This window comes from Canis lupus, chromosome 8 (genome assembly GCF_011100685.1).
Source record: "Canis lupus familiaris isolate Mischka breed German Shepherd chromosome 8, alternate assembly UU_Cfam_GSD_1.0, whole genome shotgun sequence".
Classification (NCBI taxonomy): Eukaryota; Metazoa; Chordata; class Mammalia; order Carnivora; family Canidae; genus Canis; species Canis lupus.
Genome location: NC_049229.1, coordinates 33,690,585 through 34,267,300, shown reverse-complemented (window position 1 = coordinate 34,267,300; position 576,716 = coordinate 33,690,585). Strand labels below are relative to the sequence as shown.

Genomic DNA, 576,716 nt, shown 5'->3' with positions numbered 1-576,716 from the left:
GCTTGTCTTTGTTATTTTGAAGTTTCTGTTACTCACTGATGAACCTAATCCTAACTGGTAAAAACAATGACAATATTTTCATTCATTTGTAGAATACAAATATTTCCTGAGCACCCACTGTGTGCCAAGCATTGTCCTGGCTCTGGAAATACAGAAGTGAACAAAGTAGGCAGAATCCATCTCCTCTCTTTCCCTCATGGAGCTTGAATTCTAGGTCAACATCCACACAGCTCCTAACATAGTGTATGCATCTGGTAGGTGCTGGAGTATCTAATAAACAAGTCAACAATGAGCCTTCCTGTTTATCTTTTGGTTTAAAACTGATTTTGTGCTCATAAATATGAGAATGTTTGTACAAATAATGCTCCAAGAAAAAAAAATCACAGGATGCCCGGGTGGCTCAGTTGGTTAAGAGCCTACCTTTGGGTCAGGTCTTGATTCCAGAGTCCTAGGATCAAACCCTCCTGCAGAGCAGGGAGCCTCCTTCTCCCTCTCCCACTCCCCATGCTTATGCTCATTCTCTCTTTGTCAAATAAATAAAATCTTTAAAAAAAATTTAAAAATCACAATTACTTTTTAAAAGAAGCAAAATTATTTAACCAATCTTTCCTGTTGCCATACTCCCCATACCCACAAATTAGGTTAAACACATTAAGAAAGCCTATTGCTGCCTTTTGAATAATAAAAAAACAATACTGGTGCCATGATGATAGCTCAAAATAATGTACCGCTGTGAATGTCCACAATAGCCAAACTGTGGAAGGAGCCTCGATGTCCATCGACAAATGAATGGATAAAGAAGATGTGGTGTATATATACAATGGAATATTACTCAGCCATTAGAAACAACAAATACCCACCATTTGCTTCAATATGGATGGAACTGGACGGTATTATGCTGAGTGAAGTAAGTCAATCGGAAAAGAACAATCATATGGTTTCACTCATATTATGGGGAATATAAGAAATAGTGAAAGGGATTATAGGTGAAAGGATGGAAAATAAATGGGAAAAATTAGAGAGGGTGACAAAACATGAGAGACTCATAACTCTGGGAAACAAACAAGTGGTAGTGGAAGGGGAGGTAGGTGGGGGGAGGGGGTAATGGGCACTGAGGAGAGCATTTGATGGGATGAGCACTGAGTATTATACTATATGTTAGCAAATCGAACTTCAATTAAAAAAATATTTTAAAAAATAACGTACTGCTGTGTTACACAGACTCTCTGTGCATCTATCTCCTTATCCATAGTGAAGGTATGTATATGACTGTTGTAAAAAGTAATAAGATAATGTCTCAGAAACAGCTAATAAATGTTAGCTATGTTCAGTTAATTATAAATATCAATAGCTTTAAAAATAGGCATAATCTTTAACTTAGTAATTCCATTTCTGGGACTCTATCCTAAGAAAATAATTCTAAGTATGAGAGGAAATGTTATGAAAAGGGTTGCTCATCCCAGAGTCATTTTAATAGGCACAACAAACCAGAGATTTACTGACCTTTCCCTGCCACCCTGACTTTCATCCAATGGTGACTGAGGCCTCGTGCTCTGGCCCAAGCCAAGATCTATAAACCTAGGATGAGTTGAGTTGGGAAGATATAGATAGCGTTGAGAAGAGGCAAAAAGACTTAAGTCCAACTTCCTGGCAAGACAGCCTTACCAGAAGGAATAGTTCAAAATGTCAAGTACATCGGATAAAGCAGAGCAAGAGAGCCAAAATGAAGCTTGACCCCTGAGATCAAGCTCCTTGAGGGAACATTCGAGAATGTGGATCCTGGAAAGATGCCCTGAGAACGGGTGGGAAAGGGAAGGAAGAATATCTCAGGCACAGTTGGTGGGTGGGCCAGAGTTGCTGAGTCCTGAATAGAAACAAAATAAATTTCCAACATGGGAGGAATCGCTAAATAAAGTATTGAATACTGCAATAAAAATATTATGTACCATTAAAAGCTGATTAGAAAGACTATAGTAATCAGAAGAAAATGTTTGACCATTGCTAGGTACATATGGTTATATAAAGGCATATATAAGTACATACCACATGCATATATAAATATACATATATACTTTATAATATATATAAGTTTATATATAAGTATATATGTATGTATATACATATATATTTATGCATATGAGAGCAACTATGGCACATGTATAGAAAAAATACTTGGAGGAACCATATCAAAATACTAATAATTGTTTGATTAGGAAGGCAAAGTAATGCTGCATTTACCTTTTTTTATTAACCTTTATTTAACATGTAAGTTCTAAATAATTTTTTTTAATATGTATTTTTATTTGAGAGAGAGAGAAAGTGAGCATGAGTAGAGGGAAAGGGAGAGAATCTTGAGGAGACTCCCAGCTAAGCATGGAGCCTGACAGGGTACTTGATCCAAGGACCCTGAGATCATGATCTGAGCCACAACCAAGAGTCAGATGTTCAACCAACTAAGCCACCCAGGCACCCCTAAATAACTTTTTTATTTAAAAACTTGGGTGTGAGGATAAAAAGAAAATTATGCACATTTATCTAAATGTTACAGTGCTACTCTTTCAGAAATTTGTTTTTTAAGAATAAAATATGTGTGTTTTAGGCAATAAGCCACATTTTTAGTGTCCTAAATCCTATCATCTAAATATCAACTGATGAGATTCTACAGAAAGAATGTTCCTCCCTTGGCCTACTTTTGGCTTTAGGGGTATAACTGTAACTCTTTCCTGACATGGGATATCATTTAGGGGGACAAAACTCAAAAAGCTCATGTATGGAATATATGCTAGTGGTCAGCAATTACCTGAGTCTTTTCCAAAGGTTCTAACTTAGTAAACCTTACTCACACATTACATAAAGTAATACAAAAAAAAAAAAAAAAAGCAAAAGCTACAAATATAAGGACTGTTACATTCCTCACATTATATGTTTTGTCACTCTTATTAGGAACTTCTTGACAGAATGTGTATCATTTCAGTCCCTGAATTCATCAGAGCCAAAGTTTATTTTTAATTTTGGTAACTCTATAGTTGTGACCAGGATCAATTAATCCATATAACAAATTAGCCACATGATTATCAATATCAACCATTAGGCCTACCAAAGGCTTCCTATGAATTTTGAATCAACTGAATGTAGGCAAATATTTAGAATAACAATTTTTTATCAATAATTGATTTTTTAATTTAATTTTAAAATTTTTTCTAAAGTTCCCCTAACAGTTGGGGAAATTTGAATGTATCCTGGATATTAGATAAGAGAAAATGCATTTACATGGAAAGGCAGAGACTCTTGACTTAAACATCAAGTGGCAAAACAGCAAGTAGGTATGATCTCATTCTAGGAACAAAAATTCATGTATATCCATAATTGAAGGAGATCCGAAAGGATAGAAATGAAAGGTGTGTAGGAATCATCTCTGAATAATAAAAATTGTGCTTTATATTCCTAGTTTTTGCTTATTTGTATTTTTTAAATTTTCTATAATACACATATACTGTGTTTATAATCATAAAAGATTATTTTCAATTAAAAAAAACTCCTTGGAGTAAAAAATAGATCCCTGAATTTTCTGGTTCTAGCTAAGTACAATATTCAGAATAAAATGCCAAGACCTACTAGAAAGCCAGAAATGTGAAAATAGCTTCCTCTTAAGTAAGGAATAAAATTTAAAAAGAAGGGATCCCTGGGTGGTGCAGTGGTTTGGCGCCTGCCTTTGGCCCCGGGCGTGATCCTGGAGACCCTGGATTGAATCCCACGTTGGGCTCCTGGTGCTTGGAGGGAGCCTGCTTCTCCCTCTGCCTGTGTCTCTGCCTCTCTCTCTCTCTCTCTCTCTCTGTGACTATCATAAATAAATTTTTAAAAAAAATTTAAAAATTTCCAGGGGAAAAAGATGCTCTTGCAAGATTCCCTGACCAAGTTTGCCAGCTCAAAGACTTAACCCATTCTGCATAAGATTTAAATAAATAAATAAATAAATAAATAAATAAATAAGATTTTAATAAATAAATAGATTTTAGGGTTGTTTACCAAAACCAAATTCTAATCACTTTAATGTTCCCTTTCATTAATCACAACCACCACAAAACTCTTTAGGCTACAACTCTACATCCTAGTATCTGCTTATAGCAGTCCCTTTAAAATATAACAGCTAGGTGAACTAGTGATACTTAAGACATTTTTTAATATTTTGGTAACCCTGAAATACTCATCTGTTATACTTAAATATAAAGGTAAATTATTCATTCACCACTTCAGCTGTAATGATTCCAAAGCAGCTGTTATTTACCTGGGCAACAGTCCCCAAATTAAAATAATTCTCTGAATCAGCTCGAGGCTCCATGCTGCTACTCCTTATGTTTAACAGATAGGTTGTAGCAACTCCAAAAAACCACTGTGGGCCAAGGAGTAAATAACCATTTTCAAAAGCATAATTATATACTGTATTTACATTATAGTGAGGGATACAATGATCAGGTAAATAATTAAAAGTTTTGACAAGTCTGAAATGAAACAAAATGATCCCAAGGAAACAAAAGGCACTTTTATGTTACCTCTTGATCAATACACATATGTGTAAAGAATGTTATGTATTTTTTAGTCCCAAAAGAAAAATAGTATAGAAATAAATTATTAGCTCCCTTCTACCTTCTAAGTTAAAGGTTTGCACCTAGAAAAACGTAAAATAAAATTGTGCCAACCCTAAACACTCCTTCCTCAACACTGATAAAGGATTTCTTTGCTTTTAATGACTCTTACTATTATATGACATTTAAGAAACAGAACACAAAAAGCCTATGTGTGTTTTTCAGAGTAGGTAGGGAATTTGGGGGAAGCACATTGATTGGCTCTCCAGTAGGATTCTGCTGGGTCTTTGAATTCCATCCATATAAAAATAAATGGGTCAGTGGATTCTGGTTCTGCCATGGCAGTGTGAGTGCAAAATAACCTAGACATCCTACTGTTTACAATTAAAAACTCTGATAAAAATATGAGGGGGGGCAGGGAACTACCTGAGAACAGTGAAATTAAACAGAAGCAGATGGATTTGGGGGGATGGGTGAGTCTCCCATTTTCTTTCCTCATGCAGCTTTATCCCGAGGGCAGGCCCCAGTGTCAGAGCAGTGTGTGCTATAGGCAGCTAAAATTCCAATAGAAACATGTCTTCCTAGCCATAGGAATTAGGAAATGTTGATCCTGTGGGGTGGGATGAATGGGAGAAATCCCCGATGGGAAAGAAACAGAGAAAGAGGTTCCCCAATTCTGTGTAGTGAGCCCTTGGCTCCATCTAACATTTGAGTCAAGCATGCAAGATACAGACTCAAATCAACCTAACAAAGCACTGAGAATTTAAATGAGATATGAACCACCTGCATAAGTCTCAGACTAACCCGTGAACTACATATGTGCAGGACAGACCCAAAATGGCACAGCAAAGGCTTGTATGATTTAACTGAGATGTAAAGGTAAGGAGAACACAAAGGTAAGAACTTAGTTAAGGTCAGAGCTTAACTGGGTTGATTGCTTGCTAAAGCAAAAATATCAATATTCTCCTAGGGATTATTTTTAAAACTAATATAATAATTTAATATACAATATTACACTGACAATGTTCAGGATACAGTCTGAAATTACTTGACAACCAAAGAAAGAGGAAAATGTGACAATTCTTAAGGGAAAAACAATCGATAGAGGACAATCTCAAGATCACCTAAATGGTGAAACTATCAAAGACTTTAAAGGAACCACTATCACTATGCTCCATGAGGTAAAGGAAAACACATTTGAAATGAATGAAATGAAATGAATTTCATTGAAATGAAAATGTTTCTCAGTAGAGAAACAGAAACTAAAAATAACAACAACAAAACACACTCATCTGGAAACTTTAGTACTGAAAAATAGATTATCTAAATTAAAAAAAATTTTTTTTCACTAGTTGGGTCCAATAGCAGAATGTAGATAACAAAGGCAATGAAGATAGATCAATAGTAACTATCCAAACTGAAGAACAAAGAGAAAAGATTGAAAAAAATGAACAGCGGTTTCCAGATCTTTAGAACAATATCAAAAAGCCTAAGACTAGAATTCTAAGAAACCATCACTAAAACAAAGAAATGAAGTTAACAAGGTATAGAGCTCAAGCTTAATATATAATATCAATTGTATTCTTTTAGTCCACCAGCAATTGGAAAGTAAAATTTACAAAACTTCTATTTATAGTATCACCGAAAGTCTTAAAATACATAGTAATAAATATAGCAAAAGATAACCAAGACTTCTACACTAAAAGCTAGAAAACAGGGATACCTGGGTGGCCCAGTGGTTGAGCATCTGCCTTCAACTCAGGGCGTGATCCTGGAGTTCTGAGATTGAGTCTTGCATCAGAACCTGCTTCTCCCTCTGCCTATGTGTGTGTGTGTGTGTCATGAATAAATTTTTAAAAAATCAGTTTGGAAAATGTTTTTGTAATTTCTTAAAATGTTAAACATATACCCACCACAAAACCAAGGAATTCCATTCCTGGGCATTTAGTTAAAAGAAACAAAGACATCTGTCCCCACAAAGACCTGTACATGAATATTCTTCACAGTTTTATTTGGAATAACCTCAAACTGGAAATAACCCAAATGTCCAACAACAAGTAAATAGGATAAACAAACTGTTATATATCTACATAAAAGAATACAACTCAGCAACAAAAAAAGGAATGAACTATTGAGACATGACATAGCATGGAAGAATCTAAAAATCATGTGGAATGAAAAATTCAGGCCAAAAAAAAGAGTATACGACAAAGTCATCTATACTGATAGAAAACTAATCAGTGGTTGCCTAGGGAAAGTTGTAGAGGGAGAGATGGATTACAAAAGGTATCAAGGAAACTTTTGACCATGATAGAAATGTTTGTTATATTGATTGTGGTGGTTACATAGTGGTTGCATGTCAAAACTGTTTAAATTGTACAGTTCAAATATGTACATTTTACTGGACTTCAATTGCACCTCAAAATTGTACCAAAAAATAAGAGGGGGAAGGGATAATCCAACTTATTGACAAAGGCAATGAGCAGTTCTATGCTTCTAGCCATATGGTGAACTGGATAACCTAATTGTCTCACTGTAAAACAGAAATGATTGGTAAACTATTAACAAACATCCTCTTAAGTATGTATTGACTTTACTAGAAAGAAAGTCACACAAGTTTGGCCCACCTTTAAAGAGTAAGGGGGAAAGGTTGCTGGTCTTTTAAGCAAGGGACTTTGGTTTAGACCAGCACTTACCAACAAGAACTTGGCTTGGATTTGCAACTGAGACTTTCTCAAATCCCTGAAATCAATGAAGGGCTACATACTCAGTAAAAGGTTGGTCCAAGGAAACATTCCTCTTGCTAGCCCAGGATAAAAATAAGGAAGCTCTTCTGCCTTGAGAAAAGTCTCCTCTAAGAACATGTAACCACAGCCTATCCTCATGTTGGCTCAGGATTTTAATATATAATACGTCTATAGTCAGGTAACCCAAAGTAAAGTAATTAATCTAAAAGGTGGTTCAGAGGCACCTGGCTGGCTCAGTCAGAAGAGTATGTGACTCTTGGGCAGCCCGAGTGGCTCAGCGGTTTAGCACCGCCTTCAGCCCAGCGTGTGATCCTGGAGTCCTGGGATTGAGTCCCACGTCAGGATCCCTGCATGGATCCTGCTTCTCCCTCTGCCCGTGTCTTTGCCTCTCTCTCTCTCTCTCTCTCTCTCTCTCTCTCTCTCTGTGTCTTATGAATGAATAAATAAAAAATCTTAAAAAAAAGAAGAGTATGTGACTCTTGATCTCGGGGTTGTGAGTTTGAGCTCCACATTGGGTGTAGAGATTACTAAAAAGAAATAAATAAACTTTTAAAACATAAGAAAAATTAAAAAAAAAAAAAAAAAAAAAAAAAAAAAGGTAGTCCAGGCTGAAAATGTCCCTGAAGCACCTGGCAGAAGAAAAAAAAACCACAAAGCTTCTCAGTGTGGTAAAATCCTAAATCAAGCCTCACGGGATTCCTTCAATAATCCCCCAATAATAAGTGAGCTCACGATACAAAATAACAAAATCTATTGGAAACCTAGAAAGGCAATATGTGTGCAAAGGTATAGCACTTGCGTTGACATTTTTTTGCTAAATATTAGAATTTTTCTAAACAAACTAGTAGCCCATAAAATCTAGTGTCTTTTTCTCAATGAAGACACAATTGGAACCCCATTAAAAAGAATTAGGAATTATATCTACTATACAGGTCCATGAAATGAAGGTAGTAAATTACAGAATAATACATATAGATTGAGCCTTCATTTTGAATAAAAAATATAAAGGTTCTATATTTGTATGTGCATATAAAAGAATATGGAGGGACGCCTGGGTGGCTCAGTGGTTGAACGTCTGCCTTTGGCTGAGGTAGTGATCCTGGGGTCCTGGGATCAAGTCCTGCATCAGGCTCCCCACAGGGAGCCTGCTTCTCCCTCTGCCTGTGTCTCTGCCTCTCTCTGTGTGTCTCTCATGAAAAAATAAAACCTTTAAAAAAAAAAAAAAGAATATGGAAATATATACACCAAACTAGTGAGAGTAGGATTTGAGGGGGATTAGCAGAGAATTTAAACACCTATGCTTTGTTCAGATATATTTTTTCTGACAATATTTGTAATTTATTTCAATAAAGGAAAACATTTTAAAGAGGTTTTTTTTTTTTTTGTCGTTTGTAACAATGGCCGTTATTTTGTCACCAAAAATAATGAACAAAACCCAACTTTCCAAGTGCAGTACAGATGCTAGCTACACCGAAGTGAAGCAATGGACAGAGGAAGACACAGGGTTCTTTGAAAATCCTGTTTTTCACGCTTTTCTTCATTTGGCATTGTCACCTAAAATGTAATTATTCAGAAGCTGGTTTTCAGAAAGCATCCCCTTCTGAGAATAATGCTCATTGAGAACAACTTGGAAATGATTCAAGAACTGACTGCAGGTCACAGTTGCCATAAACAATAAACTTTATAGCCTGGCCCCAAAGAGATTGGATCATGGTATTACAAAAGATGCAGAGATCATCCCCTTGCTTGTGCTTGACTTAATCAGGTAGTCAAATTCTAGTCCAAACAAAATGACTGGTTGCATATAAAAACAAATGAATAGCAAAAGACTAACGGTTTGAAGAACTGAGTTGTCTGAGAGGTCGCTAAAAAGATGTCTCATTTAAAAAAGAAACAAGATGTCTTACCTTTATAGGCATGGAGAAATCACTTGCTATGTTCCAAAGTTAAAAACCTCAGAGATAGGTATAGATGAGTATAGGAAAAGAAAATTTCTAAGACAACATTTAAAAAATGGTTAAGGAATTTTTGTTGCATTTAAATTTAGCATCTGAAAAATTAATTATAATTAAGTACATTTCATAGTAAATATGAGATTGGGCGGGCTGATTCCAGTTTCCTTTTAACAAAATTTATCCTCCCATTGGCCAAATTTGGGACATGTTGAGCATCAAAAACAAACAATAACTATGATTATTAAATATCAAATGAATAAACATCCATGATTCCATTGTGATGTTCAAAAAAGAAAAAGGGGTGTTATCAACAATAGCCAAACTATGGAGAGAGCCCAAATGTCCATCAAAAGATGAATAAAGATTAGCTATAATGGATATATACAATGAAATATTACTCAAGTAATGTTATTTGAATATTACTTTAAAAAAGAAATCTTGCCATTTGCAATGTGAATGAACTAGAGGATATTATGCTAAGTGAAATAAGTCAGTGAGAGAAAGATAAATACCATATGATCTCACTCATATGTGGAATTTAAGAAAGAAAACAGATGGTCATACAGGAAGGAGGAAAGGAGAAAAAGGAGAGAGGGAAACAAACCATAAGAGACTCAACATAAGAGAACAGAGTCAAAAAAAAAAAAAAAAAAAGAGAACAGAGTCGATGGGAGGGAGTTGGAGGGGATGGACTAGGTGGGTGATAGGTATTAAAGAGGACACTTGTGACGAGCACTGGGCGTCGTATGTAAGTGATCAATCACTGAATTCTACTCCAGAAACCAATATTGCACTGTATGTTAACTAAAATTTAAACTAAAAAAAAAAAAAGAAAAAGGGGGAAAAATAAGGAAAGCTATTTTATTTTTTTGAAGAATGTAGAAGATATTTAGAAAACCATCATTTTGAATTCCCAAAGCAATAATTGGTTTAGGCAAGATTCAGCAGTGTAAGCTAAAGCCATTAAGTGGAAAGTTGTGAAGAATATCCACACAATACTGAAGAATCACCCACAAATAATTACCATTTGCAAAGAGAAATTTTATAATGGAGAAATCACTGCTCACCCACTTAACCAAGGGATCACTCTTAAATTCAGTAATAGCAGGGCATCCTGATCTTATGTTTCTTAATGTGAAGCAATAAAAACACACAAGATCACTAGTGAAATCTTGTCAAGAATGTTTAGCCTGGGGCACCTGGGTTCAGTGGTTGAGCATCTGCCTTTGGCTCAGGTTGTGATCCCCGGGTCCTGGGAGGGAGTCCCGCATCTGGCTCCTCACAGGGAGCCTGCTTCTCCCTCTGCCTATGTCTCTGCCTCTCTCTGTATGTCTCTCATGAATAAATAAATAAAATCTTAAAAAAGAAAGAAAGAATGTTTAACCTGAATCTAATCAAGCCTTAACACAACTTACAGGAAATAGAAGGACTAGGTGTTAAAACACAGTATAAGGAACCAACCAAATCCAGATTGTGGGCCCTGCTATGAGACAACTGTCCGGACTTCAAAAACACAATGTCATGTTTAAGAAATGTGGGGAGGGGATCCCTGGGTGGCGCAGCGGTTTGGCGCCTGCCTTTGGCCCAGGGCGCGATCCTGGAGACCCGGGATCGAATCCCACATCGGGCTCCCGGTGCATGGAGCCTGCTTCTCCCTCTGCCTGTGTCTCTGCCTCTCTCTCTCTCTCTCTCTGTGACTATCATAAATAAATAAAAATTAAAAAAAAAAAAAAAAAGAAATGTGGGGAGACTAAACTAAAAAGACTATAAAGATCTACAACCAAATGCCACATACTAACTGAATCCTGGTGAGGAAAAGGGAAGAAGATGCTGTTAAAAAATTCTGAAACAAATTGGAAAATTTGAATAGAAATTAAGTATTTAATGATATTAAGAATTATTGTCAGTTTTCCTTAGGTATGATCATGATGTAGTTCTATACAGAATTTCCTTATTCTTAGGAAATACATGCTTAAGTGTTGAGATGAAACATCAAGATGCCTGAAATTTACTCTAAAATGGTACAGCAGTGTGGTGGAGGGAGGATTGCCAAAATCTGTCCTTAACCATCAAAACCAGTAATATGGTTTAACCTAATACATATGTAAAGAGAGTTAAAGCAAGTGTTAGCAATTGTTAGCAACTGTTGAATCTGGGTGTTGGCTATACAGGTGTTTACTGCACCATCATTTCAACTTTTCCATGTCGGAAATTCTTTTATACTGCAGAGTTGGGGGACGGGGAAGACTCTTTTCTGAAATATTTTCCTTAGAAGACATCTACCAAATTTACCTTAAATTTTAAAGAAGTATCTTATCTATTCTAAAGAAGTGGTTTGCTTTTCCTCATTTGTTTACTTACCATCCATTTAAAGCCTTTGGCTAAAGCTTGCTTTAATTATTGCAAATATTCTAATGCTAGAATTGAAAACCCAAAATAATCAGCACAAGATTTATGTAACTGGTTTTATATCCAAACAACAAACTTAACAGCAGTAAAACAAATTGTTTATTACAGCATAAAATGTGTTATATTAAATTTACACAATGATATATAAAAACACATACTGTTTATATCATACAGTAATTTAACATCCATAGAAATATCAAAACAAATACTACTCATGCACAAAACATGCATATATTGGTATAAAAAACAATTTACACAATACTGCTTACCAAAACAAATTTTTTTTTTTTTTTTTTTTTTAAAAAAAGCCCTTCCAGACAGGGTCAGTGATCCAATCTGGACTGGATTGCACTAAAATGTTTGGGCCAATGCTTAGGTGGCACCATACTCAGTGAGCAATTCTGGGCTTGGAGTTACACTCAAGGGTTATTTCATTAGGAGTGAATTTCTAAGTACCCAAGGACCAAAATTTACCCCAAAGGCAAGTCCTTCCAAGAAGAAATGGCTGGATCTGCTGCAAATTACGGAGGAAGAGAAAGGCATCAAAATGTTGGCTAATTGGCCCAGAAAGGGTTATGTAACCAGGGCCTAGGCACCAAGTGTGGCAAAAGTTTGAGTGAATCCTTTTACAGTTATTACCAGCATCCTACCCAGAGGTCACCAGCTCTGGATTCAGGGTCTGGTCTTCAAGTTCTGAGTCCAGTAAACCAAACAGTTCTGAGAAGAAAATAGAATGGGGATACATCTAAGAAAGGGGGACTATATAAAAAATTACAGAAAACAATGACTGTCCATCGTACCTACTTCACACAATTGCATGTGATGCCTCTCGATGGGGAAACCCTCATGGAGACACAGCCCTAGAGAACCAAGAAGCAATGTATGTCTAAATTCCATCCACCTGACCTTCGGATCAAAAGGCCCCATCCCAGCAAGCCTTGAACACCGAAACCTGTGCCTTCACGGATGCTCAGAGAATTTCCAAGAAGAGTCACCTGATACCACAAAAGTCATTCACTATCACCAGCATTAAAAACCCAGTATTGACTCCTAGCCAGCAAAACATTCTTTACCTTCCACGAAAGGCACTAGTATCCCTACAGGATGAAGACGAGACAAAGCACCTCCAGTTTATCTCAACAAAAGAAAAGCATTCCGTGGAACTGTTACACACACACACACACACACGCACACGCACGCGCACGCACAAATAAGACGCCACCTTTTCCTCTATTAAACTAGAAAACACCCCACCCTCCACCCCCACCCCTCCCCCTCCCCGGGGCGTGGGGCGCTCCTCAAACAGTCGTCATGAGCTTCAGGGAGCCCGACCGGAAGCGGAGGATTTTCTTCTTGAGGTTATGCGAGGCCTTAATTTTGACAAAGGTCTTGGTGGGGTTGCCGTGGAGGTCCGGGGCTGCGACCGCCGGGATGGGGAGGGTCTGCACGAACTGGGACCAAATCAGGCCCCCGCTTTCCTCGGAGTCGCTGGAGCTCGTGCTGTCGCCCGCGAAGTCCCCGTCGCTCACGCTCGACTCGCTGTCCCCGAAGCAGTTGGTGGTGTAGTTGCTGCGCTCGTCCTCGCTGGTGTCGAGCACCGTGGAGTGGAAGAGGGACTCGCACTCGGCCGAGTACTCGGAGTCGCTGGCCGCGTAGGCGTAGGGGCTGCTGTAGGGCAGCGGCGCGGCGGCGGGGAACAGCCCCACGTGCTCGCGCCGCCGCCGCGACCTGCGCAGGGCTTCCTCCAGCGAGACCTCGGCGGCCGAGCGCCACCGCCGCGAGTCGGCTCGCTTGTGCCTGGGCTTGGCCACCAGCGTCTCCCGGCCGTGGCCGTGGCCGTGCGCCCTGGCCCCCGCCGCCCGCTGGCCCGCACCCAGCCCGCGGCACGGCGCCCCCGCCTCGGGCTGGCCGCCCCCGCCCTTCCGCCCCCGGGACGAGGCCTTCCGGGGCCTCTTGTTTGTGTCCGCGTCGTCGGGGAAGCGGCACTTCTTGCCGGCCGCGCGGCTCTTCTCCCTCGCGGGCGGCAGCGCCCCGTCGGGCGCGTGGAGACCCTGCGCCCCCCGGTGCCTCGGGGCCGAGCGCGGGGCGGCGGGGGGCCGGGCGCCGCGGTGGGGCCGGGCGGCCGCCGCCTGCAGGCCCGGGGCCGACGGCGCCCTGGCCGGGGGCCCGTCCTCCAGGCTTTGGGAGGAGGAGCCCTCGCTCTTGAAATCCAGCGCCGGCCGCTCCTCCAGCGCGAAAGCTGAAGACGGCGGCGGCGCGGCGGGCGCGGCGGGTGCAGCGGGTGCAGCGGGTGCAGCGGGTGCAGCGGGTGCCGGAGAGGGCGCTGCTGCCGGGGCCGGCTGCAGGCCGCCTTTCTGGGACACCTTTCTCAGTGGCTGGACGACTCTGTTCTCCTGCGGCGGGGCGGGGCCCCTCCCGGGGCTCTCCTTCGGAGAGGCGGCTAGGACCTGAACGCCGTCCTTGGGGGACTCCCCTGTCGCAGCCGTGGGACACCGGGCGTGTTCCTGGGAAGCTGGCTTGGCGTTTTTGGGCAGATGCTTGCTTGGGAGTTCAGGGGCAGCGGCTGGCGAGCAGGCCTCCGGCGGGGACAGCAGCCTCTTGCTCTCCAGTGGTTCTGCCTTTGCTTCTTTTGACCACTGCTTCAGTGGGGAGAATGTCCCGTTGTCCAAACAGGGGATTCCGCCAGAGGGCAAAAGCACCTGTTTAGAATTCTTAAGGTTCCCGCTGTTGCCCTGTGAGACGCCCCCAGTCACTCTGACACAGACGCTCCCGTTCCTCAGAAGACCCTTCGTGGGATCAGCACTCACGCTGGTTCTTGGTTTGTTGGTCCTTACAGGGTGTGTTTTTTTCTGCACCAGGCTCAGAATGTAGCCATCCATTCTCTTACTGGATGAAGGGTGGGGAGCAGACCACAAACTACCTGGAGACGGTAAGGAAGTGTCTGTCTTCATGGCGTCCAGCTCAGATCCAACGCAAATGTCACTGGCATGGTTACCAAGCCTCTCCTCTTCCCTCAGAGGGTTGCCCGTCAGGCAAAGGAGAAACATTGGACTCTGCACCGCCACGGCATGAAGTGGACTGGGATAGCGATAGACATCATTCCCGTTTTTAGACACCAGATCACACTGGTACTTGGGATTCACATCTGCAATGACACCAAGGGAATTAAATTGTGATGTAGAGGAGGAATGGCACACTGCCCCTGAGGCCTGGTCTTCACAGTGGCCTTCTTTACTTTCCAACCATCCTATGAGATCTGAAAAACATTTAAAGGTACACTCTGAAGAAATGAATTAGCCATCAGCTTGACTCAGGCCAATTTCTACGAAAACAAATTCATCGGTAGAGAGAATGGTAAAGAATCAACAACTATTCTTACAAGCTACTGGACATACAGTACATACAGTCCATACTTCTGGATAAGGGAAGAAATATTTAACAAAGAACTTTGTAACAAGAAATGATATATCCTAAAATATTGAGCCATTAAAAATACTTTCAAACTATTGAATAATATGGGGGAAATGCTTTAAAGTTTAGGGAAAATCATGATATAATACCAGACTATGATGATAATTTTATTAACTGTATGTATGCAAAGAAATAAGTCTGAGATGAAGCACACCAAGATGCCAACAGTTGCATGACAGTGTAGTGAGAAAACAGGTGAGATTTACTTCTTTATTTTCTATTTTCTAAGTTTTCAGTAAGTATGCACTGCATTTAGAACTGGAAAAAAAAACACACTTTTTGAGTCATTCTTTCTCTGAGCTACTCTTTCTGTGTTTTACTCCTGGTTTCCTTTTGAAATATTGCAGATAAACTGTACTTTCTGGGAGCTTTCTCCTCATTTTCTATTTTCTTAGACCTAGTTCTTAATGACATATGTTCAAGTATAACTGTCAATTGGAAATTCAAAGAAACTGATCAAATTTCAATGGAGACCAACCAAATATAAATAATAATCACCTTATATTTTCAATAATGACACTAAAAAACGAAACAATATTTTTAAATAGGAAAGAATTCTTGATAAGGTTTTAAAAGATTGAATTGTATTAATGAATAAATTTTCCATATCTCAAAACATAGATGCCAAAATACAATGAAATCAAGCTTTCTTGCTTAATTAAATGATTTTGATGTCTTACCTTGGTGACTATTATAAATATCAAATCCCCTTAATGAACTTCAGCTAAGGAAAATCATAGTTTCTATTACTATTTAATATATCCTATATTTTATTTACTCAAATATTGAAAACCTACTATGTACCAGAATCTATGTAAATTGGTTAATTTAAGGGAAAGCTCCATGACATTCGATGATGATTAGCATCCCTGGGGGAAAATACAGTCTGGACCCAGAAATAATATGATTCATTTGTAAAGAAAAGATTTTTCTACAAATGCTGTGTCTTTACCTCCCACCTCCACTCTTAATAAATAACTAATTGTAAGAAAGGGAATCTTTTCTAGCTAATATCATTGCCCAGCCCCCCTCCTCCACTACTCTATCTTTGCCCTACATTTAAAACCTTGCCCTACATTTACCTATATTTTACTGTTCTGTCCCTGTTCCCTACTTAGAGTTAAGGAACAAGACAGACATCTCAGTCCCCAAGGCCCAGTACAACTGTCTCAATTATGTGAAGATGTGGCATTTGGGAGATCAGAGGTCTGTCTTCAAGGAAAACCTATACCAAAGTGCCTTTAATGGGTTTTAAAGCTTCCCTCTGAAACCAGATCTGCAGAGTGAAGGGAAACAATTACCAATGAACTTGAAGCCTAGACACTCTAGGTAACACAGATTTGTGCTTCCCCAAATGATTACTGCTGACAGCACACAGTACAAACACAAAGAAAACAGCCAGTTAGCAGCCTCAGTTATTTGGCTTTATTTCTGCATTGCTTAGATCTCAAAAATTCGCCCTTCCACCCAAGTGGAGGACACAGAGAAGAGAAACCGAGAGTGCAATGACTTGTGCTGCACCTACAGCTCCTCTCCATGTTTTCTCTGCTCTTCTGAGGAACCAGAGTAAAGAATGAAGAAAGGAGTCCCAAGTTTCAGCAACAACTCTGCCATTCAGCAAATGAGGAGCTTCTGACGAGCTGATTTATAAAACCAAATTCCTCCTCTGTTCAATGAGAAGGTCGAACACAAAGATTTCTGAATTCCTTGGTGTGGTGGAAAAAACTAGGACCTGACAGTTAGTCCTGAGCTTGAATCCTGCCTCTACTTCTCACTAGCTCTGTAACCTTAGACAATTAACCTAACCTCACTAGACCTTATTTTTCTGAGACATATAATGGAGCTAACGATACTTGCACACCCTATAGAACTACCGGGAGGATTCAAAGGAGGTCAAGGTATGCAGAGCATCCAGTACAGTGACATACAGTGGAAATGCAGAAACTCTTCCAATACCAACAACAGCAAGACTCTCTCCGGAGGTCACTGCAAGGAAGGTCCAAAATGAGGGACCGTGGCACATGGCTCAGGGGAATCTCATCCCACCCACCTGCCAGAAGAAAAGACAGCTGCCATCGTACAAGACAGTCTAGATAACCTGGGGAGGGGGAGAGGGGAGGGCGGGCACTGCTCCCTGAAGTACCAATCAGTCTGGCAGATACATTTAATTTAGTGTAAGCCTGAGCTTTAAATGATTAAAAAAAAAAAAAAGATCCAAAGTGCTTTTCAAAAGAAAATGCAAACAAGTTAAACTAACAGCAAAGGCTCACAAACAGAGCACCAAAACCTGTAATATTGGGACAGGATTTCTAACAATAAGCTATCTTACCACCATCAGCTAACTGTTACCCAAAGAGGATTTGAATAGTGGTCATTGTGGTTCTAGATCAACTATGTCATGAAATGTAGCACATTGATGAAATTCTCTGACCTTTTGTTTTTCTACCAATAGAAGGGGTTCTGGAGCTAGATAATCTTTAAGAGCCTTTGACCCCCTTCCAGTTAAAAATGTCTATCAATTCTGAAAAGTCTTACCTGCAGATTTGGGGCAACCATCTGAGATAGTCAAGGTTGCCTCCAAGGGGCTGCAAAAACAGGTGCTGGAATGACAACTCGATAAACACTCACTGAAGACCGAGTTAGAGGAATTGGAAAGGGATCCTGAAGCCCCATCACTCAGCTCATAAAACCCTACAAATAAAAACACCATTTGGAATTAAGATCATGTCAAGCAATATACACATTTGTGCTTAAAAAGAAAAGGGTTAATCAACTAGGAAAGATAGGAAAGGGAGGCTTGCTTGGGTGGGAGGTGGAGGGGGGCACAATTTTGGTCCACTGGATTTAGTGTTGTGACTGTATGATTTTATTTCAAGCAACTCTTAGGAAAAGGCAAAGAGCCCATATCTATGGATACATTTCAAAGTTACTCTCACTCTCAAATTAACCTTCCTCCTCCTTGACCCCACCTTTAAAGATGTGCAAGGAAAGAGACTTAGGTCTGTCAAAGCCTCAACTTCATCAAAAATGTTTCAAAAAAGAATAATTTGAAGAAAAAAAAATCTAGTTAAGGAGCCAAATGGCTTAAAAGAAAGAAAAAAAAAAAAAACTTTTGAAGTGGTCTCAGGAAGCTGAAGTGTGACAAATTTTCTAGCCCAGTTCTGACTTTCTCAAGTTTCAAAGGAGGACTGCTCTTCCAGAAATTTGAATAGAAGCTTTTATTTTTAAACTCAGGGGACTCCAGTCAGATCAATCTCATTAAAAATTTTTTCATCTGGTTTTATTTCCCTCTCATACAACTGAATGGCAGACTGCTTTTTTTTTTTTTTTTTTTTTTTTTTTTAATCCTCTTTGCACTAGAAACAAACTCCATTGCCATTTGCAGGTCTGGGAATGTTAAACACTGGGGGCTGAAGTAGAACTTGAGTGCAGAATGCTGTCCTTGTGCTCACTTACTCACCTGAGCTGGGCCGACTATCTGTCTCCAGGTGCTCTTCAGATGTCTTTTCTACATCCAGTCTAAGGTCGCTTATCTGCTTGTCAAGTTCTTGCAACTGATTCAACAAACCAGCATCTCTTCTCCGCAAACAATTCTGATTAGGAAGAAACACAGAAAAGAAAAATGAACACATGTTTGGTCACAAAGAACCAGAAAGTCTGCTCTTAGGCTTCAAATTACCATTTGGAGAGTTCACTAAATCTTCCAAAACCAAAATCTTACTGGATGACCTGAAAAAAAATTGTTTTAATCTTCAAGAATATGTCCTATTGTTTAGTTTTACTTCCTTACATTTTGTGGTGCTATAGTTTCTTCATAAAAACAGGACTTGCTTTTTGTTTCAATGAATATATGCAAACTCACTTTTTATAGGTAAGGACAAGAAAACGAGATTTTAAAAAAAGATCCTCTGCATACAGCCAATTTTTTACAAAACCGTACTTCACAGTAGACTCTTTAATTTGAAGTCAGAGTGTAAGATATTTCCTACAATACACTATACTCTTACTTAGGTGAGATTTTCTGGCCAAATGTCCCACAGAGTTTTGTTTTCTATTAGCTGCTTTGTGGGGTTTAATCAGTCTTAGGGCCTTTGAAAGTGAGAAACTAATACTAATAGCCAGTGCCAAGTATAATGTGAGCTGGCAAAATCCAAAACCCTCAAGGGAAGGTCCATCAAGATTTGAACACAACTCGGGTTTCCAAGGGTGACAGATCTGTAGCGCTAACTCACACCGCCACCTAGTGCTTCCTATTGCTGGGAAAGCAAAAGAACTCCAAAGGCATCTGGTTCAAATCATGAATGCCAAGTCTACAAATGAAAATAGTACCACAAAACGCTGGGCTGAAATTCTCCTGACATGCTGTCTTGCTCCCCTCCAGGGGACAACAGGAATGTGCCACTCACAATCTTGAAACTCGTGAAGAGAAAAAGGTGCTATTGCACAAGACAATGCATAAAACGTCAACGACCAGGCATTACTGGCAGGAATGAACTCACATCCATGTTACATACAGACCTGGTCTACTTCCAAAGAAACAGGAAAACGCCAAAACAGGTATTGCACGAACCAGGGCACATCTTCAAGAAAAAACAGATGCAAAGGAGTATCTATTCCAGTCCTGTCTGTCCCTTGGTTTTAAAAGCTTGTAGACACAAACCGTACATGCCTGTTTGCTAGAATGAGTTTCTCCAGGAAAAAGGAACCAAAGTAAAACCCCTTTGATGCCGAGAGAGAGAAAGAGGAGAGAGAAAAATTAATCTGAAAAAGAGAGAATACAAGAAACCCCCTTGACAAATAACCACATGGCATCACCTATGTTCACTCTTGCAGGAGGGGCATCATCTAGCATGTGTCCGGTCTCAGACAGTATCACATGGTCAGAAAAAGCTTGCTTTTTTTTTTTTCCCTCTCTGTTTTCAAAACTACATTTTTGAGGTCACCATAACAAAGCTGCCGCCATTATTCTGAGGCGGGGTCAAAAGCTGCTCATCAATACATTAAGCGCCAAAGTTCTTGTTCTTCCCCATGAACGCAGATGGCATAGAACGGCTGAGCCACGGACGGAGGTACATGCTGCCCAGGAGCAGGTTCTCTCTTCCCCCACCTCCACCACCAGTCACATGAAACAGGAGAGGACGGGGCACTCGCTCCAGCCAAATTTCTATCATTTGCGTGTTTTCGCCGTGCCTCATACAAAGGGCTTCTATTTGAAATCAGGCGCAGCCCAGGCCAAGGCTGGCGCGCCGAGAGCCCCGGGAGGGCCAGGGCCCCCTCCGCGCGCTTCCGCGTAATCGTAAAATTCGGCATCGGACAGTTAACCCCGCCACCAGCCCCCTCCCCGGCTTTTGTCCCCTCTCGGCGGGAGGACGTGCAGCTAAGACACCCCCCCCCCCCAAACGAGATGGCATTTTAAAGGAGGGCTTGCAGACACTCGGGGCGAGGGCGCTGCGTTCGTCTAACTGGAGACCCTGAAGGTTACGGCCCGGCGACTCCGAGAATCCGAAGGCAGCGCCGCCAGCCGTCCTGGCAACCCGCGCGGGGTCGCCCCCTGACACAAAGCGGGCACCCGCCACACACGCGTGGGCGCCCGCGGCCCGCGCAGGAAGGGGGAGGGTCCCGGAGCCCGGAGAGCCAAGCCGGGGGCACTCTGGCGCCCACCCCCAGACCACCTACCCGAATCCCGGCCCCTGTGCGGGGACAGCCGTGCCTCTACCTCCAGGCACGACCTACCAATTGCTTCCGCAGCAGCAAGATGTTCTCCTCCAGGAACTTCTCCTCCAGGCGGCTGCGCTGCGCCGCCTCCGCCGGCAGCTCCCCAGCGCGGGGCGCCGCGACGCCTGCACCCCCGGCGCCGCGCAGGGCGCCCCGCACCAGCAGCTCCTGGCGCTGGCGCAGGTACTCCAGCTCCGCCAGCCCGGCCAGCGTGGCCTCCTGCCGCTCCCTGGTGCGCTGCCGCTCCGTGTCCGCCTCGCCCTTCTCCCGCCAGCGCCCCTCGGGCTCCGCCGCGCGCTGCTCGCCCCGGCCCGGCGCCTGCGGCTCCAGCTCCCTCGCCGGCCCGGCCGCGCTCGGCTTCATGGCCCCCACCCTTGCAGCGAGCACCCGCCACCGCAGCCGGGCCGCCCGGGACGGAGCAGCGCGGGCTAGGGCTGCCGCGGCCGCGGGCTCATGCCGCCCTGAGACGGGGCCCTGAGACGGGGCGCGGCGACGGCGCGGCCGCCAGAAGCGCTCGGGACCCGCTCGCGGCCGCGGGCTGCAGCCGTCCGGGCCCGGGCGGCGCCGTCCGCTGTCGCCGCGCCGCCCCCGCCGCGGCCCCGCAGCTGATAACGCCCTGCCCGGCGCTACGTCACGCGCGGCGGCCCGGCCACCCCCCCCCCCCCGCGCCCGCCTCCCTCCCGCCTCCCTCCCGCCTCCCGCCTCCCGCCTCCCGCCTCCGCTCCGAGGCCCGCTCCCCCGGGCGTCCCCCTCTCCTGTCGGGGGCGCCGGCCTCCTCCAAGCTCGGCCCTGCTGCTCCTCCCCCTCCCCTCCCCCGCTCTTCCCGCGGCGGGCCTCCTCGCCCCCTTTTCGGGTTTACGGCACCCAATTTTTGCCTCGTTCCCTATTGGTCCCTTTGCCTCGCACAAAGCGCGGGGCGAGCGCCCGGAGCCCCAGCATCCTGCTCCAGTCGGCCTCGCCCGCCCGCAGGGTCGCGGAGGGACGCGGCGCTGGGGCTCCCCGGAGAACTTTCTGAAACTCGACCGACTGGCAGCGCACAGCCTTAACCCTTTCCCCCACGGCCGCCGTTCACAGCCGCTCACGCCGATTTAGGTCCCTTTCACCTTGCCAAGCCGGGTACTCCGAGCGCCTTCAAAGGCCGTTTCCGCGGCTTTGGTATCTTTGGCTCCGCTCTGCAAAGGCAGGCACTAAATACCGTGCAATGTTCAAAAGCTGTCTAACTCTTAGTTTCGTGGCTTGCTGATTTATTATTTATTTATTTATTTATTTATTTATTTATTTATTTATTTATTTCAGAAGGCAGATACAATTAGGCAGGAGGATGTCGCTGTAAAGCAAGCGGTTGCAGCAATTCGGGGTTTCATGCTTGCGCGCGCGCCTGCGCGCCTTGGTTTTTGTTTGAATTTTTTTTTTTTTTATTGTTGTTATTTGCTATCTTGGGCAAACCACAAGAGCTCGGACTCTGAAACCAGACTGTCTGAATGTGAATCCTGTTCCAGCCTTCACCAGCTGTGCAGACAACTTCGCCTCTCTGTGCCTCTCTTTCCCCCGGGTAAAATGGAACTGCTAACAGAATATGCCTGTTACAAGACTTATAGATAATACGGCGGGGTGTGTGTGGGGGGGTGTTTACAACGTGGCAGGCACATACATACTAAGGATTATATGAGTTGTGGCTTTTTTTTTTTTTTCTTCCAGAGGGACCTATAAACTTTCCCCCAAAGTAGCATTTGTGAAATGGTCACCTCTGCTTGGGACACTGGTGGCGGGGGCTTCCACTGGGATACAGGTCTGGAAATGCCACCAGCTGGCTTGTCTATGGAAAAGCACCATATCTAGTTCAAAAATCAATACATCAAAGAGCCTCAGAAATTGAATCCAACAAGTCACAACCTGCTGCAGTTCAGACAGTGTTGTGCGAAGGAATGCATCCTATATCATTATTTCAGACTCTTGCACCTTTGCCCAGCTGCCCTTTTTACCCTGTGTGGTCTAACCTTCCCTCCAAGATCTGTTCATTTCCCTCCTCTGAACTCCAGGTAACTGTAGAATATCTGATTCTTACCAAATGCTGTTTGGTTCTTTACCTGGGCGTGTACACATGTATATATGTATGTAGGTGTTTATGTGTATTTCTTCTCTCCAATTACGATATAAAAGTTCCGCGAAGCCAGAGGCTGTTTTAATAGCCTCTTAATATTACTGTACTCAAAACAGTGCCTTGCAAGCCTTCAACTGATGATCTCTAGAGACTCAAGAAAATGTAGGTTGGTTGTAAATTGCTCTCACATTAACACACTAACTGAATTGATGGCACCCATTTAATCTCTGCAGCAAGTAGAATCAACTCAACATTTACTTTACAAAAACAACAAAAACCAAAGTTCCCTTGCCACACTCCATTGACCTCTCCGTTGCTGTCCTCACAGACATAAAAGAAACTGTAACTGTAGTCATGATTCATAATTAACAAGATTGTATATTAGATCTAAAAACAGAATTATGTTCAAAAAACGTTGGCATACAAAATCAATTCTATTCGGATCATCTCTTTTTTATGCCTACTGTGTGCCAAACAATTCACTTAGTGATGCAGGAACTAATTTTCCTCCATGACATTAGTATACCAAAGGATCATGACAGATCCTACATGCTAAAGGCCACTCACTCATGTTCTCTATCATTGTCTCATTCAATAATTTCTAAGCAAGCTTCTTGCTTTCTAGCTCTGAATTAGATTCCTTTTGGCTGGGTGGAGTCTATCATTGTGGCCTGGGCTATGTCACACATCGACAACTGTATTTATATAGTTGAGGGAGGAGAAAAGCTGAAACATGTTTTACACACTACTAATAAATCTTGTTAAAGTGGACAGACAAATCACTATGTCTCCAAACCTCCCCTCCATCCCAACCCCCTCCCCACCAAATGCCACTTGGAGCTGGCTCATTAGTCCAAAGCGAACCATTTGCCATAACAGCTTGTACATCTCCATGAGAAAGTGTTCCCAGCAAGTTTAAATATTAAAATTAATGTATTCAAATGGTTCCACCAGTAAAATGGTCACAAATAGGATAAAAAGGTTACCTTCCAAAGTATCCATTACACATTAATAAATAATGCTGTTCATTCACATGCCAATTAAAACAAACTTGGGCTGTCAAGGGAAATTAGAAGCAAGGAGCTCAGTGCTATAATTGTGGGGGTTTTGTTTGTTTGTTTGTTTGTTCCAATGTCGTTGGATTCAGTGTAACTAGTTGGGTTGCCCCTGTTCTCTTCTTAACAGCCATATTCTCTCCAGTCTAGTCCTGGCTTTCCTTTCCTCTTTGATGCTTTGTTTTGGTTGCAGGTATTCCGGAGGCAGTTGAAGGTAATCACCCAGTGCTCCCTGCTCCCTTCTGTTGCCAACAGGCTCTTACTTCTCCTACTGTTTTGATTTTTCCTTCTCTACTTTTTTTTTTTTTTTTTCCTTCTCTACTTTTTAAACCAGGTGCTGGTGCTTCTTCCTTCACTGATGCTACTTTGTTACCTCCCTTCCAGTTTTGCTCAGCCCTAGTCAATTCTTTTGTTTCCACCTCGTCACCCAAGCTTCTGATTTCACAGAAAAGCTGTTAATCCACACTCAGAAAGTGTGGCATGAAAGATGGAGTGGATCTGCTGCCTGGAGAATCTGGGGAGTAAGATAAAGTTGCTAACATGGAAAAAAAGTCTTGACTGAATATATCGGAGTTGGGTAGTTTATGCTTCAGGGCATTTCCTGGGCAGAACCAGGAAGGGTCCCTCAGGACACAGTCTGACCCTTTGCCCTTGGGCAGAACAGCTCTCACCAGCACCCCCACTAAAGTCTGAGCATCATTCTACAAATGCCTTATCCAGCAGTGAACATTCTATTGCGGCCAGGCAAAGTAAGGAGCATCAATTGCAAGTTTTGCTATAGAGAAAAGCAACAAAATGATGCCTTGCAGCTTTTATGGCCAAACAAACACAAATGATGTAATTGGGAAAAGCTGTCTCCAAATAGGAGGGAAAAAACTAAAGGGCAATCCTTTGAGTTGGGGTGATGACCACCATTCGAGGGTCTGGGATCAAAGCTCCAGCCAGACATCAAAGCCCATTTGAGTCTAATGCCAAAAGAGCCACAGTGAATTAAACTTCATATATAAACTAATTATAGCTTGACCCCACAATCAGGCTTCAGTGAGCACATAGAGGAAAGAAAGCAGACATTGAAACAAAAGATCAAGAAAAAGGAAAGTTGGTAGCAAAACTGGGCAACATCATGGCTCCAACCACTTTGAAAATCTTTTGAGGGCAGAGGAGAATAAGGGAACGGTGGTAGAAACAGCAAACTTTTGACAATGCTGGTCTTGTTTGCAAGGCTATGAGACAGCTCTTTCCACCCCCACTAACTCGTGCACAACCACACACTGCCTTATTCCTGGAAGAAAAGGTTTTCTGTTAACTGTTTTAGCATTGTTATAAAGCTTTCCCATCATCAGGTTTCTCTTGAAGAAGCACTAGATGATTCCACAAAGTTTGGGGGTGAGTTCTTCGGGAAGCTCAGCTTCCTTATACAGTGCACCCAGAGTTCCAAACATTCCCTCTGGCAGTGACTTGCACTCCCCGTGGTCTTCATCACTTACATCTCCACCAACCTCAGACTTCAGTCCCTTAGCTGTGCCATTTACAGATGAATGGTGCTTCATACCCAGTGTGCAAATACCCCAGAACATGCTCTGGTACGAATACCAAGAAACTACGTAACTCCCAGGCAAAATTTAAAAGTATTTCAGAGACAAGTGGTCACTTTAAACAATTGTGTTTGGTGGATTTTGCCCCTACTCTGCTTTGTTGGGGCTGATCCCTGAATATTTGAAATTCTCCATCTCATGAACTAGCAAACTATTACACATCCAATTTGATAATCCAGAGGACATTTTCAATCATATTTACCTGTAGATGAGCATTAGTGATTTTCAAAATAATAAAATCTAAAAAAAAAAAAAAAAACAAAATAATAAAATCTAACAATAACCTAAGTCTCTTGCATGAGAGAAGGAAACTTTAAAGCAGGCATTCCCATAAGATAAAAACAAATGTATACGGGTATATCATCATTGCATTGCACTTCTTTAAGTGCTCATTCATTTATTCTATAGATATGTATTGTGTTCTAATACATGACAGGCACTGGGAATATAGTGGTAAACAAATCAGAGATAATCCCTACCTTCATGAAGCTTATGGTCTAGAGGGTAAGCTAGTACTAATTAAATAATTACATACATACATGTATGATACATATATATTCAATATATACATATTTCCATGTATTTTTCAAATATGTGTATTTCTAAATGTACATATATTTCCAAATGTATATATAATTCCAAATTGTGAAACAATTATCTCAATTTGCAAAATAATATTTCAAAGCAGACAAATGCTGTGATTATATCTAAAAAGTCATGCTCAAGTCACAAAAAATTATGACACTTCTAAAAATTGTTTTTTACAGGGAAAGGAATCTTATATTTTATTTTCTATTGTCTTTTTAAAAAAAAATCTCCTCCCCTAAAGCTGCTTTAAAAATGTCTATAGAGGGCAGCCCTGGTGGTGCAGTGGTTTGGCGCTGCCTGCAGCCTGGGGTGTGATCCTGGAGATCTGGGATGGAGACCTGGGATCGAGTCCCACATCGGGCTCCCTGCACGGAGCCTGCTTCTCCCTCTGCCTGTGTCTCTGCCTCTCTCTCTGTGTCTATGAATAAATAAATAAAAATCTTTGAAAAAAATAAAATAAAAATGTCTATAGGGAGATCCTTGCTGTATAGCAAAATAATTCAGTATTTTCATCTAAATATCATTCATTGGAAGGTAGTAACTAATATATATAATTAAACTTCAAGATAATAAATGACTTTACAAATCTTTTTTTAAAATATTTTTTATTTATTTATTCATGAGAGACACACAGAGAGAGGCAGAAACACAGGCAGAGGGAGAAGCAGGCTCCACACAGGGAGCCTGTGGAGGGACTCGATCCCAGGACCCCAGGACCTCACCCCCGAGCCAAAGGCAGCCGCTCAACCACTGAGCCACCCAGGGGTCCCATGACTTTGCAAACCTATTATCTTTTCCTCAGAACAGTCTCAGAAAGGAGAAAGGGAAAGCATCACTCCAATCGATGGCACTCTGAGCAATTTCTAGTATGATTTCCTGATCATTTCTATACCAGCAAAGAGAGATGATGGAGGGGTTGTTTTGCAGTAGAGCTCTAGATTACTAACATGAAAGCAGAAGATTTTGCTTTAGGACTCAGACAGTTGGTCCAGTTCCTCCATTTCCTTTGCTCCATGAACCTAGCTTCTCTAAGACCAGGCAGAGACTGAACCAGAACTCAAAACAAACTCCGGCACTGAGTTCTGGGCCATGTTTCCCTCCAAGACCCTCCAAGCTGCTTTAATTAAGATCCCTCAGGGGCCTAGGGATCCCTGTGGAAAAGCCCAGAATGCCATTATCACCCCCGTGAGCCGCTGAAAGCTCTCACTGCTGTCTGAGGCTTAGGTGGCCCCACAGGGAGCCTGGTTCCTCTAATCCCATCGCACCTTTGCAGCAGCTCGTGTGAAGAGTAGCACATCCACTTCAAACAGAAATTGGGCCCTGGGTCTGTTTGGGCTGGGGGTTGAGAAGAGCCTCAGATTCAAAGAGAAGTCAGCTGGGATGACAGGCAATGGTAGTATGGGGCTCCAGCCCCCAGAGACTGAAGAGGCTGATAGGAAGGCTAGGGGCTCCATTTCCATCTCTCTCTGCACCTCAGGGGTCTCTCCCTCCAGAGCCAGGATTCTTTGAAGTCAGGGAGGATGGTTTTGACAACAGATGGGACAATTCGCTTCTGTTCAGTTTGGTTCATGCAGACTGAATTCAGGGTCTTGGGAGTTTTGCCTGATGACAAAGAGACTGACATTGTGTTACACTCCCCACCCCCTTCAACCCTATGGAGGAATTTGGTTGAGCCTCTCTTGCCTGTTTCCACAGGAGGAAGAATATGATTCTAACAAAGCACTTACTGACGTGGTGAGAGGATATACAGTTGGTTCCAGAGCTGCCTGGATTTGAACTCCACCCGCATTGTGATCCACTCCTGGGTAGTGTTGGCCTTACACTGCTGTTGCTGACTTTGACCTCTCTCATCTGTAAAATAGGGCTTATACCTAACCTTGGAGAGAGGTTGTGAAAGGTCTAGAAATAGATGTTAGTTACCCCAAATTCCCAAATGTTGTACATGCATGTGTATGTACACACCCACACACAGAATGGGCAATTAAACACATCCCTATCAGATACAAATCATCATTAACCATTGCTTTGACAGTTTCCATATAGTGTTTTGAAGCTTTTTCTAAATCATACATGTCCTGTTGTTTCAGAACACTCTGGTTTCAGACTATACGTAGGTCTGAGAGACTTTTGAAGAGTAGCACCATTGTTTCCGTTCATCCCCCAGCAGAGCGGGCTGCCAAGATAAAACACAAGAATCTGCCCTTAGAAACCATATGGACCAGTAGAGCAAAGTGGTGTATTGGAAAGAGCATAAGCTCTGGCCAGGGTTCAACGCCTTAGAAAAGTCCTGTGATATCTCTGAGCCTTATTTGTAAAATGGGCTCACAGTTAATCCCCAGATAGTGAATGTGAAGGATCTGGCACTTAGTAAATACTAGGGAAATGTTGACTTCCTTCTTTCTTCTCCCTCATCTTTTATCTGAGGCATCATTTAGGTTAATGAAATTTATTCAGCTCCCTTTTAGCATAGCCTCTTATCTTGGAAAATTTCAAAACAGTACAATGAATTTCCATGGAACCACCACCAAGATTAACAATGATGAACAGATTAGAAACAGGCCCCATTTCGAAATGAATATTTTGAGAATTTGGGTCTGGCAGATGGAAAGCAGCTTTACAGATCAGAGATGTAGCCTCATCACTAATTTAGGGCCAAGTATATCACAAGCAGTCAATAAATTCTACATGTTATCATCATCATCATTATCATCATTTTTTTCCTAAATTTATCCAAAAATTTCTTATGAACCTCCTATAATACACCTTTCATCCAAAGGGCACAGAGCCTTTTCCACAACCTTTACAGTGTATCACGATTTGGGGAGATGAAGTCACACCTTGGAAAAAGCAGTGAAGTGATCCTCCCAACCTCTCAGGATAAGACCCCCATGGCTGGTCCTGTGCTCCTGACTGCTCCTGTGCACTGATGACTTTCTCCTTCATGTCCTACCTCACTCACTAAGCTTGGCAGTAAGCTCCTGGAGAGCTCAATTCATGCCTGACTCAGTTTTACCGGGCCAGAAAGAGCAGCAGGACTAGGGGAGTGCTTACTGTTTGTTCGAAGTCATTGAGTCTGGAACAAAGTACTATTAGAAAAAGAATGAGGTAAACCAAATTAGCTTGGAAATTAGTTAAAACATCCTCAATGTCTAGATTGCCTTCCTTTTGTTTGGGTTGGAGAGACGTGGTTTTTTTTTTTTTTTTTTTTTTTTTTTTTTCATGAACAGCTAAATCTACTGTCACGTAGATTAAAACTAACGGACGCTTTTGGCCATCATACATAGAAACGAAGCCAAGAATGTGACTTCAAACACTCAGATGTACATTCTTCGCTTAATTAGTGTTGCCTCTCTTGTTCAATTAGATTTTAAACTCCTCAAGGGCAGGGCCAAATCCTGCTTTGACTCTAACTCCCTCAGAACAAAGCTGGATACAAAGCAGGTACTCAGCAAATGCTGTTTAATTCGGTTGCCTTTCAAGGTGGATTGAGATGGAGTCTCCTATCACACACTAAAAGGAAGGACTTTGGAAAAGTCTATAAATAGATACTTAGAAACAAACCAAAATTGGGTGCTTTTCCTGTCTGCTCCACTTCCAGAAGCCTCTTTTGTAACTTTGTGCCTTTTAGGAAAAAAATGAGGAAACAGGAAAAAGAGAAACGGTTCCATTTCTGAAAAAGATAAGAATAAAGTCTGATAAAGACAAAAGGCATTGGAGGTCAGTAGAGTTAAAACAAACTCAGACTGCCCAGCCTGTTTGAAGTTGACAAGAAACAGAGAATGACCCATTGGTCCATTATGGAGCACAAAGCAGCTTAATCAGCATTTCATCAATGGAGCAACGCCAGGCTGGCCTAGCCAGGCCAACTGGCAGTGTGTGAAGAGCCCTGGGCATTTTTATCTAGAAGGCATTTCTACCTGAGCACAGCTCTGTGTGTTTGCCTGTGCATGTGAGGATAAGGAATGGAAGGAGTTATCACTAATTTGGGATTCATACTTTCTCATTGCTTCCAGGAATGGAATTCCTATGAAGATTCTTGACAAATGGTTTCATCTTGTTTTGTCATTTATGCAAATTTATTCCTTTGTGATAATCCGGAGCACCTCACGGAGTCCTAAGCACCAACTAGGAGTTTAATAAATGTTGCTGAATTAAATAGGTGCAAAAGGTAGAAATCACCAACAGAATGTTAAACAAATGCCACATCCACAAAGGGTATGCTTTGGTGAGGGCTCTTCTGACTGAAAGGGGTTTCTTTCCAAAGATGAGTGTATGTGAACCCACTTCTCTGAGCACAGAGATTTACACCGAACACTGTTCAACCTGGAACTAATATAACACTGTATGTTAACTAGAATTAAAATAAAATAAAAACTTTAAAACAACGACAACAAACTTCAAACCCCAACCCCTTCTGTTCTACTGAACATGTACCTGACAGACCCAAATATACTCTGACTCACCCTGGGCTCTTCCCAAGATTTTTCCAGGAAGCCAGGATCTTACCTTACACTGCCGACTGCCTTGGCTGCAGCTGCCTGAGTCAGCACAAAGGGAGGGAAACCTGGTTCTGCTGCACAACGGGTGTCCCTTTATGCAGCATGCTGTACCATGCACCTGGGGGATTCGCAGGCTTAAAACACACACACACACACACACACACACACAACAGAAAACAGAAAAAAAGCCCAGAGTTTACATTCACACCTTTTCCTTTCCCTTTTAGCTCATTTCCACATCAAAGGATTCAATTTCTCTGTTTTCAATAGAGCTGAGCCTGTTTTCGAATTATTACACATACCACTCTCATTATCTGCACCAGTGTGCCTTCCAATGTTGTCCGAATCGTGTTATCCCACTCCTTCTCCCTTCTTTCTTTTTAAATATCTCCCCTCCTCTGAGGATCCTAAATAAGCAGCTTGGCAATGGAAGGCAGTGGAAACTAAAGTGGATCGCCAGTACATGGGATCCTGCTGAAGAAACACAGAAAACCGAGATCGTGTGCCCCAAGTGCAGACTTTGATCATTAATAACTCAAGAGGGGAAGAATGGAGGTACAGATAGTGTATATTCCTATGGGTCACGAGGTAAGTGCTCGAATCTCTGGTCTTTACAAAAAAAAATGTTATCCCATAAAATTTGTCTTCCAAGAAAGAATAAAAAATTATTCATGTAATCACAAAGAACAAACACCACAAACTAGGTGATTATGTTTCAGCCCACTGTGTACCCCTTCTCCCCGTGTGTTCTGACTGGAAGCCTATCAGAAGAATGTGAATAATGAGTCTACCTTTCCTATTGACCTAGCTGTTTATAAACAAAGCTTCTCCTTCTAGGAAAGGCAACGATATTTAAATTGCTGAAAATTATCAGCTTCAACTCATCTGAATTTTTTTTTAAACTCATCTGAATTTCATTGCCGTGCTACTCATTCAGGAAATGGGAACCACGAGAAGTTTCCCTTTTTTTCCAAATTGCTTCCAGATGTGACATACAGAAGAATCTTTATTAAAATATCACACAGTAGCTAATGCCTTATAATTTCTGCCTTGTAATTTCTTCTTCTGTCACCTTGGTCAGAATAGGTATAACAAACCACGGGTCACAGAAAAAAGATCTAGGTGCTGTCTGGGATCAGCTTTAAAATTGCAACAGCCCTCACGGTGCCTTATTTTGTCCTTTTTCCATAGTGTTCAATACCTTATTACACTATATAATTTACTTATTTATTATGTTCATTGTTTCTCACCTGCCTCTCTTGCTAGAATGCATGCCCCACAAAAGCAGGGATCTTTGTTTTGTTAATTAATATGTCCCAAGGACCTAAAACTCTACCTGGCACACTGTGCTTGCTCAAGTAAATACTGTTGAATAAATGAATGAATGAGTCAGTTTGTGATCCCTTTATTATAGCAAAATCTCTAGCCCTGATCCCTAAATTGACACTAATGCCACATGTCCTATTCCATATAAACCACTAAATTGTCAAAAGGATTATCTCAATCTTATTTCCAGATGCTCTTCACTTTCTCTCATCCCCCTTACCCTCCCTGCCTCTTTTCCTCCAATATCAATTTTGGTCAATGACAACACAATCTACTAGTCCTAAGACTAAAGTTTTCATTCTTTCTATTACTCTACCTTCTCCTTCATCCCTCAGATTACTAATTTATCGAATTCCTGAAAATGCATCCTTTCAAATATCTCTCCAGTTTGTCCCTTCCTCTCTATTCTCATTGCCCTTGTCCACAATTATCACCTCAAACAGACTCCTAATTGGCCTCCTAGCCTCTAGTCTCTCCCCCCTACAGGTTCTTTTGCATATCATAAGCATCGTTTTGATCATGTCAATCCTCTTCCTAACGGGGCTGTGATCTGGCCCACCCAGCAAACCTGACCTCCCTGAGTAGTCAAATGGTTTCGAGTTAAATCCTGAAAAAACAGAAAGTGTTGCATGGCAAATGAGTTATGGTGAGTAGGGGTGGAGGAAAGGAGCAGGGAAGAGATCATAACTGCCAGGCTAACAAATTTGAACTCCATCCTGGGAGCCACGAAGGGCAAACTGTTAGAAGATGTGAAAGATCGTGAACATCCGGAAAATGACAAGATGAAAATGGTGTTTTAGGAAACATCATCTGGTGAGTTGGTGGAGGTGCCATTGGAGGGGAGAGTGGCTGGAGACAGAATTCATGGACCAATTGCAAGATATTCTAACTATTATAATTCAAAACAATATTTCTAACTATTAACTCAGCAATAGTTAAATATAGTGTGCCCACTATATTTCTGGAAATATGGTAGGAAGTAGTTATTTCTTGGGATTCTGGGAACAATTAAAGAGAAAGCGCCAAAGACCAGTAACAATAACCAGTAACAAGCCACCCACAGCCTCTGTCATCAAGCCCACCTGGCCACTTCCATCCCCAGATAACCTCTCTCAGAGTTAAAATAAGCACAGTTAGTCTGGCTAGGCATCACTATACCAACTCTCTTGCTCTAACCTGCTGCCCCTGAAAACCTGGTAACGTTAATTAGGAAAAAGAAAGGAAATGCTTTCTGTAAGTCAGGAGTCAACAAGCTTTTTCTGTAAATGGCCAAATAGTAAATATTATAGGCTCGTGGACCTTAAATTATCTGTCACAGATACTCAACTTTGTAGCTGAGGCACAAAAGCAGCCATTGATAACACATAAACAAGTGAGTATGCCTGTGTTCCAATAAAACTTTATTTATAAAAAACAGGGAGTGTGCAGAGTTGGCCCATAGGCCAGAGTTCACTGGCTTCTGCTCTAAGATACTAAGATATTGCAAATGCAACATTCAGTTTTAAATAGAGGAGCAGCATAGAAGACTATAAAGACAATGAGTTTAAGGAGCTCAGAAAGCTGGAATAGAATTTCAACTTTACAATAAACTTGGGAGTTTTAGGAAAATAAACTCCAGTCTCCAAATGCATAAAATGAGAAGCAGCATGGCATGGTGGCCCATAAAGTCAGACTGCTGAGATCCCTGGGTGGCTCAGCGTTTTAGCACCTGCCTTCAGCCCAGGGCATGATCCTGGAGTCCAGGGATCGAGTCCCACATCAGGCTCCTTGCATGGAGCCTGCTTCTCCCTCTGCCTGTGTCTCAGGCCTCTCTCTCTCTCTGTGTCTCTCATGAATAAAGTCTTTTTAAAAATTTTTAAAAATAAAAAAATAAAGTCAGACTACCTGGGTTCAAATTCCAGCCTTGCCACATTCTACTCTTGTGATTTGGGGCAAGTTCCCTAAGCTCTTTGAGCTTCCACCTCAGCTGTCTTTAGGGGGATAAAAAGTATGCCCTTCTTCACTGAAAGGATTAAATGAGATCATGCATATTAAATACTTGGGACAAAGCAAGCACTTGATAATGGGTAGTTATTATTATTTATTACTATTATTATTATTATTACTGTGAAATTTCCCACCTAGTGGCTATTGATACAATATGTGAAAGTATTTGTTTTCTTATTTCTAGAGATTAAAAACAGAGAGGAGTTGTTCTGTTTTTACAGTCCTGTACTTCCTAAACATTTTTCACAGGACTACAGGAAGCTGAAGTCACCTTGTAAACCAGTCACTGCTTTTTCAGATGATTGCCTTTAAGTGGCTTTCAAATTCTGAAGATTATCATGCATAATGTATTATGCTTATGTCAAGATTAAATTTTTTCCATTGATTTTTCTCCTGCCTCCATCAAAGGTTTTGTCAGACAGGACTTTGTCTCAAGAGGAGGCTGCTCTTGCTTTCTCTGAATCATGAGCACAAAGAGTTTCTTTCAGACGTAGTGTCTCTAAATCAACTAATGTGATTTTTGTCTCCAATTACAACCAAGTTAAAATTCTCCAATACACACTAGACTTCCCTTCCCAAGCTAGACACAAGAGTGTCCCCATCTATCCAGCACCTTGAGGGGAAAAACAGGACTGGATAATGGATAGCTCCTCCCAGAACACCCTGTCCTCCAGGCGGCTGGTGCCAGCACTGAGGAAACAAAGTAGATTCATGAGCTTTAGGACATTTTCCAATCCAGGGCACTGTGACCACAGTTTAGTGATAATGTACAAGTAACCTTTCAAAGCACCTAAGACAATATATATTAACTTTCCATTGCATAGCACATATCAGGAATAATATTGCTCCAAAATAGGTTAAAACAAAAATGGTCTTAAAAAAAAAAAAGATTTTACTTATTTATTCATGAAAGACACAGAGAGACAGGCAGAGACATAAGCAGGCTTCCCTCTGGGAGCCTGATGCGGGACTCAATCCCGGATCCCTGGATCAGGACCTAAGCCAAAGGCAGATGCTCTACTATTGAGCCACACAGGTGCCCCAAAACAAGATGATCTTATTTGAGTGAGAATCCCCGGGACCATCTTTGTTGTCCATTGTCTTTATTAAAGTACACCTCGGAACTCTTTGTGGCTACTCACAGAAAGATCTCTCGAGCCAGGGGCATGGACTGCTTTCTTCCATTCATTTCACCACTAGTAAGGAAGCACTGTGGCCTTGTCCTTGCCTGCTTATCGGGTGGCGAGCTGCATTTCAGGTTGTCTTAGACCATCCAACCCACTGTACATACCATGCACTTTGTTAGAAGCAATCAGCCACGGGGGCAAAGGCAGTAAACAGTAATTAATATGCAAATTTGCAAGTAACTTGCCCCTTGGTGCTGAGACTTCTTTGTTTGTTTGCACAGTCCTGGACAAACTGGGGTTTGTCTTCACTATAATTAGCAGGATAAAAATAAAATTATGACATTAATCGTTAGCTGGCTTTTTAAAAATGGTAGCATACCCCTGCTGTGCTCGAGATGCTGTAGCTCAGTAGGGGGTTCCTTCAAAAATGAATTTTAGAATGCCGAAATACCCATTTTAATTAAAAGGCAAACACTGAAATGAGTTTGTCACTTCAAATATCGTAGTTACTGGGTAACAAATCATCGATGCATATATTAACAATTAGTATTTGTACATCAGTTGACCTTATCCCAATGAAAAAAAAAAGGAGTATCACTCCTTTATAATAATAACAAAGAGTAATACGTTTTTTAAATTTTATTTATTTATTTGACACAGAGCACAGGCAGGGGAAGCAGCAGGCAGAGGGAGAGGGAGAAGCAGGCTCCCCACTGAGCAGGGAGCCCGACATAGGGCTCAATCCCAGGACCCCAGGATCGTGACCTGGGCCAAAGGCAGACACAAGCTGCTGATCCATCCAGGTGCCCCAGAGAGTAATATTTATTAAGGCACTGTGCTAAGCACTTTTCTTGCATTATTTCACTGAATCTTCTTTGCAGCAGCCAGATCAGGTGATGCTCTTAACACCCACATATGGATGTGGAAGCTGCTGCTTTAGGTAGCGCTTTGGAAGATGAGTTCTTCTGGGTCTGCTCTCTGATTGTGGTGCCCTCAAGATTCTATCTGCAGCTCTCACTTCTTTTCTTTCCTGGTTCTCTCCAACCTGAGAAGTGTACCACCATTTTGCAGCTTGCAGCCTAGTGCTTCACCTTCTCACTAGCTCTGACCTGTCTCCTGCAACAGATTCATGCTCTGCCAAGAACCAAGCCCAGTTTCCACAGCCAGGTATCTAAGGCTCCCCAGGGTCTGGCCCAGCCCCTTTCCAACATTTACTTCCCAGTTGAGCCTTTCATTATCGATTCATTATTCAGTTGCATTGCTCAATTCCCATTATTTAGTGCTGATTGGTAAAGGTACTATATGCATCCCTGGGGTGAGGTGGGATAGGAAAGGGAGAAAGGCAAAATTTGCGAAAGCACCTGTTCGAGCCAGGGGCATGAACTGCTTCCTTCTGTTCATTTCACCACCAGTAAGGAAGCACCGCGGCCTTCTCCTTGCCTGCTTATCGGGTGGCGAGCTGCATTTCAGGTTGTCTCAGACCATCCAAGCCACTGTAGACACCATACACTTTGGCTCACCCAAGGAGGTTTGGGTGAGAATTCAAAGGAAGCAATGATCAAATTCTAAACCAGAGACTTCTGATTGCCCTGATTGTAGACAATCAGGAATAGGACACCAGTGCCTCTTTCCGCAGCTCAGCCCAGGACCTTAAACATAGCAGGATGCCACGCAGCCTTCCACAATGCTTTCCTTCCAACTCGGTCCAGACATCCCTGGAAGCTTTTTCTTCCCTTCCAAGTTGCAGCTCTAGGTTGCCCCTGGCTCCGGCGCCAGAGCCCTCCCTCCTCCGGAGCAGATGAGGCTCCCCGCTGTTCCCCTCCCTCTCCACTCTTCCTTTGACAGTTACAATATGGAATTACAGCCCGGTGCCACGACGGGTTTGCTCGGCCACGTCCCCGCTAAACTGTGGGCACCTTGACTTTAGCACAAGGCTTCTTTTCCGCTCGGTGCCTCCCGTTCCTAGAACAGTGCCGGCACCGAATTGGTACTAGTTGCTCTGGGCCAGCAGCCAGTGTCAGACCTGCTAACAAAGATAGGAGGTGCCTTCAGGGAGGAAATGAACAGTTCAAAGGGGAACAGCCACCCCAGGCTGGCGGAGGGAAGAGATCTCCACACTTCCAGCTGATGGCTGTGGGCTGGGAAGAGCCCTGGTTGCCAGAGGAAGGCTTAGTGAGAGGACTTCATAAACTGCTCCACTCCAGGGCTTTCCAAAACAACACACCACGGGCACTGCCCTGGAGGCCTACACTTTGAATCCAGCAACTTTAGGCAGGCTTTTTGAGGAAGATGAGGGGTCGTATTTATTCTACATTTTTAGAAGATAATTAAATGATGGTGCTGCTAGAAGGCAATTTCTCCAGTACCGCCATAATAGCCGTTGGAAGTTGCGAGACTTGACCTCAGTGGATGTTCAAATGGATATACACAGCCTCAGAACACTGAGAGCTCGGAGGCCTCTTTCTGGCACTGTCTGTGGCTTCACAGTGCAAGGCAAGAGGGAGCAAAAAGAATCGTCGGGGGATCCCTGGGTGGCGCAGCGGTTTGGCGCCTGCCTTTGGCCCAGGGCGCGATCCTGGAGACCCGGGATCGAATCCCACGTCGGGCTCCCTGCATGGAGCCTGCTTCTCCCTCTGCCTGTGTCTCTGCCTCTCTCTCTCTCTCTGTGTGTGACTCTCATAAGTAAATAAAAATTAAAAAAAAAAAAAAAAAGAATCGTCGGAAGAAAAAAAAAAGCACCCCCATGCTTTCTTTCTTTAAAAAAATTTTTTTATTTATTTATTTATTCATGAGAGACACAGTGTGAGAGGCAGAGACATAGGCAGAGGAGAATCAGGCTCCTCACAGGGGTGATCCTAGGACCCCGGGGCCACGCCCTGAGCCAAAGGCAGATGCTCAACCACTGAGCCACCCGGGTGGGAATTCAAAAATCCAAGTATACGCATCAGCCAGCCTGACCATGAAAGATACTGACCACAGACTAGACGTGAAATTAGGTGGCTTATCTGGTAAAACTAGGTTGACTTACAGAGTCAACAACTTGCTCCCAAGAAGTAATTGTTCACCCAGAAACATGTCCTCAAGGGCCATCGAAAATAATTCTAAAAGTCTGCAGCTCTACTCTTGAATTACAGTATGTTGCTTCTCCATTGCCATCAATTAGATGCTTTATTACAATTTTCACTCAACATTCATGAACAAAAGGGGTACTGACGTGAAAACGTACATGCTTCTTCAAAGAACACACTCCCTGCCCCTCTGAAAACCTTGAAAACCCACACACTCCATGTGGCCACAGAACAGGATGTGCACTATGGCTGCCCCACCCACACCTATAAAGAAGCGCGTTGGCGGAATAGCACGTTCAAGATTCATTACTGTCAGTTCAGTTGAAATTACATGTATTAGCACTCAGATTAGATTGTTTACATAATAACAATTACCATCAGAGGGAGGCAGGCACTGAAATGTGCCTGTGCAGTTGACACATGAATAATGGAGAAGCTCACACCGCATATGGTATACAGGATGAGCCTTTCATCTGGGCATCCATGAAGACACCAAGATGAGTCCCAAATCATCACTGGTGGTAGGGCAAGCACAAGTAAACACAGGGTTAACGGAACTCCTTTTGGAAAATCTTACCTTACTTAAGCCCAACAAAGAACCCAATCTCCATTCTTCCCTTGTCATAAGTTAAACTTGACCTATAGGATTAATGTAATGATTTGCTCCAAGAAACTTTCAAATCACTTTTGAAACTTTCACAGCTCCGCTCTGAGACACATGCAGTTTTCCTTCTTCAGACTAGGATCTTGGTCCTTACTCTAAGTTATGGCACCTGTGCCTGGTGAGGCTTCAGATTGGTCAGCTTTTTATAATACAAAGCTCCCTTCCTACCTAACGTGATCTCGGCTTGCCAGCATGGAAGTAGGTGTATTAGTGGTCTGAGATTTATTCTCTGAACTCAGTAAGGTTTTGTGGGGCATTTAAGCCTGGTCTACATAGTTCTAACCCAGGTTTCTTCCACATTTGGAGATTACCCGTTCTTTCTGGACAGATTCCAATTATGTGCCCCTGGGTTTAAGAGGAAGCCATCCTATTGCTAGCGCTAGCCATCTGATTGTCTAGCACTTCTGAACATGCATTCTTTCATTCGGTAATCGAACATTGAGCACCTACTGGAATCATGCATTATACATGGCACTGAAAAATATAGCCCCTGATGTGTCTCTCGTTGACTCCTCAATATTTTTATTATGTTAGTAAAACGTCCTCACTACAAAACAAATAGGAAATACAGATAGGAAAAAAGAAAAAAGATAACCGGAATTTGAAATCATTTGATTCTTACTTGCTCTCTCCAGATAAACAGATATCATAATACCAAATACAATATAAAAGAGCCAATACATTTTTGTGTGTTTAACTTTGTATTTGAAAATAATTATGGGCAGCCCTGGTGGCTCAGTGGTTTAGTGCCACCTTCGGCCCGGGGTGTGATCCTGGAGACCCAGGATCAAGTCCCACTTTGGGTTCCCTGCATGGAGCCTACTTCTCCCTCTGCCTGTACCTCTGCCTCTCTCTCTCTCTCTCACTCTCTCTGTCATGAATAAATAAATAAAATCTTTAAAAAAAAAAAGAAAATAATTATAAACTCAAAAAAAAGTTGCAAAAAACAGTTCCTTTCACGCAATTTCCCCCAATCATCACCTCATATAACTATGGTGTACTATCAATACCAGGAAATTGCATTTCATTTGCGTGTGTGTATGTGTGCGTGTGATGGTTCTATGCAATTTTATCACATGTAGATTCATATAACCATCAAGGGAACTCCTTCATGCTACTTTACAGTTGCATTACCTCTGTCTCTAATTCCTCGCTACCATCAATATTTTCTAAATATCCATAATTTTGTCCTTTTAAGTATATTACAGAAATAGAACTATGCAGTGTACAACCTTTGGAGATTGGCTTTTTAACCTTGGCATAATGATCTTGAGATCCTTCCTACTTGTTGCATGTATCAATAGTTCATTTCTTTCTATTGCTTAATAGTGTTCTATGTTATGGATGCACCACAGTTTGTTTAACCATTAAAGGACAGTGGTGTTGTTTCTGATTTAGGCTATGACAAATAAAGCTTCCATGAACATTTGTGTACATGATTTGTTGGACTGTAAGTTTTTATTTCTCTGGAATAAATGCCAGAGTGCAACTGCTGGCTTATACGGTAAATGCATTTTTAGTTTGATAAGAAATTGCCAAACTATTTTGAATGAATGGCTGTATTAGAAATCCAGTTTCTCCACATCCTCACCAGCATTTGGTATTGGCACCATTTTTATTTTAGCTATTCTAAGTAAAAGGCATTTCTAATAGCAACAGTAACTCAGAAAGCACGGAGATAAACATAATAAAATTTAACTTCCTTACTTTAAAAAACAAAAACTAATATGCAAAGTTTTATCTAATAATATTTATATCAGATTCTACATCATTAAATATTTCTTTAGGTTTTCGTACCTGAAAAAATATATATATAAAAGAGCTCTGTCTGGCATTGGCAATTAATTCACTTACATGTCACATTGTAAAGGCACTAATTGGAGATATTTTGAAAAGATATTTTCAAACACTAGGATTTTGGGGTGGATCCTAGAATATTAGTGAGCAGAACTTGGGTTCTTCATCAGTAGGATATCTCTATGTTCCATGGGGCAGTCCTGATTTATGCTTGTTGTTTAGTATCTCATGTGGTTTAGCACTTTTTTCTAGATTTTTCATTTTTTAATGAAGTATAACTAGCTACATTAAAATAAGCTGGGATAGATTTAAGAGGTCTCCCCACTTCGGATTTCCAGTTTCTGCCAGGCCGTATCTCATGATATGTAAGAGCACGTGCAGTGAATGGAATTCTCAATGAAACCCCTGCTTATATTACAAAGAACACCAGTGGCATTCGGTCTCTCTTCTCCTGACCCTTTCCATGTGATACATAACTAACATCTCTCTTTTAAGGTTGTACACAGGGCACTCATTGGTAGAACAAAGAAAACTGAGACAAAAGTAACCGAGGGCTATCTACTCTTTCTTAGGGATAGCAGGAGAAGTTTTTGAAGTTGTTGCCCCTGCTTGCCACTTGGTAGACCTGCCAGCTGTGCTATGGCCAATGTCAGAGCCAGAGAGATGCTGGGATCAATGAGAAATGTGTAACATAGAGACCCCTTTCTGTAACCATATGTGAGAGAGTCTAGAGATTAAGTTCTTACATGGTGGCTTTACAATTTATTGTAAATCTACAACTATTTATTTTGATACCATGTGTTTATATTGCAATAAATCCTTTTGACAGCAATGAACTCAATAGGATACTTAATAAAAATTTAAGTACTAAATGTCTGAGGAAGTTAGTGATAAACACGTTTCTCAGACAAAAAGTTTGTTGACATTTATCATTCTTTATGGGGATCATAGTGATATCACTGATGAGATGCCAGCCAGAAGACTGAATCTACTAAGGAAGTGTTAGTATCAATGATTAATAGTCATTTTAAGAAGAATGTGCTGGAAGAAGAATTTACCATCAAAGCTTCAGGAGATGCATTTACACATTACTCTGTGAAGCATGACTCTCTGTTTAAATCAAATGACTGTTCTTCTAAACACATTTCAATATATTTTCTATTCCAAGTTTTCTTGTGTACATAGAAAAAGTAAAACAAGAGATGTTATGTGTTGTCTCCATTAACAGAATCATCCAGTTAAATGCCACCAGTTTTATGTTAGTGTCATTACTTAATGTCAAATATAAAATCTTTAAATTGTAATATTGGTTCAATGTTTTTCATCCAATTCATGGAATTAGAATAAAGCTTTTAGGTGTTAATTCTTTCACACCTGCTATTACGGTGAATACTATTGAAAATTCCATTTAAAAGCTTGAAACTAATATTAAAATTATTGTGGCACCTGCATGGGGCAGTTGGTTGAGCATCCAACTCTTCGTTTCAGGTCAGGTCATGAGACTGGCCTGTATCAGGTTCCATGCTCAGTGCACAGAGCTTGGAGACTGCTTGGAATTCTCCGTGCCCATCCCCTAAAATAGATAAATAAATAAATAAATAAATAAATAAATAAATAAATAAATAAATAAAATTAAAATTATTTTTGTGATGATAATACATTGGATTCTTGAACAATGTAGGGGTGAGGGCACTGACACTCTCCAGAGTAAAATATCTGTGCATAACTTTCTTTAAAAAAGATGTATGTATTTATTTGAGAGAGAGAGAGAATGAGCATGGGGAGGGACAGAATGAGAGGGAGAAAGCATCTCCAGCAGACTCCCCACTGAACACAGAGCCCTAGGCAGGGCTCCATCTCAGGACCGTGAGATTGTGACCTGAGCCAAAATCAAGAGTTGAACACTTATCTGACTGAGCCACCCAGTCACCCCTGTGCATAACTTTTGACTCTCCCCAAAACTTAATTACAAATCGTCACCTGTTGACCAGAAAGAAGCCCTATTGACAACATAAACAGTCAATTAACACATATTTTGTATGTTATATGTACTATACACTGTGTTCTTACAATAAAGTAAGCTAGAGAAGAGAAAATGTTACTAAAAATATCATAAGGAAGAGAAAATGCATTCATAATACTGAGCTATAAAAAAACCTATGTATAAGAGGACCCTCACAATTCAAGCTAATGTTATCCAAGGGTCAACTGTACATGTTTTGGTGGAGCAGAACATCATGGGAAAAAACAGTGCTCTCCAATAATGGAGCAGAAATGTATTAAGAATCAGGTACTGTTCATGCAATTTATAGTTCTATCCAAACAAATTGATTCTATCAATTCCACCAAATTAGATTCTATCAATTGAAAAAGAAGCTGCAACTAACACAATGGACAAATATGATTACATACACATAGCTTTGCTGAACTACAAAGCTGATGTTGAACATTCTGAATCATGCCAGCATGGTACTACACGCTTTTTTCCTTTTCTGTCTGATATTTATAAGATTTGAGACATGCTTAAGCCTTTGAAGAACTATTTTCTCTACCAACCTAGGTGCCCATCAATGACATTGAACATTTTTGTAAGCAAGTTTTCTAAATTTGGGTTGCATTTTATTCTAAATTAGTTGGAAATATTTAATTAAAGTATTTATAGAATGGAATGCCAAATATCTCAGCTTCTAAAGCTTACCAAAATCACATTTATTGAAAACAAAGCTCACAAATGAAAAGACATTGAAATGTTTTGTTATATAAGCAAGAGAGAAAGTGAACAACTTAGAAAGAAGAGTTAAAATGATTTCAGGTATGATTTGAAATTCTGTAATTGTGCTTTGGAATGTGTCATTTTGTATGAAGTATCTTTTTTTTGTAAGATTTTATTTATTCATGAGAGATAGAGAGAGAGAAAGAGGCAGAGACAAACACACAGGCAGAGGGAGAAGCAGGCCCTATGCAGGGAGCCCATCCTGGGACTCGATCCCGGGTATCCATCCCTGGTCTCCAGGATCACGCCCCGGGACTGAAGGCAGCGCTAAACCGCTGAGCCACCTGGGCTGCCCATATGAAGTATCTTTTGATAGAATTCCTGATTTTAACAGGATACATTTATATTCTGTACCAGAATGGAAAGAAATATGAGAATATCTGTGGTTTTGGAACATCTTAACTTGGCAAAACATTCAAAAGAATCATAAATAGAGAAAACTTTACTCAATGGGCTTTTGCTTGTAGAATTATTTGTTGAAATGTTACTCTAGAGACAAAAAAAGATGGTCCTTGTGAAAATATTTGAGCTGAAATATTCAATTTTTCAATTGAATATTTGAGAAAATTCAAATAAAAAATTAAATTGAAAATATATTTCATTTGGCAAAATTTACTCTGAGCTTAACAAGTGCCTCAGCATCTGTACAGGGAGTATTTTCTTAGACAAAAGCCACTTAAAGGTGTTAACAATTTTGAAATATATTAACCTTAAAATGAAATCCTTAAGATGAATGTGAGTAATTATAAGCAAAAATTTTACTTATGGCCATATTGAACAAAAAATATTCATCAGAAAATACCAATGGCATAATAGTAGACAGAATATTATGAAACTGATTAAAGTACATTAATATTTACCAAGAATAATTATACTGATGATGTCATTTTTCAAGTTCAGAGAATAGATATAAATAGTTAAATTTTTTCTTTCTGTACATGGATATATTACTTTTCGGTAGAAATAAGTTCATTTTTTAAGAAGTTTTTAAACACACTTTATAGATCTATCATTCTAATAAAATTAACTTATAGTTTAATAAATACATACTTTTGAGAATATACTATTATTTTTAGTGCCCTTGTCACTCTTAAAAGTGTCCAGATTTGAAAAAACAAAGTAAATACAAAGCATCCGGATTTGAATGATGAATTATATGATCATTCTTTTCAAAAAGAGGGATTTTCACACCGATAGTTATTGTAAAAGTAGACTGCAGATAGTTGGATGGCTCAATTGGCTTTGAATTAGGGTGATCCTAGGATAGGATCATGGATGACTACAAAACACTGACAACACCAACAATGGACAGAATGCCTCCAAGGATGTCTGCCAAGTGTTGGAGGGTTCCTCATGCCTTGTGGAGAAAGAGGGACACTCTGTTAAGAGAGTGGCTCTGGCAGTCCCAAGAGAATGTGATGTTTCTCACTGTACACAGAGCAGAAGGGTATCAATAATGATCTTCAGTTCTATGGACAGTTAAAGAAAGGGACCTTAGATAGTCCTTCAAGCCATGTAGCCCAGGAGGGAGAGAGAGACACACACAGCCCAACCTACTTCCATGATACCCCTCTGGTTGACCTTACTTCACAGGATAATCTGACTTCAATAGTCCAGACTGCTGGGTTCCAGTGGAGCCACTGAAAGATTTATACCAGGCTGCACCTTACTGAGAGAGTCTTGGCACACGGGAGGCTCATTTGTAATTTCACATAAACCTTTCCAGATTTTTTAAAAGATTTTATTTATTTATTCATAAGAGACACAGAAAGAGAAGCAGAGACATAGGCAAAGGGAGAGAAGCAGGCTCCCACAGGATGTGGGACTCCATTCCAGGACCCCGGGGATCACGACCTGAGCCAAAGGCAGATGCTCAACCACTGAGCCACCCAGGTGCCCCAAACCTTTCCAGATTTAAAGAGCAGCAAGCACAGTGGAAAGAATATAAATGTTGAAGTTAGACACCATTTTATCAGCTATGTTCTCTTGAGCATCAGGACTCCATGTCAATACATTGAGAGTGATAATAATAATATTTAATACAAAAGAGGTTGATTTGCAGCAACAAGAATGATTTGCTGTTTAAAATACAACCATTTCTATTTCTATTCCTGGGAAGAAAAAAAAATTCTTTTAAGAGTAGATCAAGGGGGTCCCTGGGTGGCTCAGTGGTTTAGCACCTGCCTTTGGCCCAGGGCGCAATCCTGGAGTCCCGAGGTCGAGTCTCGTGTCAGGCTCCTGAGTCTCTGCCTCTCTCTCTCTCTATGTCTATCATAAATAATAAATAAAAAATATATTTAAAAAAAAGAGTAGATCAAGATTTTGCCCAGCAAAATACTTTGACGAGAGCCTCAAACTCAAACCCTGAGCATGGGCTGTTGTTTCGAAAGATATCAGAGAAAAAAAGAGGGAATTATAGAGGGGCTAAATTTCAGATATGAACAGAAATTTGTGGGAACTAATTAATCTTAAATACTCTTCTGTGAGCTGCTGTGGTCCCTAGACCCACCTCGCTGCTGCTGTTACTCTAGACATTTTAGCAAATGTGTAATCCATCTGATTGCCTTGAGGAGTGGTGTTTGGGGAAATTCTCAGACAGGGCCACCTCTTTGGCATGTAATCCATGCATTTGCATAGTGCCCCAAGTTCAGAAAGGTCCCAGGCTTGCTTAAATGCTCTCTTGTTGCCATCTTGAAATTTTTAATTATTTTTGACCAAGGAACTCCAAATGACATAGCCAATTTTGTTCCAGAAAGAGGATCCACGTCTCTGTTGGGCTCAGTGGGTCTGTGGGACAGATAAGGGAAGAGCTTCAAAGGGCCAGATTTCAATGAGAATGAGAATTCAGTAGGTACATGAAATCAGAGCTAACGGTGACCACAAGAACCTGTCTCAATCTTGGTAAAAGCATTGGATATCCACAGAATACTAGGGCATTCAAACTGGTTTTGTAAATTTCAAAGGTAGGGCAAGCCCAATAGAGGGAGAGAGAGGGAGAATATTATATTAATATGCATTTTATTTTATATAATTATATATACTAGTGATATATATTAGCAATATTGTATCCAACATGGCTGTTACATGGTTATGCTCAATAAATGGCTGGTATTATTGTCATCTTAGGGTCATACTTAGGGTAGTAATGAGAAAGTGTGAAAAGTATGAATATACATGCATTCATGTATGCCCAGGGGTTTTAGGTGCCTTTCTAATACCAGGATTTCTCGGGCCAGACCTACAATGAAAAGAAAGTGTTATAGGAAAGTAGATGAGTACAGGCAATGAAAGCAATACTACTCTAAGTGTTTATGGAGAAATGTTTTTAACACAAATAGTAGAGCCATGGCCCAGCCTTACTGTAAACATCATGATGAGAGCATTTTTCCTCTGAGGACACTAGGGAACAGAACGAACTGACTTTATTCTAAACATAGAAGAGGCTGACTACCTCCCTTCAATCTTTTTTTTTAAGATTTTATTTTGTTTATTTATGAGAGACACACAGAGAGAGGCAGAGATATAGACAGAGGGAGAAGCAGGCTCCTTGCAGGGAGCCCGACGCAGAACTCAATCCCTGGACCCAGGATCACACACTGAGCTGAAGGCAGATGCTCACCCGCTGAACTACTCAGGAGTCTCTTCCCTTGAATCTCTGACTCATATCAATCCTCTTATCCTGAAACACCTCTGCTTTTCCTTTTGAGGTTGGAGGAAATTCCTGCTAATCAACTCAGCTTTCTTTGCTCCCTGCTATCATCTGGAAAGGAAAAATTAAACATCGAAAGTGACCACCCGTATCTTCCACCTCCACAACTAAGGTCACATTAATGTCAAAGTTGTCCAATAAGGGAAAACCCTTAAGCTCTTGAAACAGGGATCTTCAACTTTGGGATATGATTCAATGATGTACATAGACAACATAGGACATTTTCTTAAGCATTAATCTGCATTATGCTGTCCTAAATGCATGACAGAGTGGCTAGTGGATGCTCACTAGCCCTGCTCCAGTTCTTATCCAGAAAGAAGATGTGGTAGAATGTAAGATGACTTCCAGTGACCCTCATCCTTGAGCATCAGTGGGTTGTGTAACTTGCTTCTAACTAATAGAATATGTCAAAGGTGATGGAACATCACTCCCATGATTATATTATATAGTAAAGATGAAGGGATTTTTTCAGATGTAATTAAGGTCTACAATCTGTTGGCTTTAAATTAATCAAAAGCCGATGATCCTGGGTGGGCCTGACTTAACTAGGTAAGCCCTTCAGAAGAGTCTACAGTTCAGAGGTTTTGCCTTTGAAGAAGTAAGCTGTTGTTAATTCTATGGCTGCAAGAAAATGAATCCTGCCAACAATGACATGAACTTGTATGAGGACCCCCAGCCTCAGATGAGACCATACCTCTAGATGACACCTTAATTTCAGCTTTGTGAGACTCTGAACAGAGAAGGCAGTTAAGTGATACCCAGATTCCTGACCCATGGAACTGGTGAGATGATCAATGTATGCTATTTTAAGTCACCATGTTTCTGATAATTTGCTACACAAATTAAAACTTAACAGAGAGGAGTAGAAAATTAGGAGCGAGGATCAAATAGGAAACCCAATCTACCAAAGAAATCATGAGCTAGATGAGAATTAAAGCTAACTGGAAATGCTCACCTGCTAAGAAGCCCAGCATGGGACTGCCTGCTTGACAGGGAAACAGAAGTGAGAAAGGCGGGATCCCTGGGTGGCGCAGCGGTTTGGCACCTGCCTTTGGCCCAGGGCGCGATCCTGGAGACCCGGGATTGAATCCCACATCGGGCTCCCAGTGCATGGAGCCTGCTTCTCCCTCTGCCTGTGTCTCTGCCCCCTTCTCTCTCTCTCTGTGACTATCATAAATAAAATTAAAAAAAAATTAAAAAAAAAAAGAAGTGAGAAAGGCAGTACTAGATTTCTTTTCAGATCTAAAATAAACGTCACCATTCATTTGATTATCTTCTGAAGCGCATCCATAATCATAGCTGGTTTTGCTATTTAAGTCTAATTTCTTTTGCAGAGCTAGGGAAAACAGAAACATAATCTCCAAGTTATTGATTATTTTCAAAAGCATTTATGTGCTTTGGTCAGCAGTCCTGGCTCCTTTGCAATGTTTTTGAAAGATAACAGTATGTAGAACGTACCGCACTCCCATCCAACTCTCCAATCAGCTAGAAAATCTGAAGATGCTCTTTCAAAGAGTTTAAAAGAGCAGTGTGGGAGTCCTGGGATCCCTGAAAAGCACTGTCTGATCACCGATTTGCTATCATTCTGATGCTCAGCAGGAAATGGAATGAAGAGAAGGGGGGAGAACTGGGCTCCACTCATGTGTGGAAGTCTTAAGAAACCTTTGGTTATGTTTAACATTGGACTCCCAGGTTAAAGGAAATACATAAATGAATATGAAAGAGTTTACCTGAAGCAGGTTGCCTTCTTTATGTCTCAGTTCTTGAAAAGCTGTGAGTCAGGGATGCCTGGGTGGCTCTGCAGTTGAGCCTCTGCCTTCAGCTGAGGCCGTGATCCCAGAGTCTCAGGATCGAGTCCCACATCAGACTCCCTGCAGGGAGCCTGCTTCTCCCTCTGCCTTTGTCTCTGCCTCTCTCTGTGTGTCACTCTGAATAAATAAATAAAATCTTTAAAAAGAAAAAAAAAAGCTGTGAGTCAGTTTTGTCATTGGTTGAGTTCTCATTTTAAATGCATCAGGGAGCTCAGTATTTGAAGAAGCTCTATCATAAGTCAAAGTAAAGCAAATTGGGTTTTTGCAGGGTACATCCTTAGGCAACCTAAGTCTTCTGTTGTACTGATATGAATTTTTGTATATCAAGACTTTTTACCACTACCAAAAACTACACTCACTTCGTTTTTGTCCAGTGCAGCACCCATAGAAACCTCTGCTGATGTGGTATGGTCCCAGACGGGCCTGGTCAGATTGAACACAGATATGAACCCAGACTGATCTGGAACACTGGAAAAAAGAAGACTGATGGGCTACTTAAAAGCTATGTCCACCAGGAGGGCTATCGACCCCCGAGGCCTCCAGGTGGGCTATAGACAGACCTCTAAGTCAAGATGTTCACAAAAGAAAGCTCAAGGTCTTAGGAGACAGGGTCTTACCTCCTGCAGTCAATTCCAAGCATTCAAGTTCTGGAACCTCAGGGTACCAGCTGTGTCCCCAAGGGTAGTACTTAGCCACCCTATGCCACCTCTTGCCTGTAAAATGCAAATAATAAAATCCCAATTTCGTAAGACTGCCGTTAGGATTAAATGCAAGAACGCAATCAAGTGCAGGGTGCTTCGTAAGTTTTTAATCATCGTTAACCGTTTCTGTTTGGAGCTGTAGAGGTTCCAACGGTTAAAAAGACTGTCTAAACCTGGGAAGAAAAAAAAGATAGCGCCAAAGGAAATAAACATGCCACGGGGAAAAAACGCTAGTTTCTCCAGCTGGGGAATGCCTCAGGCATTTTCAGTTCAATGACTATGTACTATTTCCAATCATTATCTCATTTAGAATTACAATGAAGAATGCTGGGAATAATTAACCCCGTTCTGTAGTCCCAGGAGCCTGTCATTGCAGGTAGGAAGGATTAGGAACCAGCCTGTCAGTCCTGGCATGGAGCGAACTCCCCCGCGATGCGATGTCACCCAGCCCCTCTCCTGGCAGGTGCAGTAAGCTCCCCACCCGCTGCACGGTGGCAAGGGTGGTATCTTGCATTCGACCCCAGCTTGATAACAGCAGCAAGCTCTTGAAAACACCCAGCCCTTTTTAAAAAGCTCAGAATGACAACAGCAGAGAGTGAGGGTCCCTTTGGAGCCCAGCGTGGTAAATCCTCCCTCCGAGGAGCTGCCAGCCTGGAAGCCCGCTCCCTCCTTTGTTAGCAATTCTAGTCACAAAAACCTACAATAAAATGCTGCAGGCGCATCAATAAAGGATATAATGAAATCAAATGAGTCTTGTTCCTTACATTTACATGCAAAGTATATCAAAGGAGCATCCAGTTGGTCCCTGAGACCCACACAATGGATTCTTTGTGTGGGAGGAGAGAAGATATATGAAGCTGAATTAGGAAGCAATTCCAATTAAAAGGGCTGTGTTTAGAGCTCCAAAGACAATGCAGCCTTTGCTAGACAGTTAGCTATTAGGCGCGTCTGGCTGCTGAGGTGGCTTTCTGGTAATTGGACGGGAGCTGGGCGGATCGGAACACAGTAACGCCACTGGGTCCCAGCGCCAGGTCCCGCTGCCTCCCTGCCGGCTCGCCCCCGTGCGACCTCAGGGGTCATAATACCTGCCCACCAGCCCTTGGGAGGATCAAGAGAAACGAAGCCTACAAACCACTTCGGGCAGTGCCGCCCGTGCAAAGCAGCCTGCCAATGTTAGCCACCGCCGGGAGCCGGCCCAGGCCGGAGTCACCCAGATGGGTAGAAGGGGACCCTGGGAGGGTCGGCCCTCGGAGGCCACGGGCCTTGCTGTGTGGCCAAGGGGAGGCTGCCCTCTGCACAAAGGCCTCTTGAAGTTAGTACTTCCTTCCTAGAGAAATGGAGTTTCTTGCGCAAATACCCAAGAGCCGGGACATGTGCCATTTGAATTAACTCCCCAGATTCCTACACGCTTTTTATCTTTTGTAGCTTTAGAGTCAGAGATTTGGTAGATGGCACCTCGAAGGTAAATTATTCCCTGCGGTAGGTCATCTGCAATTTTTTTCCAGGTTCTTCATGAATCTTAAATGGGATTCACCGTTTTGAAAGTGAGCTGCAGGCTGCCTTATGCCACTTCAGTCTGTAGCTAAAACACAACAGCATATTTGTCTATGTGGAAAATCATATATATATATATATATATATATATATATATATATATATATATACTAAAGTGGATCATATTTTTTAAAAAATATTTGAAACCCACACAAATTCAGGGCCCCTGTGCAGGGCAGTGTCAATACCCCCTAGAGTAGAGGCAGGCAAGGTGTAGGAGCCAACGTGGGGGCAGGCTCCACAATGAGGCTGGAGTGGATGCGGGGTAAAGGACACACAGGTTCTCTCAGGCTGTGCTGGAGGGAGGCAGGAAACAGACTTCCTTTCATTCCAAGGGAAGAGTGTATATATCGTTAGAAACTATTTCCTGAGCTCACGCTGCCCTCTCCCTCCTATGGCCATAGCCTGATACAGGCCAAAAAGGCCCAGAAGGTGGGTCTGAGCCCAGGGCCTAATGAGCCTACCATTCTGGCCCCTGAGATGGCAGTATGATGTCCAGGTGGCTAGGCTGGACTCCGGGAATCGAGTTGGCCCCTGGAATCTTCTAAGGCAAGGTTTCCCTTCTAAGAGAATCAGGTGACTCAGCATTTGGCTGTCCCTCTTGATGGTTCACTCAAGTGCCCCTTGAGTTTCCGTTAGCACAGAAGTACCAGAAACTCTCAGCTTTGCAAACTTAACGTCATCCTGCATCTACCTTAGTAAGACGGTAATAATTTCAATTGGGTACATGGGTTGGAGGAAGTTTGAAGCATAAACGGAATGCCAGTGAAACTGTGAAACATAAGAGAAATTCAAAATCAAAAGAAACCACTAAAGGTTGTGACAGACACGAGGTGCCTGAGGACCCTCACAGACCTGGGAACAAAGGAGAGAATAGCAGGGTTCCCCCTCCAATTAGTTACTCCCCAAAGTATAGGATATGTACCTGGATGCTCATTTTGAATATGGGTTGTATTATCATGAAGACGTAAATGGGCCTAAATCAGAGCACCTCTCATGTGAGAAAACCCTGAGGAATAACAGCATGAAGCCATCACTCTTGCAGTGACATTTTAAAACACCAGTCATGAGGAAGGAAGAGGAAGAGGCAAGGGGAGGCTACAAAAGGGGCCGTATTGCCATTTGTAATATTGGGTTTCTTTAAGAAAAAGGACTTATTTTGCAATTACGGCAAAATGCTAAATATTTGTTATATTTAGGTGGTGAGTCACAGGTATGGGTTATGTGGCTCTCTGCACTGGGCTGTGTGTTTAAAAGTATTTCAAAATATTTTTAAATAATTGTGTACATTTTGAAGAAAAAGCAGCAAAGTTTTTGGCAACCAAAAAGAAGTCTTTGTAGAGAACAGCACAATAAAAAGCAAATAACGTAAGTGAAGGGTAGCTCAAAGCTTCCTTTGAGGGAGGTTTTCAGAATGACTCTGGAAGGTACAGCTCATGTAAAGGGAAAAACCTTTCCCTTTGATGCAGCCAAATGTGTTTTAAGTTAAAGGAGCTGAAGCCCTGGCCCTGGTGGCCTGTGTGGAGGAAAACCTCCCAGAACTCACCCGGGGCAGTTCCACACGGATGGCACTCCTTCTCTTCCTGACTTCAGTGAGGTAATGAAATGTCATTTTAAATAATCTAACAAAGGGACACCTGAGTGGCTCACTGTTGACTGTCTGCCTCTGGCTCAGGTCGTGATCCCAGGCTCCTGGATCAAGTCTGGCATCAGGTTCCCTACAGGGAGCCTGCTTCTCCCTCTGCCTGTGTCTCTGCCTCTCTCTGTGTGTCTCTCATGAATAAATAAATAAAATCTTTAAGAAAATAATCTAACAAATAGGCAGTAACAACAAAACAATGGCTTGTAAAAAAAAACGATTTGGAAAAAAAATGATTTGGATATTAATTGGTGTAGACCAAATGGTGATGAAATGGGAAGTAACTTTGAAAAATCCCTTTTTCTAAAAATGGAGGCTGGTGTAACCAAGAAGACACAGTCACTATGCAAATTCAGAACTGGATCATTACATTTCTTCATGAGGAAAGAAAAAAAGCAACACATCAAAACAAGGACTTTGAAAAACCAAGATAGGATGAATGACTTCAGTGCCCAACCTAATCATCAGAGTGCCTCCCAAAGCTGCCTTCTTTAGCAAATGTCATCAGGTCAACCATGCTGCATCATCAAGCGTAAGGCCAAACCATAAACATTTTCCCTGCCCAGGAGGCAGCTGCTGTGAGGAAAATGAAATCTGAAAAGCCATCAAGTATGGATTGTGGGAAACTACCAGTTGTTTGAAATCCTCAGTTCATTACTTGTGATGAAAATTTCAGGGTAGAAGTGGCAAATTAAGAATAACATTGACAATCATCTTTGCTCATGAAAAAGCCCTTTCACCAGTATTTCTTTGACACAGCAAAAGAGCCTGTCTTGAATTAGACTTTCTCTCCTCCCTAAATTAACCATGTAAGAGGAAGACATAGTTAAGTAAAACTCCTCTGATGTGGCACTACACACCCTGTCAGTTCTTTGTGTCTTTTCCATAGTCGTGGCCCAAATATAAATTGTGAACTGGTGAAAAAAGAATGCTGTTGCTACTTGAACCCACAATCATATATTCACCTAATTTTCAACACACTGTGACTCTGAGAAGTGAACACAAATTGTTGGGAGCTAAACCCAGTGTACACATTTCCAGACACTATAGACTAAATGTGAGTCATCCTTCCAAAATTACGAAAGAGACCCATGAGAAGTGTTTTTGTTATTTTTTTCTAAGTAATTTAAAAGCTTATCTAAAACAAACATGGAGGTTGTATTTCTTAGGATGCTTTGGGTTGCAAGCAAAGATATCAACTTAACTAATCGAATACACACAATGAAAATGGTTATAAAGATACAGGGAGTCTCTCAAACCCGAAAGACAAGAATACGTGAGACCTCAGGAGGAGCTAAGATCTGGAAGTCCTCTCCTTCCCTCCCAGAGAAATGATTTCATTCTTCCTAAAAGAAGGCTTTCTTTGCTATTCAGTCCTCATGATGAATAAGAAATGGCCATCAATATCTTACAAGTCCACACATTTTAAAATACCAGTCATCCAATTGCTGACTGATCTCTTATTCTCCCTCTCACATGCAACTACCATGTTGAGTTCTCTCAGCTGATTCCAAACGTGTAGTTTAGCCATGCTCTCTGGTGGTACAACTTAAATCAGGTGTCTATGGCCAGAAGTGCAGTCACATGGCTGCCAAGAGTAAGGCCAGCGTATCCAGAGAAGAGGAAGATAGCAAACTACACACGGTAATGGAGCAGAACACCTTCACACAAAAATGTTTATTGAATACCTCCTCTGTGCCTGACACTCTTGTAGGTTCTGGGCATATAGGAAGGAACAAAAAAAAAGATAAAGCTCTTATTCTTGGAAAGCTTACATTGCACAGAGGGAAAACAGTAAGCAAACAATCAATAAGTAGCTAATGTATCAGATGGTTAATAAGTGCAACGAATGGTTGTACTAGTGTTCTGGTAAATGTTTAATAACCAGATTTCTAGAAGTCATTGGACCATTTCTGTAGCGTGAATACTTCCACCACGGTCAATTTCAAGCTACCAATGCGATGTCACTGAACTTGTATTTGGGAAGTGATGTGCAATAGTACCCTCTTGTAGAATAGCTTCACTGTACAGTTAGCTACAAGAGGCACAGATAATCTCAAGAGCTTAGATAAGAGTAGAATGGAATAAAATAACCAGGAAATGATGAATTTTGAGGATTTATTACCTTTTAAAAATATAATTCATTTAATTGTAAGTTGAATAATTTTTAATGATGGCTTTGTTTAATAACTGGCTCACAAAATTCCTGAAAATTTAATAATCAGCTCTCATGGGCCAGTATAGGCCAAATCCAAGACCCTGGATTTACTGGTAGTAAAGAAAAATAAAGCAGGTTGAGGGTGAATGTTCCAGTTATCTATTTCTGTGTAACAAACCACCTCAAGACTTAATGGTTTAGAATAAGAATAATTCTATTGCATCTCACTATTTTAGGGGTCAGACATTTCACCAGGGCTCAGCTGGACAGTCCGTCTAATCAGTAACATCAGCAGATGGCCCAGCCTTTAGAGTCCAAGTGTTCATGTATCTGGTGTCCTGGTAGGGATAACTAGAAGGCTGGGCTTGGCTGGACCCATTGACTAGAAGACCTAAAGATGGCCACTTCAGATTTGCGGTCTCAAATAATAAAACCTAGGACACTCAGAAAAACTGTTCTAAGAGGCAGGAAGTAGAAGCTGCCAACCCTTTAAAGCCTGGGTCTGGAAACTGTCCCAGCACCACATCTTCTATATACTTTTGCTCAAAGCAACCACAGAAACTGCCTACCTTTAAGTGGCTAGAGACCCTCTTTCTCAGCAAGAGGAATATCAAAGAATTTGTGGCCATCTTTAATCCATCACCATAGAGAATGGTAGTGGTAAAGGAGCTGTGTTATTTTTAAAATTGGGGAAGATTTTTCAATTAATGTGATTTTTTTCCCCTGAAAACTGAACACAGTGAAAAGTGAGCCATATGAACAAATAAGATGTGCATGTGATTTTTGAGTCTAGCTTTTGGCGGCCAATTCAGACTCAACCCTTAGACCCGGCTCTACTGTAAGGATATCTCAATGGAAAAGTTTGAGAAGCACCAATTGGATCAGCTTCTTCATTCCCCAGGTGAAGGACACCAAAGCCCAAGGAACTGAAGTTTGTTCCCAGGAACCAAGAGAGGCCCTGCTAGTTGGTAGCAAAACATGATTTGACCCAGATCTCTCCTATTTAAAAGTCCAGTGGTTAAACAGTAAAAATAAAGTAACAAATAAAATAGAAGTCCAGTGCTTTTTCTACAACCCTTTATCCTTTTCTTTTTATCTTTTTTAAGATTTATTTATTTGTTCATGACAGACACAGAGAGGGAGAGGCAGAGACACAGGCAGAGGGAGAAGCAGGCTCCATGCAGGGAGCCCAACGCGGGACTCGATCCCGGGTCTCCAGGATCACACCCTGGGCTGAAGGGGGCGCTAAACCGCTGAGCCACCCGGGCTGCCCCTACAACTCTTTTTTCTTATTTTTACAAAACTTGTTCTAAATCAATGTTATCACATGATTTAGCATCTGATACTTTTCTGTCTTAAACCATACATATTTTATATCATCAGTGAGAATGTAAACTCCTTGAGGAGACTTTTATATTTCTTCAGGGCCACTATGTATCATTATGCGGTTTGTACTCTGCACAAGAAGTCTGACCGGCTTGGGGAGGGGGTTGAATGAGACCCTGCTGGGGGGGATCCTAGGTGGCTCAGTGGATGAGCACCTGCCTTTGGCCCAGGGCATGATCCTGGAGTCCCAGGATCGAGTTCCGCATCGGGCTCCCTGCATGGAGCCTGCTTCTCCCTCTGCCTGTGTCTCTGCCTTTCTCTCTCTGTGTGTCTTTCATGAATAAATAAATAAAATCTTACAAAAAAAAAATGAATGAGACCCTGCACTTGGCCTGCAAGGTTGTGTGCTGTGGGGTGAGGCAGCATTGTCCCAGAGGAATAGGCATCTTTTTCCAGTGCCTACAAAAAAGAGGCAGGTGGTAGCTCTGATTTCTTTTACAAAATGCACATCGCATAATATAGTGCTAGGCATATGGAAAAGGATCCTGGAGTCAAGGGGGTGGGGTGGGGGTGGGAGTGGAGGGAATGACATTCAGACTCCTCTAAAAGCATTCTTATGGGGGTGCTTTGATTATCTATTGTTGTGTAACAAATGATCCCAAACCTAGCACATTGCATGTGGCCTCTCTAGGTAATTTATGTTTCCCAGAGATGGTGACAGCTCTGAGAAGGATCACCTCAGGAGGATGTCCAGAAAGCACGCCTTCTGATAAAGCCGGGTGGAAATTGCAGGGCCTTCTCAGCCTAACCTCAAAAGGCACAGGGATCACCTCCATACCATGTAATTGGCTGCTAGCCAGTCACTGTGGCCAGCTTCGATTCAAGGGCAGGGTAGTAAGACTGTGCCTCTTGACAGTAACATTGCAGATGAGCACGTGGGATGAGAGGTGATATGGCTATCTTTGGAAAATGCTACCTGCCACGGGACTCATCACTTCAATAATCTACTACCACAAAAGAGATAGGGGATACTATCTTAATACTTAAAGGGGAAAGCCTCTTGAATGTCCCCATGATGCTCATGGTGAAAAGCCATCTGAGACGGAGTACGGATGTATTGCTTTCTGAGCACCCAAGTCTCCAAAAGTCCTTGACTTTTACATCTTGGTCAGTGCAGGGAACACTGGCAGCTCAAATGCCCCAGTTGCTTCTCACCCTTGGTCATGGTGGTTTTGCCACCAGGAAATTCTATAGATGAGCCTGACAACTTGAGAGTTTGTCTCTTTTTCATTTTGTGGGCCACCAACTAACTGTCAAAGTTACCAGGCTCATGCCAGAGCCAGATGTTCTTAACAGATGTGCAGAGAAAGCAATTCCCTTATTACATCTTTTTAAGTTGTCTAATGCTATAAGATGCCTTTTTAGTCTAATTCAGGGTTGGACACTCCTGGCAAAGCAACTGTAGCCATTTCCTCTATTTCAGTACACATGAAATAACCAGCCATGACCTCAAGCCCTTCTCTTCTTAACTAATTGGGTGGCCTTTTGCAGCTGGGCTATGGAAACCAAGGAAGTTTAAAATTAAAGATATACACACATATATAATATTACTTATATATTTATATATAATTTCTTAAGTTCTGAAATGTGTCCTTCCCATCCTGCCCCATGCTATTATCCTTCTCCATTAATATGAAACTTACGTATGCAGCATAAGGCAGAAAGCAAGGAGACATCACCATACATAACCACAAGTACATTACAGTGATCTCATTCTATTTCTACCCCAACCACTCTACCTGGACCTCATAACTCAAGGATTTGCAGGAAAGCAGAGCACAGCTACCATTCAGCTACAGAGCATCACCAAATAGTGTACTCCTTCCCCCTCCTTTCTGCTGACCTGGATTTTCTCCAGCTGTGCTGGCTGCAAAATGAGCTGTCACCACGTTGGATCAGAAGTGGGAGGGAACCACATGCGCACAAAAGAAACCCTCCTGGTGAGGCTAGGATTCCATTCCTCTGTTGAGACATTTAGATGCACACAAACTACTTTTATTATTCAACTGAAACATAAAATTTCACTGTTTTCAAGTCTACATTCAGCTCTGTTACCCAATAGCATCTGCTAAAATAGAAAGTGCTCTCACACATTTCCCCTTTCACGTCTTCCCCCACCAAGATGACCATGTATATCCAAGGTTGCAAAAAGATGAGACTGGAATCAAGTATGTTTAGGAAAATAAATACTTAATGAAAGGACATGATGGTTATAGTCAAATATTTGTAAGGAATGAGACTTTTTTCATAGCCTTGCTGAGTCCCTGGCCTGTGCGATGTACGGTGCTTTGGGAGTTCTTCTTCTTCTTCTTTTTTTTTTTTTTTAAGATTTTATTCATGAGAGACACAGAGAGAGAGGCAGAGGGAGAAGCAGGCTCTCTGCGGGGAGCCCAATGTGGGACTCGATCCCAGGACCCCAGGATCACGACCTGAGCCAAAGGCAGATGCTCAACCACTGAGCAACTCCGGTGCCCCTGCTACAGGAATTCCACATAGGGGTGTTGACAAAAGCCACCCACAGCTCTCAGTGGCTCTGATTAGGCCTGTAGCCCTGAAAGTGTGCGTGGGCCTTAGGAGCCAGTAGGAAATAAAGCATGGAGGCAATGTGGTTTTGTGACTGACACAAAAACTCATTTCCTTAGTAGCAAGGTGGACCCCAGAGTATCTACATATTCCTCCCACCCCCTAGCCTGAAAAGATGCAAACGGCAGTAAGCCAAGGCTCTTGGCCCTTTTGACCTGGCAAGTTCCTCCAGGGCTGGTGAATCCACTGAACTTCACATCCATTAAATCCATTAGAGACAGAGGCACAGAGCAGTCAAATCTGCTTGTATCTGTGATCATGTATAACAGCTAATTGTATGTGTCAACTTGGCTAGGTCATGGTACTGTCAAATACCAGTTTAGAGGTTGCTGTGAAGAAATCTTTTAGATGTGATTAACATGTAAATCAGCAGACTTTTTTCTTAAGTTTTTCATTTTAATTCCAGTTAACACACAGTGTTATATTGGTTTCAGGTGTACAATATAGTAATTCAACACTTCCATACATCACCTGGAGCTCATCATGACAAGCACCTTAATCCCCACCACCTGTTTCACCCATTTCCCTCCCCCCCCACCTCTGGTCACCATCAGTTTGTTCTTTATAGTTAAGAGTCTGTTTCCTGCTTTGTCTCTCTCTCTCTCTCCCTCTCTCATTTTTTCCCTTTGCTTATTTGTTTTGTTTCTTAAATTCTACATACAAGTGAATTCCTGTGGTATTTGTCTTTCTCTGACTGATTTCTTTCATAAATCAGCAAACTAAGTAAAGTTGATTACCCTCCATAATATGAGTGGGCCTCATCCAGTTTAGTTGAAGTCCTTGAGGGAAAAGACTGAGGTCCCCCAAGGATCTCAATTTGATCAGTGTGACATATGTATTGTACTAGTTTTCTGTCACTGCACAACAATTTACCAAAACTTAGTGGCTTAAAACAACACTTATTTATCACCTCACGATTTCTGTGGGTCAAGAGTCCAGGCACATGGCTTAATAGGGCCTCTGCTCAGGGTCTTACAAAACTGCAGTCAAGATGTCCTCTGGGCGACACTCTCATCCAGTAGCTCAACTGAAGAAGAATACACTTCCAAGCTCATTGAAGTTGCTGGCAGAAGTTACTTCTTTGTGGATGTATGATGGAAGGCTTGAGAGCACCCTCAGTCCCCAGGGGCCACTCAGTTCTCAGAGGCCCTCCTTAGTTCCTTACCACCTGGGCTTCTCCAACATGACCATTTCATAAAGCATGCAAGGAAAGTCTCTAAATCCAGTTGCTAAGATGGGATTTTAAATAATGTAATTACAAAAGTGACAGCAAATCACTTTTTAAAAAGATTTTATTTATTCATTTAAGAGAGAGAAAGAATGAGAACATGAACACGGGGGAGAGGCAGAAGGAGAGAGAGAAGTAGACTGCCCGACTGAGTGGGGAGCCCGACATAGGGCTCAACCCCAGGACCTGGGATCATGACCTGAGCCTAAAGCAGACCCTTACCCAACTGAGCCACTCAGGTGACTCCAATCCCTTTCAATATTATACTGGTTGGAAGCAAGTCACAGTTCCTGCCCATACTGAAGCAAGGGGATTACACAAATGAGTGAACACCGGGGCACAGAGATCATTTGGGTCACCTCAGATTTTGTTTACTGCATGAATACTCCATCACTAAAAATCAAGATTAAAAAGTTTTTAATCACCTCCAAAAATTTCCTTGTGCTCCTTGGCAATCCATCTCTTCCTCTACTCTGTCTTCAAGCAACCACTGACCTATTTTCCATCACTGCAGTTTAGTTTGCATTCTTTAGAATTTTACATAAATAAACTCATACAACATATATTCATTTTGTCTGGCTTCTTTCACTCAGCATAATTATTTTGAGATTCAACTGTGTTGCTCTGTGTATCCATTCCTTTCCATTGCTGAGTAAGATTCCTTTGTATGGTTGTATCACAGTCTGTTTATCCACTGATCTGTTGATGGACATTTGGGTTTTCTCCAGTTTTTGGATATTACAAATAAAGCTGCTATGTACATCCATGTGCAAGTTTTTGTGTGGATGTCTGATCTCATTTCTTGAGTAAATGTCTAGGAGTTGAAAATCTGGTTCCTACAGTAGGTGAATGTTTAACTTTTCAAGAAGCTGCCAAAGTGGTTGTTACCACTTTACATTCCCACCAGTAGGGTATGGGAGTTCTATGCTTTGCCAACATTGGTATAATCAGTCTTTCTAATTTTAACAAATCAAGTGTGAAGTGGTATGTAATTATGGTTTTAATTTGTACTTCCCTGATGACTAATGATGTTGAGCATTTTTCCATGAGTTTATATCTTATATCTTCTTTTGTGAGCTATCCATTCAATTCTTTTGCCATTTTTAAATTGGATTTTGTATTATTGAGCTATAAGAATTCTTTGTATATATTGGGAATAAGCATTTGTCTGTGTATGTGTTACAATATCCAAGATAGCTCTTCACATCTGCTAATGCTGGAATATCCAATATGGCTTCCTCATTTACATGCCTGGAACCCAAGCTGGAAAGGCTGGAATAGTTCAAGGTAAAGAGAATTAGACATCACTTCTCAATAGGATATGTAATGAAGAATTTGTGGCCATAGAATCTCCCACAGCTGGCATAATTAGAGCTCTCTATATTAGTGTAAGTTGCCAACTTATCCTCAATTGCTCAATTAAACTCACTGAAATCATTAAATAACACTTGATAGTGAAACTGATAGTTCTCAAAGTGCTTGAATATATTTTACCTTAGGATATCCGAAGAAGAACTTTTGAGTTAGGCAGATATATATTAATCTCTCCATCTTAACGAAGTTGCTGAAGTCCAGTGATATTGATGTCTTGCTCAGCAGAAAAAAATTCAGAACTAGATCCCAAGATCTTTGGTTTCTAGTACAATATCTTCTCCACCATTTCACATTGTTTCTGCTTAGGTATGCAAATTCTTCTAACTGAACAAGCCCCTTCTTTCCTAGGAATTTTCCTAGGTTTGTGGTAGTTTCTAGTTCCTAATGAATTACTTATTAATAGATTTTTCAGGCAGGAAGAGATGTCTATTGAAATAATTAGGTACTATTCAGTTTACTCGTAAAAGAACCATGAGTTCTTTCGTTGTAAGGAATGAATGAGGTGATTTAAAATTGCACCTCTGCTCAATGGCATCATTATACAGGTGATTAAAAAATAAGGAAGTCATAATTTTATTTACTGACACAGAAAGAAATGATAGATAGTCCACTGTGAGAAAAGCAAGTTGCAGAGCAATATGTATGTGAATATACATGCACAGACACACAGTTATATATAGGCATACATATATTTTCATACACATATTTGTTCATATATGCACAAAAAAGTCATCGGGAAGTTTATACCACTGCAAATAGTTCTATATCTTGGAGATTCTTAACTATGTGAATCTGAGGATACATTATTCTTGAAATAACAATAAAAAAGACTTTTAAACTCTCAATCCTTTCAGAAATACATTAAAATTATCAGATTTGAAGCATCTTCACAACTTTCCTAGTCTTGAGTAGGTTTAAGCATAAATAAATAACAAATAAATAAAACTTTAGATGGTATCATCTTAAAGGCAAGAATTCTGTATTTATTTGTTGATTAGGGCAGCCCCGGTGGCCCAGTGGTTTAGCGCCGCCTTCAGACCGGGGCGTGATCCTGGGGACCCAGGATCGAGTCCCACATGGGTCTCCCTGCATGGAGCCTGCTTCTCCCTCTGCCTGTGTCTGCCTCTCTCTCTGTGTCTCCCATGAATAAATAAAATCTTAAAAAAAAAAAAATTATTTGTTGATTAATCCCCCAAACAGAAGTTACTGTGAATGTGTCTTTTCAGTACTCAGCATTGGCAAATGTATTTTTAAACAAAACAGTGCAAAAATGGTTTTTGAACTAAATATAATTGGCTTCCAGAAACTCACTGGTTTGGAATTCAAAAGTGATATAGGTAATTCTTTCAAACCATGAAATGATTTTTTTTTTTTTGCAGGTCTCAAAAGGCAAATAAACAATGAAGGAAAAAGTAAATCAATTCAGACATATATACACCTACACACATATTAAATCTCACCTAAAAAGAAAGCATTCTTGCTTAACATTAAATTATTTAGAAAGCCCAAATCAAAATCCTCCTAAATCAGCCAAAGGAGGACCCAGGAGATTGGCAAAGTTATGAGAGTAAAATGGAATAAAAATGTCTTTCTTATGTATCTTTAATTTAGGAATAGGGTAGAAGTCCAGAGCAAAAGGCCAGGGTCTAGATAGGAATGCCATCTGTGGGGCAGGTGCTCCAGACTGGAGCATTCTGGATCAAACCAGGAGGGGTATTATCCAAATTATTTGGAATATGAATGGCCAGGATTGAGAACTAGAATCATTGTGTGTAGATACCAAACACAAACCTGGTTAAGAAGGACAGAAGCTCCAATGATAACAACGGCATCTGCCATTTTTTGAGTGACAGCCATGCTAGACCCTTTTCATATGTTATCTCACTTAGAGATCACAATCTCCTTGCAAATGAGATACCACACCTTCTTCAGATGACAACACAGACTTAGAAGTGCTATATGGGATGTCCAGGGCCACAATGCTCATAAGTGACAGAGTCAAAATTCAAAGCCAGATCCTTCTCACTACAAGTCTGTGATCTTTCTAGCATGTCAATCTGTAGAAACCTAAAGGATTCAACAGAAATGTATGAGAATAGTAAAGTTAGGCACCATGAGACTCAAAAGATGGAGCCAAAGTGCCAGATCAATCAGGTATACCTATGAGTTCTGGACTTACCCTACCAACAGTGGCTATTCTGGGTATGTCCCTTTCATATAATATCTGATGCATGCTGCAAGGTGGGTGTGATGTCTTTACAGAGTCATGGCATAGACAGATTAAAATTAACATGGTGGTATTTTGAAGGCAGCCAAATCAGCTCTGCTAAGTGTTAAGTTTGATGTAGAGAGGAGAGAAGTGGAAGAAAGAGGATGCCAGAGCCAGTTTCTGAATAAATAAACATTAGCTCTAGGCTCATGGGGTGCTTGGGTGGCTCATTGGTTAAGTGTCTGTCTTTGCTCAGGTCCTGATCTCAGGGTCCTGGAATCAAGCACCATGAGAGCTCTCCATCAAATGTGGAGTCTGCTTGTCCATCTGCTCCTCCCCCCACTCATGTTCATGCTCTCTCTCATTCAAATAAATAAATAAAATCTTAACCAAAAAAAAAAAAAAAAAGAGAGAGAGAGAAGAAAATCATTAGCCTATCAAATACAAAAGAAAAGATAAGCTTGAGAAGCACTGAGGTGAAGCCTAGAGGTTGGCCATGAGGACAACACAGATGGCCTTTGACAGGGCAGATCAGGGCCTTTGTGGTACAAATCAAATTACAGTGACCTGAGGCAGGAGTGGAGAGTACTGAAATCAATGTCAGACTTTGTCAACCATGGTGACCAGAAGTAGATGGTGAACAAGCAGGATTGGTTTTGGATTAGAGAAATTGCAAAGGGAGTTAGAGATGAAGGAGAAGGAGGGAAGAGATTCAAAGATACAAGCCAGAGGAGTGAATCGATTGGTGGAGCATGGTCCCAGGAGAGTGCAGAGGGACAGGTTTCTGCACATTGAGAGAATCTTCCCTTCCAGGGGACAGGAGACAAGTAAGACTGATGATAAAGCAGATATTTTTTTTTTAATTTTTTTTAAACTTTTATTTATTTATGATAGGCACACAGTGAGAGAGAGAGAGAGGCAGAGACACAGGCAGAGGGAGAAGCAGGCTCCATGCACGGGGAGCCCGACGTGGAATTTGATCCCGGGTCTCCAGGACCGCGCCCTGGGCCAAAGGCAGGCACCAAACCGCTGCACCACCCAGGGATCCCGATAAAGCAGATATTTAAAGGGAGTTATAAGAATTTCTTATTGGTGGTTGATGGATTCCAGTTTTTTTTTTAAGATTTTTATTTATTTATTGATGAGAGACACAGAGAGAGAGAGAGAGAGAGGCAGAGACACAGGCAGAGAAGCAGGCTCCATGCAGAGAACCCGATGTGGGACTTGATCCCAGGACTCTGGGAACACGCCCTGGGCCAAAAGCAGGTCCTTAACCACTGAACTACCAAGGCATCCCTTGTTTTTTTTTCGTGTTTTTTTTTTAAAGATTTTATTTATTTATTTATGTGAGAGAGAGAATGAGTGAGAGAGAGAGCACAAACAGGGGGAGAGGCAGAGGGAGAGGGAGAAGCAGACTCTGCAGAGCAGGGAGCCCAGCCCAATGGATTATGACCTGAGCTGAAGGCAGCTGCAGAGCCACCCAGGAGCCCCCAGGTTTTTTTTTGTTTTTTTTTTTTTATTCTAATAGCATGAAGGATAGACTTAATTCAGCAAGAAAAAGGCATGCAATGGTATACATGAGTTCAAGTTCCTAGCTTTGTCTCCTACTGGCTCTGTGACCTTGAACAAAATTTTTGAGCTTTGTTTTGCTTGCCTTTAAATTGGGATGATTATACATGTCCTGGTTCCAGTGTGCTGTAACCACCTTGTATCAACTGTCCCAAACCAATTGTTAAATTTTTAAAAATTCAGAGTGGTTATGTGGTTGGTGGTTTAAAATTGGTGGCTGATGTGAGAGATTTTTACACCAAGGAAATAGACAAAAGCTTATAAAGCAGGGCTTCTTTCTCTCCCTCCCCTGGGTTTGCCACCGTATCACTGCCTGCTTCTCTTACAAGGTCTTGTCAGGCTGAAAAGAGAGACTGGTTGTGAAAACCCTCTGCAAATAACCAAGCCCTACATGATGTAAAGGGTTTTCTCTTAATCATTAATATTAACCAGCACGGCAGCATGACTTTTCATATATTAATTAGAGTGCATGAGGGGATTCTCTCTAGGTTGAGACCCCTGCACCCCACAGGAGACGATGCCTCTTTTTTTTTTTTTAAGATTTTTATTTATTTATTCATGAGAGATACAGAGAGAGAGGCAGAGACATAGGCAGAGGGAGAAGGCTCCCTTTGGCGAGCCTGATCTGGACTCGATCTGAGGACCCCAGGATCATGCCCTGAGCCAAAGACAGGTGCTCAACTACTGAGCCACCCAGATGCCCCGAGATGATGTCTCTTGTGTTAACTCCATAGGCATAGCTGCCAGGTTCCCTCCAGGGACCTGACCAGTTTCAAGAGTCTCTGCTCCCGGTTAAGCCCTCTCAGGTATCCAGTTCTTCCAGTCTAGGTACAATTTACCACAAGAGGTCATTTTTGCCAAAGTTATTATGCCTAGTAATAACACAGCTGACACAGTCCTTTTGTCAGGTTTCCAAGAGAAACAGAAAGTAAAATTCTCAAGGAGAAAGAAAAAGTTTATCCACAGTGAGCCCAAGAAGGCAGGACCCCAGTCACTGGGATTCCTGGCCTCACCAGAGATGCTCATGTCCCAGGCACGGCCTGGAAGTAGAGACACTGGACGTAAAACTTCAACGGCATCCTGCTGGTGATCAAACAGAAGTCTTGTCTCCCAATCCCTGACTATTCCACGGACTGCTAACTCAAACGCCACAAAAACTATAGTGAAAAAATATCCCCTTAACCTCTCTATATACCTCAGGTTACAACTGCAGTAAGAATTTATTCCTATCTCCGCAGAGAGTTGAACCAGTTAACATTTGCCAAGCAGGCAGAAGATGAAAGATATATTCATAGCAGTACCAGGCATGCATTGAGGGCCTCTCCGTCCTCTGGGCACTTAGCAATCACAAACCATTGTTTGCAAAGTATTATCTGTCCACTTCCAGTGCAAACAATCTCCATGTTATGAGGGAATTCTACTCCCAAACTATCTTGTCATTGAAAACATTGCTTTTCAAGGCATAGCATTATGCTGAGTTGTCCTTTTAAAGGATTAATGAGACTCTCACAGTTTGAAATAACTGAACATGACACTCTCACAGTTTGAAATAACTGAACACAAGAACCTCTTAATATGTATCATGCAAAGTATTTTTTCTTTTTTAGAAAATAATATTTTATTTTATTATTATTATTTTTAAAGATTTTATTTATTCATTCATGAGAGACACAGAAAGAGAGAGAAGCAAAGACACAGGCAGAGGGAGAAGCAGGCTCCATGCAGGGAGCCCATCGTGGGACTCGATCTCGGGTCTCCAGGATCCTACCCTGGGCTGCAGGCGTCACTAAACTGCTGCGCCAACCGGGGGCTGCCCGAAGAAAATATTTTCTTTTTTTTTTCTTTTCTTTTTCTTTTTTTTTTTTTTTTTTAAGATTTTATTTATTTATTCATGAGAAACACAGAATGGAGAGAGAAAGAGAGGCAGAGGGAGTAGCAGGCTCCATGCCGGGAGCCTGACGTGGGACTTGATCCTGGGTCTCCAGGATCACACCCTGGGCTGAAGGCAGCACTAAACCGCTGAGCCACCCGGGCTGCCCAAGAAAATATTTTAAATGTAGAAGTAACACTTTAGTATAGACTCAATGTTAAGAAAAAAATCAAATAATACATTTAAAATAAAAGTCTTAAAAAAAAAATAAAAAAAAAATAAAAGTCTTCCTGGCCCCCTGGCTCACCTAACTTCCCTCCTTGGAGGTGACCAGAATATCAATTTGTAGTGCATCCTTCCTTCCCTTTTGCTCTACATTAATCATGTTTTGAAGTACTTTTTCTGGCTCTCAGTAAAATCATCATAGTGTATGTTTTTATGTTTAGTCGGCTTGGGCTGCTCTAAGACAACACATAGACCAGGTGGCTTAAACAACAGAAATCTATTTCTAACAGTTCTGGGGTCTGGAAGTTCAAGATCATGGTGCCACCATGGTTGGGTTGGCCCTGGCCCTCTTCCAGGGTATGTCCTCACATGGCCTTCCATGGAGTGAGCATAGAGAGAGAGAGAGCATGAGAGAGAGGTCCCTCATCACCTTCTCTTTCTATAATGGCTCTAATGCCATCATGAGGGCTCTACTCTCATGGTCTAATCTAACTCAAATTACCTCCCCAAAGACCCTACCTTTTCCTAATACCATCTTCTTATGGATTAGGATTTCAACATATGAATTTTGGGGGAACACACATATGCAGTTCAAAATGACGTGCATTCCATATTTCCTTAGACACCATTAGATATACAGAGAGCCCTCTGGAAAGTTTAACATCCCCCTCCTGCCATATGAGGACACAAAGAGAAGTTTGCAACCAGGAGAGGGCCCTCAGTGGATAGTGCTGGTACCCTGATCTAGGACTTCCAGCCTCCAAAACTATAAGAAATACATTTCTGCTGTTTATTTTTTAAAAAAGAAAAGAAAGCTATCATCAGGAAATGTTAATAGCTTCAAAATTAGCCACACACATGTTAGAGGAACCAAGAACTTGTTACTTTCCCCTTAACAGGAGATGTCTACAGTATAGGCAAGGAACATGATCCAGTAGCTTCTCTCTATAAACACTCTTAGCCTCCCTGAGCAGTTCCAGCAGCCCCAGGAACCTCCTGTGGCAAGTCTGAAGAGAGCTGGCATTTCCAAGTGGTGCAGTCCAAGCTCCAGAGTGTGGAGAATAATGTATTCAGCTGAGTAGACACTGTGTACCACTCCTCGCCTGGACAGCCCTCTCCCCTCCCCCACCCCAAAGTTTCCATTACCCACTGGGCTTTGATCTGGTAAACAAATCTGATTCCAATCACATGGCAGAGGTTTCTGTTCTCTCACTCTCCTCTCTGGGCTTGAGAGAATTGAACAATTAACAAACAGAAAGTGTTCTGTGACAGTTCATTATTTTGTACCTGATTTGGGGAGGCTGAAAATGGCCCTTTGAAACAATCTTCTTTGGCCAACTTCCTTCCTTCCCTTCCCCCAGAACCTAAACTCTGGGATTCCTCTTAGGGATTTTATAGAAACCAGCCCATCTGGAATATTCTGCTGACAGAAAGTAATGGATGCCAGGCCGGAGAAAGCATAACTTCTGCAACTGCTTTAATTCCAGAAAAGGCTTGCCTCTCTTGCAGCACTCATCACAGCCAGGCCTTGCCTCCTGTGGCCACGTGGCCTCAGCACCTAAACAAAATCTCCAGAATTTGGTGCCCGATAGATGTTTGCCAAACTGAATTAATTGCATTGAAGTCACTTGATCTCTCTGAATCCCACTTGCCAATGGGAGTAATCATACATGCTTCACTATGTGGAGTATGTGTGGGTTGGAAAGATTGTTATTTGATCATACTGTTTGGCTCCCACCCCCAAACAATTCATTATGTTCCTGTTCCCTAAAAGATAAATGGAGTGCAGTTTTTTGAAGTGGAGTGTCAGAGAGGCTTTGCAGCTTACCAGGTGGGTGCTATTGAGTGGGCTACTGCATCTCTGCGTTTTAGTTCCGTCATCTATAAAATTAAGAATATCGTGTCTACTTTAGAGGGTTATTTTGTTTTGGTTTTTTTTTTGTTTTGTTCTGTTTTCCTTTTAAAGCTCATAAAATGTTTTATTTTATATTTTTTGGCTTTATATTTTTTATATTTTTTATTTTTGTGTGTATATATATATATATTTTATAAATTTATTTTTTATCAGTGTTCAATTTGCCAACATATAGAGTAACACCCAGTGCTCATCCCATCAAGTGCCCACCTCAGTGCCCGTCACCCAGTCACCCCCACCCCCTGCCCACCTCCCTTTCTACCACCCCTAGTTTGTTTCCCAGAGTTAGGAGTCTCTCATGTTCTGTCTCTAGAGGGTTATTTTGAAAGCAAAATGGGAAGACATGGAAAGCTCATGGCACAGGCATCATACCTAGTAAGCATTCCATAAATGCTAACTTTTATTATTATGTATATGGTCTCTACATTGCAGGCACATGACTAAAACTCAATAAATGTTTGGTGTGTGAATAAATAAATGAGTGAAATAGCTGTATCACTTAGGAGTATTTTGGGTTGCATGTGATAGAAATCTAGTGTCTAGGGCAGCCCTGCTTGGCTCAGCGGTTTAGCGCCACCTTCAGTCCAGGGCCTGATCCTGGAGACCCTGGACAAGTCCCATGTCAGGCTCTCTGCATGGAGCCTGCTTCTCCCTCTGCCTGGGTCGCCTCTGTGTGTGTGTGTGTGTGTGTGTGTGTGTGTGTGTGTGTGTGTGTGTCATGAATAAATAAATAAAATCTTAAAAAAAAAAGAAATCTACTGTCTAGTGACTAAACCAAACAGATGGTTATTTCTCTCAGATGCAGGCAACCAAGAGCTGAACAATTGCTCAAGGGAGTAATTGGGGATGGAGGCCCCTTCTTAGCATGTGGTCCTCAACCTCAGATTTGCAAGATGCTCTACATCCTGTGTTCTATTCAGGAAGAGTTAGGGAAGGGCTTCAGTTGCCTGGTCTGTAAAATGGGAATAAGCTGGCTCTCTTTCCATTGAACTGTTCCACGATTCACCAACCAAGTTGGTCAGAGTCAAATAAGCACTGCTTATCTGAAATAATATATGTGGATAGATGGTTTTGTGTCCCAGAAATAAGCCACGTGGGTCTCAATTCCACTTACAGCTATTGCTCAAAATGATAATCCTGAAGGTACTTGGCAACATGACGAAGTATTTATAAAAATGTCAAGTGAAAAATGGGAGACTATAATAGTTTATGTACCTACCGGCATGCAAAGTTTTCTCCTAAAATACATAAGTGAATAAAAAGATGCCACAGACAACATCTGCAGATAATCTTATTTAAAAAATTATAATAAAACAAAAAACTGGTTGGAGTAAGTAAGGTAATGGAGACTTTCACTGTTAGCACTCTAGACTTCATATTTTTACATTTTATAGCATGGATATATTCATATATTATTATCTAATAAAATTAATATAAATTAATTATTATACCTATGAAATAATGTAATTATATATAATTATGTATGCACACAGTAAAGGTTAGAAAGGATTCTAAAAAATGAAATAGTAGATATTTCAGGCTGGTAAATTAATAGAAAAATTCCTTATTTGTGTTATTATTACATTATATATGATAAATATTATTTCTTCCCACAAGTTGTTGATGAGGCATGAGTAGATTTCTATAAAACCCAAGTAGGAAAAAAAATTTAAAAAAATAAAAATAAAAATAAAAATAAAAAATAAAAAAAAACACAAGTAGGGCAATTTTTAAAAGGTAACCTTGGCTTTTGCTGATTAAGAGATTAGACCACTGCAGAGCTTCAGTTGGGACTAGTTTGGCAGAGAATATCTGGAATGGTGAAACGAAATTGTTTTAGCTAACCCTGGTGATAAAAGCTCTCTCTAGTTTTTTTTTTCTTTCACCTATAGCACCAAGAATGAAAAAAAAAAAAAGGACAGGAACTAGGATGATCATCAGTACTGTCTCCCTCCCTGAGGTCCTGACCATATGCAGCTCAGGGTGTTCTGTGCCTAAATAGCGTAGCTAAGCTGATCATTACTTGACAGGAGGGGAGGCTGGCCTAAGGAGGACAGAGCCTCCCAGACCAGCTACTTAGCACAGCCTTGCAACACTGCCATGTGATTTCCAAATGGGCAAACATTACCCGGATCATTAACCTTGACTCCCATGTAAACCCAGCCAATCAAAGCAGTTCAAAACACAGCAATTATTATGAAAATTCCAAGTTGGACATAGAAATGCTGGTCAAGACTGGTGGAACATGCTGCTGGAACATTCATAATTTGTAACTGCTTATTAACTCATTAGGTGCCAAGCACTGGGCTATCCACTTTACATGTATGATTTCAATTCATCCTACCTGTGACATTATGAGATAGTTATTACAGACACACACTCCCAATTTTACAGAAAATCTAAATGACTTACTTGTCTCTCATCATATGAGAGAGCTGAAATTCAAACCCACCCATTCTGATGATGCAGAATTTTAAGTCCATACTTTTAAGCTGTGTTCAACATTTTTCACATGCATTTACATTTGAACAGAGTTTTGGTCTTTTGGAACAGAGGAATCATGCAGATTTAGGGAGCATTTCTTTGGTGTTGGGGAAAGAACCAAGAGTTGTCCGAACACTCTCAATGCTGCAAACATTCCATGGGAAAGTAACCAGTCTTAATTCTACCCAAGTGTGCACAACACAGCCTTTAGGCAGTTGGGTGCATTTTCCCCCCAAGCCATATATCACCTGAGCCACAGTAGCCTGTAATGTATGGCTTTAATATATTACCAAGGAGAAATGTTCTAATGATTTAGTGGGGTACACATCATTGGTATTATGAGGCAGCATTAATCAAAGTATGGACTTGGCTTCTGAAAACCATTAGGTAAATCCCAAGCTCTATGCTTAATGTATTCACCTTGGCCCACAGTCTGAAAGGAATGAAAAGGTCTCATTGCCTTGCTTTTAAGCTGCCTTCCCATTAGTAAAACTAATGTGTGTGTGTGTGTGTGTGTGCATGTTACTTGAAGTTTTTAAAGTGCATCTTAAGATGAACAATTGTTAAAAGGTCTCTTTGCCATGTGTCTCTCTGAAGGAAGAAAGGCCAGGATCCTAGTTATACATTCTGAGGAGGAAGGCTTGCCTTGAATTTCTAGTTTAGTTGCCAACCACAAGAACTAAAATATAAAACCAGAAATAATTTACTTAAAAAAATATTTTATTTATTTTTAGAGAGAGTGAGAAAGAGCAAGCAGGGGGAGGATTGGAGTGAGAGGGAGAGGGAGACAAGCAGACTCCCAGCTGAGCGTAGACCCAGATGCAGGGCTTGATCTCATGACCCTGAGATCATGACCTGAGCCGAAGTCAAGAGTCGGGCACTTAATGACTGAGCCACCCTGGTGCCCTGAAATTTTTCACTTTTTAAATAATTTGATATCACTTATTGGAGGGATGGTTTATGAATATAAAGATGCTGAAAGGCAAACTGTGATGAAGGAAGTTGTAGAATCAGGACTCATGGGCACCAGATTAAGAACAGGATTAAAAAAAGAAAAAGAAAAAGAACAGGATCGAGGGTGCATGCTCTGTCTCTTTTCTGTGATATTGTCTCCTTATTGACTGTCCCCTGTTACACACACATACACACACACACACACACACACACACATATACACAGAGTATTTTTTTCTTTTTCTATTGGAGAGTATTCTGGAAGAGTTGGCAGTGCTAAAAAGAAGAGGAGAGGCCCCAATATAAAGACTAAATGCTGGCACTCATTTTTCTGAATTTTATTTTCTCAAACATACCAATCACCTCTGGTCCAACATAAGAATACATTTCTTTGCAATCTGAAATCTACTCTTACCAGCAAAAATTGATCAAACCAAAACAAAAAAGATATTCAAGTTGAGCTCCCACTTCTAGATTTGCTCAGGGGACCTAGAGTTCCCTGTAGTTGAGGAGACAAGAAGCAGTACCTTCAAAGCTCAAAGGGCCAATATTTCTTACCTTTGTTCATGCTGCTCCACGCCTGTCATGACACCCTCTGCCCTGAAACAGATATGGCAATGTGGGGAGTGGGTGGCCAAGTGCAAGGAGTTATTTATGGAAGACACAGTAGACCATATCCTTTCCAAGGAAATAGCTTTCAAAATGAAGAAAAAAGCAAAAAAAAAGAGGTCAAATATGATGGTAGGTCTGGGCAGCATTTAAATCTGATAGATAGAAATCCCTGGTCTCATGAAGCTAAGTGAATAAAAACATAAATAAAATGGTAATTGTCAGATAGCCTGCAGCCTTTGTACTAATCACCATTTCCTTCGAAAGACTCCCTCAACTGCATTGGGAAATGACACTTTTCAGGAGCTTTGCAGAGTTTGTTAGTCTCCCTCCTCCTGCACAAACAGCCTTATCTTTATTTACAATTTCTTTTACCAGCTTACATTCTTCAAGAGCAGATGTTCCACCCAACCTCGGATAGCTCCACTCACCAGGAGAGTGTCGCTATTCTGAACTGATTACCTTGTCGTGCGCTAAGGAGGCCTACTTCAAAAACAGGTTAGTAACTAGATATTTTAGAATTTCACACATCATTTAAAAAAAAAAAGAAACAACTACAAGTGATCTCAGAAAGTGTTGGTGGATGTTCACAATGAGGCTTTACTAAAGTGGCACTTTGTCTGCCATCAATGGCTCTAGACATAATGTCTCTTCCACTGTATAACAACAGTCCTATTAATTTTTACTTTTAGACTCCTACCCTCTGGTAGGATGATCACTAAGAAACATACCTTCATCCTGGACAAAGTAACATCTGACACACAGTCTATGAAACTTGAAGAGTCTGCATAGTTTCCCTTCATTTTCATGTACACCAAATTCTCTAATGATATTTTCAGCTGTTCTAGAAATCATTTATTTGGTTGTTTATTTACCCAAATGCACACTTCAGGAGCAGAAAATACCTATGTCTGGTGGGGGAAGACAGATGTTAAACATTTTTTTTTAAAGATTTTATTTATTTATTCTTGAGAGACACAGAAAGAAAGAGACAGAAACAGAGACACAGGCAGAGGGAGAAGCAGGCTCCATGCAGGGAGCCCGACATGGGACTCGATCCCGGGGCCTCCAGGATCACATCCTGGGCTGAAGGTGGTGCTAAACCGCTGAGCCACCCGAGCTGCCCAGCATCTTTCACAAAGCAATTTTCCACTTCTCCCTGGTTCATTGATTGAGCAGAACTGTCTTGTAGGTGGTAAATCAGAAAAAAAAACAACAACCCTATATTCTTGTTGAAGCACCATTCAAACACATTGTCTGAGGCTAATAGTTTCTTGACCCCTGGATAAAAATCTCATGCTTTTTTTTTTTTTAATCATAGCTTATCCACTCCTTCTTTTGATGATAACTAATATAATCACATTGTTAATTAACACGTTGTTATGAATGCTTAGATGATACGTAAAATCATTAGTAATAAAGGCCCCACAGCTATCCACTCATTCCTAGTTAACAAAAAGTCCTCTGATCACTTATAATTACAAAGAAATCACAAAAATGGAAATGTTCAATCCTACCTTGAGAATTCTGAGCTGCATTTATTATTATTATTTTTTAAAGATTTCATTTATTTATCCATGAGAGACATAGAGAGATAGAGGCAGAGACATAGGCAGAGGGAGAAGCAGGCTCCATGCAGGGAGCCTGACATGGGACTCAATCCTGGGTCTCCAGGATCACACTCTGGACCAAAGGTGGCACTAAGCCATTGAACCACCCGGGCTGCCCGTGAGCTGCATTTAAAGTTGAAACTTCTCCCCTCTTACAGATCAGGGCTCTGCAGCAGGAAGACCTGTCAGGAGGAAAGTCTTCTGTTTCTTTGTTTCTACTTCTGCTCTCCGCACTAGGCTTCCCTTCCTGAAACATTCGAAGGTGGGGAGGGTAAGAGGAAAGAAGCATAAAAGATCTTATTTGACTGATACCAGTCTCATCTGGGGTTGGTTTTCTCTGGCTAGACCATAGCTCTCTTAAGCTGATGCTCCTGAAACCAGATAGATGATTAAAGCTGACCACCCTTCTCATGGTGCATTTTTGGGTTCTTCAGAGCTCATAGTGGCAATGTTAGACTATAACTCTCTTAACTTATGTCATGCATTTCCTTTTGGCTGGTTGTTTTATTTCTTCCCACAGCCCAAGGGACTTGAGTGGTCCAACCCCTGCTGGAGGTCACATCATTCCTCTAGGTAGCCCTCTTGGGGAGGATGTAAAATGTCTTCAGCAGGGTTCTCTTCCACACTGCACATCTCTGGTAAAACAAACAAACAAACAAAAAAAACCCAAAAAAACAAAACTCACAGATCCTTGCACTGTCCCCTTCCTCATGGTGTGCCACATAGTGAGTGCCCCACCTTCCCAGTGCAGGACGGCTGCTCTTACTCTTTCTTCCCTGCTGCTTCAGGGTAAATGCCATGGTTTCTCACCTTGAGATCCCTGTGACAGCAGTTCAGTGGGTTCCTTAAATTCCTAGGACGCAAAAGCTCTCCAAATGGTCTCCTTGCTGCTTTTTGCACTGGGACCCACCAATCTGCCACCATCCCAAAACAGTCCTCTCCTGAGAAATTCTGTCTAGTATCCATCATCAGCCTTTGGTATCAGTGAAGTAGGCATTGGGCTCTAGGTTATCACTACCCTCTTGGCAGGTGCTGTTAGTGGGCTAGCACCTCATTTTAGAATGGAGGCATATGTACCACCTATTATTAGCCTTAGACTATGAAAAAGGGTTTCCTTTATCTATTTGTTAGAGAAGGATTAATTTCTTCCACAGGAAGCAACTCAGCCCTCCTAGACATTGTTGGTATGGCTGCCACCCCAAACCTGAGCCCCAGAATGCCTTGCTACACTGTCTGCCCCCTATAGATTGAGTGCTGGGAACCACGGAAGCCAAAGGAAACATGATAAAATCATAGCATAACCCATTTTCTTTGGGAACAAGATTCACTTTCTTGGTCTTTTTCAAACAGACCTCAAAACCAACATTCACAGAGCAGACCCTTATTCATAGGGCTCACCCCTGAAATAGACACATAAAGAGGCTACTCCCGCTGCTCTTCTCTTAGGCTTCCTCCCACAAGTTTAATGACTTTTATTTTGGTAGAACGGCTCTGTACCAATTAAAAGTTCCAGCCAGTATCCTGAGCCAATTTTGGTCACTGAGTACCAGTCATTAGAGTTTAACTTTTATGGAAAGAAGACCTCTGAGGCCAGGTGAGCTTTAATTGCACCTCTTTTGTTAGCTCAGAGCTTCATGTTATGCCAAGAAAGCATTAGCCTGTACCTTGTTTATACTAGAGAAGAATGAATGGAACAAAATTGCTCCCTTGCCCCTATTGCTAAATCACCCTTTTCTTAATAGGTTAAAGCTAACTTCTTATAAAACCTTAACAATGAAACATCATGCTTGAAAGAGAGTCTCAGGTTCTTGGCACTGAGCACTGCCAGCACTTCACAGTTAGATTTGCCCTCTTAGCTAGCTGTTCTTCTCCTTTCAGCAGGAATGCTTTCTGGTTTTTATAGCCAAACGGGATGAGAGAAGCAAAACAGCAAGAGGTATTCATGTAGTCATGTTACATTAAATTTCTCTAACATGCAGTTCCATTAGTTTTCTTTCTTACTTACAGAATACCATTGTGTATACATTAGGATTTCAGTCCTCTAAAGCAGGCCTGCTCACAAGAAATGGGAGATTAAAGAACCAATGTCTCTATAGAAAGAGAAATAACATGTCAATTGTGTTTATTTGTTGGGTTACATGATTTATGCTTTCTCATGTGAAGATGGAACAGAGGGAAGAGGACACGTGACGTTGTTTAGATAATCCCCAAAGAAAGTTGGAGTTCCTCATTCAGGAAAAGGATTGCCTTTCATTTAACATATAAATGGTACTGACAGCTCATGGGGAAGAGAAAGATTTCTTATGTTCTAAGAAATGAATTCAAGATGCACCTAATATAGTCTCCAGGGAAGGAGGATATTTAGTATTCTAAGGGAGAAAGAAAAGTAAGTAGAGGGGGAAGGAATTAAGGAGCCCATAAAAACAGGGAATATAGGGACCCTTTCATGAAACTTTATGTTCATATAGATGTGAAAAGAATCAATGCAATTTGAGCTTAAAGTACATGTTTAAAATTCTGTAGTTGCCGCAAACACGTTCCAACCTCACTTCGCTTCTCTTCCTAATTCTCCATTCTATCTGGACAATGAAGTCAAATAAAATAATAGTGCTGTGTGAAAACTTCAGAAAACTCTAACATGAAAAAGAAAATATGTGGATAAAGTTTCTAAATAGACATCCTTTTTTACCTAATTGTTCTTCTATTGGAAAAATAGTTGGCAAAGAAGTGCCAATTCAAGCTCTGCTTGTATAACTCATAATTTCACAAAGACTCCAAACTGGTGCATATATTATCATTAATAAGTATCAAGAAACTTTTGTGTATTAAAGGACTACAGTCTTGTGCTAGGTGTTATATCTATTTCTTCCTTACCACCATTATCGCTGCTTTCCAGGAAGTTACATTCTAAAAGAGAAAATCTAGATGTGAATGTATAGCCAAAAAAAGGAGAACCAACCAAAAACAAAACTATGGTGTACTGATTGTGCTTCAGAGGAGAGAAATCACAACACATATACATTCACTTCTCATCATTGACTGGTGCTACTGCAGTAATACATGCAGTGAAAGTGAAGATACAGTGATGTACCTTCCAGAAACCTATTAGGAGACAACTTACACCATCTTCAGCACTTGGAGAATGGGAACCACATCCTGTTGTCCCCATATAAATGCTTCTGTGGATGGTCTGTCTCTGTTCTAAACCAAAGTACCAAAGTCCTAGAAAGCAGTCATGGAATGAGGCTATCGAGTCACTGCACACATACCTTTTCCTTTAGGGAAGTTTAAAGTCCTTGAACCTTGATGTATGTTCATCTTATAAGCAAGAGCTTTGTTTATAACATTGAATAGCAAAGGGGTGTTAGATGAACGCCAAGAATCAGATTATTACCTCTTAAAAAATTATCCTCCCAAAGGAAAAAGATTCTTATTAAAAGGGGGAGGATTTCAAAGTTGCTTTAGAACTGTACCTCTGGGGTTATTTTTCAGGCATCAGAAAGCATTTGTATTCAGCTGCTTTTTTGATCCAAGTAAAACACTTCTAAAGATAAGTGAGGTTTGTTTCCTCAGTTAAGGATATCTTTCAGTGACAGATGCAGGACAATAAAAGGCCTTTTTTAAGGAGCATATAAACTGGAACAAGGACAAACAAATTTCAAGACTGTTGAGAGATTGAGAAACCTAACAGGACACCTCACATTTAACACATTCTCAACGGACTTCAGACTTCCTGGCTGTTCCTGAACTATTTCCTATGAAGCAAGGCATCATATATCAGTGTCAAAACACTCTGGCTGATACTTTCCATAGCACCCGAACAAGTCCTCAACAATTCAGGATACATGAGAACCAGCCTGTGGAAGAGGGGGCAATTTTAACTTGTGTGAATGATCTCACCATTGCCAGTTGTGCATATGCATTCATTCACTTGTTCATTCAAGAAACATTTGAGGTCTCTGTTCTGGAGTAATGATCCCCAATCCTGGCTACCATCAGAATCACTTGGGCTGTTCTACTAGCTATTGATCTAATGCTTATGCATCTTAGTTTTTAAATGGTCCAAAGCCAGATTTAGAATGACTCCTTTAGTATTTCAGGACATCACTGATGAGAAGAGGCTTATATGCAATGGAAGATCATCTTTCTTCTCCAAATTCTTGGGCCACCGCTCATCCCAACATCCTACTCTGTTCCTTTCTCCTTACTGAGCTCTAGAGCCTTTCTATACTAGGGTGGAAAGAGGACAGAGAAGAGAGAAGGCTAACCAAGGGAAGTGGGGCTACCTTTCCCTCATCACTTTACTCCTGCCCCTATGCTAGCTTCCAGTAATGTTACAGTATCTTACAACAGACTGACCCTGATGGTGACAACTATAAAATCAAGGCAACATACAAAAACCAATCATTGGAAGGCACTGAAGAGTAATCAAAAGCAGGCAAGAGCTGAAGACCGTTCATAGCTTAAAAGAAAGAAAACATACTTGTTGAGATCCACACTTGTACAACCACTTTCCAGTGCCTTTGTGCACATGCTCAAGCAAACGGGGCAGTCAGAATCAGAGTTCAGGGCTCTCAGAAAAGCTGAAAACAGAGCAGGGAAAGTTCCATAAAGAAGGCAGTAGATGTGGAGGAGATAAAGAGGAGCCCCCATATTTGCATACAAACTCTCAAATCCTTAGCAGACTCCTGAAGTGCACATGTGCTGGGTGAAAATCCAAGGAACACAGTAGAAAGCAACAGCTGGAAGCCTGAAAGAGCTGAGTAGAGATGTCAACAGTTGCCTGATACTAGAAAGACAGAGTTTAGAATTCAACTTAGAGGGGCTTGGTAAACAATTTGAGCATTCCACTGAAACCCTAGAAGGGTCATAGTTTAAGAATAAGAACCTCATCCAAAGGTTAAGGGCTATGCTTATTAATGCTGACCCTATTAAGACTCAAATAGATCCTTATGAACTCCTGCCTAAATTGTCCAAGACTCACTCAAACCTGAAGAGATCTTAGGTTTAATCCCCTTTGGGTTTTGTTTTGTTTTGTTTTGTTTAGAACATGGGCTACTTCTACTTGGATCAGTCCTTGTAATGCTCACATTGCCTAGAGATAACCTAATGGGAAATGCTATTGATTTATTTGAGACCTCAGATCAATGAATAGAATTATGATTTTTAGATTCATTATATTCCTACAAATACTATCTTGTCCTCCATTCCCTCCATGAGGGAATGGCAGTGGATATGTATTCAGCCTTCTTTAGTAACCAGGAGCTAAGGAAAATTAGTACTTGCTTGCTTCATGTGCAAAAATCATGGGACTTGAAGACTTCTAGAATTAGCCTCATATTTTTCTCAATGTCCAAATAATTCATCTTACTCTTTAGAGTTTTCCCTAAGAATCTACTCTAATACAATTGGTAAATATGAAATGGTGTGTATTCCTGGTCTAAGTTGTTCACAGGATGACTTCAAATATCTCTTTTTAAAAAACCAGCAGATATGGGGGATCCCTGGATGGCTCAGCGGTTTAGTGCCTGCCTTCGGCCCAGGGTGTGGTCCTGGAGTCCGGGATCGAGTCCCACATCAGGCTCCCAGCGTGGAGCCTGCTTCTCCCTCTGCGTGTGTCTCTGCCTCTCTCTCTCTCTCTCTCTCTCTCTGTGTCTCTGCCTCTCTCTCTGTGTCTCTCATGAATAAATAAATAAAATCTTAAAAAAAAAACAGCAGATAAAGGACATAAAGTATCTAAAGAAAAGTTACAACTAAACATAATTTTCGTCTACATAATTGGAAATTTGTAACTATATAATCATGTACTAGCTACAAAATTTGAAACTAAATAACTTTGGTCATGATCTGTTCATAGGTAGACACTCTCTGTCTTCCAAAATAAAAACTATTCCATTATATTCAAGGCCCCAACTCAAAGACAACTGAGAAATTTTTCAGGATTGCCCTTACAAGAGCTTACGAAGAAAGACAGGAGTCCAGAAACACTCCCTAGAGTTGTTATAGACCTCCATACTTTGCATATCCCTAAATGTGCCCCTTCCCCTCCAATTGTTCAGGAAAGAGAAGACCACTCAATAAGGAGTGTTAATTGAGCAGAGGTTCACACCAGAAGTTTATTACCTATCTGAACAAATCTCTTGATTTGGTAGCTACAACATACCTATCTTGCCTGCATGTGAGGCAGCAATGGCTAACTAACTGATCAAAACTTCTAGGGGTGCCTGGGTGGCTTGATTAGTTGGGCATCCAATTCTTGGTTTTGGCTCAGGTCATGATCTCAGGGTTGTGGAATCAAGCCCTGCATCTAGCTCCATGCTCAGCGAGGAGTTGGCTTGAGATTCTCCCACTCCTGTCCCTCCCCTTGCTTGCACATGCTCTCTTGCTCTATAAATAAATAAATAAATAAATAAATAAATAAATAAATAAATAAATAAAAATTTAAAACAAACTTCTGTACCTGCCTTGCATTAACTCTGCACTCCCCATGCCAAACAATCCCTGATATTTCTAGGCAACACTCAGCTTTTCTTGTCAGCTGATTGTCATACTGATTTTGAAATCCTTCTATTGTCCATTTTGCACACCTCATTTTAATCCCACCACTTACCACTCCTTCTAGATGAACAGGAATCCATGACTTTTAGTGGTACCTTCAGCCTAAAGAATGCCTAGGTCCTACCAAAGCCAAACATATGCCTACTCTATTACCCAGAAATACACCCAAAAGAAATTAATCAATCTGTCCACAGAATAAAGATACAATAATATTCAAAACAGCCTTATTCATAGCAAAGAGTGGCAACAACCCATCAACAGTAGAATGAATGGATTATGGAATATTTATACAATAGAATGCCACATGGCAATAAGAATTGAACTACTGATATACGCAAAAACATGTATGAATCTCATAGACATTAAACTGCACAAAAGAAGCCAATAAAAAGGAGTATATGCTATATAATTCTGCCTATATTCAAGAATAAGTGAAACTAATTGATAGTGATAGAATGGTGGTTACCTCTGGATGAGGGAGGGGTGTGCTTTGACTGGGAAGGGGGTAGAAAGGAACCTTCTGAGGTGCTAGGAAATGTTCTGTCTCCACACAGAGGTAGTTACATAGGTATATACACATACATGACAATTAACTGAGCTCTCACAACTTGTATTTTTCTGTATAAATTATATACTTTAGTAAAAAGTAAGAACTATGCACACAGAATGGCCAGGTCAAATCTCAGTCAATCCTGATTTAATACTATTTGTAGATGGCTCTTATCTTAAAAATGACAAAGGCATTTCCTATGCAGGATACACTGCAGCTACCAAAGCTGCTCCCTTACTTAATGTTCAATCTGCCCAAGTACATGAATGAATTACTCAGACTGATTTTGCACTCTGGCAAAAGAAGAAATGGTAAATATTAAAGATAGTAAATAAGAACTTTGAATTACTTATAACTTTGGGGTGTTATGGAGACAAGGTGCCCTGATCAAAAATGGTAAAGATATTAAAGATTCATTTAAATCAATTCAATATTTAAAAATGCATCATTAAGGTAGACACTCATAGATAACATTACCTTCAGAAATTAATAAATGAAAAAAGAAATTAATAAACGCCCTTGTTAATTCTTATGCTAAATAAGCAGCTTTTATTACTCCAACTATAAGTTCCACTAAACTGGCATTTACCTCCACCAAACTTGGAAAGAAAACTGGCTCACTTTAGACTGGGTACAACTGGCTCATAACAATCAACCCAATGTTCTGAAAAGCAATATCGGTGATTACAAAGATATAGTCTCCATAAAGACAGGTTCTGACAACTTCCAGACAGCTGCACAGGAATACTACAATCCATCCCATGGATGCTAATTAAATTGCCCCCATGAGTGCTTGCCTAATGATAAAATCTAATTAAGTTCCATAGTATATAAATAACAAAATATATTTTTCAAAATTTAACCAGGAATTGGTAGAATCATATCTTACCTATAATTAATATAACATGAGTAAGCCTGAAAAAACAAAACAAAATACAGAAGAAACTCCTTCTAAAGATGCTGTGAGCATTTATAAATGGATTTAGTACAATTAACCAGGTCTTTAGCCTGTATATATATTATCAATATCTATTGATGATAAATTTTCAGAGTGTATAAAACCCATTCCTCAAAAAGCTACTGACGTAACAGAAGAAAAGCATTACTAGACTTTGTGTTCCCAACCCAGAGAATTCCAGCTTTCCTATGGAGTAAGGAACTCATTTCACTGTGGTAGTTACACAGGAACTCTGCAGGGTATCCCTCTTAACACAAAAACTTTACTCTCCATTCAGGAATGATAGAAAGAACAAATAAGATACTGAAGCTTAAACTTGTCCCAATATGGTATTAGCAAACTACAGACCATGGGATAAATCTGGCCTGCATACTGTTTTCATATGGTCCATGAGGGGGAAAAAAAAAGAGTTCTTGCATATTTTAAAAGTTTATTAAAAAAACAAAGAAGAAAAGAGAACATGGAATATGTGGCAGAGACCACATGTGGCCTGCAAAGCCTATAAAATGTTAACTATGTGGCCCATTACTGAGAAACTTTGCTAACACCAGTTCTAAACTATCAAAAATCCTTAATCTGCCTTAGCCTAATGTTTTGTCACTACTGTTAACGGCCACACAATCACCTTCTCAGAACTCAAACAAATGTTCTCCCTAGGACAAGATGCCCTAAGTAATTGAGAAGAACTCCACTAGTTCCTGGACTTGGGTGTATACACACCTAGCTAAACATTGTCAGAAGCTTACCTTATCTTCAATGTATTCAAGTCACCTTTTTGGGAAGGACATCATTCAAATCTTCATACAACTTCTAGCACAGTGGCTAGGTCTGCTAGAAAAGATATCAGTGTGTGACAAATTTTAAAAATGGCCACAAATTCTTCCCATCCCATATGCATGCTCCTTTACATGTGATTGTGCAGATCTTCCTATCGAGAGAGAGTCTATTTTTCTACTCCCTGAGTCTGGGCTTGAACACATGACTTGCTTTGGCCAGCAAGGCATTAACAACACAATACAAGCAGAGGCTTGAAAGCTGCTTGTACATCAAAGCTTGCCCTCTCTTGCTCCTCTTAGGAGCCCTCACACCAACATCACATGAATGAGCTCAGGCTAGCCTGCTCTATGATGAGGCACGTGAGCCAGATACCTCTGTCGCCTTGCCAACACCTGGCAACCACCAGATGTGAGAATGAGGCCACCAACTACTAACGGACTGCAAATGCATGTGTAAGGCCAGACGACATCAAGAGAAGCAGAACCAATCGGTCCCAGCTGAGCTCAGCCAAATTGCTCATCCACAGAATTATGAATAAACAAATAGTTGTTTTAAGCCACCTAGTGTTCCAGTGGTTTGTTTTGCAAACACAGTGATGCAGATGCAAAAATACTTTAGAACATTGTTGGAAGGAAGCATTTCAGGTCCTCTTGACAAACAGAGCAGTCAACCCGGGTTGAATATGTCATAACAAAAATGAACTTCTAACTTAGATCAATGGACTTCCCCTCCCATGAATGATGGCAAGTTGAGGCTAACCAAAAAAACTTGCCAAAGCAGATGCCTTCAAGGCACAAGCAGCTTACCTGAGACCTTCAGATCAGGTGGGCAACTTTGGAAGTGCAAACTCCACCCAAGACAATGAAACCTGACAGAGCTTTTTGTGAGGCCCAATCAAACCAATGACTTCCTTGTAAGATTGTTAATGTGTAACTATGGGCTACTGCTTTCCCTTCCTATGTTCTCTATGACTCTACTTTCCTTCATTTGCCCCCTCCCTTTACTGTAACATTTCCTTTACCTTGTTTCTCAGAATGATCAGACTGTGGCCTCTGCTAAACTGACCTCTTGCTGAAACTTTTACCCAATTCCAACTCCAGAGATCACTCAAATCATGGGAACACCTCTGCTTAATGCTAGCAAACAAATCCATCAAGGCTATGATCTGGGCATGTCCTCTATAGTTTAGAACATACAGCAAATATTTCTAGACCCAGACACTAAGACTGGTTGTTACATAGAATTACGTAGTCAGTATTTTTTTTTAAATTTTTATTTATTTATGACAGTCACACAGATAGAGAGAGAGAAGCAGAGACATAGGCAGAGGGAGAAGCAGGCTCCATGTACCAGGAGCCCGACGTGGGGTTCGATCTCGGGTCTCCAGGATCGCGCCCTGGGCCAAAGGCAGGCGCCAAACCGCTGCGCCATCCAGGGATCCCACGTAGTCAGTATTTTATCCAAAGAGAAAAAAATCAACCTAATTGCTTAAAATAATCCTGGGTGTCTATGGTACTTTCGGAAGCCACACAACTATTGGAGAAAATGACCAAAGGAAATAAAAATACATAGCAAGCTTACCAAGAAATTCCATGCAACTATCCCAATGGTAGAAATGCCTCCTATATTACAACTTACATACTCACTCCTAAGATAACACCTTATGAAAAATAGAAAAGAAAAACATCTCTATTCAGGAAAACTATGCTACAAAATGTTGACTGAAATAGTAATCACTGTCCCAATAATTCAGGGAAAAAGACATATACTTTCAACTCAACCTATAGATAATATGTTACGTAGCACCAGGCTTGTTCTTTATCTGTGACTTCTGTGTATACCAACACGGTTCTTAGGATTTCTTACTAGCTACTATGAAGATTTTAAATCCTATTTAGTCCCCACAATCTGGGTCTCTTCAGGGGTCTCACAGGAGTGACCTCACAGAAGTTAGAGGAGTCTACTCATTTCTTGAGGGGCTTTTAGCTTGATTTGGGGTCCCTGAATTCAAGAGATTTATCAGGAACTCATTATCCCTCACTATAGCTGAAATTATGAGACCATACATATCATAGAGACTCAGCAAAAGAGCTTTGATTTGCTGGCTCCCTTGGAAATTAATGGAACATTACAGTTTTACAATTATTGGCCTCACAAGGGGGCATCTGTACTCTGGCTAATATTTCCTATTGTTTCTAGGTAAACACTTCAAGACAAGAAGAAAAACTGTCTTAAAAAATACCAACGAAGGCTGATTATTCTCAAAGTTTTGACAGTCTAAGACTTGGAATCTATTCTCCCAGCATGGGCTAGGTCAAATAAAAAACTAGCCTTCTGAACTTTTCTAACCTATCATGATAGGATTTCTGATGACAATAATCCTGTTTTTCTTCAATACATTTTTTTTTTTATGATAGTCACAGAGAGAGAGAGAGAGGGGCAGAGACACAGGCAGAGGGAGAAGCAGGCTCCATGCACCGGAAGCCCGACGTGGGATTCGATCCCGGGTCTCCAGGATCATGCCCTGGGCCAAAAGCAGGTGCTAAACCTCTGCGCCACCCAGGGATCCCTCTTCAATACATTTTTAAGATAGTCTTTAAAACTATAGTGCAACTGATGTTCAATGACCAAGTGATGATTTTATTCTAGGAAGAGATAAAATTCCTTGTGTTTAACCTTTGTACCTCAGGAGAGGCAGATGACCAAAGGGAGGGATGACAAATCCTGACATGGCCTCCCAGCCGAGCCCGAGTATCTATACCACACTGCATGCCCAATGTCCTTCAGAGTTAATTTTTGTTAAATAGGTACACATATGGGCATACAGTAGAAAAAAAGTACTTCAGTGGGATTTCTCAGCAATGTCTCAGAAATACTAAGGATTCAGCCATCCACTATTGTTTGTTACTCATCTATAAGGAAATGCCATAGCATTGGGGCATTTTTTAAAAGATAAAAATATTTCAATAATTATTTCTGAATAATTACAGAATTATTCTTGGATTAGAGATGGTAATCCACCACGAACTATTTTTTTTATTTTACAGAAAAGTGTTTTGAGTTTTTAGTAGAAAAGCAATAAAACTTATCTAAATAGATGTTTAGCATTTAAAAAGCAAAATTAAGAGATCAGGAATAGGCAAGGGATAAGAAATATACTGAGCTAATCATCTTTTAAAAATGAAAACATTTATGTAAGATTCTATTAATGTGCACAAAAAGCAAATTTACTTTAGGATTTATACCAAGGGAACATTTTGAATGCCTGCTATCCTGGTGTTGAGGCATGTAAGTGCAGCAATATTCACAGCCTTGATCTTTTTTTTTTTTTTTTTAATTTAAGAAGTCTTTTGTCTTTTATTTTTTTTCTATTTAAAAAAAAATTTTATTGGAGTTCAATTTGCCAACATATAGCATAACACCCAGTGCTCATCCTGCCAAGTGCCCCCCTCAGTGCCCATCACCCAGTCACCCCAACCCCCCGCCCACCTCCCTTTTCACTATCCCTTGTTCATTTCCTAGTTAGGTGTCTCTCATGTTTTGTCACCCTCATTGATATTTTCACTCATTTTTCTCTCCTTTCCCTTTATTCCCTTTCACTAATTTTTATATTCCCCAAATGAATGAGACCATATAATGTTTGTCCTTCTCCGACTGACTTACTTCACTCAGCATAATACCCTCCAGTTCCATCCACGTTGAAGCAAATGGTGGGTATTTGTCATTTCTAATAGCTGAGTAATATTCCATTGTATACATAGACCACAGCTTCTTTATCCATTCATCTTTCTATGGACACCGAAGCTCCTTCCACAGTTTGCCTATTGTGGACATTGCTGCTATAAACATTGGGGTGCAGGTGTCCTGCCGTTTCACTGCATCTGTATCTTTGGGGTAAATCCCCAGCAGGGCAGTTGCTGGGTCGTAGGGCAGGTGTATTTTTAACTCTTTGAGGAACCTCCACACAGTTTTCCAGAGTGGCTGCACCAGTTCACATTCCCACCAACAGTGCAAGAGGGTTCCCCTTTCTCCACATCCTCTCCAACATTTGTTGTTTCCTGCCTTGTTAATTTTCCCCATTCTCACTGGTGTGAGGTAGTATTTCACTGTGGTTTTGATTTGTGTTTCCCTGATGGCCAGTGATGTGGAGCATTTTCTCATGTGCTTGTTGGCCATGTGTATGTCTTCCTCTGTGAAATTTCTGTTCATGTCTTTTGCCCATTTCATGATTGGATTGTTTGTTTCTTTGCTGTTGAGTTAAATAAATTCTTTATAGATCTTGGACACTAGCCCTTTATCTGATAGGTCATTTGCAAATATCTTCTCCCATTCTGTAGGTTGTCTTTTAGTTTTGTTGACTGTTTCTTTTGTTCACAGCCTTGATCTTGACAGAGTCTGCCTCTTAGTAGCATGTTTTCTAAATAGTTCACTTGAGAAGCTTGAAATTATAAAGTGAAGTTTTTAAAAGTATGTAACATCAAAAATGCCATTTACTTTACATACATCATTTATTCCAAAAGGATCTGAGGTGGTTGGCAGGCGAATGAATTCACACACACACACACACACACACACACACACACACACACACACAAACACAACACTGGCCAGAAATCTCAAAAAACAATATACTGACGAGCAAACACAAAACTTTTTTTTTTTAAAGTTCAAGTAAACAAGGAGAGGAATAAATCAAAGACTATATATGTCTGCCCTAAAATTAGAAAAGGTTTCCTACAGTTAAGAGAGAAACTACCAACATCTTTTAAAAAATGCTTCTGCTAAAATTAAAGAACATCTTTCTCAAAAAGCAGCTGTGAAAATGAGAAACCAAGGGAGTGATGTTTAAAATGAAGCAGCATTCACCCTGTCTAGAGATTTGTAGATGAATGGCAAATACCAATTATTATTATTATTATTATTATTATTATTATTATTATTATTATTTAAGATTTCATTTATTTACTCATGAGAGACACACACAGAGAGAGGCAGAGACACAGGCAGAGGGAGAAGCAGGCTCCATGCAGGAAGCCCGACGCGGGACTCCATCCCCGGTCTCCAGGATCATACCCCGGGCCAAAGGCAGTGCCAAACCGCTGGGCCACCAGGGCTGCCCTCAAATACCAATTATTAAACAGAGGATGGCATTTTCCCTCTACTTGTTTAATGGGAACTGTTACAAGCAGAACTGTCCAAAAAGCAATACCAAAGAAAAATAGGTTCTAAAGTGAAACCTAACTCATTTCAGTAACAGAGTATCAGAGAGAAGCTGGAGGAACTGACATAAGAACTGTGTGTGGAAGGCTGACACATTTCCATAGGTTCTCAAAACTTCTGTCTTCAGTGAGAAGAAATTCTCAAACTCTTCTTCAATTCCCCAGGAGGTGGGCCCTTCTAGAAGCTTAAGGAATTCTACGTTGCTCTTGAGTAATTCTTAACTTTGAATATACATTTTAACCACCTGGAAAGGTCTTTTCTCTTTTTTAATACCAATGCCCAGGCCCTATCCCATATCGATGAGGCGGGAATCCCTGAGAATGGAACATAGGCATTTTTAAAGCTCCCAGAGGCTCTACTGTGCAGCCAAGGCTGAGACCCACTAAGCAACCCAGAAAAATGCTGAGAAAAGTCAAGGATGACTGGAGTTACCGTGTGTTTGAGCTTCAGTTGTGACAGGAAAAAATATTCAGGGAGATGAGTTTTGTGGGGTTTATTTCTTTCTTTTGTTAATACTAGGCTACCCTGCTTCTCATTGTGCTTACCCTCTAGTGCAAGATAAATTCCTCAAGATAATGATACCCACCATTTCCTGAACTCTCCTCAGTGCCAGGCACTGTGCTGAGTGCCACCCCAACATTATTGATAATCCCTATTATCCTGCAAAACATGTATTAAACCCATTTGCCCAGATAGCTCTGAAGAAGGGACTTATCCGCCCCTATCACAGAGCAAGAAGGTGAGGAAAGTGGAACTAGAACCTACATGTATCTGATTTCAAAGCTATGCTTTTGTTTTCTTTTATTTATCTATGCTTTGAAAGGTAATCTAGTCACATTTCACAGGTTTGTAAACTATAAAGGTTTATAAGGTATATGTAAGGAATGAAAAAATAAACCTCTCATAATTTTTTCCTGTCACCCTGAAGTTCAAATACACAGTGATTTCAGTCTACTTGACTCCTATCACCCAGCCACTTGATCTCCATCCCCAGAGACAAACTTAGCAGTTTCTCATTTATCCTTCCAAAGATATTTAACGCATACCTACACAAATACATGTCTGTAAGTGTATGTATGTGTACACACCACATATTGGGTTCCTCCTCCCATTGTAAATGATGGGAGCTATGTTGCCCATGGCTTTTTTCATTTTAACGATATTTCTCAGAGACAATTCCACATTGACACAAATATTTTACAATTCTTTTTTGTACTACATAGCATTCCATTGTATAGATATACCATCACTTTTTCAGTCAGTCCCTTATTGATAGGTGTTATATTACTGCCAAATATTTGAAATGAATAGCCTTGACCAACATCATTTCATAACTACAGGCAATTATATCCGTAGAATAAATTTTCAGATGCCAAAAGTCATGCCCTTTCCACTCCTCTATGCTGCCTCAGGATTCTAAGAAATAATTCAGACTCAAGATGATTGGTCTTTAAATTATTTTATTTAAAAATTTTACCTAACTATCCAAATTATGCTTTTTACTTTCATAAAAATTTAGAAATTATTTTTCAGAATATGCTCAAAACCCAAAATTGTCTGAGACATGGTTTTATACCAGAGAAAAATGACTTCAAAACCAGTGGCACACATATTATGCTGGCTCTCCCTTCCCTTTCAGAAGGTGTCTGTTCCTGAGGACTCTATGTCTTCCTGGACGGTGCTAATGCTTGGGGATTGAGAACACTTCTCCAGTTTCACTGAGGGCAGCGTCACAGACATCATGGCAGGTGACGGCTCTGAAGTGGTAAGTGGTACTGCTTTACCACCTGTAAAAAAGGAGAAACGCATTCAGCTAAACAAGCATATCCTGAGTATTTACATACATTTAAGTTTTCTTACATAATATGGGGGAATCAAAACAAGTATTGCAGGTGAGGTCATTTCCTTTCTCAAGGAGCTCAGAGCTCAGAACTTGTCAGAGATAAGTTCACTCCTATCCTAGACAATTATAGACTTTTATTTTAAAAGTAAAGTATGTTATGTTCTGAACATTTATGTCCCGCCCAACATTCATATGTCAAAATCTTAATGCCTCATGTGATAGTATTAGGAAATGGGGCCTTTGGGAGGTGCTTAGAGTGGAGCCCTCATGACTGAGATTTATAAAAGAGGTCCCTCAGAGAGCTTGTTAGCCCCTTCCACCATGTGAAGACATAGCGAGAAGGCGATGGCTGTGAACCAGGAAGAGGCGATTTGATTTTGGGCTTCTAGCCTCCAGAACCATAAGAAATAAAATGTCTGCAGTTTATAAGTCACCCACTTGGTGGTATTTTGTTATGGTAGCCTGAGTGGACTAAGACAATAACAAGTGCCAAAAGTTGTAGTACAAATGACAAATGCCAGGTAAGACCACGTAGGGTAAGAGCCTAGTCTCTGAAACCCAAACTTATCCACTTACTGTGTGACAAATTGTTTCGTCACTCAAAATTTCAGTCCTTCCATGTTAAATGGGTTAATAGTACCTACCTTGCAGAGTGTAATGAGGATAAAGTAGTATTGGTAAAGAATTTGACAACAGAGCTTAGTACTTAGTAAGTGCTCAAAAACTGAGAATTATCAGTACCACTAAATGGTACTGTTTAGTATAGTATTATCACTACTATCATTACCATTATCAAATGAACAGCTAAGTCCAATTTAAAAACACACTGGAATAGCCCTAAAATAAGGGTTTGCTATTAAGTTACAAAAAGAACATGATTTTTTTTTAAGTGGAAAGATATGAACTGCGTGAAAACCATCTGAAGTCAAAGGTTACCAAGGCATTTTACTCTTTATCCTATTCCTACAAAATGGATGCTTAACTCAGGATTATGTCATTAATGCTCATTTCTTTTTTTTATTTTAATTTTTATTTATTTATTTATTTTTTATTAATTAATGCTCATTTCTGAGTGCCTAAGAGTACTATGCTATTGGTTAACAGAACTGATAGCAGGGAAGCAATTTTAAAGGGAAAAACCATAACAGGATCATTCAAATATCATTGACACTTGACTTTGGAAAGTATTTTTCTCTGTAAAACAGACTTTTCTTCATGATCTCTACACTTAACAAAAAACAGAAAAAAAAAATGTCCAATCCATGGATTGAGAGTAGTGGGAGGCAATAGAGAAGCTAGCTAGTAGTGGCAGAGGCAACACAGTCTGGGATGAAGAATTCATTAATATGTTTTAAAAAAAAATCCTGAGTTGATCATAAATGTAACCTATCTGCCTATACCCTAATTCACTTCTTTAAGTTTTAAAGCATTCCGCCTAAGAATATGAAGAATGCCAACTTGGTATTAAGACTACAAAAATCCCTGTTTCAAATTTTATGGGTTTACTATATATACATAAGGATAATAAGCATCTTAAAAACAAATTATCTTTAACAATCTTAAAGAGATCCCTGAGTCAATAGCCATAGTAATTTTTCTAAAACTCTTTTATATTTTTCAAGTAGTTTTCACGGTAATAAAGTGGAATTCTCCATTACATTTTTATAAGAACTACAGTAAAAGTAGACTATTTTGGGGATTTCAATGATGACTCAATCACAGCTGTCCAAGATGATCATAATATTTGTAAAAGCCAAATTCCTTTCACATTAGGAAGTCTTACAAAGACTTTTAATATTATACCATTCCTCTTTGTTACTTGTGTTGATTTATTTTCTTTAATAAAAGAGGGACAGGTAATAAGATTTGGCAACATTATAGCATATCACAAACTAGAATACCACACTATAATCTTTTAAGAAGAAAACAAGTCTTATGTCAATTTGAATAGAATAAATATTTTAAATAAGACTTTTTGAAATTTAGCTCTGTCAAGATATGATAAAAACTAAAATTAGCAGAGACAAAGGCAGAGGGAGAAGCAGACTCCCTGCAGGAAGCCTGATGAGGGACTTGATCCCAGCTCTCCAGGATCAGGCCCTGGGCTGAAGGCAGTGCTAAACCACTGAGCCACCCAGGCTGCCCTAAAAAAGATCTTTATAGGACATAAGTGTTATTTAAATATTCTGTCATTTTACAAAGTCACAATACAGAGCACACAAAATAACCATAAAAGTATACAAGATTAGAGCTTACTCATCAATAAAGTAAAAACTAACATAGAGTATAACTAAGGCCAAGAGCAAAACTAATTTTCAATCCATAAAAGTTCAATGTTACCTTCCCCTAATTATCAAGAAAATTTTCATTCCTTTAGTTAATTGCCTGCTTGTCAAAACCCACACTGATACCAGATATTCTTCTTCTCTGTCTTATCTCATGTCACAAAACTTCTTTATATGTAACATTAAATTACTGACTAAATTGCTCAATGATGTAATAAGAGCTATAACTTTTTTTTTTATTTCAAAGAAATTTACAAGTCTCAGAGAACATATTAAATTCTATCACTGCAAAGTTATGCTATTTCTCATAGTGCTTTATATTTATACAGCAATTCAAAATTTTGCAAAGACCTTTTCCACATCACCTTACCTCATCCTGACAGTAATTCTGGGAGACAGACAAGGTGACTGAGGCACAGAGACATTAAAATAGGCTTTTCAAAAGCATATTCTCACTACCTAAACATCCCTACAAGCCTACTGTAGGTATGGAGCTAAGATGTTGAGAAATTCACAGATGGAAAAGAAAAAATCCTTATCCTCAAGAAGCTCATAACCTAGGAGCAGAGATAGACGTATACAGCAATACTTAGTTTTAATGAAATGGAAATACCAGTTGAAGTAGGATTGAAAAGGTGTGGAAGGTGATGAGCGAAAAGAACAACAAAATAAAGTCAATATAAAGTCAGTATGTTTGGGTTTTGTTTTTAAGTCAGTATGTTAAAGGAACTCCGTTCTTTTTTTTTTTTTTTAAGATTTTATTTATTTATTCATGAGAGAGAGAGACAGAGACAGAGACATAGGCAAAGGGAGAAGCAGACTCCATGCAGGGAGCCCGATGTAGGACTCAATCCCAGTACTCCGGGATCGTGACCTGAGCTGAAGGCAGATGCTCAACCGCTGAGCCACCTGGGCATCCCAAAGGAACTCTCTTCTGATATCAAAGTACTGATTGATTGGCTTAGAGGAATGGTGAGAGAGAAGGCTATAAAGGAAGGTCAGGGTCAAGTTCTGTCAACGATGATGAGTCACAAAAGATTCTGAACAGAGGAGTAAGATAACCAAATGTATTTTAGAAAAGAGAATTGCAATAGCAGTGTGCAAAATAAGGAGAGAGGAGTGAGGTCTATGCAAATGGTCCATGTAAGAACTGATGATCCTTACCAGTGGAAACAGACTCAAGATATTTTGGGGGAAGGCTTATCAGAACTTATAAAGAATTGAATATCGCTCTGAAATTACAGGGTTAGTTAACTGATTAGGCAGTAATAAGAACACAAGCCTGAGGCTATGGGGGTATAAAGAGGTGTAGAGATACTGGGATCAGTTTTATACCTGATGAAGGTGAATGCCTACAAGACATGTGAATGGACTTTTCCATCAGACAACTGGAATTAAAGGTGTCAGAGACTGTAAGGCAGTTTTAGAGAAAAAAATAGCAGTTATCTATACAGATATAATAGAGTAGTGAGAACAGTGATCAGCTAGGGAGAAGAAAGAGGCTGAGAAGAGAATTGATGACAAAAATATAAGGACAAAGAAAGGTGAATGAAGACAAAATAAAGAAAAACAAAAGGGGAAAGGGAGGTAAGTAGGAACAGACCCAAGAGTGAAGAGTCACACAAGGTAACAGATGGTTAAAAAAAAATAAAAGTCTAGTACAATTCGTCTAATTCATAACTAGTAGCACTGAGACAACTCACTGCTTTTTTGCATTATACCAAGTACCTCCATTACCCAAAATAAAAAAAATATATATATTACTTTAAAAGGTGGTTAAGATAAATTCCATTCATGTAATATGCAATGGTAAGGGTAGGTAGGAGAGGAACTGTAATGATGTTGCAGCTCAAGTTCCTTTATGATAGGCCAAGTCTAAGGTCCAAGTGAGATTTACTGTCCAGTCACTTGGGAACAGTCCCATCCAAACTGTCAGTGTGAGGCTTCTGGAACAAAGCAGAGTTGAGATCATTTATCTAGCCACTCAGCAAATATCAACTAAGCACCTACTATGTGCCAGGCACTGTTCCAGATTTTGAAGATATCAGCAGTGAGGAAAACAAAGGCTCTGATTCCACTGCTACCATATTCCAGCTGAGTATAGGGTAAATGACAAACAAGTAAGGAAAACAAACTTATGTCAGGAGGTAGTAAGTACTTACAAAGAAAAATAGGTAAGGGGTAAGATAGTGAGTGATGAGAGATTTTAGGAAAGCTGTGTAACTTCTGCAAATCCTAGTTTTCTCATCCTTAAAATAAAGATGAGTACCTTCCTCAGGTTTTTTGAGGATTAAATGGGATAATGCATATGCAGTATGCTGTATAGTTCTGGCACTACAGAAAGTACTCAAAACAGATTAGTCTTACTTTTAGGTAACTGGAAAGGAACTATCCCAAGAGGCAGTGACCCTGAGAATGAGCTGCAAAAGACAGTCTGCCTTAGAGAGGGGTAAGAATGTTTCACTGAAATACACTAAGGAAAAAACCCCCACAGGTCTAGAAGGCCTCCAAATAGTTAAGCTATTTTAACTCAAGTAATTATGTTTCAGTTGATGAGTTAAGTCAATAAAATGAATCAAAAGGTGTTTGTAAATGTGGATCTGGAGAAGCCTTTTTTAAAAAATACATTTTTTAAAGATTTTATTTATTTATTCATGAGAGACACACACAGAAAGAGAGAGGCAGAGACATAGGAAGAGGGAGAAGCAGGCTCCACGCAGGGAGCCTGACGTGGGACTCGATCCGGAGACTCCAGGATCACGCCCTGGGATGAAGGCGGCGCTAAACCGCTGAGCCACTTGGGCTGCCCTGGGGAAGCCTTTTAGAAGTGTTCATTTACTTTTTTTGTGAACAGTCATTTCAAACTCTAAAAGAGAAGTTTTTAGACGGAATATTTTTAAAAATCAGGCAAATGAGTGTTACCAGGCAAAAAGAGTAACCTTCATATTTAGTTACAGTCCTCACAGAGTCTAGGTTTTTTTTTTTTTTTTAAGAAAAAAGACATCAAAAAAAAAAAAAAAGAAAAAAGACATCATATCTTAATAAATCATCATTAAAGCAAACATCAATTTTCTGCCTATATTAAATGTAGTTTGATGCTTTTAAAGTTTGACTTTTTAAATTTCCAGTCATGTCATTACTCTATGATGTAATTGTTTCAACAGCTGTTTTCAGAGTTGTTTTTTTTTTTAAAAAAGAGACTACTTGATTCCGTAGGTGTGCAGTACATCATTTAACTTGGTATACATTTAAGCTGGGATGCCTGAGTCAGACCATGTATTTGAAACTTCCTAAGATATTTTAGTATCTGTTTTAGATGTTTCAAAATCTTTTTTTTTTTGCTTTAAAAATATTTAAAATTCATAAAGAAATTTTATGTTTGATGTTGGATTTATAGTACTAAGGAACAGAAAACTTAAACTAATTTATTCTAAAGAATACAAGTAACAATATGGGATTTTTAACTTAGACCTTCCCTGTATATTGTTATTATATTTCTAAAAATATGCATAACTTTGTAAAAGTTTTTTAAATTTAGATAATGTATTTCTCATGAGCAGGTTTCAGATTCTGATTCTAATCCTCAAACACTTGGTAACTCACTATTCTCTCTGTTATTTGCAAACCGAAAGGAATCCAAACAAAACATTCTCTCCTAAAACAACATGAGACAAGCAGAGCAAAGAAGAAAAAGTTTCCTCCATAGCTTCACAGAAGAGTACAGCATCTCAAACTCTTCATTCAGATTAAGTAACACATGAGGCACACGTGATATGTGTGAATTTGTGGCATTCTTCTGAGTGGATGAACAGATAGTTGAAAGACTTTAAATTGCTTGAATTTAAGTTTTTCTACATGAAAATAAAGATTGGTTTCTTATAAACTACAAATTTAAAAATAAAGTTGAAAATGAAACAAATGTAATCATCTTGAATCCATGTACAAGAAGAATCTTAACTCAGGCCATACGGATGAATGGCCAGAGATCTGTGAATGCCCTGGAAAATTATGCAAATTATTTTCATCCAAGTACACTCTGGGAGGGAGACAGATGGTTATAGCTTTTGGTGCTCTAAAAGGGGTCAAATATTTAAGAATCACTGCCTTAAAGGATAGCCCAGCCATTACATGCAAGTGAATCAGATTCTTTGAGCTGTTCTTCCAGCAGCAGTGGTGAAATACAGGAATTCCTGTCCTGTCAACTGTGGATGCCCTATTCTCTCCAAGGGTGATTTGGTAATTTGCACTTACCAAACTGCATTGTAATTATTTGTTTATGTGTCTGTCACTTGCTCTGAACAAGATATTCCTTAAGAGCACAGACTGGGACTTAGTATCTTTGCTGCCTGACTACGACAGTAGGTACACAGTAAGTATCTGTGACCTTATCATCTCTATCATTATTTGCCTGAAGGTCTGTTCCTGTTAAATATGTGCTGCAGGAGGACAGTGACTTTGTCTGATTTACCTCTGCATTCTACAAAGTGTTAGCATAATGGTAAGCACACAGAGGGCCTTGAAAGGATTGCTGAACCAAGCTGATTTGCTTCCACCTCAAGAGTCTGTGGTTTCTCACAGCTAACAGCCTGCTTAGATTCTAGCTGACCAGACCCTGTCTTTAAAATCAGCCCTGAGTTCCAGCAATGCAGTTGCTTCCCAGCTGTCTGTGAAAATGTTACAGTATTTCAGCTGTATTTTATTGAGTTCTTGAAGCATTTTTCCTGTCCACCCTAGGCTCATCTACCCTTGCTTGAATTTCTTGTTTAAGCAGCTGCTAAACTATCCTGCTGTATTCAATTCTCCTCACATACTTAACCCAGCTCTGCAGATTTTGCAACATCATAGCTTCAGTGTTTGAGAATACTACAAGTTTTGATGAAGAAGGTGCCCAGTCATTTGATGTCAAATACAGTATGCAATATTTTATTTACCTCTGCTCTCTAGATTAGTCACTATTAAATATTTCTTTCCTTTTCCATGTTTAAAGGGTGATTTAAAATGTTACTATAAAAAATAAAATGTTACTATAGTCTCATTTCATAATGTTTTAGACATATAAATCCTACTGCATTTCTTAAGTTTACTATTGCTTCTGTTTTTAAAACAAGTTGACAAATGCTTATTTTGAAATGTGTAATTTAGGATAAAAATAAAGCAGTTCCTATAGGAAGAATAAATGTATTGGCACCTGTAAAAACAACTCCAATTCTTTTTCCTCTAAAAAGCAATAGTTAATGTGAAAGGTTTGTTTCTTCTTATGCCAGGTTCCAGCTGCTTCACTTTGTTTAAAACTGACTTCAAAGTTTAAACACTGTCCTGTCCCAACAAATAACCTCCCCCAGATGGAATTATCTTGAGTACTATCCTCAGTGCTCTGAATACCACACCTGCAGCCTTTTAATTCAACATTTTATAAACTTTCCAAAGGGAAATGAAACATTTTTTTCTGTTCCCTAACTTGTGCTTTTTGGGGGGTTTAGTGCATGGAGTTCTATTATCTGGGTAAGTTTATAGATATTTTAGAAGAATTTAAAAAGTATAATTAATATCTCTACTGTGGTGATTATTAAGAGAAATTATAAGAAAATGAAAAATCTAAGTACCTGCAAGCTCAACATTTTTTTTAAGTAGGCTCCATGCCTAAGGTAGGGCTCAAACTCACGACCCTAAGATCAAGAGTCATGTGCTCTGCCGAATGAGCCAGCCAGGCACCCCTCAACAACTTTTATAGTAAAATCTCACCTGTACATACAGATGCAAGATACAGATCGAGTTCAATTTGTGTCTGATCCATATCACCTGATGAAGCTACACTGAATTTTTTTTTGTAAGAAAATCAGTAAAGCCTAGAAATAACCATGATTCATTCCTATTCACTAAAAAGAACATAAACTATATGCACTCCCATAGTTAGGCTCATAAAACCAAGTATACTGGAAGCCTGATCCAATGGCCTTAATATAAAGGAGTTAAACAGCTGAATTTTAATGACTATCAATAGGAAAATACTTGACCCAATGGATTATTATCTTTATGAATCAAAAATTAAGGGAAGGGGGAAACAATCATTAGAAAATTTGCAATTTGTGTTAAATAAAAGAAACTCATGGACCATTTCTTCCAAGGTTAAAAGTTTTTACAGATTTTCTTACTTAAGGATTTAATCATTACAGAAGTTTAGAATTTCACTTCACCCTAGGCCAGACTGGGGCATATTACCCAACACAATCTATGTGAAGCAACCAATAAAGTTGTCAGAGAACACAGAAGAGCATAACACTGTTAAACCAAAGCCACATTTTAATATTAAACTGAAACAGGCTGGGAAAACCTCTTTCTGGCTAGAGAATTATGAAGTAGAGAAAAGTTAAATAACTGAAGAAAGAAATCTATAGCCCATGTAGTCCTCCGGCTAACAGGATACGCTGGGCACCAAAGGCATATGCCCATGTTAATGGCAGGCTGTCAATCTGTGCTCTGAAATGCAGGCAATCAATAACTGTCAACATTCCTTGTTTCAAACAAATTCTTAGGGCAGAATGATTTGGAAAAAAATGTGTAGGATGATAACATCAGTATTTTTTGTTTCTCTAAAATAAAAATCAGGCTTTTCTCAAGTTACCATTATTTCACACAAATTTCAGATGCATTTGGAAGAAGATATTTAAGTGACATGATTTTTAGCATTGCATCATCATTTAACTGAGCAATAGGTTTTCACTGATGACAAACATTCATGTTAAGCTATTGTAATCACACTGTCAGAAACCTAAATATTAAACATGTTAAATAATTAAGTGTAATACAGGTTAATGAAGAAAAAAGCTTTAAAAATAGTTTCAGAATATAGTTTTATAAAGGTAAGATTAAGGGCAAATACAATGGGTGACGGGCACTGAGGGGGGCACTTGACGGGATGAGCACTGGGTGTTATTCTGTATGTTGGCAAACTGAACACCAATAAAAAATAAATTTATTATTAAAAAAGGGCAAATACAACTTATTATATATTGACAATCTGCAAGTAGACCAAAATATTTAACTTTGATATTGTTTTTTTAAAAAATCTTTAAATTCATTACAACTGCTTACTATGTTACTATATGAGACACTGTGTTCACTTCCTGCCCTGTCTCTATGTTTGAGAGTAAGAGAGGGAAAGGTTTCTGCTTAGCTCTATTACAGCGACCTTTCTGATTCTACACGGCATCTATATATATAAAGGTGAACACAACAGTATCAATCAGTACCATTTCAGAGGCCCCTTTCAGTGAAGAACGTTTTCTTTTCTTTTTTTTTTGTAGCAAGTAAAATTAAGTGACAGTCTGTTCTGAAGTGATTACTTCAAAGACCAGAATTTAAACTTACCTATTGTGTTATGGTAAGAAATAAGCAATGTCATCCCCTTTCATATTAAACAAAACTGGGTGGAAACTAAGAATAGAAAAAGAAAACCTACCTTAGGTCTAGCTAGTATTCAATTAAAAAAAAAATTATGTGTCCATCATGATTTAAATGAGGTGTTGTAAAGGCCACAAAGAGTAAGACATTGTCTTAATTCTGTTTAATTATAAAGATAAAATTAACACAGAGCAGACTGACAGCAGTGAGCAGATCTTCCAATTAATGTGCCTGTTCCACTTCAAATATGAGGGTTTAAAGACTAATCATTAATTGAGTTCTCTTTTAACAGCATACCACTTCTAGCTGTTAAAGTTTCCATCCTGGAACTTGAATTCTTCTTCAACTCTTGGTAACTTCTCTCTGCCTCTTCCTGTTCTGTTGCCTCCTTTTTAAATTCTCTTTAAGAAGGTACTTTATATTATACCTGGCTGGCTTTGGAGAAAGGAGCTGCAAAACCTTTCTCTAAACCAGTGATTTTCAACAGAGGGTTGGGGTAGGGGAGAGGGAAAAGTCTCAACCACTTTCGGGGCTTTTTCAAACTAACAAGGGCTCCCTTCCATTCTAATAGGCCCACACTCCAATGGGGGTGTATCCCATAATGGGACTTGCTGCTATAATGAAACACTCTGCTAAATTCATAACAGTCTAGGGACACCTGGGTGGCTCAGTGGCTGAGCATCTGCCTTTGGCTCAGGGTGTGATCCTGGAGTCACAGAATCGAGTCTCACATCAGGCTTCCTGCACGGAGCCTGCTTCTCCCTCTGCCTATGTCTCTGCCTCTCTGTGTCTCTCATGAATAAATAAATAAAATCTTTAAAAACAAATAAATAGGGGACCCCTGGGTGGCTCAGCAGTGTAGCACCTGCCTTCGGCCCAGGGCTTGATCCTGTAGTCCCGGGATTGAGTCCTACATCAGGCTCCCTGCATGGAGCCTGCTTCTCCCTCTCCCTGTGTCTCTGCCTCTCTCTCTCTCTGTGTCTCTCATGAATAAATAAATAAAATCTCTAAAAATAAATAAATAAATAAATAAATAAATAAATAAATAAATAAATAAATAAATATAAAATAAATTCATAACCTAAATGTGAATTTTATACAAAATTACATTTTTGGAATAAAAAATGAGTATTTTTCTCTAATACTCAGATTTTTTTCCTTAATAAAAGTATTGAAGCTTTCAAAAACAATGGCTTTTAAAAAACACAACAGCTTATTTCTGCTTTATTAAAACAATGAATTTTAACTCAAAAAGTGACAACTATTTTATTAATCCAAACCAAAGCATACTTCAGTCTTATCTTTATATCCAACAAAGCTGCATTAGTAGTAAAAACAGCTAACTTGAAATAATATGCTAAATCTGTTATTTTTAAGATGCGCCTTCAGTAAGCCATTTCATAGGCTGAAGTGATTTACTGCCACGCTAGATTTTCATAAAGGACAATAGGGTGGTTGGCTGGCTCAGTGGGTAGAGGATGTGACTCTTGATCTCAGGGTTGTGAGTTCGAGCGCATGTTGGATGTAGAGATTATTCAAAAATAAAATCTAAAAACAAAAGGTTTCCCTCCATTATTCTTCCCTATTTTTCCCTAAGATGCCTAATTCAGTCCTTTAAGTATGGTTGCTCAAGAAATATCCAGCTGACTGATGTTTCTGAAACCATTATATCAAATGGATACACTACTCTGTGATCTTTTATAGGTCATTGGTCATCTGGATAATGCACACTTTTTTTCTATTCATTCTACACTGTAGTATGTAAGGTAAGAAAAAGTTTCCAAGTAATTGACAGCCAGACACTAAAGTAGAGAGTCAGCTTTAAGCTAGTAGTTAAGAGCACAGGTGTGGAAGCTAAACTGCCTGAATGCAAATCACAGTGCCAACAGAAATTAGCTGTAAGGCCTAGGAGAAATACCACCACTTGGGACACCTGGGTGGCTCAGTGGTTGAGCATCTGCCTTCCAGCTCAGGACATGGTCCTGGGGTCCTGGGATGGAGTCCTGCATCAGGCTCCCCGTAGGGAGCCTACTTCTCCCTCTACCTATGCCTCTCTCTCTCTCTCTCTCTCTCTGTCTCTCATTAATCAATCAATCAATCAATCAATCTTAAAAAAAAACACTTTGTGGAGTATTACCATTTTGTGCTTCAATTTCCTCTTCTATCTCATGGGTTTCTTATGATCATTAACAGAGACAATATATGTAAATAAGTTTTATTTTGTAGCTTGTGATAATTTTCTAGCTTTTCCCAACTTACAAAAAATCGTACCTGTTAGCACAGGAACAGGATATTCCTGTTTAAAAATATTTTAAATATTTAAAAATATTTTTAGGCAGGGAGACCTTTTGCTGAAAAGAAAAAGTACTGCTCACATATTACAGTGAGAGAGCAATAAGGGATCTCAGAGATCAACTTATGCTTACTAATGAGGAAGTCAAGATTCAGAAAGGTTCACTGACAAATCAATGTCAATGATTTGTCAATCAATAATAATATGTCTAATAATATGTCAATGACATATTATTAGTAAGGACTAAAGCCCATAGCAAACATTTCTTTCCCCACCTTCCAACTTTTTCAGACTCTTCTACTAGGATATGTCTTCAGATACTAAAACCGGTAAGAACTATCAGAAATTATATGTCCTATTTTTAAAAAATTATCAAGGAAGGAGATACAGGATAATGTTTAAGAGTATAGCCTTTGCTTTCAGAATTGGACTACATTTGATTCCCAAAGCTCTGCCATGTACTATGTACATATCCTTGGGCCAAGTATGTAACCTCTCTGAGCCTCAGGTTCCTCAGTTAGAAAATGAGAATATTATCTACCTAGTTGGGTTGATTATGGATCTTAGCATAAGTATATCACATATAGGAAATATACACAGATGACACCTATTATATGTTGTTGATGTTATTATAAAATTCTACCAAAACTGAGAGTCTTGATTTCTGTAATAATTTCTCCTAACAGTAAAAAGAAAAAAAAAAGTGCCACTATCTCAATATCAAGAGTTGTTTATTGTCATTTATTCTTGTAATGAATAGCTGGCTCATAATCATACTTGTTGAGTGAGGAGGTTTACTGAAAGGGTGAGTATTATGCTCTGCAGGTGAGGAGTAAGTTGGCAACACAACCTATACCCTGGCCAACATGATTTAAAAACTGCTTATCAAGTTTGTTGCCTCTTAAATGTCCCCTTCCTACTGGTCAAAATGGAAGAAACAGCACTCATTGGTATTTAAGTCAAAGGATGAAAAGAAAAAATTTCCAAACATTTGATCTGTGAATTTATATAGAAATTAGGAGTGGGTAACATTGGCTAAAAATTGAGTCATAAATTACCTGCGAATATAATTTATCTTTTTATCTTTACCACAAAGGACGAATGTATTAATTTTTATTTAATGTTTAAAGATATCACAAAATCAAAACAAGTGATCTGAGAATTGGAAATGAAATCCAAGGCTGAGAAAGCAGGGATACAGCTCAAAAAACTTTAAATGAGGGCACACAAGGTTACTGGGATTGTATCATTTGTACACTATGCTTCTTCCAAACACTCACTTTATTTTGATACTTATTTTATTTTATTTTAAATGGTCAAAAACTTGTAGCTAAAAAAAACCAAAAAAACCAAAGTCTTGTAACTGTATGGTGCCAATTTGAAAGAAGGCTATGTTGTAATATTTCAAAAAGTGGTATTTAAGAGGATAGCAACCTGGGCTTTACAATGTTTGTACTCTTATTGTAAACATTTTTTATATTGGACAGAAAGTTAATCTTTTCATTTTTAATACTATCTTTAGTAAGAATCACCTGTATAGCAATACTTAAATCTATAAATTGTTATATTATCATTTTAAACAAATTCTTTATGGATTACTTAAGAAAACTGCATAGGGCTGTTAACTGCAAAATAATAATATAAATATGAAGTCTCCTAATAAATATTTTAGGCCACAGAAGAAGAGTTTCTAAATGGGTGCCATCCAGAATATGAAACAAAAAAGCTAATAAGGTGAAATCTAAAACTAGTAACCTCGATCTTAAGATACCTCAATCTTTTACACCAATTTGAGTTCACTGGGAAAAAAAGGACCATTATTAGAGTAGTTAAAAATATATAAAAAGAAAATAAATTAACACCTTTAAACAAATAATCTGGCCAGATTAGGTTACTTTTTAGGATATCTCGATCTTTTACACTAATTTGAGTTCACTGGGTAAAAAAAGGAACCTTATTAGAGTAGTTAAAGATATATAAAAAGAAAAGAAATTAACACCTTTTAAACAAATAATCTGGCCAGATTAAATTACTTTTTGGCTGCATATCTAATAATAGAATTTTAGAAATAGTATCTTGGCAGCATAAAAGCTTATATTCAACTGCCAAGAAACTGATTGGTAATTCAGAAAATAGATGACCCACCTATCCTGAACGTACACCATGCTTTATTCGCATAGTGTACACCTAATTATTAAAGTTCATTAAAAAACACTTAAGTACTTGAATGTATCGCTGTGGGGTGTTATGACAAAGAGTCCCTGCCTTTTTGGGGCAGGAATGTCTAAAGGAACATTCCAACATTAAAATTTGGTTGAGAACTGAGAGATTTGATGTTTTAGTAGACAACTTTATCTACAATGCACTTCCTGTTGGTTGAATAGCCTGTGACACAGCTACTAAAACACATTCCTCTCAGATAATTCTTTATAAAAGCATGCCATAACGGTTTGAAAACTAAAATAATCTTAAAAATTACACTAGGTTTGCCTCGTGAAAGGAGTCATATATTCTGTATGATTTCATTTACTTACAGTAAAAAATGCCCAAGAGAACTAATCTCAATCCTTGCGGGGTGGAGGTTGTTACAAAGGCAACATGAGGGTGGCTGCAGGGTGCTGGCAATGTTCTGCGTGCTGGGTATGGGTTATAAAAGGGAGCTCAGTTTTTGAAAATTCTTTCAGTTCTATACTCTTGATATGGATACTTATATCTCTATGTATATTATACTTTCATAGAAAGTGGAAATCGAAAAAAAACAATAGATTAGTTTCAGCAATTGAAAGGTGATTCCTTTTCAGTTTTGAACTGTTTTCCAAGGATTGAGAGAGCCAAATAACTAACTTTACTAACCTTTAACATCAAGTCACAGGCCATCCTGCTAACAACAAAGACAAATCTCTTTCTGTTTCTTTTCTTAAAATTTTGAAGTGCCAGAAAGCTGAAATTATTTAGAAGCAGAAGGTGAGTTTTTGTTGTTGTTGCTTTAATTTGACTCCACAGGACTTACTACAGAGAGGGTACTCGATGCTCTGTGACAAGTAGCCACTAAATTTCTTTGAAATCACAAACTAGTATCATTTTACCTAATCTTGAAGGCATTTCTAAAATATTAATACAGTCTGTAAAAGTCATTTAGTTCTTTCTTTTTGGTGCCAAAAAGGTTTGCTGTTTCACTTTATGAAGCAATGACATCACAGCTACATTTAAACTCAACTCCTATTCAATAACTCGTACAACTTTAATTACACAAGGTCACAGACTGTTACAGGTCACTACTATCATATTCTTATAAGTGACGTTTGATGGCTAACAAAGCTGAAGGCAAAGTAACTCTCTAATAGTTATTACTAAGCAGTTTGAACTCAAATGCTTCTATAGATTACATACAGAAAATCCATTTTCCAAGATGGAAATCCTTCCTAACTATGAAAACTCTCAAATTACGGCCTGTGACTATCACTAAAACTACACTGTATTATTTGTGTAGCTTTTATAGTGGGTTTTGCCATATCTAGCCATTCCTCACTAAATTTGGAAGCAAAAATTACATGAGACAGAGTGACCAGTTTACTTCCCTAAGCCAGCCCTGGTAACTTTTGAAAAAGAGTGAAAGAATGAAAAATGAGCTTTCCAATTCAGGAAGCCACTAGAAAAGAAGAACACTACCATTCCATATCCTAAAATTAGAGCTTTAAAGATTTTCTGTTGACTAGTAAGTTTTGGGTGTGAAGGGGTGGAGAGGGGAGGGTGGACTTCTGCTCACTGTACACACGACACCAATGGGAATAAGGGCCAGTCCAAGTTCTCCGTTACCATTACTCTGGGTAATAGTTCCAAGCTGTGAGGCACAGCTGTATAGGCCCTGCCAGCAAGGCCATCGCAGCCGTGTGCTTTGATAGCGTGGGGCCCTGAAGTGTCAGGATATAGAGAAGGCAGCAGTTGTTGGCTGTGAAAACAGTCTGATACAAACCAGATGGGAACTTACTAGATGGGCAACACAAAGGAAAACAATTGGCTTATTCAACAAAGTCAGGCCCCTGCCCCAGAGAATTCTCAGAAGACAATAACAGTCACCCAGAGTTGATGCAAACAAGAAACAGCCATGTGGTTACAGTTTAAAGAATTGTTTTTCCTCAGACTAAACAAAGTTTTGATTTCTAATTCTTGTATTCATTAATTGTAGTTTGGTGTAAGACTTTTCTGTCAGAACCACATATTTCATTTATATAATATATGTACTTTTGTGACACCAGGAGAAATATAGAGGGACATAGAAACTAATTTTGTGCTGTTTCCCATGAAGTGTCATGAGCATAGGCTTCGCTCTTTCAAGAAACTGGGAAACTTAGAAAATGATTGATCATACTGATGCAGTAATTAGAAAATACTCAACATAGTATTTCCAGGACTTCCTAGGTCTGATCTGTTGTAATGTAGGCAGAATGACACAAAATGCAATAATCACAAGGCTCTTGGAACTACATTTCTACCTAAAGTATTTTTTCTGACTTCATTACATGGGAAGTATTATGGAAATTATATTTATAGGATAAAAGTGCCTGCATTCTCCCTAACCTGACTGTGGGAAGCTCATCACGCTAAAGAGTGGTGCCTGTCCATTCAGAGTTGACAAGTACAACCAAGATTAACATTTAGATTTTAAGATACCTTTTTGGCAAGAATTCCTTATCAAGAAAATTGAAAAATCACATCATTTTCATGCACACATTTGCACATATTTTATAATTAAGTAACCTGTTTTGTTTTGTGCATTTATAATAATAAAAAATGATAATTAGGTTTCTTAGAAGAGATGTATCAGCAGAACTATAAAGATTACCGTGGCACAAGACACAACTGGGGTTTCCCAATTTGCATTGGCTGCATTGGACAGATTATTTTCACTGACTCTTCCAAACCCTAAAAACTGAGGTCCAACACTTAGAGACATCGTTCCTGTTGCATTAGATCTTTCATCCTTTGCAAGGTAATTCTGAAATAATCCAGAGAAACAAAATTGGAGTAACAACTTTGGTGTGTAGGTTGACTCAATCATAAGCATTTCCAGCCCTACGTGGTTCCCTCTGCACTCTGCTGCACATCCACACACACTCACACACCTCTTTTTTTTTTTTTTTCCCCCAAAAGTCTAGATTAGTGCATGGCAACAGTGCTGGATAACTGACCGTTTTGATTAAATCTAACTACCAAACCCAAGAAATAACTCTGTGCTTATATTATAAGCTAAATTCCCCTGTTAAAAAGTAGGAAAGGAAAAACTTTAACAAGTGTTATTTACTGAAATTCAGAATAAATGTGTCACTCATCAGTGAATCAATTCTGTTAAAAGTTTTTCTCATCACACAGAATCAACTCTTTTATAAAATGATTAACAAAGGCAGTTTGTCTTGGATTTATCAGTGAATGTATTTGATAGACTTTGGGTTAACTTATGGAAAAAAAGGAATTGGTATCATTTCTATTATTAGGCACACTGATAATTATACACTTCTTCAGAAACTGCCCATTTCTACCTTAATGGGGTGCTATATATATATACATATATATATATATAGAGAGAGAGAGAGAGAGCCTTTTAGGTCACACTGAGCAGTCTGGATTTTATTCTGATGCAGAAAGAAGTCTTTGGGGGATTTTGAGCAGGGAGTCATGTGATCTGATTCATATTTTTAAAAATATCACCCTTGCTTTGAGTGGATAGTAGATAGGAGGGGAGCGAATATGTATATAGGAGAGAAAGTTCTCAAGATAATATTAAGGTTGAAAAATATCACACCTAGAGAAGGTAGGAAAGTTAGCTGGTATCAAGTCACTGAAAAAAATCTTGGTCAGTTTTATTAGAACACTGAAAACCACAGTATCGAGCAATAGAATTTAATAACCTCTGTAAACATTGGGATAGTCTAAGAGTAGTGAGGCTACTTAACCTCTCTGAGCCTCTGTTTTCCCATCTGTATAATGAAACCACCAACAACAATAAAAACATCTGTACATATTTACAAGTTTGCTGTGGAAATGAAAGAGTTGTCAGTTGTAAAGCATTTGACAAATGTTGGTTTCATCATTGCATGTTTGGGAAGAAACAGACCTACCATACTTGGTAATGACTGTGTTCTGTCCTAGCATACCTAACTCTATGCAAGATATACTGACCAGAATATGGTCAAATTAGTAAAGAGCTTGGAAACAATCAATATACTATAAGGAAGAGTAAAAGGAACATAACATGCAGACTTTGGGTTATAACTGCTGCCATCAAATACCTGAAACACTGTCCCACTGAAAGACCTGTTTCTAACACCCAATAGGAGAGAACTAGACCTAACAGTGAGAAGTTACAGAGAGGCAGATGTTAACATAGAATGATTAGTGCTTTCTAGCCATAAAATGTACAGCCAATTAGCATGTTCCTTAAACTGCAGGGTGATCATCTGTTGAGTCTACTTTCCCTTTTAAACCTGGGATGCTTCTCTTTCCTTTTTATACTCAGTCCTAGAATGATCTCATTCATACCCACAGCTTTTTTTTTTTTTTTAATTATTTTTTTTTTATTTTTTTTTTATTTATGATAGTCACAGAGAGAGAGAGAGAGAGGCAGAGACACAGACAGAGGGAGAAGCAGGCTCCATGCACCGGGAGCCCGACGTGGGATTCGATCCCGGGTCTCCAGGATCGCGCCCTGGGCCAAAGGCAGGCGCCAAACCGCTGCGCCACCCAGGGATCCCCATACCCACAGCTTTAAATAGCATCCATACTGTCAACTCTCAGATTTATATCCCCAGTCTCAACTTCTTCCCTGAGCTTTGATAACAAACTGCTTACCTGATTTTTCACTTGGAGATCTATCAGGCTTCTCAAACTTCACATGCCCTTCACAGAATGACTAATTTTCTCTTCAGTGTTCCCAATAAATAGCATCATCATTCACCCAGTAATTTTCGGAAACTTAGGAGTAATTAATCCTTGCCTCTGCTTTCTATTACACTCCACATCCGATTCATTTTAATAATTTTTAAAAAGATTTATTTATTTATTTATTTATTTATTCATGAAAGACACAAAGAGAGAGAGAGAGGCAGAGGGAGAAGCAGGCTCTGTACAGGAAGCCCAATGTGGGACTCAATCCTGGGTCTCCAGGATCATACCCTGGGCTGAAGGCAGGTACTCAACCACTGAGCCACCCAGGGATCCCTACTTTAATAATTTGTGAAGTGAACTCATTCTTCAGCAGCTCTATCAGGTATATATATCATCAACATACAGCCCACACCTGACCACTGTGACACCTCCACCAGGGCCCACGCCACTATCATCTCTTATCTGGAATACTGTAACAATCTTCCAGTTGGTCCCCCTGTTCCCAGTATTGTCTCCCTATAATCTGTTTTCCAGCTAGCTGCCAGGAGGATTTTTTTTTTAATGTAAATTAGAATTTACCATTCCCCTGCTCAACCCTTCCACAGGAATCTCATCACGCTCAGAATAAAATCCAAATTTCTTTCCAGAGGCTACAGGGCTCTATGTGATCTGCTCTCTACATCTCATTTCTCATTTCCTACTACTGCCCCCCTTGCAACACTCCTCTCCAGCCACACTGGCCTTCTTGCTGGTCTTGGGCACAACAAAGTCATTCCCATCTCAAAATCTTCATTCTTCCTACTCCTTCAATTTGGAATACTCTTCCCCAGATGTTTGCAAAATTTCCTCCTTCACCTCCTTCATTCGCTGCAAATGTTATTCCAGAAAAAACTTCCTCAACTAAATGATTTATTTTTTTTAATTTTTAATTTTATTTTACTTATTTATGATAGGCACACAGTGAGAGAGAGAGAGAGAGAGAGAGGCAGAGACATAGGCAGAGGGAGAAGCAGGCTCCATGCACTGGGAGCCCGACGTGGGATTCGATCCCGGGTCTCCAGGATCGCGCCCTGGGCCAAAGGCAGGCACTAAACTGCTGCGCCAACCAGGGATCCCTCAACTAAATGATTTAAAGTAGCAAATCACTCACCTTGCTTCCTTCATTATTCATGACCCTGCTTTATGATTTTTTAATTGATGCTGGTAGAAAATGCAAATTGATATTGACATTATTTTTTAAATAAAGCAATACCTTTTAAAAAATGTTTTGCTTTTTATATGAAATTAGTTTCAAACTTGGAGAAAAGCTCTAAGAATGGTATAAAGAATACCCATATATCACTTACCCAGATTCAAAATTTTTAACCTCTTCCCCTGTGTTTAAGGTTGGTGTGATTCTTCCCTGTGACTATATTCAGGTCATGCACTCTTGGGCAGAATATTACATAGGAAATGTATCCTGCTCAGATATTCCATCTGGAAGCACACAATGTTTATCTGCCCCCTACAGTGTTATTAATTTTGATTACCCAATGAAAGTACTATCTTTTGTTCTCCTTCTCAACTAATGAACAAATCTGTGAGGAGATACTTTAAGACATGCAAGTATCTTTCTCCTCATTAAAATTTCCCTTTTTATTTAGCATTCATTGATGATTCTTGCCTGATCTAATCTTTACTGAGATCGTTGCAAAATGCTGGCTTTCCAATATTAGTGCTCTTTCTACATTTGCCAGTTGACACTTGGCATTCTTCTGTAAACCCTTTATTTTTTTTCACAGCACTTATTATCATCTAAAATTTTTCTAATTTTATTTACTTATTTACAGGGATTTTACCTGTTACATTTACCACAGCATCCCCAAGGTTTGGAACAGTACCCAATACATAGCAACTACTCAAGAGTGAACAAATGAATGGGTGAACAGACAGAAAGAGAAAGAAAATTGTTAACAAAGCCCCTGCAGTAGGTGGGAAAATAGCCATTTAATATATTTGATCCAATAAACACTTACTAGGAACCCACCATTTAAGGTGCAGGTAGAGTGCAGGTAGTGCAGAGATGAGTGAACTAACCATTGTCTCTAGGAAATGTACATCCTACAGAAGGAGAAAGGCTGTAAGAAAATACTCCTACAAAGTAGGATACTAATGAAGGCTAAATGACAAATAGTATGGGTCTTTCGAGGATACAGAGTAGATCAAGAATGTCTGTGGGAGATGAGGAGGTTGTGTCAGAGGGCAGGGCAGGGGACAGCCCTCAGTAAAGACATTGAAAAAGGTGGAGGTGAGGGGGTGGGGGGGGCGGAACTTAGGAAGTACAGGCAGGAGGAGGATGAGGGGTTGAGAAAGAATACAATTATGAAGCATGGATGGTTACAAGTGACTTGAAGTATCATCAAGCCATCCCTCATTCCATAGATGAGAATAAGCAATCCTGCTAATTCTATACCCATTCCCTCTCTTCTTGTCTTTCTCCTTTTCTCACCTGAATGCCATCACTAACTTCCTATTCTTTCCCCTTTTCTCCTTTCCCACTTCATTGTCTCAGCAAACCCCCTTTTTCCTTCTTTCTTTTTTCTCCCTTCCTTTCTCTACATTTAACTCTTTTCTTCTTTCAGGACTATACCTTTCTCCCTCTCCCTTTGTCAAGAGTAGAATGAGATGGGATCAAGGCTGAAGTGGGAGAGTTACCTTTATAGAGGGAAAAAAGCACAACTCTTTATTTAATCCAAAAGGAAAAAAAAAAAAAAGGCCTAAAGTAGAGCCATAAGAAATTTGGGCTAGGGATCCCTGGGTGGTGCAGTGGTTTAGCACCTGCCTTTGGCCCAGGGCGCGATCCTGGAGACCCGGGATTGAATCCCACGTCGGGATCCTGGTGCATGGAGCCTGCTTCTCCCTCTGCCTATGTCTCTGCCTCTCTCTCTGTGTGTGACTATTATAAATAAAAAAATAAAAAAAAGAAATTTGGGCTAGAGTAGCTATAAATGTTCACATTTGAAAGAGTAAACCTCAGAAATGCAAAAGCATGTATCAAAAAGAGAATTGAGGTATACATTTGGAATTAAGAAGGAGAGAGACTAGAATAGGTGCTATCTGGGGCTTAGTTCAATATGAAATTAATAAAAGAATTACTGGAGAATGGCAAAAGTCCAATTTGCTAACGAGCAACAATTGCACAAATAGCATCATCATCCGGCAGGACTTTGTGACCAGAAAACAAAATCAGAAACCCTTGGAAGTAGGAGGAATGCAGAGTGGGGATTAGCATAGATCAAAGAGACATGGAAGTCTTGGATGGTGATAAGACAGAACTGAAATGGGTCAACCATATAGGTCAGGCAAGATACGGGGCCCTAGGAATAGTTAGCCAAGAGAAGTAAGACCGAGTAATTGGAAGTCCCACTACAGGTGGGAGAAAGAATACATGACTGAAGTGGTTCTGTTTAATTGATGCACTAGCTCCTTCACAATATCTGCTTCCTTGTTCCATTACCCAAACCAGCCAGGTTAGTTAAGGGAGGAAGGAGAAAAGAAGCATTAAGCTGTATAATGAATAAGATAATTATCCCTACACACTTCATGGAGCACAGCTGCTCATTATTCCAAACATACAGGTTCTTCTAAAAATTGAGGTTTCAAGGAGAAAAAAAAGCTAGAGAGGATGAAAGGCAGAAAAAAATCTATCTTAGGAAACTCAGTTCCAGCTAATTAGTACCCTATTGCTTCTGAACAACATCAAATAAGTCCAGTTCTTTAGCTCTTCTACACCTTAAAGGAGATGATACTATGTAGGAAAGGAAATGGGAGAGAAAGCTACTTGGATTCTCCCTAGACCAGATATTGTTGGCAATGAGAACTGTGTTTAAAGACAGTCCCTTTAGAACTTCTTTTTTTTAAATAGATGTAATAAACACTACTCAGAAGTCATAAAATCTAAAAAAAAAAAAAAAAAAAAAGAAGTCAATAAAATCTGCTTCAAAGACTTCATGTTCCTAAGCTCCTTATCTTTAATTTGTCCTTTCCACTTTCAATGTCTATCACTCTCATTACTTTTTATTCCTAACCATTATAGGTTTGCTGTGTTAAGGTATGTCTTTTAAGCACTGCCATTAGGCCTGAATTATGTTTATATACGAATTATACCCAGCATTTACTTCAGCAGTGTTATTTTCTGTAGCAAAAAACAATCTTGGGAGATTTTTCCTAGTTAAAAAAATGTTTAATGATATTTTATAAAGCTAGCTGTGTTAAGCCCTACCTAGATGATGTTAAACCTTTGGAGTGAAATGGGGAAAAGGCTAGGGCCAAAGGTAAAAATTTGGGGGCATTTTACATAAATAAAATCTTATTCTATATAACATCAATAATAATAGTGGTAAAGGGCAAAATCATGGATAAGAAACTTTATTTTGATATCTCTGATATTCATATAGCCACTAAGGTTTCTTTTAATTAGTGTTTGCACTGTTTGTTTTCTTCTATCCTTTTACTTTTAACCCATGTCTTTATATGTAAAGTTAGTTTCTTCTTGACAGCACAGACTTGGGTCTTTTTTAATTTGATCTGACAATGTCATTTATTTGAGATGTTTATTTATATTTAATGTAATTATTGATATGGCTGGATTTAAATCAATAATCTTATTTCCTTTTTGTACAACTAAGTAGTTGTTGTTTTGGTGGGTTTTTAAAAATAACTAAGTAATTTTAATTTAGTACTACTTAAATGTATTTAATGATTACTCTATAGAGTTTACAATATACATCTGTCACTGATAATCCACTTTCAAATCACATTATATCACAACATATACTGTAAAAAGCTTTTGTCCATATACTTTGAATTCTTGTATCTCATTTTTCTTGCTATCTTGTCATCTTATTCTTATAGTCACTAAAAATAAACAATATTTTGCATTTGACAGTTATCATTTGACCAAAAAAATAAGAAATCTTTTATTACACTTTCACTTAAACCAGCTCAGAAGCTCTTCATTTCTTTGCATAAATCCAAGTTTCTGTCTGGTATCATTTAATTTCTACCTGAAAGATTTCCTCTTAAGGTTTTTTGTGTGTTTGTTTTAGTACATGCCTGTCTCCCAGGTTTTGTTTACCTGGAAAAAAAGTATTTATTTTGCCTTCATTTTTGAAAAGTATTTTTGCTTGGATATAGAATTCTGGGTTGACTGTGGGTTTTTTCTTTTATTTTGGGGTTTTTAAATCCTCCCCCCCTCCCACAGCACTTTAAAATGTCACTGTATTGTCTTCTGGACTGTGTGTCTTATAATAAGAAAAGTTGATGTATTTCTTATATTTGTTCTTCTGTAAATTAATGTACCTTTTTCCTCTGGCTTCAATATTTTGTCTTTGGTTTTTAGCAGTTTCAATACAATGTGTATTTTTTTCTTTTAATCTTTCTTGAAGTTCCCCCAAGATTCTTAGATTTGTGGTTTAAAGTTCTTTGTTTTGCTTATAAAATTACTGGTCATTATCTTGTCAAGTATTCTTTCTGTCCTGCTTGCTTTCTGTTTTCTTACTGGTATTCCAATTACATGTGTGTTTGGATATTTGATATTGCTCTTAAATGCTCAGATTTTTTTCACTCTTTTCTTTTTGTGTTTCAATTTCTACTGACTATTGCTAAGTTTATTGATTCCTTCGACATGGCAAATCTACTAATAAGCCACTTAAGTCATTCTTCATCTTTACTACTGTTTTACAACATTTCTATTTGAACCTTTCTTATAATTTCCATCTCTCTGCTCAAATACCCATCTGTTCATGCATGTTATGACTATTTTTTCAACTAGGGCCTTTAACATAGTAATTTTAAGTTCCAACATCTGAATCTTATAGGAGTCTTGTCTTGACTGCTTTATCTTTTTTTTTTTATTTAAACAATCAATGTGATTCATCATATCAGCAAGAGAAAAACCAAGAACCATATGATCCTCTCATTAGATGCAGAGAAAGCATTTGACAAAATACAGCATCCATTCCTGATCAAAACTCTTCAGAGTGTAGGGATAGAGGGAACATTCCTCGACATCTTAAAAGCCATCTACGAAAAGCCCAGGGCAAATATAATTCTCAATGGGGAAGCACTGGGAGCCTTTCCCCTAAGATCAGGAACAAGACAGGGATGTCCACTCTCACCACTGCTATTCAACATAGTACTGGAAGTCCTAGCCTCAGCAATCAGACAACAAAAAGACATTAAAGGCATTCGAATTGGCAAAGAAGAAGTCAAACTCTCCCTCTTCGCCGATGACATGATACTCTACATAGAAAACCCAAAAGCCTCCACCCCAAGATTGCTAGAACTCATACAACAATTTGGTAGCGTGGCAGGATACAAAATCAATGCCCACAAGTCAGTGGCATTTCTACACACTAACAATGAGACTGAAGAAAGAGAAATTAAGGAGTCAATCCCATTGACAATTGGACCCAAAAGCATAAGATCCCTAGGAATAAACCTAACCAAAGAGGTAAAGGATCTATACCCTAAAAACTATAGAACACTTCTGAAAGAAATTGAGGAAGACACAAAGAGATGGAAAAATATTCTATGCTCATGGATTGGCAGAATTAATATTGTGAAAATGTCACTGTTACTCAGGGCAATGTACACATTCAATGAAATCCCTATCAAAATACCATGGACTTTCTTCAGAGAGTTAGAACAAATTATTTTAAGATTTGTGTGGAATCAGAAAAGACCCCGAATAGCCAGGGGAATTTTAAAAAAGAAAACCATAGCTGGGGGCATCACAATGCCAGATTTCAGGTTGTACTACAAAGCTGTGGTCATCAAGACAGTGTGGTACTGGCACAAAAACAGACACATAGATTAATGGGACAGAATAGAGAATCCAGAAGTGGACCCTGAACTTTATGGTCAGCTAATATTCGATAAAGGAGGAAAGATTATCCACTGGAAGAAAGACAGTCTCTTCAATAAATGGTGCTGGGAAAATTGGACATCCACATGCAGAAGAATGAAACTAATTTTTAATTTTTTATATATTTTGTCTTTCTTTTCTTTTTAAAGATTGATTGATTATGATAGACACACACACAGAGAGAGAGAGAGAGAGAGAGAGAGGCAGAGACACAGGTAGAGGGAGAAGCAGGCTCCATGCAGGGAGCCCGATGTGGGACTCGATCCTGGGACTCCAGGATCGCGCCTCGGGCCAAAGGCAGGCGCCAAACCGCTGAGCCACCCAGGGTGGCTTTTTTTTTTTTTTTAAAGATTATATTTATTTATTCATGAGAGACATAGAGAGAGAGGGGTGGAGACATAGGCAGAGGGAGAAGCAGGCTCTTCGCAGGGAGCCCGATGTGGGACTTGATCCCAGGACCCCAGGATCACAGCCTGAGCCAAAAGCAGATGCTCAACCACTGAGCCACCCAGGCGTGTCCCGACTGCTTCATCTCTTACGAGTGAATTGTATTCTTGCTTTTTTTATTTTTTTTAAGTTTTATTTATTTAAGTGATCTCCACTTGAGTGTGGACTCAACATGGGGCTTAAACTCACAACTCCAAGCCCAAAAGTCACACACTTCTTTGACTGGGCCAGCCAGATACCCCTTTTCTTGCTTTTTTTTAAATGCTTGTGCTTTTGATGGAATGCCAGAGATTTTATAGAAGACAACATAGACTGAAGTATGCAGTATTTACACAGGGAAATGGGAACACTTTTTTTCTTCAGTTAGGCCATTGGTATGATAAATTGAGTAAATCAAGTCAGGAGTTAAGCTGGCTTTGAGTTTTGCTGTTGCTGCAGTTAACTTTGGTGTACCACCAGCTTCAAAATGCTCTAGTGTCACTTCGTGGTTAGCATGGGCCGAGGATGCCAGGGTTTTTTTGTTGTTGTTGTTCCTATTCCACCTTCACCGTTCAGCCTTCACTAGGCACCTGCTCCAGACAGGGAGTTTCTATACTCTTGTGCCTTGCCCGTGATAGGCTGCTGCTACTTGCTACTACTCATTGCTTGTTGCTTACATGGTGAGAGACGTAAAAGGGACAGTTCTCTGTTGTCCTGGTCCAGCCTCAGTCCCAGGCAGATCCCACATGTCCGGGTCTTGCAGTGGGCCTTTCTCAGTGGTTCTGTCTCTCCTCCCCATGGCAGCCAAATTCTGCCTGGTACCATCAGCAAGCTTTATGCAGGGGAGTTTCCTATTCTTCTCCCAGCAATGGTACCGGTATAAGATTTCCTTCCTGTCTGCCAAGAGTGGATGGCTTTCTCTTTATACTTCTGGCAGCTACAATGGGTCTTCACCTATACTCTGGAGGGAACAGATATGCTGCCCCTTTCCCAGTGACTTAAGAATTTTGGTCTTACATCAAAAGGGTCCTAAATGGGGCCTCTGGTCTTTCTGTAAGTTGCAGTCAGTGTCTTCTTCCAGGCCTGTACCAGTGAAGGATTGTCTCTCTGGTCTTCTACCCTGCTTCCCAATCTTTCTTTTTCTAGAGGTCTGTGAGAAAAGACTGCAAGTGAGAGTGAATGCCTCTCATATCTGTAGCTATGATGGTTCTATACTTGGCCTTTAGTAACCCATTAAAAAAGTTTGGCCAGGGATGCCTGGGTGGCTCAGCAGTTGAGCATTTATTAGAGAAAAGAGGGGGGAGGGCAGAGGGAGAGATACTTAAACAGATGGAGGCTTGGTCTCACAGGTTTTGTAGAAGACACATTTACTCAGAAACACTTATTACGTATTTGGATTTGTGGATTTTGGGCCAAATGTACTGGTCTGTGTCGCATCCCCTTTCTATCAGAGATCCACAAACATGATGTTGATATCACTTCCATACCTGAAGAGAAAAAAAACTCAGGGCACCTGAGTAGCTCAGTGGTTGAGCATCTGCCTTTGGTTCAGTCATGATCTTGGGGTCCCATTATCAGGCTCATGGCAGGGAGCCTGCTTCTCCCTCTGCCTATGTCTCTGCTTCTCCCTCTGCCTATGTCTCTGCCTCTCTCTCTGTGTCTCTCATGAATAAATAAAATCTTTAAAATAAATAAATAAATAAACTCAAACTTTTCATTGTGATTTTGAAATGATTTAAATCACTTATAAATTTGATAGCTATTATAATTTAGCTATATTTCATTTTTTTTTAATTTAGCTATATTTCAAATACAAAAGGAAAAAATGATCACTTTGAGAACAAAAATTTCATTTGAACATGTGGTCAGAAAAGCTTCTAAATACATATAAGCTTTGAATTTCTTAATTCTTACACATTTAAATCATAATTACCATACATGAGATATAAAGGGTGCTAAAATGGCTAGGATTAAACTCAGGACATAAAGTCAAAAATATCTATGATTCTTTAAGTACATTTCCCACAAAAATGTAATCTGCTTCTGATAAATTTTTGTAATTATGTTTGTAATTACAATAATGTAATTTATTATTTTCAGCTTTGATACGTATTTACTGATCAATATATATATATATATAACCTACAAATATAAAAACCTGAAAAATGCTGTGATTTTTAAATTATTATTATTATTATTTTTTTTTTTGAGAGACAGAGTGTGGCAGTGGGGAGGGGCAGAGCAAACTCTACACGGAAAGCAACATGGGGCTGGATCTCACAACCCTGAGATCATGACATGAGTCAAAACCAAGGGTGAGGGGATCCCTGGGTGGCGCAGCGGTTTGGCGCCTGCCTTCGGCCCAGGGCGCGATCCTGGAGACCCGGGATCGAATCCCACATCGGGCTCTCGGTGCATGGAGCCTGCTTCTCCCTCTGCCTATGTCTCTGCCTCTCTCTCTCTCTCTGTGACTATCGTAAATAAATAAAAAAAAAATTAAAAAAAAAAAAACAAAAAAACAAAAAAACAAAACCAAGGGTGAGAGGCTTAAGTGACTGCACCACTCAGGCGCCCCATGAATGCTGTAATTTTCAAGCAGATTGATAATCTAACCTTTAAGCACAAAACATATGATCTCATTTTCCCCTTTGATTAGAGTATGTAAAGAACGTTTAGCTTTCTATTTATTATTTACTACGGTGGCCTTAAAGTTTTAAGAGAAAAACTAAAGAAGAAAATATTTTTTAAAGATTATTTATTTTAGGGATCCCTGGGTGGCTCAGCGGTTTAGTGCCTGCCTTTGGCCCAGGGTGTGATCCTGGAGTCCCAGGATCGAGTCCCACGTTGGGCTCCTGGCATGGAGCCTGCTTCTCCCTCTGTCTGTGTCTCTGCCTCTCTCTCTCTCTCAATGTCTATCATGAATAAATAAATAAAATCTTAAAAAGAAAAGATTATTTATTTTATTTGAGAGAGAGAGAGAGAGAGAAAAAGTGAATGCAGGAGCAGGGGGAAGGAACAGAGGGAGAGGGAGAAGCACACTCCCTGTTGAGCAGGGAGCCTGCGGTGGGGCTCCATTATTCCATGACCTGCGACCTGCGAGGAAGGCAGACAACCAATCGAGCCCCTGAGGTGCTCAAGAAGAAAATATTTTGTAAAGTGAACTATATTGTGTTGGGAGAACTGGACAGCTACATGCAAAAAAATGAAACTGGACCACTTTCTAATGCTGTACACAAAAATAAATCCAAAATGGATTAAAGACTTAAATGTGAGGCTGAAACCATAAAAATCCTAGAACACGGGCAGTAATTTCTCTGGCATCAGCCATAGCAACATTTTTCTAGACATGTTTCCTAAGGCAAGGGAAACAAAAGCAAAAATAAATTACTGAGACTACATCAAAATAAAAAGCTTTTGCACAGTGAAGGAAACCATCAGCAAAACAAAAAGGCAACCTACAAAATGGGAGAAGGTATTTGCAAATGATATATCTAATAAGAGATTAATATCTAAAATATATAAAGAACTTCTGTAATTCAACTCTAAAAAAAAAAAAATCTGATTTAAAAATGGGCAGAGGACCTAAATGGCATTTTTCTAAAAAAGACATATAAGTGGTCAACAGAAATATGAAAAGATGTTCAACATCACAAATCACCAGGGAAATACAAATAAAAAACCACAGTGAGATTACAACTTCACATCTGTCAGAATGGCTAAAATAAAAAAGAGAAGAAATAATAAATGTTGGCAAGGATGTGGAAAAAAAGCGACCCCTGTACATGGTTGGTGGGAATGTGTATTGGTACAGCCACTGTGGAAAATACAGAGATCCCAAAAAAATTAAAAACAGAAATACCATATGATCCAACAATTCCACTACTGGATACTTTACCCAAAGAAAATGAAAATACTAGTTCAAAAAGATACATACACGTCTATGTTTATTGCAGCATTATTTACAGTAGCCAAGACATGGAAGCAACTTAAAGTGTCCATCAATAGATGAGTGGATTGGAAGATGTGATATGCATGCATGCATGCGTGCACACACACACACACACACACACACACACACACACATATCCCACAGGAATATTACACAGTCATAAAAAGGGATAAGATTGTGCTATCTGAAACAACATGGATGGACCTAAAGGGTATTATGCTAAGTGAAGTAAGTCAGACTGAGAAAGACAAATACCATATGATTTCAATCTTATGTGTAAGCTAAAAAAAATAAAACAAATGAATAAACAAACCAATAGCAGAATCAAACCTATAAATACAGAGAATAAACTGATGGTTGCTAGAGGGAAGGGCCCGGAGGAGATAGGTAAAACCAGTGAAGGGAAGTGGAAGATACAGGCTTCCAGTTATGGAATGAATAAGTCACAGGAACAAAAAGCACAACATAAGGAATATAGTCAGTGATACTGTAACAATGTTGTATGATGATAGATAGCAGCTACCCCTGTGGTGAGCACAGCATCAATGCATAAACTTGTCAAATCACTATGTTGTACCCAGAAAACTAATGTAACACTGTGTGTCAACTATATTCAAATTTTAAAAAAAGATACTGATAGAATATAAAAAATTAAAAAATAAAAGGAACTATTTTAACACATTACTTTATAGAATTTAATTGTTCCTGGTTTATAACAACCAAGTGAATTTAAAACTAGTCTCATTAATATGAAAGAAAGTTAACTTGCACAGTAGAAGATACAGTAAAAGTTAACTTGTACAGTAAAAAGGAAAAAAAAATAAAATGACTCATTAAAATCACTTAAATGGTTGCTTTCACTATAAAACCATTAATCAGGACATAGAATCAGATAAGCGGTATCATGTGGTCAAAAATATATCCAAGCGGGATCCCTGGGTGGCGCAGCGGTTTAGCGCCTGCCTTTGGCCCAGGGCGCGATCCTGGAGACCCGGGATCGAATCCCATATCGGGCTCCTGGTGCATGGAGCCTGCTTCTCCCTCTGCCTGTGTCTCCGCCTCTCTCTCTCTCTCTCTCTCTCTCTCTCTCTCTCTCTGTGTGTGTGACTATCATAAATAAATAAAAATTAAAAAAAAAGTTAAAAAAATATATATATCCAATGAATTCAATACCAAATGAAAGAGTTTCACTCTTATATTCCAAAGATAGTCATCTGTCAGATCAATTCAGTTTCTCTCTTTTATATTAAAACTTGAAAGTCATAATCAAAGGGGAAGAAAAAACAAGGATTTTACATATTTCTTGGAAGCACAGTGCTAGGACCCATGTCCTACCAAATCTTGGTCATTGAAAGAACTGTTACTATTAGTGAACTGCTTGATTCTTTATATATAAATATTAAACTACTACACATTTCAAAGTGAAATACATGATACTTTCCCCTGAAACAGTCATAATTTGGGGTTCAAGTATTCTTAGAAGCATTTGTCTCTCAAAAAAAGATGCGGTTTTGATTCCCTTGTGATAAGGTGAATTTCCTTCATATCTTCAAGGTCTCTATATAAGAGATAGGATTGAATTCCTTCAAGGTCACCCAAAGTCCTGAGAACCCTCAAGGATTATTTTGGCACTCTAACTCTCCTATTCTCTGAAACATTTGGCAATGTCATAGAGTTTCATCAGAGAAAAAAAATAAAGCCCACAAAATTTATGGGGAAAAAGTCATAACTGACTATATTTGCCAACGCAATCATATTCATTAAAAAAATATTCAGTATGGAGATATGTATCAATTATAGAGTGAAACACTTGGCTTCTATTTTAAAATGTTCTATTTATAACTCACTGAGTATTTATTTGTCTCAGTCAAAGCTGATATAGGTCTGCTCTCCAAACTTTTGTATTACATAAATACAGGTAGTTAAATAATAAGTTAACTAAATACAGGTAGTTAAATAATAAGTTAAATAAATAAAGTTAAATAAAAAAATTAAGTTAAATTAAAAAATTATATATATTAAGTCCAACTGTTCTAAACTCTTTCTAAATAAAACTTCCTTTAACTGGCCAACACCTCGGTTTCTTTAATTCTTCTTATGATTATATTATTATATATATTATATATATTATATATTATATATATTATGATATATATTATAATATTGACTTATTATATGTTAATTAGATATTATTTAATGACATTGTACTTAATGACATTTTGTTGTAAGTCAACAAGAATTTAACTATTGCCATCTTGTGGCCAGACATTCATATATGTGGAACCGAAAACAATGTCACTTTCCTAAAGAGATAACTTTAAAATCTTACCAAATAAATTTTCCTATCAGCTGAGAAAAATGACCATTTTATTACATATAATACCCTCCCAAAAGAAAAAAAATTATTAATAATTTTAAGAAATTACAATTTTTAAACCCAACTTAAATATAGTCTTTGACTATAAAATGGTAACAGTACTCAGTAGAAGGACATCAAGCAGTCCTGATATTATCTTAGAAATATTCATTTGATCATATCTATATACTGTCATGATTAATTTTTAAATACTATAAGAATTTTACAGGTAAGTTTCCATGGGATTCTAAAATACAATATTAACACTACTGTATTATGGTTGGGTTGAAAAGGTGGTCAGGATGACAAAGTTCTAAGAAGTTAGAGCAAGAGAGGAACAGAAAACAGAAAAGTAAAAACCTAAACATTACATGCCATAATTTTAATAATTATCTTGAGTAATTCCTCATTTAGGTCTTCCCTATAAAACTAAATGCAGAGTTACATTAGCAATTATATTGGCATTCAATAAATGAGATAAATATCACAATTATAAAAGCAAAGAAAAACATTATACTGCCCAAAACATTCCTAACACTTTTTCCCAGATTGTGGAAATAAAGTTTTAAAACAGAAGACACCTTAATTTCTACTGCCAAATTTCATAATTTAGGTTATATTAAATTTAAATGACTAAGAAAGTAAATAAAGCACAAAGCCAACAGTCTTTCAGAAACAAAAGGCAACATCAAAATGTTGGGATGCTTATTGTAGAGATGAAGTTCAACCACACAACTTTGATAATCAAACAACAGTATAGAAAAGGTCATTCATATTAATAGAATTTAATATGAGAGTCCTTTGGTTTTTTTTACATTGTGCTTATTGGTGAACTTTACCCACACTAAATAGCCTTTACAAAGCGCCTTTATAGCCATAGCTCCTGCCTTTATCCTATTATAATTTAAAACAGACAACTAGGACACAGATACAGACCTATCAGTAGATAAAAGGGCATTTAATTGTACAAGAACCAAAAGGTAAGATTAAAGGAAAAACACTATGTGATGAACATTAAGGAAGGCATATGATGTAATGTGCACTGGGTGTTGTATTAGACTGATGAATCACTGACCTCTACCTCTGAAACCAATAATACATTATATGTTAATTAAATTTAAAAATTTTAAAAATAACAATAAAGGAAAAACACTACCTAAGAGTTTAAAAAATCCATTAGAAATAGTGTTTATTGGTAAAAAGAACACACATACAGTCAAATAGGATACCAAATTCTTTATCCCAGTAGACTAAGAAAAAACAAAATACCTACAGACAAGAATGAGATGTATATAAAAATATTCTCATTTATACTTATTCAATATCAGGACAAGAATCAAACTATTACATTACAAGAAAACAAATCTTACCTTGTTGCTGTGAAAACGAAGTATCAGATTTATTTCTTACACGTATTAAACGGCTTTGTGCTGGCTTATGTTCAACTTGCTTATGTTCTTGGTCATGTTTTTGTTGGTACTAAAGAATTTAAGACATAAGTCATTGCTTTTTAAGTTACTTTAAAGATTTTTGAGCAATAAAATTTAGATGTTTCTAAAATTTGAATACTATCCATACCTTCTAATTGCTAAATGTGTGATAGAGTACATATTACTAATGAGAAGATATTGGAAATAAAATCTTTAGAAGATTTGGGTAATATACAGATTTCAAATATTCAAATCATTTCTGTCTATTTTCACTAGAGAATTCAGAGCTCCTTATAAATCAAACTATTCTAGATACATATACATGATGGATTTAGACAGGATAAAAACTTAATTTGCTTGTAAGCTCTCCCACATAACCACTTTTACATAAAATGAAAATCTGCATAATGCACTGCAATTTTCAAAGAGCTTTTATATTTAGTAACATCATTTAATTCTCACAAGCATGAGTAGGTATTGTTACCCTCCTTCGCTATTCAAGAAATGTATATTCCACCATAAGCCCCATCCCCTCTCTTCCTTACCTATAACTTAAAACAAATTTGAAATTGACCACAGTCACACATTCTTTTACAATCACGTATCACAAATTGTGAAGCCATTTTCTTTCTTCCTTTTCCTGCCTTATGGGCCTAATTATGAATGAGTTCTGAAAACAGCTATACTTTAACAGGAATTTAAAAAGCTATCTTTGGATTCTTATCAATGAGTGGTTGATCCACAAGCTGAACTCAGGCAATCAGAGGCTCCTTGCTCTCTCCCTGTCTTTGGAATGTACGTTCCACCTACTATTTCCATACTAGAAGTAGTTTTAAGGACATAGTCTTAAGAGAGTAAGGTGTTATGAGACCATCTGGACTTAATACCTGACTGAACCAAATTAAGGCTTCCATATAAATTTTTATTCTGGTGGGTGGGTACAGAGATCTACTTGTCTTACAGCTGCCTAAGACAAACCTCATAAGTAAGTTCCCTTGCTTATTAAACCTGCCACCCACCAATCTGAAGTGTCTGCGTCTTTATTTGGTCTCCTCTTGCTCTCCATGCATAGGAAGCCAGTTTTGAACTTTACCCAGGAAACTCCTGAGGTTGCAACCAGTAGTACCAACACCATGCAATGCTATACAATTCCATGCAATAAACACTTAGGGAATAAATTAATCTACCATGAGAAATGCATTGCTATTACACAGATACAAAACTGTTTTGAATAATATGAACATTTCTTTACACATTGAAGAGTAATTAATCTATTTTTTTCAGTATACAAGATCACATGGGCCATTGGCCTAACTCAGTATGAAATTTCTTATGCTTCCATGTTAGCAACCTTTACAAATTTTTTTTTTTATTTTTTTTAAATTTTTTTTTTTTTTAATTTTTATTTACTTATGATAGTCACAGAGAGAGAGAGAGACAGAGAGAGGCAGAGACATAGGCAGAGGGAGAAGCAGGCTCCATGCACCGGAAGCCCGACATGGGATTCGATCCCGGGTCTCCAGGATCGCATCCTGGGCCAAAGGCAGGCGCTAAACTGCTGCGCCACCCAGGGTTCCCTACAAATTTTAATATAATAAATTTATGCACAATTTACTGAGCCCAATATTGCATGGGGATCCAAAGTATAAATAATAACAGCTACCTAACTAGTGACAAGCATTTTATATATGTTATTTTTAATCTTTAAAATAAAGATGAGGATACTGAGGCTTAGAAAAAGGCTATATATTCAAGGTCACAGCTAGAATCCTAAGAGCTAATAAGATTCGTTATCCAGGTATGAGTTAGTAAATAAAGGAAGCATGGCTCCAAAGACTATGCTCTTGACAGTACACCATGCTAAGACAATATTATTAGCATTCTCATTTTAAGTAAAGTACATTAATTTGGTACCTGATGAATATCTTCAGCTGCTCCTGATAACTTAACATCATTTTCTTGTGCTGTCAGAAGGGTTGTGGGAAGAGCAAGGTTGGAATTTGGCTGAAACTCCAATTCTTCCAAACTCATTGGACCATGACTAGCACATGAATCTTCATAACCAGCACCTGTTATCAAATATATAAACAAAAAGTTAAAATTAATTGCTTATCTTAGAAAAAGAACAAGTAATTGACTAAAATTACCAATATTTCTCATTGCTGAATAAGAAGTAGCAGTGTACTTTAACCAAAATAATCTGGTACCAAGTCTTCATTACAATTAAAACCAAACCATGTAGAGAATGCAAAAAATACCTATGTTCCAACAACTCTATGGATTATTCTAAGGTTCCAATCAACAAGTTTTTCATGCAGTCTACACCAAATCCAACTCCTAAACTCCAACTCCTAAGATTCCAGCTTACTTTTTCTATCAGTAAGAGCCAACACATAACTTTATTTCTAAAATGTAATGTGAAAGCAAGGGGCAATTTCCTAGCTAGAAAATGTTAGTATTGCTTAGCTTTGTTCTGTAGATATTTTTCTTCAAGTGATCAAGTTCTTCTTTTTTTTCATCCAAATGGCATCTCAATCAAATCAATAAAAAGAAGGCAATAAGAGCAGAGCTATCTATCTAATATCATGGTACATTTATATTGCATCTTATACTCCATACACTTTCACATTCGTTGTCACTTAATTTAACTATTATAAACATTCTATAAAGTAGTCAGGTCAGATAGTTTTATAACTATCATTTACTGACAAAGTTAAGGCTCAGGGAAGTTAACTATCCAAAAAGCAGAGGAATTAGAATCTTCATTTTCCAACTCCCAGTCATTTATTTTATATTCCTACTGAAATATTTCTAGGAAAATTTTGTTTTTCCTAATTAATGGTCACCTTTTACATACATACCACAGTATATAAAATTTGTATATACTGTATATAAAATTTGTATATACTGTATCTCACTGTAGTCAATAGAAATAGATGTATATATTATAAATATATATTTAAATATATACCACAGTATATAAAATTTGTATATACTGTATCTCACTGTAGTCAATAGAAATAGATGTAGATCTGAAGCATTATACCTAAACAAATCATTTTAAATGAAATAATATTTTAAAGACATCATAGGGATCCCTGGGTGGCTCAGCGGTTTAGCGCCTGCCTTTGGCCCAGGGCGCGATCCTGGAAACCCGGGATCGAGTCCCACGTCGGGATCCCGGTGCATGGAGCCTGCTTCTCCCTCTGCCTGTGTCTCTGCCTCTCTCTCTCTCTCTCTCTGTGTGACTATCATAAATAAATAAAAATTTAAAAAAATAGCTTAAAGACATCATAAATATTTTCCATTTAAAGTCAGTGTATTTAAAAAAAAAGTCATTATAGGGGGTGCTTGCGTGGCTCAATTGGTTAAGCATCTACCTCTTAATTTTGGCTCAGGTCCTGATGTCAGGATTTTGAGACTGAGCCCTCTGTCAGGCTCCATGCTGGGTGTAGAGCCTACTTAAGATACTCTCTCTGGGGCACCTGGGCAGCTCAGTTGGCTAAGCATCTGGCCTTTGGCTTGAGTCATGGTCCCAAGGTCCTGGAATCAAGTCTCACATCAGTCTCTCTGCTCAGTGGAGAGCCTGATTCTCCCTCTCCCTCTGCCTGCTGCTCCTCCTGCTTGTGCTCTCTCTCTCTTTCAAATAAATAAATAAAACCTTAAAAAATTTTTGATTCTCCCCCCCACCTCTCTCTTAAAAAAAAAAAGTCAGTGTATTGACAATGTCTTAGGTATAACAAATAAATACCCTCTGTTCTTTTATGTTAATCTCTATTTTTAGGTGAGTTTTACATAAAATAAATTATATACCTTGAGTTTTAATTTTTATATTTCCAGATTCAATCTCTACAATTTCTCAAATTTTTATCAACTATTTTATTCTCATTTAATTATCTAGCATAATATCGTTAATAATGGTAATAATATCCATCATTCAGAGTAACTATTGTTCTAGGCCTTATATATTGGCTTCTTTATACTCTCCTATATCCTATTCTATTCATATGTCACTTTTCCAAGATTTTCCTAAGACTGGCAAATGAATTAAGATAAAAAAATTAGCAAATATAATGTTAAAAGAGAAGATATTAAAAATTCTGTGCTGATCATAAGGTTACATATCTAGAAAAACCAAGACACTCTAGTGAGGAAATATAACTCTATGAGAATTAAGATAATTAAGTAATGTGACTGAATACTAGGTAAATATATAAAAATCATTGGTTTTTCTCTATATTATACCAGTACACACCTAAAAATGGAAAAATAATCCTTTACGGACAGTGATTAAAACTTTAAAATAATTTAAAAATAAAATTAAGAAAATAATAGAATCCACATGAATAAATTATTAAAACATATTGATGTGAACAAACAAGATATGAATAGTAAGACATACTATAAAAATATTAATTCTTCCAATATTAATAAATAGTACAATTCCAATTAGGACGATTATTTTTTTAAAGATTTTATTTATTCATGAGAGACACAGGGAGAGAGAGAGAGAGAGAGAGGCAGAGACACAGGCAGAGGGAGAAGCAGGCTCCATTGAGGGAGCCTTATGTGGGACTTGATCCCGGGTCCCCAAGATCAGGCCCTGGGCTGAAGGCGGCGCTAAACCACTGAGCCACCCAGGCTGCCCTAGGACAATTTTTAATAAAAAAAAATAGTTTTAGAGTTTATATGGAATAAATGTCTGAAACCTGCCAACCAAAGTATGAAAAAATTTTTGAAGGGGAACCTTGCCCTGTCAGATAATAGAATGTGCCATAAAGACACAATAGTCTGATATGTTTAAGATTATAGAAAATCCAGAATACTTATAATAAAGAATCCAGAAAATACTCTATATCTATGAGAATAGTATACAAATTGATATTTTATTTTTATTTTTTTTAAAGATTTATTTATTTATTTATTTATTTATGATAGACCTAGAGAGAGGCAGAGACACAGGAGGAAGGAGAAGCAGGCTCCATGCCAGAAGCTTGATGTGGGACTCGATCCCGGGACTCCAGGATCGTGCCCTGGGCCAAAGGGAGGTGCTAAACTGCTGAGCCACCCAGGGATCCCCCAAATTGATATTTTAATATCAATATTTTAATATTGATATTTTAATTCAGTGGAAAGGAAAACAGTTTATATATTAGTTGATGCTGGCCCAACTATTTATGTGGAAGAAAATCATATTGGACTTTTACCTTACACCATTTGCAAAAGTAAATTCCACATAGACTTAAATATAAATATATACTAAATAATGAAAATCTTGCAAGAAAACCTATGAGACTACAGGTATAAACTTGTGTTAGGAGAAACCTAATCAAGTCATAAAAACACATAAAGTATAAAAGAAATAACTATATAAAATTCTTTTAACTATATGGCAAAGAAAGATTATAAATAATGTCAATGAATTCAGTTCAAATTTGGAAAAAGATATTTGCAATATAGATGATAGAAAACATCTAAAATATAGAATCTTTAAAAATAAAATAAATAAAAATAAATAAATAAAATATAGAAATAGTTCTTATAAAATTATAAGAAAAATTTAGAACCTAACAGATGGGGAAAAAACTTAAAAGGTAATTCACAGTGAGCAAATCCAAATGGTTAACAAACATAAGAAGACATATATACTCATATGCAATCAGAGACGTGTGAGTAATTTCTACAGGATTTACTATGCAAAAACAAATGCTGGCAGGTAGGCATTATATGATATCAGCTTGTAAAATAACAGCGCACACACACATCATATGTATCTATCATGTATATTATACATGTGAGTATGTCCATGAACAAAAACAGGAAGATTACATGCCAGAATCTTAGTATGAGTTAGCTGGAGTAAGGCATAATATGAAATAGAAGAAAATGTGAGGACAAATGAATAGACAGAAGACACTCCAAAAAAATTGTTCATAGTTTAATATATGATATAATCACATTTTGTTTTATGTGAAATTATATGTGGTTAATATATAAGTATAAAGAAAAAATTAATTAAAAAGACATGAAATAAATTTTGATAAATATCTAAATGTAGGGACGCCTGGGTGGCTCAGCAGTTGAGCATCTGCCTTCAGCTCAGGGCATGATCCCGGGATCCGGGATCGAGTCCCGCATCGGGCTCCCCGCGAGAAGCCTGCTTCTCCCTCTGCCTGGGTCTCTGCCTCTCTCTCTGTCTCTCATGAATAAGTAAATCTTTAAAAATAAACAAGCAAAAAGATCTAAATGTAAAAACCCAGAAAGTATATAATCAAATTTTTCCCCAAAGCATTCAAAAAAGTGCGTAATAGCTTTCAACTCATATAACACCCTATCATTTAACATATATTTACTATGTCCTAGATGCTACAAACTTTGCTTGACGACAGGATAGGACAGTAAACAAGATAAAGTCCCTACTACCCTCAAGTGAGATTACAGATCAGTGTAACAAAAGCAACATTAGGCAGGCAACATTAGAGAGCTATACAGAGAGCACATATGACAGGTATCTAACCTAGTGATAAAGGGTCAGGAAAGAATTCCTTGACAGTCACGGTAACAATGCTAAATTTGCTCAACACAGTAGTGTGACTTCTATAAAGTATGCTCATTGAATGTGGGAGTCTTGTCTGTATAATGTAACTTCACTCTTTGTAACTATTATATCATCCACATCAAATTCATAATAACTTGAAATCCATAACTTTACTCTTCTAGAGACTTATGCAATGAAAAAGGAACCTTGGACTTAGAAACTAAGACTTTTAGAGAAGACTAAATCCACTCAAAATTGCCAGTGTGAGCAGCAGCTTCAGGTTTGTCACAAAAATAGACTTCTCCATTTGTATGAAACCCAAAGGTGCCTAAAATTCTATATGCTTAAAACTCCATTCATCCTTATGTCCTCCTAATTCTATCCTTTCTCCATATTCCCTCTTTCTTAGTGAATGGAAATTCCATCTATTTAACCATATGGATGGACTTTCTTTTGCTCCTCTCATTTTCAAACTAAGTCTTGTCCATTCTCCTCCTTGTCTTTCCAATCTCCCTTTTTACATTTCCTCATTGTTGCATAATAATGGTTCCAGCTTTTCTGTAACACCTGTCCAATCAGGCTCCTTGCCTCCAGTCTTAATCCTTTCCAATCTACTCATCACGCTGTACACCTTAGATGATCTCGCTAAATAAAAGGCAAAGATGATCATATCAGGCATTTACTTACAACCCTTAATGAATCTGAGAATATCACAAAACATTCAGAATTGACAGAAATTCAAGACTCAATTTTCCATGGGTATAAATATAAAATAAGATTGGCATTATCTTCCATTTGGCATATAAATGGATCCCTATCATGTTAGAGTAAATTCAAAAACTATTTCATATATTATCCAGGACTTTTTAGGACCTAGTTTCTGCTAACTACTCCAATCTTATTGCATCCTTAGGTCTAGCTCATTGATTAAGTACTTATATCTCCCTAGTTAAGTCTTGCTATTTTTTTACTTTTTCCCCTTGTTTCATTGCATATTCAGCCTGCAAGGTCTCTCCTCATTTACTACATGGCAAACATCTATTCATCTTTGAGAATCCATTTCAAATAAGCCTCCTCTCATGTATGAAGTCTTTTTTGATTGCTCTCTGCAGGTACAAGTGACCTGTACCCCATCCTACAACTACAACAATTTACTGCATGTTTGTGTCCTCTTGTTTATTACTTCTACTAGAGAAAAAATCCATTATGGATAAGGCCTTAATAGGTTTTATATTCCTAGTCCTTCAAGTATACTTAGAGCATAGCAAACAGTCAAAAAATATTTTCTAAATCAATAAGTAACTGTACAAACTGGAACATGCTCCACCATTAAGATTCAATTTCATATCGACTTGTAGGAAACCTTCTCGGAGCCCACATGTGTGGGTACAGTCCTCCCCTGCACTCCCACAGCAGTCTGCATTGTACTAATCACACAGTATTATATTACCTTTTTTGTATTTCTCCTACAGTAGTTTGTAAACTTCCTTGAGAGCAGATGTCTAGCATCTCTGTATCTTAAGTCCCTAACATTGTACAAATATAATATAGTATCAGATACATAGTAGGTACTCAATACAAGTTTTCTGAATAAATGAGAGCTAGAATTCAAAGTGTATTCTGGAGTCCTCACAATTCATTCAAAAATACCAGTTTACATATTAGGATTCTTAAGGCAACTCTTCAAAGCTAATTTTGCATCTTTTTGTTATTCAACCCAAACTGAGTGCCTCAGGATTAGGAAGGGTGCTAGGGAAATATAGGTTGCAAATAGGATACTTACTGACAATGAACAGAGGTGGGAAGATGCAAGGTAAGAGGTGATGAGCCTCTATAGATAGTTATTAAAAAATCAATATAGGGCACCTGGGTGGCTCAGTCAGTTAAGCATCCAACTCTTGATTTTGGCTCAGGTCATGATCTCAGGGTCGTGGGATCGAGTCCTGCATCAATCTCTATGATGAGCATGAAGCCTACTTAAGATTCTCTCTCTCCCTCTAACCTCTGTCCGTCCCCCGCACTCTGTCTCTAACAACAACAACAAAATCAATATAAAAGGCATGAAATTAGCCACCAGCAGAAATAATGATACATGGCATTAGTTCTCTATGGGCATAGTCTTTTTAGGTAACTGTGAGTAGTTTCCATTTCTCTTAAATACATGTCAGAAGGCATTTTTACATACTCTTGAGTATTATTAAAGAGAACACCACTCACTATGTGCTAAGTAAGCACTGTGCTGACTACTTTATATGCATTGTCATTTACTAATCCTAATAACCTTAAACGGTGGACACTATTTGTGATAACCAGCCTCCAAGATGGCTCCCCGAATCCTGTCTCCTGGTATTCACACCTTTCTGTAGTCCCCTACAGTATTATTCCAGGATTGGTCTGTGTTACTGATAGGATGTGGCATAAACAATTGCGTGTCACTTCTGATATTAAATTATAAAAGACATTGAGGTTTCCATCCTGATTGCTTACTTTCTCTAAGATCATCTTTGTGGGAAGCCAGCTGGTGTCATGGGCAGTTCTAAAAACAGGTTCTTTGTAGTGAGGAACTGAGACCTTCTGCCAGCAGCCATGTTGAGTGAGCTTAGAAAAAAAGATCCTCCAACCCTGGTGGAAGCCTTCAGATGACCTCAGCCCCAAAAAACAAGCTCAAGGGGGATCCTGAGAATTACCTAGCTAAGCCACAACCATATTTGTGACTTTCAGAATTGTGTGAGATAATAAATGTTTGCTGTCTTTGGCTGCTAAATTGTGGGGTAATCTGTTAAATAGCAATGGGTAACTAATACACTAATATTATCCCTACTTGATAGATGAAGAAGCTTGGGCTGAGAGATATTATATTACTTGCCTCAAAGTACACAGAGCTGAAATGCAAACTAATATCTGAAACTTCCAAAGCCCAAATTCTTAGCCATACTCTGCTATATGCCTGACCTTGTGTTATGCCACATAACTTATTATTTTTTCCTGTTAAATAAATACCTAAAATGTGCTTACTATTACAAATACACTGTACTGTAGGCAATATGCTAGGTGCTACCAGAGGGATAGGGAGGGACTAAATAGGATATAACCTTATGTATTTTATTCTATAATAATCTAACAAGTACCTAGTTTTTCTCAAGTACCTTACAGCTGTGAAGTGATCTGTGGGAGCCACCTAGTGTTCATTCTGTTTAACTGCAATCTGCATAGTTAGCTATATACAAATATAAGCAAAGAAGGATAAAGAAAGAGGCAAGGGGGCATCCCGGGTGGCTCAGCGGTTTAGCACCGCCTTCAGCCCAGGGCATGATCCTGGAGACAGGGATTGAGTCCCACGTCAGGCTCCCTGCATGGAGCCTGTTTCTCCCTCTGCCTGTGTCTCTGCCTCTCTCTCTCTCTGTGTCTCTCATGAATAAATTTTTTTAAAAATTTTTAAAAAAAAACCTGTAAAACATTTAATTCTATCACTATGTGCACAAAATGAGAAATAACTCCAATCTTACATTTATTCTCCTGGAAAATTTAGTCTTGAATTTCTCTCAATTCTGAAAGATAAAAGGTGTTTGCTCAATATGAAATGGAGATTTTAAACATTGCATGCCAATGTTTTCCTAACTTTATGCATTCCCTTTTCTGATTTCTGGAAAATTTGCATAACTCCAGAAGTTCTTCTCACTTAAGAGAATCCAGCAATAGCCATGGAAAAAAATCAGTAAATGACAATATATTTGATCCTCATTAATTTGCTGATTCCATATTTACAAATTCACCTACTCAATAAAATTTATTTCTAACTCCAAAATCAATAGTCACAGTGCTTTTGTGGTCATTCACAGACATGTGCAGACCAGTAAAAAACTTTTGCCTCACCCAACTTACATTTTACCAGCTGAGGCTGAACAAAGTGATGCTGTTTTCTTATTTCAGCTCTTATAACTGTAAACAAGGGTCCTTTTTGCTGTATATTTACTGTCTGTTCACATTTAAAAATGCTTTTTGTTGGTGATCTGTGGTTTCCAAGGGCTCCCAGTCACAGTGCTGAAGGGCTATCTGGTTTCCTAAGTGCACAAAGGTATGACGGGCCTTAGAGAGAAAATCTTGGATTTGATAAGCTTTGTTCAGGCACGAGCTACATTGTGAACCCGGATCTCAAGGTTAATGCATCAACAATATATATTATAATAAGATTTCTTTACACATAACACAGGTTATATATCAATCAGTGGACAAAGATGTTATCATCAGAGGCTTGCAGGAACCAGGCCTGTATCTTCCCCTCGGAGCAATGGGTCAGTATTTACTAATCCAGTGTTCCTGGTGACTCCATAGAACATAACTACCAGAGATAATGAAAATCAACTGAATGTGCTAGTGATCAGTATTCTCTCTTCTATTCTTATTTCCAAAGTGTTATAGGAGAAAGTCTGCTTAATGAGATTCTAAAATAGCCACAAATGCACTGAGCGCTGTGTCAGAAATTTATACAATGTGAAGAATGAGTTTCTACAGTATTATCTCATTTAACTTAGTCCCAAACAAGATACGTTCTGTCACAGTTTTGGTGTTCTAAATTATATTTTTCTAATACACAGTAAAATAAATACATCACTATTAAAAAAAATTAAGTATATGTATGCATATTACCAAAATTATCCCATGCATCACCCAATAGGGTTCACATACTTACACTGATACCTAAATCATATTTGGTAAAATATTGGTATATAGGCCACAAAAAAAAGTCATTACTAAACTTTTCAATAATGAAGACCCTTTTTAATAAAGAAATTTTGCCTCCACCTAAAAATCACTATTTTCTTAACTCAGATGAGGATCATGACCGCAATTATTATACAAGACAGAATATAGCATTCAGCATGGAAACAGTACAAAGAAAGTGTGATGGGAGTCAAGTGCATTCTAATAAATGATAAATTAAGAAGCAATATGTTGGTGCATACCTGTAACTGTGTCAAATTGCTGAGATAGTGGCTTAGGAGCACATTTTTCACCCAAAGACCCCACATTAGTGGCAGGTGGCTGCATAGAGACAGAACGTCCCGGGAAGATGTTCTCTGCTGCTGCTGTCAGCCCAGGCCTTTGTCCTTCACTAAGCTCACCTGCACAGTTTTCCAAGTCCTATGGAAGGTAGAAACAATTGCTAAAAACACCATATTAAATTCAAGTCAAAACAGCAAAAATTAGTCAAATATCATGATCCATGACACTTGGCTACTTGAAAGATATTTTAGAAAGTACTTATTATGATGCCACACTCACACTACTGAAAGTCTTAAAAAGTTTTAGTTCAATCAGGCATCTAGCAATTGGCTTTGTTACTAATGTTTTATGAAGATAAGTAACCATTATCTATTTTTCCAACTCCAAATTCAATAGCAAAACATCTAAGAAAAATTTTATGATTTAAACTAAATGCTGGCACACATTACATGATTCATACAGCCTCAAATAAAAATAACAGAAAATTTATCTTTCATTCTCCATTAATAAAAACTGCCTGAACTTGCTAGAGTGAACTTTATAGTTAAACAAGTATGATGAGGAAAATATACCTTACGTGACATAAACATTACCCATATCCAAATAACTACATTTTTATAAGTATATAAGTGGAAGAAGACTACTTTCACCATATTTAATAAAGCTTTTTTACCTGGGAAAGTATACAAGTACAAATATATTTCTTTATCAAATATACAAAATCTAAAAACTAAAAAGAGGGCAGGCCCGGTGGCGCAGCGGTTTAGTGCCGCCTGCAGCCCAGGGTGTGATCCTGGAGATCCTAGATCGAGTCCCACGTTAGGCTCTCTGCATGGTGCCTGCTTCTCCCTCTGCCTGTGTCTCTGCCTCTCTCTCTCTTTCTCTGCGTCTCTATGAATAAATAAATAAAATCTTAAAAAAAAAAAAAATAAATAAATAAATAAAAAATAAAAAATAAAAAGAAAATTATGATTTCTATTTTCTTTCTGTATTAAAAATTATATATCTGATCACTACCACATTTTGTGACTTAGAAATATTGAGTTTACTAATCCAGAACTGAATAAAAATTCTATTATCCGAACGTTCTCATGTTTCTCATTTAAATGGGTTTTAATTTCAATGAAGTGTTTTTACTAGGGTATATGAAGAAATCACTGCTGAAACATCTTTGATGGCTCTGTTGAACTACAAAATAAAATCCAACTTCTTAGCTCAACATTCAAGATTTTCTAAAATTTCCCCAAATTCTTGTGTACTTCTATCTCCTCTAAGTCCTTAATCTGACTTTTCTTTAGGAATGTTAATTACTTCAACAGCCTTTAAATAGAAAAAGATTATTTTGCAATTAAAATAAAACCTTGGGATCCCTGGGTGGCGCAGCGGGTTAGCGCCTGCCTTTGGCCCAGGGCGTGATCCTGGAGACCCGGGATCAAATCCCACATCGGGCTCTTGGTGCATGGAGCCTGCTTCTCCCTCTGCCTTTGTCTCTGCCTCTCTCTCTCTCTGTGACTATCATAAATAAATAAAAAATTAAAAAAAAAATAAAAATAAAAAATAAAACCTTTGGAGACTCTTAAGTAAAGTTCAGAATGATGGCAGATACATTTTCCCTAGAAATTAATTAGGAATATTTCACAGTGCTTCTATTACTCTGCCACCACTATATAAAATGTTGTGCAATAAATAGTACCTTCTCTATTGTGAATCAGTTTTCCAGGGTACTTGTAATTGTTGAGCTATTTAACACCTTAATATGCTATGACTCTATTGAAGCCTTAGCTTGCCTACTCACAAAACGTTCTCATACTCATAAGGATCATTGATCTTGGTAACAACCCAGACTGCAGACACTGGTACTATATGTCTGGCATATAGTAGAAATTCAGTAAATGGTTGAGAAAGAAAGAAAGAATGAATGATCCTCACAAATCATTTAAAAGGGCTTCAGTTTTTCTCAACTGTAGATCAAAAGGGCTGGAACAGATGGCCTAAATTCCTTTCAACTGTAGAACTCTAAAGTTTGCACTTCAGGTTAAAGTCACTAAAAGGTTGACCCCTGAATAAGTTGAAGAATTAGCATGCTTTCACTAAAAGTAGGAATATTTTGTTATTTTTCCTGTATTTAGATCAAACCAAAAGAAAACAAAAATCATTAAGGTTAATAAGTACCTCTGAATGGTAGGCTGCTTGCGGTGAAACCAAAGAGTCCTGGTTTTCTTTAGCAAGAAGAGAAGGAATTGCATCTGCATGAATTTTTTTATGGGGAATCCTCATTACTTGTCCTTCACTGGGAGGATCATCATCCTGAATGAAATATAGGGACAATTAATATAACCAAAAATTCTAAGAAACAATTGCATTTTTCTTGATTTATGATTAATAAAACATAAGACCACCATGAAAATAGTCTTATTAACACTTTATGGAAAGAAGGTAGACTGTATTTTCATCTAGTTCTCACTTTCATTTGACAACTAACAACTCCTTAGTTTGCCTCAAAAAGAAACAACAGCATAGAATAATTTGGTTACAGTTAAACTGGACATTTATTATAATAAACATGAAAACTGGACCCTGTGTCCCAAGTGATTGACTTATAATGATTTATAAATGTTTTATATAGGGCCATCAAGTTTTTGGCTCATACAGTTTCCTGGTTCATATTTATGCAGCACCTAAAATACCACCACAGTGTGGTGATGGGGGCAGAGCACTGTAGGGATGCTGCATCCTGCACTGCAGGCTAAAATGAAAAACTGCAGAAATATGTTAAGGCACCTATAATTACTGTTAGAGAAGTAACTATTCCATTAAAATCTTACCAAAAAAAATCTCTTTAATGCATTATTTTATAACCCTGTATATATACAGTAAAGCGAATTGGTTTTAACAAATTTCATTACTTGAATATGTTAATTTCCAGATTCAGAATCTTTATACTATTAAGGATATTTAATATATGCTATGTAGCCTCCAAAGCTGTTTGTGGACTTGAGAAATGCTTCACCACGAGCACCCAGCTGCTTGTAACTTCAGCTTTAGGATTCAGATAGTCCTACACAGAACTCAAAATTTAGAGTTATTAGCTTAAAATGAAAGGAAAAGGTACCATGTATCTATGCAAAGAGAGTTGCATATCTGTCACTGAATAGCTATGTGACATGGACAAATCATTTACCTCACTCAACATCTGTAAAATGAGTAGTCACATATAACAAAGGATGCACATGAGAACACTGGGAACTTTTTCAAAATATATAGGTCTAGGCTTCTAACCACTCACACACAACAGCATACAACTCTCATGATCTGCTGAATCCTCACATCAGAGGATGGAACCAGCATACATATTTTTTTAAGGTTCCACTAGTGAATTTAATATACAGTCCTATTTACATCACTTCAAGTGGTTGCTTTATTTTTTTTTTTTTTAAGATTTCATTTATTTCTTTCAGAGAGAGAGCGTGCACACAGAGGAAGAGGGAGAGGGAGAAATAGACTCCCCACTGAGCAGAGAGCCCAATGCCTGGCTTGATCCCAGGACCCTGGGATCATGACCTGAGCTGAAGGCAGATGTTTAACTGACTGAGCTACCTACACACCCCCCAACTAGTTGCTTTAAAGGAACTTCTAGCATTATGATCATATAGGGATAGAATGACGTGATTTTTCAAAAATACACCAATCTCTTTCTGTTTTCATCATGATCGTGTATAATGATACAAATGGAAAGATAATAACACCAGCAGACTTTACTTTTGGATTTACCTAACCCCTTGAAACTACTAAAAAATGGACAAAGTATGTGAAAAATTGCATTTTAAGACACAGGACATTAGGTAACAAAAAACAGTGATCCCTGAGAGATGGCAACAAATTAGGAGAGCCCTGGGACTGCTCCCACTGACCGCCTATGGGGCTTTCCAGGTGGCAGCACAGAGGGAGAATCCAGGCAGAGTTCAGTGGTCCCCTGAGCTAAGATGGGACTGAAACTCCAAGGAAGCCAAGACAGCTAGAGTTCATAAGATAGGCTACCAGGAAAGTAAAAGCTGCACAGGGTGAGTACTCTGGAGATCTGCAGAGAGTACCCTTTGAGCACTGAATATTGATCAGCACACACATGTGAGGAAGTCATATGAGTCTGGAGAATGGACTGGCTCCAACAGTGCCCAGGGTGTATACACTGGCTGGAGTAATAGCTGTTCCCACCAGGAAGGCTGGAAAACCACATTTAATGAGGCATTGGGTGGAGTGCCTAGAAGGGTCTTGCCTCCACCGTGGGGAACAAATAGCCATAGAGTAAGTACTGCTCTGGTCTTGCCTGATGAATCCTTTTTTTTTTTTTTTTTTTTTTTTAGATTTTATTTATTTGAGAGAGAGAGAGCATGCGCACAAGCAGGGGAAAGGGGCAGAGGGAGAAGCAGACTCCCCAATGAGCAGGGAGCCCAAAGCCAGACTCAATCCCAAGGTCCCAGGACCATCCATGATCTAAGCTGAAGGCAGATGCGTAAGCGACTAAGCAACCCAGGAGCCCCTAATGAATCTTTAAAGCAGGACTCAAAAGGGTAAAACTATCTTTAGGTAATTTAACCATATGTCTGAGAAAAGCCCAAAACTCACTGCAGATTCCTATAATTCCTGTAAAATGTAATTCCTATAAAACATGCATGTAAAAGCCAACACAAAATTTCAGCAGATCAAATTAAATAGCTTTTCTTAAAAAGTTTACCATATACCTACCACATATAAATTCATTCTACTCCTAAGTATTTGCCCAAGGAAATGAAAGCATATGTCCATACAAAACTTGTACACAAATGTTCACAGTTGCTTTATTTGTGATAGCCAAAACTGGAATAAAACTAAATATCCACTGACAGGTGAACAGACCAATTGTGGTACATCCATATAACACATTACTACTCAGCAATAAAAAGGAACAAACAGGGCAGCCCCGGGGGCGCAGCGGTTTGGCACCGCCTGCAGCCTGGAGTGTAGTGTGATCCTGGAGACCCGGGATCGAGTCCCACATCAGGCTCCCTGCATGGAGCCTGCTTCTCCCTCTGTGTCTCTGCCCCTCTCTCTCTGTGTCTATGAATAAATAAATAAAATCTTAAAAAAAAAAAAAAAAGAAAGGAACAAACGATGATATGCACTACAACACAGATGAATCTCAAAATAATTAATGCTGAGTTAAAGCAAGCAGGGGAGGAAAAGTATACCACATGATTCCATTTCTGTTATTTTGGAAAACACAAACTATTTATAGTTACAGAAAATAGACAGTAATTGTGATATACATGTGGTAGATGAGAGGACTGGTAAGAGATGAGGAGGGATTACAAAATGTCATGAGGAAACTTTGTGGAGTGCTGAATGATGATATGTTCATTATGTTGATTGTAGTAATGGTTTTTACAGATATCTACATGTCAAAAATTATCAAACTTTGGGATCCCTGAGTGGCTCAGCGGGTTTAGCGCCTGCCTTCTGCCTAGGGCATGATCCTAGAGTCCCAGGATCTGGTCCCAGGTCAGGCTCCCTGCATGGAGACTGCTTCTCTCTTTGCCTGTGTCTCTGCCTCTCTTTCTCTCTGTGTCTCTCATGAATAAATAAAATCTTTAAAAAAAAAAATTATCAAACTTTTTAAAAAAGAGCAACAATAACAGTAATACTTAGCAAAAGCTATAGATAAATGTATATGAAAATTGAGTAGCACTACCTTCCATTGCTTAGGTGGTTAAAAATATATATAAAAAGTAAAGATTTCTATTCCTTAGTAGTATTTCAAAAGATAATTCCTATTACCATTTCTGTATGATATTTATATGTGGATACATACTGATATTACATATATTGTAATACTAATTAATATTACCCATGTTATAATAATTATAACTATACATATTTAATTTAAATATAAACATATATATAAATTTGTATAAATATATTTAATTATATAAATATATATTTATATATAAGTTTTAAAGTAAGTTCCATGTCTAGCATGGAGCCCAATGTGGGGCTTGAACTTATGACCTTGAGATCAAGACCTGAGGTGAGACCAAGAGTTGGCCTCTTAACTAAGCCACCCAGGTGCCCCTAATAAAAAATATATATTTATTTGAGACAGAATGCACACAGAGTCGGAGGAGGGGCAGAGGGCGAGAGAGAGACACACAGAGAGAGAGAGAATATCCTCAGGCAGACTCCCACTGAGTGCAAAATCCAATGTGGAGCTCCATCCCAGGACCCTGAGATCAGGACGTGAGCCAAAATCAAGAGTCAGGCACTTAACTAACTGAACCACCCAGGAGTCCCTGTAATAATGCTTTTAAATACCAAGTTTTTCTTCCATAGAGCTAGGTAATAACTAGGAAGTGCTGATACTACTATGTCCTATTTCAGTTTCTTTTTCTTATGTTAACAAACTCAATTATTTTTAGGGCAAAGAATTACAATCCTGATTAGAGAAAAATAATACATATATCATAAGAGAGCAGGTTTAAACAGATAAAGTCCTGTCTGAAATTATATATAGGCAATCTATCCATATGATGATTTTCATTGAGCTAGATTTTCGTTACATAATTAGATTAACTTCATTTTTCAACTACTGGAGCCACAGAGGTTAATAATTTTATCCTTATTTCTCACATTTATGATAATGAAATGTGCATATATGATAATGAAATATGCAAGAAATTTTAAATTTCTTCATGGATATTTTATTAAATTTTATATCTATAACTCAAATATCTGAGAAAAAATCCTGATCAATGGCACCAAGTTCATTGAAGTATTCTTTATGTCAGAATTCAATATGGAGCCAGTAATTTCTTACCATTTCAAGGGCATCATGTAAAGTACTGGATAAGCTATCATTTAGGTTCATCAGATACAGTCTTCCATCTCCTAAAACTAGAAATTACATTGCAGAAGAAACATAAGTTTAGTAAATAATCTTACTATAAAGCCAGAGAACATGACATTTAAACTTATACTGTTCATAAATAATAATTCACAAGCTACTCAATCCCCACCAGCTTTTTTTTAAAGTACATTTTATAACAAAGATGAGATTTGTACTTTACCTACCAGCTTGTCAGAAATTAAAAAGAACTAAAGGTATCAACAGTAATTATGAAATTGAGAAAAAGACACTAATACTACTAGTATTACTAGTATTAGTATTTAATAGATGTATTTAATACTATATATTATTGATGTATTTAAAAATTGATTAAAGTTAAAAACTGATTAACCTTTCTAAAGAACATGTTGACAATGTATCATGTATTAAAGGTATGTATTAAAGGTGCATACTCTGATTCAGCAATTCCACTTCTAGGCATGTATTCTAAGGAATTTATCAGATAGGTACACAAAGCGTGTGTGTAAGAATAGTCACTGGAGAGTTACGTATAGTATGGAAATACTGAAAGCAATCTACATGCTAACCACTATGGCATTGTTTTGATAGACCACACTCAACTAAAAAAATGAGGTACAGCTATATGTATTGCTATAGAAAGGTGTCCACAATATATTATTAGGTAAAAAAAAAAAAAAATCTGGCTTCAAAACAAGATAGATGGATAGATAGATAGATAGATAGATAGATAGATAGATAGATAGATAGAAAGATATAGTATGGTCCCATTTTTTAAAGGTAAAAATACACACACATACACACACACACACGTATTTATATGCATAGAAAAAAAAAGACTTGGAAGGTATAACCCTAAACCATTAAGAGTGATATTATTTCTGGAAGCGAGATATTTTTTTTTTTTTTTGGAAGGTGAGATTTTTGAGCAAGAAGTTAACTTTCTGTAGTTAAGGCATAGAAAAGTTAACTTGCAGAGCCCATTATTATACCATGTTTAATCCTGAAAATTAAGTAAAAAACACTTGACATAGAAAAGTAATACTTAGGAATTGTCATAATCTAGCCAGTGAAATCAATTGAAACAACTTAACTTACTCTTTGGAGCCACTTTTTGACCATAGTTAAGTAAAACTTCTCCTTCGGAGATAGGTCTATCCAGAGTCTCAGTTTCAGTGACAGTAACACTCAAGGTGCTTTCTGTTGTTGATGAATCAGAACCTGGCATCTGTGTGGGGGGAAGGGTCTTGGTGCCAGTAGGAAGCGGAAGTTCTGGAGGTGCAGGCTGAGGAGGGAAATCCACACTCTCAGGCTCTTCATCCTTGGCCACAGACATTACACTAAGAAGAAAAAGACATGTTTTGAACTTATTAGGTCACTAAAGGCCTATATTAATTTTTATATTTAAAAAAACAGATTCAAAGGCCCCTTACCAAAGTATTTCTATAATCTGCACTACTATAATTACCATACTACTATACTACATATACCATACTATAATTGTTTTCATGCTTTAATCACAGACCATCTTAAAAGTTCTACCATCTCTAAAATAAATCTGTATGGTTATAGAAAAGTTAACTGATCATTGTAAATGAAGATTCGCTCTGGGGAAAAATGATTTTCTATATGACTAACAATATTATAACAATATATTTTAATCTGTTCCACAAAAATGTTTTAAAAAATAATTGAAGGCACAAATAAATTTGGTGAAAATCTTAAAAACTTGAAGTTTATGAAACGTCTTTCTACTAAGCTTGTGGTTTATAAAGCTTCAACATTTCTAATGTTTTCAATAGATCATATATGTCAACTTAAGATGAAATACAGTTACTGAAAGTAAGTATGCTATTTACATAGCTCTTGGGTGAAGTTCTTCTTGAGGAGAGTTAGGATTCTCCTCTTCCAGTGGCAGGTCTCCATCACTCCATGGCTTAGGAAACTCTGGGCCTGTGAGCTTCAATTTATCAATGGAAATCTCTGACAAACTTGGGGAAAGAGCTGCTGCAGGAGGAGGGGTAGTAGCAGGGGTAACCACTGGAGTAGTAACAACTGTGATGGCAGGCACCTCATTTCCTAAAGATTTGTTGTTTAAAAAAGAAATTAAAAGATAAAAGTCAATAAACAACTCCATAGGAAGGCAAGATATGTTGTTTCAGGAATCTCTCAACATTTTGGCATATAAAATAATCACTAACAATAATAATAATGGCCATTAATGGGAAAATTCTCAAATTAATTTAGTAAAGTATAAGAAAATCTTGAAAAGACCTATCATTTTTATACTGCCATGAAGTTAAAAGTAGTCTAAGTGTGTATCAGATCATATACTTTTTTTAAGATGCTTTATTTTTTTCAAGTAATCTCTACGCCCCATATGGGGCTCAAACTCACAACCCTGAGATCAAGAGTCACATGGTCTCCTGGCTGAGGCATCCAAGGCACCCCTAGATCATATACTTTAAAAAATGGCAACCAATTTCTTAGTTTTCTTGCCAGAAAAAATGATTTACTGAAATCTAATAAGCAACAGGTATATGTGTATTAATCTACAAAACACCTTGTAAAATAAACCATGAAATCTTATTGATACAGATTAAAACTGATATATAGAAATAAGGTTTCTACCTTTTTCAGCAAGTATTTCTTTCTCAGGAATACTTAAATCATGATCTGAATCACAGGGAGAAGAATCTGGAGTTTTTACTAACACACGCTCCTTAGGAGGTGATGAAGGTGAGCGAGGGGGAGTTGGCTGTGGGGTAGCCACTGGGGTACATATTCTTGCCTAAAATAAAAAAAACAAGATATCATGATTATTTATTTATTGATATTATCAATAAGATATTATCATCACCAAAATAAGGGTAATGTAAAACAATGAAATGAGCTCATTCAGAGATTACAGAGAATTTAAATGAATGGGAAAGAAATGGAGCCCTTCCTTGAACTTCTAGCTGTTAGTTTCAAGACTAGCCTGCAGAGAGCCTCAGGCTATTGAAAAAGCTCTGCCTCTGAAGTAGGCCCCAAAGAAACCTAATGCTCCCTCTCCTAATACAGAGAGGAAGATACAGTGAATATACAGCTGAAGATCAAATGCAAACACAAGCTGGGTAGGCCATGTAACAGAAAGGAAACATTTTAACTGACAAGATATCAAAGAGTAGCCTTTTAGCACAAAAGAACAGAACTTGCAAAAAGCAAGAAAGGATAAGAAAAAGCAAATGGGGGATAAAATGAAGATAATATGGAGATGGAAAGTACGGACGAAGAAAAAAGTAAACACTTTAAAATAGATTTGCTAAATAGAAATTATTCAAATGAGTCAAAATTCAAAAAGGTACGTAAGAACAATAGTGCAAATTAAGTTTCATTTCCTAACCATGTCCTATCTACGTAGTTCCATTCCCGTCATCAAACATAATTTTGACTGAATGCATTTCATATGTGTATAGATTATCTGTGGGATAACTTCCTAAAAGTGGGACAGCTTGGTTAATGGGTTAATTGCATTTTTTATTTGAATATATATTGTCAAATTTCACTCTGCAGGGTTATATTATTGTACACTAACCACAAAAAGATATGAGAATTCCCATTTCCCCAAGGTTTTCTATACAATGCCATCAAACTTCTAGTGTTTTACCATCTAATCAGTAAAAATGAGGGTTCAGTGATTTTTTTCTTATTATCAGTGATATTGACCATCTTTTTATATGTATTTGGGTCATTTGTGCTTCTTTTTTGTGTGTGAATTGTCTAGACATGTCTTTTACCTATTTTTCAAATCATTGTCTTTTTCTCCTCATTCTAAAACATCATAGACAGGAGGGTAATTAGCCTTTATTCTGTATTATGAGCTGAAAATTGACATGCAATTTAAAAACCATGAAGCATATTAGAAATCCTACAGCACTGGTTAATAATTAGCATGTACTTAGCCTTTATTTTTTTTCTCTTGACTTCATAAAACTATAGCATAAGAGCACTGTTTTCAAATATAATGCTACTGACCATCATCATGAGAGGATCTGAAGGTATTCTAAATAGTTTTGGTAATGGATGATAATGATAAACAATTAGCTATTAAGTACCAAATTCTAGGCATTAGATTAAGCTCTTTTCATTCATCATCTCACTATATCTTCCACAAAATCTTGGCTAAGAAGATAACAGTATCATAAAGATGTCAATCTCTCCAAATTAAACCAATCAAAATTGGATCAATTCCCATAAAAATCCCAACAAAATCTTTCACAGCACTTGAAAACTAAATTTTAATGTACACTTCGAAGATCAAAGGGCCATGAAAAATCATGACAATTCAATTCTGAAGATAATGAACAATATGGCAGTGGGAGAAGGGAGCTTCCCCTCCTACATACTCCGTAAGCAGATTTTGGTAGAGTCCTGGTTATTTAAACTCTATGTATTTTCTCTATTATACATATGAAACTAAAGCAACAGACCTGAAGGTACAAATTCACATCTTCCCAACTCCCAAGTCCATCCTCTCAATCTTAATAATTGTATTTTCCTACATTTTCTCATGTAGAATGAGAAAGTATATGTAGAATATATGGAGTACATGCACAGAAAACATACCAACATTAATTAGCACAGAGAAAGCCACAACCCTAAAAACATCTGCACTGCATGCATGACCAATGAGCTAAAAAAAGCACAGGCCAAAACTATGTACCTAGTCTCTGGCACACTAATCACATCATGCCAATTACATTATACCAACCGCCATAAAATTCAAATATGTAACTTTATGTTTATACTTCAAATGAGGCAGTTTAACTGTTTCACCTATGTAAAATGATGCCCTCATGATCTATAGAATCAGAAGTGTCTACAAAGGTTTAAACAGTTGGTAGTAGTAGAGAGTCTATTTTGATTTTGTATAATTCCATGTTCCTATAATAGATTAGAAACTACTTAGCATAATAAGGCTGATGAAACAAACAACAAAAGTGCCTAATATACATTTTCTTTTAAAGATTAAAAATAGCAGTTTATATGACAACCAAAAGCAATGTGTGAACCCTGGCTGTCTCTTGAATTAAAAAAAAAAATCTATAAAGGATATTTTTAGAATAATAGGGAAACTTGAATATGGACTCTATATTACATAGTATTATATAATATTAACATATATTATTATCTTATATAGTATTATTATATAGTATTAACATATCAATGTTAACTTTCTTCAGGAGTATGATGATGGCATTTTATTATGTAATAAAGTATCTTGTTCTTAGGAGATACTGTTGATGCTTTCAAAAAGTGAAGTGTCATGATATTTGCAACTTTCAAATGATTTTTAAAGAATATATAACATATAAAGACATAAATTATGTCAAAAAGTTATCAATTGGCGAGTATTAGATAAAGGGCATACAGATATTCATTGTGCTATACTTTCAACTTTTCTACAGATTTAAAAGTTTTTAAAGTAAAATGCTGGGGAAAATATTACTATAATACCATTACAACAAAAAATCAATCTTCTCCATAAACTATGACCTTATTATGATACCTAATTTAAAATTTATCCATCTTACTGTTTTTTAATAAATGTATCAAAAAAATTCCCTAAGTCATGAAAGGAGAGTCACTCCTACCGGCAAGTGTGTGTTGCTTATTGAAACATCCCCAGAAACACTTGTAGCAATAGGACCTTGATTCTTTGCTTCTCTATCACCCAGCATAACAGTAATGGTCTCAGCAAGAGCTTCATTCACAAAATGGCTAATCATGTCTGAATTCACAGGAACCCCAGCATCAACAAAAAGCTGGAGGGCACCACCGCTTGTTCCTTCCACTAAAAAAAAAATGAAAGAATTTCAGAATAAGTGTGCAAGAAACATGTCGACAATCCAAATTTTAATTCTTAAAATTTTAGAGATGCAAACATATGTATATAAAGGAGTAGGAGGAAGAATAAAAATGAAAATACAAAATTACTTATTACAAAAGAGAATAAGATGATAAGTTACATAATGAACACCCTCTTTAACAAACCATAAAGGAGAGGAAAACACCCAGATGAAAATTTTACTTAAAAGCCTTCTTCCCTACCACTTCAGAATTTAGTGATAACAAGAATTTGCAACCCCATAAAGTTCTCATCTGAAAAAAACCCACATTTCCAACAGGAAACTCCATGACAGATCTTAATCAAAACACAAAGATACAAGGGCACCTGGGTGGCTCAGGACTGGTTGAGTGTCTACCTTCAGGTCAGATCATTGTTCCAGGGTCCTGGGATCCGGCCCAATGTTGGGCTATCTGCTCAGCGGGGAGCCTGCTTCCTCTCCTTTTGCCCTTCCCCCCAAATTATGCGCTCACTCTCTCTCTCTAATAAATAAAATGTTTTAAATAAATAGATAAATAACAAAACAAAAAGACCCAATGACTGTGGAGGGTTTTAGAGAAATAGTAGCTACTTCATAAATATGAAGAACAAACCTTCCTTCCTTCCAGTTTCAGATACATCCATTACTAACAACAGGCTATTCCTATTCAAACTTTAATAGTAGTTTACATGCTTGATATCAGAAGCTATATAGGTATATGAATATTCCAAATAGATTATCATTTTTACTTGTATGAATATACATAAAATTCAGTAAAACTTCCTTAACAGACTTTACTAGACTTAAAGTGGCTATATTTCTAAAGCTCTGTGTGGAAAACATGTAAACAATGATCAATACAATTTGATGGAGATATAACTATCCAAAGAGTATTCCTTAATTAGTACAACTAAGGCAGCAATATCCAGAATTCCCTAAAATGTGGTCACAGGTATCTTGGGATCACTTGTTGAGGGATAAGTAATAGCAACTTACTCTGAAGTTATCATAGCAAAGACTATCAAATGTCAAATTTATATTTGACAGCATATGTAGATGTCTCCTTTTCAGTTCTCAGAATTTATTGTTTTGGCATGATCAGAAATTAGAACGTTTCTGTTATAAAGGTCAAAAGCCCTGTCCAGACATAAGCAAAACAAAAGCAAACATACATGCTTTAAAATAAAAGAGAACAGGATCTACATGCCCAATTTGGAAATTTTAAGATTTTCATCCAGGAAAATATAAATTTTCTTATCACTTTGATTATTTTTCCCTTCCTTTCAAAAAGTGCTGAAAGAAAACCTGGGGTGGAAGCAGTGGAAGAAGCATTCAAAAGTTATACTAGGTAGGAAGAATTAACTAAATGCAACAATAAATTGTATGGAGTGAGGGAATAGGGTATGGCCAGGTGGAGATAAGGAAAAACAGAGAAAAGAAAATAGAACAAGCAATAACTCCAAAGCTTTGGAGACTGGGCACTTGGAAAATTCTGATATTAATGTAACAGGAACAAAGAAAGAGTAGGTTGGCCTAGAAAAACTTTGGACATGCCAAGTTTGGGATGCCAGGAGCATCAAGTAGAATATTCATCAACAGAGAAAATGGCAAGTTTGCAGCCCAGATGTGTGGTCTAGGGGTGATCAACTGACCAAGGGTAACAAATGACAAGAGGAGACCGGAAAAAATTTTAAAAAGAGAAAAGAAAAGAAAGAGGACAAAGTATAGAAATTTAGGGGAAATTTCTGTTCAAGTAACAGGAAAAAAAATTATGAAATAAAGTCCTAAAGAAATTAAAAAGATAGCAGGAACAACAGAATGGATTCTAAGAAACCAAAATGAGTAGGACATTTTAGAATGAGAGGCAGTCAACAGTGCCCATGCTAAAGCCATGTAGGAAGATAGGGATTTGGAAAAAAAAGGTTATTCTTGACAACCAAATTCTATGAAAGAGGAATTTTGTTAGAGGAAGGGCAGAAGCTCCATAAGGACTAAAAAGAAAGTGGGCAATTAGAAAGCTTAAGTGATAAATATAGGCTCTGAAGTCTAGGATTTGGGCAGTTAAAAGATAGTCTATGGAGGAAGAAAAGTAGGTAATTCTGGACTGGAGAGAAAGCAAAAAAAATAGAGGTAACGATATATAGGAATGTTTTAAAAAGATGAACAAGGGGTGCCTGGGTGGCTCAGTGAGTTAAGTGTCTGACTTTGGCTCAGGTCATGATCTCAGGGTCCTGGAATAGAACCTCGCATTAAGCCCTGTATTGGGTTCTGTGTTCAGCAGAGAGTCTGCTGGTCCCTCTCCCTCTGCCCCTCCCTCTGGTTATGCTCATTCTCTCTCTCTATCTCTCTAATAAATAAATAAAATCCAAAAAAAAAAAAAAAAAAAAAAAAAAAAAGGAAAAGTTTGGAGAACTTACACAATCCAATTTCAAGATTTATTTTTAAATTATAATAATGTGTGGTACTGACATAAAAATAGGGACAGAATAGAAAGCTCAAAAACAGATTCATATATATTTAGCCAACTAATTTTCAACAACAGTGTCAAGGCAAATCATTAATTAGGTGAAAGGATAATCTTTTCAACAAATAAAGCTATAACAACTGGATATCCATATACTGAAAAATATGTTTGCATATAGTATAAAGTAGGGATCAAAATTAGCTCAAAATATACCATAGACCTAAATGCACAATCTGAAGCCATACATCTTCTAGAAGAAAACTTAGGAGAAAAGCTTAATGATCTTGAGAAAGATTCATAAATAATATGCCAAAAAATACAAACTCTAAAAGGAAAATTGATAAATTAAAATAATCAAATTAACCTTTTGTTTTTTTTCCCTTAAATATGTATGTATGTGTGTATGTATGTATTTATTTAAGAGAAAGTGAGAGAAAGTACAAGCAGGGGGAGCTGCAGAAGGAGCAGCAGAGGGAGAGGGAGAAGCAGGCTCCTTGTTGAGCAAAGAGCCTGATGTAAGGCTCCATCCCAGGACCCCAGAATCATGACCCAAGCTGAAGGCATACACTTAATTTGCTGGACCACTTAAGTGCCCCAGCCTTTTCAAAAGAGAATGCTGAGAAAACAAAAAGGCGAGATATAAAATAGGAGAACATATTTGCAAAATATATCCAATAAAGGACTTGTATTCAGAATAAATAGCTTTTACAACTCAAAAATAGGAAGATACAAGCTTCAATTTAAAAATGAGGAAAAGATTTAAAAGGACATTTCATCAAAGTAACTGTACAGGTAGCAAATAAGCATATGAAAAAAATGTATGTCATTAGTTATTAGGGAAACATAAATAATGAGTTACCTCCACATGTTCACAGAATGTCTATAATTAAAAACACTGATAACACCAAGTGCTGGTGAGGATGTAGAGCAACTAAACAATTGGAGCTCTCATACACTGCTGGTTGGGAATGTAAAATAGAACAGCCTCTCTAAAAACACTTGGCAGTTTCTTATAAAGTTAAATATCTATTTACCATATGACCAAGAGAAATTAGAAGCTGTATCTAAAAGATTTGCTTAGAAATATCATATTATAGCTTTATTTATAATAGCCCCAAACTAAAATGCTACAAATTTCCATTGACTGGTAAATGGGTTAACAAATTATGATATATCCGTATGATTAATATTACTACATGTACAAAACACGATTGCCAAAGTTTTATGCTAAATAAAGGCAGACACAAAAGGCTACATACTGTATGACTACATATGTATAAAATTCTGGTAAGGGCAAAAATACAGTAACAGAAAGCCAATCAGTGGTTGTTAGAGACGAGTAGCATGGGACAGGGTGAGTAACTAACTACAAAGTGACATGAGTAAACTTTTTGGAACGATGCAAGTGTTTTTCTAGATCATGATTGTGTGGCTAATGCACAGTTGTGTTAATTTATCAAAACTCATCAAACTATACACTTAGAATTGGTAAATTTTATGGCAAGTAAACTATACCTCAAAAAAGCTGATGGAAAAGAAGGGGGAAGAAAAGAAAAGAGAGGGAGGAAGAAAAGGAAGAAGAGGAAGGGAAGAAAACAGAAGAGGAACAGGAGACAGGATGAGAAGAGAACTATATGGGTTCCATAAAGAGGTTCATTCTTCCATTCAGTGAATACCTAGTCTCCTTAGGTGTCAAAGTCTAGGCACTAAAAGGGAAACATCCATAATCTGGAGTCATTTATAGTCTAATGAGACAAATATATCAGCCAACTGGAATCCAATCTGATAGTTACAATAACAAAGATATATACAAAGTACTACTACTATTTACTACTATTTACTATAGTAAATTTGGGGTGGGAGGGATAGAATAATCTGAATGCTACAGTATGAAATAAGGAGGTGAGAGAAAACTTACCTCTACTATAGAGAACAACAGGGAAATGATATTGGAAGTAAGAGTTTATCTTTTGTCAGCTGTGGGACTATTTGATCTCTAAAATACAGAAATCCATGACTTGAAGGTTTTATCTTTTTTTTTTTTTTAAGATTTACTTATTTATTTGAGAGAGAGAGAATGTGCATGTGTGCACACATGTGAATGAGGGAAGGGGCTGGGGGGGGAGAAAGAATCTCAAGCAGACTCCCCACTAAGCACAGAGCCTGACATGAGACTCCATCCCACAACCCATGAGATCATGACCTGAGCCAAAATCAAGAGTCAAATGCTGAACCAACTGAATCACCCAGCAGCACTCCAAGGTTCTTGTTTTTGTTTTTAAAGATTTTACTTATTTATTCATGAGAGACAGAGAGAAAGAGAGGCAGAGACACAGGCAGAGGGAGAAGCAGGCTCCATGTAGGGAGCCCGATGTGGGACTCAATCTTAGAACTCCAGGATAATGCCCTGAGCTAAAGGCAGATGTCCAACCACTGAGCCTCCCAGGTGTCCCAGCACTCCAAGGTTTTATCTTTTAACAAAAAAGTAAAAGATTCCATTTCACTTACCAACATCAGAAGTCAATGATTCACTTGCCTCACTGACTGAAGCACTAACATTAGGTATGGTCTGCTGTTGGACTGGAAAGAGCCCAGAGATAATTCTTGACATTATTTCTTGTTCTACCCTGGGGAATAAAAGATGAGGATTCTGAAATCTGATTAAATGTATAAAGTGTAGCACTGGGTGTTATTCTGTATGTTGGTAAATTGAACACCAATAAAAAATAAATTTATTATTAAAAAATGTATAAAGTGTTAGAAATAACACGCGTAAAAATAAATTTTACCCATGGACAGAAACATTTATGAGTGAAAGCAGTAATTCTGAAGGTTGAATCTGAAAAGAAGAAATAAATGTATCTCCCAGCGAAATAAACAACACAAAACAGAATCTCCATGTGGGAGATAGATTTAAAAAACTTTCAGATTAGTCTAATGAAAAGTTTAGCAGACCTCTAAATTCATAATAAGGTCGAGGTCAAGGATTATCTGACATATAATATGCCTAAAATGTTAGGTTCCCTACTCTGAAGGCACCCATATAAAAGCACACAAGATCAGAGTTAGAAAAGAAGTCCAATTGCCTTCTCTTCAAAGAAATAAATATAGAGACTGCAATACAGGTAGTTTTCCTCTTAAAAAGGAAAGGCAATTTATTTTCAAGGTCATTTTTAGGAAATGAAAGAGGAAGGAAAAGAGGAACACAATAGATCACTTCTGTACATTTCTTTAGAACACCTTAGAGGGCTGATGAAAAATTATTATTATACACATATAAGATAGTCATTATAGAGAAATTAGAAAATATATAAGTTAAAAAAAAGAGGGGATCCCTGGTGGCTCAGTGGTTTAGCGCCTGCCTTCGGCCCAGGGCATGATCCTGGAGTTCTGGGATCAAGTCCCACATTGGGCTCCTTGCAAGGAGACTGCTTCTCCCTCTGCCTATGTCTCTGTCTGTGTGTGTGTGTGTGTGTGTGTGTGTGTGTTTCTCATGAATAAATAAATAAAATCTTTAAAAAAATAAAAAAATAAAAAATAAAAGATAAGGCTCCACAATACTCCACAATATTCCAGACTCAGGGATAAACACAACTAACAATTTGGTATATGTTTCTCAAATTTTTTCCTATGCCCATTTATTTTCGTTTTTGGTTTATTTTGTTGTTATTGTTGTTTTAAAGATTCCATTTATTTATTCATGAGAGACAGAGTGAGAGAGAGAGAAAGAGAGACAGAGACAGAGACAGAAGCAGGCTTAAGCAGGGAGCCTGACATGGGACTCGATCCCAAGTCTCCAGGATCACACCCTGGGCTAAAGGTGGCGCTAAACCACTGAGCCACCCCCAGGCTGCCCGTTTTTTGTTTTTTGTTTATTTTTTTTAAGATAGAGAGTACACATGGGAGCAGGGGTAGGGGGCAGAGACAGGTAGAGGGACAGGGGGAGAGGGAACCTTACATAGGTTCCCATGCCCAACACAAAGTCCACATGGGGCTCGATCTCACAAGCCTGAAATCATGATCTGAGCCGAAATCCAGAGTTACAGTTAACCAACTGAGCCACCACGTGCCCCCACACACTTATTTTTGAGTGAGTTCTTGTAATTATCTCTCTTTCAACATCATTAAATATTTATAAATATTATTCAACATCATTAAATATTCTTCTAAGTTTAATCTTGGTAACTATTACTATTCAGCTTAGTTTATTCCATAACTTCCTTAAGGCTTTTCACTGGTAAAAACAGGGATAAAACAGTTTCACAAGTTGATAGAAGTAACAAGCAGAACAATGCCTTGTTTATAGTAAGCATTGTATATGCTAAGTAGTCTGTGACTGAATAGCAGAACCATAATTATTTCCTTAGGAATTCTGGAAGAGCCTCGGTGTCCACCGAAAGATGAATGGATAAAGAAGATGTGGTTTATGTATACAATGGAATATTAGCCATTAGGAATGACAAATACCTACCATTTGCTTCAACATGGATGGAATTGGAGGGTATTATGCTGAGTGAAGTAAGTCAATGGGAGAAGGACAAACATTATATGTTCTCATTCATTTGGGGAATATAAATAATAGTGAAAGGGAACATAAGGGAAGGGAGAAGAAGTGTGTGGGAAATATCAGAAAGGGAGACAGATCATGAAAGACTCCTAACTCTGGGAAACGAACTAGGGGTGGTGGAAGGGGAGGAAGGCGGGGGGTGGGAGTGAATGGGTGGTGGGCACTGAGGGGGGCATTTGACAGGATGAGCACTGGGTGTTATTCTGTAAGTTGGCAAATTGAACACCAATAAAAAATAAATTTATTATTAAAAAAAAGAAATTCTGGAAGTGAATCACTGGATTAAAGAATATGTATATTTTTAAAAAAGAATGTGTACATTTTCAAGACTTCTGTTACTTAATAACAGCCTCTTTTGTCATAATAGTCTAAATACAAATATTCAAGGAAAGAAACAATACTTTCAACAACCAGTTAAACCTTCATATCATGTCAAATAGTTTCCAGTGACTGTAGCAAAGGAAAAGTTAAATCAACAAAATGAGACAAGGAAGATTTTCAACTAAAACTTAATATTTTGTTTATATCTGCTACTATGATTCTCTTCACACCAATACCACTGTAAACTCACCACTGAATTAAGCTATTTTCCAATGTTTCTTTTCTCTGAATTACTTTATCCAGAGTATCAGTAGTGGGCTGAAAAGTAGAAGCAACTGGCGGAAATGGAGGACCATTGTATTTTGTAGAAACAACTTTAACACTTCTGTTAAACTCCAGAATTGGTTCAGAGTATTCTGGAATTTCATCATGTTTTTCCTCTTCCTGGTAATGATAAAAACAAAACTATTATATTCATGTACCTGTTTAGCATTTACTGAGTGACAAGTATAGGCAGGGAACTTAGGTCAGTAAATTAACCAACACTTCTACACTAATCAAGAGCATTTATTATTAGGTAGCATCATGTTATTTATAATATACACATTTGTCATACAAATTGCATTGAAGAAACCCTAATTATACAATTATTTTGTCTTTTTAAACCCAATGTTCATTTTAAGAAGTCATAAAACAAACTAGGTATCTTGGTTATTCCTGCATAAAACATTAACATTTCCCTCTAGAAATTTATTAACCTAATTTATTATAATAAAACTGATGTTTCCAAATATCACTGCTTCTTCTTTCTGAATCTATAACTTACATTTACATATGCAGTTAGGTTATCTTATACATTATTTGTACCATCATATCATGATCAAAGGAGTTGTTTTTGAAATTTTTAAACTTTTCATCATGAAAATATCACATGTTTAAAAGCAAACAAAATAGTGCTCATATACTATATCAGTTATGTATAAAATGATACATATCCCATTTACCTGTTCCCCAGCTTTAACAATTACCAACCCATGCCTAAGTTATCTATCTTCCTCTTATCCACTTTACCCTTCACATACAATTTTGAAATAAATCAGATATCATTCTACCTGTAAATAATTTTGTATCTATCTCAAAAAAATTAGGACTTTAAAAATTATAACTTGGTTAATATGCTCCCATCACAAAATGAACTCCACAGTAAGTGCCAGAGCCAGGGTAGGAATACTTGGCTTTGAACTCCAAATCATTTGCTATTTCTAAAACTGTTTCTTTCACTTGTACAGTGGGAAAAAGAAGGTGTCAAGTGTCTTTGCTAGGCATTAGAAATATAAAGATAAATAACATTCTTGCCTCTGAAACACTCATGTGGAGTTCACATGAGAACACCAGTAAACAAAAAATTGTAATATATTGCATCTCTCTTAATATTCTAAAATAGGTTTTGATTTTATGATGAAAAAACTGGTCTTAGCTCTGAAAGTTCTGAAAGAAATATGAACAAATGTCTTGAAATTTTATTGACATTTTATTATTCAAGTAGTTTCTATGTTCTATGGTCTTTTCTCCCATCCTTTATAGTTTACTTCCTCCCATTTTCCCCCTTCTTCTATTTTACCATTTCTATCATTTCTATAGTTCATCCTGCTATACAGGCTCTCCTCTTAGGTTTTCGACTCCTCACAACTTTTTCGCTCAATATGAACTAACTTGTGATTACTGAACCCAGAAATCAAACAGACAAATGTAACAGAATAAAGAAAGGATAGACTGGAGGGAGGGAAGCCAAAGGAAATGGAAAGGAGGAAGAAAATAGGAAGCAGGAGAGATGAGATATAGATGGGAAACAACTGATAATCATTAAGTTTCATTGAGGCAGTTAGAGGATATAAATGAAGAGAATATTGTACTATAGAATACTAACTTTATAATTTTAAAGAAAATATATTTAGTTTAAAAAGTAAAGGGAAGTTCCTCAAAGCACTGTAACATAATATCAATGTCAGGACGCCTAGGTGGCTCAGTTGTTAAGCATCTGCCTTCGTCTCAGGGCATGATCTCGGGATCCGGGATCGACATTGGGCTTCTTGTGAGGAGCCTGCTTCTCCCTCTGCCTGTGTCTCTGCTTCTCTCTCTCTATGTCTCACATGAATACATAAATAAATATTTTTTTAAATAAATAAGTCTTAAAAAAAACCATAATATCAATGGTCAAAGCATACTCAACTGTCAGGAATAAGGCAAGGATGTCTCCTCTTACCACTCCTTTTCAACCCTGTACTAAAAGCCCTTGCTAATGTAGGTAGACAATAAAAGGAAACAAAAGGTGTTGGAAGGAAGAAAAAACTGTCTTTGTTTGCTGAGAATATGACGGTCTATATAGAAAATTTGAAAGAACTGACCAAAAAACATCCTAGAATAAATTATTGATTATAACAAATTTGCCAACAATGAACAAATGGAATCTGAAATTAAAAGCACAATACCATTTACATAAACACCCCCGAAAATGAAATACTTAGGTATAAATCTAATAAAATATGTGCAAGAACTATTTGAGGAAAAGTACAAAATTATAAAGAATAAAATCCAAGAACTAAATCAATAAAGAGATATTCTATGTTTTTTTGTTGTTATTTTGCTTTTTTAAGAGGCAGGGGAGAGGAACGAGAGAATCTTATCAAATAAAGAGTCAGATGCTTAACCAACTGAGCCACCCATGCACCCTGAGATATTCTATGTTCTTAGATAGGAAGACTCAATATTGTCAAGATGTTGGTTGTTCCCAACTTGATCTATAGATTCAATGCAATCCCAATAAACATCTCAGCAGGTTATTATGTGGATATCAACTGACTCCAAAATTTATTTGGAGGGCAGCCCCAATGGCTCAGCGGTTTGGCTCAGCGGTTTAGCACAGCCTTCAGCCCAGGGTGTGATCCTGGAGACCTAGGATCGAGTCCCATGTCGGGCTCCCTGCATGGAGCCTGCTTCTCCCTCTGCCTGTGTCTCTGCCTCTCTCTCTCTCTCTCTCTCTGCATCTCTCATGAATAAATAAATATAAATCTTAAAAAAAAAACAAAATTTATTTGGAGAGACAAAAAAACCAGAATAGTCAACACAACATTGAAGGAGAAGAATAAAGTTGGAGGACTGACACTATTTAACTTGAAGACTTACTATAAAGCAACTGTAATCGTGATGGTGTGGTATTGATGAAAGAACAGACAAATAGATGAATAGAACAGACTAGAGGGCCCATAATTAGAACCATAGAAATATAATCACTGATCTTTGACAAAGAAGCAAGGGCAACACAATGGAACAAGGGCAATCTTTTCAATGAATAGTACTGAACAACTGGACATCCACAGGCAAAAAAAAAAAAAAAAAATCAATCTAGGCATAGACCTTATACATTTCACAAAAACTAACTCAGAATGTATCAGAGACTAAATATAAAAAACAGGGCAGCCCAGGTGGCTCAGCGGGTTAGCGCTGCCTTCAGCCCAGGGCATGATCCTGGAGACCCGGGATCAAGACCCACGTCGGGCTCCCTGCATGGAGCCTGCTTCTCCCTCTGCCTGTGTCTCTGCCTCTCTCTCTCTCTCTCCTCTGTGTATTCTCATGAATAAATAAATAAAATCTTTAAAAAAAAAACTATAAAAACTCTGAAGAGAACATAGGAGAAAAATGAGATGACTGTAGATATGGCAATGACTTTTAGATAGGGGTGATCCATGGAAAGAAATAAATGATAAGCTAGACTTCATTCAAATAAAAAACTTCTGCTCTGTGAAAGACAACGTCAAGAGAATTAAAAGACAAGACATAGACTAGGAGAAAATATGTGCCAAAAGACACATCTGATAAAGAATTGTTATTCAAAATATACAAAGTACTCTTAAAATTCAACAAGAGAAAACAACCCAATTTTAAAGGTAAGCCAAAAACCTTACCAGACACCTCACGAAAAAAGATATACAGATGGAAAATAAGCATATGCAAAAATGTTCCACATCATATGTCATCAGGGAAATGCAAATTAAAAAAAATAATGAGGGACACCTGAGTGACTCAGTAGTTGAGTGTCTGCCTTTGTCTCCCAGCATGATCCTGGGTCCTGGGATTGAGTCTTGCCTCAGGCTTCCCACAGAGAGCCTGCTTCTCCCTCTGCCTATGTCTCTGCCTCTCTCATGAATAAATAAAATCTTTTTTAAAAAAATAAACAAAAAAATAAAATAAAATAAACAAACAAAACAATGAAATACCGCTACATAAAATCTGGCCAAAATCTAGCATACACACCAAATGACAAAGATGTGCAGCAGTAGGAACTCTCATTCATTGCTGGTAGGAAAGGAAAATGTCCACTTTGGAAGACAGTTTAGTGGCTTCTTACAAATCTAAACATACTTTTACCATATAATCTAGCAATAGCAAACTTATTCCTTGATTTTTACTCAAAGGAAATGAAAACTTATATCCACACACAAAAAATCTGTGCACAGATGTTTATCACAACTTTATTCATAATTGTCAAAATTCAGAAACAGTCCTTTAGTAGGTGAATGAGTAAATAAATTATGGTACATCCAAACAATGGAATATTATTCAGTGCTAAAAAGAAATGAGCTATTCAGTCATGAAAAGATATGGAGGAAGCTTAAATGCATATAACTAAGTAAAAGAATTAAAAAAGGCTACACACTGTATGATTCTGTCTCCATGACATTCTGGAAAAGGCAAAACTATGGAGATAATAAAAAGGTCCGTGTTTACCAGGGATAACCTTGGAACAGAAAGAATTTTAAGGCATTGGAAATACTCTGTATGATACTATAACGATGAATACATTTGTTCAAGCCCACTGAATGTACATCATCAAGAATGAACTCTAGGGTAAACTACGGACTTCGAGTGATTATGATGTGTCAATGTAGGTTCATCAATTTTAACAAATGTACCACTCCACCGGGGATGCTAAGAGCTAGGGAGGCTATGCATGTATGGGGGTAGAAGGTATACGGGAAATCTCTGTACTTTCATTTTTGCTGTGAACCTAAATCTGCTTTAATATATAAAGTCTTTAAAGAAAAGATAATCAATCACATGGAAGAATACTGTAGAAAAATAACTTCTCACGGTTTCTAAGCTTTGTTACCTGTATGATATCGATTACTTCATCAAAGTTTGTTCCTGGAAACTTCACCTCTTCTTCATCTACCTTCGTAAATTCTGGGGTCTAAGAAAGCATTTTCAAAAACATTGTGCTTAATATCTTTTTAATTTATACATAATTTATCATATTTCCACTCATAAGATAAGCTTGTAATTACATGGCCCTATTTTTTAAAATTTTAATATACTGTTAAGAATTGATTTCATTAAGTAGATGAAATCCAAGATAGTTTCAAAGCCATCAGGTTTCATTCCAATAGCTATCAAAAATTAAACATAACTTTTTGTCAATGATTCCACCAACAAAGCAACTCAAGTTGATAGGATTATGATTTCTCTCCTACAGTTAAAACAAAGTATTCATATATTAGATATGTAAGTATACATATATACAAAGTCACAAAAAGACAGATACAGAATCAAATAAATTAGAAAGTTATTATACAAATTTAGCCTCTAGTCCTCACTTGATATATAATCTAGTCCCCCAAACCACAGTAGCCTCTTCCTGAAAGCAGAATGGTAAACAGTCCAAAGAACTATTTGTAACCATATATTCTAATAAACTTCTGGTGAAAAAAAATTACTGATGAAAAAACTAAATGAGGCACAATTGCCATTTAGGGTTTCTATTTTACTATTTCTGATCAAGAAAAATTGTTGGTGTTCTCCCTCTCCTTAATCGTATCCTCAAGGACCACATTTGCTTACAACAGATGAAAGCTGGGGAAAGTTACAGGGTTATTTCAGTGTGTAGTAAAGTCAGAGCTTCATTACTTGATAGCAAATAAATACTAGGGAGAAACGCCTATTTTTGCATCATGTCAATATTATATTGACAAAGTAACACCCCAAAATATGAACTCCAAACATCACTATGAAATGCACATTTAGAAAAACTATAATTTGATTCCTGTCTAAATCAAGTTTCTTCTCCAAAGAAACAGAAATCTCCTCTTCACAGATGAGACAGATGAGCTTCACAGATGAGCTTGTTTAAGCTACCAAAAAGCTACACTGAAGATTATCACTTTCACAATGTTTATATATATAAGGATCTTAAACAAACTTTCTTTTTCAAGTTCAACAGCAATACTAGATTCATGTTGAATCTTTTCCTTTAAAAATTAAATTATTATACCAAACTATACAATGGAAGACTTTGCATGGAATAATATTAGTTAAGCTCCATAATCAGACATTACTCAAAATTATACGATAGATTTCTGGGTACCTGTATCCAGGTTTTCAGAGGAGGAGATTCTTCTTTGGGACTAGGCACAGATAAATCAACATCAGCACTACCATTTGAAATGCTATCAATATCCACATTGGGCAATACCTAAAACAGAACACAACATCCAGCTTTCTATTCATCATTTTGACTTAACTATTTGTCAGTCTATACATCAATAACACACATTTACCTTTCTATTAAGAAGTCAATGGATAACAATCTTTTAAGTAATGAAAGCATATTTTATAAAATTTAGAAAATAAAGGGAGACACATAAAATCCTATCTTAAGATAACTTTATTTTCACTCTTCCCTTTATCTTTTTACTATCTACTTTTTACTATTTATTTCTGATTTCTCATTTTAATTAGGTCATAAGCACCTTTCATAATTATATTTTAAATAACTATGTAATATTTCAAAAAATATGCAAGCCTCAATTATTTAACCATTTTCCAGTTGGTAAACATTTATGATATACCTAATATTTCCACTATTACATCATCGCAAAAAACGTCATATATATAGGTTTTTTCCCCTAAACTTTGAATTATTTCATTATTCTAGATAGCCAGATACTAGATAAACTTCCTGAGTCACAGTGCATGAATATTTAAAATTCTTGATAATTAATGTCAAAATGCAGTCCAAATGAGTTCTATTTATGTCACCAAAAACATAATATCATTGTCTCAGCAATAAGTTTTTAAATGGAGGTATATTATTGTTATTTTAATTTGCATTATCTTGGTGACTAGCATGATTTAAATTTATTTTCTTACTCATGACTGTATTTCCTCTTCTGGAGGGTCCTACCTAGGTTCTTTGAATATTTCTGGATTTGTATCTACTTTCTTACTAATTTATGGAAGTTTTCAGATTTAAAAACTAATCCTTTCTTATGTACTGACTGTATGTTTTCCTTTTGATAAGGAATTTTTTATATTGGCTTCAGTTTTAGATTTTATAGATTCAAATCTTTTTTTTTTTAATTTTTTTAATTTTTTAATTAATTTATTTATTTACTTATGATAGTCACAGAGAGAGAGAGAGAGGCAGAGACACAGGCAGAGGGAGAAGCAGGCTCCATGCACCGGGAGCCTGATATGGGATTCGATCCCGGGTCTCCAGGATCGCGCCCTGGGCCAAAGGCAGGCGCCAAACCGCTGCGCCACCCAGGGATCCCAGATTCAAATCTTTTATTATATGTAGGTTTTCTTCACTCATAGCCAGACTTAGTTTCAGCTTTGATAAAGATCCCATGCTATCTTCTAATTCTGCTATTTTTACATTTTACAGTTATACTTTTGCCTATTGCCTATTTAGAATTCATATGCCATAGTGGAAGGTTAAAGCTGATCTATTTTCCACATTATTAATCAATTACAACATATATTATTTCACTTATGAGACTCCTATTTCCTACTGATACATGAAGTAACTATCACATATTACATTCCTTTTCTATTTTTTTTAATTAAAAAAAATTTTAAGACTTTTTATTTATTTATTCATGAGAGACACAGAGAGAGAGAGGCAGAGACATAGGCAGAGAGAGAAGCAGGCTCCATGCAGGGAGCCCTATGTGGGACTTGATCCTGGGACTCCAGGATCACTCCCTGGGCTGAAGGCAGGAGTCCTTCCTGAGGAGGGAAGGTGAGCCACTCAGGTGTCCCTCAATTTTTTTTTAGAGTGAGAGAGTGCATACACAAGTGGGGGAGAGGAACAGAGAGAGAGGGAGAATCTTAAGCAGGTTCCATGTCTAGTGCAGAATCCAATATGGGGATCTATCTCACAACCCCGAGATCATGACCTGAGCTGAAATCAAGTTAGATGTTTAACTGACTGAGCTACCCAAGCAGTGTCCCATGCTACATTCTTTTTTAAATAACCAAGGCTATTCCTGAAATATGACCTTATACGGGTCCAGTATCAAAACCCTTTGTTTTTTCAAATATCAAAATGATCCTTAAAATAAAATTAAAGAAAACAAACAAAAATAAATAAAACAAACAAAAAATAAATACATGGTTGGGGGGATTAAATTACAATATGACTTAAATTATATATTAACTTAGGAAGAATTGACAACTTGAATATTTAATCTTCACACATAAGTTCTCTTTCCATTCATTCAAACTTTGTATATATTTAAAGTTATACTTATTCTTTTAAAATTAATTATAATATACTGTTCAACTGTTCCCCTTGGAATATCATCATGTCACCTGGGTATGAGTCACCCAGGTGACTTAAAGTCACCTTATCATGCAGACATCACATTAATATCAGTTTTAAAGAACAAAAGACCCATAATGAAAGCAAAGTTTTCATGAAGCAATGTAATAGATTTTAAGTGCTAAAGTTAAGACAAAGACTTTTTTTTTCCTTAAAATTTTCTATTTATGACATACCTGTACAGTAAGCTGAGGAGGATCTTTTTTTTCCGACTTCATTTCTATAATTGCAATGTTAGGTTTCTTTATACCAGTTTCCATTTTTCGTGATGATGGAGGAATAGAAGTAGTCACTGTTACAGGGTGTGGCTTGTTTATAATTACTCCAGTGGGTGGCATGGAATCACTATTACTTTGGGTTTGTCCTAAAAAGTTTGGGGAAGAGATAAGTCAACTACAGAAATAAAGGGAAAAATCAAACACATAGCCTAGATCTTTACAGCTGAATTCTCATCTGAAAAGGAAGTGCTATCTGCAATCACCTTTCCTTCTATTATCGCCACTGTCAACATACTCACCACATCATCCTTTCAACAGCAACTCACAACCAAGTGCTCATATGTGCCAGACACTTCACATACCCTAATTTAACCCTCAAAATGAGCCAAGAGATATTAATATTATCCACATTTCACAGCTGAGAAAATAGGTTTAGAAACAACATAATTTGCCAGAAGTCATAACTGTTTATAAACAGCAAAGCCAAGACTAAAAGCGTAGTGTGTTACTCTGTATTATATTTATTCCCAAATCTTCATAGAGCAACAATGGACAGAAAAAACCAACAACAAAATACTAGTGATTGGCTACCAATAAATAGCACGTACTCCCACTATTTGGTAATTATCACAGCTGTCAGGAACTTAGCTTTCACTTCAAAAGTTCCATTTATTTCCTAGATTTCAAAATAAAGAGGGACTGTACAGTGCACTCTTTAAAAGCAGACTTTAAAGCCAGACTGACTGGGTTTGAATCCCAGCTCCATTCTAATTATGTAGCCTTTGACAAATTACTTAATTCCTTTGTGCCTTGGCTTCTTCATTTATAAAACTGGTACATTACCATGTGTTTTACAGGGTAGATTAAATAAATTAACATATGTAAGGTGCTTAGATCTGTCCCTGGCACACCGCAGGAACTTTATAAGTATTAGCTACTACATTAGCAGAAGGCATGTTTGAACAGACATAGCTACCAAGTTGACATGCCATTAACTCACAATATCAAAAATGAAAAATTCTCTCTTATGTTGGAAAATATTCATATTTAAATCACTCATCAACATTAAGAAAGAATAGCAAAGACACTAAAAGAAAAAGATAGCTAACTAGAATTGAAGAGCTGTTGTAGGAACAAAAATGATTTGTTAAATTTTTATAATAATGAGTCTGAGAGACCTCAAATAAGTAAATAACCAACAACTACTGCCTTAGAATACACAGCCATGCAATTTTTACTTACCACAGCCTAGTTCAAAAGTACATAAAATTATTTTAAAGAACTTCACCTATGACATGACATTAAACTACTTAAAATTTTTGATATCTTTATTATGAATATCTATAACATATCTAAACTTTTAAAAATTTTGTTTCATCTACAGCAATGTATTATAAAATACCAAAGGCATGTTGTTTCCTGTGAGTGAAACTATAGCAGGAACCCATTATTTTAGAGAGTGCCTACTACACGGAGTAAGACACATTCTGAGGCCCTACTGAGGCCCTACCCACAAATATAACACACAGAGTTAGGGACTCTCATGTAAGGGAGAAAGGTAAGGGACTATCATGTCATTTTGAAAGTTCTGCCAACTGCTGATAAGAATTTAAAATTTACCCTGTGTATTTTGTTGGGACTTACCTAAAAGAATAGCCATAGGAATTAGATGACCTTCCAAGGTACCTGAAAGAGTAGGCATTTCTCTGCTTGGGCTGAACAAGTACTGCTGATCACCAGGAGGCAGCACAGTAGTAACAGAATGTTGTGGTTTAGAATCCATTTTCACAGGTTTTGTTGCATAAAAGTCAGTTTGTGTTCTTATTGACTTGACTTTAGTGCCTGTAATCATTATCGGTGGCAGAGACTTTAAAATATTACTTGGACATCTATCCAGCTAGAAATACAGTAACTCTTCTTCACAGAAAGATCTCCAAAATAGAAGTAACATACAAACCAGGGGCTGGCAAAAACTTTCTCTCAAAAGGTCAGACAGTAAACATTTTAGTCTCATGGGTCCTGTGCTCTCAGCTACAACATCTCAATTCTGCCACTATAACATGAAAGCAATCATGCTACAGTCACAAATAAATGAGTCCAGCTATGTCCCCATATCATTTACAAGAATAGGCAGTTGACTTGCATTGTAGGCCATGGTTTCTGAACCCCCACACAACTACTATGACAAAATAGATTCAATGATTTAAGTGAATGTGGAGAAAAAGGAACTCTCACGCACTATTAGTAGAAATGTAAATTGGTATAGCCCTGTGGAAAACAGTATGCAGTTTCCTCAAAAAATTAAAAATAGAAACACCATATGATCCAGTAATTCCATCACTGAATACCAAAGAAAACAAAACCACTAATTCAAAAAGATATGTGCATCCTTATGTTAGTTGTAGCATTATTTATAAAAGCCAAAATATGGAAGTAATTTAAATGTCCAAAAATAGACAAATGCATAAAGATGTGGTGTATCTATAGTGGAATATTATGCAGCTACAAAAAAGGATGATTGTGCTATTTGAGAAGACATGGATGGACCTAAAGGGTATTATTCTAGTGAAATAAATCAGACTGAGAAAGACAAATACCATATGATCTCACTCATATGTGGAACTTAAGAAATGAAACAGATGAACGTAGGAGAAGGGAAGGAAAAATAAGATGAAAACAGGTAGACAAACCATAAGAGGCTCTAGGAAACAAACTGAACGTTGCTGGAGGGGAGAAGGGTACTTGTTATAATAAGCACTGTTATAATGCAACTGATGAATCACTAAGTTCTACTCTTGAAACTAATATTACAGTATATATTAACTAAATTGAATTTAAAAAAACATGCCAGCACAGAATATCAGAAATTTACCAAATTTGGCAGTGAGATTACAGAAGATACATTTTCTTTTTTTTTTTTTTTTTAAGGTTTTATTTATTTATTCATGAGAAACACAGAGAGAGGCAGAGACACAGGCAGCGGGAGAAGCAGGCTCCTCACAGGGAGCCTGATGTGGGACTCAATCCCGGATCCCGGGATCACACCTGAGCTGAAGGCAGGCGCTCAACCGCTGAACCACCCAGGCATCCCCAGAGGATATAATTCTTACAAAGCTTTTTTTTTTTTTTTTAATTCAAACACCATGTAGTTTTTAAATATAAAATTATTAAGCCTTAGTTATGAGAGGAAATGTCTATAGCAAGGATAGAAAATTATCTATTGAGGCCTCTAGCCCATAGAAAAATTTTTATTTTTGCTTTTATTATGCTCAATAAACACAAGTTTTCTTTGTTAAAAAAAAAACAAAAAAACAAAAAAACGGGCAGCCCAGGTGGCTCAGCGGTTTAGCGCCGCCTTCAGCCCAGGGCCTGAACCTGGAGACCTGGGATCAAGTCCCACGTCAGGCTCCCTGCATGGAGCCTGCTTCTCCCTCTGCCTGTGTCTCTGCATCTCTCTCTCTCTCTCTCTGTGTGTGTGTCTCTCATGAATAAACAAATAAAATCTTTAAAAAATAATAAAATAAAAAATAAAAATAAACAACAACAACCCTCCCATCAGACCTATAAATCAGAGAATAAAATGATAGTTGCCAGAGGAGAGGTGGACAAAGTGGAAGAAGGGGAGTGGGAGATACTGTCTTCTAGTTATGGAATGAATAATTCATGGGAATAAAAGGCAAAGCATAAGGAATACAGTCAGTCAATGGCACTGTAACAGCAGTGTAACAGGGTAGATGGTTAGCTACACTTGTAGTAAAGGAAGCATAATGTATAACTTTGTCAAATCACTAAGTTGTATATCTGAAATTAATGTAACATTGTATGTCAACCATACTCAAATTTTAAAAAAAAAGGAAAAAGAAAAGCATATAAAAAGTTAAAAACATAAATATAACATCAGATTGTGAAAAGTGCTATGAAGAATAATAAGGCTAAAAAAAAGAATAATAAGGCTGAGCAAGAGGATAAGAAAGGTGTAGGAGATCATCTTTTGGATAGGATGGTAAGGGTAGACTTCTCTGAGGAAATAGCATCTAAGAGCAGAGGTCCAATTAACTGAGAAAGTAAGCCATACAAACGTCTGAGGGAAAAGCTCTTCAGGTAGAGAATATGACAGGCACCAAGGCTCAAGAATAAGCATGTTTCCACAGGTTCTCAGTCACTTCTACCATTAAAAGGGTTACTTAAAATTAATTTTGGATTTTTAGTATTTTAAGACCTCAAGTTATGTTTTGCAAAGGCTTTCAAAAGCCCAAATATAAGTTAATAACAAAGCCCCAATAAATAAGAGGAAATAGGGTTAAATATCATCCATAAGCTATACACTTCACTGAATAGTATCAGTAGGATTTCTAGATAAACTGATACCCTATATGATCACTTAATCTTTAGAAAAGAGAAAGGGAAAACTAAAAGCAATACCACAGCTCCAATTTCCAGAAAGGATAAGAAACAAAAATGAGTTGGTATCCACTAGTTAGGCCATACTGTTGAAATTTACTGGCTGCTAAAGTAAAAGCTAAGGTATTTCTAAATTTAACCAAAGTCAAGAGACTGGATATCTAATGAAGAGTTATATTTAAATATACCAGAGAGAAGTGCCCGGATGGCTCATTTGATTAAGTGTCTGATTCTTTTTTTGTTGTTTGTTTTAAGATTTCATTTATTTATTTGGGAAAAAGATAGTGTGAAAGAGAGCAAGAGCAGGGGGAGAGGGAGAAGCAGGCTCCCTGCTGAGAAGAGAGCTTGATGTGGGGCTCAATCCCAGGATTTCAGGATTTCTGAGCTGAAGGCAGACACTTAACTGACTGAGCCACCCAGTCGCCCCAAGTGTCCAACTCTTGACTTCCGTGCAGGTCATGATCTTGGGTATGGGATCAACCCCTGTGGTGGGCTTCATATTCAGCGAGAATCTGCTTAAGGATTCTCTTTCTCCCTCTCCCTTTGCCCCTCCCACCCACTCACACAGGCACACATGTGCACGTTTTCTCTAAAATAAATAAGTCTTCAATAAATAAATATACTAGTGAAATAGCAGAGGTGAGCCAAAACACAGTAATAAATGAAGTTATTTTTAGTGGTGTACAAAAGTACCAAAAATATTTTTTATTTTTTCACCTTTACTACCTAAGGCTCGAGAATAAAGAAAACTGCAAAAATGTCATAAGCACTTTTATGATAATATGCAACAATGGCTGATCTTCATTCTTTCATAAAGAACATGATAGAGCAATGTCTTCAAGGAAATGTCCACTTTCCCCAGATATAATTTAAATTGTTCAAGACATCATCTCATAAATGTAAATTTTAATCATACTTTATAAGAAGATACCACCTAACCCTATCTTTTCCCCCACTTATTCCTATTTTATGCATTGAGATAGTCTATTTCTTCCTACTCTTAGAAGGAATTATTTTCCATTCCTAAGCAGTATATAATTTGAACTGAAGTTATGAGTTACAAAAAAAAAAAAAAAAGGAAAAAACTAAACATTACATATTAAACTGACAGCATAAATAAATGAAGTCTGCCACAGAAAAATGAGGTTCCTTACCTTTAACTCGTTCTATTACTTTTGGTCTCTGTGGTTTGGATTTGGGAGATGGAGAATTAAATCGGAGATATGGTCCTTTTTTAAGAGTGCTGCGATGGCCCTGATAAATTGGTTTTCCATAAATTTGTAACATATAATCCTCATCTTGTAACACTGCAGTTGCTTTCAAAAATCCCTAAGTACACAAAGTTATTCAGCTCACCAAAAAAAAATAGCCATCAGACATCTCATTTTTCTAAGGCCCTCTTTTCCCAGCTTAAGAACTATCATAAAAATTAGCAGGTCAGAAAAATCCTCTATTTTAAATGATTCAAATTCTAGATATAATTTTCAAACTATAGCTTTAGAGTTTTAGGGTTTCAGTGACATGAAAATTAAATATAAAAATCATCCACTCAAAAAACATAAAGGTTCTTATACTACTGAGTATATTTTTAGCACCAAAAAAGTAAGGTTTAAACACATTTTATCTATTTATTGTATTCAGTCACAATAATATAACATAAATCAAGTCTTTGAATATTTTTCTACATTCCTAATCAGACCTTCAATCATAATTTAAATGCTACAATAAGGTAACATTTATTGAGGATCTACTAAGTGCTCAGCCCTGAATTAGATACTTTATTAATGTGCCCAACAATCCGTATTTGGCTGTAAGAAAGATACAGTCTAATTACAGCAGCCAAAAACATACCCTCCACAGCATCTAGTACCAAACCTCACAATCACTAGGCACTAGACATACTTGTTACACTGAAAAATAAACAAAAATACATATGTTCTCATATATACATACAACAATGAAATACAATTTTGAGTACCAGAAACTAGAGAATCTAACTTTTGGACTAGGTGATATATACCAGCTATAACTAAAATATTATGTTTCTAAATGTGAGATCTAAGAAGGAAGAAATTAGGTTTTTTTGTACACTGCTACATTAGGAATACCCAAAAACCTAAATAATAGTTTAAATATAGTTTACATTTATATAGCCCTTATTTTTAAAATTTTCATATTCACTTCATTATTTATATATAACTTAAAGGAAATGAAATGATCAGTTATAATGCAATCTTCATGTCACAAAACCAGAGCAAGATCTTACTTTTCTCTCTTTCTGTAGATTTGAAGCAGGCATGCTCCTCATGGGTGGATTTCTAAAATGTTCCTCTTTTTGTTTTTGAGGATGTTTTCTTTGAATTACAGAACTATTTACTGTTTTGTCTTGTATGTTAGTTTTAATATATTTACTCATATTCTGAGTTTTAATATCTTTACTCATATTCTGAGCTTTCTTGGTCCTTTGATTCTTCTGATCAAACCTCTTTGGTTCATAATCTTTTCTTGCCAGTTCATCCTTAATATAATCAAAATTAAAATTACTTAAAACCTACCCAAGTAATGCTTTCACATCTAAAATATAAGAATTTATTTATTATAGAAATATACTTTAGCAATGCTTTATAAATAAATTACATTGACTTACATATGAATAAAAACTCTGGAAATAAAAACTCAAAAGATTACTGCCTTATGGAGCAGGGGGAACGAGAAATAGTAGACGAGATACAAGATCAGGAGGACACTTTTTCATTATACACCTTACATTTTTTTGATGTTCAAACCGAAGGACTACAGTAAACATTCAAAAAGTTTAAAAAAATAAATTTCAAAGAAATAAACAATTTTGTAATAAAACTCTGTAATAAATATTTATAAATTAACATTGTTTGAAGATTTAAACACACTTTGTAATGAATTCATATTAACAGAGTGACCTATATTTGTCAGTTGTCTGCAGAGCCAAAACTAATCTCCAAATCTTCTATTAGCTCAATTTTTATTTTATTTTATTATTTTTTTTGGGTGCATCACATTGTAGATAACAACATTTCTTTATATCATGAGATATATTTTTTTAAACAACAAAGTTTAAAAATACATTTTAGTGGCTGTGGAAATGGAACTGACACATCGTCTTGCCACCATTGTGAGTAAGCACATACACCTGTCTTACAGCCAGAAAAAAACACTTTGCACCCAAAGATGAAAATAACAGGTTACTTTGTCTAGTTCTGCTTCCTCAAATGTATAAAATTTTAAGAATTTCTGTAAACTACTTACCCTCTAATAAAAACAACTCTCCTAGATTTTTGCAATGCTAATGTCTGAAGATACACTGTGAGCTTTGGGATGTGAGAAAGTGGCATCTTTTTCATCTAGAAATGACTTCTGTAAACTTAGTAACCTTAGAAATCTTGTATGGTATTTTCCCTTTAAATAACTTTGCTGTTTTTACTTTGACAAGCCAGTGCTTCTAAATCTACTGTCTTGAAACATTTTTATTTATTTATTTTTTTTAATTTTTATTTATTTATGATAGTCACACAGAGAGAGAGAGAGAGGCAGAGACATAGGCAGAGGGAGAAGCAGGCTCCATGCACCGGGAGCCCGACGTGGGATTCGATCCCGGGTCTCCAGGATCGCGCCCTGGGCCAAAAGCAGGCGCTAAACCGCTGCGCCACCCAGGGATTCCTCTTGAAACATTTTTAAAGTATATTTTCTTCTTCTCTAAATGCTTTTCCTAAATTTTTTTCAAATTACTCATATTTTAGTTATTGACCCACAATTTGCCACATAAGAGCTATAATTTATGAGAAGAAGCACTTGCTAGGTAAAATGAAACTCATTACTAAGAAAAGAATACAAAATGAAATTACAAATATGTATAAGTAGCCTTATACATAAGGAATATTTTGAAAATAAGTATGGTACTTAGAAATTGTCTCTTAAGGGGTGCCTGGGTGGGTCAGTGAGTGAGCATCTGCCTTCGGCTCAGGTAATGATCCTGGAGTCCAGGGATCAAGCATTGCATCGGGCTCTCCACTCAGCGGGAAGTCGGCTTCTCCCTCTGAATCCCTCCCCCTCTCATGTTCTCTTTCTCTCTCTCAAATAAATAAATAAATAAAATCTTTAAAAAATAAAGATATTACCTCTTGAGAATTCACTTAATTCTGTTTTTTTCTAATACCCACCTGAATTTCTGCAGAAATAGTTTTAATCCATTCATCCACTGTCTTTCTGATCCGGATCTTCTCTGACATCTCTCTAAAAAAGGGAAAAAAAGAATTGTCTTAAATTAGCATTTAATGTTCTGAGACTAGGACCTAGATCAGGTCTCTTATCTAGTTTTGAATCTACTATGTAGCCCAACAGCTTTCCTTTGAAAAGGAAAAACCAATATTATTAGTTTTCATCAAATGTCTGTACCATGTCTGGATAGATCCCTGAAGATATATACCAAAGAGATAACAAAAATTAAAGGAAAATTTTACATCTGTAAAATTTAATAGCCACATGTATATATCTAAATTTTAACTTTATAGTGAGTGTCAAAGGAAACAGAGAACCTTTTCAAAATACTGTGAAACACATTAAGCAAAATGAAGCACATAGAAAAATAATTAAGAAAGCCTATAACAGGCAGTTTCATAAATAACCTTGGGATGCCAACATCCTGTCTTACCTGTTAGTAGATAGAGCATTGATAAATGAATACATGGCAGCTCCATCTTTTGCACGAATAATAGCCTCCAGGTTTTCTTCGAGGACTTTTTTATTGTTTTGTACTCCTCTCAAAATCTTCTCAGCATCTTTCAAGATGGATCTCTTATTGGTTGTTTGAAGCTTAATGGAATTCTGTGGAAGATCAGCAAGCCTTGACATAATCAGAGATTCTTTTGGCTTAAAAAGAAAATAAGGTAAAAATGTTACCATATAAAGTTCATATTAATTATTTTATTTTATTTTAAGATTTTATTTATTTATTCATGAGAGACAGAGAGAGAGGCAGAGACATAGGCAGAGGGAGAAGCAGGTTCCATGCATGAGCCTGATGTGGGACTCGATCCCATAACTCCAGAATCACACGGTGGGCTGAAGGCAGGCACTAAACCACTGAGCCACCCAGGGATCCCCCATATTAATTATTTTAATGCAAACAAGAGGTATTACTATAGTTGTGGCCATACATTATGCCAATATATTCTAAGGACTCAATCTGTCAAATTGAAGAGCTATTAAACAGAACTTGGCTGATGGTAACTACATTTACTCTGGTTAGCATTTTAAATTTGTTGAACCTCTATCTTGTACACCTGAAACTAACATAATATTGTATGTCAACTATAGTTCAATTAAAAATAAAAATTAAAACATGAAATTGGCAATTAAGGTTTCTTTCCATTTAGAAGTATTAACGTGAATGTTAAGTGAAATAGGGATGGGAAGCCCATAGAAGTGCTGGGCAGTCCAGTAGCCAATAAAAGTTATTATCTGGGAAAGAAAGCTAAAACAATATAAGAATAAGCTGGCATGAAGTAGGCATGGCAGACACTTTGTATTGGATAAACAGGTGTTATTCACAGTTCTCTTTCCCCCTTTTTTCCTCTCCAATAGTAGCTGGAAAGCTCGTAGTAGCCAAGGAGCCAGGAATAGAGATCACTTAGGGAGGGCTCCTGGCAAAGTTTTATAAAGAGAACCGACAGGGCCTGACATGTCTTTTTCAGTACTTTGTCTTTATCCTTCTGCTAGCTTTCTGTCCTGGTAAATTCTGTATTTCTTCATAATTTTTACCTTTACTAAACCTCATCAATTTTAATATCCTATTCCCACTTTACCTGGAGTATGCCATTTGTTTCTTTCCTCTTTTGGCCAGGATCATGAAGAAAATCATCAGACCCCTGTACAGTCAAGTTAGCTGCTCCTAGTTCTTCATAGAAAGGAAATCTTTGAGATGATAGTGTATCAATGCTATGAAAGATTTAAAAATAAAGTTTCCTAAATTGTCATAAATTCAGTAAATATTTGAATACATAAATCTTTGATAACCTCTTAGTTATACAGTACTAAACGCTGTACTTTTATACTGTAAAATGAAATTAATTCATTAAGTGATTAAGCATATCAAACACAGAAAATCACATGATCCAAAGTTACTCTGACCAGACTGGTTTAGGCATAGCAGGAAAAGAGCAGGAAAAGGTTTTGCTTTGAAGAAGAGAACATCCAGAAGCTCTTCAAGAAGGGTAGAGTAAGAAACTCTAAAAATCCCCTCCTCAGGAAGAGCAAAGAGAACACTAGGAAAAATGTTCAAAATCAGCATTTCCAGAACTCTGGAAATGAAAAGCTTGCAACAGCCCAAGGAATATTTAATCAAGAAATGACTGACTTTTATTAAGGACAGCAAGCTTTATGATATTTTTAATTTGCTTCATTCCAAGAACCCTTTCCCCAACTCTCCAGCAGCCTTAAAAATTAACAGCTGCACAATCCTTTTTGCTGTGAAAACCAACAGCCTAACAACCACTCAAAAGGGCAGAACAGGTTTGGAGCTCCTCAGAAAGCCCATTCACAGGGCTTCTCTTTATTTGACCTGACTCAGAGCTAGCTCGGTGAGAAACCCTAAGGGCAGATCAGTTTTTTAAAACAGTAGCAAGTGTTTAACATCTAGCTGCCTAAGGTGGCTATAGCAGTTGAGACAAACAAGAGGAATGCCAATAAACTAAAACTCAGGGGAATGAGATGTCCATGGTGGAGCTTTGAAAAGCCCTAACACATTACTGCAGATCACATTACTGCAGATCTAGAATGCCCATGTACAGGGCTCAGCGAATGCTCAAGCAAGATACGAGAAAAGCCTAATCTCTCATGTCTGGCTGACCTTGAGGCTCTCTGCAAGTTAGAAGTTAAGGTTAAGACAGACTTATAAAGTGCCAGAGCACTGAAGATGTGCCCCCACACCACACACACATGCATTCATGTGTGCGTGTGTGCATGTGCGCACATCCCCAAACACACAGCCCCTTGATACCCAGAGGGAGATTTATAGGTTCATTGTAGGTAAGGAAGTCTCTTTCTAATCACTAGCAGACTTAGCTAAACAGAGACCCACCACACGTGACAAAGAACACAAACTTTACAGAACTCACCCAGGAAAGTCACTAAACAAATAGCAACAACATATCCTGGGAGATGGAAGAATCTGATTTTCTGAGTTGCCACACTGTATTATTTGAAATGTCCAATTTCCAACAAAAGTTATAAGACACAAAAAGAAACAAAAAAAAGTCTAGTTCAGGGATCCCTGGGTGGCGCAGCGGTTTAGTGCCTGCCTTTGGCCCAGGGTGTGATCCTGGAGACCCGGGATCGAATCCCACATCAGGCTCCCGGTGCATGGAGCCTGCTTCTCCCTCTGCTTGTGTCTCTGCCTCTCTCTCTCTCTGTGACTATCATAAAAAAAAAAAAAAAAAAAAAAAGTCTAGTTCATACACAGGAAAAAGCATAGTCAATAAAAACTGTGCTTGAGGAATTCCAAATACTGGACTTACCAGGCAAGGACTATAAGTTAGCAATTACTGAAGGAAACTATGTTCAAAGAATTAAAGGAAAGTATATACATGAATGAAGTCTTACTAAGTAAAGATATCAATAAGGAGATAGAAACTATTTAAAACAAAGAAAGAAAACCTAAACAGAATTTCTAAAGTTGAAGAATACAATAACTGAAATGTAAACTTCAACAGAGGGGCTAAATAGCATATTATAGTTGGCAGAAAAAAGAATCCATGAACTTATAGATAAGTTATTGAGACTATCCCATCTGAGAAACAGAGAAAAAAAAAAAAAGAACAAAGAAATTTTAACAGCCTCAGAGATCTGTGCAGTACCATTAAGTATACCAACAAACAACATAGTCCCAGGAGAAGAGAAAGGTTATGTGTACTATTAACTATATAAAGAAATAAAGGTCAAAAAAGCCCAAAATTTAATAAATATTAATCTACTCATCCAAGAAACTCAAAAAATTTCAGAAAGATAAACTCAAAGAGATCTACACTTAGATATATTATAGCCAAACTGTCAAATGACAAAAGACAAAGGGAGAATTTGGAAAGCAGAAAAATAATTCATCATATACAGGGGTTCTTCAAAAAGATTAACTGCTGATTTTCTATTAAAAAAACATTGAATCCAGAAGGCGGTGCTGACATATTCAAATTGCTGAAAGAAAAAGAATGACAAGAAAAAGAAATTTTTTTAACAATTATTTATTTGAGAGGGAGAAGCAGAGGAAGAGGGAGAGAATCTCCAGCAAACTCTGCTCACTGAGTATAGAGCCTGACACAAGGCTCCATCTCACAACACTGAAATCATGACCCAAGTCGAAATCATGAGTCAGATGCTCAACTGACCAAGCCATCTAGGTGCCCTTCAAAAATTCTATATCCAGCAAAACTACCCTTCAAAAGTAGAAATAGACCCATAGATCAATCGAATAGATAAAGCCCAGAAATAAGCCCACACTTATATAGTCAATTAATCTATGATAAAAGAGGTAATAGAGGTGCTTGAGTGGCTCAGTCTGTTAAGGGTCTAACTTCAACTCAGGTCATGATCTCAGGGTCCTAGGATCAAGCCCTGCATCAGGCTCCCTACTCAGTGGGGAGCTTGCCTTTCATTCACCCCCTCCCTGCTTGTGCTCTCTCATAAATAAATAAATAAATAAATAAATAAATAAATAAATAAATAAATAAAATCTTTTTTAAAAAAGACATAAGAATATACAATGAGGAAGACAGTCTTCAATAAATGGTGCTAAGAAAACTGGACAGCTACATGTAAAAAAAAAAAAAATGCACCATTTCTTACACCGTACACAAAAATAAACTCAAAATGGATTAAAGACATAAATATGGGATCTAAAATCATAAAGCCCCTAAAAGAAAACAAAGGCAGTAATCAGTAATCTGGTACTGGCCTAAGCAATATTTTTCTAGATATGTCTCCTGAAGTAAAGGAAACACCACCAAAAATAAACTACTGGGACAGTAAAGGAAACCATCAACAAAATGAACAGGCAATCTACTGAATAGAGGAGGATATTTGCAAATGATACATAAGTGGTTAATATCCAAAATATAAGAATTTATACAATTGTCAAAGAAAATTTATACAACTCAACACTAAAGAAATGGGCAGAGGACCTGGACATTTTTCCAAGGAAGACATTCAGATAGCCAACAGACACATGAAAAGATGCTCAACACGACTAATCATCAGGGAAATGCAAACCAAAACCATAATGAGATTATCACCTTACACCAGTCAAAATGGCTTGTATCAAAAAGATAAAAAATAACAAATATTAGTGAGGATATGGAGAAAAAGGAACCCTTATACACTGCTGGTAGAAATGTAAACTGGTACAGTCACAATGGAAAACAGTATGAAGGTTCTTCAAAAAATTAAAAAGTAGAAATAACATACAATCCAGTAATTCCAAAGGGGGGCATTAGAATTGGACATGTACCAAATGGGGTTAAACTCCAATTCGAAAAGATATACGCACTTCTATGTTTATTGTAGCATTATTTACAGTAGCCAAGATATAGAAGCAACCTAAGTGTCCATCAATAAATGGGATGAGTGTGGGCAGCCCAGGTGGTTCAGCAGTTTAGCGCTGCCTCCAGCCCAGGGCGTGATCCTGGAGACGAGGATCCTGGGATCGAGTCTCACGTCGGTCTCCCTGCATGGAGCCTGCTTCTCCCTCTGCCTGTGTCTCTGCCTGTCTCTCTCTCTATGTTTCTTATGCATAAATAAATAAAATATTTTTAAAAATAAATAAATAAATGGATGGGTGGATAAAAAATATATGCATATATATACAATGGAATATTGCTCAGCCATAAAAAAGAATGAAGTCTTGCCATTTGCAACAACATGAATGGATCTAGAGGGTACTATATGCTAAGTGAAAAGAGTTTGACAGAGAAAGATAAACATCATATGATTTCACTTGTATGTGGAATCTAAAAAACAAAACAAATGAACTAATAAAGAAAGCAGAAACAGAACCATCAATACAGGGAACAAACTGGTGGTTGCCTGAGGGGAAGGAGCCAAGTGGATGGGCAAAAAGGGGTGAATGGGAGAGAAAGGTACAAGTTTCCAATTATGGAATGAATAAATCATGGGGATAAAAGGTATAGTCCCGGGAAGGGAGTCAATGGTATTGTATTAAAAAAAATAAAAATAAAAATAAAAATAAAAATAAAAATAAAAATAAATAAAAATAAAAAAAAATAAATACAATGTTTTTGTTTATAACTCTTTTCATCTCCTATCTGATTTATTATTTTTTAAAGATTTTATTTATTTATTCATAGAGACAGAGAGAGAGACAGAGAGAGAGAGGCAGAGACACAGGCAGAGAGAGAAGCAGGCTCCATGCAGGGAGCCCGACGTGAGACTTGATCTCGGATCTCCGGGATCATGCCCTGGACTGATGGCGGCACTAAACCGCTGAGCCACCTGGGCTGCCCTCCAATCTTATTTAAAAGACAACTACATATAGCAATAATTATCAAGCTATATAGATAAGCTTATAATGTATAATAATGCAATATGCATTACAATAACAGCAGAATGAAAGGGGAAGGGAAGGAGCTATACTGGAACAAAGTTTGTGAATCCTATTGAAATTAAATTGGTATTAATCCAAACTAGATTGTTTTAAATTGAGATTTTAATTTTATAATCCCTAGGGTAATCACTCAGGAAACACCTCAAAAAGTATAATAAAAGAAGAAAATTAATACCTATTTAATATTAAAAAAGACAATATGGAGAAATAGTGGAATAAAAAAATACCTAAGACACAGAAAACATAGCAACAAGGCAGATATAAATCTTTTATCAGTAATTACATTAAAAGTAAATGGTCTAGAAGCACCTGGGTGGCTCAGTGGTTGAGCATCTGCTTTTGGCTCAGGGTGTGATCCCAAGCTCCTGGGGTCAAGTCCCACATCAGGCTCCTCACAGGGAACCTGCCTCTGTCTCTGCCTATGTCTCCACCTCTCTCTCTGTGTCTCTCATGAATAAATAAAATCTTAAAAAAAAAAAAAAAAAAAAAAAAAAAAAGCAAGCAAATGGCCTAAAACTGCAGTTTGGAGATGACAATACTAAAAACATAACTTATTTTAAGTTTTTATTACCATAGTTTCCATGACATTCAATATAAATAAAATTATCATGACCAAGAAGTACTTGATTTTTAAAAAACTATTAATGTAAAATTTCAGACATACACAAAAGTAGAAAGAATAGTATGATGAACTCCATATTCTCCATTCACCTTAATCATTAACTCATGGCTATTCTCATTTCATCCATAGTCTCAACCCAGTTTCCTCTACCCTGTACCAGATTATTTTTGAAGCAAATCTCAAATATCATTTCATCAAAAATAAATAATCTGGGTGGCTCAGTCAGGTAAGTGTCCAACTCTTAATTTTGGCTCAGGTCAGATCTCAGGGATATGAGATGGAGCCCCTCTACAGGATCCATGCTGAGGGTGGAGCCTGTTTAAGACTCTCTCTCTCTCCCTCTGCCCATCCCCTCCTCCCACCACACGCACACCTTTTTTCTCTCTCTCTCAAAATAAAAATAAAAATATTCTGCATTCATTAGAATTAATCTGCATTTTGAGAAATTTAGATACATTCATTTTATAACTATATTAAAGTGGTAGATATAGTAGCAGCAGAAAATAGTAAATCTAATATAATTTTTGGGCAGCCCCGGTGGCTCAGCAGTTTAGCACCACCTTCAGCCCAGGGTGTGATCCTGGAGACCGGGATCGAGTCCCACATAGGGCTCCCTGCATGGAGCCTGCTTCTCGCTCTGCCTGTGTCTCTGCCTCTCTCTCTCTCTCTCTGTGTCTCTCATGAATAAATAAATAAATAAAATCTTTAAAAAAAAAAAAAAAGAACAAAGCATAAAAAAATTATACTATTACTATTTTTTTAATGCTTTGGGTTTTTTTTAAGATTTTATTTATTCATGAGAGACATACAGAGAGGCAGAGACATAGGCAGAGGGAGAAGCAGGCTCCCTGGGGTAAACTTGGTGTGGGACTTGATACCAGGACTCTGGGATCATGCCCTGAGCCTAAGGCAAGGCTCAACGACTGAGCCATCCAGGTGCCCCAATCTAAGATAACTTTTTTTTTTTTTTTAAAGACTTTATTTATTTATTCATGAGAGACACACAGAGAGGCAGAGACACAGGCAGAGGGAGAAGCAGGCTCCACGCAGGGAGCCCGATGCGGGACTCGATCCCGGGTCTCCAGGATCACGCCCTGGGCCAAAGGCAGATGCTCAACCACTGAGCCACCCAGGCATCCCTAAGATAACTTTTAATAGCAATGCTATACATTTATCAAAATTCCTAAGAAAATTTTAGAAATATAAACAAAGCTATTTTCAATATAGCTTTTACTCCAATCTCTTGTTTTTTACCTGTCTCTCCTCTCAGGATTCCATCCTATTTTTGACCTAGTTAGTGAAGTTTTATCTGAAGGCTCACTTTTTCTTGTCAAAGAATCATGGTTACTCAAAATCTGTTCCAATAGTCTTATATTTTCTGTAATAAAAGAAATATAGTATCACTTTTAAAGTATTGATTCATTTCTTTTTTATATAACAGCTCATATATATTGTACTCAATTCATTCTATAATGTAGGTTTTAAATACACTCATCAAATAAAACCAAATATTTATAACTCATGAAAACCACACTGGTAAAATTTTAGGCCTGAATTTATTTCCATCACAGATAAAACTAATTTAAATGAGACATGTTATCATCACAAAGCCCAAAAAATTACATGATTTTTATCAATAGTTAAAGGGAGATTTGACTATTTCTTTATAGCAAGTGTTAGTTGAATCTTTCTCTTAATAACTTTTATCTATTATGTATTAGTGAGGTTGGTTTGCTTATTAAATAACTTTTATCTATTAGTGAGGTTGGTTTGCTTATTAAAGATCTTAGTATCCTTAAAATGCTTTAAATGCACCAAGACAAAACTCAAATGTATTTAAGTGATTCTGAGAATAAAAGCTTATATGTACCACTTTCACTTACTTTTACTAGAAGAGCTTTAAGGTTCTGTAACAAATTATTACTTTAGGTCATTTATAAAAGTTTTATTATCTATTAAATAGTTAATACCTTAACATTTTTTCTAACTGAACACAGTAATAAATGTTAAATTTCTCCAAGTTTGACTATTGAAATTCCCACCTAAAAACAATATAAAGTAACTTGCTCTAAAATAATCAGCCTTACCTTTAGCAAAGCATTATTTTTTATTAATAACAAAATTTGTTCATAAGAGGTTTAAATAACAACCTATTGAAAATAACCAGAATAATTATAACTGTATATTTCCAACTCCTTCTGCAAAGAATCTAAGAAGCTTGATTTCCCCATTTAAAGAAAAATACTGGGATGCCTGAGTGGCTCAGCGGTTGAGCGTGTGCCTTCAGCTTAGGGCGTGATCCTGGAGTTCCAGAATTGAGTTAAACATAGGGAAGCCTGCATGGAGCCTGCTTCTCCCTCTGTCTGTGTCTCTGCACAAGATAAACAAAATCTTAAATAATAAAAATAAAAAACAAAACAAAGAAAAATACTAAAAATAGAGACCCTACATTAGTTAGTACTAGGCACATAAGAGAATAATAAATAAGGAGTATGGAATCTGTTTAATTTGAGGTAGGTCTAATAAAGTAGTAGATGCTAGTTATGATTGCTTTATTACCTGTATGATCTGTCATCTCCATATTTTCTTTTTCTTCCTTAGGATTTTCCCTCTTTGATATTTTATCATCCTTTGAAACAGGTATAGGAGCAAACCTGCGAGGTGCTGGTGTCTCTAACGGAGATTTCTGCTTATCAAAATCTGTATCTTCAACCTCTCTAGAAAGAACTTTAATAGAAAAAATAAATAAATTCAACTTATTTTTAAAAAAAAACAAACTTTAATTTGTGAAGTGTTACTCTTTCTCAAATTTAAAAAAATAAAAACCAGAATTAGATACGATATTCAAATTAACAAGTACATAGAAATAATTCTATTCTCACTAGAAATCAAAATATAGCTATAAAAATTTTATACTGGGATGCCTGGGTGGCTCAGTGGTTGAATATCTGCCTTCAGCTCAAGGTGTGATACCGGAGTCCCAGGATCGAGTCCCACATCAGGTTCCTTGCATGGAGCTAAATGTCATTAAAGGATAGCCCTTGATTTTCATTAATTCATTCAATAATTTGAAAACACTTTCATTCATTTGGCGCTTTTTGAACTTTTTTTTTTTTTTAAATAGGCTCTATGCTGGGTGTGGAGCTTGAACTCCCCTTTCAACTCCCAAAGTGGGGCTTGAATTCAAAACCCTGAGATCAAGAACTGAGTTGAGATGGAGTCAGAAGTTCAACTAAGTCACCCAAGTGCCTCATTTACTCATTTATTTTAAATTCCAGAGGTTTAATACAAACACATTATGCATTCCTTTGTTACTATAAACAAAGATCTTTAAAATTCTATTAAAACAGGCAAACTTGGGGCATCTGGGTGGCTCAGTGGTTGAGTGTCTGCCTTTGGCTCAGGGCATGATCCCAGGGTCCTGGAATCAAGTCCTACAGCAGGCTCCTCCCAGGGAGCCTGCTTCTGCCTCTGCCTATGTCTCTGCCTCTCTCTGTGTGTCTCTCATGAATAAATAAAATCTTTAAAATAAATAAAATAAAACAGGCAAACTTACATTACTAACTGAAAATCATTAGAAATAGTTTATGAGTGTACCCAGATCATTTCTCTCCTCACAGAATCAAGGAAAATGGTAAATATACAGTTTGTCAGAGAATTGAAAAATGGATTACAAGCATTGATACTACATGAGTAAAATTTTTCTAAACTTGTGACAAGTTATGAAGGTTATTTATTAAAACCATAAAGTAGGACATGATTCCTAACTTGACTAAGCAAGTTTCAAAATGACCTAAAAATTATTTAACCTATAAACAAAGACAGTCTTCTACCACCTAGTAAACACATTTTTGGCTGACATATACTGTAGAGAAAATTCATAGATGACATTTTTCATTCACAGAGAACTACACAGCCAAAACACATTTTTGGCTGACATATACTGTAGAGAAAATTCATAGATGACATTTTTCATTCACAGAGAACTACGTATTTTTACCTTGTTTGGAAGCAAATGTGTTATGTGAAGATAGATTACTGCTACCAAGATTAGAAAAGTCTGGTTTTACAGAATACTTTTCCATCACTCTAGAAGCGGGCACAGCAACAGGCTGAAAATTACTGGTCTTGAGCGCAGCACTAATGAAATGACTCTGGAAGACATACAATTATTTTATTGATTTCAAATATCATTTGAAAGAGATGACAAACTACATTGAAATTTACTAGAGGACTTGAAAACAACATATTAGATTTAATAAACATGAAAATACATACATGTAACTTTCACTGTAGCAGTGACATTGCTGGGTTAAGCCTAGCTCTGTAGTATGACCTTGATCATTTTATTTAACCATTCTAAACCTCAGTTTCTTCCTTTCTATTTCAGAGATGGCTCAGAGGCCTGCGAGGCATGCAAGGAGATAAACAAAAGAAGGGGCTCTAGTCCTAGACCTCTACTTCAACCAGAGAATTTCAAACCAAAACTTCTCATCTTTTATATCCTGGATGATTTTGTTTGAAGGAAAGGGTTTAAAACACTGCTAAGAAGCACTCAGAAAAGTAGCAGCAATAATACATATGCAATTAAAATATAAATGAGCACTAAAGTAACAACAATTTTCAGCATCATTTATTAAAACATCTGGAACGTTTATGTACCTGAACTACTACAACTGATTTCAAAAAAGACTTAAACCAGGTAAAGGAAAACCTAAAAATTTAGTTTTATAGAAGTCTTAAAACTGTGTGGAGATCTCTCTACATAAATAAATGGGACAGGCTCAACAAATTTCATTTCATTAAGCATTTATTGAACTAATAATATATCTGTCACTAAAACTTCAACTTTCTCTGAAATTATAAGCATTATAATAAGATGCCTGCATGAGAAAAGATTCCATTCTCCCAAACTCAGAAAGTCAATGAATTTTGGGTTTATTTATAGAAAAATGGATAAATGACAGACAGATATATAGGACAAGTAGAACTTTCTCCTTAAGAAATCAATGTGCTTTTCAAATGTGTCATCTCCTTTTAACCCAAACAAACAAAATAAAATGTTTTCTAAGTAAAGAAATCAAGGCTCAGAGATGAACAGTTATTTGTAGACCAAGAACAAGCACTCTGACAGACCCACTCCTACCTTCTCACGAGAGCCCATGCTGTCCACTCAAGTTTAGTTGTGGAGTACTTACTAAAACTTTACTTTTTTTTTAATAAATTTATTTTTTATTGGTGTTCAATTTACCAACATACAGAATAACACCCAGTGCTCTAATCCCGTCAAGTGCCCCTCTCAGTGCCCATCACCCATTCACCCCCACCCCCCGCCTCCTCCCCTTCCACCACCCCTAGTTCGTTTCCCAGAGTTAGGAGTCTTTATGTTCTGTCTCCCTTTCTGATATTTCCCACACATTTCTTCTCTCTTCCCTTATATTCCCTTTCACAATTATTTATATTCCCCAAATGAATGAGAACATATAATGCTAAAACTTTACTTTGTATGGCCATAATCATTCCAATAAAAATACTTTCTTCAACCACATGGAAAGCTCAAACCAAGCTCTATTAAGAAGTTTTGAAAATTACAGCTTATTAGTGTTACCTCTGTGATAACACACTAAGCTATAATAAATTTATTGTGTATTCTTCCAAATGTTCTATTTCAATTTTTTAAAGTTTTAAAGTTGCAAATTAGAAAAAAAAAAAAGTAAATTAAAACCAATGCATTTATAGTGCTGATCACTCATTCAAAAAAAAAAAAAATCCCAATCATGAAATGGGCAAAAGACATGAACAGAAATTTCACAGAGGAAGACATACACATGGCCAACAAGCACATGAGAAAATGCTCCGCATCACTGGCCATCAGGGAAACACAAATCAAAACCACAATGAGATACCACCTCATACCAGTGAGAATGGTGAAAATTAACAAGACAGGAAACAACAAATGTTGGAGAGGATGTGGAGAAAGGGGAACCCTCTTGCACTGTTGGTGGGAATGTGAACTGGTGCAGCCACTCTGGAAAACTGTGTGAAGGTTCCTCAAAGAATTAATAGAAATGCCCTATGACCCAGCAATTGCACTGCTGGGGATTTACCCCAAATATACAGATGCAGTGAAATGCCAGAACATCTGCACCCCAATGTTTATAGCAGCAATGTCCACAACAGCCAAACTGTGGAAGGAGCCTCGGTGTCCATCGAAAGATGAATGGATAAGGAAGATGTGGTCTATGTATACAATGGAATATTACTCAGCCATTAGAAACGACAAATACCCACCATTTGCTTCAACGTGGATGAAACTGGAAGGTATTATGCTGAGTGAAATAAGTCAATCGGAGAAGGACAAACATTATATGGTCTCATTCATTTGGGGAATATAAAAATTAGTGAAAAATAAATAAATAAATAAATAAAAATTAGTGAAAGGGAATAAAGGGGAAAGGAGAGAAAATGAGTGAAAATATCAGCAAGGGTAACAAAACATGAGACACCTAACTCTGGGAAACGAACAAGGGGTAGTAGAAAGGGAGGTGGGCGGGGGGCTGGGGTGACTAGGTGACGGGCACTGAGGGGGACACTTGGCAGGATGAGCACTGGGTGTTATGCTATATGTTGGCAAATTGAACTCCAATAAAAAAAAAAAATTATATTGAGTACCTGACTGCTGGGTACTATCCCAGGACTTGGAAATCCCAAAATAAATAGGAAACTGTACTATCAGTTCCTTCTGAGGAGAACTCTTCCTTTTATAGTAACCCCATGCCTCATATTCAAAAGCCAATTAAAAATGTTTATGCTTTTAATTAAATGCAGAAGCACTATGTATACCAGATGGTTCTTATCAGAATCATTACAGATTTCTATTCCTAGTCCCCATCTCAGACCTGCTGTCTCAATATCTGAGAGGTACATGCATCTGTATTTTTATAAGGCTCTTCATGTGATTCTGATGCACATTCTCAGGCTAACAAACACTGATGTAAACAAGTCACTGCAATGCAGTATTAGCCCTTTAAAAATGGTATGAACAGGAACAGCTGGTGGCTCAGTCAGTTAAGCATCTGCCTTTGGCTCAGGTGGTGATCCTAGGGTCCTGGATTTGAGCCCCATCTTGGGCTCCCTGCTCAGCAGGGAGTCTGCTTCTCACTCTCCCTCTGTGAGAGCTCTTTCTTTCAAATAAATAAAAAAAGAAATCCTTTTTAAGAAATGGTATGAACAGAAATACCACAAAAAAAAAAGGAAAAGCCAACTCTATGGAAATTCTTACAGAATTTGTGATATTTGAACTAGAATGTGCAGAGAGAGGTCTCCACATGGAAAGGAAGAATGATGAACTCTCAGATCATTATTTAAGAACTAAAACTGTTACAATGTAATGAGCTATTGCAATTACCAATGAATATTAGCTTAGGAATCCAAGGGATAAAGACCATGGGATGTGTGCTGGCTTTATTACAGATACCTGAATATCTATTTGTTGTTGTTGTAATTTTTCAAGATGCCTAAGGTGCTGCTCCATCACCACATTCATTTGCTTTTCATGATCATGACAATGTAGTTTCTCATGTTTATTCTGAATGCTTGTTTGCCGCTCTGTAACACGTTGTAACTGTTTATCAGTCTCCTGTAACTTATTGAGTAATTCTGTAACAGAATTGACTTTTGCTTCCAAATCACTCTGTACCTAAAACAATAAAATATCAACACATCAAAAATATGCTCAATTCACTGGGTGTTATTCTATAAGTTGGCAAATTGAACACCAATAAAAAATAAATTTATAAAAAATATGCTCAATTACTAGGAAAGTTGTTCAAAGTGACCGATAATAAAAATGATCAAACTAGAGTTTTATTCTCTAAATCTCTCATGATTTTATACTTCTATTTTTAGAATCACAGAAATAAAAAGACGAAGATAAGTTATCCTAAAGTAGATCTTTTCTCTCATTAATAACACATTTGCAACAAAGAACTGCTACAATGCCAAAAATAAAATAATTAAGTGGTAATTAAAAAGAAGTAAATAACTAAACAAATTAGCCTTTGATACTCTGCTAATCTCAGACTGAATTAGGTCAGCATCCGGGAGTCCCATCTTAGCTCTGCCACCTATTAGCTCTGGACCTGCCCCTACTCTGACCCTGTTTCTCAGTTTTCCATTTGCCAACTGAGAGGGGTGGCAGAGATGATCTCTGAGTTCCTTTTTAGTTCTAATGTAAGGGTGACCAGTTGTCCCAGGTTGCCCACAACTTGGGAGCTCTCTGGATGTGATGGTTTCAGTGCTGGACCCAGTCATTCCTAGATTCGCCAGCATTATCACAGCAAGGAGGGGGTACATCTCAACTCCTGAGAGGTAATATACAACCACAAACAGGAAAATTTTTTCAAATTAAGAGTGACTAGAATGATCCTAGTCTATGGTGGGATACAACCATTTAGGGACTTGTTCCTAATAAATACTTTTACATTTTACAGAGAAGCTGTGAATATCTAGGAAAAAAAATATACTTTTATCAGTGGGGCTGCTGTAGCAATGGCAGCTGCTGTTGCTGCAGCCACAGTTGTAGCTGAATCAATTCCACTGGGTGAAGTTCTCATTTCCTGAGTAGCAGCATCTTTTCCTGTGCCTGCATCTTCCAAAAGCTGTACCTTTACTTCTTTAAAAACAGGCATGTTTTGAGCCCTGTAAATAAAAAGAATACAAATATATTCAGTAAGCCACATTGAGCCATTTCAAGAAGCACTTGTAGTGGTAATCTGCTGAAGGTGGGTTTTCTTGATTTTTTTAAAAAATTAAATCACTTGGTTTTCCATATCAGGATCTTATCAGTCATTTGGCTAATGAAATCTATGAAAGGTCACTAAACACTAAAGACATAAGAAGATAATTCCTGGAAGGTTATGATATCTCAGAAATAAGACTTGCACATAGAAAAAGACATTGTTACACAATTACAAAGATATATAATCAGGAAGTATAAATGCAAAACATGCAGAAAAGTTTCTAGGGATGCCTGGGTGGCTCAGTGGTTGGGTGCCTGCCTTCAGCTCAGGATGTGATCCTGGAGTCCTGGGATCGGGTCCCACACTGGGCTCCCTGCATAGAGCCGGCTTCTCTCTCTGCCTGTGTCTCTGCCTCTCTCTCTCTCTGTGTCTCTCATGAATAAATAAAATCTTAAAAAAAAAAAAAAAGGTTCTAAGAATGCAAGTACCAAGTTTTACTTCCAAAGGAATACAACCCAAGAGAAACTGTTACAATTGCTAAACAACTGTTTAATTCTAACTCATTTAAATATTTATTAATAAATGTCACAGTTTGTGAAAACAGAGCATCAAACACAGATTAAAGCAGCCTGAATTAAAAATGAGAGAAAATACAAACATATTTACAATGAAGGATCTAATTAAATAAATATTAAGAAAAAACTCAATTTTGTAAAACAAAACAAAAAAACACAATAAAAGGAATGACCAACAAAACTGCAGAGTCCCTAGGTAAGTCTAAGTAAGATCAGAAGACCCAGAGCAGCTCTTAAACTTACTCCTCTTCCATATTTCCTCATTTCTAAGAGCATCATTTCTCTGTGTCTCAAAATTTTGAAGTTATCTTGACTCTTAACTTCTCCATTCTCCTCTTACCTTCTCATACCTGAGTTATCAAGTTTTGTCAATTATTTCATCACAATTGCAGGAATGGTGTCACAGAACTACAGAGGCAAGGGAGAACTGAAGAGGTCACCTATCCTAACTTCCTAATTTGACAGATGAAGAAATTGAGGTCCACAGAGGTAACAGGATTTACTTGACCAAAGTCACAGAACCAGTAAGGCACAGTTGGCTTATTATTCCTACAGATGGTCCCAAAACACCTAGCTCTCTCAGGATAGTACGTCTCCCTTCATGCTTCTCCCTCTGGTAAAAAAACAAAAACAAAAACAAACTTCAACATCTCTTGCCAACTATTTCATTCTTGAAGATTTTACTCATTCAGAAACTTCCCAAACACATTTCTCCACCGTTTAAAAATCTAAAATTGTTCCATAGAGATAAGTGAATAGGCTAATGTCTTGTTTGACAGTTGACATGCACCATCCTCTGTCACTGCCCTAGCTTCCTATACATACCTATTACTTCACACACAAACTCTCGAATCACACTGCTGAACACATTACTTTGACCAGCAAGAGAAAATAACATTATAAGACCAAACATCAACTTCTTTATAGGCTTTTAAATTTTATTTTTTTTCTAATTGTCACATCAAATGCTCAATGTAACTAATGTAAATAGCTTCTAAGTGTTAAGAAATGGGAAAATACACAACTTTCTAATTCAGAAGAAATTATTTCTTTTTTTTTTTTTTTTTTAGAATTTTATCTTATTCCTAAATCCTCTGAATCTGGCATCTATACCAATACTGTGCAGAAACCGCCATCACCAAGGCCAGTAATAATTTTGGCTTATTTCAATGGATACTTTGAGTCCTTACCTTTCTTTATCTCTGAGCAGCCTATCAAACTTAGAACTTCATTCCCCTTGGCTTTGTTAACACCATAATCTCCTACATCTCTGGATAAACTGAGCAGCATTTAGAAGCTCGCTTGCTTTCTGTATAACTCTTTAAGGTTTGGTTTCCATAGTGTCTTACTCTGTGCCATCTTGCTTTGCCCTCTCATCAAGTCCCTTCAACTGTTCCCAGATCAGGCTACCATTTATACACTACTTCTATCATCCAGAAGAAGCCTAGCTTAGACTTTTCATTAATTTGATCTTTATATTCAATTTCCTATTGGATACTTTTACCTGGATATCTCATAGAGATACTTCAAACCCCCGCATATGTCCAAAATGAAATTTATTCCCTCAAGAATTCTTTCCCAAAGATTTCCTTTCTTGGTTACTACTACTGACCATGCATTTATATAGCCAAAAATCTGGGATTCATCCTTAGCTCCCTTTTTTTTTTTTTTTTTTTAAGATTTTATTTATTTATTTATGAGAGACACACACACACAGAGAGAGAGAGAGAGAGGCAGAGACACAGGCAGAGGGAAAAGCCGGCTCCATGCACGGAGCCCGACGTGGGACTCGATCCCAGGTCTCCAGGATCACACCCCCTGGGCTGAAGGCGGCACTAAACCGCTGAGCCACCTGGGCTGCCCCTTAGCTCCTTCTTTACTCTCAGATCTAATCATCAATTTCTGTCCATTCTACGTCTATCTTCTAATCAGTTACTCCTCTCCAAACCAGCAATGATTCTGCCCTCATTCTACCACCCTCCCATGTACTGAGGACCAACTGAATCCCTCTCAAAGAGATTACCCCCAAATTCATAGCCAGTTGGGTTCCTAGAGTCCAGTGCTCTTCCAATTCATCTTTTGATCCTATTATCTGAATGAGCCTTTTAAGAAATATATATCATACTTTAATATTTTCAGATGATTTGCCACTTCTCTCCTTTAAAGAAGTTTATAACCTACCCCTTCCTTGCTCTCTATCCACCTGTAAGACATTCTACCCTGTTCTAGACACTTTGGCCAGATTCTTCATTACTCAAAGACTCTGGCCTATTACTTTTTATTAGTATAGCTTCAGAGCATATTATGTCAAATAGAGCAAATTCTTCATCATTACAGTTTTTTCCCCAAATTAGCTATTCTCAACTATGTGTATTCTATAGTATGTATTCTTAACATCAGGTATACATATTCTCAACCATATGTCCTTCCAGGTAAATTTTAGAATGACTTTGCCAAATTCCATCTACCATTCTCTAAAATTAATAAATTCAAGTGACATTGACTACAGCAAAGTCTATCTCTTGAGACATAGACTGTCTTTTAACCCAACATGAGAGTCATTTTTATGTTTCTGAATCAATTATTCTCTACATTGAAAACACCTTCTCAAGACTCTTCCTAGTTTGTTTTGTTTGTTTTTAATTCTGTTCATTCATCCTGAAATGGGAAAAGATCTACTGTCTAAGAGGGGTAGTGGTTCAGTTATCTCTCATTGTCCATTAGTTTATGAACTTCTCCCTTCCTGATCTGAGAGTTCTAAGAGGTCTCAGAGATTTCCAGTTAGAGAGTTCTGACTTGAAGGCAAGTTGGTAGGGCCCCTACTCTGGGTCTGCTGCATGGAAGTGGTATTCACTTTCTGTCCAAATGAGGCAGATATGATCTGCAATTTCTGGTTCAACTGCAGAATTTGAGAGACTGCACCACTTTTCATGCCCTTCTTTTCACTTTCTCTATATATATAAGCCCCAGAATACAATTTACCATCAAAATTCCTCTCCTAACCACCATATTACATACTGGGAATTGTAGACTGAACAAAGATAAAAAGGAAAAATATGATGAGCCCAACCAACCAGCTCGTAAACTCTGGCTGGCTCAGACCACACCCTTGTGGTTTAGAGATAGTATTTATTTTTGTTAGTACAATGTTTCCCAGAGTGTAATATGTTTGCCACAGATAACCATAGGTGGAAAAATAATATTTTTTAAATTTTAAATTGCATATTTATTTTAATTGCATTATTTTTAAAAGTGATTTTCCATTCACTGAAGTAATATAAAATGGCCCCTTTGAATAAAATCAGAGTTCAAAATTAAGTAAAAATTTTACTCATTTTCTAAGGGCCTTTCCAGACTGCTCTAGTTCAGGAGTAGAATACATTTAGCCTAAGAATATGTATCTCATCCTATCTCTGCTAATGATAAAAAATAATACAAATTGCCTCCAGAGTAGTGGAGACATATGCTCATCATGGTGCTATTGTTAGAGTTAGTTTTGTATTCACTGGTATTCAAGATAAACTTGGAAGGGACCACTTAGAGCAGCAGCTATCCTCTCCCTTCGCTCCATTCAGATGCTAACCTTGTCCCTTTCTTAAATCTTGGCCAGGAAAAGTCTAAATGTCCTTGGATAGTAAATAATAAGTTTCTGAAACTACTTGAGCATTGCTGCAAGTAGTATAGTGAAGTTATTAAGAGAGCAAACTCTAAAGGCAGACTAGTCTAAATCCCAGCCAAGTGAAAACGTGCTAAATGACCTTGAGAAAATCAATCTCTATGTGCCTCAGTTTCCTCATCTATAAAATGGGGATTCTGTAAAATTGGGATGTGATAGAATCGACTTCATTGGATTTTGTGAGTATTAAAAGAGTTAATGCATATAAAGTCCTGAGAATAACTGTCAACAGCTATTAATTTTATACATGTTCAGCTCTATGAAAAATGTTTCAAACATATTTCACACATTGAAAAGAAAATTTATCCTACGTTCAAAGTATAAGTGAAGCTAATTTTAGAGAATCATATAGAAATAGAAGAAATGGCCCACCTATTTTCTGTAAATGAAACTTACTTTTGCTTTAAAACTGCTCTTAGAGCATCCTTCTGTCCCATGGTATACCGAGAAATAAAGATGTCATTTGCTGCAAAATTGAGAAACAAAATATATTTCAGATTCCTAAAAATTTGCTAAATTTTGGTAAGCTATCCCAAAACAGCTTTTTTAAATTAAGAGAATATTTAGGAATTCAGTAATAAGATTTCTCAATTTAATAAAATGCAAGGAACTGGAGCACCTGCATGGCTCAATGACTTAAGTGTCCAACTCTTGATTTCAGCTCAGGTCATAATCTCAGGGTCATGAGATTGAGCCATGTGACAGGCTCTGCTCTAGATGAAGAGCCTGCTTAAGGTTCTCTCTCTCCGTCTTCCTCCTCCCTCCCCTCTTTTCCCTGTCTTAAAAAAAAAGTGCAAGGAACAAATTAAATGACCGAATAATATTAGTCATAACCCTAGACTTTAGAGAAAAAATATTATCGAAAACACCTGAGGCTGAGAGACATTTTGCTTAAACTCAAAAGAGAAAACTGCTCAAAAATAAAACTACATTTAGGAAAAATCACAAAATTTCCTCAAAGCATATTTTTAATCTATTATCTTACCAATGACTACTCAAAACTTGAATTCAGAGATTATAAATTTTTTTATAAATATTTAATACCAAACCTATGGAACAGTTTAGAAATTATAAAATTACCTTTACAATTACAAATCTTTTTCCAGATTTTAAAGATTCCATTAATAGCTTAATTTGGAAGGAAAAGTTAATTCAAATGAAATAATCAAAATAAGAAAAAACTGTAAGCCCGTGTAATGAAAGTCTTTAAAAAAAAAAAAATGAATGTCTTAAAATCTAAAGATCTAAAATTCTATCCTTACAACAAAATCCTGACACATAAAACATAGATGAGCCATGAAGACATGCTAAGTGAAATAAGTCAATCATAAAACTAGACGTGGGAAATGGAGAGTAAGTGTTTAATGAGTACAGAGTTTCAAATGAGGAAAATGAAAAAGGTCTGGAAATGGATGGTGGTGATAATTGCATTAATGTGAATGTACCTAATGCCACAGAACTTTAAGACATAAAAAATATGGTAAAAAAATGCAAATCTATTCTTTTACCTTTTTGTCTGTTGCTCTCTTCCAGTTTATCCAGAGGCAACTCTTGCACTGCAACATCTTTAGAAAAATCCTTTGAGATATGAAAGGAAAAATGAAAGACTAAAAAAAAAAAAACCAAACCTTTATGATTTATTACTTACCAAGTACCATGTGCGGCTATGTGACTACTGTGTTCCAGGAGGGCAGGATTGTGTGCTTTTAGATTCTTCATTTCCAGAACCACCATAATGTTTAGGTACCTTGAAGGTACTCAAGATTTTGTTGAATGAGTAAATGAACAAGCAAGCAACCAGTGGCCCTGAAATTCAGATTCAAACCTCAATTTGCCATGTCTAGTAGCCTGACTCATATAACAATTTAGCTGCTACAGTTTAATGTGAAAATCTGATTCATTTTGAGTCAAACAGAGTGCATAAGATGGCCAACAGTGACACAACATCACAAATTAATCACAGCACTCTTTATCCCTGAGCTTATAATGTAGTCTCAGGAGGCTTCTCAACAAGTAAATAGCTTTCTGCTCACATGTGCAACCCTAGACTTCATTTCTAAGATTCTATCAGTGCTGAGACACCATGACTTCTTAAGTACTAGGTTCATTCAGTGTTGCTCTTCACCTTCCTTAGACACATCTTTTTTTGCCTGCTAAAGCGAAAAGAGTAAAGAGAAAATCATAAGAGGAAGGTGATCAGGCTATCCCCTGACAAACAAGTGTGAACTTCCTGCAAACCATGAGTAAGACTAACAATACAACAAAATGCATCTGGGACATTAATACAAAGACCTCCTACAAATGAGTAAGACAAAGTACAGCATGTAAATATGTAATACACAAAAGAATAAGGATGGCAATATACATGGAAAAATAATTATTATTAATAATAAGGGTATTAATAAAAAATACAAAATGAGATGCATTTTTTACCTATCAAAATGGCAAAAAGTTTTTTTTTTTTTTTTTTTTTTGTCTAATTCTAGTAATGCCCATATTGGTAAAACTAGGGAAAAATAATACCACTAATTCCACTCATGAGCTTGTTGAAGAATGTGTACTGATACAGTCTTTCCAGAGACAATTTATATAATAGTATACCCATCTGGGAAATTATTTAGATAATGGAATTCAAACACCATTAATCATTAAATAAGACCTACTCAAAAAAGAAACAAAACACCAACTCAAAGACTACACATTTATGCAGGGACCAATTATGGCACATAACTATACATTTTTATCGTAAATTTTTTACAGAGTTGATCAGTAAACAGTTTCAATTTCATTCTTAGTTTACCAGTTTCAATTTTCAAGATAATATATTGTGAAACTCTCTTCTTTAAAGACTTGTTAAATTGACAATCTATAGTCAACATTATGATTAGTGATCAAAATCTAATTAGACTGGATGAACGAAATATACTTATCATCAAATATTTTCAATATTATAAAGGTCAAGATGAGAATTTCATGTTATTATTTCTTAAAGACCTCTCAAAAAACTATACAAGGGATCCCTGGGTGGCTCAGCGGTTTAGCGCCTGCCTTTGGCCCAGGGCGCGATCCTGCAGTCCCGGGATCGAGTCCCATGTTGGGCTCCCGGCATGAAGCCTGCTTCTCCCTCCTCCTGTGTCTCTGCCTCTCTCTCTATGTCTATCATAAATAAATCTTTAAAAAAAAAAAAAAAACTACACAAAAGACCTCACCTTAGTTTGAATGACATGTAATCACACCTCACTTTTTAAAAATGATGTTGTTACTGGTTCTTTATCTTTACTGAACAGTATAGTGAGTCTCTGGTCTAGAACACCATTTTCTTAGATAAGAGCAGAGCTTCTTTTCAGTTACAATATTTCTGTCAGTGACATCTTAGTAATGAGTATTTTTGATTCTATGGAAGACTTTTTGTTTATTGTCTCAAATACTATTCCAGTCACAATTGTATGTAAAACATTTCTCTTGGTAAGTGAAATTTAAGCAAAAACAAAGCCTGTTGCTCATCAAACCTGACTTAAGAACACATTGCTCAACAATACTGAAAAGCTTAAAATGAATGTAAGAATTCTTTTGCTTACACTTTCTGACACAGTAGAAATTTCTAATGGAGGCTGTTGATAATTTCTAGCAGAAGTCAAGTCTGATGAACCTAAAAAACAAAGGAATCAATTTTAGTGATTTTAAAATCAGAACCATATCTTTAGAAACCATACAGGCATGATTCAAGAACTATAAACTCCATATTAATGCAAAATCTAAATTGGAAAGCCACTTTTCATGCAGTAAATTTAAACTGTAATTAAAATATATCCTGATGAAGGTTTTGTTTTGCAGCTGATAACTTTGGAAAATAAGGATCAGAACTGACAATCAAGTGAGATAATTGTTTTAAAATATACCATTACAATGTCGGATTTGGACAAACTATGGGTAGAATCATTTGCCAGGAATAAAATATGTACATACTATAAAACCAGGCCTTTAGTATGCTGCATCTCCCCCAAAGCACATTATATAAGCATTTTTTTTTGTTTTTGCACATATATTCATTAATTTGATCTTTATGATTATCACTGAAATGGGAAAAGCATATGTTTTCTTCATTTTCACTGAACTCCAGACAGGTTAAGTGAATTGAAACATGGAAAGACATCAAAAGGCAGAAGTTATGTTGTTCTACTACGCCAAACTGAATAACACTATCCAAACAGAAGGTAGAGTATTGGGTAAAAAGCCCTACCCATGAACAATAAACACATCATATTACTTAAGTGCGTCCACCATAGATGTGAACGAGAACAATGTGCAAAAACCACACAAGGAAAAAACACAGTAGGAAGTGTTTCATTCATTCCGCCTGTTGGATAGGATTCCATTAGACTGACTCTGCTAGCCATGTTCCCAGGGAAAGGGGTTAGCTTTCAAACACCTATACAATCTAGACGGATCATATGTTTGAGAATTTAAACGTTAAAAATCCTCTATAAATTTCCAAACTCACACACACACACACACACACACACACACACACAAAATGAAATGAAAATAAAGATCTACAAAAGCGAAAGCTATTCGGAGTCACATACCACGTAACGTTCCAGTCAAGCTAGCCTCGGTTCTAAGAGGAAGACGTTTATTTGCAGACAACGCTGGAGGAACACAGGGCAACTCCTCTTTCGGCAAAGCCAAATTCTCTCCCTGATTTGGAGAAACTACCTCACGAAGTCTCCTCGCTGGTATTTTAACCCTTCTTTTCTTTTCCGGGCTAAACTCAGCGCCTTTCATATTACGTGTAACAAAACTAGTCCCACAATTATGAATAGGAGAAGTTCTTCTGGGTCCATAAAACTTCGGAACAAAATTTTCACCACTTTGAGGACTTGGGCGGGGGGAGGGGAGGTAAGGAACGAGGGAGGAGTATGATAAAGGGGAATTTTAGGTGATTTCAAAACATGCAGTCATCAACCTTTAAATAAAACAATGCCTAAGATTATCCGCAGAGCTAGAAATTCCCATTTGGTATTTAATCCAGAATTAGAGACCACTGGAACATTATATTTACCCATTAATCCTACTCAGTCCATGAATGCACACGCCAATGAGTCGGAGAGTGAGGATGACAAGAGAATGGCCGCATGAGCAATAATAACCCTAACAATGCAGAGCACTTTCCAAGCAAAGAGCTGGCAGTGCAAGACCAAACAGATGCGGAGGCGGAGTTACGATCTATTGAGAAGCAGGAATCAAGCAAGTAAAACTGACAATGCTTTTTTTTTTTTTTAATCACCCATATATGAAGCTTAATAGCTTTCTTCGGCCGCAGAGTCTTACACACGCCTCCAGGTGCAACCTCGGACACCTAAATCCACCCCTCTTCGTCTCCCGGACGCTCGGCAACCCCGCAGCCGCACCTAAACCCTGACAACAGCTTCAGTTGCCCACGAGGCAACACCCACTTCCCTTTAAGCCGGCCCTTGAGACACAATACGCATGCGCGCCAAGAAAACTCTCATCCAAAACATCCAACCAAAAAGCTGAACGCCCTCCGGTGCACCTGCATCCCTCTCCGGGTGGAAACAAACTCCCAACGTAGAAGGTTTAAAACGTGCGAATTTGGTTTTATTTTTTTTTTAAGCAGTACATTGCCACCACAAGACTTAAACATTGAATAAAACCAGAGATTCTCATCGAAGGTTCGCACAGGTCCCGACCTAACCGGTAATACTATTTCTGTTGATTAGGGACTGTTTACAGAGTAGCTCCTGAAGACCGTTAGGGACAGGAAATTAAGTAAATTAGTTTGGCAGAACATCTCGACAGATTCGGGTGGTTGTTGGCGTGGAAGTCAGGAATAAAGAGCACTGACTGAGCATATAACTATAAAATTTAATCCATAGAGAATTTTAGAATCCATTGGAGATAGCGGCTATTCCTGCGGAGTGCCGAGCATTGTAACGAATGCGCGTCTCCCAGTCTAAGGGCTATTTGACATCGCCTCTCCCACGTGCTCTCTTCCATCCAGCGGCTGCGGCGCCCGCCCTGACCCAGACCTTCCGCCCCTAGGCTCGACTGGCAGCGCAGCCCCCCAGCCCCGCACTGGTGTCCGATGCGAGAGCCTGTGCTTAAGTATGGTCTCTTTTCTCTGCCTTTAGAGTCCCGGGTTCCCAGGCGGGGGGCAACAGGCTTCGCTCCGGAAAGGTGGGATCTTCGGAGGAGGCCGCCGCGTGTACGTGGCGCGGTGGGGGCTGGGGGGTCGCGGAGACCCGCAGCGCGTCCCCGGAGCCGGTGTGGGAGCTGCCCGGGGCCCGGCACACTAGGACGAGGGTCCGAATTGGAAGCTCTGAGCCACTCCCAAACCGGGTTTGGGGAGTCGGGGGCTTGTTTTGGAATAAGGAGTTAGATTGAAAAGCATCCACGCGGTGACCTTGAGCTGACAAGCGGGAGACCCTCTAACAAAAAAATCTCGGATGGAATACCGTGGCCCAGGCCCCCTTCTCTGGGTGGCTAATTTAGGAGGACGTACTATTTAGACGTTTCCCTTTACGCATTACTAAATATTTTTTAAAAGATGAAAGCAAAAATTATAATCTGCTGTAAAAGTTAAATAAGAGTGTCTTTATTTTTACATCTCATCTATCTCCTTTCATATAAAAAAAATCATAGAATAAAAGGGACTTTAAGGGCTCAGCTTTGGAGAACCTTTTAATTATTCTTGATATATTTCCATAATTAATCATTATTTTTTATATCAGTTAAATTTCTCTCTTCATTATTGGGCTCTTAGGTACCTGTTCACAATTTGTTTTATAATGTGGCAAATTAAAAGATATGACAATGTCAGAGACTTTGAAGATGACTTAACCCCCTTATATTCTAGGTGGAACTTAAATATGAAAGAAAAAGTGACCTTTCCTCTGTAGTCTCTAAGGTGTGAGCATAGGCATAGAAACTAATTTAAATGGTTTGAATAAATGATTTGATTTGGATCTTGGAAACCCCCTTCATATCAGACCTGGGGGTAAAACCCAAGTAGTCTTGCCCCCATCTAGTCCAATGTTCATAGGCTCATCCTTCAGGCCTGGAAGCCATGACCAGAAAGCAGTAATCTTTCAAAAGTATTTTTTGCTCTGATTAGTAGTAAGTTGAGTTGGGGTTGCCAGTTAATCAGTCATAACTCCTAAACCTTCCACAAATAATCTGAAGTAAAGGGACATGTAGCAGAGTCCTATTTTATATCGATCAGACAAGTTCAGATCAATTTGGACATCTGACCTATCAAAGACACTGATAGCCCTGAAACAAAAACATGGCTCACAAGATTTTCTCTCATTTCTTTTGCACTATTGTTAACATGTTTACTTATTTGCTTCCTCTTTCCCACTGTCATATATCCATACATACATACATAAATAGATACACTTTTTTTGCTGACTGGTTTGCAAGTAAGTTTCAAACATGACCTTTAACCCTAATTTCTTCAGCTTGTATAGCCTTAAGAACAATCTATTACATAGGCACAGTAAGATTATCACACTTAATAAGGTAACATACTCAGATTTCTCCAATTATCCCAAAAATCTCTTTATTTTTAACTCAGAAAAAAAAAATTTTTTAGTTCAAGGTCCAAAGTTCACACATTATTTAGTTGTCATGACTCTTTAGTCACTTAATCTAGAACAGCTTTCTACCTCTTTTCTTTATGACCAGCTTTTTAAAGAGACGTGTAGCTGTGTTACAGATTGTCCCACATTGTGGATTTTCCTAATTATTCCCTCATGATCAGACCTGGATCAAATATTTTTGGCAAGAATACTACATAGTTGATATTTTATCTTTATTGGCTATGATGGTGACTGCCAGATCTTTCCAATATAAAGGGACTGTTTTCCTTCAGTGATAAGTAACCTATGGATATACTTTGAGACCCTGGATATATCCTATTTCCCAATTACCTGTACACAGTAGTTTTATCATCCATTCTTGCCTGAATCACAAGATTACCAATTACCAGTACCAGTCATGCAGAGACTAGGGTCAGTTATGATCATGGGCAAGGACATTAGAAGAATCATTTATTGTAAACTAAGTTTGAACCAAATTAGAAATTTGCTTCCAGACCTGGTACAAATCTGCATAGGATTCCAAAAAAGAAATGGAGGGCATCCCCCCTATCACATCCTGGTTAGTTTGGTTGTTTTCAGAAATTTCTGGGAATTACTGTCCTTTTATGTTCACCTAAGCATACTACCTGGAAAGATTAGGAGGTTAAGTACTTGATACATGTAACACATATGCTAAGGAATTGTAACCTCAGAATAGATTGAGGAAACTCACTTATGGAAAACAGTTTAGCCAACAGAAGTTTAGATTTCATCAAACAGACTTAGAGCTTGAAGAGGCCTCAGCCATATTGTAATCCCCTCATTTTTCAGGTAAGACATCAAGCCTCATTGGAGATATTCAAGCAAAGATTGGACAACTAATTTTCCGGAACAAAAGGAAACTCATGCATCAGAAAAGGTTTGAATTAATGGCTGATAAGAACTCTCTTAAGTTCCCTGGTTTTATTATATATTTTGTCTGACACAAAAATAACTTAGCATTGTAATCATTCCCAAGACCTAAGCCAGAGATTCTAGAACTCTCTTATCCCTTTCTTCCCTCTCTAGGTTTCAGGGATCTAACCATAAGGTAACCTCTAATTGGATATTTGCTTCTGTAATAACAGTTGCTGTAATAGCTGAAAACTAGGACTAAATCACAGGGTAGCCACAATGCTTCTACCTGTTTTCAACATCAGGTGGTCTATGTGGCTGTTGGACTTTGTCGGTCAGCCTAATATAGTATTAAATAACTGCAAAATAGAATATCTTAAAACTTAGAAGACCCCAAACTAGCAAGTAAATATGAAAATCATTCACTCCTTTATCTCCAATATTTTTTAGGAACAAGTGCCTATAATTAAGTGCCTGTAATTACCATAAGCCTGATACTGGTGACTACAGAGAATATGGAGACTTAGCCAGGCTTGAGAAAACTGATTGTTAGCTCCTTGTTCAGTTTGTAGGTCTGGGAAGATAGTTGAGAAAATAAAATATATAATTGAAACTCTAGAAAAAAAGGAAACCATAATGTTAACATAGGAGTATTGGGTAGTAGAACTATTTCTCTTTTTTATTTTCCAAATTCTCAAGAAATAGTTTACTCATAATATGATAAACTCTATTTAAAGGAGGAGATACTGTATATTAAAAACTATACCAAGAAAATAATTTTTTTAGAGATTTTATTCATTTATTTGAGAGAGTGAGCGAGAAAGAGACCATGTGTGCGAGTGTAGGGGCAGAGGAAAAGGGTAAGAGAGAGAAGCTGAAGCAGACTCTGCTATCAGCACGGAGCCAGACACGGGGCTCAATACCATGACCCTAAGATCACAACCTGAACCAAAATCAAGAATCTGACACTCAAACTGACTGAGATACCCAGGTGCCCCCCAAAATAGTAATTTTGAAATAAAATTCATACCAAGAGCATTTGGGGCACTCCTCATCTATGTGTTGTCAAAGACTTCCAAATAACAACCATCATTTGTCACCGTGAGTTATATACTAAGGGGTAGGTGGGATAGAGTCAGCATAGTATTACCAGTCTCTGAAAGTTTTTTGTTTTGTTTTGTTTTTTTTAAAGGAATGAAGTAATTTTTTAAAAAATTTTATTTATTTATTCATGAGAGACACGGAGAGAGGCAGAGGCAGAGACATAGGCAGAGGGAGAAGCAGGCTCCATGCAGGGAGCCCGATGTGGGACTTGTTCCCGGGACTCCAGGATCACACCCTGAGCTGAATGAAGGCAGATGCTCAACCACTGAACTACTCAGGCATCCCACCAGTCTCTGAAACTTAACACAAAGATTTCATACCTTCTGCCCCTCTGGACTCCAGCTAAAAAGTGATTATATACAAATTTTAACCTGAAGAAATAAAAGGATAGGAATAGGAAAAAGAATGGGATTTTGACCTCACAATCTGTGAATGTGCAGATTTCTGTGGTTTTTATAAGTAAGAAAATCAGATTTGTTTTATTTTTGGTGTGAGGTATAGAAACACCAATGTCCTGAAGACAGTGAATGTACTATACAATTCAACAATTCAAAAGGCTAAAGAAGTTTTATAGATGAACTTCTGTCATTTGAGCTAGAGGCCTATTGTTTTGTAATGCATATTGTATTGTCTTTATATTTTTTTAAGTTCCCACAAAACAAGGGTTTCATGTAACACTTATTTTCACAAAAGTTATCTTACCAGTTCTTGGATCTTTTCAGGCTGTTGAGGGAAAAGCCAAAAGAACTCTAGTTCTGAGCATTTGCTAACCCTACACTGCACACTGAATCTTGTTCTTTGGCAGGGATTAGACAACCTTTTTTTATATTAATCTTATTATTTTGAGATTGTTATAGATTCACATGCAGTTGTAGGAAAAATGCAGATATCCCTTGTGCCCTGTACCCAGTTTTCCACGACAATAAGGTTACAAAACATCACACAGAATATCACAACATGGATACAGAACATTTCCATTACAGAACTCTCATTTCGCCTTTTTATAGTAATAATCACGCTTCCTACCTATATCCCCTCCTTAACTCGTGGCAATCACTAACACATTCTCTATTTCTTTAATTTTGTCATTTCATGAATGTTATATAAATCATATAGTATAGAACCTTTTGGAATTGGCTTTTCTCACTCAGCATAATTCTCTAGAGATTCATCCAGTTTTTATGGAACAGTAGCTCATTCCTTTATTCCTGAGTAGTATTCCATAGTACTGGTATACCAGTTTAACCATTCACCTACTAAAGAATATATGGGTTGTTTCCAGGTTTGACTGTTAAAAAATAAAGTTTCTGTATACATTCACATACAGGTTTTTGTGTGACCGTCAGTTTTCATTTCTCTGAGATAAATGACAAGGAATACAATTGCTGGGACATATGGTAGTTGCATGTTTAATTTTCTAAAATACTGCCAAACTATTTGTTGGAGTAGATAAACAATTTTACATTACCACTAGGAATATCTGAGTGATCCAGTTTTCCCACATACTCACCAGCATTTGGTGTTATTGCTATAAATTGGAAGAATTTTTATGTTTTACATTTAAATTCCTGATCCATTTTGAGATAATTTTTATGTAAGTCATATATAAATGAGAAATTTAGTTTGAGGTTAAACTTTTTCCTGTGGATGTACAATTAATTGTTCTAGTACCATTTGTTGAAAAGGCCATCCTTCATTTCATTGCTTTTGCCCTTTGACTAAAAATCAGTTGGACATATTTGTGTGACTCTAATTCTGGTTCTCTTGCCTGTTCCACTGATCTATGTGTCTGCTCCTCCACCCATAGCATACAATACTGATTACTGTAACTTTGTAAGAAGTCTTAAAATTAGGTAGACTGATTTCCCCATTTTATTATTCTTTTCTTGAATTTCTTTAGCTATTTTGCTTTCTAATAAAAATTTTAAAATAATCTTCTCTATATTTACAAAAAATCTTCCTGGGATTTTGATAGGAATTGCATTAAGCCTATATATGTTAATTTTGGGAAAATGGGTATCCTTTCTATGTTGAATTTCCCAATCCATGAACATAATGTATCTCCATTTATTTAGGTCTTTGATTTTTTTCATCAGCATTTCGTAGTTTTCAGCATACAAGTCCTGAACATGCTTTGTTAGATTTACCCCTCAGGTTTTTTTGAATGACCATTAATGGTATTGTACTTTTCATTGCGTGTTATCGTACTTTTCATTGCGTGCTCACTGTAAGTATCTAGAGACAGAATTGATTTTTTGCGTGCTTATCTTATATCCTATGACTGCTGAACTTACTAGTTCTAAGAGTTTCTTTTTAGATCCCTTGGGATTTTCGATGTTCACAATTACGTTACCTGCGAAGACAATTTTACTTTCTTCCTTTATACTCTGTAGGTCTTATTTTGTTTTCTTGCTTTGCTCTTCTGGGTAGAACTTCCAGCGGAATATTAAGACTGGTAAGAGGGATGCCTTGGTGCCTGAGTGGTTGAACATCTGCCTTCCACTCAGGGTGTGATCCCAGGGTCCTGGGATTGATTCCAGCATTGTGTTCTCTGCAGGGAGCCTGCTTATCCTTCTGCCTATGTCTCTGCCTCTCTCTGTGTGTCTCTCATGAATAAATAAATTAAAAATCTTTAAAAAAAAAAAAAAAAACGGTGGGACACCTGGGTGGCTCAGCAGTTAAGCGTCTGCCTTCGGCTTGGGGCATGATCCCAAGGTACCAGGATTGAGTCCCACATTGGGCTCCCTGCATGGAGCCTGCTTCTTCCTTTGCCTGCCTCTCTCTCTCTCTCTCTCTCTCTCTCTGTTTCTCATGAATAAATAAAATCTTAAAAAAAAAAAAAAAAAAAAAAAGACTAGGCAGCCCAGGTGGCTCAGCAGTTGGTGCCTGCCTTCAGCCCAGGGCATGATCCTGGGGACCCTGGATCGACTCCCACGTCGTGCTCCCTGCATGGAGCCTGCTTCTCCCTCTGCCTGTGTCTCTGCCTCTCTCTCTCTCTCTCTCTGTGTGTGTCTCATGAATAAATAAATAAAAATCTTAAAAATAAATAAATTTAAAAAAAACACTGGTAAGAGCAGATATCTTGCCTTGCCCACAACCTTAGAGGCAAATATTTAGTCTTTCATCATTAACTATGGTTTTTTATAGATGCTCATTATCAAGTTGAAGAAGTTCTCTTTTCCTTTTCAGTTTTTTTTAATAATGAATGAGTGTTGAATTTGTCAGATGCTGTTTCTACATCAATTGATATGATCTTATGATCTTTCTCCAAAGACTGAACGAGCCTTGCATCTCTGGAGAAAACTCCACTTATTCAAGGTGTATATAATTATTTTTATATATTGATTATATTTGCTACTGTCAAGGATTTTTAAGGCTATTTTATGAGGATATTTTTCTGTAATTTTCTTTTGTGTACTGTGGTTTTGATATCTAGATAATGCTAGATTCATGAATAAGTTGTTAGATTTCTATATACGGTATTTGTAGCGCAGGGTTAGTATTTGATGTCTGCAGGGTTTACAGTGATATATCCTATTTCATTACTTATACTGATAATGTGAGTTTTTCTTATTAGTCTTGGTAGAGGTTTGTCTGTTATAATCTTCTCAAAGAACCAGCTCCTTGTTTTATTGATTGTTGTACTTGTTTTCATTTTCATTAACTTCTGCTCTTTATTATTTCCTTCCTTCTAAATGCTTTGGGTTTATTGTGTTCTTTTTCTAGGTGCGTGAAGTGAAAGTTTAGTTTGTGGATTTGAGACCTTTACTTTCTTTGGTCTCTTGTATGAATTTAGTTGTCAATTTTCCTCTTGGCTCTGATTTAGCTGTGTCCCACAAATTTTGATGTGTTGTATTTTCAGTTTATTTAGTTCAGTGATTTTGTTTTTTTGAGACTTCTTCTTTGCCCCATGGATTATTTAGAAGTAGTTTATTTTCCAAATGTTTGGAGATTTTCCTGTTATCTTTCCATTGCTGATTTCCAGTCGGATTCTGCATGATTTCAATTATTTTAGATTTGCTGAGGCTAGTTTTGTAGCCTAGGATATAAATGGGCATTTAATAAAAATGTGTATTCTGTAGTGGGGAAAAACGTTGTGTAAATGTGGATTGTGTGTTGATGGTGGTGTTTTTCTACATCTTTGCAAATCTTCTGTCTAGCTCTGTTGGTTGTTAAGAGAGGAATATTTAGTACCCAACCGTATGTCTCTTTCTCCTTTCAGTTCTACTCTTGTGTATTTTGCAACTGTCTTGTTTGGTGCACACACATTTAGGATTGTTGTGTTTTCTTTTCTTGGTAGATTAATCCTTAATGTTCCTTTCTGTCTTGTAATTTCCTTTGGTCTGACATCTACTTTGATATTAATATATCCACTATTTTCTTTTGATTGATCTTTTTCTATCCTTTTATTTACAACCTGCCTGTATCATTATATTTGAAGTAAATTTCTTAGAGACAGGGCAGCCCCGGTGGCACAGCGGTTTAGTGCCGCCTGCAGCCCAGGGCATGATCCTGGAGACCCTGGATCGAGTCCCGCGTCAGGCTCTCTGCATGGAGCCTGCTTCTCTCTCTGCCTGTGTCTCTGCCTCTCTCTCTGCATCTCTATGAATAAATAAATAAAATCTTAAAAAAAAAATTTCTTAGAGACAGCATATAGTTGGTAATGTTTTTTAATCCATTCTACCAGTCCCTTTTATTTTATTTTTTTTTAATTTTTATTTATTTATGATAGTCACACAGAGAGAGAGAGAGAGGCAGAGACACAGGCAGAGGGAGAAGCAGGCTCCATGCACCGGGAGCCCGACGTGGGATTCGATCCCGGGCCAAAGGCAGGCGCTAAACCACTGTGCCACCCAGGGATCCCCTACCAGGGGGGATTATTGATTATTGAGACCATTTATATTGATTATTGAGACCATTTATATTTAATGTAATTGTTTATATTAGGGCCTAAATTTGTTCCTTTTTAATTTTCAGAATAGAAAAACAGAATAGTTTTTCTCTTTCTTGCCCTACTATGGATTACATGAATACATTTTAGAATTTCATTTTGATTTATATATAGCATTTTTTTTAAAGATTTTATTTATTTATTCATGAGAGACAGACATGCAGAGGGAAAAGCAGGCTTCATGCAAGGAACACAATGTGGGACTCGATCCTGGGACTTAGAGATCCTTATATATCCTTTATAGTGATTGCTCTGGGTACTACATGATATTTACATAGCTTATCACAGTCTAATGGTGTTGACACCAGCTTCACTGAAGTATAGAAACTTTACCTCCCTTTATCTTCATCATATTTATTAATATACACTTAAAACCACATTAGAGGGATCCCTGGGTGGCGCAGCGGTTTGGCGCCTGCCTTTGGCCCAGGGCGTGATCCTGGAGACCCGGGATCGAATCCCACATCGGGCTCCCGGTGCATGAAGCCTGCTTCTCCCTCTGCCTGTGTCTCTGCCTCTCTCTCTCTCTCCTCTCTATGTATTCTTATGAATAAATAAATAAAATCTTTTAAAAAAAGATAAAACCACATTTGACAGTTTATTTTTTAAGATTTTGAGAGTGTACTCACGAAAGAGAGCACAAGCAGTGAGGCGAGGGAGAGGGAGCAACAGACTCCTTGCTTTTAGGAGGGATGCATGGCTGGGTCCCAGGACCCCAGGATCATGACTGGGCTGAGGGTAGACGCTTAACTGACTTGAGTCACCCAGGTGCCCCTAATTAGCTTTATATTATAATTTTCATTTCAACTGTCAAACAGTTTAGGACACTCAAGAAGAGAAGGAAAGTGTTATACTTAGTCATATTTGTTATTACTGTATTTTTCCTCCTTCTTGATATTCCAGGTCTCCTATTATCATTTCCTTTCTGTTTAGAACTTTAATTCTTCTCTTAGTGTAGATTAGCTGGCAACAAATTCTGGTTTCTTTCATTTGAGAAAGTCTTGATTTTCCCTTCATTCCTGAAGCATATTTTTGCTAGATTCAGGTTCTGGGTTGACTAATTGTTTTCCCCTAGGTAAGATGTCACTTTTTCACTTGCTACTTTCAAAAAGTTTTGTCTTTAGTTTTAGATGTTTGGCTGTGCTTGATGTAGATTCCTTTGTGTTTATATGCCTTTGGCATTCACTCAGCTTCTCTTGGATCTATAAATTTATCTCTTTTGCCAAATTTGGGAAGTTTTCGGCCATGATTTCTTCTAGAACTTGTACAGCTCTGCTCTTTTCTCCTCATCTTCCAGGACTCTGTTGAAACAAATATTAGATCTTTTATTACCTTCATATGGGTTTCTGGCACTCTGTTCATTTTTTCCATTATATTTTTCTGTTAGATTAGTTAAGTCTATTTTCCATCTTCTAATTTGCTGATTTCGTGCTTGCTTCGACAGCACATATACTAATTAGCTGATTTCTTCCTCTGTCCCTCATTCTGCTGTTGATTGTTCTATCGGTTTATTTTGGTTATTTTATTTTTGACTTCTTAAAATTTCCATTTGGTTCTTCTAACATTTTGTTTATTTCAAGCATATTCATAATTGCTTATTGATGTATTTTTTGTAATAACCATTTTTAAATCTTTGATATTTCTGTCTTCTCAATGTCAGATATATATTGCCTTTTTTCATTCAGTTTGAGACTTTCTCAGTTCTTGGTATGATGATTTTTTTTAATGATTATTTACTTTTTATTGTAACCTGGACATTTTGCGTATTGTGTTGTGAGGCTCTAGATCTGTTTAAGAAGATCCCTTCTTTTCTAGGGATGCCTGGGTGACTCAGCGGTTGAGCATCTGTCTTCAGTTCAGGGCCTGATCTGAGGGTCTGGGGATCGAGTTCTACATCAGGCTTCCCACAAGGAGCCTGCTACTCCCTCTGCCTATGTCTCTTCCTCTCTCTCTGGGTCTCTCATGAATAAATAAAATCTTAAAAACAAAAACAAAAACCTTCTTTTCTAGTTGGCTCCTTTTGCCATTGCTCCATTAGCAAAAAGTAGGGGAGGGGGCCTGCTGCCTCATGACTACTAGATGTAGGCTAGAAGTCCAGGTAACTCACTCTGTCACTTAGGTATGTGGGGGGTCATGTGCTCCTCATTACTGCTGGGAAAGAGTAGGAGTTACAGCTCTCCAGTAGGTCTCCACTAGTATCACTCTGGCTGAGACAGACTGGAGTGCCTTATTACTACTCCCCACATGGTCTCCACTGACACACTGAGTATGTGAATTTACCATGGGACTATAATGTAGATCTTGAATCTCAAAGAGGCCACCTTTGATACCACCTAGACGGGAGGAAAAAGGGTACCTCCTTATTGCCAATTGAAGTAGAAGTCCAGGCTCCTCATGTTGTTTCCACTGACACTTGTTGAGGGTGCAGGAAGCCCTCATTAATGCTCAGTAAGGATTTAAAGTCCCTGCTTCCTAATCTTCCTTCTCTAAAGTGTGAGGATGAGAGTGCCTCATTACAGCTTAGTGAGGGTAGAAGTCTAGGCTCCTAACTTGGCTTATGTTGATGTGGCTGGATGGGGAATACAGGCCACAATGTTTTGTTTGCCTGGAGTACAATAGTTATTGTTTAAAAGTTTTCTATTTTATAGGCTTCCCCTTTCCTGGCCCTTTAGCTAGAGAGGGCCAGCTTTGGGGAGATGGGGAGTTTTGACTGTGCCCATTGGCATTTGCAGATTGCTGGCTTCTTCAGCTCCAACTCTGTGATATAGGAGACAAAAAAGAGGGAGAAAGAACTCCCCACTGTTTTGTTTCTTACGTCTCAAGGGCCCTGGCCAGTATATTTTCTTCTCTCCATCTTTAAGAGTCTTATGTTGGTTTTATATGTCAGATCCAGGGTTTTTAGTTGTACTTAGTTTGAGGAACAAGGAAAAACACATCTCTTGCACCATCTTTCCAGAAGCACAAGTCCTAAACTACATTGTATGATATAGAATATTCTGTCTCTGGTGCCTGAGTGGCTCAGTGGTTGAGCATCTGCCTTTGGCTCAGATAATAATCCCAGGGTCCTGGGCTTGATCCCACATCGGGCTCACCACAGAGAGCCTGCTTCTCCCTCTGCCTATGTCTCTGACTGGTTAGTGGTGTTTTAGAACAGCACAGCAATACCTGAAAAATTGTGACTTTCAGTTAACTGTTGGTATTTTTCAGGTAGTTTATGTGGTAAAAACCTCTGCAGTTGACCCTTGAACAACAACAGGTTTGAACTACACAGGTCGACTTAAATGCAGATTTATTTTAGTACTATTCTATTAATGTCTTTTCCTTATAATCTTTCTTTTTCTTTTTTTTTTTTTTTTTATTTATGATAGGCACACAGTGAGAGAGAGAGAGAGAGAGAGAGGCAGAGACACAGGCAGAGGGAGAAGCAGGCTCCACGCACCAGGAGCCCGACGTGGGATTCGATCCCGGGTCTCCAGGATCGCGCCCTGGGCCAAAGGCAGGCGCCAAACCGCTGCGCCACCCAGGGATCCCTTTCTTTTTTTTTTTTAAGAGAGAGAAAGCAGGCATGAGTTGGAGGCAGGGAGGTGCAGAGAGAAAGAGAATTTTTTTTTTTTTTTTTTTTTTTTTTTTTTTTTAAGAGGGAGAGAGACTCTTAAGCACTCCCTACTGAGCATAGAGCTTAACGGGCTTGATCCCATAGTCCATGAGATCATGACCTGAGCTGAAATTACAAGTCTGACACTTAACTGACTGAACCACCCAGGTGCCCCAAGTGGATGGTGTTTATTAATAATTAATAGAAATTTTGTATTTATATAGAGATAATAAAGGGATCATTATTACTACAAGTCAAAGTTACATTAGCAACCAGCGGTACTTGCAGGAAGACACCAGAGATCTCTTCGTTTTCCCTTAAAACTCTATTAGGAATGAGGCTTTAACAAGTAAACCTTGCAACATAATAGAGCAAGCTGTCTTAAAACTAGAGATTTAGATAGAGAGGGCCTTTGGGGGGCCCATAACCAGCAGTAAAAAAATCTAATTCTGTAAATTGTAGGTTTTTCATTAGAAGATTGTTGGGGGAGGGGGATATAATTAAAGACTCCATTAGAAATTTATAAAATAAGAGTAACAATTTCAAGTAAACTTTGTTCAGTTCTGTTCATAAACTGTTCTTGTTTTAATTATCTAACTCTTCAGCTAGCCTAAAAATATGTGTTCACAGACTGACAAACTTTTTCTTAATTTTTAAATCAGGTGACTAATAAACATACCAAAAGAATATGGCTGCACAAATGCCAGAATCTGATCAGATAAAACAGGTAAGGTAATACAATTAACAAAAAAGAATTTTACAAAAAATTTAAGGCACAACTTGGTGCAACCATGTCAGTCAGTGATCTCACAAAATAACTTCATATTTCATTTCCAAAAATGGATTCTAAATGATGTGAAACATACTTATTTTCCAGATAATTTGACAGATATCCAGGAATGAATAAATATTCAACTAGAAAACTGGACTGTATTTTGTAGATCATACCATATGGGTCATATTATGCCCATTTAAGTTTTGACTTCAAGTATTACAGGGTATTTTCCCCAAATACAGATCATCAGTAATTAAGTTTCAAAACTTTTTTTTTTAACCAAACATTAAAGAATGTTCTGATTTTTCATAGTTCAAGGAATTTCTTGGAACCTACAATAAACTTACCGAAACGTGCTTTTTGGATTGCGTTAAAGACTTCACAACAAGAGAAGTCAAACCTGAAGAGGTACGAAAAGTGCTGCCCACTAAAAATTCTCTAAGCTTGTCACAAACAATAGAAGTAGGATGCCTCTAACCATTTTGCTTGTTCCTAGTTATTTCAGAAATTTGGGCTACCTAATATATAACATTGCTCAGAGGAACTAAAGCATGGGTCCTGACCCATGGGCATTGAATTTAATGATCCCAAATATAATGTGACACTCATACTGTAACATGGCAGTTTTCTTTCTTTCTTACTCTCTCTTTCTTTCTTTTAGTTAAGATACCTAAGGATTGCTGAATTATTGTTCCATAGCAAAACTTCTTACTAATTAGCTTTCAGTCAAGATAGCCTGGCTTGAGAAACTTGATAATGGCTTTTCTATCTGACCCTGAGAACTCAGGTTAATTCTGGAAAAAGCAGAGCTTGAATATGGTGGCTGATCTTGCATAGGTGGACTCTGAAAACTCAATCCTATGCAAAATTTTAACTTTTAATATCCTCATCAAAACATTTATATGTTGGCCAAAACTTTGGCCAAGTTTGTTGACACAAACTTCCTCCAGTGTAAGATGTTGACCAATATCCATGCCAAGAACACATAATCAGTAATCAGCAAGTCCTTGTTAAATAATGACAAAGCTTGAAAAATGCCAAGCATAACATTCTTTTTGTTAAAAAGAGATGTTGAAATTTAATAATGTTAGGAATGGAGTTTCTAAAAAGGAACAAACTTACTACTGGGCCTACGTTTTAACAGTCAGAATGAGAAATGAAAAAGGCAGGGACATATCATTGTTTTTGTTTTAGTGCTACAAACTGGTAGGCATTCAGTATATGTTAATTTTTGTAACTGGATAAAACTATTAGCAATTGAAAGCTGTGGTCACTCACTAGTCGTTTTAGTTCTCATATATTCAAAGAAAAAAGCACCCATGGCTGTTCATTTAGAATATGTGTACTTTTTAAAAACTAATAATTCTATCTTTCCTATTGGATCTTTTCTTATTTCTAGACCACCTGTTCAGAACATTGCTTACAGAAATATTTAAAAATGACACAAAGAATATCCATGAGATTTCAGGAATATCATATTCAGCAGAATGAAGCCCTGGCAGCCAAAGCAGGACTTCTTGGCCAGCCACGATAGAGAAGTCCTGATGGATGGACTTTTGATGAAAGATTGCCAGCAGCTGTTGTGATAGAAATGATTCATCTGCTAGAATCCCCGGAAAGCAGTAGCCACCATGTTAAACTGTCTGTCATGACTGTGGCAAATGGAAACAACTGGAGAAACAAAATTGCTATTTATGGAGAATAATCAAAATAGAAGGTCTTATTGTTCAATGAAAATAATAAGATGCAACATTTGTTGAGGCCTTAAGATTCAGCAGCTTGGTAACTTCATTAGAAAAATAAACCATTGTTTCTTCAATTGTGACTGTTAATTTTAAAGCAAAATATGTGTTCAATCATGTATGAGATCAAAAAAAATTTTTATTACTAAAAGTAAAATAAATGGAAATATCACTGAGCAGTTGTTTATACTATATATAGTACCATAGTATTCTGACTGGACTGTGGATACGTTGAAATGTTTTTCAATCACGATCATCCTCCAAGTATTCCTGTTCATTCATGTCTGCCTCAAATTGCTGGTAAATACATAAAATAGTTACTTGCTAATCATTTCAACCCACTATCCTTTCTTGCCTCCCTTCTTGTGTTAGGGTGGATATTATACATTCATATTCTAGCCATATTTTGATATGTCTATAGTAAACATCCCACCTGAGACTACCTTGGGAATGTGTAAGAATTGACTGTTACGCTCTAGTAGAGACTGTGTTTTGTGTTTTGTTCAAAAGCTGAGTCCAACATGAATGATTCTGAATCATTCCAACATTATACAGTGTATTCTCAGCCATGACATGTGATCAGTGCAATAAAAAGTGAACCGAAGTTAAAGGAGTGTTTTATGGCTAAATGAATCCTAAAACAAATACAAGCATCTGCAGGAAATTCTAGTTGATGCATAAATATACCAAGCAATTTGGCTGTTAAATGACTAATACCTACTAGTAAATTGGCTTATGAGTGGATTTCATTTGGTACCAATCTAAACTTGCACTTAAGAGAACACTAATTACAATTCTTCTATACATTTCTTTTTATATATATATATATATATATATATATATAATTTTTTTAAAGATTTTATTTATTTATTCATGAGAGACACACAGAGAGGGAGGCAGAGACACAGGCAAAGGGAGCAGCAGGCTCCATGCAGGGAGCCTGACGTGGGACTCGATGCTGGGTCCCCAGGATCACGCCCTGGGCTGAAGGTGGCACTACACCTCTGAGCCACCCGGGCTGCCCATCTCCTATACATTTCTAATACCAAAGTGATTTCTATGTATTGTCACATTTGAAGCCAAAAGTATTATTCTACTTTGATAATTTATGGCTTTCTGTATTCTAATTTTTTAAGCTATTGCATCATTTAACTAACAATACCATTTAACATACAGGCCTTTGTTGACATTGCAGTCAGTAATGGTTAGGTCTTTGAAAGTACAAAGACAAAATATTAACAGTGCTACTTTTAAAGTTGAAATGTTGGAACATCTATAAGATTCAACAAAATATACAATTCACTGTAGTTAAAGGAACATGAAAAAATAGGCTTGTTTCATCATAAGGCAAGAAAAGCAACCAAAAATTCAGAAATTGTACTCATTTAAAGTTCCCATCCACACAGACTTTCCTTTTTTTATGTAATCAGGCCTAACATGTTATTTACTGTGTTCATATAGCAAAGATAATTAAGTATGTGCTCACCTGGCAAATAAGGGGAATTTTGCGCAACAGCATCTCAAATACCTGAGGAGGGAGTGTGTGTTTGAAAACCTTCAGAAGTTCCTGTGGTTGTCGACACACTAAAAGGGCATTGCTGAGATGTTCAACTCCCAATCGATGTTCTCCTGAAACAGATTGATAAGGTTTAAAGCAAAATTTTAACGTTCTTCAAAATAGTCTACAAACTACCAAGAAAGCAACAACTATTAAAATGAAAAAAGGGATGCCTGGGTGGCTCAGTGGTTGAGTGTCTGCTTTTCGCTCAGGGGTGATCTGGGAGTCCCGGGATTGAATCCCACATGGGGCTCCCTGCAAGGAGCCTGCTTTTCCCTCTGCCTGTGTCTCTGCCTCTCTGTGTCTCTCATGAATAAATAATCAAAAAAATGAAAAAAAGAAAGCATATCAAACTATGGACTACTTAAACAAGTCTTAAAAACAGTAAAGACAAAATTAGGAAAATGTTGAGCTGCCCATTAGACTCACTGTGATCAAAAATACACTCTTGCTTTAGAAATGCTCACATTCCGCAACGTGGGTTTGCAACAGGGGGATACTGAGTATTTTTTAAAGATTGTCTTCTGCTGTTACTGAAAAGGGATAGGTTATCCTTAACTCTACATGTGTGATTGATGAAATATAAAGGAAACACCTAATGTTCTGGCTAAATGAGACTTTTAGGGTTTTGTTTTTATTTTATTTTTTTTTAAGATTTTATTAAATCTTAATAAATCATTCCAGAAAACTAAGGCAAAGATCAGTAAAATGACTTAAAGTTTCAAAATTAGTGCCAAATTAGTAACTGCATCTAATTTTCTGAACCTTGAGACCACAATATGCTGTCTCTCTTAAGGAGTTACATAATTTCCCACATATATAGAAAAGTGCATGACGGACAAAATAATGCTTCCCGGATTCGTATTATATTTAAACTGAAAAGCCATCAGAAGGACATGACCTAACTTAAGACACACAAAGCAAACCTTGCCTATATTAATAAGTTTTAAGAGTTAAGGTCTTGTGTCTAGCCATCTAATTTTACATTTTCAACTTAAATTATCTTTTTTTTTTTAAGATTTTATTTATTTATTCATGAGAGACACAGAGAGAGAGAGGCAGAGACACAGGCAGAGAGAAAAGCAGGCTCTATGCAGGGAGTCTGACATGGGACTCGATCCCAGGTCTCCAGGATCAGGCCCTGAGCAGAAGGCGGCGCTAAACCGCTGAGCCACCCGGGCTGCCCCTCAACTTAAATTATCATTGCCAGGTATCTAGTAAATTTTCATAGACATATAAAGAAGGTATTTCTTAGATGAAATACTGTACTAGTATTTCACTAAAAGGTCTAGTTTATTAAAGACTCATTTGTTTTAGAGAGAGGGAGCAAAGGTTGGGGAGTAGGGGCAGAGGGAGAGAATCAAGCAGACTCTGAGTGAGGAGCCCAATATGGAGCTTCTCCCCACCCTGAGACCATGACCCGAGCTGAAACTAAGATTCAGATACTCAAACAACTGAGCCACCCAGGTACCCTTAAAGGTTTATTTTAAATTAATAAAAGTATAGCTTTATGGAGATGACACATTAGGTCAAAATACTTTGATCATATTAAGCCTTTTAAAGAAAAAAAAAAAGGTAAAATAGTGCCTCCTCTCAAGTTGACACAGCTGATGTGACAAAAACAATTACCAGTTTGATCAAGTAAGCCAACCAACCAAAAGACTGAATCAATTCAGCTAATCAGAAATTTCAATCAAAATTATTGGCTTTATCGTCTTATATAGACATAACCACAATTGAGATGGCTCTAGGAATATCCTCCTTGACAGCAAGGTAATGAAAATGGGGGATAGTGACAGGGGGTGGAGAAAACTGAAAGGATTACAGAAAACTCGGTGAGAAATTATTGCATTAGAACTTTGGTTCTCAGTGTATTGTAATAACCTAGAGAGTTTGAAAAAAAATACTGACACCTGGGTCCCACCCCAGAGATTCTGATTTCATTGGTCTGGAGTTTGGTGTGGATTTCAATAAGCAAGCAAGATGAGAACTCCATTAGAAGTAAAATATGGACATAAAACCCTTAGAGAGGGATCCCTGGGTGGCGCAACAGTTTGGTGCCTGCCTTTGGCCCAGGGCTCGATCCTGGAGACCCGGGATCGAATCCCATGTCGGGTTCCCGGAGCCTGCTTCTCCCTCTGCCTGTGTCTCTGCCTCTCTCTCTCTCTCTCTCTCTCTCTCTCTCTGACTATCATAAATAAATAAAAATAAAAAAAAAACCCTTAGAGAACTAACTAATCAATTTAAGGTTTCACAGAAATAATGTTATCACCCTTAAGAGGGAAAATTTTAAAACCATATTTCCAATTTTTAATCATCTCAGTATTTGTAACATCTTCACCTCTGTTAAACTGAACTATTACAAGAAAGCTTTTAAACATTAAGAATATGTCATAATTTTTTTATTTATAATTCCCACCTTTCTCTCCATATTTATATCATCCCAATTCAAAAAATGTTAAAGCAGAAAGGGTTTATCTATTTTACTTGCCCCTGTGTCCCAGCAGTATCCACATTTAGGAATTAATCTAGATTCTGTGAGGACCCTAGTTGTTGTTGTTTTTAATTTTATTTAGAGAGAGTGTGCATGCAAACACAAGCAGGGGGTGGGGCAGAGGGAGGAGGAGGTAAGAAGAAGGAGGAGAGAGAGAATCTGAAGCAGACTCCATACTGAGCGCAGAGCCCTATTGTGGGTAGAGCTCTAGATGCTGAGATCATGACCTGAGTAGAAACCAAGAGTCAAATGCTCAACTGACTGAAGCTACCCAGGCGCCCTGTGAGTCCCCTAGTTTCTATAATTTGAGGGAGGGGACCCTTTTGTTTTTAAGATTTTATTTTTTTTAAGTAACCTCTACCCCCAACATGGGCTCAAACTTACAACCCAGAAATAGGGAGTCACATGCTCTACTGACCAAGCCAGCCAGGCACCTGGAGAGCCCTTTTAAGAAAGACAATATAAAATTATGAATAAAAAATTAGGACTCTTCCCAGAACCCATTCTGCTCAGTGGTTAAGCATCTGCCTTCAGCTCAGGATGTGATTCTGGAGTGTGGGGACTGAGTCCTGCATCAGGCTCCCTAAAGGGCGCCTGCTTCTCCCTCTGCCTATGTCTTTGCCTCTCTCTGGGTCTCTCATAAATAAATAAAATCTTAAAAAAAAAAAAAAGTGGGGGGCGGGTAATCCCTGGGTGGCTCAGAGGTTTGGCGCCTGCCTTTGGCCCAGGGCGCGATCCTGGAGTCCCAGGATCAAGTCCCACGTCGGGCTCCCTGCATGGAGCCTGCTTCTCCCTCTGCCTGTGTCTCTGCCTCTCTCTCTCTATGTCTATCATGAATGAATGAATGAATGAATGAATGAATGAATGAATGAATGAATAAATAAATAAATCTTTAAAAAAAAAAAAAAGCCTGTGTAAATGAAGGTCCTTAAAGCTTATGCTTTACTACCTTGGTTAAAGTCACTTCTGTTTATATCATTTAAGTCAGTTCTACCATTTATTTTACCATTAATATTTAAGATATTTTGTCCATTTAAAAACTTTCTAAAAGATTAGTATTGAATAAAATACTAAAACTCCAAATTACAATGATTAATGTGCTATGACTGAATATCTTTTTCATTTCTCAAAACCTTTATCATATGTTTTAAGCCACTGAATTAACATAAAAATCTTGGGTATTGAGTCATCCAGGATCCTGACTTTGTTTTCATAAATTCTGGAGCATGCTACCTCTTAATACAGGGTGAAAAAACAAAATCTTTTCAAAAAAGACAAAAGAGCAGCTACAGGCACTGTGAAGAGAGGAAATTTACAACACTTGGAAAAAAAAAAAAGGATACATAAAGGGGTATAAGCAACATCATTCATCTCTTACATAAGATTATAGACTGAAAAAAAAAAAAAAAGAAAAAGATTATATAGCCTGAAAACAATTCTTTTCCTTTCCAGGGCTTAACACCAGAACAAAGACACAATTACTACATACAGCATTTACAAATACTTAAATTACCTACCATCATTTTATGTAATGATGTTGTGATGCATTGTGGATAAAGGGGTGGGGATAAATTATAATTCAATATATAGTTCATGGTGAGTCCAAGGTAGCCCCTACATACATCACTACATTAGACACAATACAAGAATGGGCATTTATAATTTCACCATCAAAAATAAGTAATTGTTGTGTTAAGAATACTTATAAGAATGCAGGAAAAGGGGATCCCTGGGTGGCGCAGCGGTTTGGCGCCTGCCTTTGGCCCAGGGCGCGATCCTGGAGACCCGGGATCGAATCCCACGTCGGGCTCCCGGTGCATGGAGCCTGCTTCTCCCTCTGCCTGTGTCTCTGCCTCTCTCTCTCTCTCTCTCTCTCTATGTGACTATCATAAATAAATAAAATTTAAAAAAAAAAAGAATGCAGGAAAAGCTTTATGAAACAGTTCAAATTTTTTAGGTTTTAATTCATAAAACATTTAGTCATTTGGAGCATTCATTTACTTAGAATTTTACCTGACAATAAACGAAGAGTGACTATATTTGGTTTTGCTTCTCCATCTGCCCATTTCCAATGTATAATAAGCCCGAATGCTATGTATAATATGATGGAAATAGGGGTGCCTGGGTGGCTCAGTTGGTTAAGTGTCTGCCTTCAGCTCAGGTCATGATCCCAGATTTCTGGGATCAAGCTGCATATTGGACTGTTCCCCTGCTTATTCTCTCTCAAATAAGATCTTTAAAATAAAATAAAATAATATACATGGTGGAGATGAACAGTGTGATCAAGTGAAAATCACTTTAAAGCTAGTTGGTTAACACATCTAGCTAGTTTTTCTTTTCCTTTGAGAGAAAAAGATAGTGGAGGTCAGTAGGGGGAGAGGGAGAGAGAATTAAGCAGGCTCCACACTCAGCTCAGAGGCCTGACAGGGAGCTTGATCTCAGAACCCTGAAATCATGACCTGAGTTGAAATCAAGAGTCAGGAGGCTTAACTGACTGGGCCACCCACGTGCCCACCCACGTGCCCCAAGTTTTTTGACATATAACTACCAAATATATTTTGAACATATATTATCATAAGTAACTGCTTACAAAAAAATGTTTACATTTTTACCTCTGGATAACCAAAGTTCTCCCATTTGTACCTCTTGCAGAAAAAGTTCTTGCAATTTTTCATTCTTTGCTGGATCCCACAACTAAAAGATTCATAAAATATTAACAATGAGTAATGAATGTAAGGTATAGGCTTAGTGATCAAAATTATCTAATTTTTATTTAAAAGGCATGTCTTGAACGTCATCTAAATCCAAAGTCTGATAAACACAGTTCTTTATAATATTTAAAATAACTTAAGATGGAATTACATTTTCAAAAAAAAAAAAAAAAAGATGGAATTACATTTTCAGGTAATTAAAAATCCATGGCAGGGATCCCTGGGTGGCTCAGCGGTTTGGTGCCTGCCTTTGGCTCAGGGAGTGATCCTGGAGACCCGGGATCGAGTCCCACGTCCCGCTCCTTGCATGTAGCCTGCTTCTCCCTCTGCCTGTGTCTCTGCCCCCCCCCTCTCTCTCTGTGTCTCTCATGAATTAATAAAGTCTTTAAAAAAATCCATGGCATATTGAAATTAGGTTGAGATGCTTGTAGTAACTCTCATTTACATTTTAACCAGCTTCTTAAATACACATAGCAGAAATCCTACTGTAATTAACTGCAACAAACGTGACTTTGTAGGTTGCAAAATCGTTTTTCTTGCCTAAGGGTATTAAGGCTGTTTGTTGATTTGGCAAAGGGCATGCACGGCCAGGAGTTGGCAGGACAGTTGGTGGTGTTCTGAAGTACCCTACAGCTTGCTTCAGCCTGGTTCGGGAAGGTGACCAGAGTCACAGGATAGCATCATTATTGGTACCATGACCAGGCTGGTCTTGAAAGGTACGTAGAGTGGACAATCCTTGACCCAAAATGTCAACTCCCCTGTCAGTCACTTCAGCTCAGTCTGTTATAGCTGGAGCGTTTTTGTGTTTTCTGTTTGCTGTCCACAAGAATTGTCTTTTTAAAATGGGATGAGTTGGGAAGCCTGGGTGGCTCAGTGGTTGAGCCGCTGCCTTCGGCCCAGGTCGTGATCCCGGGGGTCCCGGGAGCCCTGCAGGGAGCCTGCTTCTCCCCCTGCCGAGGTCTCTGCCTCTCTCCGTGTGTCTTTCATAAATAAATATTATTATTATTATTATCATTATTATTATTATTATTACTATTATCTATGAAAGACACAGAGACCTCGGCAGAGGGAGAAGCAGGCTCCCTGCGGGGACCTCGATGCCAGACTCCAACCCATGACCCTAGGATCATGACCTGAGCCAAAGGCAGACGCTCAACCACTGAGCCACCCGGGCGTCCCAATAAATAAATACCTCTTAAAAATACAAATAGTAAAACGGAATATGTCTTTTTATAAGCCCCAAGCGGTGGTTCCTTCCTTCCCTCCTTCCTTCCTCTCCCGCCGTAAGCTAAGCGCGCAGTGAAGGCCGCCGCTCGGCGCGGTGGGAGATGCCTGCGGCCCAGCCCGGAGCCCCGACGCCCGCAGGCCCCGCGCCGCCCGGGCCGCCGTTCCCCGGTTACTCACGATCCCGCCGCCTCGGCGCCCCCAAGCACCGCACCTGGGCGCCCCGTGCCTCCGCCGGCCGCCGCTGGGCTGCTCTCTCTGCAAACACAAGGCGGCACGTGCTGCCCGGAGCCTCCCGACGCCCGCGGGCCGCCCGCCGCCCTCCCGGCCGCGCAGCCGCACTCACTGGCCCGCAGGCGGCGCCTGAGCGCGGGGTCGCCGCGCCGCTTCCGGTCCGAGTGAACGCAGTAGGCGAGGAAAGCGACGGCGCCGCAGGCCGCCAGGGCCGCCAGGAGGCCGAGGACGGCGCGGACGCGGGGCATCCGGCCGCGGGCGTCCGACGGCCGAGCGTTGGGCGCGGGCGGGCGGGCGAGCGCGGGGAGCCGGGCGGCCGGCAGGGGGCGCCGTGTCCCGCGGCGGGCGGCGGGCGGCGGGCGGCGGGCGGCGCGAGGAGGAGGCCGAGGGTCGGAGACGGCGTGCGAGGTCCCGGCCAGGTCTGCCGCACGCCAGATCCCGAGCCCCCGACCCAGACGCGCTCTTGTCCCTGTGCCCACGACACGCCCCGAGGCGCATCACGGCGCGGCAGGAATGCGGTGAAGCGGCAGCTGGATCCTCCCTAAGCCCCTGTCCCCTCTCCTGCAAACGAAGCGGACTCCTCACTTCATCTTCTCCTAGCTCGCAGCCCCGCGCCCTGAGCATCGCTAGCCCGCGCTCCCCCACCCGGTCAGCCTGGTCCCCTGAAAAGAACACAGGCACCCAAAGTCCCCAACCACCTTAGCTCAATAGCGGGAGGAAAGAGGAGTTTGAAAGCAATCGTATTAGCCCGGGACGGGGTGGGGGTCGGGGTGACAGTGGATCTGCAGGCCTGAGCCTCGCAGCCAAAAGTCCCAAAGCAAAATCAACTGAGACGCACGATGCTTAACCAGTCTAGGTGCGTTTCTTTCTAATATTTGCTTTATTCAGACAGCAGGAACAACGGAAGTAAGACTGACCCCAAATACAGAGTTTGGGTTTTTCTACTAAGTCACAGAGAAGGCCTAACTAAGCTAGGTAAGGACCTAAAGGAACTACATATTTTTGTTGTTGTTGTTGTTAGGCTATTCAACTGGTCTTTATGATGTACGGATATTACCGGTGTGTGCTAGCCAGGTGCTCATTACTGCTTGTTGCTGTCAGGGCCCAGAAGCAGCCCAGGGCCTTACAATTTGAGAGTTAACAGGTGTTAAGTTACATATAATGGTTTTCTTGAGTACTCTTGTGTTCCTTCCACAGTCTTCTGTTTGGGAGCTTGGTCTAGTGTCAAAACCCACTTGTAATCATGAACACAAGAGAGGAGGGCATCAGCCTCCAGGGTTACTGGTGATCTGGGAGTGGTTTTTGATTTGGATCTTCGTAAGGGGTTTAGCCCAGTTCCAAATGATCTTTTTCTAGGCTGGCTGCTCTTACCTTCTGATAAAACCACTCTGCCACTCCCCCGTCCCTTCCTATCCTTCACTTCCACTGAGCTCATAATTAATCCCTGAGGTACATGGAAAAGATTGGGGCCAGGATAACTGTGGAAATTGCCGGGTGTTTAAGGACACAGTAAACAGCGACATACAAAGGTAAGAGAATCATTATAGCAATTAGAAAATAAACAGATGATTGTAGTTGAAATTATCACAGAGACCATGCGGGGAAAATAATTGAAACATTCTCAAGCAAATTTCTATGGTAAAGGTAGGTTTTTCTTCTCAAATGTATAGACATCATTCTTGCTAATTGGAGGATCCGAATTTCTACAATGCTATGGTCATTTTCCAAATTGAGACAGTATTAATAATTGTCCAATGTCCATGGTTCTATGCTGGATGATAGCTCCTTCTTCCAGTTTTATTGAGGTATAATTGGCATATAATAAGCTGCATAAATTTAAAGTATACCATTTGATACACTTTGACATACGTATACATCCATAAAACCATCACCAAAAATCAAGATAGTAATGATATCCATCATCCCAAAAGTTTCCTTCAGTCATATGGTAGGAGTATGTTTAATTTTTTAAAAAACTCCCCATTTTTCCAAAATGGTTATATCATTTTGCATTCCCACCAACAGTATATGAGACTTCCAATTACTTCATATAGTCACCACCCACATTTGGTTGGTCAGCCTTGTTAATTTTAGCATTCTAATAACCATGCTAGTAGATTCTCACTGTAGTTTTATCTTGCCTTTCCCTAATGCCTAATGATATCCAACACATTTTTTATAAATAGACTTTATTTTTTTAGAGAAGTTTTAGATTTACAGCAAAATTGAGTGTAAAATACAGAAACCTCCCATATAATCCCTGATTCAACACAAGCACAACCTCCCCAAGTATCAACTTCCCACACCAGAGTGCCACGTTTGTTATAATTGACGAACCTACATTCACACATCATTATCACCCAAGGTTTGTAGTTTATACTATAGTATGGCTTGATACACAAATGCGTATTTTGACAAATGTATGATAACATGTATCCATCATCATAGTAACACCCAGAATACTTTCACTGCCTTAAAAACCCATCCATCCTTCCCTTCTCCTCCCCAACCACAGCAACCACTGATCTTTTCTCTGTCTCTATAGTTTCACCTTTTCCAGAATGTCATATACATGGAATTATACAATCTGCAGCCTATGAGAGATTGACTTCTGTCACTTAGCAATATGCATTTAAAATCCCTTCATGTCTTTTAATGGCTTGATAGCCAATTTCTGTTAGTGCTAAACAATTTCCCAAGTCTGGATATACCAAGTTTATCCATTCACCTGCTGAAGGGCATCTTGGTTGCTTATAAGTTTGGACAATTATGAATAAAGCTGTTATCAACACCTGTGTGCAGATTTTTGTGAGGACGTAAGTTTTCAACTCATTTCAATATATACACTAAGGAATGTGATTGCCAGATTATACGGTAAGAGCATGAGTTATTTTGTAGGAAACTAAAGGCAGCCAAACTGTCTTCTAAAGTGGCTGTACCATTTTTGCATTCCCACCAGCAACAAATGGGAGTTCCTGTTGTTTCACATTCTTGCCAACATTTGATGTCAGTGTTTTGAATTTTTGTATTCTAATAATGCAGAGATATCTAATTGTTGTTTTAATTTGCATTTCCCTGATGATACATGATGTGGAGCATGTTTTCACGTGCTTATCAGCCATTTGTACGTCTTTTGGTGTTAAGTGTTAAGGTCTTTGGCCCATTTTTAAATGTTTTTTTATTGTTGAATTTTTAAGTTTTTTGTGTATCTTTAGATAACGGTCTGCTTTGATATGAATGTTTGTGTAGTCCCCAAATTCATATTGTGGAATCCTAATCTCTAATGACTGTATTGGGAGTGGGGGTTTGGTGAGGTGATTAAGTCATGAAAGTGGAACCCTCACAATTAAGATCAGTGCTCTAACGAAAGTGGCCTCACAGAGCTCCTGAGCCTCCTTCCTCCACCCCACAAAGTTCCACCCAACCATGCTGGCACCTTTCTTGGACTTCCCAGGCTCCAGAACCATGAGAAATAAATGTTTATGAGTCACTGAATTTATGGTATTTTAGCAAACTAAATGCTAAAATAGTCCTTTATCAGGTACGTCTTTTATAAATATTTTCTAGTTTGTGCCTTGTCTCCTCATTCTCTTGACCACTGTTTACATCATAGATTATGTTCAAATCTTTAGTCTATTTCTTTTAATTGCATTTTTTTTTATTGTTGAATTTGAGAGTTCTTTATATATACTCTGGATATAAGTCCTTTATCTGAGATAATGGTTTGCAAATATTTTCTCCCAGTCTTTATCTTTCAATAATGTCTTTTAAAGAGCCAAAGTTTTTCATTTTGATGAAGCACAATTTATCAATTTGCTCCTTTATGGATTGTGCTTTTGATATTGCGTATAAGAAATCTTTGCCTAACCCAATTAGGCATAAGATCTCCTCCTATTTCCTTTTAGAAGTTTATAGTGTCAGGTTTTGTGTCATTTTTAATTTTTGTATGTGGTGTAAAGTATGGGTCCAAGTTCTTTTTTGTTATTTTGCATACGGTTGTCCAGTTGTTCCAACATCATTTCTTTAGAAGGCTATCCTTTTTTCATTAAATTGTCTTTGTGCCTTTATCAAAAACCTGTTGTCCACATATGTGGGGGCTTATTTCTGATCTGCTGTGTTTTATTGCTCTATTTGAACAAAATGTTGTTTTTATTGGAGTTAGCTTCATAATAATTCTTGAAATCGGGTAGCGTTAGGCCTCCAACTTAGTTCTTTTTTTTTTTTTTTTAAGATTTTATTTATTCATTCATGAGAGACACAGAGAGAGAGGCAGAGACACAGGCAGAGGGAGAAGCAGGCTCCATGCAGGGAGCCCAACGTGGGACTCAGTCCCGAGTCTCCAGGATCAGGCAGGCCCTGGGCCAAAGGCAGGCACCAAACCGCTGAGCCACCCGAGCTGCCCAATGTCTTTGTTTTTGGTTTCAGAGTCATACTGGCCTCATTGCATGAGTTGGAAGATTCCCTCCTCTTCAATGACTTTAAGTAGAATTACTTAAATTAGTATTTAATTTAGTATAAATTAAATTATAAATTAGTTAAGTATAATTTAGTATAAATATAAATTATAAATTAGTATAAAATTAAGTATTTCTTCTGTAGACATTTAGTAGTATTGTCCTTCCTTAAACTTAAAAGTGAAGGTAGTTGGACCTGGAGTTTTCTTTGTTGAAGGTTTATAACTTTAATTCCATTCCTTTAATAGATAAAGGGTTATTCAGCTTATCTATTTTTATTTTAGTGAGCTTTGTTAATGTGTCTTTAGTGCATTTTCCCACTTCATCTAAGTTGTTGAATTCATTGGCTTAAAGATGTTTGTGATATTTCCTTTTTTATCCCTTTAATAGGTATGGATACAATCTTCTAGTGATGTCACTTCTCTCATTCCTGATACTGGTAATTTGTGTCTTCTCTGTTTCTTAATCAGTTTGGCTAGAGGCTTGTCAATTTTACGGATCTCAAAGAACTAGATCTTTATTTTTGGAGACTCACTGTCAAATTGAGTCTGTTGTGCTAAAATCCTACTCTACTAGGGCAGTACATATACTGAAAGGACTTGAATGAAAAAAAGAACCACTGATTTCTGGATGTAAAGTCATTTTAATATTACGACTTTCTTTTAGATACCAGCCATTTCCTTATCCCTTACTTATGTCAGTACTTTAGTACTGATAAGATATAACTGAGCAGAATCTCCAGAGGCCAGATTAAATGCTTGAGGATATGACCCAAGTGAAGGCTAATAAAGGGAGGTGAGGCAGGCAGCTAGCATTGAGGAGGGAGAGACTCTTGAGACAATAAGGAAAATAGATGGAGGCTGAAGACATGGTGAATCAGAGAAAGTGTAATAAAACTATGTCAGAAATCTTGGGATATTAAACTAGCTACTTGTGATAAAAGAATACAAATTCTAACAATAAGAAATGAAGGTCACATAAAGTGTAATCTGAAAACAATTACCCAAAGTCATTACAGTAAAAATTTCTAATTTAATAGCATCAGTGTTTCAAAAAGGTATTTGAGAAATCTTCAGATGTTAGAGGAAAAAGGGTACATAAATTGGCTTAGGTAAATTGTGAAAAACAGTGTTTCTATTTATACTCCCCACTTAAAAATAATATATTGGGCTTATTATTTCTATATTAGCAGGAAGATCTTAAAATTTCTGGTCAAAGGAACCACAAAAAGGTCATGACATACCTCAGTAGGAAAAAAGCAGCAATCTCATTGCTTTCACCAGACTGAAAAAAAAAAAAAAACAAAAAAAACAAAACACTGACCTCATGAAACTTGAGTTCTAGTATCTATACTAGCTAACCACTAGTGACCTTGGGTTTGCATGTTCTCTATACTTTTATTTAGACATTTTGGGGTTTTTGATGTTCAAAACACATTTTAAATGCACACTTTTATTATCATATATATATTATACACACACACACAAAAACCATCACCACAACCAAATTACTGAACACATCCATAACTGCCAAAAGTTTATTTGGGCTCCTTTGTAATCTTTCCCTCTTACCCTATCCCCTACACACTCCTCACCAAGTTTCCAGAAAACCACTTGATTTGCTTTCTGTCTCTAGATTGTAATGTATTTTCTAGAATTTTATATAAATGGAATCATAAAGTATGTGTTTGAGATTCATCTGTTTTGTTACCTGTATCATCAATTTGTTTTCATTTCTCTTGGCTAAGAATCAGTGGGTAGAATGACTGGGTCATAAGTTTTAATTTTTTAAGAAATTGCCAATATATTTCCAAAGTAGTTGTACCATTTTGTATTTCCGCCAACACTTTCATGAAGGATAATTTGGCAATACGTATTGAGATTAAAAATGCACATATACCTTTTTAAAAGATCTTATTATTTATTTATTCATGAGAGTCAAAGAGAGAGAGGCAAAGACACAGGCAGAGGGAGAAGCAGGCTCCATGCAGGGAGCCTGATGTGGGACTCAATCCTAGGACCCCAGGATCACACCCTGGGCCAAAGGCAGACGCCAAACTGCTGAGCCACCCAGGGATCCCCAAAAATGCATATATACTTTGATGCAGTAATTCCACTTCTAGGAATTTATCCTATAGGTATTCTCACGTATGTGAAAGGGCATATGTATAAGGCTATTAGTTGCAGCACTGTTTATAATAAAAATGAGAACTAACCACAATGTCCATCATTATAGGCCTAGATAAACAAATTGTGGTACATTGGTATAGTAGAATACTACGTAGCTGTAAAAATAATCAGGAAGCATAGATGTTTTCAGAAGGATAACTGGTAACATTGGTTGCCTCCGAGAAAGGGAAAGTAAGGCACGGAGGTGGGAGATGGTCATGTAGCCTTGTGTCCTTTCTGTTTTGAACCATATAGATGTATTACCCACTCAAAAAAATAGATTTAAAACCATTTAAATGTCTCAAATTGAGATTAATCATTAAAAGCAGAATTTCAGAATCTAAACTTTCTTTATAGGTAAGAAAACTGACACTTAGAAAAGTCAAATGACTTGCCATGTTCAAATAGTTAGCCAAGTTATAAAAAGAGTGCTTATAAAATCTTATTAAGGAGAATCCCAGACCCATAAGTTTTCTAATAGTCATTTAAAATGATGATGTCTTTGTTAAAAATGCAACCATTATTCTCAGGGAACAGAAGCTTCTTAGGACAGTAATGTAATGAAACAAATACTGGACTTGGGAACCAGAAGAAATGGGCTGGCATCCTAATTCTACTTATTATTCCCTTGACCATTTGGAACTTATGTGTCAAAATAAAATAGCAATGCTTTTCTCATAGGGTTGAGATAATATGTGTGGACCTTGAGTCAATGATAGTGGTATTCAGTTCCATCAGTTATCTTCACCTTACACTGCAGTAGTTCATTAGATTTTTTTTCCTAATTATGAAATATGTCAAATATAGTAAAGGATTGAGAATAATATAAACAAGTTATCAAATCTTAGTATTTTGTAATATTTGCTTTACATTTTTTTTTTGGAGGAGGGAATAAATGCCCCAGTATACCCTCCCCTGTTCCTTTCCTGAATTTGGGTGTTCATCATTCACACTCAGGTTTTTATACTTATGGCTGCATAAACAAAGCCAGTGTATTGTTTTGCATCTTGAAATTTTGTAGAGATGTATGTATTGTTTGGCACCTTTTTTTTTTTCACTCATTTGTGTTTGAAATTTTTTCATGTTGATACATTAAGCTCTAGTCCACCCATTTTAACTGCTCTGTAGTATTGCAATTAGTTAGCCATAATTTATTCTTCTCTTCATGGGCATTTAAAATGTTTGATCAGCACAAACCATGCTGCAAAGAATAATCTTTTTTTTTTTTTTTTAATTTTATATACTTATTCATGAGAGACACAGAGAGGCAGACATGAGAGGCAGAGACATACAGAAGCAGGCTCCATGCAGGGAGCCTGATGTGGGACTCTATCCCGGGACTCGATCCCGGGACTCCAGGATCACACCCTGGGCTGAAGGCAGGCGCTAAACCGCTGAGCCACCAAGGGATCCCCTGCAAAGAATAATCTAATACAGATCTCTTTCAGCATATACAAGATTTTCTCTAGGGTATATGGAACTGTTGGGTCAAAGGGGTGTTCCCTATCATCTTTACTAGATATTGCTAATTCCAAAATAGACCTATTAATTTACACTTGCACGCAGTACATGGGAGTTCCCATTTCTTTACTTACTTTCTAATGCTTGGGTTGCTAGACATTAGCAGATCTGTGTGACCTCATTAATCAGTAAGGAAATGCAAATTAAAAGCACAATGAAATACCACTACACACCTATTAAAATGGTTAAAAAAGAAAAGCTCAACTGAATGTATGTAGTGCTGACAAGGATGTAGTGCAACCGGATTGATTCTTGCATATAGCTGCTGGGAATGGAAAATCGTACAGTATTTAATCCAGCAATCTTATTCCTGGTGTTTACCCTGGAAAATATATGTCCACACAAAAGCCTTTATGTGTCTATTTATAGTGGCTTTATTCAAATTAAAATGCCTTAGTTTTTAATTTCAATGGGAGTTAGAGATTTAGGTTTTTTTTTTACTTTTATTTATTTATTTTTTGTTACTTGTCTTTTTTTTTCTTTATTTTTTATTGGTGTTCAATTTACTAACATACAGAATAACCCCCAGTGCCTGTCACCCATTCACTCCCACCCCCCATCCTCCTCCCCTTCTACCACCCCTAGTTCGTTTCCCAGAGTTAGCAGTCTTTACGTTCTGTCTCCCTTTCTGATATTTCCCACACATTTCTTCTCCCTTCCCTTATATTCCCTTTCACTATTATTTATATTCCCCAAATGAATGAGAACATATAATGTTTGTCCTTCTCCGACTGCCTTACTTCACTCAGCATAATACCCTCCAGTTCCATCCACGTTGAAGCAAATGGTGGGTATTTGTCATTTCTAATAGCTGAGTAATATTCCATTGTATACATAAACCACATCTTCTTTATCCATTCATCTTTCGTTGGACACCGAGGCTCCTTCCACAGTTTGGCTATCGTGGCCATTGCTGCTATAAACATCGGGGTGCAGGTGTCCCGATGTATCTTTGGGGTAAATCCCCAACAGTGCAATTGCTGGGTTGTAGGGCAGGTACATTTTTAACTGTTTGAGGAACCTCCACACGGTTTTCCAGAGTGGCTGCACCAGTTCACATTCCCACCAAAAGTGTAAGAGGGTTCCCTTTTCTCTGCATCCTCTCCAACATTTGTTGTTTCCTGCCTTGTTAATTTGCCCCATTCTCGCTGGTGTGAGGTGGTATCTCATTGTGGTTTTGATTTGTATTTCCCTGATAGCAAGTGATGCAGAGCATTTTCTCATATGCATGTTGGCCATGTCTATGTCTTCCTCTGTGAGATTTCTCTTCATGTCTTTTGCCCATTTCATGATTGGATTGTTTGTTTCTTTGCTGTTGAGTTTAGTAAGTTCTTTATAGATCTTGGAAACTAGCCCTTTATCTGATATGTCATTTGCAAATATCTTCTCCCATTCTGTAGGTTGTCTTTGAGTTTTGTTGACTGTATCCTTTGCTGTGCAAAAGCTTCTTATCTTGATGAAGTCCCAATAGTTCATTTTTGCTTTTGTTTCTTTTGCCTTCGTGGATGTATCTTGCAAGAAGTTACTGTGGCCGAGTTCAAAAAGGGTGTTGCCTGTGTTCTTCTCTAGGATTTTGATGGAATCTTGTCTCACATTTAGATCTTTCATCCATTTTGAGTTTATCTTTGTGTATGGTGAAAGAGAGTGGTCTAGTTTCATTCTTCTGCATGTGGATGTCCAATTTTCCCAGCACCATTTATTGAAGAGACTGTCTTTCTTCCAATGGATAGTCTTTCCTCCTTTATCGAATATTAGTTGACCATAAAGTTCAGGGTCCACTTCTGGGTTCTCTATTCTGTTCCATTGATCTATGTGTCTGTTTTTGTGCCAGTACCACACTGTCTTGATGACCACAGCTTTGTAGTACAACCTGAAATCTGGCATTGTGATGCCCCCAGCTATGGTTTTCTTTTTTAAAATTCCCCTGGCTATTCGGGGTCTTTTCTGATTCCACACAAATCTTAAAATAATAACTCTAACTCTCTGAAGAAAGTCCATGGTATTTTGATAGGGATTGCATTAAACGTGTATATTGCCCTGGGTAACATTGACATTTTCACAATATTAATTCTGCCAATCCATGAGCATGGAATATTTTTCCATCTCTTTGTGTCTTCCTCAATTTCTTTCAGAAGTGTTCTATAGTTTTGAGGGTATAGATCCTTTACATCTTTGGTTAGGTTTATTCCTAGGTATCTTATGCTTTTGGGTGCAATTGTAAATGGGATTGACTCCTTAATTTCTCTTTCTTCAGTCTCATTGTTAGTGTATAGAAATGCCACTGACTTGTGGGCATTGATTTTGTATCCTGCCACGCTACCGAATTGCTGTATGAGTTCTAGCAATCTTGGGGTGGAGACTTTTGGGTTTTCTATGTAGAGTATCATGTCATCGGCGAAGAGGGAGAGTTTGACTTCTTCTTTGCCAATTTATAATGCCTTTAATGTCTTTTTGTTGTCTGATTGCTGAGGCTAGGAATTCCAGTACTATGTTGAATAGCAGTGGTGAGAGTGGACATCCCTGTCTTCTTCCTGATCTTAGGGGAAAGGCTCCCAGTGCTTCCCCATTGAGAATGATATTTGCTGTGGGCTTTTCATAGATGGCTTTTAAGATGTCGAGGAATGTTCCCTCTATCCCTACATTCTGAAGAGTTTTGATCAGAAATGGATGCTGTATTTTGTCAAATGCTTTCTCTGCATCTAATGAGAGGATCATATGGTTCTTGGTTTTTCTCTTGCTGATATGATGAATCACATTGATTGTTTTACGGGTGTTGAACCAGCCTTGTGTCCCAGGGATAAATCCTACTTGGTCATGGTGAATAATTTTCTTAATGTACTGTTGGATCCTATTGGCCAGTATCTTGTTGAGAATTTTTGCATCCATGTTCATCAGGGATATTGGTCTGTAATTCTCCTTTTTGGTGGGGTCTTTGTCTGGTTTTGGAATTAAGGTGATGCTGGCCTCATAGAACGAATTTGGAAGTACTCCATCTCTTTCTATCTTTCCAAACAGCTTTAGAATAGGTATGGTTTCGTCTTTAAACGTTTGATAGAATTCCCCTGGGAAGCCATCTGGCCCTGGACTCTTGTGTCTTGGGAGGTTTTTGATGACTGCTTCAATTTCCTCCCTGGTTATTGGCCTGTTCAGGTTTTCTGTTTCTTCCTGTTCCAGTTTTGGTAGTTTGTGGCTTTCCAGGAATGTGTCCATTTCTTCTAGATTGCCTAATTTATTGGCGTATAGCTGTTCATAATATGTTTTTAAAATTGTTTGTATTTCCTTGGTGTTGGTAGTGATCTCTCCTTTCTCATTCATGATTTTATTAATTTGAGTCTTCTCTCTCTTCTTTTTAATAAGGCTGGCTAATGGTTTATCTATCTTATTAATTCTTTCAAAGAACCAACTCCTGGTTCTGTTGATCTGTTCCACAGTTCTTCTGGTCTTGATTTCATTGAGTTCTGCTCGAATCTTTATTAACTCCCTTCTTCTCTTGGGTGTAGGATCTATTTGCTGTTTTTTCTCTAGCTCCTTTATGTGTAAGGTTAGCTTTTGTATTTGAGTTCTTTCCAGTTTTTGAATGGATGCTTGTATTGCGATGTATTTCCCCCTTAGGACTGCTTTTGCTGCATCCCAAAGATTTTGAACGGTTGTATCTTCATTCTCATTAGTTTCCATGAATCTTTTTAATTCTTCCTTAATTTCCTGGTTGACCCTTTCATCTTTTAGCAGGATGGTCCTTAACCTCCAGGTGTTTGAGGTCCTTCCAAACTTCTTGTTGTGATTTAGTTCTAATTTCAAGGCATTATGGTCTGAGAATATGCAGGGGACACTCCCAATCTTTTGGTATCGGTTCAGACCCGATTTGTGACCCAATATGTGGTCTATTCTGGAGAAAGTTCCATGTGCGCTTGAGAAGAATGTGTATTCAGTTGAGTTTGGATGTAAAGTTCTGTAGATATCTGTGAAATCCATCTGGTCCAGTGTATCATTTAAAGCTCTCGTTTCTTTGGAGATGTTGTGCTTAGAAGACCTATCGAGTATAGAAAGAGCTAGATTGAAGTCACCAAGTATAAGTGTATTATTATCTAAGTATTTCTTCACTTTGGTTAATAATTGATTGATATATTTGGCAGCTCCCACATTCGGGGCATATATATTGAGGATTGTTAAGTCCTCTTGTTGGATAGATCCTTTAAGTATGATATAGTGTCCCTCTTCATCTCTCACTACAGTCTTCGGGGTAAATTTTAGTTTATCTGATATAAGGATGGCTACCCCTGCTTTCTTTTGAGGACCATTCGAATGGTAAATGGTTCTCCAACCTTTTATTTTCAGGCTGTAGGTGTCCTTCTGTCTAAAATGAGTCTCTTGTAGACAGCAAATAGATGGGTCCTGCTTTTTTATCCAGTCTGAAACCCTGCGCCTTTTGATGGGGTCATTAAGCCCGTTCACGTTCAGAGTTACTATTGAGAGATATGAGTTTAGTGTCATCATGATATCTATTCAGTCCTTGTTTTTGTGGAATGTTCCACTGAACTTCTTCTTAAAGGGGAATTTTAAGAGTCCCCCTTAAAATTTCTTGCAGAGCTGGTTTGGAGGTCACATATTCTTTTAGTTGCTGCCTGTCTTGGAAGCTCTTTCTCTCTCCTTCCATTTTGAATGAGAGCCTTGCTGGATAAAGTATTCTTGGTTGCATCTTCTTCTCATTTAGGACCCTGAATATATCCTGCCAGCCCTTTCTGGCCTGCCAGGTCTCTGTGGAGAGGTCTGCTGTTACCCTAATACTCCTCCCCATAAAAGTCAGGGATTTCTTGTCTCTTGCTGCTTTAAGGATCTTCTCTTTATCTTTGGAATTTGCAAGCTTCACTATTAAATGTCGAGGTGTTGAACGGTTTTTATTGATTTTAGTGGGGGGGGATCTATTTCCTGGATCTGAATGCCTGTTTCCCTTCCCAGATTAGGAAAGTTTTCAGCCAGAATTTGTTCAAATACATATTCTGGCCCTCTGGCCCTTTTGGCGCCCTCGGGAACACCAATTAAACGTAGGTTTTTCTTCCTCAGGCTGTCGTTTATTTCCCTTATTCTATCTTCATGGTCTTTTAATTGTTTGTCTCTTTTTTCCTCAGTTTCCCTCTTTGCTATCAACTTGTCTTCTATGTCACTCACTCGTTCTTCCACCTCGTTAACCCTCGTCGTTAGGACTTCTAGTTTGGATTGCATCTCATTCCATTGATTTTTAATTTCTGCCTGATTAGCTCTAAATTCTGCAGTCATGAAGTCTCTTGAGTCCTTTATGCTTTTTTCTAGAGCCACCAGTAGCTGTATAATAGTGCTTCTGAATTGGCTTTCTGACATTGAATTGTAATCCAGATTTTGTAACTCTGTGGGAGAGAGGACTGTTTCTGATTCTTTCTTTTGAGGTGAGGTTTTCTTTCTAGTCATTTTGCTCAGTGCAGAGTGGCCAAAAGCAAGTTGTATTGGGAAAAGGAGAAAAAGAGAGGAGAGAAAGAAGGAAAGAAAAGAGAAAGAGAAAAAAAAGGAAGAAAAAAAAAACGAAAAAAAAAAGAAAAAGAGAAAGAAAAAGAAAGGAGAAAAAAGGGGGGTGGGGGAAGGAAACAAATCAAAAAGCAAAACAAAACAAAACAAAACAAAAAACAAAAAACCCACGGGGAGTATCTCCTGATTCTGTATACTTTAAGTCCCTTGACTTCTCCTGGACCTTGTCCGTCTAGCTGGTCTTCTGGGGGAGGGGCCTGTTGTGCTGATTTTCAGGTGTTAGCACTTGGGGGAGCTGCTCTGACCCTTGCTGGTGCAGGGCTCAGTGGGGGTTGTTTACCCCGTGAGGCCGCAGGAGGAACAACCCCAGTGGCGGGGCCAGCTCTGGAGCCCTGGATTCAGCCCTCGCAGTAACTCCGGAGCTCTCCGTCTGCAGGGCCTGGAGGCTCCGGGGCGGGCCGCTGATCTGCTCAGCTGGGGCAGGAGCGTCCTCGCTGTCCTGGGCCCTCCCGGCCTCTGCCTGTCCCGGGGGAGGCCGGATCCTGGGCTGTGTCCTGGCGCCCTGTGCTCCCGGGGCCTGCGCTGGTGGATTCGTGCTCCCGCCCTGCAGCCCCCTCCGCGGAGCCGCCCCCGAGCCCCCCGAGCTGCTCCCGCCCCGCAGCCCCCTCCGCGGAGCCGCCCCCGAGCCCCCCAGCTGCTCCGGGTCCCGCAGCCCGCACTGCAGCCCTTAGGGAGCTCGGCGCACTCTCCCGGGGCGCAGGTGTCTGTTAGTCTCCCCGGGAGCCCGAGGGCATCCCCGCCCTCCTGGGTCCTGCTCCACCTCCCCGCGAGCCCCTTTCCGCCCGGGAAGGTCGGTGCAGCTCCTGCTCCTCCGGGACGGGTTTCTCCTGTCCTGGGGACACTCGCCCCGGCCTCAGCCCGGCTCCTCGCGGGGCCCCTCCCCCTTGGAGGCCTTGGTTCCTTTACTTCTTTTTCCCCGTCTTCCTACCTTGATAGGAGCGTGAACTCTTCTCACTGTTGCATTCCAGCTGGTCTCTCTTTAAATCTCAGGCCGAATTCATAGATTTTCAGGATGATTGGAAGGTTTTCTAGGTAATTTGGTGGAGACAGGTGATTTGGATACCCTACTCTTCCGCCATCTTGCCCCTCCTCCTTTTTTTTTTTTTTTTTAGATTTTTATCCATTCATGAAAGACAGAGGGGGGCGGGGGGCGGGGCAGGGACACAGGCAAGGGAGAAGCAGGCTCCACGCAGGGAGCCCGATGTGGGACTCCATTCCAGGACTCCAGGATCACGCCCTGGGCCAAAGGCAGGTGCCAAACCATTGAGCCACCCAGGGATCCCCTTTGGTAGAGTTTTTGAGAGCAGGTCTGGATAGGAACCCAAGAGAATTTCAGAGAGCAGTTACCACTTGGTGGGAAAAGTGCCCCATCAAAGAAGAACCACCAGTGAAGTCTGAGTGCATTCACAACTATTTTATCAAAAGCTTAGTTATTATTATAGGGCCAATCTTGGAGATAACGACTACATCAGAAAAGTTAATTGAAAAAATTACGTATGGACTGCCAAGGCCCAGTCATCCTTGGAAACCAAGATAAACTAGCAGTTTCTTATCCTCCATAAAGATTTGGGGACTGAAAAAAAGCTTCTCTGGAGGATAATAAATATGTCTTGGAATATAGTGGAAAAGAAACTAGTTGTAAGATTTGCAGGTGAAATACAGGATATCTAGTTAAATTTCAGTATCATGTAAATAACATAATTTTTATATAGGACATACTTATACTAAAAAAAAAAAATTATCTGTCTGAAATTCAAATTTAGCTGGATGTCCTGGATTTTTATTTGCCAAATTTGGCAACATGAAGTGGTGAGACTCTTATATCAGTCTTGTTTAATATAACTTAGCCTTGAGAAGAAATCCAATTGTGCAGAATAATCATTTATTATATTTACATGAAGTTTTAAGTTTTTCACAATAGAACTTTTCAAAATGAATTTTGGTGATAAAGTTTACAAAATGAAGATAGCTTCATAATTAGGTTAACTGTAAATTCTAAAATTATGAACACTGGCCTTCTACTTAAGATATAATGGGTCTAATATGAATATATAAAAAGGCTTTTTGTGCTTAACAAGGAAAACACCATTTGGTGTTGTAACGAAATATAAATTACTAAAAAAAATTTCTACTGTGTGAAAACACTAAGCATATATTAGAAATTCTCCATTAGCGCAGACTCCATCTTAAGAGTCCATCAACCTCCACTAATGATGAATGCCATCACATATTGTAGTCTTCATAATAGGATAAAAAGATCTGTGTAACCATGTGGAGTAATGGAAGAGGGAAGAAGAAACAAGGAGGGGAAAAAACCCATCAGTTTAAGAATACTTTGAGTTGGGGATGAGACAGTTTAACAGGTCTACTTTTTATTTTTTATTTTTTTAAGATTTTATTTATTTATTCATGATAGGCATAGAAAGAGAGAGAGAGAGAGGGGCAGAGACAAAGGCAGAAGGAGAAGCAGGCTCCATGCCAGGAGCCTGACATGAGACTCGATCCTGGGTCTCCAGGATCACGCCCTGGGCCAAAGGCAGGCGCTAAACTGCTGAGCCACCCAGGGATCCCTACTTTTCACTTTTTAAATTATATTTTATCATTATCACCTTTTGGAAAGAACCACAAAGACAACTTCTACATGTCTGGCTTGTACATAAGAATCACTGGTAAAAAAAACAAACAATAGCATTTCAAAAGTAATTTTTCTCAACATAGTTTTTGACCATCTTACTGTGTATTATTAGATGTTGGATCAGGCACTTTGTTGGGTATGACTAAGTACTTAAGGAACTAACCCTTAGTATGGTAGAAAGACACATGCATAGGTAAACATAATACAAGATGAGTTATCAAGTAAAATAATAGATTGAAAATGCTATCAGAGCATAAAAGGAGATGGTGATGGTAAGTTGGCAAAAGGCTCATGGAAAAGTGGCTCCTGAGATGGCTCTGGACAAGTAGGGATAGAGTGGTGGAAACAGAGGAACAAGAGGCAGAGGTGGGCAGGTGCAGTGTTTGGATTTAAAGCAGCAAAACTGCTTTGAATACATGAGTTGTAAGAATTGTTTACAAAATGAGTGGCTCTGCATGACCAGGCTCCTGCCCGTCCTGCCTCAAGTCTATTCTTGCCCTGGCTCATTACCTCTGAGCCCCATGTGCCAGGAAGCATTTTACTCTCCCATCTCTCTCCTTTGTTTAGCCCATTCATTATCCTCACTGGGGCTCAGTTTTACTGTTGCTTTCTCTGTAAAGCCTGCCTTGACCACCCTTGCCTTCCAAGTTCCTGGCTGGGCTGCTGTATCGTGATCTCATGGACTCCATAACTCAGTATGTTTGTCACACCTGTGGTTAAGAAACACATTGGTTATATTTAACATATGCCTCATTAGAATATACACTGCCTAAAAACAGGAACCTTTTTCTGTCCTGTTCATTACTGTAACTTCTGGGCCTTTAGCTCAGTGCCTGGCACTTAGCAGATAACCGATAAATTGTTAATGAATGAATTCCGGTAATAAGTTTTCATGTGTGGTTGAATATAGCTTAATGTTTTCACAGTGTTGACAGGTTAAATTACAGGGCTTATAAGAAAGGTATATTTTAAAACTTATAAGAAAGATATATAAGCAAATTAATAGTTTAACCTATATGGATTTCCATAATTTAAAGCAACTTCATAGAAGACATAATATGTAAATGCTAAGAACAAACATGTTTCTTAGTGAGGGACCGGAAAATTAGAAACACAACAAACAATAAAAGCACACAGTGGAACAGTGAAACAAATCTCCATAATCTTCAAAGAACCTGATTTTATGGATAGGACCTTCTACTTTAAATATTGAAGAGTGTCTTTATACTTTTACTTTTTTAGTCACATGTAAGTACTATCCAAAATTTTGCTAAATTCAAAATATGCCTAATATTTGAATAGTCAGTATTCACTTTTGTAATTCTGTCTCCAAAAATAAAAGGATTTTAAGTGTCCATATACCCATTGAGTATAATTTTGCCCTCTGTAGAAAGGTCCCAATACTTCACTACAAGATTTATATTGATTAGAAGGGATGGATTCAAGTTGATAATTAGTTACCATCTCATTTACTGAATTGCTAATGAAGCAAATCATTAAAATATCGATCATATGAATCTAAGGTTGCCTCCTAGTTCCAAATGGATTTGAATGACACGCTTTTTTCATTTTTATAATTAAGAACTAGAAATATTTTATTGTAAAGACTGATGAATATGCTTGTTTTGCAAAGTCTAATTTTCCAACTGTAAGTTACTGGCACTTGGGAAAAAAACAATCACTTAAATGAAAACTAAAAATATAAAGCCTATGTTTAAAACATGGCCTTTATTAATACTTAATACTGCCCACTGAGCTCCATTTTTATTTTACATTGAAATACTTCTGCTTTGCAAAGAAAAGACAGAAAAGTGCATTTTACAAGAGTACTTTTTTCTTTTTAATTCTCTGCGAAAATGGAAGGAATCTGAATCACAAGTTCACAATGTGGTAAAATGAAATTAAGAAACAATGATTTCAGTAATGCTATGCCATCACTAGTGTTTGGCTCTGACTTTGCTCTTGTAAATCAGATCCTGATATACAGTCTAGAGCATCTAGGTTATTACTCTACAGCATATTAAACACAGAAAAGGAGGTTTAAAAAAAACCCCTTTCAATGTACAAACATGAATTTAAAAACTGATTTTAAAAAATCACCTTTTTACATAATGTATATGGCAAAAATGCTTTAAATACATGATTTTGGACTTATTTACAAAACGTATCAGTCTGTGGAACAATTCACAGACACAGCATACATAGTTGCTTTACTTAGTTGTTGCATCTCAACTTTGGGAGATAGAAATTTATTCGGCAGTATAGCAAACAAAAAACTATGACAAAGTATCTTAAGGGCAACCAAAAATTTGATCCTCAAAACAGTTTAAATACTAGGACTGCCAAAGTTTCTAAACGAGGACATACTTTAATGATCCAGATGCCCATTTATAGTTCTATACTGTTTGAAGGACTGAGACAGACTCCCTTCAACACAGGCAAAGCTACTGGATGCAACCTCCTGTAAAAGGGACAGCTGAGAGCTATTGTCATCCAAAGAGTGAATTAACCTAGAATTTTCTTTTTTTCAATTTTATTAATATTTTAAAAAATACATAAAAATACAACATCCAATGTCTGAATAAATATATTTAACAAGTTGCAAGATAATACCTTATTTTACACAAAATTTTCAGCTTTAGAAATCTTGTTAAATAACTTCATTGTTGTTATATATTTCATTTTTGTCTTTTTGTAACAAAATAAAAACTCTGAAATTACATAGAAAAAAGACAAAATATTTTTGTCAAGGGATAAGATAGTCCACTGAAAACTTATTCACAATTCCACTGTAAACATTAATAAACATTAAAATATTTGCATAATTGTGTGCTCAAAAATCCTATAAAAAGTGGAAGACTTATTACAACTGTAGTTTTCAGTCAACTACACTTCCTTTCACAATTTATTTTGTCCCATTTACACCTTTAAGCCTGGGCACACTGCTGAACATATACTTTGGCAGTTCTAAATAGCAAGTGCTTCCACAAAAATAAAAAACAACAACAACAATAAAAAAAAAAACCCACAACATAAACCCCCTACTCACCAAGTGTTCAAATACATCTTAGTGAAAGTGCAGCAGTCACTATTCAGCTGGATAATATTTTGATGTTTTTCATGTGCACTTGCTTGTCTATGATTTCTATAACAGTTGAAAGCTTTATTATACAAATTCAGATTTGCTAAGTGCCCTTTTTCTATCTTCACAAAAAATGAAAACAAATTAAAGAGGAAAAATTATAGACAAATATGGCAGGCTGCCTAACCTTCAATTATTAATCAGCTTACTTTTTGCAACAGAAAAAAAGAAAAGAGGGGGGAATAGATACAGTCCAGCCTGGAAAGGTATACAGGATATACTTAGCAATGTCAAACCAGTTGAGTGCTTTCTGTGGTTGTATTTCAGGGTTTTAGGATTTATGTCCATGGCAGCAAACTGCTGGGAAGGCAGAGAAAAACGTTTATCACCTGCATTCTACAGCAAGTACATTTTGTGGGGGAGATGATGATGAGGGACTCATCCCAGTGTCTGACGAAGCAGATGACATGGAGGCTCCTGCATGAGACACTGTAGAATCAAAACAACTACATTAGACCCAAAAACTATCAAAGATACCTAGCCACTGGCAAATTAGAAATAAATTTCTTATTATTCATTTCAATTGCAATCCTCTTAAATGGTGCCTAAATTTAGGAATAACATTGTCAGCAAAAATTGTTTGGCTCAATTGACTGGAATCAGTCTCTCATCAGTTAAATAACTCAGTTCAAAAAAGGCATCTTAAAATGTAAAGATATAAAGAGATGATAAACTCTTAAACCCTAACTTGAACGATCCCTGGAAGGAACTCACCTTACCCCAAAACCAAAACAAGGTAAACCTGGCTTAAATTCTCACTATAGCAAATTCCATCCTTGTCTCTGGGTTCTAGGACTATAAGAGAATTCACTCATCCCAGAAAATTTCCTATAACCAGCTATCCACTAGCTTCCTACCCTTTTCCTGCCCCAGTAGACCTAATGGACACAGCATCCCATAAGCAACAGCAGTTATCTAGGTCAGGTATCAGAATCATGATGGAATCAGAATGGAAGTGATTAGAAGAAAATGTTCACAGGGTGGCTTGCGATGGCTCAGCTGGAAGGAGAGGGTGCAACCCTTGAGGTTATGAGTTTGAGCCCTACATTGGGTATAGAGATTACTTAAGAAAATATAAAATCTTAAAAAAAAAAAAAAGGGAAAAAAGTCCTCATAAGACTTGAACAACTCTCTAGGAGGACATAACACAGATTAAGGGTCACTACTCTATGCATTTCATAACTTTGCCATTTGGGTTGTTTTTTTTTTTTTTTTCTTTCTTTGCAAAGCTCATCTATCTCCTGCCAACATTTGCCTATTTGTTCCTATTTAAATTTTTAATTTTTGTATCTCAGTGTATATGTGTACTCCAGTGTGACATGTAACTCATTAACTACAAATTCTAACATGGCGGGTCTCACTTTTTAAATCACTTTATACTACAAAAAATTAAAACAAAAAAGGGAAGACTAATAAAACAATCTTTTTAGTTGTCTGAAACTCCTATCACCTATAGGAAACTTAAAGCAGTTCAGGGTGCTCTGAAGAAATTTCAATTTATTAATTTGACTGCATGTTTAAAAGCTCTGTAAAGACTTCTTGCTATTTCAGTTGTTAAAGAAAAGTACAAACATGGAAAGCCTAATCTTCCATTTGCTCCATCTTATTTCTGGGAATTAACACTGCTGGACTTGGACTAGAATGATTCAAGATCATATATGATACAGGTCATTTTATCAAAAATTCATCCCCTAACCCTCTGCAACAGGCAGAAAACCCCCTTCAAAATAGGCAAGCCCATCACATACTTTACCTTTTTTTGTCTTTTTAAGAGCTAGCTCTTCTGGAGGCCTTCCCTCCTGTCCATCCTATTCCTGGAATAGTTGGCTCTCTAGGCCTGCTATGCAGTGGTCATCCTATCGCTTCCATTCATCAACTTGACATTTTCTTTATTGCTTTGCTAAGTGGGATTCCTTGTTTTGTGGATCCTATGTTGTCTGAACTTTCTAGTTTGGCTTCTAGTTTCCAGTGCTACCACTGAGAAATCTGACATGAGAAACTTGATGGTGTCCTGACACCTACTTTTTAGATACGCCTTTCTTTACATGGTAAATTTTTAGAATCTTGTTATCCATAGCGTTCTGAAATTTCACAATGTGCTTTGGTGTGATTTTTCTCCCCCATTCTTTAGAGATGTTACAGTGAGAGTCCTTTCAATCTTCTAATTCATATCCTTTATTTCTGGAAATTTTTCTTAAAATACTACTTGATGAAAACTTTCTCCTGTGTTTATTCAGTGCTCTTTTTCTAGAAATTCTGTGATTCAGAAGTTAGATCTCAACAGATCCTATGCTTCTCTTAGTTATTTTTTCCTATTATCTTTTTGACCATCTACTGGGATTTCTTTAGCTTTGATATCTCTTCTAATTACATTTTTAAAATTCCTGCTATCATATTTTTAATTTTTGAGAGGTCCTTCCTGGTCTCTGAATTGCATCAATACTATCATATTTTTGTTTCAAGACTGTAGTATCTTTCCTGTATCTCTGTATAGTAATTTTAGTTTGGTGTTTTGTATGGTACATTGTTCTTTAGAAGTTCCTTTTTATTCTTTTTCTACTTTGGTTTCTAACTTTTTTGTAGAGCCTTCCCTGTCCGGTCTTGTGGCTCCCATATTTAAGAAGGGAGCAAAAAAAGCTAACTGGAAGCTGTGTGCAAATACGAGGAGCTTTTCAATGATGGGCAATACATAGGTAGTGATTGGCAAGGATCTTGCTTTTTGGTTCAGGAACCTTTAAATGTTGGTATCTGTGTTAGTTCGTTCCTCGGGTTGACCAGCTTCTCCAGAGGAATCCTTCAGTCTCCTCCCAAGAATGAGCATAAGCTTATTAGTTGCCAGCTTTCAGGAAGCCAAGAGGATAAGAGTTTCAGCTGGAAAAGGGATAGGGGTCTTATCATTCAGTATTGTAAACTTTTGCTCAGGCTCATTATTTCTGGTTTTGCCCTTAACCCTCACTTTCAACTCTAGCTGGTGTCCCTGAGTCTATTAGCCTATTCATTCTCCTCTCCCTCCAATAAGTTAATTTTCTATTTTCTGCTAGAGTTGCAGAAGAAGGTAGTTTGTATCACAGGATGGGGCAAAAGGATCCAATTTCTCCTTCCATTTTCAACCAATCTCCATTTTTAGCCTCACCTATATCCTTGCTTTCAGAGCTAAAGTGATGTGGTATGGACTGGCTCATTTCTTGTTTTGTCCCAATGCAAGGATAAATGAGCTTATTAGGTTTTTGCATTCTGCTAAGTAGCCCATCTCCTCCTCAGCTTCCAAGAGAGAATCTATTGACATTTTTTTTTCTATTGACATTTCTTATCTACTGTGATCTGCTATCCCATTATCTTATTCTTGTGGGTACAGGGCTTTTCATTTTCTTTCCTGTTATTTTATGTGGGGCTTGGAGATGGGGTAGCTGTGAACATAGCAATGTTTAACTAAGTCAATCCTACATAGTTTTAAGGTCTAAGTCAGACACTACTCTCTCTTCATGATTAATCCAAAGTTTAAACTTAGTTTAAACTAAGTTTAACTAAGTCAATCCTACATAGTTTTAAGGTCTAAGTCAGACATTACTCTTTCTTCATGATTAATCCAAAGTAATCTCTCCTTCCACCAACTCCTATACTTGATAGTATCACTCTTGGGGCCCTCATAACATACCCTCCTGCTAGAAGTTAATATCTTTGAGATCAAGGTCCATATCTCATTCATCTCTCTATTTCTACCACCTGGAAGAGGGCCTAGTGCATAGTATGAATGCATTAATGTTGTTGAGCTCCTTAGGAAATAATTTATGATTGCCGACAGAAAATCACTTTGAGAATAAACCATATGCTCATTAATTTTGGTGAATCTCATAATAACAAACATAGTGCCTGTTAATAGGTAGCCAGTAAACATTTGAGCAAAAAGTGAATTTCAGAGGGAGTAACTCTTCTTGAGAACCTACGACATTTAACAAAATCACACATTTTGTAAAACAGTTCATAGTCCTTTTCAAGAGTTTCCTCCTGATTCAGTTGTTGACCTCATTTCAACAATATCACAAAGAAGGTAACACTAGAAATCTAAGAACAGTTAATAAATATGTACTATATTCAAAGAATAACCTAAATCTTCTAAAAACAGAATATATTTGAAACATGGGAAAGAAAAATTAAACTCAAATTACCTTCTCTGTCTTTCTTTTTTAATCTTTTTCTCCTCCTGTCTATGGTTGCAACTTCAGACTTCAAAGACATGTAATATTTTCTGATTTCCTGTAATTTTTCTTGGAGAAAAGAGATTCGCTCTGTACTGTTCATATTATCTAATTCATCTAAAAAGGAAAAGAAAGGTTAATTAGGTTTTTAAAATAATTACCTGAGAAAAGATGGCAGTTCTATCAAAACTCCAACTTCTAAATCATTAAAAGCTTTGGTTTATTTAAAACTTTCCTTATTAATTAATTAAAATCAATAAGGGATGACCTTAATTAAATTCATGAATAAGATTCCTATATATACCCCAAATTTTTTATAATAAATATGTATTAATAATGTATTACTTAAATGATCAGAAAAACACAGGAAAACATCAATACACAACGACCCTGATCTATAATTGTAGTTATTTATCCAAATAGTTTCTTTGAACTGATGATTTTTTCATTCATTGGTTATTTCCGGCTGTTAGTACTAGAAAGGGTATTTCAGTTTCATTGATATATGTACATCACACATCTTATTTCATTACTAAAGATCTTTCTCTAGTTAATATTTATCAGGTTAGTATTATGAAAAGATATGGATTTGGACTTAAGATGATAAGTAATGATTATTGATAAGATAGTGTTTGGAAGCCAACATAAGTGAATTTGGTAATTACTATTTCTTATTTTGACATACCATTTTACAAAATACATTCAAGTTTTCTAAAGCTACTTACTGAGTTGAAAGCTCCATTTATATGTCCTAGGGGATGAATTTGGATGTTTTTCCCTGTGTTTATCTTTTTCTCCATCTTTGATGTGAGGGGAAATTCTTGCAGGAGATCGTGCAAGCTTCTGTGGCTTAGACACACTAAGATGCTTTACTGGTGTACATTTACTTGAATTGTCTAGGACAGGAAGATCTTCACTATCACTGCTTTGTCCTATAATAAGAAAACATTGATTCAGAGATTATAAATGACAAAAATCTCAAATATCAAAATGCAGCAGACCCAGCTATTATTACACTTTTTTGGTACAAATGAACAAATTTCTTAACAATAAAGAAATGGAAATCTATATGCCCACCAATAGGAAAATGGTTAAACATTACATATAGCTGATTTTTGAACAACATCGCGGTTAGGGGCACTGACCTCTATGCAATCAAAAATCTGCATTTACTTTTGACTCCCCAAAAACTTAATTACTAATAGCTTACTGTTGACCAGAAGCCTTACAGATAACAAAGTTGATTAAGCATATTGTGTATGTTCTACACAACATTATAGATTGTATTCTTATAATAAAGTAAGCTACAGAAAAGAAAATGTTAGAAAATCATAAGAGAAAAGACATTTGCAGTACTGTAAAAATATGTGTATAAGTGGATCCGCACAATTTAAACCCATGCTGTTCAAGGGTCAAATATATTATTCATTACTTTGCTAAAAAGAATGAGCTAAAGTTTGTAAATTTGTAAGAATTTTAAGTTTATAAGATTCTTATAAAGCTTATAAGAACAAAAGTGACTAAATAGTACTTCACCAAATTTGTACTTAGATATGGTCTTGCTTTTCACTTCATAACAAATCAGAATTGTTTTACTTTTTTTTTTTCCCAATCTCTTATACCCTATTTCCACCCTACTTGCTTACTCTCAAAAGCCAACCTTGCCTTCTACTGAAAAAGCAAACTTGAGTGTTACACACAATTTCTAGCCCCTCCTCTATCTGTATCTATCTGTCTTTATTAACATTTGCAAGCAGCTCAGAAAGGAGAATGTTTTTGAAGACTAATCTTTTCAGCTATACTCTTAAAACCATCCACTCACTGCTCCTCTGGAATATCCCAATATTGGTTATCTATCTTCTTTTATCTTCAACTTCTTTTCCCAGGTCTACCAACATGCTTATATCTTTCCTACCCCGAGGGAGGGAGGGAAAAGGAGGAAAACCTCCCCTTTTATTTGGCACCTCTTTCCTTCTCTTTAGAGTGAAATTTCTTGAAAGAAATTCTTTGTTATCCTGATTTCCACACCTTCTAATCACATTCCTGTGCTCTTGTTAGAGTCCAAACATTTACAATTCACCAAATTCAGTGAATGTATTTTAATCCTATCGTATATTCTATAGCATTCAAAACTTCTTTTGTATTCAAACCCACTAGTGTTTAGTGATTTGATCTGTGCCCACATAGTCCACTGATCAGTGCCCACTGATCAGTCAGTACCCACATAAAGAGATCTCTCACAGAATTCTACTCTTGGTTTTTCCTTTTCATCTCATCTCTCCCATAGCAATCTCATCTTGCAATCCTTCACACAACCACCTTCTAAGAACAGACTCTTCTAAGCTCCAGGCCCCTATTCCCCTAATACTGGGTACCTCTAGCTCCATATTCCCTAAATTACTCTTCCAACAATCTGCTGCTACTCCTGTATCCCATATGTCCGTTAACCAGTTCCTCATATGTAACTAATAATAACTGAATCCTAGTGATTTCACTTCCCATCTCTTTTAATTCATTTCTCCTTGCCAAATATTCAGCCAAATATTGTCCCCAGAGTAAAACTGACAATTTCTTTCTTCCTTTTTAATCTTTTTAACTTTTTAGGCAATCTTCAAATTTATAGAACAGTTGCCAAAAAATGTTTTTCTGACCCATCTGAAGGTTAAGCTGCCCAGCCATACTTGAGTACTTCAGTGTCGTTTCCTACAAACAAGAACGTTCTCTTTGTGTTAGTTATCTGCAAACTGGCCCCAAACTTAGTTTAAAACTACAAATGTTTAGTATCTCACAGTATCTGAGTACTGGGGTCTGGCTCAGGGAATCTTGGGATATTGCAGTCAAGGTTTTAGCTGATGCTGTGGTCTCTGAAGACTTAACTGGAGCTGATGGCTATATTTCCAAGATGGTTCACTCAAATGGCTTCTGGCAGGAGGCCTCAGTTCCTTACCAGGTAGAACACAGACTGCTGTGTCCTCAGGCCTTGGCTGCTAGCTTTCCCCAGACCAAGCAATTTAAGGGAGAGCAAGGAAGAACCTGCAGTACCTTTTATGACCTATTCTCTGAAGTCATACTCTAGCACTTCATTCAGCCCATACTTAAGGGGAGGCAATTACACTTTGCCTCTTGAAGGGGAGAGTATCAAAAGATCTGTAGGTATGTTTTTAAAACTACCACACAGAGAACTATAATACAACAATCACAATCAGAAAATGAGCACAAACATATTATCACCTAATCCTCTCTACTTGTCCCAATAATGTCTTTTGTAGCAAGAGGATTCAAATCAGAATCCTATACTGCATTTAACTGTCATGTCTCATAAGTCTCCTTTAATCTGAAATGGTTTCTCTTTGACTTTCATGATCTTTGCAATTTCTTAAACTACAGACCAGTTATTTTATAGAATATCCTTCAGTTTGAATTTGTTGATGGTTCCTCATGATCATATTCGGTTTATGAATCTTCGACAGGAATGTCACAGATGTGCTGCTGTGATAGTACGTGATTTCCATTTGTCACATTACTGGTGATGTTCACTTTGATCGTTTGACAAACGTATCTGCCAAACACTAGGATATTATTTAGTTGCTGTTGATAATTCCTACTGCTTCTCTATCCTCATTTCCCATCATTCCTCCTCTATACTCTACATCTGTATTGTCCAGCCACTGGCCACATGTGACTACTGAGAACTTCATATATGGTTCAAAGGTTTTGCTTTGAAATGCCTTTTATCTTGTATATATTACATGCTCCCTCCATGGGATATGTATCTACTGTAACCTAGAATTTTCCATTCAGACTTGTATGAAGGCATGTTTTGGAGATAAAACTTTGTCAAAATTAATGATGTTTATTTCTATTATGTTCTACGATTTAATTTTATTCCTTATTGTACAGAAGTCTTTCTCATGTAATCTAATTCATACTGATTTTACTAAGTTCCTTGTTTGTTTCCATAAGAATTTTATTATTTGCCTGTTTTAAAAATACCATACTATTCAGAAATCAGCTTTTCTAGATTAAACCATTCCACTCAGAAATGTAAACTTAATCTGCTTTTACCACTAGAGCAAATATTACTTTCCTATTATTCAAGATTCTCAAATACATTCCTCAATATTAAATCACTTTACATAAGAAATACAAATGAAATAAGCATTAAAAACAGCTATCTCAGCTCTAAATAAAATTGGCAAGCCTCTTCAGATTAAAAATTAGTGGAAAAATTGCTATTTCCAGAACATAATAAATCAAACATTACAAAACAATTATTAAATAAATTCTACCCCCCAACATGGGGCTTGAACTCACAAGTCTTGAGATTAAGAGTCACGTATCTACCAAGTAAGCCAGCCAGACATCCCTAAACCAAATTTATTTTTAAACTGACACAAATGATGAAGCCAACAAAATGCTGAAAATATTAGCATTATGCTAAAGCCAGCATTGGAAAGCACCTACCTGTTCCGTTCTTTTCACTTTTGGCTACAGCACTCGTTCGCTTTGGGGTACGCTTTTGCTTTTTTGCCACTAACCCACTATTTCCCTCACTTGGCCTTTTCTGACCTAAAACAAGGGAAAAGAGACAACTTAAAAAATATGTATCTATTTTGGATATGGTTAGTTTATTAAAGGGAGATATGGAAATTATTTACATGATGAAAGATTTCACAACTTCAGTAGAATGGGCACCTTCACATGATGCCATTTCAATAACGATTTATTCAGTCTACATACTTTCTGAGAATGTCACCATCTCTAAATAAAAAATAATCCTTGTTATCTGGAACAACTTGGGTGCCTCCATATTCTGGGAGAAGAACTTTTATCTCCAACTTTCATGCTAACTACTACTGCTGCTTGCAATACTTCTCCTTGAGATTTTTCTGGAAGGATAAGGCCTCCTTTGGTTACAGTTTCAGCTGAACTCCTTTCAACTAAAACTGAGTCAGAGAGGAGAAGAAACTTCCTAAACTCTTGTTCTGCCACAACTCCAGCTACCTCAGTTCATACTCTGCTCTTGAGTCTCTGCCATGGCAAGAACAGCTGTAATTATGCACCTGTCTACTCCACTTGTATTTCTATATATACATCTTTTTTTTTTTAAGGGAGAGGGGGCGGTAGAAAGGAAAGAATGAATATGAGGAAGGGGAGAAGGGAGGGAACTTTTTAGCTCAGGATTTCCTAAAATTCTTAACTTACTAATTTGAGGGTTGAACATACGAGGCTGATATTCTTCCAAGAAAGTCCTTACCCTTCTCTCTGTTCTCTCTTTCTTGAACAATCAGACTACAGGTACTGGAGGCAACACTAGCTTCAAACCCGTTTGCTGATTCCCTCTCACAGAGACCTTCTTGAGATTCTTCAGCAATGCTCTCAACTTCAATGGTTATGTCACTCTCACTTTTTATACTCCGAGACTCATCCTGGCTGAGGGTTAGTGGTGAAGCCACTGAAAAACTATGCTGTACTACGGGAGGGAGGGCTGGCGGCACAGAAACAAGAGAGTTAGACTCAGAGCTTTCCACCACCACATCTTCAATGCTGCTCTTCTCCTTCTCATCCAGATCATCCAAATCGACCTCATGGCAAACCAGAGTCTCAGGCCCAATCAGAGGCATTGCATCCTCCTCTTCTTTCAGTGGAGTATTTACAGTTTCTTCAGCCGGACTGTCAAATTTTTCACTAGTTAATTCTTGAATGCGTTGGCTTGACTCTGCAATTAATGATGGCATTCCTTCATTTTCTATTTCAAAATGTTGTTCAAAATTTAAATTTTTCATTCCCTCAGATGCAACACAGTCACTGGTCTTTTCTTGAGAGATGCTGTTTGTCATTTCCATTCCATTCTCAATTCTTATTTTTTTCTCTGGTGATGACTGTCCCAGTATTTTCCGTTTCAGCTTTTTTTCTTTCGCACATTGGTCAGTGTCATCTTCGGTAGTAGAAGAAAAGTTTTTACTGTCTAACGAAGAAAATTCTAGACTTTGAGCTTCTATATGAGGTTCACTTCCTGCTTCATCTTGGCTAAACGATGAAATCTTTATAAGTTCTAAAGAAAGATCTTTTGTTTTGCTTCGTCTTCCCTTTCCTTTGGGAGACTTTTCAGCTTCTTTCTTAACTTCTTCTACATGTTCCACTTTATTTCCAAAAATCTGTACTATTTGTTCATTCTCTCCAACTTCTAAATTCAGTGTTTCTAAAGGCTGCATTTGCGTCCTTTCATTTTCTTTTAAAATATGTGCAGCAATCTTTGGATTTTCTTCATCTAGTTTATCATCATTTAAATTCTCATTTTTTTCTAGTTCTTTAATATCAGGAGAAAGTTCTTCATTCATCAAATTCTTTTCTAAAAGGTCTTCTGTTTCACTATCAGATGAGCAAGAGTCTGCAAAAAAAAAAAAAATTACATTACACAGGTTTTGAATTACCAATGTAATTTTAGAATAAAAATTCTACCGAAGAGAACTCTTAATCATGTACCTCTGAATACCTCCCTGTAGAAATTTCTGATAAATCATACATTTGTGCCAAAAATGGGAGTGGGGGGTATGTCAAACTCCATGTAAAAATACATTGAAAATATTACTGTCTCAATTCTATAAAAGAGCTATTTTGCATTTTTCACTAGTATCATATTTAGGTGATAGTTATCCTTAGAAAAATCAAAGGACTGAGCCACATGAGTGGCTTAGTCAGTTGAGTGTCCCACCCTTGATTTTGGATCAGATCATGACCTTGGTCTTGGGGTCATGAGATTAAGCGCCCCCACACACACTGAGAACCACACTCAGCAGGGAGTCTGCTTGGGATTCTCTCTCTTCTTCTGCTCCTCCCACTACATGCACTCTAAAATAAATAAATCTAAAAGAAAAATCAAAGGACTAATACTGAGATATTAAGTTAATATATTAAGTGCTTTGATCTAACAGGTACTGATTAATAAATGTGATGGGCATTTTGTGTCCCTAGAAAGGAATATGACGTTCTATTTGAAATAATTCTGAAAAGATGTACAAAATGAGCATTTTGAAATCCCAAAACTTTAAATGTTCTTCTGATTAAAAGACATAAAATTATAGGCAAGCTACCTTCTTAGAAAAGAAATCATTCTCTTTAAGTTAAAGAATTTTTCAAATACTAAAGTAGGGCTGTAAGATTGTATAGAAGTTATAAAATATAAAAATTCTGCCCATGTGGTGCTCACATTGTAAACAAGTTCAAAACGACAAATTTAAATGTATTTTTTTGGTGAAAAGTTGTAGTATGGTTTTGTGATTTTATCATATACAAAATTTGTTCCATAGGAAAACATATTAAAATCCATTTGTTCTCATATTAAAATAAAACTTTTATCTGGTACTTGAGCAAGACTAAGACTGCTATGTATAGTTTTGTATATACTATGTATATACTTGTACATTTTGTATATACTATGTATATACTTGTACCTTGTGCATGCTATCTAAAGACCCCTTTCACTTGGACATCTTGCATTTGTGTATTAAGACAACTTTCCAGCAGATGGCAGTAATGAGGAAGGAGCATGCCATTTTCTAACTCCCAAACAAACAACAATTCTGTAGTTCAGAATAGCTTTTGTCGGAAGGGAGGGCTAATTTTATATAAGACAACAATTTAATATTTTAAATTACATGGAAAAACATACAAAGGTAAAGAGTGGGAAAAAAGTTAAAAGCAAAATAGAATATGTTCACCTGTACTCATCACAAAACATGCCTATACCACATTAGTTTGTGCTTTTTGAACACTTTGGTCTCAGCTTTGTTGAAATATCCTATGTGAACAGCATTGAATTACAGGAGACGCTGGTGTATGCTTTGAAGGACAGTGTAGCACACAGTAGGATGTATGACTTGTCAACCCATCTTTTAAAACAGAGTATTTTTATAATACTGATAAGAAAAGTATTCCCAAATGAAAGTAAAACATCACTAAATTTTAAGTAAACATGATATACTAAAGTACTTTCTTCAAATCCAATTTTGTAGTTTAAATTATATGAAATTAAAAACCTGACTATGAATCTCTCACACAAGTTTTATTAATTTTATTATTGATTTTTAAAAAACCAACGATCCTCAAAATTGAGCACCTTCCATTCCATTTGACAGAGGTGAGCTGTCTGGCATATTGCTGCGAGCACTTCTGGTACCTGATTTTCCTTCAGTGTTTGGAGGCTTAGACAAACCATATGGCATGTTTGATGAAAGTGTAGATTTTAAAGGAGGCCGTCCTCGTTTTGACTTCTGCCTCTCCTCATCCCTCTTTTCATCCTTTTCACTGTCTTCTTTATTCTGGGTAACAACAACAAAATGTATAAGATGGGCCAGTGCTTTAGAAAAAATGAACATTCTATTTCAACAAGGAGAACCGTAACTCAAAAAGATTATATATTTTATATGTCAACTCTTAATTTGTGCTTATAGAAACATTAAAAGCAAGTAGTTTTCTTTTTTTTTAAAAAGCAAGTAGTTTTCTAACATAGTTTGTATTTATATGAATATGAGAGTTTATAGCTTATAATACTGCAATTACATTGTGAAAGCCAGAGTCCATGCATTAGAGAGATGAACAACTACTCAGCACTCCCCCTTGTTCCATACTACTCCCTGAGGAAAAGAAAGATACCTACTATGAAACAGACAAAACACTAGGTGAAATCTCTATAGCAAAAGCTGAAAATCGAGGATGTGGATGAGAACTAGCCAGCAGGTATGTGTTTTAAAATCTAGTATTAGCTTTCCAGAGAGTTGACTTAAAAAATCCTAAATTCCGGCATCCCACAGGAGAGTGGTGACTTCCACCCTCTCTTGGAGAGTGGGGACTTCCACCCTCTCTTGATCAGGAATGTATCCTCTTTTTTGTCACTATCAACCCTGCTTTACCCTTTTTCTGTATAGCCCCTGTTTGAGTTTAAAGTCTATATCCTAAGGGGTCCCTGGTTTTTAACTTTCCTAAAACAGTATGATAATGTGTTTACATTTTTTACTTTTTTAGCTTCTGGGTTATAAGAGAAAATCACAACTACTTTAAAAGAATCAGGATGATTATTACAATAAGAAAAAAAGGATTTATAAAAAAGCAGTACAATATAAATAATACCTATACTTATCATAAAGGGTATGATTGCAAATACATACTTTTGCTTTTTTCTTCTGTTTTTTCTTTGGTCCACCTTTGTCCAAAGGCCAGATTATCCTGTCAGCCTTCACCCATTCATCATACCTTGAAGAAAAAAATTAAAACTTCACAATACCTTATTTGAAATGTACACACCAAATAAAATAACAGTGAGAAAACTAAAGAGTTTGGTTCTAGTGTTGGCAGAAATGCGAAGAGCATAGGAGTTGGTTTGCTGGTAATATGTCTCAATTTGTACTAGGTGCTTTATATACCTGCCATCAACAGAAGAAGGCAAAAGAATTTCTTAGGGTAAATGAGGTAAGAGGAAGAGCTAGGTAAGCAAACTCTATGCAGATTCAAGACTGAACTGCTTTTGTTTTCCACAGATCTGAGCTTAATGAAATATACTTATGTTACACTGTCACTCTACTGACCAAATAATGCAAAAGGTGAATTTGTATTTGTAATGCGATCAGTTCCAGGTTTACTTTTTCTTAAAGATTTTACTTAGAGAGAGACAGAGCAAGAGAGAGAGCACACACGTGCATAAGCAGAGGTAGGGGCAGAGGGAGAAGCAGACTCGCTGCTGAGCAGGAAGCTGGAAGTGGGACTCGATCGCAGGACTCTTGATCATGACCTGAGCCGAAGGCAGACACCCAACAGACCAAGCTACCCAGGCACCCTCCAGGTTTATAAAGTCCTTTTCAACTCTGTTTTCCTCCCAGAATTCTATAGCCTCCAGTATTTCTAATAAAATTTTATTCTGAAATATGTCACCTCTAAAACTCTGAAATTTTTTAGAAATATTTCCTTTATCTAAGTTTATTCTGTTTATCTCAAATTGAAAACTCATTTCCCCTACAACTTCTTCAAAATATTAACATCACTTATTTTTTTTAAAGATTTTATTTATTTATTCATGACAGAGAGAGAGAGAGAGAGAGAGAGTGTGTGTGTGTGAGGGAGAGACACAGGCAGAGGGAGAAGCAGATGCCATGCAAGGAGCCTGATGTGGGACTCGATCCCAGGACTCCAGGACCACGCCCTGGGCCAAAGGCAGGAGCCAAACCGCTGAACCACCCAGGGATCCCCTAACATCACTTTTAAATTTCAACATAATCAAGTTACTAATCAGGAGTAAATAAGAAATTAAACTTTCTAGAACTAAAGATCAGTTCTTACACTATGTAAATATATGAGTATTTATAGAGCTCAATCAAAATCCAAAATCTGAACATTTAAGCAAAAAACACTAACGGCAGTCTTTACTTTGAAATGCACCATGTTAATGAAAAACATCCTGACTGTAACCCAGTTACCATGGTGCCATGCAAAGTAAGGACATAGTTCTAATACCCACATTTTGGTTGACACAGGACCACGACCATACTACGGTTTGAAAACTATCTCTTCCTGTACTGACCCAATATTTTCATTTTACAAGGCTTTTAAGTGTCTGTACATTATTACCTTATTTAGAAATATTCACTCATTTGGACATTTACTGAGTGTGGGCCTGCTAGTGTGCTGTGCACTGTATGAGGAAATATGTAGAGAAGAAGAAGGCCCTTGTTCTCACTGAGCAACTTGCAGTGTGGTAGAAAGACAGACATACAGTAAAATCAAGTACAGTCTGGTAAATGCAATAAGAGGGTTATTTATATATCTGGTCCATGCTAAAAAAGAAGTAACTGCCCAATTCCAAAATTCCACAAGACCTATCAGACAACCAAGAAGCATAGGTCTAATCTAGCATACACATGGTCCAGGCCACACTGGCCTGCTCACCACAGTATGCCATGTAGGTACTCTAGCATTAATATTGCCAACCAAGAGTGGTCCCAGTATTTCTCAACTCATACCAGGACTTCCCTCACAGTGCAAATGCTGCTCAGTTTTAGAAATCCAACTGGATTCTCTAGAAACTACAGTGACTATGTTTCAATAATCAGACCAGAATTATACTAGTTTTAAAGAGTATGGAAGGAAAATGAAAAATCACAAAACATGTAACTAGTTGGGAAGATAACCAATTAGGAAGAACATGACCATATAAGAAAATGACTGTTGAGAAAAGTCATAGTAAAACATTAAAAAGATAAGCAAGAAGGATGAAAGAAGAGGCATTCTATAAAGCAGAACAGAAGAACAGACTCACAAAGAGGGTAAGAAAGAGTGGACGGGGAGGAACTGAACAGAAGCAGAGGAAAAATGAAGGGTACCATGTGCTGCAACTATAAAGACAGTGACTCAGGATTGACAAAGTAGTCCCACCCAATTCAACCATACATGCATAGATCTCAGAGATGGATTTAAGAGTTTGCATAGAATCATTGAATCATGTCATGTTGCCTGAAACCAATATATCATTGTATCTCAACTATAAACATTCAATGGTAAACATTTTTTAAAATCACAATTGTTTCGGGGCACCTAGGTGGCTCAGTAGGTTAAATGTCTGACACTTGATTTCAGCTTAGGTCATGATCTCAGGGCTCAGGGTCATGAGATCAAGAACCCCCCTCCCCAATCAAGACTCTGTGCTCAGCAGGGAGTCAGCCTGAGATTCTCTCTCCCTCTGCCCTCCCCTTGCTCATGCTCTCTCTCTCTCTCTCTCCCTCTCTGTCTCTCTAAAATAAGTAAATAAACTCCTTTTTAACATTTTTTTAAGTTTGTTTCTGGGCAGCCTGGGTGGCTCAGCGGTTTAGCACTGCCTTCAGCCCAGGGCCTGATCCTGGAGATCCAAGATCGAGTCCCACATTGGCCTCCCTGCATGGAGCCTGCTTCTCCCTCTGCCTGTGTCTCTGCCTCTCTCTCTCTTTCTCTCTCTCTGTGTGTGTCTCATGAATAAATAAATAAAATCTTAAAAAAAAAAAAAGTTTGTTTCAAGTGTTGGCATAAGTATGAAGGGCACAGGGTCTGGTTTGAGAAATGTTAGTTTTATATGCTATTTACTAACCTATACTCTTAATATGATGCAAAATGAAAGAAACCCAGCTCTCCTTCACTAAAGAAAACACTCAACATTTATTGAGCACTTACGACATGCCAGGCACTATTCTCAGCATTCTATATGTTAAGCACTATTTCTAACAATATCTCTATAAAGTAGGTATTTTATCTTCCCCAATTTAGAGGTGAGGGAATTGACACATAACAGAGCACACTTCCAGTATGTAGGGAAACCTTGAAGCACTCTGGCTCCAAGAAAATACAGGGCAAGCAAGATATTAAGCACACAAGACTTTCCAAAAGAGAAAGAAAAGTAGTCCCTGACATTCAGGAACTGGCCTAGTACTATTAGCTACAGAGCTGATCCAGCACTCATAGCTAGGTTCTGTTGTTCTCCTGTTGAACATCAATAATTTCACAGAACATCAACATCAGACAAGTCTGCTCCATGACCATGATGGATCAAGACAAAACCAAGACCACTTGGTAATAGTGTCTAAACATTTATAGGAAAATAAGGAACACTGTCCAAGCCACAAAAATGACCAACATCCTTTTTATCTTGAATGACTGCTGCTTCTTAACCAATTACAACACTAACCTAAGTCTAGTCTCCTCTCCTTCTAGATAAGATTTATTAAGATAACCAATCACAGAATTATCACCACTTCATGATCATATCTAATCCAGAACAAAGCCCACTTCTTAAACTCTTCCCCAAATCACCTACCAAGCCCAAACCTGAGTTTTTTCTAACATTTTTAAATTAACCAATTTAGAATTATTACAATGCTTGATACAAGCTTGACTTCGAATAAATGTAATAAACCACCTGCACTATTGAGAGCTGCAGGCCTGCCTCTCTGCCCATGTTCTGCAAGATTGTTTCCACAAAATCCTGAGCTATTGCTGTCCTCAGAGGCAGTGCCCTGGACTCACATTATTCAGCTAACGACTTCTTATTGAGAGGCTCTATGGTATCCCATACTATGTTTTCTCATTCGCTGCAAATGAATAATAAATCCAACCTATTCAACTATAGATAGGATCTTGGTGGGGCAGAAGTACTGACATAGCTGGTAAAGCAGTGGGGATGTTGAAAGTTGGAGAATCCAGAAAAAGGTGTGCTTTTGGGGGTGTCAGTTGGTTAAACATCTGCCTTTGACTCAGTTCATTATCTCAGGCTCCTGGGATTGAGCCTCACATCAGGCTCCCTGCTCAGCAGAGGAGCCTGCTTCTCCCTCTGACCCTGTTCGTGTGCTCTCTGTCTCTCACTCATTCTGTTTCTCAAATAAATGAAATCTTAAGAAATAAAAAATAAAAAGCGTGCTTTGTAAATATCTATATACCACTTGCTTTAGTCCACAACATTAAACTAATCTGTTTGAACCATACAAAGAAATTTCAATAGTAAGAAAATACATTTTTTGCTTACCTGACATTCCATCCATAGTAATGTACCAAGTATAAAACTTCTCCATCATCAATTTCAGTGCTTTTAATACTAGCTTCATAGATTTTCTGCGTTTTCCCTCGGCCATATTTTACTTTCACTTTGGTTCCTGTTAGGCAGGGTTCCATGTCTTCCTCATCTTCCTCCCCTTCAGAGTCACATTTGCTTTCAGTTTCTTCCCTGCGGCAAGTTACAACATTGATAATGCTACTAATAATTTAATGGAGAATAAACTAACATATGCTAAAAGAAACCAACATGTAGGATAGTCAAAACCTAAGTATTACCTTAATAGCATGTCAGTGGAGGAGGAGAAGAAGGAGGAGAAGGAGAAGATTTTTATGGACTACCTACTAAGGAATTTATTTGTTATGTAAAGGTGCACTGTACCACAAGTAAATCTAGATTTCTTCAAGGCCAATCAATAGTCACATTTAATGATGATGCAGAGTCAGATTAATCATTTTTGATAAAAGATCCATATGCTTTGAAAAAGTCTTTAGGATTCATACTCAAGTGCCACCTTATTATGTGAAAATTATCTAAAGATAGTTTGTACTCTGCAACTAAATTGTCTTAAATCTACTACTCTGCTCAATTTGGCATGGTTCTTCAAAACTAAATTTTAGTGGGCAGAATAACGGACAAGGACTATGTACCTTAGTAACTATCTTTTAAACTAGTTTGTATTTTAAAGGTCACTCTACCCTAACAAAGAAACAATAGATATTTGAATATTAGGTCACTTGGTGAAACTGTGGGATAGCACCAGGAGAACAAAGCTCTGTGTAGATTGTATTGATTTCTATGTGTTTTTACTCCTCTCTCATAGCTTTTGTTTCAAATAATCAGGTATAAAAGAGATTGACATAGGGAGGTCCAACAATATTTCACATATTTTTACAAACAAAACATTCTATATTAACCCTGCAAGGATTCAGAAGAGATTTGCACCACAGATCATCCTAGTGTCCTAGAGTTTTAAATGCTTCAGAAGAGACATTGTGCTCTGATAAACATAGGCATTAATTTGGGGACCACTAGGGAACCAACAGGAAGAAGCTTTTTCAACCCCATTTGCCCTGGGAATGTTTTTTCTCAAAGGACTCCTTCCAAATTATATCCTGATAAGGCAATTTCAAAATACTAAGAAACTACTTCAAACAGAAATCACGACAGATAAAAAAAAATCTGTTTCCATGATTCCTGTTACAGAATGAGAATACAGACTATGTTTTTCTATACATTCATTAATAAAAGGGAATATTGTTCTTCATATTCAAGTCTGTGAAACTTTCTCTGAAATAAGTATCTGTTCTATTAACATATCAACTATAAAGGTTTTTAAAGCCATATATTTTATATTCATATATTACTTGTTTTATTATATACATATAACACATATTTTGATGTTTATTTTTAACAAAACTTCAAACTATAATTAAGCCCTACTTTTTTTTTAGTGGTTCACCTTTGCTTAAAATTTATTGTCCAAATGTTTGAAATACTACACTCGCATCATTATATGCAATTCTAATTATCTCCTCCCAGTTTACCTAATACTAATCCTATTTCACTACAGAACTTTATTTATTTACAAATCTAATTCACATGTAATTGTGAACAGCTCTTGTACCTATATGTACTGATACATAAAATTACCTCTTCCACTCACCAGTCATCCCTCATTTTCTAAATATTTTCTCAGTGGTTAATTTTCAGATGGGTATCAGCCACTAACTGGATGCAGCAGGCTATTTCCCCAATTTTGCTTAACAACTCAGATTTCTAGAAAATTTATCATATAATGTAATAACTGAAAAGTAACTATGGAGAAGAGTTTATGTTACAAGAAAATGTGTTATGCTGTTGTTGCTGAATTAAAATTCATTTTTTAGTAGCATATAAAAATTAGTAAATCCATTTGACAACACATAAATGGCCAACTAAACACAGTCGGACATTACTTTGATTTAGCTGGACTGCCTCATCTTTGGTTATTTTTAATTCAGTTCAGTCCATACATGTATAATACATGGAAAAAAAAATACCAACACTCAACAGCAAACAGGATGGACATTAAAAAAACTGAAATTTATTGGTGTGATGTGGGGCAAGAATGTATTTGCCAAGCTAGAATCAGGGGTGCATGCCACTTATTCCAATACAATAACTTGAAAAAGAAAAATGTCTTAGATCAAGCTAACACACAGAAACATTGGCTAGTACTGTGCACCCATGTGTTTGTTAGCTTTCCCACATTGTACCTTTTTTAAAATGGAATTTTTGCTGTCGCTGTTTCCTCTTGTCCACTTCCTCCATTTTTCTCCAGCTCCCTTCCCTGCTGTCAACTGCAGGACCTTTCTTTTGACTGGGTGGCGCAGCCTTCTTTGAGGCCACTGTTTAGGGCACAAGTGCTATTAAAATGGTGCGACCAGTATATTCTCCAATTCCGAAAGGCGATACACATCATCTTCACAATGTGTCTCACCTTCATTAGACAAGAGGAATGGAAGTCCCAATAAGAAAACATTCCCTCAAACCTGAATCTCTAAGCAGGAACAGAGCGCTGCTGTACCCCAGACAGGTGCTTCTGGAGAACAAATATAAGATAAAGTACCTCTCTTGGCTTTTCTCTTCCTCTTCATCTGAGTCTTTATCAGAATCCTCCTGCTTTTTAATTTTCTTCTCCTTCGGCTTTGGTGTGGTTTTTCTTCCCAATAGTAGCTCATTTTCTTTTTTCTCTGCAGTTTCATAGTCATCAACTACATCCTTATTTTCAATATCATTGTCTTTTAATTTGTCTTCCGTTTTCTCTTCTTCAATTTCCTTTTTAATAGAATTTGCGTCTCGAGCTAGTCTCCTTCGTCCCTAGTAGAAGGGGTAAAAGCTTTAAAATGGCTATCACTACAAACAAAGGGGGAGAAAGGCAGAAAATGCTTCTTAAACCTTCACAAACCTTCGCAATGACTAGCTGTTTCTCTGTCTTGAGACGTGACAATGACAGCCCATCAACCACTGCGTGCTTTTCCTTTCAACCCATGTAAATTAATTATGTCCATGTCTACTATGATCCTTGGCTACATGCTACAGAAAAAATAAAAATTTCCTCCTTTGTTGACTACATTATTTTATCTCACTTTTAATATTTCTTGACTACAATAAATTTTTTAATTGAAAGATAGTTGACATACTATGTTATATTAACTTCAGGTATACAACGCAGTGATTTGAGAATTATACACATTCTGCAGTGCTCACCATAAATGTAGATACCACCTGTCACCAGTTATCACAATATTATTGACTATATTCCCTATGCCATACTTTTCATCCCTATGATTAATTTTATAACTGTTAGTCTGTGCTTCTTAATCCCTTTTACTTATTTTGTCTATCCCCACACCCCTTTCCCTCTGGCAACCACCAGTTTGTCCTTTCTATTCACGAGTATGTTTCTGTTTGCTTTTATTTTCCACATATAATGAAATCATACAGTATTTATCTTTGTTAGACTTATTTCACTTGGCATTATTTTATCACACTTTTAATATTTCTTGACTACACTGAAAGTTCTAAAATAATTAAGTATCAATGATGCAAGTTAACAATAATTTAAAAATAAATCAGCCTCCTAAATTATGGGCTCTTTAAAAGTTCTATGATGTCTAATCTACCATTTTTAAGATAAAATTTACATTATCACTGTATTTCTGTGTGACTACATTTTAAAAGGACTGAATAGGGGTGCATGGGTGGCTCAGTCGGTTGGGTGTCTGACTTTTGATTTCAGGTCGGGTCATGATCTCAGGGTTGTGAGACTGAGCCCCACGTCCAGTTCTACACTGGGTGTAGAGCCTACTTGAGATACTCTCTCCCTTTCCTTCTGCCTACCTCCCAACCCCAGCATTCTTGCTCTCTCTCTAAAAAAAATAAAAATAAATTTTAAAAATAAAAGGACTAAAATGCATCCATGGCCAACAGGTGAGCTGATTTCTTTGAATAAGTATTTGGAGCTCACTGGGCTGGTAGTAATTTGTTCTTCCCCAGAAGCTTTCATTTAGCCTCTTGTATGCTCAACTGACTGTGAAACTGTTGAGCCATTTCATTCTCTCCTAAATTCTCCTTCAGGTCCACCGCTACACACTGGCAGTTTCCCTCTACTTGGAATAAAGTGAGGATAGAAAAGGGGCCAACAAATAAAATCTTTAAAAAAGGGAGGGGGGGAAATCCCTGGGTAGCTCAGAGGTTTAGTGCATGCCTTTGGCCCAGAGTATGATCCTGGAGTCCCAGGATTGAGTCCTGCATCAGGCTCCCTACATGGAGCCTGCTTCTCCCTCTGCCTGTGTCTCTGCCTCTCTCTCTCTCTCTCTCTCTCTCTCTCTGTGTTTCTCATGAGTAAATAAATAAAATCTTTAAAAATAAAAAAGGGGGGACCAACAACTTAGAGAGTACTAAAATAACAACTAGTATTTCAGTATAACAAATGTTTTCCCTAGTTCCTATGTGCTATTTAAACTTGAAAAAAATAAAAAAATAAAAAAAATAAACTTGAAAGTTAGGGACCCCTGGGTGGCTCAGGGCTTAAGCGTGTCTGCCTTCCACTCAGGGTGAGATCCCAGAGTCCCAGGATCAAGTCCCACATCAGGCTCCCTGCATGGAACCTGCTTCTCCCTCTGCCTGTGTCTCTGCCTCTCTCTCTTTTTCTCTCTGTCCGTCCCTCACGAGTAAATAAAATCTTTAAAAAATAAAAAAATAAACTTCAAAGTTAGAAAAAAAGTGTATTTTTCTTTTCACAAAGAACTAGAATGTAAATTCCATGAGGGCAGAGATGGTCTTATATACTTCTATATCCTATGCACAGAGCAACTTTTCTTTAAATACGTGTAGGTAAATGAATGAAAACAACTGCTATCTATCAGACTTTAGACCTATATACCTTTTTCTTAAGTTACTTATTTAAGTAATCTCAAAACGTGGGGCTTGAACTCACACCCCTGAGATCAAGAGTCACATACTCTTCTGACTGAGCCAGCCAGGTGCCCTAGAAATCCCATTCTTAGAAGTCTTCCCTCTATATTCAGACCAATGAGGAGGAATTTTTACAAGTATATTTATTACAGCACTTTTTGTAATCATAAAAAATTGGAGAAAATTTTAAGGAAGGTGAATTTATGGTATATGTATATTATGTAGTACTCTGAAGATAATTTACAAAAGATGAGGAACATCTTTAATGACAGGAAAGTATGTCCAAAATACATATAATGGGAGACAATCAGTCTTAGGAAGGAATATTCAGTTTTAAAAAGGAAGGAAATTGTGACACATACACAGGAATGAACCTGAGAGACATTATACTGAGTGAAATAAGCCAGTCAAAAAAGGACAAAGCTGTAAGATTCCATATATATGAGGTACCTAGAGTAGTCAAATTCAAAGAGACAAAGTAGAATGGTTTTGCCACAATCTTGGGTAGAGGGGAATGGGGAGTTATTGTTTAATGGCTAGTTTCAGTTTTGCAAGATGAAAAAGGTACTGGCAAGGGACAGTGGTGATGAGTGCAAAACACTGGGAATATAGTTAATGCCACAGAACTGATGCTTAAAAATGGTTAAGAGGATACATAGTATGTGTATTTACCACAATTTTTTAAAATTAAAAATTAAAAAGAAATGAAGCAAACCAATTTGAATGTTTCATGAAATTCATTGGAAGATTCCATTTACTGGATGATGGTCAAAATGGACAGTTTTAAAAAAATGGTTTCTGAGCAACTAAAAGAGGTAATTTCATTTCTTCTTTGACTAAACATGATTTCACTAAAAAATAAGATGTAACAGGGGCACCTGGGTGACTCAGTTGGCAAAGTGTCTGCCTTCAGCTCAGGTCATGGTCCTGGAGTCCCAGGATTGAGCTCTGCATCAGGCTCCCTGCTCAGCAGGGCATCTTCTTCTGCCCATCCCCTCTGTTCCCTCTCTCTCTCTCTCACTCTCTCTTTCAAATAAATACATAAAAACTTAAAAAAAAAAAAAGATGTAACAGTAAATGAATGCCATTGATAGTGTGAAAAAATTTTTTCTCCTAAAATTTGATAAATCCTACCATGTAGACATCATTCAACAATGATCAAAAACAATGGATGACAATCTCTACAAAGGAATTATATACTAAGGGAGACTTTTAGTAAGACTTGAAGGAAGTAAATATGTGAGACTGACCACAGATGAGAATGATCTGAACAGACATAAATAGAAAACAACAGGAGGAATGGTATTTTAGGTAGAAGAAAGAAGATGTGCTATATCTAGAAAAAAATAGCCAGGCTAGTCTGCCTAATGCACAACTCAATACTGGAAAATAAACTAGGTTCACTGGCTTATTTTTGTGTGGATCTGAAAATGTCCATAATAAAAATTTAATGTTTAAAATAAACCAGGTAAAACTAATATTAAGTACTTACTCTTGGAGATTTTAATTCTATTTCTTCTCTTTCACTTTCACTGTTTGAATCAATATTTTCCTCAGGTTCACTCTTCACTTCCACTAAAGGCATTTCTTGATCTACTTTTAAAGCCTCTTCCATTGATTCTTCTAAGTCTTTTTTTTCTTCTTTTACTTTTGGTTCATGGTGGTGGACAGTTCTGAACTGAATATTTGCAGAACGGCAGTACTCCTCAAAACCATAGAGATACCTAAACAAACAGTTTCATTTTAAGAAATCTTTGTCTTTACATTTAACTTAAATACTATATTATTAAACACACATATTTTTATAAAGTAATACTCGAGACTTTTTTTAAAGTACTTTTTCTATTACTAGTTTCTCAGTGCTTTATACAGGATTATAAACAGAAATACTGATCATAAAATTTCTTCCTGAAAAAGCTATAATAGTTTTGATATGAAGGCTATTCAACATAAGTAATATAACTCTATAAACATGTATCATCGTTTCATACTATTAACGTACCACATCCCAGACTTTGAAAAGGAAATCAAGACAACACGAGAAATGGAATAAAGTAGACTTGGTGTGATGAAATAACGTTCAGTCACTAATATCTATTAACCTAAAACTTTTTATATACTTTCTCTAACTAAATGTTCCTTGATGTGTTTTTGTTTAATTGTTAACAAATTAAATGGAAAATATTCCTGTAATATGTATTCTTTGATGAATAAACTATACTACTTACTTTCTATAAGCAGTTTTTACATTGTAGGAAGCAGCTGAATTCAAAATAGGAATGCCAAGGTCCATATAAATTTGCTTCCATACAGCACCACTATCAATCTGGAAAATTAAGTTTTTATTTGTTAACATTTACAAAAGGAAATAATCTTTACACTAATATTCTAGGTTCATTAAGAAAATGTGTTTATCACCTACAGTGCATATAACTGCAACATAGATAATTTAACTTTTCATTATATCTATACTTACATTGTCACATCCACCTTGATGATAAACCAGTCTAAAGAGTTTGAAGAGATTGAGATCTTTATAGCCCAACACAGGTGGTTTGTTGATTGGAGTACCTTTTTAACATGAAAGTAGGATAAATATTTTTATTTAAGTGGAAAATGCTATTACAAGGCTATCGATACAAAACTTTCCAATTTCTAATTTCCCAAGTTTTATTAATCAGAAGCATATATTTAAAGAACCTTAAATTATGTAAGACAACACAAAATATTCTCTATATTCTTTATACAGCACTATGATGGTCTTTAGATTTATTTTTTATTTATTTATTATTTTTTTAATTTTTATTTATTTATGATAGTCACAGAGAGAGAGAGAGAGAGGCAGAGACATAGGCAGAGGGAGAAGCAGGCTCCATGCACCGGGAGCCCGATGTGGGATTCGATCCCGGGTCTCCAGGATCGCGCCCTGGGCCAAAGGCAGGCGCCAAACCGCTGCGCCACCCAGGGATCCCTGCGCCACCCAGGGATCCCATGCGCCACCCAGGGATCCCGGTCTTTAGATTTATATCTATGACTCATCATGTCTCTCACAACTAATAAAATCACCTGTGACTGAATTAGGTACAACTAAGACTTACAACTGCAAGGTGCAGCCAACAATGCTTCTGGTTCAAGAAGCCTGGGCAAGAACATACACAATGGAAAGGGTACAATTTAGGGCATGGATTCATTTTCATTGCTTGAACACAAATGTTAAGAGTGTTAGCAGTAATCTGAAGGATGATGTCTCAAAGTCACAGAATGCCTAGGACCAGTTTATTGGAGGATTTTCCAGAACTAATGTAATGTCAAAAGGAATAATTTATAAAGGCTGTATTTCAATTTAAGTCTATTAAAAACCCTATTCAATTTAGGTAAGAATTGGTCTATTTTGTTTCATTTGTTGAGACCGAGGATCAGGCTAGTTTACTTGCTGCAAAGATAGCATTAATAACTAATGGGTATGTGGATTATATTATGACTGTTCACCTTCCATCACTGAAATATTATTATATTTTTTGGTTTTAGAAGTCCCAAGTAGACTAAGTATAATTATACCCATACAACCTATGTATTTTCTGCTCAAAATAGATATTAACAGTTTTTTAATTCCAAATACTTATTCCAACTCTAACTGATCCTTAGGCTTTACTTGAAATCCAAATCCATATACCCATGATTCTAACAAAAATAATTCATGAACCTAGAATGTAAAGTTGTAAAAGAAATGACTGCTTTTAAATAATGACCATCAAATACATACCTCTGTCTTCCATAAACTTATAAAGCTGTTGGAGGAAGTTGTCCCTCTCTTCAGGATCAAGTTCTTCCTCAGGCTGTAAAGGCAAAATGCATAAATACTTAGACCAGTGAATAGGGTGAGATATATAGTCTTTTTTAATTCATATTTTGTTGTTGTTTTATGAACCCAACATAAAGGAATTTTTAACAAAGCTGGAAAATATGAATTTCCTCCAAACTCTACAATGCTAGACTTTAAGTCATATTTTTTATAGTGTTGATTTGATACAACTGTCAAGATACACAATCTTTACCCTTCACTCATCTATGACTCCAACCCTACCCTTGAATATCAACATAGGGATTAAGACTAGCCATGAGGAAAAGGTTCAGGAATCCAGTAAGAACATTTTCACCTCATTTGGTTTAGTTTTAAAAAAAAAAAAATACATCAAAGTACCATGTGGCCCACACAAATGTATTGATAGATAAGCACAATAATTACAAACATATTTATTATTTAAAAATAACCCACAGGGCAGCCCCAGTGGCGCAGCGGTTTAGCGCCGCCTGCAGCCCATGGCGTGATACTGGAGACCCGAGATCAAGTCCCATGTCAGGCTCTTTGCGTGGTGCCTGCTTCTCTCTCTGCCTGTGTCTCTGCCTCTCTCTCTCTGTGCCTCTATGAATAAAGTCTTTAAAAAAATAAAAAATAAATAAAAATAAAAATAACCACATACAAATGTTCTAATTTGTTATTGTTGAATGAAGACAAACTAGAGGTTCCAAAGTCACATGGCAGAAGTTTTTTGTTTTGAGAACACAGCAGTTTAAAGAAATTTATATATATTTAAATGATTCATAGAATTTTATTTTGTCTCAGGCCCACCATCCCTTCTTCTATCACATTAGCCTGCTTTTCTCATTTGCCCTTCTTGCATGGCCTCTGTAAATAAGACTTTGCAACCCCTGAAAATAAGAAAATGAAAATTATTTAAGGAAGGAAACTAGATAAATAACCACAAATTGGTTCCTGGGTGTAGGGAAACAATGGAAACATTCATGTAAAAAAAATAAATAAATAAATAAACTATTCCTACAAATACCTATTTAAGTGTTACTTTTTACTAATTATATAAATCTAATGATCTCTTCTTATAATGTCAAAGTCTTAGCTGCAGTTAAATATATTATGGGTTTTAATAAAATATTCCCTGCCCTGATAGACTACTTATAAACCAATGTTTGGGAAAATTCTTATTTAAAATTTAGCAAAATTATGGAGAAATAAACAAAACACTAATATCTTTCATCCATATAAATTATTATAATTTCAGAGTACTGCTTTTCTACATTCTAAAAGAACAATTAGATTTGTCTTTCAAAGGGCAGCCCTGGTGGCACAGTGGTTTAGCGCTGCCTGCAGCCCAGGGTGTGATCCTGGAGACCCGGGATCGAATCCCATGTCAGGCTCCCTGCATGGAGCCTGCTTCTCCCTCTGCCTGTGTCTCTGCCTCTCTCTCTCTGTGTGTGTATCTCTCATGAATAAATAAATATTAAAAAAAAAATCTTAAAAAAAAAACCATTAAAAAAAAATAGATTCGTCTTTCAAAGCCATAATCAAAGCAAAGCAACCACCAGCCAATAAATATTGAGTATTCACCATCTAGAGGGCAACAGGTCCTTTAAAATTATGTATTCTTTAAGAATTTTAATCACTAAAACATAGCAGCCAGAATCCATGAACATGAAGTTGATTAAAATATATAATAAAAAAACCAAAAGGCAATCAAAGAGAATAAAATCTTTTAATACATTCATTCAGAATGATTTAATAGCATTAGAGTACTGTGAGTTTTAACAAATGTAAAGAAACTAAGTCAAAGTTCTAAGCCTCACAACTTAGCAATATAGAGTGAATAATCAGTGTAGGGTTAATAGGGATCATTACTAAATGTTCCAATCAAAAGATGGCAGTTTTTTGGGATGCCTAGGTGGCTCAGTGGTTAAGTGTCTGCCTTTGGCTCAGGGCGTGATCCTGGAGTCCCAGGGTTGAGTCCCACATCAGCCTCCCTGCAGGAAGCCTGCTTCTCCCTCTGCCTATGTCTCTGCCTCTGTGTGTGTGTGTCTCATGAATAAATAAAATCCTTAAAAAAAAAAAAAAAAGATGGCAGTTTTTCCCCATGTGAATTTAAAAAGCCTTGCCTTTGCAAGGTAATTAGAACTGCCAATGAGTTAACTCAAAAAAAAAAAAAAAAAAAAAAAAAAAAAAAGTCCAGTAACCCAAAAATTATTTTTAAAGACTTCTAAGTATGGGAAAAAAACCCCAAAACACCTTCTGCTAGACTGCGCCTATGCTTTGCTTATCCCTCATGTTCCTCATAATCACAATATTTTCTCCTTAGACCGACACCTCATTTCCAGTATTTATGATCTTGCAGAATTCAAATAAGACCATTATCCAGTATATGTAAAAAGTATTTTTTCAAAAGGCACTGACTTAAAAAAATAAATAAATAAATAAATAGATAGATAAATAAATAAATAAAAAAAAGGCACTGACTTGAAATCAAATTTTCTTCCAAAAACAAGTAAACAAAATAAACCCATCAACTGCAAATTAGGTATTTATTACAGTTGTACCAAACATTTCATAAATTCTTACTAAAAATAGTTTTAATACATAAAAGTTGGTATTTTAAATACATTTGATTTAAAAGTTAGTGGATGTCCAGGCACCTGGTGGCTCAGCCGGTTAAGCATTCAACTCCTGATTTTGGCTCCGGTCACAATCTCAGATTCCCAGAATCAAGCCCCTTGTTGGGCTCTGCACTCAGTGGAGAATCTACTTGAGATTTTCTCTCTCCCTCTCCCCTCATTCTGCCCCACCCAGCCCCATGCTCAAACACATTTGCGCACTCTCACTCTCTCTCCAATAAATAAATAGATAAATTTTCAAAAATAAAATAAAAGTTAGGTAATGTCCAACAGTGTAGTAAGTTCCATGAGAAATTATGGCCATAAAATTCTATGTTCAGGTGCAGTTATCAAGTATAAAAACAAGACATAAATGAATAAAGAATTCTCCTTATTAAACAAATACCTGCTTGAGGAGAAATTTACACAAGAAAAAAGATGAGGCTAGAAACACAGTTTAAATTTACCTGATAGTCTTTACAAAAATTAAAATTGCTTAATTTCTTTTTAATTGAATTTTATTTAATTAAAATAAATAAAATTCAATTAACATATATTATTTGTTTCACAAGTAGAGGTAATTCATCAGTCTTATATAATAGCCAGTGTTCATTACATCACATGTCCTCAATGTCCATCATCCAGTTATGCCATTCCCCCATCACTCCCCTCCAACAACTGTTTGTTTCTCATGATTAAGTCTCTTATGGTTTGTCTCCCTCTCTGATTTTGTCTTATTTTTTCCTCCCTTCCCCTATGATCCTCTGTTTTGTTTTTTAAATTCCACATGAGTGAGATCATATGATATTTGTCTTTCTCTTATTTCGCTTAGGATATCCTCTAGTTCCATCCACGTCCTTGCAAAAGGCAAGATGCCATTTTCTGATGGCTGAGTAGCAGCCCATTGTATATGTATACCACATCTTCTTTATCCATTCATCTATCGATGGACATCTGGGCTCTTTCCATAGTTTGGCTATCGTGGACATTGCTACTATAAACATTGGGGTGCAGGTGCCCCTTCGGATCACTATATTTGTATCTTTGGGATAAATACCCAGCAGTTTAACTGCTGGGTCATAGGGTAGTTCAATTTTCAACTTTTTGAGGAACCTCACTGTTTTCAACAGTGGCTGCACCAGCTTTCATTCCCACCAGGAGTGTAAGATAGTTCCCCTTTCTCCACATCCTTGCTAATATCTTTCCTTTCCTGATGTGTTAATTTAAGCCATTCTGACTGGTGTGAGGTGGTATCTCGTTGTGGTTTTGATTTGTATCTCCCTGATGCTGAGTGATGTTGAGCATTTTTTCATGTGTCTGTTGGCCATTTGTATGTCTTCTTTGGAGGAATGTCTGCTCGTCTTCTGCCCATTTCTTGACTGGATTATTTGTTCTTTGTTCTTTTATTTGAGTTTCATAAATTCTTTTTTATTTATTTATTTATTTTATTTATTTTATTTTTTTTTATGATAGTCACAGAGAGAGAGAGAGAGAGGGGCAGAGACATAGGCAGAGGGAGAAGCAGGCTCCATGCACCGGGAGCCCGACATGTGGGATTTGATCCCGGGTCTCCAAGATCGCGCCCTGGGCCAAAGGCAGGCACTAAACCGCTGCGCCACCCAGGGATCCCGAGTTTCATAAATTCTTATAGATTTTTGGATACTGGTTCTTTATCTGATATATCATTTGCAAATATCTTCTCCCATTCTGTCAGTTGTCTTTCAGTTCTTTGACTGTTTCTTTTGTTATGCAAAAGCTTTTTTATCTTGATGAAGTCCCAATGGTTCATTTTTGCCTTTGGGGAGGAGTCTAGTAAGAAGTTGCTGGGGCCATGGTCACAAAGGTTGCTGCCTGTGTTCTCTCTAGGATTTTGATGGACTCCTGTCTCACATTTAGGTCTTTAATCCATTTTGAGTCTCTTTTTGTGCATGATGTGAGGAAATGGTCCAGTTTCATTCTTCTGCATGTGTCTGTCCAATTTTCCCAACACCATTTGTTGGAGACTGTCTTTTCTCATTGGATATTCTTTCCTGCTTTGTCGAAGATGAGTTGACTATAGAGTTGAGGGTCCCTTTCTAGGTTCTCTATTCTGTTCGATTGATAACACGTGTCTGTGTTTGTGCCAGTACTATACTGTCTTGATGATTACAGCTTTGTAATACAGCTTGAAGTCCAGAATTTTGATGCCACCAGTCTTGTTTTCTTTTCAACATTCCTTTGGTTATTCAGCGTCTTTTCTGGTTCCATACAAATTTTAGAATTACTTGTTCCAACTCTGTGAAGTAAGTTGATGGTAGTTTGATAAGGGATTGCGTTGAATGTATAGATTCCTCTAGGTAGCAGAAACATAAAATTGTTTAATTTCTTACAATATGTAATTCTTCACAATCTTTTTTTTGCAAACAGCTGTGCTGTTAGTCACCTTGGATTAAAACTGCATATGCTAGCAAATGCCTCCAACTAGATGAATCTGCCTTTATGGCTTTTGTATGGGGGCTCATATTTGCTCAGGGTGTGCTTTCTCTGTTCGTAGACTTTTTTAAAAGCAAAGTTCTCTCTCTCTCTCTCTCTCTCTTAAAGATTTATTTATTTATGTATTCTCTGTGCCCATTGTGGGGTTCAAATTCACAATCCTAAAATTAAGAGCTGCATGCTATACTAACTGAGCCAGCCAGGCGCCCTTATTCATGGTGCTTTCATACATATAATATCTTTCTCCTGGTCAATAACCAGGTATTGCATTCTTCAAGGGTTTTATTTTTAATTTTTAAAGATTTTATTTATTTATTAGAAAGACACACACACACACACAGAGGCAGAGACACAGGCAGAGGGAGAAGCAGGCTCCATGCAGGGAGCCTGATGTGGGACTCGATCCCGGGACTCCAGGATCACACCCTGGGCTGAAGGTGGCGCTAAACTGCTAAGCCACCGGGGCTGCCCTCATCAAGGGTTTTAGAGTAGAAGATTATAATAATGGCAGGTAAAGTCCACTAGACCGCTGATAAGCCACCTTCCCTTCATTCAGTCAAGCATGTGGTAAGGAATTATGCATCATAATTGCATCCAGTAAAATGCATCCAGGAAAATGTCAGGATGGAGAACAGGGTTAAGGATATGGAAGAAGCATGAACATGATCATAATTTCATGAAACTTATTTTAGTTAGCATCAATATATACCATCTAGTGTTATATAGGTATTTGTGATTCTATCTATATACCTAGTAAATTATGAATTTTCTGACTTTGGAAACTATCTTCAAATTCAGTCCAGACATTTATTGATGGCTACCATGAGTCAGGGAGGGACATGCAAAAGTACTGTGATTAAAGTAAGAAGACATGGTACTTTCTACTTTTGACACTTTGAATCTTGCAGAGGTTGTAGCAATGTAAAACAAGCCAATGTAATACAACATTAAAAGTGTTGCAAAGTATATAAAAGAATACAGAAGGAGATCAGTGGTTCTACTGGGGATGGAGTAATAGGGGTTATATTAGGGAAAGCCTCAAAACTTGAAGAGTGGAGAGCCCAAGAGCTAGAGCAAACAGCATAAGCATGAGGCTGTCAAAGGCAGGCTGTGATTTAAAAAGCACTTTTTAATGATATGTAGAGAATGAGAACTGGAATTTGAGAGAGCTGAAGAGGAATCATATCAGATTTGTATTTTTAAAAGCTCTCTGCCAAGAATGAGTTTGATGGATTCGAAGGGAAAGAGAAACTATTACAATAGTCCACAAGGAGAAGGCTCAATGCTTGAATTAGTCTTGCTCTCTGATAATGGAAAGATGACCCCCTACTCTAGAAGGAGAAAGAAAGAGTAAATGCTAAGATTCTTTTTAGTGTAAGTCTAAGTTATTCATGTTTATAATCCTGCAGGTTCCCAAACATTGTAAGGGCTTGATAGGTTAAAGACATGCCTATATTTTACAATTTTATCACCAAGGACTGGCATTTAGCTTAGATATTCTGTTATTATGTGAATGAAAACAATATCCATGAAAATAAACTCAGGAGATTTTCTTTGATTACTTCACATTCACTGAGTTTCAGAGCTAGCATTAATAATATAAATACAATAGGAGTCAGATAAAAGAAAAGAATGGCCGAGGTTGGGGGCACCTGGGTGGCTCAGTTCGTTAAGCATCTGTCTTTGGCTCAGGTCATGATCCCAAGGTCCTGGGATCAAGCCCCATGGCAGGTTTCCTGCTCAGCATGGAGTCTGCTTCTTCATCTCCCTTTGCTCCTCCCCCATTCATGCTCATGTGTGCATGTGTGCACACTCAAATAAAAATACAATCTTTAAAAAAAAAAAAAAAAGAATGGCTAAGGCTGTTTTAAAGTCACAGGTCGCTGTGGCACAAACATTTGTTAGCATTCACTTCATTCTTTCCTAAATACATGAATCAGAAAATGATTATTCATTCAGAAATAGTGTGAATTCTTTTTTGTTTTTTAAGATTTTATTTATTTATTCATAGAGACACAGAGAGAGAGAGAGAGAGGCAGAAACACAGGCAAAGGGAGAAGCAGGCCCCATGTAGGGAGCCCTACGTGGGACTTGATCCCAGGTCTCCAGGATCACGCCCTGGACTGAAGGCAGCGCTAAACCGCTGGGCCACCCAGGCTGCCCAATAGTGTGAATTCTAATGAAAAATGGACTTCCTGCATTTTTACTAGGAAAAAGATAAATTTTTAAAAATCTTTAAAATAAGATAATCCGGGATCCCTGCGTAGCGCAGCGATTTGGCGCCTGCCTTTGGCCCAGGGCGCGATCCTGGAGACCCGGGATCGAATCCCACGTCGGGCTCCCGGTGCATGGAGCCTGCTTCTCCCTCTGCCTGTGTCTCTGCCTCTCTCTCTCTCTGTGACTATCATAAATAAAATAAATAAATAAATAAAAATAAATAAAAAAAAATAAGATAATCCCTGTTATTGCTATTAACTTACCTTGCTAGCAACTCTACTTTCCAGAACACAAATTAAGAAAGTATACAGAAAGTGTCTAAACTGTCAAAATATGTCAGTAAAAGATGATGCACTTTACACAAAGCTCCTCAGACTAATGTAACTTATACACTTATACTATTCTGAGTAGGTCAGGATAATTTCTCAGCACATAACAGATTAGAGCCATAAAAACCGACATTTTGAGAATGTGAAAGGATGTAACCAAACATGATCTTTGTGGTTTCATTGCACTGTACTGCACTGTATGTGAAGTACACATCCTTTGTTGATGGGTATCTCATTGCTCATAAACCCTTACAGGTATCCTTAATAAGTTACTAATGACTATATAACACCTTCTTCCATTCTTAAATATATATATATTCCAGTATATCATGCTTATTTATCTGAACCAAAACACTGTTTTTTGTGAATTAATGTTATTTTGGACAACAGCAGCTTCATTCACCCTGCATGCTGCTGCTACAATCCCTCCTCTGGTTCTCTCTTTTGGCTCCCCTTCTCACTCCATTCCTGGCTCCACTCGTACTCCATCACAGGTTTTCTCAACTCTTCAGTTCTTACAATCCCTGATCTTCCATCCCCCACCCCACCTACTCCAAAACAAAGAGGCTGAACTTGGAGTCCTCTGCAGGAGGCAGATTTTGTTGGAGCTGAGGGGATAATATGACAGTACCATTGAAAACTCTACTCTGGGGAACTAAGCACTGCAAGAAGCACACCAGAAGTGGCAACTCTGAAGCTGCCTCTGGGCTGCAGGATGATGTGAAAGCAAGCAGTGATACCACTAGCTGCTCATGCTTTTATTGCATTAAATTTTACATTTGAGACATATTAAGTAGCCTCACTGAGTTTTTACAACTGTGCAATAAATGCGAGAACAAGTTATCGCTAAGGTGAATGCATAGAACATTTATAGGTCATATTCAACCTTAACTCAGGTAGGGCTTCTATTTGTTCCTACGTAGAAGTCTTGGATTCTATATACATTCTTGTTGGAGTCCTTAAATATCAGATATTGTTTATCATTTTCTGAGATTTTTAAACTTTCCTTTTCTCTACTATATTTGATACTATAAAAGGAATGAGCAACAGAAAAGTGATACTCAATAAAACATACCTGGCAACTCAACAAGTGGTTTCTGAGCAAAATCTAATAAATGTGCGAATATGGAGAAGCAGGTTGTTAAAAAAAAAAGTTATGTCCTGCTGGAGAATAATGGCAGGAAGAATAGAAAAGTGGGTCGAATTATGAAGAGCCAAACTTATAAAGGGCCATGATAAAAGACCTAATCTTCATCCTGTTGGTGCTGAGGCCATTAAGGGGTTTCTAGCAGTAACCCTTTATGTGTTAGGAAGAGGTCTATGAAGAATGGGTTGGAGGGGAAAAGACCTATCAGAAGACACCTGAAATAAGTGGGACAAGATACAAAGAAGGAGTATCAGTAAAGAACCTTTATTTCAAGTGACAAAAAAGTATCCCAAACTAGCCTAAGCCAAAAAGAGTTAATTTATAAATTCACAAAATTATATAAGGAAACAAGATTGCCTACAAAATGCACTGCTTAAAAAAAGAAAGCCTGGGGCAGCCCGGGGGGCTCAGCGGTTTAGCGCCACTTTCAGTCCAAGGCCTGATCCTGGAGACCTGGGACAGAGTCCCAGGTCGGGCTCCCTGCATGGAGCCTGCTTCTGCCTCTGCCTGTGTCTCTGCCTCTCTCTCAATCTGTGTTTCTCATGAATAAATAAATATTTTTTAAAAAAGAAAGAAAAAGAAAGCCTGTATTATGAAGGGAAGGTAGATAATGTATCTTGTAGTTTCTTGCAAAGTGAACTTTCTGGAACCTTACAACAAATCTTCTAACACTTTGTTTCAAGTAGTAGTATGTTAGGATAACTGCATGGCCCACACTTGTTCATGTATTCAGAAACTATTTAATGAAGGTTTAATATTAGCCAAGCTCTAGTTGGTGTGCTAGTTGGTGGACAGTCATACTGGTTGAAAAGGAAAAAACTATAACAAAAAAACCTGACATCCACTGCTTCATAGACCTTAAAATATATAGAGAAAAAAATTTAAAAGTCTGTGAAAACTTTGTAATGTTTTTACACCTCCATTTCCTCACTCATAAAAAAAATCCTGTTGTGAGGATTCAATAAACAATCTTGAAAACCCACTAAGTCTCTGGAGTGCCTGGGTGGCTCAGTCAGTTAAGATCTGCCTTCAGCTTAGGTCATGATCCTGGGGTCCTGGGATCCAGCCCCATGGCAGGCTTCCTGCTCAGCGGGGAGCCTGCTTCTCCCTTTCCCTCTGCTCCTGCTTGTGCACGCACTCTCTCTCTCTCTAATAAAAAAAAAAAAAAAAAAGCCACTAAGTCTCCAAAATGAAGCTGAGAACATATTCGGTGTGGGAATCTTTACCTGTTTCTAACTCCTACAAAAGCAAAATATTTTAATTGCAATATAATGAAAGCTGTAGGGACGCTTGGGTGGCTCAACAGTTGAGTGTCTGCCTTTGGCTCAGGGCATGATCCCAGAGTCCCGGGATCGAGTCCCACATTAGGCTTCCTGCATGGAGCCTTCTTCTCCCTTTGCTTATGTCTCTGCCTCTCTCTCTGTGTGTCTCTCATAAATAAATAAATAAATAAATAAATAAATAAATAAATAAATAAATAAATAAATAAAATATTTTAATAAAAATGAAAGCTGTATCTTACTAATGATGCATGCTCTGGTACAACAGATATATTTTGTCATAACACCTCAGTGAAATATTACAACTGAAAACCCAAGTTTAAAAAAGAAAACTTAAACTAAAACCTTAAATAATAAAAGGAAAGAAAAAATCCCCACAACATTAAGTCTGGTAACTCTGGTGATCCATAACTCAAAATGACTCCTTAGGGTACCAGTAAAGCCCTGAGCCAAGTAGAATTCTGAAGAACTGTCCAGAAAGTTATCATATGTAAAAACTATCAGCTGACAATATATAGATTGCAAAGGAAAGGAAACAGAGAAAATTCACAATCTTAATAGGATAAAAGCCATGACAAGACTGTATTGAAAGAATACAATAATTAAATCTTGAGTAAATATAAAGTAATGCCTAGTATACTACTTTTAGAAAGAGGTGACATTATGCAATGTATTTCAGAAGTATTTAAATATAAAAGAATAAATACTGCAACCACTTTTGTGCCCTAAAATCAATTTATTCCAAGAGGAATTACATTTAGATGTCTCATTTTTAAAAATCTGCTTAGATTCAGTGCAGAGAATAGACTGGAGAAGGCCAGCAGGGGCATGGGAAAGTTACTATTGCATTTCTATAGGTAAAGGAGAACATAGTGGCTTGGACTAGAGTGGCAGAGAGTAGAAACCGAGGGAAGTGAGCAAACCTGAAAGCCATCAAGTAGCCAGAAGAAAGATTTGGTGTCTCATTGGTTAGAGGTGCAAGAGTGGGAGGGTTAAGGTGATTGCAATATATCTGGTTTGGGTAATTAGTGGATCATGTTTCTATTCAAATAAATTGGGGACAATCATGGGAAGGACCAGCTTGGGGGGGGGGGGGGGACTGAAAACAGTTCTTGTATATACTGAGTTTGAGTACTTACAAAATAAGCCTCGTTGGCAGTTTAATATAAATATCTGGGGCTATGAAGAGACATCTTTGATGTACCTATAGATTTGAAGTCATTATATCATTTAGTTAGGAAATAAGTTAAAAATATATATATATAATGTCCGAGATATCAGATGACTTTAGAAGGTAGGCATGTTGAAAATGCTGAATACTGGGAAGGAGTCAAATGAGATCATGACAAAAATTTTCTGGATTTAGTACAGAAAATCTGTTGAAGGTCATTGGTTGTTTTAGCTGTGGTGGGAGTGCAAGACACACTATAGTGAATTAAGAGTGAAGAGGAAGTCAGGAAATAAAAGTGTATATACTTTTTCTGACCAATGATCTGGTCAGAAGGGTGAGGAGAGAGGACAGTATGTGGAGGGGTTGGTTGTCAGAAGGGTGGAGAGATGGAAGTGTGCTTTTAAAAACTGATAAGAAGGAAACAACAGAACAGAATAAAGATATTGGAAAGAAGAGATAGTTCATAATCTAAGCTAAGGAAAAAGGGAATGAGATCCAGAGTGTAAACTGAGGGACTCATATCATACAGAAGAGGGCATCATATTATCAATTTTATACCTAAGGGAAGGAGAGCAGGCTGATAAAGTGTAATGCATGCTCCCAATTTGATGCTCCTAATTTCTTTCTGAAGTTGGAGTGGAGTAGGGCAGGGTTGGAGGACAGAGTGATTTGATCACAGAAACTGGGAATTGACTCATAGTGTTGAAGGCCCAGCAAAAGTTGGTAGTTATAAAATTTAGAGTGGCATCATTCTTCCTTGTTGTGTACATTGAAATAGAAAAATTCAGGGAACATGTAAGATGTCATGATATATTCATTATATGGTAAGACATTGTTTTATAGTTTCAGAAAACAGTGACAACAACCTCCTTAAAACAAATTATTACAGGACTCTTGTATTACACAGACTTGACTGAGACTAGTCATTTCCGCCCCCCTACTTGAAAAGGTACCTACATTCTACTTTTAAACAATCAAGCCATGTTTTGGATACTATCACATCTAAGGCTTTAAATTCAGTCAACCCTCTTTCATGCTACCACAACTATGAAATAATTTATTCTGAGAAGTGACTTTTTTGAAATATATACAAATGTAGCTATAATTGTGTGTGCAAATGTGCAATCCTCATTAATCTGATTAAGTGAATAATTTGGTAGTCTTACTCTAATTCTGTGAGGAAAGATCTTGCTAAATACAGAACATTTGTTTGCTTAATAGGCTATACTTCAAGATTTTTTCAAGTAAGTTATTACATTTGAATCCAAGTTAAAGTTTCAATTATTTATTGAAAGTTAACTTTGCAGGATCTGCTTAGAAACTTGTAACTGACAGCTGGAGTTATTAGATATAACTAACATTACCTTTAAATTTTTCTTTAAATTTTATTAACTTAGCATAATTTTCCCATGTTATCAAGCATTTACTGTACATTTATACCCAAAATGATCTTGCAAGATCACTAACAAATGGCTTTACAAGACAACGTAAATACAAATAACACTTGACTTACACATTAAGAAAAAAATTCCAGTTTCTATGAATAAAAAACCACAAGCACTTATGATTTTTATAATAGTGGAATATAATCTAAGCAACAGATAAAATAGTGATCCCTAGAAAATTCAGTTTGGAGAAACGGGTATCAGTATTTCCAAGCAAAAAAAGAGCATTCTTATAAAAATTCACTAAATTCTTATTTTCATTACTAATTATGAAATTAGAAGAAATTTCTGAAAGGGCCCAACACATAAGGCTATATATATCAAACTAAAAGGACAAAAGAGGTGCAACTAGTCAAATTCCCTTTAATGTCTTCACCCATTCACTTTATCCTTAGACAACTCTCCTACATTCATCCAGAATGTATATAAGAAGTAAGTGAATTAACTGACATCATGACTTATATTTACATGGACTTTTCAATCAATTTCAAAGCTCAAAAGGAAATCAGTAGTATCTTTTCTAATACAAAATTTTCTTAACAAAAGACATTTAGTAATACCCACAAAAATATTCTCCAGGGCTTATTTTCAATATAATTACCAACAGGTTAAAATTTATAGTCATCAATATAGACTGGACCTACTTCCTGTCAGACTCTCAAGTCTTTTCCTACCCAGTAACAGTATGAAACATATTTCTTGCATTCCAATCCTGACCTACCAATGCTTAGGAATTCAAAATAATATTAAGTAAAAAAGATGATCCTCCATGGTAAAGCCATGAATCTCAAATCTTACTTAGGCTATTTTAGGGTATTCAAAGCATCAAATATGAAAATGTCCACTGTCCATTAGCACTGCACAAGTATCTAACACTTGTATGATTCTACTGCATAAAATTTACAAACATCAAATGATAAGCTAAAGTACTGTTATAGTGGTTTTCAGAATGTTAAAGACCTTTTTATCATTATAAAGCCACATTAAATTTTCATGAAAAGCATAGCATTATTACGTTTCAGGGAGAATATGATCTACAATGTAATACCACAGCTTAGCCTCACCTATGTAGTAAAGGCCTGTAATGACTAAGCCAGGTAGGCCCTGTCTTATCAGACTTTAATTAATTTTATACCATATCCACTTTTTTTCCTTTGTTACGTATAGACTAAACTGCTTTTCAGTTTATCAGTACATTAAATTTTTAAAAATTACTGTTCAAGACAAATTAGAATGATTCAGCAACTAAGTCTTAAATTCAAGAGCAAGAAATGCAGCTGATTTTTTTTTTTCTAAAGCAACCAAAATCTCACTCAAGAAATCTACCTCTATGACCAGAAAAAAAGAGGAATTAGTTTCTGTCAAGTAATTCAATAAAGAATATGCTATGAAACTGATCATCTGGAAAATAATTTAAATTAACAGACAACTCAGTGACTAAATGTTGTTAATTCTGCTTTTATTTTTCAGTAGATAAAAAGCATTCTTTTTCAACTTATATTTAACAGGTTCATAATTTAAGTAACACATTTTAAGATGATACTATCCCTTACAAAGATCCTTACATTTTTAAATTTCTTTACTTATTACCTGCAAACAATAGGTAACAGAGCTTCCCTCTGTTCTTCATTCCTTTTTACTAACATTTACTAACAGCTTGAATAAAATGCTATGATTTTTATGAAATTAATGGCTATAATAAGAACACTATTTACTATTTACTATTTTATATCCATCTTTTCCAACCTTACTACAAAGCTCTTTTTACTCTCTTTGTTTAAAATTTCAGGGTTTGCTTTTTGGGGGGTGGGGAGTAAAGAAAATGCATTCTAAAAGGGACACCAATTAAAACTATTAGCAAAAATAATCTTTTTTCAATATTTGGCAGTATCAGATCCTAACTAATGCTAATTCTCTAAGAAAAAAAAAAGCAAAACCAGTCTGCAACAGTTCACACCCTGAAAATGTGGCCTATTTACCCTGAAAACATATAATCTATAAATAAATACATATAAAATACAAAAATCACATTTAATATTTAGACTCTAAATTCTGAATTTTTCCAAACTGTCTCATCATCATTTTCATTTCAAAATCTACCTTATGTTTCAGAAAAATAGCCTTCATCCTCTGATATTCTAAAAATAGACTCCTACTGTCTCTTTTACAAGAAACAATTACGCTTGCTTATGAGTTCTATCATTATTAGCCACATCATCAACACCTAAAATTCTTATTTAACCCCGTTTTTGGCAATCAAAATGGTAACTAAATATATTTTAGAAAAAAAATCTTACCTATATGCTGCATTTTCTTTCAAATGCAAAATGGTTAGATTCCCCTTCTACTTAATCAGTACAGTGTCTGAACATTTTTCAGTCTGACTTGCAAATATTTGCTTTCCCTCTTAGGGCATAGCATCCGCAGGGTTATACAGCACTACTTACATTCTCTTCCACATAAAAATCAGACATTACATGAAAGGAAAAGAAAGACAGCCCATTTCAAAGCATCTGGCAAACCTCCATTGGCAACCTGCCAAGCCTCTGCTAAACCTTCCTGTCTTTCCGAGCATGCTCACTTAAAACCAACAGCACGTTACTATGGCAACTCTGTAGGCAGCCTGTAAGTATGAACCGCCATTCTGATTTCAGAGTGCAAAAACCAAATACTGCAGGGGAAGTAAAAGGAAAGAAATATCGTATGCCCTTCAACACATACAAGTATACTCATTTCATAAATTCGTATTTGTATACGTAAAACAGAAACAAGCATTCCACGTTTTCCAAGCAAATATTTTTCATGCTCAAATAAGGTCTTCTTTTTGGTAAATTCATTCTCTTTGTCTGCCCCTAGGTCTCTTTACCTCATAACAACCAAAAATATACTGGACAGTTTACCCACTTGACAAAACACTGCTGAATAAACAGACAACAATATTCATATAAGCTATTATGTGGTAGTCTGTGAATAATTTCCTACAATTACAGGGTTATATCCTAAATGACATAATATTACCAAAAAATCATTAGCACTTATAAAAACAATCTCTTCTATGATTTATCAAACTCCCAAATAAAATATTCCTTCAGTTTGGATAGGATTTTTTAATCCCCACTCTCCTTGAGATACTGTGCAATATCTGAAAGAAGTGAAGTTTCCAAGTTCAGACAGACCAGATCGGGGTTCAAATCCCTGTACTCCACATTTGAGTTATAAAACCTTAGCAAAGTTACTTAACCTTTGTGACTTTCACTTTCCTCACCTTTAAAGTAGGATAATATCAGTTATTCCACATGGTAACACTTTAGATGAGTTAACACATGTAATATACCTAAAAGTTACATTTCTTTTCTCCAATGTTATTTGGAAAGTTTGTACTTGATTAACCTGAAAAGTTCTTTGTACCTTTTTTTAATTTTTAAAATTTATTTGACAGAGAGATAGAGGAAGAGAAAGAGAACACAAGCAGAGGGAGTGGCAGAGGGAGAGGGAGGAGCAGGTACTGGATCCCAGGACCCCAGGGATCATGACCTGAGCTGAAGGCAGATGCTTAACGGATTGAGCCACCTAGGCGCCCCTCTTTGCAACCTTTTATCTGCTAAAAAAATTAGTTCTGATTTACCCACTAAGTTAGAATTCAAAGAGTCCACCATCCCCAAATCAATTTGAGCTAGAAAAAAACAAAAATAATAAAGGGCATCTAAATGAGGGAAAATATACAAAGGCACTAATTTTTATTTTAGAGCATTAAATGTCTTTATGTTACAAATGTAAAATTTCACCTACCACCTCTTCCTCTTCCTTTTTGGCCTCCTTTTCCTTCTCTTCATCATTTTCTTCAGCTGGACCATCTTCATCATCACTACTGGATGATTCAAGAATTTCACTTATATCCATTTTCCAATTATCAGGAACAATTCTAGTTTTTAAGAAGATGCTTGCTTTCTGCAGCCCTAAGAATAAACAGTTATGGAATTAGCAACATAGAATAATAGTATAACATTCAGAGTCAGAAGATCTGGACTCAAATTCAGCTGTCCCTTATAAAATGATACAGTAGACATCAACATATCTAATTCATGTTATATTAATGTTTATTACTCTAAAACATACTCTTACAAATATTAATAGTAAAACATGAAAACTTAAATATTATAAAATATTTTACCTAGCCATTAAAAAACAGCCATCAAATCAGAATAGATATTAACTCTAAACAATTAAAATGGCACCAAAGAATATTCAGTCTTGGTTTAGTCACTATTTGCCATTTACACCCACATCATGAAATAATGAATGGATTGATTCAGTCCTATTTTACCTGGTTTAGCAGAGAGCTCAGATTCAGGTAGATTGAGAATATCTACTTCCTTGATATCCTTTCTTGCTATAGAATAACTAATTATAGAGAAAAATAAAGGAGAGGGAAACCATTATTAAATAAATATTGTCACTGAAATGATTAACACATAGAAAAACACAAACTTCAAAATCAAAATAATTTTGGCATATAAAATGTTTTTAAAGACCATGTATATCCTAATCATTAATGAAGGGCAAGAGGTAATGTAGGCAAAGTGAGTATCTTAATTCTTTTTTTTTTTTTTTAATTTTTATTTATTTATGATAGAGAGAGAGAGAGAGAGGCAGAGACACAGGCAGAGGGAGAAGCAGGCTCCATGCACCGCAAGCCCGACGTGGGATTCGATCCCAGGTCTCCAGGATCGCGCCCTGGGCCAAAGGCAGGCGCCAAACCGCTGCGCCACCCAGGGATCCCAGTATCTTAATTCTTAAGATTTCATCTATTCAAAATACACTAATCAAAAGGCCTCACATTTTTAATATTTTAATTTATGCAACCTTCTCACAAACAGTATGGGGTAGATTATATCAGCATGATATTTTCCTTATGGAACGAATATACAATGTCCATTTCGATCTGTTTCTTAAATTTACTATTCAGTTTAGTAAAAAATAAAAATAAGTGATATTAAAATAGTTTTATCACTGTAAGATATATTAAATTTTCTACAGAGAATTACGTTCATACACACACATACACACGCACATAATGTTTTTGTTAACATCCTTTTTGGGAAACAAAGCAAAGCTGAGATTAAAGAACGTTTCTAAAAATGTGACTTAATCAGAAAAACTGTCAAAATAATTATTTTAGTAATATTCTAAGAAAATTCTATGAAAATTTCATAGTTCAAAATATGCAATAGTACACAAATAAAAATACCAAATATTTATAATTGAAGAAACAACCAATACCATGCTTTATAAAACTTTTAAATGTTATTTTCACATATTATTATTTAGTTTTTACATAAAAATTTTCAGGAAATAACTTACATTACAAAAGCAAAGCATATTATGTAATGATTTCTCTCAGTCCATGAAATGATCAGACTTTTAAAAATAAAGCTTGGACTGTGGAAGAGTCTATCGCTTAGGGGTTCATTTTCTTTTTCCCAATGTAACACTATTAAGTGACTCACAATTTAGAATCGAGAAATGATCGAACTAAACACTGGTCTTTTTTCACTGTGATGTCATCATTACAGCTGGGTGATATTACCTGAAATATAAAATAAGAACAGATTGGTTCCTAATTTCCCTTGCTCAAAAAATACATAATTTTTTGAAAAGAGTAATTCTGGATTCCCCCTCACTTCTCAAATGGATTATATTTTGTAAGAAATAGTTTCATTGTCAGTAATTTCCACTATAAATGAATTACTTAAAAAAGAAGGCTGCCTTGTAATTTTTAATTTAGCATACTGGTTTTCTAGATATTTATTCAGTCATTAGATTATACAATGAATAGTTAATACAATATAAATTACACCGTGACCACCATTTTAAAAATTAGGATTTATTCTAACCTACATAATTCATTTATTGTCCAAAAGTAAAACATAAGATCTGTGATGAAAATTCGGCATGTTATAGTTTTTTAAAAACATTTTATTTATTGAGAGAGAGAGAGAGAGAGAAAGAGAGAGAGAAAGAGAGAGAGAATGTGAGGACAAGGGAAGCACAGGGAGAGGGAGAGAATCTCAGGCAGAATCCACACTCAGAGCTCAATCTCATGACCCTGAGACCAGGACCTGAGCTGAAATCAAGAGCTGGACATTTAACTGACTGAGCTACCCAGGCACTCCAGCATATTATAATTTTTTTTAAATACACTTCAATCAAGATCTATTTTGAGGGGCACCTGGGTGGCTCAGTGGTTGACTGCCTGCTTTCGGATCAGGTCATGATCCCAGGGTCCTGGGATTGAGTCCCGCATCAGGCTCCCTGCAGGAAACCTGCTTTTCTCTCTGCCTATGTCTCTGCCCCTCTCTCTGTGTCTCTCATGAATAAATAAAATTTTTTTTTTAAAAAAAGATCTATTTTGAAATCTGCTATTTGTTCAAAAGAAACACCTAAATTCTAAAATAAACACCTAAGTTCCCTTTCTTACCAAAGTATTACAATTTTTAGTAATGAAAACAAATCAAAGAAAATCTGAGTAAAGAACTTTTTAATTTCTTAACTTTTTTTTAATATTTTATTTATTTATTTATTCATGATAATCACAGAGAGAGAGAGAGAGGCAGCGACACAGGCAGAGGGAGAAGCAGGCTCCATGCAGGGAGCCCGACGTGGGATTCGATCCCAGGTCTCCAGGATCGCGCCCTGGGCCAAAGGCAGGCACCAAACCGCTGCGCCACCCAGGGATCTCAATTTCTTAACTTTTAAAAATAACATATGCCTTCACATTAGTAAATAGCTAATCTCTAGACATTCTCTATAGCACTTAATATTAAAGACCACTAATACACTGCTAAAATTTACCTGCTCACTACCACCACTAACACCAGCCTCTCTGCTACAACCTAGCACCATCCACAGAACTTTATGCAATGATAGAGATGTTCTATATCTGCACTGTTATGCATGTGAAATGTGGCTAGTACAACTGAGAGAACTGAATTCTTGATTCTATTTAATTTTAATTGTTACATTTAAATGTAAACAGTCACTTAGGACTCATGGCTCTCATATTAAACGGTATATATCCAGATAATTAAAAATTCTTGGCAGTCAGGACGCCTGGGTAGCTCAGCAGTTGAGCGTCTGCCTTTGGCTCGGGGCATGATCCCGGGGTCCTAGGATCGAGTCCTGCACTGAGCCTGCTTCTCCCTCTGCTTGTGTCTCTGTCTCTGCCCCTCTCTCTCTGTGTTTCTCATGAATGGATAAATAAAATCTTTAAGAAATAAAAGTAAAATAAAATAAAAATTCTTGGCAGTCATATCAGCTGTCTTAACATCAGATGGCAGTAAATGATTATCTGTTTGTTAGGTGCTGGTCACCACTATACTAATAATAGAGTTGTGTCTGTCCTTAAGGAGCTAACAGAATAATGGAGAGATAAACACAAAAAGAACACTATGGAGGATAAGTACTGAGATATGAAAACACCTAGGAAGAAGACTTAACCCAACCCAGGGATGGAAAAGGTACGGTAGCAAAGGCTTAAGTTTAAGTCTTAAAGGAAGAACAGGCTCAGTCCAGGACTAATTACCTCAACCTGTGAACCACTAAATTGGCCTCCAAATTGATTCCTGCCATCCCTAGTCTTTCCAACAATCTACTCAACATACTATTGCACCTCATTAATATTCATCTCAAATATGCATCTCAAATAGTGTTACTGGAAAATTCTATGCAGAATTATGGCCACATTCCTTAATTGAACTTTTAAGTACCCTTCTGCCCTAGATCCCAATTATCTTCCCAGTCTTATTTCCTATGATTCCCTTATTCATATCTAATATTTAGCCAAAATGGATTCCCAGAGCAAATAGTTCCACGAACAAACCTCTTGTTTTTCTGCTCTTTCTTATCTTGTTCCCTCTAAGAAAGTCCTCTAAAGAAGCTCTACTTAACTAACTTTAAATCCATCAAGGCTCAAGGTGGTTATAAAGCACCAGCTTCATGAACGCTTTTCGGATTTCCTTTTTATACATGTCATCTCTTGAAGAAATTAAGGATTTTCAGACTTTTCTCACGTAAAGTAAATCTATTATATGTAACATTTTTTTTTAAAAGATTTTATTTATTTACTCATAAAAGACACATCAAGAGAGGCAGAGACACAGGCAAAGGGAGAAGCAGGCTCCATGCAGGGAGCCGGATGCGGGACTCGATCCCAGGACCCCAGATCATGCCTGGAGCCAAAGGCAGCCACTCAATTGCTGAGCCACCCAGGGATCCCTATACATAGCATTTGAATAACATATTTATGTGCACATAAAAACCTTAAAAAAAATGGCTTCGGTTCTTTAAAGGATCTAATTTGGGACATATTTTGTGCCAATGTTGTTATTGGAGATATATGTAATATCAAAATTGAAAATTCAGAAAATAAAATTCAGAGAAGGGACATAGTTATGTTAGAGGGGCTAGGGGAGACTGCAGAAAGGGTATGACTTGAGCTGAACTGAAGGACATTTAAGAGGAAAGAAAGAGGAGAAAATGGAGACAGGTATAACCAAGTATTATGGATTCCTTTCATGAAATAATTTTCCTGCCCATCCTTTTTTTTCATTCCTTCCCCGAGTAAGCAAAGATTAGATTTCCCTACCAACCATCAAGACTTGCCATTTCCAAAGTTTAGGTGTATCTTTCCTTTCCCCAATACTTCCTGTTCTACTCTAGTGTCTGCACCAAGTTTTAAAAAATGATACAGGGGCACCCTGGGCAGCTCAGTTGCTTAAGCATTCAACTCTTGATCTCCACTCAGGTCTTGATCTTAGGATCATGAGCTCAAGCCCTGTACTGGGCCTCATGATGAGCATGGAGCCTACTTAAAAAATAAAAAGGACTGGGATCCCTGGGTGGCACAGCGGTTTGGCGCCTGCCTTTGGCCCGGGGCATGATCCTGGAGATCCGGGATCGAATCCCACGTCGGGCTCCCGGTGCATGGAGCTTGCTTCTCCCTCTGCCTATGTCTCTGCCTTTCTCTCTCTCACTGTGTGCCTATCATGAATAAATAAAAATTTAAAAAAAAATAAAATAAAATAAAATAAAATAAAATAAAATAAATAAATAAAATAAAATAAATAAAATAAAATAAATAAAATAAAATAAATAAAATAAAATAAAATAAAATAAAATAAAATAAAATAAAATAAAATAAAATAAAATAAAATAAAAAGGACTGGGATCCCTGGGTGGCGCAGCGGTTTAGCACCTGCCTTTGGCCCAGGGTGCGATCCTGGAAACCCGGGATCGAATCCCACGTCGGGCTCCTGGTGCTTGGAGCCTGCTTCTCCCTCTGCCTGTGTCTCTGCCTCTCTCTCTCTCTCTCTCTCTGTGTGTGACTATCATAAATAAAAATTAAAAAAAAAATAAAAGAATTAAAAAGGACTACTTAAAAAATAAAAAGGACCATATAATTTTTAATTGCTATGTAATCTCTTGCATGTAAACAAGATTCTTGAGAGCAATGTGTTACAAGATTCATATTTCTCTTTCTTCTAAGGAACTTACAACTGAATTCACTGCATATGCTTAGTAAACACTAATTTAAAGCAAGAGTATAGGGCAGCCTGGGAGGCTCAGTGGTTTAGCGCCACCATCAGCCCACCATCACACTCAATCCAGGATCGAGTCCCACGTCGGGCTCCCTGCATGGAGCCTGCTTCTCCCTCTGCCTGTGTCTCTGCCTCTCTCTCAATCTGTGTTTCTCATGAATAAATAAATAAAATCTTTAAAATACAAATAAATACATACATACATACATACATACATAAAACAAGGGTATAAAGGTTTAGAAAAATGAAGTATTTTACATACGGAGCAGTTAAGAACCTGAATACAGAGCATACACTGAAAATGGGAAACAAAGGGCTAGGACGGCCTCAAATATTCATCTAAAGAGTACAGAATTGATCCATTAGGCAGTCAGTGAAAGTTTGGTGGGGTTTTCTGGAGAATGTGACTATCGTGATTAAATCAGTATTTTAAAATTGATTTCTCTATAAAAGTTGCTTTTAGAAAAATAGTCTGAATTTAGCAAAAAGTTCAGGAATTAAATTAAGAGAACTCAGAGGTAATTACCATAAATCAAGTGTAAAATAATAATACAAATAGAGTAAAAAGAGACCACTGGACATATTTTGAAGGAAGAGCTGAAAGATCCCAATTTAAAAAAAAAAAAAAAAAAAAAGAAAGATCCCAATAACTGGTTATACAAAATAATAAGAGAAGACAGTGAAGTATGTGGGACCTAAGTACAGTTGCTCAATTTTGCAATAAAATCCAAATTAAATTTGTATAATACTTTCAAAATATTTTAAATGCTTTTGAAAAATCCATGTTAAACAAATATTTTATTTATTTATTTATTTATTTTAATTTAAACTAGACTTCATGCCCAACATGGGGCTTGCACTCACAACCCGGAGATCAAGAGATGCATGCTAAACCAACTGAGTCAGCCAGGTACCCCCTTAAAAAAGTATTTTAAATGGTTGATAAATTCTGCAAAGAATTCCTACTTACCAAAGCAGGATACCAATCAGTCTTCTCAGATGTAGATGCCACACTTACAACTTTTCCTAATAACTCATCATTGAGACGTCGCTTATCTTCATCTTCCTCCTCACTACTTTCTTCTTCCTTTTCATCTTCATTACTAAAAGTCAGAATAACTCTATCAGGATCTTCATATAAGCCATTGTTGAGAGAGTCAGAGTGGTGTGAATTTAACATGTACGATTCAATTTCTAATGAAGATTACTTCAGACTAGTAGTGTCTTCATTCTTATTGAAAAAAATTTTTTTAAAGATTTATTTATTTATGATAGACATAGAGAGAGAGAGGCAGAGACACAGGAGGAGGGAGAAGCAGGCTCCATGCAGGAGCCTGATGTGGGACTCGATCCCAGGTCTCCAGGATCACGCCCTGGGCCGTAGGCAGCACTAAACTGCTGCACCACTGGGGCTGCCCAAGAACCATTCTTATTGAAACTGAAGAGATCGATAACTTCTCTAGTCCCAAAGTAGTCCATGGTAACTCTGAGTCCTTGTCACTAAATGAATGAGGATTTGGACTCAGTTCTTATGCCAACCAGCAACTGGGACTGAAAAGCCTAATTATGTTACCATGAAGTACCTTCTGTGCTAGATATGTTTTTTTCTTTTTTAAAGAGACTGTTCTTCTACGTTTTACATATGCCAGATGCCAGGTAATGTAACTCTCATTTCCTAACAGGTTATGAAAAGTCTCATTAAGAAACATGTGAGGGTTTAACTTAAGTTACCTAGACAATAAAATAAGCAGACAAACCTATATATATAATATGGAAAAGTCTACTAAACTGGCCTGTACTCTTCAAAAATGTTAAGGTCATGAAAAGACCAAAAAAAAAAAAAAAAGGCTGAAGAACTTTTCCAGATTAAAGGAGGTTTAAGAACCATATAAACTAGATGTAATGCATGGTCTTGGATTGGATCCTGGATTCAGGGGATACTTATCAAGGCTACTATTAGACCAAGTAGCAAAATTTGAAATATGGATTATATATTATTACATAATAGCATTCCATTAATGTTAAATTTTCTGAATTTGAAAATATATTGATTACATAAGAGAATTTCCTTATTCTTAAAGTGTTTAAAGGTAGGTCTGACGCTTGCAATATCCTCCCATATAGTTTGGCCAATTAAAATTACCACTAAATAAAAAATAATTATAATATGTACCTACAGAATGAATGATAAAGCAATTGTGCCAAAAAATTTAAACAATTAGTGAATTCAGATGATGAGTGTATGAAAGTTTACTTTTTTAAAGGATTTATTTACTTTTAGACCAAATGAAAGGGAGAGAGTGTGTGTGTACAAATGCTGAGAACAGAGCCCAACATGGGGGCTCAATCTCGCAACCCTGAGACCATGACCTCAGCTAAAACCAAGAATCAGACACTCAACTGACTGAGCCACCCAGGTGCCCCAAAAGTTTATTGTATAGTTTTTAAGTTTGAAATGTTCTTGAAATAAAAAAGTTAAAAAATATATATATATACTCACTTAAAATAGAAAAAAACAACATTGTATCAATTAAGGAATTTGGCAAAGTAACTCAAGACAAAAACAGCCTTTTTGAAACAGGAGTTGTGAATGATTCTTGGACAAAGTTATGGGAATAATTAAGAACAAGATCTGCTCAAGGTAAAATGCACATAAGGATACATGATACTATGGAAAAGATACCTGCACAATTAATTTTAGCCATCCTAGAAAAATTGTTTGTTCAATGTTATAATAATTGTAACATTACTGTATATGAAAACACTCACACAGGAAGAGAGGACCTCCTTCCTCTGTTTGTCTTCTTTGCAATTACTGGAGTTCCAAAATGCTCTGGATTTGTTAAGGGAAGCTGGTCAAGTGTCTAGATAAGGAACAACAGACTAAATCACATTTTACCTTGACATTGACATTAGAAGTTTTTCTTTAAACTCTTTTAAGATTTTATTTTATTTTTTTTCTTTTAAGATTTTATTTATTTATTCATGAAAAACACAGAGAGACAGAGACATAGGCAAAGGGAGAAGCAGGCTCCCTGCAGGGAGCCCAATGTGGGACTTGATCCCAGGACCCTGGGATCACACCCTGAGCCAAAGGCAGATGTTCAACGACTGAGCCACCCAGGTGCCCCAACACTGGAAGTTATTCAACCCAGAAAGCCCATCGAAGTCACCCTACCTCACTCTCAGCAAAATGTCTCTCTCCTTTTAGGCAAAGTGAGGTGCGTCTCAGTGTTCTCTCATCACCATCATCAAACACTACAATAAGCAAGACATACCAGAGAATTTATGCACAGTAAGTAAAAACTCCACTGCAGAGGATGCTATTATTGCTATTTATCTAGGGCTTAATATTTATTTGTAAGAACATTATTTGTTATTTTGCAAAACTTTTTAAAATGAACATACTACATTTTTCATTCTGTAGCTGCCAAACAGATGTAGGTTAAATGACTGCCCTCAAATGCTTATTGTGTATCCATTCACTTGTTCAATTTCTATCACTACAGAACCACCTTCTTGAAACCATCAGCAGTCTGATCAGAACACAGATTATTAAATTATCTTTAATCCTACAAGAATGAGCAAAAATCTGGTTTTAAAAAAAGTATTAAGAGTTTGTTCCCAGCAGTTATCAATGAAGTATCTCTAACTTCCAGAAACTATTTGCCTTCAGGTCACGCTTCTTGGATTACTGGACTCTTCCACTTATTTAAATGATAATTTACTATAGTAGAAGTACTGGCTGCCAAATTCTAAAGTCATAAGATTAAACTTTCTTTTTTTTAAGATTTTATTTATTTATTCATGAGAGCCACAGAAAGAGAGAGAGGCAGAGATATAGGCAGAGGGAGAAGCAGGCTCCCTGCAAGGAGCCCGATACAGGACTCAATCCCAGGACCCCGGGACTATGACCTAAGCTGAAGGCAGATGCTCAACCACTAAGCCACCCAGATGCCCTAAACTTTTTTCTTTTGCTAGAGGAGGATATAAGAAGTGTAGAAATAAAGGTTGAAGCAAGGAAATATCAGAAAGATGAAATTGTTTTTAATTCAAAAAAGTCAGTTATAATTGCACAGAAGCTTCCTCAAAAGCTTTTATTTTTCCTACATTTAAAAAATATCATACTACATGGTAACTTTGTTTACATATTTCAGGGAAATGGGGGTAAGGAGTTTAACATTTTATCACTTTTATTCTCCATATAACTAGCTATTTATTTTTATAGGTTTAACTTTTCAGAAATGTACTCTTATTTTAACATCTAACATTTACAAAGTATATTAAAAAGAAAATGCTCTCAAAAGACACCTGATTGCCCAGCATTATGAAGAAATAAAACATAAAAAGATGGAATCCTTACCTCAGGTACTTATAATGCAAAAATCAATAAATGTTTGTGTATCTTATGAAAATAACATTTATACAGGAAAGCATATGCACACAAAAATAATTAAGATTTAATCCTAATATTCATAATTTTAGCTGTTTTTCCATTGTAACAGAGTAAGTTAGTGTTAAAGGGAAATTCTAAATCACTTTGCTTTAATAATATTTAATCATAAACCTATTTTTCTCATGCTAAGAACTTATGTGTAAGAGCACTCAACTTTTTCAGTATTTATCTACCTCAGTCAGTTCTTGTCTTAGACTAAAGACATCTAGTTTAAATTCTTTTACATGCAGGAGCCAATGCAGAGAAAATGAAAAGTTCCTGAAGCACATATTCAGAGAACCATAATGTTGCCACAAGAGGAGCTGTGTTATACACTGTCAACGATGCAGAAATTAATGACCACCTGCAGACACAATGACAGGATAAAACACAACATCCTCCAACAATTACATTACTAATCTACACGTGATTAACAGCGCTCTAAACATTTGTAATCAAATTATGAGGTGTCCTAAGGTCTAATAAATAAACCACTGTTCTTTTAAAAATTCAAGATCACGAAATTATTGTACCAAACGTAAAATAATTCATGTATTAATATCCATAATTATATTAAATAATAGAACCTTAGAAGTGCCAATTTTCCTTAATGCCTACAATATGAAAAAGATGTTAACAATGTATATACACACTCATGCAGTTAAGTGGAGGTATGAGGAAAGAAAATGAGACTATAAGACTAATCGATAATATCAAATTTATGCAACAAAATATTTTCCACAATGTTTCATCATTAATCAATGGCAGCCTCAAATCAAATGTTCTGATAAAAAATTAACAATATCTTTAGCTTTTTTTTTTCATTTTTTAAATAATCACTTTGAAATAAATCAGATTTTTTTAAGGGAAAAATGCATTTCACTTCAAAATACTTTATCATGGATAGAAGTAATGTAAGATCCAAAAACAACTTCTCAAAGGGAACTGTGGTACCAACAACAATTTTACAGTTTTTCATAGGAACACTTACAACGTTAAGTGAACAAAGAGAAACAATTAAAATTTTTAAATTTAGTAATTTTAAATTATTAAATTTATTTTTTAACACCTAAAACTATAAAAAGGTATGTATTTAAGTGTTTCAAACAAGTTTGTTTTTTTTTGTTTTGTTTTGACTTCAAACAAGTTTGAAAAGCTATATAACCATTCAAGATTTTCTGAAAGACAGAAAACCCCAACAACAGTCATGACATCCCTGACTATCAAAATCATGAGGAAGTTCCACCTATATGAAGCATCCTCTCAAACTTTAATATTAGAAGTATCATATAAAGAACAGCAAAACTGTAGGCATTAAAGAGTGACTCTGGCAATTTGATGAGTGAAATAAGTAACTGGTGTATATAGTAAATTTAGTTCTTTTTAGTTCAAGATGTATACTACAGCATGCCAAGAGTGAAAAAGCCAGACTATAAGAATTTAGTAATTCGGGGATCCCTGGGTGGCTCCACGGTTTGGCGCCTGCCTTTGGCCCAGGGTGTGATCCTGGAGTTCCAGGATCGAGCCCCAGGATGGAGTCCCAAGATCAAGTCCCACGTCAGGCTCCCTGCGTGGGGCCTGCTTCTCCCTCTACCTGTGTCTCTGCCTCTCTGTGTGTGTCTCTCATGAATAAATAAATAAAATATTTTTAAAAAAAAGAATTTAGTAATTCTATGAAATGTTTTATACTTGCCAAAACTGGCATCTGAATAGACTATTGAGTGCAGAAGAGTACAAAAGTGATATCACTAGGGGTGACTGGGTGGCTCTAGGTTAGGCATCTGCCTTCAGTTCAGGTCATGATCTTGGGATCCTGAGATTACCTGGAGATGGGGAGGGCGGTGTCCCTGCTCAGCCTCTCCCTCTGCTCCTCCCCATTGCTGTGCTCTCACTTTCTCTCTTGCTATCTCTCAAATAAATACATACAATCTTTTTTTAAAAAGTGGTATCTCTATTTTTATGTTACATATAGATACTAAAACTTAATTTGAGGAGAATGATAAAGCTAATGTTGATCTTACTAGACAAAACAATGCCTATGCAAATAAACACATAAAGCCTAACTCTAAACTGTTAGAATTAAAAGAAACAAAAGAAACAGGGATCTAACTACTAAATACAAAAGCTCCACCTGTGATTGTAGCACTGTTAGATGCTGGAGGATAGTAAGATAACAGTAAATTAACTAATTATATCTTTGGAGAGATGAAGTTATCACTTATTAAGCTTCTATCATGTCCTAATCCTCACAACAGCCTCTGCAAGGGAGGAATCACTATGCTTCTTTTATAAAGAAATGGAAAGGGGATCCCTGGGTGGCGCAGCGGTTTAGCGCCTGCCTTTGGCCCAGGGCGCGATCCTGGAGACCCGGGATCGAATCCCACGTCAGGCTCCCGGTGCATGGAGTCTGCTTCTCCCTCTGCCTGTGTCTCTGCCTCTCTCTCTGTGTGTGTGACTATCATAAATAAAAAGAAAGAAAGAAAGAAAGAAAGAAAGAAAGAAAGAAAGAAAGAAAGAAAGAAAGAACGAACAAAGAAATGGAGAATCAGAAGGCTGCAGTTTCATTAGGGAGATCAAAATGCATAATAAAGAGGTATGAAGCAGAGGCATAAAATGAGCACAGGAGGGGCACCTAGCTGGCTCAGTCAGTTAAGCGTCTGCCTTCAGCTCAGGTCATGGTCCTGGGATTGAGCCCCGCATCAGGCTCTCTGCTCAGCAGAGAGCCTATTGCTCCTTCTCCCTCTGCTATTCCTCCTCCTTGTGCTCTGTCAAATAAGTAAATGAAATCTTTAAAAAAAAAAAAAAAAATGAACATAGGAGAGAAAGTCAAGAATTTTCACTTTACCAAAAAATATTATACCTGTGTAAAGCAATTATAATAAAATACTCATATATATATACAGTTTTATGTTCATACTTCACATAATAGAATTTTTAAAATTACATATCTTAGGTATAACCAATGGTTCTGTTACATAAAATCATCTGTGATACAGAAGTCCCTCTGCAACCAAAGTCAAAAACTCCAGAAATTAGCACTCAAATGTATAATGAAATTGACAAAATATCATAAGAATGCTAATTCTTATGGAAGGCCATTTAAATAAGTTAAAGTGTATTACAGGAACGGATAGATTTCTGTTTGCTTAGTACTTTTTTCTTAATTATTTTCTAGTCAGTGGAATAACCACCTGGTTTTGAAAACATTTGTGGTCGACTTGGTTTTTAAAAGACATGCCAAAAAAAAAAAAAAAAAGACATGCCATAAGAGGTTCTAAATGAATTAAAAAGCCTTATAAGCCTGCAGCACTTCCTACATAAGTCAGTCCTTTCACCAGTTTAATCCAAACCTCTTCTACTCTATTAACTAGAACTTCCATGAGATCTGAACCAACTGACATACAAAACATAACTATATGGCATGAAAAAATCCTGAGTCTTAAAAAAAGCATTTGTCACAAAAAAACATAATCAAATAGATTTTATTTTTTTAAGATTTTATTTATTTTTTTTAGATAGTGTGTACATAATTTTTTTAGATAGTGTGTGTGTGCAAAGAGGGAGAGAGAATCTCAGGCAGACTCCATGCTGAGTACAGAGCCCGACACAGAACTCAATTTCATGACTCTGAAATCATGACCTGAGTGGAAACCAAGAGTCAGACGCTTAACCAACTGAGTAACCCAGGCACCCCATAATCAAATACATTGTAGTGTAAAATTTGATAGATTATATATGTGCATATGCATTTTATACGTAAATTACTAAAATTAATAATAATTCTGTCCTTTACATTTTCCCATTTTTCAAGTACAATGTGGTTTTTAAGACTTTTTAAATTTATTTATTCATGAGAGACACAGAGAGAGAGAGGGAGGCAGGGACACAGGCAAAGGGAGAAGCAGGCTCCATGCAGGGTGCCCAACGTGGGACTCGATCCCGTGACCCAGGATCATGCCCTGGGCTGAAGGCAGTGCGAAACCACTGAGCCACTTGGGCTGCCCGCCAATGTGTTATTTTTATATTCCAAAAAAGGGAAAGATGAGTAGTTTTAGAACATGTTATTGACAGCTGTATCTACCAGGAGTTAATGGCAACATTCAAGTGAAGATACAAATTCCAATCCTAATTTTGATACTTTTTGAATGACCAGAAGGATAACTATACACTTTCATGTATCACAGGCTCCTTTCCTTTCTTGCAAAGAACTGAGAAATGAATAAACTATGCTAGGAAGCACTGTTTTATGATACAAAGAGGAACTATTTCCAAGGCTCAAAAAAAAAAACGAAAAAGATCCATAAACTGGAGCTATTTATTATTCAACATTAGAGGAAAAGGTTTTATTAGATTTTTAAAAATTAGGTTATATTAGACCTATAATCTCTTTCAAAATTGGTTACTTAGCTATCATAGGAAAAAACACATTATATATTATCAAACTCATTCGATAACTTTTGATCACCAATGATCATAACCCTTTTTTGAGCCAAGCCAGTAGGATGGTATCCTCTTCTTTCATTTTTAATAGTCAAATTTTGAGGTCTCTTAAAATAAAAAATTGATATGGAGATCATTAATACTTTCTAGAACTTTCTGATCCACCTATATAATACTTCAATAGAAATTAGAAATCAAGAAAAATTTCAGAAAAAAGGAATTAAACTCAACAGATAGTAATCACTCAATTAAAGAAAAATATAGAAGGCACGGGACCTGTGAGAGAGGACACATTTTATTTGACATCTTTAAACCTCATTATACTCAATTCATTCTTTATATGGGATACATCATTCAATACCTAAATATTCATTATAGCAGAATACTATATTGAACATACTTAAAGTGAACAGTGCTTTTTAGCATCTTAAATTTTTTAGGTCACTTGCTATCATTACACAGATGCAAAAAACTTAAATATTTTGAACATTTCTCCTGAATAAGTCTCTGTTTCTCCAAGTAGTGACTATTTTACTAAATGTGTACTACCTGCATTAAATTCACCCAATGTAATTATAAAAAGAAAGATTCTTGGGTTGCCATCCCCAGACCTACTAAATTGAAGAGATTTGAAATCCTCAAATCCTCATTTTTTAAAACAAGCACCAATGATTCTTATGTACACTAATGCCTGATACACAAATTACATGCAATTAAGATTCTAAGATCTCTCAGAACAAGAATTATACAATTTCTTCTGTAATTACCTATCATAGAAAATCACCATAGAGAATGCTCAGTAGCAACTAGCTTTTAGAATGCTAAAACGCCATTCATATAGAGGATAAAGATCTGCTATTCTGGAGTGCAGAAGCCCCAAATGCAAAAATCTGAAAAGTTATCACCTCTGCAGAAGCAGAAGCATTGTATCAATAAAACTGCACAAGTACTATCAATTCAACCTTGATATCAAATACCAAATAGAAAGCAATACAAGTATTTGAACATGCATTATATAATCTTCCACAATTTTGCATATATGAATGCCTATAATTTTTACCACTAGTTTAATATAGTAAAATTGTATTTACTTGATCTCTAACAGTTAACATTAAACTTAGTTTTTAAATCTCTAGCAACTACCAACAGCCACAACCAAGCTTCCTAAAAATACGTAGTTCAGAATAACAGCACCGATGTGAACCAACACCAATTTCTAGGAGGCCCAAGAAGAATAAAAATAGTTAGAAAACAGTAGTTACATACAAGAAATTGGTACTACTAATAGAAGTCACAGAGTAAGACACAGGAAGTAGAATTTTTAACCAAAGCATGTTCTTCACAGCTTCAGTAATTTGTCTGAAAATGAATGATTTTTACCCAAAGTAACAAATCACGTAAAAAAGTAAACCTACAGGATCAAAAAAAAGTAAACCTATAGGATTATTTCTTTTCCTTCATGAAGGAAACCACACTATAATTACACCACTTATACCAGACATAAATGTAAAGACCAAAAAATGTTATAGATGTTCAGAGTAAAACAAAAGGCTGGATATTATCCACAGGACTGTGTTGAATGTACTGAGAAGAGATGTGGAAATGTTAATCATTGCTATTCTCAATATAATGACAGCAACTATATACTGCATTTAGGTTTTAGCTTACATGTATTAAGTCACTTGTTGCTGCTCACTACAATAAAGTTTTTTAAAGCCAGTGTAAGCTTATGTATGGAATGTTAAGTATGCATTCACATTAGTAGTAAATATATCTTTCCTGAAAGGTGTTATGGAGACTTGACGAGACCAAAAATCAAAACTTAAGCTATGATCATCTAGATTTGAATCTACTCTGGCCAGAATTTTTTACTCTTTAAATTCTGTGGTAGCATCTATATTACCTTATGTAAAACAGGTAGCAATATAATAAAAGATTGCAACTGTACAATCTTAATTGTAATTACAGGAAAAGTAAAACAGTCTGATTACTTACAATACTAACTTGTATCGACTTTCTAATGGAAGAAAATAACCATATAATTTGATGTTCTTGAAAATAAATAATCTAGGCAGCCTAAAAAAGAAATACATTCTTGGATGAAATAGCCACAAGTGATCAAAGAGGTAATTATTATTTTTGTTAGCAGCAGATGTCATTAAAATTTTAGCCAACTATATCCAGTAAACTGACAGAACACATATTTCTCTGCCAACGTGATTCACTATATACTTATAAAATAAAGGTATATGGAACTCCAAGTTAGGTCCTATATATTAAATTAACTACTTACCCACAGTATACCAACTAGCATCTGTCAACTTGCTGATAATAGCCTCCTGAAAGGATCCATCAGATGTCCTTGTTTCAACAATAGCTCCAACCTAAAACACAGCATCAAAATTTCATTACCAAAACAAAACAAAACAAAACAAACCCAAAATTTCATTACCAAATTTAAAGAAACCAAATCACTCCCAACTATATGACCTGGATTAAAAAGAAAAAATATCTATGATAATTCTACCATACATTCACATAGATCTTTATCATTTATAGTGTTGATATATTTATCATGCAATTTGAATGCCAAAACGCTTTGGCACAAGTAAGTTAGTTATTATTGCCCTTATTTTACACATTGAAATTGTGGATCAGATGAGATGATAAGAACCCAGTTTCTTAAATCTTACTTCAGAGCTTTTGTACTACATCACACTGCCTTCAAGGAAACTGTGCAATTTAAGCATAAAAACCGTAAGAGCAAGACTAGCTTTAATTTTCTTTCACAGAAACACTGAATATTGGATTCAGCATTCATATTTAAGGGATCTTTTAGACAAAGGTTCACCTGGAGAGAAGTGGATGGACCGACCAGCTGACCTTCCAGCTTCAGATATTTCAGTATATCAGATATTAACCGAAGCGGTACTCTGACATAACAAAGATTACATAAACAAATGGCCAGAAACGGAATAAACACAAAATAGGTACCCACTAAACTGAGTTATGGAGGCAACATACTTACTTGGTAAGTTAGAACAACAGAAGATTCATCAAAGTTATGATACTAGTATATTACTTAGCAGGCTAAATATTTCTAACAATGAAAAAAAAAGAGGCATTCAAGATTTCAAAACAAAAAGTAGCTGAAAACTCATGTTTATATATACTAAGTTACCCTCTGTAAGATGATTTTTCTTTTTTTTATTTATCTTTCTAAACTAAGGATACAGCCAGTGTAATATAATTCATTACAACATTTCATTTGTATTTTTGTTTCCTGATTAGCATTCTTATAAATTTTAAAACTATCTACAAATGTAAAATTCAATAATTTATGCTATGTATTTGTGATTTATCATTACGGATTTTAAACTGCAGAACATACGTACTCTTAAAGGACCCTTTACTTGGTCATCTTGCACCAATTGTGTAGTATTATCCTGTTTCAGGAGTACCTGGAAAACATTTTTGCACAGTAATTTGCATGTTACTTTTAAAACATGTTTGTGATGTCTTTAATCTATGCGTTTTTAGCATCCTGTGCTTACTTCTGTTTTAATACTTACTACACTGTCTTATGTTTATTGTCTCTGTCATTAACTGTGAGCTCCTTGAGGGCTAGAATCCTTTTTCATCACTATATCTCCACCAGTTAGCAAATGTCACTGAATATTATAGGCACTTCATAAATGTTTGCTGAATTAATGAACTATACAGGATTTATAATTTGTAGTGATTATTGTAAAAGTTTAAAACTGCCTTCATTGTTTCTTATCAACAAGTTATAAAAGGTTCCGTCACAAAGTATATAAAAAAACAGTATCAAACTTTATTGACCACATGCAAGGTAGACAAAACCAGAACACTGTTGGTCCTTTATAAAGTAAACCTAAGTAATCATGATATGCAGTTCAGTTACAAATAAGTACTTTTTACTATAAATTCTCCCAAATATACAGTGTAATCATTCATATAGTGCAAGTACCCAAATACGAAAATTGAAATTCTACATAATATATGTTTAAGACCTCCCCAATCACTGTACTGATTTAAATAAATGTATCAAGAGCCACAATATTAAAAAGTTTAAATTCTCAAAGAAGTCCAAGTAAATATTTAGTAATCAAATCTCACATAGCTGACACGGTAAACAGGCCAAATGAAACAAAAAAGAAATGTCAAATTATATTGTAACAATACGTTAAAAATTTCATCAGCAGTTCAAAATTTAAACAGAAATCGTATAATAATCATGGATACAACACAAATCATACTCTTCCAGTTCAGTAGTTCTCAAACTTCAACATGCAGCAGAAACTCTTGAAAGGCCTGTTAAAAAACAATCACTGGACTCTCCTCTCAGAGTTTCTAACTCAGTAGGTCTGGGGTCTGGACCTGAGAATTTGCACTTCCAACAAGTTCCCAGATGAGGTTGATGCTGCCAGTCCAGGGCCACACTTAGAGAATAACTCCTCCAGTTCATTTATTCATTCACCATATTTTGAGTTCCTACTATATATCGAGCACTACACTAGGCACTGAGGATAGAACAAGTCAAACATTTCCTCCTTTTATGGTGCTTAATTCTTGTAGGAAAAGATCAGATATGGAAGTGGAAAGCAAATTACAAAACTGAAAGTACAACATGATCCAATAACAACAACAATAATAATAGTGTTATGGTAGGCACTGTACAGTATCTGACAGACCATATCAAATCTCTGTGGTGTAGTATCAAAGAGGACATTCATCAACTTTATTACATAGCTCAGTAATGTTAGAGATGTTTATAATAAGATTATACTTGTAATCCAAGTAAGATTATTAAAAACATTTATAGGAAAACTACTGGACAGACAAAAATATTAATAGTAGCTTCTGAGAGTTAAGCTATGGGTATTAATCCTTTGGTACTTTTCTGTATTTCCAAATAATGTACAGGAATAATAATTTTTTCTGGTCATAAAAGCATCTTAAAAATAAAATTCTTAAATCATCCTTAATACTGTCTTGAACACAATTTCCACTATATTATTTTTCCTAATCACTTGAAATTGTCTCTACCTGAACATTATGAAAGGGAGGAAAATAGATCACAACCTAAGTAAGTGTGCCACAACAGCAGAGAGCCAAATAAAAGGAAGTCTCATAAATATGGTATTTTCAGAGAAGCATTTTGGAATAACTTCTCATTTTGAGTTCTTTATTTCTTAATGTGCTTTCCCTATAGTCTTGTATGTAACAGTGCTTTCACCTAATAATGAGTCAATAAGTGAAGTAATGATTCAGTAAAATATTGATTTAAAGTCTCCCCTTTTCCAACTCTCTTCAATCCAGGTTTCATTAAAAAAAAATAATTACCTTAACTTTTACCAGCCTTTTCACAGTCTTAATTTTTGCCTCACAGAAGGCACCTCGGTACTTGGCACTGACGTCAGTTCCCACTGTCAGGTAGGCAGGCTCATCCGCCGCCTGATGAAAGAACATAAAATGTGAATGTCACTACTTCTTTTCCCTCCTCCAACTTCAAGCCTCATTAAAAGGTTCTGTATTTAAAGTAGTAAAAACAGGGGATCCCTGGGTGGCTCAGCGGTTTTAGCGCCTGCCTTCAGCCCACAGCATAATCCTGAAGTCCTGGGATGGAGTCCCACATCAGGCTCCCTGCATGGAGCCTGCTTCTCTCTCTGCCTCTCTCTCTCTCTCTCTCTCTCTCTCTCTCTGTATCTCTCATGAATAAATAAATAAAATCTTTTAAAAAAATAAAGTAGTAAAAACATTAATATTGTTTATGAACATTATTAATAATTTGGAAAATACCCCTAAAGCAAGCAATTACATTCCTTTACTACATAAACTATATCCTGACAACAAAAAACACTTTAAGTTGTAACTGAGAAGTACCAGTAAAGACATATGATAATCTTCAGATACAAAATGTTTCAACAATTCTATAATTTATGAAATGAACATATTTTAAAAAAACAAACAGGGGCACCTGGCTGGCTCAGATGGTAGAGCATGTGACTCTTGATTTCAGGGTGGTGAGTTCAAGCCCTGTGGTGGCTGTAGAGCTTACTTGAAAAATAATAACACAAAATATTAAAAAAAAAAAACCTCCAAAACCAGAAAAGGCATATTCATAGTAAGTGTTCCATAAACATTAAGGTATTTACTTATGGCCTAAAAATTTTGTTTTCAAATTAGAAGAAATATTGCTGTTAAGATTAATGCTAACAATACCTAGTTAAATGTTTATTGATATAGCTCCATTAAGGCAGTATCTTTTTGGATACAGTATAACTGCACCAGATAAGAAATGAAGCTAATCCTTTCGATAAGGAGAGCACTATTTGGGGGAATCATTGGCTAAAAGCTACATTAAAGAAAACCTAAGTCTAAATTCAGCTGATAAATGCAGAGATACGAACTAATGACTCAAAACTTGATGCTGTACCTAGTTTATCACAGTAATCTTTTTGGTATATAAAATAAAAAGTTTTACCAAAAAACATCTACTCTTAGCAAACAGCCATGATCAGAATGACACACTGAAAGACAGGGAATTTCATTCTACCATTCATTTTGATCCTGACAGTAACATAATGATTGTTATTCTAAGTTTGCCATTTTACCTATTATTTTTTTCAAAAGTTAAATGTATTCACATAGGCTCGATTCAATATTGCTAAGTGCAAAGGTAACAGTGTACACTTCAGAAACGACACTTTTGAGTAGAAAATGACTTTACCTTTTCCAATAAGTTATCCCAAGTAACATTAAATAAGATAATGTGTCATTTCCTGGAGGTAGAAAGAGAAAGTTTGGAGAAATGCTGTGTTTCAGAGTTTAATATGCTGAAACAGTAAATGAGTAGGGAATCAAGTACCTTTTCAAATTAGTGCATTTACGAATAACGCAACTCAAAGAGCAACACTTTGGCAAAAAATATCTGACCTGAAACATTCAATGCCACTGCACTAACACAATGCTACAACTTCCTTTCCCTTTAAACATCACAAAATATGTCTGCTCTATTAGCTATCTTCAGAAGAAGATAACTTTTAGGTTGAATGGAGGTTTTAAAATATTTATTACAATGACTGAATTAAAACAATAGTTTCAGTTCACCTTCAAATATCTTAGCTACAGACTGTTTCACAGAAAAAAACGATTATCTCCCTTACACAATGCATATATATATATTCCTTCCTTAGCAAATCCTACTGGCACGGAGGAAGAAAAAAAATTTTTCGAAAAAAAAAAAAAAAATCCCCCAAAGAACCAAAACAGGACGAAAGCTTTACTTCTGCAAAGGTTGTGCTGCCAACACAGGAAGTGTTTAAAAATACTAGCCCAATGGACAACAATGGAAAGGCTGGTGCAGCCTTTCCAAAGTGCTAACTGCTTCAGAGAGGGGCCGGACTGACTGCATTAGACACAATGATCATTTCTCACCCTTTCAACACGTCCTCAGTTTCAGAAAGCGCTGCTTGGGTAGAGGAATCAATTGTGAGTAGGGGAAAAAGAAAAAAAAAAAATGACATTCCACAGTACCAGCCTCACGACAAGCAGTGTCCAGGGCACGAGGTTTCAGAGGAGCGCCGAGTCCACTTACCTTCATTTTTACTGGCGATCTGTGGGGTTCCAGCTCCACGAGAGCTCGCTCCTCCGTCGCTAGAACCGCGGGGAAGGGAAAGACAGGCACAGAATCAGTCAACAGAGGGGAGCGACCCAAGGAAAAGTAAACAAACGCCAGCGGGGAGGGGCTGCACCCTCACCAGCGGAGGGACAGGATCCCCCGGAGCACAGCCAGGGACGCGGGAGCCGAGGAAGCAGCGAGAACCCCTCGGGCGCCAAAGGGCAGGCAGCCCGCTCCTGCCCGGAGTTCGCCAGCGGCCCGCCGCGCCCCCGCCGCGCTCGCCACTTTGACCCGAAATGCCCAACTTGGAGCCCCAGCACCGAGCGCTCTGGGAGAGGGCCGGGAGCCGTTTGGGCTGCGCAGCTGCCCCCCCAGGCAGGGTCGCCGAGCTCTCGCTGCCTCCCCGCCCCCCCCCGCCCCGACACCCCGACTTCGGCCCGCGCCCCGCCTCCGCCGCTCGGCCCCCTCGGCCCGCCCCGGGCCCGCGGTGGCGGCAGCGGAGTGTCACGGCGCCATTGCTATCCTTCCTCCGCTCTGCACCATGTCAGAAAGGAGAAGCGCTTCTCCGCCGACGGGGCAGGGGCCGCGGCCTTCAGCCCGGACGCGCGAGAGCGAGGGGAGACCCGCGCGAGGCGGGGGGCTGGAGGGGGGGCGGGGAGGGGAGGAGGAGGGGAGGTGGCCGGGAGAGGGTGTGGGAGGGGAGGGGAGGGGAGGGGAGCCGCACAGCGGCAGCCGCCGCCTCCTCCCCGCGCCCGCCTCAACTTTTTTGTACAGCCCGGAGAGGTACCTGCCCCCGGCCCCTCTCGGGTCCTGCCACGGACTCCGGCGGGGAGGACGCGCCGCGGAGTTGGGGGCCGGCTCCCCCGAGCAGCCCGCTCCTCGCCGCGCGGAAGCAAACTTAGCGGCGCGGCCAGCCCCACAGCCATTTTCCCGGGGAAGCGGCCGAGGAGGCGGCTGCGCCGGCGGTTCCTGCAGCTGCCGCGGCTGCTCCACGCCTCGCCCCTTCCCCTGCGCTCGCCGCACCGCTTGCCCAGCACCCCCGCCCCACCGCCGAAGCTCCCAACTGCACCGGGACCCCGGGCAGCGGCGCGAGCTGCTGCCGCCGCTCCGTCCGCTCAGTATCCCCCGCTCCCCTCCTCCCCACCTACCGACTGCGGGCCAAGTGCGCGCTGTCAGCCCCCGGGTCCTCCGCCCCGCTGACCCCCGTGGGCCCCCGTCCGGGCAGCACCGCTCCCGGCCGCGGCGGCAGTTCCTGCGCCCAGTTCCCCACTCGCCCGATTTACTGCCACAATCCACCAAATAACAAGCTGTTGAGCAGACTCGCTTCTACACGAACTCCCATTGGCTGCCCATGACGCCGAAGAGCTTCGGATTGGAGCTCGCTCCCTGCCGTCCTCATTGGATGCAGCTACGAAACTCCACGGATTGGTGCGAAAAACAGCAGGTAGGACATCTTCCACTTGTGATTGGCTGTCCCCGAAGGCTCACGTTACTGGAGAATCGCGTGTTGAGTAAGCAGGTCCTGAAAAACGATTGGCTGAGGAGACTCCGGATGTGCTTGGCTGAGCACTGATTGGTAAGATGAGGGGTCAGGAAGAGCAGTCCGGCGCGAGGATTGGCGGCGAAGTGTCCCATGGAAATCGAACCCGGAGCTGCGGCCAGGATTTGCACGGGGGCGGGGCAGGGTCTCTCCAAGGCGCCTGCGCTAAGCCGGCTTGTCGGCGCCATTTTGTCTGAGCGGTGGCGGTCGCAGCTCTATCGCATTTTACGTTTCTGGCGAGGAGAGACCCGGGTCTCTATTCCCGCAGATGCATGGGAGCGCGGCACCTCTCCGCCGTTGGCTCCAGGACAGCACCTAGCGAAGGTCGGAGGAGTCGCGGACCTTCCAGAAAGGTCGGTTGGAAGCTGTGGGTGTCCGGGTGACTGGGGGATGGCGCAGCTTTAGCGGCACCGGCACCGGAAGTGGACGGGCCGCGCGGCAGCCATGGCAGAGTAAGGTCTCGCTGCGGCGGGGTGGGGAGCGGGGTGAAAGGGGGCGAGGCTTGCTTCCTCTCCCGCCGCGCGAGAGAAGAGGGCGGAGGAGACGTGCAGGGCTCTTTCTCCAGGCTGGTCCTGTGCACGCCTCTCCAGAGATTTTTCTGGCGTCTCCTCTCCGCTCACTTCTTCCTCCCTTTGGAAGTGCATTTCGGGAACTTGTCACATTTTTCCAGCCGAGCGTCACCAGCTGTGGGCGCCTCCTTAATTAACACGGGAGAAGGCAAGGTGCTTGCTTAGACCCGTTTGCGTGGGGCGGGCGGGAGAAATAATTTCCGCGTGCTCCTCACACGATTAAGCGTTGAGGAAACTGCGGAAGGCTTCAGGGTGTGGAATTCGGGAGCAAGCCCAGACGCTGCTACTCTAACCATTGAGAGGCGGCTGTGCCCTTCAGGACGAGGCTTGCTTAGGCTACTCTAAGAGGAAACGGTAGTGGTTTTGTTGGGACCGAAAGCACCTTAACTAAGCACGTCCCTGATGGGACTTTGTTCAGGGCAGCCGTTGGTTTTGTTCTTTTCGCAGAATCTGTGTGTTCTGTTGAACAAAATACATTTGAAACGGTAGAAAGGAAGTATGAATTGGCAAGATGTTTTAAAGAATGAAATTTTAAAATGTGGAACGTCGTCGATGATCCGCATTGACTAAATTTACTCAGAATAACCACCTAACTAAAATTTTCATTCATAACAGTGGTTTCCTCTCCAAAGTACTTAAAGTGGGATGTGGGTATTTTTGAGTGACCTAAGCTAAGCACACTGGTCTGGATAATTGCTTAAAGTTATTGTCCTAATACCTCTCTTTTGAACCCTGTTGAGCTGGTGGGTCTCCAGACTAGAAACTATTGTGTGATTTAACAACTTGTTTTTTTTTTTTTTTTTTTTTTTTTTTTTGGCAGTTGTTACAAAGAAAACAAGATCTCTCGGTGGCATATCCTAAGTATTAACCGAGGTGAGTTACAATTTTTGTGAAAATCTTTAGAATTAGGTAGATTGTGTGGGAAAGTTTTTATGGACCAGTGTTGTGTACCAATAGAGCTGTAAATAGCAAAATGGAAGAATGGTGGTTAAAAGAAGCCTGGTTTGGCCAGGGGTTCAAATGAATCTGTATAATTAGCTTCCTGATGTGATATTGTAGAATGAATATCAAAATTAGTACATATATATAAATGTATTCATTCATGGAGTTCCCGTTTCTGAGTTTTTAAGTATTAATATTTTTGTCAGAGAATAATACGAACATTTTTATGATTTCTTTCTTCCTAATTAAAAAACTCGGCTTGTGGAAAAGATATGTCAGTAGAAATTTAAAGAGAAGTGATTTATTTTATCTTAATAAAATAATAAAACAACATACTGCTGAACTTCCCAGGGGGTAATCACCTATAATTCCACTTAAAACTTACTATTTGATCCAAATAATGCATGTCAGTGGCATTGGGAAATTACTAAAAAAAACCCAAAGAAAAAAACAAAAATCTCTTGTATTCCTTTCACCAAAAGGTAATTATAGTCTGTGCTGTAGTTGTGTATAATGCCAGAGGAGTTTCTCTTCTTCATAAGATAAAGGTCATTCTAGTCGTGCTCATTTTCTCATTCATGTTTTTTTTCTGTATGGAAAATACTGTGAATATGGGAAACATTTTGCCTATAAAGCATTTTTCATGGTTGCATAGTATTCTATAAGATAGATGTACCAAACTTTATATAATCTGATATCTTAGTTTTTCTAGAATAGCAGTGATATGTTTGGTATCCTCATTCATATTTTACAAAAGATTTTGCCTGAGAACTGACGTCTGTGGCTAAAATACCTAGACATGCAAATCTTCGTTGTGCATTTCCCTTTTATTTTTTTCCCCCGTTTTTTCTTTAGCTTTATCTTTTTTAATTTTTCTCTCCTGGGTCTCTTTATTCAAGTAGAATTACAATTTTTTTTAAAGCTTTTATTTATTTATTTATGACAGAGAGAGAGGCAGAGAGAGAAAAGTAGGCTCCATGCAGGGAGCCTGACGCGGGACTGGATCCTGGGTCTCCAGGTTCACACCCCGGGCTGAAGGCTGCGCCAAACCACTGGGCCACCCAGGCTGCCCTAGAATCACAATTTTTAAGTCACACATACAGTAAAATAATTTTGAGAATCTTATTGGACTTTACCAAGTGATTTCTTAAAACTAATGCATTTTTCATTCTAGAATAGTTAGGCGTTGTACAGTGGAATATTTTGTCACATAGAAGTGACATTTAGAGGATACTAAAAACAAATACCTTTGTTATAGTATAGTTAGTCTTTTATGTCTCCTCCTTCAAGTTTTCCATCTTTATGTGCATTCTCTTGGTGCTTTTGAACCCCCATAGGACCCTTTATATTGTCTCTCATCACATTCACTTTGCAACTGTTACAGGCTCTTGCCCAGTTTGAGACTCTACACCCAGAGGGCAGCAAATGAGGTTTTTAATCACTCTTCTTTTTCCCTACCTGGTACATGATAGGTGCTTTATCAGTGTTTCTTATGAACCTGTATGCGCTTTTGTGAAATATGTGAAATAAACCAACTTAATGTTTTCTTTAACAGTAATAATTTTCAAAAAAAAAGTAATAATTTTCTAACAACTTGTAATGTTCCACAGATGCTGTCTTATCCTTCAGAATTTTTTTAATGATCCAAATACTTGTTTTAGTATTGAACTGATTTGTAATTGCTAATGTAATGCAGGTTTAGAGAGCCCATTGAGAATTCTTAAGGATTTTATGATGTACAAATGGAAGGTGACTGTAGATGAATATTAACTGAACAGTCACTAGATCATCTTTTAGATATTAATGAGAGAAAATTCATTACGATAGATTTGGTTTTTGTAACCTATTTCAGTGAGCCCAAAGTAATAGAATAATGTTACCTACAAAATCAAAATCACCAAAAATTTTAATAGTGTTTCTATTATGAAAATCTATTTTGAAAGCAGAATGTTTTATTTATTTGGTTAAGGATTCAAAGGACAGTATGTAATTAGCTTCTTAAGGTAGTATTCTACATTGAAATCTCAAAATTAGAATATTCCTATGGATTTGTTTATCCATTCATGTGGTTCCCATTTATGGATTTTTTAATTACTGAACACTGAACATCTTCATGATTTTTTTTGAGCTCATGTTAAAATAGTTGACATACAGAGATCTCATCAGTAAAAGTGTTTAGAAGTGAAGTTTTTGTTTCTTTGTATTTTAAGGAGATTATAAAATAGTCTTATATTCTGAGGACTGTGGCATACTCAAAGCTAAAGGAAGTCTTTGTCTTTTAGAATAAACCTCATTTTGTGGGAAAATGAAGGAACATGTTCCAGTTTTAAAAGACCTGGATCTGCAGTTGAAAATTCTGTTTCTGGTATGCAGTTTTACTTACATTTTATTTAGTAACTAAGATCGGCTATTACTATTTTACATATATGTGTGTGTGTGTTTGTGTGTCTGTGTTGTGTGTGTGTCAAGATATATATTTCTCAAAAAATGATCGCATTTGTTCCACCTAAAGTTTCTGTAAATGTGTTGAGAAGTAGAACAGATTGCTGTGTTGAATGTACCTGCTTTCCTAATGGTTTCGCTATTTTTTAGAAAGTTACATAACTTGCTCATTTGTTAACAAAGCAATCTTTGCAATCCCTGTATAGTCTTTTGCTCTCTTAGGTGTCACTGCTAGTTTTATAGCTTTGTAGTAGCATAGATTATTAGGGTTTTTTCCACATGTAATTCAAACTAGAGTGACATTTTAGGATTTGGAGTCAAGCTGATCTAGGGTATCTGGTGATGTTTCTACATGGCAAGGATGTATGCTTAAGAAACTTAGTAAAAGAAAACCTAAAGGTGGAAAGTTAATATATTTATTTGAAAAGATTCAATCAATTTAGGTAAGTTTTTAAAGATTTAAATCATGGCTTACTAGAATAATAGATTTGTTAAAGTTCAGTATACAGTCACATCTTTTTTTTTTTTTTTTTTTTTAAGATTTTATATATTTGAGAGAGAGTACACAAATGGGAGAGAGGAGCAGGCTCTCTGATGTAAGGCTTGATCCCAAGACTCTGGGATCATGACCTGAGCCAAAAGTAGACACTCAACCAACTAAGCCACCCAGGCACCCTGCATCTAATTGTTTTATAAAAACCAAATTGAGGGGATCCATGGGTGGCTCAGCGGTTTAGCGCCTGCCTTTGGCCCAGGGCATGATCCTGGAGTCCCGGGGTCCTTGCATGGAGCCTGCTTCTCCCTCTGTCTGTGTCTCTGGGTCTCATGAATAAGTAAATAAAATATTTAAAAATAAATAAAAACCAAATTGAGTTTGTGGGTTTTTTTTTTATTAGAGGGGAGCACAGAGGGAGAGAAAATCTTAGGCAGGCCCCATGCCTAATGCAGAGCCTGACACAGGGCTTATTCTCAAAATCCTGATATCATGATCTGAGCCAGTTAGAGTCAGATGCTTAACCAGCTGAGCTATCCAGGTGCCCCACGCCAAATTGTTTTATAATGCAGAAGAAAAAGAAATTTACTTAGTGATCATTGGAGACTCTTCAAGGTTGAACTATAATTTGTAAAATTAAAAGGGAAGATCTTAGGCTTTCTTAGTGGATGGGAAGTTGTGATCCAGAATACAATTTATACTGGAATGCCTGGGTGGCTCAGTGTTTGAGCATCTGCCTTTTGGCTCAGGGTATGATCCCAAGGGCCTGGGATTTTGTCCACATCGAGCTCCCTGCATGGAGCCTGCTTCTCCCTCTGAGAATAAATAAATAAATAAATTTATAATAATTTATAAATAATAAATAAATAAAATGAAATAAATAAATGAATGAATAAAATCTTTTTTAAAAAATTATATTTAAAAAGCTGTTTGGTGCTAGTTAGTAAACAAGTTTAGAAAGGATGGTGATTGAAGATTATGTTAAGAAAATTTCGTGAGGCAAACTCGTCCACATTTCTAGCATTAGCTGCACATCAGAATTATATGGGGTCGTTGTCCTCTCTACAGGTTTGGGAACCTTGAGAGATGACTTGAAAGCTGGGATGTGAACTGGAAATGAAAATTATTTTTGTTTTATTCTCAAATTTTACAAATCAAAATGGAACTAAAAAAAAATCACTTTTAATCCCACTCTAACATCAGATTTCTAAAATTTCCCTCTTCCTTGTCTGTATGCATATTTTTCTTTAGTACTAGATTAACTTTTATTTTTCTTCGCTCCTTTAACATTGTAGTGAGCATTCAGTGTGACCACACAGTCCCTGTTAAAACTTTAACGTCTGAAAATATTCCATCAAACTCTTTCATCTTCGGCTTCTTCTTTCTATTGCTTGACCTTTTAGGTTTCTGGTTTTTTTCAGTATTGTGCTATAATATCATCTATGTGCATCCATTATATTCTGTCTTTTTGGACTGTCAGCGTTGGGTAGCTTATAATTCTAATCATTTTTGCTAATTAGGTACAAAATATGTTGAGCTCTCCTTTTCCCTGTAATATTTTTGTTGTTAACTAGTAAAGTGGGACCTTTTTCTGTAATTTCACTTCCTGATTGTTACTAATAGACAAGATCTGTCTTCAGGATTTCTGTCCATTTATGTAGGAGTTACGATATTTCTTAATTCTTTGAGACTATTATATATTTAATAGTAATTTACTGCAGATATTCTTCCATATAAACTTTAATTTTCGTTATTTTTGTTGAGGGTTTTTGGATAGACACTGAGGGGTACAAAATACACAGGATGTACTATTAGAAAATCATTTGGAAACAGTGTCCAGTGTGACTTGAAGAAATGACACAGGAATTGGAAGTAGGGAGACAGTTAAGATACTGTTGCAGTGGGAGGTGCTGCACTTAACAAAGTGCAAAGTGTTCCATACTGTCTTCTGAGCCCTGCCTTGGACTCTGTGTGGAGTTGGCTTCAGTTTTTATCCCTCTTCCTCTCCCCATTCTGCAAGTGTGCTCTCTATAAATAAATCTTTAAAAAAAAAAAAAAAAAGATACTGTTGCAGTGCATCAGTATGCTTGAAACTAGAGTAGGACCTGGAGAGAGGAAGGAATAGGTAAGAGATCCTGAGGGAAAAAGAAAAAGTTGATAGCATTTGATCTCTATTTGATTGTAGAAGAAGAAAAAACACTCTAGGTTTTAAAGAGCAGGGGATAGTGCATACTATTAACAAATTTGGAAGGTCAGGAAAGACCACTGATTAGTAAGGAAAATGAAATCAGTTTTAAACTTGCTAGTTAGAGCTGGAAATTTCTGGTAGCCATTCTTTTGTCAAAGTGCCTATGAGCTCCCTAACTGGGACAAGGCAAGTGCTCTACCTAACATTGTTTCCTGTATTTTGAATTTTAATTCCATTCTTCGATTAGATTTTACTGCATATATCAAGGTTTTCTTATTTTTCATCTTTAAAGTATGACTTGACTAGCTCAGTCAGAAGAGCCTGTGACTCTTGGTTTTGGAGTGTTGGGATGGTGAGGTTGAACCCTGAGTTGGGTATAGAGATTACTTAAATTAATAAATAAAGTACAATTTGAAAAATTAAAGTGGATTAGAACATAAAATAACTGCAGGGAAACCAGATGATTCTCAAACTGAAGAAGAGGTCAGTTTTTCATTAAAAAAAAATACAGTTTTAAGATAATATCTTAGAAAATACATGTTTGCTTTTAAATTACTCAAATACATGGGGTAAAAAATATCTTTCCCTCCTCTTTCTCAGTGGACTAGATTTTGTGTATTTTCTTTCATTTTTAACAAAATAAAGAGCAGCAACAGATATGTGTGGAGCACGAATGTTTAGCCAAGAGTCTTTAAAATATGTAATTCGGGCATCTGGGTGGCTCAGTGGTTGAGCATTTTCCTTCGGCTCAAGTCATGATCCCAGGGTCCTGGGATCAAGTCCTGCATCTAGTTTACTGCAGGGACCCTGCTTCTCTCTCTGCCTATGTCTCTGCCTCTTTCTCCGTGACTCTCATGAATAAATAAATAAAATCTTTAAAAAAAAAAAAAAAGTCTTTGATTTCATTTAAATAATTAGGTATTTAAAATTTTTCCCATCATAGTGTTGGCTTTGAGTTAGAAGACACAATCTATTTTTACAGACTGAGGAAAAAGTAATACATTCAGAAACATTTGTGCATTGATTTTCAGCATGCTTAGTTTATAATGAATATATGGTTATGTGTATGTTTTCATTGCTTTTCTTTTTATTAATCCCTTTGGTATCTTTTATTTCTCAAAGATTAAGTGATTGGAGCTACTTACAGGATTTAGGCCTTGTCCATGCCCCCATTAGAATGATAGCTTTTAAAAATAGCTCAGGGATAGCAAAGAAGATACTTCCAGCTTTAGAATGTGCAGGTATGACCAGGGTTTTTGTGGGAAGGGTAGTTTACAGCAAATTTCTTAACTTCTCTGCCCCATCTGTAAAATGTGGATAATATATGTAGAACTCCCTGACAATGTTGGGATTAGTATTAAATGAGTTCATACATGTAAAGTGCTTAGAGTAATGCCAGGGGTTTAGGAAGCTATCAGATATTATAGTGGTGTTATTATATATAATGCTGTTAAATATTATTTGTCATTCCAGCAGCTTTTAAAAGAATACATTATATACAGAAATAAAGCATCTAGACTCTTTGCCTCCCATCCTAGACCTTTCATATCGCTCTCTCCAGACTAATTTGCTGCAGTTACACTAAAAATGTCATGGCTTCCATATACAAAGTTTTTGTTTTCCCTGATCTTTGTTTTTATTTACACTTTTCCCACAATCTAGAATGTTCCCTTATCCCCGCATAGTCAACTCTGTTTTTTAAACTTTTGTTAATAACCTCTACAGCTATATAGGTAATCTGTCCATATGAATTCCATATGTTTCCTCTTAACATGATTCCTGTCACTTTGTATCTTACATTTTAACTTTTTATTCATTTAAATGTCCTTCACTAAGTTAGGACATCCTTACAGTCAGAGAACATACCTTACCCACCTTAGTAAGTTTAGAACCTGTCACAAGCCTTGGCACTTAGTAGGCACTCATTTGTGGGAAAGTTTATAAAGTATATACAATCCAAATGTGATATTTATTTAAGGATTTATTTATTTATTTGACAGAACACAAGCAGGAGGAGCATCAGGCAGAGGGAGAGGGAGAAGCAGCCTCCCTGCTGAGCAAGGAGCACAATGCAGGGCTCAATCCAGGACCCTGAGATCATGACCTGAGCTGAAGGCAGATGCCCAACTGACCGAGCCACTCAGGCACCCCTAAAAGGTGATACTCCTTTTTTTTTTCTTTTTAAAAATGTATTTATTCAAGAGAGACACACAGAGAAGCAGAGAGAGCCTGATGTGGGGCTTGATCCCAAGACCCTGGGATCACAACCTAAGCCAAAGGCAGACTCTCAACCAGTGAGCCACCCAGGCGTCCCTAAAAGGTGATGATATTCATTAGACAAATGCATGCCAGTAAAAATATGCTTTGTCAGTGTTGGTACATTAGGAGCATCTTGCCTGATCACTTAAAATTTGATCACTTGAGGTTTTAGAATTAAGTCAGATTCGAGAACATGTAATTCACTAGGGAAGACTATCCACAGGTCAAGAATTTCATTGGAATATTTTCATGCTGTTTTTTTAAAGGTGGTATATCTGTCCACCAGAGGGATTAGGTTTTTTGTTTTGTTTTGTTCTGTTTTTTTTTTTTTTTAAATAACTGATTTTTCACAGATATGCCCACCCACCAATCTTCCTTATTACCAGTGGTCCAAATTTGTGAAGTTTGGCCAGGGCTTAGAGTATATCTTCTGCCAGTATAAGACACTTGACTGAATCAGTAATTTCACTTTACAAGTAACATATTTTCTTATTATCATAATGCCTCTAGGCGTGGAAAGTAGGGGTAGTCAGAAGAGGAACTGGGTGAGAGATTTCATGAGGACGCTAACATGGTCCTCAGTTACTGAAATATTGAGAGGGTCTTGCCCTCTAAATTTGAAATAATTGAGAATAGTGGAAAATGAGATAAGTTAAAATAACAGGCTCACATTAGGCATTCATAAAGCTAAAATGGCAAGTATGTACCCTTAGCTCAAAAATTCTCAGAATTTCTACAGTAGTTCAGTGGGATGTTTGATTGAATAATCATCTTAATATAGGAACCCTGGATTTGAAAACCATTTGTTCTGTGTTCTAATCATAAGCCAGTTCTCATTGGTTGTGACCTGGGATACATTACTCTGCTTGAGTATCTGCTTTTAGAGATAAAGGTCACAGGGCTAGATACTTACAGCTCTTAATACACTTGATAGTTTCAATCCAGCATCATATTTTTCAAATAAGCATTTCTGAGCCTACTTCTAATATCTTTGTGTCCCTGAAAAGTTAATTGATATTTAGCACGAGATTCTGAATCCAGTATATCAGGTATTAACTCATTAATTTTATCACTTAAGGAAGTACTGCTATTCCTATTCTGTGGGATTCCTTTTTTTTTTTTTTTTTTTAACATTTTATTTATTCATGAAGAGACTGAGAGGGGCAGAGACATAGGCAAAGGGAGAAGCAGGCTCCATGCAGGGGGCCCGATGTGGGACTCAATCCCAGGATCACGCCCTGAGACACTCAACAGCTGAGCCACCCAGGCGTACCCCCCATGGAATTCCTATCACATAGCATCAAATTCTAATAGAAGCTTTAATGTCGTATCTACCTCACTTGTTTTAGTTAATAGGCATTCTAAATACTTTCATTGTGTGATAAAATAGATATCTGAAATAATAGCTAAGAAAGACCACTAATTTCATTATAGTGAAGTTTCTATTTTGCATTTGTGTGTGTAAAATTGCCCACATGCAATAAATGAAAGTACAGTGTTCTCCAGTATTTTCTCTGGTAGTTCTTTTTTTCTTTTTTTTTTTTTTTAACATTTTATTTATTCGTAGACACAGAGAGAGAGAAGCAGAGACACAGGCCAGAGGCTCCATGCAGGGAACCCGATGTGGCGCTCGATCCCGGGTTTCCAGGATCATACCCTAGGCTGCAGGCGGGGTTTTAACCCTTTTTTTTTTTTTTAAACCTATTTTTAACCCTATTATGACTGACATGATTTTTTTTAACCCTATTTTTTAACCCTATTTTTTAAATTTATTTATTTATTTATTTTTTTAAATTTATTTATGATAGTCACACAGAGAGAGAGACAGAGGCAGAGACACAAGCAGAGGGAGAAGCAGGCTCCATGCACCGGGAGCCCGACGTGGGACTCGATCCCGGGTCTCCAGGATCGCGCCCTGGGCCAAAGGCAGGCGCCAAACCGCTGCGCCACCCAGGGATCCCCAGTTTAGTGTTTTTTTATGATTATTTTCTCCCTCTTGGCATAGCCCAAAACTACCATTTTCCTTCTACTAGGTCACCTTTTCTTTTGCACTTTGAACATTTATTCTTTCAAATATAATTTCTGTTGCAAAGCGCCTTTATAATAAGTTGCTTCAAATTATTTTCAAAGTAGGTAAGGAACAAAAAATTGTTGGCTTATGGTATGTTTGGTAGTGTATTACTGAGTCTCATGGCCCACTTAGGGACTTACATGAATTTGTATTTAGGGCTATCCAATCCTGTGGAAGCATAAACAAAATCTTTCCCCCTAAGTTGGTTCCCTAAAACCAAACCAAAAATCTTATTTTTTTTCTTTTCAATCTTTGTATTTCTTAGTTTTATGTAGTCCTAGAATTGCCCCCAGTGTTTGTATAATTTTAGTGGCTTTTAGATCTTGACCGACAGGACTGGGGGGTGGCAGGGGGAGACTTGAAAGACTATAACAAAAATAAAAGCCATCTTCCTGTTTCTTATTCTTCAGTGTCCTATGTGATACTGTCCTTAAGACCTTTAAATTGCCAAGGGAACTGTGGTAACCAAGGCAAATTTTTTGTTTTCCTCTTAAATGTGAAGTTCTGCATTTTATTACACGGTGATGAAAAACTAGTCTGTTACCAGTAAATACATAAGCTACAGAACTTGCTCCTATATGCTGCCAAGTACTTCCTGTTTTGTCAGATTTCCATTTAGGGGAAAGAATGGATTTGGAGTAGATGAGCCTGAGTTTCATGTTTAAAGCATCTCTCCTGAATTTTAGTTTGGAAGCTGTCCAGATACCTAGATGGGGTGGGAGAGGGGGATGGCACATCGTGTTTACAAGTGAAGTCATTTGTCAGAAAGCTTCATTTGGCTTCATATCCTGAAAGGGTTGCCAGGAAGGAAAAGAAACTTTTTGTTGTCAGAAATAATTCGAACATGACTTGCCAACATTGTGGCTTGCCTTTAGGCTTTCCATGTCAAATGTATGTCAGCTAGTGAATGAATCATTATATTGCCTGTGAAGGAAGGATCTGTGTTCATTTCTAGTAGACTTATCCTCTAGAAATATGGAAAACTTTCCATTCAACCACATTTACTCCTTTTTCAGTAGGAGGGACAGTTGGAAGGTCAAATGGTGATTCAAATAGAAATTGGCTACATCGTGAATATTAGGTATCTTTGGGGGAAGAGTTTGCATTAAAATGATTTTAAGAATTCATTTGCATCTGAAATAGTAAATAGAACATTTAGTTATACGCGATGAATTAACTGTTACTTTTCCTTTTTTTTTTTTTTTCCGAGTTTATTTAAGTAATCTCTGTACCCACTGTGGGGCTGAAACTCACAGCCCCGAGATCAAAAGTTGCATGCTCCTCCAGCTGAGCCAGTCAGGCACCTTTGTTACTTTTTTCTCCTATGAAATGAAGTAATTAGGTGTTAATAGAATGTGTTAGTGGCACATGATTTGTAAACCTGAATCCCCTCTTTTTGCTGATAAAAGAATGTTGTATTAAGGTTCTTTTGCAGTGTAGAACCAAGTTCTATAAAATTTTCTTTGACCAAATTGACCTGACCTGTCTTAAGTCAGAGCTATGTTTCTCTTTCTTGACCTGTCAGTAAAATATGAAAGGTGCTATTTACTGTGCATTTATGCATTTTGTCCACCCTCATGTTGGAAATGTTCAGGAAACTGATGCTGAATCATAAGATATTTGAAACTTCTGTGAAGTTTCTAGCAGAAGCTTCCCTTTTCATCATCTAGGTATGTGTTCCTATTTTTAAGACCTGGGTTTCTTTTAAAATTCAGTGAAGAAAAGTTTTCATCAATAATCATCATGCCCTACAACTTCATTCTCCATTAAGCTTTCTAACAGAAATCTCCTCTCTTAAAACCTTTTAACTGTCTCTCTTATGTTCTCCTTTTACTAAATCCAAATCAGTAGTTCTCAAATTTTAGTGTATTCACAAGCATCACACCAGATACTTACTCAAAATACAAATCCTGGGCCTCACTTCAGACCTTGTGAACTCAGATCTGTGGAGAATTCTTAGTTCTTTGAATCAGGTGGAGAAACCGTTAGGCATTCTGATTGTCCTCTAGATTCTGTTCCTCATAATCATATATAGATTAGCCTTTTTACTTTGTTTCAGTTATTAGCATCGCAGAAATTTTTTCCTGCTAATATTGGCAACTGCAGTGTTTTTCTCCTAAATTCATTGGAGATTTCATTCGCCAGATCTCTAGGAAACTCCCAGATTTCCTTATTTGTTAGAATGTATCTTTCTCCTTCCCAAAGAACACATTTGTAGTTCAGTGTATGTGTGTGTGTGTACACACAGTATATGTATTAGTACATAAACCTGCACACATGGGGCACCTGCCTGGCTCAGTTGGTAGAGTGTGCAACTTTTGATCTCAAGGTTGGTTATAAGTTAAGGTCTCATGTTAGGTGTAGAGGTGACTTAAAAATAAAATCTTTTAAAAACCTCACAAATGTTCATATTACATCACTTTTTTTCTTTTTTTTTAAGATTTTATTCACCTATTAGAGCACATGAGCGGAGTGGGGAGTAGGGGAACAGAGGGAGAAGAAGAAGCAGATTCCCACTGAGCAGGAAGCCCAGGCCAATGTCAGGACCCTGGAATCATGACCTGAGCCAAAAGTAAACGCTTAAGCAGTTGAGCCGCCCAGGTGCCCTACACCACTTCTTTTTTAACAAAAGACCTAAAGGGACACCTGAGTGGCTCAGAAGTTGAGTGTCTGCCTTCAGCCCAAGGCCTGATCCTGGAGACCTGGGATCGAGTCCCGTGTTAGGCTCCCTGCATGAAGCCTGCATCTCCCTCTGCCTGTGTCTCTGCCCCCCCCCACCCCGCTCTCGTGAATAAATAAATATATATATATAAATATATATATATATATTTTTTTTTTTTTTTTAAAGGACTTACATTGGTATCTCTTTAGTCTACTTCAAAAAGGCAAAAAGTTGGGATCCCTGGGTGGCGCAGCGGTTTGGCGCCTGCCTTTGGCCCAGGGCACAATCCTGGAGACCCGGGATCGAATCCCACGTCGGGCTCCCGGTGCATAGAGCCTGCTTCTCCCTCTGCCTATGTCTCTGCCTCTCTCTCTCTCTCTCTCCTCTATGTGACTATCATAAAAAAAAAAAATTAAAAAAAACAAAAAGGCAAAAAGCAAAAATTGTTCAGTGTGTTTTCCAGCAAGCTGTTGGCATGCCACCCTAGCAGGGAAAGTGGCAGTACAAGGCTCCTTCCCTGGGAACTACACTGTGTTAAGCCAGCATACCTTTGAACTGTGTCTGTGAGCATCTGCCTTTTATCTCAATATATTTTGTGCATCTGTTAGCAAGATGCATGCAGAGGTGTCAGAAAACACTAAGAAAGGTTATTTTGGAGATCTGGGAATGCTCAAAATTTTTTCAGTATAAATTAATGGTAATTTTGGGATCCCTGGGTGGCGCAGTGCTTTAGCGCCTGCCTTTGGCCCAGGCGCGATCCTGGAGACCCGGGATCGAGTCCCACGTCGGGCTCCCGGTGCATGGAGCCTTTTTCTCCCTCTGCCTGTGTCTCTGCCTCTCTCTCTGTGACTATCATAAATTAAAAAAAAAAAAAAAAAATTAATGGTAATTTCTTTACTTTATGCATTTTGGCTTATGAATGGTTTCCTAGGAACCTTCTACTTTCTGTTTTTCTAGATGGCAGGGGAAACCTGGGTAAAGAATTACATCCTATTTAACTTGTTTATATTTAATATTTTCTGGCAACATGCTATATTGTAAGCATCCAAATGTTTGCATTCAGTCTTATCACTTAGTTGCTGCTGACTCAAACCTGCCAATGCACTAAAGGTGATAGTTTATCAAACTCTTTATACCTCTGTTCTTATATACCATTTCACTTTCTCTAAATTCTTAGTATTTCCTTGATGCTTTTTTTTTTTCTTTTAAGATTTCATTTATTTGAGAGTGAGCAGGAGGGAGAGGGAGAGAATCTGAAGCAGAGAATCTGAAGCAGAGTCTGTGCTGAGCACAGAGGCTGGGGGGGCTCCAGCCCACAACTGCCAGATCATGACCTGAGACAAAACCAAGAGTGGTGGGATGATTAGCCAACTGAACCACCCAAGACCTGTCCTTGGTGATATCTTAAGAATAATTCTCAGCAAACATTGGTCTTGAAGTCTTGTTGGCTTTTTCCTGTTTAAAAGTTTTTAATAATTCCCTTTCCCATATGGATTATGTAGTTGAACTCCCTATTTAAATGAATTTTCCTAAAATTCTGTGTTTCCACATAATAAAAATGAAAGTTCAGGGAACCCTGGGTGGCGCAGCGGTTTGGCGCCTGCCTTTGGCCCAGGGCGCGATCCTGGAGACCCTGGATCGAATCCCACGTCGGGCTCCCGGTGCATGGAGCCTGCTTCTCCCTCTGCCTGTGTCTCTGCGCCTCTCTCTCTCTGTGACTATCATAAATAAATTAAAAAAAAAAAAAAAAAAAAAAGTTTAAAAAAAAAATGAAAGTTCAAATTATACTTCAGACACAAACTCAAGTGGCGTCTGGGTGACTCAGTGGTTGAGCGTCTGCCTTCGGCTCTTGTCATGATCCTGGGGTCCTGGGATCAAGTCCTGCATTGGGCTCCCTGCGTGGAGACTGCTTCTCCCTCTGTTTATTTCTCTGCCTTTCTCTGTGTGTCTCTCATGAATAAATAAAATCTTTAAAAAAAAAAAAAAGAAAAACACACACAAACTCAAGATGTGTTAAGGACCCTTGCTCTTCAGCAACCTTACTGTATTAACCATAGTACCCATGTTTACTTTTTAAAGATTTGGGTATTTATGGAGTGGAAAGATATATATAAATATTGTGATCTCTTAAGAGGAGTGGTATAGTTTAAGAAGATAGTTTTGTTTGTAGTTTGAATTGTCTGTTCAAATATATATATATATATATGTATTTTTTTTTTTTAAAGAGATAAGGCAGGGGAAGGGCAGAGTGAGAATCTTTTTCTCCCCTCCCCCCCCCCCCCCCCCCGGAGATTTAAGCACTGGAGCCTACACAGGACTTGAACTCACAGCCCTGAGATCATGACCTGAGCTGAAGTCAAGAGTTGGACACTTAACTGGGCCACCCAGGTGCCCCAATACTTGCCCATTTTTATTTTATTTTATTTACAGATTTATTTATTTAAGGATTTATTTATTTAAAGATTTATTTATTTATTCATGAGAGAGACAGAGAGAGAGTCAGAGACGCAGGCCGAGGGAGAAGCAGGCCCCATGCAGGGAGCCCGATGTGGGACTCAATCCCCGGGACTCCAGGACCATGCCCTGGGCTGAAGGCAGGTGCTAAACCGCTGAGTCACCCAGGGATCCCCAAGTTTGTCGGTTTTTATTCATGTATCATGCTATCGTATGGTATCTGAGAACTCCTTTTTTTTTTTTTTTTTTTTTTTGAGATTTTATTTATTTATTCATGAAAGACAGAGAGGCAGAGACTCAGGCAGAGGGAGAAGCAGGCTCCATGCAGTGAGGCCAATGTGGGACTCGATTCCGGGTCTCCAGGATCAGGCCCTGGGCTGAAGGCGGCGCTAAACCGCTGAGCCACCCAGGCTGCCCGAGAACTCCTTTTTAAACCAGTCTCAGAGATCTTGTTTTCTTCCTTTTTAGAAAGTTTTAGTTTAGGTACATTTTTGTGTATGATCACTTTGATGTATGTGGTAGAAGGTATAATTTGGTTTTTGGTGTTTGTTTTTGCATGCAGATGTTCAGTTGTTGACCATTTATGAAAAACACTACCTTCTCCACTGATTTCCTTTTCACTTTTGTCAGTTGACCATATTTGTGAGTCTCTTCAGACTTCCTCTGTTACGTTAATAATATGTCTTCAAATCATGTGGCATGGGCCTTATCTTCTAACTTACTCAAAATTGTTTGGGCTAATTTCCATTCCCATGTAAATTTTAGAAACAGCTATTGTTTTTCTACCACTCCCCAAAGAAGAGCCTCTTGTAAATTGAGTGGGTTTTACATCCAATTAATAAATCAGGCTAGATAGAATTGACAATAGAGTCTTCTAATAAGTTTATGTAGTTCATTGTTGATACCACCAATATTCTATAATTTTTTTTTAATTTTTTTTTAATTTATTTATGATAGTCACAGAGAGAGAGAGAGAGAGGCAGAGACATAGGCAGAGGGAGAAGCAGGCTCCATGCACCGGGAGCCCGACGTGGGATTCGATCCCGGGTCTTCAGGATCGCGCCCTGGGCCAAAGGCAGGCGCCAAACCGCTGCGCCACCCAGGGATCCCCTCTAGTTTCTTAATAGTATTTGGATAATGTTTTTTTTTTTTTTTTTTTTTTTTACAAACTGAGAAAAATGTTAATTTGTAATCTTAATTTGAAGAGCAGAACATACTAATGACTCACAACTTGATTTTTCTCATTTATTTTTCAGGTCCCTTTATGAATGATGAAATAGAAGCAAATAGATAGTCTTATCAGATAAGTGCTTTAATAGCCTAAGTATATTTTATTATTTGTAATCCCTAAACCAAAATTTTATTCTTTAAAACATTTTTTATTTCTTTTTAAGTACCAATATCAAGAAGGTTTATAGTAATAAAGTACTGGATCTTTACTGGAAATAAATTTGTAATCTTATCAAAGTAAAATGTATCGGTTTTTCTCCACCACCACCACCCCCCCCAGGTTAATTATATTTCTTCAGTGCAGTTACAAAGTGCCCTCACTGTTGAATCTAGATAATTAATCTCATGGTACAATTATGTATGGAAGTCAACTCTTCATAATCGCTAAAGAACTGGGTATATCTGTGCTTATATAGTTTTAGATTTATGATGTTATGGTACCTATAGTTTTAGGTGGCTTAGCTGTTCAAATTTAGGTTTCTTTAGAACCAGTGTCATCTTTTAAAGGGCTATTAGATGTACTGTTGTGATTTTTCTTTTTTAAAGTAAGCTCTAGGCCCAGTTTGGGGCTTGAACTCATGACCCTGAGGTTAAGAGTCACATGCTCTACCCACTGAGCCTGCCAGTTGCCCCTATTCTGATGTGATTTAAAAACAGATGTACTACTCACAGCACAGAATATTTATATGCCATTCGTACTTTGGAAGTATATAGAATAGCCAGTAGATTGGCTTAGGAATAGTCAGCTTTTTGGTTAAGTGTATAGATAGATCCAATTTAATATTGTTTTAGGTGTCTGTCACTTTTAAATGTGTAAGTTGTAAAATGCAGCATGCAATCTTACATAAAAGCCAAGCTAATGAGATAATAGTTTTGTTTGTATAGTAGTTAGCTATTCATGTATAATGATTTGCTATTTGAACTACACAGATGTTCAAAGTCCAGCAGTATCCTGCTCCCAAACTCAATGAGTAGATTACCTTCTTAGGAAAGCATGACAGTTGGAGTGATACTGGCATGAGCCCAGTAAAGGGGGTGTGTGTATACCTGGCATACTTGGCCTGAGTGACAAACTGTTTCTTCCTTCTCTCAGTACTACTGTTCACGTTATGACAATTGTTCTTATAGGCTTCAATACTAATTATATATTCTAACTTCTTGTTTAGCATACAACATGGGTACTTTAACTGAACTTTACAGATCAAGAAATTTTTTAAGTGACAGAATAGGGACTTTGTGGATCCTTAAATCCCTTAAATCCATTCCTCACCACAAAAGGGGAAAAAAAGTCTTCACTCTCCAACCTGAAACATCTTTCTTGTATGTCACACTTAGAAGTTAACAGCAGCTGATGACCAATAATCATTTCACTAAATACAAAACTGGGTAATGGCATCAAGTAATACCTATTGAGTTGGTAAGGACTTACTGCACAAAAGCCCAGCAATTAATGATCTCTCGATTCTAGGTGAATGATGAAATGCAGCTTTGAGTTAATGATTCCAAAGTTGCTTTTTGCAGGATTTTAACTGAGGACTTTTTCAATAAACATAAACCTTCATTTTAATACAAAATAAATATGTACTCAATTATTCCCACCAACTTCAATTGTTAGAAGACAAAAGTTTAATGAAAACTGGTCTCTGGGTAGGTAAGAATCCACAGGGCTAAAGAGTTACATGGGACTATAGTAGAAATTTAAAATAGATGCTGAAGTAAATGTTACATATTATCATCATCTGATTCATCTTCTTCCTTTAAGGATTCCTGTTAAGAGAAAGATCATGCTTAAAATCAATTTTTAATATTGTTACAACAACCTGAATCTAATTAATAAGCACCTTGTTATTGAAAAGCCTCTAAAACTGAAAGATGAACACTGACTTCAGAATAACATACATACCCAAGCAAAGGATAATTTATCTTGTTCTAACAATCAACTGACTGTATTCTTGATAAAATAGTATGAAAGCATTAAATGTCCTGGAAAGCCCTTATCATTTTCAAATACAGAATTTTTGGAACCAGGGCAACCCTATCCCCATTGAGGATAACCTAGAAAATTTCTATCCTTAGTTCGGTTCAACTCAAGAGTCTTATTTATTAGAAGTCAAGTTCCTTTATTATTCAACACTAACTTTCATACCTTTAGCTAGAGGAGTTTTCACATTCTGCAGCTTACCTTAGCGTATTTCTCTGCCTCTTCCCTTATATCTTTTGGAACAATTTCATGTCTTCCTTTAGTTACTGCAAATTAAGCCATATATTTAAATGAATGAGAAATGAGGACTACATTGTGATCTGCAATACAACATAATCTACCGAATCCATAGGTATAATCCATCTAATGTTAAAAGTTGTACCATGAGTAATACCTGATACTCTTTTCTGGGTTTTCTCCACGTTAGACTGTGTCCAAATTTAGTTCTTATGGAAATAAATTATGCAATTATTTATCCTGATGCTATGCTAAGTCCTGAACATTTATTGTAGAGCATGATTAATTTTTTTGAAACTAGCCTTGATTATTACCATTGCTAGTAAGAAAAAAAATTGATTTCTCAGTAAATACATGCTTTAAAAAAGTAAATAAACCATTCACAACAATTAAGCAGAACTTCCCTTTCAAAAATACTACACAGCAAATTTGTTGTAGCTTCTTTGATTTGAAAGGCACTAAGAGGTAGAACACACTTTTGCAATACCTATTGCACTTGAACTTATGCATATTTGACTCAGCAATTCCACTCTTATGTATATGTATACCAAAATTATTACACAAGACATCCACAAGTGCACAATTCATCATAGTGGTTTTTTTTTTTTTTTTTTAAAGCCCACTGGAAAAAGCCCAACTAAAAGATGAAATGAATAAATTGTCCATTATTTGGACAACAGAACACTATACAGCAAGGTAAAAGAACAAATACGTACGTAACACAAATGATTTATACAAATAGAATGTTGAGGAAAAGAAATCACAGATAAAAGAATATATACTGTGTTACTCACTTGTATAAAATGGGTTAGAATTCAAGGTAGGTTACCTTTAGGGAGAAGGTAGAGAACTATGTATTCAGAGAGGCAAAGAGGTGATTTGGGGAACTGGTCTATTTGTTGACTAGAGACTGGTTACATGAGTGTATATATCCATGTTATGATAATTTATCAATTCATTTGTTATTTGTGTACTTTTCTATTTGTATGTCATTACCAAATTAAGATTATAAAAGGAAAAGAAGGCCCCCAATGGTAAATTAGGTTTAGTACAGATGACTCAAAGCAAATAAAAGTACAAAAATGACTTACTTTCACCAACCCAGCTGAGTTCTAGTTCAAAAGCTTTATCCTTAACTTCATCATGTACAATGTAAATTCTAGAACACGAAAGACAAAATTAACATTTGGTTATCTATAAACATGCACCCCAATGAGCACAAATTAGAACACCTACCCCTAATATGAATATTTATAAAATTATAGACACATTATAGTCTGTACTTATGAACACATCTAGGAAAGACAGTAGGGGTGCCTGAGTGGCTCAGTCAGTTGTGCACTGGACTCTTGATTTTGGCTCAGGTCATAATCCTCTGGGTCGTGGAATAGACTGGCTACATGCTCAGCCTAGGGACTCTGCTTGAGATTCTCTCCCTCTACCTCTGCCCCTGCTCTCCCTCTTGCTCTCCTTCTTGCTGTTTCTAAAATAAATCTTTATAAAAAGATAGTAAGTCACACAAAGATTGATATGAAATTGAACACTCACTACAAAGGAGTACTTACAACCCAGGTGGTTTATTTTGATACAATTGTAGACACAAACTCAAGGATACCTCAAAAGGAATACAAATTCAAATGGGAAAAGGCCATCATTACAACTACCTTTTCATATTTATTACTTAATAAAAGTAATTATTAAGTGATTATTTTAAAAGCAAATTTATTAGTTTTCAGTTGATTACTGGTCTCTTCAATCTGAATTCCACAAGTATCCTTTTGAAACCCTTTATCCATTTTATAAGAACCATATGCCCCTTAACCTGGCTTTCAAACTATAATACATGCCAAATTGCAACAAACAAGGAGACACATTCCCACAACATTATTAAAGTATCAGAGCAAAGCTTTCTTGTTTCACTTTTTCTAGCATCTTGACACACCACCTTGGAGGATATTTTTAAAGCCTTGCTATAATTTGAGAAAGCATCTTAGTTTTCTAGACTAAATAAAAGATAAATAGTGCTCCATTTTTATTAAATAAGGGGGATGGTTTTCCTACATAGAACTAATTAATGTGGGGGTCTACTGTTACACCTAAACATAAAAAGGTATGGTAAGTGATTTCCAGAAGCACTTCTCAGTGAAAGAAATGGAGTTTATCATATTTAAACTGTTGTACAGGGACACCTATGTACCTAACCTCGGTTGAGCATCCAACTCTTGATTTCCACTCAGGTAATCTCCCAAGTTACGAGATCAAGCCCTGTGTGGAACCTGCATAGGATTTCCTCTGCCCCTCTCCATTCCCTCTCAATAAAAAGTAGTAATAAGCTATTGTATAATTCAGAAAGGATTCTTTATCTTCCAAGCAGTTTTACTAGAAGATAATTCCCAGAGTTCCTTGTGTTATTAACTGACCATCATAGAATGGGTTCTGCTCCTTCAAAGCTGGAAAGGGAAAAGGTCTCTTGGTAAAAAGAGAGGAAGATAATGTGGTGGTAGCAAGAGTGGTGACAATTAGGACAAAATCATAAAGCACTTGAGTATTTCATCATAACTCAGTTTAGGGACACTTGGGTGGCTCAGCAGTTGAACACCTGCCTTCAGCCCAGGATGTGATCAAGTCCCACATCTGGCTCCCTGCATGGAGCCTGCTTCTCCTTCTGCCTGTGTGTGTTTGTTTGTCTCTCTCTCTCTCTCTCTCTCTCTCTCTCTCTCTCTCGGTCTCTCTCATGAATGAATATCTAAAATTAAAAAACAAAAATTTCTTACAACTGTCAGTTTAGAAGAGATAAAGGGTAATAGAGCTTATAGGACTTTTCCCCCCACACGTATTAATTGTAAACCTGAGACATTGGTAAAAGTACTGAGACCCTGTGATGTAGTTCTAATGTGGAGTAGACGAGCTCTTAATTCTCTGAAATACTATGTTTATTACTTTTAAACCTGAAAAGCTGGTTGCAAAACTAGCATTTTACTGGATTTGTTTGAAATACTGCATGCCTATATTCTTTGATCTGGAAGAATCATGAATTTTGAAGCATTCCACCCAGATTTATGGACTTTGTTGTTACTTCTTGCAGTCACATAAGCATTCTGCTCTGTGTACCTAAGAATTACTTCAGGCTTTCTTAAAGCTGTTTTTATGTGTATTAAAATACTGCTCTTCTCATCTTCTTAGCAAAACTTTTATGATTAATGTATCTTACCCAAAAGACAGATTGTGTAAATGAGCCAGCTTCATGGTTCACATGTGGAAATAATTAGCTGTAAATCTAACATAAAGTTTGTAAGCTAAAATTCCTATTATTGGGACCTGAGATTTAAGAAAGGAGGAGCTATCAAATGAAGCACCTAGAGGTCCACTGTATCCTCCTACTCCTGAGTTCTTTCACCTAAACAGGAGTTTTATTTTGTCAAAAGTTATTTTTTCATATACCATTCACTGTCACTTGAAATACGGGTATTCTCCTTAATGAGAATTTTTAGGATGTTAAATTCACCTTTTAAAAATTAGGCACTAAGTTGGTTTTTTTTTAAGATTTTATTTATTTATTCATAGAGAGAGAGAGAGAGGCAGAGACACAAGCAGAGGGAGAAGCAGGCTCCATGCAGGGAGCCCAACGTGGGACTCGATCCCGGGTCTCCAGGATCACACCCCAGGCTGCAAGCGGCGCTAAACCGCTGCGCCACTGGAGCTACCCAGGCACAAAGTTATTTTAAGACAATTTATTATTAATTTTATTTGGGACCTTTATTATTAATTTATTATTAATATGGGAAGGTCAAATGAAATATTTGCCAATGATAATAAAAATTTCAGCTTACATTTTTGCAACTTCTTTAACAACATCACGGCAGGTCATTTCTTTCATCTATAGAAAATAAAATATTGAGTTATGAGTCAAAAGAATTTCATTTACATAACGATTATCAGATTCGTTTCACAACTTTATCAATAGCCCATGCTTTCCGCATAGTCTCAGATATAAAATCAAAATCATGATATTAAGAATACCAGTCATGTTAGGAAATACACAAACCTAGTATGTGGGACTAACTACAAAAGCAACTGGCACAGGCTTCAAAAAATTAGTACTAGAGGGTGCCTGGTGGCTCAGCTCAGTCAGTTACGCGTCCAACTTTTGATTTTGGCTCAGGTTGTGAAATGGAGCCCCAAGTCAGACTCGATACTCAGTGTGGAACCTGCATGAGATTCTTTCTCCCCCTGCCCCTCCCTCCCCTTCAAAAAAAAAAAAAAATAGTACTGGGAGAAGGATAAGATTTAAAATAGGAGAGATATAATTGAAATTCATAGTGTGAGCCTTAATTATATCATGGCTTGAAAAAGTTACAAATGACACTTGAGATTACTAAGGCAGGTTGATTATAGACTAAATATTTGGGCAGCGCTGGTGGCTCAGTGGCTTAGCACCACCTTCAGCCCAGGGCCTGATCCTGGAGACCCAGGATCCTGTCCCACGTCAGGCTCCCTGCATGGAGCCTGCTTCTCCCTCTGACTGTGTCTCTGCCTCTCTCTCTCTGTGTGTCTCTCATGAATAAATAAATAAAATTTAAAAAAAAAAGGGGGCAGCCATGGGGGCTCAGAGGTTTAGTGCCGCCTTCAGCCCAGGGCCTGATCCTGGAGACCTCGGATCGAGTCCCACATCAGGCTCCCTGCATGGAACCTGCTTTTCCCTCTGCCTGTCTCTGCCTCTCTCCCTCCCTCTCTGTGTCTCTCATGAATAAATAAATAAAATCTTTAAAAAAAAAAAAAAAGACTATCTCATCTCTTCAGTGGGATAATGGTATTCTACAGAGGAGAATGCTGAAGCATTTAGGAATACAGTGTCCTGTCTGTAATTGTTTCAAATAGTTCAGGAAAAAGAATAAATGAACAGAATACTGTAAAGCAACTGTTCAATCTAGATGGAGATGGCTGTTGTGCTATTCTTAAATTTTCTGGTTTAAATTTTTTCATGCTAATTTGGGGATGAAGTAAAAGAAAAGAATATCTATCTCTTCATATTTTTGCCCTTATTGGTTAAGTTCTATAATTCGTGAATTTATCATAATATAGGCAAACTTAAGCAAGCTTGAAGAAGCACTCTTTTTTTAGATTTATTTTTTGAGAGCAAGCATGAGAGAGCACAGGAGTTGGGGTAAGGGTAGAGGATGAGAATCGTCAAGCAGCCTGAGTATGGAGGCCACCTGGGGCCTCAATCCCACTACCCATGAGATCAAGACCTGAGCTGAAACCAAGAGTCAGACACTTAATTGAGCCACCCAGGTGCCCCAAAACAGATTTTAAACGACAATTATATTTTTATATATGTTCATGAAATTTTTACTTCATAACATTCTTGGTAAGCAACATCAGAAGAAAAACAGGCCAGAGCAATGATGTAGAACATGGGATGGCAAACTCCTTTCTATAAAGAGCCATATGGTATATGGTCCCATATCCTCTTTGGTCTCTGTCCCAACTATTAAACTCTATTTTTATAGTGTGAAAGCAGTCAGTAACTGAATATGACTGTGTTCCAATAAACTTTAGAAAGAAGACAGTGTGCCATAGTTTGCTGACCTCTAATTTAGAGCATGTTTTTGTCACTTCTTAAGGAACATGTATGTATACTTAAAGTGATCTTTCTTCATTCTTAGGTGGGATTTCCTGGTATACTCATAACCTTTAGGATTTAACCTCAGAAGTATAGATGACTGCTCTACATACTGTATTTTCAAATTTCTATGTAACATTCAGGAAAGTTGAAAGCAAGGGAGAAAAGACAAGATAGGAACTTAGCACCACGCCAAGAAGTGTGATAGACAAAAACAATTGAGGGGGGCACCTGGATGATACAGTTTATTAAGCATCTGGAGGCTAGGTCCTGATCTCCAGGTCTTGAGATTGAGTACCCAGTCATGCTCAAGCACTCATGGAGTCTGCTTGAGATTCTCTTTCTCCCTCTACCCCTCTCCTCCTGCTCGTACTCTCTCAAATAATCTTAAAAAAAAAAAAAAAAAAAAAAAAAAAAAAAAAAAAACTGGTTTAAGAGTCATGAGATCTGTCCATAATCAACATATTCTATGACTTTCACCAGTGCTTTTCACATAGAATTGGGCTTCAAAAAAATAAAAAGAATTGAGCTTACTTAAATGATCTCTTAAGGTCTTTTTGTCAATTTTACTAAAATATCAAACATGAATTTGGCTATTAGGGTCTGTAATGTGGCATTAAATTACAAACACTAAAAAAAATATTGTCTAAAACCTGACCCTAAGTTGAATGAATAATTAGTTGAGCAAGTTTCCAATATAGAATATCAAATATATATAAAATTTTTTCTCCCCGTAATTTACCAAACTACTGATAAATCATATGCCTGCCTTCAAGGGGAGTTTCTGATAAGAGTGGATACTATTTCAACATTAAATCAATTGATTTGTCTTAAAGGAAAACCAGCACATTAAAGAAAAAAACTTATTTTACACTGAAAATTTATGGCTCCTGGGGAACAAAAAACGGGTGGTTTTAACAGGTTTTATGCCTTACTTAGCTAGGAACAAAGGAAAGAGAAGCACCAGAACACAGACTGTTAACATAAAACTTCCTAGACGAAAGGTGTGCTCCAAAAGAAATGATACAGTAAAACACCAGAGTTCTCAACCTAAGGCTCACAGAGCTCCCTCCATGAATAGGACTCAAGTATTGTGAAATTATTATTACTATTTTTTAAAGCAGGCTGCACACCTAGTGTGGAGCCCAACCTAGGGCTTGAACTTATGACCAGGAGATCAAGACCTGAGCCGAAATAAGAGTCAGATGCTCAATTAGGTGCCCCAAGGACTGTGAAATTATATGAAAATGTCCATGTGGGGCAACCCAGGTGGCTCAGTGGTTTAGTGCCACCTTCAGCCCAGGGCGTGATCCTGGAGACCCAGTGTTGAGTCCCACATCGGGCTCCCTGCATGGAGCCTGCTTCTCCCTCTGCCTGTGCCTCTGCCTCTCTCTCTGTCTCCCGTGAATAAATAAATAAATAAATCTTTAAAAAAAAAAAAAAAGCCTATGTGTATTTATCTGGATTAAGGGGTTTATCATCAGCCATCAAAATTATAAAGGGCTCCATCACACAACTTATAGGTGTCTCATATATACAGCTTTCTTATTCAGTCTCACATACTCAGAAAGCTCTGCTCAAAACAGCAAACCACACTCCATGTATCCTTAAGACTAAAAAGTTTTGTTTGTGGTGTTAAAACTTCACTACATGAGGATAATGTTGTAGGAAAATTCAAGCATTAAATATGTATTACCTGAAGTTTTTCAATTTCTGTCTTTGCAGCTTGCCTGGCTTTGCCAATGGCACAACCCCAATAACCCTATTTAAAAAGGACACAAACCAAAAAAATATATTATTCAATTAAATTCATGTACTATCCTAAAATAATTAGTGACTACAACTGTTTCTACATAAAGGTTAAAAGGATGTTAAATGATTTTCAAAGAAAGTATGGAGATATGTAATGAGCATTGGGTATTATATAAGATTGATGAATCACTGATCTCTACCTCTGAAACCAGTAATACTATTTTATGTTACTTGAATTTAAATAAAAAAAGTTGTATATTGCGGGCCTCCCGGGTGGCTCAGCGGTTTAGCGCTGCCTTCGGCCCAGGGCGTGATCCTGGGGACCCAGGATCAAGTCCCAAGTCGAGCTCCCTGTGTAGATAGAGCCTTGCTTCTCCCTCTGCCTGTGTCTCTGCCTCTCCCTCTCTCTGTCTCTCATGAATAAATAAAATCTTAAAAAAAAAAAAAAAAAAATATATATATATATATATATATATATAAAATGCAAGCCAAATGTACAATTGTGAATTTTCTAGTAGTGACGTTTTAAAAAAATTGAAAGGTAAAATTAATTTTAGTAAGGTATTTGCTTTAACCCAGTGTATCCAAAATGTTATCATTTCTACATGTATTCAATATTTAAAAATACTGTATTTTTTTAAAGTATATAAAAAAGATACTCTAATGAACACGAGGGGGCTGAAAAAAAACAATTCTAGAATAATGTGGACTATTTTTAATAGAGGTGCTATACAAGAAAAACAAATTAACATTATATATACTTAATGAACTAGAGACATTTTTGAGGTTAGGAATGGAAAAATTTTTAACATGAAAAAAACTGAGGTAAGTAACTGCTCAATTCAATACTTTAAACCATTTTTTTATTACATTGAAATTCAGTTTTTTAAATTAAAGGATGCCATTTACATTTGTATATAATGACAAAATACAGTGTTTTAATTAGTAAAAACCATAAATATCTCAGAAGAGAGATGAGGTAAGTAAAGACGCAAGAAATCCCATTTAAAATAATTTCTTTTAAAAAAATAAAAATAAAATGCTTTCTTTAAAAGGAAGGCATTAGTTTTAAGACCTTGTTAAGATTTATCACAATAAAGGAAATGCCACATATTGAAATTTTTATGTTCACTATGCAGTTTCTGTAAACAGCATATTGAAAGCCATCAATCTTTCCTCTGCCTCAAATCTACAGGTTGTTATTAATAAGGAATTGTTACTTTCCTTGAATTAATTTTAAAGAAACTTCATACAATCCAAAAACATAATTTTACATGCTAACGAGATACCATTAAACAAGAAATAGAAATTCATGATTCAAAATTACTCACATATGAAACTCCTGATGGGTCAATCATGTAGAGCTGTGCACCGTCATTCACACTGTAAGACCCTAACATGAAACTGCATGAAAATAATAGTTTAAACCATGGTTCCTAATACCATAAAAACATTAAAAATACATTAAACACAATTATATTTTCTAAGATAACTAATATACATAATTCATAAGTACTTTGATGAGGTAATTTACATAAAAACTAGTATATACTTGAAATTGTTCAAAATTCATATGGCTTACTGATGAAACTTTCCTGGGAAGACAGCAGTGTAGACAAAGGAATAAGGACACATGGAAAACTAATGAGAAGTCCCAAAAGGTAAAAGCATACACATGAAAAAGTCCAAGATATAAAACCATTGGGAATACATTCAGTCTGTCTCAAACTCTTGTTATACCCCTCATTTCTTTCTTGGCTATTCCCCAGGATTCCTCAAGTTATTTTTCTACAGTAATCCAAACTGATTTAATGTATTTATATATATAAAATACATATACAATACATAATATATATTATATATATACATATATATGTGTGTGTGTGTATTGACAAATAAAAATTAGATTGCTAAACAATCCAGTGATTTTCTGAAACTTGTGAGTTTACCCTGGAAGTAGAAACCAGCCTCATCTTATGTATCATTTCATGTACAGACTACCTATAACAGCCAACTGTCCCAATTCCCACCCCTATAATTTCCTTCCATCTTCCAGGAAACTTATCTTTCAGAATATATAACTGATTTAAAAAATTTTAGAATATTTTATTTATTCATGAAAGACACGGAGAGAGACAGAGACATAGACAGGGGGAGAAGCAGGCTCCATGCAGGAAGCCTGATGTAGGACTTGATCCCGGAACTCTGGGATCACACCCTGAGCCAAAGGCAGACGCTCAACCACTGAGCCACCCAGGCGTCCCTATAACTGATTATAATTTTAAAACTTCCACATTTCCTTAGTATGAAACACAGACTTCTATATGATCTTGCCCCTGCCTACATCTTTAGTATCCCTCCTACCCACCAAGAATACCTGACTACCTCTGCATTACCTGCAATGCCCATGTAGTTTCATACCAGTCCTTCTGCATAAAATACTTTATCATTCCACCTCCATCTCACATTCTTTTCCTTGCCATATCTCCAAGAAAGCAACCATTCCCTGATGTCCCACTAGAGTCAGTGTATGTCTATATCCTATCACCTATAAAACTATCCATGAAAACATTCATCTATGTATCCTGCCCTCACACACATAGCTATGACTCACTCATAGTAAAATGCTCAATAAATAGTTACTGAAAAAGTTCTCCACTATTATTCTTCCCTTAAAAATAAGAGAAATAGGGATCCCTGGGTGGCGCAGCAGTTTGGCGCCTGCCTTTGGCCCAGGGCGCGATCCTGGAGACCCAGGATCGAGTCCCACGTCAGGCTCCCGGTGCATGGAGCCTGCTTCTCCCTCTGCCTGTGTCTCTGTCTCTCTCTCTCTCTCTGTGACTATCATAATTAAAAAATATATATATATATTTAAAAAAATAAGAGAAATAATGAATTTGGACTGTTTAGAGGTTAACAAAAGTTGAAAGGTATTCTACAAAGTCTGAAAGCAAAGTGTTTCAATGATTTAAGTGAGAACCTTAACAAATAATAAAAAATGTCCACAGGCCTCACTTAGTAGAATAAAACTCAGGTTTCCTTTGGTATCTGTCCTCAGCAATTTAAATATGACTGATCATAGACAACTCAAATGTAAGACTGCAGCTAATAAACTATCAACAGCAATCAGATGTTAGTAAATGTTTTACTTTGATCAAAGAGGACTATTTATTACTTTAAAGTTACAAACTAAACATGTCTTTTTAGGAATATCTAGAGTCAGGCAGCCCGGGTGGCTCAGTGGTTTAGCGCCGCCTTCAGCCCAGGGCCTGATCCTGGAGACCTGGGATCGAGTCCCATGTCAGGCTTCCTGCATGGAGCCTGCTTCTCCCTCTGCCTGTATCTCTGCCCCTCTCTCTCACTCTGTGTCTCTCATGAATAAATAAAATCTTTAAAAAAAAAGAAAAAGGATTATCTAGAGAGTCATGACAGGTCTGTGATCCCTATTTAAATATTTACATGTATTCCAACCTCAGCTTTCCCTCCAAAATAAAAATACCAGCACTTCATCTTAACAACAGAAACAGGAGGGGATCCCTGGGTGGCTCAGTGGTTTGGCGCCTGCCTTTGGCCTAGGGCATGATCCTGGGGTCTTGAGATCGAGTCCCACTTCGGGCTCCCTGCATGGAGCCTACTTCTCTCTCTGCCTGTGTCTCTGCCCCTCTCTCTCTTCTCTCTCTGTGTGTGTCTCTCATGAATAAATAAATAAAATCTTTAAAAAAGAGAAAACTGAGAACTGTAAAATGCAATTTTGTATAGATTGACTGTGGACTGCGAGAAAACTCCCGATTAAGAGCATTGCATCTAACTACTTAAAGTGTATCCAATGGAAATTAACGACAACACTGAGGTATCCCTGTAGTTGGCTACCTAGTAATGACAAAAGAGAATATAATTAAAATCAGTTTGGGGGCACCTGGGTGGTTCAGTAGTTGAGCGTCTGCCTTTGGCTCAGGACGTGATCCTGCAGTCCTGGGATCAAGTCCTGCGTTAGGCAGGACTGGGAGCCTGCTTCTCCCTCTGCCTATGTGACTGTCCCTTTCTCTCTCTCATAAATAAATAAAAGTAAATAAATAAAATCAATTTGTTGTTTCCTGAGAATGCTGGGGTCTGACACCAGAGAATTTTTTTCTAGTTTTATTGAGAAATAATTGATATGCACAACTATATACAGTGTACAGCATGATTTACATATATTGTGAAATGATTATAATAGATTTAGTAACATCCATCATTTGATAAAGATACAAAAAAAGAAAAAAAATTTTCCCCTTGTGACCAAAATTCTTAGAAGGTATTCTCAACAACTTTCCCATATGTGTTAACTACAATCATCATTCTGTCATCCCATTTCTAGTACTTACTTAATAACCTTTATACCTTTTGATTACCTTCCTCCAGAGAATTTATTATAATCAGATTAAAGCTATCCTAGGAGTTTATCATCACTTCAAATTTGTAATCTTTTTCATTATTCAAAGTTTCTATTTTGATGTACACAGTTTTAATCATTGCCCTAATATTTCTCAGTCATAGCTCATACTTTTAAGGGTATAAAAGGGTAAGATACTGGGAGAAACAATACCTACAGTACTGATCGGACAGAATGTCTCACAAAATTTCATACCTGCAGCCAAAAGGTCTAACAGCACTGTAAAGTGTATATGCGTGTACATACATGGCCACTCTGTCTGCAAGATGCTACAAGGGAAAGAAACAGAAGAGCCTATCAGTAAATTTCTCTTACTGTTCAAAAGGCTCTTCAACATATTATCAACTTACTTTTAATGGAATGTTATAGCCAAAATTAGATCTAAAGTTGGAAGCTTCTTCTCTTGCAATGTCTGCTAAAGAACGAGCATCAGCCAACAAACCCGCTACTGCCTGAAAGAAAGTATCAATTTAGTAGATAAATACATTCCTATCACAAATCAAGGAAAGTATGTAATTACTGTAGACTTATTAATACTTTAACAAGCATCACATTAGAAATAATTTGGCTTAAAAGTCTTTATAAGGCACCCTGGCATTTTGATTGGGTGAGATCAAAATAAATGTAATTATAATTCAGAAATTTACAAAGTGAGACTTCACAGTTTTGTTCAGTGATGATATTCATAAGGAATATTTCTATAATTAATCATCAATGTCTCCCAATTTACCAGTTCACTATAAATAAGCAACACCACAATACAACTACTGGTCTTGATCAGGACTGATCTCTATTTAAAGCAGTTCTATGTTCAAGTTGCTAAAAGTTTTGGTCTAAAAGGCACAACCTCAAACCTCTTTCAGCTTATTGACTAATAACTACAATGACAAACCAAAACATGACAAACCACACATCTTCCAAGACTGGTAGCCTACAGTCCTGAGAGATGCTAGGGCACTGTAGTAAACTCAGTTATACATTTGGAATTTGGGGGGATACAGTTGTTGGAGTAGTTCAGTTTCAACATTAGATCATTCAGTATTCCTTTCAATGCCATCATATTGTTGAGCACTTGGGTTGCTGTGATAAAAATAAGTACCATATAATAATCCGTGTGGAGCAGGAAATATGGGGGGAGGCATGTAATCTGATTCCCAAATTTAGGAAGTTGTGCAGTGCATATTAGTAATCTTGATTGTTTAAAAATAAAAATACTTTAATTGGATGTAATTTTTTTCTCTTACAGCTATTAAGTTTTCAGAACATCAACACTAACTTGTTTGGACCTAAATGCATAATCAGAACGATCAGATATTTCTTTGGCATAGGAGAAGTCACAAAAAAATATTTACTGAAACAGTACTAGGACCAAGAAAGTCCAGGAACCACCAGCTTAGGAGATTTATAAAATTTAAAAGTAAGTAATATCAGATTAACAGCCTGTTTTCTACTGCTAATAGTAGTCATGATGAAAGTTTCTAAACAGTGAGCACTCATTACATGCTAACCATTTTACGTAATTTTTAACCTTGTACCAACTGTTATGAGGTAGGTACCATTACTACTCTACTTTTGCAGGTGAGGCAACGGTGTTTAGGCTAACTTTTCCAAGGTTACAGCCAGTAAGTTTCACCATTTAAGGAATCTTCTGTTGCTTTGGAGAAAGCTTACTGTGAAATCCAATAATTCTCAAACCACTTGAAGATGACAACTGTGGAGACAGAACATTAATCCCTTCATTGTCTCCAACCCTCTTCAACATGTGATGTTTTGCCAATTTCCAGCTATAAGGAATACCATCAGTTTCATGGTTTTAAATAACAAATGGAACAAATTTTAAAGTTTTTATGACAAAGTTTTCGTATCACTAAAGTACTTTGAAGCATACACGATTTTTTTTTTTTTTCAAAATACACCTACCTATAGTTTATTCTAAGTGAAAGAATGCATAATTCACTAGTTGCCTATCAGCTAGGTTATATCTGGCAAGTTTCATCAAAACACACCAGTTTCACACTATGTGTCAACTATACTCCATTTTTTAAAATAAATAAATATAGAGGTCCACAATGACAGAAAAAAAGCCATATCACCGTTTCACTAGCAATAATAAATTTGTTCAGGTGAGAAAGTATGTTCAGAAAAAATAATCACTGAAGAAACAAAAATTATCTGTAGCTTTATAGTTTACTAGTTATATTTTATTGGTCCTTTTTGTGTTTGTATGTAACATCTCATTTAGAAATATCAAAGATAACAGCAGAGTGAGTGGGTCCTATAAAATCTCACCCTGCAGAATGGACTCTGAAGTAACACGCAAACCATGCGGACCCAAGTCTGAATCCCACTTAATTCTTTACCAGCTGTGAATTTGTTTTCTTATCTGTAAAAATGGGATTAATATTACTTTCACTTGAATGTCAGACTTACACAAGATAATTTATGTAAAGCAGTTCTAGCACAGTATCTATCTAGCACACACATTCTCTTTTCTTCCTTGTCTGAATTTCAGTAAACAGGGTTAGAATCACTCCTTTACTTATTTTGCTTATTGTTCTTACTGAACAAAGTCTGACATCTACATAGGATGACTTCAGTATGTATCAGTAATGTATTTATGGCTTCACTTCCAATTATGCATAAAATAGATACATTGGGATCCCTGGGTGGCGCAGCGGTTTGGCGCCTGCCTTTGGCCCAGGGCGCGATCCTGGAGACCCGGGATCGAATCCCACGTCAGGCTCCCGGTGCATGGAGCCTGCTTCTCCCTCTGCCTGTGTCTCTGCCTCTCTCTCTCTCTCTGTGACTATCCTAAATAAATAAATAAAATATTTAAAAAAAAAAAAAAAATAAAAAAAATAAAATAGATACATTGATTGATGTCAATGAAGCTATTAGAAAGGATGTGTTCACTTTTTCTCTCATAAACATCCTTTCTTGGTGCTCCCACCTTACTAAAAAGGTATTCTCTATCTGATAACCTCTTCAACATGACAGTGATCCCCACAAGAGATACGAAAAGATAAAGATTCTATGCCTCTTAAGCCTACACCTTATGTACACTGCCAACAACTCTTTTCTACAGAATTTCCTACCCCTTTCCCCTCCTCCTCTTCTTAAGACAATTTGATTTTTCATAGATGTCTCCAATCAGGTTATAAGAACATCACCTTTCTTAGTGAACTGTTCACAAGCCTCTGAGATTACTTCTATGGCTGTTCTGTTTCTGCCTCAAAGCTAAAGTAATAAATGGGTTCTTAAAATCACATTTTAATATATTCCAAACAGTTACTTCATAAGAAATTGAACAAGGCAAAAAGGAACATTTTTAAAAAGTGACCTACCATTCCAACATGCCGATCAACATTAAAAAGTCGTTTGTTGGAACCTTCTTCATAAAGTTTAGAAAGGACTAACTTTTCTACCCCAAAGACAACGCCATCTTTACATCTGATTCCAATAGCTGTACTGGAACAGGTAGAAGAAAGTCAGTTTTTTTAACTGAAAATAATAAACATCATAAACAAGTTAAAAAAAACATAAAAATAAGTAATATTTAGTTTCTTAAAGTACACTAGTACTTTAAAACAAATGCATTTGAAAACTAAAAGAGGACAACCTAAAGTGTGATAAATCAGGTCCATATAAATGAACATTAGGTGACCAGGAAAATCTAGCCTATCATGACGTAAAAAGATGTTAATCCATAAGCAAGAAAAGATGCCAGCAAAATATGTGCAAAATGGCAGTGTCTGACATATGATATCCATTTCATAACAAATGTTGATTTAGTTCATGTCCATTAAAAATAGTACATAAAATGCATAGAAAAGACAGATTATATATACAAACTTAAAAAGTTAAGTGACTAAACAAGGCAAAAATAATTCTTTTGCTCATTTGCTTTTTCTGCAACAACCATTGCTTATAATAAGTATATAAAAGAAAATAACACACATTTTATACAACTGCTTTAAACAAAATCTAAGTAAACTGTGGAGAAATTATGTTTTACCATTTCAAGATAAAAATACATCATTAACTTTGTTCTTCTTCTAATCCTTTTAATAAAAAGGGAATTCTGATGAGAAACAACCAGAAAAATGAACAAAGCCACACACGAATCTCACAAAAAATTTCAGACACTCTTTCCCTCACATTTCCAGTATCTCTAAAGGCTCTCCTTTCAAGATTAAATATCTTGGCCCAACTTTGAAAACTCCTGAGAATCTACAAAGCCCATCTACCTTATTAAATTTCTTATTATAGGAACGCCTGGATGACTCAGATCTGCCTTTGGCTCAGGGCATGATCCCAGCATCCCAGGATCGAGCTCCCTGCATGAAACCTGCTTCTCCCTCTGCCTATGTCTTTGCCTCTCTGTGTGTCTGTCGTGGATAAATAAATAAAATGAAGAAGAAAGAAGAAGAAGAAGAAGAAAAAGAAAAAGGAAAAGAAAAAGAAAAAGAAAAAAGAAAGTAATTTTTAGGGCAGCCCAGGTGGTTTAGCGGTTTAGCGCCGCCTGTAGCCCAGGTGTGATCCTGGAGACCCGGTATCGAGTCCTGCGTCAGGAATCCTGCATGGAGCCTGCTTCTCCCTCTGCCTGTCTCTGTCTCATTCTCTCTATGATAAATATCTCATGAAATAAATAAAATCTTTAAAAAAAAAAAAAGCAGTAATGCTTAAAAGCTGTTTTAATATTTAATTAAAAAAAAGGAAAGCTAGGGGATCCCTGGGTGGCGCAGCAGTTTGGCACCTGCCTTTGGCCCAGGGCGCGATCCTGGAGACCCGGGATCGAATCCCACGTCGGGCTCCCGGTGCATGGAGCCTGCTTCTCCCTCTGCCTGTGTCTCTGCCTCTCTCTCTCTCTCTGTGTGACTATCATAAATAAATTTAAAAAAAAAGGAAAGCTAGAAGAAAAAAAAAAAAAGGAAAGCAATAATTTTACCAGATGACAACCCTTGAGTACCTATCTTTTTATTATTACCATAATGAAATGGAAAGTACTCAAACATCAAAATATGGCTACTTAATGGAAAAAGTACTAGTAAAACTGTTTTAGAGTTAGAAACTTTTCACGGAATACCTGTTTTTACCTCCAAACTATGTCAGACAAACTATAGTTATTTACACTTAGATGTGTATACGGCAGACTTTTCCCTAAAATGAAAAAAATGAGCCTGTCAACTTCAAGGAAAAATGGATACTATTCATTGCCTGTGATAAGTCTCAAGTTTTCCAAGCATAAATTGGTAACATATTCATCACTGTGAGCTTGTCTGTTTCCCACCACTTACAAATTTTTATGATCACATCAGTGGTGATATTAACAAGTGTGATGTTTCCAACAGTTCCCATAGGTAGATGAAATATATCAAATTTGGAAGATCTATTATAGCACAATGAATCAATATTTCCCAAATGACCAATTTACAATGTGACAAGTGCAAGACAACAGATTTTAATGTTAAACTACAAAAAGTTCATCATTAAATTTTTGGATGCCACACTGCAACCGACCTTTAAAAAGCTATCAGTCCAGTTTTGGTATAGTATCAAAAAACATCCATAATTATCTGAAAAGGCAGTTAAAATGTTCCTCATTTTTCCAACTATTTATCTGTATAAAGCCTGATTTGCTTCAACAAAAGTAACATATTGAAGCAGAAGCAAACATGAGAATGTCTTATATTAAGCTTCAAATAACTACTGAGATTTATAAAAATGTAAAACAATGCCAGTCTTATCACTACATTTATTTTATACTGTGGAAAAGTTATTTTTCATTTTTAATTAATGTTAATTTAAATTACTACTTATATTAACATATAACTGTGATTATTTAAAATGAATTAAATGTTTTTTGCTTTAATTCCTAATATGATAAATATTGACAGATCCAGCAACATGCATAAATAAAAGTTCTTTGGGGTCATGGTGGATATTGACAGAACTCAAGCCTAATAAATAAATGCTCTTTGGGATGCCTGGGTGGCTCAGCGGTTTAGCACCTGCCTTCGGCCCAGGGCGTGATCCTGGGCTCCCAGGATTGGGTCCCACATCAGGCTCCCTGCGTTAAGCCTGCTTCTCCTTCTGCCTATGTCTCTGCCTCTTTCTGTGTCTCTCATGAATAAATAAAAAAAACTTAAAAAAAAATAAATGCTCTTTGAAGTCCTCAATGTTTTGGGGTTTGGTGTTTTTCTTTTGTTCTTTTTACAAGTAAAAGAGGGTCCTGAGATCAAAATTTTGTATAATTTTTGTTCCAAACAATCTAACCCTCATTGCCACATTACACAACCTTCCTTTACTATCTGGGCTCCTCAATGAAACTAATAAGGAAAATTATAATTTAATCTTTCCCCTTTTTCCTTGTGTATATTACCTTCAGGGGCATACTTTTAGAAGATAGTTGTGATTCACTTATGTTTCATGATCTCCAGGTCCTGGATCCAGCCTTGCCTCAGGCTCCATGCTCAGCAGGGAGTCTGCTTGTGGTTCTCTCTCTGCTCCACACCCCCATCTTAGCTCATACTTGTGTATGTGCTCTCATAAATAAATAAATAAGTAAGTAAATACTTTTAAAAACCTAACAAGTGGTCAAAAATATTTGACTTTTAAACTCCCAAGATTAAATTTATTTTTTTAAAAAGAACTGATATCCCCCAACCCTCCCTTTTTAAAAAGATACTAAGTAATCTCTACACCCAACACCACAACCCCAAGATCAAGAGTCTGCATGCTCCTCAGGCTAAACTAGCCAGGTGCCCCAAGAATTGATCTCCTTTTTTTTTTTCTTTTTAAGATTTTATTTATTTATTCATGAGAGACACAGAGAGAGAGAGAGAGAGACAGAGATAGAGACACAGGCAGTGGGAGAAGCAGGCTCCATGCAGAGAGCCTGATGTGAGACTCGATCCCAGGACTTCTGGATCACACCCTGGGCTGAAGGCAGGCGCCAAACCGCTGAGCCACCCAGGGATCCCCATCCTTTTGATGCCAGAATATAACCCTAAATTATTTTGCTAATAAACATTTTCTAACTATTAGCTTACATGTCAGACTATTATGAAAATTAATATACAATCTAATTTTTCTGTTTTCCACATTCTGTGCTCAAACAGCACTTAAAATTTTTTCAAATGTTTTTACATATATTTCATTCTTACAGTAAATAAAGTATGTTAAGTAGTTAGGGTAGAGGTCTACATCCCAATTTTACAAACAAAAAAGGTAACATTCAGGGGTCTAAATAGAGGCACCCTATAAAATATTTCCATTAAGCAGCAGCTAGAAGGAAAAATCACAACTTCTGCTTCTCCTTCAATATCCTATTATACCAGGTTACCTAAACCCCTTTAAGATGAACTTCCCTTGGGCAGCCCCGGTGGTGCAGAGGTTTAGCGCCGCCTGCAGCCTAGGGTGCGATCCTGGAGACCCTGGATCTAGTCCCACATCAGGCTCTCTGCATGGAGCCTGCTTCTCCCTCTGCCTGTGTCTCTGCCTCTCTCTCTCTCTGTGTGTCTCTATGAATAAATAATCTTAAAAAAAAAAAAAAAAAAAAAAAGATGAACTTCCCTGGTATTTTTTCCTGCATAAGGAAAAGTTTTCTGCATTTTTTTCCTTATACAGAAAAAAATACATTCATTTTTAATGTTTCAATTTTAATTAATTTGCTGTAACTATTTTAAACCATATTCAGAAATACTTTATAGAGGGGATGCCTGGGTGGCTCAGCAGTTGAGCATCTGCCTTTGGCTCAGGGCATGATCTCAGGGTCCAGGGATTTAGTCCCGCATCAGGCTCCCTGTGGGGAACCTGCTTCTCCCTCTGCCTATGTCTGTCTCTCTCTGTATCTCTCATGAATAAATAAATAAAATCTTTAAAATAAATAAATTCCTAAAACATAGATCCTCATAGCCTAGTCTCAATTTTCTGTGTTACATATGGTTTCATAATGCATCTCCAGTTTTTCTCAATCATGACTTCCTTTTCCAGCTTTTTATACCAGTGAAAATACAACATTGCAAAGAAGAGAAAAACAATAGCTTCTTCCAAGTCTTTCTCCAGCTCCTTGGCCTAAGGGCCTATCTTCTCTAACAACAGGAAGAAAATATGCAAACTTTTTTTCTTGAATTTGACTCTCTTCTGAACTCTATCAAGCATCTATATGACAGTGACAAAAACATTTCAGCCTAAAATTCTTAACAGCCTTACTCCTACAAAAATATCAGATACCAACAGCTTGTAAGTACCAGTATCTCTAAAACTACAGTATTTAAACACAAAATAAACTAGCTCCATTACAAATCCTATAAAAGGACTTAAAATATATTTTTGCTCAAATTTTTAACATTTCATAAACCATTAGGAATCCATATTCCAGGGCACCTGGGTAGGTCAGTGGTTGAGTGTCTGCCTTTAGCTCAGGTTGTGATCCTGTGGTCCTGGGATCGAGTTCTGCATCAGGCTCCTCACAGGGAACCTGCTTCTCCCTCTTCCTATGTCTCTGCCTTATCTATCTCTCTCTCTCTCTCTCTCTCATGAATAAATACACAAAGATCTTAAAAAAAAAAGAAAAGAAAAGAAAGAATCCATATGCCTTCTTTAATCAAACAATGGCACAAAAAATGAACTCGTATTTATTCATTAACTATTGAGGGCTTGCTGTGTGTGAGCACATGCAAAGACAAGTGACAGTCTCCACTGAGTGAAACTCCAATAATCATACATTACAGGTACTAGCAGAAAGTGGTACTAGCACAAAGTATTTACACGTGGATTTTTCTAAAACTCTGGAAACATTTCCCTACTCCACCTGTACTCCAGAAGTTTTTAGTATAATGAAAAAATTGGGCTCAAACACCATTTGTTTACTAGCCCCCCCAAAAAAAATCCATTAAGAGATGTGAATGAGATGTTATGAAATAAATTATATTTGAAGTCTTTTAATTTATCCAAAAAGCCCAAGATACAATGATCATATAACTGCAAAATTTCCTCAATAAATGACTCATAAAATTTGTCAAAAAGCCAGTAATTTAACCAAGATGTTACTGGGGTACCAAGGAATCATTTTGGTGCATTACTCTCAACAATAAAAGAGAGAGTGAAGTAAGTCCAACAGGAGGAGAAGATATCTTACTATTCCTACATCTTTTGGAGTGTGGCAACAGAATAGAAGAAAAAAAAAATCCTGCTGGGACAAAGGTATCTAACTGCATAGGACCTTTTAAAACACAAGGAAATAAAAGATGAAATTACAAAGTAACAAATCTAGTGGCCATGGAAATAATGACGTAAATCAAGAATTTTAAAAAGGATATGGGCGAACAGGATAATGAATTTGTTTTTATGCACTACAGTTGAGACACAGTAGAATGTCTAAGTGGATAATCTTGGAGCCAACTGAAAACTGTGGCTCATGGAAAGATCTGACCTAAAAAGAGATCTGGAAATGACTAATAAATTGAGATTAGTTTAGGGCACCTATTATTTTGTCCCCAAGTAACATAACAAGGCCTAATTACCAAAAATATACAAAAGGATATATTTAATATCTAGTTAAAGTATGCTAAATTTCAAGTAAAACAATGTTTCTTACCTACTGTTTTCCACAGCCTTCATAGCATATTCAACTTGGAAAACTCTCCCATCAGGAGAGAATGTAGAGGCTGACAGGTCATACTAGGAGGAAAAAGGCAACAATAAGCTTAAATTATGTATCTTTGGCAGTAATAACCTCATCACCTTTCTTTCTAAATGGTTTACACATCAGAAATGTGTGTTAAAGGGTGTTTGGTTGGCTCAGTTGGTAGAGCATGAGGCTCTTGGTCTCAGGATTGTGAATTTGAGTCCCACACTAGGTGGAGGGAGGGAGGAAGTGAAGGAGGGGGGAGGAATGTGTGCTAAATCTCAAAGATTTTGCTTTGAGGAGGAAAACGATGCAGGTCAGAGCAGCAACAGCAGCTAAGAGAAAGGCTACTTTAGATCTTGCCTACTGAAAAGCAATAGAGAAGTGCCTGGCTGGCTTGGCTCAGTAGACCATGCAACTCTTCATCTTGGGGTGGTGAGTTCTAGCTCCACGTTGGTGTTAAGAGAACTTAAAATCTAAAAAGAAAAGTAACAGATACAAGTCCAGGTAAAGTAAGAATTTTTTTTCCACACAGCACACAAAGTTCATTTTTGTACAAAATAGAGATAATCTGGGTTCCATACCACCACAATAAAGTTAATACCACAATAATGTGAATAATATGAATTTTTTTATTCCTAGTGTATATTAACTTTTTTGTTTGTTTTGGGGGGTTTTTTTGAGAGAGAAAAAGCAAGCCAAGAGAGGGGCAGAGGGAGAGAGAGAAAGAATCTCAAGCAGGCTCCATACTCAACCCAGAGTCCAACACAAGACTCAATCTCAGGACCAGTTATCATGAACTGAGCCAAAATCAAGTCAGACACTTCACCAACTGAGTCACCCAAAAGCCCCTAAAGTTAGGTTTACGGGGTACTATAGTCTACTCATTGTGCAGTAGCATTATGTCTTAAAAAAAGGGGGGGGTATATAAACCTTAATTTTGAAAATACTGCTAAAAAAAAAAGCTAAATATCATCTGAGCTTTCACTGAGTAGTAATCATTGATCACAGACCACCATAACAAACTTAATAATAATGAAAAAGTTTGAAATATTATGCGAATTACCAAAATGTACATAAGGAATTACCAAAATGTTCACAGACATAAGGTGAACAAAAGTTGTTGGAAAAATGGCACTAACAGACTTGCTTGATGCACAGTTGCTACAAAACCTTCAATTTTAAAAAGAAAAAAAAAGTATCTGTGAAGTGCAATAAAACAAGGTATGCCTATAGCATGGTATGGTAGAAAAAGAATGGGAGTCAGAACAGGTTAATTCATTGCTGTAGCACTAACTGAAGGACATTAGACAAAGAATATAGCATTCGGTGTGCTTTGGCAGCACATATACTAAAATTGGAACGATACAGAGAAGATTAGCATGGCCCCTGGGCAAGGATGACACGCAAATCTGTGAAGAATTCCATATTAAAAAAAAAAGAATATAGCATTCAAATATTTAATAAGCATCTTCAGGATCCCTGGGTGGCGCAGCGGTTTGGCGCCTGCCTTTGGCCCAGGGCGCGATCCTGGAGACCCGGGATCGAATCCCACGTCGGGCTCCCGGTGCATGGAGCCTGCTTCTCCCTCTGCCTGTGTCTGTGCCTCTCTCTCTCTCTCTCTGTGTGACTATCATAAATAAATAAAAATTTAAAAAAAAAAAAGCATCTTCTACATGTAGTCACTATACGGGAATATAAAAAATACTCATTCTTGAAGTCTTTAATTTCCAAATGAGACCAGGCGCAAATCTAGGTGATGGAAATACAGCAGTAAACCAGAAAAAGGATTATGATGAATCTAAGACATGGTGAACTGACAGTCTGAGAGCCTAGTACAGACTACATGATCAGGGAAGGCCTTGCGAGAGCAGTTATATTTAATGACTTAGGCTGTAGCCAGACCTAAATAACAAGTAACTAGACATTTAGGATATGGGGGGTAGAAATAAGCCTAGTACAATGAGGGGACAGAAATAGGCCACTGTGTCTTAAACACTAAGTGGTAGTGAGAAAAGTAAATCACATCAGACCAATGTAGAAGATTTGTACATGTAAAGATGTTCATGTAAAGACCAAACTATTTTGAGTCTCCTAGGCTAAAGTAGGAAGTTTATATCTTATTCTCAATTCACCGGAGAATCATTGCAGTCTAAACAGGGATGGGGGGTGGAGAGCATAATACAATCTACTTTTCTTTTTAAACTTCATCTATAGGGAATCCCTGGGTGGCTCAGCGGTTTAGCGTCTGCCTTCCACCCAGGGCATGATCCTGAAGACCTGGGATCGGGTCCCACGTCAGGCTCCCTGCATGGAGCCTGCTTCTCCCTCTGTCTGCGTCTCTGCCTCTCTCTCTCTCCCCCTCTCTCTCCATGTCTCTCATAAATAAATAAGATCTTTAGAAAAAAAAAAAAATCATCGAGTCTATTCACAGAAGCGGTTAAGTCCCTAAATAATGATTTGAATGTTTACGGTACTGACATCTCGAAGTGATGTTAAGTAATTTGTACAGGAAGAGCTGGGACAGAAGAAAAGCGTAAAGGGCTCTTGTGATTGCACTTTTCAGGGACCCCTGGTGGCTCAGCAGTTGAGCGTCTGCCTGTGGCTCAGGGCGTGATCCAAATTCAAAGATCGAGTCCCACATCAGGCTTCCTGCATGGAGCCTGCTTCTCCCTCTGCCTATGTCTCTACCTCTCTCTGTGTCTCTCATGAATAAATAAATAAATAAAATCTTTAAAAAAGAGAGAGAGAGAGAGATTGCACTTTTCAGACAATGTTTCTATCAGCTCTGCCCCGACAGGGGTTGCATGGACTCCTGCAGAGCGGGCCATCAGGGCGCTCGAAGGCAAGATGGGGAAGGCCCGTGAGTCAGCAGCACCCCAGGACCTGCAAGAACGGTCCACGGAAAGCTCCGTCTCAGACCTCCGTGGTTCCCAAGGAGCGAATTGTCGCCCAAACCCTTCACACGCTACTTCGGGCTCCACAAGTTTCCACTTTCGGTTTCCCTCAGCAGCCAAAGAAGGTGACTCAGCGACCCAAAGCGCCCCCCGGCCCACAGCTGCGCCGCCAAGGCCGCTACATCTGAGCGGAACAGCTTCGGGTCTCGATCGCCGCCCGCGCGGGCCTGCAGAGGTAGCGCGGGAGACCGCGGGTCCCCAGACGACTGGGAGCGGCCTACTGGGCCGAAGGCCGTCCCGGCGCACCCCGAGGCGGCGCACCCCAAGCCGCCTGTCCCAGGCCCGTCAACGCTAATCTCTAGGCCAGTCCATTACGCCAAAGGATGGCAAACTCACCCCGGTGCCGATAGAGCTCATGGTGCACAAACCTCCCGGACGCCACCGCCGCCTTCCAAGGCCTAAGGCCCTCCCCCAACACGGCCGCGGGCGGACTAGTAACAGGCTCCCTCATTGGCTGATCTTTCACCCAATAGCCTTCTCCTCTGCGGCCCTTTCCTCCGAGTCGGCCCGAGGAGCAGAGGATTGTGGGGGAAGCGGGGGCGGGGGGGGATTGGGCGAGGCGGGCAGTGCGCGTGTGCAGGAGCCAAAGTGCTGGAGGGAGGGGGAGGGGGAGGGGGAGGGGGAGGGGGAGGGGGAGGGGAGGGGGAGGGGGAGGGCTGCCTTCCCGCCCGGCCTGTGCGTTTCTGCGTCCCCGAGCTTCTCGTCCCACTTCCTAGAAATTATTTACCTTTATATTATCCCCTTCTTCCGCTACTTTATTCTTTCTTAAAGCAAAACGGAGAGACGTTAACACTCCTTCAAAGACCAGAGAAGGAGATAGGGGAGAGGTCTCCCCTCACTCGGGAGTCCTGGTTCCGACCCCGCATCTTGAGAGCATCCCCTTCCCGCACCTGTTCTCGCTAGAAGGAAGGAAGCTGCACGCTAAAGTGCACGTCTGAGCTCAGGTCCGAATTTTGCAGAAGCATTAGTACCTTTCCTGTGAGTTTCACTCTATTTAGAATTAAAGAGAAGACTGGTTGTGATTATCCCTTGAGCTCTAACATGTCCCAAGTACTCTGTTGAACGCTGCTGATAAAACGGTGAAGGAAACATAACCCCATCCCTCAGGGAGTTCACACTCAATGGGAAGAAATGGGCAAAAAAGAGTAAATAGGCAAAATAGTTGCACCTTGTAGTTAGAAGGGAAAAGAGACCATGGAGGTTTGACCTTTAGGCCTGGTACTTAGGGAATGAGTTTCTGATTACCTGATATTAAACTGATGGTTATAGGAAAATTAGCTTGTTATACAGGAACTTGTCTGGTCAGTCTGGCCTGTGATGGTGATTAAGTGGTTGAGGTGACTGGAGGTGAAATCAGAGCTGGACATCGTGCTCATCGATGGATTTTAATCTGGTTGTAGATAGAAGGCCATCAGCATTTTTTTTAACTATTTAATACTTAAGTGTATATTTGTATATTTCCCCCCCAAACAAGAACATTTTACATGTCCACAATACAATTATGAAAATTAGAAAATTTAACAATACTATTTTCTAATCTACACACTTTATTTGGACTTTGGCAATTCTCTCAATTCCTTTCAGAGCAAAAGAAAATCCAAGGTCACCCGTTGCATTCAGTTGTCATGACTCTAGCCTCCTTTAAGCTGGGGAATCGTTGCTAAATATTTCTTTAGGTTTCATGGCATAAACATTTTTGAAGAATACAAACCATTTATTTTATGGGATATTGCTCAGTTTAGGTTGGTAAGATATTTTTTCGTGATAGGATTCAAGTGATACATTTTTGGCAGGAATGCCTCAAAAGTAACCTTGCATTCCTATTAGAGCGTTATATTAGGAGGTACATGACACCGATTTGTTCCATTACTGATGATGTTAACTTTGAGCATTTGCTTAAGATTTATCCACCATAAAGTTTCTATTTTGGCCTTTGTAATTAATGTCTTGTGACGAAATACTTTGAGACTCTCCTTATACATATCCTTAATCTTTCATCCAGTAATTATAGTATCTGATGATTCCCATTTGAGTGGATTATTAATATGATGCTTGCCAAATGGTTATTTCCTGATTCCATCATTCTCTCCGTGTATATTATTGGCTTTCTACTGTCAGGTCATCAGCTGTTTTTAAAGCAGGGGAATTATATGATCTAATTTAAATTAGGGACACCTGGGTGGCTCAGTGGTTGAGAGTCTGCCTTTGGCTCAGGTGGTGATCCCAGGGTCCTGAGATCAAGTCCCACATCCACCCCCTTCCCCAGCCTGGCAGGGAGCCTGCTTCTCCTCTGCCTATGTCTCTGCTTCTCTCTGTGTCTCTCATGAATAAATAAAATCTCACAAAAATAAGTTATTAAATGATCTCTCTTGCTTCAGTGTGAAGCCTGATACGAGGAAGTAGAAGCATGGAGGCTAGTTAGAAAGCTATTGTAGTCCTGTGGGCCTGAAGTAAAGACAATGATTTGGACTAGAGTAGTGGCAGTGGAAGTAGAAATGTGTAGATGATGGATTTTAGATATGTGGGCTTGCTGAAATATTGGATGTAGAAAAAAAAGGAAGAAGGGGGAATTTCAGTTGCTTCCCCCTGCTTATGAAGAATTATAATTGGCAGTTAGTTTATATTCTTGAACAAATGGATAAAAGATTTAAATTTATTTGCAAGACAAGCCATCTAATTTATCTAACCCTCAGTGAAATTTCTAGTTGCAATTTTTTCATGAGGGGTTTTAATGAGGGTATTTTGACAAGGGTAGGCCAATAAACTGCTAAGGAAGCTAAAGAGTATAGTCTTAGGTGGGTTCATCTTGAAAGTAAACTGTAAGTACCGAACCAAAACTTGTTTAGGGGTTCAGTTCAACTTTTAACTACATTATTTGCACATAAAAAACGTTATTTGAGTACCTAATGCCTACTACCTCTTCATTTATTAAGAATTTGGAGCTCTTTCTGAACTTATCAGATGAAATGCCTATTTGGGAGCTGGACTGTTGAGGACTCTTGTATCTTTGAAGAATGCATTGAATTGTGGGCTCGGGTTCTTGATTATTTGCCTGATTTATGAGAAAACTTAAAAGGTGTGGGTATGGATTTATTTGTTTGTTTTAATTAAGTTACTCTAAATTACTTTTGGAAGTAGTACATATAAAATTGGTATGTAATTTGCACATATCTTTCTTAAAGAATGGTAAGCTTTTTAAGGTTACCAGAATCTGTTTTATACTTCTACCAGAATACATAACACAGTGCTGTGTATATGATAAGTACTTAATAAATGTGTTGAGAATACAAATAAATAAAAATTGATTTCCCAGGTACATTCAGCCACTTATAAAAATAAACCAGAGTTTGCAATCGCAATAAAAATAAACTATTAGTGAATAATTGTATTTTAATGTTTTAATAAAACTTGAATTTTTAAATATTCTACTTAAATCTTAGGCATACTTTGAGTAATTTAAATATATAATATTATTTTATGCCATACTTTATTATTTTTTTAATTAAGTAGCTTAGAAAATGTGACGATCAGTGTTTTTAATTTCTAAATACTGAACTTTAAGAATTCTTTCTTATTCTTTGTTATATACAATTAGGCTTTAGATTGCCCCCATCACAGAGATTTGCAGAATTCCTTGTTTAAAGAAGTTCACTAATATCTCAGAATAAGTATATTTCCGTTGAAGATTATTCCATTGTCTCAGCTCATCAAAATTTGATCAAAATCAGTTTTTTTTTTCTTCTTAGGATTAATATTCTTTACCATGGGATTCAGTGATTCTATAAACGTTTCATCCCAGCTTCTGTCATTTGAGTTGAGTGGTAATAACAACCTCAGAGAGTCTTGTCTCCAGTGTTAGGCAGTTACCTGAAAGAGACCTTTAATTACATTTATTACTTTAATTGAAGCAGAAACTGCTTCTTCAATTTAACTTTCCTTGGCTAGATCTTATTAAAGAAAAAGTAGCCAAGCCCTGCTGTTCTTCGGCGAAACTAACATCACAGAGGTTGGACTATGTTTTCTAATGCCGAGACCCAAATTGTAGGAATCCAATTTACCATTTGGTAGAAGGTAGGTAGCCTTAATAAGTGTTTCTGTAAAGAAGATAAAATAATGGGCAGTAAATATTTTAAAACACTTAAGAAGAAAAAAGATTCAATGACTGTAATAATATAAATTTGCGTGAGTTTTCAATGACCTTGGGATACACACGCAACAAAAATTACTAAACCTCAGAGCAATTAAAGAAATGTCTTAAAGACTTCTTAAAAATGATTCAGAAGTGCCTATTTAATAATATGCTATAAAATTCTTTTCTAAGTAAAAAATGGAAGAGGGAGAAAAAAAAAAAACCCAAATATAGTTGAATACTCATCAAGAGACAGAAAAACGAACCTGCCTCCCAGGCGCCCGGCTAGCTCAGTCGGTAGAGCATGGGACTCTTAATCCCAGGGTCGTGGGTTCGAGCCCCACGTTGGGCGATTGGCTCTTTTGGTAACTTCCATTTTACATAAACGTTTTAGGGTTTCTCCAAAGCCTTCTAAGTAAAGAGAGTTCTCTAAGCCGAATTAATGCAAGTGCTTTCAAGGTTAATCAAATCTATGGAAGAAAGACTTCATTTTGCAAACCAAACAGGGTTCACGCTTGCGCACTTGCAAGCAAACGTTCCTCTTCCGCGATGTCTGTCCCCAACCACCTCCTGAGAGCGGAGGACGCTAAAAGGTTTAAAGGTGAGACCGGTTTCCCGCGTGACTATGCACAGTGGCACAGCTGTTGGTAGAGAGCAAGTCTTCCTTCCAGCAGAACAAAATTACGAGCCCCCAACTTTGGCAGCTTTTCAAGAACTAAGAGACTTTATGCAAAAGCCGTCTTCCTTTCCGCGTTCCTCCCAGGATAGGGCGTGTCCTGAGGGAAGGGGCGGGGGGCAGGCCAGGACCGCCCCCGGAGCCATAAGGACACCGCGAGCGAGGTTTCTGGCTGCGGGCGGATCTGCACAGACGCTGCGGGCAGCAAGGTTCCTTCCGTTGTTCCTGGGACTGTACTTGGGACCCAAGCACCCGCTTGGGTGGATGTCGCGAGGCCGGTGTTCTGATAAAGGGGCGGCTCTGACCCAGGAGCCGGAGAGAACGGGAACCAGGCGTTTTGCGGAGGCGGGACTTGCGCCTTCCGCGGTCGGCGCGGGTGGGACGGAGCAAGCCCCGGGCCCGCAGGCGGCGCCGGAGCGCGCGGACCCGCCCCCCGCCCCCCGCCCCCGCCCCGCGCCCCCGCCCCCGCGCCCGGACCGCGGGTGCCCGCACCTCCGCACGTTGTCCCCGGCTTTGCGCTACCGAACCCGCATCTTTTCTTTCCTCTCCTTTCCTTCAACAGACACGCTGTCATTTCTTTATCTTAGAACAGAACAAAAACTCTGACCTAATTTCCCAGCAGCCGGTTACCATTCTCTTTCCCCGCAGTCGTCCGTGCTCACCATCCTCCTCGCAGCCCTTAACCCTGCGAATCCCCTTCAAAAAAAAAAAAAAAAGACCAGAAAACCACAGCCGTCGTTGCACTTGAACGCGTTTGGTTTATTAGACACCGCAGGGAGGGATGTGGGGTGTCGGAAAGAACCTATTAGAGGATTGCGCGGCACTCGGGTAATCCCAAACAAGTGAGGTCCCCTCTGGATTCGGCTTTCGCAAAAGCAAGGGCAATTCGACTGTCTTAATAGAACCTAATAAGAGGGAGAGCAGACTAAAGTTGGGATTGGCAAAGTCACTGACGTAGCAAGAGGAGGACTCCGGTGACCGATTTTCCGTGAGTTGGCAACCGCAATCCCAGGCCTCCTGCACTTCTGACCAGTTGGTTATAGATCACAGATTCCCATAATCCTCTCCTCCAGGTTGACAATTTCCAAGAATGACTCGAGAAACTCAAGAAAAGTTTACTTATTCCTGGTTTATTACGGATACAACTCAGAACAGCCATTTGGAAAAGGCGCATAAGACGAGGTACGAGGAAGCACAGCCCTTCCATGCTGTCTGTCTCCTGGAACATCAGAGCCTGGGTTGTGTTCACCACCCTGCCAGCTCTCCCAAGCCTGTAGGTTAGGGATTTTTAATGGAGGTTTCATCAGGTAGACATGATTATTAACTCAATTTCCTATCCCTCTTCTCTCCCTAGAAGACAGAGTTGTGTGTGTGCATGTGCCAAAATTCTAAGCTTCTAATTGTGCGTTGGGTCCTTCTGGTGACCACCCCTCCTCATCCTGAAGTAATCCAGGAGCCTGAGAATTGTCTTCTTAGAAAAAAAGACACTCCTACTATCCAAGAAATTCCAAGGGATTTAAGATTTCTGTGTAAGATGCTCCTAACACCCCCCATCACACAGAAAATAAGGTTTTTAGCTCTGTGTCAGGAACCAGGGACAGAGACCAAATATGTATTTAAGTCACGGGTGCCTAATTTCTTTCTTCAAGTCATAAATGAGCCCAAATCTAACGGCTTTTCTAATCAGCAACTACCCCCACTTCATCCACTTTACACTTTGTCCTATGTTATCTTCTTACTGTTATGTTTCTTTACTTTCTCCACCTCTTGGAATGGCTGGTTTGTCTTTGCTCATTAAGGTATCTCAAGAACCTAAATTAGTATCTGGTAGATGTTCAATAAATAGGTACTGGTCAATTAAGTAGGAAGTGTTAGTTCCCTTGGGCTGCCATAACAAAGTGCCACATACTAGGAGGCTTAAAACAATGGAAATTTATTTTTTACAGTTCTGGAGGCTAGAAGCTTGCAATCAAAGTGTAGGCAGAGTCATGCTTTCAAAGGATCTCTTGAAGAATGTTTTCTGCTTTTTTGTGGCATCACCGGCAATCCTTGGAGTTCTCTGGCTTGCAGCTGCAGAACTTCCATTTCCACTTTGGTGATTTCCTGTCTTCTCCCGGTGTTATCTGTCTCATGGCATTTCTCTCACCTTCTAAGGATACCAGTCATAGGGTTTACCATAATGACCTCACCTTAATTTGATTACATCTACAAAAACTCTTATTTCCAAATAATATTCACAGGTACTAGAGGTTAGGACTTCAATATATCTTTCTGCGACACACAATTCAACCCAAGAGAGGGCTCCATTCCTTAACTTCAGCCAATAGAGGTCTGTCACTTCCTAGCTACCTACATACAAAGCTCTATTTCACTCAGAGACCATCTTTTTCATATTATTCAGTCCTGAAAAGCTTTTCATAAATAATTCAAACAAAAAAATTTTGAAAATGTTTACTACAAAAAGGTAATGTTAATAGTGAATCCATACTATTGAGCACTGATGGTAATCCCACTAGAGCTTTCACAGTTCAGAAATAAAGGGGTTGGGCACCTGGGTGGCTCAGTTGGTTAAATGTCTGCCTTCAGCTTAAGTCATGATTCCAGAGTCCCTGAATCAGGCTCCCTGCTCAGTGGGAGTCTGCTTCTCCCTCTGCCCCTCACCGTGCTTGTATTTTCCCTCTCAAATAAAATCTTAAAAACAAACAAACAAACAAAAAACAAAGGGGCTTTGTTCTTATGGAGCTTATATTCCAGAAAAGAAGATAAAACTTTCTTACAAGGTCAAAAAAGTTGTAAGTGCATCAGTTATAGATGTGTGCTTATGGGAAAGAGGACTACTTTGGGGGAAGGGGTGCTCTGGAAGAGTGTCAGGTCCAAAGGATAAAATAACCTCACTTTTTGGAATGAATGTATTAGGAAACTGGATGGCAAAAGTGATCTTTCATAGTTTTATTCACTGCTTTTATTATGATTTTCAAGTTCTTTACGAACTAATCCTAAACTATAATTAGCAATGCTTCATCCCAATGCCAAATGTTTTGAAGATTTTGTGTAGAGAATTCAGTTCATATAGACTGGAATAACTCCAACTATGAAAATTCTACTCATCCTTCAGGAACAAGGGTAAAAGCCTCCTCTATGAAGCTTTCTTTAACTAGCTAGTCAGAATTAACTACATCAGGTAGTAGGCGGGGGGATGGGGTAACTGGGTGATGGGCATTAAGGAAGACATGTGATGTCATGAGCAACTGATGAATTACTGAATTCTATATCCAAAACTAATCATGTTAGATAAAACACAAATATTATTTACATGAAAACAAAGGAATTAACTACATCAGTAACAAGCAATTGATATCCTTAACGTTGCTACCACATTCTGTCTTTAACATCAGTTGTGTACCAACCACTTCTATGAAAATGTCCTAAAGGCAAAGGTCCCTGTCTTTTGTAGCATTTATAGTGTCTGAAACTACACTATACACACGGCAGTCAATAAATACTGAATTAATCTTAGTTTCATGCTACTATAGTAGTAGTACAGGTTGACAAAGTACAGCTAGAAGTATTTTTTTTTTTAAGATTTTATTTATTCACGTGAGACACAGAGAGAGAAAGAAAGGGAGGCAGAGACACAGGCAGAGGGAGAAGCAGGCTCCATGCAGGGAGCCTGACATGGGACTCAATCCTGGGTCTCCAGGATCAGTCCTGGGCCTAAGGCAGCGCTAAACTGCTGAGCCACCCGGGCTGCCCTAGAACTATTTTTAAACACACCAGTTCTTTCCTTTTTTTAAAAAAATATTTTATTTATTTATTCCTAAGAGAGAGAGAGGCAGAGGGAGAAGCAGGCTCCACGCAGGGAGCCCAACGTGGGACTCGATCCCGGGTCTCCAGGTTCATGCCCTGGGCTGAAGGCGGTGCTAAACCGCTGAGACACCAGGGCTGCACCCCCCCCCCTTTTTTTTTTTAAGATTTTTTTATTCGTGAGAGACAGAGAGAGGTGGAGACATAGGCAGAGGGAGAAGCAGGCTCCCTATGGGGAGCCTGATGCAGAACTTGATCCCAGGACCCCGGGATCACGACCTGAGTCAAAGGCAGTCCACCACTGAGCCACCAAGGTGTCCCTCCCCCACTTTTTTTTAAAAAATTATTTCCTATTAATGCCAGAAACCAGCTCTTTCAATTGTTAGTTGGTGCTGATATCTTCACACATAAAGTGTATGGCAAAACTAAGAAGGACCCAGAAAAGCACAATCAAACTGATTAAACTATGAGTAAGAACAGATTCGAGTTATTCAGGCCAGAAAATCTATCAATTCCTACTCTGTCTTCAAGAATAGGAGTATATTCTTCAGGGATAGGTGTACATATTTTCACAGGCACCTAGAAGAATAAAACCAGCAAAATTTCAGTAAGAGGTAGTTTGTTAAAAACAAATGAAGAACAAAAATTAAAATTAAACAATGACTGAGTATATATTTCCAAGAACCCTTATACTGAGAAGATAAAAAGCACAAAAGAGATTAAAAATTATGATTACATGTTTATAAAGCATTTTCATAAAAATACATAAGGTAGAATACCTTTGCATAAAAATGAAACACCTTTCTTCTTAGAAATGTAGAATTCTTCATAAAGAAACTGTAAAGTTAAAAAGTAAACATTTCCTAGCTTTGCTTAACAAATGTTCATCTTTGCTACTAAACATTCTCAGTCCAAAGAGTCAAATATGTTCCTAGAAAAGCAGCATTCTAATATGGACACATAAATGCCAAAACCAAAGGATTTGAAGAAAGAGACCCATGTCAATATTTGAAATACCTGGTGATGGTAACATTATTTATTCTTTAAATGAAGTAACTGCTGAAAATAATGAAATAGATATCTTCCAATGCTCAGGGCAGATAATGTGACTTGTGGAGGGACAATGTTATAATTCTTTTTGGGAACTAAAATTGTAACAGACTTCCAAAATTACTCTGCTTTACTGTATTTTATTGATATAAATACAACAAATTTCATAAGCATCAGCTACTATTTCACTACTACACAAGAGAAACAGTCAAAAGAATTAAATATTAATGCAAAGAATAATTACAGAAATGCTTTCACTTCCAAATAAAGTAATCTCTAACAGCATCCTATATACTTTATACAATTTGCTTGTAATTGATTAGATACTTGATAAAAAAGCAAAGTTGAATTTCAAATTTTTATTTCTCAGTGGAAAATGCTCTCTTCATCAGTGGTGGCTGAGCTTTCCCAACATCAAACATCATTTCCAAAGGTGGGTTATTAAGAGAACACCAATCAGGTATACGGCCTGTCTGATTATAATATTCCTTTGAGACTGAGCGGCTCCCAAGTATGTCCTGCAGTGCTCCAAAAATAGCTCCTATGTGGTTGAAAAAAAAAATTTATAGTTAAGACAAAAACTTATCAGAACATTTTATGTATACATACATACATCCACTTCATTATATGACAATAGAGAACAGATGAAATTGAGCAATGCACATTCACAAATTAACTGCAGTTGTTTTATATCATAGATTTTGAGTAACAGGGTAAGCCACAACTCCTATGTTGAAAGTAATTTAAATGGCTCATAGCAGATTGTAGTGAAAATGCTAATAAGCATTAGTGTGTCTAAAAGCAGGTAAGGCAGGCAGCCTGGGTGGCTCAGCAGTTTAGCACCGCCTTCTGCCCAGGGTGTGATCCTGGAGACGTGGGATCAAGTCCCATGTCGGGCTCCCTGCATGGAGCCTGCCTCTCCCTCTGCCTGTGTCTCTGCCTCTCTCTCTGTTTCTTTCATGAATAAATAAAAATTAAAAAAAAAAAATTTAAAAAATAAAATAAAATAAAAGCAGGTAAGGTAGAGAGGGGTGCAAACTATTTTCAATTCTGTGTAAATACAGTAAATAATACCGTTCGTTTTCTTTGCCACAATTCTAAGATTGTATGTTAATATATAAAACAACACTGCAAAACCCAATAAGCATCATTATAATGCCATTCGATCTATGCTGAAGACTTTATAAAGACCCACAAGACCTTTTATATATATGGGCTATTTCCTTATTTCAATGAAATTATCATTTCCTATGAACTATCATTCAATGAATTCAGTCACAAAATAAAGTATAGAATAAAGAGATCAATTCTCATTTATGGCTCTCAAATTAGCTTTAGAAGGAATTAAAAAATGTTATGAGCAATGGTAGTATAACGAATAAATGCATAGCTATCACTATTATGAGTAATGATTTTAACTGGGTGTTTACTTAAAAAAAAAAAACGCAAATGCGAAGAGAAATCAGTGTACAATTCAGACAATAATTTAAGGAAAAAGCCAGTGTTCAAAGTTCTATTAGCTCATTAAGCGAGCAATTTTTAAGAATGAATCATCTATCCGTTAATAATACCATTCAGGAACCAATTACTATATAATCATTATATTTTAAAAACTAAATTCTTACCTCCCAACCAGGCAACACAATTAGCCTTTGCAGGTGGATTATGAATTCGGAATGTCTTGGTGCCAAGTGCTTTCTTATATTTTGGTTTTTCTACCAAATATCTTATTTCTGAAAGCAATCTATGGAGAAATCCTGGCAACATAGATGTGCCACCTATGACTACCAAATTCTCTGCTAGTTGCTTTCTTGTGTCAATTGGGCACTATTATTAAAGAGAAAGAAAAAAAAATTTACCTGTATAAATAATGCTTGATTGGATTCAAGAAAATATACAGATTATTATGAATAACATAGGTGATCGATCATTACTATCACACACACACAAAAGGCACAGCAAGGTTTCTTTTACAAGGGAGTTTTTCATGTAGCAAATACAGCAATGATAATATTGCCATATACTTATACAGAACTTTAAAGATTTTAAAATCTAACAGTATAGAATTTAAAATTCCACAAGGCACATGGTAGTTATATGTGAGTATTCTCATTTTCAACGAAGAATGACTCAGTTGAACAAAGAACATGAAAAAAAATAAAATGGCATTATTTCTTTTTTTAGCAAGGAAATTATGCAGAAACTTAATTTTTCTGAGGTGATAACTTCACCGTGTTATATCCAGAGCTAGGTCAAGTGGGAAGATAACATTCTTAGAAAAATTATGGTTCTAAGAATTAGAATGTTAAAGTCTTTCATTGATGCTATGTTTTTCATAAAAATCTGAGTAGAGCTGCCAGAGTAGATAGTATCTTTCAAAGCGATGGCGTTTCACATGGAGTTCTGTGATTCCAGTCATTAAACCAAAGAGACAGACTCTTATAAACCCTGTGGAATTTAAAATTCAGCACTACACAAACTTGCATTTAAAGAAACTACAAGCTGTACTAGGTACAACATAAAAATCTGATAGTTGCTACAGAAATAATACATGACAGCACTTATGATCCCTGAGTTTGAAATGTATCCTATCTCAGTGCCAAAGTAAAGCTCAGCAACTGTAAAATTTAACATAAAAGCTAAAAATTGTAACCAGTGGCTAAAGTATAAATACAGAAAATAACATTTAAAAATTTTCTCAGGTCCCCTGGTTTGGCTCAATCAGTAGAGCATGCCACTCTTGATTTTGGGGTTGTGAGTTCAAGCCCTACGTGGGGTGTAGAGATTACTTAAAAATTTTTTTATCTCAGGGCACCTGGGTAGTATAGTCAGTTAAGCATCCATCTCTTGGTTATGCATAGCTCATGTTGTGATATCAGGGTTATGAGATCAAGCCTCATGTCAGGCTCTCCACTCATTGTGGAGTCTGCTTAAGATTCTGTCTCCCTTGGGGTGCCCAGGTGGCTCAGCAGTTGAGTGCCTTTGGCTCAGATCGTGATTCCAGGGTTCTGGGATGGAGCCCTGGGTCAGGCTCCCTGCTCAGCAGGGAGTGTGTTTTTCCCTCTCCCTCTGCTCCTCCTCCTGCTTGTGTCAAATAAATAAATAAAATCTTAAAAAAAAAAAAAGCACGGCACAGAAAAGGAGGAAAGGAGTAAATAAATTAAAAAAAAATTATATCTCCCTCTATCCCTCTCCTATGCACTTACTCTATCTCTCTCTCTCTCAACTAAATAAATAAATCTTTAAAAAACTTTTTTTTCTAAAAATAAAAATAAAAAATAAACCTTTTTTTTCTAAAGAGCTATAGTCATAAATTGAAGCTTTTTACAAAATCAAAATACCTGTATAAGGGAATCCAGTATCAAAGTGGCAACACTTTTCTCCTCATTATCTTGTTCAAAAAGGATTTCCACAACCGAATCTCTAATGCGATTAAAAACAGAGAGTGCTTTGTTGACATCATATAGCATGATACAGAATATACCATTAGTTCTACTTTTTCAAATACCAGTACTATGTTAACATAGAATGATTATTAAAACACACATTGTTTGCACTTGTAAATGAGGAGAATAATAGCACCTGCCTCACAGGTGTTGAGGTGAGGATTCAATGATTCAATAGAACACTGCCTGGTACATAGGAGGCACTCCCTAAGTATTAGGTACAACGATCATTTTGTACAGATTAACATACATTTTATCCAATTATACTTCCAAAAGCCTAATAACAGAAGAGGAGCAAAATTCTATAAAGATTCAAGAAGCAGATCTGTAGTGATACAAAATATTTAAAGACCATCCTCTCCCCATGTATTTGTTTTTAAAAATAACATATGTCTCATAAGATATTCATTTTCCATTTTTCTGTTCATTCTCAAAAGAACCCTATTTTGGGAGAGCACAAGGAAGATCTTTGTGGTGGAATAGTTCTATATCTTGATTGTGGTGGTGATTACAAATTTCTAAGTGTAAGAAAATTACACAGAACTATACATACAGATTACACCTATGACCATTTACTGGTTTTGCTATTGTATTACAATGAAGTAAGATGTAACCACTGGGAGAAACTAGGTGAAGAGTACACAGAGCCTCTCTCTATCATCTTGTAATCTCCTGTGAATCTATAATTTTTTGAAAAAATAGAATTCCATTTTTAAGCTAGGTACAATGCCCCTTCCCAATTGAAACACTCTATTTACCTGCCTCCTCTGTAGCTAGACGTGTAGCTACATAACAATGAGATGGAAGTGGTATCTGGGACTTCTAGAAAATCTCCTTAAAAAGGAGAGGAAGCAAAAAAAAAAAAAAAAAAAAAAAAAAAGGAGAGGAAGCAGGGGCACCTGGGTGGTGCAGTTGGTTAAGTGGCCAACTCTTGGTTTCAGCTCAGGTTGTGACCTCAGAGTCATGGGATGGAGCCCTGCATGGGGCTCTGCACTCAGCACAGAGTCCACTTGAGAGTGTCCTTGCCCCTGACCTGTTCCTGTACATGGACAATCAATCAATCAATCAATTTTTTAAAAAAGGATCCCCAATTTGCTGGGGATCCCTGGGTGGCGCAGTGGTTTGGCGCCTGCCTCTGGCCCAGGGTGTGATCCTGGAGACCCGGGATCGAATCCCACGTCGGGCTCCCGGTGCATGGAGCCTGCTTCTCCCTCTGCCTATGTCTATGCCTCTCTCTCTCTCTCTCTGTGACTATCATAAATAAGTAAAATTAAAAAATAAATAAATAAATAAATTCAATTTGTTAACGTATAGTATAACTCCCAGTGCTCATCTCATCATGTGCTCTCCTTAGTGCCCATCACCCAGTTACCCCATCCCCCTACCCACTTCCCCTTCTGCAACCCTTTGTTTCTTTCCCAGAGTTAGGAGTCTCTCATGGTTTGTCTTCCTCTCTAATTTTTCCCCATTCAGTTTCCCTCCTTTCCCTTATAGTCCCTTTCACTATTTCTTATATTCCACAGGGCTTTAAATGCGGATATACTAGCTGCTAACTCCAGTGACCACCCTGGTCCCTATGGACAGGGCTACCCCCTGAAGGGTAAGAAATGGAAGGAAGTTTATGTCCCTGATGGGAGATGTTATACCATCCCTGGACTATCTACTTCTGAACTTTTAAAAGAGAGACAAACTTCTATCTTGGTTAAGCCACTACTGTCAGGTTTGTGTAACTGGTGGCCAAACTGCATACAATACAGATCTATACATATACATAAAAAGTATTTCTTTAAAATAAAATTTAGATCATACTGTGCATACTATTTTGAAGTTTTCTTAAATCTTTTTCAAAACAGATTCAAAACATAAAATTCTCTTAATGAGACTCAACCTACTTGCCAACTCTCCATTTCATCAGTAAAGTATACTGAGGCCTGCAGGACGCTCAACACTCATAGCTGGCCACTTGTTATGCCTGCATACTTCCATTTCTAGCAGTTGAGACGAATGCTTACAGAGCATCAGTTTTCTTTTTCCAAGTCTTTTATTGTCAACAGATTTGATATTGAAATTACATAATTTTACAATTATTACTCAACCAAAAAATAGTAGGGTAGAAAATAAGTTGTTTTTCTATGTGAACTGTGCTGAATGTTGGGCAGCCCTGGTGGCCCAGTGGTTTAGTGCTGCCTTCAGACCGGGATGTGATCCTGGAGATCCAGGATCAAGTCCCACGTTAGGCTCCCTGCACGGAGCCTGCTTCTCCCTCTGCCTGTCTCTCTCTATCATGGATAAATAAAATCTTAAAAAACAAACAAACAAACAAACAAACAAAAAACCAAAAAAAAAAAAAACTGGTGAACTATGCTTTGAAAAGACAGTAATTTGAAAAAAAATTTTTAAAGATTTTATTTATTCAGTAGAAAGAAAGAGAGTGCAAGTGTGCAGGGAGGGGCAGAGGGAGAGAATCTCAAACTGACTCCACACTAAGCACAGAGCCTGACACAGGGCTCCCAGAACTCTGAGATCATTACCTGTGCCACATTCAAGAGTAAGACGCTCAACCACTAAGCCACCCAGGTGTCCCTAAAATCTTTTTAATATGGGTAATACAACTGCAAAAGTCTAGAAGAAAATTTCTGTAAGAATTTTGTACCAAGACTGCTTCACAAATAACTAAGTTTTCACTGCAATTACAATAGAAAACAACAAAATACTTGGAAATAATAAACCATGAACTAACTGGTTTATGTACACTTAACTCGAAACTCTAGAAGCAGACTTACCCTTAAAGAAAAGGTCCTGGAAAAAAGTTTGGCAATAACTATTTATATCTTTTAATATGAAATGTTTAGTATATGATTGTTTTAAGTGGTCTTTACTTTAAAGGACCCTTCTGCTTTACCAACAAACTACTGGTTTCAATGAAACTAGATTTTTAGTAGGAAAAACATGTTAGCAAACACTTATAAATTAACTGGGTTTGAAATGTGAGACACAGTGGCTTTTTAATTCCCAATCTATTTTCCTATTATGAAATCAAAAAGCTCCATATTAATTTCCTTCAACATCTATTTTATTCTCTTATTTTGGGCTCCAACAACCTGGAGAAAATTTAAAATAGTAATTTAATGAATAAAATTTTAAAAAGAGGTAAATATTATTAAAGTTACCATCAAAAAGTATTCTCATTTTTTTTGTCCTCCTACCCTACCATCTTTAACATCTGTGTATTTATGTTCATCCTTTCAATATCTCAACCTCTATATTATCTCAGAATCCAACAGGCTCTTCAATGTTTACATAACTCTTTTCTATGCATCTTCTGATCTAATAATTAAATAAAACTTCCATAAATACAAGTTTTATAAAGCTTGCATATAAAAATAAATGCTATTGTTACCAATATAATTATGTAAGTCATTAATAACTATATTGCATTACTAGTAGAATAATCTAATGAATAATGAAAAAGGGAATTACTAACTGGTCCTTACAATTTAACATATATGGGGTGTCTGGGTGGCTCAGTAGATTAAGCATCGCCTTTGACTCAGGTCATGATGTCAGGGTCCTGGGATTGAGCCCCACTGTGGGCTCCCTACTCAGCAATGACTCTGCTTCTGCCCCTCCCCCTTCTCCTTCTCCCTCTCTCTTTCTTGCTCACTCTCAAATAAATGAAATCTTTAAAGAAAAAAAAGATTAAACATATTTGGAAGAACGCATTCTTTCTATCATGAAAACATTTTAAAGCAGGAGGCAGCAATATGTGGCCTGCAAGCCAATTCCAGACCATATGATTTGTAAATAAAATTTTATTAGAACACAGCCATGCTCATTCATTTACATACTATCTTTGGCTGATTTTGCACTCCAATCATAGAGATAGGTAGTTGCAACACAGACCATGTGGCTCACAAAGCCTAAGCTATTTACCCTTTGGCTCCTTACAAAAAAGGTGTGCTGAACCCTGCCTTAAAGTGTACTTTAGGGGCACCTGGGTAGCTCAGTTGGTTGAGTGTCTTTTAGGTTTCAGCTCAGGTCATGATTTCAGGGTTGTAAGATCAGCCCCACAACAGGCTCTGCACTCAGCATGGAAGCCTGCTTGAGATTCTTTCTCTCCCTCTCTGTCCTTCCCCCTAGCTCAAGCACATGTGCTCCCTTTAAACAAACGAACAAACAAATAAATAAATAAAATCTTTTTAAAAAAGTATTATACTTTATTCTCTACCTCAAGGAATAGGTCTACTAATTAATTCTGAAGTACTTTGAAGGACAGGAAGGAAAATTAAAAAAAAATTTTTTTAATTAAAAAGCTGACTATTAAAAATCACGAATGAGAAGGCCTAATGAAAATAATTGTTAATCAGCAATATTAAAGGCTTATATATTTTTAAAGGCCAAAAATTCATTTTAGTTCACTATTTTGCTCATAAAAATTAAGGTCTACCTGATTGATCCAAGAACATGTAAAATCTTCTCTCCATCCAATGGGTAGTCGACATTTGGGGGTGGTAAGGGACGCTGAAATATAAATATCATAAGCATAAATATGTAAGTTATAATCTCTGTAAAAAGAATATATATTTGTTTTTTAACTCACCTCAGTATTACCATCAATATTAAATTTTGCTGCTTGGATTTTTAATCCACGTTTCAGATCACTTACAAAGCAAGTGCGCACTTATGAGAAAGAAAAGGAGACTTGTTATAGTTTGTGATTGAATCAATCTATGTCCCAGTTAAGACAATTCTATTCAAGTGAACATACTAGTCATCCATTCTTTTGGATTTTATAAGCTCTCCTTGTTTTTAGTTTGGTTATGACAATTTAATTACAAATAAAAAACTTTTTCATTCACTGAAGCATTGTTAAGACATGTTGCATGTTCATCTTTCACAAAATCACATTAAAAAAAATCTGTGAGGAAACTATTATTTTTTTTATATTTCCTATATAAAGAATACCATGATAAAAGTAAATTTTAGCAACGTGAAAATATAGGATGTTTCTCTGAGGCAAATTGATTTCTGTCTCTATATCTAATCTTATGTATCTACCTGGCTGATTCTTTTTAAAAATCTGGGTTGGACAGAAGCTAAATTTTGCTCTTAGAGGCAGTAACACTCTTAGTTTAGTGGGGGTTTTTTTGTTGTTGTTTGTTTTCTAATTTTTATTTATTTATGATAGTCACACACACACAGAGAGAGAGGCAGAGACACAGGCAGAGGGAGAAGCAGGCTCCATGCACCGGGAGCCCGACGTGGGATTCGATCCCGGGTCTCCAGGATCGCGCCCTGGGCCAAAGGCAGGCGCCAAACCGCTGCGCCACCCAGGGATCCCCAGTTTAGTGTTTTTTTATGATTATTTTCTCCCTCTTGGCATAGCCCAAAACTACCATTTTCCTTCTACTAGGTCACCTTTTTCTTTTGCACTTTGAACATTTATTCTTTCAAATATTATTTCTGTTGCAAAGCGCCTTTATAATAAGTTGCTTCAAATTATTTTCAAAGTAGGTAAGGAACAAAAAATTTTTAAGTAGAAACAAAACTGGGCAGCCCAGGTGGCTCAGCGGTTTAGCGCCGCCTTCAGCCGGGGGCCTGATCCTGGAGACCTGGGATCAAGTCCCACTTCGGGCTCCCTGAATGGGGCCTGCTTCTCCCTCTGCCTGTGTCTTTGCCTCTCTCTCTCTCTTTCTGTGTCTCTCATGAATAAATAAATGAAATCTTAAAAAAATATAATTAAAAAAAAGTAGAAACAAAACTGACGTTGAATGCAAGAAATCTAATAACTTTGTTAATTACTTGTAAAACATGTTAAATATGTATTTACATTTTATATAAAATTCTTCTCATTCACTAATTCAAAATATATTAGGAATTTCTAATATGCGGGATCCCTGGGTGGCGCAGCGGTTTGGCGCCTGCCTTTGGCCCAGGGCACGATCCTGGAGACCCGGGATCGAATCCCACATCGGGCTCCCAGTGCATGGAGCCTGCTTCTCCCTCTGCCTGAGTCTCTGCCTCTCTCTCTCTCTCTCTCTGTGACTATCATAAATAAATAAAAATTAAAAAAAAAAAAAAAAGGAATTTCTAATATGCTAATATGCTAAATAGTAAGCTAGATGTTCAAGCTATTTACATATTTTGTATTTTATTCAAGTCCTCATAACTCTCTTTGTTATATAAGATAAATAGCCCTTAAGATCTTATATACTTGGCATAGGAAGCTACTGCAATAAGCATGTACAAATGACCCAAGTTTTACAATAACTGAAGAAATTATAAATGATTATACCACATAAACAATAAAATGAAGAACAATATCCACTTTTCAGACCTCGCTCTAATACCAGCTATGGTGTGACCCTAAATAAATCACTTAGTATTTCAGGGCCCCAATTGTACCAGATTATCTCTAGGTCTCAATTAATTCTAAAATCCATTATTATCTGATTTTCTCTTATTAATTTTACATGACATTCTCAGTACTGAGGAATATTACATACACACACACACACACACACACACATTTTATTTTTTAAGATTTTAATTATTTATTCATGAGAGACACAGGGAGAGAGAGGCAGAGACATAGGCAGAGGAAGAAGCAGGCTCCCCTGTGGGGATGCTGATTCAGGACTCCATTCCAGGACCCTGGGATCACGCCCTAAGCCAAAGGCAGATGCTCAAATACTGAGCCACCCAGATGCCCCTTAAATTATATTTTAAATGCTTTTCCTTTCAGTGAGCCAAAATACCAGAAAACTGGGGTGCCTGGGTGGCTCAGTCAGTTAAGCGTCTGCCTTCGGCTCAGGTCATGATCTCAGGATCCTGGGATCAAGCCCTGTGTCAGGCTCCTTGATCAGTGGGGAGTCTGCTTCTCTCTCTCCCTCTGCCCCTTCCCCCTGTGTTGCATACACACTCTCTCAAAAAAATAAACAAATTTTACAAAAAACCCACAAATAACCTCCCCCCAAAGCCAGAAAACTCAATTAAAAAATTATCATAAAGGTGTACTCTAGGAAAGAAGTAATGTATCTTATTCAAGTGAGCCCAATATACTTTGGCCCCAAATTAGAACTTCCAAAGTCAGTAAAATAATTGACCTTATAAATATGTATTTAAAAACTGGAATAAAAAACCTTTATACAACATAAAACCAGCGTCTTTCATAAGCAATTTATCTGTTAACTGTGCAAACTATTAATTCCCTAGTAATCCTATATACTCTATAATTGAGAAGTTTCTTCAATAAGACATCATAAATAATGCTAAAAAGCTTCCATAAATTTAAAAAAAAATCAAAATTTTATTTACACGATTCTACAATTTATCCTATATATCAAATATTTCTAGGATATTACATTATGAATTTAATGCATTTTATGCCTCCATAAATATTTAGAAACATGTGCCCTCTGAACTAATATTTAAGGATAAAAGGGACAAAAATGGGAACTTAGTTTACCTTTAATGTCCTCTAGGACACCTTCTGGAATTGAACCTAAAACAGAAATTTTATTTAGAACTATAGAAGTTTAATAAGCAGAAACAGTCTGTTAAATTACACTCACATTACCACTTTCCATTTCAGCAACATTTTGAAAAATATAAGCACTCTAACTTATTTATTTATTTTTAAAGATTTATTCATTTATTCATGAGAGACGCACAGACTGAGAGAGAGGCAGAGACATAGGCAGAGGGAGAAGCAGGCTCCTTGCTGGGAGCCCACTGCAGGACTCGATCCCAGATCTCAGGATCACGACCAGAGCCGAAGGCAGGCCGCCCAACCGCTAAGCCACCCAGGCGTCCCAGCGGATATTGTTTTCTAAGCGAGGTTTTCATGCTGTAAGAGGAACAACTCCCAACCTTGCAAAGGCCACAAGTGTATAATGAAACTAATATCGTATTGCAGTGCCAATACTTGTAACCAGTCCGGCAAATATGTCTTGGATTGGAAGCCGTGAGGCATATCAGGAGAATAAATTGGTGTGAAAGCAAATCTGTGCTTGCATAATTCATAGTATTCTTTTCAACTGTTTCAGCCACTGAACTAAGCATTCTTGGTGAATAAACTTAATACTGCCAGTACATACACAAGGATGATAAAGAGGTTTCTCAGGTGTTCCTTCTGACCGACACACTCTACATATGTCTTCCTTGGGGGTGTCCATCTTGTCTGGGGGGGCGGCGGTGACGCAGCCGCGAGGCTCCGGCCGGGGTGGGGAAGAAGGGAAGGGGAGGAGGGAGGCGCGAGCGGAGCCGGGCCTGTGCAGGTTCCTGTGCTCAGGTGGGAGAGAGGAAGGGAGAGGAAGGAGAGAGGGGGAGAGGGAGAGGGACACAGGCTGACAGAAAGCGGATGTGAGGGGGGGGGGGGGCGGGGAGCACTCTTTTTTTTTTTTTTTAAGATTTTATTTATTTATTCATGAGAATACACAGAGAGGAGAGAGAGAGGCAGAGACACAGAGGGAGAAGCAGGCTCCATGCAGGGAGCCTGACGTGGGACTCGATCCTAGGTCTCCAGGATCAGGCCCAGAGCTGTAGGCGGCACTAAACCGCTGAGCCACCGGGGCTGCCCCGCACTCTAACTTTTTAAAAGCCAAACATAAAAATTAACTTTGGGGGCGCCTGAGTGGCTCAGTCAATTAGGTGTCTGCCTTGGGCTTGGGTCATGATTCTGGGGCCTGGGATCGAGTCCCAAGTTAGGCTCCCTACTCAGCGAGGAGGCTGCTTCTCCCTCTCCCTTTGTCCCTCCCCCCTGTTGTACTCTCTTTCTCTCTCTGAAATAAGTAAATATAATCGAAAGAAAAAGAAAGAAAAGAAAAGAAAAGAAAAAAGAAAAGAGAAGAGAAGAGAAAAGAAAAAAAGAAAGACTTTGTTTCTAGGGAAGAAACTTCATCATTCACACACACGAGTATTACTCAGCCACCAAAAGAAATGAAATACTGCCATTTGCAGTGACGTGGATAGAGCGAGAATGTATTATGCTAAATGAAATAAGTCAATCAGAGAAAGATAAATACCGTATGATCTCACTCATATGTGGAATTTAGGAAACAAAACAGATGAACATACGGGAAGAAAAAAGAAAAAAGAGAAGACGCAAACCATAGACTCTTAATGATAGAGAACAACTGAGGGTTGATGGAGAGGTAGTAGGCAGGGGATGGGTTAAATGGGTGACAAGTATTAAGAAGGGCACTTGTGATGAACATTGAGTGTTGTATGTGATGAATCACTGAATTCTACTGATGAATCACTAAATTCTACTCCTGAAACCAGTATTATATGTTAACAAACTAGAATTCTAAAAATTTGGAGGAAAAAAGTAAAATTAAAAAAAAAGAATCTCGTATTCAAAGATATCTATACAATCTAGGCAACCTCTGGAAGGTGGATGATATATTATCAGTGTTATGTACTTTTGTTGCTAAAAATCTAGTTATCCAAGTCAGATTCAGAAACATTGTGTAACCTAAATTTAAAATCTTCTAGGGACACCTGGGTGGCTCAGCACTTAAGTGTCTGCCTTTGGCTCAGGGCATGATCTTGGAGTCCTGGGATCAAGTCCCACATCGGGCTCCCTGTGTGGAGCCTGCTTCTCCCTCTGCCTGCTCATGAATAAATAAATAAAATCTTAAAAAAAAAATCTTCTAAACACAGACTTTTTAACTCATTGTTAAATATGTAAAAATATTCTGATTTATAAGAACAAATTATTTACATCAAGGAAGACAGAAATTAAAAAAAAATTTTTTTTTAATTTTTATTTATTTATGATAGTCACAGAGAGAGAGAGAGAGAGGTGCAGAGACTCAGGCAGAGGGAGAAGCAGGCTCCATGCACCGGGAGCCCGATGTGGGATTCGATCCCGGGTCTCCAGGATCGCGCCCTGGGCCAAAGGCAGGCGCCAAACCGCTGCGCCACCCAGGGATCCCAGAAGACAGAAATTTATAGCTGAAAATGGAATCATGATTTCATAAGGGTATACTCATGCACTTCTTCCACCACTACCTTTAAAATGTTAAGCCACAACCTTTAAAAAGATAATAAAAAATATTTAATCACACTACACATTTTTTGAGGAGCAAAAACCTTTTAGCATTAGTAAGTACAATTTTAGAATTATTACTTACCATGATCTCACCCTTTCCAAATTCTTACTTTTGTGTTTCATAATACAGTAATAAGAGTACAAATAAGAGTACAAATGTTTACAAAGTAAACATACATACACATTGAAGGTATGTGCTCCAAAGTTTTCTTACTAATGGGGCCAGTGTGTGTGCACAATCAAAAAGTGTAAAGACTTCTATCCTTATGTATTTAAATTCATCTCACAAGCGGATAGAGATTTCCAAAAAATTTTAATTTGCAATAAAGAGATGAGAGAAATATAAGTAGATAACAGGAACCTATAATTTAAGAATTAGTGCTAAAAACGATAGCATTTCATAACTGCTCTATTCTCTTTAGGAATATTCAAATGAATTCTAATATATAACAAAGAAATTTGATAATACAAAAAACCGTTTTCTTTAGGTTATATGTAAAGCAGGATTGAAAATAAAGCGCTTATTTTAGCTGGGGGTAGAATGCTGCTTTGGGAAGGAGTTCCTTAATAGTAACAGTTACTTAAACTTCTCAAATAAGGAATAGAAACAAGAGGTATTCATTGTCACTGGCTCTGAAAAATCACATCTAAATTCAGTTAATTTAGGAGAATAAGAAACATAATATATTTATACATAATTTTTTTTAAACTGCACACTTTTCAAATCAATGTACTTAGGTACTTAGGTTAGTCTTCATAAGTTATTTTAGTATATTTATTCTTTTTGAACTAGGTTCCAAATACTAAATGAAAAACACTCATTCAAAGTTCATTTAAGGATACCCAAGTATCCATAAAATTTGAATCTAATCCTTGCTAAGGACCTTGACAAGAGCTATTTTAAATGTATTTGCATTTCTGATCCTCCTAAACATGTTCAGCAAACAATGATATGATTTAATTCCACAATTAGTAAGACTACAAGGGTATCACAGACTTAGATTTTAGGGATTATGGGAGGGAAAGATTACAATCAGAAGCCATGATAGTTGGTTTAAAAAAGGGTGTCTAAAAATGTAAAGTTTAGAATTTTAAGCAAATGTTATTTTCAGTTTTAAAGGAAGACCTTTATTTTTTATTTATTTATCTTTTAAAAAGAAGACCTTTATTAAAAATATCGATGTTACACTAAACTCATTATCTTTGGATACTTTTTACAAATTACGGCAGCCTGGGTGGCACAGCGGTTCAGCGCCTGCCTTCAGCCCAGGGCCTGATCCTGGAGACCCAGGATCGAGCTCACATCAGGCTCCCTGCATGGAGCCTGCTTCTCCCTCTGCCTGTGTCTCTGCCTCTCCCCCCACCCCCCTCTTTCTCTGTGTCTCTCATGAATAAATAAATAAAATCTTTAAAAAAAAAAAAAAGCTTTTTACAAATTAACTGTCTTCATGGCTACTAAAAGAATAACTAAGTTTATCTGGAAAAGAAAAATTACAAACCAATCTATAGGACAAAGAATGCTATTATCTTAACCACCAAAAGGAAAATAAGAAAACCATATATGCAAAGATAAATGTCCTAATAACCTGCCTTTCTCTTTCCAACATTTATTCAGTGCCCAGGGCCCATTTATAAGTGCTATTGACTGAAAAACAAGTATGACAGAGATCCTCAAAAGTCAACGAAGGGAAACAGGGGAGTTAACAGGCAAATGAAGATGTGTCATATTTGCTATAATAAATACTACTGAGGACTTAACAGAGAGGGAAGAAATTTATCTGCCTCAGGGTAATTGAAGAAGGCTTTATAAAAAATGACATTCCAGATGAGTCACGTGGAGGGATCAAAAACCCAACAGCCTAGGTAAAGAAACAGAATAAAGGCTCAGGGTTGAGGAAGGACTAGTGGTGCCTAGAAGACTATATGAAATTTACAACAGCTGAAATAAGGTGCACAGGATTAAGGTGATTAGCTTAGGGCAAGAGGTAGAAAAAAGTCAGACTGAGAAGAAATACGTATATCAAACAAATAATTTGGATTTTAAGCCGTGGAGTCAGCAAAAATCTTCAAGCCAGAGAATGGTATAATCAGACTTGTATAAGTTATTTCTGGCAACAGTATAAAACAGATTGAATTGGTCCAGAGAGTAGTCTCCTATAACAATCGAAGCAAGCAGTAATAGGGTCTAGTTTATGTCTTTGTTTTCAGATGTTCAGTAGTATAGATGATAGAGAAAAAGAGATATAATTTAAAAGACATTTCTGAGGGAGAAATGAAAGGATTTTTAACTCCCAGTTTTCTAAAATGGGAGAGAAGGAAGATACCATCTTTATCTGCAAATGTTGGAAGCCCAATGATACATTTGAGAATCAACAGCATATTGATGTAGCTGAAGTTATAAAAATAGATGAGATCACTTTTTAAAAGCCAGTTGGAAGAAAAAAAAACAAATAACAAGAGAGGCTTAGGGGAATATCAGGAGAGAAAGAGCAGAGGAAACCAAGGAATATCATATAATAATAGAACATTATAAAAGGGAGAGAGTCCTAAAAGTCAAGGAGAGAGAATATCAAAAGTATATGATAATACGCAATGTCAAAAATTCTAGAAAGGATGACCAAAATTAAACTACTGGATTTGGTCATTAAGAAGTCAATACTGACCTTATAATTGGAACAAAGCCATTCCAATGGCTTTGGAAACAAGTGATACGAGGGAAAAGAGTATAACTATACAATAGGATAAAAAACAAATGAGTTGAATTATGACAAGGGAGTGTAAACCATTCTTAAAATACTTTAAAATTGTTTTACCCATCACAGAGGGAAGGCTCTGTTCTTTAGCAGCACCTGTGTCAACAGTACATTGCTCCAATAGTTGAGTTTCCAACTCCCTGAAAGTTAAAAAAAAAAAAAAAAAAAAAGAAAAAAAAGTTACTGGAATTAAAATATTGAACATGATATCCTTCTCTTATTTAATATGTTTACTACATAAAAGGTTATAATGCTTTAAACAAAAGTGATTTTATCCTTACTCAAGGCTAATAATAGAGAATGGACTGAATAACATTAAATGTCCATATTACTCTCTACTGATCACTGTCAAAAAATTAACATGTTTTTGTGGTAGAGCAAATGTGCTAAATTCCAAGACACTTACTTGTGAAGGGCTTTTCCTCCTAGGGGGAGTGCTCCCCAACAATTTAGTACTGGGATTCCTTCATAGATCTACAGGGTAGTTAAGGATACAACTATTTTAGGAGATAAAATGTGACTTCCTTGATACTTTCCTCACTTTCTGAAGTATTAAGTCAGCTTTGATAACAAATTCATATTTTTAAAAGAGTTGCAGAAAAATCAGTCTTTTTCCATATTCTTCTTCAAAGAAAGAGGTTAAACATACACACTAACACAAAGAATTCAATAGTTGGAACTGTCTAACAAAGTAGCTACTGGCCACATGTGGTTACTAAGCACTTGAAATGTGGCCAGTCTGAATTGAGATGTGCTGTAAGAACAAACTGATTATCAAATTTAGAAGCCTTAATAATACATACATAAAAAAAAAATCCTATAAAATCTCATTATAAGTTTTATATAGTTTCTATGTTGAAATGATAATATTTTGAATATATTGGGTTAAATTATATAGAGAAACTTCATCTTTCACTGGTACTTTTAAAAATGTACCTCTTAGAAAAATTTTAAATTACATATATGTCTCACATTGTATTTCTATTAGAGCTGAGAGGACAGAAGAAAATACTATACTGTGGATTTACTACCTGATGTTTTTTAAAGATTTATTTATTCATGAGAGACACACAGAGAGAGAGAGACAGAGACAGAGAGAGAGGAAGGGAGAGAGGCAGGCAGGGGGAGAAGCAGACTCCATGCAGGGAGCCCGATACAGGACTCAATCCCAGGTCTCCAGGATCACACCCTGGGCTGAAGGCAGGCGCTAAACTGCTGAGCCACCCAGGCTGCCCAGAGGGAGAGTCTTAAGCAGACTCTGCACTGAGTACAGGGACCAATGCGGTACTTGTTCTCAAGACCCTGAGATCATGACCTGAGCCAAAACTAAGAGTCAGATGCTCAACTGACTGCACCATCCAGGCGCCCTGACTGTTATGAGATTTATTTATTTTTTAGTGTTTTTTTTTTTTTTTTTTTTAGATTTTTATTTATTTATTCATGAGAGACAGAGAGAGAGAGAGGCAGAGACACAGGCAGAGGGAGAAGCAGGCTCCATGTAGGGAGCCCAACGTGGGACTCGATCCCAGGTGTCCAGGATCAGGCCCTGGGCCCAAGGCAGGCACTAAACCACTGGGCCACCGGGGCTGCCCTATTTATTTTTATTTTTATTTTTTATTTATTTATTTATTTTTTTAATTTTTATTTATTTATGATAGTCACACACACAGAGAGAGAGAGAGAGGCAGAGACATAGGCAGAGGGAGAAGCAGGCTCCATGCACCGGTAGCCCGACGTGGGATTCGATCCCGGGTCTCCAGGATCGCGCCCTGGGCCAAAGGCAGGCGCCAAACCGCTGCGCCACCCAGGGATCCCTGCCCTATTTATTTTTTAAATAAACTTATTTATTTATTCATGAGAGACACAGAGAGAGAGGCAGAGACATAGACAGAGGGAGAAGCAGGCTCCATGCAGGGAGTCCGATGCGAGACTCGATCCCAGGATCCCAAGATCAAGGCCTGAGCCGAGGGCAAACACTCAACCACTGAGCCACCCAGGTGCCCCTGTTATGAGATTTAAACACAAAATACTTCATATTTTAAAAACTATTACCTAATTTAGGAGCTAATGATTTTTTTTTTTTTTATTTTATTTATGATAGTCACAGAGAGAGAGAGAGAGAGAGGCAGAGACACAGGCAGAGGGAGAAGCAGGCTCCATGCACCGGGAGCCTGACGTGGGATTCGATCCCGGGTCTCCAGGATCGCGCCCTGGGCCAAAGGCAGGCGCCAAACCGCTGTGCCACCCAGGGATCCCAGAGCTAATGATTCTTAATTTCACTCCCCCAAGTATTTCTTCCCAAGCATCACACATTTAAGTACTTCAATGTCCTTTTCAAAAGAGCAATGTTCACCGTAAGAGCCTTCTGATGACAAAGAATGCACCAGTGTATAGTCACTAATTCCATTTTGTTTTTATTTTATTTTATTTTTTATTTATTTTATTTTATTTATTTTTTTTTTTACTAATTCCATTTTGTGACAGCTTGAATTACTAAGAAGTTTTTCCCAGTGGTGAATGACACAAAAACTAGAACACTTGCCAAGCAAGTTATTACGTGCCAGGTCCTATGCTAAAGATTTTACATTGTCTCACTCAAGTCACACAATATCCCCTCCATGAGGTGGAATTATTATAATTCCCATTTCACAGATGACAGAACTGAGGCCCAAAGAGATTACTTGATGAACATCATACAACCAGTAAGAAACATAGCAAGATTTACCACTTATGTGTGTATTTGATTCCAAAACCAAAATCATAAACTCTATGCCCTACCGCTTCTGACAGCCTCTAGAAATTGAAAAAGAAAAAAATGCACTCACTTTTCCACAGCAAACGCTTCAGCTATTTGAAGGCTGATTTCACATTTTAATTTTTCTTGATTTAATTTTCTCATTTCAGTTTCTCCAATTACTCTTTGTATGACCTTTTTTTTTCCTTTTTGATCTTTTCTTAGAACTAGTCAAGTTCTATGACACATCCTAATTGGTTGATGTTCTTCTTAAAAACTGAACATTATGCTCATGAGGTCTGACCCCTGGAGTATATACCGGGACTAAGTCATAATGGTAATTTCTACAAGATTTAAGACAATTCTGTAAATTTTTTCCACATGGGAATTAATATTTGTACATGGTAACCCCAAATAGTTTCATTCCATGAAAGCCACTCGTAACATCTAACTGTACTAAAGTAGAATGAAAACCGAAAAATTAGCTGCTTGACAAAAAAAAAAGATACAGGTAACACCAGGCTCTCCCTATAGCCGCAATCCAGAACCATGGCAGAGTTTATCCCAAGTGTCAGAAGAGCCATTAGATGACTTGGAGCAAGCAGGACAGATGGGACCTAGAAAACAACAAAACCAAAATAACAATAACAACAACAGAACTAGGAGTATTAGTAGTTGAAAGTGTTTCCCTCATATTTCAAATATACTTGAAAAAATTCACAGTAACATTTATGACACCCTTTTAATCACTTTATGGCGCTAAATTAAGAATTAGTTTGTTGATTTATCTGAATTTACACAAGCACCAAAATATACAATAAATAAAACACTCTTTAAATTCTCTAAGTTGTTTCATTCCAAAATGACAATTGTGAAACATTTTGATTAATTTTTGTTCTCCCTCTTTAGGAGGGAAAAATGAAAGGGATAAAAGAGGTACAGAAACATAAATTTGAAGATGGTAAATTAAAAAAAATAAAGAGATGTCGTTGCAACCAAAATGAAAATTTAGAAAAAGATTCTTGTCTTTATTCCCAAAGTTTGTAATATGAACACTATTTTTAAAACATAATATAGCATTTAAAATTAAATTTGAGAGCTATAAAAATCCTTAACTGTGTGACATTTTTCAGTGAGAACTTGCCAGATCTGGTGATCCCTCAAATATGAGATAAATATTCAATCAAACCATAAAAGTCCTCATAACCAAATGCCAAAAAATAATAGCATATTTCCCTTATCTAAGTACATATAGCAAGTATTCTAGCCACATCGGAGATACACAAATACAACTAAACTTAAAATACAGAGAATCATCTATTTTATTCAGATAAGAGCTGATGTTGCTTCTTGTTTTTCCTTTTTCTCCATATGGAAAACCAAATTCCTAAATTTATATCAGTAAATAAAGGAGTATGCAACCTGTTTAATCTATGCCTGTTTTACTACACTATAACCTAGAAATATTAACTGTCATTATCTCATAAATATATGATTTTTGATATATGTGATCTCAACAGAATATATGAAAAATACATCTATATATGCTTAATTTCTTATATATTGTATGTTTTTCACAATCCTTTAGTTTCCCTTGTTGAAAACCTTAAATTCCTAAGGCAAAAATTTTCAAAAATTTGAATAAGGTGGGCAGCCTGGGAGGCTCAGTGGTTTAGCGTCGCCTTCAGCCCAGGACCTGATCCTGGAGACCAGGGATCGAGTCTCACGTCGGGCTCCCTGCATGGAGCCTGCTTCTCCCTCTGCCTGTTTCTCTGCCCCTCCCCCCATGAATAAATAAATAAAATCTTAAAAAAAAAATCTGAATAAGGCTTTGGCATATTATGAAATATAATTACCTTAAATCATAATTTTGGTTTTTAAATAATCTTGACTCCTATAAAATGAAAGCTACAAGAAATATTACTACTATCAAAATTTGAGAATCATTCCTAGCACTGCCCACTTACTCTAGGGGAGACAGTATTTGAACATTCCATATAATAGGAATTTATTTTGGGGGTGCCTAGGTGGCTCAGTTGGTTATATGTCTGCCTTTGGCTCAGGTCATGATCTCAGGGTCCTGGAATTGAGCCCCGTGTCAGGCTCTGTGCTCAGAGGGGAGTTGGTTGGGCTTGTCCCTCTTCGTCTACCCCTTCCTTGTTCATGTTTGTGTTCTAATAAATAAAATCTTAAAAAAAAAAAAGTTATTTTATATAATAATTTATTTATTTTTTAAAAAGATTTTATGTATTTATTTACGGAAGACACAGAGAGAGAGATAGAGACATAGACAGAGGGAGAGGCAGGCTCCTCAGAGGGAGCCTGACGTGGGACTCGATCCCTGGACTGGGATCACACCGTGAGCCGAAGGCAGATGCTCAACTGTGGAGCTACCCAGGCACCCCTATAACAAGAATTTAAAGCTTAAAATGGGGGGCACCTGGGTGGCTCAGTCAGTTAACTGTCTGATTTTGGTTCAGGTCATGATCTCGGGGTCCGGGGATCAAGTCCCACATTGTGCTCCCTCCTTGGTGGGGAGTTGGCTTGTCTGTCTCCCTTTGCCCCTCCCTACCGCTGGGGTTCATGCACATGCACTCTCTCTCAAATATATAAAATAAAAATTAAGCCTAAAATGAAGGTACAGAAGAATTTAGAACAATGAGCATAACTCAATAATGGAAACTAAAAAGACCTAGAAAAAAACCACATCACAAACTCCACAGAAAAGAATATACCCTTTAATTCCAAAAAAGTCCCCAAACATAAAAACCTATATTAAAATAAATAAAGAACAGAAATATCAGTAAGAAATATTCAGTTATCTAAGTCTTAGATGAAATGTTGATTACACATGAAATAATCATAAAAAGCAAAAATACGGTCCATTTAAAACAGCTTGAGTTTACTCTCATCTGGTTTCTCAAATGCACTGTATAGTATAAATAAAGAAGGAAATTAAGTAAGGACCTTTTAGTTTAAGTTTTAGTACCTACGAAAAACAACATAAAAAAAATGGTACCTCAAAATATTTGAAAAGAACACGAGTGAGTGTCTCTCTGAAGTGGGAAGGACATAGTACTGACTCGATAACCACAACTCGGCGGTCTCTAGGATTCACCAACAGATGCCTGGAAGGTGATAGTTTTTATTTATAAAATTAAATAAAGTTTGTATTGATTTTGGCACATAAATGCAATTTTGTTAAGAACAGAGAAACTATACTACCTTAGCTCAAGATGTTTTATGACAAAAAGACATCTTCATTTTATAACCTAGGAAATATAACATTCCTGACCTCTTATCATATGCCATGTACTATGTCAGGATCTTTAATTTATAAATTTATCTCAGGAAACAAACGCTACAGTCTAGTATGAATACACACTTGAGCCATTAAAAAGATTTTTTTCTTTATGTTTTTAATTATTTTTTAAAAGATTTTATTTATTTATTCATGAGAGACAGAGAGAGAGAGAGGGGCAGAGGGAGAAGTAGGCTCTATGCAGGAAGCCCAATGCAGGACTTGATCCTGGAACTCCAGGATCACACCCTGAGACAAAGGCAGATGCTCAACTGCTGAGCCACCCAGGCATCCCAGGTGTTTTTTTTTTTTTGTTTTTTTTTAAAGACTACAGACGTAATATATGCTCATAAAACTAAAACTCCAAATATAACAGAAGTTTGTAACTTGGAAAATATCTTATTCTTACTACCCAGAAACTATCACTTATAGCAGTTTGTATATTGTCATTATTGTCCATACATATGAATGTATTTTAACAGAAGTGTTTAATCCCCCTGGATTGGCTCAGCAGTTGAGTGTCTGCCTTTGGCTCAGGGAATGATCCTGGGGTCCTGGGATGGAGTCCCGCATTGGGCTCCCTGGGAGGAGCCTGCTTCTCCCTCTGCCTGTGTCTCCGCCTCTCTGTGTGTCTCTTATGAATAAATAAATAAGATCTTTATAAAAAAAAGTGTTTATTCCATAGGTGTTATTCTGCAACTTGCTTTTTTTCAGTTATCAATATATCTAAGACATCTTTTGTATTACTATGTATAGATATAGAACTTTTTTTTTAATGCCTGTAAAGTCCTTTACTATATGGATATATAATAATTTAATTACCCAACCCCCTTTATTAATGAGCATTCAATTTGTTTTCAGCATTTCCTTATGCTTGCTAGTTTATGTAGTCTTCAAATACATTTTGGAAAAGGTTGAAAATAAACAAAAATGGCAGTAGAGGTCACCTTTTTTTTGGCATCAGATGTAACACAATGAAATATCACTATGACTGGCATTAGGAAAATCTAATCACAAAAGCTGGAAAGAAAAACAAACACAACTGCATCTTACCTGAAATACAGTATGTGGATGAATTCCTTTAGGTAGGAATACAATTCTTCTGTATTGATATTATATTGAACAACTTTGATAGGCTATAAAAAATTAAAATTATGTATTAATTTATAACAAAATAATCTCAAATTAAAATATGCTTATTTATTGTACTAACGTGTTTTCTGGTAATCAAAAGTGATTTGCATTGAGAAAAAATGAGAACATTAAATATAAATTAATCACTTAAATTAGGAATCTTTAAAAATTGGCCTAAGATGACAGAACTTTTTGGTTTGTGGGGGTAAAAGTATGTGTTCACAAGTAGAGAGCTATGCTCATCTGCACTGTTCTTCCATTTGGTCTTACCATTTCCTCAGACACTCTAGACTTGATCCAGTCCCTATAAGTTACTCTCAAAGCAAGGACACTTTCCCTTTTATAAGATCACCCACTTAATTACCTGTAAAATGTCTACCTTGCCATTACACTACATAATTTAAGATGGAAGAAGTATTCCTGGTTTGCTTATGATATATCCTTTTCTAACTGACACAGTACCAGACACAAAATACATGCTCATAATTCATAAACATATGTGGTAAAAGTAAGAACATACACTATCAGCACTAAAACAGTGTATGCAAACACTGCAATGAATGTTAAGTCAATACCAATACATAACAAGGGCTTCACTTATGATCCTCAAAAAGCGCTAAGTACTCTGATGCATCACTAGAAGACCTCTCTTTATTTACTCTTTTAATGGAAAGATCATTAGCTCAGCTAATTTAATGATTTTATGGAGCTTAAAGAAGACTCCAAACCATGTATGGCTGATTCTAGATTAATCTTCACATATACCTGTCTTTTCAAGATGAATATAAAAGCTGAAAGCACTAAAAAAAGTATCAATGAGGGGATCCCTGGGTGGCGCAGCGTTTTAGCACCTGCCTTTGGCCCAGGGCGCGATTCTGGAGACCCGGGATCGAATCCCACGTCGGGCTCCTGGTGCATGGAGCCTGCTTCTCCCTCTGCCTATGTCTCTGCCTCTCTCTCTCTCTCTCTCTGTGTGACTATCATAAATAAATAAAAATAAAAATAAAAGTATCAATGAGAATGTTAAAAGTTTTAAGTCTAGTAAGGAATCTATCTAGAAATTTATCAAGTATCACACTAACTTCAATTATTATAAAGTAAAAGAACATGAAAGTAAATACACGGGAAATTCCATCACATTTTGAATACCACACTACAGGTATCTACTATATTTCTGGTTTATCTAAGGATTTGCAGAAAGTATTTTTAATCTACTATCTATCTATGTACCTATCATTCATTCAAGTAGGCTCCCTGCCCAACATGGAACCCAACGTGGGGCTTTAACTCATGACCCTAAAATCAAGATCTAAGCTGAGATCAAGAGTCAGCCACTCAGCCAACTGCACTACCCAGGAACCCTTCCCCCCCAATTTTTTTTTTTTTTTTAAAGTTTGTATTTAAGTAATCTCTAAACCCAACAGGGGGTTAGAACTCATGACCCTGAGATCAAGAATTGCATGTTCTTCTGACTGTGCCGGCCAGGTGCCCCTAAAAAATTTTGAAATCAATAAAATGATTCCCTAATTAAGCATTATTAATAAAAAAAATTGTGAAAAAAACTTCATGTTGATCTTAATGCATCCCAATACCATATATAAACTGATGTACTCATCTACTCTGCTAATAATGTGTGTTTATAATACCAAATATGATCTTATTTTCATTGTTAAATAAGGAATAACGTCTGCATAATGTGAAATTTGTATTAGTTCATGTAGAACAAGAGCTGAAATTATGATAGTAGAATTACAACTTTCATCAAGAAAAGGAAAGTCATCAACTCACTGGCCACACAGGTAGGAATCCTTTCATATCTATTCTTCAAAAGCTTAAATGAGAGGCACCTGGGTGGTTCAGTGGGTAAAGCAGTTGAGATTCCAGAGACCTTGGATGGAGCCCACAATAGGCTCCCTGCTTCTCCCTCTGCCTCTCCCTCTCCTCATGCGTGCATTTGCTCTCTCTCAAATAAGGAAGTAAAATCTTCAAAAATTTAAATAATCTTGAGGCAGGGGCTTCCTTCTCAAACCAGACCCTTTTCATGACTCTCTTCTAGGCTACATTTCATCTTGGTTCCACCTTAACAATAGCTCCATGGGCTCAGAACTCACTTCCATCTGTACTGTCTTAGCACCCATGGACCAACATTTTCAATCCATTCTTCTTCTTTTTTTTTTTTTTTAAAGATTTTATTTATTGGGCAGCCCCGGTGGCGCAGCGGTTTAGCGCCGCCTGCAGCCTGGGGTGTGATCCTGGAGACCCGGGATCCAGTCCCACATCGGGCTTCCTGCATGGAGCCTGCTTCTCCCTCCGCCAGTGTCTCTGCCTCTCTCCTCGCTCTCTCTGAATAAATAAATCTTTAAAAAAAAAAAAAAGATTTTATTTATTCATGAGAGACACAGAGAAATTATTGTTCCTGTTGTTCTACAATTCCTGATCTGTCAAATTAGTTTTGGCAGGAAACTCTTAAGATGAAATAAAGATTTAAAATTTTTTTCTTGTAACATACACGTTATTATTTAGCACTGTTCTAATCAAGTTTACTTGAAGTTACACTAAAAAATATTTTATCCAAACTTGTTCTATGAGCCAGCATCACCTTAATTCCAAAACCAGACAAAGACCCCACCAAAAAGGAGAATTATAGACCAATATTCCGAACACAGATGCAAAAATTCTCAACAAGATACTAGCCAATAGGATCCAACAATACATTAAGACGATTATTCACCATGACCAAGTGGGATTTATCCCTGGGATGCAAGGCTGGTTCAACACTCGTAAAGCAATCAACGTGACAGATCATATCAACAAGAGAAAAAACAAGAACCATATGATCCTCTCAATAGAGGCAGAGAAAGCATTTTTTCAAAATAGAGCATCCATTCCTGATCAAAACGCTTCAGAGTGTAGGGATAGAGGGAATATTCCTCAACATCTTGAAAGCCATCTACAAAAAGCCCACAGCAAATATTCTCAATGGGGAAACACTGGGAGCCTTTCCCCTGAGATCAGGAACACGACAGGGATGTCCACTCTCACCACTGCTATTCAATACAGTACCAGAAGTCCTAGCCTCAGCAATCAAGTAACAAAAAGAAATAAAAGGGGGATCCCTGGGTGGTGCAGCGGTTTAGCACCTGCCTTTGGCCCAGGGCGCGATCCTGGAGACCCGGGATGGAATCCCACGTCAGGCTCCCGGTGCATGGAGCCTGCTTCTCCCTCTGCCTATGTCTCTGCCTCTCTCTCTCTCTCTCTCACTCTCTCTCTGTGACTATCATAAATAAATAAAAATTTGAAAAAAAAAAAAAAGAAATAAAAGGCATTCAAATTGGCAAAGAAGAAGTCAAACTCTCCCTCTTCACAGATGACATGATACTGTACCTAGAAAACCCAAAAAGACTTCACCCCAAGATTGCTAGAACTCATACAGCAACTTGGTAGTGTGGCAGGATACAAAATCAATGCCCGAAATCAGTGGCATTTCTATACACTAACAATGAGACTGAAGAAAGAAATGAAGGAGTCAATCCCATTTACAATTGCACCCAAAAGCGTAAGATACCTAGGAATAAACCTAACCAAAGAGGTAAAGGATCTATACCCTAAAAACTACAGAACACTTTTGAAAGAAATTGAGGAAGACACAAAGAGATGGAAAAATATTCCATGCTCATGGATTGGAAGAATATTGTGAAAATGTCAAGGCTACCCAGGGCAATTTACACATTCAATACAATCCCTATCAAAATACCATGGAGTTTCTTCAGAGAGTTGGAACAAATCATCTTAAGATTTGTGCAGAATCAGAAAAGACCCCGAATAGCCAGGGAAATATTAAAAAAGAAAACCATAGCTGGGGGTATCACCATGCCAGATTTCAGGTTGTACTACAAAGCTGTGGTCATCAAGACAGTGTGGTACTGGCACAAAAACAGACACATAGATCAATGGAACAGAATAGAGAATTCAAAAGTGGACTCTCAACTCTATTGTCAACTAATATTCGACAAAGCAGGAAAAACTATCCACTGGAAAAAAGACAGTCTCTTCAATAAATGGTGCTGGGAAAATTGGACAGCCACGTGCAGAAGAATGAAACTAGACCATTCTCTTTCACCATACACAAAGATAAACTCAAAATGGATGAAAGATCTAAATGTGAGACAAGAATCCATCAAAATCCTAGAGGAGAGCACAGGTAACACCCTTTTTGAACTTGGCCACAGCAACTTCTTGCAAGATACATCTATGAAGGCAAGGGAAACAAAAGCAAAAATGAAGTATTGGGACTTTTTAATCAAGATAAAAAGCTTCTGCACAGCAAAAGAAACAGTCAACAAAACTAAAAGACAACCTCCAGAATGGGAGAAGATATTTCCAAATGACCTGTCAGATAAAGGGCTAGTATCCAAGATCTATAAAGAACTTATTAAACTCAACACCAAAGAAACAAACAATCCAATCATGAAATGGGCAAAAGACATAAACAGAAATTTCACAGAGGAAGACATAGTCATGGCCAACAAGCACATGAGAAAATGCTCCGCCTCACTTGCCATCAGGGAAATATAAATCAAAACCACAATGAGATCCCACCTCACACGAGTGAGAATGGGGAAAATTAACAAGACAGGAAACAACAAATGTTGGAGAAGATGTGAAGAAAGAGGAGCCCTCTTGCACTTTTGGTGGGAATGTGAACTGGTACAGCCACTCTGGAAAACTGTGTGGAGGTTCCTCAAAGAGTTAAAAATAGAAATGCCCTACGACCCAGCAATTGCACTGCTGGGGATTTACCCCAAAGATACAGATGCAGTGAAATGGCAGGACACCTGCACCCCAATGTTTATAGCAGCAATGTCCACAATAGGCAAACTGTGGAAGGAGCTTCGGTGTCCATAGAAAGATGAATGGATAAAGAAGATGTGGTTTATATATACAATGGAATATTACTCAGCCATTAGAAACGACAAATAGGGCAGTCCTGGTGGCGCAGCGGTTTGGCGCCGCTTGCAGCCTGGGGTGTGATCCTGGAGACCCGGGATCGAGTCCCATGTCAGGCTTCCTGTATGGAGCCTGTTTCTCCTCTGCCTGTGTCTCTGCCTCTCTCTGTCTCTATGAATAAATAAAATCTTAAAAAAAAAAAAAAAGAAAGATAAAAGAAACGACAAATACCCACCATTTGCTTCGACATGGATGAAACTGGAGGGTATTATGTTGAGTGAAATAAGTCAATCAGAGAAGGACAAACGTTATATGGTCTCATTCATTTGGGGAATATAAAAAATAGTGAAAGGGAATAAAGGGGAAAGGAGAGAAAATGAGTAAAAGTATCAGTAAGGGTGACAAAACATGAGAGACATCTAACTCTGGGAAACAAACAAGGGGTAGTGGAAAGGGAGGTGGGCGGGGGGTTGGGTGACTGGGTGATGGGCACTGAGGGAGGCACTTGGCAGGATGAGCACTGGGTGTTATGCTATATGTTGGCAAATTGAACTCCAATAAAAAAATATATATATATATAAAAGAAAGTTTTACAGGGCAGCCCTGGTGGCTCAGCGGTTTAGCTCCACCTTCAGCCCAGGGTGTGATACTGGAGACCCAGGATCCACGTCCGGCTCCCTGCGTGGAGCCTACTTCTCCCTCTGCCTGTGTCTCTATGTCTCTGCCTCTCTCCCTCTCTCTGTCTCTCATGAATAAATAAATAAAATTTAAAAAAAAATGTTTCACAGCATTTGTTTTGCTAAACTGTTAAAAAATAAATAAATACCTTAGGCAAGCCAGCTCTTTTTATCACACTAGGAATAATGCATCTTGGACCAGTTTCTCCAGCAAATCCACACCTGCAAATAAAGAGAAAATTGAAATATTCAAGTTATAACATTTTTTTCTATGTATTTGTCACAGAAACAAGTTTTTCTGGATTTGTTTCAAAGCATTAGTCACAAAACATATATATGGAAACATCTCTAACGTATTCAAAGGGACAAAGAAACTGAGAAAAAAATTAATACATCTATATTCATAATTGTGTATTTCAGGTAAAAAAATGGTTTCAAATTAGTGATACTGAAATAAACCAGTATATCATTTCAGATCAGCATGTACTTTTTTTACAGTTTTAAATTTTACCTGATTTTAGGCTATACATCTCTACAACTCTGGATTTGTATTACATTGTATGATTTCATTTAAATCATGAGTTATTCGTAATTCCATCACTCTAACATTATTAGCTTCCAAACTGATATGCTTCCTTTTGTTTTTGTTTTTTACAAAATGCATATTTGACATAATCACACTGTTCCATATGTCATAAACTTCATACAATAAGCTTCTGCCCACATTAGAGTCTTCATTATGATTTTAAAAACTGCATAATATTCCATCCTTTAAAACATGATTCTTCTATTTAGGTATTTGTACATATGTTTCATGTTAATAAAACAAAACTTTTCTAAAAATGTTACTAAGCATAATCACCATGTAAGTTTAGTCTTATCATGATCTCTCCTTGTCCTGCCTAGTTTTCAGTACCGCTCTCCTTTCCTAAATAGCTCTATCTTCTACAAGTCACATCTCCATGTTTACTTGCAGCAGTGCTCCTCAAATTCCCCAGGATGCAACCCACTGGTTGACTTCAACTCCTTTCTTTTACTTCATAAATTCATCTTATCATCCTCCTCTTGATTTGTCAATAATCGTCTTTCTATATGGTAACTTTCTTTTTATTTAATTTAGTTAATTAATTAATTTGACAGAGAATGAGGGAGACCACAAGAAGGAGGAGCGGCAGGCAGAGAGGGTGAGGGAGCCCAACAAGGGCTCTATCCCAGGATCCTGAGATCATGCCCTGAGACAAAGGGTGGACACTTAACCAGCTGAGCCACCCAGGTGCCCCATATAGTAAGTTTCTGCTTCTCATTTCTTCCCAGCCAGAGTAATTATCTTTGGGTGTCAGCCCTAAGATATTTATTATGCTATTAAAATACACATTTAAAACAAAAAAAACAGGGCAGCCCGGATGGCTCAGCGGTTAGGCAGGGCCTTCAGTCCAGGGCCTGATCCTGGAGACCCAGGATCGAGTCTCACCTCAGGTTCCCTGCATGGAGCCTGCTTCTCCCTCTGCCTGAGTCTCTGCCTCTCTCTCTGTGTCTCTCATGAATAAATAAATATAATTTTTTTAAAAAGTTAAAAAAAAAAAAGGAAAACATAAATAAGGGAGGATCTTGCATTGAACAGTAAGAGAACATCATGGACCAAGAACTACTTTTAATCCAATTCTGGAGCAGCTGAGGTCCAATACTTCAATAGATGGTTCTGAGCACTTATTCAGCAAATTATTATTAAATACCTACTGTATACTAGGCAATGTTCAGATTGACGATTCTCAGACACTTCTATTTCAAGAATCTACAGAAGAGGTAATTCAGGCTGTTACTTTCCTCTCAACCCCAATCCATACAAGGGCTTGCCACCTGATGTCCAAGCGCCACTGTGATCATCCGCCAACCTCCGACACCGTGTGCAAATATTTTAAGCTTTGTGTTATCTAAGGCTTTCTTTCTGTCATCAAAGAGATTATGCCATCCAAAAGACTGAAAACCACTACTCTAGTGTTTAAAAGTTGCCTTTTCGGGGATCCCTGGGTGGCTCAGCGGTTTGGTGCCTGCCTTCGGCCCAGGGCATGATCCTGGAGCCCCGGGATCGAGTCCCACATCGGGCTCCCTGCATGGAGCCTGCTTCTCCCTCTGCCTGTGTCTCTGCCTCTCTGTCTCTGTCTCTCATGAGTAAATAAGTAAAACCTTTAAAAAAAAATAAAAGTTGCCTTTTCAAACATGTCAAATTCCGTAATCTAAGAGTTCGGGGCCGGGGCAACAAAGGATCTCGAGTCTTACCTCCTCTTCACCTCTTTATGTGTTCAGTCTCTCTAATCTGACTTCCTACTCCAGGCGAGGAGCAATGGCTCTGTCTTACACTTCAATTCCCAGTACCAACAGACGCTCCGTTCAACAAATATTTACGTTATAGTTCGGTTGTCACCTTTCTAAGCAAACGAGCCCAGGATAAAGGTCTAAACCATCGCTGTCATCCCCTGCGTGGATGACACCAAAGGATCCGTTCGGTGTGGGGTGACGACCCGGGGCAGCGGAGAAGACAATTCTCCCGAAGCCGCCTGGGCCTCTCCAGGAGTCAGAACCGGATCCTCGGGATTCGTATCGTCCTCGTTGAAAATAAACAGTAAGGGCGGTAATTCGAGGAGGTGCTGGAGGAAATAGTGGAGATGTGGTAACCTGCCCGGCGAGCCCGGGAGGACAACCCCGGCCGGGCCCCGACCACCCGCCCTCCCCTTGGCACGACCGTGGGAGCCAGCGTCGCCGCCACTCACTTGGTAAAAGCCTCTCCCAGGTCTATCACGACTGCCGTTTTCTCCCCGCCGCTCCCTAGGCCTTCATACAGCGGCATGGTAATAAAGGCAACCGTCAGCACGGGAGCGCGACACCGGGCCCACCAGCTTCGGCTCTCGAGGGGCGAGCCCGGGCCGACGGCACACGGGCGTGGCGACGGCGGGGGCCTCGAGTTGCGGCGGCGCGCCGGGCCCGGGCTGTCCCAGGATGTGCCTCACTCCTCCTCGGATCCAAATCTTCGCAGGCGTCCCCGTCTCCGGTACTAAGGAAGAAGAGACACGGGCGGCTGCGGATCAGCGTGAGGGCGGTGGGTGTGGGGGGTGGGTGTGGGGGGTGAATAAAGCGATCAGGCGCGCCGGGCGCCCGAGTGGGGCGGGGCTAACGGGGGGGTCCTTCCTGCTGGCCACGCCCCCTCAAGTAGCACCTGGGGCGGAGGCTTCCATCGCGCGGGTGCTGTTCAGTCTCCGGTCTTGACGTGGAGGCCAGTGAGCGCAGGAAAAAATCCTCCAAAAAGAAAAAGAAAAAAGCCTCCAAACTGATTTGTGTAGTCTCCAGGTGAAATTTGTTGTGCCAGGTGTTTTGCGTATGGTTTATGCTTCACAGGAAGTACTGACAACAGGCGTTCTTTTCTTACCTGTGCGAACTGAAGCTCAGAGGAACTTCGCGTGTGGTCACTGCGCTCAAAGTTCTCATTTTAATCCAAGAGAAAGCAGTGAAAGGAGTACCTACGGATCTATGGAGGAGGAGACAGGGTGGTTTAAGGAAGGAACACTGAACCGAGGGTTTCTGTTTACCCTGAAACCGAGGAGCTGTGCCCTCCGAGAAAATTTAGTTGATCTTTCTATTGCCAGTATGGGCACAAAATCGGAATTATTATAATATGGACTGTTTACAAGTTCGTCATTTCACTGCTCCACTTTCCTTCCGCTGAAATTGCCCGTGGAAACGGGGGTTAGTCGGATAGGTTACCCCCTTGTCTCTGAAACTGCAGGAAGAGGAAGGGACCTGCTCATCCCCAGTACGTCTACCTGACCGGTGTGGATAAGTTCTTTCTGTAGTAAGAGTTAAGGCTGTACAAGGCAAAAGGTTAGTGTCATTCACTGTAGGATTTACCGATCAGTGATCTTCTTGAAAGCAAGTTGCCAGAGGTAAGAGAGTGACGTTGGAATTGTGACAAGGAAGGCAGAGTGGGAAAGGATGAAGCATTTTGCTTAACAGGGTGAGAGTAGATGAACCCTTCACTCGGGTTCAAATTCTGTTTTCTTCAACCACCTTCTGTCAAGTTTCTAATACTTCTTGTCCATTTTCTTATCTGTTAACTTCTACTTCACAAGGTGGGGCTTTTTTTTGGGGGGGGTGGTTGTTGTTTAATTTTATTTATTCATTCATGAGAGACACAGAGGGAGAGAGAGAGAAGCAGGCTCCATGCAGGGAACCCGACGCGGGACTCGATCCCAGGCCTCCAGGATCACTCCCCGGGCCGAAGGCGGCGCTAAACCGCTGAGCCACACAGGGATCCCAAGGATAATCATTTTAAAGAAGCCCAACTTGGGGTGCCTAAGTGGCACAGTTGGTTAAACGTCTGACTCTTGGTTTCACCTCAGGTCATGATCTCAGAGTCATGAGATCAAGTCCTGCCTCAGGCTCCATGCTCAGTGTGGCGTCCACTTAAGACTCTCTCTCCCTCTCCCTCTCCCTCTCCCTCTACAGTCCCCCTCTCAAAATAAACAAATGTAAGTCTTTAAAAAGAAAGACAGAAAGAAAAGAATAAAGGAAGAGAGGGAGGGATGAAGAGAGGGAGAGAAGAAGGGAGGGAGAGTCCAACTCTTCCAGCAGCTTGGTATAATGGACCAGAGTTAAGTCCTAGCTCTATTAGCCAGCTGATCTCAGGTAACTCCATTAAACGCGGGCCTCAGTGTACAGGCACTAATAATCAAAAGTAGGTTGAACTGGGATCTTCATCCTTTGAGCTAACACTACATTGTCTCCTCTGCTCTCCCTGCTTCTTTTTTCCCAAACCAGGCATTCCTATTCTTCTAACTGTTCTTCGTTTCATAGTTTTCAGGCCACTTATGAGTCCATTTACCCACTTCTGGAATTTTTCTATTTTGTTAATGTGGCCCATACATTATACAACATCCAATATATGTATGAAAAGTTCATAGTATGACAAGGCTCAACTCTCTTGCTCCAGCTACTGTGACTGATTAGTTTCTAACAGTGAGTTTCTGTATTTTATTTTCGGTCACATCATACAATTGATTCAGTTCTCTCTCACCTTGGAAATGAAAACCTAACGTATACCGAAATGTGGAGCTTTATACCTCTTTCTATTAGCTTTAATTTGGCTAGTTTTGGTCCATCTTTCCAGTGTTTCCATATCATTAAAAACAAAAATCCAGGTCTTTTTTAATCAAAAGTCTGGCATTAAACATATTAGATATAGTGCCACCCACAAGTTTGAGAAGCATACTTTCAAGTTTTTCATTCCTTTATTTATTGAGGGCATATTATATGTCAGATTCAGAAACTATAAGAAAAGGAAATAATGGTCTCTACTCACAGACTATACCAGGGAGATGGACATATAAAGTGGTAAGTACTATTCTGGAAATATAGAGAAAGTATTAAAGGAGAACAGAGGAAGGGAACCAATCAATTGCCAACAGAATATTTGCAGCTGCTTCAGGGAGGTATCCATTCATCCATTCTTGAATTCAGGCTGTGCTTTGTTAGGCACTGGAAGTACAAATATAAAACAAAATTACTAGCTTCAGGAGCTTATAGTCACATTTACAGACAAACTTTTAAAACTGTTGATAAAGGCTAATGCTTGGATGAACATGGTACTTTAAAGGCAGAGACTGGGGGTTAACCTGAAATTTTTACAAGGAAGGTGGAACACAACACATGACCTATCTAGAAACCCAGTGGCAGTTTTCCAGTTGAGCGACAGAAGGGGCATTCCAGGTCGAGACAACTGCATGTGGCAAGAGTTTATAAGAAATTTGGTAAGGCTAGAGGGGTCGCTTTCAACTGGAAAGAAGTGGTGGGTCCAAGTCATTAAGCCCCTTACTGATATGCTGGGGAGTTTGGACTTTATGCTGTAATTATTAGTCACCATTCAAAATATGTTAAGCAAGGGAAAGACGATACCAAATTTGTGTTCAGTTTGATCAATTTGTGTTCACTTCTTTTTTTTCTATATGAGCTGGGAGCTCAATGCAGGACTAGATCTTAGGACCTTGGATCATGACCTGAGCTGAAATCATGAGTGGGACGCTCAGCTGACAGAGCCACCCTGGTGCTCCTGTGTTCACTTCTTTTAAAGTGGGACAGACCAGGGTGAAATGGAGGGGATTGAGATTGGTGGTGAGAAACCAATTTACAAGGTATTGTGAGTCCATGAGAAAAATGATGACTGTTAATTAAGAAATAATAATATACATGCAGTAAATTACCTTTAAAATGTTCCCCATGTGGGAGAAGACAAAAGTTTATGTTTACTAACAATAAAAATGTAATAAGGCATTGATCATAATTTAGAGCTCTTTTTTTCAGACACTATGTTAGAAAAATATTTAATGTCTGATATAATCAACTGAAGTTACATGGTCAGAAGGGCTTTATAGTTCTAATTATATTAGTGCCTCCGAATTAGGTTTTTCTAATGTACAAGACTTAATCAGAATTACAGCTGTTGGGGGTGCCTGGGTGGCTCAGTCAGTTAAGCATCTGCCTTCGGCTCAGGTCATGATCTAGGGTCCTGGGATCGAACCCCAGAGCCCCATGTCAGTTTCTCTCCTCAGTGGGGAGCCTGCTTCTTCCTCTGCTTGCCACTCCCCCATCATGTGCTCTCTCTGTCAAATAAATAAATAAAATCTTAAAAAAAAAAAAAAAAGAATTGCAGCTGTCATAAGGTACCTTTATTTTTCAATTACTTCTGCAGGTTATGTCAGCAAAATGGAGATAATAACTAGCTCTTGAATCCACATTGATAAACCATTCACTCTTAGTCATCAAAATCCTCATCAAAGCTAACAATTACCTAGTTCAGGAATAACTCACTTTCTTTAACTTAAGAGACCAATGTTGGGTCCAGAGTGGCTGGGAAGGTGACCTAATCTTAGGTTTCTTGAATGCACTGTAAAAACTCTTCAGTGTAGGGCAACCCAGGTGGCTCAGTAGTTTAGCGCTGCCTTCAGCCCAGGGCTTGATCCTGGAGACCTGGAATCAAGTCTTGCATGGGGCTCCCTGCATGGAGCCTGCTTCTCCCTCTGCCTGTGTCTCTACCCCCGCCCCCCCGTCTCTCATGAATAAATAAATAAAATCTTTAAAAAAAAAAACAACTCTTCAGTGTGATTGATGAAGTTTTCATTAGAACCAGTGACTCCAGTTGTTGCCTTTATAGCTAGAGATTTAGAGGTTGCCTAGCCCCTCATTCAATCTTTTCCTATCCTAATCAGTTGCAAAGTTTTATAATATAGTATAAACTTTATCTATTCCATTCCTATTTTGCAATCAGGATTATAACAATATCTGCTTAATTGGTCTCTGTCCTCTCCACAGTTGTCTGTACTGCAGGCGGAGCAAGCACTCTAAAATGCAAATACAATCATAACACTCTTTGCTTGCAATCTTTCAATGATGTTCTGCAGTTTTCGGATAAAGCAGAAGCTATATCAAACTATATCCAACTACCTACCAGAAGTTTTCCAAACATATCTTGCTGCTTCACCCTTCCCATATTGTGCCTAGAATGCCTTTCTTATCTAGCATCTTTGGTCTTTGTCTTTCCAAACTTTGCTGAAGTATCACCTACTCTGCAAAGCTTTCCCTGACCCCTGGTTTCTCAGTCTGTCTAGATCTTCTTTATCTGGGCCTCCATGGCATTCTGTGCACATTATAGCACATTAAAATATTTTTGTTTGTTTAGATTGCTGTTGTGTCCCTAGTACCTAACAGATCATCTGGCTATAGTAGGTTCTGAATTAATAATAAGTAACTAACACTTATTACTAAAAGTCCCTTATTTACTGCGCCTTCTTTCTGAGAGCAGGGATTTTGCAGAGCAGTATCTAGTTAACACTGAGTATGGAGAAGGCTCTGGTAGTTTGGTGGGGGGTGGGCGTTGTTTGTTTGTTTAGGGGAGAAAGAGAGAGAGAGGGTGGGAGTGCAGAGGGTGTGGGAGAGAGAATCTCGAGCAGACTATGCTGAGTGCAGAGCTTGATTCCACGACCCTGAGATCATGATCTGAGACAAAATCAAGAGTTGGACAGTTAACTGACTGAGCCACCCAGTCGTCCCAACTTTGGTAGTTTTTTGAATGGATGACAATGGCGTGGAAAGATGACCACCTAAACAGCTCCCAACTCACCTTGTAGCCAGTTGGCAAGGCAAATGTGAAATGGCTTTAGATTTTGTACGTAGCTATCCATCTTGCATGATTGACCACAGTGGTGCTTTTGGAGCTGATCTCTCAGTGAATATTTCATGCCATGTTTCATGAATGCTCATGACACATTGTAATAAAGCTTCAAAAAATGAAGCAGAGTTCACAATGAGCTGGAACTATGGTGGTGTGTCCCCTTTTGGGAAAGAGAAGTAATTCACTAGAGAATACTACCAGGAACTGTCGTAAGGTCAGGGCATATTTGAGTTGATTTATCGCACTCTTCATTTTTGTAGAGCTACATAATGAAAATTTATTGCTAACTATGAGGTATGGCAGGATCTATCAATTACAGAATCCATTCTCACAGAATATTTAAACTTGTAAAGGCAGAGAAAATTGACTAAAATATTTAATAAAGGTTTTTTTAAAAAAGATTTATTTATTTATTCATGAGAGACATAGACTGAGAGAGAGAAGCAGAGACACAGGCAAAGGGAGAAGCAGGCTCCTCGCAGGGAGCCCGATGCGGGACTCGGTCCTGGATCCCGGGATCACAACCTGAACCGAAGGCAGACGCTCAACCACTGAGCCACCCAGGCATCCCATAATAAAGGTTTTAATGACCATACATTGGGCATATATTTGTTTGCTGAACTAGCATCCTATTTTATTAATATTCTACTATAAATTATCTCATGCCTAACCTACACATGGAAGAACAGAAATAGAAGTTTTCTGGTTTCCTCATATTTTTTACCTCAAGTCAGTGTTAGGGTTGGAAAGAGCCTAATGACTTGGAGTTTTTTGTATTGTTGCTAAAATGAGAGAATGAAACTTTTCTTGTTTTTTTTTTCTCATTTTTTCCTGTTAGTTTCCAACAGAAAAGTTTGATATTTTATTCTGAGAATATAAAATACACAGAAATGATTGCACATAGACCTGATTTTTTAAAAATTGGTTTACAATAGAATGACTTAACAGTGTCTATTTGTTACAGTTATGTTACTCTAAGTACTTGTTTACATTCAAGGCAGGGATGAAAGGAACATTATTCCTTAAGTAACTGATCATGCATAATAGCATTATGGTTTTGTTTAGGCATCAGTAAGAATTAATAATGCTGATTAAAGAGCTATTTGGGGGGAACTTTTGATAAATTATACATTTTTATTATAGAAAAATCCTCTTTTATTAACAATAGCTATGATTTTTTGATTATCTACTGTATGCAGGCACAGTGCTAAATCCGTTATCTCATTTGATCCTCACAAATCCTCATTAGTCAACAAATGAAAAATAATTCTTGCTCAGAGAGGTTAAGTAACTTGTATACGTTCATTCAACTTGTATGTGACAAAACCTAGAATTGCTTTTTCTATTGCCCCACACTGCCTTTGAGAAAGATGACAGCTAAATTATAAATGTGGACATCAGGCATGCCTAAAGGGAAAAAAATCCAGAGCCAAAACATTTAAATAAATGTGACAAGATGCATCTAAAATTAAACAGTGCATTGAGGGGTGTGATTTGTTCAGCTACAGAGAAACTATTCCCAGACAGTCTAGATTATGTCTCTAATCAATATGCTCGGTGAGGGAAAGATACTCCGTTTTTTGAAAAAGATCCCACACATTTTAGCTGAAAATAGTTAGTCATTTCATAACCAAAGGGGGAGAGTAATCCTTTAACGTCCATATGGCATACGTTTTCATGAGCTTATTTTTGCATTCCCTTCAGTTCCTTAAACCCCAGCCCAACAGGATCACTTGGCAAAGAGAAGAAACACTACCATGTGTGTTCTATCAGGACACGCGCAGAGCTTCTCTTATCCAGGTCCTTATCTGACAGAGCTTATTTTGCCATCTGGGCTTATTGCTTGAAGTTATAAGTTCAAACAACAGAAACAATAACTGGAAATTGTATATGAAGCAATTATTGTTAAAATATTTGAGATGTGATCGTGGTATTGTGGTTATGCTATTAACAAAAGAATTCTCTTGTGGACTTGTGTGATTAAATATTTATGGGTAAAATTATATGATGCCTGAGATTTGCTACAAAATAATATGAAGAAGGGCAGATTTAATTTATGGGTGGGGCGGACAGGCCATGGGTTGATGGTTTTGGGGCCTGTGTAATGGCTATTTGGGTTTCTTTTTAACATTGCTTTATCTACTTTTGCATATTAAAAAGTAAAATAAAAAAAAACCCCAAAAAATACAAAATTAAATCACATCTTGGGACATATATTCATTTTATGATAGTTCTTACCTTCAAGTACACCATTGAGGGTATACATACAGTTCTCAAAGTATGTACTGAGAGGGTTGTTTATTGTCCATAGGCATCAGTGCATACAGATAGTATTTACATCAGGATAACATTTTTATTCTCATTTTGGCATTTGATACTTTGATGTAATTTTTCTCATTGGGTGACCCTAAAGTAGCATCATTCTTCTCATTATTTACTGGGAGGTTTATTGTGGTGGTCATCATTGTCATTGTTACTGTTTTGTGGCACTGTTGTTTTGTAGTGGCAACAACTTGGGGTTGTGTGAGTACATTTTTTGTGGCATGTGGCAGGTATATGTCCTGTCAAAGTTGTATATGGCTTGGAAATATTTATGATGCACTGATCTAGTGAGTGGGTCTAATTATAATGTCTTTATTCTCACCAATCACCAAGAAATCACTTAATCCTCCACCAAAAAAAATTGGCAAAGCCTAGCTTCACACCCCTAGAGGAAATGATACACCAGACTGTCCGAAGTTGTCAATAGGCATATTGATAGCACAGAGAGAAAAGTGTCAGTTTATTATGCTGTGTCATTCAGAGGCAAAAGTGGAAGTAAAGGCCAAGTGACATGTCACCTATACTTACATTTTTTAAAAAGTTAAAACCAAACCAACAAAAGCTAAGTGACATATATCCATCAACTGGTGAGTAGATAAGCAAAGTGTGGTACTGTGATACAACGGAGTATACTCAGCAATAAAAAGGAATAAAGTACTGGGATGCCTGGGTAGCTCAGTGGTTGAGTGTCTGGTTTTGGCTCAGGGCCTGGTCCTTGGGTCTGGGGGATCAAACCCCACATGGGGCTCCTCCCTCGGGGAGCCTGCTTCTCCCTATGCCTATGTCTCTGCCTCTCTCTCTGTGTCTCTCATGAATAAATAAATAAATAAAATATTTTTTAAAAAGGAATAAAGTACTGATACATACTACAACATGCATAAAATCAAAAAATTAAAAATGTCGCAGACTCCTTGGTGGACAAGGAAAAGAAATCTCCTCCAGGGATGTAACCTCCACATCTTGAGCAGCTTGAATACCAACTACCAGGCTGTCTTAAGCTTCCAAGGGCCTGGTCATCACTGCCAAAGCCTTCTGTAAACTGCCCCAGCCACCTACTCTGGAGTCCTTCCCAGGGCCTCAGGGCCCAACCAAAGGCCCAGTGTCCTCATCTGCCATTTGATATGTTCTCTAAAAACCATCATGTTTTTATGTTTGATATGTTCTCATCATTTCTTTTCTATGTTATTGGAACTGCTTCTTTACTAATTTTCCTGCCTTAAATATTGTTCTGTCCCTTCACATTTCCTACTTAGTTTTATTTCCTCACACTGCTGCCCAGGAGATTTTTCTAAACCCCAACTCTGATCATATCTTCTTGCTTAAAACCCATAATCATTAGGATGAATTCCAGATTAGTTTGTATGGCAGACAAAATCCCTTAGTACTTGATCCCTGCTCATCTTTCCCTGGCTTTGTCATTCCACCATTCCTAACTTAGAACTATGCCAACCATACTGAACTATGAGCAGTTCCCTAAATGTGTTGTGTTTTTTCCATTCACTGCTATGACTTTGTACACTGCTCCCTCTCTGGACTGCCTTCATCCTTCAGGATTTAGTTCAGACAGTCCCTTTGCCAGGGATTCTTCCTTGGCCTTCCAAGTTATACTAGGTACCCCTTCTTTGGGCTCGTTTAGTCTTTGGTTAGTATCAAAGTATTACATTGTCTTTTTCTTGCTTAACTACCTTTGGATTGCAAAATCTTTGCATCTGAGGATGGTGTTTTAACTTTGTATTCCCAGAGCTGAACATACAAAGTATTCACTAGATGGATTTAAAAAAAAAAAAAATCAATCAATGATGCATAGGATAATGAAGGAAGGAAGGATATAATGAATGAATAAAATAGAGACTGTAATTTTTTCCCTTCATTTTTAAAAGATCGACAAGCCAAGCCAACTTATTTTCAGAGGAGAGGTCCAGACTTGTTGCTCTAATGGACTACTGTGTAGTACATAAAATGTCTACAGAGATGAAAATTGCATGAAGGTTTAACCTAGTAAACTCAAAGAGAGCAAGTTCCCTTGATTGTTTATTTGTTCTGAACTTTAATGTGACTTTATTGCTTATAAAAAACAGACAGCATATAGTTTCAGATTTCCCAGACATAATTACTTTGATTTGGGGATTATTACTTCCTCTTGCATATGAGAAAACGAAATCAGTAAGAAAACTAACAAGAAATGGGTCATTTCAGGGGTGCCTGGCTGACTTAGTTGGTGGAGCATAAAACTCTTGATCTCTAGGATTCTAAGTTTGAGCCCCACGTTGGATGTAGAGATTACTTAAAGATAAATAAATAAATATATTTAAAAAAAGAAGTGGGTTATTTCAATGGGTTTTATGTTGATGAATGCTAATATTAGGAGGAAGGAGGGAGGGAGGGAGGGAGGGAGGGAGGGAGGGAGGGAGGGAGGGGAGGGAGGAGAGAGAGGAGAGAGAGAGAGAGAGGGAGGAGGGAGGGAGGGAGGGAGGGAGGGAGGAAAGGAGGGAAGGAGGGAGGGAGGGGGGAGGGAGGGGGGGGGGGGGAGGGGGGGGGGGGAGTAGGAGGGGATGGAAAGGGAGGAGGAGGAAGGAAAGGGAAGGAAGGAGGATGCAGGAGGCTTCTTCTTTCGTTTTTCTATTCTTTCTTTCTTTCTTTCTTTCTTTCTTTCTTTCTTTCTTTCTTTCTTCTTTCTTAAAATGCTACCCACTTCTTCCTGGCTGCAGTCTTCTTTTGCACTTTCCCATCAATGTACACCACTGTGCAGTGGTGACATCCTGGGGTAGCACTTCTTTCCAATTATATCAGTTAATTATGATTCAGTGTTTGTTTCTAGTTTGGTAAACAGGACATGAAAAAGTGTCAAACTAAAGTTGGCAGATCTTTTCCTTTGACATAAAAAACAACGTTTCTTCCTCCAAGTATAATTTAATTTTTTTGGAAAACTTCAAACATGTTTTGTAGTTTTTTTTTTTTATAAATTTTTATTTATTTATGATAGTCACAGAGAGAGAGAGAGTGAGAGGCAGAGACACAGGCAGAGGGAGAAGCAGGCTCCATGCACCGGGAGCCCCACGTGGGATTCGATCCCGGGTCTCCAGGATCGTGCCCTGGGTCAAAGGCAGGCGCCAAACCGCTGCGCCACCCAGGGATCCCTGTTTTGTAGTTTTAAATAATATTCAAGCATTTTAAGTACATAGGATAAAAACACTTTTTATTAAGTTCTTGTGGTGAAACATTCATATTGTATAAAAGTATATCAATTAAAATGTGCCTTCTCCCCCCACCACACACACAGTGTTTTACACAAATGTGATCATTGTTCCTAAAAGTATTTTTTCACTTAAAATACTTTGGATATCTAAGTCTGTATATATACTCTCGCCTCTCTTTAGTAGCTATAGTTTTAACAATGTTCCATGGATTTTTTTTTTTTAACAGAATCCTTTTGGTAAACCTAGGTTATTTTTAGTTTTCTACTATTATCCAAAGCTACAGTGAACATCCTTGAAAAAAATACATATAATCTTTGGTACTTGGGCAAATGTATCTATAGGATCAATTCTTAGAAGTGGAACTGCTAGGTCAAAGAATATAAATATATGTATATATTCTTTACCTATAATGCAGCTCCCAAATTTGTACTTGATTTACATTCCCACCAACAGTAAATTAGAGTACTCATTTCTTCACTTCCTCAAGCACAGGGTATCGTCAATCATTCTGTTCTTTGCTCATTTGATAGCTGGAAAAGTTATTGTGTTATTATTTTAGTGTAACTTTCTGTAACTATAAGTGGGGCTAAATACCTTTACATGGGGTTATTTTAGATTGCTTATATTCTTTGTCCATTATTCCATAGAGTTGATAGCCTTTTTATTAGTGGCAACACCGGAATTCCTGTATAGGAAAAGCTTAAGATAAGCAACTTTGTTGGAAAGATTAAATAAAGCTAAGGGCCTTGCTTTGAAATAGTGATTGCACACTGCTTTACCTAAGGTTGTAGAAAAAGTCAGTTGTCCTTATCAAAGACTAGAGGGCAAGCAATGGAAATAGACTCCCCATCTTCCAGTCCCTCCTTGATTTCATCTGCTTTTATTTTTATAACAGTTCTTCATTTATTAAATAAGTCTTTTATGTCATATTTGTTGGGCATATTCTTCCTTGTTCTTCTTTCAACTCTATTTAGAATAATGTTTACCCTTTAGAATTTAAATTTTTTATAGGAAATATTTTATCATTTATTTATGGCTTCTGAAATAGCTGTCATATTTAGAAAACACTTCTAAGATGCAAGACTATAAAAAATTTTACCTTTTTTTCTGGTACATTTATAGTGTCATATATATATATTTTTAAAGATTTTATTTATTTATTCATGAGAGAGAGGCAGAGACACAGGCAGAGGGAGAAGCAGGCCCCATGCAGGGAGCCCGACGTGGGACTCGATCCCGGGTCTCCAGGATCAGGCCCTGGACTGAAGGCAGGCGCTCAACCGCTGAGCCACCCGGGCTGCCCTGGTGTCATATATTTATGTTTAAATTTCTGATCTACCTGAGATATATTTTTGGCAAGAAAGAATACAGAGATCCAGCTTTTAAAAAAATTTAGTTGTTCATCTCATATAGTTAGGATTCTTAAAAATGTTACTTCTAGATCTCAGTCAAGATCTAACTAGAGGAAAATAAACACATGGGCTTCCTTTTGCTGTAATTTCTCAGAACTTGTTCCTATTGCTTTGCGATATTTCAATGAAGACATTCTTTTCCCAGTGTTTATTCTGGTTCAAAAACCATCTTTTTTTTTTGTTTTTTAAGATTTTATTTATTTTTTCATGAGAGACACACACAGAGAGAGAGAGGCAGAGACACAGGCAGAGGGAGAAGGTTCCTGCAGGGCGCCCCACATGGGACTCAATCCCAGGACTCCAGGATCATGCCCTGGGCCTAAGACAGGCGCTAAACTGCTGAGCCACCCAGGGATCCCCTGGTTCAGAATAGATCTTTTTTTTAAAATATTTTATTTATTTATTCATGAGACACAGAGAGAAAAAGAGGGACATCGGCAGAGAGAGACATCGGCAGAGAGAAAAGCAGGCTCCATGCAGGGAGCCCGATATGGGACTCGATCCCAGACTCCAGGATCACACCCCGGGCTAAAGGCAGACACTCAACCACTGAGCCACCCAGGTGTCCCCAGAATATATCTTAATGCAAATTAAATGCTGTTAAAATAAAGTGATCTCAGGAGAGAACAAAATATAAATGGTTAGATAAATAATACAATTAATTTGATGTAAGTTGACTTTATTGTCACCAATACAATTCTTTGAGAGTAATTTCTATTATTTTTTGTTTTCTATTGAGCAAACTTGCCTCAAAGAATGTATTATCTAATTGTTAAGGTAATATATATATATATACATATATATATAAATATATAGGTGATTTCTTATTGTTTTCTGTTTTAAAATTTTAAAGAATGTTTATTAAGCTTACTGTTCTTAAAGGCAAAGAATATGTTTTATTCAACATCATTCTAATACAGAATAAATAATTTTTGAATAAATAGATGCATGCCAAACTGTATAGTGTATATCTTAAGAGGTATATTGGTGAGCATTAAAATTTGAGATACACTTTTTATAAAGCGAAGTAGATTTCATTCTGTGATTGGGGATTTTCTTCTATAGGTTTTTTTCTTTTTGTATTAAGGAAGAAAAAGAAACCCAAGTCATATGTGTGTCCAGAGTTTATATGCTGAACCTATTTTTTAAAAATTTTTTTAAAGGTTTAAAAAAAATCTTTTTTTTTTAAGATTTTATTTATTTATTCATCAGAGAGAGAGGCAGAGACACAGGAGAGAGAGAGAGAGAGAGAGAGAAAGAGAGAGAGGCAGAGACACAGGCAGAGGGAGAAGCATGCTCCATATAGGGAGTGGGACTCGATCCTGGGTCTCCAGGACTACACCCTGGGCTGAAGGCTGCACCAAACCGCTGAGCCACCCGGGCTGCCTGAGGTCCTAAAATTTTACCCAACTCCTCTGGCCCTCTCCCAAACTGGAAAGATGGGGCAAATCCATGACTTGGTTTTTAGGATGCTTCATCCATACCACTTCGATTTTAAGCCACGTATAACCCTAGGGAAAGCATGACTTGGTGATCTTCTATTCTGGGACTTGGGGCAGGAAATTGGTTGATTGACATCATTTTTATATTTCCTTTTTCATCCACACACATAGTAAATGGAACTTCTTTTTTTCTCTTTTTTTAAGTGCATGAATTTAATAAGTGCTTAATTTAGTTTGATCATGCGGGTAGGCTTGGGAAACTACAACAAACTGTAATTTTTTGTGTGTGTTAGCCTACAGAAGTCATTCTGGACAAAAACAACCTTAGCTTCAGCAAAATGTAGGCAGTAATTAAGGTGAAGATGGGAGCTTTTTTCTTAAATTATTAAAAGAGTTTCTGTGATTTTCCTTACTATTGCAGCACTGGACTGGGAGAGCAATGTGGTGAGATTTAAGTTCTCAGTTCCTGGAAGGAAAAAAAGAAAAAGCTTCTCAAAGACTCACAAAAAAGTCATTCTCATTAAGTGTCAACAATTGTTTATATGTTGACATGTTTGTTGATTGTTATGTACATATGTAAAATATGTATTTTCCTTTATTTAAAAAATGTCTTTTCTTACCATTTCTTCTCTATTATTATACAATAAAGAGGTGCTCTTCTATTGTTAATTATCACCCCCAGGTTTTTTCATTTTAATGTCTTTTGTATTTTCATTTTTACATTATTTTTTTTTAAGATTTTATTTATTAATTCATGAGAAAAAGAGAAAGAGAGGGGCAGAGACACAGGCAGAGGGAGAAGCAGGGTCCATGCAGGGAACCTGATGTGGGACTCGATCCTGGGTTTCCAGGATCATGCCCTGGGCTGAAGGTGGCGCTAAACCGCTGAGCCACCCAAGCTGCCCCATATTTTTATTTTTAATTACAAAATTAATATGTGCTTTAAATAAAATATTCAAACAATGCAGAAATGCACAAAGAAAATTTAAATCCTTCTTTCCTTCACCCAGTCTATTCCTTGGAAGAAGTAGGTACTGGTAAGTAGTAGGGTGTCCTTTCAGATACTTTTCTGGATGTAAACATATTTTTTTCAGGAGCCAGTTTGTATTGTAGAGAAGCAACATTACTTTTTGTTTGTTTGTTTTGAATTCCAAACTTGTAAGGAAGTTGCAATAGTACAAAAACTTTTCTTCGCTCAGATTCTCCAATTATTAGCATTTTAACATTAAGTTTTCTTTATGATTCTCTCTGTGTGTATACATATATACTATTTTTTCTGAACCATTTGAAAGTAAGTTGCACTCATGATGCTCCCTTTCCCTTAAATACTTCAGTGAGTGTTTCCTAAGGACATTCTCCTTTATAACCATAGGGCATGTATCAAAATCAGGAAATTAACATTGATAAAATGTACTATTATCCACTTCATAGCCTTTATTCTATTTCTCTCATTGTCCCATGAGTATTACTTTTTAAATCTATCCTATTTTTCAAAAGTATATCGACAGATATGTGCCTTAAATTTTTTGTACAATTGTCCAAATGAATGAGCTGGTTGACTAACCAGAGTTGATAAAGGCACTTCTACCTTATCTTCACTCTCCCCCCTCCATCCCAAACACACACCTGTCCTTCTCCCCCTTCCCCTTTCTGACTGGCAAAATCCAACTCTATAGTTATACCATCAAAACCTCCTATTTGACATTTTACCAACCCAACCGCTATTGTGCTTTGCTTTGTTTGTGTGCCCTTAGCCTTTCTGCACAAAAGTTTCTCATTATACCATCACAGTTTAGATTTCTATCTGCTAGTTATACTGTTTTAAGGTCAATGGAAATCAGGGGCCCTCCAGCACCTGGGCTAGAACTCAGAACAAAAAGCATCTTCAACAAATGCTGGTTTGATTCTATGTCATCTATAAGTCTTTTCTTCTCATGGATGGGTACCAAGAAAATGAATGAAATACTAATTGCCTTCTTGTACATTGCATTCTTTTTCTTATCTGACCTAAAGTGTGTCATATTGAAGAAAGGGAAAAAAGTGTTCTAATATAAGCACTTCCATGAACAGAAAACTACAAATAACATTGCTGACAGAAAGAGCACCTAAATAAATGCAAAGACATTCTGTATTCATGTATTGAAAGACTTAATATTAAGATGGCAATACTACCCAAAGCTAACTACAGATTCAACACAATCTCATCAAAATTTCAACAGTGCTTTTTTGTTTGTTTGTTTTTTTGCAGAAATGGAAAAAATAGTCCCCATATCCATATGGAATTGCAAGAGGCCCTGAATAGCCAAAACAAATCTGAAAAAGAACAAGGTTGGAGTATTCCTGATTTCAAAACTTATTATAAAGCTATAATAATCAAAATAGTGTTATAATTGCATAAGGATAGATATATAGGGGCACCTGCGTGGCCTAGTGGTTGAGTGTCTGCCTTTTGGCTCAGGGCATGATCTGGGGATCCTGGAATGGAGTCCTGCATTAGGCTCTCCACAGAGAGCTTGTTTCTACCTCTGCCTATGTCTCTGCCTCTCTCTGGGTCTCTCATGAATAAATAAATAAAATATATTTTTTTAGGGGAGCCCAGGAGGCTCAGCGGTTTAGCTCCGCCTTCAGCCCAGGGCCTGATCCTGGAGACCCGCACTGAGTCCTGCTTCGGGCTCCCTGCATGGAGCCTGCTTCTCCCTCTGCCTGTGTCTCTGTCTCTCTCTTTCTCTCTCTCTCTGTGTCTCTCATGAATAAATAAATAAAACCTTAAAAGGACAGATATATAGACCAATGAGATAGAAATGATTGCTTGGAAATAAAACCCATTTATGTATGGCCAATTGATTTTTTTAAATTGTAGTGAAACGTGTCATCTTAACTATTTTTAAGTGTACAGTTAGTTCAGTGACATTAAGTCATTCACATTGTGCAACCACCACCACCATCCATGTTCAGAACTCTTTTGGGGATCCCTGGGTGGCGCAGTGGGGATCCCTGGGTGGCGCAGCGGTTTGGCGCCTGCCTTTGGCCCAGGGCGTGATCCTCGAGACCCGGGATCGAGTCCCGCGTCGGGCTCCCGGTGCATGAAGCCTGCTTCTCCCTCTGCCTGTGTCTCTGCCTCTCTCTTCTCTCTGTGTGACTATCATAAAAAAAAAAAAAAAAAATTTTTTTTGATGTCACAAATTGAAACTCTGTACCCATAAATGTAATATGCCAATTGATTTTTTAAAGTAATTGTCAGATTTTAATTTTTTTAAAGATTTATTTATTTATTTATAATAGAGAGAGAGAGAGAGAGAGAGGCAGAGTCACAGGCAGAGGGAGAGGCAGGCTCCATGCCGGAAGCCGACACGGGACTGGATCCCGGGACTCCAGGATCGCGCCCTGGTCCAAAGGCAAGCGCTAAACCGCTGAGCCACCCAGGGATCCCCTCAGATTTTAATTATTTAATTATTTATTTGAGAGAGAGAGAGAGAGAGGAAGGGGAAGGACAGAGTGAGATAGAATCATAAGCAGACTCTACTAAGTACGGAGCCTAACATGGGGCTTGATCTCATGACCCTGAGATCATGACCTGAGGCAAAATTTCAAGTCTAAAAGCTCAACTGACTGAGCCACACAGTTGTGCCTGCCAATAGATTTATGACAAAAGTGCCAATTCTATTCAATGGGGAAAGAATAGATTCTTCTGCAAATGGTTCTGGGACAAGTGGATTTCTACATGTGGAAGAATGAGGTTTGACCATCCTACTTCACACCATATACAAAAATTAACTCACTATAGGTGAACAAACTAAATATTAAGGCAAAACCCATAAAAATGTTAGAAGAATACATAGAGGTGAATCTTCATGACCTTGGATTTGGCAATGGATTCTTAATATAACACCAAAAGCACAAGCAACAACAACAAATCAGATAAATTGGACTTCATCAAAATTAAAAACTTTCATGCATCAAAAGACATTATCAAGAAAATGAAAAGATAACCTAAAGAATGAGAGAAAATATTTGCAAATCACCTAATGAGAGTTTAATATCTAGATAATACACGGAACTCCTAAAACTTAACAAAATGGACAACCTAATATAAAATTGGACAAAGGATGGCCTCTGGCTGGCTCAGTCAGTGGGGTGTGTGACTCTTGATTTCAGGGTTGTGAGTTCAAGCCCCATGTTGGGTGTAGAGATTACTTAAAAAATAAAATTGGGAGCACCTGGGTGGGTCAGCAATTAAGTGGTAAAGCTTCTGCTCAGGTCATGATCCTGGAGTCCCTGAATGGAGCCCTGCATCAGGCTTCCTGCTCAGCAGGGAGTCTGCTTATCCCTTTAACCCTCCCCCCTCTCATGCTCTTTTTCTCTCACTTTCTTTCTCTCAAATAAGTAAATAAAATCTTAAAAAAATAATATTGGGCAAAGGATTGAATAGGCATTTCTCCAAAGAAAGTTCACAAATGGTCAGTAAGCATGTGAAAAATTGTCAACAGCATCAATCATTAAGGAAATGCAAATCAAAACTACAGTGAGATGCTACTCCATGCTTATTACAATGGTAATAATTTAAAAAACTGGAAAATAAAAAGTATTGTTGAGGATTTGGAAAAACTGGACCCATCATGTATTGTTAGTGGGAATATAAAATGTTGCATCCTCTGTGAAAAACATTTCGGCAGTTCCTTGAAAAGGTAAACGCAGACCCAGAAATTCCACTTGTAGGTATATACTCAAAAGAAGTGAAAAGTGATTTACACGAATACTTACATGTTACTGTTTATTACAGCATTATTCCCTATAGCCAAAAGGCGGAAATTACCCATGTGTCTATCAAGAGATGAATGGGTAGGGGTGCCTGGGTGGTTCAGTCCGTTAAGCATCTGCCTTCAGCTCAAGTCATGATCCTACAGTCCCAGATTGAGCCCATGTTGGACTCAGTGGGATTGCCTGCTTCTCCTTCACCCTCAGCTCCTCCCCATTCATTCACTCTCTCTAAAATAAATAAATATTTTTTTTTAAATGAGATGAGTGGTTAAACAAAATATGATATATACATACAATGGAAATTGATTTTAGCCATAAAAAAATTAAATTGATACATGCTGCAACATGGATGAACCTTGAAAACATGCTAAGTGAAGGAAGCCAGTCACAAAAGGACAGATACTGTATGATTCCACTTGCATAAAGTATCTAGAATAGGCAAATTCATAGAGGCAGAAAGTACCTTAAAGGTTACCTGGGACTGGGGGGAGGGAGAACAAGGAGTTATTGCTTATAATGCTTATAGAGTTTCTGTTAGGAGTGAAAAAAAGGAAAAAAAAAAAAAAACAGTGGTAATGGTTGCACAACAATTAACACCATTGGTTTTATACTTAAAATGATTAAAATGGCATATTTTATTTTATATATATATATTATCACAGCAGAAAAGAAACTATGTGAACCCACCTCATTCTGAGCCCCATATTGTTATTAGAGGCTAGTTACTTTCAGAGAGAGTAAGGGGAGAGACAAGAATATAAATTCAGAACCAAGATGAGGAAGAAGGTCTTTATAAAGCTTGGAATCTAAACCTCTGGGTTTTCAATTTCAGTCTGCCTCAGATTGGCCAGAATTCGATGCTTTGTCCTTACCCACAGAGATGCTCATTCCTTCAGTCTGAAGTTGGGCAGGGACACTGATATTAATAGGCTCCGGGAGGTGAGTATGAGGCAAAAACTGCAAAGAATTTGGCTTCTGCTACTGCCTGGAGAGCCCCTGACTGCAAGATTCCATCAGATCTTTGCCCTTTTAAAGCCAAGGTTAGATTCCTGCTGGGCTCACAGCAAGGGCTCAAGACTTCCGTTTGCACCCTGCCCTGGGGGCCAATCAGAGGGTCAGTATTCTGCTGACTCAGCACCAGGTCACAGTGACTCAGCACCGGGGCTCAGCTGTTTCTCCGGATTTGATCTTGTCGCCCAGTTCCAACCTTGCTCCCATTTTCTATCCCAGTTTTGATAATTGGGTTTTTGTTTTGTCACCAAACCCCTGTCCTTTTGTCACTAGTTTTGTCAGGGGAGACTGTCCCTGAATCTTGGTCTGAGGACAAAGGTTTTCCTGACTTGGCTCAGTTTTTTTAAAGTTAAATTTAATTTTTTTAATTATTGAAAGCACTCACCTTCAGCCCTTTGTAAACTTCAGTCTATTCCTCAATCTCTCCCCATTCCCAATCCCTCCAATTTGCATGCTTCCCATTTAAATTCCCTTTCTTCTCCACCTGATCTCTTTGGTGCCATTCTTAGGTCCTCACTTCTGACTCCATTTACCTCTCCGTGAATTTCCATCCCACAGGTCTAGCCCAACAAGCTGCAGTCCAGCTGTGGAGGTGCATCTTCAAGTGCACTGGCGCCCAGCCTCAGCCTCTTTTCCAGGACTTGACCTCACGTGATTCCCCTGTCCTGCAGATTCCCGTTGGAATATCCCATTACCTCCACTGTTTCCTGCGGCCCACTAAGGAGAAGGGAAAGAGAACTAATGGTTATGTGCCTCTTCAATGTTTTTTTGTTTTGCTTTAAAGATTTTATTTATTTATTCATGAGAGAGACAGAGAGAGAGGCAGAGACATAGGCAGAGGGAGAAGCAGGCTCCATGCAGAGAGCCTGATGTGGGACTCGATCCCGGGACTCCAGGATCACACCCCAGGCTGAAGGCAGATGATGAACCGCTGAGCCACCCAGGCGTTCCCTCTTCAATGTTTTGAATGCTGCAGTAGCTACTTGGTAAGTGGTATTTAATGTAATATATCATTTTAACTTCTTCTAGGCGGGGTGGCGGAGATTAGAGTATATATGGCACAGAGAGGTAAGGTAACTTGCCCAAATGGAATGCAGCTGGCAGATGGCAAGACTAGGAAGTAAACTGCACTGGTTTTACCATGCAGGTGTGGACCACTGGGGGTTGGGGGGGGTGGGGATACGAGTGGGAATAGCACAGGAGGTTTCAGATTTCCACTGCTCTCTTTCTCTCTCAGCTCCCTCTACCATGGCAGGTGGTGTTGGAGGGCACCAGTCACCTCTCCTGGTTTCTTGAGTATTTACAGCGTGTTCCAGTACCAGCATGAATTATTTTTCCTATGCACTTTATGGTCTTGTTTATTGCTAATTCCCTCAGTGGCTGAAAAAATTAAAAGTATGTATTTTATGTGGCATATTCATAGTCACTAAACTCCTAAAAGCACTGAAGTAACTAAAAAAAAGGCTAGGAAGTATACAGTGATAACTTAAAGTCTATAACTATTGACCGGCAAATTAGACCTGATCTCATTGTCAACAGAAACCCACTTCTCAGCTCCTCAAATACATATAGAGCAAGAAAGAAACCCCAAATTGAATTCCTCAGTTGTCCTATTTAGGGGGTACCCTGAAGGTAACTGCCTCATTGCCAAAATGCCCAAAGCATAGCTGAACTTTTTGAAATTTTCTATAGGGAATGAATTCTGATGATCCTTTTAACTCTTCACATTTGTTTAGCCCCATACAAAATTTTCCCAGATCACTTTATGGAGAGGGCAAATGCAATTTCCATTCCAGCAGAATTGAAAGACCTATATGTCACTATTTGAGGAGGCAAATTTCAGTTCCAAACATAATTTAGTCAGTTTCTATTACGGAAACTCAAATCATTTTGGATACCTAAGCACTAAAACTGGGAATAATTTTTTTAAATTCTTCTTTTTATCTCCCAAGTCCAGGCAGTTACCATATTCAGCTGCTCTTTCCCTTTCTCTAACCACTTGCTCAGAATGCTTCTCTCTTACCTTGAAAGTAAGGCCAACTTCCTTGGCTCAGCATTCACAGCAGTCACGATCTGGTCTCCACTGATTGCCTTATTTCCCATGACTCTCCCCTACAAGTTATGGTGTCAGAACATGCACACTCTCACTCCTATGCGGTTCATTCCATTCCCCCAAACTGAATGCCCCACTCTTGTAACCCTGAGTCCTTATGTTCCTGTTGTCCTAGCTCAAGACCCACTTTGTGGAAAATTTCCGCATCACATTAGCACACAGTTCTCTCTGCTTTCTTTCTTTCTCCTTTGTCACATAAATCACATAAAACTCTACTTAGTGCAGTGATCCTGAAACCTCCCAAGTGTTCAGCAGACTGGACGAGAGGATGGTCTCTGGAACCAGAGTACCTGAGCTGGTATCCCAACTCTGCTGTTTGCTTGCTGTGTGCCCTTTGACAACTTACTTCTCTGAACTTCGATTTCCTCATTTGTGAAATAAGGGCGATAACTGTATCTCATAGGGTTGTTACATATAAAGTTATTTATCCTTTTATGCAGATATTCTAGCTTTTTAACCTAATGTTTGCTTTTTTGAAGTTAAGTGTTGGCTACTTAGGCCATTCATCCCAACTACCTAAGTTGTTCTGGTTGGGTACAAAGATATACTATGGAGGAATACCTGACAGAGAAAAGCATCATCTTGCAAATGTAAGTTGTAGGACAGTGTGGGTTGAAAAAAGCCCAGAAGGAGAGAAAACAATGCTTGGCCCTGGAATAGAGGTGGGAAAAGGGGGAGCATGGGGGAATGTCTGCAATGCTCCTGGTGGAAAGAGATTTTTGGATCCTTACAGAGGGCAGAGTTGAGAGGATTTTGGCCAGTGGATTGTAGGCCGAGTTCATTTCCTTTGGCAATGGAGTGTCTTTGGCCACCTGGAGCAGCCCCCTGATTCTAGAACACCGGAGAAGCTAGTGCAGCACTCAGGGCCTACGAAGTAGGATGGATGGGTTGCTCATGATTGGCTTGAGGCTCAAGGGGGCAAAGGAGGGGGGACTACCATTTTCCTTTGGGGATGCCCAGTCCTGCTCACTGGTCTTGGACAGGAGACAAAGTTTCCATCTAGTAATGCAGACTGAATTTGACTAGTGCACAAAGGGATGGTGTTACTGGTGTGCATGCGCACTTGTGAGTGTGTGTGTGTGACTGGATTGATAGAGGGTTGTATGTGACAGGCTGTGTGTTTGTGGAGGGCATTCATGCTGGGGAATGAGTTATAAGCGGGAGGAATGCAGGTCAGAGGTCCCCACTGGTGGAGGTGATTGGCTAAGGTTGCAGAACAGCTACAGCTAGGGAAATTCCGTGTTGGGGGGAAGATAGACTGATGGATATGCATTGGGAGGGCACAGGCTGGGTGAGGTTGTGTTAGTTTTCTAGTGCTGTGTAACATATTATCACAAATTTAGTGGCTTAATACAATACCCGTTCATTAGTTCCCAGTTCTGTAGGTCAGAAGTCCAGGCTCAGAGTGGCTGTGTTCTCCACTCAGGCTATCAGAAGGCTAAAATCAAGATGTCAGCTGGGCTGTGTCCTTTTCTGGAGGCTCGTCTTCTCTTTTGGCTTCCATAATTGTTGGGAAAATACAATTCTTTGTGGTTGTAGAACTGAGACCCCCCTTTTCTTGCTAGCTGTTGGCAGGGGCACTCTCAGCAACTAGAGAGCACCCTAGTTCCTTGACACATGGCCCCCTCCATCTGCCCAGTCATGCTTTATGTTGCTGACTTCCTGGACTTAACTTTTTGACCCAGATTTAAAGGACTCATGTGATTAGATGGGGCCTGCCTGATTTTAAAGTAAAGAGATTTGGGTGTCTTAATTACATTTGCAAAATCACTTTACAGAAGCACTCAAATTAGGGTTTGATTGAATATCTGGGAGAAGGTGTTTGCATATCAGGGGGCCAAGAATCTTTGGTACTATCTTAGAGTTCTTCTTTTCACAGGGGGATATAGGCTGGAGGGACATATGCAGGAAGATACAGTCTGACGGGGAAAGATGCAAGCTAGGGTGTATTCAGACAGGGAGGGATTCAGGCTGGGGTGACTACAGCTGGGGAGTGATATGGATTAGTAGGGGGAATATGTTTGGGGTATATACATTGGGGAAGATATGGCCTGGAAAGTGATAGAGGCAAAGTGGGATGTGTGTGGCAGGCTTAGAACCTGGGCACTTGGGATGCCTGGGTGGCTCAGTGGTTGAGTATCTGCCTTTGGCTCAGGGCGTGATCCTGGAGACCCGCGATTGAGTCCCACGTCAGGCTTCCTGCATGGAGCCTGCTTCTCTCTCTGCCTGTGTCTCTGCCTCTCTCTCTCTGTGTCTCTCATGACTAAATAAATGAATAAAATCTAAAAAAAAAAAAAAAGAAAAAAAAGAACCTGGGCACCTGAAACATGGCTATTCTGAATCCGAGTGCTATGCCAGAGGTGTGCCCCGGTGTGATTGGGCGCTTGAAGAAGGGCACTCAGCCCAGCCTAGGCTGTCAGGACAGTTTCCTTGAGGTGATGGTGAAGGTGAGTCCTGAAGATGAATAAGCATCCTTAGCCAGCCAAAGAAAGGTGAGACAAGTGTTCAAGTCAGATAAAAGAACATGAGCCCAGGGCACAGAGGAGGCATCAAAGTAGATTATGATGCTTAGCTGTAAAGCCAAATTTTTGATGAAGCCATTAAATATGTTCTCTCCCCCTGAAACAGGATAATGCCACTGAAGACAGCCCTCTGCAGGAGAGGAAGAGCCTGGGACTACAAATCCAGAGGCATGGGTTCCCTTGTGGGCTTTGTAGTCTCTAGGAGTTTGTGTCTCAGTTAATGAATAAGGAAATTGGAGCAGAGATACACCTCCATAACTATGAAGTGTTTTGAGATCCCTAAATAAGGTAAATATATTGAATGTCTGTAATACTCCAGACACTGTTACAGTCCAAACCTATTTTCAGCGATGTAAGCAATGTAATTGGTTCTAGTTAAGTGAATTTTCATAAAATGCTAATAAATCAGTTAAACAACAGAATAATCTCAGCAATTAAAAATGTTTTCTGACTATTTAAGAACGTTTCTGGGACGCCTGGGTGTCTCAGCAGTTGAGCGTCTGCCTTTGGCTCAGGGTGTGATCCCGGAGTCCTGGGATGGAGTCCCACATTGGGCTTCCTGCATGGAGCCTGCTTCTCCCTCTGCCTACTCTGCCTATGTCTCTGCCTCTCTCTCTGTGTTATGTCTCTCATGAATAAATAAATAAAATCTTTTAAAAAAAGAAAATGCTACAGAATTATGCCAAAACTACCACTCTAAAATCTATCCCCAGAAAATTATTCTTTTCATCATAAACTTGAAATTTGAAGAAAGGGATATCAATCGGTTTGCATCTGCTCTCAGCAAGTTCCTCCAGGGAAAAAAATCCATTAGCCATCAACTCAGGAAATACCTTCTTTTATACCTGAAAATCAATACCTCATCAACTGAATCTGCACTATGTTTCACCTGAAACATTTTTATTGACCATGTAATGGGTGTTAAGGACACTGTGCTAAGTATTTTCCATATTATCTCATTTAATCCTCCCAACAAGTCTAGGATATCAGAACTATTACTGTCTTGATTTAAAGCTAAAGACATGGGCAGCCTGGGTGGCTCAGCGGTTTAGCGCCACCTTCAGCCCAGGGCGTGATCCTGGAGACCCGGGATTGAGTCCTGTATCGGGCTCCCTGCGTGGAGCCTGATTCTCCTTCTGCCTGTGTCTCTGCCTCTCTCTCTCTCTCCTCTCTGTGTTTCTCGTGAATAAATAAATAAATAAAATCTTAAAAAAAAAAAAAAAAGCTAAAGGCATATGTCTAAGCACTTAGATTCTAGAACACATGTTTGCTCTTTTATCCTAGAGGGGCCAAGAATCTCCAGGCAATCTAGGCAGGAAGTTCTCTTTCCTTCTGCAAGGCACAGGCTCAAAGGCAGACAGAGTCTACTATTAGGGAGAGCCACTTTGTGAAAAAGTACCACCTGTGTACTCGTTGGCCTGAAGAGTCATCAGCTTTTTGGGGGAGAAGGTCTATCTCATATCCCTTCCTTAATTATGCCACTGTTCTGCTTCAACCAGGGATGCTGTTAAAAATACTTAGAATGGGGGCACCTGGCTGCTCAGTCGATAGAGCATGTGACTCTTGGTCTCAAGGTTGTGTGTTCGAGCCCCACATTGGATGTAGAGATTACTTAAAAATAAAATCTTTAAAAATATATTTTATTTATTTATTTGAGAGACAGAGCAAGCAAGCGAGCACACATGCCTGAGAGGCAGAGGGAGAGGGAGAAGGAGACTCCCCGCTGAGCAGAGACACCCCTCCCTCACACAGGGCTCAATCCTGCAGGATCATGACCCTAGCTGAAGGCAGATGCTTAACAGACTGAGCCACCTAGGTGCCCCTAAAAATAAAATCTTAAAAAATAATACTTAAGATGGCATGAGCACTACACTAGCCAATCACAGGAGACCTCCGACTGTGCCAGACATCAGTGGGCCCCCCTTTCCTTGGGATGATGGGAAGCTGGTGAGGGAGTTGAGGCTGGAAGAAGATGGCACTGAGAGGACTTAGAGTAACAGCTTGAAATAATGGATTTATACCAAGTGATATGGAAATGCTTCATAATTTTAATAGCTAGTGTGTATGAAGTAAAGCTCCACCCTGAACCAACTGCACTGAGCTTTCTAGAGGAAGGGCTCTTCTCAGATATATCACATCCAGTCCTCAAAGTTTTTCTACCTTCAAGGTTGTTCCTGAAGAAGGCTGGAAGAAGTAAAGAAAGAATCCGAGTCTCCTCTTTATCCCTTAACTTGACTGCTTTGTCCCTCATTTCTCCAGTCAAAAGTCTACCTCTGGGCCTGGAGGCAGAAGTGGAAAAAGAAGAAGAGGGCAGAGGTTACCATCTTTGTCTTGGTTTCTTTCCCTGTGATGGGGAAAATGTTTCTAGCTCCTAATATTTTTATGTTTCGTATCTTTATCATCTGCTTAAGATGCCCTTCATGTCTGCCACATTTCCTTCTCCCAGGTAGGAGGAGAGGGAGAAGAGGTGAAACTAATTGCTTATATTTGTGCCTTGGGCAAAAGAATGGACCTATAAAAGTGCTTATGAATGAATAATGCATTGTACCACGTGGAATTGGGTCATAGTCCTTAAGGCTGCCTCACACGCAGCAACACAGTGGAATTCAAGACTCTGAAATCAAAAAAGATTGGACCAAAGTTCTCAGGCTGGCACCTTTGAGACAGGGAACAATGTCCACAATGGAAAAGACACTAATTTTCAAAAGCAGCAGTATAGAATATGGGAAGCAAGAAGAATGAGGAAAGAAAACCAGAAAAATAGAATTTACAGGAGAATTGGAGTCTGACAGAAGAAAGAAGTTTTTTCTTTTGATGAACCAAGCAGAATCTGATCTGAGTGAAAAGTGCTCATCCATGTGAGATGACTGCTGAGAACAATGTCATAAAATGAACATCAGCTGGCCATGGTAAGTGCCTTAAAATGGTTTTTACAAAGAGAGAAATGGAAGGAAAACAAAACATGTCACAATGCCTGAAAACCACTTATAGAAAGCTCCTAAGAGCAAAAAGAGAAAAGAAAGAACATTACATGATCATCCCATTTATCTTTTTACTGGGAACTTTTTGGAGACAAAGTCATTTCTTCTTTTGTGGTGATGTCTCACACTTTTGGACCAGTCCAAAAGTAAGTCATTTTCTCTGTATGAGACGTATTTTCAATCATTCTGATTCTGAAGGAAATTTTTTCGCCTTTGGCTATTTTTGTAAGCAAGTTACGGAGGAATTGCTTTGAACTGATTCTGCAAAATGTGTCTTTTATGTCTACTTTATATTGTAGGTCTTGACAAAGAATAAATAAAACAAAACACATTGCTCCGGCTATTTCAAAGGATCTGAGCCTGGATGGAATATGAGTACTGGATTCAGCTTGAAGCAGTTTCTCCTCTTCCTCCTCCTTTCTTCTTCTTCTTCTTCTTCTTCTTCTTCTTCTTCTTCTTCTTCTTCTTCTTCTTCTTCTTCTTCTTCTTCTTCTTCTTCTGTCTCACATGTAGGGTATTTCTTGTTCATCAGCAACTCCTTTTTATTTTTTCATTTTATTTATTTTTATTTTTATTTATTTTAAAGATTTATTTATTTATGATAGACACAAAGAGAGAGAGAGAGAGAGGCAGACGGGGGGAGAAGCAGGCTCCATGCCGGGAGCCTGATGGGACTCGATCCCGGGGCTCCAGGATCACGCCCCGGGCCAAAGGCAGGTGCCAAACCACTGAGCCACCCAGGGATCCCCTATTTTATTTAATTTTATTTTTTTTATTTTTAAAGATTTTATTTATTTATTCATGAGAGACAGAGGCAGACACACAGGCAGAGGGAGAAGCAGGCTCCATGCAGGGAACCTGATGTGGGAGTCGATCCCGGGACCCCAGGATCACCCCCTGGGCCGAAGGCAGGCACTAAATCACTGAGCCACCCAGGGATCCCCACAACTCCTTTTTAAATGCATGTGAACTTTACCAATTACAAGGATCACAGACTTGTGGTTAGAAGGGGACTTGAAATATCAGTTGGTTCAGTTCCCTAGCTTCAGAGAGGAGAGATATATATTAATCCCTCCTCATAGAATGCAAAAAATAATTAAATCCTGAGTCTCAGAGCCACTTACATTGAACTATAGCTCCCCAATTTATATGAGATTAATATACAAATTCTGAAGCTCATCAAACTTCCTTCTTATGTCAGTAGTACTCAGTTTGTGCTCTATAATTGTAAAATGGTGAGCATTACTATGTTTATTTTGGTAATAGGCTTATGGCCATAATTAAATAGTCAACAAATACTTTTTTGAACAGCTGCTATGTTGAGGACTGCTGTAGTTGTTGTGGGAGATGTGAGACTATATAAAACACACTGTGTGAATTCAGAGAGCTTACAGTTTTGGGGGAGAGGAAGGAAGATGGTTAGATAACCCATGTACTAACGATATTAAGATGCAGACTTTCCACACAGGCTTTATCAGTTCCTCTCTGTAGTAGTATAATGAAAAAAGATGATAAAGAGTGAGCACTACTTTTAGATTATTGAAGAAGTATATGAGGAAATTGTATATTATGTATTATTGGTAGTATTTATGTGTGTATAACCATTTCCTCTCAGCTAAATTCAACACTTGTGAAGTTGAGTTCAACTGTATGTCTCTACATATACCACATACTTTCCACAAAACAAAAACACTTGTTGATTGATTAACCATGGAACTAAACTCAATACCAAAGTAAATGCATAGCCTACATTAAATGATTCACTGCTCATTGCTTAATGACTATGAGACACAGACATAATTCTGCTTTCAGCTAAGCCAGTTTGGCCTGAAGAATCAGCCAAAATGTGCAGAGACAGGGAATTTAGCAGGAGATTGAGTGCTACAGTGAAGGAAATTCTTTAAATTTTTTTTTTTTGGCAATGATGTCCATGCCATATTTAAAACTTATTAAACTGTTGTTCAGATTGTTAGTATTATTCTGGTTATGAGCCTCCAGTACATCTTCATTGTAATGGTATTGACATTCCATTGAGAGTATCCTGTTCTCTGCTTTTGCTGCCAGGTACTGTAGAATATTCTTGGGTATTTTGAGTATGATGTTAATACCTGCACCATATTTTTAGAAAGTAAAATAAGCAACATTTATTGGCAGGAAGATAATAAATAATAATGCAGTTAGCCACAGTAAATATATTTGGTAGTTTCCCCAGATTCACAAATACTCCTATAATTTCCTTGTTGAGTGAGCAAATGGTGTTTCATCAGGAACCCCAGCCAGAATGAAATGAATACTTTTTTAGAAATCTAGAACAAAAGAGAGTATATAACTTCTCTCACTAATCTATTCCTGTCTCTAAGACCTTTTTCTGATAAAAGTGCTTCCTTGAGCCTGAGCTTTGCCCTGCCTAGTAAAGCCATTCTCTTTAATTCTATCCTTAGTAGAGGCAGAGAAGAGTAAAGAATCTTTCTTTGCAGTAAAGGCTGTAGGTAATGTGTACCGCTAAGTCAATAATAAATATCTCATGCCCATTATTTGAGATAAGGAATCTATTAAAATCATCGATTTATTTACCATTAGGCATATAAAGAAAGAGACAAGGATAGAGATGACTCTTTTGTCTGACAGAGTGAAAGGCAATTCATAGCTTTTCTAGAGTTATAAATATCATCTTGAATATATTCACAATGACCAATTCATTTAGGATTAAAGAGTATATTCCATAGGAGATATTAGACCTTTGATGTTCCAATCTCTTAAAAAGAATTTTTACCATTTCATAAGGACATTATTTATGGCTGGGGGAAAAAGGATGAGATTTCTTTCTTGTAAATGTTATCATCCTTGACTTTATCTAAAATGTTTCTGTTTAAATGGCTTGCGCTGTTAGAAATTTTGTTTTTGTACCTGCGTTCATAGTCCTTTCCTCTCTTATCGTGTTTTTTCAAGGCAACAGACGAAATTCCATTTGTTAGAATTGAATCAGAAGGTTCAGGGCCCAATGAAATCTAACAGTTAACTAGATAATGTAGAAAATAACAGATTTTTAAAAGAAGGGAATTTAAAGCATATAATATTTGCTTCTATACTGATAGGTTTCTTCGGGAGAGTAGAGAAGCAAGAGGGTTCATCTGGGTATTTGCATAATAGGAGTTACAAAAAAATATAGATAAATATAGTGGGCTGTTAACAGTTTAAAGCAACTACGGTGTATATAAATCTGCTGTTCCAAAGCCTTCTTTAAGAAAAACCATTTGCTTATTGGATTTATTCTACTTACCCGTTTTTCCAATAAATGGCATACTAAAGACATAATTTAGTATGAAGTAAAAATCTAAGCTCATTAACACTGAAATAGGTCATGTCAAGTATTCTGAGGATTTTGGATGCCATGAAAACATCTATCAGAATGAATAGAACAGATCTGCCATCATTACCATTATTTACATCATCATCACCATAACCATCAAATATTTATTGAATACCCGGAGTGAGTGGAGTATTCTTAGCAAGACAGTTTCACACTGAAGTCTAATCCTGGGAATTTCTACTTAAAAAATTAAAAGCAACTGAGAAGTCTCCAAAACAATTAGGGTCTTGAGAGTAGCTGGGCAGAGAACATTGGAAGATGCTGAAAAGCTTGTGTTCATAAACTTTTAGGAAGGTCAGAAGAAAAGACTATCTTTTGTAGTGAAGATTTAAATATGCAATTTTCAAATGACTCCTATTCTACATAGCACCTCCTGTCCTTCTTCTTTAATGGCAGAACCTCTTTGCTGGGTGCCTTGGGAACCTGTAAGATCAAAACATCAAAGGAAGGAGTTTTAGAGAGTTCAAAAACGAAGGGAGGGGAGGCCAGAGGGTTAAGACAGCAATAGTTGTGAGGTGATTTCCAGGTAAACTCAGCCTTCCAGGAAGATTTTTCCTCAGATGCTTCTCTCATTCATTTTGTTCTATTGCCTCAAGTCCTTGTTGCTGGTGTAATTTCAAATGAAAACAAAACAAACTAAAACTGAAAACATCCTCAGGAAACAGTGGTGCAGTCTGGGGAAGTCCTGCCAGCTGGTTTTTAAGAGCCCTTATGTTAGCCTTTAAGTGGTACTTATACTGGTGATGTCAGCCCTACTCAGGGTCTCGTTCTTGCTTTTGCAAGACCAGAAACCCAGAAACCCACTTTTTGTGGGCATTGAAGATAGAGTTGTTACAAATAGACACACATAATCCAGTTCACAGATCTTTATTTCAGCAATATCTTCAAGACATTATACATGGGAAGTCAAGCTGTCAGATAGTTACTTGGTACATGGGAATCAGAATAAAGAGAATCAGTTGGTATACTGTGAAGCATTTCTACCCAATGTAATGACAGCCTTGTCAGGGACGCCATAATGCTCAAGTTTGCATTGCCAAGACTCTCCTTTCTGGGTGGTATTTTTTAAAAAAGATTTTATTTATTTATTCATGAGAGACACAGAGAGAGAGGCAGAGACATGGGCAGAGGAAGAAGCAGGCTCCCTGCAGGGACCCCGATGACGTGGGACTTAATTCCCGGACCAGGGATCAAGCCCATCACACCCTGAGCCAAAGGTATCCACTCAACAGCTCAGCCACCCAGGTGTCCCTCTGGATGGTATTTGAATGGACATTGTCCACCCTTCGGGTTGGTTATCCAGTTGTTTGCTACATGTGACCAATTTCTTTCTGACACAAAGGCCTGACCAACCAGGATGAAGTAACCATCTAATACTGCAAAGTTTATCAGGTAAAATACAGGATGCTCAGTTAAACCTGAATTTCAGATAAATAATATTTTTAGCATAAATATGTCCCAAATACTACACAGACATTCTCTATTTCTTTTCTTTTTTTTTTTTTTTAAGATTTTATTTATTTATTTATTCATGAGAGACACAGAGAGAGAGAGAGGGGCAAAGACACAGGCAGAGGGAGAAGCAGGCTCCATGCAAGGAGCCCGATGTGGGACTCGATCCCAGGTCTTCAGGATCACACCCTGGGCTGCAGGCAGCGCCAAACCGCTGGGCTGCCGGGGCTGCCCACATTCTCTATTTCTATTTGCTAAATCTGAGAACCCCAAAACTTCATTCCTCAGCTTCTTTTCTTATTACTTTAATCGGGGTTTTGGGTGTTCCCAGATTTTCTTATACATAGGATTTCTTGCTTTACCCATAAAAGGTTAAAAACATTTATTGTGAGTGGATTTATTTATTTTATTTTTTAAAGATTTTATTTTTTTATTTGACAGAGAGAGTGCGTGAGAGCAAGCTCAAGTGGGGAAAGGTAGAGGGAAAGGGTGAAGCAGGCTCCGGATGGGCAGGGAGTCTGACACAGAGCTCCATCTCAGAACCCTGGAATCATGACCTGAGCTAAAGGCAGATGCTTAACTGACTGAGCCACCCAGGCGCCCATGAGTGGACTTATTGATTTGACTTTTAGATATAACTTTCCCTGATTTACAATTTGTGTGTGTGCTGGGGTGGAAGAATGGGTCTTATCATCACTCCACATACCCAATAGCAGCTGTTGAGGTAAATTGCAATAATCAGAATTTTTTAAAGCAATACCAACCATTTGGGAAAGGATAAAGGACTAGTATAAATGAGTTCCAATAAGATCACTTTTACTGTAAGCTGAATGATTGTATTGAGGAAAAGGAGAAAAGAATTCTACTATGGGGACTATGGAGGTCCTCTGCGTGGCTCAGTGGTTGAGCGCCTGCCTTTGGCTCAGGGCATGATTCCGGGTCTGGGGATTGAGTCCCACATCGGGGGACTGCAAGGAGCCTGCTTCTTTCTCTGCCTATGTCTCTGCCTTTCTCTCTCTCTCATGAATAAACAAATCTTAAAAAAAAAAAGAAAGAATTCTACTATGGGAGAATGGTAATTTTGGAGAATGGAAAACTTTGAGTGTAAGGTAGATCTGGGGAGTTGAGCTTTGTAGTTGGGACCTAGAGTATTATGGGTCTCAAAGGACCATACTAGGCTGTTAGAAAGGGATGCAGAGTGGGAGGCAGGTAGATGTCAATGAAACTTTGGATATTTCAAATATTTATATAAAGCTGGTCCCAGAGGCCTGGGGAGCTGGAATCATTTTCTATTCTCTTGTCTTCTCCTCTTCTCTTTGGTCCTCTGGTCTAACCTGATTAGTCAGGTTGTTACTAATCAGTATTATTTACCTGCATTTGGGTCAAGTAGGCCCAATTTTGTGGTCTAGCTGGGAATCTTACCATACTATATAACATTGTTTTTATGAGATAGGGTGTAAATTTCAAACAATGGACATAAAAATAAAATGTTGAGACACAACTTGGTCAGGCTGGGTACAGTTTATCCACCTGGTGGGTATTGAATTCAGGTAGAAGGCCTGGTCACAGTATAATGTATTATATTGTATTACATTGAATCTACATAAAAACGGATCTGACATATTCAATTCAATCCAATCACATTCCATTCAACAACTGTTTGTTGACAACCTTTCTGGAAATATAATCTCTTCTAAAGAGAGGTGGAATGGGTAAGGTAACAGGGCATATTTGAGCATTGTGTTAGGTGTAAGGGGTCAAAGGTAAAAAAGACCTTGCTCTGTCTGGAAGGTGTTTACAAATTACTACAAAACAGGACTAAGACAAGCTATTATAATGAAGGGAATTAACATGTGCAAGGGATAACGTATGTGAAAAGTGCTTTGCAAATGTCAGGTGGTGGTTGTTCTAGAAAGGGCCTTTAGAGTCCAAATATCTCTTTCTACCCGTAATGAGAGCTAATAGAAAAAGTAAATGAAATCACTGACAGACCCAAGAATGGAGGTCAGGAATTCCAGGCGGCCCACATTAGCTATAAGATCTCGGGCAACTTACACAGCCTTCAGCCTCAACTTCCTTCCCTGTTAAATGGGTATTACTAGTGTTTCAGAGTTATTGAGTCGATTGAGCAGATCGAAGCACCTAGCATTGTTCTCAGAAGGAGTAAGGGCTCAATAAACCATACTTACTAGTTAGCACTTATTTTTAACTTCTCTGAGAAAGGAATACTTTTAGGGTTACTTTACACGATCCTACTTAGAGGCACGCCTCACCTGAACAGTTTCCACAAGGAATACGCTGCAGCTTCCGACGTGCATCCTTTGCCTTAATCAAGGACCAGAGAAATTCGGGCTCTTCCAGCGAAAACAGTGCCTTGGCCGTAGGCACTGGGCGAGTGCGGCCGCAGAAGCCCGGGCTTTGAGGAGGGACAGCAGGGCAGGGGGCTCCGGCGGGGCGCCGGGAGCCGGGACCCGAGCTGGACCCCACCCCGCCCGCTCCGCTCTGCTCTGCTCTGCCGGGGCCGCGGGGCGCAGGCGGGGAAGTGGGCGCCGAGGGGCGTGAGGCGACGGCGTCGGGTGTCGGTGCCAGCGGAGGCGGGGCGGGCACATCTTTCCGCCGCCCAATCGCCAGCTCTCGTCGCGGCCTCATGAATAAGCAACAAAGCGAAGCGTCCTCCTCCGGGCGTCCCAGACGGCAGAAGGAGCCGCCGCCGCTGCAGGGGCCGCGCCGGGGATGCCCAGCGCGGGCGCCGCCGCTCTCGTCCGCGCGCTGCTCGGCTGAAGGCGCACAGCAGGTGAGCACGGGCCCGGCTCCTGCCGCTCGGGCGGCCGCGCCTGCAGCCCGGGCTCCGGGCGGGCGGCGCGGGGTCGCCCCGGGAGCGCTGCGGTCCGGGGAGCGCGGCACCCCGGGGCGCGCTGGGCGTGCGCCCCGAGCCCCCGCCGGGACGCTGTGCCGGGGCGCGGGGGGCGCGGGGGCCGCTCGGGGCGCGCTGGGCGCGGCGCGCAGGCCTCGGAGGACTCGCCGCACTCCTCGCCCCAGCCCAGCCTCCCGGCTCCGCACCAGCGCGCGGGCCTTTGTGCTGGCGGGGCTTGGAGGGCTGGCTGCTTTTGTGTGGGCTTTTCTTTCTTCTCTCGCTCCCCTCCCGACCTCACGGCTGGGGTGGAGAAGTTCCTCAGGACTCCGATTTGCTCCTTTCAGAGCATCGATCGTAATGTCCCCGGTGCCAGTCAGTGTCCGGCAGCCGAGGAGAGAAGAGGGGCTTCGGCGGCCACCGAAATGTGTTCTGCTACTTTGCAGAAAACCAACAGTTGAGTGTTTAGCGCAGAGATGCCACGGAGCCTCCTCGCTCAGACCCTGACCGGTCCCCCCGGACATGGCAGGAGGATGCTGCTTGGAAAGGTCGCTTAGTTGGAAAGAGGGCCTGTGGGATAGACGTGGAGGAGGCCAGGCGCTGCCCGACACTACAGAATGGTTGGTAGGTGTTGCCTGGAGGTGCCCAGACCTCGCAGATGCGTCCTGGTCGCGGAGAAAACCCGACCTGCGTAGATAACACGCATGTAACCCCTGACTGGTGAGCTGGCTGAACGAAGGTAGCCGGGGTGAATAAAATTTAGGACTCCCAAGAGTTTGGAGTTCTCGAAGATGAGAAATCTTTGCCTTTACCAAGCCGAGCTCGAGGAGCTGCCGGGATCTTGGCACCTAATTTCGGGGCAGAGCTGATAGGGAGGAGAGGAGAGAGGATGCTTTACAGTGTCTGCATTCTCTCTTTGGAAGTTTTAGTTAGAGAGTTAAGGGGGAGCAGGAGTGGTTCACAAAACCATTCTAGGGTTCTGATGGACTTCTGTAGGAAGCAAAATGTGTGGCCAGAATTTGCATGCCTCCCCTAACTTTTTGTGTATTTCCTTGACCACACTTTTGGACTCCAAGGAGTACTGTTGAAGCCAAGCGTGTTTAAAGTCATTGACTGATTTCTGCTCATTTGCCAGCAGAAGCCCTCTGTAGCATCTATTGAAAGAAACTCAAAACTGGGGTGAGACTTCACAGTATCACAGTTTTGCTGCTTTTACACACAATAAAGATTTAAGAGTGGTCTTACTCTTATGACTGAGGTAGAGCTGTTATATTTGTCTTAATGATGAACCAAACACTTACGCAGCAGACTTGATATTGATTGTGTTTATTCACAAAACTCCCAAGACTCACCAGTCTGAGGTAGCTACAGCAACAGAGCCAATTAGGGAGATGCAGATTTGTCTTTGTTTTCAGAGGAGGCTTCTCACTGTTATATTCTGGTGTTTCTTGCTAGACTTTTCAATATCTTAATTTGCTGTTACAGAAATGGTTTAATGCAAGAATAGAATCAAAATGAGGAAGATGGGCTTACCTGTTGTAGAACATTTCCACTCTTCAACTAAGATGTACTTCACTCTTCATATTTAGCAGATGTTTGCCTGAAAAGTTGTGTATGGAGTTGCATATTTGTTCATTGAATTTTTTTTTTCTCATATAGGGAAGCTGGGTTTAGTCTCTGTAGAATGAAAACTCATCCCCTAATTAAATGTGTGGTCAATTCTGTTTTTCCATATTGTGTTTACTGGGTGATTATAAGAAAAGTATCTGAATCAGGTTTCAACTTGAAATGTCAGATATTATGTTTGTTCCTTGAAATGTCTACCTGGGGATTATTTTCTCCTTAAATGCCAGCTAGTACTTAGAGATCTTGTCAAGCAAATGAATTTTATAAACCACAAAGAACAGAAATGAAATATCAAATTGGGTCATTGAAAAGAACTGTGTGATGGATGGAGAAGAGCTTGTTGACCAAGATGGATTAGGGCAGGATTCTGCAAACATCAGGCAATTCCCAGGTCATTTTGTCCACAGGAGAAGCTGAAAGAGGAAGCTCCGTGGAAATACCTAGTGGGGAAAAGGATGTTATGGATGGTTCAAATTGCTCACATTGCTGTAGTTTGAGGGGGAATGTGTGTTGGTATCACACTCACATGTCTTGAGTTGAATGATACTTAAAACTTTTTCTTCAGACTGTTTTCATGTCTCTTACCACGCTTTGTCTCTTTTCCACGCTTTGAAGAAAACAGTGTGAGCGGGACCCCCCGGTGGCTCAGTGGTTGAACGTCTGCCTTCAGCTCAGGGCGTGATCCGGGAGTCCGGGATGAGTCCCCCATCCGGCTCCCTGCGTGGAGCCTGCTTCTCTGCCTTTCTCTCTGTGTCTCTCATGAATAAATAATAAAATCTTAAAAAAAAAAAAAAGGGAAGAGAATGAGCATTGTCACCTCCGCTTTATAATAAGGCAACTGAGTTTCAGTGATTTGCCCAAGGTGGACTGGTACTTGGAGCCAATATTTAAATCTTCAGTTTGGCTTCTTTTCCCAGGGATAGGATGATGTGCTAGGGGTTATAAGCACCGACATCAGCATTTGTCTACATTGCCGTATCGTGGAGAACAAAGCTCTTGGGCTCAGTGTACGTAGAACTTAGTTGTGGTCTGCAGGGATGGTAGAGCACTTTGCTGGTAGTTACTGGTGTGACCTTCTTCACCCCAGCCCACTTACCCTCTTCCCTGTCAGCACTGATGCTGCTTTCCTCCTGGGGAACTATGCTTTTCTTTGTGGTTACTCCATTCTCCCTCCTTCCACTGTGGCCAAACATGCTGCTGAAAGGATCATCTGTCATTCTAGCTAGCTCCTTAATTTAAAGTGAAGAATGACGGGGGCCAGATGATCCTAAAGCCAATATATTAGGCCAATGACAGTTGTTAATAGCACAGTGAGTCAGAAATGGGGTACTGTAATGCTGTGTGCCACAGATGGGCTAATAGGGTCAGTGGCTTGATAAACTCAGCTTTAGACAAGTGAAATAGCATTGGCAAGAGAACCTTTAGGATTAAAAAAAAAAGAAAAGGTAAGATGATGAAAAATTAATTATTGAGGATCAGAAAGTACAAAATGGAAAGATTATTAAGATATAAGCAAAGAAGGGAAAGAGTTTCTTTTTCCTCTCATCAAGCAAAGAATCAATTAGTTTTTAAGAGGTGAGGGGGTCATTGGGAAGCGAGTCAACCTGAAGCTCTGAGACTTGTCACTTGGAAGTATTGATCTATTTTTTTAAAGGTTTTATTTATTTATTCATGAGAGACACAGAGACAGAGGCAGAGACATAGGCAGAGGGAGAAGCAAGCTCCCTGTGGGAGCCTGGGATCACAACCTAAGCCAAAGGCAGATGCTCAACGACTGAGCCACCCAAGTGCCCCTGATCTATTTTTTTTTTATGGAAATAAAATCTTTGAAAACCTAAAATATAGCAGAAATGAGAATACAGGTGGTCATTAGTCTTATGAAAATGATACATTGAATGTGTAGCCAAAATTGGCTAAGTGATGAACAAAATACACAATTAGACATGGGTAGACCCTGGCATGTCATTGAAAATCTTATGGCATAAAATGGAGACTCTGAACATCCTTTTTCACATTCACATAAATAAACAGTTATTTATGTTTGCTACACTCCAGCAAATATTTATCGAACACCTCCTCTGTGTGCCTACCATTATTAGTAATTACATGGCAAACAAAAGAAGCTAAAACACCAGTGTTTGCATGCAAAGAACATACTCTTGTTTGAAGTGGCATGACTTACAGATCTGATGCTTTGTGTTGGAGAAGTTGGGAGAAGGGTGGGAAGAGATTGGACCAGGCTTTTTTGTGACAGCAGTTAGTAAACAGGACAGGGCCAGGATTTGGATACCCAGGGTAGGGAAGGAGGGAGTGTTCTGGGTACTGTAGTCTTGTGAGCGAAACTTGGGGATCCAAAATGAGTATGGCCCATAAGGGCAGTATACTCAGCTGGTGATGAGTAGAGTACAGGACACTAGTGGTAACCAGTTACATTATAGATGTGGAGTTCAGCAGTTGGCAATTTGGTGACATTAAATGATGTGTTTGGCAAAAGGAGAAAACTTGAAGTCTGACAGAATTCACAAGTTCAAAAACAGACATGAGGGCAGCCCGGGTGGCTTAGCAGTTTAGCGCTGCCTTCAGCCCAGGGCCTGCCTGATCCTGGAGTCCCGGGATCGAGTCCCATGTTGAGCTCCCTGCATGGAGCTTGCTTTTCCCTCTGCCTGTGTCTCTGCCTCTCTCTCTCTCTCTGTGTCTCTCATGAATAAATAAAATCTTTAAAAAAAAAAAAACAGGCATGATCTCATAGGCGAGTTAATTGTTCTCTATAAAGTCTGTAGCTTTCTATGGGATCCCTGGGTGGCGCCGCGGTTTGGCGCCTGCCTTTGGCCCAGGGCGCGATCCTGGAGACCCCGGATCGAATCCCACGTCGGGCTCCCGGTGCATGGAGCCTGCTTCTCCCTCTGCCTGTGTCTCTGCCTCTCTCTCTCTCCCTCTGTTACTATCATAAATAAATAAAAATTAAAAAAAATATATATATTATAAAGTCTGTAGCTTTCTAAAAAAAAAAAAAAGTGGAGATTATGGTAGTGTCTATCTCATTAGGTTGTTGTTAAATAAGCTAATTTACATAAGGCACTCACAACACCTGGCACATAGCATCCTCCAAATGGTGGCCATTTTTTATGGGTTATTGAATGCTGGGCCGAAGATCACGAATCCAAGAAACCACCAAGGAGCCGACACCGATGCTTGAGCTTGTGTCCAAGTGTACCCGACACAGCGGAGCAGGGACTTGGACCCCGAGGCTAAGAGGCGTAGCAGCTTTATGGGGGCCAGTGGGACTGTAACATACACAGAAAGTTGCACAGTCATGTCGGTCCACACGCAGGTGGCCGATTGAATCACGATTCACCCTATAGTGACCATTTGAACTGGCCTATCACTCTGGTCAGAATCGGCGGGCAGTTTTGGCGGGCACAAGGCGGGGTTACATTGTTATGAGCCGATTTCCGATAAGGGTGTGCCCAGCGGCTCGACTAGGGTGGGGCAGCACCTTAAGCAATAAGCAGGTCATGTGGGGGTCATACAGGAGGTGGCGGGTGCAGCACAAAATGGAGTTAGTCCTGCTCTGCTTGTCCAGGGGTAGGGGATTTTTGTTAAATTTCCTGGGTCCCACATTGTCATTTTTATTCTTAAGAATAAACCATCTAGATTGTGTAAAATGAACTGGAGAGGACAAAGTCTGAACAGCATCATCAGTTGAGAGACCGTTAAAATAACCATCTAGTGAGGTGATGGGAAGGACAATTACAAGAGATATTATGAGGAAAGGATCCACAGAAGCTGTGAATCTAGAATTTAGAGAAGAGTTCAGGATGATACTAAAGTTTAGGTGAAGAAGATGGTGTGTCTGAGGTGTCATCCAAATTTCTTTCAGGAGACAATAAGAATCTAAGATTAGGCAGCTTTCTTCCCAAAACCCTATAGACAACTTTCTTCCCCGAATAGCTATTTATGGTATTTGTGTTTGTCCAAGAAGAGGGAAATGTCAGGCAGTTTGTCACCAGTTTTTTGGCATACTCTATAGGTCTTCTGTGTATTGAGTACTCTTAGGGCAATGCTCATGTTCCTTCTATATTATACAGGGAACTCCATTTCCTTTGAAAAGCTAGCTTTGCCACCGATGAGAATGTTCTCATATGCTGGTTACCCTTGTGCCTACATTTTGGTAACACACTGAGCAATAGTATACATTTTAGTTGGAAGAAATGTTGACCAAGTGTTTAAAAAAACCCTGATTATTAAATCTAACAAGGTGACTAAGTCTGTATTTTTTATGTTGTCTTTCATTTGTCTTTGTGACTTGCATATGCCTAGACTTGACAAGGAGACAGATTCTGGACTGTATCTATTTAAGATTGTCAAAGATAATGGGTGACAGAAAGCTTATCTGCCCACTGGTGGCAGAAATGCAGTACATTGTTTAGAGGACCTCAGAGCCATTAGGATACCTTGATAGCAAGTGATAGACAAAGTGCTGCTGACTTGCTCTGAAAAGGATGCTTTCTAAGCTGTTAGAAGCCAATATCCACTCTCGGCAATGTGGTTAGAGTTTATTTACCTGAATTAATTTGCACTGATGGCTAATCATGGAAAGAAACCAGCACTGCCATGGTATGAAAGAAAAGTTAGAGGAATATTCTTTTGTTTGTTAAATATTCTTATGATTGAGTTAATTTAAGATAATTAAGACACAGAGTACTAATTAGCAGTGAAATTTCCCTACCCTCCCCTTCCCCAACAAAGCAGGCTATAGACATTCTTCTGTTTGTTCAGCCAATATTTACTGAGCATTTTCTCTGTGCCAGGCTCTTTGCCAGGAAGGGGATACAATGTTGAGGGGCGAAAAAAGAAAAGAAAAGGCCTATAGCCTTCAACATATGATTATAGATGATTATTTAGTTTTAGAAATATTGCTGTTGAATTGACAGTTGTCAGCGTTTTCTTTTTTATTTGCTAATGTCATGTAGCTCTCACTTGGGGGGACACCATCCTCACCGGAGTGGCTGTGTGAACTTACACTGTGCTTTGAAAGATGGAGAAAGACCTAGAACTTGAAGGTCATTTACCAATGTATCTGAGTTGGAGGCGTGCTCCCTGCTGTTGTTCTTATAGGCTGTCTTTTCTGCTTCTTTTAAAGTTCAGGCATTGCTTTTGAATAGTGGGGAGAAGGAACATATGGCCGCAATACACAAACATAGAATAGGCTTGCAGTTCACCCCCATTTTTTCTCTAGTTGGATTTAGAAAGCAGGTGGCTGACACTTAATTACAGAAGGAAAGTCTTTTAGAGCAATGGCAAAATTCCCTTCACACAAAAATTCTAAAGCTTAAGATCTAGCTGAAAATAAAACCTTGAAGGAAAATTCTGTCTGGGAAAGGCAATTGAGGTTATATTAAATCTTTATGATTTGCCTCCCCTAATCTAATTTGTTTGTGAAATTTGCCTCTCAGTCCACATGACTCCAGAACATATAAATAAGTTGTGAAACATCCATTCAATCATTTGAATGCCTTGCCTACCTGATAGCATGATTGTTGGAATATGAAAACATTTGTATTTTAATGTTATGTCCTGTAGATAAAATGTGAAAATGGAATCATGGAGGTAGAAGGGATTTATAATACTTTTTGTTTAACTCCCCATTTTGTCAAAGGAAGGACTGAGGCCATTTGCACAGTATCCCATAGCATGTTTTAACAACAATAAAGCTAGGACTCAGGAATTGTTTTTCTGATTCAGGTCCTTGTCTCTCTAAATTCTCTTGTCATTTATGATGGCTTGTTTTTTTCCAGGCTTTTATCCAGAAGCATGGGATCATATAGTCCAAGGCTTTAGGCCATACCCTACATTGTCTGGGACATTTAGTAAGATTTCACTAAGTGGGAAAAATGTTTGCTCAGGGAAGAATAGATCAGAGAGTTCTATAGCTATTATATATGTTTGACTATATACAGTTTCTTAGTTCAACTTGTCTCTACAAGGATGTAGTTTCATCCACTGTGAACATTCTTGCTTTATAGTTCTTCTGTGCTTTTGTTTTTCCTTTCCTTTTTTTTTTTTTTTAAGATTTTATTTACTTATTCATGAGAGACACACAAAGAGAGGCAGAGACATAGGGAGAGGGAGAAGCAGGCTCCCTGCAGGGAGCCTGATGCAGGACTCGATCCCCAGACCCAGAATCACACCCTGAGCTGAAGGCAGACACTCATCCACTGAGCTACCCAGGTGTCCACTATACTTTTGTTTTAAGGAGTACAATTAGAGGCAGCAACAGCAAGTCAAATACTCTTACCAAATATGTTACCTGACTATGAAGTGGGCTTTTTTTTGGAAGTGGAATTCTTTATGGATCGTTTAAAGTATGGTGATAACTAATGTTCAGAATGTTGACATGCCTTGGGACATGCTATTCCCTCTTTATCAAATATCTTTCGCATATTCTCTCCTTTTAAAACAATGCTAGCTGCCTGTATATAATTTAATATTTAAATAAAATTGTTACAGACTTTCATCCCACATATGGAGAAACTTACCATCCTTCTCACTATCTCTGAGGATTCCTGAGGGGGTGTGGTGGCTTTCTCCTAGTCGTGGCTTCAGTTTTCTTCTGCTGCTAAATTTCTGATCCCTGATATGTGCTGTTCCTTTTCTGCACATGGCACCTCATGACATCACTTCATTCCTATATTCTCTTGAAGTATTGTAGATTTAAGATTTCTATGTAACAAATTATCTCTAACTTGGTGGCAATAAATGCTTAAAATTAATTAATTAATTTATTTCAGAGAGAGCATGCGCGAGAGAGTATGCACACACAATCAGGAAGGGCGGAGGGAGAGAGAGAATTTCAAGCAGGCTCTATGGTGAGCACGGAGCCTGAGCCTGACATGGGGCTCCACCTCATGTCACTGAGATCATGACCTGAGCTGAAACCAAGAGTCAGATGCTTAAGTGACTGTGGACCTAGGCGCCCCAGTAAATGGTTATTATTTCATCCCATTTCCATGCATTAAGAATTTGGAAGCAACTACCTTACCCTAAAGTGGTTCTGGCTCAAGGTCTCTCAAGAAGTTGCAGTCATGATGTCAGCTGAAGCTGACATCTGAAGCCTTGGCTGGGCCTGGAGGGTGCTTTCCAAGATGCCTCATTTATGAGGTGCTGGTAGTTTGGCAGGAGGCCTCAGCTTCGAATCCAGGGAATCCTCTTTTGTTGTGTAGAAAAGGAGAAGGGAGATAGCACATATTCATTCAGCCTTCCTTTTTTCCTCAGCTGTCTAGATCATGCTCCAAGGAATTGACCTTTTCTGGTCTTTTTTGGTCACAAAAAGACCTAGAAACTAAATGGGAAAGCTTTGAACTTCTTAAGGGAGAAGACCCTATGAAAACATAAATTTTTATATTTTATGTGTGCGCATCACATGCTTAACCCAAGTAGTTTAATGATTAGACATGAAAGAAGGAAAAATAATAACTTTTATAAAGTTTAAGTTTTTATTTTAGAATTTTCATTCCTAGGTTTAATTTCCTAGAATATCTATAGCATCTGAGAAATTTTGGATGATGGGAAAAGAAAGAGCCCAAAAAGCAAAGTAGATAAAAAAAGAACTAAAGCTCAAGTTTTTGGGGAAAATTAGCAGTTTTGATATAGTTTTAGTTTTAACGAGAGTGTGAGTAGTTTCTTTAAAAAATGCAATAAATCTCAATCCTATAATAGTATGGATTCAGTAAAGATTGCTAATTTTAAATGTGTTTTGGTTCTCTTAAAGTTTTTTCCCTAAAAACACACTTACTTGAATTAACTCTTAACTTTTCTGCTCCTTAAATTTTGAAACATCAAAGATTTGCCTATAACTTTTATAGTTATTACAGAGAAAAGAAATAATTTAAATGTTTTGAAGAGAAATAAAAAAAAAACTTTATTTTTTTACATAAATAAACTGGCTGGAACTCACGGCCTCAAGATCAAGAGTTACGTGTTTCACCTACTGAGCCAGCTAGGTGTCCCTTGAGAGAAATTTTAATTGAAAATCATTTGTATACTTAAACCTCTTGAATATTACTGGTATTCAGTATTTTATGATTATATTTAATAATTTTAAACAATACTTGAAACATTCTCTGATGTAATATAAGTAAATGTAAGTTTTACTTTCCATATCTTGAACATGTTATTTCTCCAGTTATTTGACTATATGGTAATAGAGGAATTTGGGGGAGAATATTGCAAATGTGACTTCAAGGGTAATTTTTTTAAATAGATATTTAAGAAACAATGAACTAAGTACTTGAACTATGTGTACCTTTTCTAGAGAGCTTCAGGTTAAATCAGCTGCAAAATTCAGCAGGGAAAAGTGAACTGGGTTATCCAAGTCTCAAAGGTACAAAGAAATAGAACAGCTGTCTCTTCCATACCATCTCTGAGCATGAAGTCAAGATTGTTTTACTTACGGTTTAATTTAAAGGGGCTTGTTTACAAAATACGTTTATTTGATAGCTTGATATGCTTTATTTTTCTGCAGGACTCAATTACTGGAATTGTCAACTCTGCTGATTTATGTGCACATTTCTCTTCCACTATGAGCAGACCAATTGTATTGCACATTTGTCTGGCATTCTGTAGCCTTGTACTTCTCAACTTTGCCACACAATGTGTGGCCTTCCCCAAAATGGAAAGAAGGGAGATAGCACATGTTCATGTAGAAACGGGGCAGCCTGAGAGGATGAACACAGATGATCTAGAAAATAAGTCTATTACGTCAAAGTGCGCTCCCCAGTTGGTGGTCTCTGAAGAACCAGTGATGGTGTTAGCAGGACCATCAGCAACATCATTAAATAAAGTATTTCCTACTAACAAAGAAGCTCGTCCCATAGGAGCTGGGCTCATGCAGCCTAATAGCCCTGGCATTTACACTGCTACTGAGACAGCAGTCCCTGCAAGGTTTGGTTCCAGCCAGCCAGAGAGGGTGTCTCCTGAAAGCCGACTTTCCAAGGCCATGCTAACCAGTCCCATTACTGCAACTGCTCGTCTGCATATCGATAAGAAGGAGGGACACTTCAGTAGTACCATCATTCAGCGCATTGGAGAGGGGACCACAGAAGCAACACAGGGTTTTCTGAAGTATGTGGATGATCAGTTGTTTGCAACTGAAAGTCAGGACGGAGTTAGTCTGGGATATTTACCTTCATCTGCTGTGGATACTAAAGAAATGCTAACTGCTAATCCAAGGACTGAGAAATCTGAAGCAGGCACAGAACATGGGGCAGCTTTTTTTCTTGGTGCTGAGCCCATAGCAGGCACGGAGCCTGGGAGCCCCACGCCTGATAGGGAGAAACCTTTGCAGATGACAGCTGATCATACCCAGACTACTGCCACCAAGTACTGGCTCACAACCTCCGAGTACACCCTGAGTGTGGAGCCAGGAACTGACAGGCTGCTGGGAGCCACGGGAGTCACAGTGAGTGTCAGCACAGCTGTTCCAGCTGCCTCTGACCTAAGTGATGAGTGGGATGATACCAAATTAGAGAGTGTAAGCCAGATAAAGACCCCCACACTTGGAGACAACATAGAGACTCAGGTGGGAATGGAAATGTCTCAGACAGCCCAAGAGATCGATAATGACCCTATGGAAGGTATGGAAGAGGGCAAACCTGTGACAGAGGCTGCAGATGTGGCTCTGGGGCTGTCAGAAGGGGAAGCACACTTGGGGACAGCCCTGTTAATGGCGCATGGGGAGGAGCGATCATCTGCCGTCACCGATCAGAATTCCTTTATTCCCACAAGTCCTATGGAAGATAGGAAAGTCTCTGTTGTGAGCCTCTTCCAAGATACTGCAGACTTCATGGAGTCTACTAAGGAAAATGATCCCATGTTTTTCTTAGAGACCACTGTTCCCATCTCAGAATATGAATCTGAGGCGCATCAACCATTGGGAAATACATTGAAAGGTAAAAGAAAGAAAGAAAAACACAAACTTTGTTTAATTTGGAATGTTTCAATCTAATTTTATTGTTTTTTTTTTAAAAATTGAGATATAACTGACATCTAATATTGTATTAGTTTTAGGTCTTATTTTATGTTTTTTTTAAGCAATAATTTAGAAGTAAGTTATCTAAGTTTTAATGAAAAGCAAGAGTAAACAAATAAAAATATATTTTATATAAAATGACACCCAAATATAACCTCTGCATACAGGTCATAGTATTCAACCGGGAAAAGTTTGTCCCTACCCCCATCATTTGGCAATTTTGGAGACATTTTTCCTTGTGATAACAAAGGGGTGCCATTGACATCTAGTAGGTAGGAGCCAGAGAGGCTGCTGAACATCCTAAAATCCCCATCCACAGAGACTTTTATGAGCCAAAAGGTCAACAGTACTGAGAAACTCTGATATAGGCTGATAATTTTCAAATATGTTATTATGAAAATGTATACCCTCAGGAAAATGTTAAAGAATGAGCTGTATATTTAAATGATCTAATAAACAGTATAGAATACCTATTTACACATTGTTGCAAAAGATACTTATATTCCTGGTATTTCTTACCAGAAAGCTTTAAATAAATATCTGTCTTATAGCATTAACCATAGGAGTTCTTTGACTTTGTTTTCCTGAAAAGAAATTTATCTAGAAAAAAAGACAAAACAAAACAAACAAATACTGATAAATCCTCTCTGTCGGCTTGATTCTGCGCTACTTCTTCTTGGCCTTTATATCTGTGAATGTTGTGAGCTGATGAGTCTTACATTTGTTGCTGATGGATAATGTTTTTCTTTTATTATGTGTATTTAGTCAGATAACAGCATGAGGAAAGGATAGACTTAGTATAATGTGCATCTGCTCCCTCCAAATTGTTTTGAAAGATGTATATCTTGTTGCTTCAACTAAGTAGCCTAATTAATGAAAATACCAAATTAGTAATGTGTTTTATAAAATGTTAAAATTGAATTAAAATTATAAGATTAAATTTTACATGTCCAATTCATTTTTTAGAGACAGAAAGACCTAGTATACTGTAAGTTTTCACAGAACCTTAAGAAATTGTTTTGTATGTTGGTTTTTTATTTTTTTTTTTTATTTTTTTTTTTTTTTTATGTTGGTTTTTTAAATTCCATTAAGAGAGTTGGATCTCCATGACCATGAAGATACTGGATACGACTGAACAATTTACTTCAACTTTCCATAATACTTTAAGATATTCCTGGAGGATAAAGTAATATAACTCTAGATTATTCATTGCATAATTGAATCTGTGATGCTTATGTATTAGAATTACATTAGCTTGTATTAATACAGACTAAAAAGTAAAATGAATTTGGTGATTATTATTTATTATTTTTAAAGATTTTATTTTATTTTTATTTATTCATGAGAGACGCAGAAAGAGAGGCAGAGACATAGGCAGAGAGAGAAGAGTAGCAGGCTCCCTAGAGGGATCCTGATGAGGAACTGGATCCCAGAATCCCTGGGATCAAGCCCTGAGCTGAAGGCAGACGCTCAACTGCTGAGCCACCAAGGTGTCTCTGATTATTATTTTGATTACTGAATATGCTCCTTACTTAGTCATAATTGCCTCACTTAACTATAGTCTCTCTCTTTTTTAAGTTTATTTATTTATATTTTTAGTAATCTCTACACCCAGTGTGGGGCTTGAACTCACGAACACTGAGATCAAGAGTCACATGCTCTTCTGACTGAGCCAGCCAGGCACCCCTTCACTACAGTCTCTTAATAGGCAACTTCTTTTTATTCCTAGCACATCACACAGTATATGGTACCTAGTAGATGCTCAATAAATACGAAGTCAGTGGATGAGTAAGTGAACACAGAGAACCATTCAGAATGAAATTATCCAGTTTGACTGCCTGCATTGTTCAAATTATTATTATTATTTTTTAAGATTTTATTTATTTATTCATGAGAGACACAGAAGGAGAGGCAGAGACATAGGCAGAGGGAGAAGCAAGCTCCTTGGAGGGAGTCCAATGGGGTACTTGATCCCGGGATTCTGGGACCATGCCCTGAGCGGAAGGCAGATGCTCAACCGCTGGGCCACCCAGGCATCCCAATCAGAAAGTTTCTAAATGTTCTTTTTTTTTTTTTTAAGGATTTTATTTATTTATTCATGAGCGACAGAGAGAGAGAGGGAGAGAGAGAGAGAGAGGCAGAGACACAGGCAGAGGGAGAGCAGACTCCATGCAGGGAGCCTGACGTGGGACTGGATCCCGGGTCTCCAGGATCAGGCCCTGGGCTGAAGGCAGTGCTAAACTGCTGAGCCACCCGGGCTGCCCTCTAACTGTTCTTTGTAGAGAGAGGAACTGTTAAATAATTCCTTTCACTTTAATTTTTTTTGTTGTTGTTCAAGCTAAAAAGAATATGAAAAACTCAGCCCGGGTGGCTCAGCGGTTTAGTGCCACCTTCAACCCAGGGCCTGATCCTGGAGACCTGGGATCAAGTCAGGCTTGATGCTCCCTGCATGGAGTCTGCTCTCCCTCTTCCTGTGTCTCTGCCTCTCTCTCTCTCTCTCTCTCTCATGAATAAATAAATAAATAAAATCTTAAAAAAAGAAAAGAAAAGAAAAACTCAGATTATTGACACAGTCGTCAGAGAATAGCCAAAAAGCTTTCTATCCATTTTCTGGTGATTATGTCTTTTTCAGAAGTAAACACTCAAATGCCAATCATTTAAGGACCCAGAGACTACTTATGACATTATCTTCTTCGGGATATGCAATGATTTCTTGGTGTTTTGTTTATTATGAACGGATGAGCAACCTGAGATTATTATCAGTTCTCTGGTTCAATTTATTCTTACACAGGTTCAAATGAAGATCGGATTTTAAAAGTAATCTATAATAATTATCATATTATTTTTTCTCTGTAGGAAGGAGAATAAGAGAGAGATGTGGAGAAATTTTGAATGATATTTTTAAAATGTTCGTCACTGTTTCTAGATCTTACTCTTTTTTTCTCTGACAGCAGTCACCCATTCAAAGCACCATGCCATTTTGATAGTCCTTCCTATTTCATGAAACTATGACCTTAGCCTGCACATTTTTATTTTTATATGTTTCAAAAGTGTTCATTATGTTTTCAAAAATGAGGGCAACATGGAGAATGCATACTGCTTAAAAAGATAAAACAATATATTATCTTTGTATGGCAAGCAGAGCATTGTCCTAGGTGCTGGATACTAAAAGGGCAATGAAAATCCTGGCTCTTGAGAGATTTACCATCAGTGTTATTGGAGAAAGAAAAAAGAAAGAAAAAAGCTTAATGTCACATAGAGCAAATATGAAGCATATGTAAGAACTTACTCTAACTTATATTGTCTTACAACCTAGTTTATCAATCCATCAGATATAGGAATCTCTTCAATTCAGATGAAAAAATAGTCCAAATGGAATGGGGACCAAATGAAGGAACCACTTAGACTGAAAAAATGTACAAACATTATTTTAAAGCAAATAAATTGTTTTCAAGGAAAAGTATTTTAAGTAATAGGAAATACCATGATGTCATTAATAAGAACTTTGAGAAAATCTTTTCAGCTATCCCTAGAATGTTATTTTTCATAGTATAACTTACTGGACTTGCTAAGACACTATGTATCTAGAATTAGTATTAAAAAAAAAGAGGGATAATAGGGTCTTCTAAAACTTAAGTTTTATTTTTTATTTTTTTAAAAAGATTTTATTTATTTATGATAGACACAGAGAGAGAGAGAGAGAGGCAGAGACACAGGAGGAGGGAGAAGCAGGCTCCATGCTGGGAGCCGACGCGGCCCACGCCCTGGGCCAAAGGCAGGCGCCAAACCGCTGAGCCACCCAGGGATCCCCTAAAACTTAAGTTTTTTTTTTTTTAATTGTTTTTATTTATTTATGATAGTCAGAGAGAGAGAGAGAGGCAGAGACACAGGCAGAGGGAGAAGCAGGCTCCATGCACCGGGAACCCGACGTGGGACACGATCCCGGGTCTCCAGGATCGCGCCCTGGGCCAAAGGCAGGCACCAAACCGCGGCGCCACCCAGGGATCCCTAAAACTTAAGTTTTAATAGTGGCTCAGTATTGGAAATTTCCAGCATCACCCTTGCCTAGGAAGGGAGCTAATATTGACCCTCTTAAATAGTATTTAATAATGTATTTGGGGGGATTGTAATGTTGGAAAGAAAGTGGACCCAACTGAGGTCTGTTTCATTCTCTTTTATGATTTAAAAGCAAATGCAGGGACGTCTGAGTGGCTCCACGGTTGAACATCTGCCTTTGGTCATGATCCTGGAGTCCCGGGATCGAGTCCTACATCGGGATCCCTGCACAGAGCCTGCTTCTCCCTCTGCCTGTGTCTGTGCCTGTGTCTCTCATAAATAAATAAATAAAATCTTAAAAAAAATTTTAAAAAAATGCAAATACAAATCTTCTACAGAGGCCACTTCAAGTTATTTCTTGGGCAACAACAGGTTTTCCTTCTTTCTCAGGGCTCAAAAATATTCCACTGTGTATGTGTGTGTATCTCACATCTTCTTTATCCGCTCATCCATTGTTACTGACAGCATAGTTAGCACAGTGGTTAAGAGCACTAACTATGTAGCTTCTCTAAACATAATTTGTCTGTAAAATGGGATAATAATAGCTGATATTTATTGAATACTTATACAAGTACTGGGGTATGTGCTAAGTGTTTTACATGTGTTATCTATTTTATTTACTTATTTAATTATTTGAGAGAGAGAAAGAGAGAGTGAGTGCACACGTGCGAGCTGGGATAGAGGAGCAGAGAGAGAGGGGGAGAGAATCTCGAGCAGACTCCGAGCTGATCACAGAGCCCGAGGAGTGGCTCTGTATCAGGACCCTGAGATCATGACCTGAACTAAAACAAAGGGTCTGTCGCCCAACCAACCGAGCCACACAGGTGTCCTTTACATGTGTTATCTCTTTATAACAGCTCTATGATATAGATACTACTATTTTTTAAAAAGATTTATCTATTGATTTTAGAAAGCAAGAGAGAGAAGTGGGTAGAGGGGCAGAGGGAGAGGGTGAGAATCCTCAAGCAGAATCCCTGCCAATTCCCAGGACCCTAGGATCATGACCTGAGCCAAAATCAAGAGTCAAATGCTCAGCTGAGCACCACTCTAGTGCTAGAGCCTGCATTTTTGACTGCTATGATATATGGCTTCCATGGAATGATATTAGTACCTACCTCCCCTTAGTACATTTAGAAGATAAAATAACACCATATACACAGCAGTGTGTGTGTATATAGCATATAATAGAAATACATGTGTTAAAGCATATAATAGAAACTCAATAAACATTAGTTATTGTAATAATTATTCCTTTATTGAAAATAGTAACTTTCCTCTTCAGAAATGCAAATGTGAAAACTAATATATATATATATATATATATATATGCTGAGAAATTTTAAATATAATTTAGAACTGTATAATTTATTTCTTAACAAACTGGTTGTGTTGATATTCACAAAAAGGAGCTCAATTGTTGATCTTCCTATTTTGTTTTGGATTTTATTTTATGCTTTATATATTAACTTCTTTATCTCTGTCTTAGATTGATTCATTGCTCCTGAAAGCAGCAACACTGAAAACATTTATTTGCTGACATTTTGTATCTGGGCAATCCATTTGCCTTCCCGTACCCTGAAATAGCTATCTTCTTTTTTTTTCAAATTATTAATTATAGAGTGACATTTTAAGGTATAGGGAATTTGTCTATTTTAAAATATTGTATTCCCCCCTTTTAAGACATCATCACTCAAGAGATGACAACAGCTGTTCAAGAACCAGAAGCCACTTTATCATTGGCAACACAAGAGCAGCAGGTTTTTACCCTTGAGGTTGCTGGAGAAAATGGTAACACTGAGGAAGGAAAAGATTCCCCCTTCACCACATCTGGTGTTCCTGCTGTTACTCAGCTGTCGAGGAGATGGGAGCCTCTGTCCACTACAGTTTCAACTACAGCTGTGCCTCTGTCTTTCGAAGTTACTTCTGCTCTGGAAGGTTTGTAAGCAGGGGAATCTTGGACTCAGAATTTTAGAGGGAGATTTTTCTGAGTTATAAGGAATGGAGTGAGTGTGGCACTTAGCTCCTATCCATAGGGTTTCCACACAGATCTCATCTGGAGAATGAATAGAAAAGATGGGTGAACTCTATTTGGAGAGATGTGGCAAAGCCTAAAAGGATGAGGGGTTAGTTCCCAAGTAGAATTTCCTGGTGGCTCACCACTGGGGCCTGTGAAGGCCAGACCTCCTGAGAACTCTCTCCTTGTCTGACAGCTCTGGCTGCTAGAAGCCAGAGGGTGAAGTGAAAACAGGACCTCAATTGCAATCCCAGCTTTGGCCCTCACATGTATTGTGGCCTCAAACAGGTCTCTTAAATGTCTCCAAGCTTGGTTTGTGCATCTTTAAATAATGCCCAGCTTATCTTATAAGTTATTTTAAGGATTCAAAATAATGTATACAGACTACTGTCTCTATAGGAGGCCCGCAAATGCTCTGATATCTTAAGGATAGCAAAGTTTTCATATCTTGGTGATCATAAGCATCATCTGGAAATTATAAAAATTATTATTATTTAATTATTATTTTTGGACCTCATGTCTCTGTCTCATTATTGGTCTAAGTAAAGCCTACTTTTATTTATTAACTGAGTTATTTTTAAAAAGTAATAAATATCTCCTAATCCTGACCCTCCAAAACAAAAACTCTAGGGCCTGGTCAGTAACCTACACATAACCCCTCACCCTTCCCACCTCACCCTCTTCCTCTGACTGTTAACTGTCATTCTGAATCTTGTGTTTCTCATTTCCTTGGTTTCCTTTTATTTTAGTTTTGTTGTATCTGCGTTTATGCTTAAAATTACACATTAAAAAATTTTAGTAGTTTTTAACTTTATCAAAACAGTATCATTCTGCAGATAGCCCTTTTGGTACTTAATTGGTTTACTCAATAGTCTATGGCTGAGATTCACTTACTGCAGTTCTTTTGTTTTGACTGTTTATAATATTCCACTATGAGATGAGATCACAATTTATTCATCTAATCTTCATCCAGTCTCTCCTAGCAATTTGTATTTGGGTCATTTCCAGGTTTGGCGATTTTTTTTTAAAGATTTATTTATTTATTTGTTTATTTGAGAGAGAGAGAGAGAGAGAAAGAGCACACAGAGAGAGGGAGGGGGAGGAGCAAGGAGCCCAATGTGGGGCTTGATCATAGGACCCTGAGATCATGACCTGATCCGAAGGCAGATGCTTAACCAACTGAGCCACCCAGGTTCCCCAGATTTGGCTATTGTGAACATTGATTGCCGCCATGCATATTCTCATACATAGTCCCCGTTATACACGTCCAGGGGTTTCTTTTGGTTAAATACCTAGAGCTGGGCTCTAGATATGAATGTTTGACTTTAGGGGGCAATGCCTAACTATCTTCTAAAGTAGTTGCACCAATTTATACTCCTAACATAGCAATGTCTGTGAGAGTCTGGATCCATGTCTTAGGAACTTTAAAAAATAGTTTTTCAGGCTTCACCACCAAGGAAATTCTGATTCAGTAAGTTGGGATATGTGGAAAGCATGAAAATTGACTTCTAAAAAATTACTTTGGAGATTCTGATGATCTACCAGACATGCCAAATAATACTATGCTAGAGCTTTTTATATTTGGGAAAACCTGGGGCTAAATTGGCTGCTTTGAAATTGAGCATATTCTAGACACTGATACCCTTAGTCTATGACTTGATTTTTAAAAGTAGTCTTTGGCATGTATTTTAATACTTTTCTTGTTAAATTTTCTACCTTTGGCAGTAAATTATATAAAATCTTGCAAAATCTGTAATATTATCAGTAGAATACATGGGAAATCAATTTGAGACAATACATTTCCCTGGACAGTAGAATGTTTACCTTGCGTAGCTGGATTGATGCACACTGGGAAGGGGAAGCTTGTCTAAGTCCAGACTTAGATACTACTAATACTACTACTTATACAGTAGTATATAAGATACTGGTATTACACATTTCTTTCTTAAAAGGCAAAAAGACATGTATACAGTTCTACTAATGATCATCTTTGGGTCAAGTCCCATCTCTTGTGTTTGACAGATCTAATGGACACTGTCACAGGGCCAAACGAGGAATTGTTCACACCAGTTTGGGGCTCTCCAGTGACTCCTCCTGGAATAATGGAGGAAGCACCCAGCCTTTTCCCAGCGCTTCCTGATTCTGAGACGTCCTCGGAGAGAAGAACCGCTGTCCCATCCATTAGCCAAGTTAATACAGCTGCCTCATTTGGCCTGGACCAACTTGAATCTGAAGGTACCAATGATTTGAAGGGGATCTTTTCTAGAACCAATGGAGTGAGTCACTGAGCAAATGTTGTTTCTGAGAAAAGATTAAGGAGAAATGTGATTTCCATCCACAGTATAAATCAGAGGTCAGTAAACTGTGGCCTGGCTAAAGCTGGCCTGCTATCTATTTTTGTATGATCTCAAGTTAAAAAAAAAAAAGATCTTTAGGGGCAGCCTGGGTGGCTCAGCGGTTTAGCACCACCTTCAGCCCGGGGCCTGATCCTGGAGACCTGGGATCGAGTCCCACATAGGGCTCCCTGCATGGAGCCTGCTTCTCCTTTTGCCTGTGTCTCTGCCTCTCTCTCTCTCTCTCTCTGTTGTGTGTCTCCTATGAATAAATAAAATCATTAAAAAAAAGATCTTTACATTTTTAAATGATTGAAAAAATTAAAGGAAGAATAATATTTTGTGACATGTAGAAGTTAAATAAAATTCAAATTTCAGTGTTCCTAAATAAAGCTGTATTGGGACCCAGCTGCACTTGCTCATTTACATCTTATCTGTGGCTACTTTTATGCCAGATCAACAGAGTTGGAGTAGTTGTCACAGAGATTGAATGTGCACAAAGCCTAAAACATTGACAATATGGCCCTTTACTGAAAAAGCTTGCTGACCTCTGGTCTAGATCAGTAGTTCTTAACTACAGGTGAACATAAGGATCACATTGGAGAGCTTTTAAAAAATCCCTAATGCCTGATTCCTTCCAGTGCTTCTGATTCAGTTGGTGAAGGATCAATCTGGCATCCACATTTTTAAAGAGTGCTTTAGATGAGTTAGATCTGCAGGCTCGACTGAGGATATTGGTTTGTTTGTTTTTTTTGTTTATTTATTTATTTTTAAAGATTTTATTTATTTATTCACTAAAGACACACACACACACACACACACACACAGAGGCAGAGGGAGAAGCAAGCTTCATGCAGGAAGCCTGATGTGGGACTTTAGGATCACACCCTGGGCCAAAGGCAGACGCTCAACTGCTGAGCCACTCAGGCGTCCCAAGAATACTGGTTTAAATGGAAAATTTGAGTTTCCCCACCACATTTTCTTAGGTGGAAGTTTTAATGTGGACTGTATTTTCACAGCACTGCTCTGATTGTTAGTGCTTGTTTTTTTCCCTCTTTACTTTCTTTTTTTTTATTTTATTTTATTTATTTAAGAGAGAGAGAGAGAAGAGAATGAGAGGGGATGGGGCAGAGGGAGAGGGAGAAGCAGATTCCCTACTGAGAAGAGAGCCTTACATGGGACTTGATCCTAGGACTCTGTGATCATGACCCGAGCTGAAGGGAGATGCTTAACTGACTAAGCCACCCAGGCACCATGGTTTTTTTCCTTTATGAACATTTCTGGGTTAGGATGTTATAGTCTTTGAAGAGGGGCAGTCTCTTCACCTGTTGAGATGGAGAAATACATGCCAAATGAAACTTTCCAAGACATTGGCTGTGAGCATGAAGAAGATGCCTGGAGCACAGCTGCACATCCACAAATAAGAAGACTGGAAATATGATGAAAGGTCATTTAATTAATCAGCATTTTAGCAGGTGAACAGTTTCTGGTGGGAAGTGAAGAATGTCCAGAGATTTGTAATCCTGAGTTTCTAAAACTAATCTAGAAGACAGGTAGGCTTTTGGGCATAGCAAATTAGCCATAGTTCTGATGCAGTAAAGACAGAAGATGTGCTGTTCTTTGATATTTTGTCTCCTGTCGAGCAGGGAAGGTGGTTCAGCTAGGTTTGCTGCAGATTCTATCCCAGACTTTCTGGGTAACACTGGCAGTTTTCTGGCAGAGAAACATGACATTCTAGGAGTATTCTGGAGAACTCCATGGTAGAATGGCGGTTTAAGAAATGGATCAAAGCAAGCTCAGAGGCTAACAGGTCTTGCACTCCACATTGAGATAAAACCCATATAACTTTGAGATTAATCTCCTTTTAGCTGCCTGCTCTCCTTGATGCCATCTGGAAAAAGCAGGTTCCCCCAAATTAACCTGAGTTAGAGATGACAGCTTTACCCAGCAGAGCTCATTAAATCAGAGGGAAAAAAATATATTTGTGAGTAATCCATACTTGTGAAACTGCAATAATTTTCTAAATTTAGTAGATGATGGCAGTTGCATTGAAATATGTGAGAATTTTTTTGACTTGCCTAAGATGTCCTGGAGTTTTAGTGCTTTTCTTCTACACAGTTCAGTTCCAGCTTCTTTTTGAGAATCTATTTTGTCAGTTTTTGATCTAGATTATGATTCTCGTCAAGGCTTATGAAAGACATTTTTGGTTTAAAAATATTCTTTCTGTTACATTTTTGGGCTTAAGATAAGATTTTGAATGAGCACACTTTTTCTCCTAGATTCTAGGATGTACCATTTATGTTTAATTAGTGTACGTTAATAATGTCATGATTAGTTTTATGCTGGTGCATCTACTCCTCTGGACTAGCTTATTTAAACAGTTAAGCCTGCTAGACTCCTGATTGTATTGGAGGTCTCTAGTTTCAGTGCATGTTTTTCCACCTTGCCCAGGAATGTAAGCACACCTTGAGAGCTTTTGGATGAAGGATTTAAATTCTATCCTAGGATTATACCCAAAGGAAGATAGTTTATTCTTACCCAGAACAATGGCTTGTGCTATGTCAGGTTACTGGCCATTCAAGTTTGAATCTCTGTGATGAGTTAACAGATGACATCCAGTTCTCCAGTTAAAGATGTGTGTTTATTTAATTATCTTATGAAACTCCTATGTTATTTTGGTATCTTCTTTCCCACTAGGGGACAGAAGCACTTCTCCAGAGAATGAAATAGTTTTCTCAATGGGATATGAGCAAGACTTGCATTTATTAGACAGCAGACAACCAAGAAGTAAGAACCTTTGTGGAAATTTCTGAATATTTATCATTTCAGGGATAATTAATGGCTCAAATGAACCTCAATTTGTATCTACTTGGCACCCTGTCGTCTTTGTCTCCTTTGTCTCCTACGTTTCTACAACGTAATCACTGTCTAGTGTTTTCTAGGGCTGCAGTAGTGAAATACTGCAAACTGGATGGCGTAAAACAACAGAAATTTTTTCAGTAGTTTTGGAGGCTGGAAGTCTGAAATCAAGGTGTAGGCAGGGCCACGCTCCTTCCAGTGCCTCTAGAGGGGGATCATCCCTTGCTTCTTCTAGCTTCTGGTGGCCTCTTGAGTTTCTTTGCTTGTGATAGCATAATTGCAATGCGTGGCTCCATGCTCACCTGGCTCTTATCCCTGAGTGTTCTCTCTGCCCAAATTTCCCTGCTCTTACAAGAACACCATCCACTGTATTAGGACTCATCCCAATCACCTCATCTTAACTAGATTATATCTGCCAATATCCTATTTTCGAGTCAGGTCACATTCACAAGTGTGGCAGGATATATTTAAGTATATATATATGTATATATTTTTTTGTGGGGATGCAACTCAGTACATAACTGGGGTCTGCTTCTGAGAAGTTTGCCAGTGGGCTCTGAAGGTGGACGTGCTCTGGCTCTGCAACACCCACTTGAGAGATGTGCATCGGTAGAGCAGGAGAAGTTTCGGTGTGTTTTACATTTCTGTTTCTGCCTCTATAATTGTATACTGCCTTGTGCCTATTTCGGTAGGTGTTTTACCTTGTCAGCAAAAATGTGGTGTGATTTTTGAAGGGATAATGGTTTATCTGTCACTTTGCCTGATACACTACTTCTCTGTACCTTTTTTTTTTTTTTTTTAGGGAATACAGGTTTTCAGGGTGATAAAAAATGCATTATATTTATCTCAGGCATAACTCTACTTGGGCTGCATTTATCATATTTGAAATATAAAAATGACAAAAGTCTTCTAATTTTTTATTCAAAATAGGATATGGCAAGTTAGTTGCGTATGTATAACCATGTAAATGAGTATTTGGACATGATCTCTGTATAGATTGATATCCTTTTTTGGTGAATATTAATGTATTTCTCTGCTCCAAAATGAGAACTTAACAATATCTGATTACTTATGAAAATTTGCTTGGAATTTTTTTTATCTGGGTTAACTGTCTTTAGAATATTTTAACCCTAATAACAAATGGACTAGGTTTTTCAATATTTCTTAAAGAACTTAAAGAAGTTCTGCTTGCTTTTTTTTCTTAAAGATCCATTTATTTTAGAGACAGAGTGAGAGCGCACTAGTACATGTGTATGCAGAAGTCAGGGGAGGAGCAAGGGAGAGAATCTTCAAGCAGATTCCCCTTGGAGCTTGGAGCTCCTGGTAGGTTCCATTCCACGGCACGTGAGACCATGGTCTGAGCTGAAACCAAGAGTTGGTTACTCATCCGACTGAGCCACTTCTGCTTTCTATATTTTAGAAATCCAATTGAGGATATCTATTTACTCTAAATAAATCAAACTTATTTTAGGCTCTCTTGTATTCCCACAGAAGATAGAAATTTATCTGTGCTGCAAAATTGTAACAATAATTCTGTAGGGTGGCAGGTTATTGCTTTAATAATTCAATATTCAGAAAAAAAATCAATTGTGGGTTTATTGTACCAAGTACTAGGATCTAAGTACATGCGAGAGGTAAGAGTTCAAAAACAAAGATTTCTTTTTTTTTTTTTTTTTTTTTTTTTTAAACAAAGATTTCTTGAGAGTAGGATTTGGTAATCCTTACTCACACCCCCAGACTTCCTCCCTTAATGGCTGAAATTCAGTATCTGAGCCTTCCTGCTAATGGGAAATGGGAGGCTGCTTGGTACTCGTCATGATGCTGACCAGACAGACTTGGGAACATCATGAATTTGCTTGGATTCTCTCAAGATTGCTCTGGGTTAATTTATTGCTCTTCTGTAAGAGAAGAAGAAATACCAGGATCCCTGGGCTGGAGAAGGTGAATTCTTGATGTGACTGATCCTACTTCATGTCTTTCTGTAAATAGGCTGAGTGTTGGGGCTGTATAATCTAGTGCCAGTATCCCAGACAGTTACCATTTCCTCATGTTTCCAAAGGCCCATTCATCATGGGGTTTATCAAACAAACTCATAGTAATTGACTTTCTGGAGAATTACCATGTTTTTTTTGTTTTTTTGTTTTTTTTTTTAACTTACAATGTATGATATAGGTAAGCATGTAACATTACCTTTTTAAACAGATTTTTAATTCTTAGTGTCCAACAGGGAAGTCATGTTTAACCTTTCTTTAGCATCTTGATTTTTTAAAAATAAGACCAAATAGATCATTTAACTTTAATTTTTTTCTTTCCTGACAAGTTTTTTTCCCTTGTTTTTTTAAGATCATTTTAGCTGTCCTTATATTTAGGTTTCAAAAATTGCATTTTTGACATCTTTTTCCAGCAAGGCAGCACACATAGGGCAGAAAGCCGTCATTGTCGTGTTGTTTGTTGTTTAATCTATTTTGGTGACATCCATTTTCCTGCCTTGGTGATTGTGTGTGTGTCTGTGTATGTGTGTATTTAATTTCATGGATGTTTTCTACAGTCCTCTGAGAGCATTTCCATTATATATTTGTAACACTTTTTAATTTCTTCTGCTGCAGAAACAGTGGTGTTCTCTCTCCTTTCTTATTTGGAATTCTTAGTTCTCTTTGTCCTAGGATTCTCTCTGCTGATAATGTAGGAATTTCAGAAGAGAGTCATGTTGGAAAAGCATATCTTTATTCAGATGACTGAATGATTCTTCTTTCAGTCTGGCGGCCTCATAGTTGCTACTGAAGTCAAGATGCTTTATTTTTTTATTGGTCAATCAGAAATGAATTGGGATGTGTATTCTTTAAGTGGCATTGTGGAAAAATGTCAGAGATGTTTTTCTTTAATAGCTCCATTGAGGGTACTTAAGAACTTGTATAGAGTTTATGAGAGAAGTGTTTGCTTTTTACTTGCATTTTATTCACAAAATCAATGTTTTTGGTCTTCCTGGTATGCACTCCTTTCCTGGTATGCACTCCTGTTATTTTCTCAATTCTCATGTAACTTTTCCACTCAGGAGGCAGCTAGAATGGATAAATGAGACAGAATATTCAAAATGTCATCTTGACACCATATTTATGAACCTCAGTTTATGATTTACCTTTGGGTGCTGCTCAGTGAAATATAATAAGAAAGATCAAGTAAGGAGTGAATTTGAACTGTTGTCCACCATTACTTGTGATATTACAGTAAGAAGTTAGGGATGTTTGCTCTAATTGTGTTAAGGATGGGTACAAGTTTTGGCCTTTGTTCTTGGAAATGCTTTGGATTTCATGATATACAAATGGGGAGGATGAGGAAAAGAGTATTTGATGGAATATGCCCTTGGTTTGATTATTAGTGATGACCTGATTTGGCAGATTAAATGCTGAATTCTCCCCTCCATGCTTGTTCTGGCAAAAGCAATGGAAATTTAATAAAAATTAAAAATTTTATGACCATTAACAAGAACACAGGAAAAAATCTCACATGATTGCCATTTTTTAAAACTTGTTTTTATCTTTGGATCATTTTCATATATATTACATGACAGATTACAAAACACAGACTTGCTGGGGTGATTTCAGTAATTGATTACCTCTTATAGTAAGTCACTTTGTTGTTTTGTCCTGAAGTCATCATCCTTTTTCTGGTATTTATGATAGATCTCTGTTCTTAAGTACCGTATGTTAGTACAGTCAATTACTTAGCAAGCGGAATGGTTATCCCAGGTTTGGTACTAATGCTCACATAGCCAGTGGTATTTCAGAAATATTTAAAATCATTCTTATGATGTATTACCCTATAGCTTTGCTTATAAATTCTGCTGTTGAAGAAAGATAACTGATTCTCACTCTAAGTTTTCTAGTATGCTATCTTATCATAAGGAATTCATTTATCAGTATAATCACAATTAAGCAAAAATTATTCTAGAGCTGATGTTATCCTTTTTTTGGAACCTTTGTTGCCCAACACTAGAAAGTAGAAAGTTAGTACTGCTTAGTAAAGTTCACCCTTAGACACACATGAAATTTTACATCATAGCTCAGGATGAGGAAAGGATTTATTTAGCCTTATGTATATTCAGAGTTTCTGTTCATTCATTTATGTGCACATTTAGCAAGTATTTGGTGATTCAGATAGTAAAAAAGAAGAAATGGGAGTGGATCTTGCATAAAAGTTAGTAGAAGAGTTAAGACATATATAAATAACAGAAATACATTGTAGAAAGTGGGAAAGTATCACACAACAAATTACAGAAAAAAAAAGAACTCTGAGAATTAGGAATGAGAGCTTAGCCTCAGTTTAGAGAAATAAGGAATTGATATGTTTGTGAGTCGTGTGTGTGTGTGTGTGTGTGTGTGTGTGGTGTATATATTTGTATACATATATGTACTCATTGTTCTATTAATATTTATAAAAAAAATAATTGATGACAAACCCAAAAATGTAGAAAACATTGTAAAGGATGTTGAATAGATACCATGTATACCACACTAGTAATCAGTTTAAAGACATGTAATCAAGTATAATTTGCTAATTTGGCTTTTTAGTTAGATGAACTATTTCTTAAGAATAGTTTCTTTCATAGCTTTTTAAAAATATTTTATTTATTTATTCATGAGAGACACAGAAAGAGAGAGAGAGAGGCAGAGACAAAGGCAGAGGAAGAAGCAGCCTCCACTCAGGGAGTCCGATGTGGGACTCGATCCCGAAACTCCAGGATCATGCCCTGAGCTGAAGGCAGACGCTCAACCACTGAGCCACCCACGCGTCCCTCTTTCATAATTTTTAAGAAAGATTATTTATTTTAGAGAGAGAGAGAGAGAGCAGGGGAGAGGAGCAGATGGAGAGAGAGAGGTAAAGAGAGAGAAGCAGACTCCCCACTGAACCTGATGATCTCACAACCCTCAGATCGTGACCTGAGATGAATGAAGTCATGAGTCTGATGCGCTTAACCAACTAAGCCACTCAGGTGCCCCAAGAATAGTTTTTAATAACAGAAGCAACTGCTTTTCAATGTAGAAGAGGCAATCACATGCTCAGTCTCAGGCTAACAAATACTTGATTTATAGGAAACTGCACCATGTCTCTCTTGAGGAGAATGTTCAGAACCCAGGCAAAAGGATTGGTTTTGAGTAATTCATCTGGGCTCGTACTCCTAGGTTGAGAATCCTTGTGAGGACTGGTCCAAATGGGGCTTTCTATGTTTGGTGATTTTGTGTAGTTGTTGAAGCAAACGTGGCTTATAACCACATGATAGGCTGTGGAGGTTTCAAAGGCATTTTAGATGTTTGCAGAAAATTAAGGCATTTTTAACAGGCATGCTTTCTCAAGGCTAGGCATGACTGTTCTTTTACTAGTGTGAACATGATAATCTTATTGCTTTGGAATACAAACAATCACAAACCTTAACAGTGTATAAAATAACATAAGGATTTTATCAACTGAACATTATCAGGCTGTATTCATAATCGTGAAGTTGTTTTGACATCAGACTACCTCTTATCACTTAAATGTATACATAACCCCAAAGGAAAAGATTAGGATAAAAATATAATGCATCAATTTGAATGGCCTTACAAGATTTTAAGAATGTTCACACTTGGAAACATTGCAAATGTCTTGAAAGAGTTACATTGATTTGGCTTAAATTTACCAGTGCCTTTTCTTCTTCAGCCATATTACCTCCTTTTACATTGTTTGATATCTCCAAACAAAATACTCTATGGAAATTTTTTTCTATAAAAAATGTGTAAAGAATTTCCAATGCTTTATTATGAGAAGGAGGTGGGCAAAAGGCCTGACATTGATCCCTCAGTTTTCTCAGGGTATCTGCTTCACGTGTTCCCTGAGGGGTCCTATATCCTATTAAAACTCCAGCTCGAACATAAGTGAAAACCCTGTCACTTATTTCAATTGAAATTAGTAGAAATTAAAAAAAAAAAACTTGGCTCAAACCTGAGGGAATACAAAGCAAATAAACCAAGAAAATAATAGAAACACAAAGTGAATTAGACTCACAACATACAAATTTCTCTTATCTTATCTTAGCTAAAAAGTTCTCAGGGCTCCCAGGTCCTGACCCATTCCACACTCTGAGAAGTTTTTTTTATATTCTATATCCAAAGCACTAGAACAGTTTTCAAGCACCTTGCTAGGCTTTCTGGCTTCTCAGCTTTTGGCTTGTTTCCTATACAGAGGATAACTTCCTTTTGTCCTCCTCATCCCTACCCCAACATGGAAGAGCCAAGAGCAAGATGTAAATTTCCTCTAGGGACCACCACCAAGTAGGGAATCCCTATTCCCACATACATATTATCTGCCCTGCTTTGTAGGTTTAATCCCTAGGCAATTGACAGCCAGACAACTATCATGATTGACACTACCCCTCCCTCAAAGGAAAATCCCATCTTTGTTAAAAGCATGGCATGATTCGTGTCTAGGCAGTATAACACTGTTCTCACTCTACAAGAAATAAACCTGTATGAAAATAGGCATTATCGCATTTTGTAATAAATAATAGTTAGTACTATTATTTACTCTATAACAGAAAGCTATGAAGTTAAAAGAGGATAGGAAGGAAAAATAGAAACAGTTCAGCTCAAACTCATCCTCCTTTATGAAGCCTCTCAGACCACTCAGTCCCCACTGAAGAGCAGTATAGACTAGTGGAAAATAGTTCTGCTTCTGGACTTGCATGGACATACGTGCATTTAAATCTTTGCTCTGTCATGAGTATGCATTGTGATCTTGACCAAATTGTTTAATTTCCTTAGACTTCAGTTTTCCTATCTGTGTAAAGTAGGGCTATTTATATTCCTATTTCTTATTGTAAGAATAGAATGAGATTTTTGTGTAGTAAATGCTTGCATGACCTGGAGTAAATGCATAATAAATATGATTTTTTAAGATCATTTATCAATTAAAACCATGTATCATTTATCATTTAATACTATGTATGAATAGTTGGAATGAAATATTCACATCTTCTCCATGCAACCTTGGGTGGCCAGGTAGACAATGTAAGTAAGCAAAGAGGAAGGTGCCTAAGACAGTAGGGATTGGTAAGTGTGGTACTACTGCACATACTCCCTCTGATCTGGACACATCTTGCTCATATTGTTGCCAGGAGGAGTATGTGAGCTCAGTGATGCTAGATCTTGCAAGTTTTTCAGGATAAGCTAAAAATGTTGATTTTTATGTGACATATTCTTATTTAAGTGTTGGCAGTCAGTCCACATGTTTACCTATCCCATTTCATTTTTTAAAATTTTTTAATTGAAGTTTGATTTGCCAACATATAATATAACACCCAGTGCTCATCCCGTCAAGTGCCCTCCTCAGTGCCCATCACCCAGTCACCCCATCCCCCCCTCACTTCTCCTTCCACTACCCTTTGTTCATTTCCCAGAGTTAGGAGCCTCTCATGTTTTGTCACAATATAAGAAATAGTGAAAGGGGGGAATCCCTGGGTGGCTCAGCGGTTTGGCGCCTGCCTTTGACCCAGGGCATGGTCCTGGAGTCCCGGGATCCGAGTCCCACATTGGGCTCCTTCATGGAGCCTGCTTTTTCCTCTGCCTGTGTCTCCGCCTCTCTCTCTGTCTCTCTCTGTCTCTGGGTCTCTAATGAATAAATAAATAAAGTCTTAAAAAAAAAAGAAATAGTGAAAGGAATTATAAAGGAAAGGAGGAAAATGAGTGGGAAAAAATTAGAGAGGGTGCCATTTCATTTTTACTAGTATGGACACCCAAAAAGAGTCTATCTTCCCAGCAGCTGATCATCAGTTTGTGCTCTTAAATGAGTTTTCTAGACCTCCTTCAGGGCAGGTGGGCAGAGTCAGGTCTTTCTATCTTGTATCCGCATTGGCATGTGGGTTCCAGGCATTGGGTAAATGATGAATGATGGAGTGGATGGTTTTAGGACCATTATCTGGTTTAATTGATGTGCTTGCTGCTTGACTTGTCCTGCTTGTTGTTGTTATCACCTTTTTTTTTTTTTTTAAGATTTTATTTGTTTATTCATGAGAGACACAAAGAGTGAGGCAGAGACATAGGCAGAGGGAGAGTGAGGCAGGGCTCCCTCTGGGGAGCCTGATGCAGGATGCAGGACTCCATCCCAGGACCATGACCTGAGCCAAAGGCAGATGCTCAACCTCTGAGCCACCCAGGTACCCTGGAATATTCCAATTCTTAAGTTCTCTGGGATTCATTATTAGGCTTAATAAAATAAATATTGTATATATATTCTATTGTACATATCCAGTGTTACATGAGAAAATGTGAAAGCACTGAATTGGCAGCAATACTTAAGATTTTAGAAATGTCATGTAATTCCATAAATTTTGAGTCAGCTTTACATTGTGAGCTGCTGAATTTGGTGGACATGAAGAACTTCAGATGCTTCTGGGGCTCCTCCATCCCTTATGATACCAGAGAGCCATCTGCTGGAGATTTGTTTCATATCCTCAAAACAAGTTTAATTTTTTCTTTCCTGGCTTTCCAGTTTTGTATCCATTTTGATGTCCAAGTTAAAAAAATAAAGGTCCGGAAAATAAAAGCAGTGCCATCCCCATTGTTTCACTTAGTGATAGTTAAGTGTGGAAACCATATTGTTATGATGGCTTTTGATTATATTTGTATAGAAATTGCCAGGAAAACACATGCCGACAAATATTTCTTCTTTTATTTTATTTATTTTTTGTCTTTTTATTTTTTATTTTTTTTTCACTTGTTAGCATTTAATGAACCTCCCCCTATGTGGCTTCAAGCTACTAGAACGCAGGCGCCCCCAACACCCTTTATCTTCTCCTCAGCTTTTCTACTGAAGAATTTGGCATTCACGATGACAGGCTGTTTTGGAAGCTTTCCATTTCCCAAAACTTTGTAGTAGCCTGATCGCATCACATTGATAATAGGAGCAGCTCCAGTCTTGTTTTTGGCAGCGTTTACCTGTGTCTGCTCACTGACTAAGGTCCACACTTTATCAAGGTTGACAGTTGGGCAGAAGCTCTGGTTCCTCTTTCTTTTTTTTTTTTTTTTTTGCTCTGGTTCCTCTTTAAGTGGTAATGTCTCATACCGACTTTTCCAAAGTAACCTGGGTGATATTTGTCGAAATTGATCCTGTGATGATGCACGTCACCAGCATTCCCCTGGCCTCTTGGGTGTTTCCAGTGCTTGCCGATGCGGCCATGGCCATGGCTCATGTGGCCCCAAAGTTTCCGGGTCTTCCTCTGTCTGGATGGCATGTTGGCAGCCCAGAGGAAAAAGCTATTTTTTGTCCTTTTAGAAGATTTTATTTATTTATTTATCTGAGAGAATGAGCATGCAAGCAGGGTGGGGGTGGTGGGCAAGGGACAGAGGGAGAAGGAGAGAGAATCTAAATCAGACCTCCCGCTGAGCGTGCAGAACTCATTGTGGGGCTCCATGACCTGAGCTGAAACCAAGAGTTGGACATCTGATCGACTCAGCCACACAGGTGCCCCCATATGTTTCTTTTTTTAGAAATATGCTACTGGGATGTGTCCAAGCAACTCCCTTTAAGGGGGAAGTGGGAGAAAGGCTAATATGTACTCAGCATCTGCCCTGTTTTTTCCATGATATTCTTTCTCTTCTTCATGTGCCCTAATTTACCTTAGATTTAATTTTAAACATTGTAAAGGAAAGAAAAGGGCCACTAAAAAGAAAAGTTTGACACTTAAAAGATGATGATTCAAATTGATTATTACTTTTCCAAAGAGACAGAGTGTACAGGTAAGATGCTCTTCTTCCTGTTAAACAGGGAGAGACAGGTTATGTTGAGTACAAGTATTACTGTTGAAATTCTTCCTGTCTCCATTATTGGGATCATGTATTCTCTCTCTCTCTTTTTTTTTAAGACTTTATTTATTTATTCATGAGAGACACACACACACACACACACACAGAGAGAGAGAGAGAGAGAGAGAGAGAGAGAAAGAGAGAGGCAGAGACACAGGCAGCGGGAGAAGCAGGCCCCATGCAGGGAGTCCGATATGGGACTCGATCCCTGGTCTCCAGGATCACGCCCTGGGCTGAAGGTGGCGCTAAACTGCTGAGCCACCAGGGCTGCCCAGGATCATGTATTCTCAACCAAGGTTCCCCTCATTAGTAATACTCTGGGAATGCTAGCAACATCTGTAGCTTCTGGAAATCTAAAAATGTCTAAACTGTGATAAAAATGGAATGAGAGAAACTGAAGACCTTTGGTAGGAACTGCCTATTAAGTTCATGGCAACCGGACTTTGGAGGAGAGTCAGATTATTCAGGCCATGATCGTGGGGTAATTTTTCTTCCATATATATGTTCTGTTTGGATTCATTGGGAATTAACTCACAGTTCTGGTCCTGAACGAAAGTAAAACTCTTGGTTTTGGTGAACTTAGGCAGAAGTGTTTGCAACAAATACAACAGGCCTGTTCTAGAGAGTCAAAAATTCTGGGCTCAACAAACCCATTTGAGGCTCTGTTATGGTATTTAAGCACTCAAGGCAGTTATATCACCAGCTGTGAGGGCTGTAAGTAAAACAGAGTTTATCAGGCTTGCTTTCTGTTTAGCTGACAGTGTAAGCTTAGAGGATAATGCCTGCAAAGCATTTTGAGCTCCTCGGAAGAAAAGCCCTGTGTAAGTTCGAAGTATTGTTATGGGTTATAAAACAGCAGTTAAGAGATTTTGTCAGAGTATCTAGACAGGTGAAATTGGCTTAAAGAGGATACTGTCTAGACATATCTTTTTTTCTTCCTGCCACTTGCAATAGGACATTTCTCTGTGGAAGCTGTGGACACACTCCCTGCTTGATATCATTGAGCGTCTCTTAGCCGTATGGCACTTACCTGACATCTCTGTTTGATGTTTTACAGTTTTTATGTTATAGTTTCAGTTCACATCAAGCCCAAAAATGAGACCTCGAACCACGTCTGCATCCCTGTTGCAAACACCTGTGTTCGTTTTTTTGGCGGACACCTGTCAGGTTTTCACTGTTGTTAGGTGTCAGAATTCTCAACGGTGGCCATGCCAACATGTGACTTGATCTTAGTAAGAAGACTATGAAAAAAATCCATTAGGTCCATGACCAGGGAGCTCACTCAATGCCAGACTGGGCATCCTGAGTGCAGTGGGACACCCTTAGCTAGTGCTGGTTCAGCAAGAGCGAAAGGGAGTTTATGTAATGTGTGTCGTGCTTGGGAGTGGGAATAGTGTGAAGTGGTGGGAGGATTTGTTGTCTGTCACTAGAGGTGCTTACTCAACTGTCATTATTGCCCACTTGATTGCTGTTAGTGTCACTGCGAATCCTTGGTGTTATGAAGTAATCCGTGTCAAGTCATCCTGGGAATAAGGAAGCATTAGTTGTGAGGATGTACTTTCCATTCCAGGTGACAGACACAACTTGAAGAAATTTTCAGGCTGAACTCTGTGAACCTTTCTTACCAGGACTGCAGTGTTTTTTGGAGATTCCCAGGAGAAATACAATTTTTAAGTCTTTGATCACTATTACTTGGTATCTGTTATATCTGGTAAACCAAAAGCAGTTCCTTCTTTTAGAGGTTCATTTTTTTTTCTTTTTCTGTGTTATTTTAATATGAAATAATTGTGTGTGTGTGTGTGCGTGTTTGTTTTTTTTTTAAATAAGTATTTTTTAAAATTTATTTATTCAGAGAGAGAGAGAGACTGAGAGGCAGAGACACAGGCAGAGGGAGAAGCAGGCTCCATGCAGGGAGCCTGACACGGGACTCGATCCTGGGTCTCCAGGATCAGACCCCGGGCTGCAGGCGGCACTAAATCGCTGTGCCACCGGGGGTGCCCTTTTTTGTGTGTGTGTGTGTGTTTGTTTTATATTGGTCTGCATGCTTATTTAGGATTCAAATAGGCGAAAATAAAATAAAAAAATAAAATAAAATAGGCGAAAATAGAATTACCAAACTCAGAAAGCTCTACCCTGTAACCTTTAAATACAACATGGGAGTATAATTTGAATGAGTTCTTTATTTTATTTTATTTTATTTTATTTTATTTTATTTTATTTTATTTTATTTTAGTTCTTCCTTTAGATTCAGTTTTTTGGATCAGTGGTCTCCTTATGGTTTTTGGCACAATTATTTGTTGAATATTTATTTCATATCATTGCCCTCTGTGTTCAGAGCTGTTCATGACATCATTGTTGCTCTTGGGTGTAACTAGTTGAAAGACTGGCTGAAATACAGATGACTTTCTCTTTAGTTTTTTTTTTTTTTTTTTTTAAGATTTTATTTATTTATTCATGAGAAAGAGAGAGAGAGTCAGAGACACAGGCAGAGGGAGAAGCAGGCTCCACACAGGGAGCCTGATGTGGGACTCGATCCCGGGTCTCCAGGATCACGCCCTGGGCCGAAGGTGGCGCTAAACCACTGAGCCACCCAGGCTGCCCTCTCTTTAGTTTTTATGAACGGAAAATTAATGTATACAACTCCAGTTTGTTTTGTACCTATTGTTCTTTTTAAAAATTTTTTAAAATTTAAATTCAATTTAGCTAACATATAGTGTATTATTAGTTTCAGGGATAGAATTTAGTGATTCATCAGTGGCATCTAGCACTCAGTGCTCATTCCATCAAGTGACCTCCACACCTGTTGTTCTTAATATTTTGCCTTTGTGCTTGCTGCAAGATTATTTGGAGAATGTTTTACTAATTGTTTATTAGTTGTTACTCTGTGTTTCTTTAGATGTACCCCATTGTTAAAAACCTGCATTTAGTTCATTGTTTATGCATTCATTCACCTGTCCATCTGTTCAACAAATACTTTTTGAACACTCCTGATGGCCAAGCACTGTGCTCATCATTGGTGACACAACAGAGGACAAGATCATCTTTCCTTTTATCCAGTACTTTTCCACCTTTCTGGGTCAAACTGCAATAAAATACATTACTTTGGTAATATTTGGAAAGGTGATCATATCTTTTTGTTACTGATCGTTCCACAGAAAATTGCAGCAGGGTACCGGTGACATCCTATTACAGGTGTTTAACAGCTACAAGATGATTATAGGCTCCTACAAAATAAGAAAATTCTCAGGTTGACAAAGATAAGGAGGAAATAAGGTTATACTAAAAGCCTCACTCCAGTAAGGCTTGTCTTCCTCCTGTCTTCTCAGCACAGTTCCTGAAACATCCTTTTTCTAGAACTATCTATCTCCTCAGGCTTGCAATATGATTCCTCAGGTACTAAAAGTGACATAATAGTAAACCTTTTAAGTTCCTTTGTGTTGAAGGGTGGGGTTGGTGGTATAAGGGGAAGGCTTTCCTTTCTCATCTCCCATGGCAGTTGGGGCCCTTCTTTCCTTCCCAGTATGAAAGGAATCCTCCAAGAGAATACTCCTCTGATGTGGAGTAAACATCTCATGTTGGGCATTTCAGGACAGGGAGGAGGAGACGGAAGGCTCTACCAGGGTGGGTGAGTGTGGGAGAGATTATGAGACATGTTGATCTAAGCAATGTCATTCAAACCACCTCAGGAAGGTAGTGATCAGTTTGTTGGCCATGGCTTGCTGATGTGCAGCCTGACTTTTTGATGTCCTTTTCATTATTTTTAGTTCTATGCCTTATTTTTTCTGACTTTTTTTTGAAAAGACTTTATTTATTCATGAGAGATACAGAAAGAGAGAGAGAGAGACAGAGAGAGAGAGAGGCAGAGACACAGGCAGAGGGAGAAGCAGGCTCCATGCAGGGAACCCGATGTGGGACTTGATCCCAGGACCCCAGGATCATGCCTTGAGCCAAAGGCAGACCCTCAACTGCTGAGCCACGAAGGGGTCCCTATTTTTTCTGACTTTATTGAGATATAGTTGAGAAATAAAATTGTATTTAGAGTGTACATTTTGGTGACTTGGTAGATGCATAACATTGTAAAAGGGCTCCCACCATTGGATTAATTAACACAGCCATCACCTGACATATTTACTTTTTTGGTGTGAGGACATTTAAGCTTTGTTCTCTTAGCAAATCCTAGTGATACAATATAGTGTTATCATCTGTAGTAGTCACCATGTTATACATTAGACCTTTAGACTTTATTCATCTTAGAGCTGACAGTTTGTACCCTTTTACCAATCTTTCCCTGTTTTCTCCATGCTGTAGCCCCTGGCAACCACTTTTCTACTTTCTGTTTTTATGAGTTAGACTTTTTTAAAATTTAGATTCCACCTATAAGTACTACCATGTAGTATTTGTCTCTCTCTGTCGAACTTTCACTCAGCATAATGTCCTTCGGTTTCATCCATGTGGCAAATGATAGGATTTCCTTCTTTTTAAATGTTGAATAATATTCTATTGTATGTGTATTGCATTTTCTTTATCCATTCATCTGTCAGTGGACATGTAGGTTGTTTCCATACCTTGGCTATTGTGAGTTATGTGGCTATGAACACCGGAGTAGAGATATCTCTTTGGGATAATGCTTTTGCTTTCTTTGGATATATACCGAGAAGTGAGATTGCTGGGTTATACAGCTCTATACTTTAAGGGGGAGGAATTAACTGAGCTTATTGTGGGTCAAGTAGAAGTTGTCCTTGGTAAGTGGTAGTGGTCAGTGGTCAACAGTTCACTGATGAGAGCTGAAAACTCAAGGGCTTTACCTTTGTGTTCCTAGGGGACCAGTATCATATTGTCACAATCATTCCATCAAGTACAACCCGTTTAGGTTTGTGGAAGGAAAAGGCAGCTGAAAATGATTTTATAGTGCTTTAAAAATGAAGATACGTTCTTTTTAGTCTATGGCCAGTTTCTGTCTGCAGGAGGAAAGTCAGGAAAGCCATCAAATAGTTGTGATGATCCCTGATAGTTTTCTCCAAATTCCAGTGACCCTATACTTTTTTCTCTGTCCAACTTCTTCCTCAGCTTCTCTTTAATTAGAGTCCCTGGTCCATCTTTATTTTCCCTCCAGCTTTACTGGGATATTATTGACATATAACATATGTCAACATATGTTTAGGGGACACAATGTGATGATTTGATATACATATATATTACAAAATGGTTACCCCAATAAGGTGAGTTAACATTTCCATCTCCTCGCATAAAGACTATTTTTTTCAAGATTTTATTTATTCATGAGAGACACACACAGAGAGAGAGAGGCAGTGACACAGGCAGAGGGATAAGCAGGCTCCATGCAAGGAGCCCGATGTGGGACTCCATCCTAAGACTCCAGGATCACGCCCTGAGCCGAAGGCAGACGCTCAACTGCTGAGGCACCCAGGCATCCCATAAATACTATTTTTTAAGAGTTTATTTATTTGAGAGAGACAGAGAGAGAAAATGAGTGGGAGGAGGGCAGAGGGAGAAGACTGCCTGTAGAGCAAGGAGGCTGGCAAGGGAGTTGATCCCAGGACTCTGAGCTAAAGGCAGATGCTTAACCGACTGAGTCATCCAGGTACCCATAAATACTATTTTTTTTTTGTGGTGATAATATTTAAGATCTACTCTCATAATAACTTTCAAGTATGCAATACAGTATTGTTAATTATAGTCACCATACTGTACATTATATCCCCAGGACTTACTTGTGTTACTGTGGGAGTTTGTATTACTGTGAACCCTTTGCCTGGTTCATCTGTTTTTTTTTTTCTTTAAGATTTTCATTTATTTATTTGAGAGAGAGAGAACAAGTAGGGGGAGTGGTAGGTAGAGGGAGAAGCATATTCCCCATGGAGCAAAGAGCCCAAGGCGGGGCTCAATCCCAGGATTCTGGGATCATGACCTGAGCTGAAGGCAGATGCTTAACCAACTGACCTACCCAGGTGTCCTTACCTGGTCCATCTTTAATCACTTCCTTGACACACAGTCAACCACATCCCTCCGCCACTGAACTCTTCTAGCAAAATTTGCTGCTGGTTAAATCTCTCTGCCTACACTACTCTACCACCCATGCCTGAACCCAAGCAGCTGAATGTGGCTGGAGAAAAACACAACCCCCTCAGCCTGTCTCACTTTAAATTTATGATGTCCCATCTCAGGTGGGCCCATAGGGCTGCCTGCCAGTCCTATCACATTTCCCTGGGGAATTCACTTGCCCATTCTCCAAGATGACTATTTCACACTTTTTCCTCTCACCTCCAAACACCAACATTTCTTTTTTTCCTTCTTAGTTTCTTATTTGACTGAGAAAACAAAAGTAATATGAAGACAACTTTCATATATTCCCATCACCAGATCTATCCTTCTGCCTGCACTCGTGCCCACTGCAGTGGAGGAGGTGTCTGAGCCAGCCTGTGCACTGGATCCCATCCCTTCTCAGTCACAAGAAAGAAACAGCCTTATACAGTGGCCACTATGAGACAAGCTTAGTCCTTAGTACTTTATATATTAACTCATGTAACCATACAACAGCCCCGAGAGGTAGGAAGAACCCCAGTTTTACAGATGAGGAAGCTGAGGTACAGTAACGTGTCCAAAATCACAGAGTCATAGTACTTTGGTGTGGCTTGAGTCCATGTGTACAACCCCTTGCCATACCTCATCTCCAGCATTCCCCAGCAGCCCTCTCCCCTCTCTCCTGAGTCATCATTACCCCCCTGCCACTAGATCTTACCCATCAACTTACAAGCAAATTCTAGTATCTCCTATTTTCAGAAGCTACCCTGGACCCCCATATCTTCCTCTAGCTGCCCTCTTCCATCCCTCTTCTTTTTTTCAAAAGTTTTTGTAGGTTTTTTTGTTTTTAATATTTGCTGTATCTACTCCCTTTTTTCTCTCTTTTTTTTTTTTTTTTTCTTATTTTCTTTTCAACTACTCTAGTCTTGCTTTTACCTCTACCATTCCACAGAAACAGCTTTGGTCAAATCACTAATCACTTCCACAGTGTCGAAGCCAGCGGTAATGACAATACCAGAGGGACATTCTCAGTTTCTTACTCAGGCCCTCAGAAATGTTTTATTATTCCCTTGACTCCCTCCACTCCACACTTGTCTTGGTTTTTCTTCCACCTCAGTGGTCACTTCTGTATCTCCTTTGCTGGATCTCCTTCTGCTGGCCAACTTCTAATTGTCCGATTGCCCAGGGCTTGGACTGGACCACTTTTCCTCCTACCCAGACTCATTATTTTGATGATCTCAGCCAGTCTCAGGCTGTAAATATTATTTCTAAATTGATGACTCTTAGATGTTTATCTCTAGCTTTGATCTTCATTAGGCTTCCAGCATTTCCATTTGGAAGTTGTAGGCATAGGGATCACACAATCTGTCTCAAATAAAATTCTTGATTTTATTCTTTACCCTTTAGTTTCCATCTTTAATAAAGTGGAATCTTCCTTCCACATCACACATCATAATTATCAGTAGGGCTCTACTTTGAAATTACCTTCACACTACATCCCAGATCTGATCACTTCTTCCTGCTTCCAGAACTACATCCTTGTCCAAAGCACCATCATCTTATTCCCTGGTTGTGAAATACCCTCCTAATGGGTCTCTTTGCTTTGTCTCTTGCTCTGATATAGCTTGTTTCTCACCCTGCAGCCAGTCATTCCTTATAGATATGTGTCAGATCTGACCCCTGCTTACCCCTCCCACCTCATTTCCTATCCCTTCTTGTTCCCAGCCCAGTTTTTGTCATTCTTTGAACACAGCACACATCTGCATCAAGGCTTTAGTTTCTTTTCTTTTTATTTTTTTAAGATTTTATTTATTTATTCATGAGAGACACACAGAGAGAGAGGCAGAGGCACAGGCAGAGGGAGAAGCAGGCTCCATGCAGGGAGCCTGATGCGGGACTTGATCCCAGGACCCCAGGATAACGCCCGGGGATGAAGGCAGGTGCTAAACCCCAGAGCCACCCAGGCATCCCAAGGCTTTTGTTTCTGCTGTTCCTTCTGTTCCCTGTTGCCAGGAATGCTCCTGTAGATATTGACCTAAATTAAACAATAGAATTCATTATTTTGATATAATCTCTGTTCAAACTTTACCTTACCAGAAAAGTTTTCCTTGATCTCCCCATCCAAAAAAAGCAGAGATTGACATTTTCCATCTTCTTATCAGTTTTTTTCTTATCAGTTTTTGTTGTTGTTGTTGTTTTTAATAAATTAATTTTTATTGGTGTTCAATTTACCAACATACAGAATAACACCCAGTGCTCATCCCGTCAAGTGTCCCCCTCAGTGCCCGTCACCCACTCACCCCCACCCCCCGCCCTCCTCCCCTTCCACCACCCCTAGTTCGTTTCCCAGAGTTAGGAGTCTTTATGTTCTGTCTCCCTTTCTGATATTTCCCACACATTTCTTCTCCCTTCCCTTATATTTCCTTTCACTATTATTTATATTCCCCAAATGAATGAGAACATACACTGTTTGTCCTTCTCCGATTGACTTACTTCACTCAGCAGAATACCCTCCAGTTCCATCCACAATGGTGGGTATTTGCCGTTTCTAATGGCTGAGTAATATTCCATTGTATACATAGACCACATCTTCTTTATCCATTCATCTTTCGATGGACACCGAGGCTCCTTCCACAGTTTGGCTATTGTGGACATTGCTGCTATAAACATCGGGGTGCAGGTGTCCTGGCGTTTCATTGTATCTGAATCTTTGGGGTAAATCCCCAACAGTCTTACCAGTTTTAATCAGAGTGTAATGTTGTATCATCTGTTGTGAGCTGTGTGTCTCATTGAGTGGCATATTCGCTCCAGGAAGGCAGAGACGGTACTGGTTTATTCCTACTGTCTGGAACTAGGTGTTTGAGAAATAGTCATTGAATTTTTGGAATAGTGAGAGGTATTAAGTCCTACAAAGTTAAAGTTTTTATAAGAATGAAAAAGATAAGATGTACTATTTTTTAAAAGTTAAAAAAAACCTCTGTAAACAACAGGTGAAAAGGAATCTGTATGGAGAATACTGTCTAGAAGCAGAAAAAGAGAGTGTCGGAATTCCTGTGTAGCTCTGATCTTCCCTCTTCCCTTCTCCACCATTTCAAGTGGAGAGCCAAGAGAAGAGACCAGGGGAAGGTTCTCAGTTTTGTGAGCTCTCATCTGGGGCTTCAGGGTGTATCCATGGTGAGGGAGGAGCCTTGAAGTATTCCTAGAAAATTAAAATTGGTGAAGCAAAGTAAAATTGGGGACTTTCTGTTTCCTCAATTCACTCTGCTTGAAGCATTGAATGTGACAAATTGTGAATTTAATTCTTAGGATGATGATAATAATAATGATTTTTTTCAAGTGTGCTTTTCTGACTGCCTTCGATCAATATCCTATTTCCTAATCTCCTTTAGAATTGAATTGAGAATGTTGATGTAGTTGTTTCTACTTTCTTGGGTCAATTTTCCAACAGGAGCCAGGAGTGGATATATGTACCTCTCATTTAACATCTTCTACTCACTGATATGGAAGGAGAATAGAAGGAAAATTGTGCCAAAATAATGAATTTTTTTGTTTAGTATTATAAGATACAAAAGGATTGGGACACTCTTGAAATTCTGTTAGTATTTTAGTGTACTTTCTCATGGGCAGATTTTTTAAAAAACATTTTATTTATTTATTCTTGAGAGACACACAGAGAGAGAGAGAGAGGCAGAGACACAGGCAGAGGGAGAAGCAGGCTCCATGCAGGGATGGATCCCGGGACTCCAGGATCATGCCCCGAGCCAAAGGCAGGCATTCCACCCCCCTTTTTTAAAATTATAGTTGAAACACAATGTTACATTAATTGCAGCTGTACAGCCTAGTGATTCCACAAGTCTATACTTTATGCTATGCTCACCACAAGTGTAGCTACCACCTGTCACCATACAATGCTATTACAATACTATGGGCTGTATTTCCGATTTTGTGCCTTTTATCTCTGTGACTTATTCATTCCGTAACTGGAAGCCTGTATCTCCCACTTCTGTTTGCCCAACCCCCATGTGTTTTCCCTCTGGCAACCATCAGTTTGTTATCTGTATTTATGGGTCTGTTTCTCCTTTTTGTTTATTTGTTTATTCATTTGTTCTGTTTTTTAGATTCCCCATGTGAATGAAATTATATGGTATTTGTTTTTCTCAGTCTGACTTATTTTGTTTAGCATAATACCCTCTAGGTTCATCCGTGCTATTGAAAATGGCAAGATTTCACTCCTTTTTATGGCTGAGTAGCATTCTGTGGTGTGTGTGTATGTGTGTTTATCACATATATATGTATATATACATATATATACATATATATACATATACATATATATACATATATATATATATATATGAGTGTGTGTGTGTGTGTATCACTTCTTTATCCATTCACCTGTCCATGGATACTTGGGTTGCTTTCATATTTTGGCTATTGTAAATAATGCCACAATAAACATAGAGCTGCATGTATCTTTTTGAATTCGTGTTTTCATTTTCTTTGGGTAGAATTACTGGATCATATGGTATTTCTATTTTTAATTTTTTGAGGAATCTCCATAAGTCTTCCACAGTGGCTATACCAATTTGCATTCCTACCAACAGTGCATGAAGGTTCCTTTTTCTCCACATCTTCACTAACACTTATTTTTCTCATCTTTTTGTTTCTAGCCATTCTGACAGATGTAAGGTGATATCATTGAGGTTTTGATTTGTATTTCCTTGATGATTAGTGATGCTGAGTATCTTTTTATGTGTCTGTTGGCAATCTGTATATCTTCTTTGGAAAAATATCTGTGCAAGTCTTCTAATTTTTAAACTGGATTATTTGTTTCTTAGGGGTTGGGTTCTATAATTTCTTTATATATTTTGGATATGAAATTGTGGGTACATCTTCAGTGACCTCCAGCAGAAAAAGGGAAGGGATGTTTCGTACCTTCGTAAATATAAACTAATAAAAATTTATATTTCCTGAACTGTGACTCCATGTACACATGCTCTGTACTAATTATCTGACACCATACACCTATGGTGAGCACATGATCTTGCAAGGCCCACATCACCCAACTTTGGCTATGAAATTTGTTTGAAAAAGTCAACTACAATTATTTTGTAGTGTTTGGGTCATTTCAAAAGATTCATATGTAGGCATTTACTGTGTTCCTTTGTGTTTCTTGGTGATTTCTTTTTTTCCTAGAGGGAGAAGAAGATGAGGATGAAGAGGATGAGGAGGAGGAAGAGGAAGAAGAGGAAGATGAGGAAGAAGATGAAGAAGATAAAGAAGGAGAGACCCTGGATGAGAGCTTGGATGGTGATGCTGAGCTGCCTGGGTTTACTCTCCCTGGCATCACGTCTCAAGAACCTGGCTTGGAGCAGGAAAATCTGGGCCCGTTGGAGGGAGCTACCTACCAGGTGCCAGACGCTATCGAGTGGGAACAGCAGAATCAGGGCCTGGGTAAGAGTCACTCGTGTTTCTTTCTTCCTCCCCCCTCTCCTCCTTTTATTTTCTTAAGGTGGCAGCTTGCTTTCTTGGCATCAATTATGGAGCAAAATGGACTTTCTGGTTATGTTTATGGATGGTTCATTTCAGAAAAGTTATCAGTTTTTTCTTAGATGTTTATATTTAGTGTGCTCTTAAATAGCCAGCCTCCAAATAGTCTCCAGCTGCCCACTGAGAGCACAGTTACCTAGTTTTTGGAAGGAATTCCATCTTTCCTTCCCAGCTGGAAGACAACTATTGGTTTTGGGAGGACTTCCAAATGGAGAGAAGACATGAGTAACCAGTGTGCTGAACAAGCAGCGTGAATGGTCTGCAGTCAGAAAACAAATATATGGAGTTACCTTCTGTCCCTGTAGAATTTGCTTCCTAGGGGAAATTCTTCCCCCACTTCTGAGTGTGTGCTCAGCAGGCTTGTTACTTTTCGGTTTCTTCTTAGGTTTTATTTGGTTGGCAGATACAGTCTCAGTTTAGCAGTCAGTGTCCAGACACCTACGTACTTGCTGTCTCTCGGGCATGGCCCGAATTATCCTGGAGAGGCTCCATGGGTGCAGGCTGACCTCACCTCTGACACTCTCTTCCCCATCAGCAGGGAAGCTCCTTGGTGTCTCTCCTTTTGGCTTTTTCTAGAGAGATGCTATAAGCTCTGGTGATTCCTTGAGGCCTTACTCTCTTCACTTGAGGTAAGATGATCTCTTCTCTAAAGAAATACCCTCTCTGAAATTCTCTTAGTCTTTAACAGCCCCTTTTACAACCTTCAGTGCAGCAGAGGTTAGGTTTATTTTTTAAAATTTTTAAAAAAGATTTTATTTATTCATGAGAGACACCGAGACATAGGCAGTGGGAGAAGCAGGCTCCCTGCCGGGAGCCTGATGCAAGACTTGATCCCAGGACTCCGGGATCACGACCTGAGCTGAAGGCAGATGCTCAGCCACTGAACCATCCAGGCACCCCAGCAGAGGTTAGGTTTAAAAGTCACATAACTAAAAAAAAAAACTAAAAAAAAAAAAAAAAAAAAAAAAAAAAAAAAAAAGTCACATAACTAGTGTTTGGCAATTTCATTGGAAATTTGGATGTTGGTCTGGAACTTTGCTCTGGAATATCATGCTAGTGTATTATGGTGCCTTGGTTGAAATATCCAATTTCGAATCTTATTGCATATGATTTCTTAAAGATCATTCTCCTCTCTCATGAAAACTTTTAGATTAGTGGTGAGAAAGGGTGAGTACATTAATACAAGTGCAGAGCAGGAAAATCACTGTGTCAAGTTATTGCATGATTGTGTAGTTTAAAATAAGCTCTTTTTAAAATAAGATTTTGTTTAATTATTTGAGAGAGCACGTTCATTTGTGCATATGAGTCGGGGTGGGGGACAGAGGGAGAGGGAGAAGCAGACTCCCCGCTGAGCAGGGAGCTCCATGCAGGACTTAATCCCAGGTCCCCAAGATCATGACCTGAGCTGAATGCAGATTCTTTACCAACTGAGCCACTCAGGCACCTCAGGATTTTTTTTTTTTTTTAAAGATGAAATTAGACTTGGTAAAACTTTGAAAGGTTTGTGGTCTAAGGAGGAATACTTTTCTTTGATGAACTGTCCTTTTGATCTGGTTAATTCATCCAACAAACCTCCCTGAGCACCTACTCTGTTCATGGCACTTTGCATGGGGACAGAGAGGAAAGCCAGAGTGGTGCCTTTCTTTGATTAGAGCAGAACCCACTTCATAAAGTTTCAGTGTGGGGAGGGTGAGTTTTATAATAAAAGTAGGTTATTAGAGGGCAAAACAGAAATGTGGAAGGGGGTCCTCCTATCCTGCCTCCTGATTCCAGCCCCCATGCATAGCTAAGTATTTTTAAATTAGAGATACCAATTTAGTGATTTGTTATGCTTTTTTTTATAAAGATTTTATTTATTTATTCATAGAGACAGAGAGAGGCAGAGACACAGGCAGAGGGAGAAGCAGGCATCATGCAGAGAGCCCGACATGGGACTCGATTCAGGGTCTCCAGGATCACGCCTGGGCTGCAGGCAGCGCTAAACCGCTGCGCCACTGGGGCTGCCCACTTGTTATGCTTTTAAAAGTGATTCCCGTAAGTCCTGAGGTTTTGTTTTTGTTTTGTTTTGTTTTGTTTTTAACATATCAGAGTTTTTCTTATAATTATTTACCATTTCTCCAGATATGTCTTACCTTTTACTGTCACTTCCTTTTCTGATAAATTCATTCTATCAACATGTTTTTAGCACTGAGTTTCCTGAAAACCAAAGAAGGAACAAATTGTCCAAGCTGTTTTTTTTTTTTTCTTTCTTCCCACTATGGGAAGACTGTGTTTGAGTAGTGTCTGGCACTAGAATTTTATTTGCTCATCACCTTTTTCTTGGAGTCACAGAGATATCTCCTAGTCACTCACAACCAGTAATAACTTCTGGATCAACATTAATTGATAACAGTTTTCTAAATACTCTCAGGTCAGATGAGGTAGAGGAAAACCTCTCCTATTTGTGATGGATTTTGTGGTAGGTGGAATAGTGGCTCCCCAAAGATGTCTGTGTCCTAATCTTTGGAGCTTGTGAATTTGTTATGTTTCATGGCAAAAAGGACTTTAGTGAGGTGATTGAGTTAAGAATCTTGAGATGGGAGGTTATTCTGGATCATCTAGGGGGGCCAATATAATCACATATGTCCTTATAGGGGGGAGGCAGGAGAGTCAGAGTCAGAGAAGGAGATGTGATGAGAGAGGCAGAGGTCAGAGTGATGTGGTCATGAGCCAAGGAATGCTAGCTGCTCCCAGAAGCTTCAAAAGGCAAGGAAATTGATTCTCCCCTGAACCTCTAAAATACAATCCTGCATATACCTTGATTTTAACTAAGACCCATTTCAGACTTTTGACCTGCAGAACTATAAGATGTTAAATTTGTGTTGTTTTGAGCCACAAAGTTTGTGGTAATTTCTTACAACAGAAATAGGAAACTAATAGAGATTTCAATAAGTACTTTATGAGAAACATCATTTTAGAATGTAGAGCTGCATGGTAGCTATAGTCAGAGTGTGAACATTGTAAACTTAAATGTAGTTTCTTCTTTTTTTTTCTTTAGATATATTTATTCTAGAGAGAGAGTGTGCATGGGCACATGTGTGAGCTGGGGGTGAGCAGACTCCCCACTGAGCATGAGGCCCAAAGCAGAGCTCAATCCCAGGACCTGATATCATAACCTGAGCCCAAATCAAGAGCTGGCCACCCAACTGACTTAGCCACCCAGGTGCCCTAACTAGTTTTTTTTTCTGAATGAGTCATTAAAAGTGCAAAAATCGAGAACTTTCAAAAAGTAATTCTATTTAATATAACACTCTAATTGACCTTCAGACCTATTTTCTGGTCGGTTATTTTATTTATAGATTACCACATCATATATTATAATATGAATGATATTCCAAAGCAAATGCTAAAACCCATATAAACCTTTAAAAATGAACAGATTGAAGTGGGTAGCTGGGATTGGCTAAAAATAACACAAACTCTTTGAATAGATTATAGTTTCATTTCCTGCGAAGTAACATGGGCAGAAAACTTAGATGACTTTCTAAGGCAAAGCAGTAGCTTCATGGCCTCGTATTCTCTGAACTACTGCTTTCTGCATTGTCACATACACGTTGCCTCTACAGCGTTGGAGGGAGAGAGTTCAGCTGTTTCTTCTTTTTTTTTTTTAAGATTGTATTTATTTATTTGAGAGAGAGAGTGAAAGCATAAGCAGGGGGAGGGGCAGACTCTCCACTGAGCTCAGAACCCCATGTGGGGCTTGATCCTAGGACGCTGAGACCATGACCTGACCTGAAGGTAGATGCTTAACTGATTGAGCCACCCAGATGCCCCGAGAACTCAGCTTCTTGATCTTGCTCTGAAGTGTGAGTGGAATGAACTGTATGTTGTCAGGATAGAATTAGGAGCAAAAGTCTCCTATTCTGGCTGAGGGGGATAGATTGGTAAAATGCTAGTAGCACGCAGGAAGTTCTTTATACACATATGCAGAATCAATTTCTTCTCTTATCTAACAATTTCATTTTCAAATTTATTGACAAAGACCTGTACAGAGAGCAGACGTGGTGACTCACACCACTTCTGATCCTGTTATGTACTATATAATAAATCATACATCTATGCCTTTTATCGTATAAAATCAATATGACCAAAGTTGAGTCAACACATCCATTTTAATGCCAAAACATTTTTTTTTATTTATTTTTTATCGGTGTTCAATTTACTAACATACAGAATAACCCCCAGTGCCCGTCACCCATTCACTCCCACCCCCCGCCCTCCTCCCCTTCTACCACCCCTAGTTCGTTTCCCAGAGTTAGCAGTCTTTACGTTCTGTCTCCCTTTCTGATATTTCCCACACATTTCTTCCCCCTTCCCTTTTATTCCCTTTCACTATTATTTATATTCCCCAAATGAATGAGAACATATAATGTTTGTCCTTCTCCGACTGGCTTATTTCACTCAGCATAATACCCTCCAGTTCCATCCACGTTGAAGCAAATGGTGGGTATTTGTCATTTCTAATAGCTGAGTAATATTCCATTGTATACATAAACCACATCTTCTTTATCCATTCATCTTTCGTTGGACACCGAGGCTCCTTCCACAGTTTGGCTATCGTGGCCATTGCTGCTATAAACATCGGGGTGCAGGTGTCCCGGCGTTTCACTGCATCTGTATCTTTGGGGTAAATCCCCAGCAGTGCAATTGCTGGGTCGTAGGGCAGGTCTATTTTTAACTCTTTGAGGAACCTCCACACAGTTTTCCAGAGTGGCTGCACCAGTTCACATTCCCACCAACAGTGTATGAGGGTTCCCTTTTCTCCACATCCTCTCCAACATTTGTTGTTTCCTGCCTTGTTAATTTGCCCCATTCTCACTGGTGTGAGGTGGTATCTCATTGTGGTTTTGATTTGTATTTCCCTGATGGCAAGTGATGCAGAGCATTTTCTCATGTGCATGTTGGCCATGTCTATGTCTTCCTCTGTGAGATTTCTGTTCATGTCTTTTGCCCATTTCATGATTGGATTGTTTGTTTCTTTGGTGTTGAGTTTAATAAGTTCTTTATAGATCTTGGAAACTAGCCCTTTATCTGATATGTCATTTGCAACTATCTTCTCCCATTCTGTAGGTTGTCTTTGAGTTTTGTTGACTGTATCCTTTGCTGTGCAAAAGCTTCTTATCTTGATGAAGTCCCAATAGTTCATTTTTGCTTTTGTTTCTTTTGCCTTCGTGGATGTATCTTGCAAGAAGTTACTGTGGCCGAGTTCAAAAAGGGTGTTGCCTGTGTTCTTCTCTAGGATTTTGATGGAATCTTGTCTCACATTTAGATCTTTCATCCATTTTGAGTTTATCTTTGTGTATGGTGAAAGAGAGTGGTCTAGTTTCATTCTTCTGCATGTGGATGTCCAATTTTCCCAGCACCATTTGTTGAAGAGACTGTCTTTCTTCCAATGGATAGTCTTTCCTCCTTTATCGAATATTAGTTGCCCATAAAGTTCAGGGTCCACTTCTGGATTCTCTATTCTGTTCCACTGATCTATGTGTCTGTTTTTGTGCCAGTACCACACTGTCTTGATGACCACAGCTTTGTAGTACAACCTGAAATCTGGCATTGTGATGCCCCCAGATATGGTTTTCTTTTTTAAAATTCCCCTGGCTATTCGGGGTCTTTTCTGATTCCACACAAATCTTAAAATAATTTGTTCTAACTCTCTGAAGAAAGTCCATGGTATTTTGATAGGGATTGCATTAAACGTGTATATTGCCCTGGGTAACATTGACATTTTCACAATATTAATTCTGCCAATCCATGAGCATGGAATATTTTTCCATCTCTTTGTGTCTTCCTCAATTTCTTTCAGAAGTGTTCTATAGTTTTGAGGGTATAGATCCTTTACATCTTTGGTTAGGTTTATTCCTAGGTATCTTACGCTTTTGGGTGCAATTGTAAATGGGACTGACTCCTTAATTTCTCTTTCTTCAGTCTCATTGTTAGTGTATAGAAATGCCACTGACTTCTGGGCATTAATTTTGTATCCTGCCACGCTACCGAATTGCTGTATGAGTTCTATCAATCTTGGGGTGGAGACTTTTGGGTTTTCTATGTAGAGTATCATGTCATCGGCGAAGAGGGAGAGTTTGACTTCTTCTTTGCCAATTTGAATGCCTTTAATGTCTTTTTGTTGTCTGATTGCTGAGGCTAGGACTTCCAGTACTATGTTGAACAGCAGTGGTGAGAGTGGACATCCCTGTCTTGTTCCTGATCTTAGGGGAAAGGCTCCCAGTGCTTCCCCATTGAGAATGATATTTGCTGTGGGCTTTTCATAGATGGCTTTTAAGATGTCGAGGAATGTTCCCTGTATCCCTACACTCTGAAGAGTTTTGATCAGGAATGGATGCTGTATTTTGTCAAATGCTTTCTCTGCATCCAATGAGAGGATCATATGGTTCTTGGTTTTTCTCTTGCTGATATGATGAATCACATTGATTGTTTTACGGGTGTTGAACCAGCCTTGTGTCCCAGGGATAAATCCTACTTGGTCATGGTGAATAATTTTCTTAATGTACTGTTGGATCCTATTGGCCAGTATCTTGTTGAGAATTTTTGCATCCATGTTCATCAGGGATATTGGTCTGTAATTCTCCTTTTTGGTGGGGTCTTTGTCTGGTTTTGGAATTAAGGTGATGCTGGCCTCATAGAACGAATTTGGAAGTACTCCATCTCTTTCTATCTTTCCAAACAGCTTTAGGAGAATAGGTATGGTTTCTTCTTTAAACGTTTGATAGAATTCCCCTGGGAAGCCATCTGGCCCTGGACTCTTGTGTCTTGGGAGGTTTTTGATGACTGCTTCAATTTCCTCCCTGGTTATTGGCCTGTTCAGGTTTTCTATTTCTTCCTGTTCCAGTTTTGGTAGTTTGTGGCTTTCCAGGAATGCGTCCCTTTCTTCTAGATTGCCTAATTTATTGGCGTATAGCTGTTCATAATATGTTTTTAAAATCGTTTGTATTTCCTTGGTGTTGCTAGTGATCTCTCCTTTCTCATTCATGATTTTATTAATTTGAGTCTTCTCTCTCTTCTTTTTAATAAGGCTGGCTAATGGTTTATCTATCTTGTTAATTCTTTCAAGAAACCAACTCCTGGTTTTGTTGATCTGTTCCACAGTTCTTCTGGTCTCGATTTCGTTGAGTTCTGCTCGAATCTTGATTAACTCCCTTCTTCTCTTGGGTGTAGGATCTATTTGCTGTTTTTTCTCTAGCTCCTTTATGTGTAAGGTTAGCTTTTGTATTTGAGTTCTTTCCAGTTTTTGAATGGATGCTTGTATTGCGATGTATTTCCCCCTTAGGACTGCTTTTGCTGCATCCCAAAGATTTTGAACGGTTGTATCTTCATTCTCATTAGTTTCCATGAATCTTTTTAATTCTTCCTTAATTTCCTGGTTGACCCTTTTATCTTTTAGCAGGATGGTCCTTAACCTCCACGTGTTTGAGGTCCTTCCAAACTTTTTGTTGTGATTTAGTTCTAATTTCAAGGCATTATGGTCTGAGAATATGCAGGGGACAATCCCAATCTTTTGGTATCGGTTCAGACCCGATTTGTGACCCAATATGTGGTCTATTCTGGAGAAAGTTCCATGTGCGCTTGAGAAGAATGTGTATTCAGTTGAGTTTGGATGTAAAGTTCTGTAGATATCTGTGAAATCCATCTGGTCCAGTGTATCATTTAAAGCTCTCGTTTCTTTGGAGATGTTGTGCTTAGAAGACCTATCGAGTATAGAAAGAGCTAGATTGAAGTCACCAAGTATAAGTGTATTATTATCTAAGTATTTCTTCACTTTGGTTAATAATTGATTGATATATTTGGCAGCTCCCACATTCGGGGCATATATATTGAGGATTGTTAAGTCCTCTTGTTGAATAGATCCTTTAAGTATGATATAGTGTCCCTCTTCATCTCTCACTACAGTCTTTGGGGTAAATTTTAGTTTATCTGATATAAGGATGGCTACCCCTGCTTTCTTTTGAGGACCATTCGAATGGTAAATGGTTCTCCAACCTTTTATTTTCAGGCTGTAGGTGTCCTTCTGTCTAAAATGAGTCTCTTGTAGACAGCAAATAGATGGGTCCTGCTTTTTTATCCAGTCTGAAACCCTGCGCCTTTTGATGGGGTCATTAAGCCCGTTCACATTCAGAGTTACTATTGAGAGATATGAGTTTAGTGTCATCATGATATCTATTCAGTCCTTGTTTTTGTGGACTGTTCCACTGAACTTCTTCTTAAAGGGGAATTTTAAGAGTCCCCCTTAAAATTTCTTGCAGAGCTGGTTTGGAGGTCACATATTCTTTTAGTTGCTGCCTGTCTTGGAAGCTCTTTCTCTCTCCTTCCATTTTGAATGAGAGCCTTGCTGGGTAAAGTATTCTTGGTTGCATGTTCTTCTCATTTAGGACCCTGAATATATCCTGCCAGCCCTTTCTGGCCTGCCAGGTCTCTGTGGAGAGGTCTGCTGTTACCCTAATACTCCTCCCCATAAAAGTCAGGGATTTCTTGTCTCTTGCTGCTTTAAGGATCTTCTCTTTATCTTTGGAATTTGCAAGCTTCACTATTAAATGTCGAGGTGTTGAACGGTTTTTATTGATTTTAGGGGGGGATCTCTCTATTTCCTGGATCTGAATGCCTGTTTCCCTTCCCAGATTAGGAAAGTTTTCAGCTAGAATTTGTTCAAATACATATTCTGGCCCTCTGTCCCTTTCGGCGCCCTCGGGAACCCCAATTAAACGTAGGTTTTTCTTTCTCAGGCTGTCGTTTATTTCCCTTAATCTATCCTCATGGTCTTTTAATTGTTTGTCTCTTTTTTCCTCAGTTTCCCTCTTTGCTATCAACTTGTCTTCTATGTCACTCACTCGTTCTTCCACCTCGTTAACCCTCGTCGTTAGGACTTCTAGTTTGGATTGCATCTCATTCCATTGATTTTTAATTTCTGCCTGATTAGCTCTAAATTCTGCATTCATGAAGTCTCTTGAGTCCTTTATACTTTTTTCTAGAGCCACCAGTAGCTGTATAATAGTGCTTCTGAATTGGCTTTCTGACATTGAATTGTAATCCAGATTTTGTAACTCTGTGGGAGAGAGGACTGTTTCTGATTCTTTCTTTTGAGGTGAGGTTTTCTTTCTAGTCATTTTGCTCAGTGCAGAGTGGCCAAAAGCAAGTTGTATTGGGAAAAAGAGAAAAAGAGAGGAGAGAAAGAAGGAAAGAAAAGAGAAAGAGAAAAAAAAGGGAAGAAAAAAACGAAAAAAAAAAAAGAAGAAGAAAAAGAGAAAGAAAAAGAAAGGAGAAAAAAAGGGGGGTGGGGGAAGGAAACAAATCAAAAAGCAAAACAAAACAAAACAAAACAAAACAAAACAAAAAAGAACCACCGGGGAGTATCTTCTGATTCTGTGTACTTTAAGTCCCTTGGCTTCTCCTGGAAGTTGTCCGTCTAGCTGGTCTTCTGGGGGAGGGGCCTGTTGTGCTGATTTTCAGGTGTTAGCAGTTGGGGGAGCTGCTGTGCCCCTGCCTGGTGCAGGGCTCAGCGGGGGTTGTTTACCCCGTGAGGCCGCAGGAGGAACAGCCCCAGTGGCGGGGCAGCTCTGGAAACCTGGATTCAGCTCCGGCAGGAACTCCGTCTGCAGGGCCTGGAGGCTCCGGGGCGGGGCCGCTGATCTGCTCAGCTGGGGCAGGAGCGTCCTCGCTGTCCTGGGCCCTCCCGGCCTCTGCCTGTCCCGGGGGAGGCGGGATCCTGGGCTGTGTCCCGGCGCCCTGTGCTCCGGAGCCTGCGCTGGTGGATTCGCGCTCCCGGCCCGCAGCCCCCTCCGCGGAGCTGCCGCCCGAGCCCCTCCGAGCTGCTCCTGGAACCGCGCAGCCCCCTCCGCACGGAGCCTCTTCCTCTGCCCGAGCCCCCCCCGAGCTGCTCCCGGGGCCGTGCAGCCCCCTCCGCGGAGCCGCCGCCCGAGCCCCTCCGAGCTGCTCCGGGTCCGCCGTGCGCGCTGCAGCCCTTAGGGAGCTCGGCGCACTCTCCTGGGCGCGCAGTTGCTCTGTTACTGTCCCCTGGAGCCCGAGGGCATCCCCGCCCTCCTGGGTCCTGCTCCAACTCCCTGCGAGCCCCTTTCCTCCCGGGAAGGTCGGTGCAGCTCCTGCGTCTCCGGGACGGGGCTCTCCTGTCCTGGGGACACTCGCCCCGGCCTCAGCCCGGCTCCTCGCGGGCCCCTCCCCCTTGGAGGCCTTTGTTTTTTTACTTCTTTTTTCCCGTCTTCCTACCTTGATAGAAGCGCGAACTCTTCTCACTGTTGCATTCCAGGTGTTCTCTCTTTAATTCTCAGGCCGAATTCGTAGATTTTCAGGATAATTTGAAGGTTTTCTAGGTAATTTGGTGGAGACAGGTGATTTGGAGACCCTACTCTTCCGCCATCTTGCTCCTCCCCCTCTGCCAAAACATTTCCAATGTAATTAATACCTAGGGATTCTTTCCTTTTTGCATTCTATCTCTGTCAGGATACCTTTAGCTATAGGTAGTGGGAACCTTAAGTTGGTTTAAAGAGTAAAGAAATATATTTTCTTTGAAAACAAAACAGTCCTTGGTGTGTTGACTTTTCCCCTGGACTGTCTTCCTTATGGTTGCAATGGCTGCAGTTGCTTCGGGTGTCACACCCAGAGAAGACACTGTCCAGAGAAAAGGAAGCTGTCTTTTCACTGTTTCTTTCTTAAGAGAGAGCCTTTCCAAGAATCCCCCAGTAGAATTCTTCCTGCCTCTAATTGGCTGGGATTAGGTCACATGCTCATTTCTAAACAGCCAATGCAGTGAGACTGTGATCACCTACCTGACTGGTGGGATGGGTGGAGGTGGGGGTCAATCACCAGGTGATCTCCTGTGATTCCTGTTTTTCCTCTCACTTCCTTGTACCTGATACTTTCCATCTATCCTCTAAGAATCCCACGGTCAATCCTATTCAGTTAATAACCTTGTTTTCAATATGTTTTGATTTCATAGGTGGCATTGTTCCATTCTCTTAGGAGACCATTTTGACACTTTTTAGTTTGGTTGATGTTCTGGATGGATAGCACTTCCAAAAGCCATCAAGTAGTTAAGTGCAGAATTATTATAGTTATCTTCACTTTTTTTTTTCAAAGCCTACATCTAACATTATAATGGGCTTTTGATTTAGGAATAGAATATTTTTTTTTGGAGGTCTTTAAAAAACATCATAAGTATTCAGTTAATAGACTAGGGGTGTTTGTGTAAAGCAGAAGAATGAAGAGCTCTCATGTATCTATCTTTTCATCAGACATTCAGTGAGCACCTACTATGTGTGTGCTGTATGCTGTGGAAGTACTGACAGGCCAACACATGTAGAGATAAATTAGCATGGAGCAGAGAGTGGTCGCATAGATGTGAGGTCGAGGCTGAGCAATTCCCCAATGAGGAACTGAATCATCACTTACAACCAGAGGTTGATTTGAATGTCAGCCATCTTTGAGGTGTGATTTCAAGGGAGCTTTGCCTGGTTCCCTAACTTATATCACCCTTTCTACCTTAACATGGTGCCTACTTTTCAGTATTAGAGCCTTCCTTTGGATTGAGATTGAAGGCCTTCAAAAAATGCAGATCTGCTATCTGGGCAGGATAACTCATTAAGATATTATCATTTATCTGTTATTTATATATTATTAATATATCTGGTTCATTAGCTCATGACTTAGGATGATTTTAAGATAAAATAGAGAGAGGAACACAAGACAAATGTGTTTTGAATTGGGAGGAAGGCAGAATGAACTGTAGGTAAAGGGTGTGGGAGTTGGACCCCATAGGCACTGAGCACTTGTCCATGAGAAAGTCAGGCTGTTAGCCCTAAAACATGTCAGCTCTTCTCCTTCTTCCCCCTGTGCTCCTTCTTCTTTTCTTTTAAAACACTTAACTTGTAGTTGAGACTGAACACTTAAATATAGTGCAACACGGGCTGTGGCAGCAAGGAGAAGGTGCTCCGCAAAAATAGTGGGAAGTGTGAGATTTCAAACAACTCTCCACTGCAATGAGTGTTAGTGTATTTTGATGTATAACATATTAAGCTATGGACTAAAAGGTTGCTCAGGAAGCTACTGGTAGCTAACATAAGTAAATACGTGAATGGAAGGAGGAGGAACAGAACCTTAATCCAACATAGCCAGCACAAAGTGAGTGGCAGATTGGCTAAAGCCTCCAGACCAGTGGTTCTAAATCTTAGCTGCCCTGTGGAATCACCTAGAGAACAACACAACATACTGAAGCCTGTGTCTTACTCTAGGACAAGTGTCCTAGATTGAGCTACTGGTTGTTATCTTGGGGTAAGGCAGATTCTGTTTATGCAGGGGGTTGGAGAAAGAGGATTTTAAGAAGTGTTTGTATGTTGTTTTTTTTAAAGATTTTATTTATTTGATATGTATATAGAGAGAGCACAAGCAGGGGGAGCAGCAGAGAGAGAGGGAGAAGCAGGCTCCCCGCTGAGCAGGGAGCCTGATTCAAGACTCAATCCCAGGACTCTGGATTTAGGACCTGAGCCAAAGGCAGACAGACACTTAACCAACTGAACCACCCCGGTGCCCCAGAAGTGTTTGTATATTCTATGAATGGAATCCCCATTAATAGAGATTTACATTACTTTTAATGATCTTTTGTGTATTGTAATAGTGTGTCTTATGAAGAAACCACCAGCTTTATACAGTCACATAGAGATCAAATTTAAAGTTAGTCTCTAAGCTATAGTTTCCCCAGAGAACCAATGGTCATATTATGGATTCCTAAATCTGGACTGGGGAGGTTTGTCTCCAGACTCCTGTATCTGGGAAGACTGAGCATCTTCTGGTATGAGTGTCATTGGAGGGTGTCTGCCAATTGCCTGGGGTTTCTTTCTGTCCCAAGTTGGTACCCAGGGCTTTGGGATTTGAGGGTAATGCCATTTGCCCTTTCTTTGGAAAGGGCTGAATTATTTTTCCTAGATAGAAGGAGTAGAAGATTAGTTTCAGATCTCCTTTTTCACATAGGCAAGACACCCTGGTGCCAGAGTTGAAAATACAGATCGTGATCCCTGCCTCTCTGCCTCACAAGGATGAACCCCTAAGAGAAATGAGGTCTGCAGAGGAAGATGCCTTCCAAGGCCAAGATATTATTTCTTCATAGATCTTTCCATTTGAGCTGTTGATTACTTTCAGGTTAGTATTAGTTGGGGATTCCAGGGGAGAAAAATCTGTCTATGTGCCTGTGGTGAAAGATTCAATAAACTCAGGATTTCCGTAGGCTTTAAAAGCATTTATTTCCTGAATTTTCCATTTACTTATTTTTATCCTGTTGTATTGTAGGTATTTTTGTCAGAAGCCTGAAATCCTCTTTTTAGCAAGAGGTAGGTTATAAATAGGTTAAGTTCATAAAAACGAATAGACTTCCTTCCCGCTGACCATTTCCAACTGTGCTCACAAATGCCTGCTAAGGACCACAAAACAGAAATTCATTTGAACCAAAAGTCAAAAGGGGAGCTGGCCGAGCCTATAAAAGATCAGGTGCTGGCCTAAAAATAATTTCATGTATCCTTGTTTCTTCCTTTCATTTTGATGTTCATGACACTTGTGGCAAGCAGTTAGTTACGTGTATTGGCTACAGTCAAACTTTTGTGTTCCTTTAACAGAGGAAGTGTTAAGCTCTTTGGAAAGAGGAAAAGATTGATGGCATGGATAATTTTGTGTATTTTTGAAGACTAACACATAATGACTTTTCAGAGCTGTTTGGAAGACTTTTGTACCAACAATCTCAGACTGAACCAAGGTTTCAGGAATTCATTCGTTCCAAGAGTCAAAGGTGGAACTCAGATCATTAACACACACACACACACACACACACACACACACACTCATCATTCACTTTGCCCAAGTTAACTGTGGGACACTGCAAGTGCCCTTGTCCTCCTAAATTTTCTTTTGAGAAAATAAGTGAGGAAAACCCACAAGATAGAGTTAGTAGAGAGTGTCTGTTCAGCACAGTGACAGCCACAACTATGTATGTGTACAATTTTGTATGTTCAGACCAGCTAATTCCCTCAGACATAAAGCCTCTCTGGGAATATTCTTGTGTTGAGGAAGAGAAATTGGTCTTGGTTGTTAAATAAAGATCTTTGCACCAGCTGTGTCTCTCCAGTACTGTAGTAGTAGGTTCTGCGTGATCTAAAAGAACTGCCAACATCTCAGGCTGGCCTCAGGAAGCCAAAGCTATTTTCGAAATGGGAAGGATTAGTGGTACAACGCAAAAATACAGCAACAGAGAAGGAGGGATTAACTGCTTAAAACAAGGAATCAGACATTTAGATCAGGTCACTTGGAGATTCAACAGTTTGTGGATAGGAAGCATTTCTTAAAATATATTCACTTCTTTTATATATCACTGGTGTATTTAAAGACCCCCGTGATCTGTCTGGGGTCTACTTGCCCACTTTACTTTTCCCAGCTGCTCTGTTCAAGACCCTTGCCCTCATCAGAGGGAACATGCATTTCTGCAGACATGCATCCGTCCATATGCAGCTCATGCTGAAGCCTTTCCTGGAACCCCTCACTCACATTGAGCCCTCCTTTTTGAAACTCATCTGGCAGTTATTGCCAAGATTGCTCAATTTGCAGTCACTGTACTGCTGCATTTTGCTTATATTTTTTTGGAGCCTTACGACATCTAGCACTCAGCATTGAGTACTGTTGGTTACTTAAAAAGGGGTTCTCTTCCAGCTGGTAATCATTCTGGACCTAAAACTTTCCATCACAGTTGGGAGGAGGGATGGGCATGCTTTACTGCACTCTGCCAGTTAAACACAAACACTAGTCCCTTATGTAGCTATCTGGTGAGCTAAGATTTTCCTTTTTTTTTTTTTTTTTTTTTTTTTTTTTTTTTTTTTTTGTGAGCTAAGATTTTACAATATTTTTCTCAGAACTTTGTGTGATTCTACACCGTAGGACTGATCAGATCTTGGAAATGTTGGGCCAATTACCTTCATTATCTTAGCATCTGAATCACATAGAATCAGATGATTGCATTCCCACAGTGATCTACCATTTAAAAAACTTCCAAATGGTGAATTAGGTGGCTTACTGGAGATAAGACCTTGATAGCTTCTACCGAAGAATATAAACAGCCCTAGTATCAGCTACGTGAAGTGAGAAATTTATTGAGCCTGATTCTCTTTGCTACTGGATCAGAGCTTCCCCCAGGTCAGAGAGTCTAGTTGTCTTTTTATATATCACTTCTGCATGCAGGTAATTATAATAATAGTATTTTAAATGCTTTAGGGCCCTGCTTTGAAAAAAAATCTCTTTTCATGTCTTTAATGCCATGTAGGTCCTAGGTTTCGGGTTCTTGTGTCAAAGGTTCACTAAAAATAAATTTGGACCATTGATTATGGAGATCCTTCTGGAAACCTACACTCAAATATCTCAGCTCCAAATTATTCATCTTTATTCAGTGATCTGTATTAGATAATAGACTTAATGCTTTACAGAAGCTGAAGCCCTTATCTGTATTTTCATAATTAAATTTCGTTGAATTAGAGAATTAGAGAAAAAAATCAGATTTCTTTCATTAGGAATGAATTTCTTATGTGAAAATTCAGCAGTCACTTTTCCTTTGGAGAGCTAGGGAAGGAGTCTTGGAACTAAGCCAGAAAATAATCTCTTCATCAGCTACAGTTAATAAAAGCATTAATAAGGCACATTACATCTAAGGAGAATGCTGTGAAGTAATTCCTTCATAATCAGAATGCACTTGTGGGCTCAGTTGGGGAATTATTAACATGTGAAAACATCTAGTAGGCTTTCTTGAGAATTTAACAAGAAGAAATCCTGAGAAAACTGGGAAATTTTTCAGAAAGGAAGAAATTAAGTATAAATTGCCGTCTTTGGAAAATACAGAGGGAAGTAAACAAAGATGATATTAAAAAGTCTCCATTATGTTAAAACAAAATTGAGAAAGTAGCAGAAACAGTGTCCTTATCTCTTATTTGAAGTTATCTGCTGCTAAATTAAAGTGAATAATCAAATGTTATTGGTGTGCTGCTGTATTGAGAATCTGCCAACATTTGGAGTCTCTCAGACATTATTTGTTTTACTTCCCCTGGATCACCAAAGAATGCACTTAACTTTTGCATTTCAGAAAATAGAGCAATTCAGTAGGTTTTCCCTCTCTCCAACTGAGATTCTAAAGAATGCTAAGGCCTCAAAGCCAAGCTTAGTGATCAGGGGAGGTTGAAGGCAGCTGGTGAACTTGTTCATTTCAGCATTTGAGAATTAATAACCACAGGATTCTGCTTTTCCAACTCAGAACTGTTCTGCTTTTCTGTTGGACAAAAAGATTCTTTCACAGAACCTAGCACAAAATATAGGTAGATGGTCAACAAGGGGTCCTAGTTTCAATTCATGTGGAGAATCTTTAAAATAAACTTCACAAGCATACAGATTATCAAGACCCAGGGAAGGAGTTTAAAATGGAGGAGTGCACACAGCTGAGGGGATTTTGATTTACAGCTTCCAACTCTAGGTTTTCGTGCAGGGCCAAAATATTTCTGAAATAATAGGATTGGATTTTTAAGCTGCTCCTTTTGAAAGAGAACAGCAACTGTTTGGAACAGGATGGATTTGATGAATCCTTGGGGATAAATAGAGTAATGTTGGCAACTTCCAACTGTATAAGGTCTGATGTGAAATCAGCCACGGGCACCAGGTGAATGATTACCTGGGTTTGTTTATCATAAGCCTGATAAAGTATTGCACATCCTGTAAGGCCAAGACTTTGGGCTTCCAAGCCCTGCCATGTGGGAAGCAGATGTGTAAGGGAGCCCATGCCCAAGAGAGGTAAGATGAAGAGTGGTTGCCAAGTAGGCTAACTATTCAGTACTGAGCCACTGAAGCCACAGAGACAGCTCATTGACTTAACCCACTAATAGAAAGGGGTGGGGGCAAACCATGGGAAAAACTATGGTGTGGGGAAGTTTGTTTTCAGAGGAATCTTGCAGCCTTTTCTTCCTCCTTCTCTGTGGTCACCAATCCTCATCATCTTCACTTTGCGCTCTTCCTTTGAGCTTGGGTGCACCACCACAGGACCTCCCTGGCATCCAGAGGGGCTTCAGTCTTCTCTTAATTCCTTTCACTGTATTGAAACACTCTTTCTCTAAGACCTTGGTTTGAAGACTTTTTGAGGGATCATTAATAATTCATAGATGTTAAAAGACACATTTTAAAATTAGAATTAATCATGATTCTTATTCAGATATAAAGTGAAAATGTGTCAAAGATTTTTAAAAACTCATTAATTAATAAAGGAACCAGGCAGATGGTACAACCAGTTCAAAGCAGAGATCAAAGAATCATAAATTTACATGGGCTCAAGGACTGTTAAAATGAATTTAGAAATGGATGCAGGTTGACTTTTTTCCGATTTTTTTGTCTAGAGAAGAATTATTTGTATTGCTTTGAGTTATCTACATTTCAAGAGTTGTAAAATAGTCCAAAGGCAGTGCAGAGCCCTCATGGAATCATGTCATTTTCAGAGGCTTCAGCCCTCCATTACAAGGATATTCAATAGTCTCTTCCTTATTCTAAAGTTTACATTTTTTTCTTACACACCAAAGTAAGAATACCTTGTAATCTTAATTTGTTTGGAAACAGTTATATTGTGAAAGAATACTTGTTAACTCAAAAAACTAAATGGTGGACATTGGATAAGTGGGAATGTATCTGTCAGGGAAGGCCAGGGGCTGTAACAACAACTCCCATCTAAGTGACTAAACATAGTGGATTTATTGCTTGCCTTTTCCACAGTTCCCCCTCAGTTATAATTCCATCGGTGTCTCCACATATTTTTGGGCCTAGGCAGCTTCACTGGATCTGCTGCATCTAGCCTGTAGGCAGGAAAAAGAGAATGTAGGGAAGCCTGCTGGGAACTCTTCAGCTTGGAATGGACTTATTTTTCTTCCACTCAGATTTTGTTGATGAGAACTAGTCACATGCCCCCATGGGCCAGATGGTCATGGTGGTAGTAAATGCACCTTAGCAGCTTGCTGAACACTTTGCATCTTCAGGAGCCTACTTCTAGGTACAATTCCCTTAGAAGGCAAACCCCAGAAAACTGTTTACTGTTTATAGATTACTACTCGGTCATTAATGATGAGCAGAACACAGTATCTGCTCTTCAGGAGCATTTGAGTCATGGGGAAGAACAGTCTATATTGTGAGGCAGGATATGACATATGTTGTGAAAAAAAAATGCTTTGAAGTTACCAAAGGGTGGAAGAATAATTTCAACCAGGAGGAACCATGGGGAGCATTAGAAGTAACATACAGGTTGGCAGTTGAGAGCCTAGAATGCAGAGTCAGGAAGTCCTGAATTCAAGCCTTTGCTTTAACCACCATTGACCCTGGATGAGTTTTTAACTTTGCTGAGCCTTGGTTTTCCTAACTCTAAGGAGGGCATCACTCATATGTGGAATATAAGAAATAGTGAAAGGGACCCATAAGGGAAGGGGGAAACTGAGTGGGGAAAAATTAGAGAGGAAGACAAACTGTGAGGGACTCCAAATTCTGGGAAACAAATTCTGGGTGGACAGGGTGACTGGGTGACGGGCATTAAGGAAGGCACATGATGAGATGAGCACTGGGTGTTATACTATATGTTGGAAAATTGAATTTAAATAAAATGTTAAAAAATAAGAAGGACATAATAACTCTTAGTGCATAGGACTTTTGTAACATTATATGAATAAATATACATGTGCAAAGTGAAGCAAAAGCTCATTGATACGAAACCTTAAAGGTTAGGCTCCTTTCAAAGGCAGTAAGGGGGAAAGGGTCTGCTAAAAAAAAGGCCTTTGTGTTCCATTCCTTTCCTGCCTCCCTCCTTGGGGAGCTTTTATGTATTGAGAGTTCCTAGTAAGACTGTATTTGAGAAAAGGGAGTCCGCTACCAAACATACATGTGAAAACCTAGATATTTTTGAGAGTATGATAGTTGAACTGTTTGTTTAAAAAGCTGACAAGAATTTCTAGCAGCCTTTGTTGATTTTTTCTTCTTTTTTTCCCCAACAATGATTGTCTGCACAACACTCAATTAACTGTTTAGTTTAACCACTGTAGTGTGAAGCAATTGCCTGCCTTAGAGACAACATAAATAATTGATTAGTTTTTTGCTTTTCAGATATTTCTTTAAGCTGGTGGTAAGGTTTCTGTTTCTTAGTTACATTTTTGCCTGTAAGGTGTTTTCCCAGGTTCATTATCTATTTTAATTTGGAGAACATGTAAGATAATTACAAAATACTGTTCAGAAAGAAGAAAAATTGCAGCATTACTACTTTCAGGACATTAAGCATCAAGGCAGTAGCATTAAGATATGAACTTGAAAATTGAGAGTGTTCTATACTACTTAGTTTCCTGCATGAATGTCTTAATATTTTTATAAAGCTGAGCATAATCTTTAGGAGGAAGCAGGTGCAGTGAACATTAACATGCCCACGAATTACCTGATAAAAGGTGGATTCTGATTCATTGAGGTCTGGGGTGGGACGCCAGATGCTGCATCTGTACAAAGCTCCCAGGAGATGCCGATGCTGCTGGTCTGTGGGCCACACTGTGAGCGGCAAGGTCCAATGGACTTAGCTTTTTATCTGGGAGGTTGAGGAAGCCTCACTTGGGAGATTAAGGGATCCAGAAGGTCTTTTAAAAAGGAGTTCGAATTTCATGGTATCTGCTTTTATTAAAGCTGCAGTTGCTTGGTTCTCCCATCTGTTGAAGACAGAATTCATCAGATCCTTAGATTAGCTAGTTTTGGCCTTGTTTTAAAATTTTAATTTAATTTCATGGAATTGTGTTGTTTTGTTTACTCTTAACAATAGTGAAAAAAAAAAAAACAATAGTGACAAGGACCTTTCATCTCTCTCTGCCTTGTCTTCAAAAGCAAAACTGCCTGGCTGTTACCTACTGCAGAGGAGCAATGTGGATGAACTATGCCATTCTTGACAAGAATGTCTGATCTTCCTGATAAGTCTTACCATGAACCCAGCCACTCAGGTCATTTCCATGGTTATTTTTGGTTATCAGAATTGTAGAGTTTTAGGACATCCCTGTGGCTGGTTAGAGTGTAGTGCCAAGGAAGCCAACCCTTAGCTCCCTTTAGGTAAGAATCACAGGCTGAATCCTAAAGAGGAGCCATGTGAATGTGTTGTTTATCACAGGAGATTCCCAGTCAGAGCAGATTAGAACAGGGCAAGCCCAGCCTTGCTCTTGAGAGAAAAATATCCAAGTACATCTTCAAAGTTTTTTATTGAACACCTGCCTTTTACATAGCATTTTTTTTTTCAAAGAGAGAGAGAGGGAGAGAAAAAGTGTGAGTGGAGGATAAGGAGGGTCAGAGGGAGAGGGAGAAACAGACTGCTTGCTGAGCAGGGAGCCCGGGCCACAAGGCTCAATCATCCTAGGACCCCAAGATCATGCCCTGAGCTGAAGGCAGCTGCTTAACTGACTCAGCCATTCAGGCACTCCTTTTACATGGCATTTTTGTACACACATAAATACAGAGTAAAACTAGTAGTCATAGCTCTCATTAACTAGATGCTTTTTCTATACTCATACTGCTAAGCACTTGATTTACTTTACATTGTTTGAATTTCATAGGTAGGTGTTATTATTCTCTGTTTACAATTAAGGAAACCTCAGGGTATGCTTCAGAGCAAAATAGCTCCCAAATTTCCATGGTCTCAAAACAGCCATGTCTTTTCCAGGTATCACATCTCAATGTGATGGTATTCAGTAGAAAAGAGGCATCATCTCTTTCTCACAATCTTTTTTTTTTTTTTTTAAAGATTCTATTTATTCATGAGAGACAGAGAGAGACAGACAGAGACAGAGACACAGGCAGAGGGAGAAGCAGGCTCCTCACGGGGAGCCCAATGCAGGACTCGATCCCTGGACTCCAGGATCACACCCTGAGCTGAAGTCAGACTCTCAACCACTGAGCCACCCAAGTGTCCCTCTCACAATCTTTTTAAGGAAGGAAGACTCCTAGGAGCTGTTTACAGGTCTTTTTTTTCTTTTTTTTAATTTAAATCTCATATTGGCCATGGTTGTATCATATGTCATGTCTAAAGCAATCACTAGCAAAATAAATGGAACTACGTTGGTCCATTGAATTAGGCCTGGGGTCAACAGAGTATAGCCTTTGGGTCAAATCCAGCCTGAAATCTGTTTCTGTAAATAAAGTTTTATTGGAACATAGCTATGCTGTTTGTTTACCCATTGTCTGCAGTTGCGTTCACCATGCATCAGACAGAGTTGAGTGTTTGCAACAGAGACCTTATAGCCTGCAAAGTAAAAAATTTTGTTATCTGGCCCTTTACAGAAAACGTTTGCCAACTATGGGCAAAGGCCAGTCAGGAGCCATTTCCTGTATCAAAGAAGGGACTACATGGACAGAATAAGGGTTCTATCAAGAAGGAAGGAGTAAGTGTCTGTTGGATTGGCAACCAGCAGTGACTGCTCCAGAGGGGGAAATCTTTCTTCTAGTGAAGCAGATGTGCTTTGAAGGACGTCTGTGTGGGAAGGTAGCCATAGCAGTGACAGTACAGTATCTGAGACTGAGGTCAAGTGAAATATATTAGGTGTTAAGTAAAAGTAGAAAGAAACAGAAGTGATGGCTCCTAGGTCTTGACTTGTGAAGGATTATAGACAATTCTTCCTAATTCAGATCACTAAACTTGTACAGGGTTTCATGTAGTTTCCAGGGGTCACAGGTGACAGGGACCACTAACAGTGGAGCAGAGTAGTTTCTAGGCTTTTACCTCACCCTGATGATGGTAATTTAATTTCTAAAGACAAAGGAAACAAGGGGAACTGCGAATATGATCAAGACAGTACTGGGAGCCAAAATGTAAGAAGCAATGTCCATTTCATTTTAGAGTAGGAGAGAATGCTGGGTTTATTTAGCCACACCTCTGGACTCTAGCAAAGCAAAACTAAAGCCAATAGAAAAGTATTATCCCTATCCATTAATCCCAAATAAGTACATAACTCATGATTGGTAGTAGTTTCTAAAAATTTCTGTTACGATAGTACAACTAAAAATGAACCAGATGAGGAAGCAAAAGGTGGAATTTAAAAAATCAATGTTGTTTCAGGAGGAATTTGGATTTCAGAAGAAGACAACAGTCAGTATAGGGAGTGGTGGAGTCAGAAAGATGTAGATTTGTCCCTTGCTAGCTCTGGCAACTTGAGAACATTAACCTCTCTGAGCCTCCCTATCTATAGAGTTAAAATCTCTGAGCTTCCCTATTTGTAAGTTAGGAGAATAATATTTAACTATACAAAGTATTCTTGGAGGCCAGTGCATCCACTCTTACTCTTGACCTCATTATTTCTTCAACTCTGAGATACTGTTGTATCAGTTCTCACTCTTTAAAATCTTCTGGTTTTACAAAACCTTTTATAATTGGTGTGTCATTAAGGACTAAATGTGGTTTAGCTTCAGGGCCTTTAGTCTTTCCTTTGGCCTCTCCCTATCCTGCCTGCCCACCAAATATATACCACCTTCAAGTCTATGGCCCCCTCACTGAGCTTATGAATGGTCTGGGCAGTGGCTGTGATGTGAAGGGCCTCCTGGGGTATTCCAAAGAGACTAAGCGAGATTACAGCATGGCCAAACATCACTGCTGCTGGCCAGGCAGAGAGTGAGGCTTTGGTGTAATCAAAACTAAGTCCTGGTGGGTCACCCCCGACAGCAAGAGCAAGTGGCTCAAGCCTGGCTTCAGCAGGGATCCTTGGCAAGGCAGCTGGCCTGCAGGTGTTCGGTAGACATTTTCAGGTGAGTCCTGGGTACTCACGTGATGGTCTTTCAAGTTCCCTCTTGCCAAATCTGCTCCTATCAGGTGGTGGCCCTATTCCCTCCTTAGTTAGCTTCCATAGGCCACCTTTCAAACCTCACATTTATTAACTCTCCTCCTTTCTAGCCCTTCTTGCTTTTGGTTCCAGTACTCACTTTTATCCCTCTTCCAGAAAAAGTTTGTTCTCTTTTTTCCTTTTTTTAAAAAACACCCTTACTGAAATAAAATTTGCATATCATAAAATTCATTTATTTAAAATGTACAGTTCGGTGTGCTTGAGTATATTTAGAGTTATGCAAGTAATACCATAATCTAATTTTAGAGCCTCTTCATCACCCCAAAGTCACCTTGAACCCATTAGCAAGTCACTCTCCCTCCTGCCCTTCTCCTGCTGCCCCTAGCTATAGGCAACCAGTAATCTACTTTCTGTCTATGCATCTGATTATTCTGGACATTTCTAATGATATGGGATCATTTTTGACTGGCTTCTTTCATTTAGCATAACATTTTTGAGGTTTGTCCTTGTTGTAGCTTGTATTAATACTTCATTCCCTTTTATTTATTTATTAATTTTATTTATTTATTTATTTTTATATGTATATTTTTTTATTAGAGTTCGATTTGCCAATATATAGTATAACACTCCGTGCTCGTACTGTCAAGTGCCCCCCTCATCATTCCGTTTTATTGTTGAATAATATTCCATTGTGTTGATATACTGTACCTTGTTATTCATTCTTCTATTGAGGGACATTTAAGTTATATATATTTTTTGGCAATGATGAATAATACTGCTAAGAGCATTCATGTATAAGTTTTTCTGTGGATATATTTTTTCATTTTTTCATTTCTCTTATGTGGATTTCTTGGAGTGAAATTGCTGGGTCATGTGGTAACTGTATGTTTAACATGTTGAGGAACTGCTGAGACTCTTCTAGAACAGTTGCATCATTTTGCATTCTAGCCAACAGTGTATGAGAGTCCCAATTTCTCCACATCTTTACCAATATTTTTTGATCATAGCCATTCTCATGGATGTGAAGTAACATCATTATCTGTTTTATTTTGAATAGCTTTATAGAGCTATTAATTTATATTCTGTACAATTTGCTCACTTAAAGTGTACAATTGAATGTTTTTTTTTAGTAAATTACAGATATGTGCAACCATCATCGCAGTAAAGTTCAGAACATTTTCATCACTTCAAAAAGAAACTCTGTTTATATTGTAGCTTTGATTTGCACTTCCCCAGGGACTAATGATGGTGAATATTTTTTAATGTGCTTATTGGCCATTTGTATACCATGTTGGAGAAATGTCTTTTCAAATCCTCTGCCCATTTTTAAGTTGCAGGTAAACTGGAGGATATTTATAATATAAAAACATAAATTGGAAGCTCATGACCTGAGCCAAAGGCAGATGCTCAACCATTGAGCCATCCAGGTGCTCCCGCTTTTTTTTTTTTTTTTTAAAGATTTTATTTTTTTAAAATTATTATTTATTTATGATGGTCACAGAGAGAGAGAGAGAGAGAGAGAGGCAGAGACATAGGCAGAGGGAGAAGCAGGCTCCACGCACTGGGAGTCCGACGTGGGATTCGATTCTGGGTCTCCAGGATCGCGTCCTGGGCCAAAGGCAGGCACTAAACCGCTGCGCCACCCAGGGATCCCCCTGCTTTTGTCTTTTTACCAGGAAACACAGTCTTCACACAATGAAGAAGAACAAATATTTAAACACTAAATAGGTGAAGAGATAGTAAGACATTAACTATTTTAAATAGATTACAAATATTGTAGATAAATTATATCCCAGGCCAGTATCTAAATGTAAGGTTGTGACTGCTTTACTGCCAGCCTTAATGTTTGTGGCATAAGAATAAATGGGAGAGGCACTTACAGGCTAGGTGAGTCAAACAAAAATCTTAATTTGCTTCAACAGAATGGTAGGCTCTAGAAAGTACACATAGAAAAGCTTGGGATATTAATCCCAACAGAATTGTCCAAAGCATTATGAAGTATATGTCTCCTGTATCTTTGGAGAGGAGTGTTCATTGGAAGCTTGGGTAAATTCACTCTGAATAAATAACACCAAACTACCCTCAATTGTTTGTTTCATAGGACTAATAGACAATAATACAGACCCAAACTTGAGCAAAGTATTACATAGCTCACAGTTATTCTTAGAGACAAAATGGAGCAATATACTCTGCATAACAATAAAGTAGCTGAGTTTGGTGATGGTAGACCAGAAAACAAATGAAGTAATGTCACTTGGAGAAAACCATGAATCTCACTGTTAGAACTTGGCCTGTTCAGACCTTTTATTAAAATCTTGGATGAAAATAGAGAGGGCATGATAAAAAGCTAGAAGGAATACATTGGATGACAAAGGTCAAGACTAACAAGTAACTCAGATGAGTGGGTAAATCTAATAAGATGAAAGTTAAGGGAAATAAATGTGAAGTCCCATACTTAGATTCAAACAATTGGCTACTCAAGCTCTGCATATAGGAGACTTCATTTAATAAGTATTTCAAGTGGAAAAAAATCTTAAGTATTAGAGTTGACAGCGATCTCATACCGCATTAACGATGTGAGTTGCTTTCAAAGAGGATGCATCTTTTTACTGAAGTCTGACATTTGGAAAAAAGAAAGTGGTGCTCTAACTTCATAGTGCTCTTCATTCCCAGTCATCATGTGTCAGACTGCTGGGGTTGGAGAGTCACTAAAGGTTGTCAGTTTGTGCAAGTTTTTTCTTTCGGTTTTGAAAACAGTGGTACAAATTGGAGTTTCAGGTTGAAATGAAAGACACCCAGTCCTTTTCTGTCACTGAGCAAGTTATGAAGAGAAGAAACGTTGGTTAGATTTTCTTTCTTTCTTTCTTTCTTTCTTTCTTTCTTTCTTTCTTTCTTTCTTTCTTTCTTTCTCTTTCTTTCTTTCTTCCTTCCTTCCTTCCTTCCTTCCTTCCTTCCTTCCTTCCTTCCTTCCTTCCTTCCTCTCTTTTTCTTTCTTTCTTTTCTTTTCTTTCTTTCTTTCTTTCTTTCTTTCTTTCTTTCTTTCTTTCTTCTTTTCTTTTCTTTTTCTTTCCTTTTTTTCTATAATCCTTTAAATAGCACTGGAAAGCAGTGATTTTTAGGAAAAGAAAGGATGATGACCAGAAGATCTAAGGGGTCATTCATCCCTGGCTTCATTCCTAAGTGCTTTCCATGCGTATGGGCATCTCTTACATTTCCATAAACTTTGAGACCTGGAAACTCATTAACTGCTTAATGATGAGGAAATTCTTCAACAACAAAATGATAGCATATGCTCCTTCTTGCATATTTTATATGTACCACATATTGGCTATGATGATAACCTAGAAAACCTGATTTAATCTCACAAGAACTGTAAGAGATAGATAGTAATATTTTCTCTATTTTACGTATGAAGAAATTGAAGATCAAGGCCATATATCCATCAAATAAATGACAGAGCCAAGAATCAAACCCCCATTTGGTTGTGAAAGTGCTGCTGTTTTTTAAAAAATATTTTATTTATTTATTCATGAGACACAGAAAGAGAGGCAGAGACTTAGGCAGAGGGAGAAGCAGGTCTTCGCAGAGAGCCTGATGCAGGACTTAATCCCTGGATGCCCTGAACCGAAGGCAGATGCTCAACAGCTGAGCCACCTAGGTGTCCCAGTACTGCTTTTAATATACAAATTCAATCTCCTTCACAGTCTTGTGAACCCTTTCCAGTACCACGCTGGAGCTAGCTCATACTGAATTGCAAGTCAATTGTTAAAGTTTCAGGAATCTTGTGAGCCATTTGTTTAACCCAGCCATTATTAAAAATCAAATCATATAAACTTAAGATTGTATTAAACTATGAGTAAACACTCAAAACTCTTTACTTCCTAATTATTTTACTACATTTTAGTTCTGTCAGTGTTCTTGAGGTTATTTATATCTTTATGGTGGAAATACTATATAATGGTACGCTTCTCTGCATCTTTTTCCAACTCTCCATTCAGTGATGTCCTATTGGTAGCCTGAAATTGGCTATGGTGAGAATATACCACAGAAATGGGTAAATGTTACAAATCAGGGCTTGATTCACTGTTTCAGTGATTGTCTAGAATTAAAGTGATGGAGAAAATGTTAGTAATACAGATTAAAGTTTAAAGCATGTTGAATCTAGTGCCAAAGCTGAGGGCAGCTTCAGTTTAATGAATATAATTTGCATCAGGATCAGGAGTAGTTGAACAGTACATCACACATCAGATTTAATGGCAGTGAATTTATTGGGAAAAGTGGAAGGGGATGCAACTTCAGGTGTCAAACCAAAGATGAGCTGCAACCATAGGCTGGTTACAGGTAGAAAAATTTGACAAAAACAAATGAAAGCATTCTGTGAGAATCAGTTAGCTATGTAGCATTTACACTAAAGAAGATTATATCTATTTTTATTTGTAGATTTTGTGTCATGGATCTTTTTTATCAGTAAAATTTGTAATAAACACATGCATGCCTTTTCTCAGGAAAACTGATTGTAAGCATTTACACAGGATAGGATATCACCACTATCTCCCCATGTTTGGTCTTTAGTGCAAATGAAGAACTTTTACAACCAAGCTACCATGGCATTCTTCCATAGTTTTTTCTTCTCTAGGAAGAATAATCTGTGATTCATTGATCTTTTCCTATAAGTTTTATTTTCCATGTTTTCTCTCAGGAGCCTGGAATCAGGCAGAAATTTCTTTACCTGAGGTGTGCAGAATGAGGCACATGAAAATATTCCAGAAGGGAGATTATTACCCATGCTGGGTGGAAGATCTGTCTCACCTGCCTGTGCCCAGGATGGTGCCTGTAATGAGCATGACCTTACAATATGGAGACCTGACTTTCTGCCCTACAGGAGGTTGTCCCCATGAGTTATCTTAAGCAAAAGTTATTTCATTCTTTTTTTAAAAAATAATATTTATTTATTTATTTTAGAGAGAGACCACCCAAGTGTGAGCAGGATGTGGGGCAGAGGCAGAAGGAGAGATGTAGACTCCCCACTGAGTGTGGAACCCCACTTGGGGCTCAATCTCAGGACCCTGAGATCATGACCTGAGCCAAAACCAAGAGTTGGATGCTTAACCAACTGTGCCACTCAGGTGCCCCAAGTTATTTCATTTTTAAGTCAAAGTTTGAATTAAGGTGAAGTTGAGAGTTTACTGTAGGCACAAACTCTTCATTTCAATGGCTGCTTCTTGAATTAGGCTACGAAGTATTGGACCTCTTGGTTTATCAAGACAAATGTAAATATAATAGAATCTCTTCAATGATTCAGTTTTGAGATTTAAGAAGTAATACTTCCATAAATTTGTATGATCCTCTTACAGTTTACTAAGTATTTTAACACATACTACCTTGTTTGTCCAAACAGTGGGATAAACGGGGAGCTATTAATATCCCCATTTTACTATTGGGAAAACGGGTTCAGGGGAGTTCATAACTTGTTCCAAGTGCAGAGCTGGTTGGCAGAGAAGCCGGGTCTGGGGCTGCCAGTTTGTTTTCACCATCTCCAATGTCCTTTCCCTTCAAGCTGCTTAATCAGAAAATCCCACTGAACTTGTCATCATCTGTTTTCTAAGCACAAGTTGAAAAAAAAAGTCTGTCTAAAGGTAAATTGTTCTTTTTTCTGAACAAGTAAATAAATGTATCCTTTCTGAGATCAAGTGAGGAAGTGAGAGGAAGTAATAGTGAGTTGCTTGCTGGGATAATTGCTTTAGAGCTCAAAGGCACTGAGTATGACTGTGCACACACCAGAGTGGGCATCAGTTGACAGAGTGACCTGATAGGGGACAGCAGCTCAGGGTGGGTAGCTTGACTTTTTACTTTATTTCAGGCAATAAACATAGTCCTGTGTAAAATCTGGGATTCTCTAAGCATTTGAGTGTATGACTTGGGATATGTTTGGCTATAATCATAGTCAATTCTTGCCACTAGTATTTATTATTATTACTTTTTTTTTACATTTTTTGTGGCAGATTGGCTTTAGTGATGAGGCTTACACAGAGTGACTTAAGTGAACAAGGGGCACTAGAAAAATAACAGGGTTACATTATTTTTGCAAAATGACCTAAGGATGTTTTCTTATACTCTTCTAGATTTCTGTTTTTTTTTCCCCTCACCACTCATTTAGTTTCAAGTTGCCATATTTTTATGGGCCAAATTGCCAAAGGGATGACAATTTCCCAAAGACAAATGTAGACATATAGGTGGTATCTAGATGAAGGGGAGCTTATACTAGCAATAGATTTCTTCTAGTGAGGCATTTCTTTTTTTTTTTTTAAGATTTTATTTACTTATTCATGAGAGACACACAGAGAGAGGAAGAGACATAGGCAGAGAGAGGGAGAAATAGGCTCCATGCAGGGAGCCTGATGTGGGACTTGATCCCAGGATTCCAGGATCATGCCCTGGGCCAAAGGCAGGTGCTCAACTGCTGAGCCACCCAGGCATCCCTAGTGAGGCATTTCTCTTTTCCTTCCTTCCTTCCTTCCTTCCTTCCTTCCTTCCTTCCTTCCTTCCTTCCTTCCTTCCTTCCTTCCTTCCTTCCTTCCTTCCTTTCTTCCTTCCCCCCTTCCATTTTTTGAGGAGGGGGAGGGGAAGAGAGAATCTTATGTAGATTCCATGCCCATTCTGATGTAGGGCTTGATCTCATGACTTGAGATCGTGATTTGGGCCAAAATCAAGAGTTGGATGCTTAACCAACTGAGCCACTCAGGTGTCCCTAATGAGGCATTTCTGCTATACTCATCCCCCCTCCTCATTCAGCAAGGTTCTAATCAGAGGCACTGTAGCCAGGAGTTGGTATTGAGGACTCTGTCGCTTATTTGCTGTGGGATATGTTAATGAATGTATACTCAAGTTTACTATTTGTAAAGTGGAGATAACAGTCTGTAAGACTCATTATGCAGGTTGATAGGGTGACACCTGAGTGCCCTGTGGTCCTACTCAAGCACCATCTGTGTAGTCTGCCAGTGGAAAGATGAATCTTCCTCCTTCTCAACAGTAGATGTCGCTGCAGTCAACTAAAACTACAGGAAAGCTCTGGGCAAAGGGATTCTAGTACAGGAAAAAGGAAAGGAGCACAAATAGCTATCAAAATGAACAGAACATCTAGCATTCTTCCCCAAATGAAGCTTATGAACAGAACATCTAGCATTCTTCCCCAAATGAAGCTCAAAGCCTTTACAATATACTACTGTTTGTTATTTTTAATAACGTGTCCGATAATGGACAAATCCCTTCAGAAAAAAAAAGTTGATTCAGAAAACCATTTCATTCCAGCTTTCACTTGTTTACTAACTCATTCATTCGCTTGCCAGACTCCAGGCTTACAGTGATGAACAATACAGACAATTTGACTTTATGGAGCTTCTTGCCGAGTGAGACAGACAGGCAATTAAAGAGGTAATACCAAAAAAAGAAATAATTATAGTACAGAGAGATTAGTATAATCATAAGGCATGTGCTAGATGAAAAGAAGCAGATGACAAGGGGACCTGGCTGAGTTGAAGGGTCAGGGATGGTGTCTGGGATAAAGCAGTGTTCCAGAAGATGCCATATCATGCATCAAGGCACAAATGAGAAAACCAGCATCTGGATTCCTTCACTCCATTTAAAATTCCCATGGGTTCTTGTTGTGGTTCAATTTACCTTCTTTGTCACCAGCACCATCTGAGATGCATAAAAATTGCCTTCTTTCCTAATTTTACTTAGGTAATTTGAAAGGTCTAAAAAATTAACCATGATTTGTATTACTGCCATGACCTCTCTGCTGAGATATTAAAATCTGCTTAGTGTCTTTTATATTTCAGACACTTTGACAGATAGTCCTGATTATTTTATTAGTGTATGATATATGGAAGTTAAAATTGGATGTTGAAGCACCCTGTCTTCCCTTGTTTCTATACTAATTCCTCACTGAGTTGTTTGGATTAAACAAAAGCTTCATGTTCCATCAGGATGTTGAAAGTTAGCCTAAGACACTTGGATAACACTTAATGTGAACTGGCTGGGGTGGGGGGTGGCAAGATGTGGGGTGGGGAAGGACTTGTCATGCATTGGAACCTGGGTTTTTTAAGCAGATAGTAAAGAAAGAAATATAGATAAGAAATATGAAGTTATTCTGATCAATATTTGCTGTATCTCCAGCGACTCCTGAATTATATTTCAAAACACTGAATTCAATCTGTTGCATTCCAAATATTGATTTTTGGATGAATGAAAACAAGTTAGTAAATCTGAATCCCTTATTTTTAGAAGAGTCAGTGTAAAGACAGCAGAAATGTGTTCTGATGAATCAGTAACAACTTTTCTTGCCTCCTTTTCAATTAGGACATAAAAACTAAGTTTGTGTTTTTGAAAACCTAACTCTGAGATCTGCACTCACCCACATTTAATTCATTCAAAAAACATTTATTTGTCACATTGCAAAAACCATGACCTTAGGGTTAGTATGACTGTATCTGTTGATCTTTCCAACTATTTTCCTTAGAATAAAGAAAAGAAATGTTCCAGTGTACCAGGTTACAAAATGAATTGCCAAGAGCTGGACATTCAGAACAGCAGAAGGCATAGCTACATACAATTTGTCTTGATTCACAAACATGTTATGTCTTCTCTTCCATTTCCATTGCTCAGGAAGCCAAAGTGTGTGGTAATGTCTTAATTCATAAAAGGAATATAATATCATGGGAGGAACCCTGGGGAAACTTATTGTATTGCTCTGGTTGTGCTTCTACTGTATCGTGTGGTCTTTGGTAGTTCTCTTAATTGCTCTGAGCTGTGTTTTTTTTTTTTTTCATATATTAAGGGGCTTTGGATGGATCTGAGATTATTGTGTAGAAGTCCCTTTCATTTTCCTCTGTGCTTAAATTTTTTTTTTGACACCTCTGTCCAAGTTGACCCCGTCCAGCTGTGATCTGGATCCTATCAACTTCTGCCTCCCCTTTGAGCTGCTGGGGTACCCAGCCATTTGGTAACACTCAATGTTTTTTGTTTTTTGTTTTTTTTAATTTTTATTTATTTATGATAGTCACAGAGAGAGAGAGAGAGAGAGAGAGAGGCAGAGACACAGGCAGAGGGAGAAGCAGGCTCCATGCTCCGGGAGCCCGAACGTGGGACTCGATCCTGGGTCTCCAGGATCGCACCCTGGGCCAAAGGCAGGCGCCAAACCGCTGTGCCACCCAGGGATCCCGGTAACACTCATTGTTAACTTAGAAATCTGAGTGTCATTTCGAATCCCTGTCTGTTTCCCTCAGTTCCCATAGGCAATCAGGGAGCAGAGTCCCATTCATTCTGAATCTCTCCTGAGTGCCTGGTGACCTCACCCTTCCTTGCCATACCACTGTCTGTGTCACCCAAACTATTGCAAGAGCTTCTTTACCCATCTTTGCTGCAGTGTCTCCTACCTTTCAGTTAATTCTCTACACTGTTTTCAGTGATATCTTTCTGAAACACAAATCTCATTATCTATTGAACAGCAACAACCCCTCCCTCCACCACACCAATATTTATATTGTGTGAGAGTGTTATGCCAGGTTCTGAGAGACAGTCAATGTGAATAAGACAGCACAGTGCCATTTAAATTAAAACCTTGTGTTAACTACTTCATTTATGTCTGGGATAAATTGGGTTTCCCCTGCGTGGCTTTTGAAGCTGTGCACATTTTGGCTTTAAATCTGCCTTCCTATCAACTTCCCTTCTGCCACCTTGCTTCTTGATCTGTGTGTACTTCCCATCCCCACCACACCAAACTTTTCTCATGCTTAGCGTGCACGTTTCTAAGATTTTGAGTACCAAGGTCTCTGTCTGGCATTCCTTTTCTTGCTTCCCCTGTGTCTGTGGAATGCTTACTCAGTTGGTAATACCTGATGCAAATGTCATCTTACTTGGGAAAATTCTCATGAATTGATTACTTCCTTGTTTTTACTTCTACAGGCCTTTACTGACAGTGTTATATTGTATTTGGTAATGCCTGTCTTTTGTAAGATTGTGAGCTACTTGAAGGCAGAGAATCATGCTTTATCCACCTTTATGTTCCCTGTGACTTATCTTCATATGTAGCATGTTTCACTGGCTCCATAAGCAGTTATTAGTTGACTAAAAGAATTGAGCGCAAGGGGGGTGCAGGGAGGGGTATGGGGTAGCTGGGTGATGGGCATTTAGGAGGGCACACGATAGAATGAGCATGGGTGTTATATACAACTGATGAATCACTGAACTCTACCTCTGAAACTAATAATACACTATATGTTAATTGATTGGATTTAAATAAAAAAAAAAAAAGAATTGAGTGCATGCCTGTGCATACATGCATGGGTAGGAGTGATTACTGTAAGCATTTCTCATCCGAATAGAAATGTCAGGAACTGTGGAAAGGAGTAACTTGGAAGTTGCAACTGGTTTGTTGATCTTCTAGGTAAGGTTCTGATAGCCACAGGTAGATCCTGAGCTGATGGCTAGGGAATCTTTGGACTAGATCTTTAGGGTCCTCTTTAAGCATTGATAACTTCATTTTGGCTACATCACTTCAAATCCAAGAGTTGGAACACTTTCCTTGTAACACTTGTGCCTGCTGGCTAAGAAACAAGGGTATATGTTCAATATAACTTGTCACTGTCTCTTTTCTTAGACTTCTGAAATCTACTTTGTGTCCTTCAGTGACAAAACACTTAGACTCATTCCTAAATGAATTGGTTGTCAGGAAGGCATCATTAAGGCCAGTGAAATGTCTCTGTTTTAGCTGAGCAAGCCAAATATAAATACTGTCTAATCATGACAGGCATGATGATGTGATGTTCCAAGAAGCAAAGACCATCTTTCAAGGCTACAACATACTTCATGTGTAGGCAATTTCTCTAGTCTATTAGTTGTAATCAATATGTAAAGCTTAGGGTGGGAACATTAATACTTCCTTTAATGCAAAAACATCAGCATCTAAAGGTATTTTGGGGGGGGGGCAAGGGGGCAGGAGTGAACTGATAATCTACTACATCATTTCCAAATGTGGAAAGTTGATTTTTATAACCAATTTGCAGACATAGCCATTCAGGGATGTGAATAATAAAAGGAGCTAAAAGCTTTTTACAAGATCTCTTTTCAGTATCCACTTGCCTCTTACTCTTGATTCCTATTCGTCCTCTAGCACCTGTGTCACATTCATTATCATCCTGAAAAGAAGAATCTTTCGGGCCACTTAAATGTTTCAATGACATACAGTTCATTAGAATTCAGAAAAAGCCAGCAGTTTTCAAAGAGAAATGTGACAGTCTCTTTCACTTATTCTTTCTTTCTTTTCTTTTTCTTTTTTTTTTTTTACTTGAAGTGAAATTTCAGCTTCTCTTTGGAATTTCTTATGTATTCCTAAGGTGATTATTTTAGCAGAAAATGAACTGTTACCTCCTAAAACCAACCTGCATAGTTGACTAAAGGGAGTAAGGCAGGGGTTAATATTAGCCCATTTCTTCATTTTTGTTTGTTTATTCTGACTATGAAGCAGTATATGCTCAAAGCAAAAATTTTGGATAAAATATATAATCTTGGCATTATGCCCAGAAACAGCTGGGTAGGCTTCTGGCTCTGTCTACCACCCAAAAGAACCTTTATTTACAGCAGACCACAAAATCACTCAGAGGCCAGGGAATGGTGCAAGCGGTTCTGTTACCATTGCCCTCGGGTGGCCTTAGGCTGTGCTGACTCTCTTTACACGAGTCGTCAGAAGTCCCTCTTCCTTGGACTTCTCTGATTCTTCCTTATCACTCTCTGGCTGAGGCTCCATCTTCACCCTATGGTCTTGGGTTGGAAGCTCCACAATCAGATTTTTCATATTCGTGGTTTTCTTCCTGGTGTCTAGAACAATGCCTACCATGTAAAAGACCCTCGATCAAATTTGTTGAATAAATGAAGTTTTCAGAGGGAAGTGTAGACCCAGAAAAACAAATATGTTTATTGCCATCACTTTGCCTCTTTTTGCATCGTGTTGGTGCCTGAGGCCGGAAGGCCCTCTTCCCACCAGCAGATGATGGGAAGGCATGAAGATGAAAGGCGAGGCAACCCTCTCATGCCACTTTTCAAAAGCATTTGAAGAAGATGGGAACACTCATCCATGATTCCGCTACTCAGAGGAAACAAATGACCTATTATCTTCCAGTCGATGCATTTTTCCATTAGTCCACATTAGAATTTTTCCACTTTACATCAGTGCATTCTAGTTACATTGTAGATTCCTTAAGTAAAATGTATCTACTTATATTAGTAGTAACCATATTTATTTTATTTGTGGTAGTATTTACCTCTGATTCTAATGATTTTTGCATCACAGTGCTTCTAAAATCACAGTCTCAGAGTCAGTTTGTATCTTTAGTGTCAATGATAAGTCTTAGCATCATTGATCTTTGAGGATCCACGAATATAGTATCTGGAATTAGTATGTGTAGTAAATTGCTTTTGATTTTTTCCTCTTGGAAAAGTGACCAGACCAATCTTCCTTTATGTTTCAAAAATTATTCATCTGAAACTTTCAAAGCCGTCTTGGCCCCTACTTATCTCTACTTACTCTTGTTTTCTTTACATTTAAAAAATGTTTTATTGTGATAAAATTCACATAACATAAAATAACCATTAACCATTTTAAAGTGTGCAATTTAGTGGCACTTAATACATTCACAGTGTTGTACAACCATCATCTGTTTCTAGTTCTAAGACATTTTCATCACCTCAGAAGGAAATCTCGTGGGCAGCCCAGGTGGCTCAGTGGTTTAGTGCCGCCTTCAGCCCAGGCCCTGATCCTGGAGACCCAGAATCGAATCTCACGTTGGGCTCCCTGAATGGAGCCTGCTTCTCCCTCTGCCTGTGTCTCTGCCTCTCTCTCTCTCTCCATGAATAAATAAATAAAATCTTTTTTTTTTTTTTTTTTTTTTTTTAAAGAGGGAAACTTGTATCCATTAAGCAGCTCCTCCCTCATTTCTCTCTTCTCTTAGCCCTGGCAATCACTAGGTTGTTTTCTATCTCTGTGGATTTGCCTATTTTGGAATCCCTATTTACTCCAGAAGGTAACCATGAAAAGCAGGATTGGCTTTGTGACCTGGCATAGGATGTACAGGCATGGCTATGGCACATTACAACATGTTTAATATATACCAAGATACTAGTAATCAGAATTGACCGTGAAACATGCCTGTTGTTGGCAGTTGTAGAATTAACTTGGAGTTTCTGACAATTAGTGGGTGCTTTATGTGAAATAAATAAACAAGCGAAGCTACTACCAAGCAAGGCTATGGAGAGGAAATGTTAGGAGCAAGGCACAGCTCAATGAGGTCCTCTGCTGTAGGATCTCAGCTTTAAGATGTTAGCTGAGATTGTGGTCTTATCTCAGGGTTTGGCTAAAGAAGGATCTGCCTCCAAGCCCACATGGTTGTCGGCAGAATTCAATTTCTTGTGGGTGATGGACTGAGGACTTTAGGTTTTTGTTGGCTGAAGGTGGTTCTTTGTTGTGTAGGCCTCCTGGTAGGGCAGCTCACCACATAGCAGCTAGCTTTAAGAAAGCTAACAACAAAGAAAGCCGGCTAGTAAGTTAGACATTAGTCTTATGCAACATAATCATAGAAGTGACATCCCATCACATTTACCATATTCTGTTGGTGAGAAGCAAATCATAGTTTCTGCCCACACTCAAATGGAGTTATCAGGACACTCAAGGACATGAGTGTTAGGAAGTGGGGATAATATGGAGTCATACTATTTATAAATGGGTCATTCAGGGCAGCCCTGGTGGCGCAGCGGTTTAGTGCTGCCTGCAGCCTGGGGTGTGATCCTGGGGACCAGGGATCGAGTCCCACGTCGGGCTCCCTGCGTGGAGCCTGCTTCTCCCTCTGCCTGTGTCTCTGCCTCTCTCTCTCTCTCTGAATAAATAAATAAATAAATAAATAAATAAATCTTTTTTAAAAAATAAATGGGTCATTCAGTTACTTACATTTCTCTGCAGAGCTGGCTTATACCTACCCTCCCTTGAAGAGTAAATTAGGGAAAGAAACGAGCTCATTCTAAAGGACAATGTAGGCATGAGGGGAAGCGCTGTAAGAGTGTGCTGTGTATTTGCAGTGATGCATAGAAATCATCATGACTCACCATTTGTTTAGATCTTTCAAGGGAAACTGGAAAAAAGAATGACAGGCTCTGGAGAAGGTACTAAATGATGGTGATGCCTGGTGGGTTCAGCCTGAATGTCTGATTTGAGTCTTGAGACTTGAGGGAACAGAAGAATGGCTGCAATCACACAATAAGGCAATGTGGATAGATTCTCTGAAATCAGTGGCATTGTTTGCTAAAAATTTACCCTCCAAGGTCCAGTGTCAGCCAGACTTATTCGGAAGAAATCCTGAAACCATCTGAAGGACTCTATTTTGATGCAGAAAGAGTGAATTATACTTTACCTGGCAACATACTTTCTGTGAAACTTTTTTTTAATCTAAATGGTGTTACTCTGGGGGTGCCTGGGTGGTGCAGCTGGTTGAGCATCCAACTCTTGGTTTTGGCTCAGGTCGTGATCTCAGGGTCATGAGACTGAGCCCTGCATTGGACTCCATGCTCCCTCAACCTCTCCCTGCCCACACTCTCTCAAACGAATAAATAAATATATCTTTAAAAAATGGCATTTTTCTGCTTGATTAACAATACCATGTGTATGATTTTGCTCTGAATTACTTTTGAATCTTTAAAAAAATCAGTGACACATAGCACAGTATCACATATATGACAGGCACTAAATAAGAATTTGCTAAATTAATGACAGAATTAGAATATTTTGTACTCTCTGGTGGTAATTATAGGAAAGGAGTCTTTCAAACATTTTGAGTAATGGTTGACATTACTGGAATAATGTATTGTGTTTGTATTAAGAGTATGCTTGCCCCTTGACAATGTTGATGTCTTCTGCCCCAGCTGGGGAGTGTCATTTTTTACTTCCAATACTGTGAATACAGTGGTTGAATTTCAAGAGCAAAGATAGTGTGAATCACAAATGTCTTACAGCATTAGATACCCTTTGACAGCTACTACCTGCCCATTCTTTATTGGTGTTTTTAATTAGAGTTTTTGCTAAATTTTCATGCTTATGATACTATGTCAAACTAATCAGGAAGGAGCAGATAATAATTAAACATTTTGGGGAAAAGTAACGAATGTATAAATGTTATAAGTGGCAGTTTCTTTCATATAATAACTAATATTGTGCTGGAATTAAAGTAAAAAAATTTTTTAAAGTAAAATTTTAATGCCAATGTGTTAGGTGTTGGATCAACCTATTATTGATACTCTAAGTCTACCTAATTCTTACTTAGAAGTGTGTAGATTATCTGCACTGATCATTTACTCCCAGATTCGCTTTTGTTGCTAAGCTATTTCTAGGCTACTTCCTTGGACTGCTTCTTCCATTTGATATAAACTGAGGGTTACAAACTATTTTAAAAAATCATCTAAGAAAGTATCAGTAGAAAAACCAGCTAAATTCTAGCCAGGTGGAAAGTTTTTGTTCATTTTAGTGTTTACACAACTGCTTGCTTCTGTCAGTGTGTGTGATTGAGAGTTAACCGTGCAGCTTGACATGGGCATTGATTCTGCTTTCTTATTGATCAGGGGAGACATGAGCCGGGGAGGTTGTGATAGATGGATAGTACCAGAATGTTCCTGGCATAAAGCTCTGAGACTGTGTCCTTCTCCAACTCATTAAATCAAAGGAGAATACTAAAAATGATATGCCAGTCATGGCAAGCCTTTCTTAGGATACAGATAATCAGATTTTCTGCACATTTAGAAAGAACTATTACTTGACTACTGATCTTTAATAAAATGTTATTTTAAAAGAGCATGTAGATCATCTTTCCCATTTTTATCTTTAAAAACTCTTCCTTGGACTAAGTTTCCTGTCATGGGTTAAATTGTATCCTCCTCCCCCAAAAAGATATGTTGAAGTCTTAACTTCTGGGACCTGTTAATGCAACATTTGAAAATAGGGGCTTTGCAGATTTAATCCAGATGAGGTCTTTGGAAGAGCCTTAGTTCAATGTGACTGATGTTGCATTTCAAGAGGGAAGTTTGTACACAAACACACAAGGAGAATGCCAGTGGAGACAGAGACATAGACATGCAGGGAAGGAGCCATGTGAAGACTGAGGCCGAGATTGAAGGGATGCTGTTATAGCTAAGGAATATATGGGTCTACTAGAAACTGGAAGGGAGCATGACCCTTTCAACAACAACAACATTCATTCATTCATTTCAATTCCAGTGTGATCAACATACAGTGTTATATTAGTTTCAGGGGAACAATATAGTGATTCAGCAGTTCCATGTGTTACTCAGTGTTCATCAAGATTAGGTGTACTTTTTTTTAAATTCAATTTTTATTTATTTATTAAAAAGCCTTTATTTATTTATTTATTTATTTGAGAGAGAGAGTGTGAGCAGGAGGAGGAGCAGAGGGAAAAGCAACAGGGAGTTAGAGGTGGGGCATGATTCCAGGACTCTGGGACCATGACCTGAGCTGAAGACAGATGCTTAACCAACTGATCCATGCAGGTGCCCCTACATTTTGTTTTTTAAGATTTTATTTACTTATTTGAAAGAAAGAGAGAGGAGAGGAAGCACAAGCAGGGGAAGGGGCAAAGGGAGAAGCAGGCTCCCTGCTGAGCAAGGAGCCCGATATGAGACTTGATCCCAGGACTCTGGGATCACGACCTGAGCCGAAGGCAGATGCTTAACTGACTGAGCCACCCAGGCACCTCAAGATTAAGTCTACTTTTAATCCTCAGCAACTATTCATCTCCACCTACCTCCTCTCGATAATCATCTGTTTATTCTCTACAGTCAAAAGTTAAGGCTCTCTTTTTTGCTCCCCGCCTTTTTGTTGTTGTTGCTGTTGTTTCTTAAATCCCACATATGAATGAAATAATTTGCTATTAGTGTTTCTTTGATTTATTTCCTTTAGCATTATACTCTCTAGATCCATCCATGTTGTTGCAAATGGCAAGATTTCATTCTTTTTATGGCTGAGTAATATTCCATTGTATATATATGCCACATCTTCTTTAGATTGCTATGACGAATGTCAGAGAAATTACTGCCTCTGCTCTCCTAGGACTTTTATGGTCTCACATTTAGGACCTTAATTTATTTTGAGTTTGTTTTTGGGTATGGTATAAGACAGTGGTCCAATTTCATTCTTTTGAATGTAGCTGTCTAGTTTTCCCAACACCATTTGTTGAAGAGACTCTTTTTCCCATTGCATATTCATATTCTTTCCTCCTTTGTTGAAGATTAATCAACCATATAGTTGTGAGTTGATTTCTGGGCTTTCTATTTTCTTTTGATCTATGTACCTATTTTTGTGCCAGTACCATACTGTTTTGATTACTACAGCTTTGTAATATAACTTGAAGTCTGGAATTGTGATACCTCCAGTTTTGTTTTTCTTTTTCAAGATTACTTTGGCTGTTTGAGGTCTTTTGTGGTTCCTACAAATTTTAGGATTATTTGTTACAGTTTTGTGAAAAACACTGTTAGTATGTTGATAGGGATTGTATTAAATCTATAGATTGCCTTGGGTAGTATAGATATATTAACAATATTTGTTCTCCATGAGCATGGAATGTCTCCCCATTTCTTTGTGTCTTAAATTTCTTTCATTAATGTTTGATAATTTTTGGAGTGTAGTTCTTTTTCTTCTTTGGTTAAGCTTATTCCTAGGTATTTTATTATTTTTGCTGCAATTGTAAATGGAATTCTTTTCTTAATTTCTCTTTCTGCTACTTCATTATTAGTGTATAGAAATGCAATGAATTCCTGTATATCGATTTTGTATCCTGAAACTTACTTACTGAAGTTTTATCAATTCTAGTAGTTTTTGAGCAGAGTTTAGGGTTTTAGATATATAGTATCAGATCATCTGCAAATAGTGAAAGCTTTACTTCTTCCTTATCAATTTGGATGCATTTCATTTCTTTTTCTTGTCTGATTGCTGTGGCTAGGACTTCCAGTACTATGTTGCATAAAAGTGGTAAGAGTGGTAATACATCCTTGTCTTATTCTTGACCTTAGGGGAAAAGCTCTCAGTTTTCTCCCATTAAGTATGATATTAGCTGTGGGGGAAAAGCTCTCAGTTTTCCCCCATTAAGTATGATATTAACTGTGGGTTTTTCCATATAAGGCCTTTATTGTGTTGAGGTGTGTTCCTTTTTAACCAACTTTATTGAGGGCTTTTATCATAAATAGATGTTGTACTTTGTCAAATGCTTTTTCTCCATCTATTGAAATGATCCTATGGTTTTTATCCTTTCTCTTATTGATGTGATGTATCACATTGATTGATATGAAAATATTGAACCACCCTTGCATCCTGGTGATAAATCCCACTTGGTTGTGGTGAATGATTTTTTTTTAATGTATTGCTGGATTCAATTTGCTAATATTTTGTTGAGGATTTTTACATCTATATTCACTGAAGGTATTGGCCTCTAGTTCTCTCTCTCTCTCTCTCTTTTTTGGTATCTCTATCTGATTTGGTATCAGGATAATGTTGGCCTCATAGAATGAATTTAGAAGTTTTTCTCCTATTTTTTGAAACACTGTAACAAGAATAGGTATTAACTCTTCTTTATGTGTTTGGTAGAATTCAGCTGGTCCTGGACTCTTGTTTGTTGGGAGTTTTTTGATTACTGATTCAATTCAATGCTGGTAATCAGTCTGTTAATGTTTTCTATTTCTTTCTCTTCAGTTTTGGTAGGTTATATGTTTCTAGGAATTTATCCATTTCTTCTAGGTTGTCCAGTTTGTTGACATATAATTTCTCATAACATCCTCTTATAATCATTTGCATTTCTGTGGTGGTTGTTATTTCTCCTTTTCTTTTTTTTTTTTTTTTTAAATATTGTATTTATTTATTCGTGAGAGACAGAGAAAGAGAGAGAGAGAGAGGGAGAGAGAGAGAGAGGCACAGGCAGAGGGAGCAGCAGGCTCCATGCAGGGAGCCCGATGTGGGACTCAATCCCGGGTTTCCAGGATCACACCCTGGGCTGAAGGCAACGCTAAACCGCTGAGCCACCCAGGCTGCCCTATTTCTCCTTTTCATTTATGATTTTGTTTATTTGAGTCTTCTCTCTCTCTTTCTCTCTCTGATTAGTCTGGCTAGGTTTATCAATTTTGTTGATCTTTTCAAAGAACCAGCTGCACCTGATTTCATTGATCTGTTCTATTGTTTGTTTGTTTGTTTGTTTGTTTTTTAGTTTCTATATAATTTATTTTTGCCCTAATCTTTATTATTTCCTTCTTTCTGGTAGTTTTGGGTTTTCTTTCTTCTTTTTCTAGCTCCTTAGGTATAAGGTTAGGTTGTCTATTTGAGATTTTTGTCTTGCTTTTTGAATGAGGCCTGTATTGCTATAACCTTCTTAGAACCACTTTTGGTGTCACCTAAAGATTTTGGATTGTTGTGTTTTTATTTTCATTTCTCTCCATGTAATTTTTTATTTCTTCTCTGATTTCTTGGTTGACCCATTCATTGTTTATTGACATGTTATTTAACCTCCATATGTTTGTGCTTTTTCCAGATTTTTTCCTGTGGTTATTTCTACCTTTCAACATCTTGATTTTTGATTTGTAACCTCTAGAACTGAGAGAATACATTTCTGTTGTTTGAAGCCACTTAGTTGGTGGTACTTTGTTACAGCAGCCCTAGGAAACTAACACATCTCCTCCTTGAACTTCTGCTTTCATCTTCTCTTTCCCTTCATAGGCAACTGCAAGTTGACTAGATTGTACCACCCCACCAAAACTGTTCTTGCTGGGAGACTTCCTAGGAAGACTAAGCCTGCAGAGCCTGGAGCCCACTTACCAGGATTCAAGTCCAGACTCTGCTCTCTGCTAGCTGTATGAAATTATTTTACCTTCCTGTGTCTTATTTTATGTTTATCAATACAATAAGCCTATCCCTAGGAACTGTTTTAAGGCTTAAAAGAATTAATACAGCTAAAGCATTTAGCATAGTTTCTGACACATAGCTAACACTTAATGTGTGTTTATTTCTATAAATATAATTCTCCATATATGTTGTCCCTTTCAGTTCTTATGTTGCCTGACTCTCTGCAGCGCTGGACTCTACTGGCCACTTTATCCTCCATGACTCCTTTGTTCCACTACCTTCTGTTTGTCTTCCTTGCCTCTGGCTGGTACTTTTATAAGCTTCTCCTAGGAAGGCATTATAGCTTAAGGATAGAGTTCAAGTGTTAGAATCTAACACATCTAGGCTCAGTTCTCAGCTTCACAATTATTAAAGTAAGTGACTCTGAGCAAGTTAACCTCTATGAGCCCCAGTGTTTTCTGGAAATAATGGGGATAATCTTACCTCCTTGGGTTTGTGTGAGGAGTATATGGGATAATATAATCAGAGGGGCCCATTGTAAGCTAGATTCTGACTTTCACCTTCACCTCTGGCTCATCCTCTGACTCCCTTGTTGAAAGCTGTAGCGTAAGGCTCTGCAGTTGGTGTCATTCATAGCTCTAGAGGGAGTCATTCCCTTAAAGTGAAATGTGATAAGGCAGCCTCCCTCCTCCTCCAACTTTTGTTGTATTGATAGATCTCTGGAATATATGTAAGGTGCTGAGAAAAGTCTTATCAGATTGAAAATTCAGTCATATTTCATGTTTTAATCTCATAACCTCTATATTCAGTGGTTACTAGGTCCCATGGTTTTGATTTCTCCTATAGCTCTTAGAAATACCTTCTTTTTGAAGGAACCAGACTATAGCTTTGGAAGGGATAGTAGGGGAATCAGGCATGATGTCTGAGGGGAATCCACAGTTTCAGTCCTATTTCAGAAAAGATTGATTCTAAGACAGCTAGTGAGTTTAGCTGAGCAGGGCAGAAATCCACAAGTGGTCCTGTGTGGTATTATACAGGGAAGGTTGTCACTAGTAGAAGGTGGGCTAGAAGTATAAGAATTGGATTCTGGCAGGTAGGGTGAAGGGTCAAGCCTTAGATGAGGGACTGGAGTAAACCAGGCAGGATTTCAGGGGCTGCTCCTCAGTGAGCTGGAACTCAGGGAAGTCTCTGGTCTTAGACTGAGCAACTGATCAGAATTAAGAATTTGGATCCTTTGGACTGAGCCGTTCAGGGCTAAGGAGAGGGCTGCAAGGGACTGTGGGCCAAGATACTCATGGAGGAACCTCACCAGGTGGGAGCCCAACATGGCATGTGCTATACATATTCTGTGCAAACCCCATGGCAGCCCAAATACCTTAGAGATACCTTTCTCTCTGCTATTGATTGCTCTGAAGAAGCAGTGGTCTTTTGCAGCTAGGGAAATATTTTGTAAATAATATTTTGACTCAGAAATGCCCCATGTAGTTGCTTTACTATACATCTCTTAATACAGATTCACTGGGCACAGTATAGGGATAACCTACAAGATCAATGCTGTAGTTGTCCAGTTATTCCTTGCTACCAATATCTGGATCTAAGACTCACACATGCTGCAGCATCCAGTGATCAAACCACAGTTTTGGAGGAACATCGGCTATGTAGGGGTAAAGATAGTTTCAAAATCTTTATATTCCTACTGGGCCTTCACCAGTGTTTGCTAATGGTAGTCGATTTAGCTGTTAGAATTAGGACCAAATTGCCTTCCACAAGTTCCACGGTGTTAGAATAAAGAGGCAGATTGGTGTAGTGAGGGTACAAAGCCAAGAACAAGCTATTCCCTGTTAGTGACAGTTATGAGGAGACAACAGCAAAGCTGACTCATTAATGCTGCTTTTACTACCCTGTTTAGGAGACTCTAGAGATGAATTACTCAGTCTTTTCAGTGTAGGCAAGACAAGTAAGAGAGTGAGCAAAATATAGCTCAGGAAAAGTCAAAGTAAAGTTGAAATTGTGATCATATTGAATGACAGTCAAAAACTAATATGACGTAGATTAAAATGGACAGTAGTCCAATGGACTTAATGTAAAGACATTGAAAGCATTTTTCCTTTTTGCAGATTCTAGGACAGTTTTGTGTTTCAGTTGGTCTGTATCTCACTTTGTTTTCTGTGTATGGACAACATGGCTTAAAACTGTAAACAGCCTCTTGACAGATCCTGTTACTTACTTTTTCAATTGCTTGAAAACTGGAGCCGTGGTCACGAGGGAGTCAACCAGGCTCTTCAGAAATACCGGGGAACTCACACATAATGCAGCATCCAGGGTTTTATATTCTGTGCACATTGAAGGATGTTGCCTTTGGAAAAATGAAACAGAGTATAAAATTTTTCCTATGCATTAATAACTGCTGGCTCTGCTCAAAGCCCATAGACTGCAGCTGGTTATTAATTCCCCATAAATGCCATACACAGGGAGAGTTATTGCTTCAGAGCGTTTTCAGTGGCATATTTTTGGTGAGTGATGTGGTGTGAATTGGTATTTACGGGATACTTTTGAGATGATTAGTGTCCAAAGCATTAGTTGAGTCATTTCCAGTAGTCCATTTGGAGCCCTATCTGTAGGCGGCAGCTGAAGAGACATGTTGAATCTACATTCCCTAGACCTTGGGAATGCATACTTAATGGAAAAGACTGGCCATAAATGTTTACTTTAAAATTAGAGCTTGCTCTGTGATGAGATTTAGCATCCTTGCCAGGGCTTTTCTGAAATCTTGCCCTGCTGTCTAGGGTCTGGCAAAGGATTTGGCAAAGTGGCCTGGCATCTGGCATTCAGCAGGGCCACCTCGAGCACGACCTCCCAGACTTATATGTACCTTGGGAGACATGAAGCACCAGAAAGGCTATTAAGATGTTTTATGCAGCTTTTTCCTGTTCCCAAAGACTCTCACCCTTAAACTGTGTTAATGCAGCTCTCTTCTGATAATCCTTTGTATCCCACAGACCCTTCTCTTTGTGTCTCTAGGATGGGTTATATGCCTATGTGCTCTTTTTGCTTCTCTTGACATTACTCAGCACTTAAAGATTTCTGCTATAGGAATCGGTCCCCTCCTTCATGTGTCCTTAGGGCTTGTCCCAAAGACTCTCCCCAGTTCTCTTTCCATATGGCCAATGATATAGTATTCCTGTGCTTGCTTCTTTGATTTTACTTCTAATTTAACTTGTGAGCAAGGCTACAATGAAAAACAATGGTGGAAAAGAATTGACTTTCCTATCTTTCCATTCTGGGACAGTTATTAGTACTGTCTCGCTTTGCTGAAGAAGAATAAAGAAGCAGATTTGAACAAGAGAAAGCATAATAATCTATGGCATTCTGAAGCTCTGTGCATTTGAGTTTGTGGGTGTACTGTGATTGTTGTATATTGCTTGTTTAAACTTTCACATTATGCTGTTCCTTCAGAGCAATACAACCCTTATTTCTCTAGCAAGCTCTACTGTATAGTTCAAATTTGAGAGTGAGAATGGTCACATAGATGGTAGTACATGAATGACAACTGGGTTTTTGTACATTTGTTGCAGACTGTTAGAGCCGTTCCTTTAAAGATCATCTGGTTCAGGTAATATATTTTACCCTAGAGGACACTTAGGCCCTGAGAAGCTAAATAGCTTGGCCGGAGTTACAACCTGTGAAAATCCCAGATCTCTTGTCTCTCATCCAGTGTTTACAGTCGTCACATTTAACTGCTATGCTTATTTCATTCACCTGATCCCTGCCTCCATCAACAAACACACACACACACACACACACACACACACGCACCCACACATGTACACATGGAATGTGGCATTTTTAATTTATTCATTTGAGAGACAGAGAGAGCACAAGCAGGGGAAGAGGCAGAGGGAGAGGGAGAAGCAGGCTCCCTGCTGAGCTGGGATTGACCTGGGGTTTGATCACAGGACCTGGAGAACCTGACCTGAGTCAAAGGCTTAACCATTTGAGCCACCCAGGCACTCTAGGATATGGCGTTTTTAAAAAAAGATTTGTTTATTTATTTTAGAGAGAGAGTGGGGGAAAGGGAGAGGGAGAGAATCCTTAAGGGGACTCCCTACTGAGCACAGAGCCTGATGGGGGGCTTGATCCTACTACCCTGAGATCATGACTCAAGCCAAAATCAAGAGTCCAGTGTGTAACCGACTGAGCCACCCAGGTGCCCTGGATATAGCATTTTAGAAAAGAGCACTGGCTTTAGAATCACTCAAACTTAGGTTTGAATTCTACTCAACAATAACCACTTATATATTTAGTTAATTTATCCTTCTAAGCTTTCTTTTCTCATGTGTAAATCAAAGATAATAAGATTTCTAATCTCTTAGGGTTGTTGTGAGGATTAATTAATTTTTTTAAGATTTTATTTATTTATTCATGAGAGACAGAGAGAGAGAGGCAGAGACACAGGCTGAGGGAGAAGCCGGCTCCATGCAGGGAGCCCGACGCGGGACTCGATCCCGAGTCTCCAGGATCATGCCCTGGGCTGAAGGCGGTGCTAAACCGCTGGGCCACCGGGGCTGCTTGAGGATTAATTAATTTAATGTGTATGTAAGTTGTTTAACAAATTGGCACCTGATAAGTGCCCAATTACATGTCTATCTATCTGCTCAATAAAATCTTTAGCTGTATCTCCACCCATGTATACCAGGAACTTAGCTGAGTCAAGGAATTAATGCAAAATGATACTTATTATTAAAGTAGGAAAGCATCAACCTTCTTATTATAACTTCTTTTTTTTTTTAAAGATTTTATTTATTTATTCATGAGAGATACAGAGAGAGGGGGGGTGGCAGAGACAAAGGCAGAGGGCGAGGCAGGCTCCATGCAGGGAGCCCGATGCGGGACTTGATCCCAGGGCTCCAGGATCACACCCTGGGCCGAAGGCAGGCGCCAAACAGCTGAGCCATCCAGGGATCCCCTATAACTTCTTATTATATATATTAATATTTATTTCTTCTTAATATATATATTATATATATTTCTACAATTTCATTTAACTTCATTTTGGTTACATTTTATTGGTTATATACTAAGATTGGCTAGGATGAGGCTAGGTTGTTATAACAAAGAGACCCAAAAATAATTCGGTGGTTTAACAAAGGGAGAAGGTTGTTTTTTTTTTTTTTATTTTTTTATTTCTCACATAAAAACCCGAGGGAAGTATTCCAGGTTAGAGGGTGGCTCTGCTTCAAGGGTGGTTCAGGGATGCAGGTTTTTTTAGAGTTGCTACTCTGCATCCACTAGGGTGTGGTTCATATTGGGGTTGCAGTTGTGAGGGAGGGGAAGGCGAGTGTGAAGGAGTTTTGTTTGGACCCCAAAGTCACATGTCACTTCCACTGACATTTTCATAGGCAACAACGTGGTCCCAAGGTCATCTCTAACAGCAAAAGAATAGACAACTAGGACAGCGGGGTAGCATGTGCCCAGCTATGGGTCTATTGCTGCAGAAGAAGAGGAGAATGGACTTTGGTGGGCAATTAGCAGACTTTGCCTTAGAGCCCAATTCCAGAAAGCCAGTACTGGTGAGGAGGTGTGGCATGGTAGAAGAAAAAGTTAGGCAGGAGCCTGTTTTCTCTAGTTCTTCCAGGGACTTGCATTGTGGCCTTGACCAAAGAACCTATGTCCTTGCACCTGTGTTTCCTGGGACCATTCCTAGAGGGACAATTCCCTCTAGTCATGTGAAGCCTTCTCTGACCATCCTGCCTCAAACGTTCTCTTTCTCTTCCTAAGGCTTCTCTCTTCATTGTGCATCTCATGGCATACAACTCATACAACTTTATTTGTTATATTAAAGCCTGTCATAGGGGTCACCTGGGTAGTGCAGTCTGATAAATGTCCAACTCTTGGTGTTGGCTCAGGTTGATCTCAGGATGGTGAGATTGAGTTCTGAGTCAGGCACCACACTGAGCGCAGAGTCTGTTTGAGATTCACTATCCCTCTACGCCCCTCCACCCCCCCACTCTGTGCGTACACTCTCTCTCTCAAATAAATAAATAAATCTTAAAAAAAAGAAAAACAAACCTCACAGCACTTTGCAGGTATCAAAAGATCAAAAAAAATCTTTATGGGTCAGTTGATAAATATGAATCACTTGGAGCTCATTGGAGAAAGAGACTATGGATATGAAGGTACTGCAGAATGATTTTCTTTGGAAATGGAGCAGAGCTGAGAGAATAACCTCTAAGGTCTTTTTTGAGCTCACATTTTATGATTCTATGACTCAGCAGCTCTTGAGTTGGGAGGAATCCCATCTTAGTTCCCTCTAGTGACATTCCCTCTAAAAGATTTTTATCATCAAGTTGGACTTGATGACCGTTTCCATCTCTAGTGTCTTCTGCAAGGTCAATTTAATACATATTAAGCTTTAGAAAAAAATATTCTTACCTGTACGAATACAGCTATATTTAAAAATCCTTTAGCATTCTAGGTAAGGGTCTGAGTGCTCACAGGATATTAACGTGCAGGGACGTATAGTTTGCTGAGCTTTTGAATCACATTTTGTACATTTAAATCCTAAAACAAATCCCTCAGAGGTTCACTTTAAAAACAATGTATTAAGCCTTAATTCTATAAAAATTGGAGTCTCTAACTTTGAGGTCATCTTCCATAAACATTGTCCCTGGTGGGGCCAAATAATGTAAAAAGCAGTACTTGTCTAAATTTCATCAAGTGCTTGAATCCTCTGGGGAATCTGATCAAAATGCAGATTCTGATTCATAGTTGTGTGATTGCATCTGAGACTGCATTTCTAACAAGCTCCCAGGTATTCCCTGATGCAGCTGGTCCATGGACCGAGGTTTGAACAGTGAAGTAAGGAATATTACCTGTTAACATGGCACTTTAAAGATGCTCTGCTACTGGTTAATTAAATATGAGGTAATTATGTTGCCTCACATTAAAGTTATTTGCATATATGATCCCTTTTAGACTATAAGATTCTGGGGTGCTTGGGTGGTTCAGTCGGTTGAGCATCTGACTTGATTTTGGCTGAGGTCATGATCTCAGAGACATGAGATTGAGCCCCACCTGGGGCTCTGATCAGCATGGAGTCTGCTTGTCCTTCTCCCTCTGTTCCTCCCAGCACTTACAGGCTCTCTCTCTTTTTCAAAGAAATAAATAAAATCTTTAAAAAAAGACTCTAAGATTGTGAAACCTAGAAAAGAGCTTGTTTATTTCACCTCACTTTCTCCTATGAATTTAGCATAATTTCATGTACCTCATAAGTCTTTAAAACTATTTTTTAAAGATATTTTTATTATTTGAAAGAAAGAGTGAGCATGAATGCGGAGGGGAGAGGCAGAGGGAGAAGCAGACTGAGCAGGGATCTTGATATGGGAGTTGATCGTAGGACCGATGAGATCATGACCTGAGCCAAAGGCAGCTGCTTAACTGACTGAGCCACCCAGGCTTCCCTACAACTATTTGTTTAATGAATGATTGAAAAATTTAACTGAGTTCTTATTTTGTTCTAAGAAGCAAGTAAAGGATGCATATATCGGCTTGACTTGGGACATATTTTGTTGCTGTCTCTATCAGAATTAATAAATGAGAGGAAACATGGCTTCTTAAGGAGTCAAACTGGAAATATTTTTCCTTATGCTTTAGTTTCTCTCTGTAGTGAAGAACACTGATACATACATTAGTGTGTGGCTTGGGCAGTCCTTAGGACTCCAGATAGTCACAGCAGCCATTCATATTAAAGGCACTTAGCCGGGCAGCCCCTGTGGCGCAGTGGTTTAGCGCCGCCTGCAGCCCAGGGCGTGATCCTGGAGACCCTGGATCGAGTCCCACGTCAGGCTCTCTGTATGATGCCTGCTCCTCCCTCTGCCTGTGTCTCTGCCTCTCTCTCTCTCTCTCTCTGTCTTTATGAATAAATAAATTAAAAAAATCTTAAAGGCACATAGCCTTCTATTGCTTTTTCCATTTTGACATGGGAGCACAGTCTGTGCCTTTCTTGAAATCCAGGTCCAAGGGAAAGGGTGCCTCTACTGTCTGACCCAGGACAGGTGGGAAATAATAAGTGTTTTTGGTTGTCCTGGACCAAATCAGATGAAATGAAAGGACTTAAATGGTGAGGCATGAAAATTATATTTTAATCTTAATTTTCAATGTGATATTTTTGTGCTCAAACCATCACAAAAATTTCTTTCTTTTTTTTAATCACAAAAATTTCTATGTAATACTGCAGACCTTGGTAATCTTACTGGCAAATGAAGCTCCCACATAATTGCTGTACAACAAACAAACAAACAAACAGTCTTTGCATTTTATATAGTCAGGAAGCCATATAGATATGACCTTATAGGTAGCTGACTCTTCATTGCACATTTCAAGATGATTTCAAAGCTTTTCATATCACTCAGTTGGTCAAGATAGAAATGGAGAGGAGTGGTAAGTGGCCTGAAATAATGTCATAGAATCTATGGACCACTCACTTCCTTATGAGAAGTGAAATGGCTTATATGATCATGCCAAATGTACTTAGCTGCATCCTCCACTTCACAGGTAAGAGTCACAGCTTGGCTTTGCCATCACTCACGTTCTTTACCAGAACATGAGCCCTGGCCAAGATTCAGTGTCTTGGTTTTCTTACCTGTAAAATGAGGATTTGTAGGATATACACTCCTTGAGAGGCATCAAGTCACAACCTTAATTTCTCAGCATCCTAACTCCAAGAAGCCAAATCTCTGTGGCTCTTTAGAGCTTACGGTCTAGCAAATGATAGCATATGCTAGATTTATAAATACTGAATGGCATAGGAAAGTGAAAGACATTACATAAAGACACATGCATGACTGTCACAAGAGGATGGTGATGCAACTTGATGTGACCCGCAGCACGTATAGACATTCTTTCCTAACCAAAGTAATAGAAACTTAAGTGAGAATCCTGCAGTGCTAGAAACACTCCATCATGCTTCCAGACACTCTGACTGTCTTTATGACACCTACATTTTAGTAAGGGGAAGGGGACAGACATTAATCAATCAATTATCAGCCTTTAAATTACAATTATGATAAGTACCTTGAAGGAGAAGAGTAGGTGGCCAGAGATCATATAGTAGGGGCACTGACCTGAGGGGGTCAGAGAAGGCTTTCCCAGGCAATGTATTTGTGAACTTAGCATGTAGGCAAAGATGGGTAGAGGCTGAGAAAGGATTTTAGGCAAAGGAAATGAATTTGTGAAGGCTGGAGGCAAGAACAAGTATTTGAGGACTAGAATCAAAGCCAGTGTGCCTGGGGTTAAGAGCAAGCATGTGGGCTGGTGAATCAAACAGGGACCATATCCTGTAAGACCTTGCTGCCAGGACACAGTTTCAGGATTTCATGCTGTGGATCATAGGAAGCCATAGAAGATTTCGAATGTGCTATTTGAATTTTAAAGACATCACTTTGGCTATAGGATGTCTTACAAGGAATGCTATACAAAGAGTGGAAACAGAGTAGAAAAGGAGCAAGAGCAGATTCAAGGATGCCAATGAGAAGCTCGTCAGAATAAAGGGAAAGAGGAACACTGGCTTTTATTGGAACAGGGGAAAAGTAGATGGAATCCAGATTAACTGAAGGGTTAATCAAAAGATCTTGGTGACTGGATCTTGGGATGGAGGGAGGGTAAGTGTTAAAGAGGACTCATAGGTTTTTGGCTGATATAGTTGGGTGGGTAGTAGTGTCATTACTAAGACAGGAAGACAGGGGAGGGTATAAGTTAGGAGTACAGTAGGGGAGGGAAGAGGAAGAGATCATGGGTTAAATTTTAAGTGCATGAGAGGAGAGATATGTTTGGATCTTAGAGGCTGAATTTGAACTACATATTTTATAATGATCCACATTGGATGGCAACTGATGCCATAGGAGTAGATGATAATGCCTAGAGAGCAAGTTTAGAGGAAGAAGGAAAATGGCCTGGAATAGGACCCTGGGACAGAGAAACTTGAATAATTCAAAGGTGAAGTAGAGTAGGTCAAACCCTCAAAGGAGGCTGAGGAGAGGAAGGAGATAGGTGAAAAGTGTAGAGTCACAGAAGGTAAGGAAAGGGCTGTTTCAAGGTGGAGGGAGTGGCCAATTGAGGGGATACAGCAGAGTAGTAGACAAACAAGCACACAAACAACAAACTGAAAACACTTTGATAAAAAGCCCTAAAGTCAAGAGGCAGTTTAAATCAAATACTTCTAGAATACCCCCATGAACCTGGATTTTTTTTTTTTTTGGCTTCTTTCTTTATAAAATGGGGATGGCACTAGAATTGTTTTGAAGACTGCATGAAATGTTTGCAAAATATTTAACACAGAGCTGGCACCCTGTAGGTGTACAGTAGACGTTAGTGGAAGTAATAACGAACAAAGGAATATGGCCCTCCTTGGATTGAACCCAATTTGAGTAAAGCAGCCAAGTGTTTTATACCAGCCTCTGCAACCTTGGAGAAGGGTCTGTTTGTCCCTTCCCCTTTCCACATTATTGTATCTGCAGGGTTAGATGGTGTTGTACTAACAGCATTTGCCTTGCCAGTTGGAAAATCCAAGCACAGAGATTAAGGCCATCTGGAAAGTGCTCCACTTAAAGCCAAGTTAGAAGGTGAATGCCATGCTGTGGGGCCTGAGATGTGCAGTGTAGACAAATTACTGAGAAATCTGGGTTTGAGTCCATTGTTTTTGTTATCTATATGAGAATACAGATGGGTACAAAAGCTTTTATCAAAAATGCTAATGGGTGGTATCATTCACTCCTGAACCATATAGGAATGTTGCATCATAAGGGGAACATTAACTCAGATTCAGGATCAGGATTCAGTAGTTGAGACTTAAAAAAGCAAATGTTGGTCCTGTTTCGAGCTCTAGTGGAGGTGCCTGAGCTATTAGAAGGGTGAACTTGATATGTGGCACCTCATGTCATGAGCCGTTCACTTTGAAAACCCTCAGAGGGAAGGGAGACCCCCCTTTCCCCGCCCGGGGTTTCTGCAGTAGTGAAAAATACCCCTCAATGGAGGCCTTCAATCATTATTTGTGACAGCCGTCTTTGCCACCATGGGGCCTCCACCATTTGTCATATTAATTCTCACTTGGTCTTCCCTGTGAGATTGTAAGCTCCTTGAAGGCAGGAACAGGGTCCTAATCATCTCTGTACCTGCTGTTTGGCAAGTACCTGGTCACAGAAGAAGCTCAATAAATTGTTGAAATGAATCAGCCCAGGGAATTTATGTAGGCTTATCAGGTTCAAACTATTTGGTTCTTCTGGGTCTACATCTTTCCTTCTACTTTGTAACCTAAAATAGATACTTTTGGTGCGGAAACCATCAAATATAAAACTTGTGCTGACACAGACGGAGAGAGAGGCTCTTTGAAAAAAAAAAGTGAAATGTGAGTGTCTATGATTATGACATTTTTTTATAGCTCAGAAACAAGTATATCTTGCAGCCGGGAAAGATCATCTATTCTCTATGGCACGGTCTTTGATTTTACGTAAGTTTCTTGTTCTCTCATCAGTGAGGCTTAAGCTATTTTGATCCTAAGTCCAGTGGGTTGATTTCTTATTTATGAAATAAAAGGTTTAATTATGAGGACAAATCACTTCCAAGTTGCATTTGAGTGTCTTTCTTCTTAACTCCATGTCAGTCCCTTAAAAAGATGATTTTCCTCTGCACTTCCTTCTCTAGCTCCCCTGTGTCATGTCTCCTGTATCTTTCTCCTATTACTTACGTGCTCACATTCTTTTTTATTTGCCTCAGTTCTTCTCATTTCCCACATTTTCTTTCTGATTTGTTGTTGTTGTTCCCTTAAGAAAAAATTGCCCTTCACATTAGAAAAAGTGCCAAGATCTCTCCAGATGCAGACAGGCATAAAATGCTGACTGTCACGGTGAATGAATATTCAGATACTTTGAAGGGCAGAAGAAAGCCATGTTGGTCAGTAATACAGGGATATTGTTTAGCATTATGACACAGATCTCGTTTTAGACAGCCTCCTATTCATTATGTCCAAATAAGTTTTCTGAAAAGCATACGATTCATTGGAGTAGTGCAATCATTTAATTGTTGTGCTTCACCTGTGATGGAGTCTATAGCTACTTAATGTAGCTTGATGTCTTTATATTTTCAGAATGTGAGAAGTAACTATTAGTTAATAAAATTCATTTAAGGACCTGGTAGATGACAAGATAAAGATGCAGTTGTCTTTGAGGAAGAAGCCTTGGGTTTTTCCTATCATGAGCTTTTGTGACTTTAACTCTCCAGGGAGTGTCACTTTTACCTCTCTTGTGAGGAGTCCTCTTGGGCAGCATGTATAAGTTTATACTCAGCTGACTGGGGTTCCTTTTTGCAGGATTCTACTGGAGCTAAATAGGCAACTGAAACAGCTTCCTCCCTGTCACACCGAAGGCTGCAGACATTTTCCTTTTCAGCTTAGAGAGTTATTTCTAAGTTCTGCCTGACTCGGCTTCAGACCTGTCACTCATCTGGTTTCTGTCCTATTGGTAGCCACCCAGATTTTTCTATTTTACCTCGATTTTTCTGGATGGATGCCTATTTAGGTGGTTTGCCTGGCTTTTTGCGTTGGTGAGTCCCTAAGGCCCCTTTTCCCTGTCTCTATGCAGTGAAACGTCCCATCCCTCATTGAAGCTCCTAATTACGGCAACTCTTGCCAGCCTGGATCCATTGATTCAGATTCTTTACTTACTTGTTAGAAGTAGAGAGAAATCTTGGAATGCAAATACCTCACTTGAAAAGGTATATAGTTAGTGGTAAAGAACACAGGCTCTGGATCCAGACTTTTTGGGTTCAAATCCTGGGTCTGCCCCTTATGAGCTGTGTGATCTTGGGCAAATTGCTTACCATCTCTGCCCAGTTTTGTTGTCTGCACGATGGAGATAATGGTTGTATCTATTGTACCTGGGTAATATGAAGAGTAAACAAGTTAGTTTTTGTCATGGACTTAAAACAGTGTGTCTGCTATATAGTAAGCACAGTATAGTGTTAACTGTTACCAAGAATTTGCAATCAACACTCACTGAATCTGACCCTGCCCAGAAGAAGGCAAAAGGATTAGATTGATGTTTATCAAAGTGAGGTCCACAAGGTTACTATGAGAAATTTTAAATCTTGTGCTCACATTTGGTTAAAAATGTTAACACCTCAGGATAAGCATATTTTATTTAAAAATTTTTTTTAAAAGATTTTATTTATTTATTCATGACACACACACACACACACACACACACACACACACACACACAGACACAGGCAGAGGGAGACGCAGGCTCCATGCAGGGAGCCCGATGTGGGATTCAATCCTGGGACTCCAGGATCACGCCCCGGGTGGAAGGCAGGTGCTAAGCCTCTGAGCCACCCAGGGCTCCCCAGGATAAGCATATTTTAGATTATTTAGATGACTCCTTATAGATGAGTATGCATGTGATTGGAAAGCCTACATTTGCATTGTGTTTATGATCACATTTTCATGCAGTGAAGGCCATGACATTGAGACAGACTGCAGGAAGGCAGGCCTGGTCATGGCTCTTGGAGAGAACAGTGGAGGGGAATAGAGTCCCCTACAACACATGTGGCCTGAGCATGCCACACTGTCACATACCAGTTCTGTGGCAGTCAGTGACCGGTGGTGTCATTTTGAATTTTATTTGGATTCTAATTTAATTTGTGAATTTTTAATTTCACAAACTAAATTTAAACACTAAAACTAAATTTGTTTTAGTTTTATAATCCTACAAAAGAGCTATCAGGATTATGGTTTTATGTTTAGACTTAGGTTTTTATTTAAGTAACATTATAATAAAAACAATTTGCTAGAGCCTGAGGATAATAAGCCGTTTTATCTTGTAAAAAGGGTCTGTCCATATATCCCTCAAACTTGGGAAATATTAGACTCTCTGTGGTTCCCAAATGCCAGTTCACAAATTGTGCTAGTCAGGTTACAAAAAAAAAAAAAAAAAAAAAAAAAAAAATTAGGGGGAGATGTGTGGGGAACTTGTTAGAAATACAGACTCTTGGGCTATGTCTTGGAGCTGCTGGGGCAGGCCTGTGAATCTGTATTTTTGCTGAGTTGTCAGGTAATTCTGCTGAGCAACAGGTTTGGGCCTTTTGGGAGCTGATGACCTCTCGATGCTCTTCATAGTCCTAGGATCTTAGAATTCAGGGTCTTCACCTTCAAAATTGAGATAATCATACTTGTCCCTGTCTTGCTGCACAAGGGAGTAGTGAGAATTAATGAGGCAATTTTCATAAGTGTTCTTGGAAGAAAAGTACCACTAAAGTGTAATATATCAAGGCTAGAATTGAGCTAGATCGTCTCAGCATGCAAATCGTTCCATAGGAACAAAGAGGTGACTCAAGGCCTTAGGATCATCAGCAGGCTGATTTTTGCTCCCGGGGATCCAGTTTCTAAAAGGGTTGGTTGATCCTCAGCATGGAATCAAGCCCTGTGAAACCTGGTGTATTAATGTGAGAATTATAAATCAGTAACATGGTGGCAGTGGAGGCAGGAAGGCTGGAGGGAAATGTCTATGGTAAGAAGTCCTATGCATATTATATTAGTTTCTTGGGCTGCAATAACAAAGTACCACTTGCTGGGTGGCTAAAAACACGAGAAATGTACTTTTTACCTTTCTGAGGGCTAGAAATCAAAATCAAGGTGTTGGCGGGGTTGGTCTCTTCTTGAGGCTCTGAGGGAGAGTCTGTTCTATAATCCTCTCCTGGTTTCTGGCGTTATGGGGAATCCTTGGTACTCCTTGACCTGTAGATGAATAATTCCAACCTCTGCCTGTCATCAAAGGGCTCTTTTCTTGCATGTCTGTGTTTTCATGTGGCCCTGTCCTCTCTATGTGCCTCTCCCTCTTCTTCTAATGAGAACACAACTCATCTTGGGTCAAGGGCCCATCCTCCTCCAGGATGACTGCATTTTAAGTCAACTAATTACATCTGCAAGCACCCTTTTTCCAATTAAGTCATATTCTGAGGTGAGAATGATACATACATGCTATCCCCAAGGTGTCCCATAACAACTGATTTAGCGCACAATGTACCAGAAGTAAGATTTCTTCTAAGGGTCCTATAGAATCTAACCAACACATTCAAAGAGGTTTCAGTCAGAAAATGTGTTCCAAAAAAAAAAATGTGTTCCAAATTTCAACTTGGGGTGCTAAGAGCCCATTTTTCTCTATCAACTCTTAGAAGCTTCATATTTGTGTTTATTTCTCTCATTTCAGTTTTTCTGTGCTTATTTACATTTCTGTCTTTTTTTTTTTTTTTTAGGTCGTGTTCCTGTTCCTTATTTTGGCTCTAATATTACTTTTTATGTTGTTACTATACCTGAAATCCCTTGTGGAAGAGTATGGGGACGGGAAATACTCTGTGATGTGCAGGGTATTTTTCCCTCTTCCCCATTAAGATTTACTTGTCACAATCCTGTTTTGGTAGCATCTTTTCTGCAATTCTAAGTTATATCTAGCCACCCAGTATATTAGATTCTCTATTGTGAATGTGGAGTTCCTGTGTATTCACTTCATATCCTACAGTATTTTGTCAGAGGAGGTTTCAGGAATGACAGGATATCCTAATGGGTTGACATTGTATAATCTTCAAGTCCTATTATTGAAATAAAGTCTTTGTGTTGGGTCTAGGTCTCAATTCTCTTCTTCCCATTTCAGGTTCCTTAATGGGCCACTGTCACCTGTTCAGTGAGTCCTCGGCCTTAACCCTTAAAGGAGTCCTCCTTCCTTTGGATGACAAAGAGTTTATGGGAAATATTTTTTAAAAAGTTCTCTGAAAAGACCCTTTATGCAATCAGCTGTTAGATATTGGTAAAGTGTTGTAAATGTAGTGTGTCCAAATATCTTCAGAATAATCAGGTCTGAATAAACTCAGTTGAATAGGCTTTTATTTTTTTCTTTGATTAGAAGGTATTATATTAGTTCATGTCCTCTGGGAAGCAGAGTCAAGATGAGATTGTGTGTATAGGAGATTTAGTGTGAGGACACTGGAGATGGATGAAGGGAAGGGCATAGAAGTAGGCTGGGAGAGCTTTCAAACTTTTTGGCACATGTCTAACTTCTGTGAAAAGACAGGTGGAAGGAAGGAGGACTGAGGAGGAAAGGACTCAGCTGACAGCTCAGTTCTGAGGATGTTTTGGCCAGGCTGATGGTGAGTTCTTGAGGCAATGTTTCCTACTGTAGGACCTCTCTGTCCCTCACGAATGGGCCTGCACTTGTACCCCACCATGTTCAGCCAATGTCTGGGAGCCACTCAGGGGAAATATGGACAGTGCACAATTGTGGTTGTGGATCCAGGTGGGGGGGACAGGTGACCCATTCCCCCGCCCATGGTGGGAAAGCCAAGCAGTGCAATTCTGTGGTTTTCACTGGGGTCTCCTAAGAGATGCATGAACTTGGATGGTAGAATTACATCCTTATTTTCACTAACTTCTGACTGAATTGTATTGTTCTCTCTAATTATGGGTGGAGCCAGGAGCCATACTAGTATTAGCAGCGTGTCTTTCTCACCAATAAATACTACTGATATTTTTATATCAACATTATAGTTGTTACAGATAATCTCAATATGTCATTTATGCTCCTTATTACTTTGAAATTATAGTAGCTGTTAGACCTGCTGCTAGTTCTCCTTATATAATGACAGTAAAAAGACATATTTACTATTACATCACAAATTTAAAAAATAATTTGATAATGGGATTTAAGTGTAATTGTTTCTTTATAGTTCTATATATCTTCTTTTATGCATTTATAAACATTATTCTGAGAGGGGGGTCCATAGTCTTCATCTGACAGAGGGGTCCATTGCTCAAAAATGGTTAAGAACCCCTCATGCAGATAGTACTCAGTAGGATCATATAAATTATTTTAGCTTAGATATCTTTTATCTGGCTCCAAATATATGAGAATAATAGCCTCAGTCCTTAAAAGAATATATTATTGTAGAAGATGATTCATTAATTCAACAAAGAGTGTCTCCCATATGCTATGAGGTGCTATGAGGTGCTGGAGGTGCTGGAGCCACAGCAATGAGCAAGACAGACACAACCCCTGTCTCAGAGAGTTTCATCAAGTAACAAGAAAGGCAGTTATCTAACAACAATTATGATTGTATTACCATGTTAACAATATGGGAACAACAGGATGCTCTGGGTATCCAAGGAGAGGGACCTCTTGTAGGGGCCAGAACAGACCTCCCTGAAAAGTACTCTTTCAGCCAAGGCTGAAGTGAATAGAGGTGAGTTGGGAGAAGAGGAGGTGGAAGCTGAGGTTATAGTAAGTGTGAGGATTTGGAGGTAAGGCACACTTAACTTGTAAGAACTGAAATCATACAGACCACATAAGTCACATGAAGTTTAGACTTCTTCCCAAAGGCAATAGGAAGCTTTGAAGGGGTTTTAAGCAGGGAGTGGTATGATCAGATTGCCTTTCAAAAAGATTGCTTGGAAAAAACCAGTGAAGGCTCTCATAGTGCTAAGGGGAAAATGAAGGCAGCCTCCTGTGAAGTGTATAGTGGCAGAAAGTAGCATCAAGAAAGACTGTTCCTGTTATTCTTGTTAGACTTCGTTTTGGCCCTATGTGAATGACTGGGTCTTGAATTTCAATTTGTTAGTCTATCGTAAACCACATTAAAATCTTGGAAGCATTTTTCTTAGAGTTAAGACATTCATAGTAGCTGCAATTTTCTCTGAAGTCTATTGCAGATGCCTCTATGTGAACAAGAAACCTCACACAAGCCTTGGAAAAGAATTTCTTCATAATACTGGGCCACAGATAGAGTGGAGGTTGTTTGGTTAGGTTCTTAGTGTACATTTGTTACTTGCTGCAGCATTGATGGCCTTTAGACTTCTACATTAAGAGGAAAGTAAATTTATCATTAATAATGTAGATGCTTATATTGCCAATTAAATGAAAGATCTCTGTCTTTTTCTTCATAAGAAACTCATAATGGGTTCAAGGTTTGTTACTAGGTAAAAACAAGTCCATTTTGGTTGATGGCTAATTCAGGACCATGCGAAGTTAGGCAACTCATAAAAGTGTTTGCATGGAATTGAGTCTCTGGGATAATCAGATTTTATTTCTAGAGTCTAATTGATGCCCAGACCTTTGGGGTTTAATTATGTCTGCTGAAAAAATACAATTCAATTTCTCTTCCTCCCTTTTAAACATAACGCAGCCTTTATTTTAATTTATAAATATTCAAGACTTTATATTTTCTGACACAGTACTTATATTATTTAGATACTTAATTAATGTTGTATTCTTCTTCTAATGGATTAAAAGCACATCAAATAAGAAATGTAGGTAAGAGTTTCTTTCTAGCTCCTCTGTTTATGGCCTGGCAGTTGACTTGTACATTTTATGGTTACTCCAGAGAAATAAATAATTTAAGTGGGAAATTGTTTTAATAAGCAGAGACTCCTATTTTGTAGTCATCAAGGCAGGCTGACTTAAATGTAATGTTGGGCGTTTGTTGTTGTAGGGAGTGTAGCAGGTGGGTATTACGTGAGAGCAGAGGCAGGATGAGCTGAGTATGTGTGGTTGGAATATGATTTCTACCCTTTCACTTCTCTATAGTATCCACTTAGCTTCCAGGAGGGCCCCACATAGCTTCTTTACCTCATCTTCAATCATCACTTAGTGTGCCCATCTTTTTTCACTTAGCATAATGTTTTCAAGGTTCATCCATGTTGTAGCATGGATCCGTACTTCATTCTCTTTTATGGCAGAGTAATACTCCCTTGTATGGATATACCATATTTTGTTTAGCCATCCATCAGTTGATGGACACTTGGGTTATTTTCACCTTTTGGCAATTATGAATAGGGCTGCCATCAACATTCATGGACAAATATTTGTTTGAGGACCTGTGTTTAATTCTTTGGGGCAGATACCTAAGAGTGGAATTGCTGAGTCCTATGATAATTTTACATTTAAGTTTTTGAGGAACTGCCAAATTATTTTCCACAGTGGCTGCACATTTTACATTTCTACCAGCAATGGATGAGAATTCTGATTTCTCCACATTTTGCCAACACTGATATTCTCCATTTTATTTTCATTATGGCTTTCCTAGTTGGTATGAAGTGGTTCCCACTGTGGTTTTGATTTGTGTTTCCCTAATGGCTATGGTGTTCAGCATCTTTTCATGTGCTTGTTAGCCATGTGTATACATGTTACAATATGGATGAACCTCAGAAAACATTATGCCAAGTGAAAGAAGCCAGACACAAAAGGTTACATTTTATATGATTCCATTTATATGAGATGTCCAGAGTAGGTAAATCCGTAGACACAAAAAACAGATTAGTGATTGCCAGGGGCTAGCAGGAGGGGAGAATGGAGAGTGACTACTTAATGGGTGCAGGTTTCCTTTTGAGGTGATTTAAAACATTTTGGAATGAGGTAGAGGTGATGGTCATAAAACATTCTGAATGTGCTAAATGTCACTGAAGTATAGCTTTAAAATGGTCCATTTTAGGGACTTCTGTGTGGCCCAGTGTTTGAGCATCTGCCTTCAGCTCAGGCTGTGAGCCTCTGGCTGGGGATCGGGGGTTGAGTCCCACCAGGCTCCCCAGAGGGAGCCTGCTTCTCCCTCTGCCTGTGTCTCTGCCTCTCTCTCTGTGTCTCTTATGAATAAATAAATAAAATATTGTTTTAAAAAAGGTTAATTTTAGGTTATGTGAATTTTACCTCGATAAATAAAAAAACCAAAACCACCTGGTTAGAAGTTGGTTGGCATTTTCACTTCCAACATCATGAGACAGAGAAATTCTGCATGAATTAGAGCGAAAATTTAAAATATGCAGCTGAGCTTGAAAGGGAACCCATTGTCACCACAGGCAGCAACTACTGCCCAAGCAGTAGCCTCCTGAGCTGAAGCTGTCATACCTTAGGGGACCCGTGGACCACATATGGAAGCTGAGATGAGGGTGGAGTTTAACACCAACGTGAGACCAATAGACATGGCCTTGGGTGGGCATAGAGGAAGCAGGAATTAAAACCCTTGCATAAGAAAGCATTCTGGAAAAAATGCCTCTGTGGTGAAAAGTGGTCTAGAAAAATACTCCACACAGACCAGGGCAACAGCAAAGGAGTATCTGTCTCCCTGGGGGCTCTAAGGGGAAGAGAAAAATGATACCGAAGCCCTAGGGCTGCCTTCATCATGGAAGAACCTGTAACTGAGAAATTAACGTAGGACCCTGTTCCAGGTGGGTAGGTGAAATCCCTGGTGTCCTTGGCACAAGCAAACAAGAAATGCTCCTCAGTCGTGTCACTTCTGCAATGCCGAAAGACAAGATTCCTAAGGGAAAAACAACCCCCAGTGAAAAATACATTCACGTGAAAAGTTGCAGATCACACAAGGAAATATCCCAGCATGAGGGAAAGGAAGTACACGTGATGGACAGGAGGGTTAGAATCTCAGGAACCTGGCAAAAGAGAATTATGACTGAAATGATTAAAGAATAAGGACTTTGAGATGGGCTCTACTGCCTTAATAAAAAGTTGAACACTGATCCCAGGGAGCATGTGCAAAGTTTGCTTATAGGATTTAGAAGGAGGAAAGGTAGAGACTGAGGTTGTTCACCTGCTGCCTATCCTATAGTGGTTCTGGCAAGACCTTTAGTTTTTTTTCCTAAGGATCAAGAGCTCAGGGACACTTTCTTTCTAAGTAATCCATTTAGATGGAAGAAAAGCTCTGCCTTTCAGTATATTAACTGCAGTGCTCAGGTGCTCTTAACTAAAGATTTGTCTCCATGTCTTTGAAGAGTGCAGCTTGGTATTTGCCCATTATTGTGAGGGGTGACACGTTATGCACTGGTAAGTGGAACTTTTGGAAACAATCCTTGAAGCTGCCTTGAAAAACACTTTAGTACTTATTCAGCTACCCACGTCTCATCGACTCTGTTGGCTGAGCCACAGCACTAGGGAAGTGGGAGCTTCTCATTGACTAAGCAGAATCATGCCAGCAAGTTTAGATATGGGTTGTCAACCAATATGAGACTTCAGGTTTACCTTGTCACTAGCTAGTCTTCTCTTTGCCTCACCCTACGATCAAGCCATGGCTTTTATCAGTGGAAGGCCCAACATTTATGTAAAGGAGAGGGGTGTGTGGGGACCTTGTCATGAAGCCGAAGTGGGCTGTCACTTTCTATGACATTCATTCATTTATTTTTATTTTATTTATATTTATTTATTCATGAGAGATGCAGAGAGAGAGAGAGAGGCACAGGCATAGGCAGAGGGAGAAGCAGGCTCCCCACTGGGACCCCAATGCGGGACTCAATCCCAGGGTCCAGGCATCATGACCTGAGCCGAAGGCAGACGCTCAACCACTGAGCCAACCAGGTGCCCTACTTTCTGTGAAATTTAGAATAAGGGCCTGCAGGCAGGGCTGATGCACCTTAGGGTGACTAACACCTCACGTCTATCTTGAGATGGGAAATTTTAGATTCAGTGGGTCTGGCAAGCAACTCACACACAAACTTGACTTTGCCCCGGAAGCCTGATGAGACTGCACTTCAGGAGGCAGTAAACTTTCTATTAAAAGTTAAGTATAAGGACCAAATGATTTTCTTTCCTTTTTTTTTTAAAAGATTTTATTTATTTATTCCTGAGAGACAAACACACACACACACACACAGAGAGAGAGAGAGAGAGAGAGAGAGAGAGAGAGAACGGCAGAGACAGGCAGAAGGAGAAACAGGTTCCATGTAGGGAGCCTGATGTGGGACTCGATACCTGGTCTCCAGGATCATGCCTTGGCCAAAGGCAGGCTCTAAACCGCTGAGCCAGCCAGGGATCCCCTGATTTTCTTTTTCACCAGGGAAATGAAAATCGGATAGTACAAATGTAAAGGGAGAGTATGAGAGTGTGTGGGGAGAATTTCACGTGCCCTGTACATGGAATTGATGCTACGGTGTGATAGAACCATAGATAAAAAAAAAAAAAAAAAAAAAAAAAAGAACCATAGATCAGAAGCCTCGATGCTCAGCAAAACTTTCAAGGGAGTCTTGCGCAAAGCACAGTGATTTTCTTATTCTGTCTCAATCAGGTGCAGAGGAGGGGCACAGGCAAGTCATTTTCCCCCTTGTGAGCCATTTGTATGTCATACTTCTCTTTTTGGGAAAAAGAGCTGCACACGTGGAGGGATGCTTTCTTCTCCATTTATTTTTATTTTTTTTTTAATATATTTTTTTAATTAATTAATTATTTATTTATGATAGTCACACAGAGAGAGAGAGAGAGGCAGAGACATAGGCAGAGGGAGAAGCAGGCTCCATGCAGGGAGCCCGACGTGGGATTCGATCCCGGGTCTCCCGGATCGTGCCCTGGGCCAAAGGCAGGCGCCAAACCTCTGTGCCACCCAGGGATCCCTCTTCTCCATTTATGTATCATGTATTTCCATATGGATGAAGTTCATAACAGCCTTCTCTTTGCTGGAGCTGGTAACCATATGGTTTATAGTTTATCAGCATGGTTGGCATTACTAAATGATCCCGGCAAGACATGCAGATGATTACAAGACATTCTCTTTGCATCCTTTGTATCTAGTATCTTTCCTCAGCTTGCAGTTAACTAAAGCCATGCTTAATGTTACTTGAAAGTAGAGATTAGGGAAGATACCTAGGAATAAACCTCACCAAAGATGTAAAGGATCTATACCCTCAAAACTATAGAACACTTCTGAAAGAAATTGAGGAAGACACAAAGAGATGGAAAAATATTCCATGCTCATGGATTGGCAGAATTAATATTGTGAAAATGTCAATGTTACCCAGGGCAATATACACGTTTAATGCAATCCCTATCAAAATACCATGGACTTTCTTCAGAGAGTTAGAACAAATTATTTTAAGATTTGTGTGGAATCAGAAAAGACCCCGAATAGCCAGGGGAATTTTAAAAAAGAAAACCATATCTGGGGGCATCACAATGCCAGATTTCAGGTTGTACTACAAAGCTGTGGTCATCAAGACAGTGTGGTACTGGCACAAAAACAGACACATAGATCAGTGGAACAGAATAGAGAATCCAGAAGTGGACCCTGAACTTTATGGGCAACTAATATTCGATAAAGGAGGAAAGACTATCCATTGGAAGAAAGACAGTCTCTTCAATAAATGGTGCTGGGAAAATTGGACATCCACATGCAGAAGAATGAAACTAGACCACTCTCTTTCACCATACACAAAGATAAACTCAAAATGGATGAAAGATCTAAATGTGAGACAAGATTCCATCAAAATCCTAGAGAAGAACACAGGCAACACCCTTTTTGAACTCGGCCATAGTAACTTCTTGCAAGATACATCCACAAAGGCAAAAGATACAAAAGCAAAAATGAACTATTGGGACTTCATCAAGATAAGCAGCTTTTGCACAGCAAAGGATATAGTCAACAAAACTCAAAGACAACCTACAGAATGGGAGAAGATATTTGCAAATGACATATCAGATAAAGGGCTAGTTTCCAAGATCTATAAAGAACTTATTAAACTCAACACCAAAGAAACAAACAATCCAATCATGAAATGGGCAAAAGACATGAACAGAAATCTCACAGAGGAAGACATAGACATGGCCAACATGCATATGAGAAAATGCTCTGCATCACTTGCCATCAGGGAAATACAAATCAAAACTACAATGAGATACCACCTCACACCAGTGAGAATGGGGAAAATTAACAAGGCAGGAAACCACAAATGTTGGAGAGGATGCGGAGAAAAGGGAACCCTCTTACACTGTTGGTGGGAATGTGAACTGGTGCAGCCACTCTGGAAAACTGTGTGGAGGTTCCTCAAACAGTTAAAAATATACCTGCCCTACGACCCAGCAATTGCACTGTTGGGGATTTACCCCAAAGATACAAATGCAATGAAACGCCGGGACACCTGCACCCCGATGTTTCTAGCAGCAATGGCCACTATAGCCAAACTGTGGAAGGAGCCTCGGTGTCCAACGAAAGATGAATGGATAAAGAAGATGTGGTTTATGTATACAATGGAATATTACTCAGCTATTAGAAATGACAAATACCCACCATTTGCTTCAACGTGGATGGAACTGGAGGGTATTATGCTGAGTGAAGTAAGTCAGTCGGAGAAGGACAAACATTATATGTTCTCATTCATTTGGGGAATATAAATAATAGTGAAAGGGAAAATAAGGGAAGGGAGAAGAAATGTGTGGGAAATATCAGAAAGGGAGACAGAACGTAAAGACTGCTAACTCTGGGAAACGAACTAGGGGTGGTAGAAGGGGTGGAGGGCAGGGGGTGGGAGTGAATGGGTGACGGGCACTGGGTGTTATTCTGTATGTTAGTAAATTGAACACCAATAAAAAAAAATAAATAAATAAATAAAAAAAAAAAAAAAAAAAAAAAAAAAAAAAAGAAAGTAGAGATTAGGGTATTTGGGCTGTTTGTACCCTTCTCTCTAAATCTCAGTGTAGAGCCTTCAAAATTAATTGCTTCTTAGCTGCATGATTAGTGCTCACTTAGCCCTATGCAAAGAAATACGTCATTCTATTCATTGGAATCTTGCTATTCTGTAATTATGTGAAGAGCAAATGATTATAGATAGAGTTTCTCTGTGATTTTTTTAAAACAGGTAAATTTAGCATCATTAGAGAATAATTTGTAGCTGAAAAAACAAGATTTTTAGAAAAACATGCAGACAGTATTGAAAACTTAGTAAGTCTTATTATTCATAATGGTGTTATGTAAGTTGGAAAAAAGCTTTGCTGTTTCTTAGGCTAGAGAAGGTACTTATGGTTAAATAACAAGGAAGAAAGAGAGCTGGTCTCCATTTATTTCTTGACACTGTGTAAACACTATAATTGAAATTTAGTTACATACGCTTTGAACAAAGCACAATGTTCTAACATTGCATTTTTTATTTAAGTGGAACATACATTTCTCTCTTCGTTGATTAGCATAAAAATAAAGTTTCCAACATTATTGAAAGATCTAAATTATATTGAAAATTTCATTATTAAAGAGACTGTATAAACCTTTCAAAATCAAATGTGAACTAAGTGGAACTAGCTATGAAGTACTTCTCACACAATGTCTTATGGAATGGGTATATATCTTATAAATCTGGGTAGCCTGAAGCCGTTCGCTTAGAATTACTTTAGATCAGTGGAGATGGCATTTGCCTTGAACTTGGCCAGCTTGCCTTTCTTCTTTGAGCCTTTCTTCTATTTATTCTAAGAGTTTGTTTTAATGAACAAAATAAACAAAGCTGGTGTGGAGTTGGGCAGGCCTACTCATGTGGTGGCAGAACTAGTGTCTTAGTTTGAGTTCTCCATAAAAGCTGACCCTGAAGTGACCCCAGGAAGCATGATGAGGGAGTAGGAAGTGAGACAGGGTGGGTGGAGAGCCAGCAAAGGGGGTGTGAATGAGGATCCGGATTATTGCTGGAGCTCCTTGCTCTGGGTGAATCTCTGAGAAACTGTGTGGAGCAGAGCTCAGGGGTGAGGAAATCTGGGGAATTTACCCAATGTGGATGCGGAATAATGCTCCCTCCCAAGATGTCCAGACCCTAAATCCCAAAACCTGCAAATATATTGTCTTATAAAGGGTAGTTGGTGGATGTGATTGAGTTAAGGACCTAGAGATGGGGAGATGATCACAAGAGTTCTTGTAAGAGAGAAGTAGGAGCTTCAGAGTTAGAGAAGAAAATATGATGAAGGAAGCAGAGTTTAGAGAGAGTGAGATTTGAAGTGTTGTGCTGTTGGCTTTGAAGATGGAGGGAGAGGCCATGAACCAAAGACTACAGATGGCCTCTAGAGGCTGGAAAAAGCAAGGAAATATTTTTTCCCCTAGGGCATCCAGAAGGAACCACCTCTGCTGACACCTTGACTTTAGCCATTGAGACTGATTTTTGGATTTCTGACCTCCAGAAATATAACACATTTATGTTGTTTTAAGTCATTAAATTTGTGATTGCTGCAATTATGGACAATATACCCAAAAGCTCATGGCCCTCATTGATTGAGGATATCTTCTAGAATAACAATTCCTCAGTGCTTCTGGCTAGCGCCACATGGCCCTTATGGAATAGAGGATACCCTCAGGTGTAGAGACCCTCAGGCCTGCATGGGAAGGAAGCAGAGTGCAGGGCACCTCTGCAGTGGGCCAGGGCACCAATGGGCTTGGTTCTACCTGGACAAAAGATCTGATCAGTGGAAAAGGAAAAGTGTCCTCATAAACACTTTAAACTAGCTCTTTGGGGTTGTTTTGTATGAGCAGTCCAGGTTTCTGAGCTCCTCTGACCATTCCTTCATCTCTTTCTCTGGCCTTTTCTCTTCTTCTTGGCCTTTTTTAAAAAATATTTTATTTATGTATTTATTTATTCATGAGAGACCCAGAGAGAGAGAGAGAGAGGCAGAGACACAGGCAGAGGTTGAAGCAGGCTCCATGCAGGGAGCCTGATGTGGGACCCAATCCCAGGACTCCAGGATCATGCCCTGGGCCAAAGGCGGCACTAAACCGCTAAGCCACCCAGGGATCCCCTCTTCTTGGCCTTTAAATATTGGAGTTTCTTGGTGTTATGACTTTGGTCTTGTTCAGTCTTACTCAAATATATATATCAACCTGACTGGGCCATGTGCTTCCCAAACATTTTGTCAAACATTATTCTGATGTTTCAGAATGACATTAACATTTGAATCAGTAGACTGAGTAAAGCAGATTGCCCTCCCCAATGTGGATGGGCCTCATCCAATCAGTTGAAGGCCTGAATAGAGCAAAAAAGGCTGACCTTCCTGTGAAAAAGGGAGAATTCTTCTGGCCTGACTGCTTATGTCTTCTTCAAGCTGGGACATAGGTTTTTCTTCCTCTGCCTTCAGACTCAAATAGAAACATCAGCTCTTTCTAAATCTTGAGCCTCTAGCTTTTGAACTGGAACTACATCATCAGGTTTTTTGGGTCTCAAGCTTGCTGACTCACCATGCTAATCTTGGGACTTGTCAGTGTCTATCATCACATGAACCAATTTCTTAATTTCTTATGATAACTTACTCTCTTTCTCTCTGTCTCTCCTTTTATCCCTCTGTGTCTCTTTGTCTCTGTCTTTCTCTGTCTCTTTATATATACATATATACGGTTCTATTTCTCTGGAGAACCCTGTCTATATACAGTTTATACTCCAGGGTGGTCTTATTCACTCTAGACTTCAGCTTTCATCAACTTCTGATAAATTGCAAACTTTGATCTTCAGTCTGGGATTCCCCATATCCAAAATTTTAACTGCCAACAGAAACATCCCCATGGATATTATGTAGATACTTTAAACTCCACTTAGAGTAAAATCATTATTGTGACCCTAGTAGATACTTTAAACTCTACATATTCGGAGTAAAATCATTATTGTAACCCCAGGAATCTGTTCCTGCTTTCTATATTCTTGGTTTTTCATGATGTCACCATATATTCTGATCTCATATTCAATATCTTCAGCATTGCTCATTTTGAGTTTTAGGTTTCTTTCTTCCTTCTTCTTTTTTTAAGATTTTATTTATTTATTCATGAGAGAGAGAGAGGGAGAGAGAGAGAGAGAGAGAGAGAGAGAGAGAGAGAGGTAGAGACACAGACAGAGGGAGGAGCAGGCTCCATGCAGGGAGCCTGACGTGGGACTCGATCCCTGGTCTCCAGGATCACACCCTGGACTGAAGGCGGCACTAAACCGCTGAGCCACCCGGGCTGCTCAAGTTTTAAGTTTCATTTCAGGATTTCTGCCACAAGGGCTGTTGTTCCCCAGGGGAGAGCAGCTCTGCACACAGGACTGAGTTGGAAAAATTCTCCCTAAGATAGAACTAAGATGGAACTAAGATCTCATTTATTCTCATATAAAGACACACATGCACACAAAGGGTGGGGGAGAAAAGAAGACAGATATATACAAAAAGCAACAGAATCATATAGACACACAGAGTCTGAGAGAAAGAGAAAACAGGGGATGAGAAGAAAGAGAGACAATCCAGAGTTAGAGGCAGAATGGGAGGGAGACGCACACAGAGGCAGAGAGAGAAGGATATTTGTCAGAGGGAGGAGACAGGGAGAAGAAAATAGAGAGAGGAAGCCAGAATAGCAAATAGGTGAACTAGTACATGCCTCACCACAATTTGGGCATGCGTTTATTTCCAGAAGTTGAAATAGCCCTACCGTGTGCCCTGAAATGGCCACCCTGGCCCACCTGCCCACACCCCACCCACTGGCATACTGAATAGACATATACATTAGCCATAAGGGTCTGGCTCAAATTCTAGCTCAGCCACTTTTTAGCTGTGTGGCTTTCAGCACTTAAGCTTCATTTCCTTCATCTGTAAAATGGGGATAATGATACCTGTCCTGCAGGCTTTTAGTGAGGTGTCCAACAGATCTTAATTATTAACTCAGAAAAATCCTGAGTCTCCTCTGGGTCCCATCCCTTTACTCTTTAGTGAAAGAGAATTTATGGGTATATCTGGGATAAACATAGCCACTAAAGTTTTATTGTTGGAAATAAAGGAAATTAAGTACATCCTTCTAAATAAGCAGCTGGGGTAGTTTTCAGCCACAGTCTACCAGAAACCAACCATACTTATATTTGATAGGATACATGGAAATGTTATTTTATCTGCAGTTTCTTTATTCTCTTTTTCTTCCCTTTTTTTCCAGGGGATAAACTAGGAGAGAGCAGATTGCTCAGCCTGGGATCTGATACACAAGAAGGTGCTAGGGAGCAGGAGAGAGAAACTGCCTTTTTCTTTTTTAACTGAAGTATAGTTGACGCACAATTACATAGTTGACGTACAATGTTACATTAGTTTCGGGTGTACAATATAGTGATTTACAAGTCTATACTTTCTGCTGTGCTCACAAGTGTAGATATAATCTGTTACCATATAACAAGTGCTATTCCAATACCATTGACTGTATTCCCTATGCCGTACCTCCTGCCTCCAGTGACTTATTGGTCTCGTGACTGGAAGCCTGTATCTCCCACTCTCACTCATTTTGTCCATCCCCTTACCCCTTTCCTCTCTGGCAATCATTAGAACTAGTTTGTTCTGTGTGTTTACAGGTCTTTTTTTTTTTTTTTTTTTGCTGTTTGTTTATTTATTTGTTTTATTGTTTAGACTCCACAAATATATAGTATTTATTTGTCTGACTCATTTCACTTAGCATACTACCCTTTAGGTCTATCCATGTTGTTGCAAATGGCAAGACCCATCCTTTTTTTTTTTTTTTGGCTGAGTAATATTCCATTATTTATATATGTATATACACACCACATCTTCCTGATCCATTCATCAGTCGGTGGACACTTGGATTGCCTTCATATCTTGGCTATTGTAAATAATGCTGCAATAAACATAGAGGTGCAAATATCTTTTCAGATTAGTGTTTTCATTTTCTTTGGGTAAATACCCAGTAGTGGAATTGCTGGAGCATTTGGGATTTCTATTTTTAATTTTTTGAGGAACGTCCATACTGTTATCCATAATCGCACCAATTTACATTCCATTAATAGTGCACAAGGAGTGATTATCCAAGTGGAACTTTGGATTAAAATTACTCCTTTTCCTCCACATCCTTGCCAACACTTGTTATTGCTTGTCTTTCTGATTCTAGCCATTCTGACAGGTGGGAGGTGATATTTCACTGGTTTTGATTTGCATTACTCTATTGATGAGTGATATTGAGCATGTTTCATGTTTGCCATTTGTATGTCTTTTTTGGAGAGATGTTTATTCAGGTCTTCTGCCCCCTTTTAATTGGATTATTTGGGGTTTGTGGTGTTGAGTTGTATAAATTCCTTATACATTTTGGATATTAACCCTTTATTGGATATATCATTTGCAAATATTTTCGGGGAGAACCTGCTTTTAACAACCCATATTCTCTTGTCTTCTGTGTAGTTTTCTGGTTGCTAGAAGGAGTCCAGAGTTCTCATTATAATCCTGTGCTTTTAGATTCACATTAAATAAAATTTCAAGAAAGGCAACAAACGTGTCAGTGGGATTAGAGTGAATCGGTAGCTGTGAGCTAAGGAATTATCCAAGTGGAAGGGCCCCAATTCTTGTGTTCCTCATTGTCAGTGATCAAATCATTAATCTCCATTTGCAAAAGTCTACAGAATTTTCTGGGGTTCTTTTATTTTAAAAATAGTAATAAATTATAAGTAATTTGGAAAATTCTAAAAATACAAGGAATAAAAGAAAATCACCCATAATTTTACAACCTATTGATGAATTCAGCTAACATTTAGTTGTATGTTATCCTAACTCTATGGATATTTTTATCCACAAACTTGAGCTCATGTTATATATATCTTGTTTTTTCCTTTGTAACATGCTAAGTATTTTTCTTGAAATAATTTAAATTTTTGTATAATATGCCACTCTAAGATATGACCTAAGATTTTGTTTTCCTTTGAGTATTTAAACCAATCCTCTATGGTGGATATTGATGTTGTTTACATGTTCTTTTCCATTATAAATAACATTACAATAAACAGCATTTAACAAAAAATTTTGTGCATATCCATGATTAATTGTTTAAGATATATTTCTCTTACAGGTAGAACTTTGGATTAAAAAGAAATTAAACCTTTAAAAAACTTTTAAGATAGATTTCAAATCCCTCCCCACATCTCTGAAAAGTTGTATCAGTTCATACCCCTGTTGTCAGTGTGATGTTTCTCTACTTTTAAAATATTACAGTGCTGATTCTTCTCTTTACAATTATCTTTTTTTCTGATTTTTTCTTGTCTCACTTTTGCACTCCTTTATCAACTTTTATTCCTTAAGTTTTAAAATGATCATTGCATAAAGTTTATTTTGACACTGCCTTGAACATTTTGTTGAAAACAGTTTATAGCATCCTCATGAAAAAGAATCATAATCAAAAATTAAGAACTCACCGAAAAGCAATATATATTCATGGAAAGTGTCCAGTACTAGGTGAAGGACTCCTCTGGCAGGTGCCTGAGAAGCACAAGGCATGGTAACCCTCAGGGGTCTCATGATCTTAGTTGGAGAAATACAACCAAGCTTGTATATTTTAAAGAACAGTGCTTTCTCAGCCTTTCTAGACCTGTGCCCCCCAAATACTGTCTCATTATCTTCTGTGTATCACCTATCTCACTCTCCAAAATTTTGCTTGGTTTCTTTTTGTAATTTGTATTATAAACTAAAGAACCAGGCCCATTGAATGTGCTCTTTCAAACTCCCTGTGCACAGATGCTCATCCTGTTCTGTTGTTTATTGCTTCTCCCAGTGGAGAAGTACTGCCTTTGAGAATTACCCAAAGCAGGATTCTTTGAAATGTACTCTAAGACCCTGAGATAGAGTTTACCACTGAGACCTGGCTTGATAAGGCCTAAGTTAAACTGTTTCTCTTTTTTTGTTTTTTAAAAATTTATTTAATTATTTGAGAGAGAGAGAGAGAGAGAACATTCATGCACATGCGAGCTGGGGAAGGGGCAGAGGGAGAAGGAGAAAGAGGAAGCAGACTCCCCCCCGGAGGGTGGAGCCCAATTCAGGGCTCAATCTCACTACCTCTAGGTCATGATCTAAACTGAAATCAAGAGTCTGATGCCCAACCAATTGAGCTACCCAGGTGCTCCTAGCTGGATCTGTGCCTCCTTCCACTGAATGCTCACCTTTCCCTTTTTCCATGTCGCTTTTTTTTGGCGTCTATATAACATCCAGCCTTTTTTCCTGATTCCAAACATCTTGCATTCTGCCTTGGGCCCAGTAATTGGCTTTCTTGCTTCGTCCCTCACTCTCTGTTCCTGGACTGCTTCTTGTTATTCACTTCTCATAGACCCAATGGCCTATTCTTTTCCTCCCTGGGATTAGGCCCCCATACCTTTCACTAACCTCCGTGTTAGAGCACAGTGCCTGGCCAACACAATGTACATAATCAATATATGTTGAATGAATCAATGAATTGGGAGCATTCTCTTATTTGAATTTAAGTTTATGTCTTGGGCTTAGTTGAGACATGTTGAAATATTAATTTCTCATTGTCTTTCTTTCTCTCCTCCTGTTCCAGGTTCCTTGTTTTTGTTTTCTTAGTTTTCTACATCAACTACTATACTAGACATGTGACACAGTTATTTCCAGTCTTCACAACAGTCTTGCAAGACAGGTGTTTAACCAAGGTCATTTTACATACAAGGAAACTGAAGGTCCCAGAGGTTCATTAATTTCTCCAAAATCACTCAGCAAATCAGTGGTTGACTACACTTCTCCATGGAGCTACTAACCACTAGCCTCATTCCTTAGGTTTCTATGCTTTATTCTTTTGGCCTTCCCATGACTGAATATCCTGATTGTACACCATTATCTTTGCCTGCATCCCAGTTGAGATAGAAGGAATGATGACAGAATGACAAAGGTCTTGCCAAGATCTTGACATGAGAGGTTGAAGCCAGGGACTGAAGGAGTTAGAAGGGCCCAAGGTAGCTCCACATTTTCAGTCTGAGAGAGCAGAAGAATGGTAGTATCACCAAAAGAAATGGGTAGTTAAGAAGTCTTATTCCTGTAGCTTGTTAAATCAGATAGTGGGTGGAAGTCCAGTGACTCTACTCCTTGGTTAACCATGGACAAGTCTCTTAGCTTCTCTGAGTCTCGGTTTCCTCATCTTTCCTGAAGCATAATTTTCTTCCACTCTCATGTTTGTTTTTGGTTTGTTAATCAAGTGATACAATAGATTTGAACTTGCTCTATAAGGAGTCAAGCCGTGTGCACATGTTGGCTGGTATCACTGCTGTCAGATATGTACAAGAATTAGGCTGTAAATGGAGACACCAACTTCTTGGATAAAGTTTGTCTATGCCAGGGGTCAGCACACTGTGACCTATAGGCCAGTCTGAACTGGTACCCATTTTTGTATGGCCCATGGGAAAGGATGTCCTTTACATTTTAATATGGTTGAAAAATAAAAAGAAAGATACTTGTAACATATGAAAATTAAATGAAATTCAAAGGTCAATGTCTATAAATAACACTTATTGGAATATAGTCAAATCCATGTTACTATACTATATATGAGTGCTTTCACACTGCAACAGCAGAATTGCATAGTTGTGCAGAGATTGTATGGCCTGCAAAGCTTAAAATATTTACTATTTGGCACTTTACAAGAAAAGCTTGCCAATCCCTTGTCTATACTTTTGGGGAGCCATTTCTAGGTCTACCACTCTGTGTTCTTCCTATCTGTTGAAGCTTCTGGAGAGGAAAGGAAATTTAAAGAAATCTCGAAAGGTTTTCACTTGCTTACTAATTTCTTTGATAATATTTGTCTTCTTTTTTCCTTTTGCATGTTTTTATAAAATAATTTTTATTCAATGTTGAAACATTTAAAGATTTTATTTATTTATTCATGAGAGAGAGAGAGAGAGAGAGAGGCAGAGACGGGCAGAGGGAGAAGCAGGCTCTATGCAGGGAGCTTGACGTAGGACTCGATCCCCGCTCTCCAGGATCAGGTCCCAGGCTGAAGGCAGCGCTAAACCTCTGAGCCACCTGGGCTGCCCCTATTATTACTTTAAAAGGCAACCCCATTGCTAACTTCAAACTATCCTTAATATGGCTGTATGAAAATAAGAGACTCTTTTTTTTTTTTTTTTAGAGGGAGAGAGTAAGAGTGGGAGGGGCAGAGGGAGAGGGAGAGAGAGACAGAATTTTAATAAGCAGTTTCCATGCTCAGCACAGAGCCAACGCAGAGCTCAATCTCACGACCCTGAGATCATGACCTGAGCCTAAATGAGGAGTTGGACACTGACTGAGCCACCAAAGCACTCCAACCATAAGAGACTCTGAATGATAGAGAACAAACTGAGGGTTGATGGAGGGAGGTGTGGGGGGAATGGGCTAGGTGGGTGATGGGGATTAAGGAGAGCACTTGTGATGAGCACTGGGTGATGTAGGTAAGTGATGAATCACTGGATTCTATTCTTGACCAATATTGCACTGTATGTTAACTAACTAAAATTTAAAGAAAAAAAAAGGCCATTCCAACACATGTTTTCATTTTCAATGATACTTCCTTCTGTTCTCAGCATATGTACTTCCAAATGGTTGTAATAATGGTCTACTTAACATTTTCTGGTTGATGTAGTCTTTTTAGGTGGTTTTAAAACTGTTACTTGATTATTGCCTTTCCTTTTTTTTTTTTTTAATAGTGGTTGTGCTGTGATGGAATGGTACAGTTTGTAAGCTATATATATTTCAGAAATACTTCCTACTTTTGCCTTGGGTCAAAAATTTTTTCTTCAATTGTGAATGCAAATGCTTCTCTCTGGAGCCAGTGCTGAGTAGCACTGACCTGCCTATTGCCCTTTCCTACCTTACTTTGCTTGGACCTTGATTCAGGCGCAGAATACCTGTTGAGCTTAAAAATGGAGAAGGATGAGGAGTAATGTTAAGGAGAAATGTCATATAAGAAATGAACTTGATAATTAATTAATTAGGATACTTATCTAATTAATTAGTTTGCTTACTTATTTGGTGGTACATGGGCTGGGAGTGAACTTGATACTTTAAAGGTGATTTCCCAGACCTCCCTCCAAAGCATTCAATAGTAATAAAAATACATTTAATAAACAAAAATATTCTGTGTTCACCTAATGATGATGTGAAGGATATATTTGTGCTTTCTGTTGCATTTTTAAACAACTGAGAATAGAAACAAGACTATTAATGTCATGTTAATACTGTTGGCCCTTTCACTGTATTTATACAATAAACTCAGTGCGTCAAATTAACTTAATACCATGAAATATAAGTTATCAATTAACTTAATGAAATAAAAGTAAAAAGATGTCTGTTTATATTTTATTCTCTTATTTTCCTTAGTGAGAAGCTGGATGGAAAAACTAAAAGATAAGGTAAGAGAAATATTTTCTTCTTTTGGACTTATCTTAAAGGGCATGGCTTTGTCAAATAAAAGATCTCAGAGTAATGGAGCTTTATTTCATCGTTCTGGTTCTGGTCATCTGTGCAAGATGTGCAAAGATCTGTGCAAGATGTGCAAAGAAGCAAGGCCACTTCCAGGTGCCCCACAAGAAGGAAGACCTTCCCTTTAAGTTCCTTCTTGTATAATGCAAGGGACACCTTATTCTTCGGAGCACCATTCCTTTCTATGAGGGCATCATCTACTATGCTCAGGTGAAAAATACCCTTGACATATCAAGGTGGAGTTTCTTCTAGGGATCAAGAGTGTAATACCAATTTACTTGGCATTTCTTGTCCCGATGCAAGTTTCCTGTAAGCCTGATCCTCCTGTATAAGGAAGAAATACATGGATTTTGGAAGGCATTGATTCTTCTGACCCAAAGGCAAAAACTGATGGATTTCAGTTGAGGATAAAATATGGTTTGGCATCCTCAAACCATAGTGGGGGTGGGGTGGAATAAAAACACCTGGACACCTGAGCACCCCCTTAGATCAACTTTAATGTAGTCTCTCATAGTGCCACTACATATTAGGTGACAAAGGGTTGACTTGCCTGGAATGGCCAACTGTAAAAAAATATTTTCCTCTCTTGCATTAATTCTGCCATCTATGTCTGATTGACAATATTAATTTCCTTCCAGGTTCCTATTTTTCATTTTCTTTTGAATTTTAGCACTCTCCAAGTTTACATTTTTGGTTACCATAGAATTTTAAACTGGAATTACTCATAAAAATATTGATGGAATCCTGGATTCTTGCTGTAGCCTGTGTCAGATCTCATTACTATAACCCAGCTCAGATTTAACTGAGGGTTTAGTGAATGGAAATCTTTTCAATTGCCACATATTGAGTTATTTAAATCACCAGTCCCAACATATCCTTATGTTGATTGTATTCTGTATCTTTTTTATTATTTGGAGTCAATTCTTCCCATATTTGGATCATCATCATCATATTTGGATGATTAATATTTATTTGGCTGCAGCTTAATGTTAAAGAATAAATTACAATGAAAAATGTATGATTATATTAATTCCCCTCATTATTTTATCTTTGTGCTTCTCAGTAAAATTAAGCATAGATGGTTTTTGAGAATGAGACTATTTTGTGATCATACTTATTAAAAGTAATATTGAAAAATTTTAAGCATGTTGAGGTTACTGGAGGTCATTTTGGTATCTGTAACAGGTCCAGTTGTCTAAGGGAGGTATTACTGGATAGACTGAGCATTTGGGGAAAAAAGATAAAAAATTAAGAACTGAACACACATTAGTAGTGCTTTTTGTTATTTTTCAGGAGAAAATATGGTGCAATGAAAAGGAAATAGGCTTTGGTAGATTAATTTAGGAACCCATATATCATTGTTTTTATAGAAAGTATCATCTGAGTAAAAAAGTGCACCAAAAAACCCTTACAAGAATAAATTTTTGCATGTAGCCAGTTTTGAAGTTGGATACTGCAAAATTTCTTACCTGTATCAGTAGCTATCTTTACCATAATTTTAAAAAATCTGTACAGCTTTATAAAAGGCTGTATTTTCTATTTCTGTAGACCCTTCTTGTCTTATCTCAAAGGCTTGGCACCTTCTCTCTATTGTTTTCACCAAGAGAAATAATTTTATGTGTGACCCTTGAGGTTTTCTAGTCCTCTATTTTCTTTTATAGTATTTTTTTAGTATGTTTTAATTAAAAAAAAATAGAAAATAGAAAAAAATAATTGAGATTCTAACCATGTTATCATGTTTGTCTTATTTGATGCCTTATTTTTTCATATTTTGACTTTTTCTTGGAGGGACTCACTATAATCTTTCCCATTTTACCCCTTTCTCCTCTGGGTAAAATATTATACGCTTACCTGGGGCATGCCTTCATATGTGCACACATACATATGCATATACATATATGTTTCCTCTCTTCTTCTTTCCCTTTCTCCCTCCCTCACTTCCTCCTGCTCCCTTCGGGTATCTAGCTAACTAGTTGGCTATCATCTGTAAAAGTCTTGTTAGTCATTATCTTCAGAAACTATCTGAGAGTGAAACTATTGCCTCTTCGATGAAAGTTACAGAATCCCTTAGAACTGGACACTAAATACTTATTTCACTGGCTCTTTTGCCAACCAGGATATCTTTTCAGTTTAGTATTATTCAGTTGTACCTGATATTGGTATTTCTGTTAGTTTGGCTCTAGAAAGAACAGCGTTCTAAAAAATTCTGAATTATTCCTTTTGCTCTTATTGTTTAGTCTTTCTATATTAGTTAGGACTATAATCAGCTATGAGTGACAGAGAACCCCAATGATTAATGGCTCACCCAAGATAGAAGTTTGTCTCTCATTCATGAATCTGGACTTAGCAGTCAAGGGTTAATGGGGGAGCAACATGGTGACAGGCTCCTTGTATCTGATGCTCTATCATTTGTGACCTTCATTCCCATGGTAGGTCATTTGTGACCTGCCATTCCTCATGGTACTGGATGGCAGTTCCAACCTAGTAAGGTCCATATTCTAGCCAGGGGAAGGAGGAGAAGAGAAGGCAAAGACACCTCTCTCCTCTTCAAAAGGAAGATAAAAGCACTCTCATTCTCAAAATATGGGCAATAAAGGCTGTGGACTCCTCTTAAAGAGTATGTCCTGGAAGTTGCGCCTGCCCGTAATGCATTATCTTACGAGATTTATCACATGGTCACAGCCAGTTGTGCAGAAGGCAAGGAGAAGTGATTGTTACTGTGTGTCCAACTGAAATGGGAGGTTCTATTGCTCTGGAAGAAGAGGTGAATGGATATTGAGGGACAGTCCCTGTACTCATTGCATCACCTCCCTTCTTTCTGTCTAAATGTCCAAGTTTAGTGATGCTTGTTAGGGAAATCCTAACTTGGCTACCTATTGATATATCTTTTCAACATCTAAAATACCTCTCGAAATTGAAGAGGCATAACAATTTTAGTATGTAATAAAGACCAACTCTATTGTTGTGTCACCAAGATCATTCTGTTTCTTCTAGCTTTAGGAAATAACCCAGAAAATGAATGATCCAGACTATATTGCATAGCACTGATTCTCATGTGTGGTCTGGATCAGCAGCATCAGCATCACCTGGGAATTTGCTAGAAATGCAGTTCTGGGGCCCCATCCTATACCTACTGAGTCAGAAACTCTGGGGATGACGCCCAACAATCTGTTTTACCAAGTCTTGTAGGCAATTCCAATACATGTTTAAGTTTGAGAGCCATTGTTGCAAAGCAATATAAGGGCTCTGTCTTAACCCAGACAACTTTAGACAGTACAGCATATCATTTGGTTTTCTTATACATTTCTTGAAAACAGGTGTTTCTGAATGATGGAAGATACCTAAGAAGGAAGGATAATTTTCTCATGAATGTGAAACAAAGCAAACAAAAAAACCTAAACAAACTCAAACTAAAAACAGCTATATCTAGTCATATTTTAACTTATATAGTCTGTTTTAAAAGTGTCAAGCTTTTCACTGGGAACTATTTTCAAGTTTACAAAAAGGACACAAGAATAAGTATAAAGCATGCTCCTATGCCTTTTAGCCAGATGTACTCTTTTTTTTTTTTTTTAACATTTTATCCCATTTGCTTTATGATTTGCTGGTCTGTCTGCCCATCCCTGCCTCCTTTTTTCTGAACCATTTGAGGAAAAGCTGCATATACCATGGTGCTTTTACTCCAAATACTTTAGTGTGTCTTTCTTAAAAATGGGAATATTCTGTTAGAACACATAGTACAGTTATCAGCTTGAGTACATTTAACATTGATATAGTACTTTTTATCAAATCTGACATCCATATTTCAGCTTTTTTAACAGACTCAAAATACCTTTTTGAAAGCATTTTTCTTCAGTACAAGATCTAGTCTACGGTCATGTAACACATTTAGTTGTCATGATTAGTTAGTTTCCTATAATCTGGAACATTTTTATAGCCATCTTTTGTCTTTTATGACACTGACTTTTAAAAGAATACAGTCTTTTAAAAGAATAGTCTTCATTTTAGGTTTATTGGATCTAATCCTCATGATTAGATCAAGTTATGCATTCTCACTTGGCATATACTCAGGTGCAGCTATGTCCTTCTCAGGGGGTTACCTATGGAATACATGTACATCCAATGATTCTGAACAGAGAAGAGGTACTAGGCAGGATTTATAACTTAAAAAAATATATATGTGAGTCTTACTTGTTTTCATTTGTGCAGAAAACAAGTCATAGGCAATTCTAAAAGAAGAGCTTGTTCTCCATTAGTCAGTTTTGAAAGAAATGATTAAAATATATTTGAAGAAGAGAGGTTACTTTGATCCCATCTTTTAACTATAATTTCAAAGCAGAAGCAGATCATACACACACACACACATACACACACACACGAGAGAGAGAGCAAGAGAGAGAAGAGATATTGAATTTTGGTGAAATGTACATGATTTAAAGCTCTGGAAATAAGAAATCTAAATGTGTAAATAAGAAGTATGAGAAGGAGTGACACATTTTGGAATAGTCATAGTATTGCTGTGGGATGAGGTTACATATTACGAGAAGACCCACACAGAGATTGATAAAGCTGAGCTTCCAACAGCTCAAGTATTGTTTTTTGAATATACAACTCTTTAGAGTCTAATCTATGAGGCTTAAAGTTGATCATATTTCAATATGTACATATGTTTCCCTGTATTGGGAATGATGGTTTTAAAACAATAGATTCACAGCTCTTGTGAGGTACTAAAATTTGCTCTTGTCCAATGTTTTCCCACATGGAAAATTACAGTTTTATCAGACTTAAGTAGATTTGGAAGAATTTTAGAAAAAGTTTGGGTTTCTGCAAAGCATATTAATTTGTTGAAAAGTGACTGTGCTTTGTTTCTTGGAGAAAAACACTTAGTATGCTGATGAACGATGCTATTGTTCTCAAATTAATGGAAAAGTTTCCATATTCTGCTCTAAAACAAGACTCTGGAAAACAGAACCAGTGAGTGAGCTGGCTGTGTGCAGAAAGAAGGAGCTGCAGTTTTGTAAGGGCTCGTGTATTCCTTTGATTTACTTTTGGAAATGTTGGGAAAGCATCACAGTCTGCATACTTCAGCACTTTTTATAAAACTTTTATTCTCTGTCCCTTTCTGATTTGGGTTTATTCAAGGTACTAGAAATACTTTGTGCTGTATTAGAAATTTTAGAAATAGTCAAATAAATGAAGAGACTCATAGGTTCCTCCCCTACCCTCAATTATTCTATCTAAAGTCTAAAGATTTTAATTTTTTTATGTATTTTGCCTGGGTAGGCTTCTAGAAGAGGCCTTCTTTGAAGGCAAACCAGTGTCATATTCCTCTATGAAAGGGCTTGTAAGTACATAGTCCTCTGGTCTTTAGGTGTCACATTGGCCAAGATGTAGGAGCATCTTTAGTCTGATGTCCTTACCCTGAGCTTGGGAAAATCCAGAGCTACTTACTGAAGCCTAAGGATCTGTGGACATTATGCTGCTCACTTAGAACCAATGTATCCATGGTGACATCTTGGGGACATTGGAGACACACCAGGTACCAGATACTTCCAGGCTCTTCTGAAGGCACCAGTGTTGTTGGCAGTGATCTTTGGTACCCTGCTCTACCACTTCCTTTCTTTGGGGCTGGGGATGCTTAAAATTCCCTCCCAAGCCCCAACTTTGGTCTTATCCACTGGGCAGATATTTCCTTTCATGTAAATCCCTCTCTGCTCCTTGTCTTTTTGTCTGTGCCCTAACATCTAGCATCCTTCCTCTTCCCTTTCTTACTGTAGTGAAGCTGAAACTGTGAGACAGCAGACCACCAATGTCAAGGCCCGCCCCTCATCCCCCAAGAAACACAATATTCCAGACAGCACTTTAGCCCCATTGGAGCTTGTCTTAGGCTGATATTTCCGATTTATAGCATTTTAATAGTCCTGGCATTCTCAGAGGCTTACTTCATCCATCTTTAATACAAATTATATCTCTGCCACCAAAACCTGATGTTGACAAATGTGCATAAGCAAGTGGCTGGAGGTGCCACTAGGTCTGGGTGATTTATTTCAGTGCTTCTTCTAAATACTGGAACTTTCCAAAAATAGTCCTAGCTTTCTCTCTCTTGCCTTCTCCCTAAAAAATACCTTTATTCTAGGCACTATTTTATGACAAAGCAGGCAGGAGAATTTCAGGTGTTTAAAAACCTTCTGTCATCCAGCAAAAATGAGAAACCCAGGGCAGTGGTCTATTTAGCATCCTAATGCTTGTCTCTTTTTCTGTGCAGGCTGGCTACATGTCTGGGATGCTGGTTCCTGTAGGCGTCGGGATAGCCGGAGCCTTGTTCATCTTGGGAGCACTCTACAGCATTAAGGTCATGAATCGCCGAAGGAGAAACGGCTTCAAAAGGCATAAAAGAAAGGTATGGAACCAACAACAGCAAAACCTAATCAGTTTCAGAACATTCTTCGCTTTTCCAATTAGCTTAATAAAGCACACAGGGCTTAATGATGCACGAATGGTATTGACATGCCCAGTGGTTTGGATTAGCTGCTACAGCTGCTGCCTTGGCTTCGGCTTTGTGTGTTGGAGTCCCTTTAAAAGGGGCCTGTTTTTCAGTTTTGCTCTGCAGCAGAGGGGGTTTAATGCTTTTCTGTTTTCTTTCTCCAGCAGAGAGAATTCAACAGCATGCAAGATCGTGTCATGCTCTTAGCCGACAGCTCTGAAGATGAGTTTTGAATCAGATGGGAATTTCATTGGGATACTCAACTGTGTTATTATTTTATTTCTTATTTTGGGGCAAAAAAAGAACAGCATCCTGCCACATCACTGCTGTCAGGCCATCAGGCTTATTATCTATTGGGCAGTAGATTTCTCTTATACTGAGCAGGAAAGGCATGATGTAGACTTACTGTAATATGCAGTGTTTGTTTTTAATTCTGTAGTGAATGTTCTACAACCATAGGCTACAACTCATCAATATGCAGTGTATATGTTGTTCATTAGAAGTTGCTAGGTAAATATTTTGTATTTTTGCAAAGGGCCTTTTCCTTGATTTACCTGCACTAAGTATAATGATTATTGCTGCCAAAGCATGTTGACTCTGAAATAGAAATCTTAACAGAATGGCTCATGATGACTGCATTTGGCCTACTTGAAGTGGTAGGCTTCTGGGCCACGGTACATCCTACATTTGTATCAAAACTAGCAGCAAGCTGGAATGAAGATTTCTTGGTGCATTAGGATAATATGTAGATTTGTATCTATCTTGAATTATATTCTCTAGTCTCTCAGTTTTATTGTTTTGCATCTTCTGTCTTATTCTCTGCAGGAAAAAAAATGCACCAGAAATAATGCATTAAATGGACTTCTCAGTCTTAATGTAAACTTGCTCTCTTAAGTAGTGTAATTGAGTCCAACAGATGTGTCAATAGATGCTTATATGTTTATCACTAAGAGGTGTTCTCTTTGTGTATCATTTGACTTTGCAAGAAGAAATGAGGAAGAAATCAAGAAGAAAATGAGGTAGGTAAGCTCTCTGAGCTTTTATGTCTGCCATGTGGCTCTGTGCTTGTGCGGCCACTATTGTGGATTATTCAGAGCATTGCTTTTCTACTTCTGCAGTCTTGGCCATGGAATTATGGGGCCACCATTGGTTCTTATTCGGCTTTATTAGAAAACAGACATTCTGTGGTATATGCAGGCTCAGTGGCCAAAGCCCTGGCACATGATGGAGCTTACAAAAAACAAACCTCTCAGGGCATCCCCTTTTGGGGATATTGGCCTATGCTAGATTGTTTCTCATTTCTTTTGGAATGTAATTCCTTGCCCTACCTTTGTAGTCTGGGTATTTGAGTTGAATTTTTAGGTAAAGACTGGGTTTATTTGCATGGAAGAATAAAGGTTACTAGTAACACTGTCCTTAGTACTTGACTCATGGAGAGCTTGTTCACATTTATTGGAGCCTGTGCTACTATATTCGAAGTGAGCTGCACAGTTATTCCTCAGAGCTACTGTGTAAGGTAGGACATATGTTTTTGTTCTCCCATTTGACTGAAGACAGAACCGAAGCAGAGAAGTGATTATCCAAAATTATATCCAGGTACAATCAGGACAAGAACCCACTGGGATTCAAAACTGTGTATCCCTATCATCAATTCAGTGCCCTTCCACATACTTTGCAGGAAGCAGTGAAATTCCAGAGTTCTTTAAAACCAAGATTCTAAGGAAATACAAGAGATCCTTGAACAACATGGGATTGAGATGCATGGGTCCACATATACATGCAAGATAGTGCAGTACTGTAAACATATTTTCTCTCTTATGATTTTCTTACCATTTTCTTTTCTCTATTTTACTGATTGTAAGAATACAGTATATAAAACATTTCATATATGAAACATGTCAATTGGCTATTTATATTACAGTGAGCCTTCTGGTCACCAGTAGTCTATTAGTAGTTTTGGGGGAGTCAAAAGTTGTATGTGGATTTTCAACCGTGCCCGCTGAACCCCTGTGTTATTCAGGAGTCAACTGTAGTTGGTTGGCCAAGGAACATGTCACATGAATTTCTGTCTTTGTTAAATGAAAAATGCCTTACTAATTTCCCTCTTATGCAAATTCTTTTCCTCTCTGACCTCCACTATTTCCTTAACAACCACATAAATTTAAGTATCACCTGTAGAGAACGAATAGAGAAACTTTGTAGAATCCATCCTGGAATGATAACTGGCTTACAAGAATGTTTTCACCTTTTTTTTTTTTTTTTCCAAGAGACATAAGCAAATGTGTGAAATTGGCCAAGAGAAATGAGAAGCTCTATACAGTCAAATAGAAGTTAACAATTAACAAATAAGTTCAAAGTCAGGTTTTAAAAATAAAATTCAGAACCATGACACTCAGAAATGATTTGTAATTTCATGAGCCAAGACATCTTGATATCGCATAGGGTGTGTTTGCCTTTTCTTAGAGCAGCCCCTTGCTGTAAGTATTCCTAAGGTTAGGAGGAAGTGGGCATGACATGGTGTTACTCTTATTGTATTCTTGACAAGCTATTTATAGCAAACACACAATAGGCCATTTCATTTAACCAACACATTGGCAATGCTGATGGCAATTAATGCCTCGGCCTACTCATAATCTGTAGTTTTAACTAGATCATGCCTAAGAGGTTGAGCTTTCAAACTATAGAATGATAAAGTCACAAATAATGAACACATATTTTCATTTTTTCCAGAAGGCTACAGGGATGATGTGTGTGCACTATGGCCTCCACAGAAATGTCTCTGCCGTCCTTTTTGGGACAGGTGACTGTTAAAAGAAAAAGATGACTTAGATCACAGTAGACTTCTGTACAAACCCATTTCAACACCTGGGTTGGTGGAAGGTTCTGTGGATGTGTTTATTTTGGCCACTTTTCTCCCTGCTGATGGGTGTGAAACAATGATTTTCAATGGTTGGCTGAAGTTATTCAGACAATCAGAAAAGGTTGTCATGTTCTAAACAAAATCTGAGATTGGGGGTGCTGCCACTGGAGGAAGTGCTGGCTGGTGGTTATACTATAGTCCAGATTAAAAGTAGTAAATCAGGCACTGGTAGGTTTACCTAAAATAAGTGACTTATAGCTGTCTGGCTTCAGTTGCTAGCACCTTCCCCTCTGAACTGTATTTACTTCCTCAGACCTGCACGAGTCCCAGTGATGGAGCTGGAACTGTGTCTATATCCTCAGTGGGAGAGGCGGTGGCTCCTAAGAATCACCTGGGATATTTGTGCAACACACAAATTCCAAGGCCCTGCCCCAGACCCACTGAATCAAAATCTCCTGGAGAGGAGTTTGGGATTCTTATGTCCAGGCAAGTTAGAGCACAGAGCCGAGAGAACAGCTAGAGAACAGCTTCCTTATTAAGGAGACAAGGGAGAACAGGTTCCTTGGGGGAAGAAAGCCTTTCCCTAGTCAGTTATCCAATAAATCACACCTCCCACTGTGGAGAAAGGAAAATAAAGGGAAGGAGAAAAGGATAGAAGCTTCTAGAAGAACATAGAATCTGGATCAGAGAGAAAAGGGTTCCTCTTGGGTTCCTGACACCTTTTTCTCTATCGGAAGATAGTATTTTTCTTTTAAACCTCCTCAGAGTTTCCTCTCCTGTAACTTGCTTCTTTCAGTAGCTTCTGGCTTAATTTATATGCAATATTTGGAGTTAATTAGTATCCCAGGGAAACAGATTCCCTTAGCAATGCTTTAGCATTGGCTTCAGCTCATAAACTGCCTCAGATAAGTCTTCCAGAAACACTTCTTAAAGTACCTATATCTCACACTGGTCAACAATGTTGTGGGGAAAATTTTAAAGCACAGTTTTAGAACATGTTTAACATAGTTTTAGCTTGGTCAATCAAAGTTTGTTCTTTTTTTCGTCATTTTTTTTTAAAAGGCTAAGACTTAAAAGTCAAATGTTACAGTGACATCAGAAATAACATAGAGCAGCATAGAACATTCTGAATGCCTGGTACTTCTTTCCATGTTCCTCCAGATATCTCCTTCATGTGGAAATCCAAATGAAATCCCTTATTTGGAATCATATACACATCTTGGAAAGAGAAGCCTCAAATCATCCACAGGCATTGCGATTTCTGTAGATATGAATAATCATTGTTTCTATCAGTTGCTAAAAAGCTGCTTTTAGGAATAAGGTATATTATTATCTGGTATAAGTTTTTAGCCGCATGACCTTTTGGCAAGATAGGCTCTGTTATGACTACAGGGAAACCTGTTGAAAAAGAAATCTCTACTTTTTACAGTATGTGAAGGATTGCTAACGGGGAAGAAGTGTGAGTAGAAGAAGATGAAGAAAAATCTTGATGCAATGCAGCTGTAACATGGTACAAAACTCTGAAATGTACTAGAGGATGCCAAAGTGCTGAGTGGACCAATGCCTGGAAAAATGATAAAGAGAAACAAGGAGAAAAAGGCAAATGAGGTAGACCATTGAATGCAGGGGAAGGGACGCTAAATCTAAATTTGTTTTCATTCTCTCCATCAAAGAAAATTGCTCTAAACCAGGTAGAATGGACACAAGTGGGAGGGAATTGAAGCCTAAAATCGATGAGACAAAAGGAACTTGGTTATTTTAAGTAAGCTTAAGCTCACTTAAATATCTTTCTTAATAACACAGAATTCAAATAACTGAATATAAGTCTCTAGGAATAGGAAATAATTTGAGAACAGAATAATAGTGTTGACCTAATAAAAGCACCTTATTTGTACATTTAGTATCCCCCATAATACACAGATTTTGGGGGCTTGTTTGCTCTGATAATTATCATTTTTTGGCAGTCAACATAGCTGGAAACATAATTCTGTTGCTCAAGTTCTACATGTGACAAAAATAATCAGCATTTATTTTGTAAGCCACTGCTAGCTATACAAATGCATTGGGATTGCCCTATTTTGGGTAACCAATATATCTAACTCCCTGTTAATTAGCTTAAATTTCTATTATGTGTATATAGGATAAAGGAGAGGAAAGAAGGGAGGAAGGAAGGAAGAAAAAAGAAATTTCCCTCAGGAAACAGCAACAAAAATATAGAGTCAAATCCTATGCTCTTTTGTTCTAGTATGCTTAAACACACAAAACAAAATTGGGGTAAAAAAAAAAACCCTCTCAAATCTTCCATTTATTAAAGCAAAGATCTTACTTTCCCTTCTCAAAAAGCAACAGGAGCAATAATACAAGCAAAAATCAATAATAATTTGTAATAGAGAGTATACATGTTCACCATAAGACTCTATCTCCAGATCCAAAGTTCAAGACTGATTTTGTTGAGAGATATAAACTTTTGTGGAATAAGGATGGAGGAACGGAGAAGGAGTAGAAACAGAAGAATTAATGAAAAATCCTTTTTCTCCCTCTTCTCAAAGTTTCTTGGTGTAGGAACAGGGTACAAGCAGAATGGAAGGCTAATGGAGTGCTTACTTGTGTTTTTTTATTACCTTGGAGGTGGAGAGGTCATATGCTGTGGTCTGCAAAGACTGAACCTGGTATCAGGTTAGGATCCTGGGGCTTTAATTAACAGTGTACTATGCATTTCCATATTTCCTTCCTAATTCACACCAACATAAAGGAGGGGGACCAATAGCATTTGAAATATTTCTCCAATTTTATGCCTCACAGCTTAGCTATAGAGTTTGCATAGTTACAGATATCTTTGTGATCAAACGGACCAAAATATACATGTAGGAAAGTATAAGTCCAATCTTCCAAAAACAGAAAGATGTTTGGCTACTAGATGATTCAAGCCCTTTATCTTCCAAAAAGAAATTTTGGTACAAAATCTCCAATGATCAGTTTACCTCTTTTCCTTCTTTGTGTAAGAGATAAGAGAACAAAGAAGAAATCTGAAATGGTTCTGCAACTGGATGGATCAGTTCCCAAAGGTCTGTGTCAAGGTGAAAGAGGATGCTTAGAGATTCTATGGCAAACTAAGAGCACTGTGATGTTGCTTCTTAGTATTTATTGAATGTCCTTTGTGTGCCTGGCAGTATCTTAAGAGCTGGGGGAGCAAGGTGAGCAAGCAGTCCACGACCAGAAAGAGCTAATGGACTAGTGAGGCAAGAGTAAATGGGCCATTTTATACAGAGGTAAGATGGGATCCAAAAAAGGAGCGTCTAACCCTGCTAAGATTGAGGATGTTTCTCCAGAGCCAGTAGCATTGAGCCGGAAGCCAAAGAAGTGAGTCTGGGTTAGTGAGGTAAAGAGGAGAATGGGATGGGTCCTCCAGCCAGGGAAACCTCATATGCAGAAGCCAGCAGTGAGGGATCATGGAAAATTCAGCAGTGAGAGATCAAGGAGTTAAGTATGGCTGGAGTGCTGGGAGGGTGCGGTTTGGGGTTTGAGCTGGGGGAAACACATGTAGTACAAAATATGAGACTGATCCTAAAGAGTCTGCTTGTTTATATCAAGCAGTTAGGACTTTATTTTGTGGGCATTTAGAGTCATGGAAAGATCTTATGCTGAGAAGTGGTGCGATTGGGGCTGAGTTCATGGGAAGACTGAATTGGCAAGGGTAAAGTAGAGTCAGGGACAGGGACCAGTCAGGGGCTGGTGCAGTAGTGCTGGTGAGAGGTAACTGTGGCCTGGACCAAGGCTGCAGGAGGGAATGCAGGGGGAGGATGGCTCCGAGAGGGGTTCAGGTCAGGGAAGCAGAAGGACTAGGGGGTTGATTAGATATGGAGATGAGGGAAAAGACAAGTGGTTAAAGCTGATCATGGTCATGGCATTTTGAGGCTCTCCAGATATCATGGAGTCTAGAATCCCAACTTCTGGAGGACTGACCCTGTGTTTTCCCAACATAGCCAGCCTGAAAGGGATTAACTTACAGGTCTGCCAAAAATGTATAGGCAACTTTAACTTTCTACATAGTGTATGCAGGTATGTGGTCATCATGTCACTTTTAATAAGGGGTTCTAAAGAAATAACTTTAAATTTAGTAAAACTTAAATGAAACATCTGGGAAAACCCTCCAAATACCTTTAAGTAATTATATTACTTTGGTAATATAATATAATATATAATATAATATAGCCATAGGTATGAATTACTATCTAGGATATGATTGCGTTTCCCTCTTTGAAAAGACTAGTAAGTTTCTTATTTGTTGACATGAGAACCAAACCTCTGGATCTTGTTTTTTTTTTTTTTTATTCGCAAGAACCAACTTTATGCATTTTATGCATATGGAATCAACTTTCTATTTTTTTTCAGTTTAATTGAGATAGATTGACATATAGCTTTGTGTAAGTTTAAGATGTATACAGTATAATACCTGTGTGGCAAAGTGATTACAGCATTGTTAATAAGTTCAGTTAACAGCTGTCTCCTCACATAGTTACAAAAAATGTTTTTTCCTTGTGGTGGGAACTTTTAGGATTTTCTCTTAGCAACTTTCAAGTATACCACACAGCAGTGGTAGCTACAGTCATGTTGCACACTATATCTCTAGTACTTATAAACAGGAAGTTTGTACCTTCAGAACACCTTCCTCTGATTTTCCCACCCACTCCATCCTACTCCCCAACATCTTGTTTTTCTTGAAAACAAACCCAAGAGGCTTCTCACAAGGCCTGTCTGTGTGAGGATAATGTTGGGATTTGAGTGTGCAGCCATGGAACAAGGCAGGCTCCATCTCCTGGCACAGAGGAGTTTCTGTGAACTTTTGATGGTTGTTGTTGTGGGTTATCATGAGTTGTTAATCTTTCTTAGCATATGAAAAAGCAAGTTTTCCATGGTTGCCATGTTAACACAAGGCTGGATAATGGAGGGCTCAGGGCAACAATGTAGGATTGAGGAAAGGCAAAAAAGCATGAAAAGAAGAAAATGATCACTCCAGTCCCACTCCCCAGAGACAACCATTGTGAACATTTTGGTCTATGTATTTCTAATCTTTTTCTCTGTGTATTTATGATATGTTCTGTATGCATGCTTTTATTTGTTCACAAAATCAGGATTATAATTTATATGCTATCTTGTTACCTCCCTATAGTTACAACTTTTCATGGTTGTTTAAAAGAAATAAAGAGAAGGAGGGGCGCCTGCGTTGCCCCTTAGTCAGTTAAACGTCCAACTCTTGATCTCAGCTCAGGTCTTGATCTCAGGGTCATGAGTTCAAGCCCTGCATGGAGTCTCCCTAAAAGTAAAAAGGAATAAAGAGAAGGAAAATAGCTTGTGAAAATCCCAAGGTTGTATTTGAATGAATAAGCTCTTGTTCAGATTTATTTGGCATTTGATTTTCTGTTACTGTCCAGTTACCTCAGGACACTTATGTATGATGTAACTGAAATGAGAGTCGAAAGGGGAAAAGTCTCTGTAAACACAATGCCCATGGGCAAATGTCACATCCCTACGCTCTGAGGGATTGGAGAAGACCTTCCTCTCTTTGCCTTTGCTGCCAAAGCAAAGGTTGTGAGCTTTTATAATTAGACGGTAAGACTGAATTGCTGAGTGTAGTTACTAGGTGGTAGTGTGCGAAATAACGGGAAAGAATACATTTGCTGTAATGACCTAAATTGATTAAAGTGACCTGGATTGTTCAGTTCAATCCTCTTGAATTTAATTAGTATTGTTGTGTCATTCACTATAGCACACACATATTTTCTATATTTGATTTCACTTGGCTAAGGTTAAATGAGCAAAGGTTCACTGTTATGTCCATTGTTTTCTTTTCTCTGTCATTGTTATAAAGGGAAATCACAGCTTTTCACATTCCCCCTCCACATCTTCCTAAAATTTTAGATATCTTTAAAAACAGTTAATGGAGCCTGGTCGCCCATTTGACCAAGACCTTTGTGTTTCCATTAGCCCATGCCCTCCGAATTTCTTGCACAGAGTGGGATATGAAATTAAATAGGGCACACAATAAGGCCCCATGAACTTTATTCTAATAATATTTCTTGGGTTGTGAAAGTGGATTCTTGTTCATGAGTTATTACTAGATTCAAATAGAATGTCATAAGCGGTTGGCAAACTTTGGCTGGATCTTCACTGGGAAGACAATTCTCTTCAGGACACATTTCTGTTCGTGCTTAAGTCCAGGAGTCAATCAAAAGTAGCTGTGAAAATTTTTTGCAAATAAGTGAATTAAGGTCTTATTTATCTTCTATTCTAAACAATGAGGGTCTTTTAAAAGTTCAGTTATGGGGAATTACTGAATAGGTGAGTTTTATGCTATGTAAATAAAATGTGAACTAAAAAATGTTAGTGCAATTGGCATTTATTTTGATTTAGTGATAATAAAATCATGAACATTTATTGAGCTGTTACTGTGGGATGAATGCTGTACTCAATGCTGTACAAGGGGAAACTCACTGAATTCATACCAAAACTCAATGAGGTAGCCACCCTAGGTCACCAGTGACTCTACTGATGGGAGAAATCTCACTTGTAGCAAATAACAGAAACATAACACAAGACCTCTAATAACAACAGAAACATAACACAAGACCTCTAATAACAATTGTGTTGATTATTTTTTCGTGCTGTGAAAACTATATAGCGCTTTAGCCATAATTTTGCTTCAATTTTTAAAGTATTCAATTTTTATTGTATTGTATCAGCCCACAGAGAACATTGGCTTTGGGATAATGCCTGTCAGTTTGGGGCTGCTATAACAAAATGTTGGCTTAAACAGCAACATTTATTTCCCACAATTCTAGAGGCTGTGAGGTCCACAATGTGGATACCAGCAAGGTTGGGTTCTGGTGAGAACCCTCTTTCTGGCTTGCAAATGGCTGCCTTCTTGCTGTATCCTCTTATGGTAAAGAGAGAGAGCTCCAGTGTCTCTTTTTCTGATAGGGGCACTAGTCCCATCATAGGCGCTCCACCTTTATGGCCTAGTTGAAACCTAATTACTTTGTTAAGGCCTCACTTCCTAATACCATCACACTGGGAGTAAGAGATTCAACATATTCATTTTGGGGGGAACACACAAACATTCAGTCCATACAAGGCAGATAATCCATCTCCCAAGGGCTCCAAGATGAGGGGCCCAGAGAGAAGAAGACTACATATTGAATTATATCCAGAAATCATTGAAAGAATACCTTCATATACCAATATAAACACCTTGCTTCAATAGATAGTGCTCAACAGACGATTCGCTTATTCAAAATTGTTTGGAGTTATCTTCTATCATTTATTGGAGAAATGGTTTGTGATTCTTTAGTGGTGAATTCAAATTTATCACAGTGACTTAAAATAATTTTATATTTTACAAATACTTACATTTGGTTCTGAAATAACAAAAAGGATATTTGTGATATGAGACTTATGCAATGTCATGAGAAAATGTGTCCTATAATAACAGCCCCATTTTAAAAATTGAGAGTATGCTATATCCATATACTCTTGGTTTCTAGATTCACAAGGCTTTCACATATAGTTATGGTATTCAGCATTGCTTAATATGATTTTTTAACACAAAAGAGAATTATTGTTCAGATTGCACTTGTGCAATACATTACTTCATTAAATTAAGTATATTAAAATAAGATTTGTGTGGCATAGGGTCTATTCTTTGGCTAAAGAATTAGTAGAAGGTAGTTTCTTTAGGTTCACTCTTCATTTGCCTCAATAGAGACAAAGTGCATTCTCTCCAGAAACATTTCTTCAGAGGACAGTAGAAAAATACGAAAGAACAACTATGAAAATATAATTCTGGTGGGAATTTTTGGGTGTGTGCTTCTCAAAGGGTGTGTGTGTATGTGTGTTTGTGAGAGAGAGAGAGAGAGAGAGAAAGAGAGAGCAAAGTGATCTGTACGATCTGAACTGGGACACATCTGAGAGCAAAGGGGACACTATATTTCTTAAAATATTTTATTTATTTGAAAGAGAGTGAGAGCAAGAACAGTGGAGAGGGGCAGAGAGAGAGAGGGAGAAGCAGACACCACCACCCCACCTCCCCCCTGAGCAGGGAGCTCAGGGAGTGGGGCTGGATCCCAGGACCTGAACTGAAGGCAGACACTTAACTGAGCCTCCCAGATGCCCCAAAAGGGGACACTTTATAATTATGATTGGACAATCAGCAAAACAGGGTTGCATGTGGGCAAACAGGAACATAGTAAGGGTGTCTTGGAGGGAGTGTATCAAACCCTCCTTGTGTCACTCCAAATCCTAGTTTTTATTTCAGCCACTGCAGCAGCAATCAGTACTACACAGGCTTCTACCAGTGTGTGAGGGTGCAGGTGGACAGTACCTCATTTCTGGCAAGTACCACCTACCTCTCTTTCTGTCCCGGTTTGCTCTGGTATCATGGTATGGGTTGCTGTGGGTCCTTGCTCTGCACTCACCACTACAGCCTGGAAATGCAGGGGAGCTAAATCCAGTACGCCTTAGCCAATGGGGATGGAGACTGATGGGTAAAATCTCCCACCATTTGTTGCTCATATGGCTGGTTCTCCGATTCATTAATGAGGACTCCTTGGAATGTCTCTTAGGATGGAGCACTGGGTTGTCCATTGCAGTGTGCCTTGAGAACTCATCCTTGTATTGTCTTTCTTCCTTCTCTATTTCGCAGCCACCTGCATGTGAGACTTTGTCTCAGGCTCTGCTGCAATAGTTGGGACTGAAATTTTGGAGTGTGATCCCTTACCAGATAGAGATAATAAGGACCCTCTTATGGTGGTAGGTGGAGTGGTGATACCTGGCCAGCAGCATCTCAGTGACTAAGACTCTTACCTGTGGTGGATTGGGATGGGGTGCTAGCAGTAGGCAAAGTATTGGGTTGTGTGGTGGCTGTGGTCCTTAAGCATTATGGGAACTAAGGTAATTGTAACTCCAGGATTGAGTTGGCTGGTGTTTTTAGACTGCATGGGAAGCTTTGAAAAAAGAAAATGAGGAAAGTGGTTGAATCAGGTGAGTCAATTATCAACACAAGGAATCTTGTGAAAGCCAGAAATGCCTCTCTGACAGTGTTTTAGGAGATTCATCTGTGTATTGTGCTGGAATGCTCATATTCAAGGTCATCCTCCAAGCGAGCAACCTAGACCAGCTAGGATGCTGGCCAACAGTGAGAGGAATCTAGATGGGAGACGGAGAAGGGAGATGAAACAGCAGCAACCATTTTTGCAGAGATTATTGCAAGCTGCAAGATTGCCGGCTTGAAGGGGACTATGAGAGAGTGAATTTAAAGAGAGGGACAAACAGGTGTCGGAAATGAATTGTATCCGACACCTTGTGTGCAACACTCCAGATCTTCCTGCTCATGCCTCTTCTGTGGTGACCGGGCCTGTACAGGCTTTAATCAGCTTTGTATGGGTACAACTTGATAGGAACAAGCCTTGTGCCACTCTCATTTATCTGATGCTGGAGTATCCTGGCACCACACCTTGGGAACCAGATCCATGCTCAGGCATGTGCAACTCACACATATGAGGGAGTTGTCATCTGTGGGGCCACCTTTGGCCAGTGGGGAGGAGGGTTGATAGATAAATGTTTTCCTCTTTTGGAGTTGCAATTTTCAGGGCTCCTTGGAGACCTGGTGGGAGAGGCTTCTAGTCACCTGCAACAATGACCAAACTGTTAACACATTCTTAATAATCCTATCTTTTTACTGATAATCCTTCTCTGCCTTATATGCCTATTTCCTGATATCACATTTCCAAAAAAACTGCTTCATTTTTTTACAATTTAAATTCATTTTGCCAACGTATAGTATAATACCCAGTGCTCATCCCATCAAGTACCCTTCTTAGTGCCTGTCACACAGTTACCCCATTCCCACACTCACCTTCCCTTCTGCAACCCCTTGTTTCCCAGTTAGAAGTCTCTCATGGTTTGTCTCCCTAATTTTTCCTCACTCAGTTTCCCCTCCTTTCCCTTATAATCCCTCAAACCACTTCATTTAAGTCTTTGTCTCAGGTTCTGTTTTTGGAAGAGCCCAAATGAAGACAGTGAGAGGGTAAATAGACAAGTTGTGGGCACAAAGCAAGGGAAGAAACTGACCTGCTCTTACACTGCAGGAGTATTTCAGGATATCAGAGCCCATTTACTACTATATCTCTAATAATGAAAATGACGCATTTAGGCCACATGCTTCCTCGTTAGAAACTCTGTAACCAGAGGATATAGCAATTTTAGAGCTGAAATCATCCTTGGATCTCATTTTTAGCCTAACTCCTTTATTTTCAAGAAAAGGAAGTTTGGGCTATGGCTGTATTCCAGGACATCTGACAAAGGGGATTTTATGGTATTTCCAACCACCTACTATCAATCGAAATAATGATGAATATTCCCCAAGGTGTAAAATTATATACCTGAGTCTTGAAGATGAAGGAACATGCAAAACAAGGTTAGGATAAGGTTAGTTGAAGGCTGACTATGTTCAAAACCTACAGAGGGTGGGAGTATTTCAGAGAGAGAAAACAACCTTTCCAGCACATAGATTTCTCCTGGGACTTGTTACATTTTTGGCCATGAAAGAAGGGAACGAAGGCATTCTGTGCACCAAGAATATGACATATTTAGCTCTGTGAGGTAGGCACTATTGTCTCCATTTTATAGAGCAGGAAGTGGAGGCTCGAGAGGTTAGGTGGCTTTCTAAGATGTGTTGTAATCCAGTACTTTTGATTGTATCCTTTCCATTCCACCTTACCGTATTTCCTCTACCAAAGAGGAGACCCAGTTTCCTCTATCCGCAGCAGTTCTGGAGTTTATATGCAACCTTGGCGGGGATGTAAACAAGAGTTCATCAAAGGTAGAAAGAGATGGCTGATGCTTCCTTCTGCTTCTTCACCCCAAAGCTCTTAGGAAAGGAATGACTCAATTATACCTTCAAAACCAATTTAACATGCCTAGTTTCTACCTTTTACTTCTCACTCCCATCCAAAAGTTTCTACCAGATTGCTGATGATAACTAGAAAATAATTTCATTGAAATGAAGAAGACAGTTTCTACCTAAACTAGCACAGATCACAGATTTTTAGCAGATAAGGTAGTTGCATGAATCAGAGTCAATGAAAATATTTTTACAAATCAATGACAGAATTTTTAAAAATAATATTCTTAGTGCTTTTGATAAGAGATTCATTCATCTGTTTGATACACTTTTATTTTTTAAGTGCCTAGAGCTGTTCACTGGGGTAGGAAGTAGCTGCACATGGCTATTGAATTTTAAATTAATTAAAATTAAATTAAAAATTAAAATTCAGTTTTTTAGTCATACTAGCCTTATTCAAATGCCTAAGTAACCACCTGTCTAGTGTCTAGTGTCTAGTGGTTTACCATATTGGACAGAGTGGACATAGAATATTTCCACCATTACAGAAAGTTCTGTTGGATAGTGCTGGTCATGCTGGCACCCTGTGAAGTTCTGGGGAAGATAGCAAATAAGATAGATATGGTCCTTGCTTCATGGGCTCACATTTTAGGGAGAAAAAGAGAGACCAACTATGCAAATGAAATGATAATAGATAATTGATATTATAAAGGAAATACATAGTGTGCTGGGATAAAGAATGTTAGGAGGCCCTTGTTCTATATGGTGAGGTCACCTGAGAGAGGGGAAGAAGCCACTAGGAAGGGCATTTGAGGCAGAGGGCAGAATAGGTACAAATGTCTTAAAAACTTGCTGTGTTTCAGAGAAGGGGAATAAAGAGAGTCTGAGGGCTCTGGACAATCTGCGGATGTGTGTGTGTGGGGGGACTAGTCACCAAAGGGCACCATACAGGGAGGCTTGTGAGAGAACAGCTTGAGAACAATATTTGAGAACAACAATTCTTGGGATCCCTGGATGGCTCAGTGGTTTAGCACCTGCCTTCGGCCCAGGGCTTGATCCTGGAGTCCTGGGATTAAGGCTCCCAGCATGGTGCCTGCTTCTCCCTCTGCCTGTGTCTCTGCCTCTCTGTGTGTATGTGTCTCTCATGAATAAATAAATAAAATCTTTTTTTTAAAAAAAGAGAACAACAGTTCTTAAACTTTAGTGTGAATTAGAATCACCTGGACGGCTTCTTCGATGACCAATGACTGAGTCCTACCCTCTGGCTCTCTGATCCAGGAGGTCTGGGTGGGGCCTGGGAACTTGCATTTCTAGCAAGTTGCATTTGCTGCTGATGCTGCTGGTCTTAGAACCACACTTTGAGAACCACTGATTTAGTAGATACTTCTCAAATTTGGCAGGAATGAAATCTTGAAAGAGGGCCTAGCTGGCCTTATTCCACAGCTAGTTGGTGGAAGAAATAGGCCCCCACAAGGTTGCTGGGCTGAATTCTGGGCTCTCTGCTTTCTACCAGCCTCTCTGGTGTTTTTCACCCTCAGATGCCTTCACAATTCACTCTCTTTGTTCAAAGTGAAATCAATCACATCTGTCTCCAAACTTCTAGTCTGCACAGTGCAGGGGAGGTGGCTTCCGATTGCACTATAGAGGGTCTATCTACCTTGAGAGGTGATGAAGTGACTACTGACTTAGTAGCTGCTCCCAGAATTTTTCTTATGGGGGGAGTTTTGTTAAAGAGAATGCATTGAAAAACTGCTTTGTGTTGAAGAGGGTGCAAGAGCCAAAGCAAGAAAGAAGACAGGGGTGCCTGGCTGGCTCAGTCGATAGGGTGTGTAACTCTTGATCTCAGAGTCCTGAGTTTGAGCCCTATGTTGGGCATAGAGGTTAGTTAAAAAATAAATAAATAAGGAAATAAATAAATTGTTAAAAAAAAAGAAAGAAGACAATTAAACTGCCAACTTTGCTTTTTATTCTTGAGAAGAAGAGGACAAAGAAGGGGAAGAGAGAAGAGGGCAAGACAGTGGCAAGCCAGTTTGTGAGTGGGGAGAAGCACCCAGTGACAAATCGATGATACTAGAGTGTCCAAAGTTTCTTTAAAGATAAGGAGGTTTGGGACGCCTGAGTGGCTCAGCGTTTTTTTTTTTTTTTAATAAATTAATTTTTTGTTGGTGTTCAATTTACCAACATACAGAATAATACCCAGTGCTCATCCCGTCAAGTGTCCCCCTCAGTGCCCGTCACCCATTCACCCCCACCCCCCGCCCTCCTCCCCTTCCACCACCCCTAGTTCATTTCCCAGAGTTAGGAGTCTTTATGTTCTGTCTCTCTTTCTGATATTTCCCACACATTTCTTCTCCCTTCCCTTATATTCCCTTTCACTATTATTTATATTCCCCAAATGAATGAGAACATACACTGTTTGTCCTTCTCGGATTGACTTACTTCACTCAGCATAATACCCTCCAGTTCCATCCACGTCGAAGCAAATGGTGGGTAATTGTCATTTCTAATAGCTGAGTAATATTCCATTGTATACATAAACCACATCTTCTTTATCCATTCATCTTTCGATGGACACCGAGGCTCCTTCCACCATTTGGCTATCGTGGCCATTGCTGCTATAAACATCGGGGTGCAGGTGTCCCGGCGTTTCATTGCATCTGTATCTTTGGGGTAAATCCCCAACAGTGCAATTGCTGGGTCGTAGGGCAGGTCTATTTTTAACTGTTTGAGGAACCTCCACACAGTTTTCCAGAGTGGCTGCACCAGTTCATATTCCCACCAACAGTGCAAGAGGGTTCCCTTTTCTCCGCATCCTCTCCAACATTTGTGGTTTTCTCTTCCATTTGTTGTTAATTTGCCCCATTCTCACTGGTGTGAGGTGGTATCTCATTGTGGTTTTGATTTGTATTTCCCTGATGGCAAGTGATGCAGAGCATTTTCTCATGTGCATGTTGGCCATGTCTATGCCTTCCTCTGTGAGATTTCTCTTCATGTCTTTTGCCCATTTCATGATTGGATTGTTTGTTTCTTTGGTGTTGAGTTTAATAAGTTCTTTATAGATTTTGGAAACTAGCCCTTTATCTGATATGTCATTTGCAAATATCTTCTCCCTGGCTCAGCGTTTTTGCGCCTGCCTTCAGCCCAGAGCACAATCCTGGAGTCCCGGGGTCGAGTTCTGCATCACAGTCCCCACGGGAGCCTGGTTCTCCCTCAGCCTGTGTCTCTGCCTCTCTCTCTCTGTGTCTCTCATAAGTAAATAAATAAAAATCTTAAAAACAAAAGATAAGGATGTTTAAGGTTTGATTGAAGTTGTTTGCATTGCTTCACTGAAAACTCTACTAAATATACACAGGCCCTATGGAAAAGTGTGAAATTGAGCATAAAACTAAGTTGCATGTTGGGGTTAATGTGACCCAGAACACATTCTGGGATATGGGTTGAGAGTGGAGGCAGAAAGGGAGTCATTTCAGCTAAAGAGGGAGTCAAATAGGGAGAGAAGGGGAACCCACCAAGTCCCTGGTGGTGATTTGGATGTCCCCAGGGTTTGGAAGGGGAACACAGCAGAGAGGCCGGCAGAGTTCAGTAGCCTCACCTAGATCCACAGGGCCATGAATTTGGCTGGCTGCTGATGACTCGAGAGAATGGGTGTAGCGTGGCTAAGAGAAAGGCTTCCCCTGCTAAGCTCTGGCTAGGTCATTCTCACTGTGGCCCTGACCATTCCAGGGAAAGTAGGGGTGACTGACAGTCTGCGGTGAAAGTGGGGTCTAGGACATAGCCTTGATTATGAACCATGTTTGCCTAAGGGGCAGCATCTGGGAAAGCGCCGAGGATTTGAAATCAGGAGCTGGGCTCCCTTCCCTGTCATTGGTGGCTTTATCTGGTGTTTAACTGGGGGAGATAGTGGTATAAAATGTGAGTTCTGGAGTCAGACTGCCAAGATTCCTAATCCCAGCTTTACCATATTTAGTTATGCTAGCTTGAGCAAGAAATTCAGTTTCTGCCTCAGCCAGGGTCCTGGCAGGAATGAGATGGCACACTCAGGGAATTTAAGTGAAGAGTTTAACAAGGATTATTTTCAGGGGTGTAGAAAGGTTAAGGGAACCAGTGAGGGATGGTAAAGCCCCCAGCGACTAACCACAGAGGAAACCGTTGTCACCTTTCTGCCGGAAGGGACAAGAGGCAGGAACAGTGTTCCCTGAACCCTGGGAAGGGCTATAGTGCTGCTGGGAGCCCACTGGACAGAGCTGCGACCCTGGAAGAGGAAAGTAGCCACCGCCCAAAGTGGCTGGGCAGGGAAGGAGGAAGCGAGGGGAGAAACGCCCATACTTTTCTCCTGGCTTCCCATTTCAAGCCACTGCCTCCCATTAGCCCAACTCAGCTGTAATCACAGGGCAAAAAGGCCTGTCATAGAGGCCAGTCTCCGTGGGGACACATAGCATAGCAGGGAGGGGAACAGAACAGATGTGGAGGGCCAAACTCAGTGTCACCAGCCCAGCTTCAAGAAACCTTAATGTTCTCATCTGTAGAATGGGAATGCTAATAGTAATGGCAGTTACCTCACACGGTCATAAATTTTAAATAAGATGGCACATGTAAAGCTTGCAGTGCAGTGTCTGACACTTGGTACCTTCTCAGGGTTGTCATCTATTATTATTATGACATTAAAGGTAACCACCTTGGGCTGCAGAGGAGACACTTCTTTTTTTTTTACTAT

The 576,716-nt window shown here is 38.4% G+C and overlaps 9 protein-coding genes, 2 long non-coding RNA genes, 2 other non-coding genes and 1 pseudogene across 39 annotated transcripts; 6 read left to right on the top strand and 8 right to left on the bottom strand.

The window, feature by feature from the left end:
• Positions 1-12,957: 12,957 nt before the first annotated feature.
• Positions 12,958-21,243, bottom strand: DACT1 (dishevelled binding antagonist of beta catenin 1). 2 transcript variants are annotated; one of them, XM_038544841.1, is made up of 4 exons: positions 20,899-21,243; positions 18,626-18,758; positions 17,701-17,856; positions 12,958-14,950 (listed from the first exon to the last, which is right to left on the bottom strand). In XM_038544841.1, exons 1-4 carry the CDS (start codon positions 21,241-21,243, stop codon positions 12,993-12,995), a joined length of 2,592 nt encoding a protein of 863 aa, XP_038400769.1. In that variant the 3' UTR covers positions 12,958-12,992. The 2 variants fall into 2 exon arrangements, with proteins under 2 accessions (XP_038400769.1, XP_038400770.1); XM_038544842.1 differs by having other exon boundaries at positions 12,958-14,839.
• A 69,309-nt stretch (positions 21,244-90,552) lies between these two features.
• On the bottom strand, positions 90,553-199,529 carry KIAA0586 (protein TALPID3). Of its 9 annotated transcripts, XR_005363319.1 has the most exons (32): positions 198,664-199,528; positions 197,656-197,726; positions 195,586-195,655; positions 194,474-194,543; positions 189,611-189,785; positions 188,563-188,784; positions 185,086-185,239; positions 183,645-183,812; positions 182,340-182,463; positions 175,659-175,791; positions 174,506-174,723; positions 174,015-174,087; positions 172,085-172,336; positions 170,973-171,147; positions 167,062-167,259; positions 165,376-165,563; positions 162,959-163,066; positions 161,708-161,788; positions 156,791-156,984; positions 154,161-154,279; positions 148,955-149,154; positions 145,950-146,109; positions 145,178-145,397; positions 144,417-144,658; positions 143,271-143,347; positions 138,596-138,730; positions 136,384-136,561; positions 126,796-126,950; positions 124,822-124,930; positions 107,775-107,927; positions 105,785-105,872; positions 90,821-90,896 (listed from the first exon to the last, which is right to left on the bottom strand). XR_005363319.1 is itself a non-coding variant. In XM_038544828.1 (30 exons), the coding sequence occupies exons 1-30, from the start codon at positions 198,860-198,862 to the stop codon at positions 90,745-90,747; spliced, it is 4,620 nt and encodes a 1,539-aa protein (XP_038400756.1). In that variant the 5' UTR covers positions 198,863-199,528; the 3' UTR covers positions 90,553-90,744. The 9 variants fall into 9 exon arrangements, 6 of the variants coding, with proteins under 6 accessions (XP_038400756.1, XP_038400757.1, XP_038400758.1 ...); XR_005363318.1 differs by lacking the exon at positions 105,785-105,872 and having other exon boundaries at positions 90,758-90,896; XM_038544828.1 differs by lacking the exons at positions 105,785-105,872; positions 107,775-107,927 and having other exon boundaries at positions 90,553-90,896.
• On the top strand, positions 198,692-215,343 carry TIMM9 (translocase of inner mitochondrial membrane 9). Of its 6 annotated transcripts, none has more exons than XM_038544839.1 (6): positions 200,048-200,203; positions 202,510-202,597; positions 206,950-206,994; positions 212,885-212,949; positions 213,310-213,405; positions 214,397-215,343. In XM_038544839.1, exons 4-6 carry the CDS (start codon positions 212,911-212,913, stop codon positions 214,529-214,531), a joined length of 270 nt encoding a protein of 89 aa, XP_038400767.1. In that variant the 5' UTR covers positions 200,048-200,203; positions 202,510-202,597; positions 206,950-206,994; positions 212,885-212,910; the 3' UTR covers positions 214,532-215,343. The 6 variants fall into 6 exon arrangements, with proteins under 6 accessions (XP_038400766.1, XP_038400765.1, XP_038400767.1 ...); XM_038544840.1 differs by having other exon boundaries at positions 200,123-200,275; XM_038544838.1 differs by lacking the exons at positions 200,048-200,203; positions 206,950-206,994 and adding an exon at positions 198,692-198,813.
• TOMM20L (translocase of outer mitochondrial membrane 20 like) lies at positions 214,841-223,208 on the bottom strand. Its single transcript, XM_038544834.1, has 5 exons — positions 223,073-223,208; positions 222,941-222,984; positions 221,404-221,485; positions 216,226-216,368; positions 214,841-215,036 (listed from the first exon to the last, which is right to left on the bottom strand). Exons 1-5 carry the CDS (start codon positions 223,206-223,208, stop codon positions 214,983-214,985), a joined length of 459 nt encoding a protein of 152 aa, XP_038400762.1. The 3' UTR covers positions 214,841-214,982.
• A 17,794-nt stretch (positions 223,209-241,002) lies between these two features.
• Positions 241,003-309,114, bottom strand: ARID4A (AT-rich interaction domain 4A). 4 transcript variants are annotated; one of them, XR_005363313.1, is made up of 25 exons: positions 308,922-309,114; positions 307,750-307,808; positions 305,496-305,606; positions 303,524-303,589; positions 302,422-302,512; positions 294,432-294,511; positions 294,023-294,117; positions 292,224-292,356; positions 287,165-287,244; positions 285,982-286,058; positions 285,447-285,613; positions 268,922-268,994; positions 267,635-267,729; positions 267,387-267,484; positions 266,651-266,882; positions 262,808-263,058; positions 260,170-260,367; positions 255,800-255,884; positions 254,752-254,953; positions 251,890-253,023; positions 251,097-251,201; positions 247,358-247,564; positions 246,603-246,749; positions 244,190-245,307; positions 241,003-242,865 (listed from the first exon to the last, which is right to left on the bottom strand). XR_005363313.1 is itself a non-coding variant. In XM_038544824.1 (24 exons), exons 2-24 carry the CDS (start codon positions 307,753-307,755, stop codon positions 242,762-242,764), a joined length of 3,837 nt encoding a protein of 1,278 aa, XP_038400752.1. In that variant the 5' UTR covers positions 307,756-307,808; positions 308,922-309,092; the 3' UTR covers positions 241,003-242,761. The 4 variants fall into 4 exon arrangements, 3 of the variants coding, with proteins under 3 accessions (XP_038400752.1, XP_038400754.1, XP_038400753.1); XM_038544824.1 differs by lacking the exon at positions 244,190-245,307 and having other exon boundaries at positions 308,922-309,092; XM_038544826.1 differs by lacking the exon at positions 244,190-245,307 and having other exon boundaries at positions 254,812-254,953; positions 308,922-309,091.
• Positions 251,215-251,642, bottom strand: LOC102154507 (annotated as a pseudogene).
• A 338-nt stretch (positions 309,115-309,452) lies between the features above and the next one.
• On the top strand, positions 309,453-345,062 carry LOC611178. 3 transcript variants are annotated; one of them, XR_005363316.1, is made up of 5 exons: positions 309,453-309,666; positions 310,703-310,755; positions 313,107-313,189; positions 341,895-342,065; positions 344,918-345,062. It is a non-coding gene; the product is annotated as an uncharacterized LOC611178 (long non-coding RNA). The 3 variants fall into 3 exon arrangements; XR_005363314.1 differs by lacking the exons at positions 341,895-342,065; positions 344,918-345,062 and adding an exon at positions 326,650-326,866 and having other exon boundaries at positions 309,462-309,666; XR_005363315.1 differs by lacking the exons at positions 341,895-342,065; positions 344,918-345,062 and adding an exon at positions 317,948-317,995 and having other exon boundaries at positions 309,462-309,666.
• PSMA3 (proteasome 20S subunit alpha 3) lies at positions 328,227-353,729 on the bottom strand. The gene is made up of 11 exons (XM_038544827.1): positions 353,573-353,729; positions 350,250-350,332; positions 343,993-344,116; positions 340,999-341,100; positions 340,844-340,917; positions 337,548-337,620; positions 336,161-336,226; positions 332,672-332,718; positions 329,933-330,000; positions 328,806-328,870; positions 328,227-328,390 (listed from the first exon to the last, which is right to left on the bottom strand). Exons 1-11 carry the CDS (start codon positions 353,591-353,593, stop codon positions 328,346-328,348), a joined length of 768 nt encoding a protein of 255 aa, XP_038400755.1. The 5' UTR covers positions 353,594-353,729; the 3' UTR covers positions 328,227-328,345.
• On the top strand, positions 329,473-334,890 carry LOC119876493. The gene is made up of 2 exons (XR_005363317.1): positions 329,473-329,537; positions 334,508-334,890. It is a non-coding gene; the product is annotated as an uncharacterized LOC119876493 (long non-coding RNA).
• Positions 351,611-351,713, top strand: LOC119873168. Its single transcript, XR_005363949.1, has one exon. It is a non-coding gene; the product is annotated as a U6 spliceosomal RNA (small nuclear RNA).
• Positions 353,730-357,644: 3,915 nt separating the features above from the next.
• TRNAK-CUU lies at positions 357,645-357,717 on the top strand. Its single transcript has one exon. It is a non-coding gene; the product is annotated as a tRNA-Lys (tRNA).
• A 4,854-nt stretch (positions 357,718-362,571) lies between these two features.
• ACTR10 (actin related protein 10) lies at positions 362,572-394,903 on the bottom strand. Its single transcript, XM_038544823.1, has 13 exons — positions 394,713-394,903; positions 392,094-392,166; positions 386,240-386,322; positions 384,905-385,013; positions 382,395-382,502; positions 379,558-379,625; positions 379,212-379,291; positions 373,810-373,845; positions 370,942-371,021; positions 370,789-370,862; positions 366,237-366,318; positions 364,521-364,722; positions 362,572-363,436 (listed from the first exon to the last, which is right to left on the bottom strand). Exons 1-13 carry the CDS (start codon positions 394,787-394,789, stop codon positions 363,255-363,257), a joined length of 1,254 nt encoding a protein of 417 aa, XP_038400751.1. The 5' UTR covers positions 394,790-394,903; the 3' UTR covers positions 362,572-363,254.
• A 248-nt stretch (positions 394,904-395,151) lies between these two features.
• On the top strand, positions 395,152-559,664 carry ARMH4 (armadillo like helical domain containing 4). 8 transcript variants are annotated; one of them, XM_038544814.1, is made up of 13 exons: positions 395,152-395,817; positions 410,781-410,860; positions 414,123-414,229; positions 414,860-415,287; positions 419,043-419,224; positions 439,741-441,166; positions 446,983-447,237; positions 449,339-449,551; positions 452,347-452,436; positions 473,580-473,837; positions 551,660-551,691; positions 558,027-558,161; positions 558,410-559,195. In XM_038544814.1, the coding sequence occupies exons 6-13, from the start codon at positions 439,798-439,800 to the stop codon at positions 558,476-558,478; spliced, it is 2,421 nt and encodes an 806-aa protein (XP_038400742.1). In that variant the 5' UTR covers positions 395,152-395,817; positions 410,781-410,860; positions 414,123-414,229; positions 414,860-415,287; positions 419,043-419,224; positions 439,741-439,797; the 3' UTR covers positions 558,479-559,195. The 8 variants fall into 8 exon arrangements, with proteins under 8 accessions (XP_038400742.1, XP_038400744.1, XP_038400745.1 ...); XM_038544816.1 differs by lacking the exon at positions 419,043-419,224; XM_038544817.1 differs by lacking the exons at positions 395,152-395,817; positions 410,781-410,860; positions 414,123-414,229; positions 414,860-415,287; positions 419,043-419,224 and adding an exon at positions 429,405-429,533.
• On the bottom strand, positions 461,254-461,770 carry LOC106559163 (60S ribosomal protein L27a-like). Its single transcript, XM_038544822.1, has 2 exons — positions 461,583-461,770; positions 461,254-461,547 (listed from the first exon to the last, which is right to left on the bottom strand). Exons 1-2 carry the CDS (start codon positions 461,768-461,770, stop codon positions 461,289-461,291), a joined length of 447 nt encoding a protein of 148 aa, XP_038400750.1. The 3' UTR covers positions 461,254-461,288.
• Positions 559,665-576,716: the final 17,052 nt, after the last annotated feature.

Bases quoted from the DNA above. Each gene is read 5' to 3' on its own strand.
- DACT1 (XM_038544841.1), bottom strand. From the start codon at position 21,243: ATGAAGCCGAGCGCGGCCGGGCCGGCGAGGGAGCTGGAGCCGCAGGCG. The intron at 17,857-18,625 runs GTGAGTAAGTGA...TTTTATTTGTAG, and splicing joins AGATAGTCGGCCCAGCTCAG to GGTTTTATGAGCTGAGTGAT. The intron at 14,951-17,700 runs GTAAGACTTTTC...AATGTTTTTCAG, and splicing joins TGGTTGCCCCAAATCTGCAG to ATCTCATAGGATGGTTGGAA.
- KIAA0586 (XM_038544828.1), bottom strand. From the start codon at position 198,862: ATGAAAGGCGCTGAGTTTAGCCCGGAAAAGAAAAGAAGGGTTAAAATA. The intron at 182,464-183,644 runs GTAATAAAGCAA...CTTTTATTACAG, and splicing joins GGAGATGACAGATCATACAG to AAAATATAAGACTATTGGAA. The intron at 171,148-172,084 runs GTAAGATCTTGC...TTGTGTACTTAG, and splicing joins ATCTACAGAAAGAGAGAAAA to GGATTTTTGAAAGCAACTGC.
- TIMM9 (XM_038544838.1), top strand. From the start codon at position 212,911: ATGGCTGCACAAATGCCAGAATCTGATCAGATAAAACAG. The intron at 212,950-213,309 runs GTAAGGTAATAC...GATTTTTCATAG, and splicing joins AATCTGATCAGATAAAACAG to TTCAAGGAATTTCTTGGAAC. The intron at 213,406-214,396 runs GTACGAAAAGTG...TCTTATTTCTAG, and splicing joins GAGAAGTCAAACCTGAAGAG to ACCACCTGTTCAGAACATTG.
- TOMM20L (XM_038544834.1), bottom strand. From the start codon at position 223,208: ATGCCCCGCGTCCGCGCCGTCCTCGGCCTCCTGGCGGCCCTGGCGGCC. The intron at 221,486-222,940 runs GTGCGGTGCTTG...TGAATCTTTTAG, and splicing joins CGGAGGCACGGGGCGCCCAG to TTGTGGGATCCAGCAAAGAA. The intron at 216,369-221,403 runs GTAAAAATGTAA...AATCTGTTTCAG, and splicing joins AGAACTTTGGTTATCCAGAG to GAGAACATCGATTGGGAGTT.
- ARID4A (XM_038544824.1), bottom strand. The intron at 286,059-287,164 runs GTGAGTCACTTA...CTCTATAATTAG, and splicing joins TCATTTCTCGATTCTAAATT to TTATTCTATAGCAAGAAAGG. The intron at 285,614-285,981 runs GTAAAATAGGAC...GTTTATTCTTAG, and splicing joins TGAGCTCTCTGCTAAACCAG to GGCTGCAGAAAGCAAGCATC.
- PSMA3 (XM_038544827.1), bottom strand. From the start codon at position 353,593: ATGAGCTCTATCGGCACCGGG. The intron at 350,333-353,572 runs GTGAGTTTGCCA...TTTTCCTCCTAG, and splicing joins TGAGCTCTATCGGCACCGGG to TATGACCTGTCAGCCTCTAC. The intron at 340,918-340,998 runs GTAAGTTGATAA...TTTCCCTTGTAG, and splicing joins GCTATAACATTCCATTAAAA to CATCTTGCAGACAGAGTGGC.
- ACTR10 (XM_038544823.1), bottom strand. From the start codon at position 394,789: ATGCCGCTGTATGAAGGCCTAGGGAGCGGCGGGGAGAAAACGGCAGTC. The intron at 385,014-386,239 runs GTAAGATGCAGT...ATCACCTTCCAG, and splicing joins ATCCACATACTGTATTTCAG to GCATCTGTTGGTGAATCCTA. The intron at 382,503-384,904 runs GTACCATTTTTT...GTTGTTTTCTAG, and splicing joins TTCTTTTCAAATATTTTGAG to GTCCCATCTGTCCTGCTTGC.
- ARMH4 (XM_038544812.1), top strand. From the start codon at position 430,113: ATGGCAGGAGGATGCTGCTTGGAAAGGTCGCTTAGTTGGAAAGAGGGC. The intron at 430,215-439,740 runs GTAGGTGTTGCC...ATTTTTCTGCAG, and splicing joins CCGACACTACAGAATGGTTG to GACTCAATTACTGGAATTGT. The intron at 447,238-449,338 runs GTTTGTAAGCAG...TGTGTTTGACAG, and splicing joins AGTTACTTCTGCTCTGGAAG to ATCTAATGGACACTGTCACA.
- LOC106559163 (XM_038544822.1), bottom strand. From the start codon at position 461,770: ATGCCATCCAGACAGAGGAAGACCCGGAAACTTTGGGGCCACATGAGC. The intron at 461,548-461,582 runs AAAGAGGAACCA...AAAAAAAAAAAG, and splicing joins GGTATGAGACATTACCACTT to AAAGAGGAACCAGAGCTTCT.